Below are 566,877 nucleotides of genomic sequence, written 5' to 3' on the forward strand. Positions count from 1 at the left end.
GAAAAAAAAGTTCCTTCACTGTTGCTCAAGACAGATATTTAACATTTTGTATTTCAGGCACGCAGCTAATGTTCTCATCAGTGAAACTTATACTGACTGCAATAAAGTTAAGTTCTTAGATCACCAACATTACAAGCAGCCAGGGAGGATAGTAAAGGTCAGAGCCATGGCATCCTTAGAATATTTCTGTGACTGTAGAATGAAGTAAGAGAGAAGCTTTGTGAAAAGAAAGAAGAATTTAATGGGGGAAAGCATTTTTCAGGCAAGTTAAAGTAGGCAGAAATAAAAGTGATATGGGGATGATGCAAGAAATTAAAGTCTTTGCGCTCTTGTCTTGGTATGAGCTTCAGAGTCACCTTAAATGACATTATTTCATAAGCATGGTCTGTTCTTTCTTTCTTTTACTTTTTCATTTTTCATATAGCTTCTTTTAACTTTTTGTCTGTGTTGTTTAAAGTCTCTAAGCCAATGTATTGAGGACGAGTGGCTGGCAACTATACGCCTGGTAAAGTCCACATCTACTTGGCTGAGAGAAACTCAGTACAAGATACTTTACAGGCTGCATACTACTTCTGTTATTTTAAACAAAATTGACCACTCCATATCTCCTCTGTGTACCAAGTGCATCTTAGAAAGGGGGATGTATTTCCATTATACTTTTAGGAATGTAAACTAACTTCCAGATTTTGGACACTTATTTCAAAGGTAGTCAGTGGGATATTAAAAATTAAAAAATAAGAAAGACCCTGGTGTTTTCCTCCTAGACCTTCCCTCTAGGGACTCACATCTCACTGCGTCACATCATAAGCTCCTTGATAAACTCCTTCTAGTTGCTCAAAAGTATATAAAAAAAACTGGATCAAAATTCTTTCACCTCGTGTCACCCTTTGGTACAGGGAGATCTTTGATATCCTCCCTCATGAACGATTACAAGATGCTGTAAAGGGCAAGGACGAGTTGTTCCTAATAGTTTGGACACCCTTCCTTGATTATATACCTGCAGATCTGAAAAATCTGCTGTTGATGGGCAGACGGTTCTCTGACTGGAAGTCATGAGTATATAGTGCGGACTGGAGACAAACTATTTTTATAAATCATTATGTCATTATTATTGTCTTGGTCATTTTGATTATTTTCACCTCTTTTTTTTTTTTTTGCCTAACTTTGTATAGCATGTGGTGTCTGATTGGATGGGTTGGAGGTCTGTTTATGTGTTTTGTACGGTGGCCCTGAAGTGCAAATCACAACGACAAATCAAAAAACACAACGACAAGTCAGAAAACACAACGACAAATTAGAAAACACAACGACAAATCAAAAAACACAACGATTGTGCCGTTGTTTTTTTTTATTTGTCGTTGTGTTTTCTGATTTGTTGTTGTGTTTTTTATTTGCTGTTGTGTTTTCTGATTTGTTGTTGTGTTTTTTTATTTGCTGTTATGTTTTTTGATTTGTCATTGTGTTTTCTGACTTGTCGTTGTGTTTTCTGATTTGTCGCTGTGTTTTCTGATTTGTCGTTGTGTTTTCTGATTTTTTTTATTTATTTTTTTTTTATTGGTGTTTGCACTCAAAAAAACATACAATCGCTAGGAAATAACAGTACAAGAAACAGTAAAAGAAAATGCAGGAAAGATCAAAAAGCCCAAAGGGCTTATATGCGACCCTCCCTCTTAAACCTATAAGTAACTATACTTTACTTAAATTACATAGCTAGATGAAAATAAAAAATACAAACAAAATTTCAACAAATTAAATTGTCGTTGTGTTTTCTGATTTGCCGTTGTGATTTACACTTCAGGGCCACCATAGTTTTGTATTGTTAATCTATTTAAAAAGTGTTTTAAAAAGTCTCTATGCCACTGACTGAGCCAGGACTCCCTTGTATAAGATATTCTGAAACTCAATGAGAATAGTCCTGGTAAAACTAAAGGTTTTATCCTTTTCTGAACTTGGGAGACTGGAGCCAGGCCCAGCTGACACTGGGCCGAGAGGCGGGGTACACCCCGGACAGGTCGACAGACAGATCCCAGAAAGGCTCAATTAAATTAAAGAAAATAAAGAAATAATTGAAAGAATCATGCTTTCAGCTGGTGACACTGTTTTGACAGCTGCTGTTTTAACATTAATATTATTACCCACCTTCTGTCACTTATAGCTCTGCAAAGCATTCATTTAACATTATTCAGACATCAACTGGTAATAATGTGGTGCAGGACACATAAGGGCTCCAAAAATAATATGCAGGAAACATAGTAATTATATGTTTGGGTTTTCAGTTCAAGTGACAAGCCAAAATCCGAAGAAAGAAGGCAGTTCCAAGAAAGTCTGAACTGTATATAAAACGCACAATACATATTTTATGTCAGTTTCATGAACAGTTTTATGTGTTCTGGGAAGCCTTCGTTGAGTGCGATCTTTTGAGATGGAAATCCAGAATTTGTTTCTCCTTTGATATCTCATTCTACTTGAATGGTAGTGGTGGAGCAGAAAGCATGGAGAAGAGGAGAGGATGAAGCAGGCAGCTCGCTCCCCCTCTCTTCCAAACCCCACAGGGTCCCTCCACTCTGCCGCTGATGGCCTGTAATTGGTGTTTAGCGCTGTTGTGGAGAGGCTTCAGCTGCGGGGTGACTCCTCTGGCTGCCTTTCAACATGTCACTGGTTCGTGTGTCCCATTGTGGCTTGTTCACTCTTCTCTTGAGGAATAGCGAGCGTGTTAGCTGGTACTTTGGGCTTTTCACCCAGCAGGGTGCAGAGGAGGCGAAACCACCAACAGCTATACATCCATCCATGTGTGCTTTGATAGGATGGATGGCTGGATTATTGATCCTAGAACAATGCTCTATATATACTTTACTTAATGCTTACTACTCGGCAGTGGTGGAATAAAACTAAGTACATTCACTCAGGTAGTGTACTTAAGTACAGTTTTGAGATACTTGTGCTTTATTTGAGTATTTTTATTGTATGCTACTTTTTACTTAGCTATATTTTAGACAGTGGTGGAATGTAACTAAGTACATTAACTTAAATACTGTACTTTTTTTTGGTACTTTTTCCATTTATGTAACTTTACACTTCTACTCCACTACCATGTAGAGGCAAATATTGTACTTTTTACTTTTAAGAATTATCTGACAGCTTTAGTTACTTTTCAGGTTGAGATTTAACATGAAAAACATGACCCACTGAAAAAGATTATTCATTTTTCTAAATTAAACCTCATCAAAATGTATTAAGTAGTTAAAATAACCCTACCTGGACAACATTAAAAGCCTGCTTACATAAATGCATCAATAATAATTATCCAATAATATATTTGGTATATATAAAACAATCTGAGTTGAGCCATTCAGCAAAACGAGTACTTTTACTTTGATACTATAAGTACATTTTGATGCTGACACTTTTGTGCTTTTACTGAAATAAGTTTTGAATGCAGGACTTGTGGTGGAACAATTCTGCAGTGTGGTATTAGCACTTTTATTTTAGTAAAGAATCTGAATACTTGTTCCACCATTGATTTTGGAAGCCAATATTGTATTTTTGTTACTTTGTAGATTCAACCAAAAATATAACTCAACCATAAATCATTAAGGATTAAATCCACAACAGGCAATTTTCTGCTGTTAGGGGGCTACTAATCAAAACAATTTCCAACTAAAGACGGAGTTTGGTGACGTTGTAAAGTACCGTGGGATCATTGGAGTTGTTTTCTTCATAACGACTGCCGTCATTGCAATCAGCTCCTTCTAATTTGGATTCCTTTGGAGTTCATTATTCAGGAAGCATTTATTGGGAGCCAAATTATCTACAGAGGTCCTCGGTCCCTCAGACCAGGTGATTAAAACCAGAAAAAGAACACAGAAAAAATATATTTCATGTTAAAACAGTGTCTTTGTTGGTGTTTATTGGAAACAGAATGTCCAGAATGGCGAGACTGCGAGCGATAACTTAAGTTCCAGACACCTAATAATTATAATCCTTCATCCAGTTAAATTATATAGTATAAAACGACCAACATCTAAAAAGTGCAACATAAAAATGTGTCCTAAAAATGAATAAAAAGTAATTTTTGTGCTCCTGGCAGACAATGAGATACGAGGCCATTAACAGGAGACTAAATGAATTATAAAGGACTGTTAGAGGAGCTTGACACAGTAGAAATAAAAGTCTGGATATCAGCCTCTGCTGCATCACTTTCAACCACAATACACAACCAGTCTCCTTTGAGTCCTCCAACTTTATAGAAGTGCAATAATTAAAGCTGGAGTATCCCTATAATATTGTAATTATTCTCCTACCATATGTTGCTCATCTTCTTCTTCTCTTGTTCTGATTTTTGGTGGAAATGTTCCTATTTCTTGTGAAACTTCTGAACTATATCTATACACATGGCTAAGAGACAATGTGACCTACATTGTAATGACTTAATTAATTATTGTCTGCACCAGCATATATACATGTTTCTATTTCCTGGTGCCGTTTAAGAATTGACTGCTTCTGCTGCATATCACCACATTCAGCCCACAGTGTGCTGAAAACAGCTTGCATCCCTGCAGCACTTCCTCCTGTCTGACTCAGAAGTCAGAGAGCTCACTGAGGCCAGCAGCTTTGCAGTCAGAGGTGCCCCATAGGTGGCACTGTTGGTTCTCATGAAGGACCCGTGGCACAACAGGTTGCACTGCTCCTCTCCTTCTCTCCTCACTCACTGGACACTAATGATCCATCCACGTTATGGGAGTGGTAAAATACAAATGTAATGTGTGCTTTTTTGTGTCATTGATAACCACTTGAACCTGAGTTTGGAGCAGTTTAATCATGGGAATGGCTTTGACTTCATTGCATATCACATACATTAGATTTGTGTTATGTATATTGTGAATGATAATGGAAGTGGATATGACAGGGAGCTCCATATGCTGTTTATTGTTTGATTATTTCTAATTATTTATTAAATAATGCCTAATGCTGGAAATAATAAAGTGTTTTTCCTGCTGTTTAGATAGTGATTATGACTTACCTGCAGCCTCTTGCTCATTTTAAACCATAAATGTAATTAAACTATAAGATGGGGAGATCCTTTCTTATTTGCCATCAACTTTCTTTTCTCAACGATGAAAAAAAAAAAAAAAAGCGCAATCCCCATGTGATATGAGCCGGGAATTGGATGGCACAATACTTGCTGACGTGACGCCCGCAAACCCTCTAATTTGCCAATCCAGCCCGGAGTGCGCGTCCCGTTCTCCCCCCCACCCCCCTTCGGTTTCTGCACCAGCACTCTCCGTGTCCACAGCCACAGGGTGCAGAGCGGCAACAGCTCCTGGATCACCGCCGCCACTGATCATCTGTGTACGCTTCTTCTCTTTCCATCGCGTGGAAAGTTGTAGGACTATTCGCCAGACACTGAATGCGCATACATGTCACTTGCCAGGTGATTTGGATCGCTGTCAATCCATCACTCTATGAAAAAGAAGAGGAAGAAGAAAAACCACATAGCTGCGCGTGTCATGAGATCTCTTTGGGGGACTTTTCTTTTTTTGCTCGTATGAAAATATTCCAGCCTGAGAAGAAGAATTTTTCTGTCAGTGTTGGATGAGAGCGCGGCGCCGGATCCTGTGCAATAAGAGAAATATGGTAAGAAGCAAAGAAAAAAACACTGCACTTCTTATTTACATTGCTTTCTGTAGAATAGTGGTTATTTTACAAGCCAAGACATAGAGAAAGAGAGAGGGATGATAAAATCCTTGACACGTTATGCACACATTTGTCAAATATTAAACATCCTGGGTGCTGTAGGGTGAGATTTGGTGACAGGCGGTTTGCTTTTACGCACCCGGGGGCACCTGTTTTATCCTCAAAAATTGAGGTTGAGGCAACATGAGGAATCAGCTCAGCAAGAGAGAGAGAGAGAGAGAGAAAAAAAAAAAACCCATGTGAGAAGTTGATTCATTACATGTGCTATACATATTTTGGGAGAAGTGTGGACTTCTGGCACTGACTGTGCGTTCATGTTTGTGCTGGCAGGTGGTGTCGCGCGGAATACAGCTGTTTTCTTTCAAATGGAGAACTGCTCAGAGAGGATAAATTGCGTGCAAAGTTGTGCAGCTTTCTGCTGAGGGAGTTATCCATCCCCACCACCACCACCACCACCACCCTCCCCCGAATAAACATGAGTCCACGGCGAGACATGGGTGAGACACTCCGGTGCGTGGGACTCACCGCGCTTCTCCTGTGCACAGGTAAGACCTCCAGCTAATGCCAATGTGCACTTGTGTTCACACAGCACCGCGCAAGAATTATGGAAATGAAAGGTAATGGTCACAGCTGTAAATGCATCAACCTTTACAGAAGGGTTTTACTCAGTGTGCAACATTTAATGAAATGCTAATTATTTCCTTTCAAAGAGAAGACATATGTGATTTATGGGACATATAATTAGCTCTAAGCTGCTGTGGCAGAATACAAAATGACTTTAATATTAACATGAATGAACTGTGACAGTTGCCTAGGGAGTGTGTGGGTTTGGGTGTTGTAGCAGCACTTAAATGGGATGCAGAGTGTGTGTGTGTGTGTGTGTGTGTGTGTGTGTGTGTGTGTGTGTGTGCATGTGTATTGTACTGCAGAGCACCAGGAATAACAACAGGCTGCAGACACAACCCAGAAAAAAAAAGAGAAGTGCAGCTTCTTGCTAAGTTTGAGCTATGGTACACTTGGAAAAACTTGTGAGTGGGAGAAATGTATGTATTTGTCTGTGTGCACCTGCGTTTTGGGGTTTTCAGTGTATATGTTTGCTTGGGTGTACTGTGTCTTTTGCAAGGTGTGTGGGCTTGCGCTAACCCTGATTACAAAGAATGCATAGGTAGACAAATGTGTCATGTGCTTTTATACCTGCTGTTTAGCTGCCAATTAAAAATGTATGAACACCGACTACGACCATCAGAGAAATATATCTTTGTCACTGTTAGACAATGGAGAAACACTTAGTTTACTGTGTGTATTTGCAGGGATCTACTTATTTTATTAGTGCTGATTTATCCATCCTTCCATTTGGTTATGATCACAATTCATTTTAAAATGTCATTACTGAGATCTGGGCAGCCTTAGTAAACCTGATTCTATGAGAAATAAGTAGTAAGAGTATCTGAAAAAACAAAAGTGCCAAAAGCACTTGTTGGACGATAAGCCAAAAACTGTGGTTAAATAAAAGCACAGTTACTTTATAAATACCATGCAAACAGTGGAGCACAATGTTGTTCTTTGCTAGCAAGACAGCGTCACAGTGACAATTTAACACACCAGGAACTCACTGCACCCAACCACTGCACATAACCAATGGCACCTTTATGAACAGGTTTACTGAGGCTATAGTCGGAGACCTTCAACTAAGGGCCAGGGCCGTCACAAGCAAAAGAAAATCTACAAATTGTAAAATGATACGCTTGGACCACTGCGGCCATGAATAAAATTGAGCCATTAAAGTCAGGAAGTCACAGAGATTTCCTGTGAATAGTTGAGTTGAGTTTAATAATAATGATTGTCAGCACTCAGTCATAGCCAGAGGAAAGTAATTGGCCTAGCATTTGGCCAATTATGATTAAAGTTATTATTTTCTGACTTTAAAATGAAAAAAAAAAAAAAGATTCATGTTGAACAGTTTCTATACAGGTCTATATGGTAAAAGACTATTGTGAAATTATGTGCTTTACTATATATTTTAAAATTGGAGCTACAATTTGGTTGATTCAACATTAATAAACATTTACAAAGTGAAGTTACTCTGCAAATTAAATTACAATTCATACAAATGCAATCCCAGGCTTAAGTCAGTTGATTAATGAAAAATAATAGCTGCAAGACAGTGACATTGTGGCAGTTGCATGATCAGCACCATGGACAGCTCTACCAAGACAACTCTCTCACTGATCTTTACCTTAGTACTGGCAAAAAGAAACAAATATTTTTAAGCACCCAAAAGCTGGAAGACAATTCAAGTAAACAACTTGCAAGAATAATATGATTGTGGCCTACTTGCTACACTTGGATGGCTCAGGCTGGGCCTAATAAAGCTGCAGCTGGCGTTTCCCAGATGAATAGAATCTCCTCAGTAAACTGTCTTTGCACTCTGCCTTGCATCTTAGACAAGCCAGGTCTGTTTTGGTGCCAAACACTTGATTTATTTTGTATGTTTTGACCTGTTGCTGGCGTATTGTTACTCACATTGATGAGTTCCATGTTCTGGGCCCTCCATTTACTGTGAGGTAGCCCTACTATTACAGAACAAACTGTCATATTTGAAATTTGTTTTTTGTATTGATAAAACAAACAAAAGATACAACAACTTAATTGGTGAGCTTTAGACATGCTGGTGGGAGATTTAAATGAAGACAGGCTAGTTGTTCTCAAAACTACACTGCACTCTCTGTCTGTAGTTTCATATTTGGGTTATCAGTACAAGTGAATACAGTGGTGCAAATTGAAATTATTACCCGAACTATTATTTGTTGAAACATTGCTCAAATTAGCAGATATACTTCCCGGTGCAACAGTTTGAAAGTTGAACATTTTGGGTCAGTAACCTTAAGATTTGTTGAAACAAACATGTTATTTAACTTGGTCTAGTGGATTATTTCTACTGGACTACAGCAATCAACTTGATGAGTAAATACTGTCATAACTAGGGCTGGATATTGTTTAAAAATATATATACTAGTACCAATACCAGTACCCTTAAAGTGATACCGATACCAAGAGAGTACTTCATTTGATACCTTATTTTTTCTACTTCATTTGACATTTTTGGACATTTGGTTGGCATCTCATGCTCGACTTCACCACACCACAGACTGTATGGCTTGTAGCTGCTGCAGTCGTAGTAAGGAAGTGGGACAATCACATTAAATCACATTGAATCACATTAAATCGAAGAACCCTGTGGTAATTAGTTCCAAGACGACCATAAAAATAGCTTAATTTTGTATCATTTCATCGAAAAAGTGGTGGGAAAAAAGAGTTAATTAAAATATTATTGGGAATGTGTGTCGGGGGGAAAAAAACAGCGACTGGCTATTTTTGGATATACAGGTAGACTAGAGATTGATCCATATCTCACTGCCTCTTGTCAGCCAGTTAATCTTTGCAGGTGAAAGTGTAGAGGAGGGAAAAAAAACAGATTCCATCCTGTCAGTCAACCCCCTGGTGTGCGGAGTCTCAGAGGATATTATAACTCTCCAGCCATCTGATTGCTTTCACTGAGAGGTTCCAGGTTGTCTCTTTGAGACTCACACACTGACAGGCACATAATGTAGAGGATACCTACACACACACTCACATACTGTCAAACTGGCCATCAGGATATTTGGAAATAGTCCATATAGCCTGGCATGCTATAGGACAAGATGCAGTTTTTTAAAACATGACAGATTGGTGGAATCGTCATCTCGGAAAAGTTTCAGGGGTGAAAAATTGCCTAGTTACCACTTCACAGTGAGGCAAAGTAATTAAAGTTGCATAATTAGTATTTATTCTGCACCAAGTAAAGGGAATATTAGCTTAAATCTGGGTTTAGAATGCAGCAACTAAATTGTAACTGCTTCACTTTCTGGTAGATGAAATGCAAAAAAAAACCCATACTGTATACCTCTGTCGGTAATTGTCTGCACACTGTATAGTTTATATCACCTGTTCACAAAAGTATTTGAATGCCTGGGATAAAGGGCACCATGCTTAACAAGAGTGGGAGGATTCCCACTCGGAGCTCGCCTGCTCTTTTGTATGTGTGTGGGCCTGGACAGAGTGGATTGGGATGGAAAGTTGAAAAGTTATAAAACGAAAAACACATTTAGCCTTAATTTAATAATAGCTCTTTCTCTCTCTCTCTCTCACACACACACACACACACACACACACACACAACCATAACCAAAATCAAAGACGCCCGAGGCATTTAAGAACAACTAGTAATTTCAGATGTCTTATCCCTGCTACCTGTTCAGCCATGCTTGTAACAACCTAAATGCTGGAAGGTTAATTACTTACAATTACTAGATAGCACAGGAGGCTAATATCATCAATGTTTATTAAATCCCTATTGCCAGATAAGAACACAGTAATTGGACCATTCTGCAAACACTCAAATTATGTTTATTAAGTTGGTATTTAATGTCCAATGTTTCCTAATTAAATTATCTTTACGTGACAGGTATGATACGGTAAAGGTAAAGAAGAAGTTGGGTAATGGTGGATAAACTTAGTTATGAGTTATGATTATGATTAGGCAACTAAATCATTGGCCAAGGTCAGGGAAAGATAGTTAGATGGTTCGGATGAATAAAAATGATGTGATGGGAGTTCAGCTCTTGTCACTTGCACTAAAGTCAAGCACACTACATGCTTATCAAGCACCCCGACCTCCACAAAATCACTTTCTGCCTCTTTACATAAAGGAAACACTACTTCATGCATTGGAACCGAATGTGGGCAAATCATGAGGTCTATTATTTCCTTGGATATTGGGCTGGGTCATTTCATTTCATATTATTCAACAAAGAAAAAACAGGCAGAGAAACTGGAGCAACGTTATACTCTTGAACAGTCAGACTTTGGTTTATTATACATAAAATATGGAGAAAAACAGAGATCACAAAGAATGCAGTGTTTTGCTAATGTGCATAGGAAATGTAATGATCCGTATTTTTTTCTCTCTAGGTCATTTGGCAACAGGTTTGCATCACTGTAACACCACATGTGCATTAATGGCCCTCAGGCAAAGCATAAATGATAGGCACCTGTATTTTAATCAGTGGAAAGTTTATATCTGAAGAGTTAATGAGCCTGTTAGCAAGTTCCACATGACTCCAGAGAGTAAACATAATGCATGAATGCTGTAGCAGGGGCAGAGCCAGACGTAAGCATTAAGGGCTTAGCCCAAACCTAGGGGTGTCTGGGAGCAGCTTTAAGCACTATTTCTCAAGCCATTCCAAATAATACAATGCCTAACAATCAGATTTTGGGAAAAAAAATAGTTGTTTACCTTCTACAGCCTACATTTTTAATCTAGTTGTTCACTCATGCCACAAGACACTTGTATGTACTGTTGTTGGAGTAGTAGTGTTTTTTTTCTTATCTTAGGAAAGGGGTTTGGGTGCCTAACCCTAACAATTGTAACACAAACACACAAAAAAAATTAAATACAGCTTTTGTGATGTTTAAAAACAAACAAACCTCAAACTTCCACCGAGGAGAATGGGTTTCCCATGTGAAAACAATGTAACTAACAAGTAAATATTGTAACTTCCATGGCTCATGGTTTGTAAATTACGCTTTTTTTGCGTCACTTCCGTTGTCTACGTAACTCCCGTTGTCTACCTAACTCCCGTTGTCTACGTAACTCCCGTTGTTTACTCCCGTTGTCTACGTTACTCCCGTTGTCTACGTAACTACCGTTGTCTACGTAACTACCATCGTCTACGTAACTACCGTCGTCTACGTAACTACCATTGTTTACTCCCGTTGTCTACGTAACTCCCGTTGTTTACATAACTCCCATTGTTAACGTTACTCCCATTGTTCACATAACTCCCGTTGTTTACGTAACTCCCATTGTTTACATAACTACAGTTGTTTAGGTAACTCCAGTTGTTAACGTAAATCCTGTTGTTTACACAACTCCCGTTGTTTACTTAACTCCCGTTGTTTACTTAACTCCCATCATTTACTTCCGTGGTCTCTGTCACCCTCATAACTTCTTCACTTCCGGCATTTACGTACATTTATTAACTGTTAAACTGTCTTTTATGACGCCTTACTAGGAAGTTTTTTACCCTAAACCTAGGTCACTGGTTTTGTCGCCAAAATACACCGAAACTGCAGCCTTTTTTACAACCGCGAACCGTTTGTGTATGTACGATCTGCGGTACCGTGAGCCCTGAAATGCTCATTTTCACAAATGTTCATATGTGTCATTATTAGGTTGAAGTTTTAGTAGTAGTAATGTAGAAATACTAGTAGCATTGAACAATCCACCATGACAATGTTAGAACGGACCGATAGAGGGTGATATTGTCCAAGTTATAGAACTTAAGCTATTGTTTTGATGATTTTGCATTAGAAAACACTCAGCCCCAGAAGCCACCCACCTGCTCCGCCCCTGAACTGTAGCAAAGCAAACTTTGATGCTATGTCCACACTATCTTCCATCTTGACTTCAGCTTTATTTAGTCTCTGTGCTGTTTGAGGCTGTTATATTTGGTTGACTGGTCAGAGTTCAGGGATGTTTTTTAGTCCCGGTCGGTCCCTGGCTCTAGCAAACCAAATAAATGAATTGTCCCTTTTAACCTTTTCAGTTGCCCTGTTTGTTATTCTGATGAATTCTCTTTCACTTGACAGGTAATACTTCTAAAATGCTTGCACCAACTCGGAAAGGCATTTTTTCCCCCTCTGTGCTTCAGTTTGAATGTTTTCCTTACAACATTTCATCACTTTGAAAATCACCATCAATAACCTCGAACCAAAGCAAACTTAGGGCTTCAGACTAGAAACAGGTCAGACCTGTTTTTCAAAAGAACAGATTACCAATTGGAGTTCACAGGACTGAAGTTAATATCTGGGTTGTATTTAACAGTCTACTGACATAACAGGTGAAAATCTTAAGACTTAAATACAGATTATCATGCTACTGCAGGGAGAGATGAAACCTGGAGTGACCCAACACACACATTAAGGCTGTGAATCCAAACTGGCTTCTACCACCAACAAGAGAGAAAAGTCTCATGGGACATTATCTGTTGGTTTTGAGCATCTCCTGGTTTCTTTCTGGGAGGGGGCTGGCTGAGGGTAGCAATTCTGCTTACGGAAAAATAAGATGCCTATAGAATGAGCTGACTTTGTAGAGAACTCTCGTATGTAAAAAGTCTCTATTTTTCACTCGTTTTCTACTTTAATGGTTCAAAAGGCATTTCTGTGAGCTGTAATGTTCATTACCATAAAACAAGCACGAGGATACTTGTCACTGGAGGCCTCGACTGGGAAGCTAAAATTCATTCTGCCTCTTAAAACATCGTGGGTCTTTCCCACAGCAAAACAAAGTGTTTGACTTTCCAGAGGCAAAGTCAAAGTTTATCACACTGCAAAGAACACATTTTGTCTGTAAAGCAAAAGCCCTCCAGACAAACACACATTTAATAATAATTTACCAAAATCCAGTGCAAAAAAATGTACTACAACTGAATGAGAAGCTGTATTTTAAAGAGATAGATGAAGACCAGCTTGCTCCGTATGACACTTTATTTTACACAAGGCTCCAGAGAGCAGCAGAGGGAAACGCTGCACCGGGGAGCCATATGTCATATTATATGGGTCATAACACACAGACACAAGCCATAAAGTTAAAGGTCATGTAAAGAACAGTGTTGAGTAAAACCGTAGTACAAACCCAAATTTTTTGCCTGCTTCAAAAAGCTATCATGTCCTATGGTCTGGAATAAAGTAAAGTGGATTAGATTTCATTCAGAAACTGAGCCACTTATAGTTCTAAAAGATACACAGTATACGCCAGCTCTGTTAGTATGAAAGCAGCTTGTACTGTCTGAATTAATGAGAGAGTGGTGTTCTGTGTCTTTGATGAATTACATTTAAGTCAATCTATTTGAGAATCTCATGAACAGTATTGAAACTACTTCAAAATATCCAAAAGGGAACCCAATCAAGCTTGATCTCAACACTGTTTAACCAAAGTACTGTTAAACTCTTTTTAATTTAAGATTCTCCTAATGGATTAAGAATTCTTAATAACACATGAAACATTTATTGCACATATTTTAGCTAAAGTGTATAATTTTGTGAAACTGTTTAAAGCCTCAGTCACTTATTTTATGAGCCACATGAACAAGCTGGAAAAACGTATATACTTACATAATATAAATGTATAAAGTTGTCACAAGAGACATGATAGGCTGTGTTCTGGTGGTGCAGCAAAAACCCAAGAAATCCCAGTCATTTGAATGGGGGTAGTGTGTTTTGGCTCCGGTGGTCAGCCCTGCAGGGGAATTAAACGGCAGACAAGTTGAAACAGACTCAAATTTTGAGGAAAGCAATCCAACATCTCACTGTGGCGGCCAATCATGTAACTAGTGACTCTGTGAGAGATTACAGTAAAAATCTCTGCCTGTATCGCTGCTGTGAGAAGCGAGTCCAAAACAACTTTCAGTACCTACAGGGGCGGCTTTTGCTCAGTTGGTAGAGGGGTCACCCACTGAATGAACGCAGTGTAAAGCGTTTTGAGTGGTACTTAAACAGTTAAACAGTGTTGAGATCAAACTTGATTGGGTTACCTTTTGGATATTTTGAAGAAGTCTCAATACTGATCAAGAGATTCTCAAATAGACTTTCGTAATTCACTGAAGCGCAAGAAAAGCTAGAAATAAATGGACTGCACTTATATTGCGCTTTTATCCAAAGCATTTTACACTATAGACTGCGCTCATTCACCCGTTCACACACACATTCATATTGGTGGCCGAGGCTACCAGGGCACACTGCTGCCACCTGCCACCATTGGGAGTTAATTCACACACCGATGAACGTAGCATCAGGAGCCATTTGGGGTTCAGTATCTTGCTCAAGGATACTTCGACATTTAGGCTGCCATGGTCTGGAATCAAACCACCAACATTCCGATCAATTGGAGAACGCTCTACCAATTGAACCACAGCAGCTCAAAAGTATGAAAAGTGCAGTCCAAGACCAGGTCCATTTACTATTTATGATTTACCTCACTAAGTGTGTTTCCTGCAACAAGCTCTAGAACTAAGCACAGTCCCTCCATATTGCCGCCACAGGGAAAGTTGTTCTGGAGTATCTTAAGTCATATTAAAAAGCGAGAAGTCAGTTTTTTATGAGCATTCATAGTTTTCCAATTCAAAGCTATTTTCCACTTGATCTAATTTGATGCAAACAAAAGTGGGCATTGTTGATGTATGAAAATTAAATATTAATTTTCCCTTCAGCTCTATTTTGGTCTTCACCAACTTGTGAGAAATAAACCACTATCTATACACTTTTCCACTTGAGAGATTTTCAGCAGTGGTAGTTGAGACCATAAGCTCATTAGGGTCATTTTTTTTCATTGCCTTTCATGCAATCTGACTTCTTTTTGCAGTCGCCCTCTACTGGCCATATGGAAGAATACAGGTTTAAGGCACTTCCACATTGGCTTCACTTTTCAGACAGCTTGCAGCTGGTTCTGGGCTACTTGTACTCTGGCTTGTTGACCCTGCCACAGTGAGTTGATTCTCCACACCCACAACAACAGCAAGCTGATAACAGTGTTGCTGCTATGGGGGATGATTGCTGCGGGTTTGTTGAGTTTTGATGCATTCATCTACCAGCAATAGCTATTTGTCTACACCTCTGTTTTGTCAAATGTCTTACATTATATTTCTCTGTATTTCACCTCCGTAACAGTTTATCTTAGCTGGTACACTTTGTTTCCGAAAGATGATGGCTATATATATATATATCATGAATTGGTTTAGCTGAGTACACCTGACCTCACTGACAGTGTTTTTCCAAGTACAGGAAATGCTACATTTTGTTCCATCAATCAACATCTCAGTCCTTGGGTCAGTGGACACCCCTAGCGATCAGGATCCACATCCTGAGTCCCACTTGTGGTTAGATTCACACAACAAAAGCCCTTTGGTTAATGCGTGAGAAAAATAGTGGTTTGAGTTATGTTGTGTGATACTTCAAATTATTTAATTTATTTATTTTTCACATGATATGTGCCTAAACATAACCATTAACAAAAAAAAAAAAAAAACATCGGAAACATGTTGCATCTTGCATCAGCATTTGCATGTTTTGTTGATACAAAAACCAAAAAGCATTATATTGTTTATCTGTCAAATGCATTTGCTACAATTAGTAGTGTATGAATGTAAAGGTAAGGTGACAGGGTTGGATTGAAATGCTTCCTCCCCTGACAGCAGGAGACTCATGTAAAAAGCCTTACCATGGCAACTGTGGAGATACAGTACTGAAGCCACAGAGAGTGAGAAGAAAATCAGCATTTCATTTAATATGACATTTTTTCTTAAATTGTAAAAAAACACATTAATCAGAAAATAAGAAACATTCTAACACAGGCACAAAGTGTGTGAGTTATGCCTGGATGACCCAAATAAGCAGCTCTTCTTAGGGGTGCTGACACCAAATGCCTTTTTGGCAATGAACAATTTTTAATTGATTCAGCGGATTTCAGGCAAATCTTGCCCCCTGCTGATGCATCCTTTTCATCCACCTGGCAGACCCGCTCTGAGCATCCGAAGTTCAAACACAAGCAGGAGCACACCTCATACCTCCAAGGCTTTTTCTATGCCATCTAGTTTGATACAAACAGAAGTGGCCGTTGTTGCATTATACAGGTGCATCTCAATAAATTAGAATATGATGGAAAAGTCAAAAAGCCCCAACCAAGTATTGAGTGCATATAGATGAACATACTTTAGGCCAACATTTTGATATTAAACATTCTGTTTGAAATTGTTGTTTTTTTTTGTTATATTAAAAAAAAATTGAGACACTGAATTTTAGGTCTTCATTAAATGTAAGCCATAACCATTACAATTAGAAGAAATCGAATAAATGAAGATATGAAATGTTTAATTCTGTGTGTAATGGATCTAAATAATGTGTTATTTCCACCTTTTGAATTGAATTACTGACATAAAATAAACTTTTCTATGATATTCTAATTTATTGAGATGCACCTGTATCTATGGTAAAGACACAACACTTTGGTGAAATGGCTGTTTTATCAGCATTGGCTTGGAAAGAAACTGAAATGGACAGTCAGGGATTTTTTTCTCTCCTTAGTTAGCTAATGGCATTAGCTGATGTCATTAGCTGCGTAAGCTAAGTGATTGACAGGAAATGACTTTGATGTTGCACAGTGATTGTACTGTACAAGGACAGCCTAGCACTTCCCTCTGTGCTGGGAATTCAAATTATAGGTATAATGCTGTTTTTTTCCCCAAGAGTGTCCAGTGTGGTCATTCGGTTCACTTAGTTGTGCTTTCTAATAACTAACAGCAGTTATTGATGACAGCTGGAAAAGGCCAGGCAGGTCCGGGGCTGCTCGACTCAAATGAAAATACTGAGGCATGCATTGAGTTAAACCTGAGAATTCACAAAGATGTGGGCTTTAGACAGCATGACAAATGAGGGGGGTTTACTCCTTAACTATTCCTTCAGTTTCAGGATATGGTCATTTGCTTTCCCTGAAATCCATAGGATGTAATCCACTGGGGGGAAAAAACGTGAAAAACTGTCTTTTTCCCCCTCCACAGGTTTTGCTTTACAAATAGGATCAAAGGCGGAAAGGATAAAAAGAAGAATAATCGATATATGACAGCATTAAGATGAAACATTGCCCTGCTTTCCTTCTTCATTCAGAGTGTTTGGAGAATTGGGAATTCAGCGCGCCCAAGCATGGCTGGTGCATGAAGATCCGTGCTGATGCACCCCGACACACATAATCACACAGAAACGCACGTGCGCAGCATCACTAAAGCTTTTGTGACACATTGTAGCTGTGCACTGTAAACACACGCACACACAGAGGCACACACGGACTCATCTGCTTGGGCAAACAACTTCACAGCCATCCAACTGGGAAAGGATCGCACTCTGCGGGAGGTCTGGAGACAATTAGCATAACTAACAGAACACTCAGCGCACTCCCAGCAAATCAGATGGAAATGAAACAGAACCTACGCAATCAGAGCGGAGAAAGAATGTTAACAGCATTTTTTGTCACTTCCTGTGTGAAAGATTGACAGAGAGAGATCATATATTTATCTCGCTACACCAGCTTCGGTCCCACAAGACAGTGGAGGAAGAGTACGTGCTCTCCTCTCTTACAAGTCTGTCGCTTGGGCTCCAACCTCCCCGCTGAGATGGCCTTGCACTGCATCACTTTACGGAAGAGTGGTGCAGAAGTTTTTGCAATAAGTTGTCAGAGAAAGCCAATTACATTTTTCTTTTCTTGTATTCCTGAAGAGACTTCTGTCATTTTGTGTCACTTCTGTGTGTGAATGCCGCAGGTACTGAGGTGGAGATGATGACAGTGGTGATGGGAGAGTTTTTCTGCTGGTGCCGTTATCTGCCCAGGTCAGAGGAGGGAAGCTATTGCCTTGGTGTTTTTCCTTTTTTTTTTGTCCAGGCATGATGGATCACAGTGGAAATGGTCCCCGATGGGCGGCCCCGGTGTGAAATCTGTTTCTGTAGGCTACACAGCCACAGTATGCAACTTTTCACTGTCTCTCTGTCTTGTTATTGCCTGGTTCATCTTAGGGTCTGATTCTGGTTAAAAGTTGTTCCTTATTGACTGATTTACCACACTTTTCAAATGTTAAAGGTCTTATATTGTAAAAAGTGACATTTCCATGCCTTTTTTTATTGTAAAGCAGGTCTAGGTGATATATAAACACTGTGGAAGTATCTAGCCGCACACAGCAGTTATTGAGAAACTGTGCCTTTAAGCGAGCCATCAAGACTTAAGTAAGGTTGTCACAATGTACTGAATATAGGTAGAAAATCCTGCTACAGTGCCGTTACAGTCATTCCCCAGCTGCAATGATGGTGCAGAGACTTAAGAAATACTGACGAATCAGAGCAGACTGCCTCAGTTCTCAAGAGGGGGGCTTAAAGAGACAGTAGCTAATACGGAGCGTTTTAGACAGATGGGGTATAAATGTATATTCAAACAGACAGTATGAGAAAAGCAACGAGTTTTTTAAACATTAAAGCATGTAAACGAATCTACTACAATACGCAAAGTATGAGCCAAAAAAAAAGAAGTAATATGTCCCCTTTAAGAAATGAGAAAATAACCAGCCTAGTACAACAACAGTGGAAGAAGAAAAAAAACTCTCCACACAGACAGGTGATTTTAATTTCAAACTTGATAGACATTTCGGAATTGAAACCTGAGGGGAAACTATTCCACACCTTTAGGAATGCGGTTCCCAAACCAAGACTCAATTCCCATACCAATTTTCAGCAACACTGCCTCAAGAGAGGTAAACATTGCTGAGAGCTCCATCCAATAAAAAAAAATGTATTAGCAATAGGACTTCCATCTTCCGAAACCTATATCCATATAGGTGTTAATGCCTTGACGCAGTAAACCAAGTGAGGCTCTGAACACTTCAACCTTAGTGATAAATAGATTAGAATAGCCTCGGCACCTTTCAGACGTAATAATTGTGTAGTATTTGCTTCAGATGATCAGAAATGTGCAGTTGTGCATGTTACTTCTGATGCCAACTACATCTGTGACAGTTTGTATTCTATATGTTAATGTGCCAACTTTGCACAGTTGCTTCAAGAAATTTTTAACTTTATAAGTTTGTGTGGGTCGAGCACAGTTTCATATATGGATTGATTGCCTTTCAGTGGCTGAATGCATGTATGGTTTACTTGTTCGGGTGACACATTGGCCAGAGAAAGGAGATTCATATATTGATCGATCTGTGGGCCCAACCTGAGCTCAAAATTGTGAGCAGCCATAATAAACTGTTATTGGTCAATTTGTAGTTCACATTAAATGTGCTGATGGCCAGTTGGTAGGCCCTATTAGGTCAGAAAATTGTAATCTGTGCAGCAGTGGAACAGATGTCACCACGGAATGAGAAAAATGTGTTTTTGAGCATTACGAGCATTTGAGCATTTTGAGCAACAGTGTGTGTGTGTTAGTGTGGGGATTTGTGGATGTGTGTGTATTGATGTAAGAGAATAATTTTGTCATAGCTTGCCAAAAAAGGAATCTGTAATCACATTCACAATAATCAGAAATGTAGATCCTCACATATGGTCTTCTTTATTGGAATCCTCTCATATTCCCCCTCGCTCATCCTACTCATCTATCCCCTGCTTCTTCTTCCTGCTCTTCCTATCTACCTTTCTAACATCCTCCCCCTCAGCTTCACATCTTCATCATCTTTCTTCTCTGACTTTCATCTCCACCTCTCTCCTTCCCTTTTCATTTACTGTTTTTATCTCCTTTTCAGTTACAGTTTCTACCATGAAAGAGAAAAGCTAAATGTACAAATAGAAATATATCACTGGCAAATTTAACTAAAAATTCAAAGCAAGGTATTTTTTGCCAGCAGCCTTTCTTCAAAACGGTAATATCTAGGAATGCTTGAATAATTCTGACAAAAAATAATATAATAATATAATCATCTCCATCTGTAAGTTTATATCAGATGATATAAAGGATTAGAATTAATAAGCCAATTCACTTTCTTGCAGGAGTAAGATAAGAAGATCAATACAGCTTTCATGAGGCTACTGACAGCAGCCGATTAGCTTAGCTTAGCATCAAGACAGAATAACGGAGGGAAAACAGATAGCCTGGCCCTGCTTAGCAGCACTAAGTAGCATGACTAAAGATTGCATATTAATATGTCTTTTCATGTTAGTTTAAAGTGTAAATATGACATGTTGCAGCCGTTTCCCTCTGCTTTCATTCTTTACGCTAAGCTAAGTTAGCTGACTACTGGCTTTGCCTCCATATTTATAATGAGTAGAGTTGTAACGGTAGCTACAGGACATTCGTTATGCTCTGTGCACAAACCTGTCACAAACCAGTCAATTAGCGTATTTACTACTCGTACATGTGGGAGTTTTAGCAGTAAAGTTTTGAAAGTGCACTAGTAGCATGCTAGTCAGCTTAGCGTGGTTAGCTGGCTGGGTCAAGCTCAATGGACACATTTTTTTGTGTCTAAATGTATGGAGACATTGTTCAAATGAAGGCGAGTCCTTTTACCAACAGCGTTCAGACAGCCTCCAATTGCTAATTCAGCCCATGCCTGAATAATATCAATTACACAGAGTGTTATTATCACTGCGTATATGTGGGTTCACTTGACCCTAGAGAATACTGATATGAAGCATATGGTAAAGTCCTTGGACCCCACTACAACATGCCTTCAGTGTTAGAATCATGGCTAATGAGCCACCATTGCATGTGTGCATTTCTCAAATTAAATGTAAAAATATAAATATATTCTGTATTTTTTTGTTTTCCCTGCTGTTCCGAAAACTAACCCAAGACCTCAGAACTGAGGTACATACTGAACCATGAAGTCTGTGCACTGTAAGACATCTATAATAACAGTTATGTTTGTTAATGCACCAGTTTTTAAAGTACACATAATGATGCTCTGTCTGTCTGCCGGTGTATCCTGTGGTTGTTCTGTACTGGATTGATTTTATTGAAGTATAATTTTGATTAATCTAACAATAAACATAATATTAATGCATTCCTTTGTAACTGTGTTCCTTTAAATGACCTATATAACTGTAGACCTCTGCCTGCATGTGCCAGCAGTGACCTAGTGTTTCATACTCCTTTGCCCGTCAGTGTTATGATCTGTCTCAGCTCTGCTTAATGTCACATTTTATTAGCCTTCACTTCATTTGGTGTCTTGTATGTCATGCTTTATTTTTTTTTAATTCACTCCCAGATCTTTTATCCACATTTCCACTTTGTCCACTGCATCCACCGCTCTGTCTTCATACATTCATTACTTTTACTCACCCGTCACCTGTGGCCTTTACTTCTCCTTCGAATTTAATTACCATGGCTAAGCGGACCGACCAACATACATTCTCACCAGAATCAATCTAAATAGAAGAGGACTGGCCAATCCACTGCCTGCTCAGTCTGGTTGCTCTGACTCAACCAACAGACAAAGTGAAGAGGGCAGTGCTTGTCGCACTAAGCTCTGATTTTTCTATTTTCTTTCTCTATGTGCTTCCAGTGAAGGGCCACCGAGTTCTACATAAAGAGAGCAAAATCTCTGCCTCAATTTTTGAGGCTTTTCGCTCATCTGGACACTGTTGCAACACTTGTCAGCACACAGGAGATTTGAAAGCTTTGGCAAACTGGTTGATCAGATTACCCCGAATATCTGATCACTTATAGGCCATAATGTGTATTTTGAGCGATTTAATCTGCGCTTAGCACATGCCCCGCACCCTATCCAAGGCAAAACCAGTGATTTTACGATGTCTCTTATTTAGTCATCCTGTCCCCGTTTCCCTCATGAGCAATATAGTGCTGTGCTCTGAGCATGCCCAGGGCCAGATCTGGGCCCAGTGCCCCAGTAATAGAGGATAAATCAGTTCTTAAAAGGTCCATATAGGGGGGAGCCGAAATGTATCCAAAGCCAAAGGATTTAAACAGAGACATGAAATCCCCTTTGTTTCGCTGTGGGCATGAATCTGAGTGAGTGAGCCTTCTGTGGGCTCTTGGTGCCGGTCTGGGGCCTCTTGAGTGCCAGCATTTTCCAGCAGGTAATTGGGCCTCTCTGAGCCAGTGTGTGTGTGTGTGTGTGTGTGTGTGTGTAATCTCCGTGAATACAGTGAGGATACAGGCCCCCTTGCCTTCCAAAAGAAGGAGTTGAGGGACACGTGCCATTTTTATTTAAGGTAACTGATGAGGTAGACAGCTGGACTGACGTGGTCCACTCAGGTCCTAACACTCCCAGCCTGAGGTGTGATTTCTATCGGCACATTCATTTTCTTTAGTTTGTCATCCTCCTGGTTTGGGCCCCAGGTGGGACTGCTTGATAGATTCCCTGGACACTCAAAGACTCAAAGATTTTTTGCTTTAAATAATTAGATATAAAAAGAGGCTTGGGATATATCATCATCTCTAAATGATCTCTGTGGAGCCCCCCCCCCCCACCACACACACACGTTTTATAAACGAGAACACAAAAATATGCCAAGCTCCAATTCATCTGACAACTTGCCATTTCTCTAATTGCTCAGGTCACGAGCATTCTTCAGACCAAAACAAATCTAGTCTCAGGAGATGAAGGAGCTCCAGCAATATACTGACGTGTGGTAAACAAGAACCGACAGTACAGTATGCTACATGTTTGCCCTTGTATTGCATTACAATCTTTGTTCTACATCTCGCATGCAGGGTGCAGGATCAGATAGCTTTTCTCTATGCAGTCACTGTCTGTCCTACACAGTTATCTGCAGCAGCAGATGTGCTTTTGTTTAAACTATAACAGTCGGTTAGAACAGACAGATATCGCTGACTCAATGTCAGACACAAACAGCATAAGACACAATGTTGGAGTTGTTAACACTGGCTGGATTGTTAACAGCGTATCAAATAGGGCTGATTACTGTCTCGATTAATTACATTTCTCTTGATTAATTCTTAATTATTTTGCCTTTAAGATGTCAGAAAATACTCATTGGACCAATAGAGCAATAGCCTTTAAGGAAGACTTCCCCCAAAATAATATAAATTGTTTATTGTACTCTTCATCTCTCTGGTCTTTATGGTCCCACAATATCTTATCCATCAATTAGCATTAAGGAGAGCAGAGCACCCCAAAAAGCACATCAATTCAATCATATTCAACAAAGTCGAAAGAAAAGACAGTAAAAAAGGTAATTAAACATCCAAAAACATTGCTGAAGACTCCTGCAGAGAGTTATTCCAGTGTCTTGTTGTTGGTTCATTTCTGCATAACTATTCTTACAAAAAATAATTTCTTGTGAAGGAATTTGTTGTCCACATTCATGCACAACAAATTCCCTCACAAAATGAAATGAAATGATTTTTTAAGCATAGTTATACAAAAACAGATGTGTTTGGATGTCCATGAACCAACAACAGGAGGAGGAGGAGCAATGGTTGGGCAAAAACAGGAATTTTCAGACAGTATTTTGGAGATTTAATAACCGTTTTTACTGTCTTGTTCAGTCTACACCAAAGTTTGTTCGCTTTAATTCTTTGGGTGCTCCAAGTCGCCTTGTTGTAAAATAGGTAGAACACTCTTTCTGGTGCCACACACAGCCTAGGGAGGTGAGTATTGTATACAATTTATTTTATTTTTGGGTGAACTATTCTTATTCCTATAATATATTCCTATATATTTTTTCTTCATAAATGACAGCATGATTCTAAGGATGGCAATGTCTCTCGGTCAGTCGGTAATTTGTTAAGTACACTGTAAAAAAGAAACTGTTGTTTTTACGGTAAAAACCGGCAGCTGGGGTTGCCAGAACTTTACCGTAATAAATATGGTGCAACTTTTTGTTATATTACAGTAAAATTATATTGGCGCTGGTGATTTCACGCTAACGGTTGCCATTTTATTCCATATTTTACCATAAAAAATTTTTTCCAAGTTTTTCCATCAAAAGAAATCGTGCTTTGCCATATAATTGACAAGAAAATACTTGCATAAATTAAATATTTTATCATAAAATATTACAGTATATTTTTGTTATATGGTGTTTAGGACATTAAACAGTGAGAAAAAGTATTTTTACAAAAAATAAATGCAAAAATTACAGTGATGCTTGTATATATATTACAGTATATTTTTACGTTGGAGTATTTTACAGTGGAGTATGTGTATGTGTATTTTTCAAAAACATAAAAAACTAGAAAAAAAAAGAAATACTGTTTTGGCTGATATATACATTTACGGTGTTTCATTGTTACTGAAACTGAATTAACCCATTTATCATTTTACGGTCTTTTACTGTCATGGTTTAGCAGTTTTTCACCATAAAATCTACAGACATTTTTTACAGTGTAGCAGTGCCATGCCCATTCAGAGCATGCCTGTTCTGAATTATCTGCATCGTAAGACTTGAAGAGAATGCTTGGAGGTAGCGGGTGAGATGCGACGAGCTCACCTGCAGGCGTACGCCACAAGCACACGTCGACAGTGTTCGTGTAATTACTCCCACTGCCAGAGGGGGGAGACACTAGATCCGCACTGCAGGTTTAAATACCCTGGAGTAGAGCGAGGAAGCAAAGATTTGCAAATCCTTTAAAGCCAAAATCTATATTGAGAAAATGACTGGTGGAAATGTTCAGACTACCTTTCATCATCCCGAGGAAACTGCGGCTCGGTACCTTCAAGCTCTTGCATCAAACGCTTTTCTCCTCTGTAGTATATTAACTTGTCTCCTCATCTTCAAAACATGTTTGCTCCGTTCGATTTGTCCGTAATGCACATGACTATTATCTTACCAGTCTTCGGTTGGATTTCCTCACAAGCCGGGATATACCTTCAATCTGTAGAGCTAATTACTACCACTCCCATCCCTCTGTTGTACGGGGGCAGAGGTTCTTTCATATGTAGATTTTATTAAATTATGCCATAGTGAGCTCATTAGATTGGATTTACATTTAGAGATGTTTTTGTGCTCCATCCCCCCCCTGAACCCTCTCAACGCCAGCACTGCAATCACACGATTCTGATGACCTGACATTTCCCGGACAGCTTTTTCCACCGCGGCAGCACTGCACGCTCACAAAGTCGTGTCTGCTCATCAAAGCTAGGAAATGGCACCATGCTGCTTCTAAATCCACGGTTCACTTTGCTATATTAAACACTCTCATGGTTTTGTAATGGGTCGAGCTGGGTAATTAAGTGGGTCAGAAAGCAGATCAAAGGCCTCTGGTAGAAACAGTCAGAATTCTGGTCTGTATTGGCTGTGAGGGGTCAGGACACCAGGTTTCAGTCAGTCAGGGCTGGGCCATTTTCACTCATCCTCTCTGCTGTCAGGCTTTGGGTTTTTTGATCAATGAGTAGGAAATAAATCATTCCTATATTCTTAAATTCACACATTAAGCTGAAATCTTTTCCATAGAGAGCTACAATAATCATATTTGTTAAGTTATTTTGCTCAAGGGCTTGAGCTTTATGGTTAAATCTGCAGGATGACTGACTGTTTCAGGTTAGCTTGTTTAAAGAAAGCAGTGGATCTAATAGTGAGGAGAAAAAAAATTAGAGAGGTAGCCATCAATCATAAACCCCCGTTTTTCCTGCTGTCAAATTACCTCTGCACCATCACACCACCCCCGACTGCAATTTTATAGCAAAAGAACACTTTATCTTTCCAGCTGTCAGAGGAATGATCAGCCTGTTGATTATGACGTGAGCGTTGCGGTATGCCGATTAACTTTCACTGTTCAACATTTAGGGGATGAATAAGCCACTGCAGCCCTGCAGAGCATACAGCATGCAAAGCATGCAGGGATAAGGTATGTGTATGAATATTAACATCACAAATTGTCGCTGCATTTCCATTTGCTCGCACCTTTTTCTTTCATAATGATTTTTTTTTTTTTGGCTGATGTGATATTACACAGGAGAATAATAGCGGGAGAATAAAAGGGAGGATTGAGGGCTTATCTGGCTCTGCAGGTGTGGTATTACAGGCTTCTCAATGGGAATCAGACTTGTGGTGTGAAGTATAAGCTCCTGCACTGCGGAGAGCATTCTGTATATAATCCCAGTGCACCTTCCCATAACTGGGAGCTGGGACAAAGTGAAGGGCACACAGACTGTTGGCGGCATGACACTGACAAGCGGCCACTGAGCGGGGGGCCACAAGTGCTTGTCGCGCTTTGTGTTGCTGCGATGCTGCCAGGGAGAAATCTTCTCCAAGCCAATGTAAAGGATGCTTTTCTCCATTTCTTTCAGTGTTAAAAAACACACAAAAGAGAACTGGTTGCTTGATGATTTAGAGGAGAGAAGCCCTAGGAAGTCTCATTTTACTGTACTGAGAAAATAAGTGTGGCCGAAACTATTATCCCAGTAAATATAGCATTATCTTCAAACAAGCTCATTATGTATTATTAGTGATGTAATACATTTAGATTGGATCATCCTTCAAAGCAATGCAGGAAGGAAAAATGAATCTATTTTCATCTATTTTCATTAAATCTATTTTTGTGCCGCAGTGTTTGGCTCAGCTAATCAAAAATCAGACCCAAACTTGTGTTATGTACTCATCTATTTTCATTTCACATTGTGGCAAAATGAGACAGTGGATCTGGACCACTGAATATTCAGTGAGTCTTTGTAGACTAATTATAATGTGTGTCTTCATAAACTTGGGGACTACATGCGGTGACTGAATAAGGCAGAGCAGAAAATAAATTGATTTCTTGCTTTGATGCAGCTGTGTTGTGTGCGCACAAGTGTCTGATGAGGGGCCCGGGTGAAATAAAGAAATCTTAGTTTTTATTTCTTTTGTATGTTAATTTAGGCCAGCTACAGTGCATCGCATCGTGTCGAATCCCTGCCTCAGCACAAGGAATCGCGGGGAATCTATTCCGGGGCGGTGATGAAAAATAATGGAACGTTTTATTGGTGCAGGTCATGTTTGTGGTGTTGCGGCATTGTAATGAAGAAGAATGTTGAGGAATGTTGCGGAGGTGGAACATTAAAATGCCCCCGGCAGGTTCTGCTCGCTACTGAATGGGAAATGAGTCCATCATGGGGAAAGCTCGCTCAAAACAAGTAATGATTAATGTGAGTTTGAATGTGTTTGCTCACGTGTTGGCTGATTGAGTATGTGCAACATGTCTATAAAGAACACACAAACATCAGGACATATGCATACAAATACACTCATATGAACAAATGTCTTCAGTCTCATGTAGTTATTCAAGCATTCAGGCACCACGTCCACATTTATGCACACACACACACACACACACACACACACACACACACAGATAGATAAAGGCCTGTCACAATAATAAGCGCCAAGAGGGGGTCTTTGCATGGAAAACTGGGTTTGTGCACAAATTGCTCTCATGCCTCAAATTTATATGTTAAACACTTCACTTGTTTTAGAGTTTTCTTCTAAACATTTAAATCAAACCTGTGAGTTTATTTCACTCACCCCTGAGACAACAAGCTGGCCTAATGGATAAAGAGACCGCTCATGAATGTCAATCCAGCAAAAGTTGAAACTTTAAATAGAAGCTTAAAAAATGGTGCATTTAGAAATTTCACAGCAAAACATTGGCACACTCATTTTGAGACATTAGTGTAATTAATGCAAACAAATGAGACGATTAGATCTCGGCCGATATTCGCTTCTGTTTTGCATTTTAAGATGTGAGTGAAATACAATGAAGAGGCCGGTTAAGTTTTGTGTGGTAGCAGAGAGTCGATCAAATTAAACTTACCTTATAGAAAGGCCCTTCCACTGAAAAAGGTGTTTTTTGGTTTGTGTTAATGTCTCTAAGTGTTTTCACATTCCTCTGAAGGGGAGATGTCTTTGCACTTTCTACAATTCTACAATCTCATTTAGCAGATGATTTATCCAACATGTGAGTAAGTGCAATGGGTTAAATTTGAGTCCAATAGGATGTAAGTGCTCTCAGGCAGTGCATAATCCGTGTAGATTATGTGTGAAGGTGTTCAGTCAAGAGCTGAGTCTTTAGTCTCTTCTCAAAGATTGGGAGGGACTCAGCAAATCGGATGGAGTTCGTTCCACTACTGGGGAACTACTTTCTTACAATCTAAGACTCATACGCACACCTGAAACCTCCAGAACAGACTTTTCAGTACAGAAAGCAAAAACACACTAAACATCATGGCAGATATTATTGTATATTACTAACTACATACTTACTACACGTACACCACTGATACATCTGTTAGTTCCCCATAGTGATGCAAAACCAACAAGATCTCCAACCTAAACGACAGATCATTTGTCAATACCACCCATAGCAACACATATGAGTGTTTGTCAAAATGACCTATATGATCGATTTGCGGGTCCAGGTACAGAGTCGATCATTCTAAAAATAGCACACATCATTATACATACAGGTAAGGTTCGCTGTCGTAAAAAAGGCTGCAGTTTCTAGGCTACAAAACCGCTGACCTAGGTTTAGTGCAAAAAAAATCATGGTACGATGTTGTAAAAGACAGTTTAAAAAAGTAAAAAAATTATGTAAATGCCTGAAGTGAAGTAGTTCTGAGGGTGACGTGAGACATGGAAGTCACATAACAAACATAAGTTACATAAAAAAATGTGATTCACAAAACATGAGCCAAGGAAGTTATGTAAAAAGTAGTTTACTTTTGTTTTCACATGGGACACGAACCCCGTTCTCCTGGGGGAAGTCTGCCATTTCTTCGGAGTGTGACATATGCAATTTGAAAACAATCACTTCTACTACGTCTACAAGATGGCGGCAGAGGACGGTCTAAAATGTAAATATGAGTCGTATTTTGCAGCCTGTAATTAACACTGTAATCTGCAGATTGGGAGCTGGACGGCTGGCTCGCACTACACTTTTACTGTCAACCTAGCGCGAGCAGCAGTGGTGAACAGTGCACAAGCTCAGATCCAGAATTTCTCAATGACGGATGGGAAAACCATCATAGCAGAGATTGCTCTACATTGAAATGTGTCTGGAGGACAATTAATCTCATCACACAATTACCAAACTTCTATTGTAACTTGAATAGAATATTTTTTCCTGAACTACGTCTGTCAGCCTCTCATACTTTCAGACATTATTGCCAACAAGCTTGAAACAAGTAACGTAAAAAGAGAAAGCAGTGATATGATCAGCTATCATTGGGTCATACACATTACATAAGATGAATAAACACTTGATGAAAACAAGATCCTACAAGGCCAACAACAAAACAACTGCTGCATGAACCTCTCAGTGTCTCTGCAGCAAAACAGAGCCAGAAACAGCCGACTGCATCCAAGCAACTGTTCCTTCGCGAGCCCTGAAGTTGTTTTAGTCTCACAGTGCCTGCACAAAGTAACCACACTGTCTCCAGGAATACTCTGTGATGAGGCTTCTGGGTTACAGGACAGGACCACTCACACAGCTGCTGCGTACATATGTGACATGGCCCAGGACGTGTTGTTTTCACTTGTAAAGCAGGGAAGAGCCGGTCCACATTCTGCATTGCATCTAGTCTTTATTTAGCCCTCCCATCCTTCTACAGGGGATATGCACGCACACACACACACACACACACACACACAAACACTGCTTTCTCTGCCTTCCCTTGTCTCAAACTCAGATTGTATGGAAATGTTGAATATTTTTACTGCAGCTGAAATGTTTGTGAAGATGTCTGGAAAGAAAGTCTGACCAAAAAGAAGTACAAATACTGTGTGAGGTCTGATTTTACTGAAAAGCACGTAATGAAGACAGCAAGGCTGTCAAAGCTAGGGCAAATTCCTGATAATGCCACTAGGTGTATTGTGATGCATTAACGCAGTTTACCCAAAGTTGATTGGCAACTAGCAATTAATGGAAACAGATATTCTGAACAGTAAGTTCAGCTACAAAGCCCTGCCAGTTCTTTGCAGTCTGTGTGAACTGAGTTACCACTGGAGTACATCTAGTGTTAAATAAGAACAAAGCTAATGCAGACTGTCCCAGTAGCCGCAACATGTAGCTTGCAGCAGGTCAATTTACATTGTAGAAGACGAAGGTGCATGTAAAATAACCACCACTGTAGCAAAGACACACAATTTGTATGAAGACTAAACAAGTAGTGGACGAGTGCAGACTATTGGACTTCACTCTCCAATCACAGTTACCTCAGGCAACCCGAGCAGCAGTGGGAAACAGTTACCTGACATAACTCTAGTTCTATGAATAATGTATGATCTATGATCATTGGTTTCCAAGAATACATCTACGTACTTCTGCATAAAGCAAGCATATTTGTCCACTCCAATGTTGATTATGTTAAATACTTTAAAAAAAAATCTCCCATCATGGTACATTTTGAGTGTATAAAAAAAAGTTTATTCATTTGCAATTAACTTTGACAATCATGCGAAGATTCAGGATTAAATATTTTTACTGCACTGACAGCCTTAGAGCACACCATATCAGAAAAAAAAGGTTACTTCAAGTTGTCATGTTGAAATGCCAGTATTGTCAAACTCAAATCACACTTTGCTTCCCACAATATTGTTTTGTTTCTCCCTTGGAGGCATTTCCGGTGTCCTCGGGATAAAAACTGTTTGTGAACTCCTAAGACAAAGGCTATGGACTTGGCAAGAGTTAAAGTAAAGTCTTAATCGATCTCAAATCCGTCCACAAGAGTTTGCTGACATTCTCTGGATCTCTGCCCTGTTTTTATGGCCTAAAACTATAGTAAATCACCAAGAGCAAAAAGCCACAAAGGATACATCTGTAAGTGCTGCACACAATAAGTCCATAATATGAAGACAAACAATAACTTTATCACGGTTTTACGGATTTAGCTGGCTTTTTCTCTAGGTAAAAGGGTAGTCACTGTAACAGTAGAGCAGCTGAAGCTAGAGTGATGGGCCATCACTGTGCACTGTTGCTGAGTCAGGTCAGTGTGGATTGCCAGAGGGCATCCAGTCAGAATGTGGAAGATGTTCATGTGTTAATGAAGGTATTGTCCACATCCTCTTGTCAGAGCACTTCTTCTCGCTTTGTTGAGTTTGCACAGATGGCAACACAATCAAGCTTCGAGTCAGCACATTACAACTGCTGTAACCCTTACTGCTATACTAGTTGCTTTATACAGTATTATAGAATGAAGGTGGTTTTTTAAGAATTTGCCTTTTATTCATTTCTTCCTTTAATGTCCACGCAGTTGGAAAATTAACTTCCTGAGAGTTACCTGAGTCAAGATAGAGCAGCAAAAAAAAAAAATGAAAAAAAATCTGAAAAGTGAAGCAATGCTAAAATGCCTTAAACCTGTGTACTTTCTAATGGCCACCAGGGGGAAACTCCACTGGTTGCAGAAGAAGTCACACTGTATTGAAGTCACTCTCACTTTAGTTATAACCACAGTAAAGTTTTTCCTAATGAGTTTATGGTCGTAATTACTAGTTTTAAGTCTTTGATTAAGTTCAATACAGCATGATATTCCTTTTGTAAGTTATGGTCCCATTTATAGTAATATAGCCAATAAAGCAAGTTATGCTGTAGGTCAGGGTTACATTTTTATTGACAAGTCGCAATGACAGCAAGGATAGAGGCGTATCAATGCATATACATGGTTCTGTGTACAACTGTGTACAATAGATCTTGTTTTTTAGGTGTTGTGGATTTAAGTCTTATGAGTTATGACTTTGACCCTTTCACAGTCTGTTTTCAGTTCGTATTTTCACCTTTATGTGTAACTTACAAGGACGACTCATGTAAACAGCCTGACTTCTGGCACTAACATGCATTTGCTTTAGTTTTTTAACCATCTTTTACAACGCCTAACCAGGAACTTTTTTTACCCTAACCCTAGAGAGTAGCTTTTTTTGCTTTTTCTTTGCAACAACCTAATGAAAATGAACCTTTTAACAGAGTGTACCCATTTAATATTCAGCCACCGGCAGTTGAATGGGCTGATAACAACCTTCTCAACCGACCAGAAGGTGGAGCAGCCCTCTTCTTGCTCCTACTTATGGGAATGAAAACTACTGATAATGCCCATTCACTTGTGATATTGTTCAAAACAAGTGTTTTTGAGGTTGGTACTGGTTAGTACGCTTTTCGTCTCTCCTTCTCCGTTGATACTGTTCAGCACTGTCAGGGTTGACAGCATGTTACAGACAGTTTAATGGGCTTATGAGAAGAAATTGTAGCTCTATGACACTGGACAACTTTAAAGTGATGCTTTCAGTTTTCTGACAGGTGGTTGGAGTTACACACCAGTGTTGATGCATTGGATAAAACCTGAAGTTAAGCAGCCAGAGATCAGCCTTGTTTTTGGCTTGGCAGACACAAACAAACAGCAGCAAACAAGGCTGTGCTAACAGAAACATGTCAATCCACTATACAACATGAAAAAATACAATACTTTTGTTTACTCCAAATAAATGATTCAATTCACAAACTTCAATCCAGAGTGTGTGGGAGGACGCAGCCATATTTGTTTCACTTTCCTACTATTCATGTAGTAAATTATATGCAGCTAATTCTCCTGCCTGCTATTTACTTTTATCACAGGTCACTGCTGTCACCAGCTGGGGAGTAAATGAGAAGCATTTGGCTGCTCATTTTGCTCATTTCCTATAAAAATTAACACCTTAACCTCGGGTGTTAGACAACAAAAACAAGAGCTGACCCTGCATGTCCAATCAAATACATGTGTGAGCACATACACACACACTAAGGCACAAAATGGAGCATCCACTCGCTGACTGATTGTGGACGCGGTGGTCACAGCTGCTGATAACTGAGAGGATGCGTAAATACCATCTGTGTGTCAGGTGAGAAAACTTCACCTTTGCAGGAGTGTGTGTTGCAAGGAAATGACCGGCATGCTGCTAACAGACAACAGACTAATGCCCAGGAGCGGCTCGGTGACCCGTGACAACATATAACAGTGTCATAACAGCCATCTGGTCTGCCTCTATTGCTTCTATTAATAAATCTCCTGACTAAGCAGTAGAGGAGACAAGGGGGGCATGCAGAATAGTTACATGTCAAAAGCTTCTCTTTCTTACTTTTCTCCCTCAGTCTTCCTCATACTTTCTCTTCCACCAGCTGTCATGTGATTCCGCATTCTGAGGCGATGCAACTGTCCACAGAGGCACAGATGACTCAGGGCCCCAAGCTGAGGGTGGCTCCACAAATATATCTGGAATAAAGTGCCGTCTGTGTTCCTCAAACGTATTTTCCTGAATATTTCACATTTTTTGTCTCGCGCCACTTTGATTTTGAGGGCTTGTTTAACTGCAAAGAAGTAAAACTTTACTAAAACTCTACAAAACTTTGGCAAAGTTCTTCTTGTGCAAAAAATACAAGATACATTTTGATAAGGACACTGCTTGCGTAACAGGAGATATCAGCTCTACCTGTAAATAAACCCATCGATTTGTTGAAAGTTATGGTAGGACAGGAAAAAGGGGAAAATGCCTGGAGTCACCTCAGGAGAGTGAGTTAGTAATAGATCCTATATATGCCCTACACTTCAAAAAAATACAAAAAAAGCTCTCAATAGCTTCATTATTTTCCCCACAGTCAAACTTTTATCTTGATGCATTTGCTTGCGGGACCCGTCACCGGAGATTGATTCCAGCAAGAAAACAGGAGGGGCTGAATGGGATTGTAACAGGAACCAAAACAGAAGTGTGTTTTTTTTTTGGCACACCATAATTATATTTCAATCATGCAAATGAGCTTGGTTTTGGTAGTTAGAGGGCTGTTGGAGTGTGTAATTGAAAATGCAAAAGATTGTCTCGCATCAAAATGTCGAGGAATGCGCTGGCTGGCTGCTAATCAGAATGGCCCCCACGTGCCGCGCACACTGAATCGCTGCCTCGATCTCTCTAGAATTGAATCGTTTTATCTTAATTAACTGTGCAGAATCCATCCAGGTTTGTGAGAGTGCCAATTTCTTTCACCAGCCACACTCTCTTTTTCTTTTTCCAGCGTGCAGTGGTAAAAAAAAAAAAAAAAAGGGGAAAAAAAGCTCTTCCTCCACTTTAATAAATATTTCTGGGGCCGACTGTGATATTGACTCGAAGCAGTGATCGAAGGATGGGGTGCTGTCAGTTGACTGTAGCTGCACAGACTGTATCTTAAACAGATATTGTGCTCGCTGCTGTCAGTAAAGCTGCAGTAATTTTGCTTGGTAACGTGTTGAACCACACCTCCTCTCTTTTCATCTTTCCCACCTACACTTGTGTCTTTTATTATGTCCTCCAGTGGAAATACTCTTTATTTTATGTAGGGGAATGAAAATTGGTAGTCCAGTTTAGAAGCTGAAGAAACAAAAACGAAACGTTCCCCAAAAGACGTGAATGGGAAGATTCTTTACAACATATAAGCATCATTTGTTTTTCGGCTGTCCGTTTTACGACCACACTTGTCCTCTGTTTATTTTATTTTCCTTGCAACAGCTGTCCATTAATATCACCCCATCAGGCTGGTTTGAGAGCTGTAGGAGTGAGTGAGATTTGTGGTTTCATTAGTATGTTCACATCCCTTTGCATGCACAAATCTCCCGCTGTGGACTCAGTACATTTCACAGCCTGGCACGCAATTAAAATAAAAGAATATTAGAGGAGAAATAAGGGAAATTAACATGTATGTAAAAGTTAGTTCTCTAGAGTTGATGTGAAATATTATTCTCCCTCACCTATCTTCTTTTTTTCTATTGATTGATGACCTCAGGACACTGCAGATAATTTCCTCAATAACGAGCAATTAAATTAAATCATGTTCCCAGTCTGATCCCACTGCCCAACACTATCTGAACATGTAATTTCACAGCTTTAATGGCTTGCAGCAATTAAGTAGCCTGTGCTAATTGCTCCTTAATGGACACATTGAACATGAATAATGAGAAATTTCCTTTAAATTCTGTTTTTGCCTTGGCTATAAGAGAGGTCATTTTGCTATACGAAAATGGTCCGAAAGGAAATCTCAAGCATCTCTATATTGCTAGTGCCCTCAGCTCTCATCTCAATTAGAGAAATCTGAATTTAAAATGCAGAAAGAAAAGCATTTGGACTTTGGGGATATAATGTTGGATGATAGGAGATAACAGAGAGAAAAGAGATGGAAAAATGGAGAAAGAGACTGCAGCCCTTGCAATCTCTGCATGACTATTACGAGACAGAACCCTCCCATTTGTGCTCGGAGCCAAGGTCACAGCAGATGATTTTAACAGTAATTCCACACCTGACTTGACCATCCCAGCAACCTGGGCAGATCATCCTGTAGTGTGAACAGGCGTAGGGCCACAGACTGTGGCGCTGCGGGCTGACAAGATGTTTTCAAACATGTCTGATTTTATCTGGTTCACGTAGTGTGAAGTGGTACAAGGATCACCGAGGCTGAAATCTGAGTGCTGCATCGACAACGGATAATCAGACTTTAGACAAGAGATGAGAAAAAGAATGAACGGGGGGTTTAACAACAACAGCAACAGGAGCGCTCACTCAAGCAGACAATTTGCATCACCAAGACTCTGCTTGTTCTATGCATGATAAGTTGCAAATGTATAGAAAGGATCTTGGGAGTGGTGAAGGGGCTCTGTCAGCCTAGTTTTCATTTGCAAACAGGCGACTTTCATGTCACACTATATTCCTCATCAATGTATAATCTGCAACACGTAGTCACCATGACGTCACCCGTTGGTTTGTGTTTTGTTTGGCCCGTTTGAGGCATCAAGTTCAGCGTTACATTCGTTGACATCTTGTGTTGCCATTTTTTTTTCTTCTCGGTAATGGCGAGCAGACCATATTTGGACTGTGGAGGAGAGAGAGGGATCTGATGTTATGAGACCAAACCGGTCTATATATATATATATATATATATATATATATAAAAAGGTTTCTGTGCAATGGGGCAGGAATCAGTAGCAGTATTAGAAATCCAGATCATGACATCATTACATTAAATTCAACTGGCAGATGATTTTGTCCAAAGTGACAGAGCACACTTCAGCATGGACAGTGTGAGCCAAACCAACCATGCAATTAATGGATGACCCATGCTAAATGACACAATATTAATACATTTAATATTTAATACATATTTAATGTATTATGTGTCTGTAAAAACCAACATGAAAAAACAACAACATGGTTTAGTGGTCAACATGAGGAAATGAAAAGACAAAACTACTGGGTTAGGTTTATAAAAAGACATTGTGACATTGTTATGTTACTTTACGTCATATAACTTAACAATGCCACTTTACCATGTAAGAAAACCGACACTTAAGTACGGATAATTCAATGTTAACTTTTCTTTTAACACTCAACAAGAACTGTGGTCTCCAGACTCCTTCTTTGCTTGCAACAGTTACCACGGACACTAGAGATAAAAAGCTGCTTTCAAAGATGACCTTTATGGTATATAACATACCAGTGATTTTGCTGAAAAATGATTCATGCTATAGTGCATAGAAGACAGACCGTGTACACTCATCATCACTCGTCCTCCTACCTGCTCGTCCAAACTGGGGGCGTGCCAACCGCAAACCAGTGCAGGTAACCTCATACAACCCTACCTTCAAAAACTCCAAACAATTCCTTACATTTTAATGTCTGTAAAGTGGTATAATCTGACATCTAAGACTTAAAAGTAGACTCCAAAAGAACTTGCACATGCCATGCTGTCTGTTTGGCAGAACACAAACAATGAACAAACAGGGACAGTGTGAAAAGGATCATTTGAAAGCTTAATTGTTGAATTAAAACAGGCAAACAACAGACTGACAACTCATGTACCAACTTTTTCTTCACATCTTCAGATATGAAGAAATGGCAAAAATTACACAAAACAGTTTTATTCTTTTTTGGCACAGGCCCTGAGTAAAGCGGAAATTGAAGGATGCTGCTTGCTTGCCTTTGATTCCTTTCCCACACTTCAAACTTGGCTAAATGAAAGACAAATGTGTCTAATTAGCCCGCCAGCAGGTGCACTAAGATGGTTGGTTTTTGGTGGCGGGGAGCTTCTCCTCTGGCAGGCTGTAAATATTGACTCTTGTAGATTGGTTATAGTGAGCACACGCAGCGGGATTGGCAGCTGACCGTGACAGTAGCTGTGACAGGCATTTCCTCTCAGCTTGCCGTACAAAGTCAGTGGCGTCCGTGTTTGGGGACGAATCCTCTGTTCCTCAGTGTTTGTGTATGCATGAGTGTGTTTTGCCTCTGTCTGCCTCTTTGTGGTTGTATCTATACAAAATGGATTTGTCTGATTCGTCTTTGTGCCGGCATGTATCATGCACGACGAACATGTGTTCCACAACGCATGCAGTACATGTAAGTACACGCGTGAGTCGTGCATTTTTGTGTGTGTGTGTGTGAGTGACAGGGCGTCAGGCTGTACTGTAGAAGGGTGTCACTGCAAAGTCTCTGTGATGTGGTGCTGACGGGGACCTGAGGGAGTCGAGTTCCTGTTTCTCCAGGGTTTAGCTGCAGGCTGAGTTGGAGAGGGAACACAAAGAGAAGAAGAGGAGGAGGAGGAGGCGGAGTAGAGACAGATGGAGGAGGCAAGGTTGAAAAAAGATAGTTAAATCAAATTCATAGGGAGGGAAGCAAGGAAGACAGAAGAGACAGATAAAATAAGAAAAAAGTTGTTTTCATCAAAAAGTGCTCATATTTACTCTGCATGAACTCCCTGAATGAACTTTATTTCATGATGACTAAAAAAATAATGTGCTCTATGAAATGAATTGAAATGAATTTAATTATGTGTCAGCTGTAAAAACCGGCAGGGTGTAAAGATTTATACATTTGTTTAAAAGAGTAATGCTGTTCAAAGCCTTGCCCAGTTGTTAATGCCACAGTGAAGGCCTATCTGAATCTGCCTGCAAAAGGGAATATATTTTGAGAGAAAGCACCAACATTCAGGTTGTCCATGTATTATTTATGTGTCATAACTCTATTTGAATATTAGCACTTTCAATTCAATGGAGCACCTGAAAGGCAGATAAAATGTGAGCATGACTCACAAGCTGTCGTTCGTTTCTTACCTGCCAATGTGCTGCCATGATCAATCAAACTAAAGACTTGAATGGGCTTAATATGATCTCCTGGTATATCTTCATTAAGTCTCTGCTCTTCATGCTGAATAGTGAAGGCTCTCCTTCATGTCAGCAAACACTGGATTTAAATGTTTGTCTGACAAAGGAATGAATGCTCTGACATTTAGTTATCAGGACCTGTAATTATAGTGAAGACATCATCTCAAATATTACACATTTTTAAGAACAACAAGCTAACTTGAAACAGATGTAACAGTGCTGAAAGGATATCTTGATTAATTGGACAGTGAATTGACATGAAATGAATAAGCAATTTTGAGGGCCTGTTAATCGTTTTTCAATTCGTAGTGACATTTTATTCAGTGCTAAACTGGGAATTCTGGGAGAAAGCCACCAGTAAGTAGCCACAGAGTTCATATGAAAGAAGAGAAAGTATGTTATCACATTTACCAAGTACCTTCAAGGGGAACTGCATTGATTTTACACATCAAAGTCTGTTTACAGGTCTTAAGGGCTATGTGCAAAAACTTGTATAAATCCTTTTTTAGCTCCTTTTCCAATAAATTGCATCAAGTGATGTCACTTTAGTCGGAGTAAGTTGGATCTGAAGAGTACAAGTTTAAAATTTTAAGATCTTAATAGATCCCTGTAGCCTGCTTCTCATCTTTGCTTGAAGTTTCAGCTTGAGGCTACGCTAGCTGCTATTACAACCCCAATTCCAAAAGTTAGGATGTGATCTAAAACATATGACATATATTCACTTAAAAACTCTACAAAGATAATACATTTTAATGTCCAAACTAATAAACATTTGTCTTTTGTAAATATACTCATCCCAGTTTAAAAGTTTAATTTAAGAGCTGATATCTAGCCATTTTCCACGGTTTTCTTGATAATGATTTTGGTTTTTATCGTGAAAACCATGGAAAAATGTCTAGATATCAGCTCTTAAATTAAACTCTTATCGGCTGTTTTTGTTGTTATCATTATATTTGTCCAAACAAATGTACCTTTATTGAAGTGGAAGGCTGGCATTTAACTTAACCCTTTTTTATTTTCTCTTAGGTTATCAAGTTTACTGATATACTGTATGTTTTATGTGGTAATTATGTTTGATGTTTGTTTGTGTCTTGTTTAGTTTTGATGTGTTAAGGTTCTTGTTTATTATTGTGGTTTTATTTATTTATTTGGGTTGGTTTTGTGATTTTGTTGTTGTTGTGTTTTTTGTTTTGTTTTTGCTTTTCTCTCTGTGTTTGTCCATTGGTGATTTGTGTTGTTTTCTCTAAATAAATAAAAAAATAAAAAAAATAAAATAAAATAAAATAAAATGTACCTTTAGTTGTACCAGGCATTAAAATGAACAAGAAATTGAAGAAAACAATGCTCTAATCTAATTTTTCCATGACTGTACATGCAAATGCATAATATGCACTGTGACGTAAGACATAGGCGGTGGTATGACAAGCCATACGTCTCAACTTTTTTTTTTAAAGATCTGGGTTGTAGCGCAGCACAGCTAAACCTCTTACAGAACTACTGTTGGACACTTTGCATTGTGGGTAAAGAATGCATGGAAACTGTCAATAAGTTTGGAGGGCTTGTTGATTTAAAAAATCTCTTTCTTCTCTGGAATTGTCATGGATATTCTCATGCAATTTTCTGAAATAAGCACTAATTAGTTGCAGGCAGATTTCCCTGGGTTTGAAAATAGTTGGAAACATTTGGGATAATGTAAGTAGAACAAAAAATATAACACTGGCCTAGTCTTTTTTAGACAATTCAATGCCGAAATATTACATATATACTTTTGCAAGCACACTTCCTCTGCTCTTTTCCAAAATAGTAACTGACACATGTACTAGTTAAAAAGTTCCTGAACAGGGAACAGTAAATGTTGCATGAAAGGCATGGAGAGAGAACTTCAAGTTGAACAAGACGGAAAGAGAGAGAGAGAGAGTGAATAATAGAAGAGTGGAGACAGGTTTGGATAATGTTTGGGTGATGTTCTTGTATTGCTACTTTGGGACTGTGTGTGTGTGTGTGTGTGAGAGAGAGTGTGTGTGTGTGTGTGTGTGTGTGTCTGTGTGTGTGTGTGTGTGTGTGAGAGAGAGAGAGTGTGGAACCCCAGAGATGTCCACTGGTAATTTCATCCCTCCAGTAAGATCAAGAGAGACACTATAACCACTGGGACTCTCGCTCTGTGTGTGTGTGTCTGTGTGTGCAGAATTTCAAGACCCCGCTTTTTTCTGCCCAATATTCTTTTTCATATCCAAGCCACTGAACAGTGTGTGCTGTCAGCTCAGCAGCAATGTGTACTGGTAGGAACGGGCACTCCTCTGCATGCCCCACTGATCTCTACAGGGGGGCCGAGCACAGATGTGGAACACACACACACACAAAGTACAAATCCTTTAAAACCCGTCCATGTTACAATTGAGATTTCCTTCTCCACTGCCCAGATTTCCCCAAAGCTACACATCTGGTACATATGCTAACCTGTGTACATTTAACACACAAACATAAAAGCCCTCATACATGCACATGCACGTTCCTGAGCACAGCAGCACCCTTATACAGAACACAGTGTGACCTTTGAAGCCATCTCATCTCTGACTGAATGAGGAGCGTGAAACATCCTGTGTGGCTGAGAAATGAGTTCACAGTGATGCCGAGCTGAGAATTGGAGTCCTGGAGAGATTGCTCAGCAATGAACAGCGTTCTTTGTGGAATTCAGGCCAGAGTTCTGCAGCCAGCGACAGACTGTAATATGCTGTGATAGATGGGTGGTACGGGTGCTATAAGGTATGCACGGTTTGAAGCCGCTGCTAGTTTTCTAAAAATATCTTGTTTGTTTCTTCTTTTTATTGCTGCTTCTCATCTTCTTTATGACAAATTAATTTTCTTAAGTAATTGTTCATTAGTCGATTGGCAGACAATAAACAACCACATTTTCTATAATACATTATTAATTTGAGTAATTTATCAAGCAATAAATGGCCAAAAATGTGTACTTGTTGTGTCAATTAGCTGTTTTGCTGTTTTTATGCCAAAATAAAACAAATGTCTTGGTTTTGGACGAAACAAGCATGCTCATAGACCAATGATACATCAGTTAATTGAAGAAATTAAATAAATGACAAAATTAGATTTATTGATAATGAAAATAATTGTTAGTAGCAGCCCTATTGGACAAATTGATTCAAATGTACTCTAATCTTTCAGAGAATGTATACTGACAGCATGATGAGTTTGTGCTTGTTGTATTTTAAAATGAATTTATACTGTCATTTTTATGATTTTTGACAAATTTCTTCAAGATTGATAGTGATTCTCTTGCTGGTTATGATTCCTAAAACATAAAAAACATTTCTTTATTATCATATCTAAAAAAATAAAAATGTATCAAACAATCTTTAAACCCAGAAACATCAGTAATTTGAATCAATGGCGTCACATCCCCTGTGTACCATTGGGGGGGTTTCTACCAGAAGCTCTCTTTAAGCCACATTTTTCATGATACATGTTGGGTCATTTTAACTACATATTTTAATCGGATGAAGTCTTTTAACCGCTGAACATCTGAATCTTAAGGTGCCAGAGAAACAAGCTGAGCAAACATTAGTCGCAGCTCACGTAGCCTCCCCTTTGTCAATGTGCCAAACTGTGTTGGAGAAATGCAGATTTTAAAGGTGAAACTGCTTTATTCGGTATTTTTATCTGAGTTTTTATCATCTGCTCCATTTCTTTTTGAGAGGAGGAGAACTATGTGGAAAATCTGGCTCCTCTTAAACAACTTAACAATGAACCATGAAGGAATTCTAACAGTGAGAAACCGACTGCTATGACACCATTGCTCCCTATATGGACCCCTAACAGCTAATGATTGCATATTAAATGTTTAATATGTAGATACATCAAACATGTTTCATATGTGGTCATTCCAATTGGTTACACATTATATTTTATCATCTCTCGTTAAAGGATGCCATAACTAGCTTGACTTCTGCGTTTTATCTGCCTGAATCTGTGTCACTGAATTTGAGTCCTGCTCAGGGACTAGTTTTGTCTCCACTGCCAGATCTCTACTTCTAGCTGTTAAAATTTCATGACTGTTGTCTCTGTGTGACAAAGAGCAACTGTGCTTTTATCTTTGATGGCTCTTGCTGCCGAAGTGAGAATATAAAAACAACAAGAGCTTGCTGGTGGCCAGGGGAGCCATGCAAAGCTGCCAAGAGTTGCGAGGCGTGATGCCCAATATGACGCTCATGAACCGCTCAGCTGGGTTGTTAAAACACAACTAGCCATTGAATGTGAGCCTTAAGTAAAGACATTGCTGGTAAATCAGCTGCAATTACTGATGCAAAAAAATAATACTTGCTTTGTTTATTTCCTCAGTGGACCTCCTGTCTTGCTTGGCTGGCCATCCGCTCTGGTTTATATTTCGTTCTGGGAGCCGTGATCAAAGTCTGGGAGAGTCTTTGTTTTAACAGGGCCTGTGTGAATACAATGAATTTGTCCAGGGCCACACACTTGGTGTCAGATCGATGCAAACTAACATAAACAAGCGAGTTCTCTTGTGCTGGTATTTAGGAAAGGTCATTAACTTTGAATGGAGAATCATTTTGAGTTCCCAGCTTGGTCAGAGATGATAATAGGAGGCTTAGATATTGATCTGCTCTCATCAACGGAGTGCTTTTCTCTAAAAGGCTTCTCTGCTTTCTGGACACCCAGACATGTGATGTGAATACCAATGCATGTAAGCACAAATGCGCTCATGGAACCTGCTAATAGAGAAATTCAAGAGAGGATGTATGAGTGCACCCATTAGAGTTTCACAGGCTGTTATAGCAATGTGATTCTCTTCTTACTGCACCAATTTCTGCTGATTGTAATGGCAGCAGTGTTTTCCACAAAAGAGCTTACCTCTTTCACCCCTTTGGAAAACAGGTTAATATTAATGTTGAGAACCAAGGAGAGGGCAATTGGTCACCATATGGTGACGTGATGACATCTGGATGATCAACAGCGTGAGAACAAGCCAAAAGGGTGCACAAAGGTAGTCTGTATATGTTTTGGACGGATTTCCAAGGACACCAATCGATGTGAAAGTGCCAAACTTGGACATAAATGTCACTGTAGCTACATTTAACTATATGTCACAGAAGTGTACACACATTGTGAGGCAGACAGGCTGTGGAAATGGAAAGTTCAGTGAAAAATAAGTAAATGTATGGCAGCAGAGCTCAAAATGATGTGAAAGAAAAGCAGAAAGAAAAAACCTCCACAAGTTATATCACCTTTACCATCAGGATTAGTCAGCGCATTAGTCAGGGTCCTCACTCAAGGAAGTTCAGCATAAAACATTATGTCTTTTGAATGGCATCCCATTAAAACCCATTAAGACACAAAGTAAGAAGTTAAATGAGGTATTGCAACTATAATGGAATAAAAGAGACGTAGTGGTGATATGAGGCTATACCTATAGGTCTCTGGGTGCTTTGAGCTAAATGTGAAAGTGATATTATATTCATCATCAAAGTCTAATGTTTAGCTGGCATAGAGGTTACCGTGTCAGGCTGTTCTCATTAATTTACCATTTGTTTTCATACCTACACAAAGTAATGCATTATAATTCTTGCCAGGATGTACAGGGCTGCCTTAAAGGAGGGAGTCAGGTGGCATAGTATAAAGAGCGACAAGTCCTGTAGGGGTAAGGTCCGTATGGGTGGATGGATTAAACAAACAGGACAGAACATTTACAGAGGAGACCGCTATTCCTGTCCTATATTACTTATGTATTTAACTAATGTAAGTTATGTATTCAATTTAGTTTTTAGGGATGAACAAGTGCACCTTAATCTGTACTGGTTCAACCAACTAGATCATCTGTATCTGTAGTCGTACTTCGGATGAACAGGGTTTAGACAGGAAGTGGCTTAGACCTAAAATGTATATGGGTTTATCAGGTATTTAAAATGTTTTTTTTTAAAACTGAGTATGAATTAAACCTCAGTTTATGCTTTTGATGTACAAGTCAGACAACTATTGCTACCCAATGAGTAGTTTCCTTCATCAGAAGTATGGCTAGTGCTCCATTTTCTTCATATTATATGCATACTTGTAAAAAGGACGTTATCTGTTGTTGCCCCACCAGGTTCTGCATTGCAGGGGTTTGCACAAGTGCAGTTGTCACTGGTGTTGCTAGACATTTGTAGGGTAATGCACAAAAAATTGTGCATGACTTTTTGTTTGATATGCAAACCATTGTACAAGGCTAGATTTATCTTCTGGACCATTTAAAGGTTAGTTATCATGCACCAAATTAATAAACCACATTGGACAAAGTAAAACTTTGACCTGATGTTGTTGCTGAATGAAAAGTTACCACAATTTATTCTGAAAGGGGCAGACGAAAAGTCAGGTGATCACCAAAATTGAAAGGATTCATCCTCTGAAGGCCATGGGTGGCTGTACGTTTCATGACAGCCCATTCAGTAGTTGATTATGACAGTTTTTGAGATATCTCAGTCTGGCTCAAAGTGGTGAACCAACTGAACCATTTGTGCTCTCTTTAAGTACTTTAAATTGGATTCGGCTATCAGGCCTGATGGTCTTGCTGACCTTTACAGGGTGGCCTAGCTGTCATTGATGCCAAACTGCGTCAGTGCATTGCAGTTGAATTGTTGGATTTGTGCTTTGATCCTAGTCTTAATGAGACAGAAAAGTTATAAGCTTAAAGTAAAGTTTTCTCTTGCAAAAAATAAACATTGTTAATGCTTTGCACATCGAATGAACAGATTAGATTTTGGAGGTAGTCTTTCATCAGGGTACGGTGATACAAAATGGAAACAAATCATGCTAAAGGAAATTGTCTTTGAAAAAGTTGGCAAAAATGTCTGGATTGGGAAGATCATTATGCCTCTATTTTAGTCATTGTTGTGCTCTGCAGGGATACTTGCAGTGCCGCTTACCCACATCACTTTGTCTCGGTCACTGGTGGTTAATTTAGCCTGCAGCTCTGCTTTTTGTCAAAGTGAATTCACAGAAAGTTGCCTTGTTATTGAAAGAACCGAGTCCCCTTGTTTTTCAAAGAGTGATATGCTATAAAAAAAGCTTTCTAAAAGACAACTTCAAAAATGTGTTTATCATTTTGTCTATGAATGTTTTAGTCTCTATTTTAGTTTTAGTACATCTTATGCCTACCATACACAAGAAGACTTTGAAAAGACTTCTAAAAGTCTAATGTCTGACATCCTCTTACAAAAAGACAATTTGTCATTTGTCACAGAGGTTTAAGTCATAGACTATATGATTTATTATAATAGTGGGGCCTTTGCAGGGTCACTATTTGCAAGTCTTAGCTTCACTCTTTTTAGGATTAGTTGCTACTCAGCTCCTGGTGGAAATTTAGAAGAAAAACTGCTCAACAAATGGAGCAGAAAAAGAAGTTGCTTTTGGCTACAGCTGTGGACCACACAACAGTGTGTCCTGTGGTTTGCTCTGAAAAAAAAAACAAAAAACCAAAAAGTAAAAGAGAAGACAACAGAGAATGTGGAAACTGGTAAAGTTGTTGTTGTCATTTTTTAATGCTACTTTACTGGGACGGTTACATAACACGTTTAAAACACCTTGTGGCTACATTTACAAACACACCAAGCGGGATACTGGAAGAGTTATGGAGTGAAAAAGAAAAACCATGAAAAAAAAAAAATTGCTGCAGCCCTCAAAATCCTCTGAGAGTATGTTATAGGCACAAGCTAGCTAACTATCTACCGTCGCAAATTGGTTAGTTCCTGGAATGTTTGCTAACAGCCTACAAGCTAACCTTAGTTTTCAGCTGAAGAGTGCTAGCTTCAGTCATATACATCTGGCTATCCTACGCTACTAGCAAACATTCCAGTAGCTAATGTTAGCTTGCAAGTAGTAGCAAGCTATAGCACATAGCATGCTCAGTAGGGATTTCACCTTGGCAATTTCTGTTTTCTTTCCCCCCCCATTTAACTCTATCGTGGTACAAATGGGAGGAAACGTAAAAAAGAGGTACTCTTAATCCAACAGTTCTCTTTTTCCACTGATAAAAGGGACCGAGACGTTCTTTCTAAGGATGGGCGTTTGGAGGAAACCTGCCAACTCAAGCATCTATAACGTTAACATCGTTTTTATACATACTCCAGTATATATAAAAACATGCATACACTGGCAAAATTAAATATATTGTATATATATGTATATATATATATATATATATATATATATATATATATATATATATATGTATATATATATATATATATACAATATATTTAATTTTGCCAGTAGCCTATATATATATATATATATATATATATATATATATATATTAATACATTTTGCCCGAAGAGGCATAAGGTTAGTTTTCACAGTAATCTTGCATATTTAAGCGTGTTTTGTGTTTAAATAAGTTATGGATAGAATTAAACTCAGTAATTCATGCTAGCAAGGTTTTGATACAGTAAGATAGAAGAAGCCTTGAAGCAGAAAATAGCTCAAATTAATACTCTTCTATTTGTGTGTTTTATAATTGTTATTGCGACTTTCAATTTGCAAACTGTAGCTTTATCCAACTTAATTCTCAGCTCACTGCCTTATTCACGTATGGCCTCAGAACTGAACGCTCGGCCGTGTTTTAGTTCGGTGAGTGCTGATACCCAGTCATAGATAAAATTAAAATAAAAAAATACAAAGATTGTGATCGACTAAATTCTTTACGACCATTAATCGATCCGATCAGCAATTAATTATTCCAATCCCTAATTCTTTCACCCCCCTGGAATCTCAGGTTGAGAGGGCACATTGTTGCCCCTGTCCATGTCATTGAACCATTTGCACTTTCGCAGGTTCAAATCTGGCTCGTGGCTCTTCTGTGTGGAGTTTGCATGTTCTCCCCGTGTCAGCGTGGGTTCTCTTTGGGTCCTCTGGAATCCTCCCACAGTCCAAAGACATTCAGCTTAGGTTTGATTGGTGACTCTAAATTAAGGAGTGAATGAGAGTCTGTCTCTATGTGTCAGCCTGTGATAAACTGGAGTCCAAGGTGTTCCCCGCCCAATGTCAGCTGGGATCAGCTCCAGCCCCTCGTGACTCATATGACTGAATTAATGTTTGATTTAATCAGAACGACAAGACAAGAAAAAGACTCACTTAAGCCAGCAAGGACTGAGTTTTATGATCACCTTTCACAAAAAAAAATGATCAAGATCAAGAGTGCCACCACTAAAACTGTCATGATTTAGTACAAAAATTTGACTGCGACTGTGATATCACTTGGAGAAGTCATTTGGTCTAAGGCCAGCATTACCATTACAGCAAATTTCATTGCAATTCTGCACACACACACACACACGCACTCGACACGCGCACACACACGCTCCCAGACACCATTTTTACATTCAAACAGCTTCTATAAAACAATATCACGTCTATTAGAGGTAAAACAACTCTCCAGTCGATACTTGTAAACTCCAGATACTTGTCAGTGAAAAACAACCCTGTAAAGCTTGCTATGTTGTTTGCACCTCATAGATACAGGCGTATAGGCCTTAAAATGTACAAATGTGTTATGTCTGGGCCTGAAAGCTGCAGTGGTTGTAAATGATGTAGTTTAGTGCTTTAATATTGTGCAGCTGTGATGAACGATCATGTGACCTTGCTGCCGCCAATCAAAGCATAAACGTAAAACAATTTAAAAGCAATGAGACAATTGAATCATTTTGGGTTTGAAATCATTAAGCGGTGTATATTCCTCTTGCTTTTGCAGGGAACCTCTTTCTGTCCTTGGGCTAGACATACTGTAGTGTGCTGTTGCCCACTCACTTTTATTAGACACTCGTCGTAGGAAAAACCTGAGTGAATAGTGTCAAAGTTCACCCTGCTGATGTAATGCATCGTGATAAGACCTCTTTAAGATTTTCCTCTGGCAATGAGCTCTCAGGTGTCTTGGAAGAGTTTTTAAGGGATTCATTTTCACTCAGCATGACTCTGAGTCTTTAGTTGGAGTAAGTGTCTAAATGTTTCAAGTGTTACTTGTAGGCAGGGATTTAAACTACTTCTGTCATTGCTTCAGTTCAGGTGTGATTTAAGGAGAGTTTTGAGTTTTTCACACCTGCTATAAAGGGAACCTTTTTTAGAGGCTTAGATGGAGGACATAACTTACACTCGAAAACTCTTTGCAAGGCTCCTGAACTACAGGGTGCTCCACGTTTTTACACCCCGTTTCTTTTTCTACAAGTTCATTTACTTTTTTCAGCCTCACTGTGCCATCAGACTTCTCATCATTGTTCGAGGATTTAAACTGGAGCCAAGAGTGTGTCTCGACCTGAAGCTTCTCCTACCTCAACAGCCTTTTCTCTCCTTTGACTTCCACAGCCTGTTATTATGGAGGGCCCTTATAGTTGTCCTTTTGCTCGACTGAGACGGGGACACGGCATGAGAAAAAGATAAGTCTCTCTTAGTTGTACCATCTTGAAGAAGATGAAATAACAGACTGTCAATCTCTTACTTAGATTTATTTGAGATTTACTCAACATGCCTATATGATGGCTAACCTTGGGCCTCTGTATCCCACATTTCAACCATGAGTGATGGACCAAAGAGAGACAGCTTTCTACGCTGATGTAAAGACGTTTTATGATGCGCGGCATCCTGTTTTATGACCAGCCGTAAAAAATGAAGAAACTCAACGAAAAAAGCTTTTTCTCAGCAAAAACCCAAGGCGATCGCGGGGTAATTATCTGACTAAACCTTTCACAGCTTCTGTTAGTCACAAAATCTGGCAAGAGAAGGATGAGGCTGACAAATAAAACTAGGTCTGAGCATTGAGTGAAAATGATAGACAGCCTTTCTCCTGGCATCTTTATTTCCATTTTCCGCTTATTCCCATAACCACTAAGCTCGCTCAAAGACTGAAAATTCTCTGTGGCACTTATGGGGGAGGATATGGATAAAGAAATGCATGCCGTGAGCGTTGCTTGCTGCAGGGAGAGACCTCTGAGTTCATCTCATTTCAGAGTTTCTGAGCAGCAGCGAAATGACTGTCTGTTCTCTCCCTCTGCTCCTGCTGGAGCGTGCAGTGGACTTCCTCAGGGCCATGGAGACCAGGCTCCTCTCTTCCATGCTGTTTACCACCTCGCTGCTGTCAGAGGCGCGCAACTCTCCTCCAGTGCCACTGATCAACACAGTCCACTGTATCTGCGCCAGAGGCATCCCGCTACATACATTCCTCTGCATGCAAGACATGCATGTAGGCCATACTTACAGATAGAACAGTTGGAGGTTCAGAGGCTAAACTTTTGATCATTTTCTAGACTGACCAGTGCGGTGTACGCTGGCTCAAACATCTGAATTTCTTTTTTATGGGATCGGCCTGAGGCTGCATGACAGTCATCTCGAAGGTGTCTCTGATGTTTACACACACATATATACTTGCTGCAGGGCTGCACGGTTTGGAAATAAATATCTAATTGTGATTATTTTGACTGACATTGCAATTGTGATATGATTCGGGATATTGGAAGGAATGATCATTTCTGCATCTTTAGTCTCATTTTTATTGAAAAATATGTTGAAATGATGACTTTGCTAAGATCTGGCTCAAACGAAGAAGTCTGTAGAATACAATTTGAAGGCCAGGAGATTTCTTCAGCACCACATTACTTAATTCAGAGTGTAATTTTGAAAAAGGGTATTATAAGGAATGATCATTTCTGCATCTTTAGTCTCATTTTTATTGAAAAAAATGTTGAAATGTTGACTTTGCTAAGATCTGTACCAAACAAATACAACTAGAAGGCCGGGGAATTTCTTCAGAACTACAATACTTAATTCAGAATGTATTTTGCCTGAAACAACTATTTTACAATTTGAATATGGCACTAGTGGCACTAAAACTTTAAATGATTAACGTAATACACAAAAAAGTAGCAAATATATACACCACAAGCAAACCCATTATGGAATTCAGGTAACACTGTCAATGAAGCCTAGCAGAGTTGGGACCAAGTCATTGTTTTGCAAGTCACAAGTAAGTCTCAAGTCTTTGCCCTCAAATCCCGATTCAAGTCCAAAGTCAAGACCGACAAGTCTCAAGTCAAGTCCAAAGTCCTACAGTTTGAGTTTCAAGTCCTTTCAAGTTTTTTGCAAGAACATTCTTCAAACACATTTAAAAAAAAAAAACACAAGTGCATAACAAAAGCATATTGCACTATAACTAGTTCCACAGCAGTTTCTGTCCTGTCTCGTCTCATCTCATTTTGTTTGTGTGTGTTTTATCTCACAAATTTAGCAATTGCTAGAAAAGTTACTTAGCGGAGAAGCTGGCCAAGTCCAAGTTAAGTCACAAGTTATTAAGTCCAAGTCAAGTTGCAAGTCTCTTGGTATTTTGTCAAGTCGAGTCAGAAGTCATCGAATTCCTGGCTCGAGTCTGACTTAGGGCTGGGCGATATGGACCAAAAGTCATATCCTGATATATTTAGGCTGGATATCGATATACAATATATATCCCGATATTTTTAACGCAAAGTGAGAGCAAATGTTCAGTCAAAGTCAAAGCCAAATATGACATGTCACAAGTATTTTTATTGACATTTTTTAAGTGAACTTAAATACTGTATAACAACAGGAATACCTTTTTTCAAATCAAAGCTCCATAAAGTGCACATTTAAATAAATAAAAAAATAAAAATAGCCTATGAAATAAAATAGCCAATCTTTTTCCGAAATGAATATATTTATATGGTCTAATTCCATATCACATTTAAAAATATATCGATATATCGCCCAGCCCTAGTTCTGACTCGAGTCCTCACCTCTGGTATATAGTGCATTATAAAGATACAAAAAACATAATGCATTGTAATTTGCAATATATAACTATAGTGATAAACACTTGTAAATATTCATAATGATTTCTCACAATAACCATAGCACATTCACACATGCAAAGACAAATATCACACTGACATGTCCATATTTTCTCTCTCCGAGAGTCTTTTTAGTGTTGCATGTTTGCATTGCATGGTTTGATCACTGGATTTGGACTCCCGACCACGTAAATCTTTACACACATGCCGCCACACGTACAACTCTCATTATTCTGTAGCACACAACTCCTAAACTCCCCCAGACTCCTGTTAGAATCCCCCCTCCAACAGGCAGCAGATACAGATCCCTGAGCTGTAAAAATTCACTTCTGCAGCAGCTATGTGCAATTACCATCATCCACAGACCGCATCGCTAACATCTTCGATGACTTTTACCATAGCCGTGTTGTGAAATGTCATTGTTTTACATCACTGTTCTTCAGTATTGCCATACAGAGCTGGTGATTCTTTATTTTTTTTCAGCCTGACTGTACAAGCCATCATCCTTACTCACGGAAATTTAAACTCAAGAGCGTGTCTCGAGCCGAAGACGCAGTCACTTACCTTGACGGCCCTTTTTACTTACAATTTTTACAACCTGTTATTATGGAGGGCTCAACAGAGTTGTCCTTCTGTCAGTGTGATACGAGGATAAGAAAAAAAAAAACACTTTTATACAAGAAGATGAAATAACTGACTGTCACTCTCTACCATTCAACCTGTCTATAGAATAAATAAAGTCGGGCCTTAGTACTTTTTTGAAGAGACAGCTGTTGAGTGTCCTGCTATTATTCGTATTTCTCACATTTCAGCACCTGTTTTCCTTTTTTTTCACTCTCAAAATAGCATCTTCCTGGGAGGAATATTGATCTGGCACAGCTCACCTACAGTATAATCTTTTTTTTTTAATGCTTCTCTATCACTTATTTGATTGCTTAGGCAGTATATCATCAGTTATTGGATGGGAAACATTTATCCACAACAAACTAATGACTAATGCACTACTTTACAAGGATTAGGGCAGTTTTACATCCCTGGATGTTGGCAGGAAGGATTTTTCTATCAATAGATGAAGACATTAAACACCTGCACATGGCACTGCAGTATTATTGGTAAACATCTGTTCATACGCAATATCCTAGATGTTCTTCTCATTATCTTTAGCCTGATTACCCATGCATGAGTACGATAAACCACGGCCCCGAAAGCACTTTAAGTAATCTAGCTGATGTTAATTTACGGTAAACACTACAAGCAAAAATCATAATTTATTCATGCACTGGTCAGTTGTGAGATTTTGGGCTATTTTGCTTCCATAACATGTCTTCTTTTACACCATTGGAAAAACCCCACCATAAATTCACACTTAGGTGTTTATTGTACGTCATTTTGCCTCTTTGTTTTCTACAGATTTAGGCATTATTCACCAGAAGTTAGCATTAGATAATGCCTCATATTTACACAGAAGATTTTATAAACAAAAAATCTTAATAGTCTTAATGTAGGTAATCGGTTCGGAAAATTTCTTTATGGTATCTTTAAGTTCATTTTTTGTCCTTTTGAACTGTAATTTCTTGCAAAATCTATGGAATTTTACAAATGACAAAAAACGACAACTTTTTTTTAATATTTAGAAATCTCAACTTCAGTAGCACTTAACTACACATTAAGTACACATCAAACACATCTTCACAAAGATGGTTTTTGTCATGTAAAGCAGTTCTTATCAGGTTGTTTGTGTGTTAATTTTTCTGATAAGTTAGATTTTTTATTAATTATTTAATTCGATTTTTTTAAAATTGGGGTATGACACCATGATTGACAGGTGAACCTGATACAGCTGTGCAGCCTTTGGCTCCAATCACCAGAGCAAGATGGCGTCGTCCGTATCCGGGATATTTTGGCATCACTTTTGTACAAACAGTGAGAGGAAGTGGAGACGTGATGTCCTTTCTATATACATTTTTTTACAGAGAGGTTTGTTCAAAAATCTCTCATTTATTTAATGGTTGTTGTCAGCACAGTTAAAATAACCGGAAGCTTTTAATACAGCATGCAGATCTTTTTTATGAGTTCATTCCTTGGTCTGAGCTTTTTGGATCCAGCATCTTGTAAAAGTTTTTTGGATTCATACATGCACTGGTATTTAAAAAAGGTAAGCGACTACATTGAATCCCTGCCCATCCCTTATTCTGAACATTATTAATAATGTGGTTTGCATTACTTGAGTTCCTGGAGCAGCTGCAGTGCCTGATGTCCAAGGCCCATTGACTTTCTCACAATGTAACCTTGCTGGAAATGCCAGAACATTACTCACCCTGCTCCTTTTTGCCAACTCACTGCATTATTCTTACCCACTTAACTGCATCTGATTTCATACATTTGCACACACACAAAAACATCCCCTGTGTATAATATACAGTATACCTGAAATGGATTCACTTGGATATGATTACCATGTGGTGAGAGTAGCTGTTATTTATGCAGCAGGTCTCCCTCCGTCTAAGCACACCGCCGCATTATCTGTCACTGTCACTGCTTTTATTTGACTCGCTCTCAAAGTGCGGCTACTTCACTGGGAGAGAGCCGGTCACATTCATAAGCTCACAGAGGCAATCTGTGGTCTTAAATGACAACAGCAGAGCCCACATGTTTAAGCTGAAGCCTTCGATTACCCCTGTGGGTGCCCTCGTAGGAAGGCTAACTGCTGCTCTGCTCCGCTCAGCACATTTGGCCCCGTTCCTTCAAGAGCTCTCGTCTCCTAGTTCATCTCATCTAAACAACCAGCGGCTCCTTAGTGACTCCCTGCTCCGCCGTTCACCTCCTCCCGTTCCTGACACTGTACAACGCACAACAGTGGGCCCACAGGCAATGGACAGAATTCTAGTGTCATAAAAAGCACATTCATGTCCCAAATGTGTCTTCAAGGCAGAGAGCTTTGAGGTTGATATCCTCTCTGCACAAGTGGCAAAGTGCTGTTCATTGCTGTTGCTCAGTGCTCCCACCAGGGAGACGTGATGCCTCGCAGAATGAGTGTGAAAAATCTTCTTTATGCAGACAAAGAAATGTTTGGAAGCTGCTGGAAGTTTTCCCCAGCCAGACATAACTAATGCCCAGATGGGAGGTCTACTTCTTTCATTTCCATTAGTGTTTCTTTAAGATTCCGGAAACACTGAAATACATTATTTCCAAGCGAGCGGAGACGTCGGATGGATTTTAAATGTCATTCTTGCCAGCAGTTACCTTTTAGATCTAATTGAGGCAGCTTGTGGAGCAACACATTGGATGTTGAAAAGATGACAGCTTACAAACAACTCATTTTCAGCATTGTTTGGACTGTGTAATATGTAATTACTCTCTGCACCTCCATTTCAGCAGAGAAAAGGAGGATATCGTCGCTTTCTTTCTGCTGCGTCTTTGATGATAGTTTAGAATTTTATGATTTTGTTCTTTACTTTTGTATCAAAGAGCATACAAAATCTGCTTTTGCTGAATTTGGTGTTCATTACGGCAGACGACAAGCGCAAAAACACACCCAACCAGAAACATTCCATTCGCAGAAACGTTCTGCATCTTCAGAAATCATAAAAATTCATAAAAACACTGACAGAAATCCAAAACAAATACATGATGGAAACATTTCACAATTTACAAAAATATGTGTTGTAGGAAGCAAAAACAAACGGATTAACAGCAAACACCCTGCAAATACAGAAACTATGAAAAGTCACACAACACAAGTTCTCCAGGCCTCTGAGAGTGTTTGCTAGAAAACTGTAAAAGACAGACCAAGAAAAATAATATTTCCCTATTTTTAATCACCACTGGCACCACATTTCTGTGGTTTTTATTTGATTTTGATTTTGTGTTTTTTAAATTGGTATCACACAGCGCATTTCTCCTAATGGTAATATTTTCAGCCGTTGTAGCGTGTTTGCCCATGACTGAAAGAAAAAAAAAAAACATGGTGGTAGAACCACTAACTGTACAAAACCCAAGCCCCAACTCTGTGTCTGAAAAGTGAAGCCAATGTGGAAGTGCCTTAAACCTGCACTCTTTCAGATGGCCAGCAGGGGGAGACTCCATTGCTGGCAAAAATAAGTCAAATTGTATAATGGTATATGATACAGTGATCCTACTTCTTACTTGATTTATGACCTCAGCAAACATTTTCCTAGAGTTTATGTTCTTTAAACAAATGATAAAGCAGGATATGCGTTAGGGTGGGGCTATCTTGTGACTGACAGCTTACTATAGCGACACATTGTGTGCTTTTTTTCTCAGAATTTGGACCATTTCAAAGTGTGATTTCAGTTAATGAAAGTCAATTGTAACATTTTGACTAAAGATGTCTTGTTCAGTATTCTGTTGGACGAAAAGACACTAAGGAGTCGGCTGTTCATTTGAAAATATGGCTGCAACTTGCATTTGCTAAAAAACTAAGCATCCTCTTCCACAGCTCCAACCTCTTAACCAAATATGGTCACTTCCAGCCCCAGAAAAACAAGATCATGATGGCCCAAATGCCAGATTCAAGGCTTCAAGACCACAGTCCACAAACCAATGGGTGACATCATGGTCACTATCTTATCTTCTTTCGTACAGTCTATGAGAAAACGTCAAAGAAAAATCTAAAATAATTTTAATTCTCTTCAGACTTCTTCATTTATTTTACTGAATTAGTTATTGAAGAATGGGACAGGCCGCAAAAGTTCATTTTTTCAATTTTATTAACACAAAGAGGGATTTATCACGAAGGCATAATTTTTGCTTTTTGTCTTGGCAGTATTAAATATCATCCCTACTGAATCCACAATCTCAGAACATGTTAAAACATCTATTTTTAATATGCAAATGAATAATTAGGCCTTTGTGATTAAACCATCCTGACTGATGTACGTTTGCTGCTCATTGCTTCACTTATAATAGTGTGGCTGCCTCGTCTTTCACTCTCCTCATGCAGACTGATAGTCCCAAAGGGATGGGACATGTGACACTGCTTATATATCTGTATTGATGTGATTAGATGTGTGTGCTTGGAAGGTGAGATGAGAGGCAGGTGCTTGGGAGAAAGAGAGAGGACAAGCATGCTATAAATTACTTCTGTTCAGTCCCTGGGAATCTATCGACAGAAATGACCCAAAGGCCATTTGGGAAGTAAAGAGCCTATAAGATTTGTCAGAGATGAAAACAAGTCAAGTTTTGAAGAAACACAGGCCTGGGCTTATTGCTGATATCTGAAAGGTATAAAGCCATGACCCATTCATCTTTGTTGCGTCACAATACTTCATTTTCCCTCATTTCTCTGAAAGGGGAAAATATGATTCCACCTATCGATTGCTGCATAAATGTGTTGCCTAGTGATGAAAGATGAGGTGTGCTTTGCTTTTATGTGATCCGATTAACCTCCAGCTGGGAGTGGGCTCTCTGCTCTGGCCTGTTCTCCTGCAGTGTCAGGGAGCATGTGATGGGCACTTAGAAGGATTAGTGTAGCTGTGTGTTTTGTTTGTGTTGAGCTATCACCCCGGACATTTCACTAACCAGGGGATTATATTGGCGGCCACTGAAGACGGTTTTATATCTAGTATCCTATATTGAATTTAAGAGGCCCTGGAGTGTGTTTTTGAGGTTGTAAATGCAAGAGCCTAAAGTCCTTTGCACACCAAGTCAGTATTTCTTATTTTGTTTTTTTAAGTCAGAAAAAAATAGTTACAGCCAGAAATCTTTCTCCTTGAATCAGATGAATCTTTTTTTCTATTCATTGCGAAACCAGGTAGCACAAGATACGAGCATGAAGACTTTCACCTGCAGATAAAGAAGCTGTCAGTGATCCGCTTTGAGTTCAGTACACCTGCAACTGTAGTTATCTCTTTAAAACTACTTTTTTATTCACAAATTTTGGACCAATCTCCAACAAGGTAAGCCGGTGTACACAGAGTCACCGATCCAGCACGGCAGCTGGATACGGTCCGCTGCTCCGTGTGTCCACCATGTTCCTGTTCGGAGCATCTTACATGCAGCTGCCTGCTCTGCTATCATGCCATGTCTATTTTTATCGTAGGCACTCAAGTCTCTGAGGTGTGGAAACCACTTATATATGGAAAGTAATGTCTGTATTTTAGGGCCTGTTTACACGACAATGCTCTCAGGTGAAAACCACAAAATATTTGTTCAGATGTGCCTTTGGTTTGGACGGCGACGGCGTTTTTGGGGCTTAGAAAACCCAAAAAATGAAACCACCCTCCTGAGTGGAAATCTTTATAACGATCAACTGTCGAGTTTCCATCTAAAGGGTTGAAAAACGCAAAAGTGTGCTCTGATCAGCTCATGTTGGCCCTCGTCGCATACGCGTTTACATAACATCCATGTGCAAACAACAACATGTGGGACTATTTCCATCAGTCAGACATTCAAGTTGCCCTAGCACAGGGGTAGGCAACCTTTACTAACAAACGAGCCATTGTTGGCCAAAAAGAGAGAAAAAAAATCTCGGAATGGAGCCACACATTTTTTTTTGGAGGCTTACAATGAAGATAAAATAGCCTTAATTGAAGCCTACCAACATTACTAATAGGTCACAATGAGCAGGCATTAATATGGTTTTATTAGAATGCAGTGAGGACCCAAGTGCAAATAAGAGGCTAGACTCCTGAGAAATATCTCAAGAAAGCTAGCCTGGCAAGGGAAACTCAAAACTAGACTTGAAGTTGGAAAAAATTAGAGGTTAATGTGCAAGGCCATATGATGCACATTTTAGTTCATTAAAATGTTAAAAAAAAAAATGTTTTACTGCCGTTTATCAACCACACATTTTTACAATTAAAGAATACAAATTGTTTTGGGTCAACACCAATGATAAATTAAAATTAGGATGTAAAGAAATAACTTATTATTTTGTATAATTTTTCAGTCACAGCCACAGGGAGCCGCAGGTTGCCTACCCCTGCCCTAGCAGCGCTGATAACTATCCAGGAGTCATTTCAGCAGTTAAGCAGAATTATCACAGATAATATAACAGAATAGAGAAGGCGCATTATTACCTAGGGCAGTTTTTTCTATTTCTATTTCTATTTCTATTTCTATTCTATTTCGCGCTACTAGGAAGAGAAGTAGGAGAGAAGAGAAGTGTCTAGGCATGTCTGAGCTCTTGGTGGGTTGTGTGGCAGTGCTTCACAGCACCACCTAGCCACCTGGCGTGCATACTAGACCAAATTTCACAGACGTTTGAATCACTGTATGCACACAGATTTCCCCTAAAGACGCTCGTCTAAACGCGGAATAAAAAGTGAAAACGCGGAATAAAAAGTGAAAACGCAACGCCACTTTTTCCAGATCGTCTCCATCGAAACAGCTTATATTTACATTTTGGATTTACATATACAGCAACTCAGAGTTGTCAAAAAAGCTCTTGAAGGATTCAAGAAAACACAGTACATTTCACCTATTCCGAAAACTTTAACTCGGTTCAAAAATGTGATTGACACAGCATGTATGTAAGTTTTGGATGAAAGATATGGACTTGGTGTGCAAAGGCCTCAAGGGTAATGAATAATGCATATTGAACGTTCTTCTACTTATAAATTAGGTAAAGAAAGGATTTTTTTAGTTGTAGACTATCATGATACTATAATGCTTGATTAAATTTGTTAAAACCAGTCCTCAGTCAATGCTGCAATTAAAATAGTTTTGGGGTTTTTCAATAGCTAAGCTAATTGTCCTGCTGCTCGGAGGTTTTGGAGACATTCAGCTTCCTCTCCCCTTTGTGTGCACGCAACTCTTTATCAAAAACTGTCTCTGATAAGCTTTTTAAACTTCTTGACTTTGCCAGTGGCATTTTCTCCATCTGAGCAGCAGCTGACATTTATATCCAGCTCTCCAAGAGCCCCAAAATACCCTTTTCATTTCATTGTTCTGTGGCTGAAAATGAAAAAGTTACCTCTTATACTGACCGACAGTGGGTCTATTGATGGTGACTTCAAGGTCTCCTAAGCAGTCCCTCTACAGAGCGAGTTCCCACATAGAGCAAATGTTTAACAAAAGAAAATGCCACATAAAGATCACGTCTTAATGTTTTTACCTTGTGGACTTGTGAAAATTTGGGATTTCAAAAGCTTTTTAAATGTCAATATCGGAAGACACAAAGAAAAATGCGTCCCTCTCTTTAAAACACACAATCAGGGAAGTAAAAAGAGTTGGCACTTCCTGGCATAAAAGTGGGAGCAGAGAGGAACAAATGATGGACTTAAAGAGCATGAAATGGCATGTTATCATGAAATTTTACATATGTTTGATCATCTTTTTTACAATTACTGGAAATAGCTGTTTGTGTCTTTGTGTTGTTTTTGGAAGTCCTTGAGGCTACTGAATGGATGTTGAAAAGATGACTCACACCAGTTTTGTTCGAAGGCTGAAAAGACTCATTTGTATAACACACAAGGGATTAATTTGAGAAAGAAAAGACTTCTTACAAAGTCAACATTTGATTTGTGTAAACTTATTGTAGTTTGGAAATAGCTATTTTGAGTTAAAGATACTTTATATTTCCTTACTGTCAACGAATCCAATGAAAAAAACAATACATACATTCACTGCCAAGCCCACTGGTGACATAAAGCATTACAAAAAACATAAATCTTCCACAAATAGTCGCAAATATATTGTTTGAAATTGAAACAGGAGTATACAGCCAAGCTAACGGCTAATGAGTCTTAGGGGTTGCGGTACTTTGAGCTAAATGTTCATTGAGGCAACATTCACACTAATACGTTTCAAAATGATCTCCACTGTACATAATAATAATAAATAATCTCACTAACACGGTTGAAAATGCATATCACAGACCATACACGTACACTCGGTATGCACGTATCAGTATCAACATGGTGTGGGGCTGATTAAGGCTGTCGGACAGAGGAATTTTTGCAAGTCGCTCACAAAATAGCTCTTCTCCTGCACATGTTGGCAGGAGTAGCATTATAAAATGCAGAATTAACTCCACAACAGCTGTTAGTATAAACAACAAGGTCAGCAATGCCTGTAATTTGTTATCCATGTTGAATTAATGACTGGTAGTCAAGAGTGACGTAGCTTATTTCCTTTCGGAAAAAAGGGTCATGATGAATCAGGGAAGGACATGAAGCAACTGTTAAGGCCCATTCAAAAAAGGGCATGTGTAACCCATTCTAGGGGCTTGGAAATGTAGACTTAGACATTACAACAATGCTAATGTTTAGCAGGTATAATGTTTCCCAGGGTCACCATCATAGTATAGCATGTAAACATGTACTAATAAGCACTACAACTACTACAACTCCAATCCAATAGTTGTTGCAACATGATCTCCAACCAAAAGACAGAATAGGTCATTTGTCAAGAGCACCCATAACGACACATATGAGCGTTATGCGGTTTGTGGTACAGACCGCAGCGGACCGTTGTAAAATTAGTACACATGCCATTATATATGCACATATATCACGGTTGTAAAAAAAGGCAACAGTTTTGTTGAATTTAGGCTACAAAACCACTGATCTAGGGTTTTTTTTTTTTTTTAATTATATTTATTGGGTTTTTAGAATTAACATGACACATACATTAATGAGGGTTTACATGCCCACATTCTTAGATAAAAAAACAAACAGACAAGACAAATTACCACTAAAACAAAGAACAAAACAAAGTAAAACAAAAAAACAATAGATACAATAATAATAATAATAATAGTAATAATAATAATAATAAAAAATTACAACCCTGTATTTCCTATGTAGCTGCTGTGTTGAATATACTGATCTAGGTTTGATGTGATTAGATATGATTAAACTTCCTGGTAAGGTGTTATAAAAGACAGTTTAAAAGGTAAATAAATGTAAGTAAATGCCGGAAGTGAAGTAGTTACGAGGGCGACTTGACTATCAGAAGTGACGTATTGACGTAAAAAAACGTGATGCACAAAATGTGAGGCACAGAAGTTCACTGATGTTTAAATCTCATCCTTTTGTTTTCATATGGGACCCGTCCTCCTGGGTGAAAGTCCAGGGTGTGTTTGTTCGACTGTTTGTTAATGGGAAATGTTACTCAAACAGAAATAGTACATTTGTGGAGGACTACTTTCTGCTGTGGATTAATCTAATTTGGGCACTAATGTGGGATTAACTCGATAAAAAAACTACAGTTCTCATGCTCATGGTAATGAAGAAACATGTTCTCCATTCCAAAAATGTGGCATGATTTAGAGCTTTATGGCAAAGAGGAATAAGCTATTCCAGGCTTTGCTTGTTAGCAGGATCAATTCATTGCCAGTTTGGGTCTTTTCATGGGATTTCTTGACAATAAAAACACATTGCCAGACTCTCCCTTTGAGCCTGTCATGGACCGAAACAGAACTGTACAAAAAAAAAAAAAGGATGGAAAGACAGACAGGCCAGATTTAGATTTCACATGCAGAGCCTTTTCAGTGACCATTTGTGGTTGGGGTGTTTTTTTCAGCGAGAAATGGAGACAGTAAGAGTTGCATCAGCAGGCTGGAAGGCATGAACTCTTGTACAGGTGGGAGCAATGTTCTGCAGCGTTCATGATGGCTCTACAAGAAAAACAAGTCTAATTTTAAACCAAATCCTACAATGAAGGAGGCAAGTGGGCCATGAACATCATCTCTTGCTGTGCTGTAATCTTTTGACTCTTCCTGAACACTTACAGGAAGACAATCCACCACCAGCACCGCCTCCCACTTCCTAAACTCCATCCCACCTCCCATCACTTATCTCCCTATAGATTTCATATAAGAAAATCTGTTTGATTAATGTATTACTGAAGTCAGGCCAACTTAATATGTTTGATCAGGGACTGGTAGCGAGATCCACACATGGTGGAGGATAAAGATAGGATGAGAAGAGGAGGAGGGAGGCAAGATGAAGGGATTATATTTCTTGGGTGAAGTTTCTCTCGGGTCGCCAGGGATAAGAACAGGTGATTATAAGAAACGGCTTGATTGGAAGCCACACATGGCTGTCTTGAGGACATGTATGCTTTAATACCATTTTGAGAGTTTATTTTAGAAGTTTCTCGCCGCGTTTTGTAGGGAATTCCATGGAAAATACTTTAAATGCATTTTAATTTGAAAGTCCCATGCTCCTGTGGGCCCCCCTGGCTCACACTGCATGAATATAACATCAAGACATTAAATCCTGAACATCTGTCTAATGATGGGGCCAGTCCAGTTCAGCTGCATGTGTGATATGTGATCAGATTCCTCTGCTCGTGTCCTGAGGGGTTGGCACTGCCCAGAAAATCCTGCACAAGAGTTTACAGCCAGGATTTACCACAGGGGTTAAGTTATCTGCACAAATCATCTCCCTTTTCATTTGCAGAAACAGTCCTGCAGACATGATTTACAAGTACAGTAGCTGCAAACGAAATCCAAGGGCAACCCAGGGCTGCAAATCACTCCGGCTTAGGCTTTCCTGTTCACGGTGCCCTATTGGTGTCATGCAACGGGACATATTCTAAATCTGAAGTTACAAATTACAACATTTTTCAGCTGTAATGAGGTATTTAGTTTCATCTGTGTCATAGTAAGTGGAAACTAGGACAGTGTGTCACATCCCCCAGAGGAAAAGAGAGAGACAGGAAAATCCTCTCGCCGGGCTGTAAGCATGATCCAGCACCGACTAAGCACCTGCTCCCCTCTTGACATCGCTCTTTATTTTGTCATTTTTTAAGGGTAAACATCATTCTCTCAGTCAAATCTGTGTACCGGCAGACACTCACGGGTGAACCGCCTCAGCGGATGTCTCAACATCTTGTATTCCTCCCCGTCAGGGAGCCAGTGGGGTATAAAAATACAGTTTTTAAACTCTGAAGTCCAAGCAGTTTGAAGATGATGTGCAACATGAATACAAACAAAAAAGCAGCTGCGTACAAAAGAGTGCAACTCATTTATATTTATGATTCAATGTATTATTTGTATTGGCTTTGTTACCCATATCAGCACCAGACTTTTTACTATTAATGACTATGATTATTTTAAATAGAGGTCTAAATTAGGTTCAGCTTTGTGGCTGTTTTTCATTTTGGTTCGCAAAATAATTTTCCCAGCCACGGTTGAGACTTATTCTCAACATTTTGTCTTCATTTGGGATGTAATAGACTTGGAAATGGATGCTATATGGATCCTTTTTTTTTATTCCTGACATTGAAGTTTCAATCCACATCCTGACCTGTGTAATATACCGGAATAGATACTGGTGCTCATGACTACACATGAAAGTTATAAGAGATGAAGAAGGATCAGATATTAACTCTGCCATCGATTCATTAGGCCCCCCCATTAGGCTGGCTTACAGTCGGACACGGCGCTAATGATAAAAGACACACAAATGAAAGGTAGATAATGAAAACAGCACCAGCAGCTCTCCATAGTGTCCCCTATTACTGTAAAAAGCCCGGTGCATGGCACAGAACCAGGCATAGCATCCCTTTTCATGAATCCCTCCTACCAGAAGTATTGATTGTGAGATGGATACATAAGGTCATTGTCATCACTGTCTATAAGTTTTATGAATATATATTGTTGAAGGGGTAACACTTTATAACAACTATTGTCAACAAATGGTAAGCTGATAGTAAAATTAAACTTAGTTAAGTCCTTTTGTTGTTTACAAGCAGTGAAATACAAATTAAGTTATGTTGTAGTTTTTGTTCTTTTTTTTGTAACAGTTTATTGTTGCACATACTTAACATTTTATATACTATATTAAGTATTTGTTAACGATTAAGGTACATGTTCAAGAAATAATTTGTTAAATCTCTGTAAGCATCTGTATCTAGAAAGATGGCCCAATATTTGCAACACTTCGTTAACGGTTAATTGTTTTCTAAACTGCCTATAAACAATATTTGCATTGCTTTAAAAAAACTACTACAAATGCTTATGATAATAAGTTTATGATTCGAATAGCGAGTATCTTATGATCCACCAGGTTACATTAATGCAGGCCCATTAAGTCTTTTATTGGTGCTAATATGTTTTGTACTGAAAATGAATATATCTAATTAAATAATGTTTATAGGTGCTTTAATAAGTATTTATTAATAATTTTAAGCATCAGTTGTAACTTTTTAATAGCCATCAAAATAGTGATTATATACAGTTTACAAATCACTGGCATTAAAGCATTAATAAATACTTGATATAGTTTATAAAATATTATAACATGTGCAACAACAAACTGTTAAATAACATAAATTATAGGTGAGGTGTTGGTACACATTATTAAATATGATTATTAAATATTATTTCATATATTAATAAAAATTATTAGACCAACCTTTTTCTTCAATTTCTTATTCATTTTAATGTCTGGTACAACTAAAGGTACATTTGTTGGGACAAATATAGCTATAACAACAAAAATAGCTCATAAAAGTTTAATTTAAGAGCTGATATCGAGACATTTTCCATGTTTTTCTTGACAACAACCAAAATCATTATAAAGAAAACCATGGAAAATGGCTATATATGACCTCTTAAATTAAACTCCTATGAGCTACTTTGTTGTTATCATTATCATATTTGTCCAAACAAATGTACCTTAGTACTTAGTTGTACCAGGCATTAAAATGAACAAGAAATTGAAGAAAACAAAGGTGGTCCAATACTTTTTTCCATGACTGTATATATGTATGTAAATAGTGAAAAAAACAAATAAATGAAATTTAACGATTAGTTTACCATTTATTAATTATGTCTATTATGAAGTGCTATACAGGTTATTTGAGGGCCCATTCTTTAAATGTCTATCTCAAACATTAAGGTAAGCAGATGTTGAGGAGGTGGTGTAGCTTCACTAAATCCATATCCCTTCCTGAAGTCTGTTTCTGTGCCTGATGTTGCTTCTGTCCATCTGGCCGGCCGGTCACCGCTTCGCTGCCACGGATCGTCACAAATCACTGCCACGCCATATCTCCAACAGCACTGAGACTTCAGGACAGGAAATCAATGGGCTCTCATGGGCTACTCCATCAGTCCAAATATCTGGAGCTTGATGGCAAAGAGAAACAGGGGGTGGGGAGGAATTGCAGGATGAAGAGAGAGGGAGGGGTGGAGGGAAGCAGGGAAGCAGGTTTTAGGGCCATATTAGCTGAGGTTGGGTGAGCATGCCGGTCGCTTTGAGACAGAATGTGCTGTGGCTGTGAGCAAACCGGTAAGAAAGAATGAAAGAAAGAAAGAGAGAGGCAATAAACGCTGGGTATGATTTGAATTTTTTTGTGCCAATATGATAGCTGAGTTTTGCTACCAATACCAAACAGATCATTTTTCCAAACAGAGATTTTCAGACTGTGAGGCACGTCTCCCCAGGGGGGGGTGCAGGAGAAATGAAGGGGAGACGCACAGTCAAAAAGGTGAGGCGAAGATAGCGTGCAAGGTGAAAAGGAGAAGTACATGCTGGTGTTCTGAAACAACACAAAGTTATTGTAGTTTGGACTGCTGATTTGGCTTGCTGTTGGAGCAGCACACAACTCATGGAGGCAGTAAAGGTACTTTAAAAAACCCTCAAATTTAAATATAATAATATACATCATCATCAAATATCCCTCTCCTTTTTAGTGTCAGAACTCTAGCTGATACCAATATTTCTAGATTCAGCATTGCTTACAATTCAGGAGGTTATTGCATCTGTTAGAAATAACTATCCATTATTAATTCATTAATTCATTATCCTTAACCACTTATCCAACCTCGGGTCACGGGGGGGACTGGGCGGAGGCGGGTTACAGCCTGCACAGGTCGCCAGACTATCACAAGGGTGACACATATAGAGACAGTCAACCATTCATGCTCTCATTCACTCCTACGGGCAATTTAGAGTCACCAATTAAACCTAAGCTGCATGTTTTTGGACTGTGGGAGGAAGCTGGAGAACCCAGAGAGAACCCACGCTGACACGGGGAAAACATGCAAACTCCACACAGAAGAGATGCAGGCCAGAGTAAATATCTATTAATTAATGTTAAATCATTAAAAAAACACTATTTTTACTTCCACATCTTCAGTATCAAAGAAATCCAGTGATAGCCGTCCGTACATCTATGGGTACGTTGCAAAGAAGAAATGCTAATTGAATGTAAACAAATATAGAATAAAATTTCCCTCAATTTGTAGCCCGCAGCATACTCAGTGTTTACAAGGCAACACGATGGACATTGCTGTTAATATAGCATAAGGAATATAAACATGGTTTGCTGAAAACATCTGTTTGTTTGGAAAATGTAGTAGTATGTAAATTAGATGAGGAAATTCTTGATCAAAGGATAAGCAAAGGATAAGCAAAGACAACTACTATACTACTATTTGCCAATTCCATATGCTTTGTGCTAATTGCCTTAGCACAAATGTTACTGCTGCAAGAGGTATGCTAAGAGGAAATTACAGCAGACATCAATCAAACTGCAGCATTGAAATGCCACTGCCAATTAAACTTCACAAAAAGAAAGCATGATTGTTCTCCAAGATCTTCCTCAAGCTGTCTCCCAGTCATCAGCGATTTGTTTTAATGTTTTACAGATGTGAGGAGCTTCTACCTTTTTATTTGTGGATTGCATTGAAGGACAAACATCAGCAAATTGTCTATGATTCCATCATTCTTCCACTGGGATATACTCAAAAACTATTGGGAATTATTCTACAGGGTATGGAATTGAGCTTAAAAATCTGACTAGACATTTGATGCCAACTTTCCATACTTGACAGCATTGAAGCATGAGAGGTGATTTTAGGATTCAGGAAGGAGACAGGAGACAGGAGATGAAGTCATAAGAAGAAAGAAAAAAATGAAAAAGAAGGACAAATTGAGCAAGAGAGAGAAAAGCAGATCGTGGTAATGAAAAGGATCGAGAGCTGGAGGGAACGTGGACAAGACTGATAAGCCAGTGACTCAGAAAGACGCAAGTGTTTTGAATTGAGTCTAACAAATTCTTTTAAATAAGAGCAGCGGCTCATGAAGGTGATACCATATGGAAATGTCTCTGACAAACCATTTAACATTCACCGCTAGAAACCGACTGTAGATATGATTGCCTCAGGTTGCAGGCATGCATGCAAATGTTATGTTAAATGTGAAGTGGTTGGTATCCGGGTTGTGAGTTATTTCCTCCAATTTTTCCTCATTCTGCTGTTTGATTTCACGCCCGGCTCGGGTTTTCGTTGACAGGGTTTAGACAATGAATCTTCATCATACAGATATAAGTACCGTGATGCATGACCAAAAGTGGATTACTTCTGGTGTTTTTGCCGCAGTTGTTGAAAGAAAGGTTAACAGATAAATAATAATCGCTTTGTTTGTCACTTTTTTGTGTTTCAGTGGTGGAAAGCAAGGTGATCCTGGAGGGCCTGCAGCGGTACGGCCCCACGCCGATCTATCTGCCTGTCAGCTACCAGATCCTCAATGCCGAGTCAGCGTTTTTCCTACAAGAGGCGAACCAGGACTTGATGAGGAACTCCAGCCTGCAGGCTCGCACTGAGTCCTTCTTCATCCACCAGGCCCGGCAGATGCCCTCCATCAACGCCAGCTACGGGCCGCTGTCCGTCCAGCAGCCCGTCCCTCTGGAGCTGCTACAGACGCTGCCGGGGCCTTTTAACAGCCCCTCCTTCACCTCAACATCATCAGTGCCAACGTCAGCAGCGTCATCGCCTCTCTTTACGTTCAACTGGAAGGTCCACACCTACATCATCAGCGAGAGGATTCACCCCAGTTGGCCGAAAGTTCAAGTGTTGTTCTACATCGGCGGAAGGGACTGGGATGATTACAGCGCCATCCACAAGCTGCCCTGCGTCCGGATGTTCGCTTTCCATGAGACTCAAGAGGTGCGCGGGACATGCAGGCTAAAAGGTGAACTGGGGTTATGTGTTGCTGAGCTGGAGCCCCTCGCCAGCTGGTTCAGCCTGCCCACCGTCAGGCCGGGCAGACAGAGAGTCTCCGAACAGGCCCAGGGCACTCCTGTGGAGCTCTACTACATGGTTCAAACCACGGACAGCGGAGACTGCAGCTCAGAGGATTCACGAAAGGGCAGCTCAGTTCGCCCAGACCAGCAGCGGCCGATGGGCTATTTCGCGGGGCATACACCTATGCAGCGCATTGGGAGCGTCAGGCTGTTTCAGCCGCTGTCGGAGCTGAAGCTGGACAATAATTTCGTAGTCATGGCGCCGTCCAAACCCATCCGACAGAGAGAAACAGTTTCGACATTTCTGGCTCTGTCCACGCTGTCTTCAGTGCCAATCTTCACCCTCAGGTGAGTCAGCTCCCTCCTGGGAGAACAGCCTGTTTTCTGTGCTGCTCTACTAATGTTCTTTCATTCTCCAAACTCATTTAAACTGACTTCATTGGGAATACAAGCAGTGAAAAAGAAGGCAGAGTTTTTGAAGGAAGCAGCAGGGATAGATAACTCTCCACAACCACATTTCTGACAATGCACAACATTTACAGTACACCCATCTGTCACTTATGTGTAAAAATTGTGCTGAGGCACACAACAGGAGGAAATTCTTAGTCATTGTTTGTCTGAGTCATACACTGGAAATGAATCATGCAGTCTATAACTAATCTAGTACAGCCTTTCAGTTTCTAAAACACATAGATCACAGTTTGTAGGCAACACAGTTAGAGTCCTATTGTGTATTTACTACATCACGAGTGCAGTGCCTGCTCAAAACATGCATCTTTGGGACGCGCCGAACTCTGCTATTGCTGTACACACTTTCCTCCGTAATTGCTCACCCAAACCACTTCACACTTGACACTGTGAATCCTAAGCAATACACTGACATAGATGCATCCCCTAGCAAGAGTGTACAGGTAATTTGCTAATGGCTAGTTATGTGGGACCGGGCTATTTCCTGGAACAAAAGCTTGAAATGTTTGAGATTGCAATAACGTTGCCATCTCTGGGCTCTCTTTCGTTTTTTTTTTTCTAGACTGTAATGTAGCAATGATGATAAGTTGTATCCAGATTGCCATTCAGTGGTGTTATAGTGATTGGGGTTCCTTCTCTGTGTATAGAACAAAGTACTAATAAATATGTGCCGTAGATCTCATGAACTCGCAATGGACACTGAATTTCCTTCAGCTATATTACCTCTCAAGTTTGAGGTCATATATCTATAAACAGTCATAGAAAAAAAATATTAGACGATTGTTTTCTTCAATTTCTTGTTCATTTTAATGCCTGGTACAACTAAAGTTAAATTTTTTGGACAAATATAATGATTAAAACAAAAATAGCCCATAAGAGTTTAATCTGAGCCGATATCTTTCTTGATAATAACCAAAATCATTATCAAGAAAACCATGGAAAATGAACAAGAAATTGAAGAAAACAAGTGTGGTCTAATAATTTTTTTCCATGACTATATATAAATATAGACGGACAGAGACGTCTTTATTTTGAATACTACTGTTGAGGTTTGTAAACATGACTTTTAAAAGCTTGTTTAATCATAAATAATCTGAAGTTGGCAACATCAGGGATTAATCTCTGGCATTACAGATTAGAATATTGTGTGTATGATAAGCTTTTGATTTGCCACCCCAGACTCCAGTCCACAGACAACGTTGCCATGACACCGCTAGTCAACGGCCCAGCATCAGTTACAGTTTGTTTATTTGGGTCATTTCTCTACTCATCAGGAAAAAACAAGACCATGGTGACCAAGAGTTCCATGATGTAGTCAGTTACCTAGCACCGCACAAACACTCTCTGATCATTTTCCTGCTTTGCCTTTGACGAGAAAATGTTAATTTAATCTGGCAGACGTTTTTGTGAAATAACATTGTTTGAGTGAGAAAGAAAGAGCTTGACTAATGGCAAGTATTGGCTGTGGACCAACTTGGAAGCTCTCTGTATTCGTTTCAAGGTTTTTCAGGAAAGTGGAAGCACAAGCTACTTCAGTGATTTTGAATTTAACGTGTTTAGATCCCCCATTCATTCCAATGAAAATACATTTTCTGGGATGTCAAGATCTATAATTATCTGACTCTTTAAACCAATTACATTGTTAAACATCATCTAAAGTGGACTGTATTAGAGCCACACACCCCTTTTTTGTGAAGTGTTTCAGACTGTTAGGCAAGGACGAAGCTTTTTTTTTTCCGTTAATTTAATAATCGTATAGTTAAAATTCATTCTTGTTTAATTCTGTGTTTTAAGTAAATATTATATATTTTTTATTCCTTATACATGTACATTATTCACTTTAAAGACAGCTTTAACTCAGGATTTAAAAAAAAATATCTGTCTAGGCAATCTTAATAATGGAAATAGGGAAATGAACAAGAAAATACTGTTTTTATTTATTTCTATTGTTGGATTTTCTAATATACAATCAACTTATTATGCATCCTTTACATTATGTACAATGTACAATCAGGAGACTTTGAACGTATACTGTTTTCTGGAGATTTCGTTAAATAATAATTAAATGTATATATACGTTTGTATATAAGCAGTGTCTTTCAAATCATCACTATATTCATTGATATGAATGAAAAGCCAAACTGGACAAACTCTTTTTTTGTTGAAAAAGAAAGGTATCTTAAGACAATTGCCAATTATATTAATGCTGGTTTATCGCATTCAGATTCTCTGTCCATTGAAGTATAACCATAATATAATTATTTGAATCATTTGGTTATTCAGAAATCCACCATTAAATTATTATTTTGTGTTTGGAACATAATAGGGTTTGAACAGGTTCAGTAAAAAGCTGGAACCTAAACGTTATGGTAGCATTTCTTCTACTTACAGTCAAGGGATTATTTTTTAAGTATGATTGTCACATAATAAAGTTCTTGTTTGTATCACTATCTTACTTGCACAAAATGATCATCTTTTATCCCCTAACAAACACATGTAGCTATAGGCTTCACTTTAGAAGAGATTTACTGGCTGCTAAAGATAAAATGTCATTCTCTTTAATTGCAATTGATTATGAGTTTCACAGAGAAGCTTTGTTTGCGTTTATTGTAACTTTCCAAGTCATTTTTGAGTGAAATTAGAGATATATTGTGGTGCTTAACACCTTCCGAACTGCATCTTTGACAGTCTGGAGGGGATGTTTTGACTGGATAACACCTTAATTACGCCCTTGTGCTATTTATGAAGATTGTTTTCATGTACTCACCTTCAAAATTGCCTGTCTGAGGAAATTTGTATCCAGGGTGATTCCACACAACAACAACAAAGTAGTTATTGATTCATTGAGCTTTGTCTCATACAAATTACCATTCAAAGTGACTGTAATTGCTCCATGTTGTGTGATGCAAATTAAGGTGTAAGGAATATGCATTCCGCCGGGCTACTTTTATGCCTGAGATCTAAATCATGGCAGATGAAACAGTTAGCAGCCTCAAAGTGGAGCTGTGACAGAGAGCCCTGGCAATTTGTCAACCCTGGGTGAGCAGGAAATCTGCCAAAAAGCCTCATTGCTTTTCCTCTCACTCCAGTGATGATGAACTCCCATGAAGTATTAGTGCTCGCAGTGTGTGTTTATCACATTTGTCAGCATGTGTGTAAATGGGAACTTTAAAGGCGGTATTTTTTCTTTTAGTGCCGTTTTGCACCAGTGTTGCACCCCCGATCGTTCAGAAGTTCATCTTTTTTATGTTTTCCGTTGGGATAGCGCAGACTTAAAATTCAACCAAAATACCTCATTAGCAACCAAAAGATTAGACCTCAAAGTGTTTGAAAAATCACAGACTACTTTTCAGTACTTGACTGCCAGCTTACCAAACTCTGTAATTGAACATCCAAGTGCTGATGACTAATCTTGCGTCAGCTTTGTTGTGCGTTGCTTTTATGTTACGGGGTTAAACCTGTACCCCTATTCAACTTCTTATTCTCTCAGTTGTTGGATTTCCTGATAATAGAAAAAAAACTTTTCTTTAAAATACCCTTTAAGCACTTGATATCCTCATGTGTGAATTCTGATCGCTGCAGGGAGGGCTGCAGTGTGTTTCTGTGTGGATCTTTGTCCAACACTTGGCTTGATATGTTGGACGGCGCATGTGTTTGCATACTGTCGGCCAGTGTTTGCCTATTCACTGGCGTGGGTGTGTTTATGGACAGTTTACTTTACAAGTAGCTCTGGTGAGTTTCTCCCAGCGGCTGAGACGTCATTAACTATTTATGTACTCTCTTCTCCTCCCCATTATCTTTCCTCCCCCTCTCTCCTCCACCACAGTCTAACTTGTGACAAAAGAATAGTGAAATCTCTCTGGACAGCCTTTATCCCTACATGCGCTGCTGTCAGATGGAATAAGTAGATTTTCTCTTTTCAAAATTCTACTCTGCACTTTTTGATAGGACTGTAACATTTTTAAGGACTTTGGGAAAATAATGAGGTGTATAATCCTCTAAATGCATTTTTTTTTTTACAATTCGATTAATTGGCATACAGGATTACTTGCATTTGCCTGCGCCAACACCTTGAATTTTTTAAGCTCATTATCTCTTTCTACAAAACTCAGCGAAAGCTAAAGTGAGACGAGCCATGCCTCACTTTTATTTTCTTTGCTGTTCCACGATGTCAAGGCAAACTATCACGGCTAGTGTTCTGTGGCAACACGGGAAGAGAAAAGAAGAGATTTCTTTGGACTGATTATGTGAAGCATATTTCCAAGGGCTGATATTCATCCCACTTCAAAATCATGACATATCAATTTGCGTCACAAGTCATTAGCCTGCTTTGTTCGTTCAATTGAGAGCACTGTAAACAATCAGCAGGCTGGTATGTACACATATCTTTAGATTCAGTTGGATTACCCATTCATCTTTAGTGTGAGAGTGGTTAATAATGTAGACCTCAGTCTGATGTCTCAGTGTTTAAATGCTATGCAGAAAGGTTACAAGCTGTCTGACGCAAAGCAGTGATTTTATACAGAAACCAGTGCAAGGTTTCAGCTAAGGAGCAGGGGATCTATAGGGGGAGACAGCAAATGAAAGTTAGTGCATCATAGAAGTGGTGTACATCCACTGCAAGCTGGGAAACTGAAGATTCATTTGAGATGCAGCTCAGCAAAGTGTATCAACTTTTTCTAGTTCTAAATCTGTGATAAATATTGTTTTGCTATATAGAATAGTCGGAAATAATTAATTTGCATAATACTGCATACATTGCATTGCCCAAAATTGCATTAGATTAGCATAAAGTGTGCGTGTCTGTACAAGAGAGACTGATGGGTACCAACAGAACCCATTTTCATTCAGATATCTTAAGGTCAGAGGTCAAACGAAGACTCAGAAAATGACTATGCCACTTTCTCCAAGATAATCATAATTATCTTTCTACAAGATATCATGAAACGGTTGGTACCAAAGGATTCCTTAGATCTTCTTGTGTCATATGATAAGGCTATGGTGTTAAAACGGAGCCTGCTACAGCCTCTGCATTTGCTTTTAATATGGCAAATAGCGTGCTTGTCTGCATAACTGGTAATGTTGATTGTATGTTTTTTCATCTTTATTCCACATTAGGGCTGGGCGATATGGACCAAAAGTCATATCCCAACATATTTAGGCTGAATCTCGATATACGATACATATTTTATCACAAAGTGGGAGCAAATGTTCAGTCAAAGTCAAAGCCAAAGTAGTTTTATTGAAACCATTTAAGTGAACATAAATATTGTATAACAGGACTACCTTTAAAAAAAAAAAAAAATTAAAGCTCCATAAAGTGCACATTTAAATAAAAAAATATTTTAAAATTAAATAGCCTATGAAATAAAATAGGCCAATCTTTTTCTGAAATAAATATATTTATGAGAAAAGAATAACGAACATTACAAAAGAACTACATATGACAGACCCTAGTAAGGGCAGGATTTTTAAATAAAGAAAGAAAAAAATTGAACTATATCCATATATGTGATATGGACTAATTCCATATAATTTTAACAATATATCAATATATTTTTTAGACTGATATATTGCCCAGCCCTATTCCACATTGTACAGTGGTAGAACAAAGAAAAATCATGCAAACATATCCACTAAATGTCTCTTAAACTTTAAATATTGGCATCCTTCTTATGAGACAGTTGATATTTGTGAAGTTTGGCTTTTTCAGCTCCCAAAACTGATCAAATCTGTCTGGCTTCACTTAGAGCTGCTTTGCTTTTCATTAGCTTCCATCAACCGTCAAGAATGAAAATAGTCTTGACTAATCATGGACCTTCTTAGGAAATTAGCAGCATATGAGATTTATGTTCCTTCATGTAGCGTAACACATATGAGAGATGACATCTCAGTCCATCCTCCGGTTATCATACAAACCCACAGCTGACCAGCATCTACCTTAATTGCACAGCAAAATCAGCACACCTAACCAAAGAGCTATTTTATTGGCAATTCTCTCTCTCACTTTATTGTGTAATTGGCTGTATTTGCTCTAATCCAAACTAATCTAATTATTTTGAATGTAATTGCAGGTTGTTAACCCTCGCCGCTGGAAAAACACAACGACATTTGTGCACACACAGAGTCATGAATATGCACATACACAGTCATATGTGTGCACAGACATGCTGACACTCACACACACATACATTGCATGGACCAGCCCAGAGCCAACTGTAAAGTCATGGTGTGTTTGTCATGCTAAGGGCTCCCGCTGGAATCAGTAATTCCCTGCTCCCTGCCTCATTAGCCATGGAGAGAGTGGTGTAACAGGTTGGGAAAGGGTTCTCCAGCTACTCCTTATTCAACATGCAAATGAAAACACCATTTCCTCCTGAACAAATTAACAGGCTTTTCAAAAGATAAATTGCCCCAGCTGTATTGTAATTTTGACTAAACAATCCGACATATTCCCACAGATCCCCCTGGGGGCGGTGTTGCTGATGAATGCAAATTAATTTCAAATATCTGAGAGTACGAAGGTATAAGTATGGCATTCTTCATGCTGTGCCAGCCCAAAAGTTGCTTTATTATTCAGAGATTTAGCATGTGAAGGAGGCAGGTTCGGTGTAGGGGGCTATAAATAAAGCAGTGGATTTAGCTGAGGCCGGTCAGACATGATGCAGTGCTTTTTGTCAGCTGATTCTGATCTTTAACACAGTTCAGGCTTACAGGTCGTGTGCTTTGGCTGTTTGTTATTGCCCATTGTTTGCTGAAATATCAGCAGGAGAAAAGGTTGGAATAAAGATGTTTTCCCTCAGTGTATTAGCCTTATCTCGACTGCACTCCTCTGTGAATCAGCTCTCGGTAAAGGTCACCCGAGATAGGTATGTCTCTTTTCCATTTCCATTTCTGTACTTATCTGTACTTTTCCTTGTATTTTATCTGCCACTCTGTCTTGGTCTCTCTTCGCTCCTTGTGTTGTTTAACCTTTCTCTTTCTCTCTTTTTGTACACGCTCTCTCCTTTTTTTGTCATACTCTTGCTTTGCCTCAGTTTGACATGTTCCTCCTCTTTTGGCTGAAACATTAGCAAACAAAAACGTCTTTGTTTTTATGTTTAAATATCCGGCAGACCTTAAATTAAAAGTAAATTCTCTCTCGGAGTGCGTTGCCCTTCTTTACCCATCTCCCTCTTTCTGTTTCCTCAGTTGGCCTGCTCACCAGTGTTTACTTTGAAGGCACAGACTTTCCTCATTTACTCATTAATAAGTAATTAGTCATTTGCAGCCCGGGGAGACCGTTCACTATTTAGATACTACTCTCTATTGGGCCCTGCCACCACAAAGCAATCACCAGCTGCCCGCAGCAAGTAATTTGAATCCTTGTATTTTCTACTATAATGATTTTCCATCACTTTTCTCCTCTTGAGTTTGTGTCTAAACTGATGAATTTATTGGACATTGGAAGCCCAGAATGTATTGCTCTGCCACTTCCCTGCTGCCTGTCTTCATTTTTTCTTTGCTCTTGCTCTGTCCATCTGCCTTTGGAAAATGCTACAAGTCCCCAAGGGAATTTTGTGATCCCACAGCTTGGCAGCGGGTCGTACGAATGCGCCGTACTATTCAGAGTGACACATGCCTCCGAGACTTTGAGTATCGACGGGGTCAGAGGGTGCTTCGGTTTTTTCTCTCTAGCTGCTTTGAACTTGGGAAAGTCTTGCAGGCTTTTTATAAGGGCAGCAGAGGGGATGAAGGGAGCTGCAGCAGGGTCCTCCCAAGAGACTGGTGCTCCATATCTGGTCTAGTGATAGGAGTACTGAGTAAGTAAGTAAAATATGTGGTGGGGACCGTAGGGAAGTGTTTCACCCCTTCTCAGATATTTCAACTTGTACCAATATACATAGTCTGCCATTATATACATAAAGACAATACAAATCATTGTGGAGTGATTTGGTACACTGAATCAAAGATGAATTTTCCTGGGATTTGATTTGTTTTTTGCATCAATGCAGCAACATTTCTGGCTCTTGTATCAGCTTTTGGATATGTATCGTTTAATCTTTATACACATACACCTAGCAATCAGTAATACTAACATTTTTTACATTGTTTTATGGTACTTTAAGACTACATTAATCAAAGAAAGTGACTGCCATACTGAGGAGATTCATACCTCTAACATTATTAATATCTGATAAAACAAACAGAATGGCCAGAGACATGCATTACTGGAACTGAAACTGTAAAGTTAAGGTATTCACCCATTTTTGATGTTATCAGCTGATTAAATGGCGGTTATAATTTGTTATAACAAAAAGACACAGTTAAGAACATATGGTTAATGTTATGAATTGAAACAAAATTACTTGGTTAGGTTAAGGCAGTGAAACTATGTGGTTGTTTGGCTGTATTACACTGTAAAAAAAGATAAATAGCTACTAGCTACTAAAATTTAGGCAACAGATTGCACGCAATATTATTCATTAAATCACGTTACAAGTTCAGTTAATAACAACTTAACAGGAAATGCCTGTCAATTAAAAACGGACTAATTCTATTATGTTGGATTCATTCAAAATTCTCTTGATTTAGAATCACATACACACAAAGATTATATTTAATGTGATCAAAATAAGTAGATTCCATCTCAAACATTTTTATATTAAAGTTACTTAAACAATTGCCTCAAAATCAAGGACGCATTTATATTTAACACATTTTATCAAATATATTAAGTAAAATGAAATGACTACAAAATAATTTATTACAGTGTACGTCATGGAGGTTACGCAAGTAAAGTTAAGCAACCTTACCTAAGTCAGCATGTTGACTTTTAGTTTCACATAGGACACAAACACCAGTCATGTGTTTGTTTGACTCGTCCATCCAATTCAGTCTCCTCCTAATGTGGACTTTGTCCCTCTTTATACTCCATCGCCTGACTTCCTCCTTGCTTCTGTCATAATTACCTTGACATTTTGAACCTGTTTTTTGTGATCCAGCTTGCCAATAGATGATACTGGCCTACTAAGCAAATAAGCAGGTAGAGAAGAACCATAGCACCTCAAAACTATGCTCCTGATGACAACTAATAATGGCCATTTAATAGACTGATAACATTTAGAACAGATTAGTTATTCTTGCAAAAATCTAATTTCTGAAAATATTTCTGCCATTTCAAGTGTGTAAGTATTGATTTCTAATTAAGATGAGCAGTTTTGTTCATATAAAATTATCTCCTTTGTGTTGTACGCAGAGTTGTTCTCCATTGTCTCATTATTAATCTGCGTGCTGAATCACCAGCAGAAGGGAAAAACATGACTCAGACAAAGGGAGTCTTAGAAAAAGTATCCCAAATCACATCAAAAAGCAAGCCTGAGTAACTCTTTCACTTGATTCAGGCTATGTATAACCCAGAATAAAATATCAAAAAATTCCAAAGATCTTAAACCTCTTTCATATCAGTTGTGGAATTCTTAATGTTTTCAGGAAGTTTCTGCATTACTTTTAAAAGCCAAAATTCAGCCTCTGGACCAGTACATAAAAGCACTTTGAGTCATGATTAGTAAAAATTTGAGCTTCGCATCATCATAGAAAAAGAATTATTTTACTTTCTAAACTACAGTCTGGTAGCTACACATATTGCTATGAATCTTGTTCTTAAATTCAAAGTTATCATTGAACTAAACTACATTGAAAACAAAAGTCGGGAGAAAGGTGAGCCTGGAAGTTGACTGACACTTTGCTTGTCAATACATGAGCAAAACTTAGTACAGGAGGTGTTGAGAAGTGACTTTTAAGCCATGAAGACCTCCAGGGATGTGTGCTCAGCCCCCTCCTGTTCACGCTGTACACCCACGACTGCAACCCCAGGCATGTAGAGAACTCTGTTGTAAAGTTTGCGTTAGACACTCCCATCATCAGCCGCATTGCAAACAATGATGAAAACTCAAATCGGGAGGTAAATCAACAGTCTTGCAGAGTGGTGATGGCAGTTTTTTGTTTCAACCAATCAAGAGCACACCTGATATGACTGATCAGCAGTTTGAACACTGAGATCAGTTGATTAAATGAGTTGTGTCTGTTGTGCTTCTGCTTGTTTGGAAGGAAAACCTGCAGCAACATGGCCCTTTATGTAATAGTTGGGACATGCCTGGTTTAGGTCAATGGAAAACAGTATCAGATACCCCTGGTCCACCAAATTAGCCGGCTTTTTCACCAGATTTCAGCAGAACCGTTGTGTCATCAATAGAGATCGTTGCTCAAGGCACAAAATGAAACAGTAGTAGCAAGATGGTGAATTGCATTAATTACCTGCAAGACTTTGTTCTGTTATTACAGATATTTATTTCTATCCAAAAAATAAGCATGGACCAACTATCAATGAAAGGAAAATGTTGAATATTATCACATCCTCTCTTTCCTAACTGTAGATAATTACATACCCACATTCACACACACACACACACACACACACACACACACACACACACACACACACACACACACACACACTTCAGGTCAAGGAAAACCTGCTAGTTTTTGGGTTTTAACTTTTTGAGTTAAAAAACAATTTATTTATTTTGTTCGGATGCTCCAGGTCTTTGTTGGTAAAAAACATCTTCTTTGCTATCATGGTTAAGAAAGCTCAGAAATGGCTGTATTTCTTAAGGAAATTTAAGAAAGCAAAATTCCAAAGCCAAGTCAACTTTAACAGAGGAGCAACATGAAGCAACCTGACTGGAAACATTATACATAGGTATTGTTTGTGGATAACTTTGGACAGGAGGGCTCTGCAGCAGGTGATTAAAACCACCACAGAACATCATTGGTACCCATCTACTGAACAACAGTGATATCGGTTAGGTGCCTGCGTAGAGCCCAAAGGGTATGAAAAACAATACCCACCTCAGCAACAGCCTGTTCACCTTGCTGCCATCTGGCAAGTGATACAGAAGTATCTACTGCCGTACCACCAAACTACTGAACAGCTTCTTTCCTCCGGCTGTAAGACTCCTCAACTCATCCTCTGTACTCAACCATAAAAAATAGTTTTGTTCTGCTTTGTCTTCTGCAGCGAGAGCGTCACTTTGTGTTGAAAACTGGTTGGGACACAAGTGCTCAGATGAAAATGCTTTTTTAAAGTTGTCTTCAACTTATGCAATTTAAGGCAATGTAATTGGGGGAATGAGATCAGAGTGAGATCAGCGTTTTGTCAGTCCACTAATGGTATCCACCGATATAAGCACAGACATATTAGTACCCGTCAGTGTGACGTGTATGTTTTTTAATATGCCTTATGATTATGCACAATGTTTTTTCATTTTAGGTCATGCACATTTGTCCTTCTATATTTACTATGCATTACATGGTTTCTCATTCTGCAAATAAACTTGTCTCAAAGTATTCCTATTTCTTCCATTTCTTGGTACGACCAAAACTTTTTAAAGATATTGTGCTTTTAAAAAGTGATGGGAAAAAAATCAGCCATTTTAAAAAGCTGTTGGACATGTCCAATATTGTGAAGCATGAAGGAACTATAACATGCATTTTGTTGTGCCATTTCGTTGTGCAACCCTATGTTGTAGAATGAAAATAGATGAACCTCGAATGATGCTAGTTTGTGCTTCCAGCTATCACTGTGTATTTCTGCATGCTGTTACACATTAAAGGTAACCACTTTGAACATCGTGATAAGTGATGGATAAATCAAGACACAGCGAAATGTGTTAAAACTCAAATAACAAGCACAAAATGATAGCTCCTAATGTCTTCTCGACTACTACCATTAACAGTATATTGTGGTGTATGCTGTACAGATTTAAAAGCCCTCTGGCTCAACTGTATGATTTTGGCCTATAAAAATAAACTTCACTTGACTTGACTACCATTACAGCCATTATGTTCTGAATGCACTGTGCAGACTATGATTGCATATCAGCAATGACATCTAAAAACCTTGACCCAAACAGTCTGGACTGCAACTGAGAGTTTTTCTCGGAGATGCGTAAGAGCTGTCTATTTTAAGGACTGCACTCAACATTTAAACAGAAATCTACTGGGGCACCAAAAAAAGAGGAGATTGTCGTGAGGGATTTTTTTTTTTTTTTAACAACTGCAGCAAATCCTTTACTTATCACGCTGTTGTTAACATCTCCAGGCAACACTTCCACTCCAACTTCTGCAACACTGTTAACTCCAGCTCCTGCAATCTGAGTTGAAGATGATATATGTAGGGCTGGAGGGGTTGACAAACAGGGTGGATTAGGTAGTGAAGCAGTCCTGGCAGAATAAGCTCTGCTGGCTAACTGTGGGTGTCTCTCACTCTCCCTCTCTCCCCCAGACAATCACAAGCTTGGCCTTCTAATCACTTGTTTATCCTGGATGTTTCTCATAAGGATTTACTTTGATTAGTTTGATCCCACAGACTTGACAGCTACAACACAAACTCAAAGTCATGCATATTTTAATGTAGTCTTGAGGCAAAGGAATAAAGAGAGGGAGAAATGATGAAATGCTGTGGTTGTCATACATCGGGAGCCTGTTTTAGAAACTAACAGTCAGCCGCCAAGACAGACAAAATGCTCTACCTCTTAAGAAATTGTTTCACCCACAGATGGGTTAGAGAGATGCACAAAGATTGAAACAGTCAAAGAAATGAAAAAACAAGGAGTCAGAGAGTGAATGTAGGAGAAGAAAAAAACGAAAGGTATGCAACCAGCAGTTGTTAACTCAAAGTGAAAACATTTGTTGTCTGCAATATGGTTCCAAACTTTGCTTGAATAATGACTCAATCCACGTGAACTGTGCCTCGGCTTCAGGCTTCATTTACAAAATTTCAAATTTGATCTATAAAATGTAATCTCGATTTCAGTGGTGTGTCATTAAAAGACAGCGCCTTCCTAGATGGCATCAAAACACTAGCTGTTTAAACTACAATTGATGCCTCGCCTTGGCTGAAAAAAAAAAAAAAATCAAAAGGAGCCATGTCTCTAAATTAGCAAGTATCTGTTTGTGCAGTTGGCCGGGTGTTATCTGTGCAAGCCTGTTACCTCTGTGCCTGTTGACTGAGGAGATTTTTCTTCTTAGTGCATTTTTCTGCTTTCTCTTTCTTGCTCATAATAGTGAAGCACTATACTAGCCTACATGAATGTGTTTTAAAGGTGAAGATCATTAAACACCGCTATTACATTACTGCAAAGCAGAATAATAGAACAATAGAACAGGACTAAAAGCCTTGCTTTCTGTGATGTGTGGTTGTGATTAGGTAGAGCTATTTTTGAGCTAAGTGCTAACATCAGCATGCTAAGATGCTCATGATAACAATAGCTAATATATGTTGAAAAGGTATAATTTTACCCATGGATGTATGAAGAGAACTGGATACAATGTTGAAGGCGGGAACATGTGCACAAACACCTGCCGGCCAAACTGGCTATTCCTGGTTTAGCACTTTGCTAATTTCAATGTGAACAACATTATTTTATCCAACAGCTGTTCTAGGCCTGCTAAATTTTATCGGACAGAATTGATCAAATTATGATCGTGAAATGAGTGATTTTGCAAGTGACTTTATTTATTAAAAAGAAGGTAGCAACAAATTCAGCGACCTTTTCAGGCCATCGGGTAAAGGCAAGAATGTAATACTCTGTTGAGTTTGCTCTTTTAAAGAAAACCCAGAGATGCTTTTTTCCTGCCGTTTATTAGGTAGGAAATTAAATGCCAATAAAACTGACTCAAATAGTGTTGACAACAGGACATACGATTAACTCAGCCCCTATTTAAAGTCACGGTACAAACATTAAACACATAAAATTCCCGATCTATACAAACAAACCGTACATAGATATGACAACTACGGTGAATTTGTATCAGAACAACAGTATAATAACAAGAAACAAGCATAAACATGACACAGAATGGACAACCGCAAAGCAGAATGGGACAAAACGTCTCTTACAAGCAATTGGAGTCATAAATGTGCAAATAATGCATTATGTCATTTTCCGGACTGTTAGCGACTTTTGCAGCTAGTGTCAGCTACCTGAATTGGAAATGAGTTGGCAACACTGCTTGCATCAAATGACGGACCCTGAAATTGTCGTGCGACCACTTTGTACTGTGTCCAATTGCCATCAAAGACCAGCACTCTTCCTGGGGGCTTGTGTTTACCATTATCACCGTCTTACTTTTGAGTGTTAGCATGCTAACAACTGACCAGTCTGCCCCCCTTAGATACTGTTGCATATTGTTTATTGTAAAAAGGATTCCAATTAGCTGTCACCAAAATGGGATAAGATAGTCTTCCTGGGGTCCAAAAAAATCAATTTTAAACAATCACATAATGAAACATTGTAGACATCCTTAAAAAATCTGAAATGATTTAAATAAGTTATAGTTGTAGTAGTTACTGTTGTTAGGTTGGATTAGTGTACAAAAACAAACATGGCTCCATTTAGCTGGCTGCTACAGTATCTAGCCTATAAGATTAGCATCAGACAATTCCCTGGTCTGTCTCTATCCAAATCTCTTTACCATTTCCGCAAAAATAAGGAAGAAGCAAACCTGGCTGATGTTGGTGATCTAACAATAGGCTACTCTTGATGTAGCTAGCTAATTAGCTAGTGTTTGCTAACATTAGCTAACTAAAGACTGTACTTAATGTCATGTTCTCTTCTAGCACAAAGCATGTTGTACAAAGTGTTTGAATCCTTTTGTTAGAGCTGCCTAGCCAGTATGAAAAATGTAATCACTTTTTATATGCACCAGGACCAATATATTAATAAATTCAGCTAACAGATAATCACACAGATAGAAAAAAATATGACTCATCAATCACATTTGACTAATAATAATAGCCATTATCTCTTGTCTTGTTGTTTGTAAAATGAGATCAAACATGTTTTTGCATTTGTGATCACCTGTGTTTCATCATATCTCTGTTTTCTGAAGCCAGTCAGATTGTGAGACAGTTTTTGCAGCCTGTGCTTGGCTGACCAAAGTAACGCCTTTGGCCAAAGCGGTTTAAAGCATCACAACGCCTGAAGGAAACTCTCCATATTTTCTCACCACGGCAGTCTCATTCCTGGTTTCATATATTTCAAAGCACTTTCTCCGCTTTTGGAAAATGATAGTTACGTTACAGAATGTTAAAATTCACCTTCTGCTCCTCCAAAAATATTGCTCTTTTATGTGTTTTTCTTTCATTCCCAGAGCAGGTCGCCTTCCCATCATAGACTCCGGCAGAAATACAGACTTCGAGGCAGTGACAACAAAAAGAAAGGCAGTGACAAAGACCTAGAGAGACTAACAGAAAAAAAAAAAAACGTACTGACAAGCTGACAGAGGCTGGGCTTCTGGGGAGAATCATTAGACTGATATAATATTCAGCATGCAGCTTGGAGCTGTGCCTTTGGCTGGGCTTTAAGCTGTGTAGTGTTGGTCAGTCTGGTTGTGGCTGGTTGGGAGGTCAGCCATTGATCTGCAGATATAAGCTGGTACTTTGGATCCAAGCCTTCATCATCCTGTGGCGCTATCACCACTGTGGGTGGATAAGCCTTGATCTGCTCAGGGGTTTGCATGCGTGTGTGTGGCAGTTTGTGTACACTGGTTGGTAGAAAGACGCAAGTTTGTGTGTCCACATATGTCTACAGATATGGCTCTGTTTCTTTTCTGTCAGAGTTAGAGAAAGAGAAAAATAGACTGAAATGATTACGGGTCAAGAAAAGTGTGAATGTTGTGAAGATGAACATAAGTAGATATCACCCACTGGTTAGCTCTTTGTGTTCATAAATTATTTAAAAAAGATGCAAAAAAGCATTAGAGAGAATTACATTAAACACCATGTGAAAGACAACCGGAGCAAAATGAGAATAGCTGAGAGATGGTGATTAACAGACAGGGTGAACTTGAGTTTACCACAGTTGGTGTCTTCTGTTTCTGGTAGGAAATTGACACTAACTAGTCTGAAATCTGGGACATTTTTACTTCAATTTATGGACTGCAATTGGAAAAAAAAAAACCCTTGAATGTTCATGTCTCCTTTCCGAGTGATGTTAATGCCTGTTGGCTTTGAAATGTGACACTAAGTTTCTCCTCTTCAATGTCATTTAATTTAATGACTCAGCTAAACAGCTGCTTTTTAATCATGATTTAGTGACTCTAAAAATGAATGTCCTTGTTATCATTTTGTGCGCTCCACATTAGCCTTAAACACCTATGTAACACCATTCATTTTGCCGTTATATGACCGAGTAGCTTTTTAAGCCTCGGCTGCAAAAATCATTAGAAAGAATATGATACAAATTTTTTTCCTAGACGAAAATAACACTTTAATTTGCCAGTTGCATGCAGGTCTCCATACTAAGTTTTAACATTAGTGGCAATTGTGGACTTCTTCATGTAGGTGCACCTTTTGGCGCTGCAATAATACTTTTAAAACATTGCCTTCTTTATCTGTTTCCATATACATTGGTAGTTTCTGAACACATTATGTAAATGATAACAGGAGTAAAGGTGCAGATCATTGAGATGGATAAGGTCATCTCTATTGAAGATGTTGGGTCAGATGAGCGCTGGAAGTAGATGGTCAAAGGGCAAAGTGTATCTGAGCAGATGAAGAAAACAACATGTATAATATTATAATACCACTACTACTGCTACTTACTGCTGTGTAAATAAAGGGCTATGGTTGAGTTTAAGTGCAATCCACGTGTGTACACATTATGTTTGTATAATAATGTTGTAATGGCCACTTAGCAAGTGTGTGAGCAGTAGAGAGGCAGTGTATATGTTTTTCAAACACATCGTGGTTCTGAAATGAATCCAGTGCCGATTAGACATTTTACTGGGGATATAGGACAGGCAGTGCAGAATTCAACTTGATTAAAAACGTAACGTAACTATGTAATTTCCTGTAGTCACGTCACCTATGTAACTAATTCGCTTCTGGCATTTACGTACATTTATTTACTTTTTAAACTGTCTTTTATAATGCCTTACCAGGATGCCCTCATCCTAGATCAGTGGGTTTGTAGCCTAAAGCCAACGAAACGGTAGCCTTTTTTTAAATAACCGCAAACAGTACGTGTATGTACAATGACGTATTTGATCTGCTCCGTACCGCAATTTTGTGGATTGGACTCAGTTAATTGGTGAGCAGGCCAAACACGAAGCACTCAATGCTCTGTTCAGCAGGTTTTATTAGCACATTCGTATTCCATATGCCGCACAATCCCGAATGGCTCTTTCACAATAAAACAAAGCCCCATACACTGCTCGATTTATGACTTTTTATTTTCAGCATTGGCTCTCCTGCAAGACTCAATGCGGCCTTATCTTCCTACCTTCATACATGACCTAAGGTCAGAGGTAACTCATTTACCTGTTATCAAAGTTAAGTTCACAGTTTGAGTTCCCACAAGGCCTTGCGTCTCGACTATCAAGTAGGTTGCCGCCTACTTCTTGTCATTTTGACAGAGCCTTATATTTGTAGTTGGGTGGTATTAATTGGTTACAAACTATTCTAACATTTATGCTGTTTGCTTCCTTCTGCACATGGACTACATACATATACAGGGCTTGAAGCAGAAAAAAATCCTGTGCCTGAATTTTTTTATGCATAGGGGGGCGGGGGTGTTTACCAAAACAAATACTGACATTCTTGTTAACGAGATGAAAATACAGAATCCTGTCAGAAATTTTGCTCCTTTCAAAATAAAACAATACACTTTCATGCAGCCTAAAACAACTTCACATCAACATTATGTCTTGGCGCTGATCAGCAATCAATCAATCAATCAATCAATCAATCAATCAATCAAAGGGTCTCAGAGGGTCGGAGACATGGACGACAAGAGTCGGATTGTTGAAGTGGAACAGCATACAATCATTTATGACATAACATATTCTTTCTATAAGGATAGATGGTCAGATCAACAGATCTTCCACGTCGGAGAAGCAAAGTAAGCTGTTTGTTGTTGTTGTTGTTGTTTACCTTATACACAGTTTATCACGGGATCTCGCAGTCTCCCGTACGTTCAGGATTATCGCGTGTTCTCGTTATCTCGCGTGTATACGGCTGGCTCGCTACGCTGCCGTTAGGCGCCCGGTGGGAACTGACGCCGGGCAGAAGATGGAGCAAACCCGCGGCGGAGCCGTTCCGCGCCCGGTGGAAGTTCCCAGTAAGGTTGACGTGTGGGAGAGCGCACGCACGGACCGTATAGCCGTGTTTCGACAACCGCCGGGAATGTCTCAGGCCACACCCTCTCAAATGTCAACTCACTCTGCGTGTCTCCACAACAAGTTAGCCTCCAGAGCGATTTAGAGACTCAGGAGGTGACGTTTGGTTTTCGCCGTCGCGTACTGTGCACAGCAAATGATCATAAACAAAGCAGCATGGCTAATTATTATGCAAAGTGTCTCCGCTGATCATAAACATAGTGATCATGAATTAATGGTACGCGCTAACTGTGCACCGGAGTGTCCGGTGCTTGTTGTAAACAAACAGATCGCTAAGTGAACACCTCCTGCAGCAGCAGCACATACACATTGTACTGCTACAGAGCTAACTGCCGCTAACGGCGGCTCTTCTTAACGAGCTGGATTTGTCTCCAGTCACTTTCTTGAGAAATAGTAATGACTTGGGTCTAAAGCACGCTCGCCGATGAGCCGCCTTCTTCTCCGGCAGGCTATACGCTATCCACCGTAATGCTGCCCTCCCCGGTCATATCCAGATCTAAAGGGTTTTTGGTGTTTTTTTTTTTTTTTTTAAACATGATTAAAAAAACGCCCCAAAAAAACCCGAGCCGGATTTCCGGCACTGTGCCGGAGGTCTTCAAGCCCTGCATATAGAACATATAGAACCTGCTCATGAAAATATTGCTCCATAATAAAACTAGTGCTCAAGAACTCCACTGAGGATCTTTAAATAGGCAGTGTTATTGCAGCAATTGGTGAATTTAACAAATGTGCCCATGATGATTTCAAACACGTGAGACAAAGTAATTATCCTCTGTCTCAGATACGAGCAAATGTCAAATGTTTAAACTTTATAAAGCTGAAGGCTTTTTTCCTTCCAATTTCCTTTAGAGTTTAGTTACGGAGTATAATTTCCAGTAGAGACTGAAATACTCATTAATTAGGCACAGAAGGTGATGCAACTATCCCTTGTGCTAAAAGATTAAAAATCCTGGATAAGATTAAATTGGGAACTAATTTAACAACTTTCTCTGACTCATTCTGCTTTCCTGTGAATTTGGATTAATCGCTGCTCCGTATGCCAGTGGTTTGATAAATGAAGGATGCATCTTATTTACTATAGATGAACTGATCTCATTCTGTAGTGCTGCTGAATTTCTCCTCATTGTATAGAGAACTTAGTTTCAGTAGGTGGATCAAACCTCATTAAAGGCGGCCTTTTGTTAATGTAATATCAAGGGGCCGTCAGTACAATTCATCTTCATACAAATAGATAAGCCTGCAAACAAACAAATTCAATTATGAACGCTAAAGATTGCCTTATTTATTTTTAATTAAGTAGAAATTGAACTAAAAAATGTTTTTCTTTTAAAATACTTTGAGTTCACTGCATTTAGACTATTAATATGGTGATTCTGAACTAGATCTAATTGCTATTAGATGCTCTGTTCTTCTTAAAGTCTGCTTAAAATGAAAATAACATTTTCCCATTTTTATGTGTCCTTAATTATCACTTCATATATGCAAAAATGTATGTCAGAAAAATTTATATCATCAGTATTTTTACATCTAAATCCCTCTTTTCTCTTCTGGTAAAACCACGTAAACCCGTTTTAAATGTGACTCATCCTGTACTCAGGGTCGTTACAAAAAAATTAATCCATGCACGTCACCGTTTTTGGGTCATAGTTGCTAACAGAAGAAGAGAAGAGATGTGTGTGGGGCCTGCACCATGTTTTCTCCATGTTTTTCATTAGTGCACTGCATCTTGTTTCCTCCACTGGAAGGGTGCCTTAGATGGCACTTTATCATGGAGTTTGAAGTTTTTTTATTTTGTACAATTATAAGACAAAAATAAAATATAAAGAAATAACAACAAAAGAAGGTGCAACAAACCCCAAAGGGCTTATACAGGGCCTCTACCTACAGAAATATTAGACCCCTTGTTTTCTCCTTGCTTTCTTGTTTATTTAATGCCTGGTACAACTAAAGATACATTGTTTTGATAAAATATAATGGTAACAACAGAAATAGCTCAAAAGAGTTTAATTTAAGAGCTGACATCTAGACATTTTCCATGGTTTTCTTGATGATGATTGTGGTTATTATCAAGAAAACCATGGAAAATGTCTAGATATCAGCTCTTAAATGAAACTCTTATGAGCTATTTTTGTTGTTATTATATGTGTCCAAATAAATATATCTTTAGTTGTACCAGGCATTAAATATTACTTTTATATACAATTATATACTGTATATAAAAATTCACAAGTTAAATTAAAAACAAGTAACTATGAATGAAACTATCATGTTTTAACTATCACATCCAAGAGGGCACTTTTGCTGTGTGTGCATGTTTTGTTTTGTTTTTTTACAAACATGGGGCACCAAGAGTCCACCAGAGTTACATGATTAAGGTGTCTAAGACAACTTGGGCTTTTCTCAGTTCTCTAATTTGCATCCTTGTTTCCCTCACTTGCATTGTTACCTTGTGTCTTAGTTCCGCCCCTTCGGGGGATGCATGGAGAGACGCAGGGAAACGAATCGAGGAGAGAGGAAAAGTTTTGAGAGAAATGAGAAGTCCTTTCCTCCGAAGCGTTACGTGAAGCAACGTCCGCTTCGAATGACGGCGGCAGCAGGTCACAGCTGGATCAGCTTCCAGTCGTGTTTTATTAGTTTAGCGTAAATGATGTAACTCATATCAAACCCCACACTCAGGAATGATCAACCTCACATGGGACTGAATGAAAATGACAAATGATGTAAAAGTGTTTCTTCTTGATCCACAGACTCTCATACTTGTTTTTTTTACTTGAATAGTATCCGTTATAAATCTGAGAGGGGGAAATAACAGATCATGAAAGGAAATAAAACTTCTAAAACTTTTTTTCTTTTCATTTATTATAAATGTAGAAAGATGTTAGTGGTCTTTTTGGTGTTCAGACCCACAATAAAACAGATTTTTTACTAGATGGCGAATCAGAAGATAAATAAAATATAAAACTTGTGAATGACACACTTAAGTTTAATCTGTTATCTGTCTTCACTTCGGTATGAAACTACAGCGATGCTGCGATGTATAAAATCAGTCCAATCAACTGCGGCGTCCAATCAATAACCGATGTCCAGTAAGGGGGCGGGGCCACAGGTAAAAGACTTATGCATAGCAGCAAGGATAGAGGAGGGAGGAGACATAAAATAAGCAACCTGAGAAAGCCCCTTTGTTTCATTTGTAACCTCTACTTCTACTACTCCATTTCTGGTGGATTACAGCCATGCCTCATTTATTGGACCATCTTCTGTTGAAACTATTTTGGTTTAATCTCACCAAACCAGTTAATTGAATTTCTTTTTGCTACCTTTCAAAAGTTTGCTTAAGATTTGCTTCACAATTGAGAGAAAACCGCTATTGAAAGTGTGAAAGAATTCCTTTTTGACATCATGTCAGCACGAATTTAATAGACAATAATTCTTCAACATGTTTTGCTGCCTTCTTCAGAGATTAATAAGTACAGGATGATTGTATAAAGTAACAAAAAACTATTGTGCAATAGTGCGTTAAGGTTCTCCCAGAGGAAAGTGTACTGTGTCAACTTTGTCAACATTTCTATATCTGAGTATTTTCGAGTCTAATATAACAGAAAATGGTGCCTTCACTCTGCAGTGATGCTCCCATTGTGTTTTGCACAGCAGTCTTTCAGCCTCTGCTGTCATCTGTGTCGGGCACTTGTGCTTCAAATGCTGCAGCACAAACCTGCATTGTGCAGATGTGCTTCTTCTGGATTAATATTTCACCCTGTTCACTCTAAACTTGGCCATTCTCTGGCCCACAATTTTTGTGACTGGAGGAGCTCTGGCAGTGTCACTCCACTTTTCTCAGTTCTGACGAGCTGTGTTGTGCCCAGAGGACTCACTCTGATTCTCTTTGTCTTGTTTTCCTGACATACAAACTGACACAAAACCGTGCGCTCATACAAACACGTCAAATCACTTTGCCTGCTATTTCCAGTTGCTTCTGCTTTTGTGGCTACATTGACTACATCCAATATCAGGAGAAATCATAAAATAAAGCACTCTTCCTGGTTAAAGATGGCATGAAAACAGTAAAAAATAAAAAGTGTATTATTTTAAAATTCAGGGCATCAGGTTTTCAGCTCACCTGCAGTTCACCTCATGCTTACAAAGTTCACACAACTTCAGCTCTGCAGAACTAACATCCCATATTGCCCTCGCCTCCTCATCCAACATCTCATCCAAATTTAGCATTTCTCCTCACTACAAGCTGTGACTTAAATTAACAAGACTAACTCTTTTTTGATGGAACTGGTGTGAAAAAAGTTGTTATGTTTGAGGTGTCTTTTCACATTGCAGTAATTGTTAAAATACGTTCCCAGCTTTAATGAGTAAGTGAAAGAAATCCTGGTGTAACCTGCAGATGTGTGTGCTATGACACACACCTACAATATGTGTCATAAAAAAACATATAAATGTGGTACAGTTGTGAAAGTACATATTTGTGATGGGTCCTGATCCATTTGCATGAGTCACATACTAATTAATGTGCCAGCGGAGAAAATGATAGGGCTGTCTCGGCCACTTCCTGCTGGTTAATGTCAGGGCCAGAAACAAGTGACAGAGTGGCCAGCTGAGGCTTCAAATTGCTCCTTGTGTTTCTTTCTTTCGCTGGATGACTAATGAAAGACTTTTTGGCACATTTTTTTCCAGAAAAAAAAAAAAGTGAATGTTTTGAATATTGGCTGCTATGTATTGACTGCACAGTGCTTAGCTAAGTGCCACTGAGTGCTATTTAGACTCAAAAGCATGTGTCAGTGTGTATAAGAGTAAACACTACTCACAATGTGACCATATATTCAGCCTGGCTTTGTGGATGATGCTAAAAGATGACCTAAAACCCCTTTTGGCAAAATTTGCCTTTTTAGAAGTCTTTTAGATCCCCTGTCATTATATTTTTGATGAATAGATCATAGTAATTGCATCATGTACTTTTTTTTCTTCACATTCCTAAAATCATAGGGTATCACTGCTAACAGGGCTGGTGGAGCCAACACTGACCTGTGCATTTGCAGCTGTAGCTGCATATTTTTTTTTCTTCTTACAAAAGCAAAATCCATAAAGACAGTGTTTTTGGAGTAAATAAGAGTAAATATATGCTATTTCGTTGTGTCTCTAATGAATCAAACTTAAATTCAGTTGAATTCAGTGCTCAAAGTGGGCCAGTACTCTCCGGCACTTGTCACAAGATGCTGCTACTCTTTTCTGCCCTCTCTCCATCGGCTCTCTGGGTGGCTTATAATGGCCCTAAATCAACTGCAGTGTGTCACCGTCATACATTTTGCAGTAGTTTGCCACCACTGCGTCATAATAACATGATGGCGTTGACAGACTTCATGGCTTTAACTGGACAGAATTTAATACTGATGCCCTTATATATGACCTACATAAGCCAACAAGACCATCAGCAAGTCACATTCCTCCCAAAAATCACACAAAACTATTCACAGCATCCAGACCAGAGGGGCCTTTGTTTACATTTTCACTGGTAAAGTTTTGTGATGAATGGTATGTTAAAAGCCAGCGGGAATATACCTTTTGATTTTTTTGTTTTGACATTATGTGTGGTTATGGCTGATACTGGGACAGGATCAGCAAAGAGATAATGAAAAAAGAATGGACTGAATAGGGCAAAATGACATTATGTGTACAAATGTACACATAATAACAATATACAAATGTGAACACAGTTACTGAAAGGCAAAAAAGTAATCTTTCATGCATAAAAAAAAACAAAAACATTTTTGGTTCAGAAAAATCACAGCATGACATTCTTCAATGGTATTCTTCAAGGTCTTGGTGTCTTAATGCAGAAAAAAGATAATGTTTCTTACAGATTTAGGACTATAACAACTTGGCAAACGGTACTGAACTGGATCTCACATTAATCTTCAGGTCCCCAGCTTTCAGATGATGTACAGTTCTGTGTGGTATTTACTGTTGACCTCTTATCTCCCCCTAAAGATTCTCTATGATCATAATCATATTTCAAGGCACTATGCAAGTCTTCGTGTCGGAGGTGTTCATTAAAAAACCTGCAGACCTGTTTTAGAATATCTTAATTAATAAATGCAGCCATTATGTTTGATCTATTGCTTTATAGCGTTCAAGGTGTTTCAGGCCTGAATGAACACTTGTCCTTGTCCACTCTTTCATCGCTCGTCCCCTGGCACGCAGTGTGCGACTGTGGTCTGGAGGAACAGACTCGGCATTGTGTCTCCACGAGGCTCAATGCAGACAAGCTGTGTTGTGGCCCAGGGGAGTTGTGCGCACACACACAAAAACACACAAACAGAGACAGGAGCCCAAGGGAGTCCTCTATGAAGGGATCAGTGTAAACATCCAGTGGCAGTCGAGGTGTTGGTGGCCCTGTGAAGTGGAAGCGGTGCTCTGGGCATGGTGCTGGCTGATAAGCACTACCACCATACAGGAGAGAAGTGAGTTGGTCATCCCTGTTAAAACACCGGCAGCCACCCATTCCCCCCGGTGTCATATCACTGCTGCGGCACACTGAGAGCTTAGACTCCTGCAGGGCAACTGAAAAGTGCACTTACGGTACAAAGTTTGCATGAACGTGTTTTTACAAGAGTTCACAAGACAATCATGCAGTATTATAAGGTGCTCTGTAATTCAGGGATTGGTAGCTGCATTAAAATAAAATAAAAAGATGTAAATGGTAAATAGACTGCACTTATAAACAAGGTTCATACACTTTTTGAGTGGTCAAATTCAAGCACTTTTCAAGGACCTTCAAGGTCCATTTTCAAGCTTTTCCAGTACCTTAAAACGGTTGTAAGTTGCATGTTTTAGATGAATACTTACATGCTAAAAGGGGTAATTTCACTCAACCATACCAACAGCGATGGTATTACACTTTTAGGAGGAACGGTCTTCTTTTCAGATAGGCTACTCATTATTTTCTACATGTTACATGTGATTATCTATAGTCAGATTGCAAGAGAAAAGTAAGAATTTCAAGCATTTACAAGCACTTTATCCAAAATCCAAGCACTTTTTAAACCTTGAATGCAGCATCAGGGGCCATTTGGGGTTCAGTATCTTGCCCAAGGATATTTGGAGGTCTGGGATCGAACCACCAACCTTCCAGACAGTGCGTGACCACTCTACCAACTGGGCCACAGCCTCACCATAGACTGCATAAAACATGGTTAGAGATACATTTGCTTCAGAGACTAAAGTTGTATTTGTGCCAGGATGTAAGCCCGTTTATATCTGGTGTCACTTAACATGCCGATTGGGATTTAAAAAAAGAAAAAAAGAAATGCTCATCTTCTTCAGCATATAGCACTCCTGTAGCAGTTACAGTTGGCTCTTAAAAGTTATGTACTTACTTGATTCCTGTGGTCTAAGGCTAGTACCATCAGGTTGAATGCACTTATTGTCAGTTGCTTTGGACAAAAGCGTCAGCCAAATGACATGTAATGTAATGTAATTTACTCGCTTTTGGAGCAAGCCTCGAGTGGCCATTCGAGGGACTACAGTTTTTGGTACTCCTGCACTGGCTACACAGATTTTTTATGTTTTCTTGTCAAGGGACCTGTTGTAATGGGGTAAATAATCACTGCTGAGGCAAGATGCAAGATGAAAGTAGCAAGATGTCACAAAAAAGGTCTCGGATGGTAGAAACAATATCAGAAATTAAGCAGAAAGCATGCCACAAAGATCCCCAACAGAACTCAAACCAGCATGTTAACTCTTAACCAGACTCTCCCTAACATTAACTAACTAGTTTTGGTAGTCTAAATCAAACCAGTCCTTCGTGTCCTTCTGTGTCACCGGAAAAACAGGCTGCCCATGAATTGCAGGGTTGGTAAATCGGCCAACTCAGCCTAGCATTGTATGTGCTAATGAATGAATGAAAGGCAAATTGTAAATCTCTTTGTCTGCAAAAGTAGAAAAGCACCATATAAGTGCAGTCCATTTACTATTATCTACAGGCAGTTTTTGTTATCTCTCAATCAGGGTGAGGGCCTACTGGCAGTGCAAAATGCCCAATCCCATTTATTTTCAAAAGAAAGCAACGTGACTCTCTCTTTAAAGGCATTGTTGGATAACAGGCAACACAGGCCTGATCGGCAGCCAGAGAAAATGGACTGGTCCAAAGTGGAAAGATTTTAACTTTATGCAAATAAGGGCAAACTTTGCATGAAAGTGCCTGTGATTTACTACAAAAAACTGTCAGGAATCCACAAAATGTTGTCTTAACCAGCGGTGGAAGAACTCTCAGTGGAGGAAAAGATCATTATTGAGAGATTATTCTGTACGACTCAAAGCTGAAGTGCTGCTGGGCATAGAGTCTCAGATTGTTAGAGAAAGTGACGGGTTGCTTATTTACACAATGCTGGAATACTCACTATGCCTGACGACAGCAACAAGCAAGAAGTGTCAGTCACATTATTAGCAAATATTTGTTCTCTGGGTTTGAAATGAATTCCGAAAATGTTGAAAAAAACTGCACAAAGTCTGTATTTATACTTTAATCAAAGAAGACAGATGCTTCCTCACCGAATTAACTGATTGTGTGTGTTTTTCTGTGTATGAGACTGCCCTAAAGTCCACGGTCAGCTTGCATACAAGCCTTAAATTTCAACTAAATTTCACCCTGCCCGCTTCTTTGGTGATGTAAGGCATGCACTCTCCAGCAAGTGCAAAATAAGCCGCTCTCTGAAATGCACACCATGGACAGTGCATGATGAAACCATTTTGTAAGGATAAAGTTGTCTTGCAAGGTTGTTAACACAGTAAAAAGATGTTATTGAGTTTACTTTATCGCATTTTACCATCTGTTCTGCAGTGGGGTCAGACTGTTTGTCCAGACACTTTCCTCGCTCAGTTGATTTAAATTCTAAAGTAACCATTTCTACACGATGCGAGTCAACAGCTGCAAGAGGTGCCAAAGAAGACCAGAAAAGTTACTGCCTTCTTTCATGCTGGTAATTTTTATATCAGTGCTTGGACTCTGAGGCTTTTGACTCGCTCCAAGATGCATGCAAAAGCCGTGTTGACACAAATACGTGCAGTTTGACTAAGGTTTTGCTCCCGAGGGGAACAAAAAAACACATTATTTACTTTTACACAGACACATAGTGATGAGAAAGCTTTGTTCTTCTTTATAGATCTACTGAGTCTCAGATCTCTGATCAGGCCCTGAGAGAGAAACTGGGAGAAAAATAACAAGTTGAGGAAGGGATGACGACGGAAAGTCTGAGAGAGGCAATATATATATATATATATATATATATATATTTATCATAATGCTACTAATAACAAAGCTTCATTTTGCAAAATAAACACACAAAAAATCAAATTAAAATATCCGTATTTGCAAATCCCCACATGATTTTTGATTTTCTTTTTTTTGCCTGTGAGGAGAGCGGTAGCGTAGGAAAAAACACCCAAACAAAAACCCCCTTCTTTTTTTTTTTACTTTGTATCCTTTGTAAGAAAAGAACAGCAGCCAGCAGAGATTATCCGTTGTTCTTCCATTCAAGCCCACATCAAAGTCAATTATTCTACCCCTAATTCGTCCCTCTATCTTCTCTTTGATTACCTCTTTTTCTATCTGTCATTATCACATCCTTCACATTCCTCGTTTTCCTTCACAGACTTACACACAAACACACAAACCCTGTCAGAAGAATGTGAAGTGACTTGGGTCTTTTCCTTGTCTAATGTATGTAGTGGAGCCTGCTGATGGTGACTTCTCAGCAGTGCCCACTGGTGCACATAATGAAGTGCAAATGGGCTAATGTACTGGTTGACATGCCAGCTTTTACAGATCGGGCCTGAATTGATTTACCTGCAATTTCGGCTCTGCGCTTTTCAATAATCTGCACACGGCAGAGTGCAGAGGAGAGTGTACAGACATTTCAGACAGATGCTTTATTTTGTCCCTTGAGGAAGGCTGATATTGTATTTGAACATAACCTTGAAAATGTGAATGAAACCAAGATTGAATGTATTTAATGTCTGGAGTTTTCTCAGCAATAGTCAAATTCTTGCACACTTTGCAAACAGTTTTGTGGCACCATTGTGACAGCTTTTTTTAGAAGGACATTGTCTGAAATGTTGGGTTAGCGTGATGGCTGACATGTTTCTTGTCACATTGCCACTCCAGCACTTACTGTACTGCCTTCCCACATCTCTGCACAAATGTCACAACACTGACAAATACAACAACACATGACATCTAGACCGAGAATGTGTCGACTGTTGCCATGGCTCGCTCGGCTCACTCGCACTGGCAGTAAGCATTTAATCAATTGCATCGGGAATATTGATAGTCCCCGAGGTCAGGACAGCTGAATGACACACTCTGACATTCTGACCCCTGATCATGATCACCTGCATCACCTGACCACACATCTGCAGGCTCAGACCGCCTGTCAGTCAGTCAATAAATCACTCATAGAAGAAGTCAGGAGAGAGCAGTCATTTAGTTCCCCTCTCAGCAACCCTGGCTCCCAGTGCCATTAACGCAGCACACTTCATCAGTCCTAGCTGGCTTTTGTGTTTGTCCCCGGTGTGTCACATCCTTCAAAACCTCCCACAACAGTGTATTCATACAATTTATGATCTAATTAGAGGGCATAATGAATAGTCAACCATTTGTAACGATCATGATTAAAATGTTTTAGCAATTGCCAAAGATTAATTGTTTCAGTAATGGCTTCGGATTGATGTAATTTGCATACATATGGCAATTATGAATTTTGTTCTTCCTCTCCTTGATGTGCACGGTGCAAAAGCTGCTTTCTGACAATACTATGTATTTTCAGTCAGGAAGTAATCTTCAACTAAAACTTTTAGTTCGAAAAATCAGCAGAATTAAGTTCAAAATGTATCTTTCATTCAGAATGTCAATGATATTGACATACGACAGAAGCTCAATGGGTATCATGCTCATATGTCTTTATGGTAACAATTGTGCAACATGTGCATGCATGACAGAACTAGGAGTCTGCAGCCATGCTAGCAGCTCTGCCAAGCTTATGCTAATGCTGCAAAATGCTAACATTCTCACAAAGACGATGCTAGCATAGTAATGTTCGGAACATAACACTTCCAGCATCTCGGTTTAGCATGCTAACATGCTACATTTTCTGGGGTATTTTAAAGATTATTTTTTGGGCATTTTACATGCTTTATTGAAAGCGAGAGACAGATTGAAAGGGGGTGACAGAGGGGAGGACATGCGGTAAAGGGAGCTCAGGCCGGATTCGAACCCGGCTCCACCGCAGCGAGGACTGTAGCCTCTATACATGGGGCGCCTGTGTAACCCACTACGCTACGGACCACCCCTTCTAGGGTATTTTAAGGAATGAGTGAAAATTTTGACTTTGAGAAAACTCACCAAAGTCATTTAAAATTTTCTCTATTAGATATTAAAAGGTTTTTTATACCTCTAATATCTGCAATAAATTTAATGGCAACAGTTGTCAAAATAACTGACTCTAAACTCATGGTGACAAGTTAAGTCAGGGATTCTCTATTATAGTTATTAGCCGCCATTTTTTGTGTCCTTGTGCAAGAACAGGGAATGATTGTAATTCTTTGAACATAATTTTGAAGGACTGTTATTTTCGCTCTTATTTTAGAGAAGGTACGCAGTTGAATGGTTGATTGCCCAAACGTAAGTGTACTATCCAGCTAGCATGGCGGAATTAGCAATTAGCCAAGATCCAAACTTACAATAAGCTACACATCACTTCAGTGTTTCAATTGGTGTGATGTGAATGCAAAGGGATAAGGAGGTCTTTGAAGGTATATAGTTCTCAGGGGTCCTCCTCTCAGGAGTTCCAAGACCTATTTGGTCTGAAAACACCTATTAAAATTCAAACCCTGGAAACCAAGAAAATCCGTACAAAACTTCTTGCAATCGATCCAGTAGTTGTTGAGAAAGTTCAGTCTGAACCTAGCTAAAGAATCCACCAACTAACCAACAGACAGACCAACATTGCCATCCCAAACTCAACACCACCAACAAGTCTCTCCTTATCCAAACCAAGGATTTAAGAATAGAGGGTGTTGTACCTCCTGTACAGATTGTACTTTGTGATTTCTGTCTATAAATGAAACTGACTTGAGTACTCACTGTATGTGGAAGCAGAGTAGGGATTTCTGGCACAGCTTTGCCTACTCCCTAGGTGCATGGAGAAGGTAAAAAGATCTGCACTGATGAGGGTTTTTTTTTACACTTCAAGCAAGTTTAAAGAATACCAATAATGTCAGGCCAAAGCATTTCAGAATTTGGCCTCCATCGGGGTCATCAGGATGACTACTGTACGTGCCCAGTAGCATCGCTGTTAATCTGTGTAACCCTTCCTACATCAGTTTTACCAATTTGTCATAATCTGTCTCACTACATCCTGAGATTATACTGCTTGGCCCCCTTCTGTGTCGGTCCAAATATTGGATCAGTCCTGGATCATCCGTCGGGGCCGAACGAATCCAATGCAAAGTCTAATTTTTATCCCCTGCATGCAACCTTATATCAAATAGGTTTTACAGGAAGCAGTGTCTGCATGTGTTTGCCCTATCCCCTATTTAACAGACTCGGCTTCCATTCAAATGGCAGCCACAGGGATCAAGCCGCTGTCTGCTACAACATGACCTCATTTCTTCAGCTAATCTACTGCAGCAGCAGTAGCAGTAGAGTTCCTGAAATCCAGCATTAAAGCGAATAAAAAATTGGAAGTTTTTTTAGTAGACTGCTTGGCGTACATTTCTGCAATTATGAAAAATGAAAAAAGGAAAACCATCAGAAACATGTTTCAAATTTGTGTTAATCTGAAATCCCGTGCTTGCGCTACAGATCCAGTGACTTAAATGGGGGTCGAAACATCCAACATGTAGGGCGCCAGATTGGCGATGTTCTTGAATTTTACATTTTGAGTCTTGCGTCGTGACGAGAGCCGGGCTGTGATTTACTGGAGGTGACTTGCTCTTGGCCATAGTGGGTGTTGCGCTGTCACACCCCTCAGTGTCATCATCCCGTTGGCCTGCTTTCATGTACACAGTCGCTGCACACACAGAGAGCTCTTTGTCATTTCAGTCAATACCCACCCACATCCAGCCTGTTTCTTTATTCAGAAAGTAATGTATTCTTTGTTGCATTTTTCTTTGACACTTTTTATTTCTTATAGTTTTGGAAATAAGCCTAAATATAATGTGACATAAGGAGATAATGAGAGCTCGGGGCAGATTAAAGGAAACAAAGTCACTGACTGCTCTAAGCTATTGGCTTTGATAAATTTTACTTTTTATGAGCTACAATTCCATTTCCTTTCTCATTATCTTCCGCTTCCTCCTTCCCAGTTTTTAAGTAAATAATGCCTTAATTACATCTCACACCCCCTCTATGATAACTTATGCATGTGTTGCATTATGCCCCAAAACAGCAGCCATGCATTATGCAGAAATGGGCTCCACATTAGTGCCATCTCATCATATTATTATTATCATTGCACTCTTGAGGCTTACAAAATGATGCTTAAAGGATTCCATTAGCGACTTTTGTTTAATGTTCAATAATATGTGGTCAAAGTATGATTCATTTGTTCTGTTTAACGTGAAAGCCTTCATATAGCGTGCCACTTCTCTGAAAGTAGTAATTTCCGCCATTACAAGGACTTTTTTCATTTCCTCACAGCCAAGCTCTATCCATTTTTATCCAGATTGTTCAGCTGACACACAAATGTTCTCAATTGATGAATGAAAAGCACCCATTTTTTCGAGAATCATAATGGCTTTAGCTTATACTGATGCCTCTGTTGAGAACACCATGACTGGGATCCAAATTAAATGTTTTTCTTATTTACTGACTGGAACATAATGATTTCCTCCGCACTGAGATGTATTTCAGATGTACTGTATGTATGAAGCCTTGCCCAGGTTTTCAAATGAAATGTTCCTTTCCTCAGACAATCTCAGGGGCTTCTCTGAATTTTGACTTGAATTCATTTCTCAGTGCTCCTGCCCATATGATTGCTCTTGATCTGTCATGGACTTGTTCATGTCATGAGGCTATGGTCAGCTCGCATTTTTGAACCTCTTCTCATTTGAAGTCAGCTGCTCTCCTCTGACAGTTATCCCTTCTTCTTTTTTTAAAAGGCGGGAGTTTGTTCCCAGACCTTAGGTCCAAGCTCCATATGTCAGTCATCTGGCTGCTTTTCCTTTTAATTAAAAAAAGACGCAGAGAAATTTTTCAGATGAGGCATCGGCATGCTCGGCGTGTTTTTCAGGCATCCAGATATGGATGAAGGCAGAATTTGGCTGAAGGCAATCTGCTTCTCTCCTCTCCGAGTGAAAACCAAATAGTTATGCTTTTCTTAGAAAGTACTGACGGTTCCTTGCACAGCCACCTGACTGTAAACGTGTCTCCTGTTTGGTGACAGTCAGCATCTCCTCAATTAAGTGGCACTCAATACAATCCACTCCAGGTTGAAATGACTAAGAGGCACTTTAAGCAATACTCCCTTTGATCATCTTTGTCCCTTGATAGATGGGTAGCTTTTAACCCTTCACAGCTCCGATACCCTCAATGCACATCCATTCACCGTCTGGTTTGGATCACACAGATATTGATCTGTAAAGAATGGTGGGATGAGTAGGCGGTCAATGGCAGCGAGAAGTGAAATTGACATTTCACAAGGGCAAAGTGAAGGACCGGATTAGGATCACGTAAGGCAACAGCATTTTTCCAGCAACATCCTGAGGAAATTAGAGGGTGTGGGTGAAGGTTATGTGATGATAGCCTTCTTGAATATATCACAGGAAGCTCCTTCAATCCTTCTTTTTTCCGAAGCAAAAAAATAAGAGTTTTTTCAATATCTCTTAAAAAAGTTGAGCAAAGCACCTACGACTGTATCTATAGCCTAGAGAAAAGGAGTTTTGTTATTGCAAGGTTGTTATATTAAATTGCTCTGAATAGCTGTCAATTGTGTGTCCATCCTGTATTTTCAGCTTGGTCTAGAGGTTAAATGTTCATCGATTTGTTCATTTATTTTCAAGCACATAGAGTGAATTAGAAAGGGCACACAGAAAAAAGTGGAGCTTTTGAAAAAATAAGACAAAGAGCCTATGGCTAGGCCGGATGTAATGCTCATTTTACAAGACTTTTTGGCAAATTAAAAATGGGACCATTATGATCCAAGGTAAAAAGTCAAGGAAGTTCACAAAAACATCTGCATCAAACCGCATGGTAATCAAATAAACAAAAGTTGAGAGTTTTCAGTGTGAACTACCGATGTCAACCTGTGGGTGGTGCCAGAGGAAGAGTTACAGGATCACTGGCGTCAGTAATGAATGTCATGAATGTCCTTACACACCGTCATTGTAAACCATCGAATTGCCGCAAAGATAATTTAGTCTGAACCAACTAACCACCCCTTGACTATGGCGGCCAACTGAGCCAAATACACTACAACATCGGAAACATTGTTATGAGGAGAAACATGGTTCATGCCAGTTCAAAAAACATGTGGAAATCCAAAACAAGAACAACAATGGACACATCCTGCAAATGATAAAAATAAAAATATATATTTTTTTTTAAAACCTGCTGCAGAAACGCAAAGCAGATGCATCTACACACTTCACTCACTTAAACAATAGACAATGCATGGTGCATATCTGGTCAAAAATGAAGCTGTTCCACCTAGGAATCCCCCTAGAGGCCTGGAGAACTTCTGTTGTATTGGCTATATGCAGACGACACACAGCATTCTGTTACATTTGTTTTTGGAGTTTGCATGTTTTTTTTTTTATACTTTAATACGTGTCTGTATCTGCAGCATGTCCCCTATTAAAATATTTGTTTTGAATTTCTGCAGTCCTTTTTTGTGTTTCTGAATTGGAATAATGTATGAAGTTGCAGCCGTGTGTTTTGGGCCACTGCAGCATGTTTGTCCTTGTCGGCCACTGTACTTAAACCTAGCTGCTAGCATGGCTAAGAACTTGAAACAGAGTTCTTGTACGCCATAAAGTCTTAATTGCAGGTGTGTTGGGCCAAAAACTGTAAAATGAGAAAGATCCAGAATTTCTGCACACTGCCGCTCACTTGGAGTCACTTAACTTAATTAAGACGTTTTGGTCTGTAGACCTTCAAACTACCGGATAAAGCTTTACCGACTAAAATGAGATAATTAAATAAAACGAATGAAGGTGACCAAGCATGAGCAGGATCTCTGATTCTTTTTGACAAAAAAAAAAGGTATAAAAGATAGTATAGGGCAGGGTACCATAGCTAGACAGGGAGCTCTGGTGAAGGATATAGAGAACAATGGGGGGAAGGCTTGGCTGTGTAGATACACTGAGGGAAGCAGAGTGTTACGGAGAAAACAGATAGAGACAGGCAGAGGGAGATAGGATAAGAGACATGGTGAAAGTGAGACAAAAGGGTGAGACGGAGAGAGACGCAGCAGAATGCATGGGTGGAGATGAGCTTTGTCTGGCGAGCCCCCCTCTTTATCTGATAGTGTTAATCTTGTCCTGCGTTTGCAGCGTTGCCATGCACCAGCACTTTTAACTAGCCCTGATAATGGGAAGAACAGCATCAAACTCATTAATTGAATTAGCTCTCTCTTTATCTCCGCATCTGCCTGTGTCCGCTCGCCCCTAAAAACATTCCACCGACAACTATTCCTCAGCTAATTGACTCAGAGCATCTCCAGCGCTGCCTTGTTTCACCTTACTAATTTATTGAACCAGCTCCCAGCCTGGTTCACCTGTCATTGGCTACTACCTTATTTAATTTTACCCCGAGGCGATGGAGATTATTTTGTTTCTGAGCAAGAGAGATAGAGGGGGAGGGAGGGGCGCATAAAGAATGCCGGGGTTCATGCCCAACAGCTTGTGTGTTTATTTCATAACTGGATTTAGCTGCAGGTGTTTGAGAATGGAGGGACCGGGGCCAACTAAACTAGCTCAATGTGATTTGGCTAATTTTGCCTGCTGTCAGTAAATTGAATTCAGCTAAACTGCCTTTTTAAAATTAATTTGGGAAATATGCTCTACCTGGAGTCCACATGTGTTTTAGATTCCTCTCACCGACCAACAGGCCATTTTTTTTAATGTACGGGGCCTTTTCTTTCAAACATTTCAATGGGGTTAGTTAATGACGGCTCAGAACCTGGCTGCAGGTTGGATATTACTCATCTGAATCACAGCTTTTCTCCATCTGGCTCTGCCTTTGCAGGAGTCTCTCTGTGATGTAGGGAACCAAAGGTGGTTTTCTTTGTGCCAGAGCTGATATCACAGCAATTGTTCTCACTTTCATTTATCTCAACTAAAGGTTAGCTTTGTCCACAAACCCACTCCCTGCCAATGTGTCAACATTATATCAGATATACAGTAGACACACACCAAGATCTGTATATATATATATATATATATATATATATATATATATATATATATATGTATGTGTGAGGTTATTGGGTTCCTTATAGCCAACCCTTCTTGAGTAATGATCTGTTATCACACATATGGCAATACAGGGAACCATTTCCTCCTGTTTCTTCTCATTTATTATTATTTTAACTCTGGTGGGAGACTGAACCTTCCAAATGGCTTTTTAAAGATGCCATTGACATATATATTTATATATATATTTATATTATTGTTGGAGATATAAAATCAGAACAGACAGCAAATGTCAGTGATGACTACAAGTTCTTATTCTCGCCTCTTAACCAATAAAGCCCTCCCTTCAACTCCTCTCCTCTCCTGAATGTTTTGCTCTATCTTCCATCCTTTTTCATCCACACTGATACGAGGCCTGTCTTTTCTAATCCATCTGGCTGGTCTCTAAACCGATATCGCCTCTCTCTGTTCAAACATATTTAAGTCCGAGCTATCCTTCCATCCCTGTGCTCACCACAAAGACCTTTACACCAACTCTCAACCTCCCACTTCTTTCTCCCCTTTCTTCAATCTTAAAGCTAGAGTTGGTAAAGACTTTTTTGTCATACTTGTTGAAACTGTCACCATATCCTGACAGTAATACATCAGACAGATAATCTGTGGGAAAACAAAAAATCATGTTTCCCTGCCTTCTCCTGGTGCAGCTAATTGCATTTGCAAGATCCCACCATGCATGAACGAAAACAACCAATCAGAGCCAAGCGGCCTCTAACACAGCTGTCAATCATGTTGTCGACTGCATGCGATCTGCAGGTCAAACTGTCAAACTCGGCAGCACTAATCTAATATGAATCAAGATTCTGTTACAGCATTTTCTAACAAGGTCTCGCATCAAATTTCAGAAACATTTAGTGCACAGTTTAGCTTTAAAGTGAGAACTTCTGTGACCTGCCTATCATTTAAAAACAAGCAAATGGAGGGAAAGAGCTCCTGATCAGGTCCTGCTACAATGAATTACAATTTTAATTTTCACTTTCTTTACCCAATTTCGCGGCCCAATGTCTGTCAGTCTGAGTTTACCCTCTGGAGACAATGGCCAATATTTCTTGTGTTCCAATGTAGCCAGCAGCAGATATTTGTGCACCTGTCATTGTCTACAGTCCAATTAGCAACTAAATCAATATCTTTTGCTAGGTATTTTAGGTCCAGACAACATTTCCACTAAAAAGTTTGAAAAAGATAAAGCTATCATTACGAGATTGAATTTTAGCCAATGCCTTCAGCATCAACTTAAATGTGATTGGTCTAAGCTACTTGAACTACAAACCAGAAACCAGGATGCTTTCACTCCTAAAATCTTGTCCTGTCATCTAAAGAGTATGCATTCATATGAAGATATTTATTTAAATGTTTATAGAGAATATAATTTGCCTAAAAAGTGTTTCATTTGTTTTCACATACAGTGCAAGGCTTTCCTGCTCCAGTTAGGAATTTTTATGTCAACTATAGTACAGTTTCACAAACCTTATTTTCAGATACATTTTCAAAGTTCAGGTATTTTTTCATCACAATGAAAAGTTATATGTGCATTTGTCAGATATAATCATGGCACTTTTGTCCCCTTTTAACACTTTATATGGTCCTGGGAACTAACCGTAACACTAGAACTGTGTCTGATATTCACATTTTTATAACTCACTACAGTAGTGGAATAGCCTATAACTATAATTTCTTTCAAGTACTGTGCACATTTTAATCAGCAGTTGTTATCTTGATACATTGAAGGCTTGTAGTCTTGTTCAGAATTGTGTTGTATCTTTTTCCCTGCTGTGCAAAGTACATTAATATTAATGCACATTGGTATTTCATGCAGCATGCCAGCGACATGCCAAAGTGTGTTGACGTGTTATTTGGGCAGTGGCTATCCTGGGGTGTCATTTCTGAGCATCAATCAGGGGAGAGCTGAAAACTGTCTCTTCTGACAAGCTCATCTCATCTGTAAATACTCATCCCACTGATGCAGGTTTTCATGGAATTAATGAGGCAGCTTCATGTGCTGATGCATGTGAAAGGGGGGCTCCCTTCAAATTGCTTCCCTTTATTGCATCCCCCCCTCCTTCTCCCTCACCAGAAATCATATTAGCCAAACCAATCTCATTTACAACATGCCATTTGTTAATTTAGCCTGCGTGCTTGTTGGCTATAGGACATGTACGGGGCTTTCTGTCATGTGTGTGAAAGAAACAGAGAGGGGGTGATGCAGGAGGGGAGAAACAGCGAAGGAAGGAAGGAAGGAAGGAAGGAAGGAAGGAAGGAAGGAAGGAAGGAAGGAAGGAAGGAAGGAAGGAAGGAAGGAAGGAAGGAAGGAAGGAAGGAAGAAAGAAAGAAAGAAAGAAAGAAAGAAAGAAAGAAAGAAAGAAAGAAAGAAAGAAAGAAAGAAAGAAAGAAAGAAAGAAAGAAAGAAAGAAGTCTACATCTGTTCAACACAAGTGGCTTTAAACATGTGGTTAATGTTGTGAAACTGTCATATGGTCTCCGTTTTAAGCAAGTGGTTAATGTTGTGAGAGGGAAGTTCTTGGTTAGGGTTAGAAAAAAGATCAGAGTTTAACCGTTTAAACAAGGAGACCAGCGTTTGTGTACCACATAAAACCAAAACTCAGCGTTGTTATTTTAACTTTCATGACCTCACTTCCAGCCACAACAGGTCTCGTCACACTTTATGTATTCTACAGTATGCAGCCACCTCACTTATTTTCCTTTTATCCCCCTTTCTTTTGCTATGCCTAACCATGTGCTTTCCCCCCAAACATTAAGCAAGTATTTTCATTGCCTAAACCCAACCAAACTGCAAGCATTTTACAATGATAGTGGCGTGTTTAAAATAGCAACTTTTATGTTTAGGTATGAACACGTTACTCTCCTACCAGCTTGAGTAGCTGATTTTTGACCCCTGTGGGCCACATTCGAGGGTAGGAAACAACCTTGTGGTTGTTTGGTTTGGAGGAATTGTTGTCACCTTACTTCCTTCTTTGCTCCCAACAAAATTACTACAGCCACTAGAGGTCGCTGCCTCATAAAAAGTGTCAATATGGGTGGTAATAAGCTAACAATTACTTGGGTTATCATCCAGTTAAAATGCATTACTTTTCACAGGTATAATTACAAACAGTGACAGTACAGCCTGCACATCTGACACTGTAATTGTGCTTCATTCTTCATTCATCAGTATTGATCTACTCATCAGCCTGTTAGTTAATTCATTGGATTATTGATTAGTTATTTACTCAAAGTGACAGAACACCATAGAAGCCAGATATAGTTTTATATTGCCCATTAAATCTGACCCGCAGCCAAAATTACATGGAATCACAATGTTAACTGTTAACTATTAATACATTTTTACTTTTGGAAATCAAAATTGAACGTTAATGCAAATATGAGATATTACTGGCATCTGTAATACAAGTTAGTAAAAAAGTAGGAAAAAAAAGTTAAGTAGGAAGGTGCTGCTCAGCATCATCATGGGTCCAAAAACATTACCACCATCAAATTGGGATTTGATATTTGGTTAATACAGCACTGTAGATTCCTATTAGTTTATTTCTCCCTGTCAGTGCTTGTGAGTTTGTAGTAATTACTGTGCCATGGCTAAGGTGACAACTGGGAAACAGGAGGGCAGACGCCAATCAGCCGTCTCCTCCTAGTTATTGCCTGTGTCTTCCACACCGGCGGCCTTTATCTTTGCTCGTCAGGAGCAGCGACCAACACAAGGCCAGTTATTATCGCCTCAGCGGCCTGGATAAGATCAAAGAAGACTGGTGGCACACTGAAGATGTAATGACTGGGCTCTTCTAAGGACTGCTGCATGGTTTGTCGTGTCATTATCCCCCTGTTATCGCTCAGTATTTTTTCTTCATCTCTCACAAGTCTTTCCGCAGTTCCAGAACGAGGACAGTCTCCAATTATTTTGATGCGGGAGAAATTACCCTGCGTTCATGTTTCACTGAAATAAATGCTTCTTTCTCCTCACCTTTCTTTGTGCTCATGGTATTTTACTTCAGATCTGGCTTTTCTTGTCATCTCTTCCTTCATTTTTCCCGCATAAAATATTCTGTTCTTGCCAGTGGTTCGAACAAGAGCAATTTGTCATGTTGAAAAAGGAAAGAGCTGAAAGCCACTCACGTACTTCATGGTAATTTCATGTGACAGAGGAGGAGGAAGAGAGCAAAAGCGTGTCAGTATACTGCAAGAGGAGGAGGTCATGGTTCTTCGGCACCTGTATAGCTTCCCACGGACTGTGACCACACGTAATGGAAGTGATAGGGGGACAAAAGGGTGGGGCAGAGGTGGAGAGGAGGCTGTAGAGATTGGAGTCCTGGTAAAAAATCCCAGGTGTTGGAGGGGGATTGTCTGAAGTGGAGCTTGCCGCCTATTTATTGCTCCAGAGAGTCCTGATGCTGGGATATTACAAGCTGTAAAACTAGACTTATCATGTAAAACGAGTCTTTCATACTCTCATGGTGGTTGAGCACACAGGAGTTGATTTGAACTTGCCACTCTGGATTTTTCAAGTCAGCCAATGCGCCAGTCCCAGCCGATTTGATCATTGTCAGACCACTGAATGGGCGTTTTTCAGCACTTATCGTCCCATATGCGAAGGCGGAAGTGACATTACAGATGTGAAAGCAGATGAGGAAGTAAAGGGGATGTAGTATAAAGCATGAAAAGTTGCTCTAAGGGTGGGAGGGCAGGGGCGGGGCAGTGGATCTGTCACACAAACCCAAAACTTTGTGTAGAAAACTGGGGTGGGTAACGTGTGAAACCAAAAGTAAACAATGTTATATTGTATATTGTTGTATTAATGTTGAAATAACTAGGGCTGGGCATTAGGCATTAGACCATACCGCATATATCGATATATTTTTTTCCCCTTTCTTTATAAATAAATGCTGCTCTTAGTAGGAATTGTCATATTTAGTTCTTTTGTAGTGTTCGTTATTCTTTTCTCATATAAATATATTAATTTCAGAAAAAGATTGGCCTATTTCATTTCATAGGCTATTATTTTTATTTAAATTTGCACTTTATGGAGCTTTGATTAAAAAGGTGATTTAAAAAGGTACTCCTGTTGTTATCCAGTATTTATGTTCACTTAAATAAACGGTTTCAATAAAACTACTTGTGACATGTCATATTTAGCTTTGACTTTGACTGAACATTTGCTCTCACTTTGTGATAAAAATATCAGGATGTATATCATCTATCGATATTCAGCCTAAATATATCGGGATATGACTTTTGGTACATATCGCCCAGCCCTAGAAGTAACGCCACTAAACTTAAGTGCTTCATGTGTTTACGTAACTATGTCACCTGAGCTATTAACATCATCCTCGTAACCACTTAACTTTTGGCATTTACATTAGAGGTGTGAGTCACCAGAGGCCCCACGATACGTTTTAATCCTGATACTTGAGTCACGATACGATATTATTACGATTTTAAGCCTATTGCAATATGGTGAGTATTGCGATACAATATATTGTGATTTAACTGTTTAACTGCATTTTGTGTCCACAAAATTAAATTTGATCAAGTATAATTTCGTGAAATAAGAGAAAATTCTAAGTCTATTCATCTCACTTCAGTCTTTTTATTTCTCCACAATGAGAGTCAAACCCTCCAGAAAAAAACAGCGAAAATACTGACGCTAAATATCAATAGAGCACCTAACTGGGAACTTCTTAGCCCTAACCTTTGAAAAGTAGTTTTGTAGCCTAAACCGAATGAAACACCAACCTTTTTCAGTGCCCAAACCTCACAGACTGAAAGAGTTGAACTGAAACAGTGAGTGGGCTACTGAATGGGCAGATATACGCACTAGCAGGTAGAGTAGGCCTCTACTTGCCCAAACTCACGGGGTGATAAGCACTTATAACATCCATTCAATAGTCTGATAAAGTCCGGATTGTGTGGTTGTCCTGGGGTTTCATCACTGCTAATAAAATCATTTGTCTGCCAGATTTAGCCCCTGAAGTGTTATTCTTGCAAAAACATGAAAAGTTTGAAAGCATTGAGTAGTTGTTTTTTTCATTTATGATTATATATGGATGAGAGCCAAAACCTGAAGGAGTTCATTGTCAACAACATTTTGTGAGAAAAGTGTATTTATTGTTTACCCATCATCTAGCAACCACAAAGCCTTTGAAAAGTTTATTTTCTTCTTCTTTTGTAGCTCCAGTTTCATGCTTTTATACTAGTAATGGATGTTTTTGATCAGTCTCTATTTTTCTTTAGTAGCTAATGTCCTCCTTGAGTGTGTGAGAGACACCATGAGTGTTTGAAGTGTTTGTTTTGTGACCTCTGTTAGAAACAATTAAAGCTTGTTCCATTTTTCTTTTCTTATTTAGGAAAAAAAGAGAATACAAGAGGCCAGATGTGTTTCTGGAGCTCTCAAACTTCATTTGTGAGCAGTTCTGTTGACAGATCCACTATCATCTAATTTTCTCTAAACCTGTGTGCGTCTATGTGTTTTCAGGGTCAAGCTGAAGGACGGCGTGGCGTTCCTGGGAGCCCGAGCCAGTAACCCTGTTGTGTGGACGGTGAGTCAGGATGTCAGGAGTGAAGGTCACAGGGTCGTCACCCTGCACTGTAGGAGGAAGGAGAACAGTTTCAGCCAAAGGTACGTCCGACTCCTCTCTCCTTCTACAGAATTAATCAATGCGTGAATGAAATATGAAGTGAACAGCCTGCTGAACAACGGGAAAGCAGCAGCGCACTTGTTCATTCATTGGACAGCTGTCAGTAGAGAGTGATTGCAAAGAGTGAGGATGAAAGAGGACATGACTCAGCATCCGAAGCTCTCATTCCTGTGCACTGCCATGTCCTCAGCCACTCCTGAGTGGAGTCAATAAAAAGTATTGTTTGACAGTGTTGCCCCTCGCTTGCACTTAAAGGATAAGTCTGAGAAGTCTACTTTTTCATATTGTCAACAAGTCCCATGAAAGACGAGAACTAACAATGGATTATATGTCCTCTAGACAGCCATTGTTGTCAAAAACAATTAAAAAATATGTAATCCAGTCACACCATGTAACAGGGTGACAATTTCTTTCTTTACAATGAACATGGGGACTGTAGTTTGTTTTGGGATGAATCCACATTCACTGTCCTGTGCCTGGAAATATTCATTGGGGCGCCAAATGCACATCAGAAAAAAGTCCCCATCAAATTCACTATGTACTCCAAACAAGTTCCTCAACATAAAACAGCAGAAGAGGTCATGTGTCAGTACCACAAATTACGGCACGTAGGTACGTATGGCGGCTTGCGGTACAACAGTGCTTTCCAAAAATAGCACACATGTATGGTCCACGGTTGTAAAAAAAAAAAAAAAAAAGGCTGCAGTTTGTGTGGATTCATGTTGTGAAACCACTGACCTGGGTTTAGGTCAGGCTTCCTGGTCAGGCGTTATAAAAGACAGTTTAAACAGTAGTCTTGGGACAACGAAGCTTTGTGAAGCATTTGCTTTATTTACGGAACCCAAGAGATGGCGCTCTTTGTTCAACAAAGGGCTGAAAACACACTCAATTTCCATTGGAAGCCTCTTTTTTTTTTAAAGCCAAGACCGCCTAGTCTACCTATTGGGGTGAAAAAAATGAAGCAAATGCTTAACACAGTAAATAACAACATGGTCTCACAGGAATCCGTGAAATAGCCACGGATTTGCTTAACTCAAAATCTGTGGAATAGCCACGGAATCACTCAAATTTCTGTGAAATTGACACGGATTTCGTTACAATGCAAGTTAATGACATTCCAGTCATATCCCGTGGTTATTCCAACATACAAAGTGATTATGTACATTCACTGAGTGAATATTTAGAAAATAAAACATATATTTCTTGCTAGAAATGTGATCAAAATCCATTTTTATGCAGAAACTAAGTCAAAATATTGATTTTTTCACTAAAAATGAGAGAATTGTCCGTCATGTTTTTTGTGCTGACCGCCGGGACATTGAAAGTCACGTGACTTGGAACAAATCAATATCCACGGGATATGACTGTCATTAACTTGCATTGTAGCAAAATCCGTGTCAGTTTCACGGAAATTTGAGTGATTCCGTGGCTATTCCACGGATTTTGAGTCAAGCGAATCCGTGGCTATTTCACGGATTCCTGTGAGACCAGGTTTGTAAATAAATGTATGCCGGAAGTGAAGTAGTTACAAAGGTCACGTGACTGACGCAAGTTACTTAAAAACTGTAAGATACGTTCAAAAACGTGACTCACGTAACTTACGTAAACAACATAAGTTAAGTAAAAAATTGCTTACTTTTGTTAGCAATTTGTGTGTTTGTGTGACCGATCCTTTAATTCAATTAATGAGGGAATCCGCCCTTTTCAACTTCACTTGGCTGTCAGTCACTACTACGTCAGCAAGATGGCAATGGACGCATTACAGCGGACTTTGAAATATGGAGACACAGCTCGTTCTTTTACTGCCTGTCCACACGGCAGATATTGAAGTTTTTGACAGGAGAACAGGCTGGTACTCCTGTTTCAGTCAGACTTGCAAATAGCTTGTTAAGAAGTTCTTAAAATTACAGTATTTATTTGTGACATTTTTAAAGCGGTCATCATCGATAATTATATATTGTATCAAATGCCAAGTGCAAGTTTCTGCCTTGCTCTTGACATTGCTGTTTTAGTTTAGTCTCTCACCGCCTTCGTACAGTTGTTCTCGTCTACAGCAGGTTGCTGTTATCAATGGAAGTCTAAAAAGTCACTGTCCACACAACAAAGTGCAGACAGACACAAACTGGTGAAGTCAATGGGGCAAGAAGTTGTTGGAGACCAAATTCAGAGCTAAAAGAGAGTGGATATGTCAAAAATGTCATGACAGGTTTAAATATATATCCTTACTGTGGAAAAAGAAGTAATCCATGTAACAATTTACTCAAAAACTAATAATCCCCCTTTATTAATAAGAGCACTGGTTCTGAAATAATTTCCAGGGTTGGCCAGATAGTTGTGGAGAAAGAACAACAGCATATGATCAATGAAATTACATATTTTAGGCTGGGGAATAGTTTTACATTACTGTGCGAGTTTGCTTTCATGTGTTGTATTCAGTACTTGTAAATCCGAAGGTCCCAGAACACAAAGAGGTTGCAGTTCCCGCGGGTCAGGGGGAGAGGAAAGTTCACAGAGCCTGGTGTCTCTAACACCAGTCTTTCAAGTCACCTACCAACTAAATAACTCACCAGCAAGAAAACGATACATCAGACTATAAGACTGATTTCCCCCCTTCTACACAACCATTCATTTCACTTCATTTCGGTACTCTATGAAAATCAACCTGCAGCAGAGACTTTAGAGCAGCTTGAGACTGGTCATCCATCACAGTATATATCCCAGAGGTTTCTGTCAGAGTTCTTAATATGATGTTCAAAACGCCTGTGCTGCATTCAAAGTTCCTCGAACGCCCAAGCAGATAAAGATGTGACATGAATGACATATGTTGTCATAAATCAAATTCAAAAGACAAAAAATACAACAAGATCTCCAACCTAAACAACAGAATAGATCATTTGTCAATACCACCAATAACGACACATATGAGCGTTTGTCAAAACGACCCATAAGGGCCTTTTGCTTGCACAGAGTGGAGTGTTCTATAAATAGAGCACACGGCATTGTACGTACACATGCAGTTTGCAGTTGTAACAAAAGTGTGAAGTGCCATTAAATTTAGGCTACAAAACAACTGAGCTAGGTAAAAACATCCTTGTAAGGCATAACAAAAGTGTAAAAAGTCAATAAATGCACATTAATGTCCCAAGTATGTTACAAGGACAACGGGACTTCCGGAAGTGATATAGATACGTAAAAATATGTGGACTTTCACCAAGGAGAACAGGGTTCATGTCCAATGTGATTTAAACATCACTGAAGTTCCATGCGTGGGCTCCACGGTGGTGTAGTGGTTAGCACTCTTCCCTCACAGCAAGAGGGTCGCCAGTTGGACTCCAGCCTGTGACTCTTCTGTGTGGAATTGCATGTTCTCCCTTTGTCAGAGTGGGTTCTCACCGGACACTTCGGTTTCCTCCCACAGTCCAAAAACATGCAGCTTAGGTTTAATTGGTGATTCTAAATTGTCCGTAAGTGTGAATGAGAGCGTAGTTGTCTGTCTCTATGTGTCAGCCCTGTGATAGTCTGGAGACCTGTCCAGGGTGTACCCGCCTCTCGCCCAATGTCAGCTGGGATCGGCTCCAGCCCCCCGATAATGAAAGAATAAAGGAACTTCCGTGCCTCACCTTTTGCGCATAACGTTTCTAAATAATTATGTCACTTTCGGTCGCCCTTGTAACTCCTTAACTTCTGGCATTTATGAGCATTAATTTATTGTATAAATTGTCTTTTATAATGCCTAACCTTGAAGGTTTTTTGCACGAAAGTTGAGTGATGTTTGAATCACATTGTTTACTTTTGTTTTCACATGGGACAGGAACCCCGATCTCCTGGGTGAAAGTCCGACGTCTGTCGACCAATCCACCCAACCACCCACCTCCTATCCTCCCAGAGTGCGACTCCCGCTATTTAAACTCCACATCGCTGCCATTCATAAGTACAACGGCCACTAGAGGGTGGGGTAGGACAGTCCAAAACTGCCTGAACTAACAACCTCTTGGATCATATTTGAGAGAAGACCAGTCTCAAAAAATAAGCTGATCATATTAGTTGTTATTATATAAAGATTGTATGGTACAGTTGGACAGGAAAGGGGGATGGGAGACGGGGGACAACATGCAGCAGAGTGGCTCAGGGTGGAAATCAAACTGAGGCTACCGTTGTAAACACCAAGCTTAAGTACACACTCTATACAGCGAGCCACCAGGGCACCACAGATGGAGTTTGATGCATTAAAGAGGCTGTTGTTCAATAGCTGACTCGGTCGACGGCGAGTCCTTGAATGTACCAACATGACTTAAAAGAATCTTTTCTCGATAGTCCATTAATGCAACTTGGACAAAAACAATTGAGACAAAGAAATGTTCAGTATCTCAAGTAAGCTGTTATGCACAGGAATTAAAATGAATAAAGAAGGCTACTTGAATGGAATAAAATCCATCTAAAAGTGGTACAGTATCATTAAAAAATGATTGATAGTAATGTGAGTGTTTACTAGAAGTGTGAATCAACAGAGGCCCCAAGATATGTTTTTATCCCAATACTTGAGTCATGGTACTATATTATTGCGATTTTAAGCATTTTGCGATATGGCGAGTATTGCGATACAATATATTGCGATTTAACTGTTTAACTGCATTTTGTGTCCACAAAATTAAATTCAATCAAGAATTGTTTTGTCAAATAAGAGAAAATTCTCAGTCTATTCATCTCACTTCAGTCTTTTAATTCTTCACAATGAGTCAAACCCACAGACTGACCAACAAAGTATTCAGTCAAACTGAACTTAACTGATATCAAACATGTATGGACGACAACAATTGCAACATTTTCTCAAACTTCCCTCAACTTTAAGCTTCACAGCTCTGAATTTTTTTGAATGAAACATAAAAAAGCCCAACTTTGCAGCGTTATTTCGACAACTTCCCGACAGGATCCTGACGCACATTATGCCTATAGATCCTTTGATCTTCTAGTAATACCAGTAGCTCGAGTATATTCCCAAAAGGGAGCCCACTACGGCCTTCGAAAAAAAACGGCGAAAATATGGATACTTGGCGGTATCGACATTTCCCCCACCTCTAGTGTTTACAGTGTTTAGTTTATCTAATATCTGGATAAAATATACCAAACCATTGTGTAATCCTTTAAGTTTGACTCCAGTATGTAACAGAGGAAGCATAACGTTATACAAGTTTGACGAAACGTATATAAAGCGATTACGTGTAAAACTTGACACTTCAGAGCATGAGAAAACATTAGAATAAGTATGTGTGCTTATGTATTTGATTACATGAAAGTGTGAATAACTATGTTTTGTGTGTGTGCACACGAGACGAGGCTGTACTGTCACTGTACAGTATTTGACATTCAACTCAACAGCTCAACGGTTTTCGGCAAAGACAAAGTAGCTGCACACAGGAAGTGACTCACCCTGGCTGGGCTGTTATTTCCTTCTGGGTGCCAAGGTGACGACAGTGATGAATGACGAGTCATCTATCATTTACATGCATCTCTTTCACAGACCCGCTGAGGAGCGGAGACATTGAATTATACAGGACTGCTCAAATGAAGGTCACACATGTTAAAGCTGGTATTATGGCCTGCGACAAAAGACTACCTTGAAGTATTGAAATGAGAATGCAAGAACTTCTGTGACCCTGCACTTTCAGTTTCTTTAGCATAAAAATCAAATGGAATCTTTTGAAGAAAGCCGTATTTATAGTCTTTTGAAGAATATCAAAACAGTGAATTTTAATTTAGAAAATCTTTTTGATGAGATTAAACAGTTACAGAGAGAGCAACAGCCATGGTCTTTTCCTTTTTATTATACTGAAATATTAAAAGCATGCTCGTGCTTCATGGAATAATAAAAAGTGCTCCCTTTTCATCATCTGACCAGATGTGGTGGCCTTGTGAAGCCAGCTCCGAAATTTATTTTATTACTTTTTTTCTCCATACAGCGGATGAACACACTGCTTGATGGACTTCTATTAGTCTTTGCTTTTGATTTCCAAACTGGAACAAAATGAGCTGTCTGGATTCTTACATTGTGCACGGCAATCAGTTTTTGAATGACTTTGTGGAAAGAAATAGGCCTCGCAGCTGCAATATCCTGCTTCACTTATAAGCCTAAAACAAGGTTTAGGAGTCCAGGTGCCAAGTCACATCGTTTATTATAGTTCTCTGATTGGTCAAGCCTCACCTGGAGGGCTCTGTCGATTCTCTGTAGATATCTTCCAGACTACAATAGGAAAAAAATAAATCTTAAGCTGGCTTGGAGGCTACAACGGAGCAAGATTTGCTGAATTACGTCTGAAAGCCTTGAAAGTAATTTCCTAAATTAATTTAATCTGTTGGCTCCCTGGTATCTGCAAAGATTTCCAATTTGACATACTTTCTCCTACTCACCAGTTAATAGGACTATACTCATTTTATTCTCCTGCTGTCCTGTGGGTAGGAGATATCCCATCAGTCAGGTTAAGTGCAAAAAGATCTTCATTAGCAAGAATATGAATGGGGCTAATGGAAATATGTGAAGATGGAAGCCAAGGAGTTTAAAAGACAAGTGCCCTAAAACATTAAATTTCTCCTAACGTCAATTGAAGCTCACTTTGCCAACCATTAAAACAGCATCACTGCCAGAACGTGAAAGAAAAACACCAGGAGGGGCATGCCTCTCCCCTGGCGCGTGGGAGAAAGAGCAACATTACAGAAAATAGTGTGACTGCAAGGTGACAGACCCAACAGGATGATGACTACACAGCCAGCAGCCAATTAGGAGAGGTGAGAGCCCACTGACTTAGAGAGACAGTTATATCTCAGTGTAATGGTGTATAATGTAATGCTTTGACCACTTTGGGGAGGTTAAAAAACCAAACAAAATGTGCCCATGTCCCGGAGGTGTGCCTGCTTTAGAAGAGTACTGTAGTCCAGTTACTCTAGCAGCTCTGCACAAACGGAGTCAACTGAGAGTTGAGGTGTGAAAAGGGGAAAAAAATGACAGAAGTGTTAGTACAGAAGAGGAGAAGAGGTCAAACCAAGTCCAGGGAAACACAAATGTTGGTTTCTACTGCATGGTACAGCAACACTCCACTCCACTTGACTCACTGTTGGTACTTTATTGCCTTTTTCGCTGCGGCTTTCTCAGCTAATCACCGTAGCGACATTGTGTGAAACTTCTTTGAAATAATCTTCAACACTTCGCTGTACCCTCGCATTGGCAACCAAGATCTCCAACCTAAACTGTCCGTCAATACCACCCATAACAACCCATATGTGCGTTTCGCGGTACAGAGCGGAAAATAGTGCACACATCATTATACATACACATGCAGCTTGCGGGTGTAAAGAAAGGCTTTGAATTGAGGCTACAAAACCGCTGATGTTTGTTAAAAAAGTAAAAAAAAAAAAAAAAAATCCTGGTCATATGTGAAGTCATCACGTAAATGTCAGGTTTGCTGTTGTAAATTTAAAAAAAGGCTGCAGTTTTGTTGAATTTAGGCTGCAAAACCACTTTTCTATGTTTAAGGCAAAAAACTTCCTAGTTAGGCATTAAAAAAATGAAAATAGTGTTTTCTTGTAATTATATATATATATATATATATATATATATATATATATATTATTATAATTATTATGCTATCATTTACGTTATTTAACAGTTTATTATTGCACACATAAAAGTATTTGTTGATGATAGAAATTGATAGAATTGATTGATAGAAAAACATTTTATAGAAATCATGTTTAAACAGTTAAATCAGTAAATGTACATAAATGATGGAAGTTAAGTAGCTACAAGGAAGACTGAAAGTGACAGTTTCGTAAAAACATGATGCACAAAAGGTGAGAAACGGAAGTTCAGTGCTGTTTGAATCACATTGATTACACTTGTTTTCACATGGGGCATGCACCCTGTTCTCCTGGGTAAAAGTCAAGGGTTTGTTTGACCCATCCACCTGCATTGGGTGCAAATTCTGTGCTTTATAGTTCACCTCACCTTCATTCATAATTACTATGGCCAATAGAATTGGAGGAATTTACTATAAATTCACACTGAAAAGTTTTACAGTGTACTGCAAATATTCAGTAATTTACTGAAAAAAACTGTAAAAAGCAATGTGTTGTTAATTTACAAGACTACATTATTACACTGCAAATGTATTTATAGTAATACAATGCATTTCTAAAATACTGGTTTGCAGGTCATGCTACTGCCAGTTAATTACTGTCTGCAGTATTATAACTCATCCCTCTAGCATCAGCTCTGTTTGCTTGAAAGCTCAACCAAGACTGAACCAACAAAAAGTACCAGGTACTATCCACAATTTTTGCCAAAAGAAAAACCCAAAAAAGAAGCAAGTTGAGTAGATACTGTGATGTGGAAATGTGGCAGAGTAGGTGGAATTATCCCTCTTACATTAAGTGAACCATTAATTAATGCTGGACAGCAGCCTAAAAGCCATAACCAACTCCATACAACTGCTCCCTGTGATATCCTTTTTATTCACATTCATTTTTATCTCATCCATAAGAAGAAAATAACAGGAACTGCAGCAAACAGACTGCTGTTTCTGATGTAACTATAGTCTTCAAATCCTTAAATTAAACTAACATGAGCAAGCCAACATAAGAAAGAAAAAGATATATAAATGGCTGTGTTGATGGAGCATGTTAATGTTCATGTGTGAATAGTTTTCTCTCCCTGTCTCGCTGCAGCTCTATCTCCGGGCTGCAGTTTCTTTATGCAAACCACAGAACCCACACTCAATATTTTGACAAATTGATTCAGCTACAGCATGTATCGAAGCTTGCTTGGGAATGGATTACATATTTAGCTGTCTGGGTTTCAATAGCCTGCTGTAAATAGGTTGTCTATATAACAGTGAAACCTGCATGTAAATCTACACTCATCCTAAGGTCTTAAAATGTTTTGGATTTTGTAGGCATCACGCTTCAGTGTGCTTAAAGAAGCATTTAAGAAACCAATCCAGCAGTTTTTTAAATGCTGATCTGTGTCACACACTGCTGCGGTCAGCACTTTGTGTCTGAGGGCATCTGTGTGCAGAGTGGGTAGTGTGTGAGATAAGGAAATCCTACAGCGAGTCGGACCTGATCCAAACTGTGCTGACAATTGTCTCATCAACACATCTTACACTTACACATGCTTTTGTTGCTTACATAAAAACTGGGTTTTTTTTTAAGAACGGATCTACAAAATTACTCAAGTGTATCCAAATGAAGGCATGCATGGGCGGATTATGAGACAATGGGCCCCTGGGCACAGACATGTAAAAGGTTCCACCACCCCTCCTACACAGGAGCAAGACACACAGATACGGTGGTTTCTCCTCATCTCTCTGTAGTCATGATGCATCTTTTCATGGTTTTGTGTTTCTTTGTAGTCAGTTTGGTTTCTCCTTGTAGTCATTTTTGTCTTTTTGCGATCCCTTTGGTCTTGGTGTGGTCTTTTTTAGTCATTTTGTGTGTCCTTTTTTGTTGTTTTGTATCTGTTTTGGTCATTCTGTGTGTCTTTGTAGTCATTTTTTGTCTTTTTTATTCCTCCTTGCAGTCATTTTTTGTCTTTGTTGGGTCTCCGATAGTCATTTTGTCTTTTTCGTGTTGCTTGGTGGTTGTTTTTTGTGTTTTCTTTTGGGAGATCTTGGTTGTCATTTTGTGTCATTGATGTTTATTTTGGTCACTTTTTTTGTGTTTCCTTGTGTCTTTATTGGGTCTCTTAGTCTGTATTTCTTTGGTCTTTTTATGTCTTTTTTTGAGTCTCTATCGTATTTGTGTGTCTTTTTGGGCCATTTTGTGTCTCTTTGTTTTATTTTGCCACTGTTTTTGTCTGTATTTAGGTCCTCCAGTGGTCATCTTGTGTCTTTTTTGTGTCTCTGAGTGGTCATTTTGTGTCTTTTTTTGTCATTAAGTATGCATTTCTCGTCACTTGCATCTCTCTGTAGTACTTTTGCAATCATTTAGTGTCTCTTTGTGGTCACTTTACATTTCTTCATAGTCTGTTTGTGTCTCTCTTCAAGTGACATTTTGCAGGTGAAGACCAGGGGGACCACCGACACTTTGGGCCCCTGGGTCTGTGCCGAGTAGGCCCATTCAGTAATTCATCCATGATGGCCGCATATTTTGTGCACTAAACTCTCATGACTCATCGAAGTCTCTCTCAAGAATCTCTTGTGAACAATAAACTGAAGACAAGACCCCAATCTAGTTTCTGTGCAGCTCTTAACAAAGCAGATTTAGCAACAAATAGGCTGAAACGTACATGACTGTGCAAGTCTCCAGGCTGTAATAAAGCTGACTGATGCAAGATCAAGGTGGCCCAATGTTCATCAGACAATACTGCCCGCTCTCTTATGAAGACGTATTAGGACACTTAAATGCTAAGAGTTGTCCTTCACCAGCCAGTCTGCTGTTTCTGTGTCCTCGCCGTTACCTTAGAATGAGACAGCTTCTCCCTAATGTCAAGCTAATTCATATTCGTTTTGCTGCAAGTACTGCTGAACTCAAAAAGCCCATCAGCTGTTTGGATAATTAAGCACGGGAATGCATACACACTTGGGAGTCATGTACACAATACCTTTGTGTCTGCACATGTTGATGTGAGTGGGTGGGTCCTCTGCTTAAATGGGGTCGACAGTGATGTTCCTATAGGATCACATCACACTGCAAAATCAAAAAGAATCATCACCCATGCATGTCAGGTACTCGAGCTGCCTCTGGCTCCTTTATTTCTTTTTAATGAAAGCTAACACAATTTGGAGTTCCTGTTTGATTGAGGGGAAGAGTTGAGAAAAGAAACAAATGAAGGTTTTGTTACCGAAGTCGCAGTTCTGTGGCCCAATACTCAGCATGTCAATCAGGAGCTTGTCCAAACTGCGAGAGGGAGTTCGATTTGTAATTGCAGGAGGTGAGGCGTGGCATCTACCAGCTAATTAAAATAAACCCAATCTAATGGCGGACATTTCTCAATCTGCCGACTCTCAAATTAACACACGCACACAGAGACGTGCCCGACTTCAAGAGCAGTAAAGCGTTTGACAAACTTGAGCCCTGTTTCAGACACGGAAGCTAAAATCTTTGGGGCTTTGGCTCTGTTTGAACATGACAGCACCATTATGGATAGAGCAGCCATGCTCGTGCAATATTTGGCATCTGGTACACAAAAGGGAGCAGAGGCACCGCTGAAGAGCGACTACAAGTAGAAAAATAATGATATGAAGGGAGACAAGTGTTGTGCATTCTCTCACAGGCTGCATAAGAGATGGCTTTTATTTATTTAATCAAGTGTGTTTATCTGCATTACTGATTTATCTGCTGATTATTTCCTTAATTAATCATTAAAGCATTTTGCTTATGAAATGTCAGAAAATCAGTCCAATACCCAAAGGAATTACTTTCCTATATGATAAATACAAGCTGAAACTCAGGGGTGTTTGTTAATTTTTATCTTAAAAAAAGACATGGTTGATCAATTATCAAAATTGTAACCAATTACTTTTCTGTCAAGAATCGATTAAGTGACTAAATGCTGCAGCTCTAATATGACAACTTAATCAATTACCGTTGCGAGTGCCTCATGCTTCTTAATGTTGTAGTGAATTCCCTACATTTTTCATCAATTTAATCATTTATCACATAGGCAGCAGATATCTGTATTCTATGTTTTGAAAGCGTTGCAAAAAAAACTAGAAAATTTCTTCTGGGGAAATTCTGAAAGGGCCATGGAGGCTACTATGATGAGATTCTTCAGAGATTTCAAACAATTAATACGAGTAATGTTATGATGCTATATTATATACAAGGAGCACACCTACAACAAGTATTCCTTTTCAAGTATTTATTTATACAGCAACCTATGACCTTTAACCTCAAAACGTGTGTGTGTGTGTGTGTGTGTGTGTGTGTGTGTGTGTGTGCGTGTGTGAAACGTGTATCTGGAGGAGGGTGCGCGCTTACACACGTATTTGTGTGTGTGTGTTTGTGTGTGTGTGTGTGTGTGTGTGTGTGTGTGTGTGTGTGTGTAACTAAAATCACATAAAGTTACCTGTGTGTGTGTGTGTGTGTGTGTGTGTGTGAAGCATGTGTATCTGGAGAAGTGTGCGCGCTTACCCGCACATGTGTGTGTGCATGTATCTGTAACTGTCGAATGCTCCGGAACAGTGACAGCAGCCAGACGTGGACAGACTGGAATTTCTGGCCTCGAACAAAAAGCTTTTTTGGCAAAACCATCATTGATCCGACTTCACTTTGAGCGTCCCGAGTTATTCCTGAACATATGTTTTTTGGTGAAGACAAATGAAGAAATAGCTTTGTAAGAGCGATCTGAAAAACTGTTAATTATGATCTTCTACAGAAATCTTCCTGCATTTTCCTTCCTTCCTGCATTACAATCATTAATCGATCATCGATTAATTATTCCCATCCCTACTTGCTAGCATGAATTACTAGATTTTTTTTTTTTGTCCAAAACTTATTTAAACACAAAACACACTTAAATATGCACGATTACTGTGAAAACTATCCTCATGCCTCTTCGGGGGCTAAAACATAAAACATTGAACTCCGTTTTACGATCGTCAGGATCAAGTCTCTTTTCGTCCTTTCAAAATAAAAGCGTCCATTATCAAAATAGGCTTTTGCATAGTACTTTATACATATATCTTTTATTTTGCCCATGTATGCATGTTTCTAAACATACTGGAGTATGCATAAAACATAGCGATTAATCCATTAATTGATCATTAACGTTACAGATAATCGAGTTGGGAGGTTTCTTCCAAACACCCATCCCTAACTAGTATCTTTCTTGCTCACGTTCTGGATTTGAAAGTTTAAAATTAAGTGAGGTCGCCTCACAGCAACAGGGTCACAGATTTGAATATGGCTTGGGGCTCTTCTGTGTGGAGTTTGCATGTTTTCCCCGTGTCAGCGTGAGTTCTCTCCTCCCACAGTGGAAAAAAATGCAGCTTAGGTTAAATTGGTGACTCTAAATTCTCCGTAGGTGTGAGCGAGAGTGTGAATGGTTCTCTGTCTCTATCTGTCAGCCCTGAAGTAGTCCGGCGACCTGTCCAGGGTGTCTCACATCTCTTGTGTCAAGTTCAGATAAGGATAATGAATGCAAATTAAAGGAGGGAGACTGGTACAATAAAATAGGATAAAAACAGAGATGCACCAAATTATCAGCTGGTAGTAGGCTATCTGCAAATACGGTGACAAATGCTGATGCCAGTGGCTGATATTTATCTGCTGTTAATTTAGGGCTGGCTAAATCTGATGGTTATTTTTAGCTAGCATACCCAGTTACAGATTCTAAGATGGACGACTCGCTGGTTATGGCATGATGTAAGAGGGAAACGGAGGTCATGCACATGTGGATTGTATTGTGTTCGCTTTCAGCGTCTTATCTGAAGGAGAACTCAACGAGGCAGAGATAGTTACTGTATCCCTACAGAAAGAAACATGCATCTTACTGAGTAGTAGGTCATGACACAATGGTGAAGAAGAGCTGTTTTATAAAGATGTTCGACTGCCTGTTCCATCCTATTGTTAGTGTGCTTAATGGAAAGAACAAGAACATTTTATTTTTTACGAAAAAAGAGGTGAAAAATAGCCACACTTACGTCTTTATGTCTTTACTTCTTTCTTTCATTTTATTCTTTATTTTTTACAGGGGTTACAGTTGGGTTACACAAGTACTTAGAAAAATCTTTTCTTTGAATGGGTAATTTGGAGTTTTTTGAAGCAGTTTTTCATTTAAAATGAGTTTTTATTGAAGCTTGTTTCATAATGTTGATTGGATTTTTTTGTGCTTTTGGAATTTTTATAATGATTTATTATTTTTTCTGCCGAGAATTTATCTTTTTTTTTTTCAAGTGACACATTTATAACAGACTATTTATCACTTTTATTTTATCTTTGTGCCGGAAATATTAATGATGATGAAAAAGCAATTAGTTTTGAGAAAACACAGAAAAAATGTTCTAATCATTGAGGCCCATTCATGGAATCATTTTAAATGCCTACACTTATCAAAGATGATTAGATCTAGCTTTATTAACTGCAATTCATTATTTAGACCAATACGCAACAGGACTTTACTGATGTGTTGACAGCACATTGACTGTATGTAATGAAGTGCACGTCTGAAGCAGGCCATATACTCTGAAGTATCTCATACTCAAATGTGTTTTCTAACTGTAAACATTAGCTGAGTCCCGTCTGTGTGCGCACACACGGCGTCTGACACACAACTAAATAAACAAACAAGTGAACAAACAGAGCCCTCCAGCATATTTTCACCTTCAAAGTCAACGGGATCATGAAACATGCCACCACATTCAATTTGTCTGCTGTTGCTAGAGAGGACTCCCGCTGCGAGCGAGTGGGAGTAAGGCTTACTCTAAAAGACTGACAAGACAGCCTTACAACACCTACACAATGATGCAAGCCTGTAAACCAAAGTTCTCTGGGCTGCTATCTAAAAGCAACACCATAGTCTTATGTCTGAGTGACAACGCCAAGATAAATGGAATTATATTTGAGCCAACAATGTGTGCTTTACAGCACGTGTTTCATCATGTTTCCTCTTATTGCAGCTGCAGTGACATGTATTATAGGGTTAGGGGGGGAAAAAACAAATCTTGCAGGGAAGTTGCATGAAAAGTTGCGCCTTTGATGAGGAAAGTCTGCTCCAGTGCGAAAGCCCCGGTGTGAAAATAGGTTAAAGATTCAAATTGTTCCCCAACAGTTGGTGAAATCATGTTTTAAGCATCAGTGACACGGAGGCTTGTCATTCTGCGTTTGCCCCAGCCATCTGCTGAGGGAGGTGACATGAGCCTCTGAGGGTCTTTCTGTGAAACAGAGGAAGCAAGCATCAATGAGGGGAATGGAAAACCCCAAGCTTGTTTTAGACTGAAGTGATTAGCATACTCTGCAGTGAGCCAGGGAGAGAAGAAAGCCACAAATCCCATATAAATAGTCCATGAAGATTCTTCTTAGATAAGATTGCCTCTGCGAAGCATTGTTATATCTCCATGCAATATTCCCTCCCAGTGCACCGTATATCCAGTTTCATTTTCATGTGACATTACCTGCAGAGATGTAAAGATCATCGTGAGTCAACATGATCGCTTATGAATGCCATGAAATTTTATTGCTACAGACATTCATGTTCCCTTTATTTTATTATCTTGGTGAACCTTTGACTTTTCCACTAAAGTTAATAATACTGAAGGTTGGTTTAAAATCTCAAGATCAATTGAAGAAATTCCAATGGACTTTTAAACGGACAGCAGATTGATTTTATAAACTCTGGTTATCTCTGGTATATTGTCTAGTGTTTCATATTTCTTTATGAAATGCCTGCATTCCAATCGGCCTCTGTTCTGCTTTGTGTTTATTGTCATGTTAGGGCGCTTTCCAACCCAAGTCCATTTGGTTAGTCTGAATCAGAGAGATTGATACTTTTGGTTAGTTTTGTATTTTGTCTGGTTTGCTTTCACAGTGCAGAAAAGTAAGCGGACCAAATAACAGAAAAATTTGAAGGCTAAGTAATATACTTGGAGTATTAATTCATATTGGTTGGAAAGTTGCCGTTGGAAAATGTAAACTCGAACACACCATGAAATATTACTGTCGCAGCCTTTTTACCTTGACTCTGAACTGATCTATCATGCAAACAAATCCTTTCTCCTCCAGTTGATCTCGAATGATTATATGAATACCATTGTTTTTGTGGACTTTATTCAGCATCTCCTGTATTTGTTCTTTGGCCCAGATGTCAATCAAACATCAGACTTCAGTAGAAGTCCATGTCCGTCCTCTCCCAGTCAGGCTGCATCTGTTCCTCTGTGTACATCTCACTAAATGCCTGCACAGGTAGCCCACAGTCCACTGGGTTTTGGTTCAGTTCCTGTAATTGGGTTGGACCGGCCCACCAAAGTACGATTGGAGAGTTGAAAAGCGAACAAACGGACCGAAACAAGGATTTAACTGCACCAGAGTTTGATTGAAACGGACTAAACTTTGGGTTGTGAAAGCGCTCCAAAATCAAAGATCTCTGTTTTGTTTGTCTTCTGCGGTACATAAGGCAATAAGAGGCGCTTGCAGATGTGTTTCTGAATATCAATTTTACATTTCTTGGAGGCTCATTGGCTGTGGGCATCAATATTTTCTTTGTTTGTTCACCCATAGTAACCCTTAACCCGAACAGAGACCAGAAAAAAAGGGCAAGTCATCTCCGCCTGCACTCTCTGCCATCACAGCTTGTGAATTTTCCTCTGAATGTCTCTGCAGACATCCAGTTCGTAAAACTGTAAATGGAAGGGCTTCCATCAGTGGCCCAATCACCATACTTGCCAACCCTCCAATTTTCCCAAGAGACTTGTGGTTTTTTATTACCCTCTCCAGCTTTCCTCCAGGGTTCACAATTCTTCCGCATTGCTCCCGATTTCTGACAAATTATCACTCTTTTTTTTATCCTTTTTCGTTATCACAGCCTGTTTGTAGCAAAAGTCTACTGTTTCCACATGGACAATATAGCAAGCCACAGTGACTTGGAAGACAGCTGCTCACACCTAATCCTCCTCAGTGAGTGGGAGACGGAGAGAGAAATGGAGAGTACTGAAAGAAAGACATACTTTAAAGCTGGGCATACACTATGTGATTTGAGCCTGTTTCTCACCCGATAATTGCTGCACAACTCATTTTAGAATCGGGCTGATTTTCAGGTTCTTTAAGCATTTTTTGTCACAAAGTTTACTTGCACAATAGGAACAATGTTAGCAACATTAACTGCTCCCAACAGGCTGTTGAACATGTCAGAAACATATACTGTATAAATTATAGAGGTAGTCACCGTGACGTCACCCATTTGTTTGTGGACTGCCCATTTGAGGCATCGAGTTCAGCGTTTCACTTGTCGCCATCTTGTGTCGCCATCTTGTGTCGCCATCTTGTTTCTGATACGGGGAGCAGACCATATTTGGACTGTGGAGGAGCGAGAGGGATCTGATCACTGACTACACGCCTCTCTACACCTCAACCTGACTGAGAAGTCGAAAAAGTCGAAAAGTCGAAAAATGAACAGCGACTCCTTGGAGTGTCTGTTAGTCCAACCAAACGCTGAACAAGACATTTTTAATGAACAAAACGTTCAAATAAACTGTCATTAAGTGAAAATACAGTGAAAGGGTCAAAGTTGGTCCGGATGAAACCAATAAACGTCCTTTTAAAATATATATATAGCGATTGAGACTCATGGAAATGTTTTCTCATTTTGTATTTAAATGGATGGACCAAAATGCTTCTGCAGCTGCCGTCAGCTCCCCCCTGCTGGAATTTTCGGTAGAATGCAGCGTAAGGCACTTCCTGGTTTGCCTCACTGCTCAGACCCGGAGGTTGCCGCGTGGTCGGAAACACTAAACTAACATGGTGAAGATATAAAGATTTTTCATTTGTGACTGAGGTAGTCATTATATTCATAGTTGTAGTTTTAGTCCTTCATTTTCACACAAAGAATGCAAGCAGGTATGTGAACAATGCTGCTCACGTCTCAGCTGCAGGAATGAAATTCACCTCTTTGTTTTAACATTTGTTATATTGCAATGTATGTAAATATTAGAGAATATTCCAACCATACTGCCCAGCCAGAAGAGAAACAGCAGAAGAAAAAAAAACGTTTTATCAAATCAGAACATGATTATGAATTCACTAATACTATGAAGGGGTCCCTGTATAGCAAGCTGTGTTCAATTACAGATAGGTTACCTGGGGCCCCAGGAGGGTGAAGAGCCCACTCTGTGCTTCATATGGAAGCCGTGCCGTATCCATGATCCCATTATGCATGTCTAAGTGGCTCTGAAACAGCATGTACATTTTAACCCAATTTGATAGATTGTTCTCACGATATGGTAATAATAACCTGAGGCCTTGAATGAGGTGCAATCTTCTCGTGCTCTCATCACTTCTTCGCCCCGTCTCCCTGACAGGTCCTCTCACTTTCTCCACCCTTCATGTGAAATGCAAGACATTTATCATGTGGCTTCTCTTGTGGAAAAATTGTAGAAATTTGTCATTCACATATGCATATTTTTTTTATTATGAGCAATAGCGTCATCCTGCATTGGATATGGTGATTATAGTCCATACGTTAGCTGTGCATGTAATGTGAGAATATGTAAAATTAGCTCGCAAAGCAGTTTAGGCAAAAAATACATGCACACGGGCTGATTTGAATAAAGAATGGTTCGTTCATTCAGTGTTGACATTTGACTACACCCGGTGAACTGTGAGCACATGCAAATGTACATTGTTTGGGTTAGTGAGTATGTGTCTATAAGGCAGCTTTACTCCATGCCGGAGAGTCGTTAGAGGCCCGAATAATTGACAGAACAATGATGAGTGGAGATTGAATGAGAAAGGAGCTCGATATTCTGTACTCTTCAGTTCACGAGGAGAGGTCAGAGGGCCTCGTGCTGTTCTTTCTGATTGCACCGGGCTTAACTCACATGGCGAATGAACACATACAATCAATGGGCAGACCGGGCAGGACCAGTGGGACTGCATTTACAACCTGAGTTAAATCAAAGGTCCCTTCAGTGCAATCTGATTCCAATGGAGGAGCTCTCCATGCATCAGCGAGAAGCACGGATGTTAATGACCTGCCCGCTGAGGGAATCTGTGTGTGTGAGCACACATGCGCGCCCATTTATGTGTATTTGATTAAGTGGGAAATTAAAACATAGACTACCATTCGTTTGGGCCTTGAAGAGCATGGCAGTTTTGATTAGTTCTGTGGTGTAATCTGTTTAATTAACACTGGTTCAAAAAACTCTACCAAACACAAAAAGGAGAGAGTTAGACTGCATGTTTTTCTTTCTCCCGCACACACACACACACACACACACACACACACACACAGAGTATGCAGAGATAAGATGTGTGTTTGTGCATGTATTTTCCGGCTCGTCCTTGAATGTGAGAATGGTGTTTTTGAAAACACAAAGTCGTAGATGATGGATAGAGGAGACGGAGCGATTACCCTCCCAGGTGGTCTAATTTGTATGTTTGTGAACTGCTGTTTTCTTCAATTGTTTTATCACGGGTAAAAGGTACCATACAATTTGCTACGAAAAATATTTGAATGCGTTTCGTAATCCTTTTAAGCAATCATCCAGACATCTTATTTTCCTGTGTTTACCCGGAGGGGCCACTAATGCATCATTGGAACGTTCTCTTCTCACTGTCTCCCTTATATTAAAAAAGATTTCTACAGCGGTCCAAGGCAGGCAGCTATGTGATCGTTAGATGGATCCGCAATATTGATTGAGCGTAATTTAATTTGCATGAGTGGCATGTGAGTCCTATGTGTTGCTGGGCATTCTCATGCTTTATGCAATCATAAAGCCTCCATCAAAGGAAACAGCCCCTTTAGTCTAATAAGATCAAGATAAAAAAAACATGCGTGTTGTGTATTCCCTCGGACCTGTCGTCATTAATGGAAATCAGCACAGATGCAATGCCACTAATAAAATATAATTCATTTAATCTTGGGGTGGGTGATTTATACCACATCTTCCTATGAAGAGATACGCACTGCCTTCTACTCCATCCCCCCTCTTGCCATCCCAAGACATGAATTCAATATTTACTGTGGATTCTATCGTATCCTTGACCTGCATGATATCAGTGAACTGGTATCTGCCTGTGAAGTAAAACATGGCTGATTGAGCCCTCTGGGACTGGCCTTGGCTCTGTAGTTAATCCAGGTAATGCAGCCAAAGGTTTCAGCTGCAAACCAACAGGAGGTTAACTTCTTTGGTTATCTATTATGTCAGCCTGTTGTGTGTTTTCTTCTATTTTGTTCAGGGGCCACGATCAGAAAACAGGCTTTCCATGTTGCGAAGTAAATTGAAAAGCATGATTGTTGAGATTCATACACTTTAATATGATCTTTTTAATGTTTCATTGACATTTAGGAGTCATACTTATATTTTTTAAGCAAAATGAACTCAAGCTCTCCTCTCCTCCTAACAAAGCTTGAGTTCCTCTATCTGACTTTATCAGCAGCCGGAGCCAGCGCTGGTGGAGAGTTGCCCACAGTTGGAGATTGGCCATGGAGCCTGGCGGTGTTTGATAAGGCAGGCCTATTGGCCTTGGGACCCTCAGCTCACACCCTCTGATCCACTTCATCTTCTAATAAATCATCCGCTGAATCCTTGGCTCCTGTTAATGCTTTAGAGCTCTTTTTGAGGTGTATTTCATATTTGAGGTGGTGCAAGAAGATGTCAAAGGATTTCAAGCACTTAGACGTTCACGGGCAATTTCCACATCCTGCTGAAAGCGTGGAGCCGCACCGAAAATTAATCTGCACCTACGCGAGTAGACGATCGATAAACGTAAACAAATGTGAATTTTTTTGCATGATTTATCTCCTCAAGTTTAGCCTTTTTATATTTTTGCATTTTTAGATATTATATAACATGCATAAAACATACGTAATATATATATATATATATATATATATATATACACACACACACATAAACATAAAAAGATGAAGAGCAAAGAAACAGCAGGGGAAAGGAAAGGGAAAAAAAAGTTAAAAGAATAATAAATCTGTAACTACCTGAATAGTCTATTGATTAATAAATGTCAAAAAATGTGAATTATTTGCATGATTTATCTTCTCAAGTTTAGCTTTTTAAATATTTTTGCATTTTAAGGTATTATATAAAAAGCATACAACCTACGCAAAACAAATAATCATAATAATACATTAAAAAAAGATGATGAGCAAAGAAACGGAGGGGGGAAAGGAGAAAGGAAAAAGTAAATAAAATAAGTTAAAAGAATAATAAATCTGTAACTACTTGAATAGATTAATCAACAAAAGTTTAGCTTTTCTTTTAAAAATATTTTTGCATTTTAAGATTAAAAAAGAAAGAAAAAAGAAAAAAAATCTAACTACCTGAATATTCCATTAATAAATAAATGTCAAAAATGTAAAAATGTAAATCATTTGCATGATTAATCAACTAAAGTTTAGCTTATATATATATATATATAATTTTTTTTTTGCTTTTTAAGATACCATATAACATGCATACAACATATGTAAAAAAACATGTATATAAAAGATGATGAGCAAAGAAATGGGGGGGGGGACTAAATAAAAGAAGTTTAAAAGAATACATACTACATACATAAAAATTAATATATCAAAAATATGATGAGTAGAGAAACGGAGAGGGGAAAGGAGAAAGGAAAAATGTATTAAAACAATAATAAATAAATAAATAAATAAAATACCTATTTATATAAATATCAATATAGCTGAGGGCTAAGGCCGTATCGTTACACCCACACACATTCACATGCATCCAAACACACTTAAATATCCATAAACACACAGAAGGACAGTACATTGAATAATACATTCTTTTCTATGCCACGTCTTTAGAGGATCATTAAAAATATTGTGTGCCTCACCTGTTCTCCCCATCTGTCTTTAAAAATATGTTTTTATTATTATAAAAGGGTAAACACAATCTGGCTTGGACATATTTAGTTTGTTTGTGAATTATCATTCAAAATCCATTCCTTGTGTGTGCATATGTGCGTGTGCGTGTGTGTGTGTGTGTGTGTGTGTGTGTGTGTAGGTGAGAAGTGGAGACACATCCATTGACTAACACCTTAGAGAGTTGTTTGCTCAACTGTTGTGTTTAACACCAGATGGAGAGGAATGTAAGTGACGGCAAAATAAGGAACTGTATGCCTCTTCCTCTGCCTCTCGTTCAGTGGGTGAGGAGGAGAGGGTTCTGTTTACTTGACAGATTAATGAGGCTGGGGAGCACAAGTAAGGCTTCAGGTCAGCAAGGGGTCACAGTCGGGCCAGCATTCTTATTAACCCTGTCCAGATACACCAATCTAATAAACTGAACCAGGGAGCAGTTTGTTTGTTTGGTTTGTGGTGGTGCATGCACAGGCATGCGGGTTTCTCCACTGGTTTTATATTTATTCATACCTACCACCGAGTGTGTGAGAGAGGGGCAGAGAGGGAGATTTGCAGACACAAATCATGCCAATGTCACTAATAAAACTGGATCCGTTCAAGGTTGGATACCTTGGTAAAAGTCTGCATAAAAATCACCTTGCAGAGATGATGCATGTGAAAATACGGAAAATACAAACAAGATTTTAACAAGACAGCAATCCAAACAGGCTAAAAGGTCCAAGTTTGTTATACATATTTGTTAAAGTTTGTTGAATTGTTCAGTGATACACAAAGGGAGAAAACACACTTCTACTGAGGGGAAATCAGTGCTGCGGTCATATTGATTTACTGTGTAAGAAACAAGTGTGAGATTTAAAAAAGAAAGTCTAACATGACCCATCAGCATAACATAACCCACAATACAATGATACGAAGGCTGACAAAGCCTCACTTGAATAGAAGAAAAATAGAGACCTCATAAAAAGTTGAGTTGTAAAGAGAAATGTGGACAAAGAGGCAGCCAAAAAATCTCTAAAGGCAGAGTGGTGCAGCAAGGGCACAACAGAACCCGCACTCTGTAATGTGAACGGAGCGCAAACATTTCAATATAATTCACTCAAGTCTCAAATACAAAAGCTTTTTTCAGCCACAACTCTTTTGTTGTAGCTCATCATCAGTAAATTTTATCATTTTATGTATTTATTGCAGTTTTCAAAGACAAATACGCAGATTTTCAGTACTTTGGTTCAAATAATTACCTTCCTGTACATTAAATTTAACACGCAGTCACAGTTTTCTACATTTTACAGGTCCTCTTTTGGTGATGACGGCTGAGAAAATGCCTGTGGCAACAGAGATTTCAAAGAAACAAATTAAATAGGTCCATTATGCAGTTAATTTGCTGATAAATGCAACAATGCATGAATGTGTTATTGATCATTTTAGCCTCTATTTATCTGGGGGAGATTTGTTGAGCAGCAATAAAATAAAATTTCCATTTTACCTCTCCTCATATTGTTGCCGAGCAGGGTTTAACTGTAAAATCAGCTAAAAAGAGACAGATTTACATCTAAATAGTAAGTAAAAAATACCTACAAATATCTGTGTGCAACAAAAGCTCATAGAAAAAAACACCACCACTCAACATAAATAAAAATAAGAGTTCTGCAGAGAACTACTCCCCAATGCCACTTCATTTCCATGATTGCCAGAGGGCCTATTACATTACCATGTAACTAGAATGATTTATTAACACTCATCGTTGTGTTGTCATATTGCCCATCGTTCTTGTTCATAAATCCACTCCCACGCTGTGCACTCCAGTGTAGTGGATCTTTGATTGTGATTGTGTGTGTCGAACGCATGTGACTGTAGGAAGACATGGACACTGTGACACTGCCCACATCGTGTTCAGGAGTTGTACAACATGCACAAATTTGAGCAATCCTTTTCAGCAATAATATGTAGTACAACTTTAACACAGTCAAGGTCACACTTTGACGCCCGCAGCTGGAGGCCTCAAGAGAATCTGCATCTCATTGGCTGTGCCATTCATTCAGTCATGGTTGTTGCCACTTTCCAGCCTGTATTCACCATATCTGGCTCCTCTATTAGTCAGTGTTTCACCAGTACACCCCCAGAGGTATTTGTTTTAAAATCCTGCATTGCTAATGCAGAATGAATGCAGAGAGGCATGGCCAAAAAAGCAAACAATGTAGCCTCTAATTTAGAATAATGTCAGTGTCCAGTGTCAGAATATGTATTTACTTCCAGACTATCAAAATGCCCATTACATATTTGCACACTAAGAGATAGATTGACTTAAAGAAGGTCAACAAAGCGACAAGAGAAGTGAAGTAAGTCCAGATACAGAAAAAGATGAAAAGAGAAATAAAATAACTACAATTACTGCCTGGTGCTTAAATGCCTCTGCCAACCAGCGAGATTACGGTTTACATCCAAGTCCGTCCTGATTCATATGCAGCCATGACAGGAAATGATCATTCAAATATAGATGTTGCTGCAAAGAAGCTACAATTTCCAAAAAAGTGGATGATTCACACACACTGTCAACTTGAGAGCACAGAGAAGCAATCCGTGGCCTAGATGCTAGGAATCGGGCTCGCCGTTTCGGATCCCCGAACTGACAGGTCTGAAGTGGTCACAATAACTGATTTTGTTCCTGAATAATGGTCAGAAAAGTGTTTTTGCAGAATGTCATTATGTCACAGTGAAGTTGACCATTGACCTTTTGGGTATAAAATGTCCCCACTTTATCATTTTATCCTAATATTAGCTCTATTCATTAGTATGAATACTTGAGTAATCGCCAAAAACTGTTTTGTCAGGTCACAATGACTTTGACCTTTGATGACTTGAATCTAATCCATTCATCCTTGGGTCAAAAAAGACGTTTGTGCAAAATTAGCATAAATTCCCTTAAGGTATTCCTGAGATGTCACCTTTGAGAATGGGAGGGACGTGAGGTCATAGTGAGCTTGGCCATGGACCACCCAAAATCATTCAGGTCATCCTTGAGTCCAAGTGGATGTTTGTGCCATATTTGAAGAAATTTCCTCCAGCTGTTCCTGTTTCATGAGAATGGATCATTAATTCAGGACCCAACCAAACCCAACCAAATGTAAAAATGGTCACAATAACTGCTTTTGATCCTGAATAATGGCCAGAAAAGTGTTTTTGCAGAATGTCATTATGTCACAGTGGAGTTGACCGTTTCCTTTTGGGTATAAAATGTCACCACTTCATCATTTTATCATTATTATTAGTAGTACATAGTGTAGGAATTTAGGAATGTAGGAGTTATGGGTTAAAAACAGTGATTTCTCCAGTCACAGCGACCTTTGATGAACAAAATCCTTCAGGTCATCCTTGAGTCCAAGTAAACGTTTGTGCCAAATGTGAAGAAATTTCCTCCAGGTTTACCTGAGAGGTTCATGACAGACTGACTAACACACATACTATTGTTGGTGAGGAGGCGATAAAAATCTTTCAACATTTAAATGGTTTGTTTGGCCTTCTCTGCGTAGATGCTACACTACATAAATCTACTGAAGTCTCTATGGAGGCAGACGAGGAAAGACAGGTGAAATGGCGAGGGCTGTGGTCATTACATGGCAAATTTCCTCTACTCCCATAACGTCGTGCCACGTTGAGAGATAGATTGACTCAAAAGAAGGGAAAGGAGGGGGAATGATTAAAGCAAGGGAAGTGGTAAGCCAAAAGCAAAAAGAGAGATGAAAAGATAGAAATATAAAAGAGAAACTGAAGCAAGTGTGATCAAATAGATACCTCAGAGGCCACAATACATGAAGCCTAAAATCACGAAATTCAACGGTAGCAGGCAGCGTCTGAGAGGCAAATAATGAAAAGGACAACTTGATCTAATCCCTTGTCATCTTTGTGTGAGTAACAAGGAAAAGAGGAAGTGTCATTTCTGGTGGAGAGTTTAAACTCCAAGGGGGAGATTAGCCAGTCACACTGAGTTGATCTTATTGTCCAGGATAAGAGGATGAGCACCATAGCCCTCTGGAGAATTTTACTAACACTCCAACAGCTCACAGAAATCAATAAGGGGGATAGAAGATGGTGTTTATACGCTGATTGATTGTGCTGTATTGTATTCACTGTCTGAAGCGTGACTCTTAACCACCAGCTGGTCCTTGAGAGTAGTTAAAATGAGATGGTGAGACTGGGTGGGCCCTTGACGCCTTGATTATCAAGAAATTTGCTAAATTGAGACATTAAATACCCAGAGAGACTGGGAAAAAAAAAAAAATTTCACTCACCTCTGCAAATTCTTCTAATCTCGCACCACAGTGTAGCTGACTCAGAGGTAAAAGTAAACACTTATGTTCAAAGGGTTTTTTGAGGCTGCGTTTATTTCTGTTTTCAGAGGTTAAAAGCGTTTTTTTCTGATACAAACTAGCTGTGATATTCCCTGTTTGCAACTTATAATAAGTGTATATTAAAATGTATGCATACCTTAACAGCACATCAGTGAGAACATATGAAGGATTCATTTTTTAATGAGTGAAGCTGTGAATATCTTGTAAACATCCGTCACCTGCAAAATCTGTTTGTATAATGAGGAACCATAACTGCCACCTGCATTACCTTCACTGTTTTTTTTTTCTAAATTTTAATTGTGACCTAATTATACTGCAGATATAAAACCATGAGTACAGAATAGATATCTTCTGAAAACACTTACACTCACTCATCAGAACCCTAACCCAGCATCTGTAACATCTGTAACCACAACTTGAAAACATCTTCCAAAATAAAGCCGCCTAGCTGATTATTTTGAAAAGCAAAATGAGGAATGAGATGAGGAGGCTGATGAGGAGAAAGAGACAATAACAGGTTCTGATTCAAGAATCAACTAATGATGAACGTGAAGGCACGGAGCGACCGACTGAGCCAATGAAGAAAAAGTTTCACTTTCAACAGGTTTTGCATGGTGAATGCAGCACACGTGGTTGCAGTACGAGGAGAAAGCAACGCTGTGTCCATTGCAGGCAACTGCCATGTTGTACCAAAAAAATGTTTGGGACCAAATCATGTGCTGTTACGATGAGAGCGGTCTGCCCTCAAAAACAACCCCTAAGGTCGTTTGTACAGGCAGCAAAATACGACCCATATTTACATTTTAGACTGCCCTCCACCGAACCTGGTCACACAGGAATCCATGAAATAGCCACGGAATCACTCAAATTTCGGTGAAGCTGACACAGATTTCGCTACAATGCAAGTTAATAACAGTCATATCCCGTGGCTATTCCATGGATATTTTTTCCTATTGGTTTGTTCCAAGTCACGTGACTTTTAAGGTCCCGACAGTCAGAACAAAAAACATGGCGGACAGTTCTCTCATTATTAGTGAAAAAAATCAATATTTTGACTTAGTTTCTGCATAAAAATGGATTTTGATTACATTTCTAGCGAGAAATATATGTTTTATTTTCTAAATATTCACTCAGTGAATGTACATAATCACTTTGTATGTTGGAATAGCCACGGGATATGACTGTCATTAACTTGCATTGTAGCGAAATCCGTGTCAGTTTCACGGAAATTCCATTGATTTTGAGTTAAGCAAATTCACGGATTCCTGTGAGACCATGTTGCCTCCACCACCCTCTGGCGATCGTAGTTATTGTGAATGATGGCGATGCAGAGTATAAATGACGGATGTTATATTCTGGGCGGCTGGAAGGGTTTCACCCAGGAGAACGAGGTTCGAGTCCCATGTGAAAACAAAAGTAAACAATGTGATTTAAACATCACTGAACTTCCCTGCCTCACGTTTTACAACAGCGAAAGGTTTGTTTATGTAGTCATCACGTCTTCCTTATAACAACCTCACTTTCGACATTCACATAAAAACATTTTTACTGTTTGAATTGTCTTTTATAACGCCCTACCAGGATTTTTGCCTTAAACCCAGATCAGTGGTTTTGTAGAGTAAATTAAACAAAACTGCAGCCTTTATTTTTTACAACCACGAACCATACATGTGTACCGCAAAGTACATATAATGACATGTTTGCTATTTTTACACTCCGCTCCTATGGGTCGTTATAGGTGGTATCGACCAAGAACCTTTTGTTGTTTAGGTTGGAAATCTTGTGTGTTAACTTACAACCAACTGAGAAAGTTGGTAGCACCAGTGCTGACAGTCGAAAAGTTAGTCTGCAACTCCGAAGCTTTAAGGTTTACCATGTTCAAGAATTATAGTGTGCAAGCATGCAAATGCAACTAATGCAAGTTTTGCACATATTTGTTCATAAAACTAAAGTTGGAGATAATGACGTTTTGATCTGATGATGCCAGAAGAGGAAATAATATAAGATCACCAAAGTTATCATAGTTCATGCTACATTGTTTTTGTGCCAGTCTTTTTTGTAGATTTAAATATATTTAAGAGAATAAAGTAAAAGCTTTTGGCCTGATCATCAAAGTCAGTAGGATTAATCCTCTGAATATCTGTACAAAATCTCATACCAATCTGACTAATACTAATAACCAAATGAAATGTATTAACAGTTTGCTTCTTGGAGGGCTGTTCAGTATTTCCAATTTTACATTTTTAGTTAACTCCACTATGTTGATAAAAAAAAATATTATGTGGGCTGCATTTATGCTTAGTATAACATATGGATAGAATATATATGAGACAGGATTGTTGTGAACTGGATTAGTGTTTGATGGTAGAGGTCTATGCATTTCTGTTTGAGGTTTGCATTTAAAGACATCTGAAAGCAGCCCCTTAATGTGTTTGTTTCTCCAAATCAAATACATTTGCCGGCACCCTGTTGCTATGCGATAAGCAGGGTTTTTCAGAAGCAGTATGTTGAAAGGGAAAATAACCATACTTTTTCCTGATTTCTCTTGCTGTTGAGAAAGTGCAAATACTAAGTTGTGATTTTGGTCACATGGGGAGAACAAAAAAGCTCACTCAGTGCTTTGACTTCATCTTTGAGGTCATGATCCGACTTGGTTTCAACTCTTAAAAGACGAGCTCACAGCAGAGTTTTTGCACCATGTTAACATCTTAATTTTCCAGGAGATGTCTGTGTTTTCTCGGCCGCTTTTTTAAGGCTCTGATTGGCTTATGCCTGCGATATGGTGCAGAGTGGCGACACTGCCTTTTGATTGGTTGATGCACGGAGCCGCATCTGTTTCATGCAGGAAGCCTGAATCCTCTCATTTCACACACCGTTTGAGAGGAATATAGGAAAAATATGGCACAGAGTAAGAAAGAAAATAGACCGGTAGGCAGGTGAGAGAGGCAAGATGCAGCAGTAACAGAAAAAAAATCCAGAGGGGGGTTATTTCAGAAAATATTGAAGAAGAGACAGACCAAAAAGGCAATTTGGGAGAAGAACGGCACTATTTCTTTTCAGTTTTTCTACCCTCTGCACCCCCGCCCCCTTTTGCACTCTGCGGGGCCTACTGTGAAAGCAAACTAATCTGTACTGACAGGGACAGGGCTGACGTCGCTGGTTTGATAGATCCTGGGGGAAATCTCCAGCATACATAAATTGGTTATTTTACGTTTCATCTGCCTCTTGACATGGTTTCATTTTATGATCTCTTTCATTATCTGTCTGTCATATGTCGATGTTTATCGCTCCATAAAGTCATCCATTCCACACAGATGAAACAGGCATCACTGGATGGAGAGCCACCAGTGGCCCCAGACAGCACAAGGTTAAGATTATAGTGCAAGTGTTTTATGTCTGCCCTGCGTTTATTACTAACAACTGTGACATGGCTCGCCGAGCTGTCTTTGGGGAAGAATTTTGCTCGATTCAGTCGTTTCACGATGAATAAGTCATGATTATTCACGCACGATTTTGAGCTATTTTTGCACTTTTTCCTTGATTCTGTGGTTTGTTTCTCTGCTCTGTCACCCTTTCCCTGCTTCATCAACCATCCCGCAGACCCCACAGGGCCTCCGATGGCCCTGCTGGCTGAATAACTTGCCTGTAGCAACCTTCTCCGAACTATCAGATGCATCTCAAGGCTGCTGTTCACTGGTGCGGGGCAGGAGGTCTGTTGGGAGCGAGTTCTGCTAGTTTCAATAGCATCTCATTAGCATCATCGGGGAGAAGAGACAGATATTAGACCTGAGATAGTGAAACTCATTAGAGAGGAGCCTGGACTCCCATGGGATGCACACCCACACTCACACACACACACTCACACACACACAATATGGTTTCTGCTACACTAGATCCTAATTTATTAATCATAATATTCTAATGACCCCCAACTACATCAGGCTAAATGACCTCATTACACACACACTATGGATGAACTACAGTAGGTAGGGTTATTAATGTGCACTGACCTTTATAACTACACTGTAGTAAGCAGCAGATGGAGCTCCTCATGACACAAGGTTTCATTTATTGGTGATAGTATCCGATTTCCCGCGAGGTCCTGAACCAATTAGAGTCCAAATGTATTTGTTTGACAGACATCGGACCCCAAATTACAGAAAACACTTAGGCGCACAGCTGGAGAGTAAGTGAACTACAAATAATTAAAACAGCTGCAAAAGCAAATCATCCATGTCACCACATACAGGGCACTCAGAAAGCAGAGAAAGAACAGTAATTACATCTTTGCAAAACATCTTCTCTGCACAGTGAGAGTTCCATCAAAGAAATAGTTCAACAAGTTTTGCGACTATGACTCTTACTCGCTCTTTTGCAGAGAGTGAGATAAGGTCGATACCATGCTCATTTCATGCATGCTCACTTCCTCCCTCGGTGTCCAAATGGGTCCCGGATACAGACACTAAGATTTACCATATGAGTATAGGGCAGGGGTCAGCAACCTTTACCAAGAAAAGAGCCATTGTTGGCCAAAAAAGAAAAACATGTCAGAATGGAGCCTCAAAACTTATTCTGAGGTAACAATGATGATAAAACAGCCTACAAAGTCTTAATTAGCCTATCAACATTACTAAGAGGTCATAATGAGCATTTATTAATATGATTTTGTCAGAAAGCAGCGAGGACCCAAGTACAAAACTAAAAAAACACACAAAACTAGACTTGAAGTTGGCAAAATTGAAGGCACTGGACTGTAGACTACTAAGCATTTTTTATACGTATTTTAGCTACATATTTTTACAATTGAAGAATAAAGATTGCTTTTCGTTTCTTTTGGTATGATTTCTTTGTCACAGCCACAGGGAGCCACTGCAGATGGCCTGAAGAGCCACATGTGACTCTGGAGCCGCAGGTTGCCTAACCTGTCTGCACTGATCACACAACCACCTGACAAATCATGAGACAATCACAGCTGTCACCATGATGTTACACCCCTTTTAATAGCATCAAATAACTAATTAAAACCAAACTTATCAGAAAAAAATAACACTTGGACATGCATCAGTGTGATTATAAGTACCTAGAATGAAAGACTGGAAGCAGGAGAAACAGATTGCCTTGCTCTGCTCAGAGTTCAAAAAACACAAAGCTTAAACAAAAAAATTACATAAAATGAATTTTTTTTTGGTTTTATTGCATGATAATATACTTCATATTATTGGATAATAATAGTCATTGCATTCATTTTTATCACTTTAATGTTGCAGCTTACAAGTATGGAGCTAATTTTAATGAATTTATATATATATCTTATGTATGAATTTAAATACTGAAGGGAAGCATGTGAATTTTCCTCAGGGACCAATGAAGTCTGACTGATATAATAATATCTTCATTTAATTATTGATTATTTTGTATCATTACTCTTCATTTTGAAGGCTGCCAGAACAAAATTTAGTGCAATACAAAGCACAATATTTCCCTCTGTGATGTAGTGGAGTACAAATATAAAGTGACACCTAATGGCGATTGTTGAGTTGGTGTATTTGCAGGTTTACTAGATGCAAATATACCAACTGAAGCTTTGCTACAAAATAAAATGAGTGAGCTCCAATATTCAGGCCTTCTTCTTCTCCATATTTAGACGCTCAAATAATTGCTAATTAAGATTTTACACTTTTTTTGAGATTTGGCTAACAGCTGAGGGATCAAAGCAGGAGATGGATCTTTATGTGAAGGCAGATGGCCAGCAGGAGTTTCTCATCCCACCCACGGTCACACCTACTTTGAATTAGTGCTGGTCTCGCATGTCAGGATTCAATTATGGCCAAGGCAACTGTGCATACTGTTGTCCATACAATTTATCCATCTGTTTAAATTCTCCTGTTGCCAACCAGTCTGCACCAAGCAACAAGTCTACTCGCTTAAGAAAAAAGTAGAGCCGCTTTTTTTAACCTAATTCCCAAACATTTGCACATCCCATTCTTTAAAATGCGACGACTTGCTGTTTTTCTGTTTTGTATTATTTTAAATGAAATATTTCTGAATTTCTAACAAAGCAATTGTAATTATAATGGGCTTTGGTGTAATGCCATTTTACAGAAAAAACAACTGATCAAAAGAAAAGAAAAAAATCTTACTAATAATGAGAAAACTAAGCATTTTCACACTTTAAACCGCCTTGCTGTGAAGTCACAACAGCTTTAATTAAGAGACGAGAAATATATCTGGTGGAAAATAACAAGAATGCCAACAGCAGACCTTAACAGGCTCCAGCAAATTTACCATCTGTGAATAGATCAACAGCAACAAATAGCCAGTTATATAAAGTATGAAAAATGTCTTCATCTCCAAGAATCACGGGTATGCATCTTAACACGTCTTTCTTGGAACGCACTTTCACGCAGATGTCCTCCTCTCTAGTCCGTCTGACCCGCAGTCAACACCCTGGCTGAAAACTGTGTGTTCAAGGTCGCAAACACAAACATCCAACCCTCAACATCAAACAAACAAACTCCCGTTGGCAGGAAAATCCAACCACACAAATCTGACCACACATGGGAAACCCTTTTTTTAGGCGGGCGAGGTTTATCTACAGCATGTCCTCACACTGGGCTGAGAAAAACCACTTGTTGGCTGTGCAGTAAATCCTGGTGCCTCCTGGCTCCCATAATTGACAAAAACATGTCCACTTTTACCTGAATGGAGCCGTTGGAGGTATTAGTGCATACAAACATACTGTACAGACACAAACTGTCTCCCTGCCTCTCCCTCTTATTGTTGGACCCGCTGTCGATTCACTCTGCTGAAATAGATTTGGGTCTTTGATGTATCATTGTTGTCAGTGCTAACCAAATCACTGCTGCGCATGAAAGGAAACCCCCTCGGGTCTCCAAAAAAGAGACAGCAGACTTTTTCTTTCTCTACCTTTTCTCAGAGCCAGATACCCACGGAGGTGTTAAGAGTGAAAAGAGAAAAACATGGCTGCATGTTAACAGGGCTTTTGTGTTGCTTAGCTCCACTTTTATTTTCCTGTTTTCGAACAAAAGGAATTTCATTCCAGTCATTTATTTTTTTTCTGTTATGCTGCTTCTTCCCGCTCAGAGCCCCTTTTGTTACAACAAGGGCGTGTTTGAAATGTATCTTACAGAATTGAAAGTGTGCACGTATTCTCTTCTGAGTGGATTCCTTTACTTTTTTTTCTGCTTGTGCCTTCACACTCCTAACAATAGGGCTGACAAATGGAGATACCTCAAAAGCCTCCTCAAAATGACATGACCGATTTTCCACCTCATTTCACCACAACAAACCTGCTTATGATACCAGGGCATTGTCACCGTTCGCTTTTGTAGTGGCGCAGTCGGTTGTGTGATCCCGGTCGACGCTTTGCTTTTATTGCAGCTCTTTTAACCCAGCTTCCGCTCTGCGTTTTGTCTCTGTCTCTGCGTCCACCTCGGGGGCAGGGGAAGTGATAGTTGCCAGTGAGTGTATTGAATTGTATGGTAATCTGGCTGAGAAAAGGGCACACGGTGCAGTTATGTTTCTAATGAGACATGGAGGAAGTGGGCTGACCTCTCCAACTGGTGGGCTGCAGACATTCATCATCCCAAACACACGCTGGTTGAAAGGGTGAGGGCGGCAGAGAGCCAGCTGCCCTCTATTGGGTGCAACGTAACACTGCAGGTGAGCCAGAGGATTAAGTTAGAAAAGAGGGATGGGGATGAAAAAAAAGCAAAAGACAAGGAAAAGACACAATAATAAAAAACAACAGAGAAAGAGATTGCATAGGGAGTGCAGGGGAGTTGTATTGTAGTGTTCAGCACTAAAGCCCTGATTGTTTGCAGCTTCATTGTAAAGCACGACTGTCTGTTGCAGATAATTGATTTGGCTGTAATTGTACACCATAAGCGTAAACCACATAATCACTGCAGTCACTACCCCTGAGCCCAGCGTGTAGTCAGGCAGCGGAGGATATCCCACTGTGGCTCTGGAACTCTCAATTTCTGTCGGAGAAATACATTAAAAAAGGAAAAAAGAAAGCAACGGACTTGGACGGACTTGAGCTTCAGCAAGTGACTCATACAACTAAAAGTAACATTATATAGATGGAAGTTATGGAAATGCAGTACAGTATGGGTTGTGGGAGGTATTTGCTCCCAGCAGTTCCTCAGTTTTGCTTTTGAAGTTTAACTTTGAAATCCAGTTCCTTTTTCATCAAAGAGCAAAAAATTAGCCTTGAAAATTTGGAAGCAGCCCCCCACATGAAAACATGGTTTCAAGAAGTGCAAACATAATGTTTTTTCATGTAAATGCTACTTTGAGTTTTTCTTGGTTACGTCATCACGGCTTATTTTACTGGAATATTTGGCAACGCTTTTGATTTTGACTATTTAATAAATCCCTTCGTAGGTTTTTTACTTTTCTACAGTACAAAAGGTTGATTTTGTACATTTTGTCACTTGATTTAACCCTCTGAACCCCAACGAGCTCTTTCAGGGCGTTTTTTTTTTTTTTTTGTTCTTTTTAACATTTTAATGTGTCCTTGTATTTCACTGCAATGTATTAAACATTAAAAAAAAAAATGATATAAGTCTTGCAGCTCTATGGAATCAGCACAATCATGACTAGAAGTGGGAACAACTCAAACATGTCTGTTGTGCAGAATAACACAGTAATAGTGATAATTCATTACAAAGAGAGAAAAGTAACATTGTAAATATAGAACTATTTATATATATATATTTAAACTTATTTGGACATTATGTAAAGGGGGGATAGAGAGGGAGGCTCTATCTATTGCCATACACTTTTTGAATGGTTGTCTGGATTGTATGTAGAATAAAACTAGCCAATATATATTAATTATTTATATTTTTCTTACACATCACATTCCATTAATGACACCCCTGTGAATAAAGGGTTCAAAGGTTGACAATGGACTGCAACATTCAGTTTAAAATCCAACTGGGGACCCATTAAAAGACCAACACCAACAATGTCAGAGAGCTGTTAATACTTCCCAACCTCCAGATTCGGCCTGTGGTGCTCAGCCCCATGCCTATTTGTTCCTACTGATGATGTAAACACACACACACACACACACACACACACACACACACACACACACACACACACACACACACACACACACACACACACACACACACACACACACACACACACACACACACACACACACACACACACACACACACACAGCAAAAACATGTCTATTACCACTTTAACTACATTTCTTTGTAACTTTTCATTAAGCTATTCTGTCGTTCACCGGGTCATATCTCCTGATCTCCTCTCTTATGAAGGAAGTCTAATAAAATAATAATACGGAGGCTCTGCAGTCTGAACTTTGACAGCAAACTCTTCCTCTGTCCTCATCTTTTCACTCCTTCTGATCTTACCTTTCATAATAAAAGCCCTCTGCTGAGACAGCTTACTGGAGAGCATTTTCTAAGACGCAACTCAACAAATTAGCCTACAGTAGCTATCTCCTGCTAGTAGAAACGGTGTAACAGCAACTGTGGGAACTTTACCTTGTAAAAGGAAAAGAGCTGAAGAAGAAGGCAAAGAAAGACAAGAGGGAGATAACAACCACTCTCTTAAGCAAGCTTGATCAGTAAAACTGTGCCAACTTATTCATAGTACTTGGTCTACGTCAGGAGTGGGCAATTAATTTTCGCAAGGGGCCACATGAGATAGTGCAAAGGCTGCGAAGGGCTGAACCAAAACTCTGAACAAAATTTTGCTCAATATTAATTTAATTGCTTTATAAAATGCAGTGAATTATCTGGTTTAGAGCTGCTACTGGTAAGGATACCAGTTATGGTAAGATTATGTTAATGTGGAGTAACTCTGGCAAAAATAGTAAATCATTATCTCACTTTTCCATTTATTTTTAACACAACATACATTCAAACCACAAAAACAATATAGAGCATGTTATGCAGAAATATGACAAGGTAACAAGGTAACTATTGTTGTTAGTGGAACGCATTTCTGTGCAGGTACGTATACAGTGATGGAAAAAATTATTAGACCACCCTTTTTCTCAAATGTCTTGTTAATTTTAATGCCGGGTACAACTAAAGGTACATTCATTTGGACAAATATAATGATAACAAAAATAGCCATTTTCCATGGTTTTCTTGAAAATTATTTTGGTTATAATCAACAAAACCATGTAAAATGTCTAGATATCAGCTCTTAAAATTAACCCTTATGAGCTATTTTTGTTTTCATCATTATATTTGCCCAAACAAATGTACCTTTAGTTGTACCAGAAATTAAAATGAACAATAAACTGAAGAGAAAAAGGGTGGTCTAATAATTTTTTTCATGACTGTACATGCACGCACATATGTAAATCGGCTTCAAAATAAAAGCACTGCAGTTGTGTTGATTTATAACTTCCAGGTAACCACACTCGGGCCTACGCTTTACTCTTTATCACAGCCCTGATTCAGTTTCTAGTTCAATTGTGCAGTTTGTTTGGAAACAAATTGCATTTGCAGACTTTACTTGCTGCAAACATTATTTAAAAAGGAATATTGCATTAATTGGGGACTATTTTCAGCTTTGGATAAATACACATTTAATGCTCTACTGTGTATTTAAGGTAGCAGGAAATGTTATGTTGCATCTGAATATAAACTGCAGTGCCCATGTTTGTCAGAATAAAGAATCATGTTGCACCGTGCACTAGTGTTTCGGATTTATGTGTTTTTTTAATCGATTTTTGACAAGACTATCGCTCCATGGCACGGGAGATTGAGCTATGTGTTAGTGTAATACATTCATTGTTGATTTCATGGGATTTTTCTGATAACAAAAATATCAGCTCCCTCAAAGCTGATTTTTTGGTGTGATAGAAGTGTTATAGATGTGTTTTTGGTGAAAATTGGGAGAGAAAGTTGAAGAAATATTTCTGACAGTGTGAACAATATCACAAAGAAGTGCCACCAGCTGTGATGCGGAGCACCTCAGTATACCTGTACAATTCCTCTGTGTTCAAACAGAATTCTATCTCAACAGCACTCACCGTGTGGCCTGATGCACACCGATATTCACCTGTGATCGCCCCGGGCCAAAGCTTCCTAGTGGCATTTTGAATCATACTTAGTATAATTCAGAACATCACCCACTGAAACAGAAAAAAAAGCTTTTCCGCCTGACCCAGAATTTGCTTTTCAAGCTGTTTTCATCCACACTGATTTTCAGCTTCCAAAAATGTTCTCCCTTATACTTTTCTACCAGAGTGGGTCCTTAAATCTGCACTTTGAAGTGAGGCTGGCTTCTGAAGTGTGAACACATAAGGGGGAGTTGGGGGAGTTTTAAATACAAGCTTGGCCAAAATATGTTCAAGGAAAACCTTGGATCTTAACCCAACACCTCCCTTCCTGATGCTCAGTTTGGGCTCCCTCCAGGCTTGTTTTAATTGTGCGACAACCACATAACAAACATACTGCTCGGGACAGAAATAAAAGTGTATGGATTACATTAAAAATAACTTTATACTGAAGCCTAATATTTCCTCTTGTATTACACAACATGAATTTTTACCTACATGAGCCTCTTCCAGATCCCCAAGTGAGAATTGTATTTTTCAAGGCAGCGTGCGAGCCAGTGCTGCAAAAGGTGTTGCATCGAGTTTTGACTGTGACAAAGAACACCTGGGGGAGAGGCGGAGGCTTGATCAAACCCAGCGCTCAGCAAATCAAATAAGTTTGGAGGATTTTATTTTGCATTCATTGTTTTTTCTGCTTTGTTTGCATCTCCATCAGCTGAGAGAAAATGATTTGCTTGGCCCTTGCAATCTCTGCAAGAGAAGCTCCATATTGCAAGAGGAAAAAATAAATTGCTTTTTTTTTTCTTGCCAACATCACTGTTCTGTGTGGATGTGAGAATGAATTTCAATAGCGACACGATTAGTTTCATATCAGATTGTGAGATGAGGGATATGTTGCTTAAGAAATCGCATATCCCTATGAAACATCTGCATGTGGTTCAGAAGAATCCAACTCTATGTTTGAAATATGTGTTAATGTTTTCCTTAACCCCGATTAAAATGCACAATTAATTCCCAGCTGCTGTTTTCAATCCTTTCACTCCTGTTAATGGATGATAAAGACTAGTTTCCCTCCAGCTCTATCTGTCTTTTCACCTTCTTTAACCTGATTCTTCTTCTCTGTTTCTGCTCCATTTTTCCTCTTCCTCTTTCCATCTTCTTTTCCTCATGCCTCCTTCACTTCATTCATAGTGTGACTGTCTTTATCTCATTTTTTTGTCTTCCCTCACACATCCCATGGTTTCATTTTTGCTTTTCCCATCCTTTACCTCATCTATTTTCCTGCTACTTTCTCATTGATCTGACTCCCATCTTATTTCTGTCTCATTGCCCTTTTTGTTGTGCCGCCTATGTTTCTTTACCTCCCTGCTTCCTGCCCTCCTCTTTTATCTGAATCTTCTCCCTCTCTGCCCTTGCAGGGTGGAGGCACCGGGCTACCAGCGAGTGCTGCAGGTGGACCTGGAGGTGAACGGGCTGATGATGACTCAAGGGGGACGGGAGGTGACATGGCAGGTGGAGTATCCGCTCACCCGCACCCTGACCAGCGAGGTGCCGACCCTCATCCGCCTGGCACCGCAGGACCTGGGTGGCATCGTGCCACTAGCCATGGTGAGCAGCGGGGGGTAGAGCTGGGGGAGTTGGAAGCTTATGTGTGGAGATATTTGTGCGCCTATAGGTGTTAAATCACTTATCGTGCTACTGGAAAGTAGGGCTGGGAGATATCGTCCAAAAGTCATATCTTGATATATTTAGGCTGAATAGCGATACACGATATATATATTACGATATTTTTATCGCTAAGTGAGAGCAAATGTTCAGTCAAAGTCAAAGCCAAATATGACATGTCACAAGTAGTTTTATTGAAACTATTTATTTAAGTGAACATAAATACTGTTTAAAAGGAGTACCTTTTTAAAAAAATCAAAGCTCCATAAAGTGCACATTTAAATAGAAATAAATAATCTTGAATAAAAGCTGCAGCTTGCCTGGAGCAAGGATCACAGTGCACAGTTAGAACTATATCGATATATGCGATATGGTCTAATTCCATATCACATTTAAAAATATATTGACATATCGCCCAGACCTACTGGAAAGTCTGTATTAAAGCAGGCATAGAAGAATTACACCTTGACCAGGGAGAATACTTGATTCTGATTGGCTAGGACAGGGGTAAACAACCTGCAGTTCTGGAGCCACATGTGGCTCTTCAGGCCGTCTGCAGTGGCTCCTTGAGGCTGTGAGAAAAATGTATAGGAAATGAAATAGATATTTATTTCATTTTAATTTATCATTGGAGTAGGCTCGAAGCAATTTGTATTCTTCATATTTAAAAATGTGTAGCTTATATACAGCATTAAAAAAATGTTTAAACATTTTGTATTGGTGTAGTGGTTAGCACTCTTGCCAAACAGCAACAGGGTCGCTGGTTTGACTCCAGGCTGGGGCTCTTCTGTGTGAAGTTTGCATTTTCTCCCTGTGTGATCGTGGGTGCTCTCCAGGTCCTCCGGCTTCCTCCCACAGTCCAAAAAACATGCACTTAGGTTTAAGTGGTGACTCTAAATAGCCCTTGGTGTGAATGAGAGTGTGAATGTCTGGCCTGTGATAGTCTGTACCCCACCTCTCACCCAATGTCAGCTGGGATCGGCTCCAGCCCCCCGTGAGTGTGGATCAGCGGTTAAGGATAATGAACGAATGAGTCAACTAAATGTGCATCATAGCTTACGAAAGTCTACAGCCTGGCACCTTAACCTCAAAATTTGTCAACTTCTAGTTTTGTGTTGAAAGGCAGATTTTGTTATTTTTATCTTATTTGCATTTGGATCCTCGCTGCATTCTGACAAAACTTTAATAAATGCTCATCAAGACCTATGAGTAAAGCTGGAAGGCTAATTTAGACTTATGTGGGCTGCGTTCTTCTTCATCATAAGGCTCAAAATAAGGTTTGCAGCTTCTTTCCAACATTTTTTTTCTTTGCCGACCACCGGGCTAGGAGATGCTTGATATTTTCAAAATATTGGGTATTTTTTCAAGTATTTAAAAAATCTGACAACAAATTCTTGGCATTTAGTTGCCAACAAGTGAAAAACACCCTTTTTTCACATGTGTGCATTTTTTTTGCTACCATACATACAGATACATTGCACATTTTAAACAGAAAAGAAAAAAGAAACAGAAAACATAATGCTCCTGTTTTAACCTGGTAATCCACACATAATATAGTGTATAATCAATACAAAATACTGCTATCTTTTAAAGAAAAATAATGTTGATAAAAACAGAAAAAAAAGACCACTAACATGGAATCAACCTGGTCCACCCACATCAATCTAATGGCCACTTGTTACCAAACGAATATAGGGACAGCAACAGAAAAACGTGCATGTCACAGCAAATACATTTGTCACATTGTTGCATAAGTGATATTTAAATATCACTTCATAACAACCAGAAACAGACACAGCTGCATGTGTCATTTAGAGACAACTGTGAAGCAAATCAAGTTGGTTGACTGAGGGGTGAAACACCTGACATACAATTCATTATCAAGCTGACGTTTAACTGCAGAGAGTATTAATTACTCAGAATATAAGGTGACTGAAAATGACAACCCCCTTGGACCCGAGGACTGTGATAATCAGACTTTGTCACGTACTGTATATGTGGTTTTTATTTCCCGCCCTACACAGTTCACACTCTCCATCTCGCCTCCACATTCACATTGTCCTCTGCGATGACTGTGACGCATCGTACAGCCGAGCAGACAGAGTCCACTCAGACCCACTGAGATGATACACGCTAACACACAGATCTGAGACCTGTGAGTGGTGGAGGAAGTATTCAGATGCAATTAAAAAGTGCAAATAAGTATGCAAGCATTATCAGGTAAATGTACTTAAAGCACTCACAGTACTTAATTCAGAAAACAGCCCCCTGACTGTCATTAGATTATTGTTATGCATGCATTAATGTGTAAGCAGCATTAAAGTGTTGTAGTCAGTTGAGCTGGAGCAGCTTACCCAGCAGCCCAGGTCACTTTGGAGTCTGATATATTATTTAATGTTTAATATTTAGACTAAATGTAATTTGGGTGTTATTACTAGGAATGAAATGGTCCTCTGAAGGACACACAATGCAGCCAGAAAGTACAGGTGCATCTCAATAACTTAGAACATCATAGAAAAGTTTATTTATGTCAGTAATTCAATTCAAAAAGTGGAAATAACACATTCTATAGATCCATTACACACATAATGAAACATTTCAGGTCTAAATGTATGTATTTATTCTATTTATAATGATTATGGCTTACATTTAATGAAGACCTAAAATTCAGTGTCTCAAAAAACAATTTATATTACAAAAGACCAATTTTAAAAAGTATGTTTAATATGGAAATGTTGACCTCTGAAATGTATGTCCATCTATATCAGGGATGGGCAACTGGAGGCCCGGGGGCTGCATACGGCCCGCACCCTCACTTGAAGTGGCCGTCAGTACAACTACTACTGCATTTGGGCATGAAATCTTAAAAGTGCAGCGTAAAAATGCACAAAATTACTTCTTGCAATTAATGTTGGTCTGCTGTTCTTGCACTGAAAAAAAAAGAAATCACAGTAAGTTATTTTTTATTTGCCTTTTGTATTATATACATGTATTATAACCTTTTGTATTCCTATTTATACTGTTATACATGCATTTGAGCATGAAATATGTTAATTTACTGCACTGTAAACATATTTAAAATTTCAGTTTCATCATATCTGATTAAGTGCACGGTCCTATATGTGGCCCTGTGGTAGTGTCGATGAAAAATTGTGGCCCCCTCCAGCATTTAAGTTGCCCATCCCTGATCTATATGAATTCAATGGTTGGGGCTATTTGACTTGAACTACTGGAAATGGACTTTTCCATGATTATTGAGATGCACTGGTATTTTGTGTCCTTCATTCATTCATTTCCATTCTAGTTCTGAAATATAACAATTTCTATTAGATTATAGCTGCATTTAAGCTACAGAGTGGTTAAGGGCGTCTTTATTGTGCAGCAGCCCAGTGATGACAGTGATCCTAAACATACAGACAGGGCAGCCAAGGATCATTTTATGACCAAACACTGAAACGCTTTTGACTGGCGGAGTGAGTCAGCTGTCCTAAATTCAACTGAGCATGTTTTTTTTTTTCACATGCTGAAGACGAGACTGAAGGCAAAAAAGCGAAAAAAGCAGAGCATCACCAGACAAGATATCAATACCTTCTGACATCTAGCAGTCAGACACTTAAGAACTCAGTTAATGCTATTTTTATTTATTTTTTATGCAGCATCAAATTAGATTGCTTTATTAAAGCTGTTAATGTTACAAATTTACATCCAAACCCACGATATGAAAAGACATTTATCATCAGATGTGGATTTAAACGCCCTCAAATCAAAGCTGAAACTCTACACCGCGGTTTCCTATCAATCCTCTCCAACTTAAGCAAAAGACAGCAGAGGAAAACAGCAAAGTGAATTAAATACACCTCAGATTTTGACGGAAACAATAAGTCTAACACCAACAATATTTCTCAAACAGGATTGTCTTTTTGGCTGCTACTAGGCAACAGATTACTTTTCTGTCTTCCTTTTTTAACAGCAAATACTGTAACATTGTTTCCAAGGAGTAATAAAACAATATTTCTATTTAAAGACAGATCTCAATATGAAAAGATTATTAATTACTCTATATTTTATATTGAGCATGCAGGAACGATTATTTATCATGGGCTTCTTAGCTTCAAAATCATTTTTCAGAACCCCGCGGCTCGTTGTGGATTGTCTCTTGCTGCGAGCGTCTCACCTCCACATGGCACAGTAAGAAGTGTTTCTTCACAGTGATAGAAGAAAAAATGACAAAATGCCTATTATCACATGGGCCCTTAAAAAGCCTGAGCCCAAGTATTTTTAACACAAAGCTTGTTCTTTTTAATTGTCAGTAATCTGGTTAATACAGCTCTCACACTTTGCTGACTGAGAAGTTAATTGAGTTTGGATTTAGACAGTCCAAACATGGCTAAATTGGCAAGTGGCTTAAGATTGCTAATTGTATTATGATAATGACAATGTAAATTGTTTTTCCGAAATGAAAGGAAAACCATTCAGTATGCTAGAGAGAGATAAGAATAGTTTTAATTTTCCTCACTGATAATGGCCACGTAAAAATCAAATGCCCTCGAGCACTTCATAAACTTTTATTATGACAATTTGGTGAGGCAGCAGTTCACTGCTGATTTATGGCTTCTGGCCAGAAGAGTAGCCTCTAGACTTTGACTACATTTTTCAACTTTTAATGTCTTTTTAAAAGTGAACAGCCTTCGTTGTCAATGTTGGAGTGACAGTTTAATAAATAGACGGAGTATTTCTTTGCATGCCGTAAAATGCAGTCAAAACAGTTAAAAATGCCTATGTTAATTAGGATAGTAAAAATGTCAATACATATTATATTTTATCTACACAGCCCATGAAGTTGTACAAAATATGATTTACCTCTTTCCATGAAATTATTGTGACAGTGTGATTTATTCTTGACAGATAAAGTGTATATATTCTTAAAACTATGAATTAATCTCTTCCAAACATAGCACAAATAAAAACAAAACCACAATTAACAGAGGATTGTTTCTGAAAACAAAATTATTCCACCTTTATGGGCAGCCGTGTATATGCACAGTTTTATACCTTTTTTTTTTAAAGATAACACACAGTGCTTCAATTTCTAAAAAAAAAAAAAAACAGGCAACGACAACAACACCATCGACACAATATCTGATAATAATTTGATTTCTCGACAATTTCTTGAAGTCCTTCAAACATTTCAGCCACATACGCCACTTTTTTCTACCCTCAAATACAACATGAGAATTTCTGAAATTAGCACTCTGACCACTAGCAGGAAATCAACACATCCTCATTCCTAAATGTAACAATTACCATTTTAAAATAAGTCACTAACATTGTGAAATGGTTGCAGTTTCATTATGTCTAGGCTACACAACAACTTCCTTAAGGTTAGGCCAAAAAACTACATATTAGGTGAATAAAAGGTAGTTGGAAAATACAAGAAAGCACATGGACTCACCGGCCACTTTGTTAGGCGAAGGGTGTACCTAATAAAGTGGCAGTGTGGTGTTCTGCTGCTGTAGCCCATCTGTTTCAAGGTTGGACATGTGACTTCTGCATACTTACTTATACTACTTGCTTGTAACGAGTGGTTACTGAGTTACTGTTGCCTATTTATCATCTCCAACCAGTCAGGCCATTCTCCTCTGGCATCAAAAGGCCTTTTGGCCCAGAGAACTGGATCTTTTCTCTGTAAAGCAGAGAGATGGTTGTATGTGAAAATCCCAGTAGAGCAGCAGTTTGTCAAATACTGAGACCAGCCTGTCTGGCACCAACCACCATGCCCCGTTCAAAGTCACTTAAATCACCTTTCTTTCCCATTCTGATGCTCCGTTTAAACTTGGCCGTTTTGGCCATGAGCTGCTACTGTGATTGGCTGATTAGATATTTGTGTTAACAAGCAGTTGAACAGGTGTACATAATAAAGTAGCCGCTGAGTGTAAGTGCTAGAAGTTTAGTAGATACGTTATTTTTGGGGTTGGTGACAGAGTAAATGGAAGATGGGAGACCGAGGTGCAAGGCAAGGCAAGTTTATTTGTATAGCACCTTTCAAAAACAGGGCAATTCAAAGTGCTTTACACAAAACATTAAAAGCATTTGAAAGACACACATAGAAAATTACATTCAAATGTAAAAATTTAGGGCTGAAAACAAGCAGATAAAATATTTAGAAAAAAATATAAAAGTAAATTCAAATATAAAATTTTAAAATTGAAAGCGAGCTGATAAAATATATTTTTTTTTATATCAAATATCACAGGAATAAAAGTCATGTAGATATGCAGCAAAGGGACCTGGCAGGACTTGAACCCGGCTCCACTGTGGAAAGGACTCAACCTAAATGGTACGCCCTCTACCAGTGAGTCACCGAGACGTCCCCTGTAGTTACATTGGTAACTTAAAAATATGATGCAATGAAGATAAGTCATGTTTCTTATAACATAATTAGTAACACGTTTAATTTTGGCTTCACATGCTAGTCTTCTTGGTCAAAACCTGTTTTTGTTTGTACCATTCCGAACTTTGCCTTGAGGTTTAACTTCAACTTTACATTGACACGACTATGAAGTAAACTTAACTACTTTCTTACTCAACTTAAATCATGCACTGCACTTATTAACCTTGAAACAAGCAGCACTTTTTACGAGCTGAGACAGAAACAGCTTTGTAAGGAATAAGACATTTCTATAGATATGGCATGCATCTGTCTGGTGAAGCTGCAAGAACATTTTCTCTCCATGTTTTGTTGTTGAGAAATGTTGGCACATTCATGCTTTATTGACTTCAGTAAATTAAAAAGATGTTTATATGCAGATTGTACAGTCTGTCAATGTCATCTTCACTGCAGTGCACATCAATACAATTGTGCAATCTTCTTTGTAGTTGGAACGTATAAAAACAGATTGCTGCTTAAAGCATAAATAAACCAGAACTTCAATACTTTACCAAAAAGTTTTGAAGATATCTTTGTACAAACTGCTTGGTGTATGATATGATTAGTTGTCCACATCGTAGTACACATTTTATAGACAGATGAGTCCGAGCCAACAAATAGTTTGATTAAACTGGCTGTTAGTAGTTGATATCAATCTCTACCTTGCAGCAGAAGTTGTAGGTAGACACCAATCACTGCTGGCAGTCAACACAGCTCGTCTGTGTGCAGAACGCCAGACACCTCTGTTCAATAAAACTCTCATCTCTCTGTGATCGCTTCTGGCCAACACTCCCACAGAGCAGCATGCACATGCACACGCTCTTACAGTATCTGCCTTCCAAACATGCAATGCAGGACTTGTTCGGTGTCTTGACTTGACAGCTGCTGTAAAGTGTCCTTCAGGATAACTCGCTGAAAATGTGGCAAGTATGCTAATAGTGCCAACAGAAAAGAGTTCAAGGCAAAAAAAAAAAGAGATAGGAGGAAAGAGATGGAAGAGTCTAAGGAAGTACACAAGCTTTAGATGCCGTGTCTAGGGAATACCGTGCCAAATAATTTGTTACCAGAGGGTTTTTTTCCTAAACTCAAGACATGCAGTGACTGCATACAAGCAAGAAAGAGCAACACTGGATATTCATCCTGCAGCAATGGTCAGATCCCTATTTCAGAACAGGTTCTGTTGCAGGATAATTTGTATGGTAGTCCAATCGATAAGGCTAGACTGGATATTTTAGAATGCTGGCCTCATGCTGAAAGTGCCGCAGGAAACATTTATCCTAACAAGTAATTTAACATTCACTTTAAACTGTATTTTTTCCCCAAAATGAGAAGAATAATCCTGGCATTGAGATGAGATAATTACACTTGTTCTCAAAGCGTTTTTCCCTTGTCTCAGGAATATTTAATGTATCATTATCTTCAAACAGAGCAGAATAAAAGCGATTGCCTCAGTCATATCAGCCAATTACACTTTATATTGGAACATTTTTTAAGATGATTTGTATCAGAAATAATTGATTGAAGAGGTTTTGAGGGTACAATAACAGATTCAAAGGTTTGTTCAGATCTGCCAAAGACTTGGTTACCTCCAGTGGTTCACATTAGAACTTTGAAATTCTTTAAATCAATATATTTAATAGCCCCAGAAAACTGGCAAATGATCAAAAGTGTAAACTGAAGAAGAAGTTAAGAGAGTTCTTACAGAGATACAACCCCCGCTCTACTCCTCTCACTGTACCGGACGACTTGTATATAACTGTGATATAAAGAACTCGTTGAACTGTGAACGTCATCAGAAAGATGCCTGAATGTAGTTTTTTACTCGCCTATTATATTTGAATTCTACTGAATAAGCAATAGCAACAGAGAGCCAACAATGTAGACTGAAGAGACAGTAAAAGTGTTCCATTCACGAGCCTATAAAGACGCTACATGCAGAGAACATGCCAGCCGAGTGACTCTCGCTGCTTCCCCACCCATGAATATTTGATCTCCCTCTCTTGCCACACTGCGTCTCTCTTTTTCTCTCATTAGAAGAGACAGTGTGGCCCCCATAGCTCTTTACAGTACATCCCAAATGCTATCATTAGCATTTTATTCATAGCCTCTGAAACAACTCACTCCAGCTCATAACTCAATAACATTAGCTTTGTTCTCACAATCCCGTAGCGTTATAATCAGCGCCATTAGCAGGAAGCTCAGCACTTTTTCTTTTTTTTTCCTCTACGGTCACGGGTGAGCGCCTTTTGTCTGGAATAATTAGGGTTTGGCCAAATTGCAGCTTTCTCCATATTGACTCCACACCAGCCTTTTGACAGATAGTGATAGACTGAGGCAAAAACAGAATTAGTAAGACGCTGTGTCCTCTGCGGGCAAAGAGAAACAAATAAGTCAAAAAGAAAGCAGTCCTCATATCTGTAATTTACACGCATACAGTGCTATCACTGCATCAAGGCCGGCCAGCGGTATCCAAGCAGGCTGCCATCAGTCACACTGTCACGCTGTCACGAACTGTATTTGGAAATGGCCCGGCAGAGCACTAATAGGCTGTGCAGCGAGGCTATCCACCGGCATGCTAAGTGTCCTCAAGGCAGCATTAGCCATCTGCATGCGGCCATAATGCCCCTTATAGCTTAATTAAGTCCTCCTGTGTATATATGGGCATCTAACTCACTGCTCTAACTTTCTCCTGTGCATTTTGACAACATTCATTTTCTTTTTTTTTTTTATCCCTGGTGGTTTCAATCTTATGCACCAGACTTGTTTCTTATCCCTGCTCTTGATTATCCTTTGCTTCAAATCTAAGAGGGAGACAGAAAGCCAGGCAGAGAGAGTGAGATCAAACTCAGTTCAACCCACTTTTAGGGTTATTATTTTCCTCTAGATGTCTGTTTTTCTCTAACATTTATGTCTCCTAGTTATAAACACACCTGCATCAGAACCACACTGATAATGGAGTTCTGAGAGTGTTACCTCCGATATTTATTTAACTGATACAAATCCAATTGTTGATAAGAATCCCTTATCTTTGGCATTTTCACACTGCTTATCTTAGTTCTACTTTCTCATCATTTACATATTCCCCTATATTTAGATTAGGAATGTTAATAACAATTATATTAATTACTGACTGATTATTTTTGCTTAAGCGGTCCATTCATTTTATGGTCTTTGAAATCTAAAAAAAAAAAGAAAAGAAGAAAAAAACTAAGAAAAAAAGGAAGTCCTCACATTAAAAAAGCTCGCAACCACAACTATGAAAATAATTAATTGTCAAAATAGTTTCCAATTAATTTCCTGTTGATTTTCTAATTAATGAAGCAAGAAATTGTTTCAGATCTAATCAACGTATTAAACTAAAATCTAGTTAAAGATTTTCATGGTGAAGTGGATTTTATTGCAAACTGCATTTATTAATTTATTTGTGGCCACTTGGGGGCAATATAAACGAGCTGTGAGCTCATGCTGACATATTCTTCATATAAGTTGGTGAAGTTGAAGAAGAGTTCATAATTTTCACAACCAATATGAGCATATTTATTATAGGTAACATATCTGACCACCTGACAAATGTCAAATAAACATGCAGATAAATGTGAAAAACCACAATCTGAAGTATCGATTGGACTCCTACATATATTAGAAACAAGAAGCATGTGTTAAAAAACCTCAGGCTATTAAGATAACCCTTGTGTTCAGCTTCAGCTGCACTGTGGCCGGAGTAGGAGTCATGGCATCTTTTAAGTGTGAATGTTTGTAACTGTGAGCATATGGCAGCGCTGCAGAGGAAGATCAACACTCCCAACACACACACTAAACACACATACTATGTTCATGTCCTCTAAACTGCACACACACACAAACAAACTTTATTTCACTCCTGCCACCCAACATCTCCTTCCCTCTCTGCTGCAGGATGCAGCTTCTACGTATGCCAGTCAGGCTTTACTTTGAAGCTAAGCCTGTCCATTCTGTAATTTGTTGTTGTGTGTTTGTTTATTTTTTGCTGGCTTGCCTTCCATCACCCTTTTCCCCACTCTGTCAGTCTGGCTCGAGAGTCTTCTATTCTGGCCTGCTGGGGCCAGGGTTCAGCAGCACAGTGCGGCTCTGCTGGCTTATTCTAATCAAATGGCCCCCAGAAACAGGAGAGAAGCCCTCAGAATATGGACAGGTTTTATCAGGGGCAGCCGATTTACCACTGCTGACTTTGGCATTCCCTCGCCTGATGTTAAAGAGTGAGAAAGTATGAGGAGAGAAAAACAACACAGGCTTAATATTTAATCTCACTAAAAGTATTCAGAGCTCACAGTACACAATAACAGAATCCACCAGATTGTCAGGCCAATGGGTTACGTAATAAATCAATATCTAATTAATGAGGAGAGTATAAATCACTGCAGGTCCTGATTTAATAATCAATAATGGTATTTCTTACTTCTGGTCATGGCAAAATGCCCCTAAACTGCCCCCAACTCTTTATTTGCTAATACTGCAATTATAGCTGCTTTGCCAATTGTGTTAAATCAGTGGAGACACAGGAGTTGATTATTCAGCTTATTTTTAACCGAACTTCTGAATCAACTTACATGCTTTTTCCTGTTGAGTATGCAGTATATGTGCAAGAAAGTCAGCATGATTTTAGTGGGCCTAAACAGGGTCGGGGGATGGTTTTTGTTTCATATTGTCCACTTGTGGTTACTTCAGATTTCTGATAAGTAATCAGACAAATAGGCTTCATTGAACACATAACATACAGATAACATATGTAACGGCACATTTCCACTTTAATCAATGACACTGGCTACATCTGTTTAGCGACCCTGCCTCCTGCTTGTCTAACATGTGTATGCATTATAAAAACTGGATACCAGAGCCAAAAATGGCCACGGTTCAGTCCAATGAGGATAACTCGCCTGCCGCATACATAAAAACAAGTTTTCTAGCTTCTACAATTCTACAATGTCATTTAGCAGACGATTTTATCCAAAGCGACGTACAGATGAGAGTTAATACAACACAAGCAAGGATGAAGTCAAGAAACATAGCAAGAGTAAGTGCCGTGGGTTAAGTTTGAGTCCATTAAGACACAAGTGCTTTATAGGTCGCAAGAGCGATCAGTGTGATACTTGTCGTAGTGTGTTCCATACTGTTGCAGCTCCTCACTAACGTGTCTGTGTGGCATCGCCTGCTTTCCCGGCGGTGTCTGTGGTGTGTTGAGGTTCCTTGACAAAGACAAAACACTATTTTACTAACTTTTATTTCTCATAAATCTGCAATTTTTTCAGAACTTTTTTTTTCTCGCAAATTTGCCAATTTTAATTTCATAAATCTGCGACTTTTTGCTCACAGATTTGCCACTTTAATCTCATAAATTTTTTCTTGAAATATTACCCCCCTCCCCCGGGTCCGTATTGTTATTTATTTTTTTCATACTTGGCCCTAATACGCTGTCGTAACTTGCGCATTATGCAGCTCACAGTAATGTTTCTTCTGCTGGCTCTGTCTGTGATTTTCTGTTCTGTTTATAGACGTTTTTGTGAAGCCCTTACAGTGTTTTTAATTCATAACAGACAGTTCACTCATTTTATATGATAGCCACAGTGGGGTTTTAAGTTGTAATACTGTAAGTGGCCACTGGGAAAACTGGCCTATTAATGTCGACCTATCCAGTTCTATAATATATCTACTGCGGTGGTAAGCACATTGCCTTATTTCCAATTCCCAATGTTTCTGTGCTTGTTACTGCTAGCATATTCTTGCCGCTCTAGCGTTAGCTCAACCTAATAAATTTAGTCATACTCTTCATTACAGGTAATTATCAGCTTTACATTTAAACCTACATTAGTTTAGTGACTTTGTCGCTAATCTCACAGTTGTTTTAGCCTACATGCTATTCAGTTCTGTTAACTACTTAAGCTAAGCAGTTATTGCAGTGGTAAGGATTGGAGAATTGTTAACGCAGCTCTATGGAAACTCTTCACGCTTAACACTTAATGTTAGCTGCCTTACTTAGCAAGTAGCCTGTAGCTGTTTGGGCTGACTCCGGTAGCCGTCCACGGGAAACTGAGGCAGGGAGACACTGGGTGCTGATTAATGGAGATCAGCGGGCGGACATATGTAATTGCACAGTAGGGCACAGATTCATTACTTTACTTCATCTCAGTTCTGATAGAGAGTTAGTTAAAATAACCGAAATACCAGCGTGGGAAAAAAAAAATTGTCAATCATCCCTTCAGTCGGCGATATATATCTACACTGAACACTACAATTAAAAGTTCTCTCAGACCGTGCCATTCAAAAAGTTTGACAGTTGCATCTGAAATGACTGAATTGAACTGAATTTTCTCTCTTTTTTCCCTGTTTCTATCACATCCCTCGTCATTTTAGTTATCAGCACCTTGCTCCAGCTTCTCTCTGACTTCGACATCACAGTGCAGAATAACTTGGCTCCTGTGCCTTTTTCCCAAGCCATAACCATAAAAAGATTACATTCTATGAACACCACTCTCCCACTGCTGTCGTATCACCATTTCTAAATAAAAAAAAGTGGGAGAAATCCTTCAGAGGTGTTGATTCCCCTGTCCTTGCTTTCATTTTATCTCGTCCTACAGGCTGCGAGATGTTCGGATGTATGTGAGTGGCAGGGGGGGACCATGTATAGGGGCTGGAGGCAATAGACTTTTTATTGATAATGATATGAACTGAATAGCAGAGAGTGCTGCAGTGGCAATATAAATCCTACTCACAAGCGCTATAGGCCAACATAGTAGAGGACCTGGGAGCTTATTCTCAATCACCGCCGGTTAGTGAATGGTTGAGCTGTGGTTCTCCGTGGGTTTGAGGCGTCTGTTCAGTCAATGAATAATAAATTCCTGACCAGTGTTAAGCAGTGGTGAGGGCTCTAAACACAACTCAGCTGTCTCCTTTCCCTCCTCCTTTTCTCTCTTTGAATAACTGTACTGTTATTTATTAGTCTTCTCTGCTGACACTTCTGAAGCTTTTACATCTTCTTTGGCACTCACAGCTCTATAGTGATGCAGGGCAACAATGTGAAATGATGTTGTTGCCATTCTGGTTCAGTATGTGTTCATATTGGCTTCTTGCAAAAGAAACAAGCTGCAAGCTGTTAACAAGTCATATGGACTTGTTGCTTGAACAGTTTGGAACAGTGACCGTCATTAGCATCAATGTTGCAACATTGAGGCACAGGTGGAAATCCAATTCCAGTGACTGACAGCGATAGTGTTGGGAAGAGCATTTATTTTAAGTAACCCTGTTCGTGTTGTTAACTCATCACTGGGGAACCAATTTATGAATGACTCTTTTGTTTTTTTTTTAGTCAACTACAACCCCCACTGTCGTTTTTCGGCTCAGGGGTCCGGAGAAATGGCTCTCCAAAGTAAACCTCTTACACTCTAGTCTCTTATACACAACTGTACATTTACTGGCAGAAACTTAGATCCACTGTTGTATGTGAGTCGGGATTACTTGCTCTAGAAAATCACCAGACACGAAGGTACGCAGAACTCTACTGATCCTTGTTGTGTTTGTTTATTTTCTCTGGTGTCACAAAGAAATAACTAAGTAGTTAATCAACTAGTCACGCATAGCCAGACCTCCAGGATAAGGGGAAATGCTCTAGCTTATTTGTATTTTTCTTTTGAAAAAATCAGTTGTTTTAGGCAGTGCTAAGCCAACAACAGCTGCTGTCTAAAAAGGCAGCCCATGGCAAGCTTATCCCAACAGTCTAAATCCAGTGAGACTGAATATTAATTAACTGAATAGTGATGAGCATTAGAGACTCAAATTGGGCCTCATATATCATAAATGGTGATTGACAGACAGAAAGGAAACAAAAAGAACACAGTTTTGGATCGGGAGGCTACTTTTTTAGCTGTGCACGGCAAGCAGATGGATTCAGATTAATTTATAAATTTATGTCAAAACAACACATTTATTCTCATGCAGTCCAGTGGCTGGTCTGCTTTGCTTTCAGATGACAAGCTAAGAACACCAGAGACCAACAGTTAGGTGTTAGTCAGCACCAGAGTTTAATTGACAGCCTTACACTTGCCCAAAGACACTGCACGAGATAGACAAATGCACCAGGGATAATTTAAACCGAACCAAACAATTTAGATGTGAGAGCACCCACAGTTAACTCCCAAAGTCCAAAAATAAATACAGGTCAGATTAATTGGCAACTGCCTGATTAGTCATCTGTAATTATTTTTCTCTGTATGTGCTTGTGGTTTTCAAATTAATGTATCCAGGCCAGGAATGCCTTTAACTGTGCCCACTGTGCTCAATCCTAATTAAGAATAGTTGATCTTTAGGCCGTTGCAAGGATGTGAAACCCCTCATATAAACTGGGAGACAAGAGCAAAAGAGAAATCAAACATCCCTTATGGCCACCCGGTCCCCAGAACTCAGCAAAATACTGCTGAGAGTTCTGTACCTTTGATTCCCTCCAGCACCAGTGTCTGTCCTGTCCTTGAGCTTGCTGACGTTCACATACAGTGACTATTCTGTAAAAAGGTGCTACTGTAGGTTGTCCGCTACCTTACACATCATTCATCCACAACCATATCAGCTCCCACACACTCCACCCCCTTACCCCAGCTGCACAGAAGCGAAATGGCCTTTTATCGATTCTTCCCTCTCTCTCAGTCTTTCTTCTCTTTTCTTGCTCTCGTCTCTGGACTGCAATGAGAGGTTGTTAAGATAAGCTGCCACGTGAGGAGGGAGCCATGCCTCTTTCTTTATGAGCTGGGCAGCGTGTGTGTGTTTGTGCTCGTGTTTCCTGTGAACGTATGTATACATACGTATGTGTAGGTTGGTGTGTACGTAGCATATGTGTGTGGGTAAGCTAATAATACAGCCATTTGGAGACACGAGTGTTTATCTACATTGTGTTAGAATGGGCTCCATGAATAAGACATGCCTTTCAGCCCTTCACAACCCCCAGGAGGGTATTAGGCAGCCAGGAGATGCCCGGTGAGAGGTGGGTGGATTTCATGGATAAAAAACACTGCCTTTTGAGCCTTGTGCGTCACTCCAGCTGTCTCGCCTAATTTCACTTAATTCTGGTTAAGAGATTGTGTGTTTGCCATCATGTGTATTATATCTGAGCTCACTCAATATTCAGTTCTTCGTGGCACAAACAGTCTCCATAAAACAAGCTCATTAAGACCTCTCTTTTCATGGTGTTGTTACAATGTTAATGGCTCATTAAGTGTAAGAGACATTTCCCATCACACGCAGATGTACGCAACACACACAGAAGACTTTATATAGGCACGTATTTGTCTCCAGAGAGGGGGTACGTTCTGTGTTATCATTAAAGTATGAGCAGAGATGTGTATTGTTCACAGAAAAAAAGGGATGATGGTTGATGGAAGGTGTCAGATGGTGTTGGCTTTATAGCATGAAATGTCCATAAATGTCATTTGAATGTTGTTTGTGAAAAACTATGATTCACTCTCAAATGGGATGGAGAGATGCTGTACTTTCTGTGTTTTCCTTCATTTTTCTGTTCTCCCAACATCCATATTAACTTGACGATACGTTCTCATGCACGATACGTTCTAAACATAACAGTTTGTTTATCACCAACTCTCAATACAACATATATGACCATTCTGACAAACGTTGTGAAGCAATTACCAAATGTAACTAAGTAGATATTTTTTGACAAACAAAGCTGTTGAGTCCTGTTGAGGTGACAAAACTACTCTATTATGCTTAGGCAACAAATTACTTGGATAGGTTTAGGTAAAGACGTGTTAGTGATGTCCCGTAATGTGACAACCTCATGTAATTATGCAACAAAACCACTGATTTAGTTAAAATAAGTCAATGTTGACTTTTCATTGAACATGGGACATGAACAGCCGTCTTCTGGCTGAAAGTCCTGTGCATGTGTGACCCATCCAGCAACCCTGACTCCCTTCCTTACTAGGCCTGTCACGATAACACATTTTTTAGGATGCTATATTTTCCCAGAAACTATCACGTTAAATTATAGTATCGTTGAGTTCATCCTTTTCCACAGCAATGAAATTTTAAATGTCAAGAAAATTAAACATTGGAATTGAAATGCGGAAAAGACTCTCAGGCTCTGTTAACAGAAATTGAACTGAGATAAATATCATATTATTATATATTATAAATTATGTTTAAACAGCTGTTTGGGAGATTTTTTTGGCAATTCCTACTACCTGTCAAACATTTGCAGTATTACTTAAAAAAGCACAAAAAATCTGCGTTATAACGCGTCCAGTGGCGTGGCTCCTTTAAGAGGCAGGTCAGTCTATGTGTGTGTGTGTGTGTGTGTGTGTGTGTGTGTGTGTGTGTGTGTGTGTGTGTGTGTGTGTGTAGTGAGTAGACGACCATACCTGCTCACCATACCATACCATACCACACCATACTCATGACAGTAATTGGGGGGGGGGGACTCTCCATGTCCAACCGGGGCTTTTGTTCCCAGCTGAGTAAACTGGAAGGGACAGTCATGTTTTTAAAGCACTTCCAGGTTTGTTGTACTGACAGTTCGCTCTGCCACTGTTCTCATGTCGGCAGGTTGGCGTTACTGGGTTCTCTTCACCCATTCGGGTAATCCGAAATGTTCCCACGCCAAACTGGCTTTGGCACCAGTTGCATTTATTCCACCAAACCTTTGGGAATTGTGCAGCCATCAGGAAACGTAACTTCGAGTAACACACTCACTAGTTCAGCTGGCTATCGTCTGCACTGTGTGTGTGTGTGTGTGTCTGGCGAAAATGATGGCATATGTAAACAACCACGCATGTAAATAACAATTATCGAGTCCAAAAAAAATATTTTATGTCCATTTTATATATCGAACAATAAGTCAATAATTATTGTTACAGGCCTATACCTTAAACAGACTTTGTTGCTCTTTGTACTCGTCACCTGACTTCCTCCTTTGCTCCCATCATTATTACTATGGTCACTATAGGTACACTGAACAACAAATGAAAAATGGGCTATGATTGGCTGCCTGCACAGACAACCTATATGGCATTTTTTTGGGGTTAGTGCAGTCTGTAATTTGAACACATAGCATACAAAAATTTTTGTGTGATATCATCATGACACCTGAAATGCATTAGGAGCCTAATGATTGTGCATCAGCTCAACAAAACAACACTAAAATAGCTCACTTTCAACAGAATACCTTATTTCCTCTCTGCTTCTAACTTCCAGGAACAGATTTTGTTTCTCCCTCGTGGCAGACAAAACACATTCACAGAAGCTGTGAAAAATATTTGTGATAAACTGCGACAGTCATTTAAAATATGTGAATCGGTGAGAAAAGCTTTGGGTCGCCCGCACATATTTTACCCATGGTATTTTCAAAAGCAGAAGTTCAGGGTGATGTTGTATCTCCCTGGAAACCTCAGTGAAAAGTTGTGATAGGATAGTATTGTTCATCTTAAAAGAGCCTGAATAGATGCCTCAATAAAAGCCATGGTGGACAGTTAATAACACTGCCTGTGTCGGAGCACACCTCAGGTTTGTTTAAGTCCTCTCTCTGAGATTGTGCTTTGAGTAAGAATGAGGAAAGTCCTACTTGGTTTAACTAGATTTTTCTCACCTTTTCATGGTAACATTATGGAAGTGTATGGTCTACCGGCCTGTTCTTTTGTTCTTCATTTCAATTCATGGGGCAAAGAAAACAGAATATAGGCAGTTGTATTAACTTCAGCATACTGTGATGTTGGTATTATTTGGGGGGAAATTAGCAATCTGTAATAAAAATTGCCATCATCACTACAGGTGCATCTAAATAAATTAGAATATCGTAGAAAAGTTTATACATGTCAGTAATTCAATTCAAAAACATTTCATGTCTCAATTTATTTAATTTCTTCTAATTAAAATGATTATGGTTTACATTTAATGAAGACCTAAACTTCAATGTGTCTCAAAAAAAAAGTGAATATTACAAAAGACCAATTTTAAAAAGTATGTTTAATATGGAAATGTTGGCCTCTGAAAAGTATGTCGATCTACATGACTCAATGCTTGATTGGGGCTATTTGACTTGAACTACTGGAAATGTACTTTTACATGATATGCTAATGTTTTGAGATGCACCTGTAAAAGGTTCTTCAAAAGGATAAATATTAACATTCTGGATGACACAACTTCGAAACAGATGTCAGAGAAAGCTATCAAAGCAGACACATGTGACATGTGAAAGAAAGAAAGAAAGCAGAGTAGACCTCGTATTAATAGACTTGGAATTCCTTTATCTACAGTGGAGCTTTAAATGATAGAATTTCTCAAAAGGAGCAAGAGGGTGAAGAAACAAAGCAAACAGTGAGTCAATAGTTTTGATGAACAAAGAGGTATCTGGAGACCAGTTTTCCTTTGCCTTTCAAAGGTTTAGGCCTCTTAGTAGTCTTTCATTGAAACTAAGCTGTGATGAGCAGGATCCACTGTTGTAGCGTATCCTCTGTACAACCACAACACTGAGAGCTCAAGGATTACCAGACGTTGTCTTAATTGATCTCATTATCTTCTTCCTGCTCCTTTATAAGGCCTTCAATTCTCAAGTGCATCTTGTGATATCTCTTACGCCTGCAATTTGACATAGAGTACTATTGTCAAAGTTATTGCTTGTTTCCACTAGAGAGGAGTATCAGGGAATAACTTTAAAAGACTCAAATGACTGCAGATGAAACTACTTCAGTTGAAACAGCTCATTAAAAGGGAATTCCACCACTTTACAAGAACACTACAATATATGTGAAAAGACTTGTCCTCAAGTGATGTCGCTTGAATCAGTGTGGGTTTGTGCTGATTTGTCCGAGCTCACCAGACCTGTGAACACACAGCTTTGGGTCAAAAATCTGGCTGTTTCATAGTTATTATATGAATTAATAATGAAAATTCCTGTCTTTACCTAAGCTGTGTTGTCATTTGATTTACGGACAGTGTTGAAAAAATGTTCATAGTTGATGTTTAAAAAACATTCCTCACATGAAATATCTAATTAATTGATCTACACACACATAGGGCTGGGCGATATGGACCAAAAGTCATATCCTAATATATTTAGGCTGAATATCAATATACAATATATATCCCGATATTTTTTATTGCAAAGTGAGAGCAAATGTTCAGTCAAAGCCAAATATGACATGTCACTAGTAGTTTATTTAAGTGAAGATAAATACTGTATAACAGGACTACATTTTTTTTAATCAAAGCTCCATAAAGTGCACATTTAAATAAATAAAAATATTTTAAATAAAAATAGCCTATGAAATTAAATAGGCCAATTTTTTCTAAAATAAATATATTTATATGAGAAAAGAATAACGAACATTACAAAAGAACTAAATATGACAAACACTAGTAAAGGGCAGCATTTATAAATAAAGAAAAGAAAGAACTATATCGATATATGCAATATGGTCTAATTCCATATCACGTTTAATTATATATATATATATTTTTTTTTTATATCGATATATCGCCCAGCCCTACACACACACACACACACACACACACACACAACATCTTTAGATAACTGACTGTTTCCAGCTACTCAACTTGCTTATTTTTCTTGTCATTACATAGATATTATATATTTTTGACTGTTGGTCAGACAAACATTTAAAAAAAAAACAAGCTCTGCAAAACCAGTGATAGGTTATTAATAGTTATTTGCAGCCCTCGTTCACAGCACAGTATCAATTTGAGTCATTTTTAACTTAAGTCCCACAGTTCCACAGACACTTGTGTGCTTTATCTATAGTCCATGTGGCTGTAAATGTCATTGCTCATGGCTGCTCATCACCACGTTGGGCTTCTTGAACATGTGTCATGTGATGTGAAAGGCCTTGTTTATTTCCTCATGTTATTTAAATCCATTTAGTGAGTATATTTCTTAACATATTTTTCTATACATATACTGTTAACATACAGTATATTTCTCCTACACTTCCTATTATAAACTCCTAATACTCTTCAGATTTGCTGTAAAACTTGAAAACAAAATGATAATTTAGCTTTTACCGCTTTAAGTCAAACACCTCCTGCCTCCCCCTCACTCAGCTGAGTCAGAGCTACTCTGAAACACTTATAAAAGCTTATGTGTGTACACATTGGCTTTTTTTAATTTGTCTCTTCCACTCCTGTTCACGTTGTTTGTTTAACTTGCTATTAATGTAGATGTAGAATGAATCATGCAGGTCATTTGCTTTGTACGTGCTGCGTTTTACGCCAAGTGTATAAAATTTGTATTTATTTTACTCTAGTAATTTATTTTTTTATATAAAAGCACTATATACATAGTGTTTAGTGCAACAACACAGTGTAAGTAAATATACTCATTTACAAGTGTATTACCACCATTATACCTCAATCATTTTTCCACTTATATGTCTATTTCAGACTACTCTCTCTTAGTCCTAGCTAGAATGCATCCAATCATACTCTTATTAAATTGGAGTGCTACTATGAGACTTATTATCAGCTCTCTGCAGATATATCAGTATCAATATGTGTCAGCCAATAAGTAAATTGCAGTACAGACATGCGAATAAAATGTCTGAGTTTATTTAGAAACTATGTCTTAATTTGAGTCCATCACACCCAACTCAGTAATTTCAGCAAATGCCCCATAACCCTGTATGTTGTAGTTAGCCCTCCAGCAGCCATATTAATAATGACTCTTGTCCGTCGGGAGCAAAGAAGAAGTCAATATGAAGTTTCTATTTACCATTGTGAAACAGTCATATGGTGGCTTTCTTGAATATGTGACAGCCACTTTACATACATGGTTAACGTTGTGAGACAGGTTAGACTCCAAAACGTCTTGGTTAAGGTCAGACATACAATGTTTAGGTTAAAGTTAATGTATGTACTTACTATGGACCTAAATACTGTTATGTAGATGACATGTGGCATAGAACATGACAAGAAATTGACATACTTATGTACAGAAGTTAATTTACAAGTTCACCTAAAATAACTTTGAGCTTTGGTTTTACAGGAAACACAAACACTGTTCACCTGGGTCCAAGTCCTGTGTGTGTTTGACAATCCACTTGTCCTAAATGGACTTTAAGTACGTCAGCTGACTTACTCCTTAGCTTCCGTCATGATAACTACCACCACTCGACGCCTAACAACAAAAGTCAATCAGGGGAGTAATAAGCTGGGTTATATGTTTCTCCATGAATTGTAGTCCATTACAAACACTTGATCTGTTCAAAGAGCTGATGAACATCATATATTTTCAACTGTGAAATGTCCCTCTCAGTACATATCTTGGTCACAATTCTTAAATGACCATATTTCAGGCATCCTTACCATAAACCATTGTATAGGTTACATATTTAAATAAAAACTATGACGTAAAAAGAACAGGATGTCCATAAAGTCTCTTTACAACTTAAAAAATGTAGTGCAAAAGCAAATGAACAGACAAGATATTGAAGGGGGTTTTTTTTGCCTCATTTAATACACTTCTACATGGGCACCATTAGTTGGTTAGGGTCGTCCACTCCTCTCTTTATCCAACACACACCGTCCCTGTCTCCATAAATGTGTTGTGCCATGCACAAATTGACAAACGTGACAGTGCATCTCTGGTCTGCGTATCCGGTTTTGTCTCAATAATCCATTATACACATTGTGCCTTCTCTTGAGGAGTAGCCATCTTTATAGGGGTTCATTTACCACCTATTTCATCAACAGGGAACCTGAAATACACATATCCAATGTGATTAAAAACTTTGATAACGGCACAATACATACAACAAATCTGATTAAGAGATCTCATCAAAATTGCCTTCGAAATCATTTTGTTAAATTGTAAAGAGACTTTATGGACACCCTGTAAATTTAAATATTGATATCAACTTCAAAAATTCAGAATCTGTCACGCTCCGGTTGTTAGTCCCAACAGTCTCTGTGTTTCTAGAGCTTACACTGATTTCTGTCTTTCTGCCTTTTCTTTGCAGGACACTGAGATCCTCAACACAGCCGTCCTCAACGGGCGAACAGTGGCCGTGCCGGTAAAGGTAGTCACCGTTGGAACAGACGGAGCGGTGTCTGATGTAACAGAGTCAGTGGAGTGCAAATCAACAGATGAACAGGTTATCAAGGTTAGTGGGGAATGTGTTTTGAGCTGCTGCTTTCTGTTTTACCTTTTTCCAATTTGTCTTTATTGTCTTCTGCTTTATGGTCAGCTTTCAAGTGGTGTGTGGGAGGATGAGCAGAATGAACAAAAAGGTAGTTGTGGTGTAGAAGTGGTTTTGCACATTAGTCAAGGAAGCAGGTGCTGCAATTCCTCCAGCGAAATAGGCCCTGTTTTTTCTCTCTTGGTTTTTGGTTGTTGTGAAATGGTATGCGAGAAATTGAGAGCTTCTCCTCAGGTCACAGATCGATACCTGGGAAATTCTAAAAGAAAAAAGAAAGAAACCAGCAACAATTAGCTGTCGTGATTGAACAGGCTGCTAAATGAAAGCATTTTCCCTGCAGTTGTGTTTTAGGTGTTTCCACTCCTGGGCCCAGTTATGCAGACCTTTCCTCAATAGATCCAATACATCAAGAAGACATACTTTATCTCTGATACATGATCATAGAGGGGCCGTGATGTTACAATATCCTTTTTTTTATGTTTTTAAGGAGATCAGGTAAATAAAAGAAAATATTTGTTTTAAAAAATCTAGATATTAGAATGGCAACCTCTCTGTATATTTTTTAAAACAAATGCCTATTTTTTATTGATTTAAATCTGGAGCCTTAGGGTTTGTTTGTTTTTTTTACTATATTTTTGGTTTTTATTTTTTAAAAATTGTCTGTGCTGTTTCAAGTTTGCACTTTTGGCATCATGTTTGTATGGAAGGTATTATCTAAACAAAGTAAGAGTTTGTGTTCAGAGTTGAGCAGTGTTTATAGTTAAAGTGAGCAGAATATAGTCATGGAAAAAATCTAGCCATTTCCCATGGTTTTCTTGGTAATGATTTTGGTTATTATCAAGGAAACCATGGAAAATGGCTAGATATCAGCTCTTAAATTAAACTCTTATTAGCTATTTTTGTTGTTATCATTAAATATGTCCAAACAAATTAACCTTTAGTTGTACCAGGCATTAAAATGAACAAGAAATTAAAGAAAAAAGGGTGGTCTAATACCTTTTTCCATGACTGTATGTATACAAAAAGTTAGAAAAGTAGTTAAAAGTAATAGAAAATATATATACATATACTGCAAGTCTGTGCTTGTTTTTGATCATTTTGCGAGCTGACATCTGCACTTTCTCATCTGATACGGAGGAGCCAAAATTCAAGAAGACAGCAGCTCGAATCATAGTTGACGAAATTGCAACTCCAATCTCCTTCTGCTCATTTTGACTTTCCTCCAGATAATGTGAAAATAATGTTATTACATGACACGTCTGATGCTACAAAAATCATAGCATCAATAAGGTCATTTCCTGCATTAAAAAGGATGTGGTTTGAAAGCTCTAACAACAACAGCCCCTGTTTGCACCTTCATTACCACCTGCCAATAACTTGACTTTGACAAACCATAAAAGGTGACAAAATGTTCACCCTGATAGATTTCCTATCTTGAGCAAGTTTCAAATCTCTGTAAGTTGATTTCCATTGGCTTTCTGAAAGCTAAGATAATTCATCTAAAACATTATTGAATGCTTTGTGGAGTGTAGCACAGGATTTGTTGCTAATCTAAAAAAAAATGTAAAACCACCAGCGAGCAGTGGTAATATGTAAAGAAAGAGCTTTTTTACTGTGACTTTATGTTCAGCTTCTGCCCTTCAACGTGTCCCCATTTCAAAATGCAGAAGTAGAAATGAGAAAATACAAAGTAAGAGAAACAGTTCACTGTTTGTTCTTAATTGTGAGAAATGTGCGAAAAAGAAAGAATAGTGTTTCAAGTGTTATATTGAGAAGCTGATTTGGTGTGTTTCTGTGTATCGTACATGCATATCAGAGAGAAGAGAAGAAGCAGATCTCTCAAAGGGTTTAATTATCCACTGAAGTAGTACCACACATTGTGACGCTGACCTCAGTAGCGTACTCCCCAGCCCACCCGTCTGGTTTTGGAACAGTAAGCGGTACCCCTCCTCTCTCCACCCCATTTTCAAAGGAAACTCTAAATAAAACAGTTTTTTGATCAGGAAGCAACTGCATCCTGCCTCACTGTTTTACAGAAACTTTGAGGAATACGTCCTTCTCACTGAGCACTGACCATGGTGACCTCAGCCCAAAATTACCACAAAGCCCATACTGAGCATCAAGTCAAATCTGGTCTTTAATTAAAAAGCTGCATGCGTCAGTGCGGAAGTGCCTGAGATCATTCTTTTATGTGTTAAACAACATCAGGCTTTGTCAAACAAAATCTAAAAAAAATACATAGATACACATTTACTCAAATGTCATCCTATATATACAGTCAAGGAAAAAAACATTAGACCACCCTTGTTGTCTTCAATTTCTTGTTCATTTTAATGCCTGGTACAACTAAAGGTACATTTGTTTGGACAAATATAATGATAACAAAAAATAGCTCAAAAGTGTTTCATTTAAAGGAACACTCCACCGTTTTTTCATATTAAAACATGTTATTCGGGTAAGTAAGACGAGTTGATACAGACCTCTTGTGTCTCAATGCGTGCACTCAATCGCCCTGGCGCGCGGAGCTACTTGGCTAGCACTTAGCTAAGCCCAGTTCATTCATTAGGACCCAAACAGATGGACAGTTAGAAGCGACCAAACTCCTCCACGTTTTCCCTATTTAAATACAGCTACACGAGTAGTTAAACGACCAAGTATGGCGACACAAAATAAAACGTGGCGCTTTTCGAAGCGGATAAAAAGGATAACTATAATGTATGGCGGAATAGCACTTGGGAGCACTTCGACTCGGCGAAGTAATATCATCACTCCTGACGGAAGTGAGAGGGAGCGGAAGTGATGATATTACTGCACGCATTAAGACGCAAGAGGTCTGTATCAACTCGTCTTACTTACCCGAATAACATGTTTTAATATGAAAAAACGGTGGAGTGTTCCTTTAAGAGCCGATAGCCATTTTCCATGGTTTTCTTGATAATGATTTTGGTTGTTATCAAGAAAACCATGGAAAATGGCTAGATATCAGCTCTTAAATTAAACTTTTATGAGCTATTTTTGTTGATATTATTATGTTTGTCCAAACAAATGTACCTTTAGTTGTACCAGGCATTAACATGAACAAGAAATTGAAGAAAACATGAAAATCCATGACTGTTGGTATTGGTGCATCCTTATTTTAAAGATACAGGCTAAGATTCTGTGAAAACGTGATTTCTCCTCCTTTTTAATATTCTAGAGATAGATGATTTATTGACCAATCAAGAAAATAATCAGTAGATTAATCACTGCCAGGTCTCTGTGGAGATAATAAGAGAAAACATTATGATTAGCACTAACTGACTTCCTAACAAGTTGATTCTTACATAACAGGGACAAGAAAATAATGTTGTGACATAAAAAGTTGCTTGGCGTAGCTGATCTATCATACGGAGGAACTGCAGGGTCATGATGGCATTTTCGTTTCAGCACTACATTCATTAGGTTCTGCATTCCCGAACAGTATTTTATGCATTTCCTCGATCCATAGAACCGTCAGTGTGTTGGCCCAGTTTAGCTCTAAAACACTGCCAGTTTAGGGGAAAATGCTCTGCAGATACTATAGAAGGGAGATATGATGTCACACTCCACATTATGCATTTATTGCTCATTACTCCTCCTTTCAAAGGTCGAGCCGCGACAGTATACAGCCACTGGCTGTGAGCACAGCTGCAGCTGCTCTTTCTGGCTGTATATGATTACTGTTGACACTGTGGCTGTTGCATCTGTGGTGATATGGATATGGCTATGGCAGCTGTACTGTAGTTTCTCTTTTTCACTAATAACTGTTAGTTTAGATCAGAAAGCTGGTTAAGCCACGCAGGATTTGAAAAGGGATTGCAAGAAGTGTAGTTCTGAAGAAAAAACTAAAGATCATCTTGACGTGGCGCTAAATCCAGCCTGTTCTCCTGACAAAAACGTTAATATAGGTCACATGTACAGGTAGCAAAAAACAAGCCAAGTCTTATTTTACCGTCAGCTGTAATGCGTCCGACGCCATCTTGCTGACATAGTAGTGTTTGACAGCCAAGTAAAGTTTAAAAGGGTGAATTCCCACATTCAGTTTGACGCTGGGGTGGTGGTCGAACAAGCAGCGCACTTTCGCCCAAGAGAGCTGGGTTAGCGTCCCGTGTGAAATCAAAAGTAAACTATTTTTAACTGAAGTTCTGTTGTTTACGTAAGTTAAGTGAATGACGTTGTTGAACGTAACTTACGTTTTTTCACCTGACTCTTGGAAGTACCTAATTTCCAGCATTTACATACATTAATATACTGTAAAACTGTCTTTTAACACGCCTTAACATAAGTTTTTTGTCCTAAACCTAAGGTCAGTGGTTCTACAACATAAATCCGCAGAAACTGCAGCCATTTTTACAACCGCGTACCGTACACGTGTGCTATTTTTAGAACGTGCCATTGTAGCCACGAGATATACATATGTGCCCTGAAACGCGAGCAGTGATACGTGCCTATAGTGCTGTAATTTGTAGTAATGACACACAACCTCTTCTGCCGTTTCTGTTGGAGAACTTGTTGGCTAAATCGGTCCAGGAGAGTAATGCAAGGCTGCCAATAGCCAATTTAAGTTTTACATCTCTAAGTTTTACATCTCTTATATCATTTTGATCTCACCTGTAAAGTTTCGTACCTGCATCCTGCACGGTTCTGGTGCATCATGGTGGTAAAATCTGTCCACAGATAGACATGTACACCTGTCAAAGTACTAAAAACACTCTGCTATTTCCTGCTACATTAGGTGTCTCCAGGACCATATTTTGCCACACATGCACACTCAAAAGGGTGACAAAAATACCAGCCACCAAAGTGTTCCTTCAGGGGTCTCCGTACTGCCACAGCGAGCTCACTTCCTTTCGTTTTTTTTTCATTATTTTTTTCAAAGTTACACAGCCGCCTGGCAGGTTATTGCTGTGGCGAGCAGTAATAGAGCTTACTTGACTCCCTGTTGTGGCCTTCAAGTAAGCTCTGATAATTTGGTCATATACCTCTTTGAAAAACGCTGCCACCGGGCCACCATCCTACACACAAAGACAACAGCAGGTTTCAAAATAATTCCTGAAAAATCCCTAATATAAGTCACATACAAACTGCTGTGGATTTGTTACCTCTTCAGTGGGAAATGTCCTCTTTTAGACACGATGTCAATATTTTCCCTTTAATGCCAGCCGCCTTCCGGGTATCATAAGGCGCACAGGGCTCTACAGTAACAAGTAAGGCCAGGAATTAGTATGACTCAGTGGGCCCTTGCTGCTTTTGACTGGCTTCCAAGTCATATCCGTGCTTTTTTTGGCTGAGCAAAAGAAATACTGTTTGACTATTTTCTCCTAAAATAAAAAGTGGAAGAACCGAACAGCGGGGGGATGTAATTATGTTTATTGAATCTAAAAGACTACGTTGAAAGCTAGAGAGTACAATATATCCTCCCCCAGGTTTTTATTTCTAAAAGGTAGATTGATTTTAATATAAAGTGAGACAAATAGTAATACGAAGCCCAACAGTACAAGCAAGTGTTTTGATGTTCTGTTTTAGCATTAGTTGTACTAGATGTCTACTAGTATCACAGTGATGTAGAGCCCTGAGGTGGATACAATGAACCACTGAACCTGACACGAGGATATACTTTTTAGTTTTAGTTAGTCTTCAGAGTTTAAATTGCACATACGTGCTGCTCTAATCAAGAACCAAAGACAAAATCACTTACGCTCAGTGCACAGAAGTGCTAAGACAACTTATTTTTTAAGGGAATTAAAGAAATCTCAAGAGCAGATATGTCCCATGAGTACAATGTGATTTTTTTTGTCAGTTATCATTCCAGTCATAAAGTCATCCATGTGTGCCTCGCTCTGAATTGGATCCTGCGCTGTCCCTTATCTGTGTTTGTGCGTGTCACTCTGGATCAATTCTAAGTCTGCATGATTAGCTACAAAATGGATTGTTTCCACTGAGAAGTGACATTGATTTGTGCGTGGTTTCATGACACATTCATGGTGATAAATTTTTCATTCGGTGCCGAGGATGTCACCTTCAAGAGATCTCAATTAAATCTTTATGGTGATCATCTTTGATGCCTCTCATAAGGAAAAGATGGAGATGGATGTAGAATTTAGGAACAAAGTGCAACTAAACTAGAGATTGAAAGGTAGAGATGGGTTGACATAAATTGATTTCAGCATTAGGGTGAGAGGCACAGGCACACAGAGGGAGAGAGAGAGCGCGAGAGAGAGAGTGAGAGCGAGAGCGAGAGAGAGAGAGAGGAAATGTACACAGCAAAGAGGAACAAAAATAGAGGTGAAGCTTTAGAGACTCAATAAGGAGTGAAGTGGCTTTTTCAGTTCTCTCTTGCCATTAAAAACCCAACACATTAGTGCATGGCATGGCGTGTGTGTGTGTGTGTGTTCCTGTTACTTCAATGTGCAGACACCTTCCAAATTGACTCATTTCCATATATTGTAATTATTCTTATTATTCCATTGTCCTCAACTAGCATCAATTGATTAGCATCAGCGAGGGCAGACAGCTTTAATTCTTCTAAACAAGAAGCAATCTGTTTTCTTTTCATTAAAGGGATAGTTAGGATTTATTAAAGTGGGGTTTTATCAGTTACTTATCCATATCAAGTGTATTAGCAGACAGGAGTACCATCACCGAAGCTTAGCATATACTGTTGGACGGGGGCAGCAGGAAAATACATAACGGTTTAAGACATATTTAGAATATTTTCTCAACTTTATCTCGCAATCAGACCGCTCCGCAAGGGGAACTGAAGCTATTATCTGTGCTCTCTACAAAGCCACCAGACTCCATTGATAAAAACAGTAATTTTACATCACAGAACATTGGAGGTGCTGGTCCATACATTGTATGACTTTGGTGTTTTAGAGGGTTAATTTGGATTCACTAAATAAATCTTAGCTTTACCTGTACATATTTACCAGTTGCAAGTCGCATGTTAGGCTGTAACTAATGACTACTGTCATTGATTATTACTTTGTCTAACTGTTTTACAGTTAATCCATTATGTGCTTCAGCTAATAGTGAGAATTTTTCAGAGCTCAATGTGATTCTCAATATAAGTCTTATTTTGTCCAACGAACAGTTCAAATCCCAAATATCTTTAATTAACGACCATATGAAACAGAGAAAGGCAGCAAATCCTCACATTTTGAGAAGTCAATGTTTTCCTTTTTTTCCCCTCGTTGATAATCAAGTAATCATTTATGTGATTTATCAACATTGTTGAAAATGTATTTTAAACAATTTTTTAGTTGCTCCTATAATTAAATCATGGCAAAAGTTGCATGGGATATTTTCATTTTACTAATACATTTTAATCAAACAAACCTTAGTTTGATAATAAAATATAACTTCCATAAATTCATGCAAAGTCATAATATGATTTGCCCTGTTGATCCTATCACAACAAACACTACACTACACAAACTTTAAATTGATGTGACGCTTCAAGGCTACAATTCATGAACCTTTCTTTTCAATTACGATTTTGGCTTCCAATGATGATGAAAAACAAGATAATTGAAATAAAACAATTATTGTGCCGTTATGGCAGTGCACTACAACAAAGTTGATCTTATCATGTTTTTTTTTTATTAATTTCTTTTAGATTTACTTTTTAGATTACTTTTATCATTTATTTATTAATTTATTAAATGTTATATATATATTATGTTATTTATTCAGTTTATTTAATCAAGAAAAGCCCTGTTAAAAAGAATTTTTTTTCCCAAAAACTGCATGATGTTTCCAAATACAGTAATGGAAAAAAATATTAGACCACCCTTGTTTTCTCCTTCCACATTTGTTTGGACAAATATAATGATAACAACAAAAATAGCTAATAAGAGTTTAATTTAAGAGCTGATATCTAGACACTTTTCATGGTTTTCTTGATAATGATTTTGGTTATTAACAAGAAAACCATGGAAGGGGCATCTCGGTGGCTCACACTGGTAGAGCTCTCTGTCTCCCCCTTTCTACCTGTCACTATCTAATAAGGCATGAAAAATGCCCAAAAAAATCATCTTTAAAAAAAAGGCTAGAAAAGTGGCTAGATATCAGCTCTTAAATTAAACTCTTATGAGCTATTTTTGTTGTTATCATTATATGTGTCCAAACAAATGTATCTTTACTTGTACCAGGCATTAAAATGAACAAGAAATTGAAAAAAACAATGCTCTAATATCCATGACTGGGTTAATGATTTGTTGAGATTTAGATTTTTGCCATAATGAAGCAGTACTATTATGCAGTGGGGAGATGCATTTTGGTTGATATTGTTTGCTCATCATTAGCAACACGTTCCAGATGACTTGATTATGAACCATAATTTGATTTATGAAACTCAACACTTCAGGTGAAATCTTGAGCCTTCCCACACTTTGATCCCAGCCTGTCGCCCTTTCTGAAGCACAACCTGTTCTCATTACAAGAAGACTGAGCATGTAGGAGTTACAGTAATACTGTAGTAGGATGAGGGTGACAGTGAAAGAGTGGGAGAGAGAAAGAGAAAGAGGAAACGAAAGGGAGGAGGAGGAGAGAACTGACAGATACCAAGCTGTCAGTTTTGTTCCTCAGAGATAGAGGGCTGGTCTGACATCATCTGAGAGTAAAGCTGCCAAGTTATATGCAAAGACGTGGAGACAGATGACAGTCTTCTTGTGAGTGGTTTGTTACAAAGAGGCAATTGTCAGTACTGGGGACATGTGCTGAAATTACCAGTTGTGCCAATCAAGCTTATGATGGTATTTGAGATCGAAATGAATTGAAATGAAATGCAAGTGATTGCAAACAAAAAACTGATGACAGAGAGTTTAAGATTTTGTTCTCAAGGGGAGAAAATGTTTCATTTGGAGTTTCTGATGCTTTGAAGATGATGACAGACACACTGATGTTCCTATGTCATTTCTCCAGGTTGGAGATGCATCTGAGACACCTCGGTAACTGATTGGAGTTGCACTTTATGCAGCCAATTATAATTCGGTTTGAGCAACTGCTTTTTTGTCCGCTTGGTTGAAGCAGGTTTGCATCTTTTCTCAGCTCCATCTGTTAAGTTGGACCCAAGTCACATTATACTTGCACACATATTACCCTGCACGCACACGCATTAAAGATGCTTCTGCCTGCGCACATTCACAGAGGAAACTCAACAGACCTGACACTTGAGGGTTTCATTGAAGCAATGCCAAGTCTCTCCACCCTCCAGCATCTCAGAAGAGGCTGTTGACTGAAAAGCATCAACTGGACAAAAAGAACAGAAGGCAGCCCAAATGAGAACATTTCACAAATCTGTCCATGATACATTTTAGAAACATTTATGTGACTTATTGGTTCTATTAGAATTTATATATTTTGTCATCGTATTCAGTCTCAAATTGATTCATTTTCTTCTTTTTATGTCTTCAAGTGCGTCTCTCATCAAGCAGCTGCTCTCATTTCTCTCTTTCTCTTTTGTTCTGCAGGTTTCAGAGCGATGTGACTATGTCTACGTCAACGGGAAGGAGACAAAGGGAAAGAGCAAGGTGATGCTCAACTTTACCTACAGTTTTCTGAGCGCCCAGCTGGAGATGAGTGTATGGATGCCCCGCCTGCCCTTGCTCATCGATGTGGCCGACCCCGAGCTCAGCCAAATAAAAGGCTGGAGGGTCCCTGTTAGTATGGGCAACAGGAGGTAAGGCCAAATTGTCTGTTGCTTCTGTTGTATGTTGTACTCATTTTTTTTTTGCTCAAATTACACCTATCTTGAATTGAACTGCAGCACTTTATATATCGAAGGTTTACTGAATGGGACTTCCAGGCACAGGCATAGGAGCCCACCTGGCCTTCAGCTACAAAATGTCACTTGTGTGACACACCTTCCAGGCAGAGACTCAAAATTAACCACCAAAAACATAAAACAAATACAAAGGAATGCAGGAACAGCTGCAAAGAGCTCAAAACAACTACAAAGAGATGCAAAATAACTACAAACATTTCAAAACAACTACAAAGAGATGCAAAAACACTAGAAATATCTCAAAACATCTACAAAGAGATATGCAAACAACTACAAAGATCTCAAATCAACTACAAAGAGATGCAAAAAACTACAAAGATATCATAACAACTACAAAGAGATGCAAAAAACTATGAAGATCTCAAAACAACTACAAAGACATGCAAAAAAAATACAAAGATCTTAAAACAACTACAATGAGATGCAAAAACACTACAAAGAGATGCAAAACAACTACAAAGAGATGCAAAACAACTACAAAGAGATACAATTAGTCACGAAAAGAGATACAAGGCAACTCCAAAACTTGCTCAACAACTAAAGACAATAAATAACTACAAAAGGAGCAAAACAATTGCATAGTGACACAACCCCCAGAGAGATACATAATGACTAAAAAGAGACACAAAACAGCTATAAAAATATTTTTTTTATTATAAAAATTATAAAAATGTGTTTTGCTCTGGAAAACAGCTAAATTCTTGACTCTCTTGACTTTTCAACACTAACTCTTAAACAAGCTTCATCAAAATGTATTTTTGGGTTTATCCAGTGACTATTCATATATCACAGCACAAGTTGGCCATATTAAAAAAGTCCCAGAACCCGTCTAAATTTCTTTATTTAGGTCATTAACCCGAGAGGTTTTTTACAATCCCTGCATGAGAATCGGAATCTTATTCTTCACTTGGTATAATAAATGGAGGCTATAGTAAATTGGCTTGGTAATGTTGGTGCAGACATATGAGGCATAAAATGCAGGTGCAGCTGCAGAGGTGGTATAATGAGTGTCTAATAATTCATTGCGCTGGTCTCCCAAAAGGTACTTATGCTGAATAAGAAATGAGCAATAATTTTGAGCATTACAGAGCGTGGCCAAAATTCCTGAGGCTGAAAAGTGACACAGTGTGCAATGATCTGTGCGGCGCATCGTGAGTTGTACAAGGCGATTCTAATAAAAATATTTAAATTTGTGATATTTTTTTCCTTCAGACATGAATGCGACTGATTTAAATATAAATAATTCTATTCTAATTAAAATAGATGATCACTGAGGCACACTGACTAATTTACATCTAATAATAGCTTATAATTATTATTTACTGGGATCATACACACGGTAACTATGGTGATGACACGAAGGACCGTTTGTTTGTGATGTAAAAAGGAATGAAAATGGTCATTGTCCCCTTCATTAGAGCACAAATATTACATTTATGCACAATTTATGCTGTGAAATGAAAACAAAGATTATGTGATGTTGCTGTGACACATATTGTTGGAGATTTATTTAAAAGAATAATTTGTGAGAAAGTCACAATTTGGACATGATGAATCAGATTTTTTCATAAACCAGGCCACAATGAGCACGAACAGTCGGCTTTTTTTAAATATAACTTTTATATGCATTAAACATATGTAAAGAAAGCATCCTTTTAAAGCATATAACTGCCAAAAAGTCACTTCAATGTCACTTCCCAGTGGCCTACACCCCACTGGGTGGCACTCTAACACAAATACCCCCCTGCTTTCCATGTCTGACCCCATCTGTCATGTGTGTCATCTGCATCGCTGCATAAAGAATGCATTATGTGTGAAGATTATGTGCAAATTTGCAAGAGAGAGAGAAAAAAAAACGTAGACAAAAATGAAACAAATGAGGAAACCGTTTTCTTGGCATTGGTTTATTATTGTGTGCATGCTCCAACTTTGTGTGCGCTCATTCACATTCACATAAGCACGAAAGCCACCTCATTACACCGCCGACACCTTGGCTGACCTGTCACTCACTGCAACAAACATGACCTGACCTCATGTTTCTGTTTCCAGCCACAAATGTCACCTTGGTTTAGACTGCCGTCCCTTCACTGATGTGGAATAAGGCAAGGGGGGGAGGGCACGGTGAAGGGAGGTTAGGGAACTAAGCCAAGCCATTGGGCCACAGCATGTTAACCTGTCAGCCCGTTTTTCTGCCTGACCGGCCATGCCTCATTAAACCTAATGGAAACTGTCACTGTCACTCCCCCTGGCCACCTGACTGTTAGAGAGAGAGAGAGATGCAAGCAGAGCTGGAAAGTGTAAGAGATTAAAGGTGAGAGCGAGACAGAGAGAGAGAGAGAGAGAGAGAGAGGGAGAGAGCGGGAGAGAGAGGGAGAGGGAGTTGAAAAATACATTACATGAAGTCAAGTTAGAAATTGATGTATAAAATATAGTGAGAGAGTCAGGCATGCAGTGAGGGAGCGCTATGACAAAGGCAATGCACAGGACAACACAATGGACCTATATAGTGATAAATAGTGATGGGAGATGAGGCATTCGGATGGATAAGAGTGATGTATACGCCTAATAGCAATAGCAATGTTTCTCTTTGTCGTCAACACGGTTGCCTCTTTGGAGCGGATCTGTGTCCCAAGGCCACATTTCACCTGTCAGTGCAGCTCCCACAGCTCAGCATGGAGACTGAAAAAATACAATATGTTGTTGTTTAATATGATGTATGATAGTAGTTTGGGGAGCAGTTTGTGTCTACAAGCAGTTTTAATGTTTTTTTGGGAAAGAATTGGAACCTATAACCTTTGGGAGGTACAGTAAATCCATGATGTAAGACAGCCTGTTGAGAATATACAATATAGTAGAGCAGAATAGAATCGAATGACCCCTATTACAGCCAAGTAAGATATCAGATCAGGGCTTAACATAAACTTTTAAAAGAAGTTGCCAGGCTGGCAACCAGGCACCAGCTTTTGGATGCTGGGTCATTCTTAGTCACCTTGTATTTTGAGCAATTAAGATGCTACAAAGTAATGCAAAGTATGTTCGATTAATAATGAAATGTGACATAAGTCATTGTGCCCCTTCATTAGAGCAAAGATATTACATTTATGCACAATTTATACTGTGAAATGAAAATAGAGATTACATGATGTTGCTGTGACACATATTGTTGGTGATTTATTCAAAAGAATAATTTGTGAGAAAGTCACAATTTGGACTTGATAAATCAGATTTTTCATGAACTAGGCCACAATGAGCATGAACATTTGATTTTTTTTTTTAAATATAACTTTTTTATGCATTAAACATATGTACAGAAAGCATCTTTTTAAAGTATATTATTGCCAAAAAGTCACTTCAATGTCACTTCTAAATGGGGGGTCAAGTAAGATATCAGATAAGGGCTTAACATAAACTTTTAAAAGAAGTTTCCAGGCTGGCAACCAGGCACCAGCTTTTGGATGCTGGGTCATTATTAGTCACCTTGTATTTTGAGTAATTAAGATGCTCCAAATTAATGCAAAGTATGTTCACTTAATAATGACTTAATAATATGCACTTATTGTAAGTCGCTTTGGACAAAAGCGTCTGCTAAATGACATGTAATGTAATGTAATGTAATGAAAATGTAACATAAATGATTAAAAGCTTTTTTTTACAGAAAGCAAACAAAATCCTTGGTAGTTTGTATTCGATCTGACACTTCGGTTATCGGTTAACATGACCACCAAGTTCCTGGTATAAAAACAAAAAAACACTTCACAGATCTGTTGTCATTGTTGTAAACTGCAGATGTTCACATTCAGGATGCCCTGATCTAACTTTTGCATTTCCAATACCGATGCCAATACCTGGGGATTTTGGTATTAAGGTCTCAGGAAAACATTTCCATCATTGCAAACTGTATCATGGTCATGGTGTTCCTTTTTTATTAATTTTATAACTGCTTCTTCAAATTCTCCTTGATGCTTCTGCAAGTGATTGATTAAGTTGGTTTTGTTATATTTTGCAGTGCAGCTGCCACCCCTCAAAACTGCAGATTTTGCAAGTAGTGGTAGAACTTGTTTGCATAGCTTGTACTTCCAATACTTCCACACAGCTCCCTAAGCCATAAAATCTACAGGCACACACTGATGCATAACATACAGAAGTGCATGCATGTGTAATCAGACATAAGCATGTAATTGATATGACCGGCGCCTGTAAGTGATATCTAAACCAGTATCAGATTGGTGCATCCCTCGTTATAATTTTGTATTTAAGAAATGTATTGAAAAATGTTTGCCTATATTTTCATCTTCTGAAAAGCATGTACCATGCTGTCTATTTGTATCAATGTTTGGATGTCGTTTTAGTTCCACAGGGGCCTTTATTAGTCCTCTTTCATAATTCGTGGCACGATTTCTCCAATTTCCATCCCCCTCCGTCCTGTCCCACCTTCCCCACTCTAATGTGGGTCTGTTAATGTGATAAAGGGCCATGTAAAATTGACTTAAATAAGAGGAAAAGAGTATAACAAATGCGTCACAAAATTCCCCTTCTCGGTTTGCAAACATTCATTTGTTACAAACATATCTTCTGAGATGGCTATATCTGCAAAGTGTTTGCCGTGGGCCAAATAAATGGCAGACATACAGCAAAATATCAGTTGGCCTTTTAAAGAAAATGAGAAGGCAAGCAAGGCAGCAGTTTGTCTCTGCAAGCTGTTTTTAATGGATTTTTGAAAACACTTGGAGCCTATGACTTTCGGGAGGTCGGGAAAACCAGCAGCGCAGCAGACAGTGGAGGCTTTGACTGCAGTAAATACATCAGAGGGTTTAGACTTTATGGGCATTAATGGTGATAAGGGGAAAAAAATAAATTACATTGAATTGTGATAGGAAAAAAGTAGAATTACACTGGTGATAACCTTCAGAGTACATTTTTTTCCTGAGGACTTCTCTAAACACAAGGAGTACTTTACCTCAGAAACAGAAGTATACTTATGCTATCTGCCTTTTTATGTTGCACCCTTATACGTAATTGAGGCACACTTTATTCTCATTGCTGATCTCCCCCATTCTGGCAGGTACGAGAGGGTCACTGATGACAAGGGTGAAGGCGCTGCAGCTGAGGAGAGCGGCGGCTGTGTGGCCCAGTATCAGAGCACCACCCTGCGTGTCCTCACACACTTCGTGGCAGATATGGGAGAAGTTAGAGGAGCTGCGGAGGACGAGGGGATGGGCCAGCAGAACTTCCTGCTGGGGAGTGACTGGCAGGTGGAGGTGACGCAACTGGTCAAGGATTCCCTGAGGGTGGAGGTCCCGAAGGTGGCACAACTGCTGGAGGGCCAAGTTCTTATCGGACTGAGCGCTGGAATCACCAAACTACAGGTTGTGTGTGTGTGTGTGTGTGTGTGTGTGTGTGCGTGTGTGCGTGCGTGCATGCGTGCGTGTGTGTTTAGTAGGGATGGGAATAATTAATCAACGATTGATGATTGACCAATCACATGGAATTTTTAATCAATCTGTGTATTTTAAAAATATTTTATCTATGACTGCTTATCAGTACTCACTGAACTGAAATACGACCGAGTGCTCAGTTCTGTGGCTGTACGTGAATAAGCCAATGAGCTGAGAATTAAGTTGATCGAAAACTTATTTAAACATAAAACACACTTAAATATGCAAGATTACTGTGAAAACTAACCTCATGTCTCTTGGGGGTGATAAAACATAAAACTTTGAACTCCTTGACATTATCTTAACAGTATCATCTCACTGGAGTTAGTCTTTTCGTCCATTCAAAATAAAAGCATCTGTTATCAAAACAGGCTTTTGCATAGAACTATATATATATATATATATATATATATATATATCTTTTATTTTGCCCATGTATGCAAGTTTTTATACATACTGGAGTATGCATAAAAACATATCGATTAAGCGATTAATTGATCGTCAACGTTATAGATAATCAGGTTGGCAGGTTTCTTCCAAACGCCCATCCCTAGTGTTTAGGTAACCTAAAGGCAGCATTGCCATTTTGATGGAATTAAGTCTTGCATTATGGTCATGTTCATGTTTGCCGTTTCTTTGGGGTAGTGGAGTTACTTTGGTGGTGAGCAACACATCAATCACGTCAACAGAACTTTCAGTCAGCACAGAAGGTATTAGGAATGGGAATAGCGAACTAAGCACTGGAATCTATGGAAAATATACTCATTTAAAATGTTTGACTTCTTTAAGTCAATTTATATGTCGTCAGTATTCTCTGACAGAGGAAATAATGTCCCCGATCTTAATCCTTCATACGATCAAGTGACTACCTGACTGAAAAACTGCAGTTCCTGTTACAGTTTGAATGGCCACTTAAGACTGGCTCCAATGTGAGTTTATCCCCATTGACCCTCATGTTAAAATGCCCAACTTTAAAGCAGAAAAAACATGTTTACAGCCTGGTACAGAAAGCAGTTTTGGTCTCCATTGCTCATTCCAACTGTTCATGACAACTGTCAGCTGTTTCAATTATATGACGGCTTAAAGTTATGCATAATTAAGGGCATGGCTGCTTTGAGTGGCAGGCGGGTGCAGTCACAGGTGGCGTGTTTCAGCAACCAGGCGTGATTCAGCTCACATCCACTTTGCACATTTTTGGATTAGCCGGGAATCAGGCCGAGTCAGGCACGATGCACAGGCCAGAACCACCCACATTGACCTTCATTCTGGTTCTTCAGAAACCTATTGGTGACAACCATATCTAATATAGTCAATGCCAAAAATGCTCAGTCAGCCAAAAGCAAGACCTATTTGAATTGTTAAGGACATCTCATGCATGGATGGCAATGCAGAGGTCTAGAACTAAAATCATGATTTGGAAAAGGCAGAAAGAAAATTCTCACATCAAAAAAAATCCATCTCAATATAGTGATGTTGATGGAGGGTGTACTTTTTGCTGTTCACAACACAATATTAAAAGAATAAAGAGAACTGGGGAAGCCTCACAAATCAATATACTTTTCTAAGCCAACAATGGATCAAATGTGTAATATTAGTAACAACAGAATTCTACAAGGTTTTTAGACCATTTGAACACATTTTCTTTGTTGTAAAGCTCATAAATTCCACTCTCTTCAGCACAGTTTCCTGCAGCATCAAACATACACATTCAGCACTAAACAGCAAACAGATTAAGTTTATGACTAGCTGGTGAACAGAGTGGAGCATCTAGTAACTAAAACCCAGATATTTTTCATTGGTGGAGACATCTAAAAAGAAAGTTAATGTAGGCATTACAGTAATCAGGGAGCCAGAAAGATGAGTCTTAATGACTGCTTATGTGTCTCCTGGATGTAACAGATAGTAGTCTGCATGTTTCCAGTAGAACTAGAAAAGAAATACAAATAGTAAGATTGTAAGTAATCTACATGGAAAGAGAACGTGGAGTAAGGCACAGCAGGTTTGGCAGTAGAAAGGGATCAAGTTACAAGCAACTAAATTGATCGCAGCATGGCACAAATACTTCTCACGTCCACGTCTCATAAAAGCTTTTCACCTTTATAGCCTCCCTTTCTCCTTCTCTTCCTGCCTCCCTTCCTCTTTCTCTCTCTCTCAAACACACACACACACACACACACACACACACTCTAGGAAACCTATTTATGTATTACTACAACCAGGTGCCTGCTCAGGACGACACGTGTGCTCGCTCACACTGTAAATCATCATCAATCTGGCATTTACAAGATAGCACAACACAGAACAACACGTTGTTGAAGCAGTGGACCGGAATCATAATCTCCATCTCTTTATTTATCAATTGAAGAGCTGTGTGCACTGCAGGAGTGACTGCATGTGTGAGAGACTGAGTGCTGCTTCACTGTTGGCCAGGATCGTTTAAATCGTTTCGGAAAAGCAACAGGAAAGATGTGGGAGATGGTCTAATGTTCAGTCTGATGCTGTTGAAATGGAAAACTAAAAGTGTGCAATTTGTGATCGATCACTTCACTTCAAAGTTACCAGGTGGTAGAATTACATCTTTCTGATCAGTGCAGATGTTATACAGTGGTATAAAAGCTGAATGCCTCTATGAACCATTTAGAAAGCTCTACGACTTTGATATTTATTCCATTTGCAATTAAATCTATATATCCTCTCTTTGAAGGGTTAACTGCCTCTTTGAAAATAGTTACTACTGCTTTGTTTCTGCCTCCTTTCACATACAGGGATATGATTACTGGAGTGCATTTTGGATGAATCAGTAACTGTGCCGAGCACTTCATCAGAGGAGAGAGCTCAAGCACAAGACGCAGGCTGTCGAGTCACAGGTGTTTTGCCTTCTGTGCAGTTTTTTTGTGGACAATAAGCCACACAACGGCTGATCAGTAATGTTTTCAGTTAGTTTCACTTTTCCACCCCCGATGAAGAGCAACGCACAGCTGTTTCTTTTAACTTCTTCCAGCGACAGTCCCAAACAGTGTTTTTGAGTCTGTGAGATAGTGGTCAGGTAGAAATTCTTCTTGAAGTATTTTGACAGTATTCTTATTCAATTGCAACTTTTTTCTTGAAATATTACAACTTTTTCTCTCAAAATATTACGGCTTAATTTATAGCCCTTTATAGGGCACTTTCCACACTTGGAAATTTAAGTTTTCAACCGAACCAAGGGTTATTGGAGGATATTACAATACTTTTACTATATTGTTATTATTATATTATTATTATACTGATTGGTCAGGTGCCATGGTGTCACTATCTGTGACGTAGCCTGATCTTTGCTGAGTAACTGGGAGGAATCCATGTGGATCTACAACCTCACGGAGGCATGAGGACTCCATTTTGGATGTCTGCTGAAGTTACCAATTATGGCTCTCTGCCCAATAAAGGGTTAAAATCTCAGAGAACAGAGATTTGGGATATGTTTTGAATGGGCAGACATTTTTAAACATAAGCAGGAAATCTTGCTGAAATAACATAACTATTTTAATTAAAATAACTTATATATTATTGACATATTTTCTGTCACATAAATAAAGACTGTTTTCCACTTTAATTTGGTGCATAAAAATCACAACAGAGTACGGTAAATAAAGTGTAAATAAACACTCAAAATATTCTGGTGGAGGGGCGTCCCGGTGGCTCACACTGGTAGAGCGCTTACCATTAAGGCTGAGTCCTTGCTGCGGTGGAGCCGGGTTCAAATCCGGCCTGAGCTCCCTTTGCTGCATGTCTTCCCCTCTATCACCCCCTTTCTATCTATCACTATCAATAAAAAAAAAAAGCAAAAAAATAATCTTTAAAAAAAATATATATATATATATATATATATTCTGGTAGAAATGTGACATGTAATATGTGACGATACTGGTGGTACCTGGAACTCACTACTGGTGCCCAATGGTGCCTTTTATTCAGTACTTTAATCTCTCTGTAACAGCAAAACTGTAATTTTAGTTGTAAAAAGAAGTCCAAACTTCAGCCGTACAGACACCTGGTCATAGTGTGATTTTGTGAGTGTACTTAGTGCTCACCATATCATTGCATTACATTATGTTGCAGGGGGAGATGTCTGTGTGGTGTTTTGGAAAGTGTAACAAGACTTTAGGCTCGCCATTGCCCTGACTCACTGTGACTGGAACAAGCTGCAGAGGCGACAGAGTCTTGCTTTCTCTCTTTGTCTCTAGACCATTTACTGTCGCTCTGCTGTCGGCTCTGTGCCCACATGTGTGTGTGGAGGAGGACAGGACAGGGAAGGTAGTGCAACCACAAGTGACAACAATCTTGGTAGAGAACTTTTTGTCTCACTATATAACATTCTTATACTTGCTCACTCAATCACTTCCCTGATTTTAAACATGACCAATTACGTGAACTCCAGAGTATCGACAATTGTGTTAAGGAGACCAAGACCATTTTTTAATTCCGATCAATTTTAGATCTAACTTCAAACTCAAGTGCTTTCCAATTGTAGACGCTGATCATTCAATCAAGTATAATTACTGCAGCCATCAAGAAGGGTCTGTAAAAATACAAAGGATTTGAACTCAGAGATATATAACACATTGTTGATAATGAAAGAATAATTTCATTTCATTTGTTTTCAATCTAGATAGCTGATCTCACTCTCACACAGTGGAATATAATTGCTGGTACCTATGAGTGAGTATTTATACCCTGAAATGCAAATTATGTAATGAACATAAAGGTTAATTGCACCACTGAATGCAGACATGATTTCATATTTAATGTTTTTTTGTATTTAATCAACAGATTGTACTCAAAGCATCACTTGTGTTTTCAGTATTTGGTATGCTTCTCGGGTAGTCTGTGGAAAGGTTAAATCATTCTGAAAGAAAACATGCTCTTGATTTAGGACAAAGCTTTTGGGCTTAATCCAGAGAAATTGTGTTAATACTTACTGAAATAGACAAAGCGTGAATCCAGCTCAATGACTCACTGGGGTTACCTATTCAAGCCGTTTCTTAATTTACTAAAAACACAAACCCATTTCAATATCACCACCTTCTTTGTTTCTCTAAAATAGTATTCACAGTGATTGTGGAGGACAGCTTCACGTCTACCTTGATTAGCTCCTTGAAGGCATCTCAGGCAGGCTATTAAAAATACAGCAGTATCCCTGCAAGTACACACTAGCCAATCAGCAACATATGGGCTGGGGATGATCAGGATTCAACTATGACAATTAGCAAATAACAAAAGATATGTTGAAATGATAACTGAAAGAACAAGAATTTGTTTTTTTAATCTAAACTACCTGGTCACACACAATATATTTTTATTCAAACTAGGGTTGTCACGATACTAAAATTTTCAACTCGATACCGATATTCAGGAAAATATTCGATACTCGATACCATTTTCGATACCACAAGGATAAAAACATAATTAATTATTAAATTTAACAGAAATATTTTTATTAACAAGAAAAATGCAACATGTAAAAATTAACAGAACCACAGGTTAAATATTTATAATAAAAAACAGTTGTGCAAAAAGAAACTGCAACTATGATAACAAGCTGCAGGTCTGAGGTAGTGCAAAACATAAATAAATACAATAAACAATAACAATTAGAACAATATTTTGAGGTTGTATGCTGTGCACAATATTAGGCAAGATTGATAAAAAAAAAAAATAACAATAACTTCAGTGTTCATTCCTTGGCTAGGTATCGATACTTTTGAAAATGAGTATCGTATCCAGATACAACGTTTTAGTATCAATACTTTTTTGAGTATCGATACTTTTGACAACCTTTCTTTCAAACGTTGTGTTTGAATTGTTATTGAAAGAACAAGGACTGTATTTTATTTATTTTCACCCAAAATTGGAAAGCATTATTTGCATTTTGTAATCCCAGTAGAAAAGGGTCCTATAAAACAAAGCTGCTGTCTCACATTTTCCAAAGCAAACAATTCAGTACATTGTTGAATGTGCAATAACTTTCTACCTCACTAGCAGCTTGTGTGGTTTCCAGTGATTAGGTCCATTGTGAATTACAATTTTCACCATCAACATACCTTTTTATCTCTTTCAGTGTTACCTTACTGTTTAATATTGTAATACAGTTGTATGTAGGCTGGTTTCAACAATATACACTCGGGCTTGCCTACACTGAAGTCTTCCTTAAAAAAAAAAAATTGTGAACTTGAGAGAAAATGCTGGAGCCCAGTCTCAATCATCCAAGAAACAGAAACTCTTTTACTCGTGTGGCTTTGTATTTCACTTCAATCTATAAGTCCTGCGCCTCTATGGAATCAGCAAGATCGTGGCTGGAACAGCAACTCAAAAATATCTTGTGTGCAGTGTAACAAAGTTACAGTGTCAAACAAAAAAGAGCAAGTTGAATTTCTCTGATAAAATGATACATTGTCACCACATGCAATGCATACTGAACTATTTGCCTTTTTACAAATTCAACTTCTCCTGTTTAATTTTAAGCTTTGTTCACTTTTTCCAGTGGAAACAGTCGTAACCAATGATCCGTTCCAGGACTGTTGCAAAGTTCAAACTCTGACGATAATGCCAGTTTTACAGTTCAGTTTCTTTCTACCATAACACTCTATATGCCCTTATTTTGAAAATCTGTGAAAACACAATGATTTGGAGTTATATTTTTTGATCCAACTCTATACAATTACAATAAAGGACTTGGAGTTCACAATTAAATGAAAGCCATGGAAACAAAAGACCACTGAAGTATTTAAAGATTCCATAGTGATCACAAAATGGGTTGCAACTTCAGTGATGTATCAGGAGAATTAAATGAATCCATTCCAGCACTGTTTTCTGACATGTTATGGATAGACTACTTGCATGCAAAAGACATTTTCTTATTAACCTTTGCAAAAGTGTCAGTATGATGAGTGAGAGAGACATGATGTGGGCAACGCTGGGTTGCATGTAATATTGTTGGTTTCACCAGGTTGGATCCAGGTGCAAACTGGATTTTGAGGGGTCAGGTAGTGAGAGCCCTTTGAGGTTTGGAAAGAAGTCATACAAGACAAGATTGACAGCTTTGAATAGAAAGAGGCTGGAGAGGGGCTTTAATTGCTCTCTGGGGGAGGAATGAAGAAACGTGAAAACTCTGGAACTAGTGTGAGGAAGGGACTTGTCCAGGCATATGTGTTGGGGGAATTTCACAGATGTAGGCCAAAGGTGGGGCCTGCAATCTCTCTAATGGGGTTGAGGGGAGACACGACATCTTTGAGAATAGGACAAAGGACTATGATTAAGAGGAGGGGAAGGGATCAGACTACTTTCAAAGAATCAAGAAAAAGAGCTCTGACATCTCAAAAGAGGAGAGCACGGAAAGTCTGGACATGTGTTAGCATGGTGTCAGGGATAGGTTGAAAGGACTGTCAAAAAAAAGCTCATGACCTTTTGTGGAGAGATCTTTCGGGGGGTTGTAAATTGAACATCCTGCCATCTTTGACAGAGAAAGATTTTTGGAAGTTGGGCAGCTTCGCCTGATAGTTGATACACAACTTCTTAAACTTTACACTTCGACCCTTTATGCACCTATAGTTCCAGATCAATTGATGAATTCATACACTTGAGGTGTTTATGATTGATTGTTATTATTTCCAGCACTGAGCTGCAGGTTGATGGTGACGAGCCCCTGTTATAGTGCCGTTTCATGCCGACATTTACAGCTCTGTAACGTCTTGCCTGCACTGAACACGCCCGAAGCCGGATGCCGGGATCAAGTAATCCACCAATTTTCCACCTCCAGAGGAAGTCACAGAGGCGGAAAATTGGTGGGACTGTTGTAAGCAGGACCACTATGAACGGGCCATCCCGGCAAGGCAGAATATTTGACATCTAACACGTGCCTCCCACTTGGTCCAACAGTCATCGAATCACTGTTCAGCAGCTGCACAACAACAGCGGTCGTCGTCGTTAATTGTGCACTTATTGTAAACAAACTGGTATGCTGACTGTACAGGTGGTGTCCAGTGCTTGTTGTAAACAAACACTAAGTGAACACATCCTGCTGCAGCACATATATACTGTACTGCAACAGAGCTAACTGTGTAGCCTATTAGCACTATGCTACTGTGCAGCACTGCTGCTCTGTCGCACGTCACTCCTCCCACATGGTTCAGCAACGCCGGACTGCACTACGAAAGGGCACGAATATCACGCCTTTGCGGGATCACTGCCCTTAGGCGAAAAGCCGGTACAGATCTTTCTGGCAATATAGCAGGACATTTGTGGGACCACACTTTGAAAGGGGCTTGTGACACATGAGATGCAAGATGTACGCTGCCCCTCTGAACTTACTGGTAAAAATATGTTACATAAATGTTTGTCTCACATTCAACTGGCTTCGTCCGATTTGCTGGAGCAGTGAACAACATACCCATTGCATGAGAAACTTATGGGATAGCAATGGTTGTTTCAGGCATTAGTCAAAGTAAAAAAAAATAAATCAATAGTCTTTTTTCTTTGGCAAGTGATCATAAGCAGTTAATGCCCTCAGAGGGGACTGTATTCTGGAAGTCTGGCCTCCCCGTCATCCATTCAATCCTGATAATGGACACGTCATCAGACATTAACCCTTACTTATCAGTCAGATATGGGGTGGGTGCAAGAAAGTAGATACCGTTGGGCTTCCCAGTGGCACACCTAGTAGAGTGCATACTACAAGGACTTAATCCTTGCAAGCTAGCAGCCCAGGTCCTGCACATCTTCTCCTCTGTCTCCCCCTTCAACACTGTATATCTCCACTATCAATAAAACAAGCAAGCAGCAAGAAGGTTATGTGTTCTGCACTAGTGCATATTTCTTTGATAGAAAATCTTCCATGCAATTTTCTGTCTAGCTGCTACTACTATGCACGCTGCTACAGTTTGCTTTCTTTGCCCCATTGCAGATTGCAAAGCACACCTGGCTACAGGAGCCATTTGGCTCAAACTTACAAATAACAGCTGGTACTTTGCAACACCACCTCCTCAAAGGGTCTTGGTGTGGTTGCACCAAGGGAGAAAATGAACCATAAAGTAGGCAAAGAATAAATCTAGCCAAAGGTAGAGGCAAAGCAAGTATGATGATGACAATGAATTTACAATACCCTTCGGCGTGCAGCCAGACTCCTGCATTATTCAGCTTTACCCGTGATTTTGCATTTTCCATGAAACATTTCCAATAGGCCATTATTTTCAGATCATCATTTTGTGTCATTGCTTATTTTGCTTTCCTTTTATCTGCACACAATAAACTCGCAGTTAAAGACAATCAATGTGCACCCTTATTTGTTGGAGTATAAATCACCACCACTCTGCCTTTTTAACCTCTGTATTCATCTCAAAGATGAGGTTAAACCATATTTCCCTTTTTTTTTGAGACTACACTGATTTTAGCTGTGTTTAACATACAGGGATTTCAGTTTTATTGTGTGGGAGGCAAAAGGGAAAATGAAAAGAGGTAAACCAAAGAGAGGAAAACAGGGAAAAAGGTCTGTACAAATGAGGCAGTGATCGGTGCTGACAGTTCATTATGGCTGGTAAATGCGGCCATGCGGGGGCGGCTGGAGGAGCGACTGGAGCCCTAATTGGAGCGGATGGGAGGGATTCTCAACTCATAACAATATCACAACTATTTACATGCTTACGCCTCTGGCATCTCAGGGTGGAGATTATATGTTTGCATATGAGCTTAGGAGAGTTTCTATGTATGTTTTTTAATATCACAATGTTTCCTTATCTATGAATTCATATGTATGTGGTCTCCACTACGAGAGCATACAATAGAGTAGCTAGTTAAATATAGTTTAATTATTAACACAATAGTTTATTCACCCAATACACCAACAAGTATAGGGAGGGATAGGTAAAGTATTGGAAAAAAATGTTTGCACAAGTAAGTAATAAAGCCCTCTGGTGGCTGCCATGGTGGTTAAAGGCAATCGTGGAAGAAATATTCAGATCGTATACTGAAGTAAAAGAAGCAATACTACGGTGTAAAAAATACTCTATCACAAGTTAGAAAAAATACAAAAGATTTAGCACTAGCATAGGAACAGGTGATGCTAATTGTAATTACATACTCCTGGGTAGTTTAATCTATAATAATGCATAGCAAATTCTTAGTTGATGTATATATGCTGTACTAAATATCTAAATCAGCAGTAGAAGTTATCAAATACATGTATTGGAGTAAAAATTACATATACATTATATTTGTCTCTGAGATGTAGTAGAGTATACAGAAAGAAAATGGAAATGTGTAAGTTAAGTACAAATGCCTCTGAAATGTACCTAAGTACAGTACCAGAGCAAATGTACTTAGTTACTTTCCACCACTGCTCACGGATCTTGGCTAATAGGAGCAAATGAGGAATGTAGACGAAGAAGGTTACGGTAAATGAATGCATCAATATACTGTCTGACTATGTTCATTCCTGGTTTCATACCAACCAGATTCTCCTGCTTCTTTTAACTATTACCACTGTCTTTCCTAACCTTAACCAAGTGGTTATTGCTGTACCCACTGGAGGTCTCCTTACATTAATAAGGTTGTCAATCCAACCCAAACCAAGATATTTCCCTCACACTAACCAAGTATCTCTCTGGTCTAAAAGTAACCATAACTTACCGTAGCATTGTCATTTCATGAAGACCGATTTTTCCAATCATGATTTGTAATGGTTTTTGAAGGCTCTGACAAATTATGTCATCCTGACTATATCATCCTTTTCTGACCGGATGTCCCCACGTGTCCTTCTAGAGGGCAGTTACAAACAACATATTTTGTTATTCAATTTGTTGAGAATAGGCAGTATTTGACAACAGGGTTCTCTTTAAGACTTCATTTTACCAAGGTGACATTAAATCAAAGCTGTAGCAAAATATGTGTGTTGATATTGATGATACCAGTTTGTTTTTGTTTTGCATAGCTCATAAGTCAATTTAGAGTGCAGCCTCCGCCCGCTGTGCTCTGGGATTGGACATCTTATCATCTGTAGTGACATTGTTGTCAACAGCAGTGGCTGCTAGCAAACTGGCTCTTCCTCTTTATTCAAAGTTACAACGTCATCTCTTAATGGACCACTGTGAGTAGCAAGTGTTTCTGTGTGTTGCAGGTGTTGTCCCCTCTGACATCAGCGGTCCTGGCTGAGAGGAGCATCAGGGTGCTGGATGATAAAGTGAGTGTGACAGAGCTGGGGGTGCAGTTGGTGTCTGGACTCTCTCTGTCCCTGCAGCTCAGTCCGGGGAGCAACAGGGCCATCGTCGCCACTGCAACCACACAGGAAGTCATCGAATCGCTTAAACAGGTATGATTCCAAGACATCCAAAAGGAGGGGAAATCTAATTTTTACTGCATTAGCACTAAGCTGTGCATTGTATTTGGCTTTCAAGTTCAGGGCTCAATCAGGGTTATTATGGAGAGTATGAATTGCTTCCTTTTATAATTAATTCAATCTTGATATAGTGAAGCCATCTCTTTGATTTGCATATCCAACCACCGAACAGCTCTGTTATTCGCGTAATTAGAATTTCAAATGAAAAACGGGTACTGTCTCTTCCCTTGGAGAGCAAAGAATATTTGGCTTTCAGGAGAATAGTTTCATATCCAATTGTTTCTATGAGCCCTTCTACTGTAATTAAGCCTCACTTCTGCTTCCACCATGTTCGTCTGATATATTCTCCAGTCATTCTTATGCATTAGCTGGGAATGTGCAGATCACTCAGATTTTTCAGGGTTATTTTTGCAATTGTACTAATGCCACTTTGGTTTGTTTTTTTAGGAGTCCCTCATCAGTGCTTGGCTCCAGTTCAGTGATGGATCCATGACTGCTTTAGACAATTACAACCCTGCCCATTTCACCTTGACAGCCACCTCTTTGGATGAACGGGTGGTGGCGGTGCAGCGCAGCACAGCATGGAAGTGGCCAATCATCATTGCCAAGGGGGAGGGTCAGGGTTTGCTTGTGCGGGTTGAAATGAGCCCGTCGGAGGTGTGCCAGAAAGGAAAGCGGCGTACTATCCTAGCCACTGGAATGGCAAACATACAGACAAGGTTTGGTCAGGCAGAGGAGCAATACAGACAACCAGGAGACCGGCGAACACGTCCTGATCCTCCATATCACGGTGGATCTATCACTGACATGGAAACTGGTTTAATCAACCGTGGAGCCACGACCATCAGGGGTCATGTCCCAGTGAGACCTAATGGGGGCCGTCTATCAGCGGACAGCGGGGCCAGGGTCCCAAACGATTTCTCTGAATATCCAGACCAGGCAGAGCTGCCTCGTAGCCGCAGCACTGATGATGACTTGTTGCCGTCCCGACGAGGCCTGACAGACCTAGAAATTGGTATGTATGCCCTGCTGGGAGTCTTCTGCCTGGCCATCCTGGTTTTTCTCATTAACTGCATCTCTTATGCGTACAAATACCGTAGCAAGCAGCTGTCCCTAGAGGCCCCGGAGGCAATGCCACATGCCCACGACTGGGTTTGGCTGGGCCAGGACGAGGGGCTATGTCTGCAGCAACAGCAACAGGACGAGCTGGGCGGTACCCTTGAAGAGGGTAGTCAACTATTGAATGGAGGCATCCAGCGTGGTAATACTGGTGTGGGAGGCTGTAGTTCGAGTGGGAGGGATCACAGAAATGAGTCACTTAACTCACCCACCACCAAGAGAAAGAGGGTGAAGTTCACCACCTTTTCCAATGTCAAGTCCAGTAATGGATGTCCCGTGCTCAGCCCATTAGCACTCGTGCAGACCAGTGAGATAAAATGGGTATGTCCGGACATCGAGCTTGGGGACTCAAAGGATCTTAGGAACTACATGGAAAAGCTTAATGAGAATGCAATTAAGAACATTGTATAGGGGGTGCTGGGTGTTTTCAATGAACTAAAGAGAAACTCACCTGAATGCCTTCAGAATAAGGAGGGAATGAGGGTTTGGAGGGAAGAAAGGAAAAAAGTGGTGCAGAAAACAGACTGGGGCATTGAACTGCTTCTCACCATAACAACAGGATAGCGTGTTTAGCCTCTGTTGTTTCCGAGACAGTGCTCAGAAGGGTAAAGCAACGGACCACGACAAAACATGATTTGCCACGACACCACAGCATATTTATGGGGGCAAAAACGTGAACTTGATATTGTTGCTTAACTTAAATGTATGTTGTTTGTCTTTATTTGAGGTTCGGTTTCCTTTTCTATGCGCCATGTACTTTGTTTTACATTTTCTTTATTACTTCATCATGTTTTAATGTTGTATTTGTTGTACTTTTTGCAGTTTGTTGCTTTTTTAAGAGTTGCTGTATGCACCATATGTACCACATGTCAGCAATTATAGATTCTAGGAAAGAAGAGTTAAAAGCAATTTTGTATTGTATATAAATGCAGAGTTTGATTTGGAGATATTCTATGTATGGTAACATTTTGTAAAGTGCAGTTCGGTTTTTCGGTTTGGTTTTGTTTGTAGTTTAGTTTTTGTTTTGTCTCCAGAAACCAGATCCATGCATGATGTTATTAAAGAGGAGGCATGTGTGTCTGATCTGGTACCTGAAATCAAAGTGTGTAGATACCAATACCTCTGGAGACATGTCAGTTTAATATGATTGCATTCATTCATCCTTGAGCTGAGTTTTGGGTTGGTTTCAGTATGTTGGTATTGGTTTAAGACTTTTTGTTAGCACGTACATTTCTCCTTCTTATGTTAAAGTTATAATTTAAGCGACCCCCTTTGATTCAGTTGCATACTTTATATAAAGTGGAGTTTTTACACTGCTTTAAACCCTGATAATACAAATTGAAAAATGATTTGGTCACATTCCACAGAAAACCACTGATCACCATCAAGAGAATCATAGACAATCACATGAATAATGTCTGGATCAATCCCTTTTCATTTCTAATGTTCCATAAAAATCAGTCCAGTTTACTATGGCCTACAATAGGTGGAGATCAGTTCTTAAAACTACTGTGTGTGACTTTTTGGATCTCAGAAAAGGTGTCATGACGGTGAATAATCAAACTGTGAAGTGAAAGTCCGAAAAGTCTGACCTCTTCGCTCCTTTTGTCATATGTCAGTATTAGTCAAGTCCATCCTTTTCTATCTCTGTTTTAAAAATTGGCTGCTGGACTAATTAAAACTGAAGGTGACTCTTCTCCATCATGCTGCTGTGTGATTCATTCGCCGAACTCCTGTTCTCTTCTCTCGCTGTGTCTAGTTTTGCTCATCTGAATGGTTTATGTGAGTACACAGGCAGTGGCGTCAACAAATATCAAAATGAAGAGCCTGTTGTTGTTGACAGTCGGTGCAGCTGCCAGCTGAAGCAGGAGAGATAAGTTATCTTGCACCTATCATCCCACTATTCTAAACCACCAATAACTATTCAGTTATTTCATCTACCTAATGCATGAGGTATTCATCTGTAAAAGAAATTTGCTCATAAAAGGTATCTTTTCCATTTCTTTAGGCATAACAAATTAACAAAGACCTCTTAAAGGTTATAGGCTATAATTGATAACTTTTAAAAAGTAATCCTGCAGCAAGTAGACGCAGGAATAATGTTTGACATAAACATTCATATCATTAAGCACCCTGTAATAATACCTGAGTGTCATAATCAGCTGTTCAAAAGGTTCTAGGCCAAGTGCACCGGTGCCCTAAAAAGCTTCAAACCCTCTCAGACAATTAGTCTTTTTCACAGGATCACAGACATGCTCCCCTTTCCAAAAGGGCAACCTAATTAGAGATTACTTAGTTCAGTCTTATTACATGTTAATGTGGCATTTCCTATGCAATTTGCCCTGCCCATTTACTATACCTATGAATCTACTCCAGTACAATTTGCACCCTAATTAAAGCAAAGCCAAAGACCTGTGCATTGGAGATGTGCCCAGGTTACCAGGCGAGTCTAAGTACTGTAAACCCTTTTATGTAAAAGAAGGTGAAGGTGAAACTTTTTCACAATCCTGCCTCGGGAGAGCTCTGTGTGTTTGGATTAAGTCAATAAATCTCTGTAGATGTACAAAATAAAAAGCCTGGGCAACATTTAAATTGACACTGCGCATCTCTTCAAGGTCTTGGTGATGATGTCATGGTCAAACAATAAATCAAACATGTTTTAATGTGTTAGCTGTGATTAAAATATGAAAGGGTTCACACTACTTCCTGTTATGCTCTGGTGCAGACACTCTTTACTTTGTTTGTTACTTCTTTTTTTTTAAATGGAGAGCTTATAAGGTGGTCTCGGTCACAACTAAATCATTGGTGGGATTGAATCTTAATTTATGACTTGGTCACAATAAATAACTTTAACTGCCTTCAGTCTCCAAATAGGAGTTTACTGGACTACTGACAGCAGTCCTCAAACAACTCCATGCCTTTGTGCTCAACCACATCAATGAAAAACACAGACTGCCATAAATTGCTACAGAAGATTGCTGTACTTGTAACAAGAACATTTGCACTGGAGAAGACTTGTGAACTCCATTACACTCTCCCAAAGTGTCCTGCCAAAGTGTTAGCTCAGCAGAACTCAACCTGACACAATTTAAATGAACAGCCAACTCTAAATGACACCGTAACTTTTCTCCAGAGTCACCGACTCAAAGTCATGTGTGGTGACTGAGAGAGTTCTGCCTGCTGGGATATTATGGGTGCAAAACTTAAAGACAAGTGCCAAGCTGTAAGAGGTGAGTAACATTTATAGCCTCGGCTCAGCAAACTTGGACCCCTAACTTCTAGTGTACAACAGAAACGCTAGTTAGCTAAAGCTAGAAAACAAGTTTGAACTGTTCATGAATCTCCATGAGACAGAAATAGAGATGGGTGGTGATAAGAATGGACAAGGGAGAATTCAAGACAACAGAAAAGACTAGAAAATCAAGATTGGGAATGTAGCAAAAAAACTTCTGAAGAGACGGTTCGAATTGTATCTTTGGTTGTGGGAAATGCCACTTTCAGATATACAGTCATGGAAAAAAATATTAGACCACCCTTGTTTTCTCTAATTTCTTGTTCATTTTAATGCCTGGTACAACCAAAGGTACATTTGTTTGGACAAATATAATGATAACAACAAAAATAGCTCATGAAAGTTTAATTTAAGAGCTGATATCTAGCCATTTTCCATGGTTTTCTTGATAGTGGTTTTGGTTATTAACAAGAAAACCATGTAAAATGGCTAGATATCAGCTCTTAAATTAAACTTTCATTAGCTATTTTTGTTGTTATCATTATATTTGTCCAAACAAATGTACCTTTAGTTGTACCAGGCATTAAAATGAATGGTCTAATATTTTTTTCCATGACTGTTTGAGTAGTAAGACAATTTAAACCCACTTGGTGTAACATACAGATACCCCAGCACCCTCAAAGAAGTGTTGTGTAGAAGTGTGAACAACATGCACCAAACTCATACCAAAAATTCATTAAATTTGCTATCAATTTCTCACCAGGTACAATCTGTTCTCAGTCCTGTCTGAAATAACAATGAACATCTTTTTTTAATTAACAGTCTTATTACAATTTTTAAACTTGATTTTATCTTTTAAACAGAAATATGGTTCAATAAAAGTAGTTCTGCAACTGTTTTATTCATTAAGGCACTCCTAATTTAAAATGTATAAATGTGGCCAGAGGTGAAAGAATAGCAGGCTTTATCACTTTTTTATTTGGATTGAGATTCAGGACGTGGATGGGCCCCTCCACAATCAATGACACACACTTGATTTGATCATTCTAACAGTTGTTAATATTTCAAATGTTGCAGTTGACCTTGATAAACTGTGTTTTTTCTTATTTGTCCATAGTTATAAATACATCAACAACTTTTAAAAACAGCACATCAATGAGAATATTGGTGCTCTGTTGATAGGAGCTACCTCTGTTTTGCTTACGCTCACCTTGCTGCCTTTAAATAATCTTCTAGACAATTTCAATTTCAAAATGTAGAGTGCCATTGCATCATCTTATTTTAAATTGTCTGGTAACATAAAAACACTACAAAGAAATGCAGAATTTGTAGTGATCAGAAAAGGGAACACAGAAAAGCTGACTGCAGATGGCAAAAAAAACAAATTCACTATGGCAGATTTATAGAGAAAGTCAATACTGAACATTCAGAAATGAGAAGTACTGAGCACACATTTGAACTCCTTTCCACTGAAAAATGCAACAAATGTGTTGACTTCCTCGGTTATAAAATTCAAGGTTTTAGATTGGCCTTAAAACTTCAATGTCATGCCGAGAAGGTCATGTTTGTTTGTATGTTTTTTTATGGAAAATTATGGAAAAACTACTTGGTGAACTTGTATTTTCCTACAAAAATCGCATAAACTAGAATATATTTTACACCTCTAATATGGTGTCAGGGCATTTTGGTTGTTTTCATTACTCATTTCAGGTGGAGTTTCTGCAGCCAAGAGAGTGAGTGACTCGGATCAATTTGTCATCTTCTGTTAACTGCAATTATCGAACCACCGGCCCTGTAATTTTCCTAACTACGTCTTGTTGTTACCTCACAGACTGATGCACTGATTGTGCTCTCATCTCTTCTGATGAAGTCCCGCAGCTTGTCTTCTCCAGCAGCGTCAACACTTGCCTCACAGGCCTTCTTTCGATTTCTCTTTACGCCTCTACGTCATCACTCACTATCTCTCCCATTTTCTGTCATCTCCTTCCTGACATAAACAGATCATCTGTAACCATTCATCTGCCTATAACCAAAAGAAATTAAACAGTGGGGCTTTTATCAACTGGTTACTATTGGCCTATCACAATAATTATTATATCAACTTATCATTCGATATTTAAAAATGGACATGATAGTTTTTGTGGACTAGATAATTATTGTTTACTTGCATGTTTGTTTACATAAGCCATTAACGATGAATGAAGTTAAGTTTACCAATGGCTGCACAACTCCAGAAAGTTTGGTGGAATCGCTAACTGCACAGCATCCGCCGCATATCGTAAACAAACCGACACCGCTAACTGTACACAAAGTGTCCGCCGCTGATCGTAAATTAACCTGCATCGCTAACTGTGCAAAGAGAGTCCGGTGCTTGTTGTAAACAAACGGAGGTCGCCAAGTGAACTGCTGCAGCACAGACTGCCCTGCCTCTTAAAGGAGCCACGGTAATCTTATAGTGGACGTATGATGACGCAGAATTTTTTTTATTTTTTTGTAATAATGCAAATGTTTGACAGGAAGTGGGAAATGCCAAAAAATCTCAGAAACTGCTGTTTATCTATTATTTATAATATATTTATCTCAATGCAATTTCTCTTAACAGACCCTGAGAGTCTATTTTATTTGTTTTGATTGTAGATTATTTATTTATGTTTTATTTATCTAGGATGTTTTAGTATTTATTTTCAACATTTCAATTCCAATGTTTAATATCCTTGAAATTTAAAAAAGAATTGCTGTGGAAAAGGATGTACTCAACGTTACCTTAGTTTATAGTGATAGTTTCTGTGAAAATATATCATCCTAAAAAATAAGTTATCGTGACAGGCCTACTGGTTACTAGTTCTCTATTATACCCTTCTAGAGATCCTACATATTACAAACACCTTTGCGGACCTTCTTACCACAATCAGCCCACTCTGCTTCTCTGCGATTTTTCTCCCTGCAACTGCTACAGCTGCCTTTCACTTCTCAGGCTGAACCCTACGAGACTTGTGCCCGTGTCCTCACCACTGAACTGCCAGATACATTTCTTGCAGACACGATGATGTCTGGATCTGCAATCGCATTCACTAACTAACTGACAGCTGCTGTCAGGTATAATGGAACAGACCGCTGTAACCATTACAAACCATCTCTGCTGAGATTCACTATGCCAATATTTCACTAGTTAGTCTATTCCACCATTTTTTCCCAATCCGTTTCTATGCCAACAATCCCCAACACGACCTTCACTTCTTTCCTTCTTCTTTGAAATGCAGGTTGGGCGAGCATCACCAATTACAATGCTGATGTCACCCATCAACCCATCAGCCGACAGTTGCCCTTCATAGGTTTTACACTGCACTCATTACCCTATTCACACCTGTGAATGTACAGCAGTGAAAAGGTGACAAGATATAAAATAAAATTAGGTAGAGCGGGAATTTCTGTGATTCTATTACACAAAATAACCCTTTTGGACGGATTTATGAGTACATGTTCATTTACATACTGCTGTGTAGCTTGTCGATTCCCCTCTAGGGACCAATAAATCCTTGTCAATAATATAACAATATCATTATTTATTGCTTGATTATAATTTGTACTCAAGTAAATGCATTAAATTACTTTCCATCACTGGCAACTGAGTTATTTGAAGTTTGCTAATGTTAGCTAGCTAACATTGGATATCAGAAATAGGTCTTTAACAGTCACACCCATATTAATATGTTTCAAAGTAAAAATTCCTCAAATTAGAGAAGCTAAAGTTAAAAATTTTGAAACAAATTGCTTAAACGATTAATCAATCATCTAATTGCTACTGTGTGATCAACTGAAGGATTCATTGACTAACTGTTTCAGTGCTAGGTTTACTGATACCAATGCCATGCTTATTCTTCTGATTCCTCATCATTTACCTTTTTTGATTCCTTATCAATTTTCTGTGTGGGGAAAAAAAGTAGGCCTTTTCAACATCAACTGTTTAATTATCTGAGTCTGAACACAGTGCAGCAACAGTCTGTTATCACCTAAACTGGATGAAATGAGAATACTTGTTTTCATTTCAGTTTTCTAGGTCAAAGGAAAAAAAATGCTCAGCCTGCCTAGGTTATTATGACATAGGATATTTGTGGGAGTGTTAGAAACATGGCGTTCCAGCATGGACTCCCATGCAACTTAACTACATTGTCAATTACATTTGGAGGAAAATGCTCTGTATTTCCTCCCAGATTCCGGTCTCGACTTTAACCCAAACCATTATCTTTTACTAAATATAACCAAGTACTTTTGGTGCCCAAACCTCACTGCTACTGTTTCCAGGCAAAAAAGTCTGCATCGATAAAAAGAGTTGATGAGCTTGAAGGCATACAATTTGGATAGACTGGACAATTTGTAACAAATGTATATCTACACTGACTAAAGTAAACAATGAGTGATTAAGTAATGGTCCTCTGCGTCTCCAGCAGCTACATATGTGCTTTAATTCTTTATCTCACAGCTTTCTGCTAGAAAAGCAAAGACAGCAGTCAAACATGTCCACGCTGTATAAATTCACAGATGTCTTTTTTGCAATCTGTGTCCATGTGCATGATGCATCACAATGAACTATTGTTGCTCTGTTCATTAATTTAAGCCAAATGTATTTTTGGGCAAAAATCGGTGTCCAGTCTAAAAGGCAGAAAAGGTAAAAAGGGTTTGCAAGAGTAACCATTGTTCACATGTGTGTGCACGCTGGCCAGTGAGTATTCCTGCTGGCATACTGCATGCTTGTTTGTCATCGGGTGGGTGTAGATAAACTCAGAGGAATTATCCTCTGTGAGTGTGTGTGAGGGAGGGAGAGTGTGTGTATGTGTGTGTGTGTGTGTGTGTGTGTGTGTGTGTGTGTGTGTGTGTGTGTGTGTGTGTCAACGTGATTTATAGGTTAGACTGGTGCAATTAAAACAGGTTTGAATGTGGTATTGTTTTCTTTATTCTGCTGACATTGAAACACTGGGGATGAAGAAGACACTTTTTTTCTTTTCTTTTTTTTTTTTAAAGATGCCTTTGACCTGGCTCTGTCTACTAATCTAAACAACTCAGCGAGATGGATCACGCCTTAGAGAATGTCACGAATAGACACTTGATGCAGCCTTGAAAAACAACGAATAGTTCATTAAGGGAAAGGAATTGTGGTATTTTCAGCTACGTGCAGTTGATCATTGGAAATCCCTGTGGTGATGGCCTTATTGAGCTCCGAGTAGAGATGGGGCTGCAGCTGCTAATACACCCACATCCACTCAACATAAAGCAACACTTCTACCCTCCACTGGAATTTATTTTTCGCTTATTTTATCTCTGATGGTATTTTTGTTTTTAGGTCTGTGTTTTCCAGCGTCCTTGGGGGAATGTGTATTCTGGGTCCCTGAAGTGATAATGATGGCTTGCTTGCTGGTTTCTTTGTTCTGCAGCACAATGCCACACTGACAGACCAGGTTAAGAGAGTGGCTGTTGGAAATAGTCTTGTAGAGAGGCAAAGTTTGGGAATAAAGATAACTGATAAACTGCTATGTGTTGTTTAACTGCATACTGGAGTGGATACCATTGTTGCCAATAAGTCAACAAATATGAATATGCCTTAACACCTGCTGTAAGAACAGTTTATTGAATACAAAAAAAGCATTAAAACAGCACCAAAGCTTTCAAGTGGCCATATAAAAAAAACACAAAATAATTTAGCTGAAGATTTGTTTTTGCCTCCTTTGAATTGAAAAAATAAGAAGCGTAAAATTAATTCAAAAGGCTTGTGCAGCATTACCCAATCATTCCAAAGGCAATCCATCCATATTATATGTCAATGTTTGCATTTTCTTCACATACTCTATCCTTCTTCATGGATTGTGTCTTTGGCTGCTCACATGCTGTGAAGGGATACAGTCACAGTGGAAAACAGCATAATGTCTTAACTAGGACAGTTGATTGGAGGAAATCAACTTCAATTGAGGAGTCAGAACCTTCTTGGTGTGTTGAGAGCCTACTGTCCTCCATCTGGAAATATTGATGATTGAGTTAATCAATAATAGACTGATGTTTCAGGTGTTTAGCTCCAGTAGCGGACATGCTGCCTGGTTGGGAAGCAATGGCACTTACATGCAAACACATGGAATTAAATCCCTGAAATTTAAGCTCATGCTGCGCTGAAATTGTCTCAGCGTGTTGCTGGTGTTTCCACACATACTTGAAATTTGCATGATTATCACAGACGTAATGGGAACTGCTTTCATAAAATGAAGTCTTACTTTGGACTGTTTCTTCTTCTATTATATTGTCCTTATTACAAGTTGGCTATAGGTTGACCATGAAATTGTTTGCAATGGGAAACTGTCAGAATACTAAACCAGCATTGATAAAGAAGAGATAAGCTTAACCTAACCCTTCAGAAAATGACAAACATCCTTTGACAAGTATCAGTGGGAGTGATAAAATCTTGCAAAGTGAGTGAATTAAATAGACAGTTCACCCCATAATCAAACATAGATATTTTTTCCTCATAGTGCTAAATAGTTTTGGATTTTGAGTTGCAGAGTGTTGGAGATAACAGCTGTAGAGAAGTCTTCCTGTTCTCATATATGATGGAACTAAATGGCATTTTGCCTGTGCTGCTCAAAGAGCCAAAAAAGGTATTTGTAAAAAAAACTATAAAGTCTCTTTCCAGAAATGCTGACATGAAGAAACCACTTCAACATATGATTTGAATCTGATTTGCAAAAAAAGCATTTCATGTAATTTGTTGCTGTCCAAACTTTCTTGAATCAATTGGGATACAGTTTTGAGATGGCAAAAAACTAATTTGGGCTCGCAGTCTAAACAAGGCCCAAGTGACAACGCAGATGGCCTGCCTTTGCACAAGTGACACAATCACCTGCTAATGCAGCATTGTGAATACGGCATTCTGCCACTAGAAGCCATTGAGAATGAGTCAATAGACTGTTGAGAAGCTGGAGTACTACTTGATCTTGACGAGCAAGAAGAGACTTAAGCTCATCTCGAGTTTCATCACCGGCACTCTTGGCATGGTGCTGGAGCCCTGGTATTTGGCTCAGTGAATCCGTTTTCTGCAAACGACTAGAGAGCCAACTTGGCGAATACCCCTTGAACTTTATGCTGGAGTCCAGCAAAGCAAATTATAGCCTGCAGTAACATAGCAGCATTTAGAAATGCGATGTCGGGCGTCCCGGTGGCTCACACTGGTAGAGCGCATACCACATGGCCGTGTGCTTGCTGCAGCGGACCCGGGTTCGAATCCGGCCTGAGGTCCCTTTGCTGCATGTCTTCCCCTCTGTCTCCCCCTTTCTATCTGTCTCTATCAAATAAAACAGTAAAAATGCCAAAAAAATAATAATAATAATCTAAAAAAAAAAAAAAAAAGAAATGCGATGTCAAACATTACCTAAAATACATTATTGGTAACATGTACTTTCAGAGAGCACCTTAACCACCACAGATTCTTTTGTTTTTGTGTTTCAGGGGCCATCTGTCTGTTTGTCGGACAGACCTATGGTGAGACTTGTGGTAGGACCCGGCACCTACTAGCTTTGGTGAATCTACTGCAATGGAGGTTCCACACACAAAAAAAAACTTGTTTGTGAATATACTTGTTAAGATAATAACTTCAGGATTTATTAACAGAAAAGTATACTGACAAAGGAGATAAGAGAGCTGTTTTGCAAATTGGCCTCCCTTTAGTCCTATGAAAAATGAAGTCACCAAAGAGGCCGCACTGGCGTGCCAATCCTGCATCTTAACAGGCAGCAGACAAATTGTTTAGATTAGATTTTATAAGTGGGTTTGGAACTTTATAGTCTCAAGCCTGTCTGTTTCATATATTTTTGCTGTCTGTCATGGTTCTCTCTCTCTCTAGCACCATTGCCAGTTGTTTTTTCACAGAAAGTGAAGATTCTCAAGTACACCCAGTGGTTTATGGCAATCTATCACACACTGTGAAATCAGTTTTTAATTTACAACTTCCAAATGGTCTCACAGATAACAGTGTCTCAGCCCCTGTACTTGCAGTGTCATCGCACTTAGCACCCGGTGCCAAATGTTACTAGTACTGCTGTTCCCCTTGCCTCGCCTCACTATTTGTCATGCTGATTTTTTAAGAAGGGCTCACTTTTCACTACCTGTCATACATCTGTTAATTAGGGGGAAAAAAACAGTTTCATATATTTAGCTGAGCTGTCAGATGCTGAGAAACATATTTTTAGGTGGTTTTTTTAATGGGTTTGTTATTCATGCAAAACGGCACCTGGAGTTAATATAGAAAACCCAGTATTCGTAATACTGATACCAATTTAACTATAATAAACGCTATGCAGTATATTTTTAGTCAGGTTTCCCAGGATAAATTAAGGTTAAAACAATTCAATAAATATCCCAGCAGGTACCCAGAAAATAATGAGACAAAGCTGCTTACACCAAATAAGCACCATGTCTTTTTTCTGTCTGCTGTTTGTTCATGTGTTAAGTAGGCGGACATGTGTATGTGTGCATTTGTTTTTGTGTGGAGACAGAAAAATATTGGCCAGTGCATTTGCAGCAAAAGATCTACAGAATAAACAATGCCAGCAGGAGAAAGCACACACACTTCTGCAGTTTGGTATCAGCACTCTTGGGGAGAGCATATGTTTAAGCTTTGTTTCAAAAGGCTTCAGCTGCAAACAAATACCTTTTCTTAGAGTACAGAAAATGTAAATATGCTGTCTTCAGATGCAAACATTTTAATTCACTATTTCTGTTGGTAAAGTCAAAGTTTTCTGTTGTCTGACGTTACAGTTTACCATTTGTGCTACGTGCAACAGTGTTTTGTAGCAACAGGATTATCAAAACACTGTGAGAATATACAGACAGCATTCCCTGTATTGAAAAAAAAAAAGGAAAATTGTATTAAAGCACTTTCACAGACAATACACTTATAGTTCATTTCGTCTGGTTTGAATCCTTTGATGAGTTTGTAGGTAACCAAAATGCATTATAAAAAAACAAGTGATAACATTCACTCCACTTATTGGTCATATTTGTCTCCAAAGACAAGATTGCAAGATTTATCACTCCCACTGATACTTGTCCTTTTTTTTGGACTTGGACATTTTTCTGGGAGGGGAAAATTTATATGCAATTCTCCGGCAAGCTGCTATAATACCACAATGCAAGCTGCAAGTCTGCATACTCTGCACCATTGTTGTTTTGGTCTACACCTAAGTGCGATTACTGTGTTCACACCATAGACTGTATATGTGATAGATGATGTGGCTTCCTTTCCTGCCAATTAAGACAGAATATCCTGGATAAGAGAGCTGTTGTTACATTATAAAAACTACCTTAAATGACAGAAACCATATTTGATAAAAATCTATTTGATGCATACTTTGATTTTTTTCAAGTTTTGCTCATGTTCTAACTGATTACATCTAAGGGGGCGGGATTCATAACCTGTTCTGCAGCCAGCCAGTAGGGGGCAATAGAGATGATTTGGCTTCACTTTTTGCAAGATGTCATGCTGTCAATTTGTGGTTTACACCTGCCCAAAAGAAACACATGAAGGGGGAAAACAAACCAGCGTCAGGTTTAAAAACAGCTGGTGTAAAAACTTCCTTTTACTGAGATTGGATTGTGACCACTGCAGTGAAAATACATGTAGCTTCTTACTGTGTATAGAAAAGAACACACCATGGCCCCTACTATAGTGAACTGACAATGATAAAGATGCCGCAGGTGAACACAATTGTTATTGGAAAACCTGAACACAATGCAATCCGCTGCAATACCTTTGCAACAATGCTGTCTTTTTAAAGCTTTTGAAGTTTATTTTTTCCCCTTAAGACTGTCAGAGAGTTGTTGACTCACACTGGTCACTTTCAAGGCTGAGGCTGCTGTGTGATGTATCTTGTGCATTGTATTAGGGCAGCAACTAACAATCATTTTCATCTTATTGCAACAATCCAAAACCCACAGATATCGCATTTGCAATGATATAAACTGGAGGAAAAACAGCAAAACCTCGCATTGCCATTTTAGTCAATATATGACTTTAATGATTATCAAAACTGTTGTTGACTAACTTAATGCTAATTGACTTGATTCATCGACTAATTGTTAAGGCACATTGTAGGTTGAGCAATATGGTATTTGCTGTCACTGCGAGATATTATAACTTACAAACTCTATTGTCAGAGATTGTTATGCTAGCACCATGGCTCATTTTCAGTCTGTTGGTCTGTCAATCTGTAGGTCCACCACTTCCATCCAGATTCTAAAATATCTCAACAACTATTGAATGGACTGCCATGAAGTCGACTGAGGCCGTCATTCCCCCGAAAAAGGGCCCCACACACTGTTTTTACAGCAGCTTATTATGAGCTATATTCACATTAGTGTGCTCTTGAGGCTATAGTAATTGTGAAGCATGCAAAGGCAATTTATCTTTTAAAGATTTAACCCTGTACTTTTTTCCCCTAACCTTCAGGAAGTAGTTTGTTACCTAAACCTAACCAAACCACCATCGCTTCACAGCATTGATGTGGTTAAAACAGTATCCCAACTTTTGCGGAATGGTCAAAGCAACTCACTAATATAAACAACACAAAGGTCCATTTAGGACAGACAGGAGGGGTGGTGGATGGGTTAAACCAAAAGTTATTTTTCAGTTAACTTATAAATTAACTAGTCCTAGGGAAGTAGTTATTTTAACCTGAAAACCTTGTTGTTGTTTTTCCAAATGTAACCAAGTATTTTGGGTGCCTAAACATAAATGTATATTTCCTGTGAAAACAGAAGTTTATTTTGAAAAGCCTCTAAACATGCAACAGGCAGAAACTGAGAGGCTGCCCTTGAAATCTTCAAAACTGACATTAAGGGGTATCTAGAGTGTCATATTTTAAAACACAGGGCCACTGAGCAAGCGTCGCTATTTGACAAGTTGGGAGTGAGAATGTGTTGATGAAATCTGAATGATGACATGTGAAATAAAACAATTCAAACTTCTGATCAAAGGATCAGACCAATTTTAACCTCTGCGAACAGGCCTGCACTTTTGCCATCGCTCTGTAGAGACAACCGCGGCCTCTGGCTTTTTAATCCCACTCTTTTCCTGGCAACACAAATCGTTAGTGTGTCTCTTAATGTGAAGCGATGGAAGAAAGGAGCTCTATATTTAATGTGCTGTAAAAAGGGATCAGATGATCGGTGTCAGAGGATGGGAGGCCCCCGCACTGTCAAGCCTATTCTCACTTCATCTCAGCGATTTATCAAATTACAGCCTGTTTCTAAAAGCTGGCAGAGGAGATTACCAGTACACGCAGAAGGAGAGGTTTTCAGCTGAGCCCTTTGCCTTAGCTTCTAATCAATGAAGCATGCTCTCCTCACACCTATACAACCCCTGTCTTACTGTGAGGCATCCATTTCTTAAAGAGCTCAATACAAATCTTGTGAGTGTATGTATGTGGCACGCCTGCGTATGTGTGTGTAGGAGTGTGTCCACATGTCAAAGGGAAAGTGTTTTCTTGTGATTGTGTTTTGGTGAGGTGAGATGTAATATGGGAGAGGCTCTGGCAGCTCCATTATCTGGGTGGTGTCAGCCTGTCTGCCTGTGCACGCTTCCTTTCTTTTGGGCCCACTCTCCCATTCAAACATTTATTTGCTGCCCTGACATACCCTGTCAAGCCCCTTCTGCCTCTCTGTCAGTGAGCCGGGCTTACTGTACTGCTAACTCTGCAGCTTCAAGGCAGCCTGCACTGTGACCCCCTTTCTAATAGCACTTTGCAATATTTCAAAAAATAAAGTTTTGGGCCATTTTTTCCAACATAGAACACTTTCACATAACATGACATGGAAAGAATCAAATTTGCAACACAGTTGTTATTGGTTGTATTTGTTTCACTCCACCAGTTTAGAAAAATGAACATAGTACTTCCTGTGATGTAAGTAAGATTGTATCAAATGCAGGTAATTCTAATTTTTGATAGAAGTAGCTGTGGTTTGAATGCAGTAAGTGTTAGCTTTCTGCCTCAAGGCTACCTGACTGCCACAGTGACTCAGCATTTGATTAAGTCAGTAATTGAGGGTAAAGTGTAAATAGATTACTGATTCAATTAACCCCATTACAAAAGGCGGTTCAAACCACAGCCCAGACATTTAGCCTTTCCAGTGAAAGCCTCACAAACGTGCAGACAAGCCTTGGATTACAGATGAATGACCAAAACGGAGCTTCCGCAGCGGATGAGGAGAAACGCTTTCTGGAGCACATGGCAGCTCAATTAAAGGTGTTAAATGTGGAAATAATTCTGGGTGCCATTTTCCCAACCGCCTGGGAGGAAGCAGCAGCAGAGAAATGTCATTTTACTTATGCAGCAAATGAGAGCACGATTTAATGACTCTGGAGGCCAAAACAACCTGCTGCGCAGCTTTGCAGAATGAATCAGGAGCCCAACAGTGGCCAGTTGTGGCTTTTAGATAAAGCACTTTTTCAACTTGGCAACACTTAGCACCTTTCACTTGAAACCAGTATTATTTATGGCCAGTATAGGTCTGAATATTAATGCCAGGAAAGGTCTTACAGGCAATTTCTATACTTCAGCTTTAAAATTCATACAGAATCCACTGTGTTTGAGGAAAGTGCTTCAGAATAAGATCACATATATGCCACATATATTACTAAACTGCTTATCTGAATGTACTAACTAATGCTCCAACTATATGATCCTTTATCTAAATCTGTGGCCTCGACCATTGCTCTGAACTATCAGTGGCCAAGATGTGCTGTGTATTTATAAATCCATGGCACTGTCCATGGTGCTGAAGTAGCAGACATTTGTAATTAACTTTTCTTCTCTGAGTATGGCCCTTCTGTCTGGTTTGTCTTGGATTTTTTATATTTTTTGGGTGGGCAGGAACCAAAGAGTTATTCATTTCACTGCAAACTGGCTCCATCCCACTGTTAAAAATTAACAAATCACTTAATGACTAAGTTTTATTTTTACAGTCAAAGTTTTTATTCATTTAAACTGGGACAAAATATGGTACAGATAGTCTTTGTTCTGGCCTGTCTGTGAAGTTTGCATGTATTTCTGTAGGGCTGGGCGATATAGACCAAAAGTCATATCCAGATATTTAGGCTGAATATCAACATATGATTTATATCCCAATATTTTTATCGCAAAGTGAGAGCACATGTTCAGTCAAAGTCACATATGACATGTCACAAGTAGTTTTATTGAAACCGTGTATTTAAGTGAAAATAAATACTGTATAACAGGAGTACCTTTTTTTTTTTTTTTTTTAAATCAAAGCTCCATAAAGTGCACATTTAAATAAAATATCTTAAATAAAAATAGCCTATGAAATAAAATAGGCCAATCTTTTTCTGAAATACATATATTTATATGATAAAAGAATAACAAACATGACAACATAACTAAATATGACAAACCCAAGTTATTTATATAATTGAATTTATATATATAAAGAAGAGAACTATATCGATATATGTGATATGGTTTAATTCCATATCACATTTAAAAATATATTTTAAAAAAATTTAAATCGATATATCACCCAGCCCTAGGCTCTTGTTGAAAAGTTCATCTCCAACATTTTCAAACACATTTTCTATGCATGGCTAACCTTCATACCTTCATTTTCAGCCTAGCTAGATAAACTGCACACTACTTCCTGTGATTGCACAGATCAATCACGTACTACAGAATTGTCCCATGTGGGCAATATTCCTAAATATATTGAATAAGACATAAAAGAATAGATTTACTGGCCATGAATTTTAAAAAAAATCTACCATCTCCGACAATTCAAGTGAGATTTGCTGTAACGGCTGTGTGTTCTTAAATCAAAGGTTTTCCAACGGTGAGCTCGGGATTCAAAGAATAATCTCTTCACTTCTTTCTATTTCACTCCCACTGCCCTCCCACTTTTTTCATTCATTTCCCACTACCTCTCTCCATCTCCCTCCTGGCTCCAAAAAGAAATCTGCTTTAAACCATCTGTCTCCCAGCGCAACACATGCCTCCTCTTGTCACAAGAGAGAAGGGAAAAGAGCATGTGGGGACACAATAGACCCATAACAAGAGCAAATTGTTTTCCTTCTCCCTCTTCCTTCTCCTCCTCCCTTCATCCATCCAGATGCCGGAGCGCCACAAGTCGGGTACTGTCAGTGCAAGTGGGATAAAGAGAACCAGCTGGTGGCTACGGAGAAGACATAATTGAAGTGGTGCACAGGAAATTAAATAGTATGAGACCAATGAGAAACATAAGCACTGGTAACATAAACTAAAAACCATCACTGTGAAATGCCAAATAACTTTGGGTTTCCGTTGTTACACCTACATTCCTCACTTCTTCTGCAGTGTCTGTGTATACAGTACATGAATGTGTGTGGGTGTGTGTGTGTTCGGTGGACCCTTATTTCTTATTTCAGCAGCGTCTGCTCTCTCACCACGGCTCCTCCACTTGGCTGGCGGAATTCAGAGCCCTAGACGAGTTGGTTGGCGATCTCAGCAGGGCGTTTGGGGGCTGTGATGGAGGATGAAGCCTGCGTGATACAGACCATGGGGCCTGCATGCATGAATACTGACTCTACAGAGAGACGGGGTGTGCATGTGTGTTTATTTCAAGTTTGTGATTGTTCTTGGGCAGGAGGTCTCACTGTTTTCCATACAAAAATTATAATACTCTGATGGCTCCAATCGCCCTGCTGAGTGTCTGGGAACATCTCAGCAGAGGTCGCTTTTACAGCTCTTCTTTATACAACTGATAAAAGAAAAATATGTATGAATGAGAGGTATACTCTTCGAGAGCGCTTCAAGTGTCCTGCATATATACACCAGTGAGTCATACTGACCTGAAAACAACAGGCCTGTGTAATTTGTCCTGGATTAACAAAAAGTATCAGTCAGTCAGAGCTGAATCATTCCTTGAATGAGAATAAATGTAAAGCATGAAGCTTCACCATATTGAAGTAACAACAACAAATTTGACAATGATCAAAGCAAAGTTCAAGAAGCTTACGGTATAATACAAAAAAAATGGAGAAAGTTGAATGGAGTTAGTTGACACAAAAGGTCATATAATGACAATAAGATGTGAGGCATCAAATGCAAAATTAATGTAGACATGTAGACACAACGCTACTCGGAAACTGGTAATTATTAGAGCGCAACCGATATGGGATTTTGAAGACCAACGCCAATACTGATTTTAGGGGCAGAAAATTCATGGATAACTGATATGGTGGCTGATATAGTCATTTTTTGAGATGCGATGAACATAGACCTTTTATATGTTGATTGTGAGCCGATTTTTCACCACTCTGCAAATGTACTAAGAGAGCTGCCTTCTCAAACATAAAACTTTACTAAATATTTAACATTGGTATATATTATTATACAAACAATGCATTACACTTTCAGCCAATTCTGTAAAATGATGAATGATATCTAAATAAATAGCAAAATAAACATCATTACTGTTCAGTTTCGGTCAATTGCTGGCTATTAAAAAAAACAATAATAATAAATAACACCATTTGTAAATCACGCCAAGCTACGTTTTCTGCATTTTACATTGTGTAAAAAAAGTTTCCATAACGGCACATATCTGTCAACCGATACATCTGTCGGGCTCTAGTAATTATAATAATTCAAAACTAACATAAAGTAGCATTTAGACACCTAAATCTAAAAACACTAGCATTAAAAGGAGTGGGGGGGTTGGAGGAATATACTGGAGATACATATTGCGTCAGGGTACCGTGTCGGGAAGTTGTCGAAATAACGCTGCAAAGTTAGGCTTTTTTTATGTTTCATTCAAAAAAACTCAGTGAAGAACAGTGAAGATTAAAGTTGAGGAAAGTTTGAGAAAATGCTCCAATTGTTGTCGTCCATACATGTTTATCAGTTAAGTTCAATGTGACTGAATACTTTGTTGGTCGGTCTGTGGGTTTGACTGTCATTGTGGAGAAATAAAAAGACTGAAGTGAGATGAATAGACTTATTTGATAAAACAATTCTTGATTAATTTAATTTTGTTGACATAAAATGCAGTTAAACAGTTACATCGCAATATACTGTATCGCAATATACTGTATCGCAATACTCACCATAGCGCAAAATGCTTAAAATTATAACACAATTATATTGTATCGTGACTCAAGTATCGGGAAAAATTGTATTGTGGGGACTCTGGTGATTCACACCTCTAGTAGATGTTAAACTCCCATACCTGAAAAAAGGGCCTATTTCCATCACCACCAACCAAGGTCCTGATCTTGCTGTCCTCACCAGCAAAAGGAGCTGTCCAAGGTTGCATCAGTAATGGCTACTACACAGCCTGGAAACCAGTCGAGTTCACCCAGCTCATGTTTTATTTGACCCGACAGATGTGTTATTTCAGGAGTGTCAGGCTGATCCTTTAAAGGGCCGGTGAGGCAGCAGTTTCACACTGGACAAGTTGGAGAGTTTGATAAGATTGACGGGCATCCGGAGGCACACACAGAACTCAGATCAGACCAAAGGAATACATAATTGCAAATGAGTCTGGCGATGCCATGCAAGCTTCTAAGCAATGGCTACCAACTTGGTAACCCCTCTGTGTTTTCATCACAGTTAGTTTTGTAGCTCACTAATTTGAAGACTCTGTAAAGGTTTACAGCCTGCCATGCTGTCGTCCTGCATGACTCTGTGTACAATGATGCAGGTAACAAACAAAGAAAGGGCAGTGATTCAACTGACAAAATGCCAGTCGACTCAGGTGCTTGGCGACAGTCCTGTTGTTTATCCACATCTCCAATTTTCCTGTATTTATCTGCACTTGTGTTCTTATCTGACTACTGTTGACAGAAATAAAAGCATAATGGGTATCAAGCTATTTTCAAAAAGCAATAAAAAGATACTTTCAACAGAAGGCTCAGTGGAACAGTTTAATAAATACAGCTTGCCATGGATAGATCAAACTACGTGTGGATGTTATTTTACAAAAGCCTCTCTTAATCTATAGCTCATACTGAATGTTACCAAATAACTACATCACACTTTCTTTGTGCAGGAAAATGAATGGCTAAAATATTTTTTAAAGCTTAAAACAGCCTACAACTGAGGGCTGTAAAAAATGTGGCACAGTTTGAATAAGGCATCTCATCATGTATATACCTCAAGCATCATAATAATCATAATAATTAAAATAAACATTTATTAGATTGTGGTTTCATTAAGAATAATGCCAAGAGGCAAATGTACGGGGGATGTTAAGACCAAATAAATAGAAATAAAACAGTATAAAGTGGATCATGCTCTAATAAAAAAAGGATATTTAATTATATGTTTTATCTTCAATCCCGCACAATTGTATTCCTTAAAGTTCATTCCCATTTGTCCAATTTTGCCATGTGAAGGCAGAAGAAAAGCTGTTCAGTATAATTGTCGAAGCATCTGCTTTGCTGTGTTGATGAAACATCCTGTTGCTTTTCTACATGGTGGCTACCTAGCAACAAAAACCCCTGCCAAAATATTTCTTTTGACTTCTAAAAGGAATAAAAGTGGGTGCTGAAAACACACTGTTTCATATAGAGTGGACTGATAAATCCATTGCTGTGCAAACTGGTGAGCTTGTTTCTACGACAAAGAATTATATTTGAACTAAAGCTGACTTCAAATAATGCTCAACTTGAATATATTCCTCTGACAAAGGACAAATAACAAGTGAAAGAATTTCCAAAAGGTTGTTTGATTTTCAAGAGGACATGGGACTATAAAAACATAAAAGTAACAGACAGTGTTTTTAAAAAACCTTGGACTATGATAAAGCAAACAATAATGAACATAGTTTTGCTATTGCGGTGCTGCAGATTTTACACCAGTGAAAAAGTAATCTGAACACAATGATTTATTGACGAGAGGTGGCTGAGCTTGAAATGGGATAATTCAGGACAACGTTTTGTTTTCAGGAAAACACTGCCAACAAATCTTGTTCGCAGGTTTATAATGTAGGTTTTAAAGGCCCCGCACACCTACACAGGTGCGTTCAGTCATTCTGTTTGAAAATGGGCTGAACTCAACAACATAGCTATTGGAAAGATCTCACAGGTACACCAGGGGAGTGAGAGAGATGTCAATCAAGCAAAGCAGAGTGCGTATATGCCCACACACTCCTGAGATAAGGCAAAATAATTGAAAACACACATGTGGGTGTTCCACTGCTGTATAGAGATTTAATTTGGAGCAAAATATTGTATGATATAAGAACAAAGAGAAGGCTAGTAGACATGGCATATACAATATGTTGGACATGGGTTAAAATGACACCACAATCATATTTCTTTCATGTCCGATGTGATGCACTGTGTAAAGCATTTAAAGTTACAGAAAACATTATACAGTGTTCCGACTTTTCCTCTGGAAGCCCAGACAACAGGATTGTATGGATGATGATATGCAAATAAAATAAAAAAGGAAGAGAGTAAAATTACAAAGCCGCCTGGCATAGTTTGCTATGGCAGTATATCGCAGAGTAACAGAGAAATGAAACAGCAATTAACTATATGTTTGTAAAATGAACCCCCAACTGGAACTGAAAATAAAACAGAGCAGTTTCTCCATGTTCAAGAAAGAAAGTAAATAGAAAGTTTGGTTGAGATAAACACAGTTGGCTCTGTATTCCAGTCTCTCCATTAACTATATGTATACACTATATGTATACAATTTTAAAAAGGTAATATTTTTACATTGAATGAGATGAGTGGAAGTTTTATGAGACTATTTCAAATGAAACTTGAACAACCATCAGCATGATAAGAACAAGAGCCCGGCAGATATATTGGTTGACTGATATTATTGGCTGATATTGGTTTATCAAAGGTCTATCAATATCAATATGATGTCAAATATGTGCATGTGTGTTTTTTAAAAACTTTTATTACACAATATATGATGCAGCAAAACATAGCTTGGAGTGATTTAGAAGTGGTGTTATATATATATTTTTTTTTTTACACACAATGAACAGCAATAATGTTTATTTATTTAAAAATAAAATATTATTTATTTTATTTAGTTATCATATACATAATTGGCTGACAATGTAATACATTGTTTGTATGATATGTTAAATATTATTTCATGGAGTTTTATATTTGAGAAAGTAGCTCCCTGGGTACATTTCGATAGTGGTTAAAAATCGGTGCACAATCCACATAAAAAGGTCTGGTCCAGTTCGAAAAATTACTATATCAGCCACCATATCAAGTTATCATTGGTCACAAAAATCCCATATCGATCAGGCTCCATTAAGAACTACCTAAAGTGACATCTTTGGAAAAATGTAATTAACCTGTTCACTGAGTTTGTAGCTTGCCTCATTTCCCATTCGCTAAGGTAACATGATTTATGACCTATACTGCAGCCAGCCACCAGGGGGCAGAGATGTTTTCACTTATGGGGAGCTGTCAGGCCTTCCATCTTAATATACAGTATATGGGAGGGAAACACTATTCGACAGGGAACAGACACGACACTGGTTTCCGTAGTGCACTTAGATAGTTAATGTGTGGGCTCATTTTGGTCTCCAGAATAAACAAAGCACAAAGGTGATCGACAAGAGACACGCCGTTTGGACAATATGTGATGGCAAAATCAAATACTTGGAGAGCATGACTAATCTGGGAGCACACTTAGCAAGACACAGCTCTGATTTACAGCTAACGGAACAGTAAACGGCTCACCTTAAACTCACTCTAACTCACTGTGTAACAAATCTACACACCGAAGGTAACACCGATCCCAACTTATGCGACCAAAACAGTACTTCAATCTATTTGCCAAGCACCCTCTTAGTATTGTAGAGAATGAAGGCTGCTGTGAATCCAATGGGGCTGACACAGAAAAATATTAATTTCTTGCTGTCCTCGTACCATCGAAACTGCAGATGGAGGTACCATCTGCACAGAGTAGTGACATTGTATAAAACGCATTATTGTCTACATATGGTCATAAGAGACTCAATGGTGAAAATGTGTTACGGAAGGACACAGCCTTCAGAAAAGGCTAAATAAATTGGCAGAGTGTACAGGTGACGTCTCAAAGATTAGTTCAGATTACTTTGCATTAGTTAGAATCAGTCTTTGGGTTTATCCCTGAACCTGCTGCACTCCCAGTAAGATGATTATTCCCCTCAGGAAGTGATTCAGCACTTCTGAGTCATCCGACATTGCAACTATTAATATTGAAGACAAATGTGAGTATTTTCAGAAGGTTTGTACCATTAGAAAAACAGCTGTGCTCACTCAAAAAAAAGAAAAAAAAGAAACAGCGTTCCTGCCCAATTTGATGTCACAGATTAAAAGTATTAGACATGTAAAGACAATCCAGAGGCACATTTACCTTTCAGACATTTGGCTGACATAATGATCCACAGTGGAAAAACTTGGACAGACCTGGTGGTGTGAAATCGAAACCACTGCTGGTGTGACATGAAGCCCACCTCATTCTTTGAAATCTGCATCAAATGTGAATTCAGCTCAGCTCAATTATCACACAGCCATGGTGTATTACAAGGAACCTCTGCTGCAGAGAAATGCTGCAAAGACTACGAAGAAGAGCAATTAAAAACTGGTATTTTTCTGTGTTCTCAACTGTTTGATCTTGAAAATGTGAGCCTCCTATTTTCAGCGGGAGAAAAAGCCAGCGTTGCCCACTTATACAGGCAGAGCAGTTACATGACTAAAGTCAGCATGATTTTTGACATCCATCACAAAGACAAGCTGCTCCCACTTGTCATGTTTCATTATGAATCCCAGCGGATTAAAGAACATACTGGCACATCATGTAAGCCTGTTAACTTCCAGACTGTTTCATAGGAAAAGACTTGAACATCCTGGATTCAATTTCTTTGTCTAATTATGTGGCCAACGAGGTCTACAGCTACAGGAGTTACTTCTGTACGAGAGTGAAGGCCGAACACATTTTGAGCTTGAAAGAATTTGTCAATTACATAATCTAAGTTTCTAATGAGTAATTCCTGTTAAAGCCATTCAACGTCAGACTCTACTTTAAGTTTAAGGAAGTTTCAAAACATTTTCATGGTTGGTTTTTCCACCAAGTCAATTAGCAGAACAAAATGAGCTCTTGATGATTAGACATGAGCAGATGGGGAAAGTCAAGAATATTCAAGAATAACTTTACATGTTACACCTGCCAAGTACATTCATGCGCTTCTGATCAACAAATAGAACTTCATGTGCTTACAAAGTTAAAAGAAATTCAACATCTGATGTTGCAGAGGAGCAAACACCTAATTGCATTCTACTTGTTGTTATCCTAATCAGAATTAATATAGATAAGCGCAATTTTAAAAGTACAATCTGTACGAAAAAAAAATATACATTTAAATACAACATTTTTGAAGTACAGCTGAAATTACATTCAGTAATATATTTAGTCAATACATTTTATAAATTTATAGTTAGCTTTTTTACTATTGAAAGGGTATTTGAGGAAAAGAGATGCTCCTTTTCAACTCGCTTAAATGGCATGTCAATGCTTGAGTTTGACTGACAACAGCCTGCAGCGGAACAATGCCAGAAAGTAAACAAGCTTGTGCTTATGCCAACCATGCAATAAAATAGTCACTTAATAAATTACTTTTAAAGACTAAAGTCTGACACCCTCTCACATCTAAAGACAATGTTCTGTAAGTCACAGAGTTATACTCACAGTCTATAAGATTTTGACTGGGGATCTTGCAGGGCCACTATTCGCAAGACTACAACTGGACTCCATTGAGATTATTTTCCTATCCTGGCTCCCGGTGGAAAGTTCATTCATTCATTATCCTTAACCGCTTATCCACACTCAGGTCGCGGGGGCTGGAGCCGATCCCAGCTGACATTGGGCGAGAGGCGGGGTTCACCCTGGACAGGTCACCAGACTACCACAGGGCTGACACACAGAGAGAGAGAGACAATCACTCTCTCATTCACACCGGAGGCGAACCGGTGACCCTCCTGCTGTGAGGCGAGATCGCTAACCGCTACACCATCGTGCAGCCCCGATGGAAAGTTAAAAGATGAAAATCTGTTAGAAAACTGAAGGAGACTTTGGCCAGAGCTCCGAGGTTTGTGCTGGATAAATTTAAGTTGCTACAACTGGTAACTGAAGGTACGTCTTAGGAGCTGCCGCCCTGTGTTTTTTTATTTCCTAAATGTTTTGGTTGTGCTTTGCCTTTTGTTATATCGTTAAACTTATCCAGCGCTATTTCTTCAGACAGTGTGTTGTTTGATGAGAAGAGGACTTAAGCAGGAAACAGTTGCTGTTCAAAGTTTGTGGCTGCTTTCTGTCTGTTAGCCAGTGTGACTGCCTGTCCAGGATACAATGCTGGTGTTACAGATTTATGCGAATATGGTTTCAAATGGAGCCATTTCTTTGGCTGTATTGAAAAAAAGTTTTTCATATATTGTCACGGATAACTCATGGTGTTCTGTGGAAGTAATGTCTCCATGATTAAGAAAAAGAAAATACAAAATGTAAATTTCTCCCTTGTGGTTTCAGAAAGAGCTCACAGCACAAGTGCTTTGAAAGAGATGCTGTCACGGACAAAAAGTATGCCATTTAAATTACGTTGGACCTTTACAATTTCTGACTTTCATTTTGACACCTGAGCGACTCGTGATGCCCTTGGCTTACTGAGGTGTGCTCATTCAACATTATACTCCTCCAATCTCATCTTTACTTCACTCTGGACTATCAAAAGGAAAAAAAGACCAAGTTTTCTTGTATTGTAACATTATGATATACTGGGGGGCTACCACTTCTTGGTTGCCGTTTGATTGAGCGTGTACTGTAATTAGAATTCTGAATACCGCGGTCTCAATCTCCTCCCGTTCTATTTTTATTCCTAACTAGCTCTCAAATTACACTTCTGAGATATCAGACACATAACTGACTTACACTTCCTTACCACACCATCTTTGTGTGAGAGTGTGTGTTTGTGTGTGAGAAGAGAACAAGCAGCGAGTTGTTTAAACTTTGCCAAAAGAGCAAAAAGACACAAGGGGAAGGAAAAAAGAGAGAGCAAATTAATGTGACGACTCCTTCCCAAAAGACACCTGGAACAATGGCGAATGAAGGAAATTATTCAGGAGCAATAACCACTACTCAGGCCTGAGGCGAGCAATACAAACAACTTAGCCAACCAGTGAGCATTAGAGATGTAGACTCATGAATAAATGATCCTCAGATCTCCAATTTGACATCACAAAGATACACACAGGGCCCACCATCAAAGGCCGCCCATCTCTGCCAGTGAGTTGTCACTGCAAAGGTAATAACTTCTATTTCTCTCTCCACTTCCCTCCTTCTCTCTCTCTGTCTCTCTCGTTTCATTTTTCATGCAACACAATGTAATTACATCTCTCTGCCACTGAATCCGGGGTGGCAACGCTTGATACTGACACACCAGGCCCACAGACGTCCTGTGGGTGTCAAGACATCAGACGGCTGTTGGAAGTCAACCACATGCTGGGCGCACCCCCGCACGTCGCTGCTCGATTGGCGAAAACCAATCCTGAACGATTTCAGACATGTAGTAATAGTGACAATCAAAGTCCCATGTCTCGAAATGACACCGTCTTCCTCGTGATCTAAAAGCTGTCGAGGACAGCGCACCCATCAGTTCTGGTGACGGGTGCACTGATGCAGATGCTGCCAGATGGAAGCCTGAGGTGCATATGTGAGTTTCTAAATAAACTCTCTGTCTGATGTTTTTTTTTTTGTCTTTGTTTTAACAGTGCCACTGAATTTTCACAACTTTGTTATGACCAAAGTGATTGACATGAATGAATGTAGGAAAGGGCATGAAATGTGGCGTTACTTTTCTCATGACTGTTTGAATTCATTTCAAAATCTCTCGGCCTGTCATAACATTTTTCATATAAAGACACTATTAGTGGTGTAAATCACGTGTTTCATCATGAGACAACATTAGATCATTTCATTGGACAACAATACGATATTTGCTGATATCACAAGGTCTGCCGCAGTAAGACCTAGATCTGGTTATATATGCCCATTTAACACAACCTGTTACATCAACTCACAAAAACAACTAAAATATGTTTTTAAAAGTTTATTTCTGAGCTCTTCCAGATATTTAAATGCAATTTAACCTTCTGTTCTCTTAAAAGTGCCTCATTGCATTTGAGCTTCAAATTTTAATAGGTTACCTTTAAAGGCCTCCCAAGATTCTATCTGTGTGCTCAGTTCACTTCTCAAAACAGGGAGATTGTCAAAATAAAAGTGCATTAATTCTGGATAGCTGCCCTCATACGTGGGACCAAATCAAGGCAGCATGGGAAGGAGAAGTTGGAGAAATAATACCAGAAGATACTTGGAAAAATACCATACAGCGTATACACACATCTTCTCTTTGTATTAGACATGGCTTGATCCAATTTAAGGTTGTCCACAGGTTGCATTACTCTAATGACAGACTGTGAAAAATTTTACTCTAATGTTGCACCGAACTGTCCTAGATGTCAATACTCCCCTGTTTCTTTGGGACACATGTTTTGGACATGTCCTTCTCTGTATTGTTTCTGATCTTCAATCTTCCAATCACTCTCAGCCATACCTGGCAAAACACTGCAGCCTGACCCTTTCATAGCTATCTTCGGTGTAGTTAGGGATGAGCTAAAGCTGTCCCGCTTCCACAAAAACGCCATTGCCTTTGCATCGTTACATGCCTGTCATTTGATACTGCTGAACTGGAAGGGGAAGAACCCTCCTGCCCATGTTCATTGGACTAGACAGGCAATGTTGGGATTGGCCCTGGAAAAAACTAGGTATGCAGTACGTGGATTGGAGGATAAATATGACAGAACCTGGTCACAGTTCATAACTCATGTCAAGAGCCTGCCTTTTGCCTGACTTCCTGTTTTTATCTAATAATTAATTAATTTTTATTCTTTCACTCTCTTATGGCTGCCGTCCTGGTCTTCACAATGCCCATGTTCTGACTGTTGGGACTCTTTTTTTTTTCTTTTCTTTTTTATGCCAGAGGTCCAGAATGTTGGTGTCATGTTCTTAAGGATTTACACAGAGTAGTTTGAGTCTTTTTTTTTTCTTTTTTCTTTTTTAATTATTTGGTTATCATCAATGTATATTTGTTTTCCTTTTGATGTTTTCCTTTGATGTCACAACTTTTGTAAAAAAAAAAAAATGCTTAACCAATGATGTCAATGTTTTCAATATGGAAAATAATGATAAATAAAGTTGTAAAAAAATAAATAAATAAAAGTGTATTTTAAATACAGCAATATACATTGATATTTGTATCCAACTGCATTGACGCAGTTGGATTATTCATTGATGAATCGATATATCTATCTATAATGTATCGTTACATCCCTCGAGTCTATAACTTAAGCATAATTAACAACCATAATCCAACGCCAATTTATTTTAAAGACAGTGTCATTTTAGGTCATTCTTTTGGCATTTGCTGGTGTTTACAACATTTAACAAGTTAGTAGTTTTGGTATTAAGGGGACATATCTCACCAACCAAAAACATCCGGCCATAAAGTCCCAAACCATCCAGCTTCCTTCTTCTTATTTGACAGTTTGGACGACAAACATGGACCATCCTTTCACCTACATTTTGCTGCGTAAAATACCACAGCCTCTCCTCCATTCAAATGATTATCACATAAATCATACATCTCGCTGAACTGCCAAAATTACATTTGGCCAATGCATTTAATTAAAGAACCCCTTACGGTGATTGTCTGCCAACAAAACCATATTAACAGTCTTTTTGTTCTAGATCTGGGTACAAAAAGGATTGAATGCAGGTATCATTTGACTGGATATGTTTCAATACTACTTGGTACTGGGTTATTTTGGGCGATATTGAGTATCGCTTTCTATTGGCAGCATACAAAAACCTTGTGTGATGAACCGTTTTGCCAGTGTTCTGTGGACTACTGGCAGTGCTTCAGGGCCCAGGCAAGCTTCTTTCTCTTATTTTCCCATCATAGAGATGGCTTTCACTTGACCTATCAAACCTGCAGCTCAAAGTATTTTCTTCACAGTAAAAATCAAGACTTCCTTACTGGTACTGTCATGCGACCTGTTGACTCCTGGGCCTCTTTCTGTCAGTTTCCTCCAGTTTCCAAGTGCTGTTTGATGGTGTAGGAAGCTGTACATACTGACACCTCGGCCTTCTTACCGAGGACTGAAGGGCCGACATCTTTCTGGCTGCCTTTGATAATTGCCTTTCTCTCGCTATCATGATAACACTATACTTCCTCCAATGCATTATCATCCAAATTATTGTTCAGATTGCGTACTAACATGCACTGTTTAAACACTGATTTTATACAGACGGGTTGGTAATGAATGAACACATGTTGGGACACCTTTAACTTTAACTGTAGGTTGTTAACTTGTTACCTGATGAAATTTACATAATTTTTCATTTTTTGGTTACCTCGGCTTTCTTTCTTTCCTTTTCCTTTACTGGAAGAACAGTGGTGTCCTTGAACTTTTGATCAGTGTTGTGTTTATCTCCAACACTGTTCCCTTTATGAAACTGCATTTTACATTACATTTCAAGAAAAACATATTTTCAGCCAGATTACAGTTGCCGTTTTCAACATGTAGTTAACGCTGTGAAACAGTCAAAGTTTGGTTAGTTTTTATAGTCACCAAAAGAATTTGGTTCAGTTTGGGAAAAAAGATTGGGATTAAATGGGTATGCTTCAGTCATGGAAAAATTATTAGACTATTGTTTTATTCAATTTCTTGTTCATTTTAATACCTGGTACAACTGAAGGTACATTTGGACAAATATAATGTAAACAACAAAATAGTTCATAAGAGTTTAATTTAAGACCTACTTAAGAGATATTTAGCCATTTTCCATGGTTTTCTTGATGATAACCAAACTCATTATCAAGAAAAAACATGGAAAATGTCTAGATATCAGCTCTGTTTGTGAGAAACTCAATATTGATGGTACTTCACAGGGGACGCAAACAGCGGTCTACTGGGTAAGAGTTTGAACCATCCGTCCAACCCAACCTTCTCCATGTGCAGACATCCACAGATTTTGATTAGAAACATTTTTGCGGTATGTCAAGAACAAATGTAATCCAGGAGAAAATACATCTCCCTCAAAACCTAATATAGGCTTTAGGTCGTAAGAGTATTGAAAGATCAGAGATTTAGTGGTTATGTTTTTGTATAGGTTTATTGTGGTCAAAGCCTATATATTCAACTGCTTTCCACCATTATGGCTGTTTTTCCACCTCCAGCAGAGGAGTGTTATCTTCCCTTATACAGCGAGCTCATCATCCAACACAGGTCAAACATTACTGTGAAAGAGTTTCGACCTGTATAAACCACCCACTTTGAAAACACGACCCACGTGTGTAACTCTGGTCACTATATCAGAAAAGGGTCACCAAGCCATGAGTAATTAACTGGCTGCATGACCACAGACCTGACAACAACATGATGTATTGCCTGACTCGCGGCTCTGGTCTATATCTTGTGTAAATGGTTTGACACAGAGATACTCCAGGTCACTGACTTTACTGTAAAATAGACCCACATAGATCAGCGCTCTATTAGGAAATGGAACACACGGACAGATTGTAATCGGTGTATTAGTCTCACCTATCACTGAATGCCTGCATTACCCAGGCACCACACTGAAAACAGATTATTTTGAGAGTGAACAAGTTGTCATGTCTGAGTCTAAGAGACAGATCTCCTTTATCATTTCCTGTGCAGGTAAAGAATGTGTGAATAGCAGTAATGTATGTGTGTTATTCAGACTGTTCTTTTATGTCTATGTATTTGCATTTGTCATTTGATGAGAAATTCTTATGATGTGCGTTAGGCAAAACAGGATTATCAGCTATCAAAATGGTGCAAAATAAGTCGTCAATGTCACTTCAAAGTCTTCCACTCTCCCAACGGCGAATAATTAGCATGAACTCAACTGATGGAGCTGCACACCACAGGTGTGGTCTGACACTCGCTGCATTTGCCCCACGGAGCTGTACTGCCAACCTCAAAGCAGGAGAAAAATGAATCAAGACAACTGCCGCGGTAAACACACTAGTGCTGAATTAGTATTATCTAAATAGAATCGCCTTCTCTTCTTGGCCTGGATAAGACAAGTTTAGCACCGTGGCACAATTAACATAGTGGCCTGCAGCTGAATGTGGAAGAAAGTAAGAGACAGAGATACAGCATGAGAGAGAAAAGGGAGACAGAGCAGCAATAAACCTACAAATCAACTTTATGCATTTATGCCTCCTGGTTAGTAGCACACAACAAGTTCAGATGCATAATGCTCAAATATGAATAAAATATATTCCCAGCTTTCTTTGAGCAAAACAGTTCATTGCATTCAGCCAGCTTGCATGAAACAGATGTATTATGTGAAAACACAGTATGATAAACACAAATATAGGAATTATTTGGCATATAGGCTGTGACCTCATCACCACCCACAAACACACAACAAGCTCAGGACAGTAGTAAACATTCTCCCACAAACTGCATTGGTTGCACAAGATTTTCTACAGTATTTGAGACCAACTGTGTGCCAAGTCACCTGCTAGCCACCTCAGACCACAAGGGGAGTATACTATCTAGCGACCTGACATGGATAAATCTAAAGCCAGCAATGCACCTGCACTGCAGCAGGAGCAGCAGCAGGCTAAAAACCCATCAGCCATGCAGCAGATATTCATTAACTGCAGATCACAAAAATGGAGCATATAATCTCTGCATATGTATAATAAGAAGCAGGTATATAATTAAAGTTTGATATGAGTGCAACTCAATGCAAAAAAAAGCTTGAATAGAAAATAATCCATCAGCAGTTTATATCGAAATATGACACATAAAATGAACCCATTATTTTAATTAAACTATTCCTCTATATGTGGTTATCTACCCATTTGAGAAACATGTTGACATTCACATAAAGCTTGCAGCCTATTACTGAGAAACAATTATGTAATTTAAATGAGCTGCAATCATACGCCTGTAGCAACACATTAAAAAGCACAACAAATGCAACCACCAAGGGGGAAATATGCCATATAACCAATTCAGCACACATAGACAACAACACACATGGGCACTCAACAGATTGAAAGCATAATAACCTGCCAAACAAGGAACAAATGTGGAAATCAGCTCAACCACAACAATAATTGGATTCATTCTAAGCAACCAAATAAATAATAAATATCAATGCACATACTTGTATAAAAGAAGCAGAATAGCAGAATAAGCAGCCAGGAAGTACAAAGCATCACAAAACAAACATAAGGGGCTAATATAGCCAAAAACAGCGACTAAACACAGCCAAGACATCATGTCACATGTTAGCAAAAGCAGCCAGCACTTACCTTGCTGAAGTTAGCTGTCAGACCTGGCTTGTTAGAGTCTTGTAAACGTTTCACTTGAAGCTTGAATCCACGTCACAGGTGGTTATGACCTCATACAGTCTCTGGTTATGACGAACAGTCGACGGAAAGAGTTCCAGGTGCACCAAAAATTACTTTTTCTTGACGACGACGACAGAAAGTAACTTAATTTGGCAGGTAAAAAGTTAGCATAAACAATAAATGCTTCACAGGCGTCAGCAATGTTTTGCAACAATTGTGTCTAGCAGCGATAAAAAAAAAAAATGAGCATTAGCTTACAAGATGTAGGTTTAAACAACCCGCTACTTTAAAAGGGTGCGTTTGATGTATTTAGCAGCAACCTGAGAATGTCACGCGCCGGTTTTCTGCCTGAACAAGCACGTGCAGTAAACCTGTGTTTTATGGAGACCCAAAGGGTACAAACTTAAAGAATAAATAAATAAATATTTTTGAAAACTCATAATAGGTATGAATAAATGTTGTCAAAATGTTTAATAAAACCATGATATTATGAAAATATTAGCACATTATTGAGTGTAATGGGGGGAAATTTTACTTTATTATTATACTGCATATTTTTTTACATGTCATTTTCATTTAAGCAACTTTTACTTTTTGGACAAATATAATGAAAACAACAAAAATAGCTCATAAGAGTTTAATTTAAGAGCTGATATTTAGCCATTTACAATGGTTTTCTTGATAATGATTTTGGTTATTATCAAGAAAACCATTGTAAATGGCTAGATATCAGTTCTTAAATTAAACTCTTATGAGCTTTTTTTGTTGTTATCATTATATTTGTCCAAACAAATGTACCTTTAGTTGTGCCAGGCATTAAAATGAACAAGAAATTGAAGAAAACAATGGTCAAATATTTTTTCCTTGACTGTAGAATGCATGAACAAATACAGATACAAAATACAGAGGAAAAAAGACAGAAATAAGAGCTTATGACAGTTGTGGTTAGGTAGGTTTTGTAGAGGTGGGTTTTGAGTTGATTTTGCAGCATGAGTGGAATGAGTCTGAATATTTAATGTTTGGAGGGAAGGAGTTGAAGAGGGTTGGGGCAGCAGTGGTAAAGGCTCTGTCCCCCATGGTGCGGTGCCTGGTCCAGGTGATGGGTGTCAGAAGGTTGGCATCAGATGATCTGAGGTGGCGAGTGACTATGAAGGAAGTCTGATGTGGAGCAGGAGTGGGTTCATTTCAACAAGAAATACTGAAAAAGTGTCCATACATTCAAATGTGAAAAAATGATTTTCTTATTTGCAAGCCCAAAAGCTTGACATTTTTTTTTTTTAATTCAGGTATGAGTGTGCTGATGCTTTTTTATTGGGATTGATTGTCCACAGCTCTGGCCCCTCATCTCAGTTTGATACCAGGTGATCTTTGTCTACTTTTTAATAAAAGTAGAAACTGGAATTGAAGATCTCTTAAAGATTCAAACCAGAATGAGTCCTGTAGTTCCTGCAATTTCACCTTGTGTCTGACACTGAGATATTCCGGAGACAGAGGAAAACACAGTGTCAGCAAAAAACTTGAGGGGGAAACAAATATCAAGAGGATACAGTGAGAGTGGCAGGTGTGAGGGAAGGAAAGGGAGTGAGGAAAAATAGCAAGACAGGCAGTCTTTGTTTAAGGGCTGTAGGCAAGATGAATGCAGCATGTGTATAAAGTGTGAAGCAAGTGGGGAATGAAGTAGAGGAGAAGGATGTGGAGAGACAGAGAGGCAAGGAATGAACGGCAGGGAAAATAATAGTCTCGGATTAAATAGATATAGAGATGTGTCTGCTGTATACAAGACAAGACCACATTTCTAAAACAAATGTGCAGACTGTAGATTAAACAATTCATGTGTGCTGTTGCTTTAAAATGTCCGTCAGCTAAAAAAGATGAAATATTTTAAACATGTGTGTGCTTCAGGAAACCAACCTTACACTCTGTCATATGTTTTCCTTATTTCCGCAGCGTCTGAAAGACCAGCTCTGCCTCCTCAACATCATCCTTAACCCACACCTACACAGACATGCACAGTCAGACACAGGCACATTCTCTGTCTGCAAGCATGAGTGCGTGTATGTTTCTCTCTCACACTCACACACACACACACTCTGCTCTTCAGATCTGAAATGAGGTGGAAAAGTAACTGCGAAGCCAGACGGGCGCCTGCAGCTATCTCAGGGATGAATGCAACTATTCCATTACAAACACCTTTAATGTCGCCATGGTGCGTCTGACTTGCTATGCAGTCCCATCATTTCATTTTTCTTGAAGGTACTAACGCTATTATGTCTGGTTACAACTTTGCAGCATTGCAACACATTAAAAAGGCCAAACAGCAATCAACCAATATGTTTTTAATGAGAAGGCATAACAAGTCCTTGATGGCTTTCCCCAAACTGGGTTTTAGTTGTGTGCAAAACACATTGAAGAAAATAAATTCAGATTACAGAAGCAAGGTGCTGGAGGTGAAAGAAATCAACTGTGTTGTGATGTGTAAAAGACTTGTGACATCTGTGGAGGCAGGATTACTATAAATGCAACACTCCCAGTTCCCGTAAAATGTTTTAATCCACCCGTCACAGCTGTGTAACCTAATGTGAAGTTAGCCGTAGATATTTATCTTTTTTTTTTTTTTTACAAATGATATTCCCGGTAAAGCTCTGGTTTCCTAAAAATGTATTTATTGAAAATCAGCTGGACTCATTATTAATTCAATTTGCTGCAGGTGCTTTCAGCTCACTGGTGATGATTCTGATAATAATGAATAAGAAATGAATGTGAATAAAAACATGTCAATAACAAACTCAGAGCATATTTTGCATCAACAAAGAATTAATTATGACAGGTTTTTGTTCCTTTTATAGCCTGCTATGGCATCAAAACACACCAAACCAACATGAAGCATCAACGGTTACTAAACTGTGAGATATCAATCATTATTATGTGCAATATTATGTAGTATTTATTATTTTATTGCTGTTTACTTGCTTTTTTTACTTGCTTCATTTATTATTATATCTTGCATTTTTACTGATGACTCACGTTTTGTTACACCCCACTATGGGGCTAATAAGGGAGAATCCATAGAAATAAAATGGAACAAAGACAGTGCAGTGCTACCGCTCACCTACTTGCGAAGTAGCAAGGTTGCGGCTAAGTTGGTAGAGCGGTCACCCACTGATCGACAGGTCATGTTTCGAACTCTGACCATAGCCATGAATTCACTTCCTCCTCAATCTACAATTAAATTAAATTAAGCTTCTCAACAGTTTGTATCTGTTATAATTGAAAGGACAGGCCAGCCTATATGTCTATGTATCCTTGGGCAAGATACTAAATCCCAAATTGCTCCTGATTCTGCATTCATCAATGTGTGAATGAATTCCTGATGGCGGCAGGTGGCACCGTTTAACGTAGCCTCAGCAGTATGGATGTGTGTGTGAATGGGTCAAAGAGATCTGTAGTAGAAAGCGATTTGAGTGGTCGCAAAGACTAGAAAAGCGCTATATAAATGCAGTCCATTTACCATTAAGGTACCATTGGACGTAGCGCGGTTATTATCTTTAACTGGTGTAGTAAGAAAGCACTGTGGATTTAGCAAGCTAGCTAACTAGCTAGCAGCCAGCTTGCTAATTCTACCATACTTTCTTGATACACCGGTTACTGAAAATGTGTCTAACAAAGTCGTAACTAATATGGCGATAGCAATGTGCTTTCCTACGCTGAGAGAAGAGTGTATGGATTAAGCATTTAGTTGTTAAATAGAAAATAGTATGTTGTTGTTGTTGTTGAAAATTGTATGTATTTTTTCAGCGGCTGGCTCCCCATGCTTGGTACTACTCCGCTGCCTGTTTGGTCCTTCCTGAAAAACTTCATCTCAGTGAGTCAGTTTATACGAAAATCATCTGCTTCCATGGGAAGGGTACAAAAAAAATAGCTGCTATCTTGACCATCCTACTATGCTATTTCAATGGGACTGTCTGTTGTGCTCTTATTCTATAAGTATGTTTATAATGAAAAAACGTTACACCACATAATCGCATTTTTTTACCTTTGTTATTTTAGCTCACCTTATACAGCATAAAAAATGATGTTGTTACCCACACATAATAGTTTATTTTTAACCAATCTGCTTTAAATTATACCCATGCGCAGGATGTTCATACAAAGTAGGCAGAAGGTCACTGAGCAGCTGTATTTCTGGGTATTAGTCTAGCCTGAATCTGAACAACTGTCGGCCTTGCAGCAAGTTTGGTGTTAGTTTTCATTTCACTCTTTGGTTTTCTTTGACGAAAGTAACCATTCATACTCACTTTTTGTATGAACTACTTTATCTTTTTTATTGCACTTAGCTTGTTTGTGCCTCAGTGCCAGAATGGGAGTGCACACCTAACATTTTAACCAATGTCCATTTACCCTTTTGCACTTGTTCTTGGATATCTTCTGTCTTTTTTTCGTCATTGTATTTTGGAACAGTAATTATCAGTATTCTAGCAATTTGGCTCACATATAATTTCTATTTCCATTTCTTAGTTCAGTTAGTCATTACTTCATCACTATTGACATTGTTACCGCCAACAACTAGCTGTTACAGTTACAAGATTGCTTTCTTTTTTTGCCTTTATTTGATAGTACAGCTTGGTCTTTCTCTAAAAAATCAATGTTAACAATCTTTTTACCATTTTGTTGCAGAATTTGAATACATATTTGGTACTATATATAAGTGATCTCTTAAATCACATATGTTGGTGGTAAGCCCACATCTTTTCAGACTTTCCAGAAGTACATATAGACAACTATCAGATGCATTGCCATGAAATTTTCATAGCCTGCCCTAAGCTTCATATTGCTGTGGCAAAACCTCACAAGAATCTGGCTCATCTGAGTCTGAGGGGAATTACAAAGTGCGTGAGCTCAAAACGTACTTTAAAAAGTGTTTTTTTCATGTAAGATTCCTTCACTAAGCACCATAACTGGGATCATTTAAAAATTCTCTCTGAGGAGCATGCAGTTATGCAGTGATGAGTCACCCTGTCGTTCTGTGTCCCAGTCTCTTTTCCTCCCACCCTCATCCACCCCTCCCCTTTAGCCATTTCGGTATACTTGCACACTTGATATGTGTTCTATATGGTATCCCTACTGAAATAAACAAAGAATATAACAACCATTGTGACCACGCTCATTAACCTGTTGCCTACATACTGCTTCAGCAAGTTGAGATTCCTCATTTGTCAATTAGAGCTGTTACTTCGTCTGCTCCGACACAGTTGTTTCTTCAATCTGTCTCATTAACACAAATAACTTCTCCTCTGCTTTTTGTCCTCTTCTTTGCAAAAGTGGTGACATTATCTCATGATGCACACCGAGCACTGACACAGTGCTGACAAGCAATGACAGCGACGAGAGCAGCGGGGAAGCACAAGGTACTTTGTCTTAATGAGCTGCCATACAGTCTGAGTTCCCCTCCACCTGTGATATGAGAGTTACCTCTCTCATCTCCCGATTCATCTTAGGACTGACTCCTCTATGTGTCTGTCTTCTTTCGTCTATCTTTGTCTTCCCATCTGTTTTTCTTGTGTGTGTTCTCTTTTAAAAATCCTGTTACAGTACTTTAACATACCACACAACAGCTGTGTATAACATCTCAACTATGCAGTACATTTTCACGTTTATTCCATTTGCAGCTACACCTTTGCACAAACACCTGCCTCCATCTGTGATCTTTTGTGTCCGACCTGTGTGAAAGCAGCCTTGTGAAAGCAGCGACCTTGTCTCTTTTGGCCTACATTATCAGGAGTGTGCCATGGAGAGGGTCCACTAATGCACACTAATCCTCCAACACAATGACCCCAATCCCTTAAATCTGTCAATAGGGAAGCTGATGCTCCAGATTAGAGATCCTGCTGTAATGATACTGAGGGACTCTACTCCTGTCTTGTTGTTTGCAAGACAAACACACACAGTTTATGATTTGCATACTTTATTATATGCAAAGTAGCCCTGATTGTTATTTCTGTGGACCTGCCTCTCAATGGGTTGTGGCCAAAATAATGTAACTGGAACTATATTTCATTAAGCTCCCAACAAATTATTTTTTTGCAGCCAAAGCTTGCATGATGAGTGTGATTAACTGAAAAGCCCTTGCCCAAAACTTTGATGATGCCAAGTACTTCCAACAAGACCTACAAACCATACGGGCACATAGGTCATTAGTCCACTCTCTAATACGGCCCACAGGAGCACTTCCGTATTTACCACCTCTGCCAGTAGCAGGAGATCAGCACAACTCATACCCAGATGTTATATTCACTGTTTTAAGCACATTGTTAACATTATTTTGTTAGATTGAGGCAACAAAACTACTTGGTTAGGATTAGGAAAAGATAGTTTGGCATGAAATAACTACTGCCAGTACTTACAGTAGTTATGCAGGTGATGTAAAGCATGACGTAGAAAGTGATGTGGCTAGTTGTGGAAGTTAATGTACATACGTAACTTAAAATAACAGTGTTGACTTTTGGTTTCAATAAGAAAACAAACATGGGTCTGCTGGGTGATAGCCCTTTGTTGTTTGACCCATCCACTAACACTCTTAGCCATCATAAGTGGACCTTGTTGTTCTTTATACTCACCTTTGCTTCCGTCACAAATGCTTCAGCCACTAGAGGGCACCGCCTAAATGTCCCGGAGTCTGTGTAATAGTGAAACAGAGTGTTGCCTGCAGTATTAAGTACCTACCCAAACACCCGCCAAACTGATCGTGAGTCAATTACAGCTGTCAATCATGATGTTACAGCCTCATTTTTTAAACATCAAATGACTAGTCAAAAGAAAGATCAGAAAAACAAAAACCCAAAAAATCATCAGCTTGATAAGAACTACCTTAAATGATGGAAACCTAGATGGGAAAAAGTTATTTGACCTCTCCTTTGAGTTTTTAGTCACATTGTCCATCTTTATATACTGTCTATGGTAAATATCGGTCCTAATAAGCTGCTCTACAAACAACATATGGGGTTGTTTTTTTGAGGACAGTCTCAGTAGTCCACATACACAGCATGGAGCATTTGAATGGTGTTCCAGGTGGGAGACCAAGGCATGAAGTGTTTGAGAAATCATAAAAGCGACAGCATTTCAGTGGAATAGCACATAGAGACATATTTGGTTCCTCCACTGTTGTCATACAAAGTGTGTCGCTTTTATATCTTAATCATTACCGTCTCTGAACTTTTGAATTCTGAATTCTGCGTTTTCTATGATACGGCAGGTCTCCAATCAAAGATGCCGGGCCACGATGCACCACAGAGACAGCTTTGAGTCACTGCTTATCTCTGAGGCGAGTTTGTTTACTTTTCCTGCCGCTGCCGGACAGATAAATCGACTGGAAAGCAGAGAGAGTTTATACTCATACAAAAACGCTGGGCCTGTAGGTAGAGAATTTGGGAGAAAGTTATTAAAATTGCTTTTATCAACACTCTAAATCCACCCGATGCTGTTGTGCGGCAGGGAGAGATGACGCTTACTGTCATATCCACAGCTGCCAATTCCTGAGGTGCAGGGCATCAGATTATCCGGGACTTCTTTAAGCTGGGGACGCTGTTTATGCATCGCAGCTCCTAGAATGTAATTTTAAGGAGTGCAGCTGTGGTCACCTCAGAGACACAGGAAGGAGGGTGGAGGAAAAAAGAGACAAATGAGCCACGAGTTATCGTATGAAAGGCTCCCTCATTGATAAAATTCATGTAATTCTGTGGGGAAACTGTCACAAAACACAAAATGAGGATCACTTTTCCTTTTTCCATCTCTCTCTTGCTCTCTGTGGAACAGTTGTGCAGCGGCACAGAATCCAAATATTGGCAGCCACATTGAATACATTGCTGTCAGTATGACATTTCACTGAATGATGACATCGGCCTTAAATCACATTCAGTGGTGATTAAACATAATCAAATCCCTCTGATTCATAGCAGAGCTTTAGCCTATAATCCACACCATTCACTGTGCTCTCCTATGAATGATACTTTACTGTTTTAAAAGCTTTAAAAACAATTAAAATAAATTAAATTTCAACTATAACAAATGCATCCATTTGTTCTTTATTGATAGGATCTCGTAGGAAATACACATCACATTTTGGTTTCAAAATAAGAGGATATTACATAGAAAAGGCATCAGCGTTTTTCATTCACACATGAAAAAAGTCATACAGTTGAATATGTATTGTGTGTCAAGAGACCAAGATTAGACATTTTTACAAATTGTAGAAGCAGGCCCCCCAGGAGAAGCCGGAGGCCCAAGGTAAGCTGGTTAAAAAATTCTGAAACAATGTCCACTTCAAATGCGGCACAGACTATATTTGCATAGCATGCATCTGATTTGAATAACTATCCGGTGAAGACTGCAGTGACAGATTGCTCAAAATAACTTGATAAATGTAGCACATTCTCTGACAAATTGCACAGACTCTTCAGGTATTCTCTGGAGGAATCCGAAAAGAAAAAGAAAAAAAAAAGTACAAAAAGCTGGAAAGAATAGTATTACTTACAAAGAAATAATCCCTCCTGTACTGCATTCACCCTGACAACTAGCAATATGTGGAGCCGTTTCTACAGGGGCAACAGAAAAGTACAAAAGTAAAAGGAGATGAAAATGCATTTGCTTTGAGTTAGAAATGTAGAAATAAGTAATAGATATATTTATATATACATAGCAACAGATTTGGAGAGCAGATCTTTTTCAAATACAAGAATCTTGCATTTTGAGAATACAATAACACTTTGAATCTTAACAAGATTAACACGGTATCTCTTAAAGGAATATTTTACCCTTAAATTACCATTTTTATATCAATTATTCACCGCGTGTTACCTTTTAATTCTTGAAGAAACTTATTTCAAAACAGCCTTCGTTCACCGGAGAGGCATGTGAGAAAAGTTTTCTTCAATAAATAAAAGTATCACAGTGTGAGCAGTTCATATTCAAATGATACATTTAAGGCTGAAGTATTCCTTTAAGTTGCTCTTCATCATTACACCATCTCATCATAGTCATAATGTATTTACAGGCTTTCACTGAGCGCGTACTTTAATATAAAATGTCCTTTATCTAATCTCAATAAATACATTCTCTACGGTAATTTATCTTTTATCAAAAAAACAAAAGCCAGCTTCATTTCTTTTAAACAATCTACACCAGAACTTGCTGTGTATGTACACTTTTTATTCTCTCTCTTACTCACTCATACTCATACAAACACACAGAAACACCCCGACAGCCTTACTGGGGCTCTCCTATAGGTTTGACTACAGGCCACGGCATGTCAGGTAAAGGGGCCTGGGGCTCGACGGGGGCCCGTTGTTGCTGCATCTGCTGGTTGGCCCAGTTTAAGTCCACGCCATTCTTCTTCAGTGCAGCCAAGTGCTTGATGTCCAGCGTGGTGAAGGTGGTGAACTGGACCTGGTTGCGCTTACTGGTGGGGGAATGAAGCGGCTCGCTGCGATGCGGCCTGGCCAGCAAAGTGGCCGAGCGGTTCGCCATGGGGTCGATGGCCTTTGTCTGAAACTGCTGCTGGGAGCTGGTCCTGCTGCGGCCCAGGGTGGCAGTTCTTTCGGGGACGGCGGGGGCGCTCACGGTGGGTAGGGGGCCCTCCAGGTTGCGGTGGCCGATGGAGTCCATGGAGTGACGGGACTCAAGAGGGCGGTGAGGTTCGCGTTTCAGCGTGGACACTTGAACCGGGGCCCCGGGGGCTGGTGCGCTGTCACCGTTACTCCCCAGCCACACCCAGTCGTGCTTGTGATCCTTCTGGTCCCCGATGGGTGGCGGGCCCGCCTGTATGGGGGTCTTGTGATTCCGAAAACAGAGGTTATACGAAGCACAGTTGAGCAAAAATGCAAAGATGGCGACACAGGAGACCCCCACCAAAGCATACATGCCGATCTCCATGTCGGACATGGCCCTGAATGTCCGAATGAGGTCGCTCTCGATCACCTTTGGAGGTTTAGACTCCTTCTTGGGTGTCGACTCAGCTTTAGGGATGTCTTTATTCGGGGGTACATTGGGGTTGTCAAGCATGTTTCCATAGCTTCTCTTCTGCCCTTCCCCTTTACTCACTGCTGTTGTTTCTACAGGTCTGGCTGTGCTCGTAGTTGTAGCGGCAGTTGTGGTTGTGACACTATTTGTCGTCCCTCTTGTAGCTCTGGTTGTTGTTCCAATCCACACAACATACGGCTGCCCCGATTTTGTTGAAAATGTGGTCTGGGTCGTTGTTTCCCCCATGGTGACCTCTTGTTGGTCACGTACTGTACCTCTGAACAACCATTTGTCCACATCTGTGACAGCCCGCTGTGATGTCACTGTCGTCCGAAGCTCACCGACTAACTCTGATGCACCGCCATCATAATCTTTATCTAAGTCAGTGCCGAGCTCACTACCAACACCATCATCACCTCCTGCTGCCATGACTCCTCTGCTGCTCTGAAAGTTGATCTTGAGGAGCCCCGTGCCCACTGCCAACTTGCTCTTCCTCTTGGACTTCTGGCATTCCTCGCAGATCCTAAGCTCCACTCTCACCAGCGCCCCCTGGCCTCCACCTTCTCCCTGCGCTACTAAAAATGTGGACTGAGGCATCCGGCGTACCGTGGCCACCCCCTCATCTGGGGTAGAAACTGTCAGAGAGTAGATGCTGCGGTCAAACAGCTCCAGCGGAGCGACTGCACCATCGCTGAACTGCACCCAGCAGCTGACCACTGCTTCCTGAAAGGAGGAAGGAAAGAAAGAAGGAAGGAAGAAATAAATAAAAAGGCTGTGATAACTTTGCAATGCTGAGTTCATATGTGGAAAAGCAGGTCAGAGCACAAATCAATATTCTCCCCCTGCCTCCGCTGAGAGCTCTATTCATACGATAGTTAATAACACTAAATTGCCTTTGCTAATCTCTTTATGATTACACTCAGTAGGGTGCTATTGTTCCATAGATTATAGTCCTATGAAATCAGAGTATGAAGTATAATTTAACCAAAGTGGATAAAGACAGTATAATGAAAGTCTTTTAAACAAGAACAAAAGTACAGCAACAAGGGTCATGTTAAGAGCCAGTCCAATCACATTAATACACAATGACCCATTTCCTGTTGCTAATGTGAGCCACTGGGTCGCCACAGACCTAACCTATATTTTGGGTTTGAATACATTATGAAGAGCCTGGAGCAGAACATTAACAGCTTGCCATCACAGACACAATTGGCTGGTCATCTGCGCTGGCATGGTTCCAATAGTTTGTTATTGACGGGGCAGAGCAGCCACAGCGACAGTGTACTGTAGGTAAAGTGAGCTGTCGCTCCCAACAGCTATAGACCGCCTAATTGCTGCCCCATGCCTGTGTCGGGGAGCCGGTTTAAAATGGGCAAGCTGCCATAGCTAAATGTGTGAGTGAGCTTTTAAAATGATCATCTGTGCACCCTGTCTGCCTCTTCCGCTCGCTCACACAGCATGGTAACGGCAGATGATGGTCGGGGCTGTGAACACAATGAGTTCAGAGGCAAAAAGAGAACCAGGATATTATTACACCCTGAAGGTAATTGTTGCAGAAATCTGCTCTATTGTGGCAATTCTTATAATTCAAATACTCTCTGTAGAAACCCATTAAATCTTTGATGGAAAATAAACATTTAGGATAACTTAATAGCATACTATTTTATCAAAGCAACTTTAAAGTGTAATTCTCAGCCTCCCCTCACAGTGGGCTTACAATAAAGTTGTTTTGAATTATATTGTTTGTGGTGCAGATACTGCTCCGTGTAGGAATAACCTCACTGGAGAAAACTTCAAATGAGTGTGGAATACTATGTTTATCGCCTAACATGGGAGGTTTTTTTTTCTTTCTGCTTTTGGTCCTTGAAATGTGGGTTTTAAACACACAATATGTCATTTTCAGCCATCAGGACTTTCTCAATCAAAACAAAAGAGTTTCAATATGGTTCAGCTGCGTCTTGTAACACCAGCAGCCAGCTTCTCCCAGTGAGGATTCCTTCAGTGTTCATCATTCAGGAGGTTTTTTACCAGGAGCCAAATTATCCACAGTGGTCTCCTCCTCTCCAAAATAAACAAGATTTAAACCAGCACAAGCAGTTCCACATTAAAAATCTGTTTCTCCAATGCTGCTTGGCTTACAGCTTTAACTAACGTTTGCTCAGCTTATTTCACTGATAAATTAAGATTCAGATATCCAATAACTAAAACCCTTATTCTGTTTCAAATATATACCAAGATCTAAAAAAGTTTATGGTTAAAACCGGATAAACTGTGTGCATTTGTGCTTTTTTCCCCCATAACAATAGTGACATTATGTAAACAAATTTAAGCGGTTAGAAAATTATTAATTTTGGTAGTTATTATCACAACTGATGTTGATTAAAAATGTAACTCAGTGAGAGTGAAAAATAATATCAACATGTGTTTTTTATAGTAATTGTAATAAGGGTCATATTTGTCTTTTTTTTAAATCAGATACCACACAAAAAATAAAAATGCGTCAAACTCATATAGACATATCTCAGACCTAATTTTAATTTTTTTTAAATCCTACTACTATACACAACAATCAACTTTTGCATCATTTTTTATACCTGTAGAGGTGTTATATAAACAAACTGGCATATAAAGAGTTAAATGATTGTATATTTGGTAGTGATTACATTGACTGAAGTTGGTTTTACCTAAGTAAAAGTGGAAAATATTTCCAATATATAATTTTTATAATTTTATTGACATTTTTGGCCAACTGAGGTCAACAAGATGAAATATTTTTATAGGGAGAAAAGTCACACAATGACTAGGTTTGACAATTGTTGGAAACATTTGGGATTATGTAGTGTAAGTACACAATTCAAAACAATATATTACATAAGTCCAATTGTTTTTAGACATTTTAATGTGGAAAAGTTACATAATACACCTTTAAGCAACTGAAAAACACCTTGTTGAGACATTGGTCCTGCAGTGATTTCACATTAAAATGTTTCACAATATCAAAATTAATAATGCTGATTAATGCCAAATTTCCCCAATAGATCTTTAGATTTCCATAATATTATTTATGGAATACCATACTTATACATACATAACACTAGGAAATGTTAAGGTAAATATGGTTATCACCATGGCACAGTGCAAAGTTTCTTTTCCTCCAAACATGAGATGAAATATATCTTCCTTAAAATAATCTGACTTTCAAGCCAGGACTCCCCTGTGGACCCCACCGGGATAAGTGGCATATTTTATTCACTGTATTACTCCAGCAGAGATAAGTGCCTCCTTCTATCTCCAACTATGAGGTGCCAACATTTCCCTCCAGAAACAAGATAGATTTCCTATATTGTGAATTGCCACACTTCTCTCAAAATTACTTCCTAAAGTCAAGACGGCACTTCTCTCCCCAGTCCTTCGTCCGGATAGAACCCTGTCCCTGTCTTCCAAGAGTTTTAATTTTCTCCAGCCAACAGGTTTCTAGTCAGAATATTTAGATTCATTGCACGATCAGTTTCTATTACTTGTATACACTGTATCCGTATATACAGACATAGAAAAAATTATTAGACCTCCCTTTTTCTTCAATTTCTTGTTAATTTTAATGCCTGGTACAATTGCTTGGACAAATATAATTATAACAACAAAAATAACTCATAAGAGTTTAATTGAATTGAATTATCAAGGACAATTCACACCCTGGACCTTCCCTGTTTTAACTGCTGCCGTCAGGCATAGAGCCATAAAAACAAGGACAAACAGATTAAAAAACAGTTTTTATCCAACTGCATTCACCATACTCAGAAAAAGCATTTAATATGCAATAAGGGACGAGTGCAATGGAATGTACAATTATGTGTGCATGAGTGATGGGTATCTGTTTTTGTTTTTTTTAGCAGCTTTTATTTATACGTTTTATTGATTGATTTTCTATGTTGCACAGATGAGATAGCACTTTTAAATCTCGTTGTACTTGTTACAATGACAGTAAAGATATTCTATTCTATTCTATTCTATTGTAATCTATTTAAGAGCTGATATTTAGCCATTTTCCATGGTTTTCTTGATAATGATTAATTATTATCATGAAAACTGTGGAAAATGGCTAGATATCAGCTATTAAATTAAACTATTTTGAGTTATTGTTGTTGTTGTTATTGTTATTATATTTGTCCAATATATATATATGTATATATATATATATACACAATAAGTGTTTCATTTAACTTAGTGCTACTCCCATATATTCCTTACAATATATTTGGGTACATGCACTGTATATAATCAATAAAATCAGGGTTACACCTGCAATGCCTTCGGCCAGATGATGATTAAGTTGAAACCTCAATCTAACGACTAAGATCAATACTTAGGCCTTATATACAAGGTTTGGTTTGCATGCAGAAAAACCAAAGAGCAACAGCACAAATATTTTCCTCTAATGTAACAGTGCAAGAAGCATGTCGGTGTCTATGAGGATGTTGATGTTTTCAATGCTGTTGTTTATGCCTCTGTGAGTGTGGTGATAAAAGGAGGAAGACTGTCCATGGAAGACACTGATGAATACCATGGGCTCACTTGTTTATTGCCCACGCTTTTAAAGAACGAGAATAAAGAGATGTTTTAAGACTGCGCACACATGTGCAAAAGCATCGCCGCAATGCTAGCAGCTCACTATAAGAGGTGAAATAGCTTACTTGTTAAAAAGCCAACAAATAATGACACGGTTAGAATAAATGCAGACAAAAACGCATTGCAGGCTCTCACCTTTGATATTTAATCACAGCCTATAGCAATCTGAATTCAGCATTTGTGTTTCTGCTCTTACATAAGCCCTCTGATGAAACTTCGTCTATGGGGGAGACACTGACAGGTGAGTCACAAAGCGAGAGTGATTTAAAGAACGTGGGTGTTGTTCAGTGTATTCTCCATTGAAGGGAAATTACATTTTATGGCATGTTTTGATGTTCCCTTGCTTACTTTTCAAATCAAATTTTGTAAGGTTCGGCCTCACATGACAAATCTATAAACCTCACTGTTTCAAACTCTGACTTAAATAGAAAATCCATGATTAACGCTTAACCATTAGTAAGCCCACATTAAGCAAACACTTTTATAATCACACATGTATTTACATATAATTTATTATTGTACATGAGTCACTGCTTTTGTTTATGTCTTGTCCCATTTAATTTTCACACTCTGCTGAACGGTCCTTCACTATTTATGTGGCGAGGCTAAAAATGGGTAACTGCAAAACTAACAGGCATAAAAAGAGACAAGGACCATCACGAACAGCTGAGCTGTGCCCCACAGTTTTATGCTTTGTGTGTTGCAATTTTCCAGCTACTTACCTGTTTGAGCTGCGTGATCGTCTCCCGTGTGGTTGCCGTGGCGACAATGGCCCTGGTGCTCCCCGGACTGAGCTGCAGGGACAGAGAGAGTCCAGATACCAACTGCACGCCCAGCTCTGTCACACTCACTTTATCATCCAGCACCCTGATGCTCCTCTCAGCCAGGACTGCTGATGTCAGAGGGGATAACACCTGCAACATGGAAAATGTTATCCAAACTGCAGATGGGTATTCATGATTATAGCACTGCACCTGCTGAAACCACCCAAACACACACATGCATCATGACTCACCTGTACAGTTGTGGTGCCAACAGCCCGTCCCTGCAACACCGATCCATCCTGCACCCTGGCTACATCAGGATCTGCCACTTTCAGAGAATAGCGTACAAGATTGGTCACATCCACCTGTCAATCAAAAGAGAGAAAAAGGTTAATCATATCAAAACCTTAGCCAAAGCTACTGCGATAATGTATGATAATTGTCATACTCTGGGTCTAGCTAGCTGTTTTTCTGGAACTTTTGGAACATGAAACTTTTATCCAATATCTGACAAAACTAGTTTAGACTGGACAGCCTAAACCAGGGGTCTGCAACCTACTAAAAAAAGAGCCATTGTTGGCCAGAAAAGCAGAAAAAATGTCGGAATGGAGCCCCAAACCTTATTTTGGGCCTTAAAAAGGAGATAAAACCGACTACAAGGTCTAAATTAACCTACCAATATTACTAATAGGTCATAATGAGCATTTATTAATATGATTTTGTCAGAATGCCGTGAGGACCCAAGTGTAAATGAGAGGCTGGACACCAAAGAAATATCTCAGGAGATTTAGAATCGATAGGGAAACATAAAACAAGACATGAAGTTGGCAAAACTTAGAGGGTAAGGCACCAGGCTGTAGATTTTTGTAAGCTATGATGCACATTCTGGCTGTTGAAACATTTTGTTATGCTGTACAATTGTTGAATACAAATTGCTTTGAGCCTACAACAATAATGAATGTAAATTAAAATGTAAGGAATTAATTCATTCCATCTAATTTCTTCGTCACAGCCACAGGGAGCCCACTGCAGATGGCCTTAAGAGCGGCATGTGGCTCCGGAGCTGCGGGTTGCCTACCCCTGGCCTAAACGCTACCAGTAAGTTCTAGTATGTCAGATTTAGTCAGACTTTTTTCAGATGTTTTTACCTGCCAGTCGGGACCCATGAAGTACTCCACTGGCTCTGCACCAGTTAGCGGGTCAGGCGGCACCTCGGGGTCAGCCTGAGCTATGAATGGTGTTAGCACCCTGAGTGTGGAGTGCTGGTACTGCAGCATGCAACCTCTGCCCTTCCTCATCTCCTCCTCTTCCTCACTGTCCCATGTCGACCTGACACACAAAGACAATCAAACACAGTTAGTCACAGCTAGGCAAGAATCCTTGGCTTTTTACTTTTTACTCTTTTATTTCCTTTTTAATTCTAACTCTGGTTTTTAAATTTTGTTATTTATTATTATTTTATTGTTTTAGTATTATTTTATTGTTTTCATTTTTATTTTTTTTATTACTATATTTGTGTATGCTTTTATTATATTTCAATAACTGTACAGCACTTTGGTCAACTGAGGTTGTTTTTAAATGTGCTCTATAAATAAACTTTGATTTGACATGACTTGACTTGACTTTATTAACTGTTCAAAGGAATAGTTGTTTTTTTTAAGTGGGGTTGTATGAGGTGCTGATCCATACTCAGTGTATTACCTAGAGTAGAAGTTTGACGAAGCAGGCCAACACTGACACAGTAGCTCTGTACATAAATGTACGCAAAATGTATTTTAGCCCCCTAAAAAAAGGCCCATGTACAAACATCAATATCAGTTATAGTTTATGCTATATTTAGAATTTTTTCAACGCTTTACTTTGTCATCAGACAGAAACCTGAAGCTGTTATCTATGCTCTCTTCAAAGACACCAGACTGCATTGACAAAAACAGTAATTTTACCTTGCGGAACACAAGAGTTGTTGGTCTTGTTGCCTTGAGCAGTTAGTTAGTTTGGGCTATTATGTAACTTTGGTGTTTTAAAGTGTTAGCTTAGATTCACGAAAGTAACATTAAACAAAAAAAAGTAACCAATAAAGGCAGTGGTAGGGCAGCAACACCACCAAGTAAAATTACTGTTTTTGTCAATGGAATCTGTTGGCTTTGAAGAGAACATAAGAAGAATTCCCCCAGAGTACACTTGAAAAATATTGAAAATATTCTAAATATCATACACCTCCATACCATATTGGGGTTTTTTAGGTTGCTTAATAAAACAGTAACCAAATTGTATGAAAATGGTTTTATGGGGGATTTTTTTCCAGGATAGATATATTCCTCTGTATCCAGTTTTTATGCTAAGTTAAGCAAACTGAATGTGAATGTAGCTTAATATTTAGCAAAACTATTTGAATTAATGACAAAGCACATAATTAGGAATCTTTTTTTTTTACACACTCATTTTCAGATATGTAGATATTTTTTTAACCAAGCTTCTGAATCACTGAGTAAAATACCCTGAGACTGAGAGTGTTGATCTCTCCTTATTAAAGTAGTAAACAATTCCTCTTCAAAATCATCCGTGATGTGAACTCTTAAATGGTGGTTTCCAGTGGACAGCAGAGAGACCAAATGAGCCCAAGAACAATACCGGAGAGCAGCAGCGTTAGAGGCACAAAAACATTTGCTGATTGACCTTTCGTTCTAAATGAATTTAAGTTAAATTACGCAGGCTCCCACGGCTGGCTGGTTTGTTTGCGGGTGATAAGAGGTTAAGCTGTGAACCATCCTCAAACCCCTCAGCAATGATCATTCTGTATAATTATCGTAAGCACAGCTGGTCTGCCACGCATTGCACCACAGGTGTGCTGCAGGGCTAGTGGGTGTGCTTTCACTCTGCAGGCAGAAAGCTACTGTCAGGAGCTGCAGTCCAAATAAACATCATTATTATATAGCCTAGGGTCAGAGCTTAACATGTGAGGAGATGCTGCTTGAATTAAATAAGTGGGACTCAACACCAGACAGCAAACTAACTCTTTCCTCAATCCTTTGTCCAGGTTATCAATGCTGCACTCTGCTTCCACCCCAGAGAATAAACTGCATTTATTTCAAGTTAGAGCTAAATTTGTCTTTGATTTTAATCATAGTAGTCATTCATAGTAGCGTCAGTAATTTATTTAATTGCACTTTTATACTTACTGATTTACTGATTTTCAAAACCACTTGAACACGAATGATTGAAGCTTTTATGTTGCATCCCTTTTCCAAGGTTACTCAACTTTGCTGTTAGTTTCTTTGACGGCCTTTGAGCCTTTATGCTTTCTGTTGTTGCCAGGCAGCTAATGAACGCCAATAAATACATTTGCTATAATTGGCAGAAATTTAAATTGAAACTGATTATAAGTAACAGAGAACAGAGATGGAATAACAGTGAGATAATGACTGCAAATCATAACCTGATGGTAGAAATGAATAAAAAAAGAAAAGGAAAAGGGAACAAAGCAAGGCAGAGGTTAGGATGGGTCATGAATGCACAGCTTTAAAGTAAACAGTATTTACTCTGTGTATGAAGCCGAAAGTTTAACACCAGTCTGTCGCTACCAATCAGACAGAAATTCCAGTTTCTCCTCTGAAAAATGAATGCACATATCCAACATTGTTGCACACAGTTACACAACAAACACGGCACAGAGAATCCAGCACTAAAGGCTGGCCATTACAATTGCCATAGAAACCTTACAATTCTGACCTAGTATCTGTTTGTGGGTATTGAATGTTTTGGGAAATGAAAGCCCCAAAGAGTTTTTACCCCGGAGAAAACTTTCAGCACATCAGTTGGCCATCATCATTAGTATTGAGTGAAAAATAATGACTTTACTGTAAGCATCGAGTGAAATCCCACTAACCTTTGTCTCCAGGGCAACTGTGTTGCCTCTACAGTGTCCTACCCACTAATGCACCAAACACAAATGTGGTGTTTTTGTGATTGACTCCATTTACAGGATGCAGTCAAATATTAGAAACACATCTCTCAGACACTCCGTCAACAGAAACTGAAGATTATAAAAAGCAGTAGCATCCCTTGCATGGCTAACTTGGTGTACATCTCCGCAGCTGATGTTTCCTCCTTAATATCTCTACAGGGTCAACTGTATAACAAAAACATGAGTTGCTTATGCTGACAACAAATGGGAAGCCAAACACAGTTCATCATCATGGCCACCCACACTGCAATGACCCAAGGTCGGTTGAAAAGCGACAAAGTTTCCCTTGAACCCTTTGAACCAGAGGTGAGGACACATGACTTGCATTTCAACTTTTTGACTTGATATTACTTACTGTGCTTGTAGAGTCTAACGATAAAAAATGATACTATATATAAAATTTAAAAAAAACAGCTGATACCTTGGATTATCCCAACACTGTCATGTTCGGTAAAAGAACCGCAGATGCAATAACTTTCAGATTATTGCATTTTTGGTTCACAAAGGTCACAAATGGATTAGTGTAATATTAAATGTCTGTGTTTCAGGAGAAAGATTGTCGATATTTGATCTCAACGTCCAAATAAATAGACCCCTTTCATCGGTACTCCTTCAGAAAGTTTGCATGTTCCAGATTCACGATCCCTCTCTCACTCCAACTGCCTTTCTCCTCATACATCCATGGCCTTTCCCCTGTGCTTTACATGAGCACAAATGGAAAAGTTTTGTGTGGCTTAAAGAAAGCCATTCTGTTTCCCATTTTGGAGTCAGGGGCTTTGAAGAGTTCTTTTTGCAAAAACTGATAAAAGCAAGATTTAGAAAAAAATGAAATTTTGAGATATACAGGTGCATCTCAATAAATTAAAATATGATGGAAAAGTCCATTTCCAGTAGTTCAAGTCAAATAGCCCCAACCAAGTATTGAGTCATATAAATGACATACTTTTCAGAGGCCAACATTTCCATATTAAACATACTTTTTAAAATTGGTCTTTTGTAATATTCAATTTTTTTTGAGACACTGAATTTTAGTTCTTCATTAAATGTAAGCCATAATCATTATAATTAGAAGTAATTAAATTAATTAAGACATGAAATGTTTCATTCTGTGTGTAATGGATCTATATAATGTGTTATTTCCACCTCTTGAATTGAATTACTGACATAATTAAAGTTTTTATGATATTCTAATTTATTGAGATGCACCTGTATCTTAATCAAAACAGAGAAAGTTGTTTTTGCAAATTAACTCTTTGTACAAACACTAGATATCTTTTTCTTTTTTTTAATCATAGAATGCAAAGCGAGTGGAATGTGAGGAGATAATGGCTGACTAAAACTTTGTTGGATTATATCAACTGACTGCAGTGATAATGTCAGCTGTGACCTAAGAGGTAAGTAATCAGTGAGTGTGGCAACAAAAATATTGTATATATTTAGCAGCTTTACTATTTTCTTGGCCATGTCTAACAGTAGCTGTCTGTCATTGATAGGCGTCAAGAGGTTGAGTTGCCTAATGTTGCTAAACTGCCAAAATAAAATGTGTAGGGCAAGGAACACAAAGTTAAGGAGTTGTTGGTCTTGACTTCAGACTTTGTGCCATGTTTTCTTTTCAATATTGTGGTTACAAAAAGATTTGAATAGGTTTTCAAACCAAGTCCTTCACATCTTTTACCTACCACTATACGTACACATCACTCCAAAACTGACTTATTCTGTTCTGTTGTTCTTTTTTTCAATTACCAGTTTTTAAAGATTGTTTTCCATTTGGTTCCCTCAGAATCAAGCTTACCGGAGCTCTAGAAAGATCAGATGTATAGTGAGGTAGCTATTTGACACAGAAACCGGCCAGGCCTTACCTCCTGTTGCCTGTAGTAACGGGGACTCTCCAGCCTTTGATCTGGCTGAGCTCGGGATCGGCCACATCGATGAGCAAGGGCAGGCGAGGCATCCATACACTCATCTCCAGCTGGGCGCTCAGGAAACCGTAAGTAAAGTTGAGCATCACCTTGCTCTTTCCTCTTGTCTCCTTCCCATTTACAAACACATATTCACAGCGATCTGACACCTGGACCCGACAGAGGAGAGAAAAGAGAAAGAGAAGAGGTGAATGAGGCATTATCCTGGGTTTGAAACTGACCTGAAAACTGAGACAAAACTTTGCCAGTCTGTCACTCTATAAAGATCATGATATTGGGCAAAAAAACGATTTTTAAAAGTTCAGAGTCACTGGACTAGAGTTGGGACTGAACTCACATTTTTGATTAAACTTTCTCCAAGCAAACCCTAGAACCAGTTTTCCATGTAAAGCCCCATGGAAAATGAATAAGAAAGTTTAGTCAGTAAAAAACTGACAAAGAGAGGAGAGTTGGAACAGAGGCACCAATACAAATAAGCTAAAACCACACAGACACACACCATTTTATTCATTTCGTACAACTTTCAAAGTCTGGCCAGGGAATCGCACAACGTTTCTGTTTGTGTCATGTAAATTCACGACCATGGTCTCCATGAAACTGTTACTGAATACAAATGAGATCTGCCCTACGACTGTTCCTGTAGTGCTGTACGGTAGGTGGGAGCGTTGCAGTTCCCACCAGGGAGAGCAATGAGGTGAGACACAGCAGTTGGTGTGTTTTATTTAAGATTGGAGGCCTATCTCCACTGCCGCCTCACTTATCTTAACAAACCAGTGGCTCCACAGCAGTAATTGGAGGGCACTAGACTGGAGAGTAGAGTGTGGAACTGGAGAGAGGGAGGTGAAAAGGGGGAGGCGGAAAACGTCAGGAAAAAGCAGAGGGAGGAATGACGTCCAAGGTAAGTCAACTTGAACTCCCATGGAAGTGTAAACGGAAAGCAATTTTGTGAAGACTTTTTCCCATCATGCCGACTGGTCCACATCAAAATATCTGATGTCTTATGCAGCTCTCCAGTGCAACTACTTATGGACCCAAAATTAACTCTGTGATTAAATTGTGTACTTTTTAAGTTCAGTAAAATCAACCCAATTACAATGTATAAATGTAAAAAATTTGGTTTTGCATGTTTTCAGCCCAATAAGTATCCATTCAGCCCTCCATTCTGCAAAGTATGCTGCTGTTTTTATTTATTTTTTCATAAATTTCTGTGTTTTATCTACTGTACCAATGTTTCTCATTTATTCCTTTTCATTACACAAATCTATCAGCAGACTTGTGAAACTCTGATTGTAAATCAATTACAGTAAACACTATGTCTGTATTCATTTTTGTCAGTTTGTCAGTAAAAGATGAGAAAGCAGAGAGAAGATTTTTCAGATCAATCTGCATTTAAGCTATTCCTGACAATGCATTTATCTAGTAATCTCACGGATGGAGATGATATATTTTCAAGAAAGAACAGCACAAAAGGTAACAGAGTATGGACATACACGTCATAAAGAAAATGCAGAAAATCGTACATGCATACATATTCTATCCTACTATTTCACTGTTTCACAGTTGCAACAAATGACCTATGTGGCTGGATGGGTTGGAGGACTTGGTGTTACAAAGGTATACATGAATTGCAGTTAAAGTTGCATCAATCAATATATTAAAAATGTGCGTTGAATGTGTAATGTATAGCCATTTTTAATGTCTGTTTTGGTTTGTTTTGGCACGCGTCTTAGGCAAAAAAAAACAACCTAGCTGCTAGCTGAAAAAATTACCAAGTTGTTGTATTTAGCAGCTAAAGTGATAATTTCAGGAGTTGGTGGAGACCAAGTCGGCGCTAAAAAGAGAGTGGTTATTAAATTTACATTCAACAGGCATCTAGAACCACAAGTTGAATTGAATGCTGAAGGTGCAAATAAGAAACTGTTTGCTTGATCGACCTAACAATTTTATCATGTGCCAGCATTGATATCGTATGTCAACTTGTTCCTGCTGCCAGGTAAGTGGCAAAGAAAATCGATGTAACTATGATGCTTCAAATGAATAATTCAACCTTGAAATGGTTATTTACCTTGTTCTGTCCATGTTCACACAGCCAATCTTGTGTTTGCTTATATAGTTTGTGTCCTTCATGTGAATCAGTCCCTAATAGGCATAGAGATCCAACCTTGTGGCAGTTATAGCATAAAAGATGGGGTTTGTGGTTTCAAGCTTTACCATCTTGTCGGTGGCATTGCTCTAAGAGGGGTCAGTGACTGCAGAAAGCATAAGAGCCCATTCAGAGACGCAGTAATAACTGGATTAAGTTCCTAGACTGATACAGAAAATCATTACAAACACAGTCTCCCTCTTTTCAGCTCTTTCTCACTCTCTTAAGCTCACACACTTAAGCACACCGCAGCACACTCACAAAGCCAGTGCCTGCCGTGTCCTCTCATGGAAAATAATATAATTCTCTTTCTTCTTCTCTGGTATTCTATTCTTTGACTCCGTCTCCCTCTCCCTGCACCTAATGTCCCAGTAACATGGATACATTACACAAAGGTCAAATCACTGTGGATATGGACTGAGTGCTCGGATCATGAGCTCAGTCTGTAATGCCATATGGAAGAAGCTGCTTTTATCCATGATGTTTTGACACACACACACACACGCACACACGCACACACGCGCACATGCGCACACACACATACACACACACATCCTTATACTTTTATCTTTGTGAGGACCCTCATTGGAATAGTGAATTCCCTAGCCCCCTACCCCTAACCCCTAACCGAACATTCAAAAGTAAATGCCCAACCCTAACATAAACCTAATTGTAACCCTAACCCTAAAACTAAGTCTGAACTCTCAAACAAGCATTTAAAGAAGTGAGGATCGGCCGAAATGTCCTCACTTCACAAAAATGTCCTCACTCTGTTGGTTAAAAACATGTTCCGGTCCTCACTATGTAGGAAGTACAAGAACACACACACACACACACACACACACTAGAGCTGGACCTGTTGAGCACGGTAGCATCACGGATGGTGGATGTCTTGGAGTAACACCCAGAATGAATCTTGCTTTGTATGCAAACTAAGTCTGAATGATATATTCAACACTGGAATTTAATATGGGGGAAAACAAAGACTATGCAAATGTTTCTTTTTGTATATAAAAGTTATGTTTCCATTATACAGTATGTAGTCTTTGCATATTGTAGAGTGTGCATGCAGATTACTGAAGATAAACTTGTTGTTTGGCACAAATGCACTAAAGAGAAACTCTATTGAAGTCTTGTAAAGGATTCATTGGAAGGTTACAGGGCTTGTATAAAAGGGAAAGGACTGGTTGTTTTCACCTTCTATGATTAATTTACCACATACACAGAAACTGAAACAGGCTTATGCTTAAGGTTGAAATTTAGAAACAAAATCTTCTTAACTTCAGAGCATACTGCATTTCCATAATTCTGGCAGTAAAACATAAGCAAATACATGTAGTAAATATTTCAATCCCTTAAGCTTGTGGTTGTAATGGCTCACCTTCAGTACATCCTCTTCTGTGGACCTGCAGCTGGTGTAGTTGGTCACATCGGTGACTGAGCCATCGGCCTCCACAGCCAGAGTTTTCACAGGTACCGACACCATTTTACCCGTAAGCACAGCCGTATTCAAGATGTCGGTGTTCTGTGCAGAAAGAAAAGGAAAAATTAATTAGAATAGAATAAATAAGTGGCTGCATTTTTGTTTAAATTTAATCTGAAGGTCAAAGGATAAGATTAGAATTGTTTATTTTAGTTGTTAGATGTCAGATGAATGAAAAGGAAAACCATCAAACTCCTCCAAAGATGATTTTACTGCATCACATGCAAGGTTATAATATTTTTTTATTTTTCATTAGTTTTAATTTCGTAGTGATTTTTTTGTTTTTTTAAATCAGTTACTTTTTAATAAGTTTTAATTTTTTGAAAATGCTTAGTTTTAGTTTAGTTTTTATTAGTTTTAGTGTTAGTTTTTTTTAAATGGGGTATTTGTTGGGTGCGAGATTCAAAAAAGTCACAATAAATGTTGCCTTTATTTCCTTTCCATCTCAGCCCCAATAAGAGTATTAACTCCGGGTGTTTTGATTTTTGGTTCGAGTTAAGTGATGAACTGTTTGAAAGCAATCGACTCACATAGTCGTGTAACATCCCAGTCTCAATAAACATATTTACAAATGCTTCCTTTATTAAAAAAAAGTTGACAAAGACGGACATTTTCACTTCAATTTTAGTTACTTTTAGTTAGTTTTGTAACCACACAATACAGTTTCAGTTAGTTATCGTTTTCTAGAAATTCTAGTTTTTATTTTTATTTCAGGCGCAGTAATGTGCTGCCCACTGCTCCTTATGGTGTGTTTACTTTAGGGTTGTCAAAAGTATCGATATTCAAAAAAGTATCGATACTAAAACGTTGTATCCGGATACGATACTAATTTTCAAAAGTATCGATACCCCCCCCCCATGCACAGCATACAACCTCAAAATATTGTTATAATTGTTATTGTTTATTGTATTTATTTATTTTTTGCACTACCTCAGACCTGAAGCTTGTTATCATAGTTGCAGTTTTTTTTTGCACAACTGTTTTTTATTATAAATATTTAACCTGTGGTTCTGTTAATTCTTACATATTGCATTTTTCTTGTTAATAAAAATATTTCTGTTAAATTTTCGGGTCTTTGTTTTTATCCTGGTGATATGGAAAATGGTATCGAGTATCGAATATTTTCCTGAGTATCGGTATCAAGTTGAAAATTTTAGTATCGTGACAACCCTAGTTCACTTATATGTAAAAAAGGGATTGGCCGAAGATGAATTTCCCCATTGTGGGATTAATAAAGTAATTAATCTTAAAACTGAGTGTTTCAGACAGAGGGTGACTACAGGTATATCAGACACATAGTATGAGAAAAAATAAATATTAAACATGTGAAAATGTTCTTTTAAAAACCCAAAAGTGTGAAACTGCAAAAGAGATAAAATGTCCTCTTTTAGTGAGACTGACAATCAGCCCTATTTGTACGGGGGCAGGGATGAAAGGCAGAGGGTGTTAGCAAGACCAACAGAGATTAAAACACTCGCAGGCTCAAAAACTTGATTCGTTTATATCACACTGATGCAACGCTCACACACAAACCGGACAGATGTGCTTTAGAAAAATCTCTGATTATATTGTAGTAAAGTACACGTCTGTCGCTCACAAATTCACACACCTGGGTGGAAATAATCTGGCATTATCTATACAGTAGATCACCAATCAAACGCCTATTTTCCCAACTTGTACAGCACATCTTTGTCAACGCTTAGCAGCAGCTTAGCTCTTGAAGTCTGGTGCAGTTTTATTCTTGCACTGTAACTCCTCCTTCGACATGGATTTACAACTACTTACAAGATCTCTGATAAGGTCTTTTTAATCTATTATAGGTGGTGGCAGTGTGTGTGTAAGGAGCTCTGGGTGATCAGCAGTTATTTTTTTTCCCCCCTCTCGATGCTTGTGGATCAGGCAACGCTCGGCAGATGTTCCCCAGCAACTCTGTCGGCTTGACAGCTGCTGACCACAATTCAAAAAGGACATGCTCTAGTTCAGACTGCAACACTGACCCAAACATAAGCCACTGGATCAGGAGTGGCACAAAATCAGAAAGCAATATCGGCGCTCCGCGGCGCTGCCAGCGTCACGCCGAGAGATCTGTCCGATGTTTCCGCAAGCTCTGCAGTAATCCGGCTCGCAGTGATCAAGTTCAGCTCAAGTCGTTCAGCTCCATTTTAAATCTGCTTCCTTTTTTAAAACTGCGTTATATTTATACTCTTTGATAAGCCTTGGTTCGTTCCTTCATTTTACTTGTTCTTTCAGTGAGTCAAAGTGTAAAATAAATCCTTCATAGGGTTATGTGTAAGGGAGATGAACACTGCATTAACATGGGAAGGGAAAGGTCAGAAAAGCAAGCATATGGTCTTCTTTGCTGGAAAACATCACCCACCATGCCTTTCCTTCACTTTCCTTCAATATTGACGACATAAAATGAGCATTTTCTGGTCCTGAGTTTTTGCTTTTAAGTGGTCCATATGTCAGTAATCTGTTCCGCTACGAACATAAAGCTACAACAACTTTACTTTAAAAGGAAAAGAGCCACAGCTCTAAAATAAGTCTACTCACTCCAAAGTTAGAGGAGGAAAAAAAGTTTTTTTTTTTCCTTATGGGAATCCTGTGAGTGACTGAGATGAAGCATATTTGGTCCCCAATGTATGTTTGATTCATGCTGACTACTGCACCATGAAATAGCCAACTGAACTCCTGTCAAAAAAACAGATATATACCTACTGTACCCTGTAATTTCTGATGGTTATCTCCAAATGTAAATGTTTTTGAGTACAAATAGCAACAGGGAAACAGTCTAAGCTTTAACATTAATATGAATGCATCAGAGATACATGCAATGTGTTTTTCGTACAGGCAATATGAAACTTGTCGAACTCTGCAGTGCGTAATTGACAATGTGGAAACATTAAATCAAAACATTTCATTCTTTACAAAGTAATAATTAACTGTAACAGCACAACACACATTTGTGTGTGTGTGTGTGTGGGGGGGGGGGGGGGGGGGTTCTCCATCCATCATTTTCTACATACTTGAGACTTTTGCTCTTTTTCAATAAAACCGCCGTGTTCTATTATGATAGGCAGAAGTGGTTATATGAGATTTTTTTACGCAGATAGGAAAGAAGCAATCATTTATACATAAAGGGAATCATCAGGAAGTTTTGTGTTTGAGTGCACAAAGCTGTCTTTTACTGAGGCAATGAATACCAATTTCATTAAGATCGAATGTGGTAATAGGGAACCAATTCATGTCCTGCGGTAATGTTCCAAATGAGTTAAAGCCAGATGACCTGGTGTGAGGCCTGACTTCAGCAGATATCAGGATTAATAAGACCACAAAGGATGTGTGTAGAATAAGCAGAACAATGGATGAGAAAGTTCGCATTTGAAATAGTAGGCAAATAAATAAAGGTATTTTCCTCACCATGATCAGTGGTGCAAGCCCCACATAGTCTCTCTGAGTTGTGTAGATCCGCATCATGCCCACATCCTTGATGTTCGCTGGCAACTCCAGACGCCAGGAGATCGTCTGACTCTCAGCCTGCTCGGAAACATCATTTGGCACAAAGTCCAGTTGTAAAACTTCCAGAAGACCCCTGTTGAGAGATGACATTTGAAAATACAAAAAGAGTTTAAACAGACTGAACAAAATAATTATGAACATACCACTAATTTAACTTTAGATATTGTGTTAACGCTCCGAAAGAACACCACAGTTTGACTTATTTAGTGATGATGATGATAGAACTGTGTGTAGTCAGAGACTAAGTGCTACTTCATGTTTCATTACTCTCCAAAATTAAACCCTTGAAAACACTTGGAATTCTATGAAGTTATCATTATGCATGTTGTGTAATATTTAGTATGCCCTCTGGTAGGTGCAGTACAACTGCATCAGCTGCTCATAGGACATGAGGTGAACTTCCTGAAGGTACGCTTCTTCTTGATCTCGTTGTCCGCCATCTTGCCTGAGATGGTCAGCTTTGATTTTGCTATCTATAAGTCTGAATTAATAGTAAATAAATAATAATAAATACATGTGAAGCTACTGTAACAGCATAGGTGAGTGTATATTTACAGGCCCTACACTAGACAAGTATTAGGAATGCTGTTTGTATTGTTCCAGTGAATGTTCAGCTCAATATCATTTTGATTTTAAAATGCACGTGGCCCAAAGCTATCTGGATGCAACCTGTGAAGTAGGATGAAGTCACTACTAAGTTCAAGAAAGCTGCAACAACCTTTGCTAAACAATACCCTGAACAAAACTTTCGCTCAGTATTAATTTCAGCGCTTTATAAAATGCAGTAAATGATCTGGTTTTGAGCTGCTACTGGTAAGAATACATGTTATGATAAGACTAATAACTAATAACTCAAATATAGCAGTAAAAAATAGTAAAAACTCTCATCATTATCTCACTTTTCCATTTATTTTAAACACAACATACGTTCAAACCAAAAAAACAACATAGAGCATATGTTCTGCAGTAACTTTATTAACTTTATGCAAAAAGCAATAAGTGTTTTTGATGAGGTAACAAGGTAACTCAGTGTTTCTGTGCAGGTGCACATGCATGCATGCACATACATACTTACATTGCCTTCAAAATAAAAGCACCGTGGTTGTATTGATTTCGGTAACGTTACTCAGGCCGGACAGGACAGTGGCCCCCGGGCCGTCTAATGCCCAGGTCTGACTTAGACCATAAAAATATAATTTGTAAGTCTATTTAGTTGTGCACGGATGGCTTAAATGCTTAAGAATTCAGCTGTAGGATAAAATTATGTTATTTCTTATTTCAAAAAGTTAGTTTGTCCTACTTCAAAGGTTGTATTCAGATAGCTTTGGGACACATGCATTTTAAAATCAAAACTCTATTGAGCTGAACATACACTGGAACAATACAAACAGCATTCCTAATACTTGTCTAGTGTGGGGCTTGTAAATATACAGTCATCTATGCTGTTACCATAGCTTCACATTTACTATTAATTCAGACATATACATAGCAAAATCAAACCTGTAAAAAATATTACACAAAGTGCATAATGATAACCTCACTTAATAGAATTTCGAATGTTTTCAAGGGTTTAATTTCGTAGAGTAATGAAATATGAAACACTTAGCCTCTGCCCACATACAGTTCAAGTTCTATCATTATCACTACTAAATAAGTCAAACTGTGGTGTTCATTCGGAGAGTTAGCACAATATCTAAAGTTAAATTAGTGTCATATTCGGAATGATTTTGTTCAGTCTATTTAAATTAACAGCAGCTGTGCAGTTGAATAACCAAGACAAGCAGATGTAATTTGAAGTAGTTATAAACGCAACAGATATCTAATCTTTCTGAAAATGTATTATCAAACCACAAGAAGCTGTCATATTTGAGTTTTTTACTAAACACCGGTGTCAAGAGACATAGATACTATACTACATATATAGCAAAAAGAGCCGAGAAGAGCTGTGTACCCTCCTGTGTTCCGTGTGGGAGAAATGTAAATCTTTGCAAAGGGAAACTGGCTGTAAAAATGAAAAAAAGATAGGAATTACTCTGAAATTTGTGAAAAAGCAAAGTGAGTTTAAACCAAGAGTGAGCGCTATACACAAGAGGTCTCATTTGCATCAGCAGATGCAAGAATAAGGTGAGAGTGTGGAAGGAAGATTAAGTGAGCTGGCAGAGACTTGAGCCAAGTATTCTGGTCAAAGGATTGTCAAAGAAATGGCATGTGATGTTATTTGATGCTGGAGCGAGTGTGTAGGCATACCTGCCAGTAGGAACAGATCAAAGGGAAAATAGAGCAGAATGTGAATGGAGCTGTGGCACTTTGAAGTGGAGCAAAACTTTGCATAAGGCAAAACAATGAACCTGTGCAGTACATTGCTAAAACTCACATTCAGAAGCATCAGAAATATATTAAAAAGCAGCAGCAAGGACGAACACATACCTATACGAACATATAGAAATGTTACAGCTCTATGAAAAGGAAGTCAAGGTCTGAATTTTCTTCTTTTTTTGTTGTGTGCATCTATATGCTCTGGACTATGTGGTTAAAATATAAAGTACTGACAGCAGAAATTATAAAACCAAGTTAACTATTTATAATAAGTGTTACACCGCAGCAGATGTTCCAGGTAGCTAATTCGCAATTCAAGCTGAGTTAAATTTACAACTTTTCTGTTCAGCTCATGAAAACTATTCTAGTAAAAGTCTATTTCTTCCCTGAGAGCGAGATCCTCCTGCTGCTCACAGAGGGTCAGTGCTGCCACGTTGAAGCTCCACTAAGAGGAACTTGAAAGTGTTTTTTTGTCTGAAAAATTTGCATGGAAATTTATAAAAAAATGATTTTGTGGGTTCTTATAAATCTTGCATACAGCTGCTGAATATTTATGCAAGGGAAAATATATCTGGACAGACCTTTACTTTAGTTGATTTAAATATATGTTTGACCAGAATATGTCAATTTGATTTCTCAACACCCAATACAGTAGAACAAACACAGCGACGATTACTTCAACAACCAAATAAAGAACAAAGTAAATATATGATATCACCCAGCAACTGAGATACGATAAAGATGGTGACGTAGCTGACTTCAAATACACAGTACAGGAACTAATTGGACTCCAATTTTGATGCTAATGCTAGTTGTTGTGGTTAGCCTTATTAGCCTTGTTAGCGTTATTTCATGACCAACATATTGCTTTAGCAAGTTCACATCAGCTATATTAGCATCTTTATTGTATCCAAGCTGCTGCATGATCTAAATCCATATATATTGTAGCAGAAAATGGACGTGTTTGCTTTTTTGCAGTCTGGCTCAGTGTTGCCAACTCCTAAGTAAGGGAGGTAGCTATTGGCTGTGCTTAATGTTGCTAGAAGTCGCTAAATGATGTCATTGCCTAATATGCATAATTTACCATGTGCATGTAATTGTAATGGATGCTATAGGAGAGAGGAATAATGTCGTGGGAAAGACAAAAAGTGAGTAAAAAACATCCCAAATATATGCTGCTCATTAAGAGGAGTATGAACAGGTCTCCAAAAGTCTCTAATGACAACAGAAAAAGTCGCTAGATTTGCCGCTAGCCGCTTTTTAAAAAAAAAAAAGTCGCTAGAGGGGTCTGAAAAGTCGCTAAATATAGTGACAAAGTTGCTAAATTGGCAACGCTGGTCTGGCTAGCTGGTCACCATTCTAATCTTTATGCTAAGCTACGCTTACTGCTCGCTGGCTAGTTCTTAAATTTACTGTATGAGCTAAAATATGTTAGCAAGCTGTTTTCGGTAGTTTCATACTACGAGACTGGTATCAGTCTTTTCATCGAAGACTAAGTAAGCATATGAGCACATTTCCCAAAACTATTCCTTTAATAACATCCATAGAGGGTTATTGATCCAGTATTGAACTTCAGATGCCAACGGTACAATAAAACAAAACTATAAAAAGAGATACTGTGTAGAATTAAAGAGAATTCATGTCTAAGGGCGTCTCAGGGGCTCACTGGTAGAGCATACCATTAAGGCTAAGTCCTTCTGTCTCCCCTCTGTCTTTCCTTTCCATTCTCTTTGTCACTGTCAAATAAAGCATGAAAATGCCAAAAAATAAATCTGTACATAAAATGTTAATGTCTAATCTCTGTCTTTATAGGTACGCAAAATGAACCTGATCCACACTAAGTCCAATTAAAAGTCTTCTTTATGTCCTGTCCTCCACTTAATTAAATGGACACCCACTGATTTTAAACGGATTGAAATGACTCACAGAGAATACCACGAAAGGGCGCATGAGAGCAAGACAGAGAAAGACAGAAAGGGTTAATGCCCCTATTTCCTGGAAATCCAACTATGAGGGGGGACTTTAAACCACTGGACGTATCATCACTTCAAAGCACAGTGGTTGAAGCCTGTGTGTGTGTGTGTGTGTGTGTGTGTGTGTGTGTGTCCTGACGGGGGCTCAGCACAAGGGACACTACTTGGAATATCTCTCCCTTCCTAATCTCCCCTTCAGAACGTGCGAGCGCTTAATCCTGGATAACGTAGCCGTGATTATAAATGATTACGGATAAGTGGGTCGGACGGACGGCGGGTGGTGTGTGTCTGTGTGGGCGGGAGGTTGCTGGGCAGAGGTGGCCACCCCGAGAATCAGGCACAGCTGTTTAATCAACTGGTGGGTTTCAGGTAAATTAGGCCCTGGAAGTGCTATGAAATTAATATTCATCGAAACAGAAGCACTTGAATCTGATTTATTTCCTGCTGCTGTTTATGTTTCTCATTTACACTTCATTCTGGTCACATGAAAGCAATGTGAAGAGCAAAGCTGGTGATCCTACACAACGGAGACAATAAATAATGGGACTAGGAATTCTTGAGAAATTAAGCAAAACAAAATAAGATACAGAAAAAAACATTATCCAATGAAAATTTGAAATATGGATTGAGATAATACATTTCAGATTCAATAATTATTTGATTGTAGAAAGGAAAGGGGGGTAGAAATAGGATTATGAATTTGAAGATAATTTTAAGCCAAATTTCCTAGATTACTTCATGTTTTTTCTTGCCTTTATTTCACTCGTTCTATGTACACATTTTCAATTATTCATTTATTTTTGTATAAGTTATTATAAACAGGTGTATTTGAAAAAGAGGGGGGTAGAAATAGGATGTTAAATGTGAAGATAATTTTAAGCCAAATTCCCCAGATTGTTTTTCTGTTGTTTTTTTTCTTGCCTTTCTTTATCCCTTTCTATGTACAATTGTTCCTTTAATCAGGTTATTATAAACAGGTGTACTCGTGTGCATGAGTGTTTTTCTGTGCGGGCTGACAAGGGAAAGCACACATCACCATGGTCTAAAGTCAATGGTGCAGTATTTTCCTGCTATTTAAGAGTTCAAAACATGCACATTTATGCATGATGGGAAACAGCAGCGTAACTTCAGTGATTATTTCAGAAGCTTAAAGGTACATTCATTCTGTTTCCTCTGTCAAGTTAATAACTGTAGTTCTTGTTTTTGCTGCCTAAATGAAAATATATTTGCTGCAGTGGCATTACTGCGTGCATCAAAATATTTAAAATTACTGAAAGAAACACAGTACTTGCTCATTCAGATAATGTCGATACATGTATTTGTATTACACACATAGGGACGTGCAGCCAGCAGCGCTCTCTCTCCTCAGTTAGGTTATCGGTGCATTTGCTCATGCAAAGGAGGTTTTTTTTTTTGGACAGAGGACTGGGAGATGGTGGAGACAGAAGCCTGCCTGCTGCTACAGTTTGCCAATCCGCCATGTAAATTGCGGCAGGTGCAGGCACATCTGGCTTTTAAAAGGAAATGGGAGATGACACTCCGATTGGTTTAATTCATGTTACACTCAGAACCAACTTATGACTAATTAACAGGTCAAATGAAACCTCTTTGTCCCTTATGCCTTAACCTGTGCCCAGATTGTGTGCTATAGTGCAGGTCTGAAGTGCACTAGCACCATACACTTCAGACCTGCACTATAGATCATATGAATAGGGCCATAAATGTCGTTAGATTTGTCCAGTTAGTCCCTAAGGAAGAATTCCCACACAAAATGGGGTCTACTCAGCAAAAATCAGATTGGGTACACATATTTAAAATCATTTTAATGCAGATTTTAAGATATGCATGATTACTCTTATCTTGACTGACAAAAGCAAGTATTACTGCATGAAAACTGAAAAAAAAGTGTAGTTTACTGCTTAGAGTCAATGCAACGCTGAGTACAAGGCCACAAATCATTACTTTGTTATAATAACTTATCGATTTCTCTTGACGTATAGTGAAGGGTTTAGTGAAATCTAAGAAAGTGAAGAGAATAAGAGACAATAACAAGTGACAGAAGATAAAGGCAGTGTTTCATGTGTAGAGAAAGTACATGACTGACCTCTTTGCGGTGACAGCTACCTTCCTCTGGCAGACAACAGAGACGGTGTTGGGAGTCGCTCCTCTGCCGGGCTCCACCAAGATGTCCCACAGCGTCGAGTCACTGGGCCGCGCTGCACTGAATGATAGGCCTGTTTTCACTGTTGCCCTGCAGTAAACATACAAACATGATCCAGTTAGTGCAAAGCTTGAGTTTACCTCACATTCTTCATACTCTTTGGGATATGTCTCATTAACTAACTCGGGGTTGAGTTGTGTGTAGACAATTCATATGGTGTACTTTGTTTCCGCATACTGTTTCTGACTATTTTAGTAGCAACGAAGCTTTCATCCCCACAAGCACATGTACACTGTAATAAATTATTCTGTAGTCATTTCATTTTACTTAATATATTTGATAAAATGTATTAAATATAAATGCGTCCTTGATTTTGAGGCAGTTGTTTAAGTAACTTTAATATAAAAATGTTTGAGATGGAATCTTCTTATTTTGATCACAATAAATATAATCGTTATGTGTATGCAATTCTAAATCAAGAGAATTTTGAATGAATCTAACACAATAGAATTAGTCGGTTTTTAATTGACAGGCACTTCCTGTTAAGTTGTTATTCAACTTGTAACGTAGTTAGATTTAATTTATAATATTGCATGCAATCTGTTGCCTCAATTTTATTGAGTAGCTATTGTTCATCTTTTACAGTGTACAGAACATGGTACAATACAGTCATAGACAGATATTGAGATAATGAACCCCTTTTTGTTGTTGTATTGTGTCTCTTTGTGGTCATTATGAATCCCTCTGTGGTCATTTTTGTCTGTGTGGTGTGTTGTGTCACTTTGCAATTATTTTGGTCTTTTTGCTATTTTCTATGGTTTTCTATTGCCTATTGGTGGTTTTTCCCACGTTTTGTCATTATTTTGTCTTTTTGCAGTTGTTTTGTTTCCCTTAGTGACTTTGTGGTCAGTTTGTGTCTCTTTGCAGCTGTTTTGCATCACTTTGTAGCCGTTTTGGTCTCTCTGAAGTCATTTTGAGTCTTTTGTAGTTGCTTTGGGTGTCTTTGTGGTTGTTTTTTCCCTTTTGTTAGTCCATGTGACTCTCTTTGCGTCTCTTTGAAGCTGTTTTGCATCTCTTTGTAGTCTTTTTGTGTCTCTTTTTAGTACTTTTAGCTTTTTTTTGTGGTCGTTTTGAGTCTCTTCCGTATCTCTTCAATCTGCATTTTGTAGGTGAAGGCCAGGATACTTTGTACCACACGCGTAGTAAGTTTAATTATGCTTAAAACTGAACAGAAATACTTGAATTATGTCCATTTGTATCTACAGCAACACTGTAACAAACTTGTATTCTATATAGCATACATACGTATAAGTAATTTTGCATGTATAATGAAGGTGCTTATATGAGCATGGTTTTGCTTTATGCTGATTTGTGTGTTTAGTCGTTCATGTTGTGTCTAATGTTGTGAGTCACAGACAGACGGATGTGTTGCAGGCTGCCGGCAGACTGAGAATTAGCAAGGGTATTTATTCCCATTAGCCCTGGGGACAACTGGGAATCAGTTAATCAGATGCCTGTTTCAGACACACAGATCACTCTGCTAGCAGAGATAGAGAGCTTATCATAAATAATGTGAATGGACCAGACAGTCCTGGAGGTCCAACAATCACCAAGCCTTTGTTTATAAAAGCAGATGTCTCTCTGCTAAACCGCTGCATCAAATATAATTGGACAGGGTCATGGAGCAGTTATTTAAGTCATAGGCTGAAAAGTGATACGAGGGACACGAAAACGCTTCTGATCCACGTTTTAAAATGCAATGATTCACTAATCTGCACTCGTACAGACACCCAGCTACCGGGCGGGGGCCTCGTGTGTTTCTAAAACATGCCAATTTCCTCATGGCGGGGATTCAACGAGGTGCTGGAAAAGTTCCAGAGGGAATTTAGCTCATGCTTACTCAAAACCAACTGGAGCTGAGTGATGCTGTTGTCAGCAGGATATTCACGCTGAGAATAATTTAAAAAACCTTACCCTCAATAAGGTGTATTAGGTTTGCAAACTGCGAATGACGGCAGATCAAAGTCGCGGCAAGATGATGAGTGTCAACAGGTAGACTGTGGCCATGAGAGGATGCTTATTGACAGAATGAATTGAAAGCTAAAGTAAACAGACTCAGAATACCATTAAACGTCTATCACTTGTCCATCTGTTGATACCAGGAAGAACAGATCGACACTTTCATTATGTCTACCACAGGTTGTCTTCCTGCCATCAGCATGTTCAGACACAAACTTAAGATTTACAATAAATGTCTGCTTACTTTCGTTTTAGAACTGGGCCTCTAACCCATCCTCATCATACTGCTAATGATACATTTAATAAGTACACCACTTGTCTAAAAATGAAGGCTCGAAATGAAGATAATACACTTGGAAATAACGCTTCTTTTTTACATGTTTGCTGCGTGGTAATTGCTTCGAGAGGCAACCTGCAATTTTCCAGCAATCAATTTGTCTCTATTGCTGTTTTACACAACCTGTAGTTTGTCATTCAGCCAACAAAACAGTATTCGGATAGACGAGGAACATTAAAACTGACAGACAAACACAAAATCTATTCATGTTACAATAAGGGTCAGTATGCATGCCCTCACGTTCAGCGCACACAATTACAAATACTGATTAGTAATCAAACAGCAGCCAGACTGATCAATAACCATAGAGACAGGGTCAAGGTCAGAGTTGTTTAACTGACAAAACACAGCGTACACACGCACACGCACACACACACACACACACACACACACACACACACACACAAATGATCTTTGAAGGAAATTGACAAGCTAGCAGTTCAACCAATGTTGGATTGAGACATAATATTCATATGGGAAAATCACTGTCTGAACAAAAGCCCTGAAGCCAAAGGGAAAATCTCCACATTCAATTTTCATTTATGATATGATGTGTTTTCAAGGTGGTTTGATGATGGAGGAGAAGGAGCGGAGAAGTGGTGTTCAATGCACTTCTAATGCACGTGGGGTTGGATTCAGTTCTCACATGCAGCAGAATGAATGAAGATTTTTGCATTGAAGGTTCCTAAAGTTATCACAGGAATGTGTCCTTACATAGTTAAGTCTGTAAACACAGAAGCAATATCTTGTGTTCTGACAGTTGAGACATAGAGTCTGTTTCCAAAATACACACATTAAGTAGCGGTGGGGGGAAAAAATCGATACAGCATAGTAACGCAATATTTTGCGTGGCAGTATTATATCGATTCATGGCCGCCAAGTATTGATATTTAGTGTTCCGACATCTGGCGGGCCTTCACTATTTTTGCCGTTTGTTTTTTTTCAGAGGCTGTAGCGGGCTCACTTTTAGGAATGTAAGATTTAAGATCTAAAGAATCTATAGGATATTGTGTCGGGAAGTTGACGAAATAACGCTGCAAAGTTAGGCTTTTTTTATGCTTAAAGTTGAGGAAAGTTTGAGAAAATGCTCCAATTGTTATCGTCCATACATGCTTGATATCAGTTCAGTTCAGTTTGACTGTCTGTGGGTTTGACTCTCATTGTGGAGAAATAAAAAGACTAAAGTGAGATGAATAGACTGAGGATTTTCTCTTTTATGTAGTTTTAGTTAAACAGTTAAATCGCAATATATTGTATTGCAATACTCACCATATCACAAAATACTTAAAATTACAATAATATCGTATTGTGAATCAAGTATCAGGATAAAATCGTATTGTGGGGCCTCTGGGGATTCACATCTCTATTACTAAGTACAGATTTTTTGTTGAGTCCACAGTTGCATGCTATGCAGAATTACAAAAAAAGCTTCCGAACAATTTACAATTTGAATGAAGGCTTTAAAAAATTATATCTGTAGCCGATTTCAAATCCGGCTTGTGACTAGTCTGTGTGGAGTTTGCATGTTCTCCCCATGTCAGCGTGGGTTCTTTCCAGCTCCTCCAGCATCCTCCCGCAGTACTAAAACATGCAGCTTAGGTTTAATTGGTGACTGACTCTGACACTAAAAAAGGAGAGGGATATTTGATGAAAATTTACATTATTATAATTACCGGACCTGAGTTGTGTCAATACTTTTGAAAAATGTAAAGAAAAAAAACTAGGTGATCATTTCTTATCCTGATTGTATTTCAATTAAGGACAGTTTTAATGCACAATAAATTCATTTTTAAATATAATGTTACATAGCACAATCTAACCCATCCACTGTCTTGCTGCTTGTCCAGCTCCGCTTGACAGTGACAACAGCACCTGATGACCTCGCTTCCCAGGGGTACAAACCACTTCACCAGGCTCCTGTTGAGTTTGGAGGAGCAGTAACTCAATGCCAGAATCTTCCTGGATCACTGAGTTTCTGGCCCACAAGGAGACACAAGCATCCCCGTGGAGAAACCTCATTTCGGCCACTTCTGTCCTCGCTCTTTGTCTTTGTCAGTCACTACCCAGAGTTCATGACCACAGGTGGGGGGGTGCAGAATGGATATCGACCAGTATAAAGCGCACAACTCTTCACTGCTGTTTTTAACAAACTCAGTCAATCTCTTTGTTTAAGAATGTGAGAGCTGGAGCAACTCTGCTGTTTGCCTGTTAATTACCCCGCGCCAAGGTTATGTTTTCGGCACAGCTTGTCTGTCCGTCTGTCTGCAGGCCAGATTTTCATGAGACTTGGTGGAAGAAACGACCAGATTCTGAGCTGATCTGAATCACAATTAAGTTTCACCTTTGTTAGCATGGTAAGATAGTGAATTTCTGCTGCATTTATGTGGTGTTTTTTATGGAATGTGTTTTCTGATCAAATTTGATGTTGATCGGTTTGATTTGCTTTTCATTATCACCCAAATAGTTGAGAAAGTTAGTTTTTTGTTAATCTGTTGTCTGTGGATTTTGGTTCTCTCAGATATTCTGCAGATACTTCAGTACTAGAGGTCGGGGAAAAAATCGATACAGAATAGTATTGCGATATTTTGTGTTACAATATTGTATCGATTCATGGTCGCCAAGTATTGATATTTAGTGTCCTGTCGGCCGGCGGGCCACCATAATTTCCGCTGTTTTTCAGAGACAGTAGCTGACTTTTAAGAATAACTGGAGATACTGGTATCATATGGAACTAAAAGATCTAAGGAATCTATAGGCACCATGTGCGTCAGGGGACTTGGGAAGTTGTCGAAATAACGCTTCAAAGTTAGGCTTTTTTTTAATGTTTTATTCAAATAAATCTGAGAAGTGAAGCTTAAAGTTGAGGAAAGTTTGAGAAAATGCTGCAAGTGTTGTCGTCCATACATGTTTGATATAAGTTCAGTTCAGTTCAGTTATATTTCTCTTACTTGACAAAACAATTCTTAATTTAATTTATTTTGTGGACACAAAATTCAGTTTAACAGTTAAAATCGCAATATATTGTATCACAATACTCACCATACCGCAAAACGCTTAAAATGGCAATAATATAGTATCGTGACTCAAGTATTTGGATAGTATTCTCTAGTGATTCACACCTCTATTCAGTACTGCATATTTTCACTTGTTGATGTTTAATTGTTATTTTTATTGGTCTCTTTTTGAGCTCAGAAAATGTTTGATAGTTAATCTGATGAAAAGCTTTTTTGAAAAAGCACATGTGTTTACAGGCTGCCTGTGCCCGTAACAGGTGGGTATGATGGCGTTGCAAACCATACAAACACATGCATCTACATGAGTAATCCTGGCAGTCGACCAGATCATCTCTACCCGAAAGGGTTAACCTCTTGATTCATTTTCAATCAGAGCCACAGATTATCTGGCCTAACCCTGCTGGAGTGGACTCAATCTTGGGCCAACGAGTGAAGTAGAGCAGGGATTTCTCCCAGGAGGAATCAATCACTTTGCCAAGCTCCTCACAGCTAGCCTTCACTTGGACTTAACTGCTGAGCTCAGTCTCCTCTTCTTGTCCAATCTCATTCTGGTTATGGCAGTAGGTCAGAAATACACGGACTGAAATCACTGACCTGACTGAAGGAACTTCATTGGTTCAGTTAGCGAGTCAGAGTTTGAGGGGAATTTCAGGTGGAGAGGCTGTAAATCCTCCCAAATAGTCGAAACAACGGCAGATGTTAAAGGGTCAGCGTCTCTCCACCAAATCATTTTCACGTAACTTCAACAAAGCCAGCAGAGCTACATTCAGGTCAGTGGGTCTGTGTGTGCAGCCATGTTTGTGTCTATGGATGGTAAGTCTGATATTTGAGAAGGGATTGACTGACACACAGCCACTATGTGCCCTATGGATTAATAAACATATCTTAGCATTCCTCTCCATTTGCCTGCATCCTGCTGCAGATTACTGCAGCGTTGATATGTTGTTTGCAGCATGATATCACTAAATCATGGGATTAGAGAAAAATTTGTCTTGCGTTTCAAACAAAACCATTAAGCTGAGTAAAGACTGGAAATGCAAACCACACTGCGATGGCTTTACTGATCTGAAACATTCTGATAAAAACAATTTTACTCCACTCAGTGATGTGCATCAAAAGGCAGCAAGTAGAAAGTCTGAAACAGATTGAACTGTGGGTGTCGATGCTGCTTTTATATTAACTTCACTTTTTCCCACAGGAGTGAGGGAGATGTTAGTTATTTGTTTTCCTGCTCCATTAAATAGATGCATTATTTATGAAGTCAAATACCCAGAGAACCTTGTTGAAATGTTAGTGGGATGTTGAGATATGGAAACCGGTGAATCATTTGCCAATTATTTCCCTGTTTATGGAAGAGTGCTCTCCATAACTCCCCCACTAACTGAGAAGTTGAAGTAGACAGGATATAGCATGTCAGTAATTTATGAAGCCAGTCAGACTGGCAGACAACACAAGTCATGATGGCGCTCAAGCATTTTACTGAACGGCCTTGATGGCGAGCCCTATCAGTATTCAAGTGCCTTAAGTAACCATTTAAATGCATGGAGCTTATCCTTCATGAAGATGCTCATATATACTGTTCATCACGGTGATTCAACTTGGTTTCAGTCTCTTTTTCTGCTTCATATGTTTCAGTGACAATTAAATTTTATGTGAATGCTCCTAAACTCTTGGCCTCTGCAGACTCAGCAACACAGCTGAATAATTATAATGTTTTCTGGGGAGCTAAACATCCTCTCTCTTTATTTAGTTATAAAGGGCCAAAGTGTGATGTTGTCATACTACAGTATGTGGTTATCCAGTTTAATATGCGTTTATTCTATACCAAAATGGCAGGTAGATGCTATTACACTGGCATCTCTGGTTTAGCAGACAAGCTAACTAGCTATCTAAATCTGGCAACATCAACTCCACAACAAGCAGAATTAATTTAAGGTGGGTAGAACTTCTAAAGGATATTACACAGATGTCCAAATGAATCAGAAGTGTAGACTTTCGACTTAGGTCACAAAAAAGACATCGAGAGCCTAACCTGACTCCTGTGAGACTCACTTGACTTTGAGTATTAATCTAAAAGACTTTAATTTAAATAAATGTCCGCTAAGTCACTATTGCAAAATGCATGAACACAGTGGTGACTGAGAATATGGCCCACTGAGGAAAACGCTTACATTTACAGTATTAGTATTAAACGAAGAAAGAAAAGAGCGATGTCTACAGATAATGAAACTACAAAAACAAGTGAAAAGTGAGATCCATAAACACTCTTTTTTAAACAGAAAATATTTTCGACACTTATGTCTGCAAAATCTTTATCAGGAAGAAACCAAATGACTACATTTCCCAGAATGCCAAAAACAATTCCTTCAGTAGGTAACTTTTATAAAAAAAATATGTTTTTCATCATATTTTCTAAAACTGTCATGTCACTGTAATTTGCTAGAATCCAGCACGCCTAAATTAAAACAACCAATCAGAGCCAAGAGGAGTCTCTCTCATGCCGTAGAAGCACTTGGAAGAGCCAAATGACCATATTTTTTCCCAGATTATCTGTCTCATGTATGTACTGCTGCTTAATATGCTGACAGTTTCAGCAAATATGACAAAAAAACATATTTATAAATGTTACCTTCTGGGACCTTTAAGAGCAGCCTGACAGAGAAAAAGAGTTTTAAAAAGATTTCTCACCTGAGAGTGAAACTTTCCACAGTAGATGTACTTGCCAGGAAGACATAGAAAGTTGCGACGTCTGTAGCCTTCAGGGGCTTGGAAGAGGTCTGGATCACCACAGCGCCACCCAGCCTCAGACGAAAAAAGGTGGGGTTCCCTGGTGGAGTTCTGAGCAGATTGACACTTCCTATCCGCCTCATTGGGGTCCCCGATCCCCCAGAGTCTCTTCCTCTTCCCACTCCGACACGTTGCAGGCTGTCCTGCGGGGTACACTGGCCTGTCTGATCCCTGCGACTCTGGAAGTAGACCTCCACAAGGTTCCCCTGAAGCCCCTTGGTTCCTTCACTTCTTCCTGCTTCCCTGCTAGAGCTTCCTGATCGACTGCCTGAGCTGAACCAGGCTGGTTCTGGCTTCAGCTGTGCCACACAGAATCCGCCTGGAGACACCAAGCAAGCACCACGAACTTCCCTCGTCTCCCAGAAGGCGTAGGCCGTCACACAGTGAGCTCCATCCTTTGCCTTGGCTCCAGCACTTTTCCTGCCATCATCCTCTGCAGACCCCATCCGTTCTTGCCCAACAGTGATGTTACTTTCTGTCGGCATGTGGAAGAGAATCTTGACAACAGGGGATGAGGAACGAACCTGGCGGACCAAGATGACTGGCAGGATCCGGCGCCCACTGAGGAGCAGGTCTGAAGAAATGGGGGCATCCACAGTCAGGGGGCCGTATGAAGCGTTTACAGCTGGCTGGAGGATCCCAGCGCCTCTACCGGTGATGAAGAAAGTCTCAGTCTGAGCTTTCAAGCTGGAGTTCCCTGACGGCCCAGGACTGTCCTGCCTCAGAAACACATGGTCCACATTGAGGACCTGAAAGTTGACGGTGGGATAGACTGGAGTTGGGGTGGAGGATGTCCCAATGTCCACAGAAACCTTCTGACTCTCAGCAACTGGGAGGGGAGAATTTGCAATGATAGGTTAGTGCAATAAGTACTCTGCTGCTGCTTTAACTCAACATTTCAGTTTAAATAGATGCACTAACAGGAAATAACTTGTTAGGTTTAGGCAACAAAACAACTTAGTTAGGCTCTGGTAAAGATTATGGTTTGGGTTAAAATAAGTACATTTGTGACGTAGTTAAGTATATCATGTGACTGAAACTTGAATACGTAAGTTATAATCAACAAGTTATCCAACATAAACGGCAGAAGAGCACGTAGGTACATATCGTGGATTGCGTTTCATGGCACATATGTAGGTATTGCGGCTTGTGGCTCGCAGTACAATGGTGCTTTCCAAAAATAGCACATTCCTACGGTCCGCAGTTATAAAAAAAAGGCTGCAACCACTGACCTAGGTTTAGGGCAACAAACTTCCCAGTAAGGTGTTACAACAGAAAGTAAATAAATGTATGTAAATGCGGAAAGTGAAGTAGTTACAAGGGTCACGTGACTGTCGCAACTAACTTTTGTTTTCACACAGGATGCAAACCCCACTCTCCTTGGTGAAAGTTTGGTGCTTGTTTGACCCATCCACCACCCCTACCTCCAACTGTATGTGGCAATCCGCCCTTTTAAACTTCGCTTGGCTGTTAAACACTACTACGTCAGCAAGATGGTGGCGGGCGCATTACAGCGGACGGTGAAATATGGAGACATACAGTAGTGTTCAATATAATAGCAGTCCAATTTGACTAACCAGATTAATCCAGGTTTTTAGTATATATTTTTTTGCTACATGGCAAACAAGGTACCAGTAGGTGCAGTAGATTCTCAGAAAACCAACAAGACCCAGCATTCGTGATATGCACGCTCTTAAGGCTGTGCAATTGGGCAATTAGTTGAAAGGGGTGTGTTCAAAATATAGCAATGTCTGCCGTTGACTTTACAAACTCAAAATCAGCTGTTCCACAATTAATTTACATATCTTGGTTTTGCTTCAGAAACAGCATTTTTGACCCCACAAATTCTCAATTGGATTAAGGTCTGGGGATTGGGCTGGCCACTCCATGACATCAATGTTGTTGGTTTGGAACCAAGATTTTGCTGGTTTACTAGTGTGTTTGGGGTCATTGTCTTGTTGAAACACCCATTTCAAGGGCATGTCCTCTTTAGCATAAGGCAACATGACTTCTTCAAGTATTTTGACATATGCAAACTGATCCATGATCCCTGGTATGTGATAAATAGGCCCAACACCATAGTAGGAGAAACATGCCCATATCATGATGCTTGCACCACCATGCTTCACCGTCTTCACTGTGTACTGTGGCTTGAATTCAGAGTCTTACAGGTAACTCCAGACTGTCTTTGATCATCCTGGAGCTGATCATTGGCTGAGCCTTTGTCATCCTGGTTATTCTTCCATCCATTTTGATGGTTGTCTTACGTTTTCTGCCACGTGTCTCTGGTTTTGCTCTCCATTTTAAAGCATTGGAGATCATTTTAGCTGAACAGCCTATAATTGTTTGCACCTCTTTATAAGTTTTCCCCTCTCCAATCAACTTTTTAATCAAAGTACGCTGTTCTTCTGAACACTGTCTTGAACGACTCATTTTCCTCAGGCTTTCAAAGAGAAATGCATGTTCAAAAAGTGCTGGCTTCATCCTTAAATAGAGGCCACTTGAATCACACCTGTTTTTTCACAAAATTGATGACATCACTGATTGAATGCCACACTGCTATATTTTTGAACACACCCCTTTCAACTAATTGCCCAATTGCACAGCCTTAAGAGCGTGCATATCACGAATGCTGGGTCTTTGTTGGTTTTCTGAGAATCTACTGCACCTACTGGTACCTTGTTCGCCATGTAGCAATAAAAAATATACTAAAAACCTGGATTAATCTATTTAGTCACATTGGACTGCTATTATTTTGAACACTACTGTAGCTCATTTTTCGCTGCCTGTACACACGACCTGTATTGACATTTTTGACGGGAGAACAGGCTGTTCAAATAAGTCAATGTTGACTTGGTTTCAAATAGGACACAAACAGCGGCATCCTAGGATGTAAAAGTCCTGTGTTTTCCCCCCATACATCCACCCTGATCCCTTTCTCTCCCCCACCCAGACTTTATCATTTACTCCGGCCATGACTATGGCCATGTAAAGCGTCATAGTGCAACGCATAAGGCCACTGACCAGGCTGTTGTATTTAGGAGTGAGAATGGACTGGATACACAAAATTACAACCTAAAAAATGAGTCACTTACTTTAATTGAGAGCATTTCATGAGGATGACAGGAATACAAAGGGTTGACAAAGTGATCACGGCAGGAGAAACAAAGCAAAGGGTCCAGGACGGGATTTAGTTGAGTGCTACAGGGATTGAAAGAAAATTGGTGAGAGTAGGGAGGTCATCATGATGAGCCAAGGGTGGTGAGAATAAGATTAATGGCAAGGACTTGTTGATGCAGCAAATATGGCTCATTTCCTCATTGGAATTTCTGCACTGAAAAAAAGAGGAGAGCAAAGGAAAACACACAAGGTGGCCAAGAAAAGGAACTGACACAAACAGAAGAGAGGGCTCAGAGATGATTTGATGTGCATCTTCGAACGTGAAATGTATGTGAAAATGTAACTTTAACTGCAACATTATAAGATCATTAATTTTTAGGATCATCATAACTGCTGTGTAACGAAGAACATGAAGGGCGGTTTAAAGCTCAGCACTTTTTTTTTAGCTCACACTGCCTTTCGACTGCAAACCCTGGCTATTTTTGTCTCTCAAAGTTGAAGAGACTATTTACATGACCCCGAGCAAACCACTGTGAAAACCGACACTCCTCCAAAGTGATTCATTGCTATGAAGGGCAGATATAACAATCTAATAATGGTGCTCAGTGTAGTTAGACTGATGGGAAAAGACCTTACACTGTCATTTCTATTAGATGCAATGTAACCAGATGGTAACAATTATAGTAAATCCACAGGTTGCATATTAAATGTTCAGCCAAATGACACACTCCTGCTAAATGGCTCGATTTCAGGGAATTAAACACATTATATTCTCTATTGTAGTCATCATTTCTGCACTAAAACAGAGGAATACTACATGGATAACTCTTAAGTGGTATTATATGCACCAAAGTTAATACTTATACTTCAACAGAAACTAAAATTTCTGCTCTCCACGTACCACTTCTTTGCAACGCAATAAAGGGAATAGCAAATGCAGTGTCTGAGTGGTAAAAAGCCGAGCTTGTAACTTCCATGAGCTGACTGTTTGTCCCTGCAGGATGCTGTATGTGACAGCTCCCACCTCCTCCTGCCAAAGACACTTGGTAATTTGCCATCCTCCGTGTTGAAGTGCTCCAGACTTAATGTGCAAATTTGACTTTCTCTACCTCACGAAAATAACTTATCCAAAGCCAAACGCAGGGCAAAGCAGAACCTCCTTTTTCTTTCCTTAAGGTCTCAGAAATGATATATCATTCTTTTCTGATATTCTAGCCATACTTCATGAATACATCTATATGGAAATCAATTTTCTTTCTGAAGGCAAAGGAAAACCCATGAAAAAGGTACAGATATCAGAGTTGATATTAAAAATGTAGTATTCAGAAAAGCACACAGGAAACTGTTTTATAGATTCCAGGGATCAGACAGATGCCTTAGGAGTTTCACATTAAAAGGCCAAAGGAGATGGCAGGTATCCACATCACATTTGCATTATATCTGTAAAACTAAAGCAAACCAAAATGTAAAAGGAAACATAATGCTAAGTGATCCAATTGTAAATCAATCCTTTATTTCCATTTTGCTGCTGTGAATCTGTCTACCTGCAGCTATCAGAACAAAGATGTTATCTTCTGATTTGTTTAAAGGTGCCGTACATGACATTCAGAATAAAATTCAGTCTGTGCCTCCACACCTCTCAGTCTGATTGACATTTAGAGTCTGGGCCGGGATGGGCTTCACACGGCTCTCACCTAATGTCACAGGTAAACATGGCGTTGGCTGAGCCAAAATGGCAGCAACTAGCTAGTAGTGCTAACATTGCTAAAGGTTCTTTTTGCAACAAATTTGCATTAGTCCATCGTTTACACACCAGTTAACACACCATGCTAAGTGGGCAGCAGACTGGGGTGTTATGTGTCTGGGATTCAAATCGGCGACCCTCCGTTTAGAAGCCCAATTCTCTAACCTCCAGGTCACAGATTGCACAGTGGTACAGTGGTCCAATGGCAACAAAGCTAACGACAATAATGAAGGTTAACTGGCATTCAACAGGACAACCAGTATCGGTACTGTGGGTCAGTGGCTCTGGTACTGGGGCTTATCTCACATTCACCGGGGTAACTTGGCTGATAACACTGTACTGGTGGCAGGACACCATCATTGGGGGAGCAAAGTGGTTTTGCATGGTAGCTACTAGGTGGGGAGAAAAATCGATACAGCATAGTATCGTGATATTTTGCGTGGCAATATTATATTGATCCAAAGTACTGATATTCAGCGCTGCAACGGAAATATACTGGAGATACTGGTATCATATGAAACTAGAAGATCTAAGGAATCTATAGGCACAATGTGCGTTAGGATATCATGTCGGAAAACGATGCAAAGTTAGGCTTTTTTTTATGTTTCATTCAAAAAAAATTCAGAGCAGTGAAGCTTAAAGTTGAGGAAATTTTGAGAAAATGCTGCAATTGTTGTCGTCCATACATGTTTGATATCAGTTCAGTTCAGTTTGACTGAATATTTTGTTGGTTAGTTTGTGGGTTTGGCTCATTGTGGAGAATTAAAATACTGAAATAGGTTTGAATAGACTGAGAATTTGCTCTTATTTGACAAAACAATTATTAGTTGAATTTAATTTTGTGGACACAAAATGCAGATAAACAGTTAAATTGCAATATATTGTATCGCAATACTCAACATGTCGCAAAATGCTTAAAATCGCAATAATATATCGTTACTCAAGTATCGAGATAAAATCATATGGTGGGGCCTCTGTTGATTCACACCTCCAGTAGCTACACAGTGAGACATGCAGCAACAGTTTCAGGGGAGGAACTCACATGCACTAACATGCATCCGTGACCTGACCAGCCATTAAATCATCTTTAACTGGAACAGACAGAATTCCTCCACTGTATCTTTACATAACAAATATTTGTTTACTGCTATATGGTGTTCAGAGTGTTGTGTACCCCATCTTTTTAAACACTGGCCTTTTATGGGACGTTTTATTATCTCAGCTAAGGAGATTAATTATCCACTGTATGAACAGAAATGTAAAACTGGCCCGAGGGCAAGGATCAACTAATTAGATTTTGGTGATGATCCAGATCTGAGATATCCACTTTGAGGCGTTTATGGGCTTTTAGCCAAAAACAGGAATTAATAGTTAAACATCATAATCAAGGGACTTTATTTCCAAATCCTCGCAAGTTTTATGCAATAGAATAAAGAAATAAATTCAAGTTTTATACAGTAAGTGCTGACTTTGTATTTAAGTTGGAGAGTTATTCTTTGGCAGAGGTTTGTGCTCTCTAGTACATTTTATAGTCAGTATTCTGCTCCAACAAACATGATGTAGATGTTTTATCAATTTTACCATTTTAATTTGTTGACTGTTGACTTAAAATATACTCTCAAATGAACTGGCCCCTATTGAGAGAGAGAAAAAATCCTCATCCTAGTTCAAAAAGAGTCTGTAAAATGCCTAGAAAAGGGGCTAGGAAAGGACATATTTCTGAGATGATGATTAGGAGTAATGCTCACACCCTCACATTGCTAGTAAACACTGGCCTGTGAGCCACGCGTAAAAAATAAAAGTGTTAGAATGAGGTTTTTTCAAAAAGTCATGCGATAAGATCACAGCCTTTTTAGTTGCACCATCAGATCTAAGGCTCATAATTAGTCCACTGCTGATATACACTGCTGATCATCAGTAAATATACTTGTATAAAAATGTATTTGGGGAATTATGGCTGGCTCCCCTAAAGTCTCTTGACTTGTGACATTAGATTTGAAGTATTTTACTATTGTAATTGTTAGTTTAACCTCAGACGGGCCTCGCTGACACTACAGTCGGCACATCTGTGACTGGACTGAAAGATAAGGCTGCCATGCATATTCATAGAGCCCATGCAGGGAAGATATCAAAGGCTGAACTCTATCACTTAGACACGCATTAAGAGCACAGCTGCACAGCTGAGTCCCACACTACCAGAAATACAGCAGCAGTCCCATATATGTATGATGGAAAATGCACACAGAGATGGCATGCGCAGATAGAAACCCAGGCAATCTCAGAAAGTAGTCTTTCGCATGATATCGGTATCACAGAGAGGCAGACGGCTTACTGTGACTTCATAGCTCCCAATGCAGGTTATCTTTAAACAACCAGAGAAACAGCTGTGCAACCACAGCTTCAGGCCTCTTTAATCCCACAGATGAGGCTTCCCGATGCACACCGGAGAGCATGCTGTCACTTTCATTTAGACAGAGGGACAATGAAATGGACAGAGGGCACGGGTAGTAACCACAAAATCCTCAAAACTAGAAAAACACAGCCCTATGTCCTTATAAAGCCGGTCAGCTGGCATTGCGACAAATGGTTTTTAAAATCCCAATGTGAACATTTCCTCAACTGGTTCTATATTTTTAAAGCTTACTTTTGAAAGATCTTCTCCTCCAATGCACATAATAACTGCACAGTCTTTTAGTGGGCCTTCTGAAAGTAAAGGACACAGCTGTATACTGTGCTAGTCTGTGCATGAGTGAGATTATATTGAAAAAAATATCTGTGTGTGTGTGTGTGTGTTTAGATCATCAAAGCATATATCAGAGCATACATACATATTTCATCTTCAGTAATTTCCCATGTTAACACAGCTGGAGCCTTTAGGCGCTTTTATAAGGCTGTGTGAAGCGGTCCCTTGGGTCTGCTCCAGCACACACATAAATGCAATAGATGAATACAATCAAGAGTGGATCAAAAGCTGTCACACATCTCACCTTTAACAGCTGTAAGGACAGCCACTGCGACGACTGGGAGCAAAGAACGGAGGGGAAAGTTGAGCATCATTTCAGCAAAGTTGCAGGTTCTGCTGCGCCCTGAGGTGCGCACCTACAGCAGATAAACTCTGGTGACTGTCTGAAAGAAAGCGCTGGAAGCAAATCACTACATTGTCTGGTGTCCAGTAAAGTTACTTCCTCTCACTGTAGAGGATGGAGCGGAAACAAAAACGCTGGCTCTACTTCCTTATCCACATTAAGCTTCGTCTTGTTGCATCTGGTAGTTTTTGGAAATGTGCTCTGCTCCCTTTTGGTTCCTGTGAATGATGAGGGATGTTTTCCTCCGGGAGCACACGGCTCGAGCTGGCACGGCAGGACAGCAACAGGCACGGCTATTCCCATGATAGAAATCAGTAAACATGTGCCGTCTGTCAGATTAACGAGACCCACGTGGGTAATCGCCGGTAGGGGAAGAGCTGCGAGCAAATTAAATGCACATGAGGTCAAGAGGATCAGTGGTTTCTCCATTTTAATGTTGATTTAACTACAATTAAGGATATGATTCTGGGCGAATTTAAACGCAGGAAAACATCATCATCATCATCTTCATCATCATCAGTATTATTATTATAATTAGTAGTAGTGGTACAAGTATTATTATTTTTATTCATTATTTATTTTACTATATATATATTTATATCATTTTTTAAAATGTATTATTGTAAATTTAGTAATAGTAATTTTGTCTTTTCTATAATAATAATAATAATTATTATTATTATTATCAGTATTTTACATCTAGTATTATTGTGTTTACTATTATTATTATTATTATTATTATTATAATTAAAGTTGTTGGTGGTGGTTTTTACGATTATTATTATTATCATTATTATTATTATTATCAGTATTACTGGCATTATCAGTATTTTTATACCCAGTATTATTGTGTTAACTATTTTTATTGTCTTATTTTTATTATTATACCTTACAATAAAGTTACCACTAACAAAAACCTAATTCCCTTTCTTATACGCACTTTTTTTTCTTTTTTTTACTGTATTAAAATTTCTAAGAAATCCACAGATGTTCACATTACACTCAGAAGGCCTTTGTATTAATCACGACTTTATTTAAGCCCGTTTAAAGGGGAGGAAAAAAGTTTAGTGCAGGTTTTGCCAGCTGTCAGCTGCATATTCTCACTCCACAGCATCGCATGGGATCATACTGCGTAGGATGGAGCAGATGGATGCAGGCACTATAGCTAAAGCCTCGTGGTGTCACAACACACTATACATTTGGCAACATGGCACAAAGGATCAGCAGACACTCCATGCAAACTCCACAGTCCCGTTAAACTAGAAAGTTATTTACTGACAATTTGACACAACCTCACATATGTGTTACTCACCCAAATGAGTTTTTTTCTGTGCTACATCAGGCCTTCGGGCCACATCTAATTTCTTAACACTCTGGTTAATTATGTTTTTTTTCTGTCTCTCTTTTTATGTGTATCATTTCTTCATCTGCCTTGACCTAAAAATTCCATACACTCATTATAACGAGGTACACTGAGCATCAGAGTGAGTTCAAAGCCTGAACTGAAATAGCATGGTGTCTTGTTGCAGTGTGCCATACAACCAGGGAGACGATAATATGAGCAGTTTTGTGTCCAAGAGCGAGCCACTGGGGTATGCACTTTAAGCACGGTGGCATCCATCCACTCTGGTTCTGCACAGAGACATAGGACTAAGTGCTGACATCAGATTTATGGTAAAGCACACCTCGTGTTTAATGAGCATGGTCAGACTAGTCTTCACTTCTCCGCTCTCCAACATCCCCCCAAATACCTGTTCACTGAAACAAATGTGCTTTACTGGCAGAATATGTCTGCCAACTGAGCCCACTGTGCCCACTGCCTCAATGCCTGTTTTATTGCAAGGTGGCACCATTACCAAGGTGACAGCATTATGCATGCAGGCATCACTGGCAAATAAACATTTTCTCTCCTGACAGCAGAGGCTGATTAGAATAAATATGTGCCTTGGAGAAGCATTTAGGGATCTCTAAATGCCAATAAAACTTTGAAGAACTGAGTCTGTATTAGTCATGTGTCGTTTGGGGACGATTCGTTCAAAAGAATGAATCTTTTTCTGCTCAACTGAATAACTTTCTGAAACAATCTGTTCATCCCTCAGTTCAGTTGATCTCTCAGTCAGTTGACAAATTCCAGTCATTCGTTTCTACTAATAGCGAAAAGTCAGGCTGGCTGAACGAGTGGCTGAGGCAGTCTCGATGTGAACGAACGATGCATATTTAGTGATTTGTTCACCGAATATTAGGCGTGTTTCCATTAGGGTAAAAATTGGCCGCTGGGAAAGTCTCAGGCCACCCCCTCTCAAATGGCTGCTCACTCGGCGTGTCTCCATTACAAAAAAAGGCCCCAGAGGGATTTACGAGACTCTGGAGGTGACGTAGGGTTTTCGATCATCGCATAATCGCTTAGCAACAGTTTAGACCGTGACGTCACAAACGCGATGGATTTACTCGGGAGATGCGCTAAATGTAAACAAAAAGGAAGGAGATGCCAAGATGGAAGGAGCAGAGCTTGCTGTTTTTAATGTTGCTGTGTTCATGCACATGGCGGCGATTATTATTGTTGTGACTACTCGCTACTTAACTGGCTTTTAAAAATGGCGTGCGTCGTTGTGGGGGTTCTGCGTTGCATCCCGCTGAGCACGTCACATCCTGTTTAGCGCTCTATCCAATCAGCAACCAGACTTTTTTCATGCAAGAATTTTTGGCCCTGCTCTTCCACATGGCCAAAAAACAGCCAATCAAACAGCCACTAGGGCTGGCTCACATTCAAATGGGGAGAGCCGCCTCATTCCAGGTATTCGACTGTAGTGGAAAAGCACCTATTCTACACAGTGAACAGAAGGCCTGAGTGACTAACTGAGCCGCTCCAGCCTCCCCTTCTCCCTCCCCTCTCATATCTTGAAAGAGTACCAGAAATCAAATTAAATGAGTGGAAAATACACATACTGCACATAATATAGGAGTTTAGCTGCACACAGTACATGTATCCGACTAAATTCTCCATTCTCAGTTCATTACTTACACACATTTTCATTATTTACACGGTTTATAGCCCACTTGCATTGCATTTTGAAGCCACTGAGCTTTAATTTGAGCAGTTTGTCTCTGGTTTTGGCTGGATGTGATTATTAAAGCTGACAGTGGCAGAGGCCACCGACTATTGAGTCTGGGAACGTCTCCAGATCTCAGTTGTTGTTCCAGACATCCAACCTGCTGCTGGTGCTATTAGAGATGACAGAGAGGTGGTCCGATGCACCAAGTGTGACTCCAATACTCAATATAAAGCAGCTGCCAGGTGGCTCAAAGGTTTCTGGAGGTCATTTGATGTGGAGCAACACGGGTCAAGACCTAAATCCCTGTAGATGTGTGTATTTCTTTAAACAGGAAGCTGTGCTTCATTGAGCTGTTGAAATGGATAAATAGCAGGAGAAATTACCTCAGTGAAAACTGGTCAGGGCCACAGCTTAGTTGCAAATTCAGGAAATAGACCATGACTCTTTTTAGCCACCAGCAGTGTGACTCTAGGGATGGTAGGCAATGTCGGTCAGACCACCACATTGTTCCAGACTAAAACAACTATTGGATGGATTAGCAGGAAAATGGTGCAGATGTGCAAGCCCCCCTCAGGATAATTTCTAATCACATTTGTGATCCCTTTACTTTTCCTCTTGTGCCATCATCAGGTCAAAATTCCTGTTAGTTTTAATGTTTGGTTTATCACCGAAAATCTGCAAAGTTAATGGGTTTCCCATCACCCCAACCGGTGCTTGTGCTTCGTGCTTAATAGCTATTTTTAGCATGCTAACATGCTAAAAAAACAGGCTAACATGTTCATATTAGCATTAAGCTAAAGGCACTGCACTGTGAAGCCTCATAGAGCTGGCTGCAGATTCTTAGTCTTATTTGATGTGCTACTGAACTAAATCATTCTACAATGAGTTAAAAATATGACATTCACTTAAAATAAATATCCAGTTATTGGCTGGTGTTTTAAGACTGCATAAAATAAATTGTATATTTAAAAATTCCATGCCTACCCACTTAACTACTCTCAAAATAGAATGATGCTATCCATTCCCATGTGTTGGTTCTGTCATCACCTCGTGTCCTGACTCATGTGTCATTCATATCTCTGACGCTATGTATTGAATTCTGCTAAAACTGGAAATAAATAACTTCACTACTTGCATTCTCAGAAATGGACCTGATTACATATCAAAACACGATGGCACAAAAACAGAATGTGCACACTGTTTTTCTTGCTCTCCACCTGTTGAGGACTGTTTGGGAAGTGTTTATCTCTCTCCAATAAACAGCCAAACATGATGACACAGGCGGTTCAAGCTGGAGGTGGAAATTTAGAAAAACAGTGAAAAAACAAAATGTTCCAATAAGAAATACATGAAAAACAATTTGCAATCAGTTAATGCAGTTCAGAGGAAATGCACTGTCAAACAACAAATGTCCAATAAAATTAGAAAAAAGGAGAATACTACTGACACAAAAGGCCTGTGTTGCTTGAAATGTATGAACAAACCAGGACAGCTTATATCAAACCTTTCATCTGAACGTTATAACATCCAGGTGATCTGACCTGATTCCTCGGTGCACACTGGGGTCACCGTATGATTAGTAGATCTATTAACCTTTACTGACAGTAATCCAGCTCACGGATGGATATTGAACTGCAGCAATGTTCCATCTTAATAATCCTATTGTCTAAACTTTCAGCGATCAATCCAACAAGGATTAGATCCTCTCATCTCAGTGTCACCCTGCTGATGATTGGATGGATTACTGAGCGGGCCAGTGTCAAGGTCCCCCTTGGCCTTCACCGACAAAATTTCACTCGAAGAGACATGTACCAGATAGAAAAGATTCTAAAAGACCACAAAGAGACCAAAATATCAACAAAGAAATGCAAAGCAACTGCAAAAAGACAAGAAAGGGACTCATAACAGTGATGAAAATGGGCAAAAAAACAACAGCAAAGAGACACAAAATGTCTACAAAGAAACATAAAATAATTACAAAGAGACTCAAAATGACTACAAAGAAACATTATACAACTAAAAAGAGACTAAAACGTCAACAAATAGATGCAAAGTAGCTGCAAAAAGACCCAAAAATTACTCAGAAAAACTATGAAAAGGGGCAAAAACAATTACAAAGAGATTCAAAATGACTACAAAGAGTCACAAAACAGCTACAAAAAGAGATGCATAACAGCTACAAAAAGATTCGAAACTACAAACAGAAAGTACTAATGAACAAAAACATAAAAAGTATCTACAAAACAACTACGAAGTGACATCAAATTACAACAAAGAAACAAAAAATTGCAAAGAGACTCAAAATGACAAAGAAACACAAAGCAACTACAAAGAGACTCAAAATGACTAAAAAGAAACATAAAACAACTAAAAGGAGACCAAAGAGATCCAAAGCAGCTGTAAAAAGTCCAAAAACTGACTCATAAATACTATGAAAAGGGGCTAAAACAACACAAAGATACTCAAAATGAATACAAAGAAACACAAAACAATTACAAACAGACTCAAAATCATGACATAGAAACACAAAGCAACTACGAAGAGGTACAAAATGACTACAAAAATACACAAAGCAACTACAGAGACTCAAAATGACAACAAAGAAACATAAAAGAACTAACTAAAAAGAGACAAAAACGTCAACAAAGAGATACAAAGCAGCTGCAAAAAGGCCCAAAAAAAACCCACACAAAGATATTCAAAATGAATACAAAGAAACACAAAACAATTCCAAAGATAAACAAAATGACAACAAAGATTCACAAAACAACTACCAAAAGAGTCAAAACTACAAACAGAGAGCACAAAAGAACAAAAAAGTATCTACAAAACAACTATAAAGTGACACAAAATGACCACAAATAGACAAAAACAATGCCAAAAAAGAGGCTTAACACCTATAAAGCTGTGCCTTGCTCCATGTAAAAAAGGTGGTGGGGCCTTTTACAGGTGTGCACCCATGCAGGGACCCATTGTGCCAATGTCCGCCCATGGCAGGGAGCACATCATTAGAAGAAGAGATAAAGTGGCTAAAGAATACCCAAGCCAGTTGGATCCATGAGCATTTATGAAGCCCTCTGAGTGTGAATCATCGCAAACTGCTTCTGCATTCTCTCCTGTGATCTCCGGGGAGTGCTGGAGTCCAGTCTCTGAACATGAAGCTGCCGTTACACCTGTGTAATAACACTTAGAACCACAGCCTGCCAGGGGGCAGCCAGCCAGGCAGCCAGGCAGCCACTCTTTTCAACACTCATGATGCTCGAGCTCCAAAGGCTCTCCAGCCAGGCTGTGCCCTGTGAGCGTCTCCCGCTCTGAAGATGAATCACCAAGGTGAGGCCCAACGCCGCGGCTTCCTACCCTCGCTGACGTCAGCCGACATTTCTCCACTGATGACGAATGAACGCTCTACTTGGAGCACGGCCGCCACAAACATCAGTTTTCCACCCCGGCGGGATGCCTCAAATGAGTTACGAGCCGTGTGGTATATCTCCCCACCGACAGCCTGCCCTCAGTCCGCCATGATGGACAGGTAAGAGGCTTGCCTGAAACCACCCGCTGGGAAACACATTAATGTTGGAGCGGATGGATGGACACACAGGTGAAATTATTCAGTGTGATCTGTTTTTTTGTCGAGAATGCTAAAAAGAGCTGAAAAAAAGGTTTCATGTGAAAGTTTTTTTTTTTTTTTTTATTTTTTTTTTTTTTTTTTTTAAGAATATTTTTTTGGCATTTTGTTGCTTTATTTATAGTGATAGATAGAAAGGGGGTGATAGAGGGGAAGACATGCGGCAAAGGGAGCTCAGGCCGGATTCGAACCCGGCTCCGCCACAGCACACGGCATACATGGTAAGCGCTCTACCGGTGTGAGCCACCGGGACGCCCGGTTTCATGTGAAAGTTACTGTACACAGCTCCAGGTCATACCACAGCAGCAGGCCAGGTATTATTGCAAATGCTTCTATAAATGTTTGAGTTTCTATTTAATTCATTCCTGACCAGGCAGCTGCTCCAGGGGCCCCAGACCCTCAGGGGGGCCCAGAGGCTGAAGGTGCCTCCATTATTTCAACCCTTGTGCCTCATAGAGACATTTTTGGCTCTCAATGCATACAGCATACATTTTTGCAAGGGCATGAGGTTTTAAAAAAGTAAATAAATAAAATGAGGGTTTTTTTGTTGTTTTTGTTATTGTTTTTCGAATCTCAAAACCACACATTTTGCTTCCGTGGCCATTACAGCATAAAATTTGTGCTTTCTAAATAGTTTTTCCACCAGATTGAGCCATTTTCTCATGGCTCAGTCTTCATCTATGGGGTAAATACATGCTATTTCCCTGGGGTCCACTAGGGGCATGGTAGTCGTATTATGGAGCACTGCAGTGTTGTTGTCAATCATTGACATTTATCATGTATTTTTCATTAAAAAACAAAAACAAAGAGGCATTATGTGGACAAATTGTTATTAGAGGGGTTAAAATTTTCTGAAAAATAAATAAATAAATAATGACTATCTGTGCTGATGGTGGTTTAAAAAAATAAAGTGGAAAATATTTTTCTCTCTCTTTTTTCCCCACTCCTTATTCTTATTCTTCTTATTTCTCTTCTTATTTCTTCTTATTTCTCCAAGGACATATATGCCTGAAACATGTGAAATGGTGTTCCATTTTTTTTAGTACCTAAATTAACTTGCTTGTTCAGTGGTATGACTACAAACTAACTGGCACAAAATCTTGTGAGACTGGTTGGGAAGCCAGCAGGGAAGCTCTGGTTGAAATGCAGTGGTGGAAAGTAACTAAGTACATTTACTCAAGTACTGTACTAAAGTACAGTTTTGAGGTACTTGTTCTTTACTTGAGTATTTCCACATATTTAACTTTATACTTCTACTTCACTACATTTTAGGGGGAAATATTGGACTTTTTACTCCACTACATTTAGCTGCCAGATTAATTTACTCGTTACTTTACAGGGTTAAGATAAAAAAATGTATGATCAATTTAAAATTATTGTGCATGTTTATAAATTAAACCAGATAACAGTATATTAAGTCGTGAAATTAGCCTTACCCTGACTACAAGTAAAATGCTAGAAATGCAGAAATGCGTGAAAAAATAATAATCCAATAATATATTTGGAATATATAAAACAATCAGTTTGGGGCCATTGTGCGTAAGAAATACTTACTTTTGATACTTTAAGTATATTTTGATGCTGATACTTTAATACTTTTATTAAAGTAAGTTTTGAATGCTGGACTTTTACTTATAGTGGAGTAATTCTGCAGTGTGGTGTTAGTACTTTTACTTAAGTAATGGATCTTAAAACTTTTTCCACCACCAATTGAAATGTGATATATTAAAGCTTTCATGCTGCTGTAACCGTTATGTTTAAAACTTAAATATACATACATACATACATTCATACATACATACATACATACACAGTGTACACAGATTAGCAGAAAGGGGGGGTTAATAGGGGCCACAAGGTAATTTCTGCTTCAGGTCCCTCAAGCTGGTTGATTCGGCCCTGCGTGTAAGGATTTATAACACACATAGTGAAAGCTACAGTTATTACATGCAAATCAATTTACAGTACCATGCACATACCTGCTAAACTTCTGTACCCACATCTACTGTATGAGCTTAGTGAAGTTTTAAAAAACTGTTCCTAGAGACTTCAGAAGAAATGTCCAACTCGTGTCTCGGTGTATCAAAGTCAAATTAATATATTTTACCAGGGAGATCCCCGCTGTGATTCTGGGGCAGGAGGGTCACATGGACATTGAGTGTTAAACTGGCACTCTGAGGTTTAGTGAAATATTCAGAAAGGCCAGCAGAAGACGGATGTCTCCTTATGCCCCCTCTGGTGGCGTGGCAGGCAGGACGAAAGCGAGTGATAGAGAGGTTACAACTGGCAAGAATTTTAAACACCCGTTGGCCCTTGGGGGACTCTGCAGACTTACAGCTCTATATAGATCTGTTGGATAGTGAGGGAAAATAAGGGCAAGAGCAAGCAGAGGAGGAGGAGAGGAGGTGGTGGATAGGGAAGAAAGAAGGAGAGGGGGAGGAGAGGAAGATAGGGCAAATATATTAGAAGCAACAAAACAAATATTCATCGATTTACAAATTCAATCTCCTTTCTTTCTTGCCTCCCCGAGAACACGACGGGTGTTCCAGCACAACCCCACTGACACACTGCGGCGTTCTCCCAGTCTTTGAGGAGTTTAAATCCACATTAAAATTAAGCAAACGGTAAGAACAAATATGCATGCAGAGGAGGAAGGACTTCTTTTTCACAAGTTCAGACTTTTAATGATGTGAAATGTGTCTGCTTGTGTTGACATCAGCAAACGTTGAATCAGATAATTAAATACATTGATGAGACCTCGGTTTGTCATTTTCTGTATCACAGCCCTCACTGTGAGGCTGCAGAACTCACCATCACAGATTGGCAGCGAGCAAGTGAAAAGCACTGCTGCCCTCCTGAGGATTGTGCTGTAACAGCATGAAAACAAAGACTGCTCTAAATAAAAAATGAAAGAGAGAGGGAAAAAAAGAAATATATAGTGAGATATTTTGGCTTGCTCTGTTCAGTGGTTGTTTTGTTTTATGCTTACTTGATTTGGAGAAACAACTCACACACAACGCTGACTTCAAATCTTAAAATCTCATTTCATTGTTCCCTGCCCTCTTGTAAATGTGGTGGACACGGTGAGGCGTGCGTCTGCTAAAATGGAGATATTAAACAGCACTCAGGGGAATAAAAGCTACAATATTACACAAACTTCACCTCTATTGTATTGATTCACTGCAGTGAAAGAAAGTTATGAATTGGCCATATGTGCTATTTCCTATTTCAAACATTGAACCAAATTAACCAGTAACATTTCACACTAAGGATACATTAATTAACAGTTAATAAAGTAATAAACAGCTAGTCAGTCACTTATGTTGATTGTGTTAACTAAGGTGTTAATTGATACATTATTAATTGATATTGTTTATAATGATGCCATTAACAGCATGCATGCTTTAACTTTACATTAATAGTCACAAAGCATTAATAAATAGGTCATTATGATTACTTGTTTACAGTGGTGGAAAAAGTATTTAGATCCCTTACTTACAGTGAAAGTATTAATTCACTACAAGTAAAAGCTCTGCATTCAAAAATTACTGAAGTAAAGTATCAGCATCAAAATGTACTTGAAGTATCAAAAGTAAAATTACTTGTTATGCTGAATGTTCCCACTCAGATTATTTTATATATTCCAGATACATAATTACAATACTTGTATTGATGCATTTATGTGAGCAGCACTTTAATTTTGTAAAGACAGGGCATTTTAACTACCTAATATACGAGGTATGAGGTATCATTTAAAAACACATTTCTAATCACTTTCAATTTTTCATGTTTTTCATGTCAAATCTCGACCTGAAAAGTAACTAAAGCTGTTAGCTAAATGTAGTGGAGTAAAAAGTACAAGGGCAGTGGTGGATTGTAACTAGGTAAATTTACTCAAGTACTGTACTTAAGTACAATTCTGAGGTACTTGTACTGCACTTGGCAATTTACACTTTATGTAACTTTATACTTTTACTCCAATTAGCCGAAAGCTTTAGTTACTTTTCAGATCGAGATTTACCATAAAAACATGATCAATTTAAACTGATTAGACATTTTTCTTTTATTAATTAAACCTTATAACAGTATATTAAGTTGTTAAAATGAGCCCTGCCTTGAGAATTTTTTAAATGTTGCTTATTAGATGCATGTGGGGCCATTCTGCATAACAAGTAGTTTTACTTTTGATACATTAAGTATATTTTGTTGCTGATACTTTTGTACTTTAACTTTTATACATTTTGAAGGACTTTTTATTGTTGTGGAGTAATTCTGCAGCGTGGTATTATTACTTTTATTGAAGTAAGGGATCTGAATATGTTTCCCACCACTGCATAAAGGGTACATGTTTTCAACTTTACAATAATGGTTGCAGAGAGCAGTAATAATTGGTTAATTATGCCCTGATAACTGTCATTCACATTTTTAAATTCCTCTACATAAAGATTTTTCTGCCATGTACCACACTAAGGCCATATGGTCAAATGTTGTTTTGTTTTTTTGTCTACTTTTGGTGTCAGAGCTGAAATCAATCGATTTTTTACTCATGACACCCCCATTAGACATGTTGGTTAATTGTTAAATACCGTTAGTCAGGGTTGGGCAACTTTAATGCTGGAGGGGGCCACGACTTTTCATGGACACTACCACAGGGCCACATATAGGACCGTGCACTTAACCAGATATGACGAAACTGCAATTTTAAATATGTTTACAGTGCAGTAACTTAACATATTTCATGCTCAAATGCATGTAGAACAGAATAAATAGGAAAACAAAAGGTTTGAAGCAAATAAAAAATAACCAATTACTGTGATTTCTTTTTTTTCAGTGCAAGAACAGCAGACCAACAGTAATTGAAAGAAGTAATTTTGTGCATTTTTACACTGCACTTTTAAGATTTCATGCTCAAATGCATGTAGTTGTACTGAGGGCCACTTCAAGTGAGGGTGCGGGCCGTATGCGGGCCTGGGCCTCCAGTTGCCCATCCCTGCTTTAAGTGAACTGCCTGTTACAGCATCAACGACCGTTAATTAATGTACCCTTACTGTAAAGTAAACAATTACCCAGACCAAAGCATCTTTGTTGGATCTCAGACTCTGAGACTCTAATTGTTCAAATTTCTTTCAGATTCCTTCCAGCCTGTGAGACTTTCACGTCATGGATGATCGTCCACATCTGTTACACTTCAGATCTCATTTAACGGCACTTCACTTATTTTGTCTCGTTGTTGTTGCATTGAAACCGAGGCTGTCCAATGTCTCGTTAATTAGAAATCTAATTTTTGCTGACAGTCAGTCTGGTTTGTTTATGTTGTTTTTGAACAGCCTTGTGTGAACTCAGCATTGTCACCGTCCCTTCGGCTTTTTGTCGCTGATGTAACGACGAGCAGGAAGTGATTTGTTGTGATGTTCTGGGCTGAATGACAGCTGACCACTGCAGTGCTGGCAGAAAGATCACATTTGGATAAAAGTTTATTAAAGTCATGTGATTTGTCATGTCTTGAAGCTCACAGAGAATTTCCTGAAGCTGTTTTTTTTTTAAATCCAAAGCAGCACTTCTTGCAGCTGGTTACACGTCAATGTGTCATTAAGCAACCAGTGACATCACAACTACCCCCTGAATGAAGCTACTTAAAGTCTTTTTTCATTCTGTGTGGTCTAACAGTCTACCATGTGCCATTATTGACCGCAAATGTACAGAGAAACCTCTGGAATACATCTGACTGCTCCCATTAGGACACTATTGACAGGCTTTCTACCTGCAGTTACAGCCAATAATAGTGTGCCGGGTGACTCGGTTCATTCATCTGAGAAGAAGATGAGCATGTTGCTCTGCAGATGGCAGCTTAGTTTAATGCAGACATAAAAGTACATCATTAAAGCTTGGTGATGGTGTCTTATATTGCTATTGATGTATAAACCCAGGTCATGTCACTCAAATAGGATGTAGATAGAGTCACGGAAAAAATATTAGACCACCCTTGTTTTCTTCTATGTATTGTTCATTGTAATACCTGGTACAACTAAAGGTACATTTGTTTGGACAAATATAATAATAACAACAGAAATAGCTCATAAGAGTTTAATTTAAGAGCTGATATCTAGACAGTTTAGATGGTTTTCTTGATAATAACCAAAATCATTATCAAGAAAACCATGGAAAATGGCTAGTCTAATATTTTTTTCCATGACTGTATGTGGAACTTAAGCTTCATAAATAGTGCTTATGTCCTCAAAAAACAAGAACCAAATTCTTAGTTTCTGTCAGTCAGTTTCTGCCAATAGAACCACCTAAAATTGTCATATCCCCCATTTAAGTGCATGTTTTAAAAAACTATCATGTCTCATTAATTTGTGCACCATCTGTGATGATTAAAGATAACAATCATTCAGGTCCATCAGTCCAGGATATTAAAATATGTTTGGAAATTTAGTCAATTTTCTCCCTTCTAAACGAGACTGAATTAATTATAGAGCTTTTTACATTATCATAATAATCTAATTCTGTGTTGATTTATATAAGGAATCTGTTTAGGTTTGAATGTGGACCTTCAGCTCACAAACTAAGAACAGTGATTCATTCAGCTCAGTGATACACACAGGGAATGACAGCTGATGTCAGCTGAAGGTCTTCTGAAGCAGCAGTGGGTCCCCAGATGACCACAAGATTCAGGTCACTTACTAACATTTGTTATGTACATGTCAAAGGGTCAGAGTCACATAAGCGTGGGCAGATTATGAGACAATGGGCCCCTGGGCACATACATGTAAGAGCGGCCCCACCCTGACTGCATAGAAATAAGACACCCAGACTCAAATATTCTACTCTTAGTCATTTTGCATTTAATCCGTCTTTAGTGACTAGTTTTGCATCTATTTTTTTGGTCATTTTGTGTCACTGTGGACATTTCCTGATTGTTTTGATCTATTTTTAGTGATTTCATATTCCATTGTGGTTGTTTTGCATCTATTTTCATAGTATTATGTTTGTTGGTGTCTCTTTGTAGTCATTCTGGGTCATTTGTCATTTTTTAAAACATATTTAAGTCATTTCACATCTCTTTGTCATTGTTTTGCATCATTTTCTGGCCAGTTTGCATCTTTTTGTGGTGATTTTGTCATTGTTTTTGCATTATTTGTTGTTGATTTGCATCTATTTCTTGGTCATTTTGCGTCACTGTGGACATTTCCTGATTTTTTGTTATCTATTTTTATTCATTTTATATTCCGCTGTGGTTGTTTTATATCTATTTTCACAGTATTGTATTTGTTAGTGTCAATTTTGTCTCTTTGTAGTCATTTTGGGTCAATACCCGTCATTTTTTAAAATACAAAATAAAGTAATTTCACATCTCTGTCATTGTTTTGCATCAGTTTCTGGTCAGTTTGCATCTTTTTGTGGTGATTTTGTAATTGTTTTGCATTATTTGTTATTTGCATCTCTTATATCCATTTTTTGTCATTTTATAACCTATTGTGATTGTTTTGGAAATATCTTTTTATAGTGTTATGTTTCTGTGTGGTCATTTTTGGATCTTTCAGTCTTTTTTTTTTTTTTTAGAATATATTGTATTAAATGTGTGTGTGTGTGTGTGTGTGTGTGTGTGTGTGTGTGTGTGTGTATTGCATCGCTTTCTGAAAGTTTTATGTTTCTTTGCATTCTTTGTTTCATTTTTTATATATATTTAAGTAATTCCACATCTCTATGTCATTGTTTTGCACCCATATTTGATCATTTTGCATCTCTTTGGTTTTTCTGTGGTTGCTTTGTGTCTCTTATAGTCATTTTGCATCTATTGTCAATCAGTTAATGTCAATTTCTGGTCATGTTACATCTCTGTAGTCATGCTGTGTCCCTTCCTAGATATTTTGTGTCATATTTAGTCTTGTTGTGTATGTGTTTGTGGTCATTCAGTGTTTGTGATTTCTTTCAGTCACATTTTGTGAGTCATGACCTTTGACCTTTCCTGCTGTAACAGTTCCAAATCTGCCCCCTTTAGTAAAAACACATAACATACACAAATAAATATCAACAACGACTTTTCTAAAAAATATCAAATTTAATTTGGTTATAAAAGTTGTATTTTTTTCACATGCACACCCACACATAATTAATCACCATAAATACTGTCCAATGATTTCTCTTTTTCTTTTTTTCTTTTTTAAACTTTGATTCACAAAGCAAGCACATACGGTGGACTGATACATCTGATTTCAAAAGGACACTATGGAGAATGCTCGCAGTCTGATACAGGGAGAGGAAATCTCAGTGCACTAACAAAAAGGCTGTCGTAAAATCAAGTAGAAACATTTAGAAATTATCTACAAATGGATCAAAGTACAAAAGAGCTACAGCGTTTTCGAAACACTACACCCATTCACAGGTGAATGATTTGGTTTTGGGACACCATGTTACAGTAATTCAACTTTTGTGACTTTGTGAATGAGAAACTATACAGAAACAGCTTTGGAACAAAAAAAATCATGTAAACCTATTGCCAGCTGAACTTTTCTTACATTCCATTTTGGCAAACTCTCTTGTCATCACGTCTAATCAATAATATTAATAAACAATGAGGAGAGAGAACCCTCAAGTGCAACTTGACATAAAGGACAACTGGAGATTAATAGGATAGAATGGATATTTAAAACTAAACAGAGAGCAGAAGTTTTTAATTATTAAAGCTATGAGACACACTATCCCTACAGTTAGTAATTGAGTTCTTGAGCACTTTTAGTCACCTCCACAGCACACTAAACATTGCTACAGTAATCCTTTTAGTAATCCAATTTAATATGTTTGAAAAACTCATATGTATTATTTCTATAATCTTGCATAATTAACACACAATGACTGCCTCCTCAGAAGCCAAAAACGGAGGTAGGACGGTGGGTTGGGTCACCAGATAAATACATTTGAATTATGTGCTGTGAGTAAATGTGATCCTTCAATTCTAGCAGAACGATATTTGAAATATAAGCTAAATATCTGCTATTAAATCTGAACCAAATGGTGACAAAGAGATTTTCAAACAAGTAAAAACATTAATTTTGTTTTAAGTGAAATGCTGATCGCTCACATCACTCCATTCAGTGTCATCTATCTTGTAAGACAGACACATCTCGGAGCTTTTACACTGACAATGAATGAACAGCTGAATTAATAGACAGACAGTGTGACAGCCTGTAGGATATTAAGTAGTTTCCACTGATCTGATTATATTTTCTGGTGCAAATCTTTTAGTGGCATTATGCAAATAAGTTTGTTTGTTTCTGAGGATTTGATTAAATATATGAAACATTCAGCGAGTCAACAAAGTAAATGGAGCGACAACAGATTATTGACATTACTGATTAGTGTCTCCAGACTCAGGCTTTAAGTAAATGTGCTTATTTCATTAATTGTTCAATTATCCAAGATCATAGGAATAAAGTTAACTGTTAACTTGTCATGGTATAGTCCTTATTATTACAGAAGCCCTGAGAGGCAAATAAGAAAAAAAAATGTCTAAGTGTGATTTTTTTTCTGTCCTTTTTTATGAAATAAGAACAAGTGAAAACATTTTGTTTCATCTGTGAAACACAATTTTTTTAAATTACCTTTTTTTCTGTGAAAACAGGTTAAAAAAATTGTTTTAGCAGTTGGAAAAAAAATGGGTAGTGGTGCATTTCAGCCTCTTGTGGCCAAAGTGAGTATTACAGACCTGTTTTCACAGATTTAAAAAAAAAAAAAAACAACAACAACTTAAGAAAATGATTCTGGCAAAAAAAAAATGTTTTTGTTGGATTTTTTTTATGGCAAAACTTCTATTTCACCTGTTTTCAGGGAAGAAAAAAATAAGAAACTGACAGATTAACCTGGTTTTCTTTTTCACCTGTTCTTAAGTCATACACACAGGAGAGACAACAATTTAGATCAGACTTTTTTTTTCTCACTTGCCTCTCAGGGCTTCCGTACATTATGTACTGTAGGTAAAAGTCATGTAGAGCTGCGTGTCCCAAACCTCTCCTAGAGTTCTACGTGTCCTGCATGTTTTAACTCTCCCCCTGCTCCCAAAACAGCTCATTCAAATCATCAACTCATTATCAAGCAGCTCCAGGAATTCTCAACAAGTTGATCATTTGAATTAGCTGTGTTGAGCAGGGTGAGATCTAAAACATGCAGGACACTAAGTACTCCAAGAGAGGTGTAGGACACACTGATAAACAGGTGCATGTCAATAAATTAGAATATCATAGAAAAGTTTATTTATGTCAGTAATTCAATTCAAAAACTGCAAATAACAAATTATATAGGTTCATTACACACTGAATGAAACATGTCATGTCTTAATTTATTTCATTTCTTCTAATTATAATGATTATGGCTTACATTTAAGGAAGACCTAAAATTCAGTGTCTCAATTTTTTTAAAATTGAATATAGTGTCTCAAATGTTTAATATGGAAATGTTGGCCTCTGAAAAGTATGTCCATCTATATGCACTCTATACTTGGTTGGGGCTATTTGACTTGAACTACTGGAAATTGACCTTTCCATCATATTCTAATATATTGAGATGCACCTGTAGACTATAAATGTAACCAGATATAAAATGTTATATAAGTGAGTATTTCTCTCCACAGACCTCAGGTAGAATGAGTGAACAATGCACACCTTGACATTTTTTGAATTGTAATTTCTATAAGGCTGTAACGTGGCCCTCCGTAGCAACGTGAGACAACAGAACAGAACCGTGCACAGGCAGTGGAGGTAGCAGCACAGCACTAAACCACAGGACCAATGAGCACATGGCCTCTCCTTCAGAAAATAAACAGAAGTGAACAAGAAACATGAAAGGTGCAAAACATGAATGCATCACATACTGCCTCTCTCACACACACACACACACACACACACACACACACACACACACACACACACGCACACAGGCACACGAAACATGTCTTTTACCAATCAAAACACCCATCTTTGTGCAATAGGAAGACAGACACAAAATTTTGTCTGGAACTAGGCGTTTCATGACAGTTTGACAGCGAGGAGGACAAACATTTACGCTCTTATTTAATTTTGGAAAATGACAAAGCACAGGCGACCCGTCATAAAACAACAACAACAACAAAAAAGAAGTGGTGGAAATCAACTTTGAGGAATGTCACGCTCATATTGTTTTCATAAAGGCCACTGAGACAGCTAAGCTCGCCCGGTGTCTCTGACGTTAATGCCCTGTTGCCAATCTGCTATTCAAACTTCCTTTCATCACAGGAAAAACTCCACTCTGCTGAAATCACAGGTACAAGTGGAATTGTTTCATTTCTTCACCACATCTGCTACTGCCTCTCTATGATATTGCACTGAATAAAGCCTTTGTGTTAGCAGCCAGCATTACTTCACAGAATGCCTCGATAACAGTGTAGTCTATTTGAGATTTTCTAAGCGGAGTATGGTCTCTGTTTCCTTGCAGCGACATCAGTACTCCACAGAAATTGATGTTTTTTTTCCGCTGAGAAAAAAAGCCCCTTAGAAGATGTAATGGTACTTTGTTTTCACAGCTACCCTGCTTGAAACAAATGTATATTTTCTTCAACTAATGATAAAGAAAAGAGAAAATACATGTCATGAAAATCCTAGTTGTTTTTTTGTTTTTTTTAGTCATCGGTTGATTTAAAATACATCACAGTAATATGTTTTTGTGTCTGCTTGTGACCTTTCTTGATTTTGGCACTGCACTGTACATAATTTAGCTGATTTGAATCCATCACATGAATAATTGTATCACTGGTTATATTAAAATAGGCTCACGCAGTCCAGGAGTCAAAGCTCACATCCTCTCTGTCGTGTGTTGTTGGATCAGAGTTGATTGTATGGATGCAATATACAGAGCCCAGCATGTGCACGTATCGTACATGTCTGCTTTTTTTCTCTTTTACTTCACAGGGGAGAGTCTCTTCAGGAGCTTCTTCCCCTTGGAGAGGAGTCCCTTCTTCTTCTTGTTCGCCAGATCTTGGTCCCGAGGGTCCCGAGGCTCCAGCGGGATGTGGGGGCCTCTCGTAGGGCTGAGGGGTCTCATGGTGCCCGGGAGGAGGGGCCGAACTATCGGGGAAGGCGCTCGGACGGGTGTGGCGTCGTTGTCGACCGTGTCGGTGGATTCTGTGGTGACCTGAGGAGAGAAGCGGTGGGGAGGTGTGGAGGCAGGGGGCAGCGTATTACAAAAGAAGAACTTTCACACTGCACACTAGGCCTCTATCTGTCCGTCTGTCTGTGGTCTTCATCAAACAGCTTTTTATGCAGCAGGTTTTCAACCTGGAACCTGAAGACCGGCACGAGTCAACAAAGTAAATGGAGCCACAACAGATTATTAACATTACTGATTAGTGTCTCCAGACTCAGGCTTTAAGTACATGTGCTTATTTCATAAATTGTTTAATTATCCAAGCTCATAGGAATAAATTCAGCAATCTATTCTGTACCAGATTAACTTTCAAATGTACAAAATATTTCTAACATGTTAACTTGTTATGGTATAGTCCTTATTATTACAGAAGCCCTGAGAGGCAAGTAAGAAAAAAAAATCCCTTGTGTGTGATGTTATTTTTTTTCTGTCCTGTTTTATGAATTAAGAACAAGTGAAAATCAAGAGGTTTTGCCAGGATGCAGCAGGCAGAACGTTTTCAAACTGGAACCTGAAGACCAGTACCATCTCCACCATTTTCCCATTGATTAAAACTGGCTGAGTATCCGGTTTACACCTCCTAAAATCTACTATTAGTTCCTTCGACTTGGAGGTGTTGAGTGTGAGGTTGTTGTTTCCATATTGGAAAAAACTGTAATTTTTGTAATTCAAATTAATTATTTGTAACTACCTCGTGAGGAGGTCACGTTTTTGGCCCAGGTTCTTGGGAAGCAAGGGATCTCATTTTTTTATTTTTTTATATTTGAATGAAATTTGATGAAAGCTAAGGTCATGAGATGATAAATAATGTTAACTATTTTCCCTGTTAATGTTGCCATATTGCATATGTATCTCGTACAATTTGTATTTGTATAAGATGAACATAATTTTGTGTTTTGACGTGTTTTAAGTGGCATCACTTAAATAAAATAGACATTTTATGTAAGGTTTGTCATGCTCAGCAAATTAATTCTTGAGTTATAGCCAAAAATGTTTTTTGTGAGGTCATTGTGATCTTAACCTTTGACCTCCAGAGTCTAATCAGGTCAGAGTCTAAGTTGACATTTCTGCTAAATTTGAAGACATTTTCTCAAGGCATTACTCAGACGTTGAGTTCAAACGAATGGGACGGAGAACATATGTTGCTAATTTTTTTTTGTTTTCTTTTAACTGTAGCTGAAGGGTCATGGCTGCAGAGACAGAGATGGGAGAGCTGGAAGACAATGACTGTATTTTTAAACTCTGGCTTTTAAAAAAAGCTCATCCAGAAACCTGTCTATCCCAGCTTTAAAGAATTAAGTAGCTAAAATAACAGAGGGGATTTTCTCTAACTTTACTAACCATGTACAGAATATTAACAGGTACTATCATTATATACAGGTGCATCTCAATTAATTAGACTATCATGAAAAAAGTCAATTTCCAGTACTTCAAGTCAAACAGCCCCAACCATGTAGTGAGTGCATATAGACTTTTCAGAGGCCAACATTTCCATATTAAACATACAAATTGGTCTTTTGTAATAATACATATTTTGAGACGCTTAATGTTATGTCTTCATTAAATAATCTAAGACATGAAATGTTTCATTCTGTGTGTAATGGATCTATATAATGTGTTATTTCCACTTTTTGAATTGAATTACTGACATAAATAAACTTTTCTATGATATTATAATTGAATGAGATGCACTGTACAAATACTGCAGATTCAGTCCTATTGTTTTAGCTTTAGTTCAGTTTCCAGATGTGATTTCAGTTAGAGTTGTTTATCTCTTTGTTCAAGTTTCATCATAAAATATTAGTAAGACGACATTCACACGACGCACACACACATACACACACATTGTACATATGTAGAAGAAGCAGCGAGGAGGAAGCCATCAAATGTTGAGCACGACATTAGCACACCACAGAGCCAGAGAAGTCCACCATCAGAAGGCCAGGAGGGAACATACAGTACAGTCATATACAGTACAACACCCAGGGACACAACTGTAGATACCAGGCTTCTCATCTAATGCAGCAGCTGGATACACACTTGTGAATTCATAATAATCATCAGTAAGATGATAAGATCATAGGTTGTTTTTTGATCATGAAATTTCAGATTTCTTAGACTTTAGGCCAAATTGTCAGTGAAAATATACCAAAAATGATGCTATTCAGTATTGTGAGGCCATTATTATAAACATTTTAAAGTTTGCAATACATATGTGCATATCCGAAAATTTCAAATAAGGAGAAAATGACAAATATTACTGATGTGAAGCGTCACCATGAAAAAAAAGAGCATTAGAGAAGCACTCGACAAGTGCTTCCGTAATGTAAATTGGCACTTAAAAGCCTCTGCCGTGACCACGAGCTGTGTGCATTAGAGCGGCGAGTTTGGTATCTCAAGTTGCCGACTTACTGTACAAGGCAGACAGAGCCATTTATGGTGTGAAATGAACAATCTTCTTCTGTTTGTTTGTTTTGTTTTGCCAAGCGGGTGAGGAAAAACAAAAAAGAAATCAGATGTGGCAGCATAGTCACCGTCGCTAAAACCCACACCACTATGAAAACTGAAAACAACAACAACGTCAACAACAACACCAACAAACATGAACACAGAGCGCAAAAAAGAATGTTTTTAATATCCAATTTTTTCTTTTATTGTTCCATTGTAACAATACAGTATGGATGTATCAGTGCTGCGATTAGTTTTGTCTCTCGGGCTCAGAGCAAACATGGCATATCCACTGTCAACACGGCTGAAAAATAGATTTGATGTGTGTGCAATATACATAAAGAAACAAAGCCTCTTTAAGGAAATACAGCAGTCGAGCCAAGAAAGTTATTATAAAATGTATCAAGTTTGAAAAAGGCATGCTTTTCTCTCTTTTTCAGCTTTAAAGTTTTCTCTCAAATAATTTATTTCAGTGTCATTGGGTAGCCATTGTTATGTGTTAATAAAGCACTTATTATTATTATACACAATAACCACAATTTGATTTTGTGTTTCAGTGCAAAGAGGTACCAAATTATCTTGTGTAAGGAATGAGTCGAGCCTTTTTCAAGTCCTCCTTTAACCAGTGCTACATGCATAAATCACCCGCCGAGCTCCCACAGTCTATCCTCTCTCTGTCCATGTCAGGCTTTGCTTCTTCCTTTCTCTGAGACTCAGAAAGGTGTTAACACTGGATTTTTTTGTCCCCTTTTCCAAAGGGCGAGGGAGGGGAGCAGGGTAGGGGTTTGTTAGTTTGTATAGAGTCACCACTGTCACCACATGGACAAACACACACAATGAACAGCACACAGACGGCAAGTGGAGGAAGCAAGAGACGGAAATCAAGAGAGAGGACGGAGGATGGATGAACACAGGGCCTAGCGCTGAGAGCGGCGATGATGATGTACCCGTTTGCCCTCTGAGACGGTGGCAGCGGAGTTGGCGGGGGGCCGGTTGGCAGGCTCTTCCTGGGGGTAGTGGGACGGAGTATCGGTCAGATACACCTCCACGTCATCAGGCACTTCTTCCAGGAAGTTAGAGGGAACCAGACCACGGTGGCCGTTGATCTCACCCTGTCCGTGGAAGTGAGGAGAGGAGATGTTGCTGTCAGAGCTGCGTTGTTATGAATCCCGCTCCTTTTCTTGACGAGACCTGCCCTCCGAAGCATTCGAGCCCTAGGATTGGCCAGGAGCTCCCACTAGGTACCGGTACCTGTCTATGTTGTACCAATTGAGCTGCTACGGAGGGCGGGTCTTGCCAAAAAAAGGAGTATGATGGATAATGAGACATCAGACCCACAAGTAGCTGAACATGATACACAGTCATGGAAAAAAATTATTAGACCACCCTTTTTCTTCAATTTCTTGTTCATTTTAATGCCTGGTACAACTAAAGGTACAACAAATAACAAACAACAACGATAACAAACATAACGATAACAACAAAAATAGCTCATAAGAGTTTAATTTAAGAGCTGATATTTGGCCATTTTCCAAGGTTTTCTTGATTTCTTTTGTTAATAATCAAGAAAACCATGGGAAATGGCTAGATAGCAGCTCTTAAGTTAAACTCGTATGAGGTATTTTTGTTGTTTTCATAATAAAAAGTGGTCTTATAATTTTTCCATGACTGTATATGAACTGGTTAGACTCCAATTTATCATGCCACTTTTTAATTTTGTTCTCTAAAATCAGAGCATGTGTTAAGCAAACTTTAATTGAACAAATCAGTTCTATGCTCTCTTCATCAGCTCTAGTGTTCTACAAGGTAAAATTACTGTTTGTGTCAATGGAGTCTGGTGGCTTTGAAGAGAGCATAAATGGATGTAACGGCTTCAGTTCCCCATTGAAAAAGGCTGTCTGACGACAAGGTAAAGTGTTGAAATAATTTCAATATAGCTTACACTTAAATTGACATTCAATAGGCCTGAGTGTTCTCCAAATCAGAGCATGTGAAATTAATTTACACTGCCACTTCCAGGACGTTTTTATCAGTTTTTCATATCTCTGTTTCAAGATTATTAATTTTCAGATTCATCATCCTTCCCAGATTTGTTAAATTAAAGTTTGTTTGACACCAACCACTCTGCCTGTGATACATTACTGTGCAAAAGTCGGGAAATTACAGTCAACACTTTGCTATTAATACATTTGAAAGGCCTGTATATTAAAGCACAGACACTTAGCATTGCACTGCTGTGGACAAGAGGCAACAGCAAAGCATATTTCAGCTACAAAAAAAAAATCAATATCCGTTTAAGTGAATGCTATATTTAGGATATTTTCACCACTTTACCTTGACGTCAGATTGCCCTTATGGAAGGAGAAACTTGAGCTGTTAAATCAACCTATGGTTTTGAAAAATTACTGATTTTGTCAATGGAGTCTGGTGGCTTTGAAAAGAGCATCAATGGATGTAACAGCTTTAGTTCGCCATTGGAAAGCACTGTATAATTGCAAGGTAAAGTGGTGATTTTTTAAAATATAGCACTTAGATATATAGCACTTAATTATATCACTTAGAGAGATATGGAACTGTTAAGGTGTATGAATATGTCATACAACATCCAGACTATCCCTTTAAAGTTTGCACATTTTGGGAAATATACTTATTCACTTTCTTTCTGAGAGTTTCATGATAAGACTGATACAATTTTAAGTCTATGTGTAAATATGAAGCTACTATCAGCAGCCAGTTAGCTTAGCCTCTCATAAAGATTAGACATGGGGAAACAGCTGGTGTGACTCCACCAAAAGGTAAATTAAATAATAAAAGTCTGCATTCTAACACGTTACAGCTGGTTTGTTGATCTGTTTTTGTACTGATTAATAAACTATAGAGTAAAATATAGAGTGATGATGATCCGAAAAGCAATCATGTCCAAAAGCAGCACTCACGTAATAGAATCCGTCTTCATCAATATCTCCAAAAACAGCCATGATGTCACCAGCACAGAAGGTCAGCTCAGCCTATCAGGAGAGAGAAAGGGAGTATACAAGGAATGCCATCCACATAGAGTCCAATGTGTCCAAATTTAATGTGTGGTTCTCATGTGATACAACACTTTCTTTCCACAGATATCTGTAAATATGTGTGTGTGGTCAGCGAGGGGTCCTCAGCTGTTAGTGATACCTCGACATCAACGTTAGGGGAACTCTCTCGGGGGTCGTAGTCGTACAGAGCCACCATCCTCCTCGAGGCCTGGTCTCGACGGAGGCCTCTTCTGTTCTGCTCTGGAATCGATAATGGATGACGTTTTAACAGAAAGTATTTCATCTTGTGTTTTCATTCACAATTTAACTTCTTCACCACACTCCGTGGTGAAAGAAGTATTTAGATCCCTTACTTAAGTAAAAGTACCAATACTACACTGCTGAATTACTCCACTAAAAGTGCATTCAAAACTTACTTCAGTAAAAGTACAAAAGCATCAGCATCAAAATGTACTTAAAGTATTAAAAGTAAAAGTACTCTTTGTAGAATGACCAACTCTAATTGTTATATTTATTCAAAATATATATTTGGATTATTATTATAGATATTGATCATTTTACTATTGTCAAGGTAGTGCTTATTGTAACTATTTAATATACTTTTATTAGGTTTTATTTATAAACATGCATAGACATTTTAAATTGATATTATGTTACTCATGTTAAGTCTTGACCTAAAATGTATCTAAAGCGGTCAGCTAAATGTACAGGAGTAAAAAATACAATATTTGTCTCAAAATGTAGTGAAGTAGAAGTATAAAGTTACATATATTGAAATACTCAAGTAAAGTACAAGTACGTCAAAATTGTACTTAAGTACAGTACTTGAGTAAATTATTATATTCCACCACTGACCACACTCAATCTAAAGCAGTGTCATAAGTGATCATAATCATGATCTTTTGTTGCTTTCTGTTCCATATGTCCGCACTGAATTGGGTAAAAGGGATTTTCTCCACTCTGCACCTTTTGCATGGAATAACTAACAGAGAGGCTGATTCTATAACATGTACATGTTTTTCATAATCTATTTGTAAATGTAATAATTTTTGCATTTTGTTTGTCCTTGTTTGTCTTTAACTGTGTACTTTTTTAAAACTGTTTGGTATTTGCTGCTGCCTATCTTGACCAGGTCTCACTTGAAAAAGCAGTTCTTAATCTCAATGGGATTTTCCTGGTTAAATAAGGGTTATTATTATTATTATTATTATTATTAAGTGTAACAGATCTGTATTTGTTTATGAGAGTGACTTAGCCTGTGTAGTACCTATTCTGTCCACCGGGGTGCTGAGCGGCAGGAAGCCCTGCTTGATGAGCTGGTCCATGGTCTCCTCGTCCTCCGCTCTGATCTCTGACACCATGTTACAGGGGATCAGCCCCATCCTGCCCCTCACTTCTCCTCTGTAAAAGCCGTCTGTATCTTTATCACCGTACACCTGCCAGACAACAGAGTCAAAGAGTGACGTTTAGAGCTCCCAAAACATGTACAGGTATGTCTGAATAAATTAGAATATCATGGAAAATTCCATTTCCAGTAGTTCAAGTCAAATAGCCCCAACCAAGTATTGAGTCATATAGATGGACATACTTTTAGAGGTCAACATTTCCATAATAAACATACTTTTTAAAATTGGTCTTTTGTAATATTAAACATTTTTTGAGACACATTTTTTGTCTTCATTATATGTCATAATCATTATACTTAGAAGAAATTTAACAAATGAAGACATGAAATGTTTCATTCTGTGTGTAATGGATCTATATAATGTGTTATTTCCACTTTTTGAACTGAATTACTGACATAAATAAACTTTTCTATGATATTCTAATTTATTGAGATGCACCAGGTACTTCTGTTATGGTGACTGGAGGTGCCTCGAGAATAACTTCTACAGATTCCTTCAATAGTCATGTTATTGACTGACATGTCTCTATGAAATGCTCTTAAGTAAAGAGCTTATAGAAAAATATTACATTTTTCAATGAACATGGTTCATTCATGGTTCATGAAAGATCAATTACAGACCAGGCATTCAATTACAATTTTGTGACTATGGAACACCACTGAACCACATTTGTCAGCTGTTTTTTTTTTTTTTAAAAACATTTTTACTATTAAAAAAAAAGAGCTTAAAGGATGAAAACAAATATTCAAGACATTTTTATGCAGCAGGTCTGAGCCAATTTTGCTGACAGCTCGTCTATACCCTTGAATCTTGCACGAAAAACAAATAATAGTGGGTCCGTCTGTGAGAAATGCATTAGAATGGTTTGCATGATACTTTCTGCAGTTACTGCACACTAACAAGTCAGCAACTCACACCAAAACAATCTAGACCAATAAATAGCATTACGGGTAAGTAGAAAAACATGTTTGATTTAGGGGTGAACTGTCCCTTTAAAGAGGGAGACAGAATATGCAGCACATCAAAGTATCTGATTAATCAATTTTAAATTCCCACCCTAATGATCTGTCCCTCTTTGAAGGGCAGCTCCTCATCAGCTGCATCTGGGTTGGGGGACATGGACAGAGGATCGTAGTCAAAGAGGGCCACAAAGATCCGGAAGGACTCCTCAGGCTCTGACTCATCATAATAAGTGGGAGAGCGGCGATCCCGATCCCTGTAGCCATCTTAAACACATTAAAGACAACAAAAAAATTCCATCATCCCGCATCAAAGAAAGTGCGACCTATGAATGTGCTCCAAGACACCAAACAGGAACTTTGGAAGACACTTATAATATTTGCAAACAGTTTTTATGTTTGTCTACTGTAGAATTGATGCCTGTGTTTGTGGTGTTTGGTCACAAATGAAACAGATTTAAGGGGCTCAGCAACAAAACTTAAAAAATCATTTGGCTGCATACAGCAGATACAACTTCTGTGATGAGCAAGTCCATATGTTTACACATTGATGTGTCTTCACCATGCTTCAATCAAAGGAAATCAATGAGAGCATTTTCTTTGTCTCAATACGTCTTATTGATTTGCTGTATTGCATGACAGATTTGATTTTCCTGTCTAGCCATAACTGTGCCTGTCAGCATGCAGGAAGAAATCCGTGGTCAGTCAACTATTTAAACCATTACTGTAGCACACATGCATGCACACAAACACACACACACACACACACTACATGTATTTTATTTATTTTTTTACTTTTTTTGTCTGTTTTTTAGGTTTGGAGAGACAAATGAGGAGCAAGACAAACCATGGTGCAAAACACAGACAGAATATGATTCATGGACATGACACAACACCAGAAACACACAAGACTCTGACATGCATGCTACAAGAAACCTAAAAAAATTGCACCTGAAGATAAAACTCTGTGTCTATGTTCGCTTCATATAAAAACAAAACATTAAAATTTCCAAACTTCCCACACATTGCCAACCCTTGTAGCGGTAAGAGGACTAAATGAGAGATGGCAGAGTTGTTGTGGTGTTGTTAATTTATCTGAATTTGGTATTGCAATATTTAGGGGGAAAAAAGCACCAGCTAGCGAAATGTGATAGTGTTGGGCCAAAGCTTTATTTTGGTGCTTGAAAATACAAGCATGATGTGAAATGCATTGCTCCCAGGTGAGCATATGCCAGCCTACAGATGGTTTGGTAATAGTATTTATGGGGACAACTGCATTTCCAACAGCTGATATTTCAAACTCAAGAAATTCTAAAGAAAAAACAAGAAAAGCAGTGAATGTGTAGTCATTCTTTAATGTCTACTGCTATTATTCTTAAAAAATCTCATGCATGAATGCTCTCGTTAAAAGTGTAGTAGGTGTGGTTGTACCACAAAGGGAAGGGGTTTAGCAGGCATCTGGAGTTCAGTGCAGTGAGTGAGGCATTCTCTGAGCAGTCAATCAATCATTTATCATCTGCAACTGTGGAAACGTTCATCCTGGACCCCAGGTATGGCTTGCCAGTGGGTCCACCATTTCAGTGCAGTGCAGTCATGCTGTTCAACTGTAAGCATAATAATAACTATTATTATTTGAGACAGAGAAACAGGCACTTGCAAGTGTCCACAGCTACGTCTTGCTGTTTTGCCAGTTGCTGGTGGCAGTTTTGTTTGCCATGCTGTGGTGGTAGGAACAGGACTGCAGGCACATACCATGGGGAGACCTGGTGCCGCCCATGTGCCTGCGGGAAGACCACGTCCTGTGCCGAGCTACTCTGCCATAGTAAACATCCTCGTTGACGGGGTTTCCCTCACTGTTATTCTCAGAGGTTACCTCTACGGGAAACACCAATTAGAGGGTTGATGGGGTTACAATGCAAAGCTCAACAAAACCTCGCCCTCCCAAAAGGTTAACTACAGATTTGAGTTGCCACGTTCTTATTGCTTAGACACAAGGTAAAAAACAAGTACACACAAGAAAGATTCTTTATCAGAGCAGATTAGTGTCATAATAAAATTATGTCCAGGTAGTGAAGGGCATGAGCATGGTTCACAGACACAGAGGTGATCTGGAGACACAGAGAAGCTCATGATGGTTTTAACGGAGCAACAAACACTTCTGTTCTATGGCACAGAAAACAAAATAATAAAATAAAACACTCTCCCCCCTGTTTCTCTCGTGCCACCCGCCCATACTGACCAATGGAGGGGACCATTAGAGGTCGTCTCTGAGGCTGGGGACCGCCATGATGAACTCTTCTCCCCGTCTCCCGGTCATGACGGCCTCCAGAGGGAGTGTTGCTCTGAAATGCAAAATAAAACGCAGAAAACATTCGCAAACATTAAACATTCACAGACACGTGGACACACTCACCGACAGTATGAGTAAAAAAAAAAAAAAATCAAAACGCACGTCGACGTACTCGTACAAATTGTATGTAAACAAAATCATGCAGCACTCACAGGCAGGCACACTGAAACACAGACGCATAGACACACACTCGGACACACACAAGCCCACGGGAAGTTTTAACATTCCAAAATTAAGCAAATACTGGTAACATACTACGGAAATAAAAAATGAAAACAAAAACAAAAAATTGTGTCAAATATATCGGTAGGCACAGTCTACCACATGTAGTCTCCCTTCACGGCGCTTCCTGTGTCTCTCTCCAAGGTGCTGAACACACTCACACCTAGGATGCGTTCCAGTAGCCAAACTACCAAGCTATTTAGTATGCCAGAAAAATATTTAAAATGTCCCAATACATCAAATCCAGTATGCCAAAAAAAACAGGATGTCCTACTGTTTCAAGTCTTATTCTGCAGTATGCAAGCCAGCATGCTTCTCTGGCTATTCTGACCCACAATCCACTACGCAGCGGAGGATAAATCACATCAACAGCTCATTGGCAGAAGCTGCAATGACATATGACACCTCTTTCAACTGTAGTGCTGCATTCCAGATTGCATACTTTTTCTCTTTCTTTATCGAATCAGACTGCGAGTGATACATGAGCACAAAGTAATATGTCCCAAGTGTATGCATACTGCATGAACAGTACGCACTTTTTAAGGGCAGCTGCAGTATGCAAAGTAAAAAGAAAAAGTATGCAATTTGGACCTGCAGCTCCGGTCTGTCTTTGTTTCTCTCTACAGAACATTCAAACCATTTTTCTTCTCTCTGTTCCTCCCCATGGAGCCAAGACATTAAAGATGCTCCCAGACTGCAGTCTTGCAACATCACTGTTCTCTTTTTTTGAATCTGTAGCAGCGACTCTGCCACCACCACAGCTCCACGTTAGCTCAGATCCTACTAAATGCAGGTATCATGCACCAAAAGCTGCTGCTATCTACCTTGTATAATCTCGTCACATAGCTAAATAAAGAGGATTGCGGAGAAAATCTTTAGCAAGTTTTGCTGACTAATATAACAAGCCGAGACTTGATGATCAAACTCTGAAGATGTTGCTCCGGTCCTGTTTCTCTTCACTGATACTGCCTGAAGCATTAAAACCCAGTCTGTCTCTCTCCGTTTCTGTCCGTGGTGCTGAAACCCAGTCTTTTTTTTTTATCTCTTTCTCTATGAATTTAAACTAAACTCAGCACACACACTTACAACACATATTAAATGCAACTCAAGGCAGCAGTCTCAATTGAAGTATCTGTGCCTGTGCAGTTCGCTAAATAATATAAATTTGGGTGGTTATGACTCTTGGGTTTAGAATAAGTGCAAAGAACTGCACCTTGGGTGTGTTGTGCGAGTTGCGTCGACGTCCCTCTTCCAGCTGCATCTCAGAGTACAGCTCCTCCTCATCCTCTTCCATGATGTCAGACAGGTCAGAGCCCCGGCTGCTTTCGCTGTGATAATCTTCATTGTGACTATAGTGAGGCTTTTGGCAGTCACACAAACACACAGACGCAATTGTTTAAGTCAACATACATACATACATACGTACATACATGCACACACCAAACACACATGGATGGGCAAACGCACGCACATGAACGCGCACAGAGACCAAGGAGTGTATGCATGCAACCACCCAGACATGCATGCACACACACATCCGAACATACACACACCTAAGAGGTTGTCCGTAGAAACACACAGTGGGGCAAAAGGAAGGGAAAGGATTCATCGCTTATCATGTTGTTCTTACCGGCCTCCCGAGCTCAGAGCCTCTGAGGAACTCGTCGACTGAGGGTCCTCTCCGACGGCCGCGCGCGAACCCTTCTTCATCTTCCTCTTCCTCGTCGGAGTGATGCTGGTGAAATGTGCGACCCTGCTCTCCGTATCTGACCGGCCTCCTGTCCCCCTGAAAACATGCATGAAATGTGAGGTAAGTGTGGATCAGAGAAGAGGATACTGGTGTGGGTGGAAATTCCCTTTTTTTTCACTGTGTTATCTCATTTAGTGTTAAGCATTCCCGTTTTCCTCAGACCTTGCCACTTTCTGCCGCCACCCTCTGCGCTGCTTCCCGGGCGATGGCTTTGGCCACGGTGTCCGGGATGAGCGTTCCTCGAGGCTGCGGAAGAATCCTCTGTGGGGAGGGGGAGCGTGGATTGGGAGGGGGAGGGGCTTCGAGGGTGTGGCCTTGCATGGGCCCCGGAGGCTGGGTGGAGGGAGAGCGTGTGGGGTCCCAGCCCGGCTGGCCGGGTGGAAAAGCTCCCCCGTGGTGGGCCGCGTGCTCTTTGGCATCCAGGTCTCTGGCACATAATGGTCTCTGAGGTAAAGGGTGGTGATGGGGGTGGGGCAGCAGAGGCAGTTGGTGCTGGGGCCTGGGACCTTGGTGGGGAGGGCGAGGCTGAAGGTGCAGGGGCTGGGGCTGCGGGTGTGGGGGTCGAAGTTGGGGTTGTGGGGGACCGGGCGGGTGGGGACCGCCTGGGTGGGGACCGCCCGGGTGGGGAAGTCTGGGTTGGGGTTGTCCGTGTGCCTGCGGTGGAGCGGGAAGTTGGGGTGGGCCGTGAGGGAGGTGAGGGGATTGGAGGTGGGGTTGGGCGTGGGGATGTGGAGGGGGGCCTGCGTGGGGGTGCATTGGCGGTGGCAGGGGGATCGCAGGTAGAGGCACGAGGAGGTTGTTTGGAATGACGGCGACTTGGGAGTCCTGGGATTCTCCCTGGACTGACAGCGTCCTGACGATGACCTCCCTGGCCTCCAGGCACTGAATCCTTGTCAGCTCCACAGTAACATAGTCTGCCATTGGATACAACACCTCAGCTATCTGGATTTAAAATGAGAAAATAAACTGTTTACAACAGAAGCCACATAATTGTTTTTCAACAGCAAAAAAAACCTCTTTCCATCTTGCGCCTCTATACCGGGGCGTAACAAATACACAACACAGAACACAACACAAAAGTACTCTGCTGCAAATATTTCACCTCCCAACTCATATTGCAGCGATGCACATTTGCAGCAGTTGCATTTGTTCAATTTGTTCAAGAAAAGGTTTGAATAGATTTAAAATAGATTTTATAGTCTGTTCAGCACCACAGGGGTGGTTCAAGTTCAGAAAAATTGACCGTGTTCCAAAAAATGACTTCAGTTTTTCTGCTGTTAAATATTCAAATTCTGCGTGACAGTACTCATGGCAAAAACACAGCTGAAAAATATACATTGACATGCAAATTAATTACAAAATAAATGTCCCCCAATGTGCCTTAAGATTTCAAGATTTAGATAAGAAAATGGTAAGTCTTCCTATAAATAAAATGTATTATTATTATTATTTAGTATGTCAGGCACATAATAAGGCAGAAAAGATTGTGCTATTGAAGTTTCAACATGTTGATTTACTCTGGCCGTCACCAGAGGGAGTGAGAGACCTTTCCAAGACGTTCGCAGGTCCCAGATTGAGAGTCTTGCACTGAACATGAATCAGAAGTAGGTGGCACTGCTGTGTGCGCTGAGAGCACTGATGACATAATGCTTAACTGAACAAGAGAGGTTATTAACACCCCATCTGTGATGTATGTTCTCATGTTTAAACTTGATTAAATATCTGTGTACTGTATGGAGGCCTTTGAAATATGGACACATGTGCTTGTGAATTCTCGCACACTACTTTGGTGCATGATACTGTCCAAAGCACTTATTTTCCCTCTAATCTTGAGTGATGTCTTTCACCCAAGATGACTCCCTTATCATCACTCACCACACCGTTTAACAGAGGATTTAGCAGTCGGGATTGGTAAAAGGAACCCTAGCTAACTCACCCTCTGTCCTTTAGTGCAGACTGCGTAGCCAACAACATTTGCACCGTTAGATGTGCCTGTGGGAGAGAGGACGGGGGGCTTCCAGCGGACCTGCAGCACCCCTGGAGCCTGCCCACAGAGAACCTGTACATCCTGGGGAGGCTGGGGAGGGCCTGGGAGGTGAGGAAGCAGGTGTATGGGAAGAAAAAAAAAAGTTACTAGTTAATAATTCACTGTTTTAATATCACACATATATATTTATAAGAGGAAAGGGTGTGAAGCATTCATTAAATGCACACACATGCACAGAAATGCACACACACAAGAGATGGGGTGAGGTGGGGGTGGGGGGGTGAGGATAAAGGAAACAGCAAACTGGGTTCATTTATAATTTGTCCTGCATATTTATGAAAGAATTACATAACACCTTATTTATACTTTGCAGATATACACAGTTCATGCGGATTCTTGTGATGATGTGACATTGCTGTTGAGAGACAGTCAAAAGTCATTGTGCATTGTGTTTATAAAATGTCATTTAAGTATATGATAAGTTATTATGGCAGTACACTAACGTTGTCGAAGATACACAATCAAACTTGCAGTGGTCTTTCTGCAAATATGAACAATTCAGTGTGTATTCCTCTGGTCGAGTACTGTACCATAACCTCATATACTCTTTATGAGAGGAGAAACAATAAAGGTGAAATAAAACAATGTGGGGTTCTGGGCCTCCGGAGAGAAGCGTTGTTGTCTCTGCATGCAGGACACAATCCAGAGAGACGAACTACAGCCCATTCTTTGTCTTCCACTCTCCTGGATCACTGGGTAAAACATGCACAGCTGCATTCAAGCAGAGGCAAATGCACACTCATACAAAATGGTCATTTCAGTGTGCAGTGAAGGGGCACTGCTTTATATAGCACTGGTTACTACAGGCTAGGCTATAGGCGGACGAAGTGACTCATCAGAATAATAACTGATCATATCCTGCTGTGTGTGGCTGCTCTCTAATTAGTGATATGCTCAGTGTGGTGAGCAAACTTCGGCAACAGTGCATTCAAATTTGGTTTCAAAATAATGTATTTCTTATTTGAATTTCAATTGATACATAAATGACAACTATGGGCCTCATGTAGGAGGTGTTATATCAACAAAGGTTCTGTTATCTGTATTTATATCCACAATTTGTTCTTATTTTGGTAGCACCCATTGATTTATGAGATTCACTATTGCTGTTTTATATTAACTCTTCTCTTAGGTCAAATAAAATGTAGTAGTTAAGAGTGCTCTTGCAAGACATGAAAAATACATTTTTGGTCCAATGCAAGGAACACAAGTTTTAAATTTGAGGAATATTTTTAAAAAGCGCATGCATATTGTGTTATTACATTTAGGTCATTATATATTATAGATTGCTATATGATAAGTTAGATTATTATATGTTTTAGCTGTTTTTTTGACTGTCCTATAACGCTGTTACCAGTACTGATGCTCTGAAAAATCTGAAGTTCTTCTCCTTACAGCGTTTTTTTGGTGCCATCACAGAATATTTGCACATGACACATAACCTGCCCTTATATGGTGTTGAGGGGGTGTTACCTGCACTAAGAGGGATTCATCATTCACCACAGTTGGGTCAGAGCAAATTTGGATGGTTAAGAACATTTGAACATTTTGGTGCATCTGGAGTAATTTTCTACTCTTAACAGAAAATGAAAAATTGAATTGAATGTTACAGCATGAGGCCCATTGTCTTTAGATTAACACATTACAATAATGCCATTTGCCCATAACTTTTTATTGGGTGCTCATGATGAACAATATTTCATAATTATTTCTAGTTTTATGACCATGACCCCTTTCTGCCCGTTGGTTTGCAATAGAAGAAAGTCACTTAGACATTTGGACTGATGTTTCATTCTGACCTGTTCTGCAATATGGTGTTGGACCTAGACAAAATACAATACACAACAATGGCATGGTAAGGCAATGCTGTGCTCTTCTACAGCACAGTACAATAACTTTAAATTGATATGGCATTCTGTTACATATTTGAGCTCGCATTACAGTAAACTGAAATAAACAGAGTAGTAGCAGTCTGTCGTCTCCATCTGTCTCCGACAAAAGCGAGCATAAAATACTGACACTGCTATGGAGCCATGCATTTATTATTGATACTACGTCTTTATGTATAGAAATGAGCTTTGCTGACCTGCAGCTTGCGTGCAGAACTCCACACCAGCTTCTTTCCTCTCTCTCTGCTCCAGCGGCAGTTGCCACGGCACCTGGTGCGGCTGTGCCACCACCGTCACTTTGTACACTGTGAGGGGCTTCAGGTTGATGAAGCGTAGTCTATACCTCCCTGGCTTCACCACTGCATGCTCTGCCCCGTCCAGGAACACCGTGTGACCGTAGTTACTGTTGCTCGGCAACCAGGAGAGCTCGGCAGTGTCGCGCTGGATGTCGTCCACCCGGAGGCCGCACGGCGCCACCACCACGTTGGCTCCCACCAGCAAGGTGCAGCGCAGCTCGTCTGACAGACCCCGGTCCGTGAGGCTCTGCACCGACACGCGGTGGACGCAGCCGTCCAGGTCCAGCTTCTCCAGCAAACACTTGGTCCGGCCGCCGTACGATATGCTGGCGCGAAGCTCGCCGTCTACTAACACGTTGTAGCCAGAGATGTTCCCCCAGCCCAAAGGCACTAGTGGAGGCTCCCAGGCCACAATGACGCTCCGTGCCAGCTGCTTGATCAAGTTGATCTTTCGAGGATAAGGCACAACGTCTTCGGCCAGGTCCTCGGGGTCCAGGGGCCCCCCTGTCCCATTGCTACAGGGAACCAAGGCTGAGCACGGGAGGCCATCCTGGGAGCCACCACCATCCACTGGCAACAAGGCCAGGGCCATGTGGTCCAGTGGGCCCAGGTCGTCCCCTCCCTCCCCAGACTGAATCGCTAGCTTTTCTTTGTCCTGGACAAATTCCACAAAGTTGGAGGGAACGAGTCCTCGCTGGCCATCCAGCAGCTCCCCTGAGACACAGAAAGACAGAGAGAGGTGCAGGAGATAAATTACTCAGCAAGGTGTCCCATTCTTTATGTTCATGCTAATGAGCAAAAAAACCTAATGCCAACTATCTGGAAATGCAACTGTCTCTAAGGGCTGTTTGATTATGGCAAATATGAGGACCAGGATTATTTTGATCAATATTGAGATCATGATTATTTTAAAATCAAGATTACACTGACTCTGGAAATATCAGGGATTTATTGAACTTTAAAAAATCTTTAAATCTAATTCAACTTTTAAAAAAACATGAAAAAATAAATGATTTATGGTATATAAATGTATACATTTGCATAAATAGTGATATATCAACTATGTTGTAACTTGCACCTCCACAACCTACTGCAAACGACCAAACATAATATTCAATATGTAATGAATACAAAAAGAAATTAGACCAAAATACATTAGATCAGATATGTTGTAGTGCGTTGCCACAACATACTGAATATTCCCTAAACATATATTCAGTATTTTACTAAAATAGCTTCAACATATTCCAGTTAGTAGCTCAGCTATTACTCTATTAAGGAAAAGTCGGGTGCCTGGGATATATAACACAAAACAAGAGCATTAGTGTGAAACTTAATGTGGCCCAATAATCCTTTTATCTTGATTATCTTGTTTTTATAATAATTGGAAGCCAAAATCCAAATGAAAATAATAATATTCCATTAATTGCCCGACATACTGTCTGTGTAGAAAGCTCCACAGTCCCTCTGTAATGCCTCGTGCAAACATTAAAATGAGGCTTCACTAATGGCTCCTTACAAGACAAAGACAAAAGAAAAGCTGTAACTTGAATAAACTTAATCATCAGTGAGAGCTATTTTCCTTGCGGGGAAGGAATGAGTCATTGAGTGAGAGGTGGAAGATATGTAAACATACAGTATGTACTATTCCCTAAGATGTAAAATTTACCACGGCTTCTCTGATGCTATCTTTCATGCTCTCTCCAGTAAACACGGAACCCAGGGAACATTTCAACATTTCCAAGAACTTGAACTTTAGTTCCCTGCTTTTGAACATTTCCAGGAACACCCCTGAGCATGTAGATGCTGCGGTCACTGCAAGAAAAAAAACAGCTTAGATTTGCACTGTAGTTTTTTTCCCAAAGGGAAGAAGTTTCCCCCTATCATCTTGTCCTTCAATCCCTTTTTCCAAAGAGGCCTGGAAGACCTTAAGACCACATATGTGTGTCTGTGTATTTGTGTGCGAATGAGTGTGTGTGTTGTTTGTGTGCGCTGATGATTAAGCTGAGCCCCACTGGATTAGTCATCAAGCTAAAAGGGACCAAGGTCCCATCTTGACAACAGCTTGGTCTGAAGCCCGAGTCTCCCTCCTGCGTGGTAAATACAAGGCTCCTCCACGATGCCATGCAATCTCACCGCCCACAGCTAATGAATCACCGCAGCTGAGTACTACTGTGTCTGTAGCGGGCTGCGCTGTCTGCAGGATTGCTAGTCAGGGGGATTAGGATTGCCTCTGATGGAAAAGCCTTCATAATTCTAAAGAGATTAGACAGCGAATCACTCCAATCACCAGTTGGAGAAAGTGTACAGGATTTTTTTTTCCTTGGTGACACTGGTGCACTGACAGAGCATACTTACTGTACATACTGGTGGAGCCAAAAGAATATAATTATCTATGATGATTTTGTTAGTGACAAAAACAGACATATTTAATGTGAGCTTTTTTAAAGATTTTTTGGCTATTTTGCTTCTATAACATGTCTTCTTTCAGACATATGTAAAGAAAACATCCAGAATACACATTTAGGTTTACTGCACACCTCTAGTAGGTCATCAGTGATGAGAGGCATTATTATTGTGCCAGTCAATACATAGTTTTGAAGGAACATCCTAAATACTTTACCTTAAAAGGCAGAAAGGCGTTCTTTTCTTATACTCACTTACATACACCAAACTGCCCAATCTCAATCCTATAGGTTTTTTTACAGAGGGGTTTTTTTGCCTGATTTATTGAACTTTTTTTTATTTTTTTTAAACATGCCGAAAATAGATTTCTTTTTTAATTTTGAACCTTGCTTAATCAAATGTTTAGATTTCTGCTGGTAATGAATGTATTTGTACATACTTAATAAGATAGCGGCTCAGTTGCAGAATTAGACATAAAATTTCAGAAAACTTGCTTTTCGTGAAGAACTGGGGGAAGTTAAGGTGATATCTATGAATTGTTACCCTATTCACCTGTAGTGTAACTTTTTGATATCTCAGTGAAAATCATGGAATTATGAGCCAAATACAGATACACTGCACTGACAAAAGAGGAGGTCAGTTCACAAGGTGAAAACAACCAGCGGGGAGATGACGCATACAGTGTGAGGGTGAATAACGCTGCTACTGTCATGTAATCTAAGAAAAGCCGTATTTGTAGTTTACAATGATGAATGTGTCTGAATTATAGCCTTTTAACATTAAGGTTTACCTATGATGTAATGTCATGGCGTACACTGAGTACAAAGTCAACATGATATACTGTAGAGTGACAAGGACGGGTACAAAATATGTCACGGACAGCTTGTAATACATGTCACTGGACATACACTAGACATATATATATATACGTCTTTACCTACAATGCACAGTACAGTGTATGACATGGTCGTTTTAAAAGTATGTTCAGGGTTTTTACACGACAAATAGAAAACTGTAAATAGACCAAATTCACTGAGGGATAACTGTGAGCTGACACACACATCTTGGCATTTTGTCTCATTGCGAGATAATTAATATGCGATGATGCACACGCTTGTTGTGACTGTCGAGTCTTCTCTGCCACAGCAACAGACAGGGACTCAGGCAAAATCACAGACTTGAAACAAAGCAACAAAGGACACCTCCTGCTGTACTGTAATATTTGATCTTTAGACTGCAATATTTTCTTTAGACATTTGTTTTACTTCTCACCTTGATAGAAGCCGTCGTCATCCATGTTTCCGTACACGTACAGATACTTTCCAGCCACAAGGGGGAGCTCTGCTTCAGGGTGCTCGTTTGGTCCATCGTAAGGGTTGTAACTGAAAGAAGATGATCAGGCTTGTTAGTTTTAATGACTGAAGCATGTCTTTATTCAGTTAATTAAGAAGCAGGTAGTTGGTAAACTTGCTGATTTCATTCACCTGTATCGGGCAGTGCAAAGGCGGACCTGGCCTGTGTAGCGAGGCTTGGACCTGGGTGATGGGCTGACCTCATCCTCCATCTACAGGTTGGCAACAGAAACAAAGATTAATATAATTTCCATTTTCATACTTACCATGTCACTACCCCGCTGTACAGTGGACAATATGCAACTGTTCATTCAAATTTGAAAAGTTAAATGCACAATGTACAACTAAACTGTAGCCGTGTTTCAATTAAAGCCAAAGCAAATTTTGAAGCAAAATTTTGAAATGACGCATTAAAATTGAATTAAGGACGTTTCCATCAACTGGTTTAGATTGAATAAACAAAGCTGCATTACTTTTGTCAGAAGATGGCAGTGTAATGTTTTGCTGTAGGCTAATCTGTCAGTAAACAGTAGAAGTAGAAAGAAAAAAAAAACAACAAGAAACAGGAGGTTGCTAATCGGTGATTTTTGTCCACTTCACGTATTGGATTCAATTGGGCAAGTTATAATTTAGGCTCATCTTGACTGGCAGATCGGAAACAACTGATCAGTCATAAATGTTCGCTAGGTCAGAACTTATTCGGAAAAGATGTTTCCATCTCCAGTTTAGCGCATTAACTATTTTTCAAAAAAAGACAAAAACCACCTGAGGCAAGCATGTGCATTTTCGAAAGTTCTATCGAATTTTGTTCAAGTTTCCATCAAGCTTTTCTCATGTGAATCTTCAAAATATTGATGATGTTGTTGAAAACATGGCAAATGTAACCTAATTGTCCATTTATGAAAGGAATATTCAAGTCAAAATGAAAATGGAATCTTCTAACTATTTGAAAATAAACCCTAACCTGCTGTTCAGTGGATAATATTGAAATGCAATAATTGAAACAGCGCTCCCAGTCTATGTCACCACGCTCTTTGGTCTCAAAATGTAAATGAAAATGCAATCTGTCAGTCCCTCATCAAGGCGGGTCTTCTGTTTGTTTGCCCCTTTCAGTGCCTCACTTCTACCACTTCCACACTGAGTTGCTTTCTACTCCGATAATGTCCATACTGTCATTGCTATTTTGATTTTTATCTTTACATGATAACTTTAATAAAGTCCCCTCTGGACTTCCATAATAACAGGTAATACAGTACATGCATTAATGTGATGGTGGTGTCGTCCGGACCCACCTCTGAGGAGGTCCGCTGTCGAGGGCTGCTGGGGCGGTCCGTGGTCACGGTGCTGGATTTGACAGACAGCAGTTCTGGTCTTTCTCTGTCTCCAGTCTGTGGTGTGCAGGGCAAGAACTGGGAGATCAGAAGCGGCGTGTTTGCCGCGCTCTCATCGCCTGGGAGACATTGATTTCCATAGCAAATAAAGAGCAACTGTCATTCCTTCTGCACCCATTTGCTGCTCGTTGTACAGCTATTGATCTCCTGTTGAAGCAAGTGTACAGTAAACACTCTTCATGGCAAAGGCTAGTCCACCCCCAGCGAAAGCTCACATCTGCAACGTGTTTGTATTCTAAATACCAGCGAGATCCTCGGGCGGAAAAAAAACACACACACTTCGAAAACGAAGGAAATACAAAATAGAGAAATGCAGTCTTAGAGTGTGAACAGCTGAATTCCTTGAGGAAATTAAAGCAAGTCAACAACATGGGTCCACTGTATCAGTGAGTTCTTGTGGTTTGTGAGTGAGTAATATTATGCATTAGCACAAAAGCATCAGTGAGTCCCCTCTCTATTTCAAGTGAAGAGAAAGATAAAACAGGATATCCAGCACTTCAAAGACCTCTGGTCTGTGCCAGACTGTATAAATCTACATCAGTGATATGGCTCTATCTGCTAACGCTGCAGGTTGCACTATGTGTCGTTAGAATACTAATGTGTTAAACCCCATGCATGTCATACATCAGGCCTGTGATCAATTAAGGTAGATATTGATCATGAATAAGCAGTATCGCCATTAATGGTGTCCACCTCTGGTCAGGAGTGAGCTGATCCAGCTGTTATGTGAGCTATCTGGGGATTAGATCACTCTGACTCTCATTTCATTCTGATCATAAGCCTTTTGATCACACATAATTTGGTGGATGCTTTTATCTTGGGTGTCTAGAGTACAATCTTTTTTTTTTTCCTGAATGGGTGGACCTCACTGGTAGTAGACCATTTTCCTCCACAGATTCAGCTTTACACTTCTTCAACATTGTCAGACTTTTGACGGACGATTTAAATTTTTTAAAAAACAGTATCAAAAGCAACAGAAACAGAAATAGTCTTTTCTTTCGTTGCATTCTTCTTCTTGTCAAAACCTTGTACAGAGTGAGAACAAGCCAATGCTGCCGTTTTCAGCCAAGATACTGTGTAAGATCAAAATTCTACACTGGTAGTGACTTCCCAATCTCAAGGTAGCTATGTCCTAAATCATAGCTTCTTCCTCTAAATGGGAACATATTTTACTAAATGAAAATCAAGCTGTATTAAAGAAGATTTGAATGTAGTGATTAAGATGATACACTCATTAGGAATATTTTTACTGAGGTAATAAATCAAGTAAGAAGTAGAGTAATTTTCTCATAGAGTTGTACATATACAATACCTGTTGGCCATTAGAAAGAATGCAGGTTTAAGGCACTTCTGCGTTGGCTAAACATTTCTGGCCAAAATCAGCATTGAGAAAATATATGAAATCTTAATTGAACCAGTATAAACTAGGGATGGGAATAATTAATCGATGCTCGATTAATGGTTGTTAAGAATTTGGTCGATCACATGGAATTTTTAATCTATCTGTGTATTTTTTAATTTGATCTTTGACTGCACATCAGTACTCACTGAACTGAAAACTAACCCGAGCGTTCAGTTCTGCGGCTGTACGTGAATAAGCAAATGAGCTGAGAATTAGTTGGATAAAGCTACAGTTTGCAAACTTAAAGTTGCAATAACAATTATAAAACACACAGAAACACAAGAGTATTAATTTGAGCAAAATTAACTAACTAGATCTTGCTAGCATGAATTACTAGGTTTAATATGATCCAAAACACATTTAAATATGCAAGATTACTGTGAAAACTAACCTCATGCCTCTTCGGGGGCAAAAACATAAAACATTGAACTCCTTGATGTTATCTTTACAGTTTAACCTCACTTGAGCTAGATTTATGATCGACAGGAAGTCTCTTATCGTCCTTTCAATATAAATAAAAGCATCCGTTATCGAAACAAGCTTTTCATAGTACTGTATATTTATCTTTTATTTGGCCCCTGTATGCATGTTTTTATACATACTGGAATATGTATAAAAATATGGTGAGTTGGCAGGTTTCTTCCGAATGCCCATCTGTAGTATAAACCATGAGCAATAATAATAATTATAACAATAATGAATTGCAAAACATGTGAAAAGGCAAAGCACGACAAGGCAATTATCTTTTATACAGCACATACCAGGTGAAATATGTATGACCCACCTGTCTCTTTCTTGGTTCCAAATCCAACAATGACTTGTGAGAGTTTCTTCTCCGATGAGAAAGGGATCTGGGATGTGGAAGCGGGATTAATTTTAAGGATGTCCACAGTTTCTGATTGCAAACGGAAATTCAGCAGCTCATTGGACAGCTGGTGGAAGTGTTCACTCTGTGACCTGCATTTCTGCTCCAGGTCACGAACCTTGACCTTTGATAGACAACGAAGAGAGCGGAGGGGGGTGGTGATGGTGGTGATGGTCGAGAGATGGGAGAGAGAGAGAAAAAAGGAGAGGTAAAGAGTGAAACATGAGGGAAAGTACACATCACACAAAGCATGGGTGTAATTCATCACATGTAATGTTCAGATATGAATTCTCTGAAGAGTAGCCAACGTTTCTATTTCTATTTCCACTTCCATTAATGCTGATCAGACACAGAACCAATTAGGAAAGGATCCCTAAAGAGCCACTTTTCAGCATATAGCAGCATGTTATATTGAAACCACTGCAGTCTAATCAAAGCATATGGAAGCAAAGAGTCATCGGCACTGCTGCAGCTGCTGATACATAACACTGTTAAACCGTGATAACGAAGCCTGAATGGTGCAAAGAGTTAAGAGGATTATAACACTTACAGTATAGACATTAAAGATGTCATATCATGGATATCATATCAGGGGAAGTCAAGGAAGATGGATGGGGTGTGCTGCGAGTATAGTAGAACTCAATCTCATTCAGTGCACATATAGATTCTCAATTTGCACAAAATACCCACTAAAGGCTTTGGAAGCTTTAGTGATTTGCTAAAAACTCACACATAAAACTAATCAGGGAGGAAAATAAATACCTGAAACATTCTGTCCTTATTGTTCTGTTCAGACAAAAAGGGGGGAGACAGAAAAAGTAAAGAAAGAAGAAAAATTAAAAGAAAAAAACACAGACACATAGAACCAAACACCAATAAAAAGCCATTGGAGATGATGCAAAAAAAAAAAAAAATCAGATACTTATCAGTGCAGATAAATATACAAAAGCAACATCAAATTAAAGTCAAATCAACTCAAAAGAAAGACACATTTATGTTTGGCAAACTGAAAAAAGCCAAACAAGCACAAAATGAATGAAGACTTTGGTTTCAAAGAAAAGAGAAGAAAGAGATTGGTTTATTTGTTTGACCCTACAAACAGTGAGGCTGTGTTTTTCTTCCTGTTAGAGTGTTTGCTTTCCTATTAGTGCAGAGAAGCAGGCCTGTGACAGAGACTATAAATTGTTTCAATGGATTTGCAAGAAGAAAAGTTAACTCCTTGACGGTGGAGTTTCCATTTCTCCCACCAAACTCTTGATGTTTGTCTGAGCCGAACTACGGCTGCTTGCTCAGTGAAATCGTATTAAAGTGCTTCGGATGGATAATAACATGACCTCACTTGAACTGCACTCAAAGGAGTCTGCACCCTGTTGTCGTGACAAAAGGATTTAGAGTGAAATGAGAAAATAATTTTGGTTAGATGAGCCGGTGACAAGCATCTTATAGACTGTGATGAAACACAGCAGGTCAGTGATTTGATCATAGGGAAATTAAGTAAAAGGTCAGCCTGGTTGCAGGATTAATAGAAGTCTGCAACCGTGGTGGAAGTTTAGATTAATATTTCACATCATAACTGTACAGAAAACCTACAGGGAGACAAAGAAAGAGGTAGGAATAGAAGTGCAAACACAGAAGCTGAGCTACTGTTTGTTTTAAATTCTCTGCTGTATGAGTCACACACTGGTGTGGAGTATTGAATAACCTACACGGTATCACAGTGTTTGTTCTCATCTACTTCTGGGCAGGAAGAGGCCAGTGTACTGTCTGTGGAATTAAAATTTCAAGCCATAATTTATGCCACACCACCTGTTTCAGGGCAGAGGGCATCGGCCAGCACCCTGACGCTGCTCCTACATCATGCATCTCACTGAATCAGAACCAATTAGGTGTTAAAAATACCCAGATCTGCTACGGCTCTTCCACATCTATGGGTCCGTGGAGCAAACACATCGCTAGCAGTGGTGGAAGAAGTTTTCAGATCTCTTACTTAAGTAAAAGTACTAATACCACACTGTGAAATGACACCACTACAAGTAAAAGTCCTGCATTCAAAACTTATTGATATAAAAGTACAAAAGTATCAGCATCAAAATGAACTTAAAGTATCAAAAGTAAAAGTACTCGTTATGCAGAATGGACCCACTCAGATTGTTTTATATATGCTTTATGTAAGCAGCGTTTTCGTTTTCTCAAGATAGGGCTCATTTAAACTACTTAATATACTGCTACCTTGAATAGGAATAAAATAATTCCAGCCTGTTCTCCCGTCAAAAAACGTATATTAAGGTTGTGTGTACAGGCAGTGAAAAACGAGCTATGTGTCCGTATTTCACCGTCCGCTGCAATGCGGTCGCCGCCATCTTGCTATTGTAGTAGTGATTGACAGCCAAGCGAAGTTTTAAATAGGTGGATTCCCACATTTGGTTGGAGACATGTGAAAACAAAAGTAAACCATTTCCAGCATTTCCGTACATTTATTTACTGTTTAAACTGTCTTTTATAACGCCTTACCATAACTTTTTGCCCTAAACCTAGGTCAGTGGTTTTACAACATAAATCCACAGAAAATACAGCCTTTTTTACAACCGCAGACCGTGCTGTAATTTGTGGTACTGACACACGACCCCCTGTGCAGTTTATGTTACTTCTTGACTTTTCAAATGTTACTGGACCAAATAAATCAAATTCTGATTTCTTCGTCATTTTGCGACAGTTAGGACATAAAAATAAAAAGTCTAAGTCTAATAAAAAAGTCTATTTACAGATATCTCTTGCCCAATGAAGGTCTGTGGGAGAAAATATTTCTGGGCCTAATGGCATCACACCCCTTTGTGTGGACTTGGTTGGCACTCTTCCTGGGGACTTATCGTCATGCCCCCAGTTTGTAGAAGCCGACAGGAGTATCGACGTGGAAGCTAAGCAATGAACAGCTATGGACAGAGCAGCAAACCTATAGGCCCTGTTTAGATGGAAATTATCTGGACAGAAAACGCAAAAGTGGTGTTGCGTTCTCACTTTATATTAGCATTTAGACAAACGTCTTTAGGGGGAAATCTGCGTGGATACGGTGACGCAAAAAGTTAGAGAAATTTGACGTAGTATGCACGGCAGGTGGCTAGATGGTACCGTGAAGCACTGCCACACAACACCATCAAGAGCTCATGCATGCGTAGACACTTCTCTTCTCTCCTGCTTCTCTTCCTAGTAGCGCTCCACGGTCTTGTCCAAAGCTAGTGCATCAAAAAATTGCCCTAGGTAATTAATGCGCCTTCACTGTTCTGTTATATTATCTGTGATAATTCTGCTTAACTGCTGAAATGACTCCAGGATAGTTATCAGAGCCGCTAGGGTAACTTGCATGTCTGACTGATGCAAATAGTCCGACATGTTGTCGTTTGCCTGGACTGCACATGGATGTTACGTAAACGCGCATACGAGAGCCAGCGTGAGCTGATCAGAGCATACTTCAGACGGAAACGCAATGATGGAGCGTTTTTAAGATTTCCACTCTGAAGATTTTTTTGCGTTTCTAAGCCCCAAAAATGCCTTCGGCATCTAAACGAAAGGCACATCTGATAAAATATTTTGTCGTTTTCCCCTGAGAGTGTTGTCGTGTAAACAGTCCTTTATTTTAGCCACCAAGGGTTGCAGGGCTTAAGGTTCATTTGGTAACTTTTGTAAAAACTTTTTTTTTTCTTCTTTTCTTTTAAAGATATTTTCTGGAACTGTCTCTACTGTATATCCTAGGAGTAGCACAACCCTGTTTCCATAAAAGTAGGGGACAAAAAACTTTTTGGAAATATACGATTAATTCTGAATTTGATGCTTTTTGTTTTTATTTACATAGGGGGAGATCACTCCACTGTTGCTCTTCCTGAGGTTTCTTCTTTTTTCCTGTTAAAAGGGTTTTTTGAGGAGTTTTTCCCTGGCTGATGTGAGGGTCTAAAGGAAAATCTGTGATTTGTGATTTTATAATATATAAATAAATAATATATAAATAAATTTGACTTGACTTGACTTACATTTGAAACAGTGTCCCAACTTTTTGGGAATCTGGGCTGCACATGCTTTGTTAGCTAGCTTGCTAATTTCACCATAATTTCATGCTGCACTGGTCACAGAAAATGAGCCAAACAGCGGGCTGTTGACCCTCTGTGTCTAAGAGTCGCTCCATCTCACTCCTCGTGGCTTTTTCATCGAGAGAGAGTGAACAGAACTCTAGGTCAAGCGAGGGTCGTAGTTAATTAAGTATAAGTTGCAAAGGATTTGCAAATCATTGCATTCTGTTTTTACAACGTTTTTGTCCCAACTTTTTTGGAATCAGGGTTGTACTTGAGGATGTTTTGGTGACAGGTGACACTGAGTCTAAACTGGGATCCGTGTTTGTTTATGTTACTGAAGTGTACCTCTAACAGGTGTACTGCTCCCTCATGCTCTTGGTCAGCTTGAACTCGAGCTCGCAGAGAACACACAGAAACACACAGTGGCAGCTGACACTGTGATCACAGTCCATGAGGTAGAATAGACAGCACACAGCTGACATACTGTCAACGCAATACCCTGGCAGAGGCTCACTGGTTGATCACAGCACTGGTACTTGAAGAGATGCCTACTCGTGATGGCACGGCTTTGATGAGCAGATTTATTTTGGGGTATGTTCGTGTCTAAGTGGGAGCTGGTAGCGGAAGTAAAAGCACAGTTTTCAACATTTTAACACTTCCTTGTGTAATTGTAAAATTACTTGGATATATTTTATGTCCCTTCAAAACAGACATCAGTGCAAATGCAGGACAATAAGCAGGTAGAAAGATAAAAAACACACAGATTGCTGAGGAAGCAGACACTATTCAGCTCTTTTATGACCATATCAAAGCCTAGGTGGTCTAATCCGGAGAATATTTACATATCAGTCATTTGAATAGGAAGATTTTGAATGGGCTTTTTGTTTTATCCGTGTATAGAGTGTAAACAATTACCAGTATACGGTATGAGGCTGCAACATGAAATAAAAGGTTTAAAACTCAATATTTGTTAATTTAACAATTAAACATCAGGTGTGAATGAGTGTACTTAAGACTTTGTTCAAACTCTTACATTTAGATGTACTTGCAATCCACAAATCTGGGACATTGGTTAACAGTATGGTAATTTAACATCTTAGACATTTGAACATCCTCAGAAGTATCAAAATAACTTTTAGTTTAAATCCACATTTCCCTAATAATAGTTATAGTTTTATTTAATAATTTTTAGCAGAGTATGACTGTGTCCAATTCTTAAAAAGGTACTAGACAGAATACAACACCTCGAAAAAAAAACGTCTGCACATTGGAATATGTTCACAAGGTGTTTAAATTTATCAACAACTAGAAAGGCAACCTTCTCAGCAGAGAGCTGTTCATCACACTATCAGACAAAATGAAAGGTGTTGTAAGCTGAAACTGCATTTCGCATAAAATCTGTTGGTTTTTGGACAGCTTTCTGAGGTCTTTATATTTTCTGACACAGTAGCAGCGATTCAATGACGGTGATTCAGCACAAACTGGCTACTGACACATCAATTACTGAATGAGGAGATTCAGTTTGTCACTGCTCTTATCACAAAATCAATGACAAAGGAGGGTTATGTCAAAAGTATAAAGAAAAATAAGCTTCCAATGACCAATTTTCTATTTTTGCCTTTATCCATAAATCCATACCTTTTGCAGTTGATTGATCTCCTTCTGCTTGGTGTGAAGGGCCACCAAGGCTTGCTCATGCTCTATCTGCAGCTGCTGCTTCAGCTCTACAGCCTTGTGCATATGCTGCAGAGAAACAGGGAGAGGCAGAAGAAGTGGTCATGTTGAAGGATGTTATTTAAAGATGAAATATTGAACTATTCCTTTAAAGTCAGATATTGCAATCTGGCCCTCAAATGTTGAGTTCACTGTGGAATTGAAATACAGTATGAGCTTTTCATATAATTGTAATGTATAAGTGTAAAGTATGTGTATCATATACAACCCACTGTATACTCCGAACTGACTCAGACAAAGCTGTCACGCACGGTAACCCACGCTGATCCTAAATCTACCCTTTCCCAAATTAGCCGAGTCATGACTATACAGTATCTATCCGCAGAGTCACGACCAGCTGCCACATCTTGCAGAAAAAGAGTTGAGGCCATAAGATGTTTCAACGGGCTTAAGAAGAAAAGACAGCTTAAAAAGCTCTGACATTCATCATTTTCTCTCTGTGTTCTCTCTCCCTTGAAAAAAAGAAAAGCCTCTTTACCTCCCGGAGTGGCTTCGAGGTGTCCTGAGCAGGCAGCCACCGCTTTGCATAATCAGGGAGAAGTTCTAAGCTGCAGAGGACTGGGCTGGCTGAGAGGCTGTCACTGGAGCCTTAGTGAAAAATACTTTTTTTTTAAAAACTTGTGGATATTCAGGGAGGGCTTGATGAACTCACCTACATTTTCAGTAAACACCCTGTGATGTCATGTTAAAGCAGAAACAGACATTGATTTTAAACCAACAACTTGTTTTACACAAGCCTGCAGCTCCAGCCCTGAGACTACTGTTAAGCTTTCTTACTATTACTGAAGCCTCAATACAAGAGGAGATACTCCATAATGTGTTGAAAAATGGTATTTGTGTATTACACAACACTGTAAACACTGATGTTTATGGCCTAGCTGAGCTGCAGCCCCGAAACAAGGGGCAACCTCTGGTCCTGAAGACTGAAGTCATATGGAAGTGTCTTAAAGCTGCATTCTTTCTAATGGCCAGCAGGGGGCGACTCTACTGGTTTCAAAAAGTCTGTATAGAAGTCTATTTTAATTATCCTAATTTTATACGTTTTTACCTCCGTTGACATTTTCGAGTTTAGTTATTCAATCCAGCATAATGTTTATATTGTATATTATGGACCCATTAAGAGTTAAATAGATGATAAAGCAATGTGTACTTTAGGACAGAGCTCACTTGTGATTGACAAGTTGCAGCTATGCCAGCCTGAACTTTGACCCTTTCACAGCGTGTTTTCACTTCAAAATAGTTACATTTGGTCACTCAAAAATCTTGCTATAGGGTGTGGCTACTATGGCAACCTATCAATCAGGACAGAGGTGTAGCAATGAGTTAATTGCCTTAAAATGTCTTGTTCAGCAATCGGTTGTATTAAAAGTTACTGTAAGGGGTCCACTGTTAATTTTTTCCAGTAAGTATGTTCGGCTTTGAGCCCTTTATTTTGCTAGCCAATATTAGCTTCCGAATTAATATCACCACTAACATGAAATATGGATGCATCTTGCTAACCAATCTAGCGTTAGCTTGTAACTTAGGCTTGCTATGCTAACGGTACCTGCTCCCGCCATGCTGGTCACCTGTTTAACCTCTTAAGGGCCACCCGCCTGTACATATATGGTCACTTTTGGGTCCAGAAAAACAAGATGGAAACAGCCAAAATGCCAAACTAAAAGCTTCAAAACATACATTAGGTTCGTTGTGTATTTAGTCTGGTTTGTGGACCAAATAGAAAAAGATTTGAAGAGTGGCGCGTACGAAGGTGGCAGACTGGAAATCTATTAACATTATCATTTCTTATTGGTTGAGAAGTTGGTGGTGAAAATGTAAACAAACATGGAACCGAGCACAAACTGAGTACCTTTAATTATACCAGCTGTAATCTACTCTGGTGTTCACCAAACTAATTTGGAGAGAAACGTTCAGAATGAGCTCCTATTGAGGCTCTGGGTTGTCAATGATGTTGATCCATTATTTCCAACGTGCTGTGATTAGACACATGTATAATCAGAGAAGGCGAGCTTTGATGCTCCTACCACGATCTGCTTCTACCACGAAGGTTCATAGTAAGTTATTTTGAGTAATAGGTTGATAATTCTGCAGTGACAAATTAGCTTAAGCTCAGTGGTAGCACACAGAGTGAAACTGAAGATTTTGAATTGAATCAGACTTAAGGCAGGACTCATCATCCTCTTCAGTGACAGTTGTAACAGGCCACTTTATAAGAGCCACGATACCTTTGAATTGCGTATTGCTTTTTAAAAATATTTTTTACATCTCTTATATGACAGAAAGGCCCAGAATAACTTGGTTCATGCAGACATGTGTCTTGACTCCCCCATAGAATAAATGACAGTGAGTCTTTTGTTACCAGATTATATAACCTTAAAACCAAGATTGACGGCGTGGTATCTCATTAGTTTTGACTAAAGAACCTTATTTTGAAATTAATTAAGTCTGTATTTTTCCGGGTTTTTTTTCATGTTGTGTCTCCTCAATCTCTGCTTTCTCCACCCACATCGCCCTGTGTAATTTTCTCTAAATAGTCTCTTTGTCTTCATAATCAATACACAATGAGAAAGTGACAAACCTTTCTTTGCTGTATTAGGGAGCGGGTCAGTTTTTCTCAGATGGGTACATTTCTCTCTCAAATATCCTGACAAACAGACAATCGATAAGAGATGCAGGGAGGCGAGGATTTGTAATGAGAGTGCCTCTCACGGCGCAGTGAGACTGTGTCTGATTACTATTGGCAGACCATAACACGATGAAAAAAGAGCCTCTCCATGAATCCAATGACACTTCACCTCTTGAGCTGCATCACTTTTCTTCTAAAGTTTTCTTAGAAAACAAACACATGGGAGATGGGAGATTTTCCAAAAGAGACAGCGAAAATCAGGCTTGAAAAATCTCCAAATCTGATGAATGGTGTGAGCCAAACAGAGCCACTGAAGTGAACGAGGGATGAGAGAGTGCAGATGGGAATAGTAGAGAAATGTGGTGAGATACACGGTTTGTCAGTGAAAAATGGAGAGATGGAATAAGTGGTGATAAAGGAGGATAAAGAATTTCAACTTGGGTTTCCTAATTCTTTCGCTTTGCCTACTCAGCAGTAACACGTGTGTCGGGTTTGCCTTAGAGACACGTTGCTCAGTAGTTTTCTCCACCAAAGAACGGGAGAGATGAGGCAGAAATTATCCTAGATTTACAGTATCAATCCCTGAACTAAATTTAGATTGATTTACATAATTTAATCCATAACTGCAGATAATTAAATGTGGGGAGAGAAAGGAAATGTGTTCCTTAGGGGCAATATTAAAAATGGTGAATTGGAATCCTTTGATCAAGTAATCCGAGAGTTTAGTTTCAGCAGGTAAAACTCTAACTGACAGGATATCTGAATTCTCCCACAATATTCATTTTGTCTGATATTATTAAGTTATCTTTAAGATAGCCACATGGTCTTTTTTTACTCCACACCCTTTGCCAGATTACTAAAACTACCACAGCACTAGAGTTTGGTCGATGTCCTATTTTGCTGGGCCGGTCCAGTGTGCCAGTTTGGTTTTATGCCAACTGGCTGAAGGCGCATTTGTCAATGTGACATGTTCTGGTAAATTAAATAGCAGCCTACATCAGTTGCCTGTGTTGGCCGCATCACAACACAAAATCCAACTTGTATTACACTGTTTTCCACACATATATTCCTTGGTGAATACTGGTGGAAGGAGAAGACGCTGTAATGGAAGGATGGACATAAACTGTGTGTAACAAGTGAATGTAGCAAATATGACATCACTTGTTGAATACCATTTTGAAACCTCAAGTTTGGCTTTTTAACCCAAATCTTGTTTTTTTGAGGCACGAAGTGTCCATATTTGGATGAGAGGGTGCATCTGACTTAGAACCCAAGGACACTACACACGTTAACCAATACTCCTGACATGCTGCTAAGCTAACACTGTTAGCTTCCATAACTCATGGTAAACCAAAAACAAGTTCAGGGCTATTTATATGTACACAGTGCCAATGATAGGATAGGGTTGGCAGTGCTCCACTTTTGTCCTGATTGATAAAAAGATAAATGTTTCCCTTGTCAACTTGTCCAATTGTCAATCACAAGGTAGCCCCGCCCTAAAGCATACCCTGCTTTATCATCTACTTTGCTCTAAATGGGACCATAATTTACAAAATAAACATCATGTTTCATTGAAGAAGACTTGAAACTAACAATTGGGGCCTAAAAACCTCCTAAACACATTAGGAAAAGTTTAGTGAGTTAACAAATCAAGTGAAAAGTAAAAGTCTACACTGTAAAAAAAAAATAAAATAAATAAAAAGACCTGTTTAATTTACGGTAAAATACCGGCAGTTGTGGTTGCTAGAACTTCACCGTAAAAAAATACATTGAGTGGGTTTTCTACTGTAAATTGAAAGGTAAATATCAGCAAAAACTGTAATTTAGACTGAGTAGACCCTTCATTTTTAGGGTAATTTTGTCCTTTAATTTTACATGTGTGTTTTCTACAGTTTAAAAGTTTTGTACTATTTCTTGATTGACGCTAATTAAAAGCGTCTACTACGGTGATATTCAATTTTTAATTTTACGCCCTATTTCTGATGCACTTTGGCAGTGTTTCACTGTATTTTCTACAAACATTTTTTACAGTGTATACAATTAGATTTCTTTTTGCAACTACTGGAGTTGCCCCCTGCTGGTCATTAGAAAGAATGCGGGTTTAAGGCAATTTTGCACTGGCTTCACTTTTCAGACCTGGAAGTCTATGTGGATGAAAAGAAAGATGATTTGTATTTAGATATAGTGACATCTCACCTTGAGAACCTCTTCCAGGTTCTCCACTTTGCCTTGGAGGTGGCTCCTCTGCTGCTGGGCCACGTCTCTCTCCTGGCTCACTACAGCAAAGGTCTGTCTCAGCTGCTCATAGTCTGATTGCACCTACGTGAACAGAAAGAGTCCAGATGCAAGGGAGGGAGGGACAAGAAAAAGATAAAAAAAAGAGCAAGAGGAGGTTAAGAGGATTATAAACAACATGGATATAAAAGGCCATAAAAGTCAGTGGAGACACAGGCAAATAGAGAAACAATGTAAGGGAAAACACTTTCATTTCCTCCATGTTTTTTTACTTGAAGAGCTCCAGAATGTACCCATTATTCTATTTTTTGTTTAAGAGGGGGGAGAAGCATGCAAATTTTATGAGGTTTGTTCTTGCAGTAGACCTACTTTTTACATTTATGAATAGAGGCTGTTCTTTTTTTTTTCCCTTTTTTTGCTGGAGGGTTGATTTGGAGTTCACAGTCTGAAGAGAAATTAATCAGCACATTTCAATTTAGCCTTGATGAGACAGAGCTGCTGACTTGAGCGTTCTGCGTCTCATTGCTTCATCAGTCAGAGGCCTTGAGCTAAGCTGGTGCCTCTAAAGGTGGCCTCATAGGATCGAACAGAGCCATTCCTCAGCCATACACCAATCATCTCATTAACTAGCAAAATAGATGAGCATACAATAGATAAACTTGCAGAGAAATAGACTGTTGCAACGGAAATTAGTTCATTCATATTGTAGAATTTATGACTGGAGCTCCAGTACCATCTGAGCTAAGTCGGACAAGCAGCTTAAAAATAATTTTCAAGCTTTTATCAAGATACCCAAAGATGCTTTACATGATAAATTAAATTAGATGAGTATTTCTTAAACTAAAATATAACATAAACCCAGAATAGAGCAAGATATAACATCATTACAACATTAAAAAACAGTAGTATTTTAATCAAAACATGGGTTACTATTAAAATCCCCCCTACATAAATATACATTCTGTCCTTAGCTGTGTCACTCAATCAATAATATTTAAACTATCACTATATTCAACATATCCCAGTCAGTAATGCTGATTTTATAACAAGACAAAACAAGAGCATCATTATGAATGCACAATAATCTTTTTATCCATCTCGATTTTATCTCATTTACCTTGTTTTCAAAATGATTGGAAGTCATAATCATGAATATAATTTTTTTTTTAAACGTCAAAAGTCAACACACAGCAACCTGACTCGCCATAGAAAGTATATTTTACTTTCTCTAATGATATTACCACTTTCTTGTTTCTCTTCTCTTCTTTTCACACTCTCATGTTCTACTTCTTTTCATTCCTTCATTTTTTTTCTCTATGCATGTTCCACCACATGCCGCCTGTGTCTATGCCAGGGCTGCCCTTACAAGCCACTCACACTCATTCATACTGTATATCTGGCAGGGACTGGACACACTTTTGCCCCCACTTCCTTTTCATCTCTGTGCCCACCTTGTCGGCTGCACAGATGGCATCTTTTTGTGCGGCACGGTGGAGCAAAAAGCTCCGAGCTGAATCCCTGGACACGTGTCAGATTTGCCCCCTCTGTGAAAGTCACTATTAGCGCCAGAGTAGCTAATCGCCTACCATCACAGACTGTCTCCGTCTGGGTCTGTGTGCGTGTTTATGTATGCATGTGTGAAGTGGGAGACTCTGGCTGACTATGCCAGTGAAAGACATAATGAAGGGAAGGGGAACATTTTAATGATGTGTGTGTATAAGATGGAAGACATAATAGCACATATAAAGAGGCAATATAAAGAAGCAGCACATGATGGCATACAGGGTGGTGATAACAAGGCTGCAGGTGTATTGATCTGCAGAGATGGATCAGACTGCAACATATGACTGATGTTAGAGCCATTTATAAGACATGTATGTGATATGTAGCCTATATCACTACTAGTGCATTATACAACAGATTTGATCATTAATCATGGCATGGTAGACCATTGATCATTGTTGTGTGTGTATCCTTGCCTTTGTGAAAGCCGTACCTGGTCATACTTGGACGTCTTCAGGTGTTGGTTGATCAGCTCAAGGTTCAGACGATTTTTCTCCTGCAAGGCAGCATGGAGCTTTACTTTCTGAAGAATGAAGAAGAGCAGGAAAGGAAAGTTTAGTGCTTTGTTACATTACAATGCATTGTCTACGTCAGTGCAAAGACTTTCATGTCTGACAGTATCATGTATGCGAGCCACACAGCACAACTCCATCTTAAAACTATTATATAAGCGACAGATGAAAGACTCAGGTTAGTGCCGATCCCTCCCTCCGTCTGTACGCATGTGTGTGCGTGGGGCTAAGCTTTTCTCTAAGATGCTGTCTGAAGGACAAAAACCCACAGCTGCATACTGTCACCCTCCATTTGGTATGTGGCATTAGGAACAGAGGGGGGGACACAGGAAGAAGGGGATGAGGAGAGGGATGGAGGGTTAGAGGAAGGAAGATGGGATGGAGGAATGGTGGAGGAATAGGAAGTGGGAAAAGGTTTTAAGGGAGTAATATTCTGGAAAAAGAAAAAAAAACGAGGAGATGAAAGGAATATGGGAGTGCTGAATGTGTCAGCTGAATGCTAAATAAGCAAATGAGTGCATAATGTCAGTAAAAACCCAGCCCGCTCAAGATGAGATTAAGTTGCATACCACGTAAAAAGGATTTAAAAAGAGGTGTGCAGTTCCTGTCTGCACTCTCCGCTGCCCAGATTCACATTCAGAAGTTGTCATGCCGCTGGTGCTGCAGGTACTCAAGCATTACATAATTACGGCAGACTCAAACTAGGGCAACGCTCTCCTCCTATCACAGCTCTGAGCATTCAAGAGTGATTTCACTGCGACTGGTCATATCCCGGCATATAATACCACTTCATGCTCGTGCACTGAGCTCATACTGTTGATTGTCATTCTGGGCATCACGACTATAATATGTGGATAAGTCATTTATAATAGCAGGCTGGACTCTATTCAGCTTTGTCTTTAAACATAAAGCAACAGGAGTCGACCACAGATTTTATTTGGCGGTGCATCTAGCAGGATGAAATGGTGGCTTCAAGGCCCATAGGATTTTGTTTCAACTTGTCTTACTGATCTAAAAATATTGCCCCCCTCATAAAAATAAGTAGATTTGTTGTCTCCTGAAGAGGATTTAATCCAATTGCCTTGTAAATATGTGTCATAAATTGATGAAAAAAACAAACAAAAAATGCATTCCAGCTCCATAAAGCAGCTGTCTGTGATGTTTTTATCCTACACCGACAAGCTGCAGCATCTAAACACTGTGATACACCACACATAGATGCAATATTCTCTCCTGAGCCAGATTACTATGATATACTCAAGGAAAAGAGGAGTTCAAGGATTGTATGTCAGCGTCTGCACAAGAAAAGATTGTGCAGCTCAGGAGGTTTTATGATCAAATTTATCAGTACAAATCGAGGAACTCAATAAACCCTGGCCAAGATGAGAAGAGAGAAAAACAGACAAAAGTGAGGGGCCAGCCAGGTTTATCCATCTCTTTGTGTGCAGGCAGAGAGACAGCCAGGGCTGTCGGAGGAAGACACAATCAAACCGAGACACAGATAGAGAACAGACAAGGACAGGAAGACACAGAGACTGGTGAGTGAGTTCACTCGCTGCTCTTATTGTGTAACGCTGTCGCTGCATCACATCACTGCAGACTACAGAGCAGCCAGTGTACTGAACCACACCTAGCTACAGTAGCAGCCACAAATGATCCCGTTCTTCTGTCTTTGCTTTATAATTACGGAGACACGGCACATCATGAGGTGCCAGCTGCACTCGTCCTCTGCGCTGACACCCCAGGACATGGCCTTGTAGGTGACACCATAAGAAGAGCGGTGGGGGTTGGAAGAGATATAAAGATAACTGGATGTAAGGGATAGACGGGTCGAGAGGGAGACAGGTTGAGCGATAGAAAGTTTAGGGTTCAGTTAAGGCTTCTATGATAACAAAAGAAGGAAAGAAAAAAAAGAAAAAGGATTGACCTTTAAAAGGTTTCTTTTTATGGGCCTCAGGAATGATGTCTGCTTCTCCACTTCCTCCCACTTCCAGTGAATCACACATTCACAGCTCTGCTTAACGCTTCGTAACATCTTGTAAACACACTGCTATACTGCAAAGCCAAGGGACACGCACACACATTCCTGAGCCAATTTAAACCTTCAATATGCACAAATAAACAGAGAAATCTGGTTTGAATATATAAAGGATATGATAATTAGACTTTCTCTTAAAGAAAAACAACTAAACAAGGGATCAGCAGTACTCCGAGGACATCTGTGCAGATCCATGTTTGACTGAAGTGTGGTATGTGTGCGTGGACGTGTGAATCTGTGCGTGGTGGTGAAATTTGAGATCCATATGTGCTTGCAGAAAGAGTGGACAGGCTGGGGGGAGAGACCTCAACACCACTAATGACTAATTCACTCCGACAACTTCTTTCTTCCTTCCTCTTCTGTCTTTTCTCTCCATCTATCTCTGTCTCACACACACACTGATGCACGCACTTTCCCTTCCATTACCACCATGATTGTCATTCTCTCCCCAAACCCACTAATTTAGCTGCTGGCCCTAAATCTGCTCGACTCACTGTGGCCTCTCACTAAGCTTCTGAAGTCCCTGAGTCTAGTGTGCATCCAGCAACTTCTATGTCTAAATTTCAATAAGAGTCTGCATTAGGAGAAGCACTTTCCTCTGTGGTTTAGAAACAAAACTGGCTCTCAAACTGTTCTTGAGATGGCTTTAAGGGAATGGTGTAACATTTAAGGAAATGTGCTTATTATAATATGCTTCTTGCAGACATATAAGTGTTATATAATACCAGTCACACAAAATATACAGCTAGGTCCAAGAGCTGGTTAGCTTAGCTTAGCATAAAGACTAGAACCAGGTAGAGCCAGAGCCAGCTAAGTTAGCATAAGATAGCCAGGATCTATCCACCCAAGCTAACTGTTTTCCCCAAAAAACGTATTGAATTTACACTTTGGTTTTTGTATGGATTAAACAAAGAAGACATAATGTGTTCAATTGTGAATTTAGTGGTGCTGAGGGGCTGATTTTGTTTCATGTTAACAGGCTATCTGTTTCCCTCCTGTTTTCTAGCTTAGCTAAGCTAACGGTCTCCTGGTTATAACTTCATATTAAAAGGACAAGGATATTTACTTATGTGAGTGCAGTCAGATATGGCTGAAATCTCTGGAACACATGAGAGAAGTTCGCCTTTCTGACAGAAAACTGTTCTCATACGTGGTTAACTTGTTCCAGCCCAAACTATAATCTTTTCCAAAACCTCATCAATTAATTGTTTCCTAAACCTCACCAAACCAAACTGAAAAGATATATAGTTTTAAATCAATACATAAAAAAAGAAAAGTAACTTAAACTAAACATTACATATTATTTAGTAATATGCGTCACTGCAAAGTGTTTTTCCGACATATAAACTCTAATCCATATCAGACCAGGAAGTTATTTCAGTTTGGCCAACAACATGTAATCAAATACAATGTTTTGTTCCAGGTATTTCCCACTGGCTTCTGCTTACATACTGATAAGGAGTTGGGCTGAAAGTAGGCCTGGGCCGATTATCAATAAATCAATTAATCGCACGATAAATTAAATGAACTCAATAATTTTGCCGGCCTCGATATATCGCCATGCGCATGCGTGTTTGTTTTCCTCGTCTGTTGCCTCCAAGCAGGCTGGATGACAAGAGGGTTCACTCTGTGCTCGATCTCAGCACCTGGGCGCTTTTGTTCCATAGCAGAATGAGTGGAGTGAACCCTCCTGTCAGTCATCCAGTCTCTTTGTCTCTGTGGGGAAGGCTGGGCTGCTAGCATTGGCTACACACAGAGTGCAGCAGGTGAGCCTCGTGCGGAGCAACGCGAGGAAAAAAGATGATTGCAAAGCCAAATGCCACAGCCCCGGTGTGGGAATATGTCGGTTTCAAACCGAATGAAAAAGGTGAGCCCATCAACACACGGACGAGCCTGTATGCCGAATTTGTTCAAAAGTGGTGGCAACAAAAAAAGCCACCACAACAAACCTGCGTGCTATGTTGACAATAATATCGTTTATCGGCAATAATTTGTGGGACAATATATCGTCCAGCAAAATTTGTTATCGTCCCAGGCCTAGCTGAAAGTAAATGAAAATGATTGAATTTGATGTGCTTACATTTCATCTACAGTCATGTATTCATATTGATCCAAATTGGGTTAAATATGAATGGGAATAATCTTCCCCTTCTTCATTACAGAGCACACCCAGCTTTATTTAATCAAATTTAAGTCCTTGTGGCTGTTTTTAGCAGTAAAAGCATTAAATCTTGAACATGCTGTATTTTACAGTGATGCAGGCTTCATTTTTTATTTAATGCTTTGGAATTGTGGATGTGCCACTTAAGAATAAAAGAGACATTAATGGGGATTAATTGCAACATTCAAATCTTGCCTCTTGCGAGCCAAAAGAAAATTGCACAGACAGGATCTTGGATTTGCTTAATTTAGAAAAATAGGTTTTGGATCATACTGGTAATATTAAATATTCTAGCCTAGTGTTTAAATAAAAATAAACCAATAGCTGCTGCAGTTTTAATGGAAAACAGAAGGATGGAGTAATTGGTGCAGAGATTTCTACGATGGCTACTGCTGAGTCCAAATGGGATTTTTTTGTGGGTAGAGGATTGCTACTGCTCTCCCTCAACTCCCAGGGGGATTGTCATTAATCAGATGTCACGGTGGAAACACTTTGTTCCACTTAACCGTGGGAGGAAAGACACCGACATCTGCTGTCTTCAGTGGGAGCACCAGTCACAGACAAGCAGAGATGTACCATGTGTCCATCAAATTTAATAAGTGAAGATAAGACCATCCTGTAGAATAAATGTAGAATATGCAGCATGCTGAGTTCTGCTGCATTTGATCATACTATTGCAGGTTTTTCAACAGGATATCCATGTGAAAGTTAAACTGGAGTTCATGGCTAAAGACAACTTTTTCTATAAAGACTTCACCTCACTCTCAACCCAAAGATAAAGTATAATCTCGTCTCTGTTTTTCTTTGTATGTGATTGTATTAAGTACAGCAAGGTCTGGTTGTTTAAACTGATCCTCAAACAAAAGGCTCCATGCTACTGTATCTGATTTCAATTTTATTTAAAATACTGTGATATTATAAACAGATAACTTCCTTTGTGCTGAGTGGTTTAACAGGACAACTACAGTTAATGTGTGTGTGCATACTAACAACCCTGTGTGCATCTGTGCCAGAGATGTTCTGCATTTGTGGTTGGAAAATGGGCAAATGGAGACAGAGCCATGGCTGTTGCCCTATCACTAATAGCTGCTGCAACATCAGCTGTCTGTTCAGCAGTGTCTAATGTCTGCAGCAGTCAGGACCATGGACAGTTCCTCAACTGGGGCATTTGAAAACTATTGTTGATCATGAAATGCTGGAAAAATAGAACTAAGGATTATAGAACCAGGATAGTCAATTATTCAGCTGTGATTGTACATGTTGCTGCTCATTAAAGGCTGAAATATCAAAAGATAGGGTCTTAAAATATACTTTTACATTTGAAGTAGCCTGGGAATCAGATGAATCTACCAGGCTCATGTTTTATTTGCTCAGGCAGATGCGTCTGGTCCTCCCTCTGTTCAGACAGATTTCCAAACAACCTGGCCAAGTTTGGAAAAATCACAACTGGCAGAGGAGTGTCACTGGTCCAGATTCAAGAGGAGAAAAATACACATTTCACACCCTGATTGGTTGAAGGTTTCTCCAATTGTATCCAGTCTGCAGGTCTGTCCAGCGCAACAAAAAAACTCAGATCAAACTGTCAAACTAAGCAGTTTTAATCAAATATTAATCAAGATTATGTTACTGCGTTGCCTATTTCACGCCTCAAATGTGTTCAGAAACACACTTTAGTGTACTGTTAAGCTGGAATTTGAAACTAACTGAGAAGTTCCAGACTAATATGTATTTGTGCAATAAGTCTGGCGATTCCAGGTTAAATTTAAAGTATATTTTTACAGAATTTAGGGGTATGATTTTTTTCAAACCAAAAAGTCTTCATAGGATCTGATTGTAATTGCCATTAATTGGCCCTTTAAAAAATCCAATTTGGTTGCTCTAACAATTACAACCTGCATTATACTGGACAATAATGATAAACAACCATTAAATCTTCCATTGATTTCTCAGTTTTTTATAGGAAGCCACTGGTTTCACTTCATTTCAGTACACTATGAAAATTAAAGGTACTCTGTGGTGTAACCCTATAGAGCAAAGCTTTAATAAGTGGATCAACATCTTCCTGTAAGTCGCTTTGGATAAAAGCGTCTGCTAAATGACTAAATGTAAATGTAAATGTAAACATGCACATACATGAGGATGCACATTCAATTCATAAATGAACTCATGTAGCATCATTATTATATTTCTACAATGATGGATCACCCACCTCAAACAGATATCAAGACCCATACCATACTGAAATAAAATCAAACCAATAACTGACTGAAGAAGGGGGATAGAATATATCTAGTTTGAAAATGGTTTGCAGTATCATAAAAATAAAAATATTTGCTAATGGACTTAAACATACAAAACCACCACTATTAAAACATATGCAACAACAATATGATGCATCCAAAAGAAGACACACTTTCAAGGTTGATGTTATCTTTAATGCAGTTGAGCATTGGCACTGTACATCCCCACTTAAGGAATTGGTTATGAAAATGTAGAACATTTTGGAGATTTATTGTGTAGCATTAGCAAGGTCTTCACTGCAGCATAAAAGATGATATATAACAAGAGTTTGTCCTCTGAAGGGCTTAGTAGGTGTTTGCCTTTTCACAAGAGAATGTGCGACTTCTATCCCATTTAATCTTCAGCCAAACATCAGCTTCTTTGGCAGACTGTTGCGAGTCTCAAGAGCACTTTGAGATCAATCGTTATAATGCTGTTAATACTGTGCATTACCTCCGGTTTACAACATGAGCATGACACCAGGACAAGCTACTTTATAATGGCTGCACAGTGCATTCACAAACAGCCATTTCCTTTAACCTTTAAGTCATGTAGTGTTCATGTGCGCCATTTTATTTGGAAAATCCAACTTTTAGATTTGGACTGCAACCTTTTGCATTACTAATCTTTTCTTTGTGCTTATAATGAAGTGCAGTTCCGGGCTACCATAATGTCACTGATAAATTATTCATCAACATGCGATCAAAATATTCCCCTGTATGTGTCCGTTTCAACCTATGCCACTAATGTGTCTCTACAGGTGCCTCATTCATAAAACATAAATGTGTGGCTAATCTTGTTTGTGTATGTGTGTATGCACTCTTGTTTATAAGTAAGCACACACAGGAATGGCACAGTCACAAAACCCACAAGGCCATTTCGAATAAGTGTAAACTGTGGACGCAGATGGCAGTGGGTAACATCGATATAGTGAAGCCTGAGCTGGAGTATGTGTGTGTTTGTGTCTATGTGTGTGTGCATGCAAGCATGAATGGGTTGCATAACTAGCATCTCCAGGCATACATCAGCCTTAAGCTCTTGTGCATCAACAGTGTTCCAGACCTCTCATCTGAATCCTAAGGATTCAAAATCCCTAAAAATTATTCATGTGGCAAGAATTAACTCACATAATAAACACACACACACACACACAAGTGAAAACCGCAAGTTCTCACGATACATAATACCCTAATAATTTGAGGAAACCCCCTGTTGTTGGTGGATATGTAAATAAAGGTTTGAAAAAATGTCTGAAGATGAAATATGTGACTCACTCCTGCAGATTTAATAATGTGGATCAACTGAAGCTTGAATGGAAACCCAGCCTACGCAGTCACAGACGTTTAATATTAACAATGTCTCGAGCCCAAAAGACTCCACATCAGGTCAATGTGGCAGCAAAAATGTTATGCACATACCAAATCTTCTTACAGGGAAGGAATCCCTGTTCAGAGAGTCATCCGTGCTTAGTGAAACCAAACACTCCAGATTTTACCAACAATGATGAGTGTTCTAAGACTCAAATCTGTGCACAAATAAACCGCCTTCTGGGATATGTAGCTTAAACAAAACACTAGCTGTTTTATTTTTGCTCGAGAAAAGTGGTGAGCAAAATTTTTAAATTACATCCTGCCTGTGTATTTTAGTGTCTGTGTGTGCGCATGTGAACTCCACTGGATGCCTCTCACCGAGCAGGAGACAATCGTGAGTTTTATGGAGGAGAGAAGACAAGAGGAGAGGCAGAGAGAGGCCGGCGCTACCGTCAGGAGAGATTAACTTCTCCTCCACGTAACACACATCCTCATACACCTCACTCTTCGACCTCCTCTGTCGCTTCCCCTGTTACTCATCCGGGCTCTGCTTGGATCCTGTAATGTTTGTGCTTGTGCATGTGTTGTAAACATATAGACAGCTTATACAGTGTTTGCTTTCAAGTCTCCACTGATGCTCATGGATGCATTTGCCAGTATAGTAGCAAAGCAGAGCTCATTTTAACATGTCAAACAACTCAAAGTTTTAGGCCCACACCTCGGGCATATTACCAAATAGCTGTGGTCATCATTTTCTTAAGCAGGGGCCCATTTCACCACATTTGCAATTAATTTTGACACTTTTCCACAATCAAAACAAAGAACATAACTACGACCAATGCATGAGCATGTGAGAGCTGTATAATTTTTTAAAATTATCTAAAAGTTGCAGGCATTTTTTTAAATGTGATGCCACCACCATTTGTTATCAGCATTAAAAAATAATCAGCAGAATGTGAAATAATGGAATCCATTGTTAGTTGCAGGCTTAAGGCGTCTACAGAGTGTGCAATAACAAGAATCATAGAAACAAGGCAGTACCCAATTACATTTTTTAACGTTCAAAGGTTCTATTGAGGTTTTCAATTTAAGCTTCAAATGTCTGTCATCATATTTTATGATGCCATCATTCTAAAAAAAATAAACACTCCTTGAAAAAAATACTCAATTTGAATAAAGTGATTCCTTGCCTCCCTGCCATGCTCTCTCGCTCTCTCTATAGGACCACAAATGAGACAAGAATTGACTAGCTTGCGCAGGTGGTCCCTTCCAGAAAAACGGGCTGGTGGCCAGTGGCAGCCAGTTTGCTGATCCTGCAGAGAGTTGGGGCAATTTGTGCTGTTGCTACAGCTGCTTAATGAAAGTCCATCTCTGAAATTGTTGTGCGCTCTCCTCCCGGCAAAGTCACCTAGCGGCAGGATTGAGGCAGATGAAATCTGGGATCTAAATCGTGCAAATAGTATATGATTAGTGTAGCTTAATCTTTATCTGTAAAAGTGCAGAAATGCCAGGTTTAAACTAGGGATGGATGTTTGGAAGAAACCTGCCAACTCGAGCATCTATAACGTAATCGATCAATTAATCGATTAATAGCTATGTTTTTATACAAACTCCAGTATATATAAAGACATGCATACATGGGCAAAATAAAAGATATATATACAGTACTATGCAAAAGCCGGACGAAAAGACTCTCTGTCAACTCAAGTGAGATTAAACTGTAAAGATAACATCAAGGAGTTCAATGTTTTATGCTTTAGCACCCCTCGATGAGGTTAGTTTTTACAGTAATCTTGCATATTTAAGTGTGTTTTGGATTAAATTAAAGTCAGTAATTCATGCTAGCAAGGTTTGATACAGTAAGCTAGTTTTGCTCAAATTAATCCTCTTGTATTTCTGTGTTTTATAACTGTTATAGCAACTTTCAGTTTGCAAACTGTAGCTTTCAATTTATACTTAATCAACTTAATTCTCAGCTCATTGGCTTATTCACGTACGGCCTCAGAACTGAACGCTCAGCTGTGTTTCAGTTCAGTGAGTACTGATACGCAGTCAGAGATAAAATTAAAATTGAAAAATACGCAGATTGATTAAGAATTCTACGTGATCGACCAAATTCTTAACGACCATTAATGGATCATCGGTTAATCCCATCCCTAGTTTAAACATTATGAATAGACATACAAAAAAAAGTGTGCGAGACTGTGCCAGGTCGATCTAATAATCTTGATTGCAATCTGTGTCAAATTGTGCAATGAAAGCCTGGCCAATTGTTGTACTGATGTAAAAACAAACGCAAACAACATCTTCCCTCTGTACTGCTCTTCATGTTCTGAAACAGCAAAATGATAAGCATGTTGGGCGCTATTATGCATCAAAAAGTCTAATTTTGCAAAGTGAGTTTGGGTTATGTTTTTAGCAGTAGCATCATGTTACTGTTCGATTCATCTGTGTATTCTGTATTTTGCTAGATTTTGACATAAAGCTCATCTGGCCCCTGAAACCGGTGTAAATCATCATCCAGTAGACTGAATAAAACCCACTCTGGATTGAGTTTCAAAGCTTTTACTGTGTTTGTTTCACGATGGTCAAAATAAATCAGTTTCAGAAAAAAAAAATCAGACAGTGCTCTGAAGGGCCAGGTGCTCCAGCTGCACTGTATATGGACAGCCCTCAGGGGGAAACACTGGCCTCTCCTGAGAATACACATGCCCCAAAGGGAATATTAGGGCATGGGAATGTGCATATTGAAGTGTGTGTGCTGTATGTACATAGTGAGGGAGCAGGCAGTGAGAGTGAAATAGGGCTCCCATGACGTGGGCAGCAAAGCTTCCAGTCACATTGATGACATAACACATTTGATGTGAACAGGACCTATTGTTCCCTCAGGCCACACAGAGAATATCAGAGGGCTGGAAAATAAGTTCGGAGGAAGATCAGTGTAATGCTAATGAGGAGCCCAAGAGCTGGTTAGGGATTACATGTGCTTCGATGGACCTTCATGCTCACATAATGCTTGGATGGAACTCCATGCTTGGAATATACAAGTGCATACACACACACAAACATGCACAAGCCTGCATATAAATGCTCAAGCACAAGCAAATCCCTCAAACTCTCCCACACACAAACGACACTCGGCCAGGGATGCACACGCTTCCCCACACACATTTCTATACGTGCGTATGCAGACACACACACACACAATACCCACAAATACACACTCACGTGACTCCAATCTGCAGCAAAACATACTGCACAAGATGCTAAATAATTTACATCTGACCCCATTGCACAGTTGCTAAAATGTACAGTACGCTCGGAAGTCGGAGTCTTAGCAGAGGTTTCCTCACCACTGCTTTCTCTATGGGGGTTTACAATGTAGATTTGTATATATATTTATATATACATTTCACCTTCTGTGTGTATATCTTATTACAAAAAAGGTGAACTAAAGTAAGTCTCCTTGCCTGGTATATAGTGCAAAACTTCGTTTTATATTCATCAGCAGATGCTGCAGATCGTGTTCTAACAAAGACAAAGCGCTGCAAGAGGGTTACGCTAGTGTTGGCCTCTTTCCATTGGCTGCCAGTAGATTTTAGAATTCATTATAATATTTGTTGTTTTTATCTATCAGACACTAGATGTTCAAGTCCCTGAGTACATTTCTTAATTGTCTTAAAGTCTCTCAGGTCGGCTCACCAGCGACGACTGCATGTTCTTCTCTGCTGTGCAGAAAATGAAGATCAAGCATTTACTAAATTGTGGACTAGTTTCTCCTCTCAGTATTAAAGTACTGTAGATCATGAATATTAGTCAGTGGTATTCCTTAACGGATACATTGCTCTTGTGTTGATGTGATTTCAGTTTTAATAATTCTGTTTTGTTGCTCTTGCATTTGATATTATTCCTCTTTGACATTTTGCACTAAATAGCAATAAATAAATAAATACATAAATAAATCATTGCTTTCTTTACGTAAGCATTTACGTATAATTTCTCCTATATTAGTTATGCAAAGCCAAAAGGTTGTCCTTGTGAGCTGAGCAACTATACAGCTGTCAGGCAACATGGGAAAAAATGATATATCTGGTTGGCTAATTTTCAACTATGGTCCTTTGTCTAGATGTGCTGAGGTGACAGAAGACAACCATGCACCATAAAGACAGAACCACTGGTTTATGCCACAACTGGCCTAAATTAATTACCAAAATCATTTTTTATGTTTCTGTAATGGTTAATACAGCAGTATGTGGAAGCTCTTAAACTGAAATTATATTTTTGATGCTTGAATATCATTATTATTGTTATACATTAATTTTCAAATTTACTGTATTACAAAAAACTTCTCAGGGAAGCCCAGTGAGCCAGCTCAAATTTCGATATAAGAAGGTGAATTCAGGTGAGATATTTGCCAATTAAACTACAATAACATTTCAGTTTTAAACAAGCTTTTGAAAGATTTCTAAAATATCTATTTTTTTCTTGTTTTTATGACAGGTGGTCGAATAAATTTGTAAAGCACTGTGTACACACGGTCGGTTTTCAGACACAATCCTCTGTTAATTGTGGTTTCATTTTCATTATGTTTGGAAGAGATTGATTAATGCAGCTTTGAGAATATATACACATCAAGAATAAATCACATTGTCACAATGATTTTATAGAAAGAGCTAAAAAATATAATTTATTACAACTTAATGGGTGACCATGTGTAAAAGAATCATCGAGATCTTGATAAAAATGTGAAAGATGCAGTTACAAGTTAGTAAAATGGTCGTATGACACAACACATGCTGGCTGCCTGGCCTTTGTTATTGGGGACTGCTATCACAGCTTCATCACTAGCCTTTGAACGAAACACGCCAAGCACCAGTTTACTCAAGCTTGCAGACCTCTAGAGAATTTCCCATCAAAAAAAAAAATGGACAATGAGATTTTGGAATTAAAATAAAAATCGCTCATGGAAACAACAGATTTGTATCTGCTCTTTTTAACCTATATTTCTATAATGTCTCCGCTACACTGCGCGGCGGATGCATATGACTGAGTTCTGAGTCTCAAGTGAGCAGGACTCGGTGGCACTGAGCAATAGGTGACAGTTACAGGAGCACAGGTCCTGTCATGTCATCTGTATCCGAACAGGCTGGTCTGTCTGACATTGCGTGTACTCCTCTCTCCCTCCATTGAGTTGCCCTTGGTGTTCAGTCCACCAAAGGCTCCTGTCCTATGTTTAATCATTCAAGCCCTTCCAGACACAAAACACTGGGGGCTGAAAGAAACAGAACGAGTAGAATGGTAGGGGTTGAGAGAAGGGAAATGTAAAGAAAGACAGAGGCACAAGACAGGTGTAATTTAGGTAATCAAGTTAGTTAGGAGACCGAAAGGAAAGTGATTGAGAGAAAGGAGAAGGAGAAAAAGGGTAAAGAGAGGGATCTAAAAAAAGTACAGGAGACAGTGGGAGACAATTAGTGCTGCGGAATTAACAGGCCTTTTATCAGCATGCTCCTTCGCTAAAGGGCTCACCTTGCCTAGCAGTGCCATGGTGAAATGTAGCGACACAAAACCAAATAGGCCACAAAATTAAGTTTTTGAAAAGGCACTTTGGTCTGCTTCACAGGCCCACCGTCGGGGGAGATCAGAGAGTACAGATGACAACAGCCCAAGGCCCTATGCTTGAAGCTTGAATGGGATTTAATCTCAATTTCAATTTACTCGCTGATCTATATCACAAACAATACAGCCATATGTATTCACACCATAAATAAAATGTATTGTCTTTGAAACACATTTCAACTTGTCATCTGATACCACACCCTCCGTCACAATGTGCCGCTAATGTAGAGATGTAGAGCGAACTGCAGCCTGACTCAGTAAATATGCATCACCAGAAATCATGGGGGTCAAAAAAGAAAAGCAAGGGTACAGAGACAACAACAAAACGAAGAGCAGGGAGACAATGGCTACATTGTGGCCAAAAATAAAAGTGTGAAAAAGCGCCCAGTATGACGGGCAAAGCTGAACATGGCAAAGGTGAGGCACGAGGCAGGGTAGCTGATCAAACCTGCTGTAACAGGCTCAGTTTTATGGCAAGACTGAATATACTGGGATCAACGAGACCAGGGGTCGGCAACCCGCGGCTCCAGAGCCACATGTGGCTCTTTAGACCATCTGCAGTGGCTCCCTGTGGCTGTGACAAAAAAATCATACAACATGAATAGGCCTGTCATGATAATTACTATATCGACTTATCGTTCAATATATAAAAAAGGACACGATAGTTTTCTGGACTCGTTATATTGTCGTTTACATGCGTGACTTAATTTCCCAAGCAGCCATTCCAGCTTTTTATGTTATTTTAATAATAAAATAATATAATACATAATGATTATCTCATTGCAATGTTTTGTTAACAGAGCCTGAAAGTCTATTTTATTTATTTTGGTTGTAGTTTATTTATTTGTTTTATTTATCTAGGATACTTTAGTATTTCTTTTCCACATTTCAATTCCAATGTTTAATATTCTCGAGATTGAAAAATCCATTGTTGTGGAAAAGGATGTACTTATTATGCTCTAATTTCGTTATAAAACAACAAAAAACATCGATACAACAATACTATTGTTTATCGTGATAGTTTCTGGGAAAATATATCGTCCTAAAAAATGTGTTATCGTGACAGGCCTAGACATGAACAGTTTTTTTCCGTTTTCCCTATAAAAGGTATTAAAGCGTCTACAGCCCGGCACCCTAACATATACATTTTGCCAACTTCAAGTCTAGTTTTGAGTTTCTCTCACTTCAATTCCAAATATCCTGAGATATTTCTTTGGTGTCAAGACTCTCATTTGCACTTGGCTTCTTGCTGCATTCTGAAAAATCACATTAATAAATGCTCTTTATGACTTAGTATAATTAATTAGTGTTGTTGGTAGGCTAATTTAGACTTAGTAGGCTGTAACATCTTCAATGTGAGGCTCAAAATAAGGTTTGCGGCTCCGTTCCGACATTATTTCTCTTTTTTTTTCCAAAAATGTCTCTTTTGTTTTTAAAGGTTGCTGACCCCTGAACTAGACAATCAAATGTATCCACTGGTAACCAATCGTGCTATGCTATCTTGTCTTGAAGAGACAAAATGAAACTCAGAAGTTGTGCTAATTTTGGTGACTCCTGCAGATTTTTAAAATGCTGTATTCCACTGTTTCTGCATTCTAGGATCCTTAAACAGCTTTGCAACTGCATGAGTCGGGTGGAGCAGGTATTTGAGCTAAGGGTAGAAAGGTGGGTGTTGGTAAATAGTAACCGGAGTGCATTTGTATAGCACTTTTCCAGTCATAGCGACCACACAAAGCGCTTTTACACTATAAGTCAACAATCACCCATTCGCACCAACCACACACTGGTGGCCAAGGCTACCAAGGTGCCACCTGCTCTTCAGTAAACCATTCACACTCAGTCATACACAGATCATGGGATAAACCATTGGGAGCAAACAGGGGTTCAGTATCTTACCCAAATACACTTAAAATTTGGAAAGTTATGTCTCCCTGTCCATAATTCCTAATGGCTGGCCTGCTGCTACACTATCCTACATATGTGCCAAAACTATTAACATCATAAAACTTGGTTCAGGGTCATATAGAGGCTTTTAGTGATGTCATCCAGAGGACTCTGTACACTTGTCCTTAATTGATACTCGTGATGAGATGTAGACTGCAGATGGAGAAGAAATAAATGTGGTAAAGCCTAACAATCTGTAAAAAACATTTCTTTTATACATTGAATAAAAATCACATGAGAATATTATCAGATTAATTAACCAGGTCAGTCAGTGCATAAATACCCATCTGCGTCCATTTATTTCATGAAATGAGGATTCATTTGGCAGGTACAACACCTGCATGACAAGATAAATTAAGTGCTACTCATATTATCTTTTACTGACCTGTATTTGTATTTAGACTTCAATCAGACATCCATTTACTACCTCCACTCCCTCTCCTCCACCTCTCACTTTCCTTCACTGCCCCACCCTCCTCTTTTTGCTTTTTTCCCCCTCTGCAGTGCTCTGTGTCTTCCCTTTAATATAACTTCTGTGTATCTTGAAAAGCTGCCAGGAAATGTGCGGAGGAAATGTTCCTTTATTGTTTCCCTCTCTGCTTCCCCCGCTGGCTAAATGACATCAACAGTTATGGCGTGTATGCTCGCAATCAATACAGCACTCACTCATATTCAGGCATGTGTTTCGCATTCAGAGCTACAAACGCTGCGTGTACACATACACACACGCAGCAGGGGTGGGGGGTGAGGAGAGGGGATGATAGGGTTGCTATAGAAACTGTTCTCTTTCAGGTATGGAGTGTCAGGATGATAAAAAGTAGCAAAGGAGTATCACATCCAACATATCTGATGCCCTTTGCATTGTCTGAACGCGAGCCAGCATACTAACAAAAGCTTATTTATTTGCTATTTAAAGGTGCAGGATGAATAAACAGTCAAAGATGCACTCTGTAGTGTGCATCCACATCATAGAACTCACTCTTTATGATGTGTAGAGTACAGTAACCACGCATGCACACGCTGAATAATACAGCGAAAATGTGAGGGAGTGTGTATGAAGGCATGTAATCTGGAGTAAATGTGGAATTGTCTGTTGTACAACTCGTGCATGTGTACATACAGTATGTGTTTATTGATATGTGCTGCCACACCCCGACGAGGCTGTTTGTGTTCAGGGATTATTGCAGTGCCTGTATGTCCTGAGGAACATTTTGATTAGTCAAGGAGGGTGTCTTTTGGCTGGCAGACTCACTGATAATCTCAGGAGAGGAGCGAAGAAATCAGCCATGAGACTGAAAACACAAGTTTCATTTCCCCCCCTATCTTCTTTCCTGCCCTCTCTCCTTCTCGCCCTCTGGCATCCAACTGAACGTCAGCTGGCACAGCGAACCAGTCTGCCGCATGGAGATGAAGAAGTGGAAGAAGAAATGGGTGAATGGTGCAAGAGGAGCACGATAAGGGGAGGATATAAGATCGGTTCTGATACCTGGTTTTTATACCTTCATTTCCGAAAGAAAAAATAGGGGAAAGGGAGTGGCAAAAAGAGGGTAGACAGAGTGAGAAAGAGAAAGTTACAAAAGAGACTGTCTAAGCACGGACTCTTTTTCTGTCCTCTGCCATATTTCTCCTTTGGTCTCTCACCCACCCACACAGCCATACATTCAAACATATGCATGGTGCAGCAGGCATATGGACCACGTATATTCTAACCTACACGCACTTATTCTGAGCATGTATTGTAACACACCCACATCCAACAGAGAGAACAGTCACTGAGTGACTGGCAGTGTTGGGATGGTTGTGATTTCTCTCTGGTTTCAACAGCTGACCTGATAAAACCTACGGAGACTCTGCGAATGTCTCATATGTCTCAAAATGTCATGCGACTTGGGTTTTCTTACAATGGAACTGGCGCTAAAACTTTAGCATTACCTTGCGCAGTTGTTTTACTCTCCATCCTAATCCTTTCAAACTTTTTCATCAATATAGTATCATTACATATACTGTATAAAAGAAGTGGTCACCATGATTTGTACCAGAAAATTCAATGAGTAGGCGTGTGTGTGAACAGAAGTGTCTTTTAATGTAACCAGATGCTGTACAAGACATTTTTAGGCAACCAAAATGTTAAAATTAACTTTAACACTGTCTGCCATGGTAGCAACCTCTCAATCCCAAGATAGCCACACCCTAAAGCATACCCTGGGACCAAAATGTACATCATGCTGTATTAAAGAAAGCTTCAAACCAGCAACTGATACCATAAACAAATCAGGAAAATGTTCAATGATGTTATTAACTAAGTGAGAATTAGGGTCATTTTCTCATAGACATCTATTCAATTTGACTTCTTTTTTCAACCAGTGGAGTCACCCTCTTTTGGCCATTAGACAGAATGCTGGTTTAAGGCACTTCTGCAGTGGTTTCACTTTTAAGGCCTGGACGTTGCCGCTCGTTTCATTAAATGCTTTAAAGCTTTGCGACTCTGAACAACCAATTAACACACCTGGTTCCCACATAAAATCCTCTTGCACATAGGGAGAAATATATGTTTTACAAAAGCAGGAATATGTTCTTGGAAAAAATTTTAAAACACACTAGCCCAAATTAATATGAAGTGGGTTGACAAAATTTTTTTTAAATAAATTATAAACACCTTTTAACATAGCAAAATACAAACTCTAGCCTCCAAATTGTCCATTAACTTGAATCAATATCTTAAAAAAGGAAAAAAAAAAGAAAAAACAACTTTAGTATTAGTAGAGTATTATTAGTTTTAGCTACTGTATGTGTACCTAATAAACTGGGAAATGAGTGTGTGGAGTATACTATCCTTCCATGCACACACACACACACACACACACACACACACTTAAGCACAAGACTTTGCCTCATGAGGATAAAACTAAAAGTGTCAATCAGCCACGAATGGGTTAATATTCATCACCAACACCTGGCAACCCCTCAGCAGGCAGGAACCAGGAAAAGCTCAGGTTACAGGAGCCGATAGCGTCAAAGCACACACACACACACACACACACACAATCACATACACACACAATCACATACACACACAAACACACACTCACACACACACACACACACACACACACACACAAAATCAATTTGTTTGACAAAGCACCACACGTTTGTCTCTCTCCCAGTGTGTCTCAGTGCTCATGTGAACATGTGTCTACATATGCTGCTTTACAAATAATACCGCTCGCACATGAAAGATTAGCTTCATAAATTGACAGCAGTCAAAAGGCAGCTCTATCCTGACTCCACTAAAAAAATCCATGCACACACATACACACACGCTCACATGCACATACTAACCTTTCCGAACCACAAACACACCATTACACCCATGCACCGTAACCCCACCCCCCACCCTTTCAACACACACCGCACACACCCACACATCTACAAACAGGTGGCCCTGCTACAGTTAAGAAGCAGAGAACCCTAAGGTTGCCTTTACCTCCAAAAAGAGACAAAATGTAAAAATCCTCCTCTCCTTTCCACCTCTATGTGGATGTCTGTCTCCTCCTGCAGCAGCTGCACAGACAGGTTTTCCCCAGCTGCTTGGCTATGCTAACCCTGTGCACTATATATAGGACTCAACAGAGCTAAATCAAACACAAACACACTCGAGCCAAATGATGCAGAGGCAGAGATATACAGCGGCTGTAAAGAGGAAGCAGAGTGGTGATAAAGGATTAGTATTTACCGTGTGTGCGCGCTAGCACAGGAGCATCTTGACTGAGGTGTCGCTTACTCCTTCTTCCTCCTTGCTCTGATCTCCTCCCTTCTTCCCTGCTCTCTCTGGGTGGGGAATTGTCAAACGGCTGCAGCAGCAGCAGCAGCATCAGTAGCAGCTCCGGGGCCTGCGTGTCTCTCTCTCTTTCTGTCTCTCTCTCTCTCTACCTCTCTCTCTCTCTCTCTTCCTCCGCCCCCTCTCCACACACACTCTCTTTTTCCTATTCTCCCCTTTCCTCTCACTCTCTCCCCACCCCCGAAGACCCTCCTCCTTAACACCCTTCCTCCATCATTTTCTCCTTTTCTCTTACGCGCTCTCCCTCTCTCTCTCTCGCTCTCTCTCTCTCTCTCTCGCTCTCTCTCTTCCTCTGCTCAATTTCCCCCTTTCTGTCTCGCACGCTGTACGCTGTGTGCAGCGAGCTGCGGAAATCCACTCTGTTGAATTAATCAGCCAGATCCACTGCTACAACCATCAGCTACATCAGAAGCTACTGTTAGGAGAAGAGGTATCGTTGGCAAAAAGGAAACAGACATCTTGGAGTCTGGGATACAAATAAGGATGGTTTATTGGAAAGCTGCCCTGTACAACCACAGTCTGGACCTTCCTGCCTTCCTGCCAAATTGACTGAAATGACAGCAGTCTGCATGATGCTGGCTGCTGCCGGAGAGATCCTCCCTCCCCTCCTCTCCCTGTCTTAAGCCATGACACCAATTGAATAGTGTCTTGATTGATGCCACTTTTTCTGCTAACAATCACACATCCACGTAATAATAAGTCTGGGGGGGGGGGATCCAGATTACTACAAAAATATATGTCTGCTGTTTGACAATTTTAAGTCTATTATATTCCATGTTGGCAGTTGCAGTAGTCACAGCATAAAATTTGATAACTTAACATTCTTTTTATTCTGTTGTGTAACTCTTTTTCAGTAGAGGCACACTTTAAAAAAGACATTTTATTCAACCTGAATTTTATTAAATATTGTTGTTATATTCATATTAATGGGTGTGTTGGTTAATAACAAGCGTGAATTCACAATAGCTGCATGCATTCACACAGGAACTCTATTCTGAGGCCAATAGGCACGTTTCCATTAGGTACTTTTCCCTCTAGTGAGCCATTATGGGTGTGGCTTGGGAGAGAGATCAGCCCAACTTCACCTGTTAGCGGTTCAGGTAGCAGCTTAGAAAGTACCTGCCTCGGGTAGGTATTTTTCTGAGCAGCTACTAACGCTGATTAAATACGGTTGAGGTAGGATATGACGTGAGTAGAACTCATCGAGAGAGTGGAGAACAAGAAACCAAAGAAGAGAAGACGATGGACAAAGGAAAAAGAAAGACCGCCGACAAGTGGGTTGACTGTGAGGTCCAGGCGTTGAACGGTGGTCAGTTGTCAAAATTGATGCTAAATAATCACGTGTCACAGAACTTTTTACGTCACATTCGAACTCCGTTGGTTAGCCGCTACAAAAGTACCGCTATGGGAACAGAGGCCGAGGGGAACTAACGAGTGGGTGTAGCCAAAACACTCAGCCACTTCCCAAAAAGTACTCAAAAAGTACTGAGTGGAAACACGCTAAAAGATGCCTCCCACAAGTGTCTACGAGAAACTGTTAGTGAGTTATGAAAGAGGGTGTGGCTTAAGAATAGGCGGTGGAGCAGGGGAAACTCTCCACTGGGTGCAGTGATGCCTCCTACAGAAGTCTACAACAGAGAGTGAGTTTGGTCATGCTACATAAATCCATTTAGACGTTATGTGCCATATTGTTAAAGGTCACTTCCACTGCCACAGCCCGTTTTTGCCTGTTGGACAGTTAACTGGCTGTCCTTTGGCTCATTACCAACATTTCCACAAAATCCTGTGTAAGTCCATTTGGAAGTTATTCAAGTTTTTGCGATATTTCACTCTACAATTTTACAATTCTACAATGTCATTTAGCAGACGCTTTTATCCAACGTACATTTGCGAGTTAATACAACACAAGCAAGGATGAAGTCAAAAAGCATAGCAAGAGTAAGTGCCGTGGGTTAAGTTTGAGTCCATTAGGACGTAAGTGCGTTTAGGTCCCACGAGCGGTCAGTGCGATATTTATCGTAGTCATCTGTGTAGATCAAGAGTGAAGGTATTCAGTAAAGAGTTGGGTCTTCAGTCTCTTCTTAAAGATTGATAAGGAATCAGCAGATCGGATGGAGTTTGGAAGTTCGTTCCATCACCGGAGCACTACAGAAGAGAAAAGTCTAGTTTGAGACGTAGAGCCCTTCAGTGGTGGAGGAGCCAGACGTCTTTCACTGAAAGAGCGAAAGTGGGCGGGATGGTTTGTGGACCTGAACAAAGGAGTTCAGGTATGCAGGTGCTGTGCCCGTTGCCCATTGCCACGCCCAATTTCAGCCAATGCGCATGAAAACACAAACACCTCCACATAAACACACCATGCCAAACTTCAGCTTCCTACGGTAAAAAAAAATTGGCTACTAGAAAGTGGTGGAAATTTTTGTGGATCGACCAACCCACAGAGCGAACTACAGAGCTGCTGGTAAAATCGTGGTGCACCCTCATGGGGTACACTCCAAACATTTAAGAGCCACCTTTAAAAGCTACAGGGTGTAAAATTACCAGCATCATCATTTCTGTTTATATTCCACACTTGTAGGCTTATAGAACCCCTGCTGAAATGCTCAGAATTTATTGAGGAGCTTTATTATAAAGTTTTATGAAAACACTACCCAAACTTAAAGTCTGCATGCATAAATTGCAGGGCTCAATTTTATCCCCATGCGACCAATTATTCCATTTTCGGTCTCTTCCAACTCTAATCCTCACAGTTTCACAGCTTTTAGCCTTTAACTACAACACAGAACACACTTGCTATCACACTGCCTACACTTCCTTGTCACAATGAGTAATTATATCATATTGACATCAGCTTATGTGTGGGGGCTCATGCGTGTCCATGCATGTGTGTGTGTGTGTGTGTGAGAGAGAGAGAGAGAGTGTGAGAGTGGGTATACCACAGTTAGCCCCTAAAATGATTTAATCCGGTTAAGGGGATTTTCAATTAATCCAGGAGGGCCCTACATTTTGACAGCGCCATATTTTTAGCACACTTCCTTCTGATGCAACAGAATTTATTTTCCCCTTGCAGTTTTAAAGCTAATGTGATTCAGCGCTCTCACAAGATGGAAGGCAAATTTGTTTCGGACACTTGCGTCAGTGCATGCTTTGAAATCAAGCCAATGCTGGACATTTATGTAACTATCTGTCTCTCTTACCATCATTCACAGATTCTTCTTACTGCTCTTTCTATAGGCAGCTCCAACTAGAAGAGGGATGAAAGCTGCGGTTGCCTTGGGAGCAGCACTGTGAGGGACATTAATAATGGTGGTTATGCCGATTATGAGTCATGATAAATCTATGGCTATAGAGCCTGTTAATGACTTAATATGGTCATAATGAGTAGCACCATTTGTGCACTGAACTTTTAATTGTGAAAAAGTGAAAACACTCCACACAACACAGGATTTTTGAAAAAAACTGACTTTTTAGGATCAGTAAGGAAAGTAAAGAAGATCAGACTGCATGTTCTGATTCTGTTTTTTTTTTTTCCATTTAAGTATCATCCACTCACTACCATAAAAAAAGTATAACTCATTTCAAAATTTGTGTCTGGAATGAACTCTGAAATGTCTTAAATTTGATTATAGGCTTGCATGGCCCTCTTTGATATACATCAAATCTGGTTAAATTACTGCAGGCATGAAGCTGCACAGGCCAGATCTGTGGCTTCAGTCCACCCCTCCCGTCAGGGTGAGGGCATTAAGGAGGTTAAAACAGGAAGTAGGAGTGGGGGAGAGAAGAGTAATGGAGACATAAGAGTGAACAAAGGGATAGGCAGAGTGGAGAGAGGGGAAAGACGTGGGATTTATGGGGGACAAAGTGAGAGGTGAGTGAACAGAGGAGATGTGAGGAATGAAAAAGAGCCGAGAGAAATTTTTTAAAAAAGCAAGAAAGAGACTTACAGATGGTAGACTCAGGACTTGTTCAGACCTGGCATTAACATGCATCTGGGGATTTCTGATGAAACGAGAGGACAACTCTAAGTATGTCAGTTCCACATGAATCTTGAGTGACCAGTTGTGGTCGAATAACCCCTTGAAGATGGGGAATGTTAATAAAAATGTGCTTGGATGCCCCTGTGGTATAAAAAAAAACATGATGAAGTGCCCTCCAGGGTGCCCTCTTAGTGTACAAAACATGATAAAGTACCCTTTTTTGTGCGCTGGTGCCCCACCCCATACAGCAGGTGCCATTTCTATCATTTTTGCCCCCGCCCCTCAAACATCCTGAGTCCGCCAGTGCTTCCCTGTCTTACAAGCACAATCTTCTTCATTTTCACTCACCCTGGGCTAGAGAACAAACAGATATAGTACTGTAATTAAGCTACCAAAAACTATAAAACTAACAATGTCAGCTGGCTCCTGTCTAAGAGCCACATTCTTTTTTTCTTTTGGAAAATTAATAAGATACAGAATAATAGGATGATCTTAAACTTACACTATTTGTTTAAAAAAATCCAGAGATGTATAACATTATTTTATTATATTATTATTATATTACTTTTAGTTATTTTCTAATGTTCGTTATTCTTTTCTCATATTTCATGTTTCAATTAAATGTGCACTTTATGGAGGTTTCAACGGTTTCAATAAAACTACTTGTGACATGTCATATTTGGCTTTGACTTTGACTGAACATTTGCTCTCACGATAAAAATATTGGGATATATATCATATATCACATATCGATATTCAGCCTAAATATATCAGGATATAACTTTTGGTCCATATCGCCCAGCCCTAGGTTGGATGATGCTAAAGCTATAAAGCATGACCCAAACGTTTCATAGCTTTGCTCACGTTATGCACAGTAAGTGTTACAGTAAGACGAAACCTTGAATGTCTTCTTTTCTGACCATTTTTTCCAAAGGCAAAGCTTATTGACCATTGCTTGCCAAGAATGGCATGGGAAATGGACCAGGAAAGAGAGGATAATGTAGTTATATAGAGACAAGTCGAGCCATCTGAAAGAACACTGTCTGAGATAAACTCAATTAAGAAAAGAATAGAACCTTCAGCCTAAACACACCCTGTCTAATACCAGCTGTTAAAACAGCCTTCTGAGTCAAAACAATGTGAATTTTCTGAATATCCTGTGGGTGGTGGAAGTATTATTCCAGCTGATTTGTGTTACATTACACTAGACTATTATTAACCCTGGTTTGTCTGTGCATCTTTGATTAGAGGGAGTTGAAAATAGAGATTACTGGGTCAGCTGAGACAGCATGGCTATTAGGGATTATTGATTGGTCGTTGTTCCTCTTCACAGTGGGACAGCCCATATCATGATGAGGACTATCATCTGAGTGGGCCAGCTGCTAGCAGTACACAATCGTTGCCATAGGGATGGTGTCCAGGGAGACAGCTGTGGCCTTTTAGCAGCAGCCACACAGCACACAGAAGGTCATTCCTCACCTAAGGTACCTTTCTCCAACTGTCCATCACAGATTGTTCCCAAGCAACCCGTCTAAAGCTTTTTGTTTGTTTGCTATTCTAGAAAGCAGTCCACCCTCTCAGTACTTTTTCTTGACATTTCGGTAGCAAAATAGCAAAACAATGAATCGGAAGACCAGAGAGAGACATGACAAACTAGGTCAAGTGTCCCGTAAAATATATTCTTAACGATACAATTATTGTGCATTGGCATTGTGCTCATATGTATACAAACTGGGATGTAACGGTTTGGGTTAGTTATGAAACTAATGACTGCTTAGCCTGCAAGATCTGATTGTTTTGCCATTAGGGCTGCAGAAACAAGCTACACAACACTGACATATTATCAAGTTTTAAGGGGAGGTGCTACAGGTGAATAGGGTAATGGTTTTTTAACTTATAGATACCCCCATCAATACCCCCAATATAGATACCCCCAACTCATAGATATCCCCATGAAACTTCCCCAGTTTGTTATTTACATTAACACAATGTTATTTTTGCATTGCAAGCTTTCTGAAATTTTATGTTGAGATATTGAAATGAGGTGTGAACTCAATAATTATGGGCTAATTTGCATATATTTCCAGGACATAAACTTGAACATTAGAGTCAAGTTTTTTTTACAGAAGGAAATTGGGATATCTCCTTTTGTCATTTCATAAATCAGAGAATACTGTCAAAAGCAAATTTTTCGTCACATTTTTAGGAACACAATGGTCTATAAATCAGGGTATGAATGACATATGACGAATAAAACAGGTAAGTCTGGTGTATGGAAGTGTAGCTGAAGTTGATATTTATGGCTCAGAGCATGAGAAGAAAAACATTTTGAGAAAACAGCCTGAAAAAACGCTAACTTTTAGTGAACTCCTATACTCCTAAATGTTTGTTTTGGATGTTTTCTTTCCACTATTCTGAAAGAAGACATATTGTGGAAGAAAAATAGTCGAAAACCACAAAATTAACCAGTGCATGAAAAAAGTTTTAGCCCTTTAGCGCCTCACCTTAAGTTGAGATGGTGAACATGTTAGCAATCAGTCTATTTACACACCCAGCAGATACGGAGCAACATTATCATTTCCTTTTGGCTCTATAGCAAATATTAGCAGCCCCTTTCATATGTAAATAGTCATTCAATCCATTGTTGATATAAAAACAGTGATTATAGTTGCTTTACTATTATAGAAATATGCAATTTGTAAAGTTCTTACTTCTGTAACGTGAAGGTTCCGTCTGTGGTGGTTGGAACACTCTTAGTGAGAAGAAACAGCAGGATGAAGAAGGATAACTTTCTTCAGCAGCACTTTACTTTACTCCACACATCACCATCTCTATAGCAACCACAACACTTCCTCCTTCTCACTCCCATGTGACTATATAAACCAATCAGAAGCTGGCAGAACCAGACTGGAACAAACATGAAAATCAGAGAGGTGGATTCAACAAATGATATCTAAATATCTACATGTGTAAATATTTAAATAATAAATGTGAAAACATAAATACGTAAATAGTAAACTTTGTAATTTTTAGTATATTAACTCAAATATATAAATTTACTTTACTTGACTTCTAAACCTGTCACTTTTCTATTTGTCTTGTTTTGTATAGAGACAAAAACGTATGCTGTCAGAACATTAAAATGTGCTATAATCTCGCTAGTACAGTTAGAAATAGCTGCTGTACATTTTATGCACCCATAACCTTCCTGTTCAACAGAGCTAGAAGCAAGCTATGTCATGCTGCTAATATGTGACCAAATATGCAATTTAATTTAAAATGACAACTCGTACATTGTGCAGTAATAGCAGAGAATAGAGTTGACACTGAAGCCTTGAAGCCATCCATTTAAACCATAACTAACTAGCTGGCTAATCAGCCATCTGGTGTGCCCAAGTGTGGGTGTTTTGTACCAGCATATCTCTTAATCTTATATCTTCAATCTAATGTTTCTAAACGTTTTGTCTGAATCTCCTACAACACATCTTTTGATCACATCCCTCTGAATTTATCCTCACTGTGAATTTGATAATTATCAATAGCTATTTTTAAATATAATATTTCCAGCCCTATCTTCCTAATGAAAAATAAATAGAAAGAAAATTAATTTAGCATTAAAGTCAAAATGGATGTGACTCGGCACCCTCTTTTCTATTCTTTCAGCAAGTGTAAGCCCGGAGTCTATCTGCATGAGCAAACCCACTCTCCTGACTGAGCTTCTCAGTCTAACTGATCCATAGCTGAGTCTGTCTTTGCATGAATGACCATGATGCAGTCTGTGGTAGTGTAGCTGTCAGTAGTGACAGCAAAAAGACTGCCAGGCACCCAGCTGGACTACCTCCAACAGTATCTACCCGTATATGAAAAACACATGAACACACGCGCACACATACACATACATAATTACATAACATTATTGAGTTATGTTGCTGACTGCTGCATGTTAGCTTCGGTGACAGACATGGTGTGTGCCAAGGTTTTGGCTGTGAAGATGAACAAAATCTCTCACTGGGCAGGTTGCCATAAATTCTGCTATTCGGATAGAAAGGTGTTAATATGTTTGGATAAAAGAGGGGGGTGCTAAAAGGTAAACATTGTGCTGTATAAGTGATTTTCCAGCTTGTATAGTGAAAGAAGAGTGCCTGGGAAGGTTTTACATATAATGGTTCTTTGCTGTTGTTAATTATCTAGTATCTAGTTTTGTAGGCAACCAATATGTGAGAGACAAATAGGGACAAATAGGACAAATTATTTTGGTTTTGGTCTCCAAAAATGTTTTAAATATGAACTCAGGTATGCTTCCATACGCATCAATGAGAAGAAGGCGGCAATACTCTCAATCACAAACCAAATGAGTGGTGTGACAAACTATTTTAGCCTGAGAGAGCTACACTGAACTGAAACATTGTCAATAAACCGTTTGTAAATGCAGACTGTTGCATGCAGGTTTCGCTCTATTTTACTGAAACTAATTTCAAGCCATTGAGGCTTATAACAGAAGAAGCCATTATGTTATGTCAGTTCCCCTCTGCCAGTCAGCCAGTCCATACTGCTGCAAATGGGTGTGTTGCCAAGACAACGGCTCACACACCTTGCCATCCGAGACCACCTGGGGAAGGTCTCCAAAGGACTAAATACACAAATGCATGCATGAACATACAGTGCAATCAAAAATACACTCAGAGCCCTGCACACACATGCACAATACACACCAAACCACATGGCCCTCTTTATCTATTTTACACCACATTACACATGCCCACATGTCTGCATAACCAAGACCAATCAGAGGGAGTATATGTGCACAGGGCCATGCAAGTCACTCCGCTATACAGCTGCGTCCTTGAAGAATAAAAGCTGCAACAGGGACTTACTGACACTCTTTATACATGTAGTATGTGCCACAATAATCACATTTTAATAGTTTCAATTCCAGAAGAGATTTATCAGTAAATATGTTTGTTGTGCTCATTTGCAGGCAAAAAAACTGTTGTCTAAATGGGAGACTGGCAGAGAGACACAGAGATTATGTGTGTCAGTGTGAGAAAAGTGGGGTGGTGGTGGGAAGTTTACCAGTTTCCTATACTGCTGTTTCTCTTGGCGAAGTGTGGCTACCTCAACCTTCAGAGCTCGGTTTCTCTCCTCCAGCAATCGAAAGCGGTTCACATTGTAGACTGAGTATCCAGTAGGTTGCTGGGATGAAACTTCATATCTTGTCTGCAAAACAAAAAACATAAAGATGAGGGGAAATGACCAATGTTAGACTATTATAGAGATTTTTTTCACAGCAAGTCATTTTGTCATGTCACCGTAGGAACAGCACAGGTGTATTTAATGTAATTAATGATAGCTGCATTCCCTGGTACTGTGCATGCTAGCTTTGTGGAATAGCTTAATGGAACTGAGCCATTGTTAATGTAATTAAATATACGGTACCTGTGCTTTTCCTGCTGATAAATGCCAAAATGTCTGCTGTGGAAAAAGGACCTTTACTATCATTATCATACTGAGCTTTGAGCTAAACTTCAATATACCAACCTGCTTATCATGACTATGCTAACATGCTGATGCTTATAATAATGTTTACCTTGTTTTACCATTGTAGTTTATCGTGTTAGCATGCTAACACTTGCTAGTTAGCAACATAGCGGAAAAGTCAAAATTTCTGCTATGAAAAAGGACCTTTACTATCATTATCATACTGAGCTTAAAGCTAAACTTCAGCATACATAAATTAAAATTTTGCTGGTGGCACTGAGGAAAAAGCCAGAGGATTACCAAAATCATTAGGATCCCTCATCTGGGCACCATGGATAACTGTACCAAATCACAAGTCATTCTATTCTATAGTAGTCAAGCTCATTTAGTCTACTCTCAACCAAAGTGGTGGGTTGTCCATCTGACCAACAGACAGATCGGCTAGTCAGTATAAAAACTGTTCATAAGGAGGAAACCAGCACTTGATTTATAAAAGTTATGAAAGAGGACATAAGGCTACTGTCAATCTTGCTTACAGTGATGTACTCAGGCTTTAGTTCCATCCCATGGGGTCAGTCACAGGAAAAGGATTACCAGGCCTGAAAATGAAGCTGCTACTGCAACAGGTTTTGAGCCTCAGCAGGATTTGCCAGTCAATGTTTTCCTCCTTAGAAGTTTTCTTGATGGCTTAGAATGGACTTTGAAAGTGAATTTTCACTCCAACGCTTGAACCCTCCATGGAAATATACTGCATATCTGTAATAGGCAGGCCGGAAACTTCTCTTAAGGTCTGTCAATAGTTTCTTGTATTGCTCAGTTGGTTTTCCCTCATGCCATACACATATTTGTATAATTTGATGGCACTTTTTTGAGTTTACAGTTGTCTTGTTTTGGAGTGAAAACTGCTCTGCTGTCAATCTTCTATTTTTCAAATTTTCCAATCACTCGGAGGCCACCAGAGGGGCTGGAGATAGGAGAGGAACTGTGCAGCTGTTTGGCTGAGGTAAGGGGGAAGCTGATTTAGGATAAGTATATGTAAACTCTGCCTATGCCTCCTGAAATTAAACACCCTCCAGGGATGTGAGGATGCCCTTTGCTCGGTTTTGTGTCAGAGGAAAGAACTCTTCCCCATGAGTTAATCTAAAAATGGATTTGGTGCTCGGCTTCAGAATATCCATTTTTAGTAATATAGGTGTATGAAATTGGAACATTTTGGAGAGCTACAATCTGAAATCCCAAATGGGGTGTAGTCTTCCCATTTGCCTCCTGAAAAAAAGCACACTTAGCCAGCCCAGCCACTCCAATATTACTACAGCTATAAAAAGGAAAAAACATTACCACCCTCGACAAAAGACATCTGTGCTGCATTACTCTGAAGCCTGTTCACTTTTCTCTTTATCTCTGCTCTCCTTCCAAAATTTGAATTACCTTCTTCCACTTGGAAGAGAATTAAGGAATAGCTGAAAATATCAGCTCATTCTTCTCTTCAAGCACATTTTCCTTGTAGCAAACCATGAACAGACCGACCAACAGATGGTTCTAATATCAGTTTATATTTCTCTGATATCAATTAGCATGTTTCCAGAGCATTAGATATTTTGTCAGGCTCACAAAAGAACTCACACACACATAAATAACAAACAGATCCCCTGCCACAAAGCAGTCTATCATCTTCCAAATAAAAAAATTACAAAAAACAAAGTTGCAGGCAATATATCAGTTAACACAGACAGCCAAAGCTACCAAAGCCAGTATGATGGACCTGCCAAGTAGACAGAAAGACAGCCAGATACACCTGCTAATACAGTAGACCTGCCAAGCAGACAAGCTTACAGATAGACCCACCAGTGTAATATGGTGGAATTTCCAAGAACAGACAGCGAGATAGATAGACCTGCCAACCAGTGCTGTGGGTTTTCCAAACAGACAGACAGACTAACACTTTTAGTCAGCCTATTTTGAGTGAGATATTTTGCCATATGGGCATCAATGTGAGAACTGATTTGTGAGTCATTTAGGCCACAAAACCACTGGTGCAAAAATTGAATGTTATCACTGGTAGCCTGAAAACATGTGGTTATTATAAAATTATAAAAGGATTGCATCTGGTTGACTAGGCTCTGGAGCAGGGCAATAGAACCTTCTGGGACTTTATCAAAGGAGTGGACATAGAAAAGTGAAAGTAAAGGGAAGTCAATGCCGAAGTGCCTTAGACCTGCATTCCTTGTAATGGTCAGCAGGGGGGGACTCTACTGGTGGCAAGAAGGAGCCTTGATTGTATAGAAGTCTATGAAAAAATGGACATACTTCTGACTTGATTTATTACCTCAGTAAAAAAAATTCAAGTGATTTTATATTCTTAATCAACAGTTTCAAGTCTTCTTCAATACAGCATGATGTTCCTTTTTGTAACTAGCAATATTTAAGTAAAACAGGAAAGAGATGTTACAATGCAAATCCTTGACTGTGTACATTTAAATAGCTGTGAAGTTGTTTTTGGGTGATGTTAGTTATTGTCTTGGAAATTTCACAGTGTGTTTTGTTATCATGAAAGTTAAATATATCACCATTTGGTTAGACTTAAATACACTCCAGGTCCACCTTCTTGTCCATCTATGGTCACTTCTGGCTCACATACAGTCTATGGGCGCTCATGACTTTTCAATGCCAACTTGAAATATCTAATTAAGACATGATGAGTTTAGTCCCCAAATCAGTCAGTCATGCAGACACCAGAGGCTGACTGCAACCAGTCCCGTATCGGGTGGGCCCCAATTGTGCCATTCACTTGGGAAATATCTTCCTTGTACCGAGGGAGCGGCCAAAGCTGCTCTGACAGGAGCTGCGTCAGAGTTTGTTATCATGACGCACTCATGCACTCTGGGGCCACAGGAAATACTGACAACATCTCCTGCTAAATGTGAGACAGGAGAGGAGGAATTCAAAGGGACACAATGAAAGATACAGAGAAACATTCTGGGTCATACATCCACTCCCAGAGGTGGGTCGTTTCACACTCTTTCTGAATGCCAGCCTTTCAGTTCAGTGTGGAAGAGCAAATGGCACTCTGCATTACATGCATAGTTACAAATATATCCAAAATGGAGCATTTATTCATCCAGTCCTTACGTGATGAAACCAAGCGAAAACTGTCCATCTCTAAGAAGGGAAGCCAATGCGGAAGTGCCTTAAACCTCCTTTCTGTCTCACAGCCTGCAGGGGGTGACTCCGCCAGCAGCAAAAAGATGTCAGATTGCATAGAAGTCAATGAGACAATGACCCTACTTCGTACTAGATTTATTACCTCACTTAACAATTTCCTAATGAGTTTATGGTCTTCATCGCACATTTTTAAGTCTTCTTCAATGCAGCATGATGTTTCTTTTGTAAATTATGATCACATTTAGAGCAAAATAGATGATAAAGCAGGGTATGCTTTATAGTTTAGTGGCTACCTTGTGATTGACAATTGGACAAGTTGACAAGGGAAACATTTATCTTTTCAGTTCATGAAAGAGTACATTTTGTTTAAAAATTGGCATCCCGATTAATATCACAGTTAATGAGAATCAAGGCTGCATCTCGCTAACTAGCTAGCTAGCGTTAGCATTAGCTGGCAACTCAGCATCATGTGCTGGCCCCACTGGCCTGGTAGTTGCATGACCTCCCAAGCCCTACCATATAATTTCAATATGGTCAATTGTGGCTCCAATAAACCAAGATGGCAACAGCCAAACTGCCAAATTCAAGGCCTCAAAACAGCAGTTTCACATGTCACACTAACTACTTATTTTATACAGTCTTTAGATGGGACATTGGTTATCTATATTTTCTGTTTGTTTGGAAGATCCAGATCTTTGCATCACTGTGGAGGCCCAACCATAAAATATAAATAGAGTCTGAAAAAGTAGATAGAGATTATGTGGAAGGATGGAATGGTGTAAATTAGAAGAAAAAGAAACTAGGCCGAAAGAATGAAGACCCTGTGGCAGTCACCTTGAGAGTCTTAACATCAAACAGAATTTTCCTTTGTGGATGTATTTAATATTCACTCTCTTTTGTATTCACAGTGGAACCAACACACATAAACAAAAAATAATAATTTACAAGTGTTTGTCTACATCTGTTACAATATCTCACAAGTTGCTCTTATCCAAGCCAAGAACTGTATTAAAATAACTTGTTTCCTCTTCCTCTTATTGAAAGCTAGTCCATCCCAAGGGGTCAGTCTCAGGTAAAAGATTACTTGAGCTATAAATGAAGGTTTGACTGGAGGAAACGCTGTGCTGAGACAGCACTGAGGAAATATCAAACACACTTGCCAGCCTAAAACCATGCTCTTATGAAAAATTGACTTCCAAGCTGTACTAGTGCTCACAAATGACTATGATAATGTAAATTTAGCCACATGTTGCTCAATAAACCTACTGACAGGTATCGCTAGGCAATTACTGATGAAAGTTTTCCCACTATCCTGTATTCTGTCCCTTGTCTTTGACCTGAAGTGTCATTGCTGATTTGAGTAATACACATTGTAAGAAGTTTTTAACTACTTAAGATGTTATATTATATGGACAGCATTTTTTCCTTGCTCCATAAAGATACTTTTTTCTGTGTTTACCAATTATAATACAAAGGTCAAAGTGAGTGTATATGGCTCAAAGAAAAGGAAAAATTCCTGCAAAAAAAACAACAACTGCTAAAATACAACAAAAACCGTTAGACTCCAAATGATTTATTCCTATGAAAGCAACATCTGTAAAAACATATTTCTTAGTTGCAGGGAAAAGAACATTCAGGGAACTTCATTTCTGTGAATTGTCTGAGCTGCAGAGCACGCTTTCACAACACCAATGTTGGGTACACTGTGAATGGATTATCCGTTTAAAACTGATGAACAACTGGGGGCTGGGGTAACTGTTTATTAAGCAAAGCAGATAATGTGGGTAGCTATTAAGATGTTACAGCATATAATTATGTAATAGAGGCTTTTTAGTGCTTTATGCCGAGCACAGTTCAGCTTTCCTCTGCTTTCGCAGTAACTAATAGCTTCCGTTTTTAATTCATCATGGACACAAAGAAATGCTATGTATGTATTCATCCAATATTCACTTATTAAAATGATAATTTTCTAGGGTTTTTATGGCACTTCTGCTTTGTTGGATGACTTATGGTGGGGGGACCCAGCAAAATGGATTAGGAAAGCAGCATGTGGTGGCTGGCTTCGAACCAAGGGCATTGTGGTTAAGTGGTGTGTGCTCAGCCAAGCGACCCACCAGGATACCCCAAGGTAATCTTATTTTCACTAGGGTTGATTTAAATAGATTGCCATATCGCCATCTGGCGTGTGAGTGAAATACTTGCATCAGTGCTGCCTGATTTAGTCAGCCGTGGATGTACAGCTATTGACCTGCCGTTAAACAGATTTTCAAAAAGAGGAAATCAGTCTTTTCAAGCCTATTGAGCTACTCTTGTCCAGCGTAAGTGTTGTTATGAATGTGTTTAACTTGGAGTGGGCTTTAGACAGGCTGTGATAAATCAAGAGTCAACTACTCGGGAGAGAAATAATGTGCTATCATTCATGAACACTAAGTAGCTGCACCTCATAAAGGGAATACATGTTATCTGGTGTTTCCCAGAACGTATTAAATCTCAGCAGCTGTAGCAGCATCCTTTGTGTTTTGAGATGAAAAAAAAATCAATAGTCTAAAAAAGGGGACAGGGACAGCAGTGTGTAAAGACATGTAGGTTACAGTATGTTTTTGAGGATACAGAAAGTGACAATGTGCCTACCTTAAAGGCAGTACCCCATTTGTCCCAAAATTGCTCTCCTCCCTTCCCGTCACATCACAAGCTGGCAGTAAAGGCGGAGGTGATGCGTCTGTGCACGTGTATGCCGGTGCATGAGTGCCTGTGTGTGCAGTTGCAATGAGCCTTTCCGATCTACAGCTTTAATAGCTTGCCTGGTCTTGCCACTGTAACAGGCTGGGAGTCTCACCCTCACAGTGGAAGCAAAAAAGCTAGAGCTTGGCACTCTCAGACACACACACACTCCCTGAGTCCCACCCCTGAATGTGTTAACGCGTCCTCTCGCGCTCTTTGCTCTCCTTCCTCCAGTTGCGCTTTAAAATCCCCCCTCCTATTTTTTGCACTCGCTGTCTCGCTCATACGCAGACATGTGCACGCCTCTCCCAAAAATGTCACGCATGCAGTGAAAAAACAAACAGCAGCTTCCATTTGAATGGACTGTGTAAATCTGTTGAGCAGTGATGTAAAAATCATTACATCATAAATGAGCATTTTTTTCCATCAGAATACATTTCCCATGCAGAGCAGATCATGGTCCAGTATTCCCATATCCTACATATACATTTATATACAGAAGATAAGGTTTTCTGTTTTGCTGACAGAAGCAACAACACATACATCACTCCATCCTACTTTTTTACATCTTAGCATGTTTTAGGCATTATTATTTCCTTGGTATTACTACTTATAACTTTCCTCTAGCATTAAATTACAGCTACACTGTCATACTCCTGGACAGACCTCAGACACAACCCTCCCTTTGCTCTCTTCACCTCCTTTAAATCCCTGATCAGAGGAATAAAATTGAATCAATGCGGTGGTTTTAAGTGAGGTTGCATCAGCAGCAGGCACTCGATGTATTATAGTTGATAGGCGTTCTCTGTTTAACACTGGGACGGAGGCACAGGACAGAGGAGAGGACAGACAGAAAGAGACACTAAGTGTGCGTGAGTGAGAAGAGAAAGCAGAACGTACGCTCTGTTCCACTCTGTTGCCTAGCAACACCCGCTCGCTCTCTGTTCCCGTCCTTACTGTAGACACATTACTCTCGTAGTGCATTGGTTCTCAGGCATGACATGAAGCCCTGTGAGACTGGGGTTCAGGAACAGATGGAAACTGGATTAGGCAGAAATATGCAATGACCCCTTTAAATATGCAAGTAGCTGAAGGCAATGTGTCATTTAACTACTAAAACAAGCTGCCGCCTTTGTAGCACGTCATGACCGGGCTTCTGTCTCAACCTGGTGGATCTTTATCGCTGATATGTGCTGTCCTCTTCTGGCCATATGGAATAAAAAGAATGGCAGAAAAATCCAAACACCTGGGAGGGTGTTATTGGTGACACATAATGACACATGATGTCACATGTTTTCCAGGAAGCTAATTGTGTTATGATTTATATTTCATAAATAGTAAAACAAAATGGGTTGTACTGTTAATTATGTGTATGATATAAAATAGGAAATTTAGTTATTTGATATGTTAGTTCAAGCCTGCATGGCAGTGCTGCTGTATATGTTTTTATTCCATAGACTGTATAAAAGATGTGGACGTAGCCTCCGGGTCTTAACACCATTGCCTTAAATTTGCATTCTTTCTAATGACCACCAGGGGGCGACTCTACTGGTTGCAAAAAGTGCATATAGGCATATGAAGAAATTATCCGAAAGGTCTCAATCTCTAGTTTTAAGTTTTCTTCAATACAGCATGAAGTTCATTATGTATATTATGGTCCCATTTCTAGTAAAATAGGCAATTAAGTAGGGTATGCTGTGGGCAGTGGCTACCTTATGATTTACAAGTCGCGACCACAGTGACCTGTCAATCAGGACAGAGCCTAAACAATGTGTGTCAATGGCACTGTGTACATTTAAATAGACACAAACATGTTTTTTGGTTTACCTCTAGTCAGGGAAGCTAAGTGACTTCACACAAGATCCACCCTCTTGTCCAAATATGGTTTCTTCTGGCTCCAATAAAAACAAGACAGTGATAGCCTAAATGCGAAACTTGAAGAAACGGTAGTCCACAAACCAATGGAATGGCTTTAAAGTGGCTATGTCCACTTCTTTTATACAGTCGATATTTTATCCCCATAAAGAGTAACGGTCAAGGACAGAAAGCCTGTTGCGGTCTGTTGTGCTGTGCAGCGAATCTGAATCAGGAAATGGACTTTCAGTTACAATCAGAGCTCCCAAAAACAATTGCAGTATAGGAAGATTTAAAAAAAAAAAAAAGGCAGCAGACAGGTGTGCATTTGTTAGGGTCGGATAAGGTAAAAGATTATGGAAAACAACAGATTTGCAGTCAAAAACACAAAACTCTACTTTACAAATGTTAAGGCAGGAAGAGCTGGAATGAGATTAAATAACATTCAGCATTTACAACATTGTTCTTGCTGGAGAACAAAAATAGATGTTGAGATCATATAATAATTTAGTTGCAATAAATAAAGATTTTTTTTCAAATCATAGCATGATCGGAAAATACAGCAAACACGCCTTCCCAGTGATAAAATATTAAAGTGTAATTATTTACAGCATTTAAATTATTTCCAGTAATGCTTGCATTTTAGTGGCCATTTCCATAAACGGAATTTAGCCTCTTACTACATTTGCAGGGCTTAATATCTGGCCAAAGATTGAGTTGTTAGATTAAAAAAGGCATGTATCACAATTACTGCCATTGCAGAAAAGTAACAAAGTTGATAACTTTGAACATCATCATCATCATCGATTGTTACATCTTGATGATTATTATAAATGTGTAATAAAGAATTATCATATTGAGGTTAGGTTTACGTTGAGCAACTGTCCATAAAAAATAAAAAGAGCAAGTCTGTTTTACGTTAGTAACAGGATATTAATATCATAGCTGGAAGGAATATAAACTCTTACAGACAGGAATAGTTTCCTCTAATGAAATGTTATCATCAAGTGCTAACAGTAGTAGTAACACAGGCCTATAGTATGTGGTACCACAGTACCTTGCCCTTGGTGTGCAGGTGGTGATGGTGTAGGTTTCTGGCAGCGATCATGGCCAGCTGTCTCTGGATCCACTGTAACTCCATCTGAGACTGCCGCAGCAGCTCCTCCACATTAGCGCCGGACGTGTGATCCCGCATTATCACCTGCAAAAACCCACACAACAGAGATTACACACACTGAAGCAGCACTGCAAACCTCACATTCTCCTCACACCTCCAAAGCATACACTCACCGAACCACACACAAACAAACAAAAACATGCAACTGAATGTGTAAATAATTGTCCTGTCAGCATTTTTTAAGTTGTTCTAGTTCAGATTTATATTGTGGTAACACTAAATTTCAATGAAACAAACTACTGAACTTCTGCACACACAATTTACTTGAGTACAGTTTCTTGCTAATATCTACAGTAATTCACCTAAATGTCAGAGTTTATTAGTAATATTACATTAAAGTTTTACTGGCTTTATATTACACACAAATACTGCATTTTATCATGATTTCATTTGTTCAACATAATTTTTTCTGACGATCTTCTGCACTTGTATTTTGGTAGGCAGGCACTTGAAACAATAAATAATACATTCAACAAGCAAAAAAGCTTTCATTCAAATATAATTTGAAGTGAAAAAAATAAGTAAATGTGCATTACGATGCACAGTTTATCATGTAAAGAACAATTTCTGAGTAAAATGTGTATGTTTATCAATACAGACTTTTTTCTCATACTAAGTTGACCTGAAACAAATTAATTTCTTTGTCACAAACAAAACAAACACGTTAAAGAATACATGGCATATTGCACAAACAAATCTAGCAAATAGGGTTTTTTTGCACTTACTGTACAATTCCTTCATCTTCTGTCATTAAAATCACATAACCTGTTTTATGTTTACTGGCAATATATAATCAATCCCTGGCATTTCTAATTTTACATTGCTGCCCCTTGCATCAGTACATCTGCATGTATTTGTAGGTGCTGACTGGTGTGATTGATATATACATGTGCATTTTTATCAGTGTGTTCAGTGAGAGAGAGAGGGAGAGAGGGAGAGCGCCACTCAGTTACATAAGAGAGGATTACAGTATCACAGCAACACAATAACAGGGGGAGCGTGGAAAAAACATCAGATTTTATCAGTCAGCGCTAAATCCCCATCTATGTTGTCCTATTTTGTACCTTTGCACAAACATGAACTCACACACACGCACACACACACATACACACACCGTATTCGCAGTAACTACTATGCAGTGACACATGAAGGTTAAAAAGGTTAATGCTGCTTGTACCTTAGGAGATTTGACTTATCTGACTACTGCTGCATCATAATAAACACTCAAACAGCTGATTTCAGTCATCTGTGATCTGTCTTTTAGAGTAATGCATTTCTTTTGTAATAAATTAAAGCAACTACAGAATAAGACTGCATAAAAAATGATTAGGGATACTCAAAAAATAGTTTTTCTGGATACTATCAACAATAAAGTTTCAATAACTCATGGACAAAGAAGAAATACAACTGATTTGTTTTCATACTTGCTTTTTCTTACAGCCAGTAGGAAAAACTGTCAAATTAATCAGCTCTCTCTTCCCCCGTCTATCTTAGAGCCTCAGCCAACTGTTCAAACAGCTTCTCAGTGCTGACTCACCTTGGACAGCTTCTATTTCCTCGCAGGGGACTGGAGGAGGAGGACAGACATAACAACAACAACAACACATGAAGCTCAGGAGTCCTGTAGATTTATGCAGAAATGTCCCACCCTGCCAAGCCATCTATGGACCTGCAGTGGTAAGCATCTCTCGCACAGATTTATCAAGGTAAGAGGAGGGTGCTGTGTACGTCATTATCCAGGCCTGAATGGGGATTTTCATTCGCCATCTACCTATTAATTATTCTATCGGCCCATTACAACGATTGATTTCATGATATCACACAAAAGACAGTAGTCAGTAGTACCTTTACTAATTACATAACGCCATGTAGTAAACCTTTTTTTAAAATAATTATTATTGCATTGCACAGTTGAGATAAATTGGATTATTTTTAGATATCACAGGAACAAGTAGCATTCAGTTATGGGACTACAGACTAAGTTCCTCTGACAAATATTTTTCTGAGCTGTAGCCATAAAATATTTTGGTGCCATGCTCCAAGCTCTGTAGGTGTCTAAAGCTCTGAATGCATGCACTTTGTCTGCAGTGGACGAGTTTCAGCAACTAGTACAGCAGTTAGAATATGCACAAAAAAATAATTTGGGAAAAATACTGTTACTATCACAGTAAAAGATTGTTACCCATCTGAGTGAGGCCTGTCCGTTTCTTTCATCCTCTCCACAGTGATCTTCTGTTCTGCTGGTTTCTCCCCTTTCCGGTTTTGGCAGAGTCTTGTGCCATGTGTTTGCCTTGTAATCCTCAGTTAGAATAAGTCTAAAAAGAAAAGAAAAATACATAAACACAACAAAACTTCAAAAACAAAAACTACAGGAATGCTGTAGGCCTATATAAACTGCATAGTCATAGCGTCAAATGTATTTTGCTCCTTGGCGTGTCCGTCTTCAAGTTTGTGTTTTGGACAGCTTTTCCCTGACATGACTTGCTCTTTTCAAACAGAAGTCAGTTATGATTCAGAATTTTCTCTCACAGCGTTCTTGTACCCAAGGCTGCCTGCTGTGTGCCCATATGGCACACTTAACAAGAAGAAATATGAACAGGAGATGGAAAAGAGCATTTAAGGCTAACCTCTCACCTGTTCACACAATATGAAGAGAGGCTTGCTCTTGTGGTGGTGTCTTGGGTTGCAAATGTTGGGGAAATTCCCAATAAATTTCAGTGAGAAGTTAAGCTCAGAATTTGGGGTATTCAGGAATTTTGCACAATTTGAATTTTAAAAGATTGTGCTTTTTAGTAAACTTATTTGGGGGGGTCCATAAAAAATAAATACTAGGTCCTTTGACATGTTTTGGGGGAAGGTATGCTCATTTAATTTAATTATATCCCTGCACTTCATTCAGCAGCACACTCTTCCATAAAATGTAATGTTCGAGATAATTTCTTAACAAGAATAAATGGTACAGAGATTTGGTAAAAAAATAAAACCCCTCTGCATGCACAGAGTATTCTCCAATCACATGTGCAAATAACATTGACTACATGTTTTCATCAGTTCTGATTATAACACTGGAGTGAAAATATTTTCTTCTATTTTAACATGATATTACACTTATTTCACTAACTGGTTGTTACAATGTGAAATGTAGCTTAATTGAGCATGCTAACTGAGGAATTTGAATTAATCGGTTTTCATTTATCCATTATTGCAAAATATTTATTTTATGAATTAGTTATTCAGTTTAAACCGTAAGTTTGCATAATGCCCCCACTGTCGGCTATAAATTTCAAAATACCTTTCCCCATTAGTTAGTTAGCTTGCTAGCTAACGTTAGCTAACTCACCACTTGGTACATTTCACGTTGTGTGCACTAGACAAATAATTAATTTATAAAATAGATGGTATATAAATGTAAGTTTATAGCTACTTTACTATTAACAACAATTAAATTATAATTAATAGTTTATTAATAATTTTAGTTGCACTCATAACTTTTTTAACACCATATTAAGTATGTTAATGATTTTTTTAATTATTCATATACCTTTAAGAAATTGGTTGAAAACATTTAAAGATTCAATATGTATACCACTTTGTAAATGGTTAATAATTTGTCTATAAACCATCTATAAACATCACTTACCGGTGAGCTACCATCTAAAAGACACTGATTAATAGAAAAATAAGCACTTAAACACACATTCATGGACCATCCACACAGGTTTTTTTACTTTACCTGATTAGCTTATTTCAGGCCTGTGATGTCATATCCGGTCACTTCAGCAGACTGTAGGCTCATTTCAGGCTAATACATTCTCCACCAGAACAGAGAAATTTGTTCTTTCTCCCAGGGCTGCAAGAACACAATGATCTAATTTTGTTCTTACAGCCCTGGGAGAAAGAACAAATTTCTCTGTTCTTGACACATCATCTGTGCAGAACTTTGTTCTTGTGTGGTGTCCAAGAAGAACTATTGTTTGATTGGTCAGAAATTTTAATTTGAATGAGACGTGTGCTGCAGTAGGAGGGCCCTATGACGACTTCCGCGAAGTATGAAATGTCCTGGCCAGAAATACCTTTTTACTTATTCTTGCCTCCTCGAGAACAACAACCAATTAATCTCTTCTTATGGAGTATGTAAAGGGCTTTAGACTGGGTGCAATCAATCTGGATAAGTGAAAACGCTTGAGTGGCTCTGCAGAGCCTTAAACTCTGCATTAAGATTTATAATTTGTTGCCACTTCAGAGCAGAGAAACTCCCCAACACACAAACAGACATGAAGAGCCTGATAAGCTTTCTATGGAAGTCCTGATTCTGACCTCATTACACTTAGAAATACAGAACTGAATTTGAAAAAACAGCATTTTTATCATTTGGGGGGTTGCCCACAAAAAAAATCCCCATGGACCCCATGTGGCTCACAAATATAATAGTATGAGTAATGTTTTATATATTTATACGTATATATTACCAAATCAAACCTTTTTATGACAACAGATAGCGTTGAAAGGCCCAGTTTGAACCGGTCTGAACTAGCTTTGCTGCAGACATTTTGTTTGTTGGGATTGTTGGGATCAGTTCAGTTATTCAAGTTACCCAGGAATTATAATGTGACTTTGTCTCAGACATATAAGTCCTATTTTGCTGTTTTTAAACGTCTTCTTTTTTCCAAGTTGTAGAAATAACACCACCTTTGGGAGCCTAGGGCTAGTCCAGCTTAAAGCAGCTGGAGCTAACATTAGCTTACATAAGCTATGTGAAATAAATTGATTTTGAATTATCGAACATCATTTCGGTTAACAGGGGATAAAAACCACCTGGTTGAGGACTTATTGTAATATAAAATATAAAAATATAACGGTGCATTAGCATCTTAGCAACATTAGCATACAATAGCTCTGTAGTTGCAGTCCATGTTACTGTGAATTGGTAGGGTTTTGTGTTTTAAGTTGAAACCTAAAGCTAAAACTACATCTGTATGATAAAATACACTGAGATTTTGGATGATTAAAGTGACCGAGGAAACTATCTTATATGGTCACTTATATGGTCATAACTTGCAATTGAGGAGTTTATGTTTTCATAACAATTTATTTCTATACATATTTTTTCTTTAAATATTGAAGATTTTGATTGTTTCTTTAATGTAGAATATTGATACATTTTTTAAAAACTTTTTGCTGAATAGATTTTAAGCTGTTTTATAATGATGGAATTCTTAATAATTCTCATTGAATTTGAATTTAAAGGATTTTAAAACTAAAAACACTAAGTGAGAACTGTGAATAAAAAAATGTGAATACATGTAGCAGGAGATCATAGAGATTGAATATTTCATAAAGAATGGCCTATTATATGTCTGCTCGCAACAAATTAAAGACAATTGAAAACATTTTTTATGAGTATTAAAAACAAAACATTGTTTTGCACAGATTAAATCAATTACTCTTACTAGTAGTAGCCTGATGGGAGCTTCAATATACAGATATGAAATGATGATTATAAATGTATCACTATTATTTACTTAGCTCAATGGAAATAAAATAAGTGTTAACATATTGGAAACAGTTTCTCAATGTACGTGTGTATGTGTAATCCCCTTAATTTGTAAATTATTTAATTTAACAATCTCTGACAAGAAAAGGAAAAGTATTCACCAAGAGCTTTGGAAAAGTTTTTTACTGATGTGATGTCAGAAAGTTACAAATCAGAGACATAAATGATGATGGAGAAAACATAAAACAAAACTCCAGATTCAATGCATTTCTGTCCTTGTTGCTGCTGCTGCTGCAGGCTGCAACATGCACCTTGATGGATGAACTGGTCCCAGAAATGTATACCATGCTGTGAATGCAGGTCCTTGTTCTAATCCAAACAGAAGTGCTGTCCTAACACATCTCCCCCTCCTTTTAGTAACTGGGTGGCAGTTTCAAACTCCAGGGGGACTTTCTTGGTCTGAGCCTGCTTCAGGTCTCTCTCCATCAGCTGTGGATAACAACAGGGGACACAATATTCAGCCTGTTCTCCCGTCAAAAACGTCAATATAGGTTGTGTGTACAGGCTAGGGTTGTCACGATATGAAAATTTTCAACTCGATACCGATACTCAGGAAAATATTCGATACTCGATACCATTTTCGATGCCAGAAGGATAAAAACAAAGACCCCAAAATTTAACAAAATGTAACAATTTAATATTTTTATTAACAAGAAAAATGCAACACGTAAAAATTAACAGAACCACAGGTTAAATATTTATAATAAAAAACAGTTGTGCAAAAAGAAACTGCAACTATGATAACAAGCTTCAGATACTCAATACTTTTGAAAATGAATATTGTATCGGGATACAACGTTTTAGTATCGATACTTTTGACAACCCTAGTAGTAATAGTAGTGATTGACACCCAATCGAAGTTGAAAAAGGCAGATTTTCACCCAGGAGAGTGGGGTTTGCGTCCCCGGGTGAAAACAAAAGTGAACCATTTTTAACTTAAGTTACATGAATCACGTTTTTGAACGTAACTTAATGTAACTTGCGGTAGTCACGTGACCCTTGTAACTACTTCACTACCGAAATATACGTACATTTATTTACTGTTTAAACTGTCTTTTATAACGCCTTACCAGGAAGCTTTTTGCCCTTAACCAAGGTCAGTGGTTTACAATATAAATCCACAGAAACTGCAGCCTTTTTTACAACCGCGGACAGTACGTGTGTCTTATAATGAGAAAAATGGTGTTGCACCACGAGCCGCGATACGTACATATGTGCAGTGAAACGTGAGCCGCGATGCGTACCTACGTGCTGTAATTTGCGATACTGACACACAACCTCTTCTGCCGTTTATGTTGTAGAACTTGTTTCAATATTCATGTTACTCAGATTACTATTAGCATTAATGAAGATAACTAAAATCATTTAGTTTCAACATAATATAAAACATTGTGTGCTTGTCATTTAAGCTATGAAACTTCAGAGAAATAGATGAAGAAGTGTGACATCACCTCATATGTTGTTATCTCCAGCAGCTCGCTGATGTCCTCCTCTAGCTCTGACAGAGGTGTGTTGATCGACACGGCAGCTTTGGCCACATCTGGATGGTAATGCTTCTGCAGTGTCTGCAGCAAAGGGAAAAGAAACACACATGTAAACATTTATCCAAAAAAAAGCTATGGTTCTAGTCACTAAGTGAGACTCCTAAATGTATGATATTCCTTCATCTTTTTTTCCAGTCAACATGATAAAATCCTTGGCTGGCAGTTGTAGTCGGTGTCATGGATGATTCATTTGAGAGTCTAAAACCACCACATGCTATACACACCTTAATCTCCCACAAGCTGCTCTCTAAGGCACGGCACTGAGCAGGATCCTCTTCATCCATTAGATACGGATCCTCCAAAGGCTCTGTCATTATGAATACAAACAAAATATTTACGTATATACTAAAATGTGTAGAAGACTTTTGTACATCACAGTGAAATAGTTAAAACCATTTGATATATAATCAGACTAGAAATAGAAACAAAACTCACTTAAAAAGGTTAAATACTCATTAAATTCAAGATGTTGAGAATCTCCAAACATAAACAGGAGATCGACGGGCACTCACCATCTTCTGTGCTGGGCTTGTGAACGAGGATTCTGCAGGATGGGTGGCGACGGATCAGGTTGTAGATGAAGGGCAGCACTGTGAGGAGGGCTGTGGGCGGCGCGGTGAGAGCCAGACGAGCCAGGCGTTTGGCAAACGCAGCCACGAGGTACACCGGCAAGTGACTGGAGAAATGCACAAACAGCATAAACTATGTTGCTAATGCATATATGCTTTTTGAGTTTTTATGATAATTATCTTGAATGCTATGAAGCAAATTACTAGGTTGACAGTTTAAATATCCGATATCAGTCAGTTTGAATCAGATAAGCACATTCTACCCAGAAACTACAGTTGCAGTATCGCTTTTAGACCAGTGGGGCTCATCAGTTTTTTTTCGTAGAGAAGCACGAATGATCTTACCTGGAGCTAAGGAAGAGGTTAGCTAGGTGGAAAAAGCGTGCTCTGTACTTCACATGGAAAACAGAAGGCTCAAGCAGATTATACAGCTTCTTGTAGAAATCTGGGTAATCTCTGCAAAAACAAACACACACAACATATAGTACAGTATTGCAATATGCCATTCAAAAACATATTTTACTCTGCTTTTGGCCCTTGTATAAGCAGCTTGCATGGATCCGGAACTTTGAAACTGAGTTTACTGATTCATTTGGCATCACAATATAAAAAAATCAGTTTCACATCTAAAAACAAGCAGCCAGGCTCTATTTTTAAAGGTAAACTATATGTACACCGATTTTTGTTGCTATCCACAGCTGTTTCATTTGGCACTACTTTTTCTCAATCATAGAACTTCCATGTTCCTCCGCATGACAATAAATTTAATAAACTATGAATGAGCTGTTTTAAGTGATTCAGAAGAACTTGTTTGGAGACATTTCTCTCTTAGTTGGAAAAAAGTTTACATTTAGTAGAGAAGAAAACTTTGTTCATGACTTGTGACTAAATAGCCAAAATGTTTGTACCAACATAAAAAAAAAGTATAAAATCAAAGTACTACAGAGGAGAGACTACAGAAAACCTTTTTCTGTTGACGTATGTTGAGAAATGTTATCTCATAAAGAATCAAAAAATTTTTGATAACCTTAACATCAACGATAAAATCTTCATCAGAGATCATATCTAAGTTTTTACAAATGTGACAATTAAATGTGGCCACATTTTACATTTTCATGCAATACTCACAGGTTGTGTTGATGTATGAGGACAAAAAGTCCATTGAGGGCCAGCAGGCTGATTGCCCCACCTGTTCAACACAATGACATAACACCAGCATCATGATTACCAGCATCATCCAATAGAAATAAAACTTCCCAAGGTTCTGATGTAAACATGCCACTATAGTTACTCTGAAGTAGTTACTGTCTGCTCACATTAAATTATTTGTCACAACTAAGTGGCAACTTACCGACATCATAGGCAGCAGTCAAGAAGTCGATCATCAGTGTGGGTTTACTCATGTGAGGCAAAATGGATTCATGGAGGATCACCAAGATCTTTTTATACATGTTACCTGGCAACTACAATGGAGAGATGAGATGACAGTGTCATAGATGTATACTGCCCGACTAAGCCTAACTGCAGTAACTACGCAAAGGGTAAAACTAAGAAAAACTGCTTTAAAAGTTTTTTTTAATTGGCCAGCCAAATGGGTTATAGGTAGGTTAGTGATATGACAGTCTTTCTACACGTATTGACGATGTCATTTTTATGCTCAAAATCATGACAATGTATTTGACCTTTGACCCCAAAAATGTAGTTACTGCACTCTGTTTTTTTTTATTTCCCTATCAAATAAACTTATAATTTCTATTATTCTTGTCTTCACTATTCAAGACAATGAAGAAATAAAAGGCTACACTGTATCACAGTGGATTTTGTAGTTATTGCAATTTTTACATTATTTTTTCTCTGAAATAAAACAAATTTGAAATCTAAAAATTTGTCACAAGATAAAACAGACATAAAATGTGGTTACTGCAGTCAGGCTTTGTAGGGCAGTATACAGGGATTTAGATAATTAAAACGAAGAATGTAGTGGAATCAAGATTATTAGAATACCTTATACTTTAGAAAGCCCAGCCACATCCTCTCAAAGACACGCTTATGTTCCTGTGATCAAGAAGAACATTTAAAACTGTATTTAGGAAACTTTTGAGTTAAGAAATATGTATATATATATAAATATATATGAAATATTTTACTTACATTCAGTTTAGCCGCTTTCCAGTCCTCATGCTTAGCTGGAAAAGAATACATCAGTTTAATAACTTGTAAAAAATTACATTCAAAACTAACAAAAACAGCCTTCCTCCCCACATAATAGCAGTTCACCAAAGAAGAAAGTCACACCACTGTGTTGTCAAAACGCAGGTCTCACCTTCTTGTTTGACCATAAAGTTGGTGAGCTCAGACTCCTGGCTTGGTACGCTGATGTTGGACATGAGGGTGAACACGTTGTTCTGATATACAGGCAGCAGAGCCTAAGAAGAACAAGAGAAGCCCATAGAAATCAGCAAACCAAGTAACATATACAGTATAAAAATTACAGCATTGGCAGCTTAGCAGAGCCACAGCAGATTAGCGAAGCACTACACAGGTCTCCTACCCCCTTTTTTTTGTCCATGACATGACCCACGTTGTCCCGAATGGAGCTCATAACATAAAAGCGTACATCCTCCATCTCAAGGAACTCCTGGAATCTGGAGATCAGCAGGGAGTTGTCTGTAGTTTTGGACAGTAGTCTTTCCACCACCGCCTGATTATGAAATAACAGAAAGATCAGAAATGACTGGAAGTCACACAGGATACAGGGAATTATCAATCTGTTATATTTGAATAATTATAAGAAGGCCAACAGCTCAGATAGCTCAGAATGTGTTTTGCCACAGTTTGTGTTCCCACAGAAGTAAGATGTGACTACAAGCTGCATTTTATCATATTTAGGCTTTGTAACTCATAGATACGTGTCTGTAGGACAGCTGTTGGCCTGACGACGTCATTGGTAACTGGCCAATAGAATTCGGTTGCATTTAAGTCCAACTTCTGTACAGGGCGGGCCCAGCTCAAGAAGATGAAATGTGAATTATAACAGAAATCGGGGCTCATTCTGACTGGGATCCTGCAAGAGCTATGTCAGTTTGAGCCCAGTGCTGTATAACTTGTGACCTAAATAAAGCCGTCATTGAGACCAGACTTTTTTCTCCAGTTGTGTTTTGTTTTTGGGCTTCCAATCAACAATCCTGAAACCTTTACAGATCCCACCACTGAGCACCAGGTTGTGTGGCACAAAATCTTACCAGGATGAGTTCTCTTGGGAAGCTGTAGTGTTCACTCCAGTCCAAGTCCTCAAGAGGATGCTGTCCTTCTCCTGCAGCAAACTTCATCAGGCAACACAGGGCGCTCTCCTGTATTAAGACAGTTTAATTTATGCTTTTATGCGTTATTTGTGTTCCCACAGGTTGCTTTTTTCTCATCTGGATCCTCGGTGCCTTGCCATGTCTCTACACTGTCAACCAATATGTGCTGTGTGTGATTCTGAGTGTGTGTGCGTGCGTGCGTGTCTATGTGCGTGTGTGTGCATGTATGTGTATGTGTACATACAGATGTGTATGTGGGGAAGGGAGGGGTGGGTTTTGTAATTTTTATTGTCTGTTTTTATTCTTATTTTCTTGTAAAGCACTTTGTGTTGCATTTATATGTATGAAAAGCGCTATATAAATATAGTTTGATTTGATTTGATTTATGTTCAAAAACTGAAATAAAATACAGACAATATGAGTTCCTTTTTCAAGTCCCCAAGTGCAGGACGATGACAAATTACTTTTTTTTAATGAAAAAGAAGCAAATGATGGTTGTCATTGGCAGCCATGACACGCAAAAAGTAAATAATTTACCCTTTAATACTTGATTCCCTTTGTTATCTTTGATTATTTTCATGGCTTTCAGTAATACTTTAATAGCTTACAGACAATAGTTAATTTATCAGGGCAAAAGAGAACAAGCTGACTTGATCAAAGAGGATGATGACTCCAGAATATTGGTAGTAGCGTTGGGCGATATATCGATAGAAAAAATATATATCGATATATCTTTAAATATGATATGGAATTAGACCATACTGCATATATCAATATAGTTTTTTTTTTCTTTCTTTATATATAAATGCTGCCCTTACTAGGGTTTGTCATATTTAGTTATTTTTTAATGTTCGTTATTCTTTTCTCATATAAATATATTCATTTTAAAAAAAGATTAGCCTGTTTTATTTCATATGCTATTTTTATTTAAGATATTTTTTATTTAAAAGTGCACTTTATGGAGATTTGATTTTTTTTAAAAGGTACTCCTGCAGTATTCATTTTCACTTTAATAAATGGTTTCAATAAAACTACTTCTGACATGTCATATTTGGCTTTGACTTTGACTGAACATTTGCTCTCACTTTGCGAGCCTTAATATACCAGGATATGAATTTTGGTATATATCGCGCAGCCCTAAATGGTAGTAATATCAGTTTACCTATCTTTAAAATACATGCATGAAAAGAATAGTATAAAAGAACCATATGGACTGAGAGAACAATGTTTCCTGCATGTCTCACTGGTGCAATCTCACTTTGGTGTGGCCCTTTTATTGATGTTTGTCCATCGTAAATGTTTGAGTAATTAAATAGAAATCATGACTCCAGACTTCAGTGCTTGTTCAAACAAATGTTACATTAAAAGCAGCATGGTGCTTTCTTCATCAAGCGTGTTGAGAACTATTTCCATGAAGCTTTCCCTCATCTCACCTTGACACTGTGAAGATCATGGCTGAGGTGCTCGAGCAGCGTCTCCACACAGCTGTTGTAACGATGTCTCATGAATATGCGATACTTCTCTTCAGCACTATGCTCACCTGAACCAGAACAGATACAGACACACAAACCGAAAGAGGATATGATCTGTACTCATCTGATGCAAGTTTGCAGGACAGTTAAACCCCAAGTAGTGGATACAGTCTGTTTTATACATGTTATATAATAAGGGCTGAACTGTATTAAATACAGGTGCATCTCAATAAATTAGAATATCAAAGAAAAGTTTATTTATGTCAGTAATTCAATTCAAAAAGTGGAAATAACACGTTATATAGATCCCTTACAAACAGAATGATACATTTCATGTGCTTATTTATTTAATAATTAATTATTTCAGTTTTTATTCAATGAAGACCTAAAATCCAGTGTCTCAAACAAATTTTCAACCATTTCAAACATTACAAAAGACCAATTTTAAAAAGTATGTTTGACATGGAAATGCTGGCCTCTGAAAAGTATGTCCATCTATATGAACTCAGTACTTGGTTGGGGCTATTTGACTTGAACTACTGCAAATGGACTTTTCCATCAAATTCTAATTTATTGAGATGCATCTGTATGTCTAATGCATAGGTTCATTATATGTTATAATTATATTTGAACTTTAACACTTTTTAGTTTTATCAGTCTCACAAGCAGTATGTGTGAAACCTGTTAACATCCACCTCATATATTAACTGTAATTAGTTATATTGCATTATCAGAATATTAGTTGTAACAGCCATTAAAATTGACAAGAAATTGAAGAAAACAAGGGCAGCCTAATAATTGTTTTCATGACTGTATATATTCAGGGCTGAAATACATATTAAATATCGTCACCCTGTTAAAATAATCACCCAACTCATTTTTTTCAAGTTTTGCAGGAAACACAAAAAACTTCACCAAAAGTGTAACATATGACATTTATTGATCATTTTACTCAAAAAGGATGTAACAAAGGATGGCTATTGGCATAGTAATAACACTGTGTGTGACTTAGGCAATTTTTTGAACATGCCTTTGTGAGTAAAGCAAGATATGGTAACACTTTATTTTGAAGGTGTCTACATAAGAGTCACACAAGCCTGTCAGAAACATGACATGACAAATATCATGAGCATTAATGTTACTTCAAAGTGTCATTAATGTTCACGACACATCCCATGTCATGTTTATGACACGCTCATGTCACTCTTATGTAGACACCTTCAAAATAAAGTGTTACCATATCTTGCTTAAGTCACAATGGCATGTTCAAAAAATTGCTAAAGTCACATTTTATTTTGACTTAGGCATAATAAATCCACTTAAGTCACACACTTGACATAGGCCATTATCTTAAAGGGGTAAAATCACATGATCTGATCAACTGAGGATGTAGGCGATTTTACCATAGGTGGCCGGCGTCATGAAGAGATGATTTAAAAAAAAAAAAAAAAAAAAAATTGGACAAAAAATGACTTAGGTGATTATTTTAACAGTGTGACGAAATGTCAAATGCTTAATTATATGTTCATGATATATGACTTTTAACACTTTTAACATATTTATTTGATCAGTCTCACAAGCAGTATGTGCAGCAGTGCTTGTGAGAAACTTGTCAACATCCATCTCATAAGTTAACTGTAGTCAGTTATCTTTCATTATTAGCGTATTAGTTGAACTCACCACTCAACGCATCATCCTCTGCGGGCAGTTTTCCCAAAAACAGCTCTTTCTTCTCCAACAAGGTGCAGAACAACGTGCTGCACGCATTGGCAGCGTTGACAATATCCTTCTCTTTTTCTGACTGCAAACGAATATGAAGAACACATAGAGTAGTGTTTTAGTAACCTAAAAGTAACATCCTGCGTGGTATCAATAAAGCTAGCTGACCAGCATGTATTTGGGATGTTCAAATAGTGGGAATTTGTTGCGTATATTTACCTGAAGGAACTCGAGGATGTCGAAAACATCGTTGGCATTTTTTCTACTCTCAAGTATACTCTCGACTTTGCTGTTAAGGTCAATTTTAGCTGTTTTTACACTTTGTTCGGTTGTTTTTGCCGAACTCACGTTGCGTTTTTTGGCCGGCGCCATGTTTACTGAGTGATGTTATGTTCAAGTGACATTTGGAAAGTACGGTAATTACGATTATCAGGAACATAATGAAACATACAGGATCGTTTATGAATAATTTAAAGAGAAAAGATTTTATCAATATTACTGCTGAAAGCTTTGCATGATGTATGTACGTTTTTCTATTTTTATTTTCTTTCCTGACCCTGAAAGTGCGGAAATCACAATTGAGGTGTTTTACTTTACTGTAAATCCACAGGTCATTGAATGCAACACTAGTTCCAAACATTTAACTGATGTGTCGCCGCCTGTTGGCTGGAGGGTGAAGTTCTTGTTTAGGTTTTACTATTTATGTGCACCAAATCACTGCTCAAGTACTTTTAAAATATTAACAAAAATTTACTTTGAGTACCTCAGCTGAGTTCTGCCAACAAATAACTTTTTGACCAAAACATGAAGTCAAAGTAATTAATAATGAATGTTTATAATATAAATGTGTTGCCATCTTCACTACTGTAGCTGATATAAAAGTGGCCTGTTTTTAATAGTGGTTACCTAGTTAAAAATGTCAGGAAAAAATGGCCTGACGATAAGATGTTCACATAGTCTGTCATTCAATATCCAGTTTCTTCTATTTTACGAAATCAACATGATCTAAGGTTTGTGGGATCTTACAAACACTAATATACTTTTCAATAAAAAGGGGGATTAACAGACTTAATGAGGGCATGCAAATGTCGCTCATTTATGAAGAAATTCAACAGAAAAGGCATAAAAAGCTTACATGTCTAATAAATATCTGATCACAAAGACACTTGATTTAAGTATAGGAACCTCATATGTGATTGAGCTCAATTTCTAAAATCTGGACTGTGGATTCTGAAGTTATGACAATATAAGGTGCGATCTGAGCTGAGACACATGTTGACAAAGAGCATAAGCAGTTGTTAATGTGCAAAATTAACACAAGGAAACAATCGGGGTACAACAAAGAACAAAGAGGCTTTTATTATTTTGTGGTTTGTTTAATAACATTTGTATAAGAGAATTAATTGGAAGAGAACTGAATCCCACAAAAAGTCTTGGAGGATATATAAAAAGGAAAGCTGATTCCCAACAAAAAGAGAGAATGTAATGGTGAGAAGATGCCTCTTCTTTCTCAGCAGGCAGGGTGACCTAATCTGAGTCATTTCCTACTTCTGCATTGTCCTGGGGGAAAATCAGAGCAACAATTAATAAAAAAGAATATGCAACAGAATTATTTGTTACTTCAATCATCAGAGTTTTAAGTGAATGTTCTCTCAATCTATTCCAAATACCTGTTTCTGGTCTTTTTTGTCTCCTATGTAAGTAGCTGTGGCATTAAAGTCATGGATAGGAAGTGTGGCCATCCAGCTGACCATGGAGCCCTCCTGACACTCCGTTTCAACAATGGTGGGGTAGATGTGAGCCTCCTTGAAGGCCTGGAGCGCCTCGTTCTCACGGTCCCATTCCAGCCGCTCATGCAGCCCGTCTCCTCCGAATCGTTTGTTGTACCGGTCAAAGTGAACTTTGTCCAGGACCAGCCCCAGTCCCGGAGCTTTGGGCACATCCACCTTCTCCAGTCCCCAGCTCCGCTCAATCACTTCCTCATCCGCATAGCCCTTTGTCACGGCAATCACCAGGCCGATCATCTTCCGGATTTGGTGCATCATGAAGCTCTGGCCTCGTACGGTGATCACTGCAAACTGAATGTTGCTCCTGATAAAAGGTTCACCGCAAGACATCTCCATGATGTAGCGGCGGTTGCTGGGGTCGGTCGGAGCCCTCTGAGAGGTGAAGTTGTGGAAGTTGTGGGTGCCTTTGTAGAGAGCAAACAGACGGTTCACTCTCTTTAGAGTCTCTGGCTCCACGCTCCAGGCTGCTATATTGGCAGGATCATAGTCTTTTGGGGAAAAGGCCACTGTTGGAAGCATGTAGGTGTATGTACGACCATCACATTTGTTCTTGGAATTGAAACCCTGGGTAACCCGCTTCAGACCTGTTGGAATAGAAGTAAAAAATGTTAAAACTCTACTTTCAGCTTCAATCAATACAACTGGAAACTGGGAACCAATGTCTCACCGAGCACTCGGATCTGTGGTGGCAGATGCTCATTGATTTTTTCAATAACGTCGTCGATCAACCGTAGCTTTAGAGACACCACTTGGCCAGCTGCAGACACACCCTAAACACATTCAAACAGACAAACAGCAGCACAGTTGTTGTAACAATGTTTATTACAAAGATTTGTTAAATACTCGATTCTGATTGGTTTTTACGGCATTCATTCATTCAGTCTGTCTGTCCAGAAGGCCACTGCTATAAATAATAAACCACTGCAATGGGCAGTTCTGAACCTGTCAAACTTTTTAGCAGAAAGAATAAAAATAAATCTTTAAAATCGATAAAATCATTCAATACTTTTCATTCAATTATTGATTTATTGACGTAGTTGCATAATAAGCATGATTATGTTCAGTAAGCGGGTCATTATAGCAAAATAAACCCCTTCAGGGTGATTTAACAGGGTCTCTGCAGGTTTCAACAAGTCAAATTTAAGACCATAATGAATACAATTTAAGACCCATTTCACATCCATACTGGCAAAAAAGTACAAAAGACATGATGGAAAATTGGAGGCCCGGAATTGTTTGCAAAGTATATGAATCTATTCACAGCTCTTTCACATTGGAATAAAAAAATGCTTCACCCAACTAAAGACACCAGAAGCCTCTCTATTGTGAACTAATATTTGTTTGTCTTTCAATTTCTGATTGTTTCATTCTGATTGTTTAAATTGTGACTGGGCTGCACAGGTACTTCATTCCGTTTTGTAGTTTGTTATAGCGTCCTCAAAAATCAAAACATTTAAAAGCGAGACTGAAGTTTATGCATTTGTGTTAAATAAAAGTAATATTAAGTTTTAAGACCTTTCAAAAACATATTTAAGACATTTTGTGAGATTTTAAGAGAATTTTAGACATTTTAAGGCCTTCAATTCAAGTTTTTGGATTTTATACATTTTAACACTTTTTAAGACCCCACGTGTACCCTGTTTAAAGACCTTTCCTTTCTCAGGGTTTATTTCATAATAATGACCCTCTCACTAATATTATCCCTTAAAATATATACACTTGCTGTGTGCACAATACAGGGTATACTTGATTTTCCTTCAAAATTGCCTCGATGGCCTTATAGTGCTATGAAATTAACTCTTGCTGCGATACCTGTACGGAGCCATACCTTATCTGTTCTGGCACATCTTTGGAAAGACATCTTCTTCATCTCGTCGCCATGGTTTTCAGGAATACAACCTGATTTAACAAGTGCTGTGACCAGCTCATCTTCAATTGTCCTAAACTGAGAGGTCCCAGGATTTCTCTAAAACACAGAAAACATTTACATTCAGCAAAACTTCAAGTAAAAGCGCTGAGAGGGGAAACACAGTAACATTATGTACCTGCATGCCATAGTATCCCTTTCCAGAGTAAGCCATGAGGAGGGCCACTTTCTTTTTAGGATATTTCTTGTCATCTTCAGCCTGTTCGCCCTCTGTTTTTAATTTTTTTTCAGCCTGCAGCTTCTCAGCAGAATCTTCATTTTCCTCTTTGGCTCTTTTCAGCACGTTGGCTGTCTGCTCATCTCTGGGTGTTTCACTCATCTTCCAAAATAACTCAAAAAGGCCACCTGTGAAGATAATAACATGTCATATTCACTGATAATGATACAGTCAGTCTTGTTCATTTTAATGCCTGGTACAACTAAAGGTACATTTGTTTGGACAAATATAATGATAACAAAAATAGCTCATAATAGTTTAATTGAAGAGCTGATATTTAGCCATTTTCCAAGAAAACCATGGAAAATGGCTATATATCAGCTCTTCAATTAAACTCTTATGAGCTATTTTTGTTGTTATCATTATATTTGTCCAAACAAATGTACCTTTCGTTGAACCAGGCATTAAAATTAACAAGAAAGTGAAGAAAGCAAGGGTGGTCTAATATTTTTTTCTGTGACCGTATAATGCTACTTCTGAGAAACATGTCCATTCAGCAGTATATCATACCCTATGAGCTTTAACGGGACTCATGTACGCATTTAAACAAAAATAAACAGATTATACGCTTAGCGAATTTAACAGCAGAGGAACACACTCCTACATACCCTGCAGCCTTATTACACACACAGTCACATTGTCTTTGTTAGGTTTGCTTACCGTTTCTCTCTGACGTCAGTCTGTGTTTAGCTAAGGCACTGAACAGTTGTTTGATTTTCAGCATGTCTCGCTAAGCCTGCATGCAACTAAAGGATGCAGACTGGCATTTCAGCTGAGCGGCGGAAGCTAACGCGGAGCAGAACAGGATATTCGGATAAATCTTCTGCTGACGAAATAAACAGTCTCCTAAAAACGTTAATGAGACTTTAAGCCCCAAATTTGAATGCCTATATTCATAAGCATATACAAATAAGATCCAAAGTGTCGCTGTACCTAACTGTCCTTAGTGGATGCGGCAAGCAACATTACACACATGGCCACTGTCAACTTTGACCCCTAATGCAAATATCGCGAGACCCGTCTTGTTCTCCCTTTTGCATACGTCACAGCAGAAATCTACTAAAAAAACATTTAATAGGGAAAACGTGGGAAAATATCATTAAATGCTGTGGTATAACAAATACTTAGATCCCTGTAGCACCCTCTCCACCTCTCCAGGTCAGAGCTGCACAGTCTGTTGAGCTTTAAAATATTATTAAAAACCTATTTATTCTATTTATAACTATATTTGTGTATGCTTTTTACTGTATTTTAATAACTGTACAGCACTTTGGTCAACTGAGGTTGTTTTTAAATGTGCTCTATAAATAAACTTTGACTTGATTTGACCCTATAATGTAATAATATCCTGATAATGTAATAACGTCTGAAAATGTAATAAAATGTGCACTTAACTCGATCCATAATGTAATAAAACGCAATGATGTAATAAATTCACCAATAATGTAATAAAATATCCTGACTGATAGAATTCCAGCTCAGATAAGCTTCTGAGTAGCACTGGAGACCCCAAGGTAACTCTACCCAAAACATACCTCTTCACAGATTTCCAACAGATCACTAACTCATGAAAACAACCACCAACCAACAAAACAACTTCCTGAAAATGTAATAAATTCCCAATAATGTAATAAGGTATTACATAAAAATGTTATTACAATATCAGTCAGGATATTTTATTACAGTACTGGTGAAAGTATAACATTATTGGGTTTTATTACATTTTTGAGCGAGTTAAGTGCAAATTTTACATTTTCAGGCGTTAGGAAAGTTATCAAGAAAGTATTATATTATAATTACCTATAAGAATGATTTTATTAATCATGTCAGTCTTAATAATCCTTATAAAATATATGACAAATGTTAAAAGTTGGAAGATAATTTACCTGCATCTTTTTTAAGAAAATTTTTTTTGTCAGACAGAAACAGTTTTCATGAAATTTCGAGAAAAATCCACATGTAGTTATATTTTTATCCACTAGAGGGTAGTAAAATCTCACAAATAAAGGGTCATGCAGTTTTGTTCTGGAGAAAGGGATTTAAAATAGAAATGGCATCAAGTTGTACTTTAGATTCTGTTTGCAATGCTATCTGATTTTCATAGTTAATCTTGTTAAAATATACAGACAGAAGTGGATCTTTCCTAAAGTGGCCTTCAAAGAATATCACTGAATAGTCAGGGCCAATTATCATCAAAGCTTTATAATTAATAAACATGATCATTTTCATATAGGGTACGCTATAATTCATCAGAGTTTTAGTGGCACTATCGGTGTATAGTGGCAAAGAGGTACCACACTTCCGGAGCAGAGAGGTGCTTTTGTCTTTCTCAAGGACATCACAGCAACAAGGGACACTGGCTGCCATAGGCTAGACCTTTAACCCCCTCATCATGGGATAGCCTCAGAATGCACACTTGTATTTTTTTCATAGCACCTTATAAGGGGATCAAGTAGTTTTCTGCTGAAAAGCCAAAGCCAAACATAGGCATAGGATGGGGAAACGGGGCCCCAGATGCAGCAATCACATATCACTTAGTGCTCACTGGTGCTTCTAAATGTGAAACAGTGATTCTTCAAGACTGGGAATGCAGCTGATAAGGTTTTTGCTGGATGCAACAGCTCAGGGGTATTTTTAGTGAAATTATCATTGCTTTACATAACCTTCTCCATGACAGTAGCAAACAGGGGCACGAGTGAGTGTGAAGTCCTAAAATTGGAAAAACTGTGAAATCACTAGTGAAGAGAATCTTTTTCAGTTGGCAAGTGGTAATTGGAAAAGTATGGCGTTCCTCTCAGATGTCCTACAATAACCCCAAGTAGGTTCAAATGATACAATGGCACTGAGTTGATGGTACAGTGAATGAATGACATGACATGAATATACAAAGTGCTGAGATGATGAGAATGTATCTTTTCTATTTACTATTTATTGAGATACGATGATGAGAATGTATCTTGTTATTTACTATTTATTGTGCTTTTTTATGAGTCCAGTAGCGACCCGGCCCCGGATAAGGATGGATGGATGGATGGATGGATGGATGGATGAGTCCAGTACGTGAGTGCATTGAATTTCGTTGTATTTCTGTGCAATGACAAATAAATCTAATCTAATCTAATCTAATCTAATCTAATCTAATCTACAAGAGTCACCTAAGTAGAAACAATATATATCTATACATTCTTAGTAAATAACCATGTGTTTTATTGATGATATGTCAGTTGTGTCTTTTGAAAAACTTGCATAAATGTTCATCTATCCCCTGGAGTTGGAGATAAACAAAACCAGCATTGTTTTAACCACAGTGTCCTGAGATTTCTCCTCTGATGTCTGATAGAAATAAATCTGACTGCAAAGAAAGATTCCCCTGGTCTCCAAAGGGAGAGCTGGCCTTGCAGTGTGCCACTAAACAAGCTGTCCAATCAGACCCGAACCTTTCTGCAAAGCTCACACTCACCTGTACTCCTACATATCGTGAGCTGGCCGGTCTTTACTTGCAAGAAAACAGCCACAGCTGAACAATGCTCAGGCTGGACTGTACATCACTGCCTCTGTGCTGCCCCCGCATAGCCTGTAACAAAAAATAATGAATTAAAAACCATCCTCATTGTGAGCAAAGAAATCCACTGCTGTTGAAGCCTGCTGGCTGAGTTATATAAGCTGTTAAACAAAACAAACATCACTTATTTGTCAAATGTGCAAAGTGAATGGGGTGACTTTATTTGCAAATAAACAAATAATAAAATATGCTGCATGTTAATTGAATGAAAAGGGAGAAATATAACTGTAAGCAATTACATAATGCTCTTAGAAATCATTGTTTTTAATTTACCCAAGCAACAATGCTAGAATTATCCAGAATAATAACTGACCCAGGCTTGGAAGCCTCACGTGATTTAATTGAAGTTAAAAATATTTTAGTGCAACATCCAGCTAGGGATTAGACATGCGTTGTTAATCTGCCTTGTGATGACTGTCATCCTGCTCTATGAGACACTGTGTTCAGTTTTCTGCACTGTGTGAAATGAGAACGAACCGTTAAGTGTCTATTCAGCTTGAAACTGTGAAATACCACTTTGCTCTCAAAATTGATCCATTTTGTAACACAATAGTCCCATTTTGAAGGTTTGATTTTTGCTGCAGAACTGACCCTGACCTTGCCTCTAATTGTGACAGTAGGCGATTTACAGTATGATATTGGTCTGCCTTTACAAACTAAATCTTTATTCTGTGTTTCTAAAACTATTTACACACTTTAAGAGGTGAAATATGCTTTTTGGGACCAGCAATTTTAACTATATTTGCGTATTTTAGGCTCTGTAAACAAATCATAATAATGTTCTTCATTCTTAAATGTTGACAGTATATTTTCTTTTTACATTTAACATGTTTCTTGTCAGTTAAGTGTAATAAGTGACGTTACAGTCACATAAAATCAACTAGGAGTATTTGTTTCATTTCCATTGAAAATTAATCTCAATGGACTATAGATATAGTTAAACTATATTAACGCTATGTTAGATGAACAATCTATGACAGCCTGGCTCTTATTCACTGCTCTTTTCATTTTTATCTCAAGCTGTTGTGTCTGAATAGTTACAGATGAATATACTTTTTTATAAGGCTATCCCAACTGTCACTAAAGCTGCACAGATTTAGTCTTTCCTTGTCATTAAACAGGAGTCAGATTCCGGCAGGACACATGAATCACAGTGTCTTAAAAATAACTTGCCTTTCTGATAGACAGCAGATACTGTAGGCTGCAGAAGACATAAACCATCTCATGTAGGAGTTGAGTTATCTAATTGTCTGTCTGGATTTTGATTTTATTTACACCTATTTATTTTGTTCTATATAATATTTCTGACTGCTTTCAATGTGTAGTCTTTTTTTTCTTGAAATCATATAATGTCCAGTTGCAAAAAGGTTAGACATGTCACTGCCACATTTCAGAGACAATTTTAGGATGACTCTAACTGATAAATTCTTTCTGAAACTATGATAAAAGTCCACGTAGCAGCTGATAAGGTTGACTGTGTTATATCACTTACACTGCTGCTCTGTCAGTCTGACGGAGAATGGGATTCCTCTCAGACAACTCCAATAAACCTGACAAATATGAGATAATAAAACTGATATCTTCAGTATTATTGGATTTTTTGCTCAAGGCTTTTCTTGGGGGAAAGTAGAAATTTATCAACATAGTAATCCAAGCTTGTATTGGCATTTTAGAATAGAAAAGAGTAAGTTACTTTATTACTGCCTGAGCACATAAGCTACTTATATGTAGAGAAATCATAATTTATTATTTTTAGATATATTTATTTTTTCTGTATCTCATTAATTAATGCAGAAATACTATGATGATGGACACAAAAAAATAATTTTATGAGAGTCTGGTATTGGCCAGGACATTTTAGTAAGAGTTGTGACTTTATTACTTATTACTTTTAAAAATATATATTATATTATTTATATATAACATAAATGAAATAATATAAATGTAAGTATATTAGATAATATTAAATTATATATAAAGAATATACTAAATTAAATTACATTTTATATATATAATTTATTTTATTGTCTGTATCTCATTGATAAGAGCGGAAATATTTGTATATAATTTGAGTCTGTTATTAGCCTACATTGTACATGCTATTCATATTTACTATTAATAATGTTTTAAAATTAATCATTTTTAGACACAGCGTCAAACAAAATTCCATACTTTGTCTTTGCCGGTATTTAGATAATGGGCAGAAAACATAATAACATAAATGTATTGCGGCCTGTCTTGATCATAATTGAACCACATTGAAGGATCATGAGAGGAACAGTCGCGAAACACTGGAGAGTAGGACTTCCGGTGTCTCCAACCAATGAGGAGATTCCACATGCGGACACTGAACGCCGCATCTGACGAACGCGAGAGCTGCAGCGGACAAACCCGATTGGTGCCGAAGAGACGCGACACAGTCATACAGACCGAGCGGGCGAAGGAAGCGGAGCTGCAACACAGCCACATGTTTAAGCTATCTATCTGGACAGAATTATTGTGGAATCCGCTGTTTTAAAAGAAGAGGAAGCCTTTACAAACAGCCAGCTGAGACTGCCATGTTGATATGAATTATTCATTTAAAGTCTCACAGGAAACCTAGCGCGGTACAGCCGGCGGATTCAAGCGGAGCCAGCGGAACCCAACAGTTAACGTTAGCTAGCTTTAGCCTGTTAGCTCTCCGTTAGCTCAGGAGCCGCTATTCCTTCCACTCTCACCCGGCACCTGCGAGCCGCACTGCCCCGTGTTACAGCTAATCTATCGGTAACCGTCAACACCGCGGGGTCCCGCTCTAGTATTTCCAAGTATTTTTTTTTTAGTTTTAAGTCCCTCGGTGACACGGTGACAGGTTGAGGCTGGGACCAGATACAAGCGGTGTCCTCAAGTGGCCGTTCACCAGTTCACCATGGACAACGGACACACAAAGACGGTAGAAGAAGTTTATAGCTTCTTTAACGTGAATGAAAGCACAGGCTTGAGTTCAGAGCAAGTGAAGAAACAACGGGAGCGACATGGACCAAACGGTAAGGAGCTGGTTACCACCAGTTTGTTTAAAACGAGTAACTAACGCTAGTCCCCCGGTGTTGTGTTTCATCGCCCATGACTCGCTATTTAACCGGCATCATGTGAACAAAAAACGTTGTTGACGTCACGACCTGTATGTTGAAATACTGTCACGCATCACTTCTGTTACTCACATTATCCTTCATTATTTAAATAGCTGTTTAATTTTGCATCACTATGACTACTACTAAGCAATAACAACCCTTAACTCTCATATGCACTGCTTTTCATATGGACTTTATTTTGGTTCATACGGATGCTTGAAATCCTTGAAAATGCTTAAATTTTAATGTTGTATTTTCAAGGTTTAAAAAGTGCTTGGATTTTGGATAAAGTTCTTGAAAATGCTTGAAATTTTTACTGTATTTCTCTCGCAATCTGACTATAGATAATCACATGTTCAATGAAAAAATAATAAATTGAATATTAAGATTAGCAAACTGTAGTTTTGGTTGTTAAAAGTGTAAAACCATCGCTGTCGGTATAGTTGAGTGAAATTATCCCTTTTAGCATGTAAGTACTCATCTAAAACGTGCAACTTATAGCCGTTGTAAGGTACTGGAAAAGCTTGAAAATGGACCTTGAAAGTCCATGAAAAGTGCTTGAATTTGACCACTGAAAGTGTATGAACCTTGTTTGATACTGTGCAATATTTAATCATTTGTGCAATAAATTGTCCTTCAACATGCAATATATTTATGAACACTGCATAGCATCATATCTGCTTCTGGCAAATTGAATTGAAGACTGTGCACCATACCTCCCTTTCTTGCCTATGTTTACATTATATCATATCTCATTATATAATGTATGTAATGTATATCTATCTATCTATCTATCTATCTATCTATCTATCTATCTATATATATATATATATATATATATATATATATATCTTTACATTTACTTGCCCAGGTATTTTATGTTTATATTGTATATTTTTATATTTTATATATATTTTATTTATTGTCACACTGCTTTTTGGAGTCAGCCCTCAAATCTCATTGTACATGTGTATAGTGACAATAAAGGCATTCTATGCTGATGTATATCAAGTACTGACATTTAAATAACTGTTTCTCTCTCTTTTGCGGTACTCGGTCTGAATGGGATGATCTGCAGAATTGCCAGCTGAGGAGGGTGAGTGGACCATTGTGTATAAATGCAGAGAGTCACCAGTGTTTAGCCTTTCTCATTTTTAATTTTTTTTAATGAAAGGGAAATATTGACAATCTTGTTTTTTTTTCCAAACAAAAATCTTGTTTTCCAGGTAAATCCCTTTGGGAACTAGTGATTGAGCAGTTTGAAGATTTGCTTGTGAGGATCCTTTTACTTGCTGCCATCATATCCTTTGTAAGTATAACACGCACATTTTGCTAGATGTACAGGTGGTTTGTGCACTGTTCATTCGACCAATATGGACCAATTTAAGCTATCTTAATAAAACAAATTCAATGGCTCCAATTTGCCATTTACACAGCCAGGCACTATGCCTTCTTTAATATGTTATCAAGATTGTCAGTCATAAAAGTCTGCGGGCAGATTGTGTCACTTGTTGTAAAGGGGTGCGTTCAACACTCAACTCAAGATAAAGTTGACCAAAGATTGGGTATTTCGTTGCTCGAGTAGTGAGGGTGGAAATTCACATTGAGATGTTAAATACAAGAGCCTGCTTTATTTCCTCGAAGACAGAATATTCCATGTTTGAAATACTGAAACATGGCATTCTGCCAGTTGAATATTGTCTGTGTTCATCTCCGCCACCATCTTTCTCTTCACCCTTTTAGTGATGAGTTCAGTGTTTCTTTTTTTTCTTCTCAGCACAGCTCTGTCATCCTATGAAGTGTATTTAGACATTTTCTGATTGATTCAGTGCAGATGACAATTTAGCAAGAATGCTGTTCAAAGTGAAGAAGAAAGGCGCCCAGAATCTGTCTGGTGACACAACCCAGATAACCATTTTTTTTTCTTGATTCTGTCTTTTGATTTACAAAAGTATAGGTGACATAATGCCATAAGTCATTGCAGTCTCTTTGAGGCTGTTGTGTCATAGAGATTATGTTAACACGTCAATAGTTAAGAAGTCCATAGTTAAACAGAAATGCTGACATGTTGTTAATCTGGGAAAGTAAAGCCATGTCACTTGATTACGTGGCAAGTTGGAATGAGTAGCCTTCCTTGTGTCGGGGTGTTAAAAAGTGAAAGTGACGGACACCTGAGAAGTCCATATGTCCGACTGATGATTGACATTCCTGGCATTAACATGTCACCACACTCTAGCGATGACCCAATTACAAGTCCAGACATGACTTTGATGTCCAATTTCCATGTTGTTATTTTGAATACAACATGACAGTTCCATAAATGAACCGACATAACTTGTGATGGTTATGCTGTTGTAAAAGCTATCCTCAGTGTAGTTTATGTGGGGCACAGTGCTAGGTTAGCTATACTATGACCCTGCCTGACAAGGATTGGCTGTTGGCCTACTGGCTGAGCATATCATCAGCCACAGAGGCATGGTGATGACAGCCTGCTACGGTTCCAAAGCTTGTAAATCACCAGCTGTAGTATGCAGCTCACTCTCAATCACACAGGCACATGCAGACACATTTACATTTATTTCAGCATGACAATATTTAGAAGACAAAGTTGTGTACAAACATTTGTAGGTCCATATTGCAAAAAGTAAGATTTCCATTTCTTTTTTGACTATAAAGCAAGTCTAGGTGCTATGTAAATACTCTGAAATGATCAAAACATTCGAAGAAATGCACATGGCCTTTATTTAGAAGTGGTGCCTTTAAATGAGCAGTTTGGACTTCTGTTAGGTTGTGATGCCATAACTTTACTGTATATAGTGTTGCCATCGTGCTGTTGCAGTCATTCCTAGGCTGCATGATGGTGCAGATGCGGAAGACCTTGACACTGAACAATCAGAAAAACTTTGCTTCTTCTGAGATATATATATATATATATATATATATATATATATATATATATATATATCCAGACACGCAGTATGAGAGAAAATAATGTGTTTTTTTAGACATGAAAGCATGTAAACATGTTTTTATTATAAAACCCAAAAAACAAACATGGACCTGAAAACGAGTATACTATGTTCCCTTTAATGTTCAGTCTTTGAAGGACTGTAATGTGCACCAGTTTTTAAGAGACTCAGAAGAGAATTTGACGTTTGATTGGCCATGCTTAAATAGGTTGGAGTAGAAAATAGGGGGGGGGCATTGGCATTTCGTTTGACACACTTCACTTCACTCCTGGCACTGTTTCTAAAAGAGGAGAAAGCGGTTACTACACTCTTTCTTTCCCATGGCTTTCTTACACACTTGGCCCAGTTTCTGCAATACTGGCAGAAGCGGGCTTGATATTTATTATGAATTATTTAATGATTGTTTGGTACTTAAAAAATCATTGTGCCAAATATATAAAAGTCAAAGTGGGATTCTGGCACAACTGCACCCACTTGAAAGGTGTGTGGAAAAGACCCTTGGGAAAAATCTGCAAATGCACCTCCTTATTACCACTGTCCAGCAAGTTAGGAGCAAGGCCTCATGTCAAAAATATATTTGAAAAATACTTTACACTAGAATCCGACTCAGGCTATTGTGGTTATCCATCAAGCTCTAATATTATATCTGGTTGTTCTTGGTGGGTGGAGCTAATGTTATCCAGTCAGGAATTATATTGTCTCATTATCTCACCCTACACTATTGTTATTTGTATTGCATTTAATAATGTTCATTTCTTTTTCTCTATTTTGTTTTTAGGTGTTGGCCTGGTTTGAAGAGGGAGAAGAAACTGTTACAGCCTTTGTGGAGCCTTTTGTTATCCTGCTTATTCTCATAGCAAATGCCATTGTAGGAGTCTGGCAGGTAAACACATTACATTAACAAATCTATTAATGTCTCGGTTTTTGGAAAATTTGTTTTCTTGAGCCAAATGTTTGCTTATTGCTATGAGTATTGAATATTGCTTAATAGTAGCCAAAGACAGCTTCTTTTTGCCAGTTTAAAATAATAACCAACAGTGGATAGTTAGTTGGGCTTTCTTTAGAACATTACTTTTTAGGGTATCACCGTAATGCTGAAAACATGAGATGGGGTGGAACTTTGTGACCTCGCTCTGTCCTGCAAGTTGTTCTTCTTAGCAAAGTTATTTATAAGAAGAGCTCAGTAGATGAAGCAAAAAAGTTATAGGCACAGCTCAAAAACATAAAGATTTTAGTAAAAAGCACTATCTCAGAATAAAGATTTTTTTTTTGATAGTTATCTTCAAATGTGTGTTGGGAATGTACAAGCTGTAGAGGAGTCTTACTAATGAGTATCTAATACCAGAGGAATAAATATGGAATGGAAAGGCTTTTAATTACATTTTTATCAGGGCAGAGATTTTAAATATAACATTTCTCATTCAGGCCAAGGAAACGGCACACATTCTCAGTGTGAAACACACCAATCTCATACACTACTTCTTGACTCAGTCAGACTGGGAACCTGACCTTCTCCACTTCCTCTTCCTTGGTGTATTTTGGTTCTTATTCAATAACCTATTCTTTTAGGCAAACCAGGACAACATTTGGTCTTCAAGAGTAAAACAAGAAAACAAATGCAATTGTTTTAATGTGGCTTCTGAAAAGGTATTTTTATGCCTCTGTAGTTATATGGTGCCTGTAGTCTTGGCTTCCCTCCAGGATTTATGGTGTCAGGTCCTTTGAGAAGCAGTATTGATTTGTCAACATACACCTTAATTATAGGCAGGAAGCAAAGGCAGCAACAGCAGTGGATGGAGGCCCTCATCTGGACACAGAGACAAACTAATTATCTTTTCTTTCTCACTGACACGCTTTTCCATCAAATTCAGAATTGCCCAGAAAACTGCATAGTACCCTGGAGTCAATCTTGATAGATGAACACACTGGCTCCCTTTACCTGCTTTTGGATAATAGTGTTAGATTAATAGAGCCCAAAAACAGCTCAGGGTGGATTTAATGGGATTCTCCACATGGAAAAATAAGGCATTAAGTAGAGTAACTGTCAAACTAAGTAACAAAATTAATGAATGACATCTCTTAACAAGTCATATCAATTACTTCATAACCTTCTTTTATTACCCAACATGAACGGTACCTACTTTTTAGATGTTTTCTAATATATCTCTTTTGCCTCATTTGTTAGGTTTAAAGTTGATGAACACGATCATTGAAATCTAAATCCATTAAATGCTTCACTGGACTCTTGCTTGTTTCAAACACACAGTTGTCTGCTAAACTTGGCTTGGAACAGTCCCCATGATTGTAAATCTCACAGAAGACACCTGACAGGTTGGGTGGGTCTCACCTGGATTGCCTTGTTAATGAAATGCTTGTTGAAGGTCCTGCAGAGGCTTGTATAAAATTGTAAATGGGGAGTTGTTACAGTAAGTGGCTGGCTGTTTGACTTTGTGTATGTAAACAAAGCCTCTGTGAATTCTGCTGCCTTTTCTCTTGTTGATATGGTCTTACCTGTTTAAAACTTAAGGTACTTTTTGTCTGCATTCAAAGCAGTTGATGTTTGCTTTTTGTAGCTTTCTTTAACCTTGTAAACCCTTACCTTTACTGGCACCAGCAGCCATTTTAATGACTGTGTCCTTGCTGCTATTCCTTACAAAAGACCTTGATGTCCTGGGGTTGTGTGCCCTGTCTTGCCATGTCTTGTTGAGTGCTACCTGCCTGCCAGACAGGCTGGGAGCTGCCACTAAAACTGTCCAGTCTGTCAGACCCGGTATAGTCAGCACTAACAGAAAAGTGCAAGTGAAGAATGATCAGGAACAAACTCAGCAGGAAACAAGGGAACATTTTAGGGAATCTGAAGTAAGAATGTCATTGTAGTCTCCAAGTTATGGCACTTTGACATATTTTTGTTATAGAAAAGCCCCATTGTTAGGGTAAGATGTATTGTCACACCTGAAAAGAAAAACCATGTGACTGAGTCAAAAGCGCTCTATCCATTTTCTTCCCCAGCCTCTTACAACATGTCCCAGTGTTTACATAACTCTGCTCCGCTGTCTATCCAAGACCACTCATCATCTGCACTTATTTTTAATTTGTCGTTTTGCTTATGTAAAGTTTGTGCACTAATCACTCCACTTCTAATAACGGTGCTTGAACTGAAGTGACATATCTAGGACATTGCTTTGTTCCTATTTTATGTTTCATTCAGTTCCTATGAAATGCTCGGTGTTCATGTGAAAGTTACTTGCTTATAACTTTGTGTTTTCTCTTTATTTCACTTTTTAAGGAGCGAAATGCAGAAAATGCCATTGAAGCGCTTAAAGAGTATGAGCCAGAGATGGGGAAGGTGTACCGCCAGGACAGGAAGAGTGTCCAGAGAATCAAGGCCAGGGACATTGTGCCTGGGGACATTGTGGAAGTCGCAGGTAAATTAAAAAATTATTTAACTTTGTTTAAATGGACACTTCTTGTTCAGAGCGCGAAGGCTTCGCATAACCGTTTTCTTCCAAATTTTGTGACTAAACTTCCTGCACATGTAGTGCTTTTCATTTCAAGGTGGACATGTTCAAAGGTAGACTGGCTCAACAGGTATGCCTGTACAAACATCTGTGATGTTTGTTGAGAGACCACAGGGACATCTTAAATGTTTTTCTTAAGGGATAGGAAGAGGCACTTTTTCAAACGGTGTTGAAGAGCATGAGCGAGTGCTTCGACAAAGCTGAAAAAAAGGAAACTTTGTTTGTACGCCCCCTGGGGTTTTAGAGAATACTGCAACTCAGAATGGGTTTGCGCATAAAAGCCTTTGTGTGCACTCGTAGCATAAACAAAGCTTTAGGCATGCACTCAGACAAGATGCGTTCTAATACTCTGAATGTTCTTGCTTGCTTTTAAGTTGTCATTACAGAAAAAATAATTCAGTCAATAAATTTGGCTTAGAATCTGTGTTTTTGCAATTTTCTGCTTATTGACAGTGTTACGCATAGTGTAATCTTGTTCATCGCTAAAATAATTTTGTGTGATTAATTTGTGTTGTCTCTTTCTGAGGCGAAGTCTCAGATTGCTATCTAATCAAGCTTGGCTCTAAAGAAATGAGCAGAAATTTTCCATTTCTTGTCAGGTCACTGATGTGTACCATGTCTTTGTGGGACTGGTTTTCTTTATCTAAACAGTTAGGAGGTGATGAGTCAGTGGCTGTAATTCACCAGACATGCTATTGGTGACTGTAAGAGATGTACAGATAATGTTGGTCATCAGTTCTGTTAATATCAAAAGGTCATGACGCAGGCTTTACACCGGGTTAAACACACACACACACACAGCTGATCCCTCTTCATGTTCTTCTCCCTTGGCAATTTTAGAATAATTGTAGGACAAAGTAAGTAAAGAAGTTATGCAATACCAGAGCAGAGGCCCAATCTGTTCATCAACATCTTCTTTTCTTGGCTAACCTCAACCCGAACAGGGTCACATATGTTTATGCCTTTTGCGTCACTGCTCCTCAATTCTCTTGTTTGCTTTGTTTTCATACTGGTCAGTCTTTCTCAGAGGGTCTTTGTCAGTCTTTTATGTTTCTATCTGTTTATCTTTGTTGTTTGTTTGATTTTGTCCCAGTTTCTGTTAATTAGGTAGCTTCCCATCAAAGAATTATTTTCTTTGTCCCAAACCAAAGGTTAGTGGAATAGACTTCCAGAGAAGTTTTCTTTACCGTCTGTTTATAATCTCCCCAGAAGCTAGAGAACGTTTTGTTGATTTACTCACCGTTGTTCCAATGCCTTTCACTGTCAACACTATGTTACACTCTGTGGCACAAATATACTTGAATATCCAAGTAATTCACTTTAACTGGAGCCAGCTAAATGATCTTGTTATTTCTTGTACTGACTTGGTTTGTAGAATTAAGCTGCAGGATTGATTTTTTTAATCTTGGGTAAAATTCTCATTTACAATACATAATTTAATTTTTTTTTAAACTTGTGGCATCAGTTGGGTCAAAACCATAATCCACATTTATATAATTGCCTGGCATGGCATCATGGCTCACAGTGACTAACTTTCTACTGCAGCTGCTGCATAATGAGGGAAATGTCCTTTTTTTTCCCAAAGACAAGCCTTGCCTGCCTCCAATGACGATGAATGACAGAATAAAGCCACTCCAAACATGAGATAGAATACTAATTTTTGCTTATTGATTACTGAACGTACTGTTCTCTGGTCTACTTCACCAGTAACAAAACATTATTGTCTGTATATAGATGGTGTTAACAATATTGTAAAGCATCTCAAAAACATACTGCATAGTAATTACATAGCAAAATGTCAATTGATTGTAGCATGGTATAACATTGCAGCATCATTAATGTACTAAGTCAGACTTCATAATGCCATAATCATCATTATTATTATCTTATGTGAGCACTCACGGCCTGCTCAAATACCTTATCATGTAAAACATTAACACATTCTGTGGCAGCGTTAATCTGCTTGAAATAAGGCATTTGTCTGTATCTAACCTCGATCTAACATGTATTGGGTTTTTTTTTTTGCTTTTTCCATAAATATAACCTCAATTACACCCAGTGGAATGAGAATCAATTGCATTTAATTATCAAGAAAGTACTCAACCCTACTGTCTCTTTTTTAATTCTGCAGCTTTACTTTCTCTGCGATCTTGTGCCTACTATAGCCTCCTCGTCTTGTTCCTATCTGATCTCAGCATGGACTGCTTTATTTGGCACTGTCTTACATTTTAATCCAAGTACAACCACTGTTGTGTGTTTCTGCAACTGTTATCCCATATTTAGAGTCATTTAGATCATTCAACCTGCAAGCTGTAATGTTTTAGTAGGACAGTAACTAAATCAATCAAACAAACAAACCAGTCTGCATGCTTAATTTACACAGTTACGGCCATGTGATTTGTGATTTACTGTCTGCAACAGCAGGTCAATCACATAAATATGGTCCTAAATCCAATACATGGGCTTCTGAGGCATGGTTGGAAATGAAATGCTTGATTCCATAATCTACCAAGCACTCAATAGATTACCATTGTTGTTTTTTTGGCACGTGATTTGAAGTAAATCTAGCAGCCACTTGCACATTTCACCTGCATTTGCTTGGTGGCTGGTGCTAATTTCCACCCTCCTTGTTTGTTTCCAAGCCTCCTCAGTAATGGATGGAGTTGCTTAACATATTTGAGTTGCACAGTATCCGCAGATGCTACCATAGTTTACTTAGCCAGAGAGTTTTTTGTCTGTTTGTGTTAGCAGCAGCATGAAAACCCAACTAGTCAACCAATGATTTGCAGTGTTACAGTCAAAGATTTATGAGTGTAATGCCAGGCAGCAAAGTGTCTTGTCACACTTGGCATATGGTTTATATCCTTTAAGCACTTTAAGATCTAGAGCTGCAATGATTTTGCCATCACAAGCTCAGAAGCGCCATCAGAGTAATACTTGTTAAGTGGTTAGTGGAACTCTCTGTGCTGAGTGTGTGAATTACTATGCTTATGTGTTGATATTGTGCTTTTTCAGTCCTTTTTTTGGGATACACAGTAAGAATTATGCCCACTCCTACTCTCCCAGTTACACACACTCTTTTCTCCCCCCTGAAGAGTGATTCAGATCTTAAGAACTGCTGTCTCGACTATCCAGATGACAGCCACATCCTTGTCTTACAGACTAGCAAAGATTTTAGACAAGAGGTCCTAGTCTGTTGCCAAAGTGATGGCCTTGACCCTTAGGGCAACAATATTGTGTGCATGAAAAATAAGAGTGCAATTTTCTTTCCACTTTCTTTCTGTTACTGCGATTGATTCTTTTGTGCTGTACATAATTCAGATTTATATGATTACCGGTATATGTTTGACTGACCATCTCTGTTCTCTTTGCTTGTGGTTTTATCTTAACCATGGAGGGCAGTGTTAACCATTAATGTTGTCCCCCCCCAGGTGGGAGGAGATTACAGGACAGGATGTAATGTTTAGAAAGGGTACAGATTCACTTTGATAAATAATTTGTGCTCCAGATGGCCACATGGCCAGATTTCCTCTTGTGTTTAAGAGCGTAGGATAGTCTGTCTATTATCATCACCCAAACTATTTGTCTCTCCCCGGTCTCTACTGACTGTCTACTCCACGTGTGAATGGTCTTTGCTTTATCCTTTGCCAATTTCATTGCTTCAGTATTGGAATACACAAATTATATAAAATGTACTGTGTCCTGTGTTTGTGTATGTTAAAGTTTGATCTCAGTTCCTCTATTTAAAGAGGAGTGCAAGGGTCCCTTGAGGGCCTGAGGACTCCCAGAAGGCTGCAGCATACGTGCTAGCAAATCAGGGAGCCCCAGTCACAGCGAGAGAAAATATACAACTCCCTTGAGGCCTTTAAAGTTTCACTGGACCCCCCATGATGAATGGTTGGGTATTGTGCTATTTGCACTGTAACTCAAATTGAAAAGACTGTATTATTTCTGCCAAGGAGTTTGTCGTCGGTGTGGTTTGTTTGTCAGCAGGAATATGAAAAAACTACTGGCACAATTTTTTATTGAACTTGAATGGATGAAAAGGACATAGAAGGGTGTTGCATTAGTCAAGGAATAACTCCTTGAAACTCTGGGTGCCATTCTAGTATTGGTGTTGTTGTCTTGTGCAACATGTGCTTAGATTCTTCACCAGTCAGTACCATCAGTCACATGGAGTAGGGCTTTTGACCATGTTTAGTATAGGTGAGGGAAGGTGTGGATACACTCTGGATAGGATATGAGAACTACTTAGGCCTCTACAAGCTGATTGGATGTTATCACTTGAAGTGTATACAGACTGACATTTGTCCCTCACTCTAGGAACCAGATAAAACAGACACAATCCTTTGTTGTTCCCAGGGGAGGAAAAAAAAGGTCCCTGTCCGGGAGGCTGTCCACTCTCCACCAGAGAAATAAAAGCACAAAAGGGCATGTGATGAAAGATGAGGGGAAACTTGAGACAGCTGCACATTTTGGAGCACGGCAGCAAATTTCTGTAGATAATTGCAAAATAACTGTGTTCATTGTGTGCAAAATGACTTGTAGCAACATTAACAAACAGAAACACTAATTTTGGAGGCATTGATAATTGTAGCTTTTGCTTATCTATGTGAATGATTTTCTCTTTGAGATGTAATGGGGTCATTGTTCCCAGGAGGAATGGGTTCGTCATGATGATGATGATGATGATGATGATGAACTGATTATATATTATTTGTGGAAAATGAGATTACCAACCTATGTTTGTTAATGATAGGGGTTTAATTTAAGGCCCATATTAATTAATAGGTGTTGTGATTACTGTGAAAGTGGATTGTTCTACTTGCTGTGACCTTATTCCCAGTATTTAGAATGAGCAGTAAATGGGGGGGGAGGTTCCACTATAACTTCGACGTAGTACGTTTTCTAATTAAGTGACTTTATGTAGGAACTTTCCCACAGGACTTTGAGTCTTAAATATTTCCAGCAACTGCAGTTCCTTGTCTCCTTTATGTCCTCCTTCATGCTATGCTGCTTCTTCATCTCCTTCACTATCTCCTGTCTGTTACGGGGAGTCTAGTTTGAAGGCAAGCAGATGATGGTTATAAAGTGGCTTTGACAACCTCTAGTCAAGTGGAGGACCAAATTTGGTAGTGCAGCTAGTACAGTCCAGGAGCATTATCACTCACCACAAACTCCGCATTACCATGTTACAGTGTATTTACAGTAATAACACCAATTTTGGATTATTGGTATAGTTTGAACAAGACTGGAAACCATGCAGTAATGTGTTTGTTTTATTTATTCTTTATTTAGCCAGGAAGGTCCCTTCGAGATTAAAAAAAAAAAAATCCCTTTTTTCAGGGAGTCCTGGTTAAAACTGCAGCACAATCAGTTTCACATAACAAGTTTTATCTGTTCTTGAGCACAATTTCCTCACATCAGACTCTGTATTACTTGATTTAATCTGTCACAAACTCATGAGAATGGTGGGAATGAATGAACAGTTTGTACAAAGACACGTCACACTGTTTCTATTTTTGCTTGTATGACGTTTAGTGGGTTCTCCCTGCTTAAAACAGAGGTTTTTTTAGAAATTCTGCCTCCCCCAAATCCAGCAGCACATGTTTTCAACTGATCAAAATAGTTTTCCCATTTTTGGACGTGTGTTTTGCAGGACTCCTCTAATCCCCCTTCCCATTCTCTCCTCTCCTCCAACCCCCCTCTCTTCCTCTTCACTCAGAAGGGCACTGCAGAGGCCTAAGGGTTGGTTTACATGTCTGTCACCACTCTCTACTGTCCACAGTGGGATCTCTTAAGAGCCTCTGGGTCATTGCTTTATATTGCTTTTAGATTTACCTTTCCAAGCTGTGTGATGTCTTACTGTTAGCTGAGAAATACTTCATTTTGGTGCAACAGTGGCATTTTCCATCATGCTTTAGAATTTCATGAAAAACAGCAGCCATCAATTTTAATGTAATAGTACAGTAATATATAAGAAGATAAGAGTTAATGCAATTTACAGGCTGCTTTAAAAACATTTTTTCAGGTTATATGTTCTGACTCTTCATAGATTTGACCTTTTCAGAGATAAAATATTGCTTGTTTGTATTTCCAGTCCAGTCCCATAAAAGTGCTTTGTAATGGAAAACTCGTAAGAAATATATCACTTGAAAAATCAGATGTGCATCTTAATGCTGGAGATGGTCTAACTTTTAAAAACCGTGTTTTTTTTAAATTAAAGAGCAAAGTTTAAAAGTTATTAACATGCGGTATCTTCCCAGATCAGACCTAATCTGCATGTGAAATTAAAAGAGAAGTAAAACTATTTGATACCCTTTTAAGAAAAGCTAATAAACGTCACTGGCTTTAATGGTATTTATCCTCTTTCTGCAGAGGAAACACTGGTTTGGAACTTGGTGTATATTTACATTTTACATTTGTTTTACTGGGGATTGCTGAAGCCATGTGTTAGTGGAAAGAATGAGCAGCAATCTATTTGCATCCTGTGCAGGAGATGAGGGGAACATTAATAATTTTGAATGCATGACTTTCCCTCAGCCTCCAACAAATAACTTGAGTTTGATTATTTTATCACTCCCAAGGAGCATGAGTTGGGATAACACGGCAGTTAATTTTCTTTCCAATGCGTCGGTGTCTGTGTGTGGTGATCTTTGTTTGTTTGTTTATTGTGCTTATCTTAAAATCTGTTCTTGGTAACATGCTCTGCTTTTCTAAGTGTCAGTTTACATGTACGACATTACACTGCTGGACTATTTGATTAAATCTGAACACAACTCATCTGCTTTTATCGCTTGTATTCCACAAAGTACCGATCCACCTGCTGTCGTGCCATTTACAGATGCTTTTAAATTGTGAAGAGGTACTTAAGTGTCTCCTGTGCTTTGTTGATTCTGTCCACAGTTGGTGATAAAGTGCCTGCAGACATCAGGCTGTCTTCCATCAAGTCAACAACACTAAGGGTAGACCAGTCTATTCTTACAGGTAAAATGCTTTCTTAATCATTACGCCCCTTTCTGTCACACACAATTAAACATTTTGGAGGTTTACTGTATAGGCTGCATAGACGTGCATTACTTGTACGTCATTTGTCAGGCCGCCTCTTCCTTTTGACGCACATGCCCTGTTGTCATGGCTGCTCAGTCAATACTAAAACAAAAAGGAGTGAGTGTGATGCAGATAAGAGGAAAAGTAAATGGGTGAAACTGTAGATAGATGTGGAGGATATTGAAGGATGGGTAATGCATGAGAGAAGAGGTTTATGTGAATCAAGTCCTTAAGTCGCTTGTCTTCCTCTGCTGCCTTAATTGGTAGCAAATTCCATGGGATATTTTAGTGTTTCAGCTATTTTTCTCCTCTCTTTCCTTCCCCATTCATGGCCATACAGCTTGTTAAACGCTCCCTGCCTTACTCTATCACAACAGTGCAGACCTTGCACAGTTGATTACACACACAGACACACACAGTGCAAGCAACACATCAGATATGGGGTTTGAAAGGCAGTGGCAAATGCAGTATTTGATAATTGTCAGGCCTGCTCAGCCAGCTGCAAAGCCTTTTTCCACACACATCTAGCCCAAAGTGTCAACCAAGCATCACAGCTACAACTTTTCTCGCCTTTGTTGAAACTTTCTCACTCTTTCTTTCTTTTTCTTTCCTCTGCTTCCTGCAGGAGAGTCTGTGTCTGTGATCAAACACACTGACCCTGTGCCAGACCCCCGTGCTGTCAACCAGGACAAGAAGAACATGCTCTTTTCTGTGAGTGACTCACAAGACCATTTTAGTCTGTCCAGTATTATTTTACACATTTTTTGTGTCTACACCTATAAAAGAAACAATGCTCCGCTGTCATCCTCCTACTCATCGTCTGTATTGTTTTTATCCCACCATCCTTCTTCACATCCATTTTTCTATTTGAGAGTGACGGCACTCTTGGAGAATATTGAATTATCCATTTATATCTTTGCTTTTATGTCTGAACAGCTAACGCATTTGCTTCCATGGCAGATAAAATATGTTAAGGAGCATGATGTATTGACTAGCAGCATGTTTACACTTGCTGCATGCGAGTCGGTGACACATGTCTCAGATTAGTTGTTAAACGAGTTTCACCCCTATGCCGGGAAGCTTGATTTGTAATCCGTTCTGTTTTCTGCGGTCTGCTATTCACCTCTCCCCCACAGGGAACCAACATTGCAGCTGGTAAGGCTGTTGGCGTGGTGGTGGCCACTGGTGGCAACACCGAGATCGGCAAAATCCGAGACGAGATGGCAGCAACGGAGCAGGAGCGCACACCTCTGCAGCAGAAGCTAGATGAGTTCGGACAGCAGCTGTCCAAGGTAATTTACTAAGTTGCATTATTCTCTCACTCTGTTGTGTTTTTTATGCCTTTTTGCACTCCGGTTAATTATTTCCTATTGATCTTTAAATGTAAACTAATGTCTCATATTTCAAGGTGATTACACTGATCTGCATCGCTGTGTGGATGATCAATATCGGACACTTCAGTGATCCCGTCCACGGAGGCTCCTGGATCCGAGGAGCTGTCTACTACTTCAAGATTGCCGTGGCTCTGGCTGTTGCTGCTATCCCTGAGGGTAAGCTGGACAGCTCCACACATGCAGCTTTGTCCTTGACATGCTTGTTGCTCTGAAAGGTTCCAGTGCTGTGCCCATTATTCAGACAGCATGAACATTTGGTTGGAAAATCCTGTTTTATGGGCTGTTTTTCAATACTTCATCGCAGGTACAAAGGACAGAAATTTTGTCACTTGAGTAAATTAATTCATATAAATGAATGTCTCCATCCCTTTCTGTAACCACTTATCTCACGTCTCATGTGTTTTAATCCTCTTATCCTGTGTGGTTCTGTTGCTATTTCTCTCCAGGTCTGCCTGCTGTCATCACTACTTGCCTGGCTCTAGGAACCCGGCGCATGGCCAAGAAGAATGCCATTGTCCGCAGTTTGCCGTCTGTGGAGACCCTTGGCTGTACATCTGTCATCTGCTCCGACAAAACCGGCACGCTGACCACTAATCAGATGTCTGTGTGCAGGGTAAGCTAAGAGTGAACAGTGGCAGAGATGGGGAGGAGAAACACAAGACGTATCAGCAAAAACTGTTTTTTGTGAATTTCTCGTATTTATTACCACCAACATTATATAAGCATAACAAAAGCCTTGTTTCATTGAAGAAATGATCAATTATTAGACAAAAAAATTCATGCTGATGAATATTAGCTAATATCCCTACCAGCTAAGTTTGATAAATGAGCACACAGTATGAGGACACGCTTAATGTGTCTCACTAGATGAGTTGATTGAAAGTAAATTGCGGTTGGGGCAACTGAGTGAAATGAATGTTCTTTTTGTACCTTAGATTGCATCAGGGAAATTATTTAAGTGGCACACCATAATATTTAAACAGAAGACACAGTGGGCCTTTAGGAGCTGAATCTACCAGTGATTAAATTACATTTTCCGTCCTAAAAGCTTTGTCTCCTTATATTTTCTGGACCCTGATCTAATTTTAGGTATCTTAATTCTGAAGAAACAATTAGTATTCAGGTTGTTCAGTGAATCTGACTTTGGTGTCACTGATGGCAGTGTACGGCTGTCTAAATCCTACCAAGGGCAACAGTACAGGGAACAAGGTCTGTGGTGCATAGAAACTTTAAGAAAAAGGGGAGGAAAATCTGAATATAAGTAGGATTTAAAACAATTGTTATACATGGAAAGAGTAAGGGAAGGTAAACTTTTTACTTGAGAAATAAAGAAACCCTGGTGGGCTTTTGCAGTCAGAAGGGGTTTATTGAGCACTACGCAGTGCTGATGTTGAATTGCTAATAATAGATAATGAAGGATTTATTTGCAGTCTATTTTTAGTGATGGAAATGTGCCCTTAGTGTTGCTTCCCAGCTCCTTTTTGACCTTTTATCTCACCTCCTGCACCGTCCCTCCATCTTTCTCACTATTCCTCAGCCCTTTATGCCGTCGGTCTTCTGTTTTCCTCTTCCTTTCTTCCCTCCTCATTTCACTCTCCTCCCCCTTCTTGTTCAGGCAGCATGCTGATCAGTATGCAGTAGTTAGTCACTTGCAGCAGAACCAGCAGTAGAGTTGCATAACTGACCTTGTGTTGAAAGATTCTCTCTTTCTTCCTCTGTCTATCTCCTCTTCCCTTGCTCGTCCTGCATAGCTTTCTTTAAGTCAATATTATGTTTAGCAATTTTCAAAGACCTCATTTGGAAACCAAGGGATGCTATTCCTGGTTATTTGATAGTCACTGACAGAGAAGCTTGTGGTTGATGCATCCAAACCTCCACCCCTGTCCGAATAGGGCAGTACTAAAATTTGCTCTCTCGAGTTACTGAATGTTCCTCCTCAATTTAATTCCTTAGTTGCACTTGGGTTTTGTAAAGGACCACCACTTACATCACTGCTTTTTGTAGTCTAGCTAGTGCCTGGGGACAGTGCTGCAATAATGCCAGCTCATCATTTTATTCAGATATTTCTATTTCCATCCTTCATGTTTCCTCCCCCTTTAATTTTTGGGAAAATGTGGTGCATACCCTTGACTTCTGTGCAAGAAGAGTTTTGTCTGGCTCCAACCCTCTGTTGTGTTTTTGCTTTTTCTCTCTGATTTGGCCTTGGTTACTGATATCAACATGTCCCTGTCTTGGAAACACTCATATTTTAATGAGGAACAAGATATTAATATAATATGGGTTCATAAAATCCCTGCTTTGCACATTCGATTGAAAAACCTTTTCAATGAAGACTATGAAGATCTTCAATAAACCAGACACTGCAACCATTCTCCATGCCGAGAGGTTTGGATACTCAAGGTCAAAATATTTCCGCCTTGGAGTGATTCACTTTTATACACTGCATCATGTACTGTGACTGCACACTGGGGAATTCTGTATCTGCCTTGCTGTAAGATGACATTTATGGACCCTTCCCACCAGAGTGCTCAGTGTCTGCTTTGGCTCAGCATTTCGTTATTATACTCTGCTCTATGTTCAAGCAGAGCCATGATATGAAGGTTTATTTCCTGTGAATAGAAATCTGCTGCCACCTGCTGGATGCACTGTCCATCAGAATCTCAGCTTTTCTTTTTGCCATTAAATGAATAACCAGTAGTGGAATGTTACTAAGTACATTTACTATTAGTACTACTGTACTAAAAATGTGCTTTACTTGATTATTTCCATTTTATTTAACTTTATACTTCTACTTCACTACATTTTAAGGTAAATATTGTAGTTTTTACTACATTAAGCTGCCAGCTTTAGTTTCCTTTGATATAAAAATTATGATACATTTAAAGTGATGAGATGGTTTTTTTTCTTTAAATGAAACCTCATAACAGCATATTAAGTAGTTAAAATGAGCCCTATCTTGAGGAAAATTAAAATAATGCTTACATAAATGCATCAATACAAATAATCTAATAATATAAATAAGATATAACTTAATTTATTCCGCAGTGGGGAAATTTAGTCATCACAGCAGCTCAAGGAACAGACATAGATATATAAAACAGAATAAGAATATAAAATATAAGACATATACCGGTACATACATTATATAGACATTGTATACATTATAAACATAATACATATATACAGCATATAAATATATTTAGAATATATATTACAATCTGAGTGGGTCCTACCGCATAAAAAGTACTTTTACTTTTGATACTTTAAGTACATTTTGATGCTGATAGTTTTGAATGCAGGACTTTTACTTGTAGTGGAGTAATTTCACAGTGTGGTATTAGTACTTTTACTAAAGTAAGATAATACTTTTTCCACCACTGTTAATAACAAATTCTTGTGATTGTTAAGCACTAATATTCTGTCTCTCCAATGTTTTTTTTTCCAGATGTTTATTGTTGATCAGGCAGAAGCTGATACCTGTTCATTAAAGGAATTCACTGTTACTGGCTCCACATATGCCCCAGATGGAGAAGTGTGAGTATTCAGTCCCATACGTCTATGTACTATAAAATCAAAATCATTTATAATAATAAGATAAATCCAGCCACATGGAAGGGATCTTTATAAGCTAAGGTTAAAATGTGTTTTGTCATGCTTTGATTTCTACCATTTGGGTCCCAGCATAGTACAAATAAAAACCCTTCCCTACCTTGTTTTGTCTAACTTGTTGCCTCCTATCTGTGTGTTGTTTAGCTTCCACGATGGCAAACCAGTCAGATGTTCCCAGTATGATGCTCTGGTGGAGCTGGCCTCTATCTGTGCTCTCTGTAATGATTCATCCTTGGACTATAATGAGGTTGGTAGTGAGTTTTTTTGCATTATAACTGGCACTTAATCCTTCAAAAATGCCTTGCATGTTTTGTGTGACATTTCTGCTGAAAATTGACCATGTTATTTTCCCTGTGTGTCCAGGCCAAAGGTGTGTATGAGAAAGTGGGCGAGGCCACCGAGACAGCCCTCACATGCCTGGTGGAGAAGATGAACGTGTTTGATACAGATGTTAAAGGCCTGACCAAGATCGAGAGAGCCAACGCCTGTAATTCTGTACGTAACCCTCCGTTTTTTATTTAATTCCTTCCAATAGAAATGTTCTGTCCTTTATTCAAAGGAGATGAAACAAACCAAATTCTGAAAGATTAACAAACTGCTGTTTGGTTTTATCAAATCTTTAGGTGATCAAGCAGCTGATGAAGAAAGAGTTTACACTGGAATTTTCCAGAGACAGGAAGTCCATGTCTGTGTACTGCACTGCTAACAAGGCCCGTTCCTCTGTTGGAAAGATGTTTGTAAAGGTAAGAAATTGACAAATTGAAGTCTATCCATGCAATTAAAATAAATGGATAATGGACATTTTGAATACAGTACAGGCCAAAAGTTTGGACACACCTTCTCATTCAATGCGTTTCCTTTATTTTCATGACTATTGACATTGTAAATTCATCAAAACTATTAATGAACACATGTGGAATTATTTACTTAACAAAAAAGTGTGAAATAACTGAAAACATGTCTTATATTCTAGTAAGCAAAGGGTGGTTACTTTGAGAAATCTAAAATACAAGACATGTTTTCAGTTATTTCACACTGTTAAGTACATAATTCCATATGTGTTCATTCATAGTTTTGATGCCTTCAATGAGAATCTACAATGTAAATAGTCATGAAAATAAAGAAAAACGCATTGAATGAGAAGGTGTGTGCAAACTTTTGGCCTGTACTGTATATTTCCTTTATTGCCTTATTGAAAACAATAAGCTTTCCTTCGTATCCTCATTTTACTGTCCTGCTCTGCCTGCTCATAGGGTGCCCCTGAGGGAGTGATTGACAGATGTACACACATCCGTGTTGGCAGTAACAAGGTGCCCTTGACCCCTGGCATCAAGGAAAGACTAATGTCTGTGATCAGGGAATATGGAACTGGCAGGGACACTCTACGCTGTCTGGCTCTCGCCACCCGGGACCACCGCATGAGCAAAGACGAGCTGGCCTTGGAGGACTCCACCCGCTTTGTTGAATATGAGGTGAGAGCTGAGGCAGATTGATGTTTTTTTGTCTCACTAGCTTTCTTTTCAGGTGTGACGTTGTTGACTGTCGTCAATCAGAATAAACAAAATAATCTGAACGTTGCATCTATTTTTTTTTTAATCATCCAGACTGATCTGACATTTGTTGGCTGTGTGGGCATGCTGGATCCTCCCAGGGCAGAGGTGGCAGCCTCTATTAGACTCTGCCGCCTTGCAGGCATCAGAGTAATTATGATCACTGGAGACAACAAGGGTACGTAGAGTCATATCTGCTTAGACAGAGAATTAGGTCAAGTCATTAGAACTTGTTCTTTTGCAATGTTAATTTTCCAAGAGAACATTCAATCACTACAAACATAAGGAAAATGGTCACCTACAGTAGTTCTGCTTACTTGCCTCGCATTCCTGGAGGCCTCGAGAAGTAAATGTGCTCTTGTTTGCATCTTAGGGACGGCAGTGGCTATCTGCAGACGTATTGGTATTTTTGGAGAGGACGATGACGTGTCCAGCATGGCGTACACTGGCCGAGAGTTCGATGATCTGTCTCCTGCTGTACAAAGAGATGCTGTGGTCAAGGCGCGCTGCTTTGCCCGTGTCGAGCCTTCACATAAATCAAAGATTGTTGAGTATCTGCAGTCCCATGATGAGATCACAGCTATGGTAAGAAAAAGTCCCTGTGTGCCTATTCAGTGCGTTTCAATCCTCTGGCCCTGCTGATAAAATGTTACTACCTGCCATCTGCTAGACTATAACATTTAAACATTCACAGTTTCTTCCAAAACAAATGACCTTAAAGAAAAACCTTCCTTTTTCCTAACCTGGTTTTCAATTTTCCTTCAGACTGGTGATGGAGTGAACGATGCTCCTGCTCTAAAGAAGGCTGAAATAGGTATTGCCATGGGCTCCGGCACAGCTGTGGCCAAGACCGCCTCTGAGATGGTGCTGGCCGATGACAACTTTTCCACCATTGTAGCTGCAGTCGAGGAAGGCAGAGCCATTTATAACAACATGAAACAGTTCATCAGATACCTCATCTCTTCAAATGTGGGCGAAGTTGTCTGGTAAGGATGACTGGTTCATACACAAACACACTCTCTTCCCTGTGCAACTCAATCCCTCTGGAAATGCACATCATACCTTTACATCAAACAGTTTCTTTAACTCTTTCATTATCATAATCAGTATGCTTTGTGTGTAGCATCTTCCTGACTGCAGCTCTGGGCTTCCCTGAAGCCCTGATCCCCGTTCAGCTGCTCTGGGTCAACCTGGTGACCGATGGCTTGCCTGCCACTGCTTTGGGCTTCAACCCACCAGACTTGGACATCATGAGCAAACCACCTCGCAACGCCCGCGAGCCTCTCATCTCTGGATGGCTCTTCTTCAGATATCTAGCCATTGGATGTAAGTGATTGTTGTATGTGAAGTGTGGAATCAACCGCAAATCAATAGAGCCAGAAATTAGCTTGCTCAAATTTGCCATTTTAGCACAATGTGAGAGTAGAGCTAATGTAGGAGGTCACTAGAAAGCTTTCACATTTAATTGCAGTTTGCCTTTGTCTTCAATTCAAGTAGCCAGGCCTCTGTGTCACTGTGTGGGTGAATGACGTCTTTTCGGTTTGTGTCACCAGGTTATGTGGGTGCTGCCACTGTTGGTGCTGCTGCCTGGTGGTTTGTTGCTGCTGAGGACGGTCCAAGGATCACCTTTTACCAGCTGGTATGAATTGCAGCCAAACAACTACTATCAGCCTAATTATGCATACTTCAGCACACAAACTTTATTTTATCAGCTGTCTTTAACCAGTTTTCTTCTTTTTAAAGAGCCACTTCCTACAGTGCGGTCCAGGGAATCCAGACTTTGAGGGTCTGGACTGTAAGGTGTTTGAGTCCCCTTACCCCATGACCATGGCCCTGTCTGTGCTGGTCACCATTGAGATGTGCAATGCCCTAAACAGGTAAGTTTGAGCAAGGCATACTCCCTGCTGTTGTATATTTGTCCATTGTTATTCACTGCTGGCTTAACTGTTTTGCTGGTATTTCTCACTGTCGTTGCTCAACATCCTGGTCTTTATCTCCATTTCCGCTTTCACACACAGCCCCTGTTTTATGTGAAATATTAAGCATGCATTCCAGAATGTATAGTCCAGAATGTACTGTGCAGTTTGGCTCTGAAGTGAGTGAGTTTTCTAACAAACATGTCCGTTTGTCTTTGTTGTTGCTCAGTGTGTCAGAGAACCAGTCCCTGCTGAGGATGCCCCCCTGGGAGAACGTATGGCTGCTGGGAGCCATCTGCCTCTCCATGTCCCTTCACTTCCTCATCCTCTATGTGGAGCCTCTTCCAGTGAGAAATCTTTTTTTTTTTTAGTTTGAAACATAGCATGAGATACTGCTGAGTGTTGTCACGATACAAGATTTATTCTTCAGTCAAATATATGATGCTCTGCATCACTGGATCTTGTATTTCATTTTGTTTTATTTTATTTTATTTTAAATTTTTTGTACTCTTGGTCCCATGGGAGGGTATAAGGGGAGGGAGAAAGGGAGGGTACTAATATGAGATTATATTTTGAGTTTGTATGTTTGTATATGTATGTATGTATGCTCATTTCTGTATAACTAAAAATGCCTAAAATAAAGTTATAAAAAAAAAATATATATATATATATGATGCTAAAATGCTGATCCAGTTTGCTGTGTGTGTGTAATGTGAGCCACAGTTTGACATTTCTCATTCGCTACTTTTCAGGTCATCTTCCAGATCACCCCTCTGAATCTGACACAGTGGCTGATGGTGCTCAAGATCTCACTGCCTGTCATTCTACTTGACGAGATGCTCAAGTTTGCGGCCAGGAACTACCTGGAGCCCGGTAAAGAACTGGAGAAGCCTGCAGGCTCCAAAGGCTGCTGCTTATCTGCATGTATGGAGGGCATCTCCTGGCCCTTCGTGGCCGTTTCCCTCCCCCTGGTCCTCTGGATCTACAGCTCCGACACTAACATGGCCGACATGTTCTGGTCCTGACTGACTTGAGCACAACCTCGACTTTTCCATTTTCTTCCCCCTCCCCTCCCCGCCCCCACCACCATCACTTCCCTCTGTCCTGTCCCTCTTCCCTCTCTTCCTTCCTACATGTGCATAGCTTGCGTGTGCGCGTGTTTGTAGAGTTAGTGTGTGTACTTGTGCGTGCCTACCGTGTGTGTACGAGAAGGACCACCTTTAACCCATGAAACGTAACATGTAATTTAAATTGTTAACATTGAGAAGTCACCTGGTTTGAGTTGGGATAGAATTTTTGAATGGGTGAGGCTTTAAATGCGAGTGTTCGAAGACCATCACTCCCGTAGCTGTGGACTTTGTTGCTGGTTTAAGAGAAAATATACTGATGCCAGTTTTTTTTTTATTATTATTATTGTCAATATTACCTTTAAGGTTTATATTTTTAATAATTTTGGGAATATCAGTTGTCTTATGTCACTACAGTAACAACAGAATTGTTTTGTTTAGCTTCCCTCTTCACAAGAAGACAATTAAGATATCAGAAATCCATTGATCTGTACAGAGAATGAATTTTTATGCAACTTTTTTTTTTATGGCTTTGTCAATTGTAGGACCAGCGTGGCTTAGACATACCGCCTTCATTTATTTTCTCATGTTTACCATTGTGTCTTCAGTATAAACTCAGAACTCTTTCAGAGAGGACAAGCTCCGTGTGGCAGCCGAGGACGGGGAAGGTTTGGAGTGAACGTTTGAATGCTCCGCTTAAACAAAAAAAATCTTGAAAAACAAAAACCGCATGTCCTGTGACCAAGCATGAACTGTATGTGGTTCCTCATTTCTAATTTAATTGTGTATGTCCCCCTCCCCATGTTAGATTATAAATCAACCTCATGGATGTTTTTTTTTTTTTTACGGTAATGATTTCAAAATAAGCCAGTTTTTCTGCACTGGGCAGAGCACAGCTACCTCAACATGATAAAACAATATTTTTTTGCTCATCTCTAGATGCTTTTCCTAAAGCTAAACCGCAACATCCGAGGTGTGCCCCTATTTGCTTGTGCAGAAAAAAAAAAGAACAAAAAATTTCCTTCCCTCTTAACATTTTTAAGGATATATTTTGTTTGTATTGATTATTTGACTTTCATTAACTTTATTTGTATTTTGCTTTGGATATAGAACTGAGTGGGGATGATGTATGTTAATTAACATCTCCATGGTGTTTGATTCAAAGGACAGTAATAATAAAATCCTAAGAAATACTAATTCAGAAAGTACTCCAAATGAACTTGGATTGCAAATATGAACCCAAAATGTTGTTTTTTACTTCAAGGAAAAATACACTCATGAACCTTTGAATCAAAGTGTTTTCTGTCTTTATTTAATACGATTGAGGCCAATGGTTATCGACATTTTTCATATCCAGTGTTTTTGTGTGTGTGTGTGCATATAATACTTGAATTTAAATCATGTCAGACATATGAATGCTTCAGTGTCCTTGGCACAAAGTGACGGGCAGGAGAGACAACACAGAAGCAGATCTTGTGTATATTTGATTCTTACAGGCTTTAATATTTAGAGGTCTTAGTTTGTGCTGGGCTTACTACATTTTGTGGTGATGTATAAATGGTGGATCCGAGCCCATACAATCAACTGCACTAATCTTAGACGATTTAGTCATTATTTTGTGTGGAAACTTACACGTGAGAAATTTTAAGCATGTTTTTTGAGTAGAAGCCTGGGTTTGTTCGCACTGTGTGTTTGTGTTCCACTTAACAACTGTGTGCTTTTCTTCCTCAATGCCTTCCATTGGCTCCCCTGTCACTAGAGTGAGTATCCATTTGCTTTTCTTCACACCACTTAATATCAGTTCTGGGGGAGCCCCGAGAGGCAAGACGGAAAAAAATATGGTGATCTGTTTTCTAAGTCTGATTTAAATTATTTTCTCTTTGGTTTATGACCTTAGAGCAGGTGGAAAAAATGACTTGCCAGAATAAGCTTTCTACATTCCTTTTTTATTTTCTTGTTACCTGTGAAACAGGCAGGGAGAAACTTTTACCAGGATCATTTTTCAAGTAGTGGAGTGTTCTGCAGCCTCTTGTGGCCAAAATGAGTTTTACAACAAACACTTGTTGATGATCCTGGCAAAAGAAAAATCACGTTCCAAAATTACTTTACCAAAAAGAAAAATCATCCTCCAGAGTTTTTTAAGAGATTTTTTCACAGATAAAAATAGGGAAGTTTGATTATCCTGGCAAATTATTTTTTCACCTGCTATAAGTCATATACATTAACTCATAAAACATTTTAGATTCTTTTTTTCTCATTTGCCTCTCAGGGCTTTTCAAACAAGTTCATTAGAATATCATAAAACAATAGAAGAGCAGAAGCATACCACCATTAACTTCAGTAGAATTTCTATGGGTAACTTCTAGATGTTAAGGTCACTTAAAAGAGTTTTAAAATGCAATTATACCCATTTAAGGTATGCAAGGGAATGATTCTGGGTTAGCCATACAGGTAAAAATGTATTATGTGTTGATGTTGCCCACCTGCCACTATTGTGAATGTCACTGTGTGCTGTTCCTTTCACCGCTCTGACACTTTCCTATATTCACAAAAAGCAATACCTACTCCCGATAGTATAATAGAAAAAAAAGAACAATTAAAAAAATGTGCAAACTGGCCATTACATTTTTCAGTAGTATTTTGTACTAACTAGTCTTTCTCTCTCCTTTTCAGGTTGGCTCTCATAAAAGCTTCGCACATTTTAAGAGTGGGCTCAGAGGCTGGAGGAGTCCTACTATCCAGCTTGTGTGCTCACTCTAACTCCACACACCTCAGACACCATGATGACCAGCAGTGTGTGTGTACTCTTGCACAGACAAAAAGGACATGTTTTCACAGTAATAAGACCAAATGCATATGTAAAAGTGGTTGGGCTGGAAACACATTTCCCTTTGCCCCCATGCAACACAACACACAACCACGCACACACACACACACACTTCTTAACACACTTATACCTCTGTGTGCAGACGCTATATCTATTCCAGTTTCGTGTGCAGGAAAGTTTTCAACACCCTCAACGTTCCTTCTTGCATGAAGAACTTGTTTCCAACTTCCATGGTAGCTTGTCACGTAGAGAATCTTTAAAACACTGGGTTGAATGGTCTTAGCTGTACAGCAGTGTACAAAACATTCATGCATGCATTCCAGCTGTATGTAGGCTTTGCAATTTGTATTTATAGATTCTAATGTATAATACTCAAATGACATATTAAGATGGTTTTAAGATGGATTTATCATAGATATGTAAATCACTGTTTTTATTGTAACGGTTTGGGTAATTTGCACAATATTAGACATGGAGAAATGACTCATGCTGAACTTGACTTTGCTCTACTTGAGTTTTTTTAACTTAAATTTTGTTTCCCTTTGACAACTACTGTAGGCCGATCACTGCTACATTTACTGTCCGATTTAGCAGTCCTTTACAATGAGGACTAACACTTTGATTCATAGGTAATCCTGCAATACAACAGTGTTCTTCTGTTTTTCTTATTGCCTCTGCATTACTATTCTTCTTCTTATCATCATGTATCTTTATCAACTGCTGTAAAACTGTGATCTAATGTGAGGGGGCCCACGCGGTCCCCTCAGCGACACCTGGTCGAAGAACAATATTAACATGTAAAAAGACGATCATTATTGATGACTAATAATGGTTGTACATGCATTACTGAGGTTGTGGTTTCAGGTAAATAAAACAATATAGTATTTGAATTGTGTCATTTTGCATTTATTTTTAGGATTAATTACATACATATCACTGGGTTATATGTTTTAAAGATTATTTTTTAAGTGGGGAGGATGGGAACTGTCAAAATATAATTAAATAAATGGCTCGATAAGTGAATATGAAACATGTAATTTACAAAAAACAATACAAATTAATGTAGGCATTAATTGATAAAATGTGACATTTATCTTGCTGTTTTAAATTACCTTTTGAATTATTCCACTGTTTATTAAGTATATTTTTTATGTATTTATTTTGCTTTTAATTTATTTTCCCTTTGTACTCTCCTCCCTTTTAGTTTCCCTAAATGTATTTATGTATTTTATTTTATACATTTCTCTATGCATTTCATCTTCATCATGTCAATGAAGGGGCTGTCATTCAAAGTTTATTGTGGACTAAAAAAAAGAAAAAGGAAAAAATAGTGAAGTAAATTAATTAATAGGGAATTATATATAAAGCATTAAATAAATAGTCAAATAAAATAGAAATATGCTTTTTTTCTATTTCATTTATTTATTCCCTGTTAAGTGTCTTAGTGTTTAGAAAAGCACTATATAAATCCAACGTATTATTATTATTATTATTATTATTATTAAATTATCAATTTATTAATGTCAACATGTATTTTTTAATATTATATTGACAGATTAAATGGGATGTTTTCTTCATTTATGATTTTGTCAGATTTTGTCATTAGGTCAAAAATATATGATATTAGTCCACTGGGTGGCAGTGTTGGGTTAAAGATACCAGCAGCAGTCCTTCAGATTCTGTAACACCTGCTTGACAGGTACAGCCACTAGTTCTTAAAGGAACCCAGGAGGAGGAATATGCTGAAATAACTTATTTATAACAGTAGTAGTTGAATATTTTGAAAGTTGTGGTTTACTGGTTCCTCAAACATTTAGAAGGATATATTAAAACATGTATCATTGGTAAAACAAGATTAAAAAGCTTTATGTAGCTGCCCAATAGCACAAACCAGAGATCATGCAGTAAAATAAAGAAAATGACCAAATGTGCTTGTAGTTTTTAAATGAATAATAAGGTTGATTATGCAAAAGACTCGTTTAAAACTTAAGATATCGTCACACTGTTTAAATAATCGCCTAAGTCATCTTTTGTCAATTTTTTTTTTTTTTTTTTTTCCTAAATCATCTCCTCATGACGCCGGCCACCTATGGTACATCCTCAGTTGATCAGATCATGTGATTTTACCCCTTTAAGATAATGGCCTATGTCAGGTGTGTGACTTAAGTGGATTTATTATGCCTAAGTCAAAATAAAATGTGACTTAGGCAATTTTTTGAACATGCCTTTGTGACTTAAGCAAGATATGGTTACACTTTATTTTGAAGGTGTCTACATAAGAGTGACATGAGCTGTCATAAACATGACATGGGATGTGTCATGAACATTAATGACACTTTGAAGTAACATTAATGCTCATGATACTTGTAATGTCATGTTTCTGACAGGCTTGTGTGACTCTTATGTAGACACCTTCAAAATAAAGTGTTACCATATCTTGCTTAAGTCACAAAGGCATGTTTAAAAAATTGCCTAAATCACATTTTATTTCTCTTAAATTACATAATTTACACACAATGTTATTACTATGCCAATAGCCATCCTTTGTTACATCCTTTTTGAGTGAAATGGTCAATAAATGTCATATGTTACACTTTTGGTGAAGTTTTTTGTGTTTCCTGCAAAACCTGAAAAAATGAGTTAGGCGATTATTTTAACAGGGTGACGATATGAAAGTAAGTTTGAACAGTTACATTTCGCACCCAGAAAACAGCCGTGTATTAATAATGAGGCATCCTGCTCTGTCTCTTTAACCAGCAGGCTCACTGACACTCTGGTCCCTCCCATTCTTGCAGCCCTCCAGTGTTGCTGGCCTGAGATGGGAGCGCACACAGCGGCACCATCACGGCCGAAGAAACGGGATAAACCTGGAAAAGAACCGAAAAATACCAACAACACTACCACACAGGAACCGTGGATTTAAAATGGGATAACGAAGCAGTTAATTTACTTAAACCGGATCGCACCGCTTCATCGCGTCCTCTGAGAAACTCAGATGTTGTCGTCGCTTGTGTTTTGCGCTTTTTATCCTTTCTCCTTGAGCGCTGCTGGTACAAAGGCGCTTGGTGTGGAGCAGCAGCACCTGGGATTACTGCCATATGAATGGGTGAGAGTGAACGGACATGGTATACACAAACAGTGAGTAAACCTAGCAGGATTAAACCACTTTCTTCTGTTTTCTCTCTCTCTCTGGGAGCCAGATCCCAGTGTCACCCCACGAGGACAGATGCTGTCATTGTGTCGAGGCTGAGATTTAAAAAACAAAAAGAAAAAAAAAACGTCTTCTCAAAGTGTTAATTTCTGGAATAATGCATGAGAAAGACGAGCGATATTGCAGCTTTTTATTCCCTTTTTTGCCTCACACATTCCCAGCTATTCCTGTGGCTGAGCAGCCGGTTTCTCTTGTTCAGAATGGGATGTATTGTTGCATCTGCGCAGCCCACGACAAGTGTCAGCAATTAGACTGTGTGTTTCTGAACGGGTTACCTAAAGGCCTGTTTTAAACACTGACACTGCTTTCGGACTGTAAGTGCCCATTGTTGTCAATAAGGACTACAAAAAAAGGGGCAAACGGAGCTCCCTCGGCTTCATTCACCCAGCGTGAGCCTGGGTCGGTCACAGAAATAAATTAGGCACAATATGGTAGAACCGGTGGGATTCACCGAGGCGTGGAAAGCGCAATTCCCTGAGTCCGAACCACCCAAAATGGAGCTGCGGTCTGTCGGGGGCATCGAGCAGGAGCTGGAGAAGTGCAAAGCGTCCATCAAGCGCTTGGAGCAGGAGGTGAACAAGGAGCGCTTCCGCATGATCTACCTGCAGACCCTCCTGGCCAAGGAGAGGAAGAGCTACGACAAGCAGCGGTGGGGCTTCAGGAAGACGCCGCTCAACGAGGGGGTGGACCCTGCGGCCACACAAGGCGCAGAATGCCAGTCCCAGCAGCCGCACATGCAGGAGACTGGTGGAGTTGGAGTAGGAGTGGTGGGTGGAGGGTATGGTGGTGGTAGTATGGAAAGGAGCCGTTACCAGCCTCTTGGAGATGGAACTGGAAGATCCAAACCAAGGCCTCCACCAGCCAGGAAGTCAGCCTCCCACGGAGACGGCCTGGAGTCGGCCTTTGACGTACCCCCGCAGGCTGAGTCAATGTCTTGCGACAACCTAGATGGCCTCTCGCCGTCCAAGCAGAGAGGGGGCATCTCAGTTTCCCCTCGAAGGGTCAACCTCCCGCCACCAGACAAGGACCTGCCCTCTGACCCCAAGGACAAGCTGGGGATGGGGCTTGGCGTGGCAGCTCTTAGGTCCAACTTTGAGAGGATCAAAAGAGCCAACTCCCACTCTGCGGGGGATGTAGCTAAGGGCCAGGAGAAGCAGCTGCCGCCGCCACCGCCGCCATTCTACTCTAACATGGAATTCCACCATGAGAGGGGTCTGATCAGGGTCAATGACCGTGACGTCTCCGACAAGATCAGCTCCCTGGGCAGCCAGGCCATGCAGATGGAGCGAAAGAGATCTCTTCACTCCCTCCCAGGTAATCTGGCAACGGTGGCAGGGGAGCTCCGTGCCAGGCCAGTGTACAGAGGCCGGTCCACTGAGAGCACCTGTGGCTATGATGCAGAATATGAAGACGGGGAACCCAACCAGCGGCATTCAGGGAGGGCCAACGGTGGCAAACCTCCCCCTCCGCCATGGCAGCCCTCCGAGTTCCAGGCCTACTCCAGCGTCTATGTTGGTGGGGTGATGATGGGCGAGGGCGGTGGTGGAGATGGGCGAGGCGGAGGTGGAAGTGGTAGTGGAGTCACGATGAGGGACCTTGGGGGAGGTGATGACCACCTCCTGACCTGGCCCCGCCGATCTTACTCCCCAGGCAGCTTCGAGGACGTCGGTGGAGGCGGCGGCTACACGCCAGACTGCAGCTCCAACGAGAACCTGACGTCCAGCGAGGAGGACTTCTCTTCAGGTCAGTCCAGCCACGTCTCACCCAGTCCCACCACGGCCTTCCGCCGACCCTTTAGAGAGAAAAGCCGCTCGCCGTCCCAAAACTCCCAGAACTCCCAGCACTCGTTTGACAGCAGCAGCCCTCCTACGCCGCAGTCCCAGAAGCGTCACCACCGGCAGCAGGGAGGCCACGTGGTCATGTCTGAGGCCACTATTGTGAGCGTTCGCAAGACTGGTCAAATCTGGCCACCTGCTGCTCACCATGACCTCGTGCCCCATGGTAGAACATCCCATGATAACAGTTTCCATGGAGACCACCTAGGTGAGTGGTTGCTGCTGTCTTTAATCTTTGTTGTGGCGGGGAGCAGGTGGGCTGGATTGCAAAGGGCATTTCAAATCCCACAGAGAAACTAAGCAAGCCTGGCTGTGTGTGTGTGGAGGGAAGAAAAATGAATGAAAGCTGGAGTGAATGAGTGTAATTTAGTCATGCATTGGCATCTATTCTTTTACATTTTTAGCCCCTTCTTCCTGTAATACGCCTTTCCTCGTAAAACCACAAAGTGATTGATAGTATGTGTGTGATTGTGTGTGTGTGTGTGTCTGTGTGTGTACTGTGTGTTCTTTGGATGGCCTCGCGTGGGAGACAGATGAAAGATCCACCTCTGCTTATTCCTGGAATGTCAGCTGGGTGGGTGAACAATAAATGCGGTCAGTCTGGGGTCGGAACTGCAGGTCTAGCCTTTCTCAGACGACTCCTGCGGCTCAGAGTATGGAATTCCAATCACAGGTGTCTGCCTTCCTGTCTCTCTCTCTCCTTCTGTCTCTCTTTCTCTTTGCCTGAAACATGACAGAGTAGAAGACAATTCCCCAAACCTCAAGCTGAAACTCTTCCCCAGCTTTGAGCACAGAGCAGGACAAAAGAAATCCACTCACCAAACAATTACGTGCAGTATCCCTAACCGCTTAATTGCAGCCTTGGAGCCATGGCACCTGTAATAGAACAGCAGCAAGCAGATAGATGTGCAGCCTGGAGCGAACTGGGCAGTGGCTGTCAGGCTCAAGCCTAACAACAGTGCAGCGTGTTGCTCAAGAAGCACATTAGTAGGGCTTAGCTTACTGTAATTCCCCAGTAAAGTTTCCATTGCACAGGCTGTGCCAGCTCACAGGAACAGAAACCAAACAGTGCTCGGGTAGTTCAAATATTTGGCATAATTTTAAGTTTTTTGAGAGTTTTGTTTACTGAGGTGCGGTTAGCTGCAACTGTGCACGTTTTTCTTGTTGCCTTTCTCTTCTTTTTTCTAGTGTTAGTGCTTTAGCTAGAACCTCATCAATATGGGATTTTTGAGACTAATACTGATTTTAGAGGGGAGAAAAATTCATTGATTCCCAATATGGCATCCAATATAGTGAATTTTTGAACTGACCTTTTAGACCTTTTCTATGTGGAGTTTGCACCAATATAACTAGGCAAACATACTCACAAGGCTGCTTTCTTAAACCAATCAATTAATATTGATCATTATTATACATAGAGCTTATTACAATGTGAAAATAATGAACAATTATATATAATTATAATAATAATAATAATAATAATAATAATAATAATAATAATAATGAAAAATCTAAATAAACATCAGTACTGTATGTTTAGTATCAATCAATTGCTGACTTTTTAAATAAAGACAAAATAAATTAAAATAGTCAACACTAGAGGTGGGGAAAAACGATACAGTGTAGTATCGCAGTATTTTGCGTTTTTCTTATTTCGGAGGCTGTAACGGGCTCACTTTTAGGAATATACTGGAGATACTGGTATTCTATGAAACTAGAAGATCTGAGGAATCTTGCAGAGCAGTGAAGCTTTGGAAAGTTGAGGAAAGTTTGATAAAATGCTGCAGTTGTTGTCATCCATACATGTTTGATATCAGTTCAGTTTGACTTAATACTTTGTTGGTCAGTCTGCTGGTTTGACTCTCATTGTGGAGAAATAAAAAAAACTGAAGTGAGAAATAGACTAGAGAATTTTCTCTTATTTGACAAAACAGTTAATGATTTATTTTAATTATGTGGTCACAAAATGCAGTGAAACAGTTAAATTGCGATATATTGTATCGCAATACTCATCATTTCACAAAATGCTTAAAATCGCATTTTAATGTCGTATTGTGACTCAAGTATCGGGATAAAATCGTATTGTGGGGCCTCTGCTGATTCACACCTCTAGCCAACACCATTTGTTAATCACCCCAAGCATTATTTTCATAATTATATGTTCTGAAATAAGTTTTTATATCAGCACGTTTGACAACTCGTATGTGGATACAGATATATCTATGGTGGGGCAATATCGGCAGACAAATCGGTAGGGCCCTAGTTTAAGCGCCTGCTATGTTGTAACAGATTTGGGACTGGCGCCGTGCTGGACCAGACGGGCAGCAGGGTGCAGGCATCAGTGCCAGGATGAACCAGATAGATAGATACTGAGAGCATTAGATGGCGGGATGAAAGAGAGCAGAAAAGATGTGACACAGAGGGTAGGGCTGGGCGATATGGACCAAAAGTCATATCCCGATATATTTAGGCTGAATACCGATATACGATATATATCCCGATATTTTTATCGCATAGTGAGAGCAAATGTTCAGTCAAAGTCAAAGCCAAATATGACATTGCAAGTAGTTTTATTGAAACCATTTATTTAAGAAAACATAAATACTGTATAACAGGAGTACCTTTAAAAAAAATCAAAGCTCCATAAAGTGCACATTTAAATGAAAAAATATCTTAAATAAACATAGCCTATGCAATAAAATAGGCCAGTCTTTTTCTGAAGTAAATATACTAATATGAGAAAAGAATAACGAACATTACAAAAGAACTACATATGACAAACCCTAGTAAGGGCAGCATTTATATATGAAGCACTAACAGAGAGGCAGTTGATGTGTCATAACCCCACAAGAAATGCAGACTGTACCTGTAAAATAGCTAATTAAAATGATGTAAAGGCTGAATATCATAAACATTTAGATGTGATATGTAATTCAGAACTAACGACATTACTGTCGTCATTCTGGGTATTATTACTGTCTGAAACCTGATGCTGCCTAAATATCCTGAGCAGAGAACGGGTCTCTGTGCATCTATTATTCATTTATCTGACTAGAACCACTGACACAGTGGCCCTGGTGGAATCTGCTAAAATGTTTTTTCCAGACAGGATGGGATCATCAAACTACAGGATCCTGTCAGGAAAAAAAAACATCTCTGACATATTTGCAGTGAAAGTGAAAGCCATCCTGCCTCCTTAAGTAATATGCAAACACCATCAACTATTACGAACAATCCTAACATTTGTAGCCATAACAGCAATTAAGATTGTGCAAAGTTAGCAGATAGCAGAGTCCCTAGCAAATGGCTAGCTAATTCCCCAGCTGCTATGTTTAGGATTATCGCTGCGCTGTCTGCTCTCTTTGTTTTAACATCTTTTCCACAACAGTGAGCCCTGTGGGGAGTTAGGCGAGCTGGAAGAGCAGGGACGGAGAGGGAGGATGGTGGATGGAGGGGGCAGACAGCAGTGCATTTAGTGGGATAATCTGGAATTTGAGCATAAGAAGTAAAAATATTGGTTAGACACCCTGCAGAGTGGTTTTGTTTTCGGATTGGGGTTTAAGCTGAGGGCAGACGGGCGTGATGCTGATGGAGAAGGTGATGATAACAATGAATATTGCATCATTTTTTGGGCCCCGGCGGTGTATCATTTCAGCCAGAACAGAGAGAAGATAGTAAGGGAAGTGTGTTTTTTTTTTTTTTTTTTTTTTTTGGTGGGCGGCTGATGATAATGAAGAGTGGGACGGTGTTGTGAGGAAGACTGAGGGAGGCAGAGTGCAAGGCAGAGCTGTCGTTTCTCGCTTCATTGGTCAGGGATGCGGGGGCTGCAGAGAGGCGCAGATGGGAAGAACTCTCCCGTTGCGTAACAGAAACACACACACACACACACACACACAAAGACACACATGCTTGATGTTTACTCTTATACCTTAAAGCTGCTTTGCCTTCAACAATAGGTGTGCACATACCAACGACTGGGTCATAGAGGAAGGAGGTTTCCTGCAAGTGGTTGAAGTGTGGAGATTTCTTCTCTTCTCTTCTCTTCTCTTCTCTTCTCTTCTCTTCTCTTCTCTTCTCTTCTCTTCTCTTCTCTTCTCTTCTCTTTTTTTCTCTGCATGCCAACAACAGTAGTAATTGCCTCATGGTGTGTTTTGTTTATTTAATGTTGGGGGCTTTTTCAGGATGACAAGTTTCCATGCTGAGCAGAGAAGAGCACGTCTTTGTGGCTACCACAGACAAAATGAGTAAAAGATTTAAATAGAGATATCTCCCTCGAGTGTCATTCAGAGGGAAAGCAGAGATGCTTGGCAAGTTAAAGCTAGGCTGGCGATTTAAAAAAATAAGAATAAAAAATAGCAAAACGTGTTTTGAGGCACAACTGCCAAGTTTTCATATTTGAACCGAGCTGAACAAACATGAGCGCGGCAACATTACGTCAACCATTAGACGACTGACAAGTCTGTTTCCCATCGCCATGACTCAAGTTTTTATCTCTTCTTGCAAGTAAACCTCTGTGAAAGTGAAGAAAATTCTCATTAAATGAAGAACACGGACATTTAAATGAACATAGCAGTGCAAACACGGGTGGGAAAAAATATCACGGTGAATTAATATCAAAACCAAACCCCACACTTTTGCACATTACTGCTGAAAGTTTTCGTGAGGTCAGTTTGTTTAAGAAAGAGAGCTTTCACTACCTTCTGTAATGACATGGGTGGGAACCAGAAATGCCATTTTCCTCCATATGTTGTTTCCATTGATTCATTTGAAGGGAAATGTGCCTGTGGACCAGGGAATACCTGTGGGTTTGTGTCTGTTAGGGCGGGGGAGGCCAGCGCAGGACGGACCTGAGAAAGCTTCAATGGCTGTATTGTCCACAACCTCCACCTCTCTGAGCCGGGTCCTGTCAGCGGTGGCTATATTTTTAGGCAGGAACAGCCTCTTACTCTCTATCTTCAACCTCTCCGGTCCAGTTATTTATCACGTAATTCTTATAGGTTATTGATTTTAGTCGTTTTAGTAGTCATTTGGGGGAACAGACCCTATGAATAGCTGGGGAGAAGAGAGGCCGCTGTGTATTGAAGGGGGAAAAGTTCACCAGCTTTTTTATAGTCACTCTATTTTGAAGGAGACCTTTAGGGCTGCAACTAATGAGTTTTATCATTATCAATTAACATGATGATTATTTTCTTGATTAATGATTTGCTTGAAAATGTCAAAAAAATAATGAAAAATATCCATGACAGTTTTTCAAAGTCCCAGGTGATGTCTTTAAATTTCTTCTTTTCAGCCCGTAACCTGAAGATATTCAGTTGAATATGATACACAAATATAGAAATGCAGGACATCTCCATATTTGAGAGGGTAGAAAGAGCATTTTCTGAACATTTTCGCATGTAAAATGACTTTAATGATTGATCAAAATAGTTGGCAAGGAACTAGGAGCTGTTGATACAATGGTTGCACGTGACTTAAAGGCATAGTATGAAGTCACGTACTGTTTGTGAAAACAACATTCCTCCTCCCCAGCTCTGGGAAAGTGAAAGCAAACTCCACATTCACTCTTGTTTTGGAATGAAGAAGAAGTTACAAATAGCGTATTGTGCAAAAGCAAGCACGGTGACGAAAAAATGCAAATATATATATATATATATATATATATATAAAGGTGACGCCCAGAAACGTCCGGAACATGGCAAAATAAAAAGAAAGGAGGAAATACAGGCAGAGGACAGGCTCTCTGCAGAGACCGCCACAGACTTTTAGTGTGTCATTGGTGATTATGGATGGACATTACTTTTGTGTGAGTCTAGGGCTGGGCGATATGGACCAAAAGTCATATCCCGATATCTTTAGGCTGAATATCGATATACGATATATATCCCGATATTTTTATGGCAAAGTAAGAGCAAATGTTCAGTCAAAGTCAAAGCCAAATATGACGTGTTATAAGTATTTTTAATGAAACTGTTTATTTAAGGGATATAACAACAGGTACTGTATAACAACAGGAGTACCTTTATTTAAAATCAAAGCTCCAAAAATTGACATTTAAATAAATAAAATCTCTTAAATAAAAATAGCCTATTAAATAAAATAGGCCAATCTTTTCTGAAATGGATTCATTTATATGAGAAAAGAATAAGGAACGTTACAAAATAACTAAATATGACAAACCCTAATACGGGCAGCATTTATATATAAAGAAAGGAAAAAAATTGAACTATATTGATATATGCGATATGGTCTAATTCCATATCACATTTAAAAATATACCTTTAGAAGTCTAAGAAGACTTTCACTTTTCAACCATATTAATTAATCATACCTTACTGTGGAGTGAGTGCCTGTCATTGTATGCATCATAGCATGTGCTGGAAAGGACAAAACAGTTACTGAGTAAAGAAAAGGGCTTGGTGTCCCAGAGGGACATTTCCAGCTCAAACCTGATGATGTCATCAGTGCTGCTGCGTGTGTGTTTCTGGGTATTATAAAGCCCACATCTTTACAGTAGTCCAGCGTGGCACAGTGACCCCTTTTTCACACTGAGGGAGCGGTGGGGGAGTGACTGTAGCTCTTAAAAAGGCTTGTTCAGTCTGTGTTGTTGAGTGAGCTTGGCAGCGAAAGCCTCCGTTACCTCAGCCGGCCCGGCACACAAGAGCTGCAGGCTCACAGTCGGGCCCTGAGTGCTGGAAAGGAGAGGAGAGAGAAGCATGGGAGGATAAGAAGAAGAAGAGGTGGATGTGGAGGGAGTGGGGAAAGCGGATCTGGCTTTCTTGCCAGCTGGGTGCTCAGCTCAGCCTTTCATTAGGATGGTGCAACCTGCTCAGACCAAGTATGCCGGCACAAAGCGGCCCCTTTGTTCCCTTTACTGGGATCAGTTATGGAGGAAGAAAACTTCCTCTCTGAGAAAAAGCATGTGAATTATTCAAGATTTGAGTTAGTTGTAGGGTTGGGCGATATCGACCAAAAGTCATATCCCGATATATTTAGGCTGAATATCGATATACGATATATATCCCGATATTTTTATCGCAAAGTAAGAGCAGATCTTCAGTCAAAGCCAAATATTACATGTCACAAGTAACATTTTTTAAACCGTTTATTTAAGTGAACATAAATACTGTATAACAACAACAAAAAACAACAAAAGTACCTTTTAAAAAAAAATCTCAAAGTGCACATCTAAATAAAAAAATGATCTTAAATAAAAGCCGCAGCTTGCCTGGAGCAAGGATCACAGTTCAAATTTTAACTATATCGATATATGCAATATGGTCTAATCTCATATCACATTAAAAAATATATCGATATATCTTTTATATTGATATATCGCCCAGCCCTAGTTAGTTGGCTTGTCTGTAGTGTAATATTGCTTTATTTTTTTTGCAGCATGCTTGATATCAAATGATCAATTAAAACATATGATCCAACCAGCATTCTATGTACAAAGCAGTAATGTCTGGTTGTGTTGCATCCCATGTTTCTGCTGTAGAGGAGCAGCCTGGCACTGAGGCTGGCGTGGCGGAGCTCGGTTGGCAGTGGGCAGGAGGGTGGAGCTGCTCCAGCTGCCCAGTGAGAGTCAAACTGCCTGGCTCTGAGTTTGTGAGGCTAGAGCCGCCAGTTTCAGCCCTACAGTCAAATGCAGTGTGTGTTTGATGTGTGTGGAAAAATGATTTCAAGGATTGGGGCGTTTGTGTGTCCACTGTCCATTAGCTTGAGGGTTTTTCGGACATCGAGCTAACCTTTGGGTGAAGGGAAGCAGATTTGATGATCATGTCTGGAGACAGACATGAAAACACACATAAATACAAACTCACAGCCCTCCAAAGGGTAATCACTCTTCCCTGCTTCTGTTTATTTCTTCTCCTTTTGTGTGTGCGCTTCCAATTCCAAGCATCCAGCCACAATCTTTCCTCTGGTGACCGACAGCTCTTGTAAAAAAACTTGGAAAATCCCTTACATAAATTCTGGTGACTCTTTTCTCCCCATGTGTAGCTGCTTCCTATTTGAACATCAGCCATCTTGGCTCTCTGTTACACTGTCGCAGTCACTGGGCTTGTGATCTGGTTCGGCCTCATAGTGCAGGGAGACTGTGCTAGTTATCGTCCACCGCTAACCACAGGCCTCGTAATGTGAGTGCTTGCTGGTGTGTGCTTTCTGGTTTTCTACGTACTGTATATCCTAGCTTAGCTGCACGGACCGTTAATCACAGCCAGCTCTCTAAGGGACCGGGTTAAAGTTGGAGGGGGGTGGGATGGAAAGAAAGACCTGGTTTATGGTCTCTGGTTAAGACCGCAAGCAACGTGGCGTCCATGAAGATTAATATCAGAATGACCCAAAAGGACCTTAGAGAGAATTACTGGGGCTCAAAGACATTAAAGGATCATTCCACCAATTTTAGATGTTAAAGCCAATTTTCTAGTCACAGGGAGTATACCACAGCCTGTGAAAACAGTTCTATATTGTTCTTAGAGACTCTGGAGGAGCTCCGTCAAGTCAGAGAATAGTATTCAAGTCACGTCACTTGAGTATTTATATCCTGTGTACACACTGTGGGTGTGGGGTTAAAGGTGTGGACATTAACCAGTTGCATCATAGGAAGTGTGAGATCCAGTGTCTTTGGCTCTTGACACACACACACACACACACACTAACACACACACACACATATATATATAAGTGACGAAAGTCCTTGACACAACAATGTTGGGCTGACGGTGAATCTCTGTAGCCATAGTCTTTTTTTCGATGTCCCTCACCATTGACCCTTGTTGGCACTTGTTGGCCTTTGTTGGTGGCTTTTTAGTAGAATGACCATGATCGGTGGTGGAGTTCCTCAGTGGGAGAAGTAACTCTGATTGGCTGTTGACCTTCTTCAAATCGGTGCACAAAGAGAGAAACAGAACTAAGAAAAGCAAGGCAAAAACTAGCTCCTTTGAGTTTTCATCTTCATCTCATCAGATCATTCCAATACATTTTTATATTCGACATTATTCAACCTGGCCTCAGAGCAAGAGGGTCGCCGGTTCGACTCCAGCCTGCGACTCTTCTGTGTGGAGTTTGCATGTTCTCCCTTTGTCAGTGTGGTTTCTCACCGGGTACTCCGGCTTCTTCCCACTGTCCCAAAACATGCACTTAGGTTTAATTGGTGACTCTAAATTGCCCATAGGTGTGAATGAGACCATGATTGTCTGCCTCTATGTGTCAGCCCTGTGATGGTCTGGAAACCTGTACAGGGTGTCCCCGCCTCTCGCCCAATGTCAGCTGGGATCGGCTCCAGCCTCCAGCGACCGAATGCGGATAAACGGTTAAGGATAATGAATGAATAAATGAATGAATATTCGACATTTGAAAATGGTAGACAAACACTGCTTTGTTTCATGGATGTATCGTAAAGATTTGTTTAGCTGCATTCCTATCTTCTGGTTTTTGAATGATGAATAGAGACTACCACCACCTGCTGCTATGGAGAGTTATTTCCTCTCACGCAGGCGTATAATGTACGTGATAGCTGGCTGTTAGGTGTGTGTTTAAGAGCAACTTTTTGGCCACAGGCGACATGAGGTGACGCCTTGGCCGTTAGTTATTTGATGATGGTGTGGTGTGTCTGGGCCTTTAAGGTCAGGATATATCTTATTTTCTTTTCTTAATCTGTCTCTTGTGATTCCCCTAACTTTGTGGAAGTGCAATTCATAGACTCTGGAGGGCTTTTTTAACACCAAAATTACAATATAAAATATAGTACATATTTTTCCCGAAACCAGGTATTGTAAACCTTTTGATGGATGTATTTTCAGACATGGTGAAAATAATGCAAAGACATACTGCAGAAATGCATCGAAAGGTACTTACAGTGGCAAGTGTATACAAAATATACAAGAAGTAGACATTGGAAATTTGTCACACACATGTACAATTGAAAGCCAAGTGATACTCTTCTCTGGATTAGAGGGCAACAGAAACCTGTCTAGTCATGCAAACATGTAAGCCTTAATCTCCACTCTTTAGTCTGAGAATTAGAAACCAGCTAACAATCAGATTAACCATTTCTCCTCAGATAACACAGCTCACACCACGCTGCACTCATTACAGCACTAATGCATGATGTCCTATATATTCCAGATGGGATTATCATCACTCACAAACCATCGCTGACATGTATGCATATCACGTTATACAGAAATTATGTTTGCCTAAAAAAAAACTGTTTTGGTGTTCCGCACAGTACAGTGTGTAGATATTCCTGGTTTTTAGAAAATGACTTTATCATCCCCTTCTCTCCATCTCATCCTTCCCGTTTTCCCCATTTCCTCTTCTTTCCTTACATCTATGCGCCATTCAAACAGCTGCTTCTAGTTTCCTTTTGCTTGGAGCCAATTAGAGGTGCATCACCTTTCCGTCTTTGTTTCCGCGGGTTTTCCACCGAGCGAGGGGGAGAAAGCCGGGCGAGATCAAAGTCACGACCCCCCCTGCGGGGGCAAGCAGGCTCTCTCTGTAATTGTCCAATAGGGGTTTAACTGACGAATGCCTATAAAACAACACAATCAATGCCAAATGTCAGCAGCCGGCCTCCTTGTTACAGAACAGTATAGACTGCTGAGTTATTCCCCTGTGCCTGCACCACTGGTTCTCTTAGTCTTTTTGTTTTCTCTTTTTCCCTGCAGCTATTTCTTTATGTCTGCATTTCTTTCTTCTTTCTTTCCATCTGTCCACCATGCTCTCCTTGCACACATATGCTTAATCTGTGTAGCTTAAGTCTGTGTGTGTTTGTGTGGATGGACAGTTTAAAGCCTATTTTCTTCCAAAAATGGGTTTAGTTGACCTTAATGGAGTTAACCTCTGCTTACTGTCAGCAGTAAGGATTGTGGATCACTGAGGGTTAAGCTATATGTAGGATGCAGCAATGCCCGTCCTTTGCTTCTTGAACGTCCTTGAAATCCACGATTTCGATGGATACAAACAATGAAAAACATCATGCATCTGTTTGTAGAGATGCATGGTTATATGATACGGTGAAAAGAAACATTATTAGATTATGTAGATGCTAATTATTAGTGAATTTCACATTTGTATCGCTCTTGAATGCATCCTAGAAGCAGAGAATGTTGGTAGTGTTCACATTCAACTCCAGCTGGGCACAAATGCAGGACAGACTCCTGACGAAGCCCTTGATTGTCAAAACATCGGCTCATTAAATACCTCAGTGTACGGTCTGCCTTTCTTTTTCTTTGCTAGAGGAGAAGCACAGTAGTCATCAGTGCACTCCTGCAGGGACAGAAAAACCCCTGAAGTCGTTTCCATAGCTGAAAGCTGAAAGGCCGGAGAAGAGGGAGGAAGCACTTCAGACCTTATTAGCTTTTTGTAGCTGCAGATGATGAAGAGCTACAGGATGAGACACCTTGTCCCCTTCTTCCCCTCTGCCAGACAGGACACATGCACGCACATACTCTCTCTCAGACTCTCTGTCTGTGTCTCTTACTCAATAACACAGGCACAGATGCAGACAAACTGTATTTATCTGTATGTTGCTTGGACCACCGTTTGGGTGAGGAATCCAATTTTAAAACAGGAATTTTTCAGCGCATCCGCATTAAATTCAGGTGTTTTTACCACCTGTAAACTGATCCAAAATGGAACCAGCTCCAAACCCAGCTCCCAACCCTAGCTTGGACACACATACAACAAAAGAAAGAACTCGTTACAGCCAGCCAATCGTTCTTGTACCTTTACTGTTACACTCTGGGCCTTCTGCCTCCTTTGGGCCCATCAACTCTCTCTCTCTTTCTCTTTCTGTAAGTGTCTCTCTCTCTCTTCCTTCAGGCGCTTTGTTATTGGACTGTGTTTGCACTGGGCAGCTGGATGGGTTTGCTCAATAAATGGCACTTGTTTCAGGCTGCTGAGCTATTAGAGGCAGTGGTGTGTGTTAAAGGTTCGGGAGGGGGGTGAACCTGCTGTGTGAGTGAGTGAGTTTGAGAGAAGCACAAAGGGAGAGAAGTTGCAAAAGTGAGAATGCAGAATAAGTTAGCTTTGGCTTATACAATAACACACTAACACAAATAAATGAATAGAATGACTCAGTGTTGACCAGTGTTGCAGCTGGCTACTTGTTCTGATGAGTCCTGTGTGGACCTGAATCAGTGGCAACAGCTGGAGTTGAGAGGAACCACACAGTGATAGAATTAACTAACTATTTGTTTAGGAGGAGAAATTGCATCGTTTGTCACTCCTCAGTACATATTTGCACTTTTTGTTGGTTTGAAAGTGTGCAGGATGTAAACACAAGATAAGTTCTTAGCTTCTGTACGAAAAAAATAAGTTTTTGTAGGATTAAAAAATGAAGGCAAGGGCCAGTTTTTTTTTAAAGGGTCTGTAATTTACAAAAAATATGACTGAAGTGCTAAATAATGTCAACCACAGAAATTGAAGGAATAGAACAAACATTCCCATCCAAATTAACATAGCAGGATGGTCAGGGTGGCGGCCATTTTTTTGTGTACCATTGCAAAAAAACTGTGATTGTTGTTGGTTTGTAGTGGGCAAACTTTCGTAAACCAACTTGTGGCAAATCTGCGACTCTCTGAGATGATATTTTGCAGTAACGACCAAACAGTCATTGGAGTTGTATGAAGCCTGCTGCCAGCTGCTAAAGTAAAATTAGCAAAAACAAACAAATTCATCTACACACTGTTTTCACAGCGTAGGGAAGTACATTGCTATGGCCAAATAAGTAACAACTTTGTTGGGCTAGTTTTCTTTAATCAGTGAAGCATGAAAGCATGGTAGAATTGGCAAGCTAGCTAACCAGCTAGCTGTAGTGCTGTGCTAGCCACAGGGTTGTCACACTATAAAACATACTATTTTTTATGAAGCACATTGGCAGTCACTGGACTCGTGTGTATTTTTGGACTATTCGGTTGTCAAATCCATCGATGTGGACCAAGGCAATGTCAAGTTAGCTAGCTAGCTTGCTATGCCCGCCATGCTCTGAGGCTATACTGGTTAAAAAAATAAGCTGCACTTTGGTGGACAAGAGATGGAAGCTTGTCTAGCTAGCTAACTAGCCAGCACTCTGTCTCCAAACTGTATGGCACACTTACAGCACCACATAATAACTAACACAAATCCCCATTTTGTTTTGAAATTGTCAAATGAAAAAAACAGTTCAATATCTGTTTTACTAAAGCTGTTTCAATGGCCATAACACATCTTACTGTCTCATAGATTTCCTTTCACAAAGTCCTCAAAATTTCATTATTGGGTAATTCAAGTGGACTCCTGCCATAGACAAATTTATAAATATGACTCCATATGAAGGCACCAATGGATGCATATGGATTTATTGATAGATAATATAAATGCTGTTTGGAGGATGGATGCACAGATGGAGGGAGGAGGCAGGAGTGTGCTGTGGTCCCATCGATTTTTGAGGAAAAACAGAATCTGTCCTGAACTAGGGATGGCGTTTGGAAGAAACCTGCCAACTCGAGCATCTATAACCGTAATGGTCAATTAATTTATTAATCTTTACATATTCCTGTATGTATAAAAACATACATACATGGGCAAAATAAAATATATTTATTTATATATATATAAAGACTAGTTGCCTATATTACAAAACGGGTAACTAATGAGTATTGTGGCAATGCACAAAAAATACTACGTGTTTTGTCTCTTTATTCAATGCAAACATCAGATTGTCCAAATTCTCAACGACCATTAATCGATCATCGACTAATTATTCCTATCCCTATTCTGAACAGACATTTGTTAAATGTAGAAAAAAAATCACAAAGAAAAACATTTGACCAGATGTTAAGAGAAGTTTGATTCCCATTATGCTTTATTCCGGCTGCTTTTATTGTGTGTTGTTTGTTGAGCCGCTGGGTGCAGAGGGACTGGATAACTGGAGGCTCCTGGGGAAGATCAGATTTCATGTCGCGATCTGCCTCCCCTCCCCTTCCTCCATCTCTTCCCTGAATGCCCTTCGGTAACATCCTTCCTTCTGTGATATCTTTTATGTCACTTAATATCCCTTTCTCTATTCCCCTGACCATTTCTCTCCCTTTCTGTCTCTCTCTGTGCCTTTTTCACTCAGTGTCTTTCACCCTGGAGCACACTACACAGTATAAAGGCTGATTTTAAGCCCAATTTGGTCTTGACAACTGACTTTCAAGTTGGTGAAGAGGCTGTACTTGTCTGCAAAAATATGAGACACATCACCAGTCTGCAGATATTATCTGTGTTAGTTTTAATTTTTGTGCCTCTCAGTTCAGAAGCAATCACGGTTATACTGAATGTGTTCCATTATAACAACTGAGATCAATCCGAATGTGATCCCGAGCAGGTCGACAGAAATGTGAATGGAAGTCACTCGTCTGCAAAAAATCCGTCGTTAAATGTGTGATGCCGAGTCTTTATAGAGTCAGACAGAATTTAAAAGCCTTTTCTCCGCCGCTGTATTGTCCCTTTCTGTCTTTCTGTTTCAGTCCCATTGTTAGCCCTCTTTTTCCTCTTGACAGGCGGCAGAATCCAAGCCAGCAGCTCCCGGCCTGATTCTCCTCCCACGTACCTACCCGTGAGCAAAATCTGAGATGAGAAATCCATCTCTCTGGCTTCTCCAGCTCACCCTGTGCCCCAAGCAGAGCACTTAAAGCACACATTTTCAACTTATAGATAATTTACATAGCTTTATAATGATGCAGAGGCTCAACACGGCTTAACAACAAATAGTTTCTTTTAGAGTTATGCAATCTGTTTAAGTCTCCAGCAGAAACCTTGTGCAAATAACTGCAAGATAACAAGCCATACTGAAGGCGTGTGATGTTTGCTCTGGGCTAATACTATGTCTGAGATGGCTACAAGCCAAATAGGCAATTTGACTCAAACATAAGCACATGCTTATGTTATTAGCACTTTAAAACTGAGACCAGTAGCACTGGGAAAACTCTTGACACTGAGTGAGTAAATGTCAAATATCTCACCAGCTGCCAGGAAGTTGACATCGACTTAAATATATTTTCAGAGTAAAATGACAAACAGAATTGAGTGACAGAGCCGCTTGTGAATGTAGCAGGAAGCGAATATGAAGTGATTCCTCATGTGCTGCTTTGTTGTGGGATTCGGAGCTTGCTCTGTAGTGTCCACATGGTGTCCACATGGCCGGAGCAGCCTCATTTAACCACATTTTTTTCTTCAGTTTGCGCTCTTTCTTTCTCTCTGTTTTTCCCTTTTTCTCTGAGTTTTTTGTTTTTTTTCCAATATATCTTCCTGTGTCATTGTCACTGCAGCTCCCTCTCATTTGGCCCACTTTGTAGACCTATAAATGGCAGAGCGTGCTCAGGGCAAAGCGGTTGTGATTTGCTCAGAGTGACAATTCAAGAAGTATTTTCTCCATCACATCTGGAAGGAGAACGTACAGTAGCTCGCCTTGTTTCTGTGCGTGTCTTCTATCTAACAGTATAAAGCCAGAAGAAGGTTTTAGACATTTAAATTAAATCTGCAGCAGTCGGCTTGCTTGCGCGTAAATGCAAATATGACTATTAAGAAACTAATATCTCATACGCATGTAGAACTGAATGCATAGCCACCAATTGACTGCTGTATTTGGATGTTAGCTTGCATGCATGCACCACTCTGCGTTCCTGCCCAATCCCTTTCTCTGTCATCCATTATTCATGGTGTAGCCCACTTGTTGCAAAACTAGAAACTGACTGTCGTGACAGACAGGGTGTCACATTCCCCACTCCGCACCAAGCAGCCAGCCTACTATGACTGCACACTCTCATTCACACAATGGAACATGCACATGCTCATGTCTGCACACTCACACTTACACTGGGTAAACTAATATCTACGGTAGGATGGAAATGTTTGTAAGCAGAGAAATGCTGAGCCACACAGCAGGACAGCATGAAAAAAAGTGAAAAAATGGCATTTTCACATTTTCAGTTTCTCAGAGCCCATATTGATGGTTTAAATTCACTTGTTTTTTTTCTGACCAGCAGTCCAAAAGCGGTTTAAAAAAAAAAAAAAAGATGGTCAAACAAAAGCTACACATCCTCACATTTGAGAAGCAGACATTTAGCTTTTTACGCTTGAAATAAGCTTGAAACCAAAAGTCTATTGATAAAATGTATTTTGCAGTAATGACCACCTCACTGTACATGATTGTGCTTATTATACAGCTACTTATTAATGAAATCAATAATTTGACATAAAATATTGACGTACATTTTTTTCATTTATGTAAAATAACTTAAATGCTTTGGCTGAAAATAAAGTCTGTAAAATTTTTGAACTGCGTCCATAAAAAAAAAAAATGCATAAAAAAACCCAAGATATCGTTGAATGCCGTAGCTGGCCAATCAAAATTGAGTATTCAATAAAACTGTATAGCAATATAATTTTCTATTGATTCAAATTCTGTTGACTCTCCACTTGCACATACATTTATCACATATATGCACAGAATTGTCCCAAAGCAGTCCTAAAATGGCACTGAATTGCCCTTAACTTTTACACCTCATGTATCCAATCTCTACCCACTATTATAGATAAATAGATAGATATAAATTTATGATGTATATCTTATTCCAAGGTTTATAAAGTATTCAAGTCTATATGTTTTGTCAAATCCTCTTCCTGAATATTAGAGAGCATTGTTTCCCAAACTGTGGCTGTCCACCTCTGACTTTAGGTAAGAAGCTCCGTCATCTGACACTTGAGCTCTGGACTTAAATTCCCAAGTAAACTTTGGATAAAGGGAGTGGGTTTTTCCAGCTGCTCAATGGGACACCATTTTCGCAAACCTTTTCATTCAGTGTGCATTTTTAGCTACAGATTCTGAAAACAAGAAATGCAAAAATACATTAATAAATTAAGACATCTATTTTGGGTGAGTGCCAAAATTAATTATAAGCACAGGGAACACTTAATAAATAAAATGTTTAAATACATTTACCCATTAGCCAAAGCTCAGGGGGAGAATTAGACAACAATGTGCATTGCCTAAGGCCTGAGTACTGAGATCAACAAGAAATCAAACGACACAAATATAATCAATAATGTACCTTACCTCCAAAATGCATTATGTGTCAGTTTGCAAAATGGGATGTTTATCATGCAAACAAAGGATCCTGCTCTTCCAGTGTTGTCTTAAAAACTTGGCATTTACAATTGAACATCAAGGCAAACTGTAGCAGGTGAGCTTCGGCTCCAAGCACTGCAGAAAACAAGCTGAGAATAAAAGTCCTGCGGCAGCTATGAGTCACATAATCACTAATAATACCTGCAACCAAGCAAATATTGTGCAACATGATGACTTCCCTCGCATCGAGTGCTCTGTTTTACCTCAGTGTTGACCATTATCATTGAGGAGCCCACTGGGGTGAGATGTTGGATTCAGCAAGGTAAAGCCTGTTTACTCTGAGTTAAATCTGTATGTACTCTCGTAGCTTACAACTCAGCCACTTACAACAGTACACAGCAGCATAAACAACACTATAGTAGGCTTGGCTATATGCTCAGTCATGTAGCTCTGAATAGTACAAAACATCAAATTGACTATAAGACAGAAAATGGAGAATGCATATAAATAAATTCAAATCCGTATCAGTGTTGTGCGATAAAGTTTTTCCTGGATTGGATGATAGTTTCTCATTCAGTTTATTCTTAGACACCCACAGTGAGAGCTTAATTTCTGATTGGACAGCCTCTAATTCTAATTAAACATCTCGGAAGAAGTACAGCTCTGGAAAAAATTAAGAGACCAGTCACAAATGTTTCTTAAGTCAGCATCTCTACATCTATGGCAGCCAGTCCATTCCAGTGTTTGTTCAATTCGGATTCAGGTGATCACCTGAACCAAATCTAATTTTATGAGGAAAATTATAAAAACCACTGCTGTGATTAGAGAGTGAGATTAAGTTAAAATGTTAGTGTTGTGTTGTTTAAAAATGAATATGAACATGTTTTCTTTGCATTATTCCAGGTCTGAAAACACTGCATCTTTTTTTAAGCAGTGGTCAATAAATGCTCTAAATGGCAATATTTTAATTTCAAATGTGAGAGAAATGTTGTCAGCACTTTATAGAATGAAACAAAAATGTTCATTTTACTCAAATTGTAAAACCAGCACAACTGATCATTTTGCTGTGGTCTCTTAATTTTTTTCAGAGCTGTATAATCGTATCAGATTGGCTTTCCACAGAAGCACCAAAGTCTCTGTTTAAACATCTTCGAAGGGATAAAGAGCAGCCGCACTGCTAGTGATTGACATGGTTTTGTCCCCGCCCCCTCTCTCTGCAGTGGATTGGATGGTGGCCAGAGGACAAGGTGTCTCAAGGAATCCCTGTGTCACAAGAGAAGCTTTGGCACGCATACAAGCGCAGATAAAACACACGAGAGATAACCTCACGCCCAGCACTATTTACTCTAGACACACACTTCCTCCAGCTCCAGGCCTTGTCATGGGATCTGGAGTGACACACAAGAGAAGACTCTTTAGGTGTGTTCCCTGGCAGCGCAAACACACAAGTCCCTCTGTGGAAATGCTGTTTCTTTGAAAGCTTTTTTTCTTGTGTGCTCTGTGTTAGTGGCCACGGAGGGATGCCACTCCCTGCTGTGGGTGTGTGTTCTTGTATTAATTGTGAGTGTGTGTGCACTTGTCAGTCTGCCTTGAGTGTGACCTTGTATTGAACAGAAAGCGATCCATACAAGGACCCATGGTGCCCACAGTCTGCTCTCCAGGGCAGAGCAAAGTGGAATAATTTTATTACTGTTGTACCATGCCAAGAGATATTCATAACTCTATTGATCGCTTAAGTGAATCCGTGGTGAGGGCGCCCATCAGAAGACCTCTATAAATCTTTCAGCTGAAAATGGCTGTTTGTGTGAGACAACCGTCCTTTGAATCTGTGGCAGTTAGTCAGTCATGTGGATGGATGAATTACTGAACAGGCATATTAAGCAAAGACCCAGGGGCCTCTCTGGCCTTCACCTACAAAATGTTATTCAAAGAGACGTGTACTAGCGAGGAAAAGACTCAAAATAACTGCAAAGAAACATAAAACAACAACAAAGAGACAGAAAAAGACTACAAAGAGACAAAAACAATTTCAAAGCGATGTAAAAACAGTTGCAATGAGACACAAAAAGAATATAAATAATCTCAAACAACCACAAAGAGACATAAAACAACTACAAAGTGATGTAAAAACAGTTGCAATGAGACACAAAAAGAATATAAATAATCTCAAACAACCACAAAGAGACATAAAACAACTACAAAGTGATGTAAAAACAGTTGCAAAGAGACACAAAAATAATATGAAGAGGCTTCAAACAACCATAAAGAGACATAAAACAACTACAAAGCGACACTGAAAGGATATAAAGAGACTCAAAACAACCACAGAGAGAAGCAAAAAGAAAATAAAGAGACTCAAAACAACCACAAAGAGACACAAAAAGAATAGGAGAGACAGAAACAACTTCAGAGACACAAAAAGACTGTTGAGACCACAACAACTTCAAAGGGGGGCAAAACAGCTGCAAAGAGACACAAGTAGATTCATAACAACCATTAAACTTGTAAAAACAATCACAAATAGACTCAAAATTACTTAAAAGAAACACAAACATCTACAAAGAGAAACAAAACAACTACAAAGAGATGTTAAACAGCTGCAAAGAGACACAATTAGACTTATAACAACCATGAAAAGGGGCAAAACAACTGCAAAGAGACACAGAAGAACTACACATAGGGGCAGGAAAACAACAACAAAAGACCAATAATATTACCAAGAAACACAAAAAGCCTACAGAGACATACAGTGACCACAGAGACGTGTACAACAGCAAAGAGACACAAAAGAACAACATAAAGAAGCTAACCAACAATAAAGTCTGTGTCCTGCCACTGTGTAGGAGACGTGGTGGGGCCCTTTGACTCATAATCACCTCATGACTTGTGGCCGGGCAGCGACCAAAACTACCCTTCACTCAGACATATTTTCACCTTGCTATAGTCTTATCCCCAAGCTGCAATTTTCTGCAGCTGAACAAAGCACACCAGCATGCAGTGCGTAATCCGACCAGTCTGTTTCTTTTGTTTCAGTAGTTGGAAATGGAAGAAAAAGATCCACACATTCCCTCCTGGGCTTGGAGCAATAGTGCAATAAAAGTATTTATGCTGCTGCTTTCTGGTTGTTTAAGATAAACACGTAGAAAAAAAGTATCCAGCTACCTGCCATCTTTTGTCTGTCTCCTGGAGGAAGAAGGCTTCCAGAAAAGCAAACAGATGGCTCGACTGTGTGAGGAGACGTAGTGCTCCACTCAGTGGAAACTTCCAGTGTTTTACACTGACACAATTAGCTGTAATGAATTGAATTAGCCTGCCAAGGTAGAGATGTCTTCAGTGAAAAACACAACACAGAAAGAATCACATTCTCCTCTGGCAGACACATAATGCCATCTCGCTTCAAGCCCCTCTGTTCTTTCACGGGGAGAAACAGATGTGTTAGTTTTATGGAAGTGTGTTTGGATGAGAGCTCAAGTGAGATTTTGTGTGTCCGTGTGTGTGTGACCATCCAAAAGCTGCATGCAGCTGTGGTGGGTCTACTGCTGAATCCACAGAGGTGTCTCCCTGTCTCACTCTCACTCACGCCTTGTGACTGATAATTATATAGGTTGCCACTTCATTGTTACCATGGCTACATACTGTACATAAAGTACAGAACACACTGCGCTCTCAAACTGTCCTCTCTTTTGTCTCAAAGAGACTCAAAATAACTTCAAGTCACAGTTAGAGCACTTGGAGCTTCTTTAGCTTCTGTAATGTGACAGGTATAATTACACAAGTTATTTATTTTATTTTATATCCAAACCCAATTCCCCAAAAATTTGGTCTTAAATGTACATAAAACCGATTGTGATAATTTTCTAATTCTTTGTTTCATATATTCAGTTGTAAACTGTACAAAGATTATATATGTTAAATGTTTACACTGATAAACATTTCTTTTTGTAAGCATAACATCTGAATTTTGAATTTGATACATTCTGTTGTGATTTACATTTTACACAGCATCCCAGCTTTTTGGAGATTGTATCTTAAAGTGATTGTTTAACACATATTTAGCATATAACAAGTGATAACTGAATAATTATTGCACAGGATTAGAACATGGAAATTGTAATTTCTTTGTAATTCTGTAATTTTTTTCAAACACTCAAAATGACTATTGAACAAACACTATTTGCACCAAAAATACACACTGTAACCCTTGAACCCTTAACAACGTCACTAATTATTATGCAGAAAGACATAATTGAACCTTGACGTCGAAGTCAGTTTCCCCCTTATCCTAATCAGAATTAAACCGTATCCCTAACTCAAACATGTCATCTTTTACAATGCTTAATCTGACCCCACCTTAACTTTAATCCCACCATAATCTAAGGCCTAACACCCAACCAATGAGGGAGAATGGGAAACACCATTCTCGTTGGAAAGAACTCAACAGGGAAATAGACTTTGACAATGGTGTGAAACATTAGGAGGCAGGTCATGAATCTTTCTGACTGCCGGGAGAGTGTGTAGGCTATTTTTTAAAGCAATGGTCGTTTGTTTGGGATAATGGGCTGTCAAATGGGCTTTTGCTGTAACTGGACAGTTTTCAGTCTTTTTAGGTGCTTTCACAACCCAAAGTTTAGTCTGTTTCAATCAACCTCTGGTGGGATTAAATCCTAGTTTCTCGGTTCATTTGCTTGCTTGTGAGCGTTCGGATCATTCTCTGTTTCCAAATGAACACTAGTGTGGTTTAATTGCACTGCGAACGTAGTCCAACCCAATTACAGGAAATTAACCACAAAACAGCTGATTGTGGGCTACCTGTGCAGGCATTTAGTGAGATGTACACAGAGCGACGGATGTAACCTGACATGGAGAGGACTGACTTGGACTTCTGTTGAAGTCTGATGTCTGCTTGACATCTGGGCCCTCGTTCAGTAGGAATCCCAGAGCAGGATTACAGCCAGTAGAACCAAAGGTACTTGGGGTGCGTTTGGCTCCATGTTGTTTTGTTTATTTCCATGTTTACATTTTCCATCGCCATGCAGCTTTCCAACCAATAAGAAATAAAACTAAGTATATTTCCAGACACGGCCCTCTGCAAATCTTCTTTTTTTGGTCTGCTTACATTTATGCACTGTGAAAGCAAACTAAATGCTAAATGCAATAATAGACTAAATGCAAAATGGACCAAATGTATCAATTTCACTTCTTCAGACTAACCAAACAGACTTGGGTTGTGAAAGCGCCCTTACAGTTTTGGAATAATGGACGATTGGAACGACTCTGTCTTCACCAACAGTAAAATCATTAGTTGTAGCTAGCGAGAGATTAGTGCGTTCCAATTTCACATAGTAACGCCTTGATTGCAAACATAATGAGTTTGTATGATAGCAGCATGGCTAAAGTAGAGAAATTTAGATGTGTTGCCCAATCAATAAATATAGCTCCTCCAGGATTAGGTTGTTCTCAAACAAACAACCCCAGCAAGTGCAGTGTAAACATGTTGTAGGGGCGGCTGGTCAGCCACTGGAACAACTGCTCCGTGGTGTGTATAGTCAGGGGAAAGGAAAGGTTCTTGTTAGCTTTGATTAGCATGTAGCGCCTTCCAGTCAATGGTGTTCGGCCCGCTGATGGTTGGCCTGTCAATCAGTCCGATAATAGGCCCGTCACAGATAACCTACGCTAGTGCATTAACTGTCAGTCACATGTGAAGGCTGGAACCTGAGAGAGACTGAGATTAAAGATAAAATGCATGTGTGCGTCTGCAGCTCTCCAATGACATTCAATCAGTCCAATCCAATCCACTTTATTTAGCACAATTTTAGCAAACACAAGGTTTCCAAAGTGCTGCACAACAATAGCACAATACAAAGAGATGTAGAAAACAATGGAACAGTAAAATACAATAAGATAAAATAAATTAAAAATAGAATAAAATAAATAAAATGTAAAATGTACTGCCCACACAAATAAAATATGGATGTATACTAAATAAAAAAAAATAAACAAACATAAAATCAACATTCAGGTTGCACATATAGCCACACACACACACACACACACACACACACACACACACTGGCTTCCACAAATATATACACACAAAGCTGGAAACAATTGTGATGCATGTGAAGAGGAAGTTCAAAACAACCTGGCTCCGTCTCGACCAAAACTAAAGTGGCATTTTTCCATAAATACTGCCGGAGAATTACATCCCTTCTCTGTCAGCTGGAGTGTTGATCATAGTTAGTAAATCATCACCGCCTGTGACTGTGTCTATGTACGTTAAAGACTGCAAGATGATTTGTAGCAGGAAAAATCTTCACAGCACGTCTGAGAAAGCCACTGTGGCATAAAAAATGGCCCGAGGCTTCGAGTATATATTAGAATAATTGCAGTGTAGTTTATGTTTTATGTCATGTTGATGTTTTGTACTATTCCAGTTGAAATACAAAGGACATTTTTAAATGCACAGGCTTATAATAGACAGAAAATATGGTGATTTTTGTCTAGCCTTCTCTGCCTCCTGCCTAGAAGCTTCTCTGTTTTTATCCTCTGTATTTCTTCTCTCTTCTTTCTGTCACTGTACTTTAAAATGTACGTCTCAGTTGAGGCTCTTATGTAAGTGAATTAGCTGGCAATGTAGCGATTCATTTTTCATGTGCTGTGTTGGCGATCACTCTGAGACGAGCTGGCTTATGTCATCCCTCTCCAGCTGAGGAGAAGGATTTAAAACTGAAGTAAAATGCAGCTGATTCTGCCAGGAATCTGCAAACCTTTCTTACTTTTTTCCACTTTATTTCTTACCAACTATGAAATGTTCAGCAATCACGTGTGGGTGTAATATCCACAAACCTTTGAGCACTCCTCCTTCCTCCTTTCATTAGGCTGTAACATCTCTATATGGTGAAAGGCTGTACAGTTTTGTGCAAGGAGTAGCATTGTCATCCTACCTTTTCACTGCGCATGGATACTCAGTCAGATGTGTGCTCATGCATCAAGTTAGAAGTTAAATTGAATGTAATAGTGGCTATATCCAGGTTTAAGGCTGTTATCCTATTCAGGTGGATAGATTGTGACTGGCGCTAGGCCATTTTCTGTTACTGTTTTAGTCTCAAGGCCAGACCTCCTGAGAAAAAGAAGCTATCTGCCAGTAAAAAGCCATTATCTCCCTTTTTCCTCCGAAAAAAAAAGTGCCATCTCACTGCTTCCATTTATTTTTAACTCACTTTAAAGTGGAAGCGGGGCAGGATGATGAGCAGAAATGTTTTAATGTATCTCTGGTGAGTAAAGATTTTTAGTAAAATATGAAGAAAAACAAACACTCTCCAACTTTGAAAGGAAAGTGCACTGTATTTGCTGGCGGGGTGAGCTAAAGTGAATGGATATGTTAGTTAGCATCTCTTTTATTCGCCAGTTTTGGTCTCCACAAAATTCTGAACTAATAAAGCTTCACATTCAGGTATTTTATAAAGTGATAGTATTCTAATGTTCTTCAGAACACTCCCACACTTCACACATTACAGGAAAAATCCAGTATTTTATAAAGAGATACTTTTAAATTGGCTAACCGACCAGCTAGCTAGCTTGGTTGGCCTTGTGGTTTTCTTGCAAGAAGTTCCCCTATGCAGATGGCTACAATAGCTGATTTAAAGGTCTTCTTTTTGTGTGTTTTTTGAGTGACAAGTGTTTGAAATTATTTGAAATTAATTTAGAAACCTTTAAGAGCTTGATTTTCCTAACTATTGTTTTGCTAGAGAAGCGCGTCCTGAATCTTTGTCGGAGATTAGCGAAAACTTAGCTCTAAAAAAAAAAAGAGATTTCCCTTTAATAACTTGGCTACTTTGCATTTGGAGAAAAAAAAATCCCCTAAATCTTGTCAAGACTCTTCATTGTTAACTTAATAAGCCACAGAAGAAAATGTCAACATTTTGAAGCGAAAAAACAGGATCGGTGCAGTGAAGTCAAAATACAACTGTGACATCATTCTGAGGATTTAATGACTTTCAGGGGTGAGGGCTTCTGTCTGGACAGTGTTCAGTTTGTGCATTAATGTGGATATTTTCTACATGGGTGTTTATTTGTGGGCGAGGCTGGACGACAGCAGAAAGTCTTCAACTAATTCTTTTTAAGTCAGATGTCAGCAGCACTGCTATATTTTGACACTGATGTCACAGTCACTCATGTTGTCTGTTCGAGGCTGATTCATGGATCTCAGGCGGAACATCTGACTGAGAGGACAGCAGGGGTGGGACATCATATATAAGTGCCTTTATATATGTGTGTGTACATGCACGTCTTCATGCATGGCTGCTTAAATGAGAATCGGTCTATTTTCAATCCGGTAGGGTAATTTTTAAGGCGTGGAACATGGACTGACAGAGGAAAAGAGGGCAAAACAGATTTTTAAATAAACTCATCGGATGAGTAACGAAAGAAAGGGGCCATAAAAGGCTCGCAGTCATAAGAGCGACCGCCGCAAGAACAAGTGCTGTGAAGTATTTTCAGACTGGGACACAACATAAGCAGAGTTAATTTTGCTCTGGGGGCAGAGCCTGTTAAAACATATTTAAGACATGTGCCATTTGGTGACTCAAACGCAAAATGCCTGGGTCCCATATGGTTGTTAAAAAAACAGTCTGGATAATGCAGGTACTAATTTGGAGCTGAGTCACATATGGTGGACCTTTTAATATTCCTCTTTATAGTTAAATCCTAACTCATCCCTTTTGAAAATGCTGTTGTGCTTAAAATATTAGAGATTTAGGATCAAATAAATGTATTAAAGTAATAATCTTGAAGATTTTTATGTAAATAAATGTCTCTTTAATCACTTTTTTTCACCAAATGAGGTAACACAATAGTGATTGAGCCTATGGCCCACTGATAAAGGCCCTTAAGATTTGCAGCGTTAGGAGCTGGATGTCTGTGGCGGCATTCCAGACAAAAGTCACAATAGTGGAGAGAGTAGGCGGAGCTAATGAAACAGACTCGCTTTAACTCACTTGTGTGCGAAGCAGCATGAAAGTGAGGTCCAAAAGTGAGGCCTGTACAAACGCTTCATATTGACGTATCTGAGGAGAGACCAGTCTGGATTGTAAACATGAAATTGTCAAAATTACCAAGAAAATCGGTATATAAATAAAAGAAGAACATAAAAGATATAAATAGAATGTTTTTTTAAAGTCCTATTTTCAGAGTGTCCTGTGTCCTAATAATAAGGCTCATACCTAAGTGAGTATTCAGCCTAAGTAGTTAAACAGAGATAATACTTTTCCATGCTTAATGGACCCATAAAGGGCAGCTGATAATAGCAAGTCTGAGACCACAACAAGGTTATCAAAGAGTTGACAAAGTTGTACATTTTACAGGCCTCAGAGAGTGTTTGTGTGTGTGTGTGTGTGTGTGTGTGTGTGTGTGTGTGTGTGTGTGTGTGTGTGTGTGTGTGCGTGTGTGTGTGTGCGCGTGCATGTGTGTGTGTATGTGCGCGCTCGTGTGATAGAAGAGAATGTGTGGAGCGCAGATAGCTTGTCAAGCCCCTGATATCGCTGTGAGACCTGTGTGCTGTGTTATTTATTGCTTCAATTAGGGACAGAAACAGCCCTCACACCCTGCCTATCTGTTTGTTATTTCTCCACATCATCTTTTTCTCATGGGTGAGGGTGCTCGGATACATGTAGCATGTGTTGCTGAGGAGGCAAAAAAAAAAAAAAACAACCAGACTGGAATTAGCTGAAAGGACTTTTAAAAAAAAAAACATTTTTCTGTGATTTTATAGATGAAACAATGAACTGATTAATCAAAACAATGTATTTACCCGATAATGAAAAGAATCATTAGTTGCAGCTGTAGGTTATTTATGCTGTAGCGATCAGAGATATAAAAGGGGAGAAAACACAGCTGACAGAGATCAAGAGAGAGAGAGAGAGAGAGAGAGAGAGGTGAAGTTGAACTGAAGCACATGCTGCTTTCCCACGCCCCTCCCTATCTCCGCCGACACACATCTCTCTCCTCTTTCACACACACCTACAGCCTCACAAAGTGATGGGTGACTTGCTGATCATTTTGGGTTTGCAGTTGGAGTATCATTGGTCCACTAACTGAAAAAGTGGGTCACTCAAGGGTCTTGTCCCATTTTTTTGGGAGCTATTATTTGTTCTCACTCGAGTGTGACGAGGCCCCGACGTCCTTTGTCTCACTGCTCAATGGATAATGGTTTCCCTCCCTCTCCTCTCCACCTCGCTGCCTGCCTCTCTGTGTCCGTCCTTGACCACTAGTTGACTCAGTATTGCCTCAGGCTCATTGCCAAGGGCTCACGACTCCGTGCTAAAAGGTTACTTACTTTGGCCAGCGCAGCTGAAGCGGGTGTGAGATCACTCAAATGTTTCGCTCAGTGCACTGACAACGGCGTGTCAATTTGTGTGTGTGCCTGTCGGCTTACATGTGTTTATTTTCCAATTTTAGTGCCAAATAGTGGCTGTGAGAAAGGTGGAGGATGCATTTATTGTACTTAAGTACAGTTTTAAGGTATTTGTTCTTCATTATTTTCCTTTTATGCAATATTGTTCTTCGGCTCCACTAAATTTATCCGACAGTTGACTGACTACTATGCATTTAATTACCCGTATGTAATAGTATATGAAGTAGTTTAACTTGAAAAATGCACCCAGTAGAGTGCAGATCTCCACCTGGTGTGTCTGGGTGCATGTGGGAACAGGGAGAGCACTATAGTTTTCTTTGAAATGCATAGAATAGTGTAATGGTACAACTGAGCTTCCTGGGTTCCCCATAATAGTAAGGAAACAATAAACAAGGCGATTATTTCAAACTTCTAAATTTTAACATTTTATGTTGTTACACATCAAATAAAGTTACACCCCTCCCTACCAAACAAAGATTCAAGAGTTAGCTCAATCACTTCTCCTTCCCGGCTTCCTTACAGTCAAAAATGGCAGCAAAGAAAACAAAAACAGGGATTTATTAATCTCGTGTCATGCCTAACATATCCAGTATAGAATTAATCTGCAGATGCTCTGACTTTAAAAGAGACCAAACTTTGTCAAGCCACAATGAAGGCCAAAATGTGGCCTGCACCGGACTAGGTGAGGGCTTGTTTTTAGCCGTGCCAGTTGCTGGTTAAACAAGTGGCTGTGTTAACTTGTGACTCTCAGCCAATTGCGCCATGATTGCTTTTAGTGATGGAAGCAGAGTTGTCCCGTAAAAGCCTTCAATTTTGCTTCAATACATACTACTCATCTGTGTTTATTGTCTTTGCCAACCATTGCCGGGTGCATTTAGCTGCAAGTCGCCCGTTAACACGTTAACTTGTTAACGTGAAACACCGAAAAAACTCCTTGAGCATGCAGTCATGAATATGCACAAAAAATATCAGGCTGATGGATCCAGTAATATGCAAGACAGATCCATCCCCTCCAGGTTGACACTGGCATAGATAATTAGCTCCACTTGCTACAACATTACAATGCTGTTTACCATTTCATCAATAATAATAATCCAATAATATAATATGTACAATACTGTAACACTCTGACAGGATGCATTCAACACTTTCATCAATAATGAGTGTGTTAAATGTATTTGTATAATACTGTTGTACTGAAGTTTCTCACATTAGCATTGGCAAATAACATTAACATTATTTCTTAGATAAACTGCTCAGTTAATACAAACATAACAAAATGAATGCATGTCTGGGGAACTGGTTTAATGAAAACGTTTTTTCCTGCTGTGTCCTAGTGTTGTAGTGGAAACTGCTCAGCTCTAGCGCTCTGAGACAGAAGTGTTACTCACAAAACCACAAGTATAAATACTGCATGTCCTTACACTTCTCTCACTAATTTGGGTTAATTGTTCCCATGCACACAATTGAACCAGTGCTTCCCTGCATGTTTCCTTACACTGCCTGTCTGACAGTGACACACACACACACACACACACACACACACACACACACACAAACACAAGCTTCATCTCCTAGCCTCCCTGTCGGACATCCAGGATTTAGGTCAGACGCCTCTTCTCTCACACTGACTTGTGTGTGTGTGGGTGTGGGTTAAGGGGGCCTGGCCTCTGTATCCCACTGATATCCCAACAGTAGCTCTCTGCTATCTGTTTCTGCTTATTGTCAGTTAGACAGGCCTCCTGTAGTGTTGTATGAAGGCTGCTTTTGTTGGCAGATGGGGGGTAATGGGAGCACACAGCCAAGTGACATGCTGAGGAATCAGTCATTAAGGAGGGTGTGTGGTTTTTGGTTTATAAGTCCGCTTTCTGGATTTATACTTACCTGCAAAATGACCACAAAATCCTTGAAGTATTCACATCCAACAGAGACAGAATGGCACATAGTCAGACAAAGACAGAAGGTTGACAAAAGCTTCAAAAACCTGAAAAATAATCATCTCTACTTAAACATTTCAACACACACAAAGCAGACGGTGTCAAATACAATCTGTTTTTGTGGCTTCAGGAGTGGTTCTCATTTGTCTGTATTTGTGTGTGTGAGTGTGTGTGTGTGGGAGTAACATTAACTCAGACACGGTACATCTTATGACTCATTGTATCTGTCTGGTGAGGGTTTATCTTATTGGCTTCTGCAGAGGATAACAACATGGTGCATCTATCTTCTGCAGATACAAGCAGTTGTCCATGATATCTATAAAGTTGTTTTTCATCAAATAGACAGTTGTTTGGAATTTTATTTAGTGGTAGCCATGGTATGATCATCTTAGATCCTGTCACTGTTTCCGAATAAGGCAGAACTACAATTTTGCCCACATTTCCTGCAGAGTTTAAAGGATTTATTTTTGGCATTACAAGACTTGTCATGTGTAACCTGTCCAGGTGCACCCTGTGTTTACATACAAACAGCCCTGCACACATGATAAGCAATTTCCACGTTAGCTTCTGATTTTGGAAAAAAGGAAAACACTTTCCGTTTCAATGGCTTTTTCACTTTTGTTGTTGTGTGTTTGCATGTTCCTTGACACAGTACGTAATGTGATTTATGACGTTCAGCGCTGCGTTGTCTAGAGACACTCGCTGCCCTGCTAACCACCCAGTGAGCCTCATCTGTGTGTGTGCTGACGGTGTTTATTCCAGCAGCACGCTGATGTGAACGCTCATTTGAACAGAACAACAAGGCTGACGATACAGCTGTGTAAGATCTCATATCATCACATGCATACACATAAATAATCTTAAGAAACATAGAGAGGTACGGCTCCACATGTATGCACTGACGAGACATTTGTGTTGTTATCTCTCTCCTCCCGTCTCCTTCCTCTCTCCATCATTCAGACGCTCTGCAGGCAGATTAGTGGAGCGCACAACGCCCACAGGGGAATAGTTGCATTTGTGGCTCTCCCTTCTGGGAAACTCACACTTTTATTTGAGTTTTTGTTCTTGAGGTCACAGCACTATTTATTTTTGATTGACTAAACTCTCTACGGTCTGCTCTATGGTTTTTCTAGATCTTTTTAACATACTTGCCTGTTTTACCGTTAAACTTTTATTGACATGATATAACAACATGTCTGCAAGCTTTTTCTCTGTTTTCAGTTTAAAATGCAGCTACTGGGTTTTAGACTGGCTGTGCCTGTTTGACAGCCTCCATCCATCTCTGAGAGAGCTGAGACAGCAGGTTTTTTCAGAAAGGCCAAAATGTCAAAGTTGAGCAAAAGTATAAGCAATGCAACTAATGGTAAATGAACTCTTGCTTTGTGCAGTAAAAAAAAAAAAATTATATATATATATATCATTTTCACTTTATTTATTGGTTTTCACAATTTAAAATGAAACATCATATATACAGAAATAAGAACAAACAAACTTTTTTTTCTTGTTCAAGCAGGTATTTAATAAAATGTTGCTATATCCTGCTGAAATTATCATTAGGACGTTGTAGAGCCATTCTAATCTTTTCTAGCTTAAAGAGTTGCAGCATATCTCCAACCCAATGTTTATATGAGGTAAGGTGAGGTAACGTAAGGTTAAACTTTAACGTCCCCGAGGGCAAATTTGATTTACAAACAGTAGTAAAGACAAAAGACATAAAATACAAGTACAACATACACACAAGTGCAATAGTACAAACACCACCATTCAAAATTGTTGCTCACTGTTATCAAATGCATCAAATGTCAGCTTGTCATCCAGGACAGTGCCAAAATATTTACACTGCTGCACTGGTGCCACTAGCTCCCCTTTAATCTCACAGGGTGTGGGAGAGCAGGGCTTCCTCCGAAAATCGATGACCATCTCTTTAGTCTTGGCCACCCTTATATGGAGGAAGGACTGGTCACACCAATTGAGGGTGGGGCAGCCTGTTTCCAATTGAGTAAAATTATTATTCTCGCTAAGAGGGTGACAAAAACAATGTGATTGTGCCCTTGGAAGATGATCGTCCTCACATTGAATACCAAATATGAGTACCCGTGAGAGGGTTCGGGTCTATTGGTCTTTTAAATATCTTGAATAGGGCATCAAATTTAGAGGACCAGTAACCCGAGAGTCTCAGACAAGACCAATGTGAAATGAGAAAATGAGAAAATGTTGTAGGTTAATAAAATGTCTATTCTATTACACAAATCATCAATTGCTGGATTCATTTTTGGGATTCTTGCTTTAGACAGGTGCAGTCTGTGTGCTAATTTGAATTAGAGGAGGCCATGTCTGGCACAAATTGATGAAGAGTGTATCCTTTAAAATATATCTGACCATCCCGTATTTTTAATTTTCTGTAAATTCAGATCAGCCTGCCCTGCTTCTCTCAATTCATCAAGAGATGCCATCTGTAAAGATGAACGTTTCATATACATAACGGATATTATGCCTTTGTTAGATGGAGCTGTTGGGAATAGAGTAGTAAAATAATATTTGACTGTTAGATCTAAGAAATCAATTTTGCATCAGGCAGAATAAAACTGTGAAAAATCAGATAAATATATTTTTCATTTCCAGCCTCATGCCGAGGAGAAGCTAAAAATACACTCATGGTGTTGTGTACTCTTCTCTCCTCTGCTTTGCACTGCTCCCCCGTGTGTTTGTGTATCTTGTTTGTTTATGTTTGTGCATCAGCCCGTGTTGATGTGTGACTGTTATATTGCCTCTGTCTCATGCATGTATTTTTAAATGTGTGCCTGTGTGTTTGGATCTCATCCCAGATTAATGCAGTATTATCATCAGCTGTCAACCACTTTTAATTGCAGCACCCAGGGTTTATTAACTTTTCATAATCCAAAAAGGGCTATAAAAATCCTGAAAGTTTTTAGAGTCATGTGCAGAGCTTCAGAGGGAAGCAAGAGGTATTATAGATTATAAAAAGAGACAGCAAAATCATGCCAGTGGGGAGTAAATGAGACACTACAGAGAAAACAGAAAGAAACATAGAGAGCTACTGCTGACAGCGTGAGATATTTCCAGTGGTGTGCAAGTTTACACTTCCCAAGAGCTCAAATTTCAGTTCATAAAGATAAAAAGGAACTAGTCAATGGGTACTGTAAACAAGTTAGAATTTTGAACTTTGTTCACAGTCCCAAAAAATGAAGTAGATCACACTTATTTAAAACAAATGTTTGTTTTTTGTCAGTTGAGCTACTTTGAGACTGGTCTGATGCTTTAACTTATTGTTCTGTATCAGTTTCATTGCAGATGTGACTGACTTTCGGACATGTTTTTTCAGACCCCGGGAGGCACAATTTGCATAAAAATGCAAGATTTTTTCAGTCGGAAACCTTGTTTATTTCATAAATATGGTAATTGTGGGGATAATATACTGGATTTAGTATTAAGTAACAGATAAAATACAATTACATATTTAGAAATTGGAGAAACATTAGGAAATAGTGATCACAAACTCATCAGATTTGACCTTAACGTAACAAATGAGAAGAAATAAAATAATAGAATTGTCACAGACTTCAGAAAAGCAAATGTAATAGAGTATAATATAGTATAAGAGACAGGTTTAGGAATGAGGTGGTCCTCTTATCACTAAGACCCATAACCTCGTATTTTTCACACATTCTGTTGTGACTTGAACTAAAGTTTTGATTAAAAAAGAATTGTCACACCTGGTCACCCCCCACCAATTAACCTTGTTTTTCTTCCTTATACCATCTATCCACTCAGCCATTAGTGCATTTGTCCATCCATCCGTCCCTCCTATGGAAACCAGTAATTTCCCCCTCAGTGTCCTCTTGCTCCACTGCTGTTGAAAACAACATGAGATTGAGCTGAGTCCAGCTTCTCTTTAATTAACAGCTGGCTAACCTAATCAAAGTGATGTGATGCTGTTGCTCGGTTGCATAATGACTTTCCTCATCATCAGCATCAGCATCAGCATCAGCATCAGCATCAGCATCATCATCATCATCATCATTCACTCTTATCTGTGTATTCATGTGCACATTCACACACACACACAGCAGTCAGAAAACCATGTTGGACGAATACTTTTACAAGTAGTTCGGCTCTCTCGCTCTCCCTCTATATCTATGCAACTCTTTGTTTTTCTCTCTCTGTCTTTTACCCTAATTCTGTCATTTTCTAAGGCTGTGCTTTCTGATGTACACGGGAACAGATGGTTCTGTAGTGATCAAGAGTTTCAGTGGAAAATTAAGTGTTTACTTGCGCTCAGGAAATGACAGAAAAGTAACCGTTTTTGTTCAGGTGGGATCAAAACACTCTGAAGTTTATTAATATGATGATAGAAAATGTGAATAAAGACAGAAGCTGGTAATAAAATGTGATATGTATGTGGGAAAGGAGCACGGTGTAATTTCACACCTGGAATGTGATCAGATGTGCCAGAACACCTCCGCTGTTAGTCTCGGTCATATTATGAATGGGACTTCATATGAATGCAAGCTGTGTGTTTGTATGAGTTGGAAATTGTCTGCACAGATGTTTGTTTCTTCTTCACGCCATGTATGCTGCAAAATACTCTTAATATCCAGTTTATTAGGTACACCAAATTCAAGCTAAGGCAATCTAATACAACAGCATTAAATCCTGCTCTCAGTAATATTATAATAATTATATTTTAGTTTAAATCTGACTTGTGCTGTATTTTCTAGCTATTCTGTAGTTTTGGGGTGTTCTACCTAAATCAGGAGTTCTTGGACAGAAAGTGTTTGGATTCAAGGGCAGTGGGACGTTGGGGATTTTGTTAAAGAAGCAGCGCTTTCACTTTGCTCCACTGCATTGCTGAACTGTACAACATGAGAACACACACAGAGTGGTGAGACTGGCCTGATTCATTGTCACACACACTCACGCCTCTCAGGGATGACGACAAAAATGACTCCTTTGTTCTTCCACTGTAGTTCCACATGCTCTCTACGTCTCTGTCTGCCTTCTTTCTTCGGGTCATATAGAGTTTAATGTCTCCGTATGTGCGCCTGTGTGTTGATGAGGGAGTCGCCATTTGAAATTGTTGTTGGGCAGCTGGTGTAAAACAGGCACATCTGGCCTGAGTGTGTGTGGAGTAGAGTCGCCCAGTGCTGATAGATGGCATTCAAGTGTCCTTGTGGTGTATTTGGCTCTCTATGAGGTCATGTTTGCGCATGTCTGTGTGTGTGTGTGTGTGTGTGTGTGTGTGTGTGTGTGTGTGTGTGTGTGTGTGTGGCTCCCCTGCCTTGCCCTTGGTAGGTAATAAGCATGTGGGACTGCGGCTCTTTGCACATCTGTCCGGTGGTCGAGAAACTGCGCAGTGCTGCTGCTGCTGTGCACCATTTCCACCAGCAGCTGCCCCACCCCCCACCTGCTCTGCCCTCCCAGTCGCTTTGTACACACACACACACACACACACACACACACACACACACCAAAGGAGGTCGTTTCCACAGAGTTTGAGGACGCCCACGTTCCACGGGGAAATCTGCCTTTGCCTGAACGAGTGCAAGGACCTGCTGTGCTTTCATCACGTTTCCCCTTACTGTGTCTTACACTCCTGATGTATGTATTATTAGTTCAGCTCAGCAGTAAAACTGCTACTTTACCTCACTTGGTCGCCATCAGACTGTATCCAGCGCTGCACATTGTAAGTGGTTATCTCTTAGCCATGATATCCAACCACTTTCTATTTAATTCTCTAATCTCTGCTGTAGCGCTGCCCCCTCTTAGTGGATCATTCAACTAATCGGTCATTTCTTAAGTCGATTGGCCATTTTTAAAAAACTTTATTTCATGCTGATTGATTTATTTCCAATAAAACTTATTATAAGATTTTGGATATTCCTGCAAGAGTTGCACTTTTTCACATTGGATGGCACGTAAAAAAGCCCCCTTATTGTCAATATACTTAGGAAAGCCATTCATCTCTGAATGCAATAGGTCTTCAGTTTATGGTTGTAAAGTTTCATGAGGCTGTGATTATAAAAAAGGTCTCCCACTACTACAATAAAATGCTACAGTCGGGACTAATATCATCACTTATGAATAGAATTGGGCTCATTGAATCCACAAGAGTTTCAGCTTTGCAGTACGCAGAACTATTCAAATACAGTAGGTGAAAATAACTTGTACTGCATGAGAACGACTACAGTTTTTGCCCTAAACAGCTTGGGAAGATAAAGTGGCCATGTCTATAATAGGGAGACTTGTGGGTACCCATAAAACCCATGTTCATTCAGATCTCTTATGTCAGAGATACCTTTGGAGTATTTTTTTTGCCTCATTCCCAACAATATATCATGACATGGTTAATAAAAATGGATTTTTTTTTAGAGCTTCTAGTATCATATACTACTTAAGATACTTCTGAGCCATCAGAACACAAAGGAGTTGAAGTGGTGCTCTTGAATGATTTTTTGTGAGGAAACTCACTTCCAGTACACATCTGTCCAACCTGTCAACAAAAATGTCAGTCGACTAAGAGTTTCTTTTGTTAAGGACAACTCTACGGGGCGTCCCGGTGGCTCACACCGGTAGAGCGCTAACCATGTATGCCATGTGCTGCGGCGGAGCCGGGTTCGAATCCGGCCTGAGCTCCCTTTGCCGCATGTCTTCCCCTCTATCACCCCCTTTCTATCTCTCACTATCAATAAATCAACAAAAATGCCAAAAAAATAATCTTAAAAAAAAAAAAAAGGACAACTCTACTGCTTTCTAGTAATCATTTACCTGTCCATTCTTATATTGACCTTTTCACAGACTTGCTTTTGAATGAGGTTTTCATACTTCTGAAAGTTTCACTTCAGCTCTGTATTATTAACACAGAATCAAATATTGTATCACAAACTATATGTGCATGTTTTTGAATTATTGGAGTCAAATCATTTGTTACAGTCGAGCTAAACCAATATAAGCTTTTTGATTGCCTGTAGGAATGGAAGCTTTAAAAGTGCTTATATGCTCTGCTGCTCTCTCATAAAGCACTAAAGTTAAGTGACACCCGTGGGCGTACACCCATGCATACATATGAGCGGCCCTACAACCTGCAGTGCCATGCCTTCCCCTGCTCGTAGTGTCTCGTTACATAAGCAGGCTAATGTTACCCTCACAAGCCATGTAACTGGCACCTCGGAGTCAGTCATCACCCTGGAGAGAAGGAGCAGAGGGATGAAAGGGGAGGAGAGCAATGAAATGATTAGTAGAAAGTTTGAGATGGGAGAGAAGGAGAAACAGAGGGATGTGATTGAAAAGGTAAAGGAGAGAAAGAAGCGAGATGGTAAAAGAAAGAATCCAAGGTGGAGATGAAGAAATAAAAAACGAGATGAGAACATGGTCTCCTTCTTCCTGAGTAGGTTGGGTTTTTTTTTTTTTAGCAGTTTTGATTGACAGTGAGCTGCCCTCGTGGCCATGTTTGTAGTTTTCATTGACAGCTTGTAGCCTTGATCTGGCTCAGTAAAAGCTCCACTCCTGAATCTCTCAATTACCATCCAGCAGAGAAACACAGAAAAGGCATTAATCCTCCAATGCGTGTCTGGCATGCACTCCGGGCCCGTCGTAGTGTTTCCTTTCTAAACACATTCTTTTAACCCAAATTGAATATATCATTCCTCCCTGGAGGCGCCAGAGAAGAAAGACTCTAATTCACACTGCCTCCCTCACTGTCTCTCTCTAAGTAGTTAATGCTTCAGAGAGGCTCCTATCTCGTCTCATCTCTGTTTTTTCCTCTCACTAACTTTCTGTCAACCCTCGTTCCTTGTTTTGCCTGTCACTTTTTCTGTCTCAATTTGGGACAAGACAGATTTTATGAGCAAATCTTTCATAGATTTCTATGGGCACAGTTCATTTGGAGGGGTCCAGGCTTGTTCTTTTCCCTCTTGTATGAGCAACACAGAACACTCATTGGTGAAGTTAATTCAACTTAACTTAATAATTCAACTTTCAACCCCATTAACATACTGACAGTGTCTCTACCCCTGTGTTTGTCAGGTATTCAAAGTGTAGAAAAAGCTCAAAACGCACGTTTTCAGAAAGGCATGTATATTAAAAAATGCCACAATGAGTCACAAGAACAGGACGTACTCTTTGCATGACTAAAGGTCACGGCCTGTCCTACTCACTGACTGCTATTTTAGACAGTGCAGGTAGTAAATAGATTCCCTACTTTTAAAACAGCACTGTATGGTTAAAATAGAATAATATAGAATATAATAGCCTTTATTGTCATTGTATAGAATACAACAAAATTAGAGTGCAACTCCTATTGGTGCATAAAACAGTTAAAGGTATAAAAGGTAAAGGTTACGTATGCATACGGAATATATAGACGTATAAATCTAACAATTAACACATTATTATGAAATTGGTTATAATAACAAAATATATGAAATGCCATATAAACGTATTCCTTCAGTGCAAGGTGAGAACTGAAGGACACCAATGAGTGTATCAACAGTTTACACCTCTTTTCTCTCATCTGGACTAAGTTGGCTGAGGATCATTTTCAGTGCATGAGATGGGATTATGAAAAGTTAGGGCAACATGTCCACATCATCCCTAATAGAGATTTTGCTTTTGTGTACTTCACCTTCCATGCTTCACTGTCACTGCGTCCAAAATTGCACACTATGCACTGTATACCCAATATGTGTGCTATCGTTTAACATACTTTCCTGTGAATAAACAGTAGTAGCGTTAGCGGTTTGTTGCCTTTCGATGCACTGAGCTGTAATTACCACCTTGCTTCCTGGGAACCTCCTTACCACTTGTAGACACATAACAAAAAAACTCTTGAGTGTTTATATTATGCCTAGAAAAGTGAAATCTTGAATGTTATTAATGTTATGAGCCTCCATCCATGTTATGCTCCACCTACTGTAATGTTTCACCCTAGATAGTATGCAATTTACAATTTAATGATTGGTTTCATAGGTTCATTTTGGATGCAGCTAATGTCTAGATTGCCCAACATTCTTTGAACCTTTTAAAGGATTAACAGTAATAATATGTGATTCAGCAGTTATTCCCATAGTGCCTATGGTTCACATAGGTGGTGGAGCAGGTAGTTTATATTTTGTGTTGTACTTAATTAATGTTCGTTGATTGATTGGATGGCTGGATAGTTGATGGTCCGATGGATCGATGGGCACTGATGCTTGTCTCTTAGGCTATGTTTAGACTTTAGGCAAAAGTGGGCCTCTTTCATATGTTGTCCTATATCGGATTCAGGTCTGATGTTTTCCAATGCAACTTCAGTCTGTACAGTCATGTCGCATTTCATGCAACTTTTACTTCACTCTAGAGCCACAATTAGGACAGTTTTGCACTGGCGGGGGTGGAAGTCACTCAGATGCAGTGATTGCGCGATCAATTATGAAGACCCCACTCCTGGTCCGACTCCTCCACCACACACACCTCGGTACAGACGTAGCATCCATTGCTCCACAGAAAGCCATTGTTAAAAAATGTTCCTTTCTTTCTCCTCACCCTTCTTCTTGTCATCTGCTCATAACTTCACCCGTTTCCACTGCACAAACACTTTAGAATCAAACTGTAAACGCTGACTTCAGCAGTCTCCATTTTTACGTCTGTACACAGTGTGCTGCAGGTGACATCTTTGTTATTGTTGTTCTGTGCATGCAGGTGAGTTCAGGGTCATGAGCAGTTCACACTAGAGTCTGATATGGGCCAAGATAGTAATGTTAACAGCCAAACAAAAAAAATCTGATCTGAGCAAAAATCTGAATTGAGCATCAAGACCTACTGTGTGAACTGTGAGGAATCTCCTTCTGTAATGATGACTGTTATGGCTTATTTACAAAGTATGTGTGCTTGTTGTATTCCTGCATTTATTACATAACACAATGTTCTATTCCAATACAGTGTTACTGAGGTTTTATTTAACAGTACACCATGCATATATGTATGTACCTGCCACAGAGCCACATGCTCTAATGCATCTAATCACATGCAAGTGCTCAGCCATATTTTGAACATATTTCTTCTCTTAGCTTGTGTTCATGTGTAGGTGTTTACTGTCAATGTGACATTGGGTTATTATGAGTCGTGTCCTTGCAGCCGAGCCACGGAGGACTGTGTGCCTGCATGTGTTTCCAGAGGGAAGCAGATAAAGAGCACACACATACATGCACAGGTCTACCCGGAGCTTCCTGTGTCTCCCTGCTAGGTCCTGTTGCCAAGGAGACCGGGACGGGGCTGAATACATCCAATAAATACCTGGGAGGATTTAAGAGTGGGAGTGAGGGGTGGAGAGGGGGTTTGTTTCATTCAAACATCCCTGTTTATCATATCACAATGCAGCCGTAAAGAGATGAGAAATGCAATGCAGTTGGCTTGGCTGCCGGCCATTGTTGGTCACAAGTACACTGTGGAATCTGTCAGAAATCCTTCATCCTTCATAAAATCAGAGGATACCTGTTTATACAGTATGAGTTATTTTGCCTGGTCCAGACAGCTGTCATATATAGCGGGATGGAGGCACAGCGTGATGAGATCTAGCGGGTGATCCTGCATGGTGGGGAATCAAATAGCAAACTGGTTCCCCATGACTAAGTCCCAGAGGAGACTGTGGTGAGCTGAGCCCATAACCTTCAAGAGACAGCAGCCAGACAGCCAGAGGAATAGAGATAATTGAAATGACTGTCTGTGTAGGCTCTGACTCTTTTTTTTTTTTCTTCATCTCCCTAATTATTCAGTGTCCTCATTTCCTAAAAACGTGCGTGTGCGTACACATGAACAGAGAAAGGCTCAGAGTCTAGGTTTTTGGATATGTTCTCATGATTTGATCAGACGTTGTGCGGGGGCGAGGCATGTATGTTGTAAGAGTGTGTGTGTGTGTGTGTGTGTGTGTGTAGGTTTTAGAGCCATTATGGGAATATGTGAGTGCTGGGTTCAGGTAATTGATGCTGGGACGCTTGAAACTGGCAGACAGTCAGACTGGCCCAGTGCCACTATAAAGAGGGGGGGAGGAGGAGGAGAAGATTAGAGAAGAAGAGATATAGGCCAGGAATTCCATGGCAACCATCGGAACGGGTGAGAAATGAATTAATAAGATGCTAAAATGACAGTTTGCCTTATGCAATGTTACGTTTTTATTCCTACCGTTTTCTATTTCGAAGATAAAATGTTTCGAGATAATTCTTAGTCAGTTAATCAGAATTTGGTTCTTCAGAAAGATGTAGAGTCAGATCCAAAAAGAACCAAGTCTGCTTTTATAGTTTCCATGAGCCAAACATCAGTCTGTCAGCGGGGTTCAATGTTTGCAGTTTCCTAATTTAAACAAAAAATAACCATTCATTAGTAATTCACTTGGGATACTTAAATCCTTCTGGTTGTATTTCCTAAGTAGCATGAATAAAAGCCTCCTCTGCATCTTGACAGGTTACCTAATCAGAAATGAAACGCTCTTCCTGTTGGCTGTGGTAACCAAGGCAACAGTTCCCCTGGAGATGTGCTTTGGCAAATCTCTATGGTCCGTTTAGCAAAGTCCTAACGCGTGTCCCCTGAACAGCTCCGGCATAAAGCAGCAGTTTATTGCCCTGAGCAGCGATGATGCTGCGGCTCGTGTTTGACCAGAGATTAGGCAGATTGGGGCCTTTTGTGCTCGTTCTGCTGTGTGCCGATGATAAGCGCCGCTGCAGGCCGCGATGTCTGAGCCGGGAGCTGTGGGAGAGGGGACAGGGTTAAGGTAAACTGAGTGTAGCCTTTTCTATTTGGATCGGGCATATATTATGTTGATGACTTTCTAAATGTATAACAGTGTTGCATTTCTAAAGCAGAAAGCGGTTATTGCATATTCAGTGGTTTGTGCAGGGAAATCAGAAGTGACCTTTTTTGCTTGTTAGCTGATTTTACATGTCATACAGCTAGTGAAAATTGAATGGCAAAAAAACCACACAATAAAATGATTACCAAGTTTTGAACAACCCCATCCCTGATATCCCATTGGTTAACAGCTTTCAATCATCCCAAGCCACAAATGTCACATCTGGGTTTGACAGGAAAGACATCCAACATGTCCAACCCAAATGACCACAGACATCATTTGTTCCCATCCACAGAAGCCATTTCTCAAACTAAAATGTAAGCGTTGCAGTTTTAAACATGTGATTAACGTTGTGAAATAGTCATAGTTTGGTTTCACAGGGGGCATTAACTTAGTTTACTCACTAACATAAGGTTTAATAACTCAATGTCTTTTGGTTTCACACAGGAAACAAACCACTCCTACATTATTCCTCACATGGACTTTGTCGCTCTTTATACAACTATGTCACCTAACTTCCTCCCTTGATCCTAAATGTAAATGTGGCTCATAATAAGCTTCTTGTATTAATGATCTATGGGGGCATTTTTGGAGCGAGTACAGATATTATTTTATACAGATTCTTAAATACATCCTGCAGTGTTTCAAACAAGCAAAATAAATCCTCAGCTAACATTCAGAAACAGAGTTTTTAATTAGCTGACCACATGGCCTGCTTTTTGTAATGGTGATTGAATGTTATTTTTAGTATAGCATGGCTTCCTTTCAGACAGCTGTATTGGCCATATGAAGCTGGCAGTAGTGTATTAAAGAGAGGTAAAAGTTCAGTCGTTTGGCAGAAAGGTTCAGCTGGAGTTCTGAGGGTTTGACTTGGTTTCTTAGAGACAATCTCAGCAGCAACCGCAGCAGGAGTGCAACATTACCTGCGTTACAGGACTCTGGGGGTTCTAATGGGGATGATGTGATGTTCCCTAGAGATGAAGTAATGCCAGGAACACACACTTATTGAATGCCAACCTGCTGTACAAAGCACATCAAATGATTGGATGCGGTTTCAAGCAGCATGGTTGGAAGAACATATGAGCCACATTTGCACATTACTTCATTAGTTTAATGCCAATGGTTTTATAGCTTAGCCCTATGTTGGAGAGAAGCAGTGGCACCTCATTGGTGGAACAAAACTTAACCATTAAGCAAATAATACATTGATATGTTCATACATTTAGACAATCCCCAAACCACTCAGTATGTGGCAGTAACCCCACCCTCCAGCTGGCTGATGCTAGTTTGGCGTCTGCTGTGCTGCCAGACTGTATTCCCATTATGGAGGACCCACCTAAACAGTACACCCATATACCATAATCCCATAATCATAAAACTCACAGCCACAGCACATAAGTGCAGTAAGTAATAGAAAGTGTTGCACATGAGCACACAAAACCAACACGGCTCTTGTAGGATCACTTCTCCTGGGGAAATAAAGGATTTTAATCACTTGATCTTGGTCTGTTGTTTCATGGCGAAACCAACCGCCAGTGGTGGAAGATGTACTCAGTTCTTCAATTTACGTAAAAGTAGCAATGCCACATTGTAGAAATACTTTGACAAGTCAAAGTCATTCAAAATTGGAGCCAACCCTAGCTGGCACCAAGAGGTAGGGTACAAAATGTAAAAAGCTGCATATGATGGAATTACTCAAGTTAAGTACTAGTACCTGGAAATTGTAGTGCAGTACATGAGGAAATGCACATATGTATTTTCTCTTTTCTTTACGTTTTTGCTGTGTTCAGGATGTTTCTGGGTGTGTCCCGTTGGACGCAAAGCTAGGAAAATAGTGGACACAGCACCAAAAAACAAAACCAAAAGGGAAAACAAAGCTCGTTCCTAAATGCAAGTAAAATTGAGGGTTTGCTTTTAACTTTCATCTAGCCGGGGGGAGGGGCAAAGTTTGAATAGTGTTTACAAACAGTGAGCAACAGTTCCTGCATAGTATGTCTTTAAGTTATATGTATCACATGAGGCCTCAAGTTGGTAGTAGGCTCAGTAGGAGTTGTGGCAATAGGAGTAATAGTGGTATCACATGTGTGTGTGTGTGTGTGGATCTGAAAATGATGTGGTACAAATAACCCAAACAGACGTGTCGATAGTAATTAGACCCCTGTTGAACATCAGTCTGTCAGACGGATAATTTACCTTTTATTTGTGAAATATTGAGCTCTGTCATATATTATTGCTCAATCATTCATCTGTGAAAACTGTCAGCATAGTGTCTCCAATCAGATCCGAATGGAGGAGGAGATGTGGCGGTCCATTCATCACTCATCATTGATAACTTTTAAGTGTCAAATCTTCTATCACATGCCAGACATTGATGTAGAACAATCACTCGGTACTTCAGTTTTCACATCTTTGAAAGCAGGCTCTGTCAGACTGGATGAAATGAAACAGGAGCAAAACTCAAATGTCATTTCCCTCTGTTCGAGGCTAAAACAAAGCCAAATGAAATGTGGAGAACAGTTATCCTGATGTTAGCTTCAGGTTGAGATCAATAGATGGATGGGATGTTTGAAACATTTGTTTAAATTACTTTTAGTTCGGCTGTCTGGAAGCACTCATGGAAAACAAATAATCCCCACAGAGCCTCTCTTTTCACATCAAGCTGTGTATCATAATACATCCAATTTTATCACTCTAGCCAGATTTCAGATCAGATACAGGCAATTCTAGGTTTAGTTGTATATATTTATGTGGTAAATCAATTGTTTAAATCCACTTTGTTCAAGTTGAGTAGAGACGCTTTCAAGATTACGAGACATGACAGTATTTTTAAGGGTTGGTTTGTGTGTCAGTAAGGGCCAGGTTCCATTCCTTATCTAGTGATTTTATTGATTGGGGCAGTAGTACTGTTTGTTAATTGGATTTCAGCTCCCCTGCTCCTCAGGCATACATGGATACACAAACGCACACATGGAAACACACAACCCATGTGACCTCTGTCCCCACTCCTCCAATGCGTTAACCTCTAACCTCCAACCTTTGCTCTGCTTGGAGCCTTGAGTGCCTCCACCCTCCAGCAGCAGACACATGATAACACTTGTGATTGTGTTGTAATATTTTTGTTATATCGGATACGCGTATGTTGTCTTTTTATTAGCCACATTAGCGGTATGGCTCTGTTGATGGCATTGTTGGTCAGATGATCTGTCTGCCACTTTAAACCAGACTGAAATATCTCAAAAACTTCTGAATGTATTTTAATTAAATCATGTCTATAGTTATATGGATCCCAGAGGAGAATCCTCATGACTCTGATGGTCCTCTAGTGTCACAAAGAGGTGGACATCTGTGACTACCCAAGAGCCTGAGCTGTACTTTTTCTATTTACCGCTAAATAGCAAATGTAGCATGGTAGCTAATGCGCTACATTAAATCCTGCCCATGATTAACATTATACTTGTCAGCAGTGTAATGTTAACAGTGATAATAGCATGTTATTTACAGGGTGTTAGCATGCTGAAACTAGCATTTAGCTCATAGTATGGCTATACTTACAGTACAGCATGATGTGGATTCTAGCTTTGTCTCAGTTCGGATACTTGCTTGTACACTTCCATGTATTACATTGTGTTTGCTACGCTAACTTAAATTGTGCATGAATTTCGACAGGGTAGTATTGAACGTTGCGACATGTGACTACTTTTTTATCTCCATATTATGACTTCAGTGGCACTTTGTCAAAAATACACTTGTATGACTTACATTTTTGTTGGCTTTCACTATAGCAACCGCAACCATTGCAACTTCTCTGCCACAGTTTTCACAAGTTCAGTGATTCCTTTCTGCTACGTAGCAAAGATAGAGGCCATTGAGGATGATTATTGTCCAGTGTTCCACTTACTTCTTTCTGACCTATTTGAGGTTCACCATCTGAGGAGTCATAGTGCCATTAATTTTGCCATAATTTGAGTGTGAACGCACTTATGCATCTAACAAGTTGCGGAGAAAATTGAGAGACACAATGTCTAATTATGTTATAAATTATTAGATATAACTCTAAATAAATGACCAGCCAATGAGTATCGAACAATAAAAGCTTATTGCTTATAACCTCCATCTCCTCTAGTTTATATTTTCTGTTTGGTTTGTTAGTCTATTTGTCAGCAAGATTACGAGAAAACTATTCCCCCGACTTTCATGAAAATTGGTGCAAAGGTGTAGCTTGGGCCAAGGAAGAACCTGCAAAAATTGTATCTAAGTCACAGGCAGATGCACAAATCATTCTTTAGCTACACTCTCCAAAATGATCATAGTTATATACAATGCTATCAGTACAACTTGTAATAAAAGGTTTTTTTTTAAAACTGCAGCCCAACAACTGTCTTCTGGTCAGTTTCAGTCACCATTTACACATTTTTAGCTTTTTCTATCCAGAATTAGGAGTTGTCATTGGGATATTTAGATGTGGTTTACACAACAGGACTTTCCTTCTCCAAACCACATGTTTATGACATTGAATTAGGTCGTGATGATCTGTTTGAGTCCCACGTTGGATATTTGTTAGCATCTTTACACCAAGTGCAACAACTGTTGCAACGATAAAGAAGTATTTCTGTCCGTCCCAGTCGTTCTGTTTTAATCGAGCACATTAGAGCATTTAAAACCCACACATTACTTATGATGGGCCGCAGAGTGTTTTGCAGATAGCCACAGAGGTTTAAGTGCCAGCTTCAGTGTAGATAAATTAATGAGGCTGCTCTCCACCCACACTGAAACACACGCAATCGCTGCGGTGCTCATGATGCATGAAAGAACGTGTCAGAGGGTTGAGGTCTGCCCTCAAGATTTACCGCCGCTGTGAGATCGCAGAGTGGCTCCTGCAAAGGCCAGCGTGGAAGGGAAATGAGAGGAGAGCTGAGACGCAACAACGGGGCGAGACACGCTGAGGAAAGGTAGTATTTAGAAGAAGAAAGTTGAAGAAAGAAAGCTCCTGTTGTGTAATGTGAATGGAAGGAGAGGAATGTGTTATTAGTGCTTTTACCTCCAAGACAATACACATACCATAAATACCACTAAAGACCCTGCATGCTAAATTCCCATAGTCTATCATTTGCTGACTTAACAACCTAAAAGCCAAGCATCTTCTATTTTTCATCACACATTACCATCTTTGCCCGTAGAAACCGCAGTCTAATGAGCGCCGACCACGTTCCAGAGCGGAGCTGGTAATTTAGCATGCTGTATTATTAATCAGAGTCTCTGTGTGATTTTGCAGCAATTTGAACGCTTATTTCCCCCATAATGCTTCGGGGGTCGGGGTAATGAGTCTCCTTCCTAATGACTTTAGCAGTTGACAGAGAAGACACGACAGGCGCTTGTGGAATCAAAGGTTTGTCTGGCAGGATGAGGGTAGAGTGATGTGTGTGTGTGTGTGTGTGTGTGTGTGTGTGTGAGTGTGTGTGGTTGAGCGTGTGTCCACTGAGACAGGAGAGCGCTCTCCTTGAAAGTCTTGTGTGATCAAAGGAAGCGTCGGCAGGAAGGAGCGAGAGAATAGAGAAGATTTAGACTGAAACAGAGCGAGCAGAGAAGCGGCGGGTACAGAGGAGGATGTAAAACACACAGCGCCGAGGGAAGCTGACACAACGTACAAGATACGACATGTGGCTGTGTGTGTGATGGGTTGTGTAATTATCTTTGTGTCCATGTCTTTAGTTCTACTGTAATTATGTTTATTTTTGTGTTTGGGTCATTTTCTTCTCTATGTATCTGCCACCTGCCTGCCTGTCTGCCAACTTTTGTCTTCTTCTCACTGTCTCTTTTCATCCGTCTTCCTTTTTATCAATATCTATTCCTTGTCTCTGTGTTTGTCTGCTCCCATAATCTATACCTCACTTATGACAGTGATGCAGTTTACCTCGGCAGCAAACTCTTGTAAAGGATGATACTCATGAAAAACTAAATTGACACCTGAAACTCTAGTATGTGAGAATTTCTCTGCATTGTTTCATTTTCATTTCAAAGCTTTAGTTTTGAACTGTTGGTCGGACAAAACCAGACATTTGAAGGTTTTTATTCTTCCGTCAGAATTTAAATTGCCATTTCTCACCTTTTACAGTAGTTGACAATTCATTGATTAATCAAAATAGTAATCAGATTAGTTGGTAAGCAAAAGTATTCATTGCTTGCTAAACTTTTCAAAAGTTATTTTTAGTCGGAAGAGGTCATCAGGTTGACCCCAATCACCATACATGCTTCCATTAAAGGTATAATATGCAACATTTCTGCATAAAAATGTCTAAAAAAGACGAGACCTGTGTTATATATTCTGATGAGTTGTGCACACACATTATCCCGAATGTCTCCAACAATGATCAAACCCAGATAAATCTCTAATTTCATTTAAGCTAAGGGTGCATTTCACTTAATCACTTAATCAGAGAGTGATAATAAATCATACAATGTCACAATATTATACTCGGTAACAGTGAAACAGCATTTTTCTGCCACACAGCATCACTTTTCATTAACTGTAGCCTTTTTTCAACACAGTAATCAGATCTCATTTTTTATATGATCATACAATATTGATCCAATTTACTACAGAATATGTTACTATGACAAGTGGCTCATTCCAGCCATTAAGCTAATATCTACGGCAGTGGTTCCCAAATGGTGTTAAGTCCAGGTGTGACATGGAATTTTGTGGCAACCATACGCTATGTTATGTAGTGTTGCGAAAATGAGTGTCTGCTACTGGTAGCAGGAGATCATCATGTCCTCATACATATATATAATAATTGCTATTTAAACAAATGGTTAATGTTGTCAAGCGGTCGCAGGTTGTTTAGCTTTAGGCACAAAAAGAGTTAGATGGAGGTGCTGTGGCTTGGCCGACCGACATCACTTGCACCTGCTGAAACCACCAATAATGACCCATATTGCAGAGCATTTGAAAAAAAAAAAACAACAATACTTAATTAAAAATAAAAAAAATGTTTTGCAGTTGTAAAAAAAAAAGACTGCAATTTCTATTGAATGTAGGCTACAAAACCACTGATCTAGGTTTTGGTCAAAACATTTCCTAGTAAGGCTTTATAGAGACACTTTAAACAGTAAATAAATGCTGGAAGTGAAGTAGTTACAAGGTTGATGTGACTACTAGATGTACTGAAAGAATATGAATACAGTGTGCCTTGAGATTTTGTCTTGCATTTTGGTGTGTCTTGGGCACAAAAAGTTTGAAAACCGCTGGTCTATGGTAACGTTAAAATGTTGCAACAATGTTCAACACAATCATGAAGTTACTTTTAGTATGATAGATACCAGTGCTGTGCTATCTCATGATTGGATTTGCAAACCCAACGTTATTTACAGTAGCTGTATGAGTAATCACTCCTCTAGTGATAAATTAGCAAGTTAATGTTACACTAGCCATTAGACTGAAATTAGATAATATAAGTAGACTTAGGGCTTGGCAATGTATCGATATAAAATATATATCGATATAATTTTTAATGTGATATGGAATTAGACCATATCGCATATCTCAATATGGTTCAGATTTTTTTCTTTCTTTATATATAAATGCTGCCCTTACTAGGGTTTGTCATACTTGGTTCTTTTGTATTGTTCATTATTCTTTTCTCCGACACATATATTTATTTCAGAAAAAGATTGGCCTTATTTCTTATTATCTTATTTCATAAGCTATTTTTATTTAAGATATTTTTTTATTTAAATGTGCACTTTATGGAGCTTTGATTTTTCAAAAAGGTACTCCTGTTGTTATACAGTATTAATGTTAACTTAAATAAACAGTTTCAATAAAACCACTGGTGACATGTCAAATTGGGCTTTGACTTTGACTGAACATTTGCTCTCACTTTGCGATAAAAATATCGGAATACATATCGCTTATCAATATTCAGCCTAAATATATTTGGATATGACTTTTGGTCCATATCGCCCAGCCCTAAGTAGACTTGAATAAATGTAACATGAATGAAATGTTAGTCAGCAACTATGGTTGTTTACAAATGAAGACAACAACTCCCGGAGTCCCACACTACTCCACAACATCATCAAAGTTTTGATTGAGACAACCCTAGTGACAGAAACTACATACTGTGCATTCACGGTTTAGTGAAGAATGACACGACTTCTACTCAGAAAGTTTCGGATCACAGTGAGCAGCATACTGAGCAGCCACAGGCGATGCTGCAGGTGGATCAAACTCATCCATAGTAGCAGCCTGGCTGTGGCATCTGATATTGTTTCTTTCCCTGTGGCAGATGTTTATGACATGAAGAAACACGGACAAACATCTGTCCCCGTGGGTGATTTAGGAAAACACACATTTGAACATATTTTTGAAAACCTCCTAACACAAACTAGCATTGTGATGCCACAGAGCAAAACCACAAACACGCAAATGGTGTGTTGGTGGGATTCCAGGCCATGCCCTTTCCTCCTGCATGTCGCCTTTTTCTTTTATCTTTCATCCGTCCATCCTGAAACAATGGGGTGATCACATCACTGCAGGGGGCGCTGTTAGTTTTTAAAGGAGCAGCCCCTGTGACTTGGCGATCGCCCCAGCTTTATAAGTGAAACCGGCTGCTGCTGAGTTGTTTCCACAGAGATTATCAACGCTGAGGCAAAGAGATTACCTCCAGGAAACAAATTGGTTTATTATGATTTCTCAATTCCAGTAAGGTTGATAATGCCAGGAAGCGGTAACAAGGATTTCATCAACGTGAGACGGCTGTGGTTGCTCGTTGAAATAGTATTCATAATAAATTGACTACAATTGGGAAAACAAGATGAGGGTATTTTCCTTTTTCATAATAGTGAATATGTGATCCTTTGGCCCTCTCAAAGGACCGATAAAATCACAAAAATAAATTCATGAAATAAACAAGCTTCCAGGGACACATTGCCTCTGCAGGGATGGTGATTTGTGTAGCCAAATACACACTTTGCTTATTACACGGATTCCGAGGCAGTCGTATCTTTTACAGCAATTCTGTGAAGAACGCCTTTAGGATTCATCCTTATCTTGTGAGAGTCCCAATCTAGTTACACTGAATGGCTTCTATGAGGGCTGCAAAGTGCCCACTGTAAAAGCAAAGAACTCCTCTATAAACCGTCCCCATGCTCACATCTTCTGAGGAAAAAGAGCCACACCTCAAGATTTTTACGCTTAAACTTGGAGATATCGAGGACTTCAAGAATAGAGTTCAATTCATGAGACTCCTGCGTCTGCCCTCTAATGACAAGATAGTGACATTTATCAAATTAACTTCCGTCAAGTGCCCGTGCAGTCGCAGGAGGATTATGAGTGAGACGCTGTGCTCAAGTTCATTTGACAGCATGTCTGTCCCCCCCAGCGATGCTGTAGCTGAGCCTTCACTTTAATTTCCACAGCTTTCCACTTTCACTCATCTACCAGCCCCCCCTCTCTTCTGTGGTAAATTGTCTCTAAATTGGATATTTAAGGGGGTGTAGGAACTCAGGGGAAGTGGGGGGTTTCTGTCTTTTTTCTTTTCTTCTATATGCAGCCGTGACTTCCTTTTCCTTCAGTTTACAATTACAGTATATATTTTTCACCTTTTTTTAAGAGGGCAGTCATGAAAATATACAGGAGAAAGAGATGCATTTTATTTATCTCCACTATCCAGACTCCCCCTCTTTAATAAGCTTAGCCCTCCTGAATCCAGCATGCTGTATATGAATCAGATTTAAGGTCGGGGGGGGCTGAAGGAAGCCATTAAAACACACAATTCGATCTCTGATTACATTCTCCTCTCTCGTCAAGTATTAGGATTAAGAGAGAGGGGTCTGAGTGTTGTAGCGTAACATTAGGACCCTATGGGGCTGGGTGGGGCTTCGAGGTAAGTGTGTGAATGTATTTATGATTGTGTGAGAGAAAGGGACAGAGGTGGGGTTATATTGGCAGTGTTGGGATGACAGGCCTCCTACTATAAAGGCGTCAGCAGCCCGGGCAGATTTATGACGGCCACGCTGAGTGGAAAGCATGATGGGGGATGGAGAGGCGGCTCTTACTATCGAGGATATCTTATGCCTCCTTAGAGAGTCTCTGCTTCTCTCTCTCTCTCCAATTTCATGGCTCTCAGTCTGTCTCATTGTCTTTGTCTTCTCTCTTTCTTACGATTGTACTTTTCATAATTATTTCTGTCTTAGCAGTGGCTTGTTTCCTCATTTTTTTTACTTTCACCCCTCCTACCCTGCAGCACCACACAAAGCGCTGCAGGGCTTTAGGCAACAATTGTTTCCTTTGTCTGCCGGCCACAGCTCTCTTTATCGCAATTAAACTCAGACAAGCTTTCTAATTCCCAGTCTGTGTGAGAATGAGAGGCAAATAGAGGGTCAGCTCATTCATCTTTTAAGCTGTTGCACTTTAGCACTGTTACAGTATGAATAGATGTTGTATCCATTATGGCTCAGAGCAAGAACAGGCAAAGGGCAAACAGAAGAGGTTTGAGAATTAAGAGAGAATAAATGGGGGATAGCATGAGACAAAGAATCAGGAGTGGCCTCTTAAAATTACATCACACTAAAATAAGACATAATTAAGCAAGCAGGTCTCATAGTACTGGGTATCATTTTTACATTTTCAGTACTTGTGGCCTTACTGACTAAAAATATTTTATTTTGTTTGACATTTTAGGAAATGTGCTCCTTTGCTTTCTTACTGAAAGTAAAACAAGGTGCTTTTCTCGTGTCTGTATGCTAAATATGGAGCTACAGCCAGCGGATGGTTAGCTTAGCTTAGCTTAGCTTAGCTTAGCTTAGCTTAGCATCAAAACGGGAAAGAGACACCTTTTTAGCACACTTAAACACTTTTAAAGGAATTAAATGAGCAGATATAATTAAATTACTCACTATGTGTTAACTTGAAGTCAAGGTAAACTTCATTATCCCAAATATTGAAATTCGGGGGGTTCACAAAACAGCCATAAAAAGAGATGTAAATTCAATAATAAAATTGAGTCTATGCCAGTCTGGATAAGTAGCTTTTACTGTTGTGATAAGTGGCCTCCATTCGCTTAAATCCAGTAAGGATTTGGCCATTTTATGGATTCTTTGTTCACTGTGGGGGCATGTGAGAGGTAATAATAAGTCAGCAATTCAAGGCAACGTGCGGAGAGTAACAAATATTCAGTTTTAAGATGAAGTATCCTTTTAAATCTTGTTTGTTTCATCTGCTTCCAGTCTTTATGCTAAGCTAAGCTAAGCTAACCATCTCCTTAGTCGAGCTCCATACAGTCATGGAAAAAGGTATTAGACCACCCATTTCTTTCTTCAATTTCTTGTTCATTTTAATGCCTGGTACAACTAAAGGTACATTTGTTTTGACAAATGTAATGATAACAACAAAAATAGCTCATAAGAGTTTAATTTAAGAGCTGATAGCCATTTTTCAGGGTTTTCTTAATAATGATTTTGGTTATTATCAAGAAAACCATGGAAAATGTCTAGATATCAGCTCTTATATCTGGTCTAATATATTTTCCATGACTGTGTTTTGCATACAGACATGAAAGCGGTATCAATCTTTTCAAGAAACCAATATACACATTTTCCAAAATGCTACAGTAAAACAGTACTTTTGGTAATGTTTTGATCCAGGCACATTTCGATCTGTAACAAACAGAGGTTTGAAGCCCTGAAGCCCTGAAGCCCCAGTCTCCTCAGGTTCTCTGAGAGTTACACACAAACCACACAACCAGATGCACAATCCATTATTTTCAAAGTGTATATTTAGCTCCAAAACCCCAAATGATGCACTACACACACACACACACAGTACACATAAGTTGTAATGTTGCAAACAGCTCCCATGTGCAGTATTTGAAGTCCAAAGTCTTCTATAATATAGGACGTCCATCAACAGTTCAGTGTCACATGACACCCTGATACCCTGATACCCTTCCCACCTCGTCTGTGATATTGTTTTGGAAAGACCCATGTGTTGCCATGGCAGCGGAGCAGCAGCTATTCCCCATGTGATTGCAGTTTTCCACCTGCAGCAGGAAAAAGACCTGTTCCCCTCCCAAACACTGTTTCCATGTAAACATTTTACAGGAATGTGTGCATGTGTGTGTGGAACAAAACTGCTTTTATTTTTGCCAATAGCTCCAGGAAGAAATCAATGGGTTGACTGTTTTTTGGAGAATGATATAAGGCACTTCTGTGTGCGTATGTGTAATCCTTTCTGTCATATTTGCAGTTTTTCATTTTCCTGCGGGGGGAATCTTTAGGGGGAAACAAGACAAGAGGAGGGGGGAAAGTGAGGGGAGCTCAGTTGCAGGAAGAGGAAGATGCTGATCTGTGAGCAGCATGAGGATGAAGAGGGCAGCTGTATAGGCCACAAATCAGCAGAAACACAAGCGATCTGTTCACAAGAAGGATAGAGAGAAGAGACAGCAACAGCTAAAGAAAGGCGGGTAGATATATGTGGAGATGCAGGGGCATGTAAACAAAGAGCGTGAGAGACAAACGGAGAGAAAGTGACTCAAGGCGGCGTTGGAGGCATCGTCTGGGCCAGAGTGAGGTCATGAGGACGTGGACAGACTGAAGCCGAGTGTTTGACCACCACAGGCTATAGTGACCCATTAACAGACTTGTAAAGCTCAGTACCTCCCCCACTGGAAACTGCTGGTTTCAACATATACAAGCCAATACGGTGACTAGTAATGGTCTCAACCATTTTTATCCATGGGAACGTGTCTGGGTTGTCTTGTTCAGTGGTGTAAGAAGTATTCAGATCCCTTACGTAAGTAAAAGTACTGATACAACACTGTGAAATGACTCCACTACAAGTAAAAGTCCTGCATTCAAAACTTACTGAAGTAAAAGAACGAAAGTATCAGCATCAAAATGTACTGAGAGTATCAAAATGAAACGTACTTGTTATCAGTGGTGGAATGTAACTAAGTAGATGTACTCAAGTACTGTTCTTTAGTATAATTTTGACATACTTATACTTTACTTGAGTATTTCAATATATGTGACTTTATACTTCTACTTCACTACATCTTAGAGGTAAATATTGTACTTTTACTCCATTACATTTAGCTGCCAACTTTAGTTACTTTTCATGTCAAGATTTAACATGAACAGTATATAAATGTATAATGTGTATGCATGTTTATAAATAGAACCACATAAAATGCTGCTAACATAATCAATATCAATAATAATGATCCAATCATATATTTAGAATATATATAACAATCCTAGTGGATCCATTCTGCATAACATGTACTTTTACTTTTGATACTTTAAGTTCATTTTGATGCTGATACTTTTGTACTTTTACTTCAGTAAGTTTTTAATTCAGTACTTTTACTTTTAGTGGAGTAATTCTCCAGTGTGTTATTAGTACTTTTACCTACGTTAGAGATCTGAGTACTTCTTCCACCACTGCTTGTTATGCAGAATGGACCCACTTAAATTGTTTTATATATTCAAAATATATTATGTTCTTGATGCATTTATGTAAGAAGTACGTAAGTAAATGTTACTTTCCACCACTGGTCTTGTTTAATGTTTAAAAGCAGATCAACTGCAGCTCTTGTATGGTTTTGTACCTTAGAAACAAACATTCTCCAGAAGGCACACAGTTTAGTCAGAGTCAGGGCTGCAGTGATTCATTCGGTATTTCATATATTATTATTATTATTATTCATGACTGTGGTTTTAGGTCTGTGACTGTGCCCCCTTTTAACCGAGAGGTGGTTACAGCCTAAAAATTGTTGTTTGGATCGTCAATATTTCTGCCCTCAGGGTTGTGTGGGCACTACAGGCACACACACTTATGCACACACACATCCTCAGTGTGTTTCTAGTGACAGAATTTTTCCAAAGCAAGGAGGTAGAAAGATTAAAATAAGTCAGCTAGAGATGTAATGCCCTCTACATGAATATACAGAGGTTGGGTTGGGAAACAAAAAATAAAAACACATGCCAGTATGCCACTCACTCATTTCCCACTTGGTGTTTTTCACATTCACACCCTTTATTTTTAGAGGAACAGTGAGTCAGACCTAAAAATGTACATGGCAGTTTTGTGAGAATGAATGCTGTTTGTTTTTAATGTTGTTTCTAAAGGTTAACAAGCTCTAAAACGGTCGGATTACGTAACTCAGTGATGCTAACTGGCATTAATACAGATAGCTGCACGCCGCTACAGGCTGAATGTGTATGTAGGTGCTTTGTGATAACATTAAGTTTGAAAAGGATACAAAAAAACAAAGTTTAGGATGTGTGTTAATTAAAAGAAGCAGGCAGGAATACTGGCACAGAAGCTAAATGGGCAGCAGCAAAACATATTTTAGCCGCCTAAAAAAGGCATTCTTAAAAAGATCAATATCAGCTTAAGTGTATGCTATATCTGGAATATTTTCCCTGCTTGACTTTGCCATCAGACAGCCCTGTTTGAAGTTTACTCAGGGGGAACTGAAGACTTTGTGTGCTCTCATCAAAGCCACCAGACTTCTTTTTAAAAGAAAACAGTAATTTTACATCACAAAACAGGGGAGCTGCTGGTCAACCACTGCTTCAATCTGTTTGTTAGTGTTATTGTGTGGCTATGGTGAATCTGAACTAACCTTTATAAAAAATCACACAATAACAAACAAACTAAAGGTTTGCAACATTGATAGATGAACTCCACTGTCGTCCTATCTGTGTCTGATGAAAAGCACTCAGTTCATTCTTCAAATCAGGACGTATCGCCATAATCTCGGCGTGAATGCTAGCTAGCAAGCTAGCTTCAGCCTCTCCCTGGCTAGGCGAGTTAGCATCAGCTTTGTCGTAATTTTCCACGGCTATTTTCTCATTTTTATCTGTTCTTGTAGTTGATTTACCTCTACCTTTTTTAAATTTATCCCCTTCCATATTTGCTCAGTGACTTATCCCGTTCAAACCTTTGAATCTGGGGAAATATTCCTAGTGGGTGGGAGAGCTCTCTAGCAACCTGCCTTCTGCTGCATCGTGCCAACCGGAAGTCCAGATCAACTCCTCTGTGAGGTAGAATTACTGTTTTTGTCAATGGAGTCTGGGGGCTTTGACCAGAGCATAAAGACTAAAGTTCCCCCTGTGTAAACTTAAACAGGGCTGTCTGACAGCAATGTAAAGCAGTGAAAATATTGCGTACACTACTGCAGGTAATACACCAACTATGGATAAGTACCTCACACAGCCTTAATTCAATAGATCCAAGTTATGTTTTTGAGCAGGAGTTTATGGAAATTCTAAAATATACAAATATGTGCAGGGGTTTCAAAATAACAGCATCAACACATACGACTAAAAATGAATGAAGAATGTGTAGTGCATTACTCAGTTTGGTTTGCAAGGTTTGGCTTTGAGGGAAGAGACTGTTTGCACACAAACACACACACACACACACACACACACACACACACAAACACACACAAAGCCTCTATGTTGGTCTTTGCCTGGCAGGATGCCGTTGGTCGAAGCAGGCGCAGTGGGCAGCACCCGCCCACAGGCAGCAGCGAGTACACGGAGCGAGCTGTGGGTGGGCTGAAGGTCAGACAGGCCCTGAACACACTGGCATTGTTCTTTCTATCTCTTTCTCTCTCTTTTTTCCTCACGCGATGACCTGCAACTTTAAGAGCATATGTCTGTGTATGTGCTGGTGTGAGCCAAAAATTCATAGAGTGGAGGCACAGAAAACAGGATTGGTATTGAAGTAGCTGTTTGTGATCTAAAACTACAGAATGCTTAACTACAACGGACTGTAGTGTATTGTGTGTGTTTGTCTGTTTGTCTCTGACTTGAAAGTGCCGTGGCATGTTATTAGACTGAGTCAGCACAGAGGAGGCCCGGCCAGCTCTCTGAGAAGTGCGGCTCTGTTGAATCCAGGAGTGGGAGGAGATGAGCAAAAGGTCTTCTGTGACACTCAGAGATGCATGTCTTCCCCTCAGCTGTTACACATCAGATTCCCCGAACCGCTGACTCTTCCTCTTGGAAGCTGAACAATCTTGAACTCACCAAAGCCTCAACTTGAACTTGAACGAGTGTGACGTTGTAAATCAAGTGATTTGTAGTCAAATTGTAGTTTGTTTGCATCCAACTCATCGACCCTTTTCTAGTCCTTCCTGCCTCTCCTCGTAAAGGGCAGCACACATAATCACACAAAAAAAACCCACTTTGTGCTCGCTGAGCTGTTATTTCCCACAGAGAAAGTGATAGCGCCCACCGCAGAAGCAGGTCAGAGGGAGGTTGCTGAAAATTTCCCTGGAGATGCTGCGCTCGGTGTTCAAATTATTTGAACCTTGACCCAGTTTGTAGTTGGCCTCTTCAAGTGCTTTCTCTCAGAGCTTTATGTTTTTGTGTGAGTGTGTTAACAAAGATGCAGGGGGGAACTCATTTTGTGTGCCCCAGTTTCTAAAACCGCATTAATTAGTGTCGGAAAATTAACTCTGAGCATGAGGCCAGGCAGGAAATGTAAATGTACCCAGTGTGAATTATAATGGCAAAGGTAACATGACTGCATTTTGGGTTAGATTGAAGCTCACTAAAGTTCGAAATCTATGGTGCAAGGGACTGTTTTAAACCATTAAATGTCAGTGTTATATCCCCCTACCTTTTGTCCCTTTTTAAAACAGCACACAAAGCTTCACAGTCAGCATGTATTTGCAAATTTGATTTGTGAAAAAAGATCTACATGTCTGCATTAAAAGTGGTTAAAAGAATGTAAAAGGCTCTAACTTTGCTAACTTTTGTTTTTTCTTGCCACAGATGGTCATTTCACCGGGACCCCTCCCTCGTACGGTTACGATGCAGACCGCGCAGAGGAGCAGCGAAGGCACCACGACATCCTGCCGTACATCGATGACTCGCCGTCATCTTCACCGCACCTCAGCTCCAAGAGCCGCAGCAGTCGGGACACCCTCTCCTCCGGATCGATAGAGTCCTCCAAGTCGGTCAGTATCCATCTCACCATCTCCTACTGCTGGACACTGAATAAGCCTCAACTGTTATCTTCCTTTAAATAATCCAGCTGCAACACAACAGGTGAAAAGGTTAAAAAAATATAAATAAATAAATAACAAACAGATATCTCTATGAAACTTCCCCAGTTGATAACGTACATTTTTATTTTTTTATTTGTAATATTTTTTCATTTAAATAATTTATTTCATAGCGAGTAAAACCAACAATAAGATTATTTTGTTTAAACATTTTAAGATAATTTTAATTTGTGCTACATGTTTTCTGAAATTTTATTTTTGAATACACAAGTGAGGAATAATCTCAACTTTTGGTGAATTTAGGAGAAATCAACAGACACAAATAGACAAAGTTTAGTAAAATTAAAAATTAATTCATACAGATATCTCTATGTAACTCCCCCAGTTAACTAACATTAAGATTTTTATTATTTTTTAACTTAAATGATTTATTTTCATACCGTGTAAAACCAACAATAACAATTCTATTTAAACAATTTAAGATAATTTTAAGATAATTTGATTTAGTTTTTTGAAATTTTATTTTTATATATACAAACAACGACTTATCTTTTGGTGAATTTAGGATAAATCTATAGACACAAATAGACAAAGTGTTTTAAAAATACAAATTAATTCATAAATAATAATAAAAACAAGTGTGCATTTTTGGATGTTTTCTTCACAAGTAATCGAAGAAAAATAGCTGAAAATCTTAAAATTCTAAAATAAAAAAACAATGCTTCTACGTTATGTTTCTCGTCTGAGAATTTTAAATACCATTTAAATATACAATTCTACAAACATGGCTGGAATCACTCTTGCAATAGTTCTATACTTTGACCTCTATATATCGCAGGAAGTGGGCTAATCTATTCTTAGAGCAATTCCACTCCGTCAAAAAGCTGTCAATCGACGATAAATCAAATCTGCCGTTTGAGAGGATTGATAAAGGACAATATCGCCTGCCTCATAACCCCAGGGGCAGTCAACCAGTGAAGAAACTCATCCCCCCTTAGGAGTGTGGCTTTCTCTCATCCAGGGTATTAGGCAGAATTACCTATCACCTCCATCACTGCCTTCATCCTCTTACCCTCCCTCCTTTACTCCTTCTTGTCTGCGGAAGAGAAAACCAGTGATCTATGACGTCTGGTGCTCTTAAAAGGTTACCATGGCGAGGATACACACATGCACACACACACGCAAAAAAACCTCAGTGTCAGCAAAGATGAACACGAAGCCAAATGCGGCACATTATTTCTTGCACCGAAGAATTTTGTAAGCAGCAGATGAACACGCTCAAGCCATATGTTTGATTAGGATGGAGAGGTATTGTGGGAGAATGTAATAGGCTAACGCGGCGTCTCTCCACTGTGCCCTTGGAGGAAGTAATCGCATCAGTGGTCATGAAGCGGTGTCGGTTACTCCGCCCCCTCGGTCTTCGCTCACTGTCTGCAGAATGAGCGCCTGTCAATCTGATTGATGGCTTGAATCTGCCAATAAATGATGAGTCCCTTGACTGCATCCAACCTCTGACCCAAGAGCTGGGAACTCTCGCTGATTTTAATTTATACACACACATATCATGTCGTCTGTACTACAAGCCAGTGATTTTTTTTTCTCTTGTCTCACAGCAGAATGACACATTCATTGTATAAGATGTTGAAGATGATTTGAAGAGTAAACTGTTTGGATGCAGAATCCTGAAAGAAACTCGACACTGTGCACTGCGAAAACTTGTCCAACTGACAAAAAATAAGTAATAAATAACTAGGATTAAGTAAATACATGCTTGAATCAAGTAAAATTATCTGCCAGTGTAGATATTTTCTTTGTAAGAATTTACATAAGTAAAAATATCTAGGCAATGAAAAAAACAATGATAGCTTGAAATAAAACCAAATATACTTATTTTGAGCAATTGTGGATTGAATAGCCCAACTGTAGCAGCATTAAAATAAGCCAGCAATACTTGAAACTAGCACGTTTTGGTGGTAGAAAATGCTTTTGAAATAGCATTCAACCTACATGCAACTAAAACTCTTAACTGGAGCCGATATTTTAGGTAAAAACTCACCATATTCATGTTTAAAGAAGTATTTAAACAATAAGATAATTACATAAGCACATAATAATAATACTAATAATTAAATAAGCACATAAAGCTATGGCGAGTAGGTAAATTATACTCAAACAATATAATTAAGATACTATTGCTAGATATAAGAAGAAAATACTTCGTAAGTTCCATGTTTTTTGCAGTTTGTGTGTTTGCAGAAGCATTAACTGATGGTTAGTTAAATATATCATACAGCCAAACAACAACTATCCATCCTCTCCATGCAGCCAGACTGCTTTCAATAAGTGCCATGAAAATGGAGTTACCATCGTCCTTGGTTTGCCCTTGGACAGCCACTCTTCCAACATCATCCCAGTCTGCTTCTGTAATTGATGAGTCAGAGCCCGGGCGAGCTGTGATTGGCTGATAGTTTTATGATATCACTGTGATGAGTCATCACCATCAGCGATACTGCTGATTTAATTTTCCACAGCGGCTCTTTTTCTCTCATAATCTGACTCTTCTCTGCACTGGAGAGGGAAAAGAGGGGGGTCACTGATCGGAAGAAGTCAGCTAATGTACGAGGACTGTGCCGTGATTTTTCTTATTTTCTTGAAATTCTGACCTCACATTAATTTTACATCTTATTATTCTAGGGCAGAGTGTGACACATACTTGGGGGTCAGTCAAGGACAGCCACAGCCCACTCTTTCCTTCTCCAAGCTAAACAGAATTGACCAGCTATTACTTTTTTACTAGATATCCGACAGTAAAAAGATGAAATACAGAGATTCCAATCTGGGACGTTGCAGTTTATGCTAACACACCCCCAGACCTCCTTTTAAAGCTGTGTGAGCCATCTTCTCTGTTACTGTGAATCTGGGATTTATTTAAATCCTCCTTGTTGTCTTCGCTCTCTGATCCTTTCTGACATTACACCTCCAGGCCACGACCTGAAGGGGGGAGGTCATTTCTATCCTTCTCAACAGTAAACCTTTAGATGACCACCTTTAGTGGATTAGGAAGCTTGGAAAGATTAGAATCTCCTTTGTTATGATCCATCGAGAGCTCAACAGATAAGAGAGTTTTGAAGAATTCCCAGATTACTGACGTGACGGCCGATATAGTACGTTTTGAGCAGGAATGAAAATAGATTTTCTTTATATGGATTCTGCACTGTTATAGCTATACAAACATACATACATAGAGGCCTTTTTTCTTAAACAAATCACTTTATTCTATAACATTTAACAAATACTTTGAAAGGATTTTAAGGTCACGATTCAATTCATGTTTTTTTATTCCATTTTAAAGAGATTCATGGTAGGGCTGAACGATTTTAGGAAATCCTCTAATTGCGATTTTTCTGGCAGATGTTGCAATTTCAGTTTGATTCACGATTTTCTTCAAATCCAGCTTCAGTGCAAAATTCACAATGTGTACAATGTGCAGTGTTTCCTCAAGAATGTTTTTAGCAGTGGGGGTAAAGACTTCTTGGTTCTCTGGATGGTTTGCATGTAAATATCAATCAGCAATTTAAAGAACAACACTCGGCTGCAAAACAAGCTTTAGAACCACAGGATTTTATGAGACAAACTAGGGGGGTCGGGGGGCATGCTCCCCCTCAGAATTTTTTTCTATAAAAGCCTCAATTTGGTGACCTCTCACACATTCTAATGCCACTGTTCCATCATATACACTAATCTTAATCATTGCATAGTTTATTCATACAGTGGTGGATTCTGTTAACACAGCCATGTGCTCTTATTTTGAAAGCCAAAGCTGCGATCACATGAACGCGTTGTCTACTACATGGTATGAAGTGCAATATGACTGCATGACTATTTTTTGTAATGTACCACACGGAGCCAATGTGGTCAAATCATAGTGAATTCTTCTTTAGATTTCAACAGTTGAAATTGAAAAAATGTTCAAATTGAAATTGTGACAACCCTAATTATTATACATTATTTACACACGGTCGCCCATAAAGTTGGAATTATTTTGTTTCCAGATAAAATCCTCTGTTATTGTGGTTGTGATATGTTTGGAAGAGATTGATTAATAAAGTTTTGAGAAGATATACACTTTATCTGTCAAAAAATAAATAAATCACATTGTCACAATCATTTCATGGAAAGAGATTAAAAAAAATGTTTTTCCAACTTTATGACTATGTACAATATATCTCATTGTCAACAAATTCTAGAAATGGACACTGAGAAAATAAAATAAACAATACAAATAAAATAAATGGCTAAATTAACATTAGAATCAGTCAATTGCTGACCATTTAAATAAAGAATAAATACAAATAAAATAAAGAGCTGTATGACCCCATTTCTAAATCACCCTAAGCATAATTCATCATTCATCATTCTGCATTATATGTTCTGTAAAAACAATTTTCATAATAGTCCATATCAGACAATATATACACAGATACGATAGATACTGATATGTCTATTTTAGGAAAATGTTGGCCAATAAAAATGGGCTCTAAATCCATCCCATATCTAATGAAAACTTACCCACTGCACAGCTTTTTTCCCTTGCAATTAAAATCATGGCGTGATGTAGCATTGCAAACATCCGACCCAAAAAACCCTGGAGACACCGACTGTGTCAACATTTATCACATCTGGCTGAAGCAGTTTAAATAACCAGAAGTAATGCTGCATTTTAAAAAAAAGAGTGTCTCTCCTGCAGCATGGGATCATTGTAAGACAGCTCCATTACGCAGCAGACATGTGGAGATAGGAAGCAATCACATTAGGCCTTTCAGAGAGCGAGGGATGGCAGAACAAGATGCTAAAGAGATTAGAATATGAAAAATGAAAATGGTTAATAAAGTGTGGAACGGGGCATGTATTGCAGCTCACTTCTCTCCTCTGTAACTTGGCTCTGAATGTTTATGTGAGCTGACAGTCTCCTGCACTCCATGGGAAAGAGAGAGCGAGACGGGGGAATAATGTTATTACAGTCGCTGCTGCTCCCTTTCTATGTGCGCCTCCTGAGCTGCACCGGCTTGTCAAATAAACACTGTTTGTATTGATTCTCATGTATCTCCCGCAAACATCATCTGTGCATAAACAAATCAGAAACAAATCAGAATTCCTAAATCACGTTAGGTCGAGCCACCGCTGCGGGGTGTTGTGCGAGCTGAAAGGTTTCTCAGCGTGGGTTCAAATGTGAAATATTTAACTCTTGTTGGACGTGAAAACACAGACACACCAACCCAAACAAACCCCGAGTGTGTCTTATTTTATCACCAAAAGAAATCCAGGCAGACACTCCTTAAAGCCTGAACCTAGAGATGGGCTCATTAGTTGGCATAGCGATGAATAAAAGATGATTATGTCTGGAGATGTGGGTACTTCCTAGGGGAGTCGTCTGGGGTCTGAAACGATGAATAAACACTTTCGTTTCCCCTCTGCTCGTTCGCTAACATGTGGTTGAATGTTAAAGTTTCATCCTTGTGATTCGCTTTGAATATTCTTGATGCTGCAAATGGACCCTCATGTTTCTCATGCTCTTTTTACCAGCGGGCATATCCTGCGAGGGCAAAGTCGGATAACTCATGCCGATACTTGTAGCTCAGCAATGATTCATTCATTTTTCATTAATTCACCAACAGTCAGGGGGCTCCATCGCTGCCCCGGGCTTTCCCTTTTAACTCAGAGACATTCAAAGCAATGCTATACATTCAAGGGTCGTCATAAATCATACAACTTTGATTACATTACTTATTTTACTTTCAGTACGCTTTTATTTGCCATCTTAATACAAAAAAAAGAGGACAATTTTCCATGTTCGGTTGCCTTAGCCTCTATACATAATGAGCAATTAGAGCTTTTTCTTATATTGTTCTATACAGCACAGATCCCCAGACAGCTCTGTGTGATGCATAATACATGTCTGCCAGAATCACTTCCTTTATGCTTCACCTGAGAAAGACACACAAAGAAAGAGAGAGAATATACAGTGGAGGTATTAATGATTGAAGACGAGATAAACAGTTAGATGAAGAGGAGGAGAATGTGCTTATACTTTAAATACTAGCCCATTCTACTTGTGGCCTGCACCTGGTTGCTACAAATGATATTATTCAATAGGGGATTCAATGATTAGTTGAAATGGTGCAATTTTATTGTTGGAGTAATTTTGATCTTAAATGTATGTTGTTGTAAATTCAATCTATTTGGCTCTTGGTCTGTTAATTGGTCAAAACAGGCCATCTTGAGGTCTGGGAGATTGTGGTGGGCATTTCTAACTATTTTCTGACATTTTATAAACTGAAAAAATGATTGATTCATCTGAAAAATAATCATAAGGTCAAATCATAAAGGATGGGTTCTCTTTTTTTTTTACAGTCTATCTTAAAATAACTTAAAACATCATATCAGCTGTGGTAATTCTCATGATTGTAAATTAATTTCTACACAGAACAAGGAAGATAGATTTTGTCTCCTACATTGGAATTGCATTAAAAAAGGGTCTTGTTATGGCTGTTGTGCACAGGAGGGACTTTTACTGCAACCTATTTTTAATTGACATAGACAAACCAGAAAATAGGGGAACCTATCCTTTAAAAGACAAATAGACAAATTCTAACTACCGGACAAATTTTCTGCATTCTCTCCACACAGAGACACATTATTTAATAAGCCAGGTAGCCTCTTCAAGCAGCTTAAGTCCAGCAGGCTGAATCCAGTTTGGTATCAATAAATGGTGTATGAGTACACACCAATTTATTTAACATATTATCGCTACAATTTTTCTTTTCACGTCAATTCACACTGCAGCAATATAAGACACTCCAAGAGTCAAGTGAGGTTGTATAAAGAGCAAGAAAGTCCACGTAGGCAGGTTGCGGGTGGATGGGTCAAACAAACACATGACTTTCATCCAGCTGTTTGTGTCCCGTGTGACACCAAAAGTCAATGTTGACCTCATTATGTTGACTACTTCTGTACATAACTTAATTTAAGTAACAAATGTAATTTTCTTAACCCAAACCGTGATCTTTTCCTGAACATAACCAAGTGGTTTTGCACTATTGCACGTCATTAACCACTTTATTTAAAGCTGCGACCATGCATCCGTGACGAGTTAGGAATGAGAACGGGGCATTAAATGACAAGCGGAACGAGCTTAAATGTCATTTAAAGCGGCGTGTTATTTATACGCCTTCCTATTAGATCACGTTGCTGAGTCAGCTGAAGTCACAGCCCGGTGGTGCTTTTCTCACCATTACTTCCCCTGTTCTCAGCCTCTTTCACATGTAGAACTCATGTGATTCTTGTGTAAAATACATTAGCGTACACTGTCTATGAGGTTTCCAGGCAGAATGTGTGACAGCTCCTGATAGGCAAGGCGAGGCAGGACTCCATTCATTATGGATAGCTGTCAATCCAGGAATATTGTGTTTTTTGTTCACACTTGACATAAATAAAAGGAATTTCAATCAGAAGGGACAATTCTGGATCAACTTTTCTGGCATATTAACTCATGACATAAATTTCTGTCTTCCTGATGCGATACACTCCAGTTCAAAAGTTTGAGTAATGTCCTTATTTTTTCAAATTAAAATAAAATAACAGACATACAGTCTAGACAGTGTTAATGTGGTAAATGACTATTAAAGCTGGAATGTTTTTAAATGAAATATCTATTTTATATTGTCAGCAACCATCACTCCTGTGTTCCAGTGGCACATTGTGTTAATCCACATGTATAGTGTTGAAAAGCTTATTGATCATTAAAACACCTGAAAACTTTTTTGTGGTGATTTGAGAAGCAATGAAATGATCCTTTTTTAGCTTTTTTAGCTGAGTATCTAGAGGTAAAGTTGGAGTTTCTACCCTTGTCAATGTCTTTACTATAGTTGTGAAAAAACAGTTTATTTTCAGGAAAACACCAGACATTTTCGGGGTGACCCCAAACTTTTGAGCACTCGTGCATCACTCTTTCACTTTGCGTTTTATCACTCTTTCTCTTCTTCCAATCTTTGTCTCCTCTCACCATGTTCATACTTCTGTCATGCTCTTTATTCTTCCCTGCTCTCGTGTAGCTGCAAGTGTTGATTTGTCTTTCCCCTTTTCCCCTTTTCTTACTGACTTTCCCCTTTCTAGACTTCAAATATATTAAATAAATATAGTCCTACCCTCTGTCTTTGTCTCTCCTTCATCCTGTCAGATATTTGGCCCTCTTTCTTCTCTCTCTTCCCTCCTAATTCTAATTACACTGAATCAACATTGTCTTTCCCTCCCTCTCCATCTCTTCTTTGTCATTCTTTCTCACCCTTCCTCCCTTTTTTCCTCTCTTTCCTCCTCCTCATAGCCTGAGGAACCGGATGTTTCCACGTCCCAACCTGGGCTCACTCTGTGTGTGTGTGTGTGTGTGTGTGTGTGTGTGTGCGTGTGCCTGTGTGTGTGTGCTCTCGGCGCTTGCACATTCTCTCACAGACACATATTTATACGCCAACCTTGCTCCCATGGGAGACCCTGCCTGTTTGAGTTATTTCAGAGTTCATGGTTAAACAAGACAGCCTGAGGAATCTCTCTGTCTCTCTGTTTTCTTTCATGTCCGTACTCCTCGGTGAGCTTTGACTGGGCTGAGGAGAACGGGGAGGATTTCTCGAAGGTGCAATTGTTGCCGTTTGAATTTCTCGACTGTGGCGTTCACAAACAGCAAACCTGCAGAGGTTTCGAGCTCTGCTAAGAACTAGAAAACCCTTCAATTTGAGATTTACAAACAAGTGATATTCGAGGCCCTTGTACCAGCTGATGTAAGCAGTAATATGACGCTTTGAGTGTTCCTCATGCCGCAAGTAAAAATATGAGGCTTAATTGGTGTATTATACTGTATATTGTGTTGCTGGATGTTGTTTTAACTTTATTATTATATGTTGCTGTGTTTGTTACAGACTGAATGCGACCTGGAAAAAGGTTTGGAGATGAGGAAGTGGGTCCTGTCTGGGATCTTGGCCTCCGAGGAAGCATACCTCAGTCACCTGGAGGCACTGCTGCTGGTGAGAACATAGTTTAGTTTTTTTTTTTTTAATGCTTTAGTTTTAGTTTTTATTAGTTTTAGTTTTTTGTAACGGGGTATTTGTTGGGTGGGAGATTAAAAGAGGTCTCAGTGAATTTTGCCTTTATTTCCTTTGTCTTATCCATCTTCATTATGTATGAAAAAAGCTGACAAAGATGAAAACGAAGGACATTTTCACTATAATTTTAGTTAGTTTTGTAACCGCACAATACAGTTTCAGTTTATTATCATTATCATGTAACCTTTAACCCTTAAAACAAAGTCTGAAATCTCAAAAAAGCCTGCAAAAATGCCCTCACTCTATTGGTTAAAAATGTGTTCTGGTCGTCACTATGTAGGAAGTACAAGAAAACACACACACACACACACACACACACACTCACTCACACATTATACAGTGGAATCATTAGCTGTCGGCTGATTGATTAGGTAATTTGAGTATTAGGAATGAAATAATATAATCATAGTCTAGAACACGTTATTTCATTTTGTACCATTAGATGCATTTGCTGTGCATGCATTTGTTTATTATTGAATTAACATTTTAGTTATCATTTATTTGTAATGAGGATATTTTGGAATTATGAAGGCACTTTTATTAGTTTCTCCAAGTAAATTTTTTTTTATTATGCATAGGCTGAAATAAATGCAACATGGATGAATTACAAATAGCAACAATCAGTTAAAGTTAAAAATAGTCAAACCTAATAAAAAAGCAAATAAATAGACCAAATTCAACTCAGAAAGTGGCATGAAACACTCTAAGGTTGGCTGTTAAAGTTTACAGAACATATTAATGGAGAATTTAGCTTGATATTTTTTCAGTACTTTGTGAAGACAAAATAGAGGTTAGAATAAGAGTGGATATTGAAGTTATATTTATTAGGGGGCCAGAAACATGACTCCAAATGGATGATAATGTTACTTTATCTTGTAGATGTGTAAACAAGCAACTGTTGAACTCAACTTCGTGTCACTTAATGACAAAATCTTTAAAATGGGACATAATATTCATATCTGTATTTTGGGCTCCTACTAAATCTAATGCTTTAATGTTCAAAAAACACAACCTTTTCACATACTTTGACCTCAATCTGAAACACTACATTTTAGTGCCTGTCTCTTTAAGCCCCGCCTCCCAAAAAAGTTCGGTCTGCTCTGATTGGTCAGTGTTTCAAAGCCTCTCTGCACCTTCATTGCATTTGGGAATTTATTGTTACACCGCATTCATGGCACTTTCTACCTAAGTACAGCACAGTTGTGACATCACAACCTCATGAAAGTCTTGACAGCTTGTTTAAAAGCATTTATTCATGAATTGAGCATTACGATTATTTTTGCTATTCTGTATTCAGTAACCAAGAGCTGATTTATAAATTTAAAAAGAACATGGAAATCTGACATTTTACATTACGGGACCTTTAAATGTTAATCTGACAAGCCAGAGCCGTCTCACAAGTATAAAAGGCTCATAAAGACAAACTATCTCAGTAATGTCTATCTGTGCTGACAGTTCACACAACTTTTACGCCATCATCTCCACCGTTTGTTCCTCTCAGCCTATGAAGCCTCTGAAGGCCGCAGCCACCACGTCCCAGCCTGTGCTCACTGTGGCTCAGATAGAAACCATCTTCTTCAAAGTGCCTGAGCTCTACGAGGTCCACAGGGAGTTCTACGACGGACTTCTGCCCCGCGTCCAGCAGTGGAGCCACCACCAGAGGGTCGGGGACCTCTTCCAGAAACTGGTGAGGAAAAATAAAGAAATTAGTGGAGGGGATATGGCGATTGGGTTGTATGTCTGTAACTATGACAGATGAAGCAGCCTTTAATCTAAGTGACAACACTGGGCACCTAAAAAACAAATGACAGGATTAGAGAAGACATTCAGTGTACTACAGCAGCCTTTTCTGACCTCAGACCTAAAGCTAAACCACTGTGCTGGAGTGACATTATTCACAGTAATGTTGTTTCTTGAATCGGGATCGGGAGCTTTCAGAAGCAAAATATATCAGAGTGATTCAATAAACCAATAAAACAAATGTAGATTTGATTTTTCTACTGATGCTTTTCTTTTATCATTTTAAGTGTGAACAAATTGAATCAGAATCGTCCTTTTCTTCCGATTTCCTCCTCAACGGCCGCTCTCATGCTGTCTCTCTTCCCTCCAGTAGTTTCTGCCAAGGATGTCAGGGCCAAATGTACACTGGCTCTATTTAATCATTTTCACAATGGGTCAATTAACCCACAATGAATCATTTGTTAATTCTCTCCGAAATACTGCTCCTCTCCCACTAGCGTCTCCCTCACTCTCCCCGTCTCTCTCTCTCTCTCTCTCTCCTTCTCTCCCTCGCACACTCACTTATGCTTGAACACACACACACGTACACACACACACACAGAAGGAGGTGCAGGCGTGTTTCACAATGCCGCCTTTCTGCCTCAGGCAGCTGAGGCCATCACTGCACTGTGTGCTTTGTGTCTCGAAGAAGCTGCTATAAATAGGAGCCTCTCTCTTTTTCTCTCTCTCTCTCTCTCGCATACACACACACACACACACACACACACAAACACACACTCTTATGAACTTATCTCAGGAGGCTTCTCTTAGGGCTTAGCTAAAAAATTAGGATTTAATTTGTATCCTTTATCGTCAAGAAGACATACGTCAAAATCCCATTTTTATATTAACAGTTTCTTTAAAAGCTCGCCCATATATTTTTCCTCCCTAAAAACTGCTTCTTGGTCACATCAGTCTCCAACTGCCACACAAAGACGTGATGTCATGGTTCTGATGTGGGTAAAACATAAATATTGAGCAAGAGAGCGATTGTAGACTGTTTCCACACTTTTTGTGCCCCAGTCCCTCCCTCTCTCCAGACAGTAGTTAATAAAAGTCCGGAGGAGAAGACGCTGAGCCTACAGAAAGGAGAAAAAAGGAAAAATGCTACATGACAGCCGTTGCGTTGGGAGGTGGAGAGGGAGGGAGGGAGAGATTAGATGGGAGTCGAGGTGGTGATACAGGCGAGGAACGGGGGGAGGGAGGGTTGAGAGAGGATGAGAGTCGGGTAGGCAAGTAGATTTAGGCTGCGGCAACTGTGATAGAGCTGTCTCACCATGACTCTAAAAATCTGCGAGGGGAGCAGACGGGCTTAGGAATCATAAAACATCAGAACAAGGAAGGCGCGAGACGGAGAGAAAAGAGGAAGAGGCAAAGCGTCACTGACAGGTTATGAGCATGAGTGTCAGGGAGAAGTGTTTGAAGGCTGAAAATAGGGCTAAATCACACTTCTGCTCTTCCTAGACGCACACTTCATACACAGAGGCAAAGTGAAGGTTTTACACCATGCAGCTAGACAGGCAAACTGATAAACTGGCTTTGATTCAGAGATGGAGGACCAAAAAAGCCTGATTCTGTGAATTTATAGAAGAATAAGCCTTTATTGGCGTTCACACGGCTCCTCGCTCTGTTGAAGATTTTTTTTTTTATGAGTGAAGAAGCTTCTCTAAGGTGGCAGCTGTGGTTTAGTGAGGTTATTTAATATGTCAGAGAATAGGTGACGTCTGCACGTCTACCTGCCTTTGCTTGAGAGATTAATACTTATATGCAGTGGTGTAAAAAGTATTCAGATCCCTTACTTAAGTAAAAGTACTAATACCACACAGTGAAATTATTCCACTACAGTAAAAGTCCTGCGTTCAAAACTTAAGTAAACTTAAACTTAAGTAAAAGTAAAAGGATCAGCATCAAAATGTACTTAAAGTATCAAAAGTAGAAGTACTAATTTTGCAGAATGGATCCAATCATTGTTTTATTTATTCCCAATATATTATAAGATTTTTTATATTCATGCATTGATGTAAGCAGTGCTTTAATTTAACACAGTTAGCACAGGCCTAATTTTAAGTACTCAATATACTGTTATGAACTTAAATAAAGAAATATATATATATAATTTTTTTTTACACTGTTTCTCTATACAAGGCCAATAAAGCAAAAATATTTTCTTGTACCTGACAAGTTTCGGCTACCTTGCCAGACGGCAGAGGGACGTTTTTTTTAGTTTTGGACGCTTTTGGTTAATTGAACATGTGCCGGGATACTGCTGTTCCTGAAAAAACAAACAGGAGGATTAATCATAAAAACTACTGGTGATATTGCTCTTTTATGTCATAAAGCATGGCTTGCAGCAAGCTATCAAGATAAAAGCCCAAAGTCTAATTTGAATTTATCAATCAAAAGTACCAAGTCAAGGTCCAAGTCTTTTATCAAGTGTAAAGTCATCAAATTTGCGACTATGAGGTTGTTTGCGCCATGCTAGCTGCGTTGCTTTAGGTCGGGTCCACCACTTTGATTAGACTGAAATATCTCAACTATTACAAAGATTAACATGAAGACATTCATGGTCTCCAGAGAATGAAGCTACAGACTTTGATCCAAGTTCAAAGTTTCCACTTATCCTGTGAAATGTCTCAACATCTCCTAGTCTACGGCTCAAAGCACCGCTGTATGGCTACAGACTCCTGCAAATTAAGCGTCTTATCCTCTGTCTGCTCACATCGTTATATCCTCATAGACTAAACAGCGCCTTTTCCCTGTGTAACCAAACGTCTCGTCTGTTGGAACTCCCTTAAAAATCCGAGAACTAAATCCAGCCTCCTCGTATAATGTCCGTAGTCTGTCATGAGGCTGTTTTCTTAATGTTGTTTTCCGCTGTGGATTACACACATACTCTCACAGAGGACAAATCCCGAACTGAGAAATCCAAACACCCAAGCAGTTTCTTTCATCACCGAAAGCCATTTTCTGCTATGATACTATAGCTGCAGCCGCACACTTGGTAAGCCTTCACGGCGTTGTGTGCCGTCTGTGGATGTGGCTGGCAGACATTCGGGCTCTCTGTTCTCTCCACAGTCAAACTGTCACGCTCTGAATGGCCTCCGCTGTGGTGCAGATTGTGTGGCCCAGGGCAGGACACAGGATTTCAGGATTGTGAAAATTGCTTTTCTCCTCGCCTTCCTCCACTTTACTTCTTCCAAGGGTGCACAGGATGTATGTGCAAAACACTTCGGATCCATTTTGCTGCCTAAAATTCATCAGCGAGTTTCTGAAAAGGCTGAAATAAATGAAACATAGATAAATTACAAATAGCAACAATCAAAGTTACAAATAGTCAAACCTAATAAAAAGCAAATAAATAGACCAAATTCAGCTCAGATAGTGCGATGAAACACTCTAAGGTTGGGTGTTAATGTTTATAGAACATATTAGTGGAGCATTAGTGGCTAAAGAGCTTGCAAAAACATTTTTCCGTACTTTGTGAAGACCAAATAGAGGTTAGAATAAGAGTGGATATTGAACTTATATTTATTAGGGGGGCAGAAACATGACTCCAAATGGATGAAAATGTCATTTTATCTTGTTATTGTGTAAACAAGCAACTGTTGAACTCAACTTCATGTCACTGTAATGACAAAATCTTTAAAATAAGACATAATGTGCTGATTTTGAGGTTCATATCTGTATTTCGAGTCCCTATTAGAAAATGTCTAATGCTTTAATGTTAAAAAACACAACATTTTAACATACTTTGCCCTCAGTCTGACACACTCAATTTTAACTCACAAACAGACCTGCAAATGAAGCGTCTTATCCTCTGTCTACTCACCTCTGTCTGCCTGAAATTCATCAGCGAGTTTCTGAGAAACACAGACGAAGGACTCATTGTTTGATGTTTCATGTTGGCCTTTAGCTATTTTCTGGACTTCCTTAAGATCTACCACTCATAGACACATACAGCGGTCATTGTTTAGATGACTTGACTCGTGACATTCCTGCCAGAATTGAATCTCACACCTCCCCATGACAGCAAAGATCAGAAAGGTCAGGGTCATGCCTAAAAATAGGACATATTGGGAGTCCGTTTGAGACAAGAAAAGTTATCAACACTAGTCTTTTATTTGTAGACAACTTCTCATCTAATTTTAAAGTGCTTCACACAAGGCAACAAATTAAAAATCAACAATAGAAGCACTGACTCAGCCAGATTTGTTTCCTGCCGCAAGTTTCTCCAGTGCTTCAGGCCACTAAAGTATGAGCTCCCAAAGTTTAAAAGACAATTCTGGTTCGTTACAACTTCGGTCTTGTGGTGGAAGAAGTATTCACATCCTTAACTGAAGTAAAAGTGCTTAGACCACACTGAAAATGCACAACAAGTAAAAGGCCTGCATTCCAAACCTCAATGAAGTAAAAAGTATGTAACTATTATCACTTAACGTATGTTCAAAGTACTCATTGTGTAGTAAAATGTCTCTGTCAGTGTTTTACTATTATACAGTCATGAAAAAATATTCGACCACCCTTGTTTTCTGCAATTTCTTGTTCATTTTTAATGCCTGCTACACCTAAAGGTGCATTTGTTTGGACAAATATAATGATAACAACAAAAATAGCTCACAGGAGTTTAATTTGAGAGCTGATATCTAGCCATTTTGCATGGTTTTCTTGATAATGATTTTGGTTATTATCAAGAAAACAGTGGAAAAGGCATTAAAATGAACAAGAAATTGAAGAAAACAATGGTCTAATTTTTTTTTCCATGACTGTATTTGTTGTTCTTGGATTAATATTACTGCTGCATTAATGTTTATGTTGCATTTTACTGCTGTAGATGTGCCATGGCTAATTTTAGCTCCTTTATATACTGTTTGCTACTTAAATATTCAGCAATGCATCATTATTCTATGACACCATCATGTCTATTAGGCGTCGCTGTCCTGTGACAAATGAGTATCTTTAAAAAAAAGTCAGCTTGACAGAAAAACAGCCCTGTTTTCAGCTTTGTGACGATGCATTCTCCAGCTGTTCCAAGAGGGTTTTTAAATAGCTTATTTAGCTTAAGAAGAAGGATAATTTCCTCACCGCTTAGAGGAACACTTCTTCCAACACATCTGGAGATGCCTGGTTTTTATTTGACAGGACGGGATGAAAAACTGCTATCTATCAGACAAAATGTAGAATATAAAGCACCATATTAACCCCTCAGATGCCGTGGAGTTGAGGTTTATAGTTGCATAGGATGAGTATACTCAAGTAAAGTACAGGTACTTATAATAATCTGGCTGAACTGTTGTCTTGTTTACAACTTGTCTGATCATCTGACCACTGGTTTCCACCCTGTCGACTTTCATTAACTCTCCTGTTATGTTCGTTTCTCAGGAACAGCATAATGTTTAACTATCCAAAAGTGTCAGAAACCAAAAAATCCCAATAAACATTGTTTATATTTCATGTTTAACTCCATTACTAACCATTTTAATCAATATTTAGTGCAATGGTGTTTTTTTACCTCTCACAGATCATGGGTTTCATTTTTTTAAATGCACGTTAAAACATTTTTTTATATATATACAATTGAAAGACATTGTATAAAATACAATGGTTTTACATGACATTGAGTTTTTGAAAAAAAAAATCTTTTTTTTTCTTTTATTGAGTGATGTTCATAAAGTAACACAAATCACCTCAGTGTCTATGTAATTTCGACATGCAAATATGTGAAATAATCAACATATAAAATGAAAATGATTCCATTTTATATGTTGATTACCCTTATTAAGCCAAGCAGAAGAAGTTTCATCCTGAAAAAATACTTTTAAGTATTTTTTATTTTTTTACTTTGAAATGGGTCAATTTGACCCACAACATAACAGGAGAGTTAAAAACATTTTGCCGTGGTCGTACACCTCAGCCATGAGTTCAGTGCTATCATAACATAGAGAGAAATGATCACCAGAACTATGAAAATATGATACACGCTGTAATAAACCTGAATTACCCTTTAAGCTCGGTCTCTGGAAATGACAAAAGACATCTACTCAAATTTCTGAAGCTGCACACAGGCTCATATTAGTTCTAAAAGGTCTGGAATAAAGTAATATGATAGGTCATGAAGAGCTTTAAAATTAATAATTCATATCCAATACAGTTATGTGTTTAAATCACTCAGGTAAGATTTCCTGGGGTGTTTGGTATTCATTTTACAAGTGCGTGAGTGTGTGTGTAGCTCTCGACATTACACACAAAGCCCATCTCCACTGTACTCTCTCCTCCGCTGGCTTTTGTTCCGGAGAATTGATTGTCCTTTTGTTCGCCGGCGAGATGGATCGCATCGCTGGCAGGCAGCGTTTGCTGGAGTTTTATTCAGCCATCCAGCTTCCTAAATGTGCTTTCATAGCCTCTGTTACACCAATCATTAATTACTCACCCCATCACGGTGCAGGCCTCGCCGGTTGCTACGGCAACGGGCCCGGCTGCGAGGTGCACCGTGGTTACGTGCTGTTGTCGTGGCTGTGATCTGTGTCTCTCCTTTGCTGGTTGTGTTTGTTCAGTTGTCTGCAAGTCATATACAGTCTCAGAGATCGCTGACTGGACTAAAATACCTGATATGAAATTTCACTGTTGCAATGTTTCAAACAGACATTATTTTGTTGAGTTGGTTGCCTACATTATCCCAAACCTTTCCAACAGTTTTCAACAAACGTTTAATACAATTTAAATCAAGTTAACAGTCTGTTTCATTTGTTTACCTGTCAATGGTTACCAGAACCTGTCCTAGATTTATTTTTGTCCAGTTTTAAGCCACATTTTTGCAAAACACTTTCATTTTTAACCACATAATTTTACCTGATGAAGGATTTCAGTCAACAGACTTCTGACTCTCAAGTTATTAGAGAAACAAGTTGAGCAAATGTTAGCAGCTTGGCTTACAGCTCCTCCAGGAGGTCCTGTGTTCTAGGGCTAGGCGATATAGACCAAAACTCATATCCCGGTATTTTTAGGCAGAATGGCGATGTATGAGATATATTGGTATTTTAAACAAAACGTGTTTAGTTTTAACTCAACGCTACAAGAAATCATCATCAACCTGTTTTATTTAGAGACTTTATCAAATTCAAAACCTTCCCCCTTTTGAAGCACTTTCATCAGATTCAGATGCTCTTTTTTTTCTTAGGAACTAGCTCTTGCTAGTGTGCATAGAGGAGCAAACAAATAGTGGTCATATGTTAAGGTAACATCAAAAGATATCATATAACGGTATGGTGGTATTGTCTCATCTACATATCTCTTTCTAATATATATAGGTATAAACTTGTAATACTGATGCACCGCCCAGCCCTACTGTGTCCCCCAAATAATACCAGAGAAACACTGATTTTTAACACGAAACTGCTTTATCCAGTGTTTTTACCGGTTTTAATCACCTGGTCTGTTTGTTTTGGAGATAAAGAGAACTCTGTGGATGATTTGGCTCCCGGTAAAAAAGAGTAAACACTGAAGAACTCCTTACAAAGAAAAGCAATGATGCATAATCCCACGCTTCTTCACAATGCCACAAAACTCTGTCTCTTGTGATTGTTTATATTGAGAGGCCCCTAGTTGCAGAAAAATAACATTGTGCCCTTAAAGTATTTAGAAGTGGTACAAATAAAAGAAAGGAAGTAGTGAAGAGGACTATTGAATGTTTGGATGTCTTCTGACTGAAAGGCTGTTTTGTTTTACTGTCTTTACAATGAACCCTTCTGTCTGAGAGCACAGGGAATGCTGTCTGCCAGCTATTTATATCATATATTCTCATATATAAAAGCTGACTTCGAGGTTTACTGTCACTGTATTAAAAATGTTTTATTTCGATTTAAAGGATGGACTGCTGGCAGAGCTCTTGCCTCACAAATCATATTTACTGACAAACATTTCATTATATGTTAATTTAATCACCTCTTCTTTGCATCTTTGTCTTCCTCTCCATCAGGCCAGCCAGCTAGGAGTTTACCGGGCATTTGTGGACAACTATGAGCTGGCTGTGGAGACGGCGGAGAAGTGCTGCCAGGCTAACACGCAGTTTGCTGAAATCTCCGAGGTGAGAAGCAGAACGGGAAAAATGTATAACAACATCAAGCAGAGATAGAAATACCTGATTTTTTTATTGGAAGCTGTACTGTAGATGTGGACAAAACGCAGACAGTTACTCATGTATATTTATCCCAAGGCTGTTACAGGTGTTGAAGCTGTGATCTTTCAGTTATGGGATCATTTTAGTCACTACTTAACCCCCAACATACAGTCATGGGAAAAAAATTATTAGACCACCCTTTTTCTTCAATTTCTTGTTCATTTTAATGCCTCAAAGCTCATAGGAGTTTAATTTATGAGCTGATATCTAGACATTTTCCATGGTTTTCCTGATTATAACCACAATCATTATCAAGAAAACCATGGAAAATGACTGTACACTATACAATATCCTCTTCCTGCACACTTTTTTTAATTTGCAACTTTTGTTTCTCAGCATTTCAGTTGTTGCTACTACTTAGTACTGCAGCACATTGTGATACTGAAAGTCACCAAGCATGTAGCATAGTAGAGCTCTACTATGGTTGCTATTGTTACTATTACTATGTCTTTTATAGTTCTATATTTATTAATTTAAAATAACATGTCCATGCTGCTGCTGCTGCTGCTGCTGCTGCTGCTGCTGCTGGACAGTTTGTGAGAGAAAGTCGGTGTCACTTAATCTCCCAAAAATGACAATGAAGATGACTGACTTTCAGTATGCAGACTGTTAAATTATGCATTATTAGAGAGAGGAAGCATTTCTGAGGGGTGTTGTATGGAAAGAGTCTATTTTGCAGCTGACAGTTTTGTCCCTGATGCACTGTACTTGTAAAACGCTCTCCCATTATTCACCCACGCAGCTTTTAGCATTTTCCTGCATATAAATTTGCATGTTCTGCTGAATGTGTCTATAGGCTACAAATGCAGCGAGAGGCAATTTTGTGTGTCATCAGTTAAATGAGGGACAAAGCAGAGGTTGGTTGCCTCGTCTCATTCTTATTGCTAAGCAGGAAAATCTGAGCTCAATGTCACTTACACAGGCTATATTTGAACCTTACTGTAATAAAGTTGTATATTATTTGTCTTTCACCCAAACACTATATTCCACCAGCTTTGAGGGCTTATAACAATTTATTTTATTATGGGAAAGCTGAATAAACTGGATAAAATAATTGGATTTAGCCACTGACACATTGGTTTATGGACTACCATTTCAAAGCCTTGAGTTTGGCATTTTGGCTGTCACCATCTTGGTTATTTGGAGCCAGAAGTGACCAAATTTGGACAAGAGGGTGGAGCTGGGGAGGTTACCGGCCCAACTGGGCCAGGGACAGTTAGCATAGCAACGCTAAGTTACCAGCTAATGCTAGTGCTAGCTAGTTGCATCCATAATTTATGTTGACTGGGAATGATGAAAATAGAGTCAAAATGACAAGAATAAAGTTGAGATATCTAGAATAAAGTTGAAATACGATTTTGAGAAAAAAGTGGAAATGACGAGTACAAAGTAAACTTTTTGATTTTTCTGTAAAGTTGGAAAGATATTCACAGATTCGTGTCAATAAGTCATCAGAGTAACATTGTTTTCAGAGAAACAGCGTATATCCGAACAGTTAGTCAGGCTGCAATCTACAACCTAATTTTCATAAATGTCATAAAATGAGCAATAACCACAATATTTAACGGTGGAGAAGTATTAAAATCCCCCTACACATATACAAGCTATTATTGGTAGTAGGCTACCATAACTTTTGTTTTGGGGAAAATCTGCTTTTATGTCATTTATGTGATTTTTTTTTACATATATTGTATTATATTATATGGCATATATGTATTTTCTCTACATTGTATTTCAACTTTATTCTCGTTATTTTGACTTTTTTTTTTCAAACTTATTAATTTTTCCTCCTACCTGGCCCTAATCCTCTTCCGTATTGGGTAATGAAAAACAGGCTTTAAACAAAATATACTTACCTGAAAAAGTAACAGCCAGTGTCTTAGAGTATCTTTTAGCAAACTGCATATTAAACAAGGCAACCAAAATGTCACAATTAACTGTCATGAACAGAAAACACACTGTGGCGAGGTTAAAGGTTATAAGTCCTGAGTTGAAAACACAGAAATCTACAGAATGTGTTACTGACTTATGAATCACGAGTTAGCCACGCCCTAAAGCATACCCTGCTTTATCAGATATTAGACGCCAGAATCTACTAAATAAACATCATGCTGCACTGAAATAATGAAACTAGTGACTGAGACCATAAACTCATTAGGAAAATGTTTACTGAGGTAATAAATCAAGTGAAAAGGAGGTAATTTTCTCATAGACTTCAATGCAATATCACTTAATTTTTGTCATTTGGAAAGAATTCAGGTTTAAGACACTAATGCATTGGCTTCACCTCAGACATGAAAGCTACATCCACTTCTTTTATTGAGTCTGTGGTTAAGAATCAGAATACTTCATCACTATAAATATTACTCACTGTGAGAGGCTCATTTTAACTACAGCATGTTTATTAAGGTAGAGTAAATGAACACCTCTCAACTGACAAGCTTTAAGTTAGCAGGATTAAAAATAATGTCCGGAGTTTGAGTTCTTTTTTTTTAAACATCATCTTTCTACATTTTTCTCTAGCAGTGTCTGGTACACCATCAGTCTTCGTCTATGTTTTATGAGGTCTACCAGTTAGCGTTGAGCCTGGTGTCTGCATGCAGGATGGGGAATTCATCATCGAGGGTTGTTAATGGCCTAAGTAATGATGCATGACTCTTAGCCATCTGAGCAAGATGGTGGGGGGAAAAGCTGCTGAGGATGGCATAATTAATTTGGTAGTGGATGACCTCAGTGCTTGAGGAAGGATAATAACCTCACAATGTTTTCATATGTCTGAACCATATTGAACTGTTTTTTAAAGTACTTTAAAAAAAAGGGGTTTCCTCTTTAAATCTAACTTTTGTCTCCAAACAGAACCTAAAGGTGAGGAGCCCCAAGGACTCTAAAGACCAGACGGCCAAGAACTCTCTAGAAGGTCAGTCGCATCATGCTAGTTTATTACTTAATTCTATGTAATAAATCAAAATATGTACATATAGTATATTATAGTAATGTAGTCATATAAACAATTGTTTCTCTTCTTTTTCATGTACAGCGTTGTTGTATAAACCAGTGGACAGAGTGACTCGCAGCACTTTGGTACTTCATGTAAGTAAGAGTGACATCTTAGTAATGTCACAACACAAATTGAGGATGTTCAGTTTTGCTTCTATTGCTCACAAATTAACCTGAGAATGCATATCACAGGTGGTAGATACCCAACCTTGCCAACATTGTCACAATATAAAAAGTCATTGTTTTTTAATTTCAGCTATTGCTCACAAATCTCTCTGCTTTCTCCGTATCACCATCTATTTCCTCCATCAAAACCCAACTCACGTCTCAATAAGGAAATAAATATATTTGTAATTCTGAATAGTTAAAAATAGCCAATTTCTGCCAAGGCAATGCAAAAAAGATCTGGTAAATCATTATAATAACAAATTGAAAAAAAAAAATTGCAATCTCAAAATAATTAATCATGAAAACAATATTTAAAGATAAGTTATTCATTATTTTATTTTAAAAAAATGTAAGCTATTTTGATACTAAGTCATTATTTTGATAAAGTTTCTCATTATTATGACTGACATGAAGTTATTATTTTATTTACTGGTGGATATGTGACAGGTTACAGATTAGGTACAACAACATGGAAAGAGAGAAGTGCAAAAAGAGATTTGGGTTTATTACAATTCACAATTTTTTTTTGCTACCTATGGGAACTTTTACTTTCAGCTTTGCGTTTCAGTAAAAATGGTCATGGGTCGAAGGCAGATCCTCTGCTTGTTAAGACCGTATTTATACTTAATTTTTCAATTTCCTGTATGGATTCAGGGCTTAGTTTATTGCATCTATGAAAAGGTATTATTCAAAACATTCAAGTTATTCTGTTTTCAGCAGTGTATGTTAGGCAGGAGTTTACCCAAGAGGGTGACTGCACTGTTTATGCATCAATTAGCTGAAAAGAAAAAAAAGAGAGTAGTGTACCTGAATGACCAATAGTAATATGTATTAGTGTTGTTTTACCGAAACAAAGTAAATATTTCTCCGTCTGCCACCCAGGACTTACTCAAACACACGCCCACCAGCCATCCAGACCACCCACTTCTGCAGGACGCCTTGCGGATCTCCCAGAACTTCCTGTCCAGCATCAACGAGGAGACGACGCCCCGACGGCAGTCGATGACTGTCAAGAAGGGAGAGGTGAGTGTTCAGATGTAGCCCGGTTTTATACCTGATTGGCATGCTCTCGTCCAAACAGCTGATAGGCAATATGATCTGTGACTTGGCTCTTGTGTGTACGAATTTACCGGATTAAAACAAAGTAGTTTGGGTTCACTCAAACACCTTACGGAAAAGTTCAGCAGCAGAAAGAATTTTCATTTCTGTGTTGTTGTGGGTTACAGTGGCTTTATGGAGTTGTGGCTTAAAATGGTTTTATATTGTTTTTTTTAGACTTAAAGCATACAGTGGAAACCGCTTATAGTGATCATGGTTACAGTGATCAGCTACTTATATCAATCGAAAATTGGGAAAGAATTGTTCCCATACAGCAGCTGTTTCACCGTCCTGTTATGTTCGTTTTTTCAGGAACAGCAATATCCCGGGGCATGTTAAATTATCCAAAAGAGTCAGAAACTAAAATCCCAATAAAAATGGTTTATATTTCATTAATAACTCCATTACTAACTATTTCAATCCATATTTAGTGCAATGGTGTTCTTTACCTGTCACAGATTATGGTTCAATCGGATAATAGGATAATTCACAAGTTTTTTTTTATAAAAAATGCATGTCAAAACTTTTTTATGTACATTGGAAAGACCTACATATAAAATACAATGGTTTTACATGACATTGATTTTTTTTCTTTTTTTTTCTTTTTATGAAAAAATACTTTTTTTTTTTTTACTTTGAATTGGGTCAATCTGACCCACAACATAAGAGCAGGGTTAAAGGAATTGTTTCTAGAAATCAAGTAGTCCACTTAAAATGTTTATTGTATGTATGTATCATTTAAAAATAAAACTATGGTAATTCTAGATTTTTAGATATATATTTTACTTGGATGGTACTCTAAAAATTAAAATTGGTTAAAATAATAATTTGCCTATAGTGCTCGATTTAACGTGATCACTATATAAGAGGTTTCCATTGTACAAAGCACTCTTATTTCCTCCCCTGCTCCACAGACAGGTGTTAGTAAAAAGATGCAGTCATTTTTTTTCATCAGTTTAACTCTTTCCAGCTCTGGTGCTGAGCCTGATGATGTCATAGCCCCGCCCCCTAAATGACCATGAAGTTGCTGCCAAATGAGTGTACAGGAGCCGCCAATCTGCAGCCTAAAGCAGAGCTCATGCCCTTATATGGTCATACCAGGGTTGCCTATGTGAGAGTGATTCTCTGTTTGCTCTGCGTCTCTCTGGTGGCTTCCCATCCCTCCGTCTCCCCTAACACACACACACACACACACACACACACACACACACACACAACCTACCCCCCACTGTCTCTGTCATCCCCGGAGATGACTTGACGCACATGAATGGGCACCTCTTGATTGATAGCTTGCGTGACACTGCCGTACATAATGCCTTGTAATGAGCCACCGGTCTGCTCTGACTGGCAGATTCCGAGTTAATTATTCATAAATGGAGGGTGGGAGCGAACGAGCGAAAAGGCTGAGCCGGCTCCTCCCTCTGCTCACAGGGGGGTCATTACCGCACCCTTTCCACACACACACACACACAAACACACTTTCCTACTCCCTGTTCCGTTCACCAGCTTTCTTTCTCTTGTTTGCCTTTGAACATGCACACACACCCGGACACACACACTTCCCCTCCTATCTGTCCCCGCAGGCCCCAGTTCCATCCCAGTCCGACCAGGCCTCCACACCAGTCATCAAATATTTATAATGGATACATGAAAGCAGCACATGGAAATCAATGGGGCTCATTATTTTGTACCTTAGTGTGTATAATATGCCCGAGGTTTTTGTCTGCATTCATCAACTGCGCTGCAACATATAACTCGCTCTAAAAGGCCGTCGTTACCTTGAAAGTTAAGAAGCTGAGTTCCTGCATTCAATTAGGAGGATGATGCTTAAACCAAGAGATGGCTTCAGCAAAAAATAAAACTTGAATCACTTCTAGTAGACAAGATGTGTTTGTAATGCTGCTTTAATATCTGAAATTACATAAAACGATTAAGTAATTTTGAATTACCGGGTGACCAAGTCAGCACATCATTTAATTTTTACATTGGGCCTTAGTAATGGTGATATATTTTACAGAATTAATGAGTTATTTTATGTTATTTACACTTTTTATTTTACACTTTCTTTTTTAGTAAAGGTCCCATATTGTAAAAAGTGAGATTTCCATGTCTTTTTTGAGTATAAATTAAGGTCTAGGTGCATTATAAATATCAAAACACTCAATCCATGTAGAAATGGATTTATTCAGATACTGTGCCTTTAAATGAGCCTTCAGGACTTCAGTAAGGATGTGATGTCACAATTATACTATGCAGAGGTAGAAAGCTGTTACCGTGCCGTTACAGTCATTCCCTGGCTGACATGATGGGCTAGATGTTAGAATCAATGCACAAACAAGATTACAGAAAGTAATGGGCATACCGCATAGGCGTCAACACACAGACCTTACAAGTAACAAGAAGTATTTCTAGCGCAAAACGTTTTTTAATCTCACCCTAAATTGAGGTTGAAGTTTTGACCCTTGTGTAGCGCACCAGTTGCGTTCGGTGGGTACATTCTAGCTTCTTCCCAATGACGCTGAAGACATCCTGAGGGTGTAGATGTGGAAGATCCAGAAAAACTGACCAGTCAGAGCAGACTGAGCTTTTTTGGGATTGGGGCTTAAAGAGACAGGCGCTAAAACAGAGCTTTTCAGTTTATGCAGTATGGGAAGAAATAATGCTTTAAAACATTAAAGCATGTAAATATGAGACCCCCACAAGAAACCCCAAATACAAGTATGAACCTGAAGATGAGCATAATATATCCCCTTTAATTCACGTGTTTGCAACATGAACACCATTTAGTTTTAACAGTACCGATTAAAGCAAGCAGAAACGTTCAGATAGCACAAGTGATGCCGGGCCAAATTGCTCATTTATGATCTGAAATGTAGGTTCTTCAGGGGGCCGCTGAAGTGTCACTCTTACCCTCCATGTGTACACACTAGCGAGTAACCTGTGGTTTGTTCAGTGAAGGCATGCAGGAGCAGAGCAGCACAAGTGGCCCCCAGAGGCCCCGGCCCAGCCAGATGAGGGGAGGGGACAAACAGAAGCTGCTTAATTAAAATGCAAATGATGGCACTGCCTAAATCTCAATTCACTTCCCTGCTCTGCTTTGTTTGCCTGTGGGAAAGATGCGCTCCTGATGTGACTGTGTGTGTGTGTGTGTGTGTGTTTGTGTGTTTGTGTGTTTGTGTGTGTGTGTGTGTGTGTGTGTGTGTGTGTGTAGAAATGCAAACCACTTTCATCCGTCTGTACGTCTGTCTTCCACTACACAAACTGGTCCCCATATGCACACACACAACGAAAAAACACATGAGCACAGAAATGCCCCTTGAAGCGTGGGCTCTAAAAATAAACATGGATCTTTTTGTAAATTCATGCCATTACTCGTGCACACGCTCTCAGCAAGGCTCCTCCAGGAGATGGTCAATATTTAATCTGCGTTCTGTGCTGTCAGCGCGCTCTGCCTCCCGTCGCTCTCCTCCTGCGATGGTGCTGCTGATGTTCCGGTCAGCTATTATGAGAAATAGAGAAAGTCACATTTTCTCCTACTGGCTGTTCAATATTATGAAAATGTCATCTGATGCGCTGAGACAGCTGGTTTGTTAAGGATGTCTTTTTGCCCAGTAGCAGAGCAAAGCAGCAGTGTAAGCACATTTTAAATTCATCAGATTACTGATGGAGGGATGAGCCTCTACTGGAAGATGTGCCTGCATCCAAAGATACAATGATGAACCTTAATTAAAAAAGAAAAAAAAATATCTGCAGGCGTTCAGCAAGTTCATTGAATGTAAAAAAAAAAAAAAAATCAAACTCATGACAAAAGCGTTATTTAGGCTATTATTTATATTCTGATTCTAAAGTGAATATTCATAAAGTCTGATTAGATGGACTCAAAACTTTTGTTAATCGTTTTTTAATTACAGATTTGAATGTACACGTTAAACAGATGCTTTTGTGTCGCAGTATTGAATGATTTTCATTCACACAGTTAGAAGCCTGTAAATATCTTAGCTAATTGTTACCCCTGTCCTTATTTTATCTCTTTATCATGAGATCAATGGACAGGAAGATTATCACTGAGACTTGATGGGCAGCATAGTGTCTCAGTGGGACATTTAATGTCTAGTTCACTAACCTAAATGTAAAGACAAATCTAATAACAATGTTGCAGACCCTTCATTATAATCTCCATGAGTCAGCATTATCAGTTAGAGTACTTTGTGGATAGAAATCTGAGATAATCTGCTGTTGTACTTTTCTGTTCGATAACCAGGAAAACAGAATTTGTAGAGAAGTTCCACACTAGATTTTGAAAAGAAGATACCATGCTGCACTGGCCTCTGTGGGTTTAAGGTAAACTGTGAGTCTCTTGAATCTCTGACCACACCCAACATCATAGCTGGGTGTGGTCTGTTGTAACCACAGACAACTGGTGATGTAGCGTGGTACCACAGTGCCACGCTGCATCACTGCTGCCCAGGGTGTGGAAAGAGCATGTTCCCACCAGCTGGCTGGACAACCTTTAATATTGGACTGCTAGGCACAGTTACTCTTTGAAAATAAAGTTAGAAGAGGAGCACAGAGGAAACAAGCAATAATACAAAATAAAAATAATTTACAGCAAGAGTGTAAGGTGCAGCATTAGTGTAAATCTGTGACTCGGGTACAGGATTAATCTATTTTCTTATTCTTTACAGCCACCATGAGGTTTACATTTGGGGTTTGAATTGAATGTCTCAGACATTAAACTTTAGAACAGATATCCATGGTGTCCAAATGAGGAATCCTAATGACTGATAATGATAACTGAACATTTTCTGACTTTTCATCTAGCTGCACCAGCAGATCAAAGTTTTCATTTGTCCAGAAAAATGTCTCAACATCTTCTAGTTCCAAATTTCAGTTTTTCTCCAAACTGTACTTTCGTTTATGACCAGATATCTGCCAAATCAATGACATTTCCTCAGCCACGTTTTGTGTAGTGCTATAACTAGCTAATTTTAGCATGCTAACATGCAAAATCAAGATGGTGACAATCACAAACATTACACATGTTATTGAAACTTACACGGTAACATTGTTACCATGCGTATGTTAGCATGCTGACGACAGCATTGAGCTTACTGCTCTGCTTTACATAACAGAGCTGCTATAGCATGGCTGTGAAGTCTTTTAATGTGTGGATACTTCCATTAGTAAACTTCCATGTAGTTAATTGGGTACACTATGTGCTTGCGTAGTGCACATATAGTCTCTAATCTAACACTGTTGGGCACTAACCAGAAATAATGATCACAACAATTTTCATTCACAAGTTATTTTTTTGGCCATTTTTTGGCTTCCTTTGACAATGAGAGATACAAAAGTGAAAGGGGGAGACAAAGGGGAAGGCATGCAGGAAAGGTCTCCAAGGGGGATTCGATGATATTGATAATAGCATTTGAGTGCTTCTATTGTACTTTAAAAAATGTAGTAAAATCCATGTTGAAGTATCCTTGAGCAAGATACTGAACCCCAAATTGCTCCCGATGCTGCGTTCATCGGTGTGTGAATGAATTCCCAATGGTGGCAGCTGGCACCGTTTAGGGTAGCCTCTGCCACCAGTATGAATGTGTGTGTGAAGGTGAATGTGAATGTGAATGTGAGGGTGAATGAGCGCAGTCTGTAGTGTAAAGCGCTTTGAGTGGTCGCAAAATGACTAGAAAAGCGCTATATAAGTGCAGGTCCATTTACCATTTCCTTGGCTGCTATTGTCAAAAATTTGTAATACCTCCCCTTCTGCTACATAGCCGAAATAGCACCACTGACGGCAATTGTCCAGCATTACACACTGTTTGACTGTTATGAGTACACCATTCAGGTACTGATAGCGCACTGTATTTTGCCATACTTTTTAGTGTGAACACACTTATGCACACTTAAAACAGCAATTATACTAATGGAAGAACACAAATTGTCTGCAGTGTTTACATTTTACATAGGAAAGTTGAATCCTTATATATTGGCGTATATTGACTGATGGTGTGCTGGAAACCAATGATTTGATATACATGTACAGCTTCACAGCTTCAACTCCAGTATTCCATATTCATTCAGTTTAATGTCGTGTTTGATTAATATCCAAACTAAACGGAGCAGAGTGGATCAGTGTGTCATTCTCCTGTACAGTACACGTTCTAAATATAGACCGACATGACAGCATGTAGATTGACGGACGTAAGGCGAGATGGAGCCTTGTTTTATATTCTAGTTAGAAAATATCCTCAGGGGAATTCATGGCATGTGGAGATGTACCGTTCTTGTGGCATCAAAGTCTCCAAAACTGAACTATGGAGAGTGAATGATGGACACTACAGCGAACACTCATCACAAAGAGCAATTTCATCATATCTCAGACTGCGTTACAACACAAACTGGATCAGGAAATTAGATGAGTTGTTGTGTGTGGTCTGAACAGAACAGATGTAGCATCCCAATTTGCCATATAGACAGAAGGCAACTCATCTGGAAGTTATCTATCACAGGTCGTCATCATTGCAGGCTTCATTATGTAGCTGGTAATGAATAATTACATCCACCACTGGGAATAAGACTTGTATTAGATGCTTCGTACGAACATGATTGTAAGTCTGCTGCAGGATTTTCACGTGTGCTTGTAAGTGCATGTGCATGAAGAAATGCCTTAACAACAGATCACTGCAGTGGAGCTGTGTCACATGGTTCAGTATCAGCACAATAAGAAACTGCGGCATGACATGTATTCCATCGGGAATGACTCTGTCTCTCTTCTTGCTGCTTTCTCTTTCTCTCCATTCTCTTTCAGCCATTGACTTTCCCTTTTGATGTACTCTCAGGCTCTCTCTGTCTTTGTCACCCTCCCTGCACCCTCTCCATCATGTACGAGCGTTAACACCGAGTGACACAGCATGATCCTCCTCTTTGCCAGCAGATGTCCAGTCAGGTTTTGTAAGCGCAAAAAAAAAAACCTCTCCTACACAAGCATCAGCTCCACTTCAGTGTGCTCTGGCGGTGACAGTAGCTGTGTGGTCATGATGGAGGGGGGAGGGCGTAGGGATGACGGTAGGGATGTGATTGGTTCGGAACAAGTGTGATGTCATGCTTCATGGCCTTGCTGCCAAGGTGTTGTAAGATTGGTTATGTTTGCCTCAGTCCTATGAGAAAAACTGATTTTGTTGATAATGTAAAATGTGCATTAAGAGGCTTTTTTGGTGAACAAGTGTACTTTCTGATTTAATGGTTTGCAGAGCAGCAATAGATGGACTATAAAACCCCTTATTCTCTGCATTTTGTAAGTGTTATAGCCCATTAGAAGCCATTCCCATTTATCTGTTTCTTACCAAATAAGAAAGCTGCACCTCAAGTGTTGTGAACTAAAAGTGCCTACTTGATAACACCACTTAACATTAAATGAATTGCTATCTATTTGATCTATTTATAGATATCTATATATTTATTTGCAAATGTTTTAGCCCACAAAATGTATTTGCGCTTTTATATTTGAGGTAATTACCTGATATTTTTTGTTTTAATTACAATCAAGCTAAATAACTCAGCTTGAAACTTGCAGAATAATCAAAATTTAGCAAAAACACACAAACAAAAATAGACTTTTTTAAAATGACTTTTTCCACACAAATTGGGTTTTGAAAAAACGGTTGTCTTACTGTGATTTTATTTTCATTTTTCAGATTCACATTTTTTAAGAATGGTTGGAACCTTCTTATAATTTCTGCAAGCAAAAGAATGAAAGCACAACTTGTGTATTTACACGTCTCTGCTCCCTGCTGTTTGCCTGCTGAGTTATAACACAAAATGTCATAAAATGATCTGAGTTTTTTCACAGTAAACCTCTCCTGCCTAAACGTTTATACCCCGCACCACAAGTAAAACCAGAGTTATGAGCATGTGAAGGTGGATCGTTTACTACTGAGCTGTGGTTTGGCATCACTTTGCTCCCTGTTATTGTTCTAAGTCCATTCTTGCAAATGTGCTTTTTGTTTGGAAAATGACATCACTGCCCCCTTTTGGCAAATGACAGTATTACACATCTCATTATGTAGTCTGACATCAGTGATTCCCAGTGTGCAGTTACCTCATTCATTCTTCTATAACCTGAAAACTGATGCTTATGCCAGAATATGACAAAGACATTAAGGAGGCGATTAGTTTAATTCATGCAATTAAATACAAGAGCCTCGACACTTTGTGGGAAATAACTTGGTTAATATTCAACGGAAATTAGCAGGTTGCACATGAGCTTTGTCACTTATGACTAAGAAGAGCAGACATTTTTAACAATGGAGCAGACAGTAAAACTAAAATCAAGCCTCCATGCCTTCCTCCTCACCTCTTCTCCGTTCTGTGTTTTGTCTCATCCACGTTTCTTGCTGGTAATGTGGGAAGAGGAGAGAAGGGATAAAGCTTATCTCTGACACAAAGGCTCTACAAACTAACTCTTTCCCGTCCACAAGTTGTAGCCGTGTCACTGACCCATCCCTGTTGTGTGTTGTTGCCACAGAACCGTCAGCTTCTGAGGGACAGCTTCATGGTGGAGCTGGTGGAGGGAGCGAGGAAGCTGCGACATGTCTTCCTCTTCACTGATCTGCTGCTCTGCGCCAAACTGAAGAAACAGATCGGAGGGTAAGAAAGAACTACATAGAGTATCAACAGTTTTCATGTAAAAAAACCCAACAACAATAGAGTTGACAGCATTGGTATTATACAGTAGAGTAATATGTCCCCAGATTTATCATAAGTGTACAACGCTTTATTAATAGTGTAAGTGTACAAGTCTAAAGAGAAAAAAAAAACGGACCCTGGGGAGGGGGGTAATATTTTGAGAAAAAAGTCACAGATTTACAAGATTTAAAGTGGCAAATCTTCAAGAAGAAAGGTGCAGATTTATGAGACTAAAAGTGGCAAATTTGCGAGAAAAACCTTTCCCATCTTTCTCACTCACCTTTCACCATCTATTCCCCTCTCCTTTTTCCTCTCACTGCAGTAAAAACCAACAGTACGACAGTAAGTGGTACATCCCTCTGACCGAGCTGACCTTCCAGGGCCCCGAGGAGACCGAGCCACTTACCATCCCACAGGTCCCCGATGAGGAGCTTGACGCAATGAAGGTCAAGATCTCACACCTGCGCAGTGAGATCCAGAGAGAGAAGGTAGCGTTGACACACTCTCTCACAAGATTTTATACGACTTCAGTGTAAGTTGATCGAGGTGAGGTGTCCCACAGTCAAACGTTTTCACCTCTGTGATTTCAGAGAGCCAACAAGGGTTCAAAAGTCATCGACCGTCTCAGGAAGAAGCTGTCCGAACAGGAGTCTCTGCTGTTGTTAACGTCTCCCAGCATGCCTATCAGAGTCTACAACAAGAACGGCAAGGTGGGGATACTCATCATCCTCCTCCTACTGCTCCCCCAACACTCTTCTTCTTCCCCGTATTTCATCTGTTCTTCTCATTTTACTACATTTTTGTCATCTTCTGCTTCATTCCCAGCACAATATTCCCTCGCTGATCTTCCTCAAAATTCCCCTTCATCTGTCTCAGGCTTTCTTGTATCAGCACGGAGCTGTTTGATATCTTCCATCTGTTAAAGCCAGTCGGATGAGAATTCACGAGTTTAAATTTTAATATTGCACAGTGTATTTGCACAGATGAAGCATTTTTCAGTCTGCATCTCCGCCAGATAAATCTGTGATGAAATAACAGGCATTTTGTGTGTGTTTGTGTTCAGGGTTACAGTTTCCTGATTTCATCCGACTATGAACGTGCAGAGTGGAGGGAGATAATGAAGGAACAGCAGAAGAAATGTAAGTGTCCCAGATGTGTCTAGTACAGAACATCACAGGCACTGGAGAGATTGTAATCAAAGTATTTGCATCTAATCCAACAACTTTGTGTTGGAGAAAGAGAAACCGATATATGACGTCATTTACGGTCTATATTTACTGTCTTCCCTCAAGGTTTGAAAACTTCCTCTTTGACTTCCATGGAGCTGCAGATGTTGACCAACTCCTGTGTCAAACTGCAGACTGTCCACCACATTCCCCTTAGCATCAATAAAGAAGGTAAGCTACTAATGTTTCAACAATTTTCAAACCCAGAGAAACCTCCCATTTTAATTTTACAATATTAGACCAATTCAGTGGACAGCAATATGATATTGCCAATAACCACAAACTGCCGCAGTTTAAATCAGGAGCCAGTGATCGAAATGAGACAATATTTTATGCCCATTTAACACAACCTGTTCCATTTATGTCAACTTACAAAGAAACTATTGAAATATAATTTTACTATTTTGTTTCTGAGCTCTTCCAGATATTTAAATGAAAAACAATCCATTCTTTTTTTACTACAAATAATATAAAAAGACCTTCTTTTTTCTATAAAATGCCACATTGCATTTAAGTTCAAAATGTTTTTATGTGTTAACTGAAAGAGCCTGTGATGATCTTTTAATTATAAACATTCCCAAGATACGTTCTATCTGTGCCACTTCCCAAAACTAAACAGGGAGATAGTCAAATATTAAAGATGGCGATATGCATCAATGTTTGGGCATTGCATCGATGCAGTTGGATCGTTCACCTATTAATTAATAAACGCTCTATATCAATGTGTCATTACACCACTAGGTGTCATATCCCCTTTGTGCATGCGTCAGCATTGTGTTTGTCTACAAGAAGCTGTCATAAATTTACTTTTTATCTAATTTAAAGCCACATTTTTACAAGGCATATTTTAAATCTTAGTCATTTTTAACTATATATTGTAGGAGTTTAGTTATCAGACTTCTAAGGGCGCTTTCACAAGGGCTGGAAATCTACTCGCACTATTATTTCTTAATGGTTGAAAAGTTGGTGTGCAGAAATGTAAACACGGAAATAAACAAAGCAACATGGAACCGTGCGCAAACCGAGTATGTTTGATTATACCGGCCATAATCTGCTCTGTTGTTCACCAATCTAACCTGGAGAGAAACGCTCAGAATATAAAGGCTCTGGAGAGACCCTCTCTGCAAGTGGTCTCGGACTGGTTGTTTTGGTGCACACCAGGGTACGATTGGAGGTTCACAAGCAACCAAACGAACCGTAACAAGGATTTAACCGCACCAGAGTTCGATTAAAACGGATTAAATTTAAGAGGAACAAGCTGAGAAAACGTTAGCAGCAGCCCGGCCTACAGCCTCTCTGGAACGTTTTGTGTCTGCCAGACATCATAGGAGAAACACTGATTTTTAAAATGAAACTACTTTATTCGGTGTTCTTGCCGGTTTTAATCATCGGGTCCGTTTATTTGGGAGAGGACACCTCTGCGGATAATTCGGCTTCCCGGTAAAAAAACCTCCTGAATGATGAACACTAAAGGAATCCTATCTGAGAGAAGCTGACCATAATGGTGTTGAAGACATAGAAGAGGATTACTTTATTAATTCAACATCTCCTATGATCCTGTTCTGTTTCACAACAACACCAAACTCTTGTCTTTTATTTGTGTTTTGATTGAGAGATCTTAGCAGCAGAAAATCACCTATTGTGCACTTATGCTGTTCCTTACAATGAAGTCGTCCTTTTCATACTCATCCATGAGCAAAATAATTTTAAACAGTTACATTATGGATTCAGTAACATTAAAAGCTGTTTGGTTCTCTATGTAAAGATGTGTGGTTACGCTTTCACACTTGCTTGATTTCACCTTTTTCCTGCATGCATGTCTTGTATGGCAGCTCTGTAAAGAACCAGGAAATGCCAGAAAAATTGCCACTGGAAAGAAATAATTATCATTAATAGTTGTGCTTCAGATGGGAATAGAAGAGTACACAGAGGTTTAGGCCACATGTTCTATACTGTACAGGGCTGTTTTATCCCTTCCTTTCATGTTTGATTCTGCTCCAAAACAAACAGAGATCTGCATGCTTTTCTAATTCCATCTCACTGTCTTTTTTTTTTTCCTGCTCCCTGACTGTTTTTCCAGAGGATGAATCCCCCGGTCTCCACGGGTTCCTGAATGTAATCGTCCACTCTGCCTCCGGCCTCAAACAGAGCTTGAGTGAGTCACTCACCTTCAGCCTTCATGCACAAAACAGAAAATACAGATAATCAGACGAAATGAGTTACTGAGAAACCACGGAGCAGTGGAAAACTCTGTTTTACAGTTTTTTTTCTGGTTTTAGGAACTATGTGTTCCCCTCAGACTTAACTTTCATTTTAGATTCATCTTTGAAGTTTCACTGCTAACATTTCTGTTAAATTTGTAGGAATTCACATTTTAACAATTGTTTGTTTGGTTTATTTAGGAGTCTCATAACACCTGCATTAACATTTTGTGAAACATGACTCTTTCTTAATTTGCTTTTTGGGTATAAAATGTTACATTCAGCCATTTCAGTTGCTACTGTACTTCACAAAGACCCCTTCAGTTGGCAAACATATATCATGTTTTTTCAACCCTCTCCTCTTCATCAGATCTCTACTGCACATTGGAGGTGGATTCCTTTGGCTTCTTTTCAAATAAAGCCAAGACGAGAGTGTATCGATACACAACTGAACCCAAATGGAACGAGGTACGAGACTGACACAGTACAAGCATTTAACTGTAGTGTACATATTTCCAGTTATTTAAAAAGGCCCTGCAGAGTCTGTATTAATAGAAGAGTCAATGATGAGTCAATGCTGAAATTTGACATTTTTACACTACAGTTGAGTACAGAAATCTGAACTTTGGAGAAAGCTAGGTGCTAACTTCTTTGTTCATTTGTTGACATGTTAGATTTGATGGTTTTTACATGGGGAATTATGGATATCTATTTTTATCACTCCATAAATCAGAAAATACTGGCAACTGCCAACAAAAAAATCAAGTTTTGACATGTTTTGGGAATAAAATGTGACATGAATCAGACTATGAATAATATATGACCAAACTTAAAAGCTTTTCAGTTTTGTGTATATAAGTGCTGCTAAAGTGAGGATCAATGGCTCGGAGCATGAGATTACGAAAACACTACAGGTGAATAAAACAAATAATTAATAGATATCACCAAGAAACTGTTGATTACTTACATAGACAATTATTTTTCTACTAGAATTTTTTGGAAATGTTAGATTTAAATATACAAAATGTAGCCATTACCTAATGCTAACTTCTGCTGAGTTTAGGAGAATAGACAAAATGAAATAACAAAATAACCATATAAATGTGTATTTTAGATGTTTTCTCTCCACTAGTCTGAAAGAAGACTTGTTATGGAAGCAAAAGTTCTATACACTGTAAAAAAAAACAAAAAAAAAACGGTTAAATTAACGGTAAAATGCCGGCAGCTGTGGTTGCCAGAACTTCATCGTAAAAAAATTAGTGAGTGGGTTTTCTACTGTAATTTGAAATTTAAATATTATCAAAAACTGAAAAAATTGACTGAATAATCCCTTTATTTTAAGGGTAGGTGTGTCCTTGTGACATTATGGTATTTCTCATTTAATTTTACATGAAAAAATGTGTGTTTTCTAAAGTTTAAAAGTCTTGTATTATTCCTTGATTTAAGGTAATGAAAAGCATCTACTACGGTGATATTCCATTTTTAATTTCACGTCCTATTTCTGATGCAATTTGACAGTGTTTTACCGTATTTCTTCAAACATTTTTTACAGTGTAAATTCTGTATGGCAGTCAGTAAGAATGAAATGGAACAGCCCAAAATATTAAAATTGACCAGTGCATTTAAAAAAGTGTTTATCCTGTAGTGCCTCATCTTAATCAATTAGGACTTTGTGATATCCTTCTTTCATTGGAAAACCATGTCATGATTGTTTCATGAGCACATTTTCTTCTTGGTACAGTTTGTTCTGCCTATCATGAATCTGACATCTGCTCCTGTAATCAGCTAGCCGTCCAGCTTTACCCCTATAGCAAACACACACATATACATAATGTATATGCATGCAAGCAGGCACACACACAAACATGAATGCAGTAACTACACAGCTGGATGTTGGAGGTTAGCACTACAGAGGAAGAAGAGCTTTGAGACACAATCAGCGGATCGGATCATCTGCGGCACAGTTCTTTCCATCGTGGACCCGGAGACTCTTTGAGGATTTTGCTCAGCAAAGTGGAAATAATATCAGCTAATGAGAAGCTGCTGGTGATGACTCACATCTGTCCAAATGCTAAGTGAACCAACACAGTGTGGGCCCTCAGAACGATGTGCAAAACATATGCAGAGAGCTCCCGTACATAATTACAGGGAATGTTGGTCAGCTGTGTGGTGGGATGTATGAATTAAAATGGAAAGTGGATGCTGAGAGGTACATCGTCGTTCCTGTTCTTATTCCTGTCGGTGGTGGTGTTTGCACATTCTCCTGACTATTTTCGTTTATTTTCTTCCCCTAAGGAGTTTGAGATTGAGCTGGAGGGCTCTCAGACCCTGAGGCTGCTCTGCTACGAGAAGTGCTACAACAAGACCAAGCAGAACAAAGAGGATGGAGAGAGCACAGACCGCATCATGGGGAAAGGACAGATCCCGGTATGACATGACGTCACCCCCCCCTCTTTCAGCAGACCCAACATGACTCATTACTGATAGGCAGTTATGTCACCACCACTGCCACAAAGCATGAAATCCATATTATTGCTCAGCGAACAACTTAAACTGAGCATGATGTAAAAACTGGCTGATTGGCTTAATTGCCCTAATATGTAATGGGTGAGTGGTGGTTGGTTTAATGGAGAGAAATGACGGGATATTCTCGATGCAAGGCTTCAATTTTCATGCCAGGGAGCTATCAGTGTGCCGTCAGGTTTAGCTGTTTAAAACATGACTCACAGTCCAGAGTCTCTAATGGTTATTAAGTAACAGAAATGCCATCCTGCACATGTGGATATGACATCATCACTTTGAGTTTCTCCGGTCGTAAAAAAGTGCCTAAATCCTAATAATTCCTCCCGGGGAAAAAACAACAACACAGACACTGTCCTCAGCCGTCTGGCCATGAGACCGGCTGATTGCAGGTTGATAGCAAGTCTAGATAGCAGGTGATTAGGTTGCCAAGACGACGCCAGCCTGCGGGATAATGCCAAGTGTCACTCAGAGGGAAAGCAGAGATACAATAGAGAGATGGAGAGATTTAGCACGAAACATGAGTCTCGTTTTTGATTCATGGCGTCCAAAAACCTCCTTTTCTCACTCCTCCACCCACAGCAGGGCGTGTGTGCGTGTACGTGTGTGTGTGTGTGTATGAGATGAAACCAACACAAAAACACATATGGTGTCCAACATATATTTACTGTCTTTCTTTGATTTTGATTTACACAAAAGCAAGAAAAAACAATAATTACCCTTTTATATGAATTATATTTAGATGAATCAATCTTTAAAACATGGTGCAACATTACATCATGTTGTGTCACTGAAATTATATAAACAGCAGCCTGTAAACTGAACACTTTGTTCAAACTGCAGTAGCCTTCTACACTAGGAAAAGTCTCCTTGTCTGCCAAACTGAATTACAGTCACATGCTCCACCTAGCGGCTCCTTTGGTAATCCTGCCACATGATCGCTTCTTGACAGATGATGTCATTCATAACAAACCTCCCAGAGTGGTGAGAAAGTTGCCCAGCAGGATTTTTCATAAATCCAGGGTAAGAAACTGCCGCTCCTGTCTCCAGTAGAAACTACAGTGGCTGATAAATCCCACAGATTACTGTTCAGTTTTACTGGTTTAGCAACCAAATGGATGTTTAGAACAAAATGAAGCAGCCATTAACTTGTCAGAGTGGCTGATAGCTTCACATAGCATCCATGTAAATATGTCTATATCACATGAAAATACACAGTAATAACCTTCTAAATTGATCTGTCCAGGTCATGTCAAATTGAGCACTATAAGCAGAAAATTATTAGAGTTTTTTCTTTATTTCTCATGCAGATTACCAACTAATTGACATTTAAAATCATATTACATGAATATTAAGTGATACAACTGAAAGCTCTGCTATTTACTGATTTCTTTTGACTGTTTTATTATGCATAAAGCTGTTTGAAAGTATTGCAATTATTAGATTACTGTACTGGGTTTAATAGAAATACACTATATGACAGTACAGTCGGCCTACTCAATATTAAATAATATTAAGTTCTAATGATAACCAAGCAACAAACTTATACTTATACACAGTACAGTAATTTAATTAGTACAATAATTTCAAACAGCTTTATGCATTTTAAAAAAGTCAAATAATTCAGTACTACCCAAAAAAGCACAAGATGTAGGCTTTTAAACTTTTTTTTTTTTTCACAATACTTTACACTTTAAGTGTCAAAAGTCACTCAGTGAAAGTAACAATATCCATATCATGCAGTAAAAAAAGCAAAAAAATATATGTTTTATTTGTTTATTAACTTACTACAAATACGTTTTTTTCACTACATGTGCTCCATACTTTTACGGACAAACACTACAATTATTTTTACACTCGTCCTCATCTTTTCTTTCTTATAGGGAAGTTTTACCGATTTCTACTGGCTTTATGTCACTGCCATGTGGGTAGTAAATTGCTCCCCACAAGGGATGTCAAATACTGTTAATCTGCATATGTTCCTCACAAAGCCAGTGAAAATAGGTAAAGTTCTCCTTTGAATCATGCACATTAATCTCAAATCACACTATTTATTTTGTGTTTTTACGCAGTGTGTATCCCAGCTCACGCTGTTGGCTTCATGTCAGTATTTAACACAGTGTAGTTTCACAGCTCTGTGATTTATTGAAAATGCTGTTAAACAGCACATGTCTCACTAAACCTCTGACCGATAGATAGAATCATATTTGTTGGCCCAAAACTTGAGCTTTTAAAACATTTTTTATCAGGAAGCAAAAGGAGCTTTGCTGTTTATCGTGAAAGTTAATTTTGTGTAGATAAACAGCTCAAACCGAAGAGCACTCTCAGCAGTGAGTGATTCAGTTATGAGAAACATGATCCAGCTTCGCACGCAACCAGATGGGGCTCAGCCTCAATAAACATACAACATACAGTATACTGTGTGTGTGTGTGTGTGTGTGTGTGTGTGTTTTATTGTGTCAGATGTTTCTGTGTACTCAGATTTTATTGACCCAGATGGCACGTCTCTCCAGATCTGAGTGTGCTTGTGCATGTTTGGGTGTGAATTTAGTGTCTTTAAACAAATCAGATTTGTTTATCATATTTATGAAAATACAGTTAAGGGATCTAACATAACAACAAACCCACCATTGAAAACATTCCAATATGATAGAGAGAGGATTTTTACTGTTGATGCAATTATAACTTCATGCACTGCTTTGTTGACATAACTGAGCGGTACATAAATTGAATACCAGCACATAAAGGTAACATAATCTCACTTATAAGGGCACTCGGATAGCGCAGACCTCCACTAAGGCCTAATGCCCTTTCTCACAATGTGTACAAAAGTGAAAAATAATTAGTGTTTCTGCCCTGCGATTCAGATCCGTTCCAAATTTTAATTGGCTCGACATTTCGAGTCAAAGTTTCATGAACACTGAGCCAGTAGTTTTTCTTTAATCCTTCTGACAAACAAACCAATAAACAGAAGTGAAAGCACAACCTCCTTGGCACAGGTAACTCAGTAAATAATCATTAAAAATCCATGTAAGCTGCCGTAGTTCATGAGAAATATGTGAGAATGTTCCTTTTTCCTATACACTTCCTACATTTCAGCTTTTTTATAGCTCCCTCCTGATAACTTGCTAAAAATCAAACAAAGTAAAATAGAAAGTTCCAATACAGCAATGTAGAAAAACTGCATTCAAAATTGTATTTAAGTTGAAGTGCAAAAGTATTATCTGCTTTATGTATATAAAGTAGAAGATTGAGTACTAGTAACTATATTTAGGCACTAGATTTACCCTAGTCCTCATCTTTTCACATGCACATTCATCTTAAATCACCTAATCTATATACGTATCATTACTTGAGGAATTGTACTGACTGTATGTGTCAAGATAGTTACTTTCTACCCCTGCAAATGTAAAATTACAGGTAAAATGCTGATATTGATCTATATAGTTTAAATGCTGACATGTATTGTGTTTTTGTGTTGCCTCCACCAGCTTGACCCTCCGACTCTCCAAGGCAAAGACTGGCAGAGAACAGTTATTCCAATGAACGGGGTGAGTAGAATAATCCTATTTTTAAATTTTTGTATTGCTTTCCTGACAAATGTTATGATTATCAGTGTCTCTAATACTTATATTAGGTGTCACTGTTACTCTGATACAGCCTTACATTCATATTATAGTAGCACACAGCAGTGAGAAATACACAACAGTTTCTGCAGGACATCCTCCAGCACTTGATTTCTCTGTGAAGTCTACATCTGGTTTTAACATGTCAGGATTTCCTCCAGATCATATAAAGCCATTGCAGATGGATGTTAGGCTTGTAACCCTCTGTAAACCTGTTTTAACTTGAAGCCCTTTCTTCCTGTGTCAGATCGAGGTTAAACTTTCCATGAAGTTCACCAGCCGAGAGTTCAGCCTGAAGAGGATGCCCTCACGGAAACCCATGGGGGTGTTTGGAGTCAAGATCTCCACAGTGACCAAGTGAGTTGACATTTAAACACACATAGGCGACCTAATTAAAAGTAATCATCTGGTCACCTGTACTGATAAACTCCAAACAGTTATTCTTCCCTCAAACGGTCTATCAGTGGTACATTTGTATTTCCCAGTGGAGTTCCTCAGGGCTCGATTCTAGACCTCCTCTTTTTCTATCCATTCTATGTGCAAACCTTTTTCTTTCACTCCTCCCATCCCATAATGTGCATATGCTTAAATTTAACATGTATCTCACTGTAATTTGACCTGTAGTGTTGAATCCTCACATATGTTTGCCTAGCTGTTACCTCCAATTGGATGTTTATCCTCACATGACGACTGTGGCACTTTGTTAAAGACAAATTTTTACTTTAGCATTAACAAATCCTCATTCTCTCCTGTGCAGACTAAAAACAAAAGTACAAACCATGCATATTTTTGCATTATTGTTCACCGTTTCCATAGCAAAACATAATATTTACTATTTCCATTCCTGGTAAATTGCATTTTATTTCCTACTGGGTGAATGCACATGTTTTGCCTTCATTTCTTTGGGCAAAGAAGGTAGAAGAAGAAATGAGGGAGAGAGTTGGGAGAGAGCATGTATAGAAGCATCAGTGTGTTGTGTGTTTGTGGCCATTTTTGTTGCTGATGAATGACATAAATGAGGACTTTAACTAGATTTACCAGCAAAAATCAATTAGCGCTGTAGAAAAAAACATTTAAACAGAAACACAAGCAAAGAGCCAGAGGCCTTACAAGCCCTTCCAGTAGTCATAACAATGCAAAACACAGCTCTTAGCCTTATTATTTCCCTTTTGTCTCAATGAACAAAACATTTCATGCCTCATTATTAAGTGTTTTACATTATTTAAACTGCTTTTTGGTGATCTTTAATGTTTGTTTTTAACCAGGCGAGAGCGCTCTAAGGTGCCCTACATCGTCCGGCAGTGCCTGGAGGAAATTGAAAGGAGGGGAATGGAGGAGGTGGGCATCTACAGAGTATCAGGAGTGGCCACTGACATTCAGGCCTTGAAGACAGCCTTTGACACAAGTAAGTATACCTTTGGTCTCATATAATAAAGTCAACATCTGTTTCATTTAATTTGCACTGTTGTCACTTCGGTATGACCATTTTTCTGTTATATTTCATAGGCTTGTTCTAAGATCCCCAAACCTTTATAGAAGCCAGATAAAGGGAAAAAAAGTGATAGTCCTAATAGATTCTATTGTATGTGAATATGCACAATATTTATGTGTACTCCATTTTTCCATTTTATGTAACTTTATACTTTTACTCCACTACATTTTAGGCAAATATTGTACTTATTACTTCACTACATTTACAGCTTTAGTTACTTTCTAGTTAAGATTTAACATGAAACACACACTGATCAATTTTAAGGGATTAGACTTTTTTTTTTTTTTATTAAACCTCATAAAAGTATATTAAGCTGTTAAAATGAGCCCTATCTTTACAAAATTAAAACACTCATACATAAATGCATCAATACAAATAATGTAATAATATATTTGGAATATATAAAACAATCTGAGTGGGTCCATTCTTCATAACGAGTAGTTTTACTTTTCATACTTTAAGTACATTTTGATGCTGATACTTTTGTACTTTTACTAAAGTTTAGAATGCAGGACTTTTTGTAGTGGAGTAATTCCGCAGTGTGGTATTAGTACTTTTACTTAAGTAAGGGATCTGAATACCTTTTCCACCGCTGGTAGATTATCTTCAAATGACTATTACATTTTCTATTCTGAATTTAATTTTATTGTGGATGAATTTCTAGGAAAGAAGGCTGAGAGGATTTATTGACGATCCCTTGAAGGAAACCCTTTTCCCATTATTTCTCATTCTGTTGATCAGGTGATCATTGTTGTAGCTCTGTGTGACTGATAGTTAACATGAGGTGTTTTCTCTGATGTGAACTAATTCCTTACGAACTGACATTTTCATTTAGTGTGTGCTCATTGTGAATGTATCTTGCGTTGAGTTTGTGTCCTTTATTCTTATATATTGATGGAAAATAAGACGCATGGTGACTGCTGCTTGCGCCGAGGTGTTTCCCCATCATATCGTCTTTCTTTTTCCGCTGCACAGCCTCCTGTCTTCATGTTGTTTAATTGTCTGCAGATCATAAAGACGTGTCAGTGATGATGAGTGAGATGGACGTCAATGCCATCGCTGGGACCTTGAAGTTGTACTTCAGAGAGCTGCCAGAGCCGCTCTTCACTGATGAGCTCTACCCCAATTTTGCAGGCGGCATCAGTGAGTCACAGAGCAATTGACACTTTCAAACAGCTCATTATAAATATGTGCAACTTCCTAAATGTCTACTCTTCTGCCTCTGTGCAGCCCTGTCTGATAGTGTGGCCAAAGAGAGCTGTATGTTGAACTTACTGCTGTCGCTGCCAGAACCCAACCTGGTCACATTCCTTTTCCTTTTGGATCACCTGAAGAGGTAAGTAAACACACACATATTGCATAATATGTAGACAAGGAATGCCCATGTACACAGAAAGAACAAGTAATACAGATACTTGAACAAAGACAAGCCATAAATACACAGGAGGTGCATTTAAAACGTGCATTAATGGTTGTACGTAGTGGATTGTAAGATTATAGTTTTCCTTGTTTTTTGAAGCTTCATTCATAAGGTTGGCATCCAAAAGTCTAAATCTTTTTTTTATTCTTTTTTTTTCTGCATGTCTCTTCTGACTCGTGTATCTAAAATTCAAGTTGCAAGACAGTTCAAAAGAGAAATGTATTAAAAAATATATAGATGTAATACTTTCCAAAATTCATGTTTTCGTTTAACAAATAATTTGCCTCAATCCATATTTGTTGGTGTTTAGTCTTTCAAACATTTAAAAAGCTGTTTGCATGCACCTGTATTAATGGGTCTAGCAGCAATTTACACCATAAATTACATACATATATATATATATATATATATATATATATATATATATATACCCACATATATACCCATATTTCAGTGACGAAACTTATACATCATATTGATTAAAAAAAGTTGATTTTGTTTATTATTATTATTATTATTATTAATAATAATAATAATAATAATAATAATAATAATAATAATAATAATAATAACTTATTTTACCCAAGTACTCAAATTCAGGATTAAATTTTTTTTCAGATTTGAATGTAAAAAATATATATAATAAAACAAGCAGTAGATTGGAAGATGTAGAGTTAGATTTGATATTTCTTTAAAGGCAAAACTACAGAAAATTCAATATTTGTTGGTCAGGACAATAGCTAATTAAATAAAATGATGTAATTTATTTTAGGTTTTTGGAAGGTAACTGTTGTAGGAATTAAGAACTGAAGCAGCTCTGATATTCACATTCTGTCATCTCTCTGCACCACTTCTTCTCTTCAGGGTGGCAGAGAAGGAAAGCATCAACAAGATGTCTCTCCACAACCTGGCGACGGTGTTCGGGCCGACCTTGCTGAGGCCTTCTGAGAAGGACAGCAAGATCCCTGCTAACCCTACCCAACCCATCAGTATGGGGGACAGCTGGTCCCTGGAAGTCATGGCACAGGTGAGCTGCACTTTGAGACTTGTGAAGAAAAACATGCTCTGCAAACCCCATCTCCTGCAACCTGCAAGCTTGACAACTCATTTATCTATTTCATATTTCCTTTCAGGTCCAGGTGTTGCTGTATTTCCTCCAGCTGGAGACGATCCCCACCCCAGACAGTAAACGACAGAGCATCCTGTTCTCCACTGAAGTATAGAGCTGACACTGACTCTGCTGATCTGACACTTTGAACATGAAGGAGTGAAAAAGAGACGGACTGTGGCTCAAAGTGAGCCAGTAGTAGTATGTTTTTGAATTGACTGACCAGATTGCATCTTGCAGCTACAAAGGATTGTCCTTTCCTGCCCGCCTCAAACACAAGAGGGCGCCGTTGGACCTCTGAAGCTCAGAGGAGCCGAGGTCCTTGCAGTCCATATCCCTCATTAACTGATATTTAATAGGATTCCTTCTACCTTCAGTGATGACGTGGGTACATCGGCCATCTACATTTCTCCACCGTGCTCTTTGTTGGTCTAAACATTGAACCTTCACAGCTTGTTTATGTGGTTCATGAATTTAAAAAAAACGAAGAAATGTCTTTCTTAAATTAATCAACAAATCAGAATTTCCATGTACCTTTGTGTTTGGGCATTGCTCTAAATCTGTGTTTATTCTGGACAATCATCGACTCAAGACTCCTGCAAAATATGTTTATCCATCTCCAACACGTCTTCATGTCCTGCTGAGGAAAATTCTGTGTCTTACATAATCTCAGCGCTCTGTTTCTGAGAAGACAAGACATTTGTGTCTGTTTGTGGGACTTAAAAATGAGCATCCAGAGCTGCCACGGCACTGGCTTTGTCTTCTTTGTGTCTGGAAGCCAACACCTGTATGTTAAAGTGTTTACAACGTAAACAAACGGCAGTTGGAGTCAGAGACAAACAGCTTGAAGAGGGACTGTAAGAGAACAAACGGAACCCAATGATTAGTAATACACTGCAATCTGACTGCCTGCGGTTTTTCACCACAAAAGCAAAATTTCTTCTGTTTGTGTTGTTTGTGTCTCAAGGTAGTCTTCAGCTCAAATACCCAGGAAGCAATATATTTTCTAACATAGGAATTGTCTGTGTTCATATCTTTGCGGACGAAATGTCCTTCTTCTTGTAACATAGGACATCTTGCCAAAATAATATGTTGTTTGTTTGTTTCTAGGAGTAAAGCAAGCAGTTGTATTTACAGATACATTATGTACATAATCTTAAAGTTGTATTTTTCTTTCTTTTTGTTTAACAGTATAATCATCGTTGCTATTATTGTAATTTATTTTGGGGGCCTTGGGGGGAGAAATCAGTTTGTTTTTCTATGTGTATTTTTTTCGGTTTGATTAAGAAGGTGGTAGGTCTTAGCCTTGACTTCAAGTCTTGCAGTAACTAAGCAAGATTTAGCCTTGTTCTTCTAGATGCTACTCCGCCGTTCTGTCCAGCCTATCGATAATTCATTTAGATATTATTATGAAGGTAACATACACATTGTAGTTACATACTGTATGCTGCTGTGGAAAAGGCACAAGCTCTTTAACTGCTGGGTGTTCCTCAGCAAAATGTCTCATATCAAGAGACTATCGCCTGTCTAGTGTAGACATTATGCAATGTCATGATAGAGCACACACATACACACACACACACACACACACACACTCACACACTCACTCTTTATCTCTCTATCTCTCGTACACATGACATTGTCTCTTTTTGTACCATTTATTGATCTGTGGCTGCAGAAGTGCACTCATGCAATGTTAGAACTACTGTATTACAATTCAAGTGACCTGAGCAACTCAAGCGTCCATTGAAGAGAGCATCTGTTGGTTTTAATGAAGGAATTTAATTTTGTTTCATCTTCTCCTGACATCTGTTTTTATTTATCTCCAAACGTCCTAATAACTAGTTGTCCCTTTAACTGTTCTTCATCCCATTAAAGGGATAGTTTGGATTTTTTAAAAGTCTATTGTAGGTTATACTCTGACCATATAAGTACCTCATACAACCCCACTTCAATAAATCCGAACTGTCCCTTTAAGCCTGAAGGTATCCAACTCCCTGGCCATTTTAAGGAAAGCTCTTAAGATATTTTGTTAATTCTTAAATTACATATTTCTCTTTAAATTTATTTGTCCTTGATTTAACATGCAGGCATGTTTTATTGGTTTCTTTTCTCATTTTGGTCTTGTTATTGCTGTCTTGTTCACAAATGTGTCATCATAGACTGTGGGATGTTGGGAACTCGTGAGTATCTGGTTTACATTTTTACAGCATATCATTTTCCGGCCAATTTAAAGGGCAGGTTCACAAAAAATGTGACCCTTTAATGGTAAATATCTCTGTTGGTTTCCCATATGTATCTTAGGTTTAAAACAAAAACCAATTGACCAGTTTAGTGGATCTGATAAGGGCTTGTGTGTGGTTGTGTCCATGTTTAAGATAACATAGAGGGGTATATGAGTAAATGTTATCAATAACACATTTTAAGTTTTTAACATAAATGTCTTTAGACTTTTGGATACATATCAACGTTGTAAATGTTAAGTCATAAATACTCATATGCACATGATAATATAGACTGAAACACCATTATTGCATCAAACCCATAAATAACAATGTCGCGATTTTATTCTGAAAGTCTTCATGCCTTCAGTATGGAAGCCCTGAGAGGCAAATTGGGGGAAAAAATTCTTGTAATTAATTTTCTAAGTGGGGACTAAATGGTTTTCTCTCCTTTGTTTATGACTTAAGAAAAGAAAAAAGAAGGTTTTGCCAGGATAATAATAATAATAATAATAATAATAATAATAATGATAATAATAATAATAATAATAATAATAAATAGATAAAAAAATGTATCTGTAAAAACGGTGAAAAAATAAAAGTTGGTAAATTTTTTTTTATTTTTTGGCAGGATCTTTCTTCTAATTGTTGTTGTTGTTGTTGTTATAATGCTTATTTAAGCCAGAAGAGCTTGTTTTTAGAGCACATGGTAAAATTAAAAAAGTACCTCTCACTTGGAAGAAAACAAGAATGGGTTAGTCCTGTTATGTTTTTTTCTGTCTGTTCCATAGACAAAAAATCATTTAAGGATCTTTGGAAGAATTTCCTGCCAAAACCTTTTTCACTTGTTCTTAAGTCAGAAAATGGATCACTACAATTGTTTTCCTCACTTGCCTCTCAGGGCTTCCGTACTTCAGTCCCAGATTTGATGTACTTCCACTAATTTTGGCCTACTGTAGCATGCACACAATGTTTCAGCATCTCTGTGTTAGGATGTGAGACAGAATGAATCCACCGTTCGTTTGTTAATCATCCGTCACCTTTATAAGAAGTCCCGATTGCCTACACTACTCTACCCTATCGTGCCTCGACACTTTTTCGTTTGACGCCTGAAACGTTGTTCAGTCTCCTGTTGCCTTTGCTGAGGACAGCCACACACCTTTCATCTCTTAAAGACTAAGACAGGACCTTAACCTTAAGCACGGTCTTAGCTCTGATACTGTACATGCCCATTCAACTCGCCATCTTCATCTGACTGTGATGCTGTAATTGAAACCGTGTTGAAGTCAGTCTTAATAAGAGCAAAGGACACCATTTCTTGACGTTGATGTCCTTGTTTTGGCTCTTAAAGTTTCAGCTCCTTTAATGCCTTTTATTCTTATTTATTTATGCGTTGTCCCTGTTTGGTATAAGAAGGTCTACTGGATCTATTTATTTATGATATAATATCATCTAAAGGTAAATTAATGTTAGAAAAATGGTCTTTATATGGTGTGCTTTCTTTGGGGAAATATAAGTCTTACGTTACAGTCTGTTTATGGAACATCCTGTTGAACTGTTTGTCACTATTTTATCCCAAATTCACAACCACTGTGTACAACTGCAAACACGTTTGAACCCCCAACTCCTGCATCGTCGGCTCATCTCCGTAGTTAGATGTGTTGTACAACAGACTGGCCACTGTGATTGTCTATCTGATTTAGATAACTGAATAGCAGCTGCAGGTTCTTGTCAATTTAAAAGGTAGATTCTGTGAGTTCACGCAACTCAAACTTCTCACTTTTCCATGGAGTTGTATAATATGTATTATACTAGAGAGTACATTATTTGGTTTCCGTTTTATTTATTGTGGCGTCCACTGACGTATGATCGTTAAGGGTTCGGTACGCCTCTAGTCTCTTTGAAGAGCCGAGCTGTCAGTATGTGATAGAGGAGAAAAGAGTCTTATATTGCTCTAAAATCGGCATTGTTTTTGGTCTGTTGATTGTCAGTGTAACTGCATGTACCCTCCATAACCTCAGTCCCTCTGTACATGTACAAGTAAATACAACAAAAAAGGTTTAATTTTTCTGTGGAATAGCCTGAAGATATGGAACATATTGCTCTATATGAAAGTTACAAATCTCCGTTTATTGTACATGACCCTAGTAATGACACATTTCCATACTGTAGTTAATACTTTCGAATGCCACTTCTACGACATCAAACTGACTTCAAATTAGACTACTTTACCCTTCGGAAATATGCTAGTTTTGTTTTATTTGACATAAAGCTGAGGATGAGACTTGTAGACCAACTGCAAACACTTTGTCTTTTTACCTTCCTCAATTTTTTGAACTCTTGTTCCTGTTCAATATTCAATGTTCTGCTTGTAGAACTGTAAAAAGGAATACTGTATTCTGAGGGCAAACATGTTTGGAAGGCATTTGCAGCCTATGTTTGTACACAAAAATGTTAAATAAAACCTCCTTGTATCTACATTGAATGACATGGTTATTTTTATTTTTACTTTTTATGAATAGGAGAGCAGGCTGCAGCCTGGAAGCTTTTCAGGTGAAAACTCTAGACCCTATACCAGTGGGTTTTTTTATCAAAGTGGGGCTGCCAAGTATGAAGCGCGAAAGATGACATAAGTAGAAATAAATAAATAAATGTATTTTTTTTAAATGGATAAATGTAGAAATAAATACAAAAATATATAAATTAATTCAAAAATGTAAATTATTTTATTTTAATTGTATTTTATTATTTATTAAGGTATTTCTGTATTTATTCATTTATTTCTACTTATGTCATTTTTCATTTCTTCAATATAGAAATAAATACAAAAGTATATAAATAAATGCAAAAAAATAAATTATATATTTATTTTATTTTTTGAATTTTATTATTTATCAAGGTATTCTGTATTTATTCATTTTTTTCTACTTATGTAATTTCTTTTATCCCTCATAGCCTATGGGGGGCCTTAGCAAATTACAGGGAATATTATTTAAAAAAAAATTTAAGTATAAATTTATATATATATAGTTTTCCAGAATGCTCAGGACGTCAGACTGGGCACCTTCTAACACAACAATGACCCTAAGCACACAGCTAAAATAACAAAGGAGTGGCTTCGGAACAACTCTGTGACCATTCTTGAATTGCCCAGCCAGAGCCCTGACCTAAACCCAATTGAGTATCTCTCGAGAGACCTGAAAATGTCTGTCCACCAATGTTCACCATCCAACCTGACAGAACTGGAGAGGATCTGCAAGGAAGAATGGCAGAGAATCCAAATCCAGGTGTGAAAAACTTGTTGCATCATTCCCAAGAAGACTCATGGCTGTACCAGCTCAAAAGGGTGCTTCTACTCAATACTGAGCAAAGGGTCTGAATACTTATGACCCTGTGAAAATGTTCAGTTTTTCTTTTTTAATAAATCTGCAACAAAAAAAATCTACATTTCTGTTTTTTTCTGTCAAGATGGGGTGCTGAGTGTACATCACATCTTTCTGAACCCACTGTGTGTGTGTGTGTGTGTGTGTGTGTGTGTGTGTGTGTGTGTGTGTGTGTGATTGTGTGTGTGTGTGTAAAAATATACATATCTTTGTGTGCATGTCTCACTGAAACTGGAGATACAGTCAATGCTAATTGAGTTTTATGAAAGGCATCATTTTACTGCATACTGTAAAATCATTCAGGTGAAGCACAACCATAGAGCATAACAGGGACAAAGGGAACAGAGTGACCCCTATTGGTTGATCTGAAAATTGACACCTGATGTCTCAAAAGGTCCACAGGAAGCTGGTTTTTGAAGGTTGGTTGGGATGATGATGAGATTCTTCAACTTGTTAACACAGGATCAGCTTTTCCAACATACAAAACACCACAGAACACGTAGCTATTGTATTTGAAGGATGCTTGAGTAACATCAATTCGTCCGGTGAAGTACTTTGGTGTAATGGTCCAGCTGTGCCTCTCCCTCATTCCTGTTGTTTCCTGTTGTTTACCCTTCCTTTGTTTATGCTTGCCCCCCCCTCTCTCTGTGTGTGTGTGTGTGTGTGTGTGTGTGTGTGTGTGTGTGTAAGGGTGGAGCATTGCCTCTCTCCACCTCTGCTGCTAATCATCCAACACACCTGAGACCCATCTACTGATCATGCTCCTACAGAATTTACGCCTCACGCCCATATTCACCAGAACATAACTGACATTGTATGCTCACTTCTGGCTCCAAAAACAACCCAAGACGGCAACTACTGCCAAACTCAAGATAGCTCATGGTGGCTAATGTGAGCTGCTGACTGTATGACTTGTTTTTACTTACTGCAAAATTTAAGCTTTATCATTTATCATCTAATAACTTTCACTTATGGTCACAGTATCTCCTGTCCACCCAATGTTACTTGGGCTCACTTTAACCTGCCATTTTCTGGCAGAAAGTCTCCATGAGTAACATTTGTTTTCCTGCAGAGAGCAAATCAGGAGATTTGGTCGACCACAGGAAGCCTAACGGCACCGACAGCTGAGCAGTTGATGATATCTGTGACCAGTAAAGTCTTTATCCTGGAGACCATCTGGTAGGACATGGGGAAGCTTGGGTGTGATGAAAGATCATCACCCTTGGCAAAAGGATGACTTCCACATGTGTTTCACAGGCTGGATAAATCATAAGCCATGTTTGTGAACAGGAAATCTTTATAGGGAGTGAGATTGTTATCCACACAGCAGATAGTGTCCAGTCCTATCAGTGATTAAATTCCACACAGCATTTGCTCTGAATTGAGAACGACTTGTATGTTGCTGTTTGGTAGATGCCTAAAATAGTAATATAATAGAAACATATTTTTTTTGGACAGGTCTTAGCTACCTCCTTAATTTCACATTGTCAAATCAGTAAAAAGAAAAGAAACAATAGCAGCTCTTTATTTAGAGCAAAAGCCTCAACAAAGAACAGGGTGCAGTCAGACTTCAACATGTTTCCTGAATTTGGCTCGACATTTGTTTTTCTACAGCCGCTGTACGTGCTAATACAATCTTATTTCCTTTGTCTAATTATAATCAAGATTACAGCAGGAGACCGACTCTGGGTTTTTAATTCACCCAGAAGGTATTTGTTATCTTCTTTAGAAGTGATGAATCATGGATCTGACTAATAATCAGTGAGACTCGTGCTGACATCCACTGCAGCTTCACTGTTGTCACTGTGTAAACCAGACAGTTCCTCTAAAGAATACAGGTTAACAATTCTTCCCTTGTTTTGTTCATTTATTAGCAATGCTCAAAATCCTAAAAACTGGAAGTAGCCAGAGTTTTAAAGAGCTTTGACCCTTGACCTCTGAATGCTGCAACGACCTCGGTAAGACTGTGCCATTTGAACAGTAAATTGAATTAGACTAAAAGTTTTAATGGCAATGTTATGATTGTGGGAAAGACAAAGAAAAGAGGAAAAAAAGGTGTTAAAGTGTATGAGCTGAACTTTAATAATGCAATATTCAATGACTTGATCCAAAACTACATGTACAATGTACCAGCCACTCAACAAAAGTAGCAAAATTGTGGTATTTTATATAAAAAATAAAATATACACTATGGTGCAGCTTACTCAATAATATACAACCAGCACCCAGGAGGTGGAAAACATCATTTTTCATGCACTGGTCAATTTTTTAAGATTTTAGGCTATTTTTCTCCCATGACATGCCCTCTTTCAGAATAGTGGGAAGAGAACATGCAAAACAAAGATTTAAGTTGATATTTTACTGTATTTTTGTAGTTTTCTCCGAAGTTTACTAAAAGTGAACGTTGTATTGCAGCTTGTAGTACTGCGATCATAGTCAAACATTTTGTTTAGTTTATACTTTTGTTAGAAAGCTCCCACTCTCCTGCACAATATTGATTGTGTGTTTTGGATGTTTTAAATTGTTGTTGCTATTAATTAGATTCAATATTTTGTCTTCAAATAGTCATTTCCATTAAGAATGTATGGAATCTTTAAAGGCCATTTTCTTGAAATTAGTTTTTTCCTCATTCTAATCTAATGTATCAAAAAAATAAAATGATCACTTTGAAATTTGCCTCATCCAGTGTTGATCCGAAATATATCCGAAATATATGCAAATTAGTGAATATTTAATGAGCCCCCACCTCATTTGCATATCTAAACATAGCATTTCAGAAAACTTGCCATGTAAATATATTGTGTTAATGTAAATAACAAACTGGGGACATTTTATGGTGATATATATAAGTTTTAAAAAATCCAACCCTATTCATCTGCAGTGTCTTAAGCCCACAAACAGTTTAAGCCTGCAAACAGTTTCATATATGCAATTTGGTGCATGTTTAATGAGTCCCCACCTCATTTGCATATCTAAACATTACATTTCAGAAAACTTGTAATGTAAAAATATTGTGTTAATGTTAATAACAAACTGGTTTTATAGTGATATCTATCTACTATAATAAAAAGTAATTAAAAAACAAAACCAAAACCAACCCTGTTCATTTGCAGTGTCTAACCTTAAGCCCACAAAACGTTTACAGTCCATTTGACCGCGTGCACACTCCTCATTTGCAACAAACCACGCAAGGTGCGTGGTGAAGGGTTAGCGCGCGGCTTTCTCGTGCTCTTATGGCCAACATTCCTGTAAGTGAATCTCAAAGATGTATGCAATTTAATTCTCGGACACTTTCATTTTATTTTCTGCCCATCAACGAGCTTTTGTCATCGGTTATTTCCAACCACTGCTGAACAGAAAAGACCCCTCCACACATGAGCGCGCTCACACACGAGTGACAGGGGGGTGGCGCGGCTGCGGCTGCGCTTTTTCCTGTTGCAGCGTGACAGTGCGCACCTTCAAACTTCTGCAGAGAAACCGAACGTGAGCAGCGGCAACACATCCAAGGACTTACAACGTTTTGCGTTTTTCCCCCCACTAGATTTAAGTTTCTGGGATAAACGCATTGTGTTTTTTTGACTTTGTGATGCCTGCCAACATCTGAACACGATGGCTGAGTGGAAAGACTTATCATCTTCACACTCACAATAAGGTAAGAAATGTGTTTTTAATGATGATGTTTGGACAGTTTTCTAACAGCAGTGGTAATATGTTAACAGGTGTTTTTCCCTCCCATAACCTATTGCGCACTTACTTTAGGCCTATATAAATTAAACAAAACTAAAATTTTAATTAATTTACATTTTAATTATAGTCAGGATTGTGGAGTTGTTATGGCAATTAATTGCTGAATTAGATGGTTGAAGTATTTCAAAAAGCTGAAAAGTACATACACTTACTGCAGTTATCACAGTGTGTGTTTATCAGAGTTTGTAAGCCTAATAAATGGATTTGAACACACATCATTTATGGCATCAAATACATACTGACCCTGGGATTGTTCACTATGAGGCCAGCTGATGTTTATGTATCTGTTCTTGGTATCAAGAGTTCACATTATGATGTCAGAGCCTCCCTCATTAGTTATACACACAGTGCTTTCGCCAATAGTAATACAGCAGCTTTTCTTGTTGTTTACCTTTGACTTTAGTGGAGCTGAGCTGGTGCATTGATTGACAGGGCAGAGACAGATCCCCCTCCAGCAGGATGTGCATTTGCTTATCACTTCCTCCAAGGCCTCTGGGCACTTATAGCCACCATCATAATAAAGGGGAGTAGTTTTTGCGAACGCAGCCAGCTGGAAGAAGGTCAAACAAGAGGGCTCACCACGTTATAGCATATATGTTGCTTGTAAACTTCAACATTGGGGGAAAGTGATGTAAGTTTTTGTTTTTTCTCACTTTACCTTTAGAATTCATTTTCTAGTGTTGGTTCAGAAACCCTTGCAGCCTCTGGAGATCTTAAAAAATGAATGGCTTGATGCTGTAGCTTTCTAAACACTTTGGATAAACCTTGGTTTTAAATTCCTTTGGCCTGTTTGGTTCCCAGAGTGAGAACAATAGAAGAGAAGTAGAACTTTGGTCGGATGTACTGCCAATCAGGATCACTGCTGCTAGAGCTACATGTGTCCAACAGGGAGATTAATCAAATAACAACGTGTGAAAGGGAAGCAAATGTTGTTGTTTTTCTGTTCTCTTTTTCTATTTGTAACACTAGAACCAACAGGTTCTCTTTACATTTCTATTTAAGGGCACTAACATGTAGTCAGGCTCTTGTATAAATACAGTCATAGAAGAAATTATTAGACCATTGTTTTCTTGTTCATTTTAATGCCTGGTACAACTAAAGGTACATTTGTTTGGACAAATATAATGATAACATGATAACGAGTTTAATTTAAGAGCTGATATCTAGCCATTTTCCATGATTTTCTTGATAATAACCAAAACCATTATCAAGAAAACCATAGAAAATGTCTAGATATCAGCCCTTAAATTTTTGTTGTTATCATTATAATTGCCCAACCAAATGTACCTTTAGTTAGCTAATATTTTTTTCTATGACTGTATATATAAGCACAAAAAAAAATCCCTTTCTAATCGAGGGAATCCACAGCAATATTTTTTATAGCATATCAGTCAAGATAAATGTGTGTTTCCGTCCCCAGAATGTTTGTGGTTTGATATTACTCAAAGGGGAACCCCCAATAATGAAATTTAACAGCATTTAAACTTAACTACGCTAATTTAATCAGATCAGATCTTTTTTTAGACGAAGCTACACCAACATCTGACACGATTTGAATGAAAATATTTCCCATCAACTAAATGTTAGAGCATGTGTATTGGCTTGAGTAGTAGAGCAAAGGTCAGTGAGCATCCTTACTGGCTCCAAGGAAAACACGTAGAGTATAAGGACACATAAAGACTGAAACTGGTCAATGTACTCTGTTTTTGTGTGAGGATTGGACTCGTTGGTGCCACATTAATCTATGGATGCATCACTGACAGTGTGAGATAAAACTGTGATTGAAAATGCTGATCTAAATGAAACCAAAATAGGTCAGAATAGTCCCAGCATTGCACCTTTAGTGACCAAATTCCCCCTTAGTTGCCACAGAATCATTTGTTTGCCTTGCATTCAATCTTGTTGAAGCTTATCTTGTCAATTGTTACTTACTGTATGGACCTTGGCAGGAACTAGGTCATATTTACAAATTGTTCTTTTCATTGTAATCAATAACTTTCGACATATGTCTGCTTTGTGCGCCATGCCTCAATTGAGAGGAGATAAAGGAAGGTTTTACACGTATGTTTTTGTCTTTTAACCAACTGGATGAAAAGTGTGTCATATGGCCTGATTGAACTGACATACAGCAGCTTATTTAAAGGGATAGTTTGGAAATTTAAGTGGTGTTGTATGTGGTATTAATCCATATAACCTACAATAGATGGTTGTCGACATGACTACAAGCATGGAAACCAGGCTAAATACATCAGAATATGATGGAAAAGTCAATTTCCAGTAGTTCAAGTCAAATAGCCCCAACCAAGTATTGAGTGCATATAGATGGACATACTTTTCAGAGGTCAACATTTCCATATTAAACATACTTTTTAAAATTGGTCTTTTGTAATATTACATTTATTTGAGACACTGAATTTTAGTTCTTCATTAAATGTAAGCCATAAGCATTATAATTAGAAGAAATTAAATTGATTAAGGCAAGAAATGTTTCATTCTGTGTGTAATGGGTCTATATAATGTTATTTCCACTTTTTGAATTGAATTACTGACATAAATAAACTTTCTATGATATTGTTACTTACTGAGATGCACCTGTAGATGAGATGTAGCAGCTAAATGTATTTTAGCTACCCCCAAAAAATGAATGTCAGTTTAAGTATACATTATATTTGGAATATTTTTACTGCTTTACGTTGCAGTCAGATAGCCATTTTTGAAAGGGAAACTGAAGCATTTATATCCATATCTATGCCCTCTTCAAAGCCACCAGAGTAAAATAGTAATTTTACCCTGTAAAACACTTTGTTTAGCAATAATTTGTTCTGTTATTCTGTGACCGTTTGCAAGGTTAGTTTGCATTCACCAAAGCTACACAATAACACAAACAAACTGCATGTTTGAGGCAGTTGTAGACCAACAACTCCCATGTCCAATGAGGTAAAATTACTGTTTTTGTCAATGGAGTCTGGTGAATTTGAAGAGAGCATTGATAATGCTTAATATAGAGTACACTTAAACTGATATTGATTTTTTTTCATTCATTGTTGGCCCCTGTCCACAGCAGTCCTGACTCTTCTGACTATAGAGAAGAACCTGATATAACCCCACTTTAAAACAATCCAATAATGTTGGTATTATAGGCTGACAAATACTGTATTTTTAAGTTTTTTAATATATTAAAACTCTTGTTAAAGATGCATTAAAAAAGCATTTCCCTCCAAGATCTCCAAAAAGGAATTTTTCAAATTTTACACTTATTCACCATTGTTTAGCTGGATTTATGGGCACTTTTCTCATTCAGATTATTTGCATCACATAAATAGATTCCATTCAAACGTCCACAACAACTTTACTTCCTTGTTGTAGGTCAAACATAAATTCAATTATTTCAAACTGCTGGAGAGAAAATAAATAACCTACAAGTTGTTATTATCTGACCTGATCTGGAAACCTGTTTGTCTTTCATTCTGTCTCCCCTGAGCTGTTGTACCCCAGTAAACTGAATAACATGGCCTACATTTCACTGCTTCTTTGTGGAGGTCATCTGAGGTTGTAATAATATGCCCTAATCTGCTTACTGTATAGAGGAATTTAGCTAAATACCCGGAAAAAAAACAGGTACGACAGCTTAACAAAGTGTTCCAGTGTGGGTACAATGGCGTTGAAATTTATAGGTGGTTCAATTTGTGTAATTATCAGTGATTTTGGAGGAAAGCCTGTCAGTGACGGGAATGATTAGTGTGTGGAAGGGGTTTCGGGAAACTTTTCCTGAAATAAAAGGTGCATTGTTGGACTGCCTGCTTTGGCCCTGTATGGAAACAAACCGTCCCCCTGTCTTCCAGAGATAGATGGCTTTTCTGACCTGTGTGTGGTAACCTGCAATCTGTTTGTACAGGCTAGACTACTGAGATTGTGTTCTCTCTCTTTCTCTCTCCAGACCACTGCTCTTAATGTGGCAGGCGTCGGGCAGAACTCCCAGACCCTTCCTCCTCAATATTCTGCCGCCGTCTGAGGCAAAGTTTACCGAGCTGAACACAAAAGGGGCGACGACGGTTGCAGAGACAAAGAGGAAGACTGACAGACGGGTGTAGGGTTAGTGTAAAGTGAGTTACAGTAAAACGTTTGACTTAAGTCAGTCAGGCACTACAGTGTGATGTTCGTGGGTGGAACTTCCTGCCTTGCCTGTTCTCCTTTGACACAATCGCTCTTCCCTTACGTCGCATGATGCGGTTTGGCAAGCAGGTATTGTGTCTAAAAACAAGTCAAACAGTCAAGTCTGTGGGATGAAAGCGCAAAGAAAGCAAAAAAGAGGAAAAAACAACCATGCTGGAGAGAGACCAGCTGGTCTATATTGTCCTGGAGCTGGTGATGGCTTGCCTGGCCGTGGCTGGGAACGTCCTGGTCTGCTGGGCCGTCTGTCTCAACTCCAACCTGCAGAGCATCACCAACTTCTTTGTGGTGTCACTGGCATTGGCTGATATCGCTGTGGGACTGCTGGCAATTCCCTTCGCTATCACTATTAGGTATTGTTCAGTCTTTTATTTAATATCAATATTATGAATCATCTTTTATAGGACTTAAATTCAGTGTTATTTTGAGTGAAAGTGTAATGAACCCATGGATGGATTACTGACAATTTGGGCCCCACCTGGCCTTAACATGCAAGGTGTCACTCTAAGAGACACGTACCAACCAGGAGGAGATGCAAAATGACCACAAATAATCATAAAACGACTACAAAGAGACCAGAAAAACTATAAGGGGATGTTTAAGCTGCTAAGAGACAATAAACTTAGACTTACAATAAAAAAGGGGCAAAACTACCACAGAGACACTCAAAATGACAACAAAGAGACACGAAGCAGCTACAAAGAGACACGAAAAACTACATGAAGGGGCAAAACAATTACAAATTGACAAAAAACTATGAATAGACTTAAAATTACCACAAAGAAACTTAAAACACCTAAAGACACCTAGAGACATTCAAATAACTACAGAGATGCCAAACAGTTTCAAAGAGGAACAGCAACTACAAAGAGACACAAAATGACTCCAGAGAGTCACAAAGCAACTTAAGAAAAAAAAATACCAGAACAACTACAAGGGGATGTAAAACAGCAGCAAAGAGACAAAAAAAAGACTCTAAAAAGGGGCAAAACAACCACAGAAACACTCAAAATGACCACAAAGAGACACGAAGCAGCTACATAAAGGGGAAAAAACAATTACAAATTGACAGAAAAATATAAAGACTAAAAATGACCACAAATAAACAAACTAAAGAGACATTCAAATAACTACAGAGATGCTAAACTGTTTCAAAGAGATCAGCAACTATAAGGGGTAAAATACAACTACAAAGAGACACAAAATGACTCCAGAGAGTCACAAAGCCACTAAAGATAGATACGAAGACTACAAGGAGGCGACTACAGACAAAATGACTGCAAAATTCCAGTTACAAAGTGACACAAAATAATAATAATAATAATAATAATAATAATAATACATTTTATTTGGAGGCGCCTTTCTTGGCACTCAAGGACACCGTACAAAAAAGATAGAAAAGATTCAGCAATAAAATGACCACAAAGAGACAACTCCAAAGAGAAACAAAACAGCAACATAAGTAGGCTAAACGGCTATAAAGTCTGTGTGTTTTGCTCCTATGTAGGAGAGGTAACAGGGCCTGTTGCATGTCTGTGCCTTTTGGGGGCCTTTTGTCTCATAATCCATCCATGAATAAACCACACTAAAACTCTGGGATTTGGACTGATTTAGCAACATTGGGGTTTTTCAAGTTTTATCAGTCACCTGTTATTTTGTCTTGTAATCCAACATCAGCACCGGCTTCTGTGCTGACTTCTTCGGCTGCCTGTTCATCGCCTGCTTCGTCCTCATACTCACCCAGAGCTCCATCTTCAGCCTGCTGGCCATCGCTGTAGACCGCTACATCGCTATCAAGAATCCACTCAGGTGAGAGGAAACGAAAAGGTCACATCAGCCGACACAGCTTCTGAAACTGTCACTTCAAACAAACTCACTTCACAACTGTCCAGATCTTTGGAACTTGATGATAGAGCTGCATTGTTTTTTTAGAAATAATGCTCAGCAGAATTATTTGTCTTTTCCTTGTTGGATGTGAACTGTTGCACTTACATTTGGAACATGATCCCCTTTGCTCACACAAGTCCGAGAAGTGCGGGTAAACTATTAAACCTGTGCATACACAGTGTAGCACAACACATTGAATTATAGTGAGATCTTATTACATTAAGGCTAATCTGGCTGGCTGTGAGCAGACATGGATATATATCTCCACAAGCTTTATTGGGTTACTGTTTGTGTGATGTTGCAGAGATTAAATCTGCTGAAGGCTTTGATCATTTTCATCCATACAAATCGACACCATACAAATTCTACGTCTTTACAATGTCTTGTTTATTTTGCAGCTTACAGCAAAGCACCTTGTTCATTATTTCTGCACCAGGCATTTTGACACACCATTGACTCCAATTGTGTATCTGTGTGTGTGACCAAAGCTACGGTTGTTTAGTCACAGCCGCATTCTTTACTCCTGCCATGAGAGGATATTTCACCCAGTAAGCCACAGCAGGTGATGCATTTGCATAAGAAGTTGCATAACGGCTTCTGCATGTGTTTGTGTGCTCACGCTGGTGCCACAACCCCTGGCACCGCAGACTACAGAGCTAATAATTCATCAGAGTTTTAGGAGGCTTAATATAGACGACTGGCTGCCACCCCGGCCACGAACGATCTCAGTCACATGGGACAATGGCCGTGGTCTAACATGCTGATTTTCTATTTTTATTCCCCAAGCCAGATTTGTGCATTCCTTATGTATGCATGGAGCAACGTGCACATTGATGCTGCCAATATAGTCGTCAAAATCCTCAATAATCTGAGGATGTAATGAAATGTTTTATGGGATTTTTTTTAAAGCAGGTCCAGTTGTCTGGATATTAATAACTCAGACTGGCTGCTTACATGTGAGAGTGTCTGTAAGTGTTCATAATAGTTGTGAGTTATGTATCAGAATCAAAAATACTGTTGATTTTTAACGTATTTGTGTCAGTTTTTGTTGAAATAGAACAAAGAAAAAAAGTTATGATAACGCTATTGTGTATTTAAGATAAAACAATGTTATCAGTTATTGCATTGTAAAATGTAAAGAGAAGTCCTGATCATTTCACCCATGATAGTGATATATTAATATTTGTTATTTTAGTAGTACACTGCATTCCTCAGACGCAGCAATGACCTGACAAAACAACACATTTATTCTAAGCTTTGCGTTAATGCTTGAACTTGAGAAAGACGATTTCCAGTAAACTACAGTAATGGGAAGGAAATGTTCTTTTTTTTTGCAGTTTTATGCACTCAACCGTCTGCACAGTAATGCAACAAAACACAGCAACAGTTCACGCTATAGCATGGACGGAAAGCAGAAGATACAAAATGAAACTTGCATCAAGCCTTAGTGTTGATAGGAGAACTTTGCTGAATCAGAATTCATCTATTGTAAACACTTGGTGTGTCTTTAATCAGCAGTACTGGAGAGGTACAGGTCAGATTACTGTCAGTATTTACAGTGTACCAAAGTTATTAATGCAACAATAATAAAAGTCAACTCTTCGGCTCATCAAATAAATAATGCATGTAGGCTTCAATGAACAACCACTATTATATAATACCTTATTTGAATCAAGGTTATTATAGTTAACGAAAACTAACAAAATAACGAAAACTAAAATTGAAAAAACATTTTTGTTAACTGAAATAAAAATAAAAACAAGAGTTTTTTTAAAAACGATAACTAACTGAAACTGTATTGTGTGGTTACAAAACTAACTAAAACTAACTAAAATTATAGTGAAAATGTCCTTAGTTTTCGTCTTTGTCAATTTTTCATACATAATTCAGTGTTTCTATTTCAACATGCAGGAACACATGGTAAATATGTTTACTGAGACTGGGATGTCTACACTTCAACCAAAATACAAAACACCCTGAACTGTAAGAGTTAATAACCTTATTGAGGCTAAGATGGATAAACTAAAGGAAATTAAGGCACATACCCATTACAAAAAAACTAAAACTAACACTAAAACTAATAAAAACTAAACTAAGCATTTTCTAAAAATAAAAACTAAACTAAAACTAGCAAACTCACTCTAAAAACTAACTAAAACTAACTGAATTTGAAAACAAAAATTCACAACGAAATTAAAACTAAAACTAATGAAAAATCCAAAACTATTATAACCTTGATTTGAATCACCAAATATTGACTCTGCTTCACAGGGATATTATCACTGAGATTATAAAACAGCTTTCCCTGATGTATCCTTTCAGGTACAACAGCCTGGTGACAGGGCAGAGGGCAAAGGCCATCATCACACTCTGCTGGGTTCTCTCAGTGGGCATCGGCCTGACTCCCATGATGGGCTGGAACAGAGGTGGGATATATATTTTGGTTAATTTAAAACTGATTTAAGAAAAGCATACATAATCATCACATCTGTTCTATCGTCCATATGCTTCTGAGGAGATGGTGTAATGAGTTGTGTTTTGTTTCACTCTCAGTTGCGTAAAGCAAGAACATTTTTGGAGAAGAGTTAACAAAATAAACACATTTCCAAACACATCCTCCTTTGAACTTCCACATTTGTGTCATAATGGATTACATGTCATTTGGATTACGTAATTAGATAACAAAAATAATATAACAATTTTAGATTACTTTTAAATAAATGCACAATAAAACTATTGTTACATTGTCAAGGATCATTTGATATTAAAATAAATTTAACTTTTTCATAACCAGTGCTAATAATTCATGAAAAGCACATCTGACTTACAGGATTTCTTAGAAAATTGCCCCACTTTATGACAGGGGAGAAAAGAAGTGTGTTCAGTGAGCTTCAAGCTTCAAGCGACTCCCCTTCTTGCAATACCGGCATCACTTCCACTTCAAAAGTGCGCAACACAAGAACATCTATGTCATGTTGCAATTTCTGCAAGTCCTGCATGTGGCCTTTGACTAACAAAACAGCAACAACAAAAACAGAAACAGTATCCCACGACACACAGAGTACACCTGTAGTTTGCGCCAGGAATGCTAAATATGCAAAATGCTTTTTGCATTTTCATAATAGGAAACAAATTAGAAAATGCATTTGTATGCATGAAAGGTACTCACATAAGTTCAGTACTGTTTTCAATCAATCCAGATGAGTTTTGAGAGGTCTAAAACCCAAACCATGCACATTAACTTGACACAATTATACATTATACAATATTCTTGTCCTTTTGCACATTCTACTTATTTACATATTCTTATAATCTTAGTGTATTATCTATTGTATAATCAATATATCATATTATATCATATCTTTTGTGTGTGTGTGTGTGTGTGTGTATATATATATATATATATATATATATATATATGACACATTGCTATGTTATTATTATAATTTTTCTACTACTATTATTATTATTATTATTATTATTATTATTATTATTATATATTATATGATATATCATGTACTATATATACTGTACTGTTATTATATGCTGTCTAGTCACAATAACATTATTACCATCATATCATCATTACAATTACCATCATCTTGCCACTGTACCTTACCTACCAACTTATCGTCTTTTTAACTTCTTAAGTATTCTTAAGTTCTATTCTGTCTTTTTTTGTATTGTTTTTCTTATTTTATTCTACCTCAGTATTTTATTCTATTGTATTTTATTGTACTTATATATTGGACTGCTGTGTCAACCGAATTTCACTTCGGGTATGAATAAACTAATCTATCTATCTATCTATCTATCTATCTATCTATCTATCTATCTATCTATCTATCTATCTATCTATCTATCTATCTATCTATCTATCTATCTGTCTGTCTGTCTGTCTGTCTGTCTGTCTGTCTGTCTGTCTGTCTGTCTGTCAATCAATTATGTAAAATATGTTGAAACAATATGCTGTGTAAAAAGTGGTTGACATTCTTACAAGATATAACTGGTAATTAATCATTGTTTGCTCTGTTATACAGGTTGGAACACCACAAACACCAGCAAAATCTGCCCTGAAGGCATGACAAAGTGCCTGTTTGAAGAAGTGGTCACCCTCGACTACATGGTCTATTTCAATTTCTTCGGCTGTGTGCTGGTGCCCCTGGTGGTCATGCTGGTCATCTATGCCCATATCTTCATGGCTGCTCGCCGCCAACTCCGGCTGATGGGGCTCAAAGTTGCACACCTGCCCGCTCCCGGAGAAATAACGTCACCGCCGAGCTCGTCTCGTACGACCCTGCAGAAGGAAGTGCATGCTGCCAAATCTCTGGCCATCATTGTAGGTTTGTTCGCTTTTTGTTGGCTTCCGCTTCACATCATCAACTGTTTCAACCACCTGTGTCCGGACTGTGGGCGCCCACATATCTGGGTGATGAACATCGCCATCATCCTCTCCCATGCTAACTCTGTTGTGAACCCCTTCATCTATGCTTATCGCATCCGGGAGTTCAGACAGACCTTTCGGAGGATCCTGTACCAGCACGTGCTCGGGCAGAGGGACGTACCGGGGTTTGGGGTTGGCAGCGGTGATGGTAGAGGTGTTCGGAGCAGCAGTGTTGCTCGGACTCCCTCCCGTACCAGTAAAGAGGGTTCATCATGTGGCACAATAGTGAACACCTACGTCCTGGACCCCAGTCCTGACCGGACTCCACCTAAAGCTGCTCCTGAAACCTCTTGCCATTGGACTTCAAAGATAGACACTGCAACAAACAGCTACATACCCAACGGACACCAAATAAAGGGTAGCACCCTTCCAGCAATGCAGCAGCAGCCGTGCATCATGGGAGTTGCTGCTCAGGATGGAGTCGAGTCGGACACATATCTGCAGGGAGCGGCAGATGTTTTAGAGCTGAAAGACAGTGGAAGCTGCGTTGCTTTTGTGAATGCTCAGGCTCTCTCCCTAAAACAAACTGACTGTGTCCACTCGACAGAGCTTACAGAAGTCTCTTGACAAATATATTTAAAATATATTTCTCTTGCCATTAAACATGCAAACATGACAACATGAAATCAACAACTACAGCAAATCTCTTTCTCTTTCTGGAGTCACATGTTCTGGTTTCCATGGAATATTTGTCCAGTTTTTTTACTTTTTCTCATCAACCATCCCTGAGTTGATTTACAAGCACACAGAATTTGTCAAAAGCAAACCTGTTCTCACTTCCTACTCGTCAAATACTGATGCTTGGTCAGTGCTCCTCGGTGCCCAAGGCAGCCTTTAGAGTCCATATGAGAAACATTTGGCCTTTAGACGGGTGTTCATGTCCTACAACTCAATATTGTGATTTTAAATTAAACTTTAAATTTACTTCCGTACATGCATACGTCGTGTCCTATGTCATGTTCAACATCACGCCTCGCTAATGTGTATTATTTAGATTTTTAAGGGGCGTTGCCTCTGAATAAACCTTCAAGTAACCAGAGCAATGAAAACTGACCCCTAACCAACCGGAGCAATGAAGAGGTCACAAACTTTCTCAAATTACAGCTAAACACAACATCAAAAGTGTCTCTGAAAACATTTTAGGGAAAATCTTGATTCATATTTGATCTGAGTTTCGGGGGTTGCTTTGGATGTCAGTCATCCTATCAAACCCACCCAATATGAGATAAAAGGCTGTGATTGGCCCCATGGGGGTGACCAGACACACCTGCCAGAGACCTGAGCTCGGCAGATTTGACTCATTTTTAGGCTAATTTAAATCCAAACCCTGTTTATTTCCCTAAACTTTGGTATCTTATCCTAACTGGGTATATTTCCTGTTAACATGAAAGTTTATTTTGAAAAGTCACTATGCATGTAATGAGCAGAAACTGACGAGCTGTCCCTGACACATGCATAACTGACAGTAGAGGGCAACCTAGAGCGTCGTATTTTGAAGCACAGGGCCACTGACCAAGTTGGGAATAACTATGTCTTGCAAAAGTATGTGGATGTATAAAACTGCATATCTTGACATGCAGTACAGTATCATCTGTCTATTCTTTCTCAAAGATAAATAGGTTGTGTGCCTTTCAAACAATATGCATTTTAGAAAACAATGCTTTATCAACTGTACTGTATCTATGCATTAAGAAACTTTAAACTTAGAAGTTCTTGAACTGTTTTTTTTTTTAATATATAATGTTGCATCAGGTCACCTTTTGTAATTGTTATCCATATTGTTTTTACACGTTGGAGAAATAAAAGTCTTGAATACTTATATGTTCACTGTTTTTCATCAGCTAAAGCCACTTTCTGCTACAAAACTACCATGAACCTAGCTACACGCTGACTCTGCGCTGTTATAGATGAAGTATGTCCTTCTAAGAGCTGTAATTAATGGTCTGAATGAAGCATAAAAAAAGGACTCCTCACTGACACTTTGAGGCAAACATAAGGTGTACACTATCTCTTATATAATCTGTTTAAAAAGTAATTTCCCAAAGCACTGGTTAGCTACAGTATATTTGATGTTGCTAGTTTGATCACTGATTTGATAACTGCCAGGCAACATGTGTCCGTTGCTGGTTCAACAATTACAGGCCAGTTACCAACCATCCAAAACAAAGAGCTTGTTTGGTCTATTCAAATATCGCTCCATATGCCTGCAGTGTGGCTACTTTTTAGGGTCAGGCTTGCACAAATAGACCGCGAGGAAAACACACTGACACACACACACACACACACACACATGTAAAGTACATACACATGACCACAGACTACTCAGCGAGAGGTGTTTACAGAGTAGCCTGCCTGCTGACGCCAGTCAATGAGCCTAATGCAATGGAAATCAAATGAAGGGTCATTTGATGATGTCTTTTATTATGCCATTACGCGCTCTCTTTCCTCATTAAAAAGCCCTTTCATTGTGGCAAAGGCCTGCATTAAGCAACATTTACGTGCCTTGAAGCTATTCCTGAGACACTTCTCCAGGAGTAAACCTACATGGGTATGTCTCTAGCTTGTGTACTGTGTGTTTATTCAAAAACTATGCACATCAGTTATATTTTGTATAGCCAGGGGTAAATAAAAAGGATAAAGCCATTTCATTTTAATGCTTTGTTTTTTTATGCTATTTTAATAAGCATGAGATAGGGCTTATTAAAATGATGTGGTTCTGGGTGATTCAAGTCTGAATCATTTCCAAACAATAAATAAAACAAATAAACGAGTGACTGTTGACATGCCATAGCAGCCACCGAATCTCACAGACACCATCATTTGTCTGATAACCACACACACAAGGCTCCAGCAGGGTGCATGATGGCATGATGTCCAGACAGGAAGCAAGGCAACGGATGGCTTTATGGTGTGTCATTCAGTAATAAACTATGGGAGTAATGGCATTGACATGCAAAATGTCCCTAAAACAACCCTAAAATCAAATGAGCAGAAAACCAAATGAAGAGCTGTTTAGAGGTAACAACAATGTTTGTTTTAGTATTATCTTTGTGTTCTCTCTCAGGCTGATGCATTGGAGACATGGACCCACAACATAGAGAAAACAACTGGTGTCTATGATGTTTTACATGAGAGACCAGCTGTTTTAAATCTAAATGTATAGCATACGTGGTGTTAGTGTATGTGTGGACGGTTGTTGATTTGCATAGACAACACTCCAGTGTTGTTGAGGTATATAGATCCTTGTAAAGTGAAAGTTGTAAAAGCACCCATTGTACTGTAAAATGTTCTCTGCCAGTGTTTTATTATAATATTATGTTGTTTTTGAAATAATATTGATGTTGTGCTAATCTAACATAATGAATTTATTAGCATTTTCAAACACATATGCCATATGCCACATATTTTATGATATTTCACAAATTTTGGAGGAATGTTTGTAAGCCACTTGTTTATACAAATGGAGTTTATTTAAAGTTAATTAAAATTAAAATTACTTTTCAGATTTCTGACATCAACATCCTGATGACCAAAGTACATTTACGTATACTGTAGCCCACTTGAAGTTCAGGTCCTTTATTAGAATATTTACATTACAGTTCAGAGGAAATATTGTTATAGTTTTACTTCTCTGAATTTATTTAACAAGCTAGTTATTAGTTGCTTCACAGATTTAAGAAAACATGATATATTAGTATAGATTAAGCCATTGTTTTTGAAAGTGGGGGTCCCGATCCCCAGAGAGGTCGCTACGGGGCGCCAGAAGGGGTCATGGAAACTTTGAAAGGCTATGTTTTTTTAAATATATGTCTTAGAAGACTTAGACACTGAATGTAATGAATAAATAGGCTTAACAAAAGAAAAAAATCTAAAAGGAAACAAGATTCCTTTATTATTACTCTTTACTATTGCTGAATATCAAGACAGAAATGACAGGGAATGTTTATAACAGAAGAACATTTGATTATTAATAAAAAATAAGGAAATTATATTAAGATGCTGTCTGTTTGATTTACCATCATAATGCAAGAGGCTAATGCTATAAGGGGGTCCTTGGCCAGGCAAAGTTTGGGAACCCCTGGACTACCCAGTAGGAGGCTATATAAAGTAAAATTAGCCCCAGTCTTACCAGCAGCAATAGTTAAGTGATATGTACATTTGATGAAGGATTTTAATCTAATAGCTATGAAGTCCATGTTGTTCCATTCTGTATGATCTTATCCTTTTATTTACAGATCTGCATAAAGCACTGATCTTAGCCTAAAGTACCTGAGTAAATGTACTTAGTTTACATTCCACCACTGATAAACTCTTTTAACTTGTTCCTCTTAAGAATAAATCTAAACCAAAACGGTATAATGATGAAAGTAGGAACCCAAAAGAGGAGATGGTCATCTCACGCCTTAGGACGGGACAGACAGGGTTAAACCAAACACTCCATTCAGCACCCTACAGGGCTTTGCAGCCACTGCAGTGAACCAGAAACAGTCAAACATGTGCTGGTAGAATGTAAAGAAAGAGACTTCTAGAGGATGGGAAACACAGTAACACCCTGGAAAGTCTTCTTGGGAAAAAATCATGCATAGAAAACAAACCCCTATTTAATTACCTGAGGGAAACAGGACTTATAGAGAGAATTTAGTTATGTATTTAATTATTCATGTTTGTATTGTAAAATCCTATTAGTTACACTATTGTTTCCTCCTTTTCCCGTTAAATCCTTTATTTTATTTTATTTTATTTTATTTTATTTTATTTTATTTTATTTTATTTTATTTTATTTTATTTTATTTTATTTTATTTTATTTTATTTTATTTTATTTTATTTTATTTTATTTTATTTTATTTTATTTTATTTTATTTTATTTTATTTTAATCTACTGCTCTACACTCCAGTCCAGTAGGTGGCGGTAATGCACCTGTACGCTGGTCTGCCAACCGCCAATAAAACTCAAACTGCAAATCCCACAATGAACCGCGGGATGCTACACAGGAAGCAGTTCTTTGAACCACCTACTGTTGCATTTTGGGTAGACGGAAAACGCTCCAAAAGAGACGAGAAAGCGACGAGGGCACGTTGCAGAGTCGTTCAAGAAGAAAGAAATAACGACAAAGAAATCAGTTTTCAAGACAGAATCAAGGTAACCGTCTCAACATATTGGACTAAGTAATCTGCATTATCGCCTAGTTTACCATTTAACAGTGGTGTTTGTCTGTATTGTTCATTAGAGCTCATTCATTCAGTTGGCTAACAAGGTTCCGCCTGTTTGTCCACGTTTCTTCTTTTAATGGTTTAATTTAATGTTAAGTTTTAAATTGTACGCGTCTCTGTAGTAATTGTAGTAATTATTTTAAATTATGTATGGAGGTCTTAACTCTTGAGTAAAGTTGGGCCTGTATTGTTATAGTTCACAGAGGACTTATGTTAGCTAATGTAGCTAATGTAGCCTCTCTGCTTTTACAAAGATCCTACCAAATGCCCATGTTAACTGTGTAAACGTTTAAAAATATTAGAAGCAGTAGTCGCTGTATTTTAGTATTGCACTTTTTTATTGTTATTATTTATTTATATCAAACAGCAATACAATGGTAAAGATAAACAATGTAAAAAAATAAAATAGAAGTAAATACAATTAAAAAAATAAAAGAATAATGGAAAAGAATGAAACAAAAATAAATAAGTAATAAAATAAACAGATGAAAGTTTACATGTTAAAGACATGAAACACATTAAGTGCATATGTTGGCAGTCTTCACAATTTTTTTTTGTAGAGAGGAGAGAGTTGACATATACTGTTCAAACTCTGACTTCAACAAAAAGATTTGTTTTGTTTTTTTACTTGAAAACTTACATTTGTATATTTGGTTTTTGGCAAAAATAAAAAATAAATTTATAAGAAAATATGCATCAACATCCTTCTTTTTGTGATCAAAACAGCCAAATATGACATCTTTATAATGCAAAGTAAAAGTATTGCACTTTTGTATCAGAACTGAGGAGCACGGAGTTTTTGTTTTGTTTTTTATAATTTAAAAAAAATCTTTTTAAGGCTTTATTGAAAATAACAAAAATAAACATTTCTGGCATGTGTTTCACAGTACATACCTTACATAAGTGCAGAAAGAATGCTAGGTGAACATCAGTCAAACAACATAATAGCAACATCAATATTGTAAATTCAGAGCAGTTGAAATAAAATAAAAATAAATACCAAGATAAATAGACAAAAAAAAATGCATATAAAACAGTCTAAATGTTGTTTTCAATAAGGGGGATTTGAATTAGTTTTAACTTTTAATTTCAGTGGGAACATTTTTCAAAAATCAGCACAGAGTTGGCTAATGCAAATAATTGACTTGCACAACAGTGATTTTTTTTGTTAGCAGTTTTAATGGCACCAAACAGAAGAGTAAAATGTGTCAGGGTCCGTCTTTTATTATGGGACAATACATTATAACATTTCCTACATATATTTTGTTTTTCAGGAAGGCGATTAAAAATGTCTATCGGTGTGCCAATCAAAGTCCTGCATGAGGCAGAGGGACACATTGTGACCTGTGAGACAAACACTGGAGAGGTGTACAGAGGCAAGCTTATTGAGGCTGAGGACAACATGAACTGCCAGGTGAGTCCAAATAATATTAATAAATAAACCTATTTCTTACAGCCTGATTTCCACACCGTGTTATGATCATGTTTTTTTCCATTTATTGTCAGTATAGACTGTCTTAAATGGCTTTTGTGCTCAATTACTTGAACATGCTTAACTTGTTTTGTGTTGTGAACTGTTGGGCTTGAAATAATCTATCATTGGTTGTGTTCAAGAAAATTCTCACAGATGTGAAACTAGTAAGGGTGGGAATCTCTGGGCACCTCATGATTCATTTCCAAGTCTGAGGTTGGCTTTGCGATTACAAAATGATTAACGGCACATCTTGATGCATCAATTCTTTTGAAATTGGTGCATCTCAAAACATTAGAATATCATGGAAATGTCAATTTCCAGTAGTTCAAGTCAAATATCCCCAACCAAGTATTAAGTCGTATAGATGGACATACTTTTCAGAGGCCAACATTTTCATATTAAACATACTTTTTAAAATTGCTCTTTTGTAATAACATTTTGAGACACTGAATTGTAGGTCTTCATAAAATGTAAGAAATAATCATTATAATTAGAAGAAATTAAATAAATTAGACATGAAATGTTTCATTCTGTGTGTAATGATCTATATAATGTGTTATTTCCACTTTTTGAACTGAATAACTAAACTTTGCTATGATATTGTAATTTATTGAGATGTATATGCATACTGTGTGACTGTTTTTTAAAGCATAACATATTTGTAATGATCCAACATTAAACCAAGATTTTATCCTTTATATTATCTTTAATTAATACAATAGTATTAAAACATGGGAGAGACAGGTCAACTGGGAGGTCACGTTTGTCAACATATTTCCCCGCATTGCAAACCAACAGGAAAAGAAACGGAAATGTGCCTGTGGCAGCATTCTTGTAGCAAATTAACAGACTTGATAGCCTAAAGAGCTGCTCTTATTTAGAGGTAACTAATTATAAAAGCTTCTCTTTGAACAAAATCTTCCAGTAGAACCCCAGGCACGATGCAAATGTTTACCTCTGTTACATTTCACCATCTAGTTGGTTCAGCTGCAGGGAACAAATGGTCACACTGTTAAAAACAAAGTGAGAAAACTAACTTTTTTAAGGCTGTCAAATCGGCATTTCATTTTCAGGTGTTTTACCTTGCTATGATCAGCCAATTGGAAATGAAATAAATCCTCCGCTATTATACTTTACTTGCTTGCGTGCATTTTATTAAGCAATGTTTGTTTTTGTTTGCCTACTTTTCCCACTTAAAAAAATGCAAATAGGTTCTTAATTTGGTGAAATTAGGTGTAGTTGTTACTCAATCTTATTTAAAAAACCTAGAGGCCAGGTTGTAAGTCAGTCCCTAATAAGATGGTAAAAAAATTAAAACGGTGATATAGAAAGTGTATTGTGAACCACTGATTGAACAGACCAGTTGTTGTGTAAAGAGGTCATGCCAACACTGCCATAATTAGCTGTAGTTTAGATTCAAATTTTAATCTAGTTAGGACTGTATTTCTTCTTGTAATATTCCATGGAACATAGCACCAAAAGGTTTGTCTTTCAGCCATGTGATTTAACTTGTGTTGCTAAAATAATACTTTCCTTGTTCCCACAGATGTCCAACATAACAGTGACTTATCGTGATGGCCGGGTGGCACAGTTGGAGCAGGTGTACATCCGTGGCAGCAAGATTCGATTCCTGATCTTGCCTGACATGTTAAAGAATGCCCCCATGTTAAAGAGTATGAAAAACAAGAACCAGGGATCTGGCGCAGGAAGAGGCAAGGCAGCTATTCTCAAAGCACAAGGTGAGTGGAAAGATTTTGGACCGACACTTTTTTGTGATTCAGAACTAAAACTTATCAGTAGAGACATGCATTCCTCAAAAGCTGCCAAATATCTAATGTAAGGAGTTAATGCATCTCTCTACCCTGCATTTTGATAAATATGCATTTTAAGATATTCCCTTTATTTTGTCCTGTAGGGTCAAATCTCTCTGACAAAAAAAAGTGTTAGTTTCACAAAGGCGTCATTTAATTCAGGGATATTGTACTGCACTGTATTGTACATGTTTCTTCTCTACATCCTGCCAATTTGTATTTACTTTGTAGGTCATCTGTGTAGCAAAATTGGTGAACAAATAGGGATTTCTGTGACCTGTCGTTCTGGGTTAACCTGTCTTTTTCCTCATGTTTATCTGCAGTGGCTGCGAGGGGACGGGGCCGTGGTGGAATGGGAAGAGGCAACATCTTCCAGAAGAGACGATAACTGCCTCAGCTGTGTTAACATATTTTCACTGTATAGTTTTTAATTTTGTCTTCTTTTGATTGGATATCTTTGGTATTTTTTGCAATCCTGTACTCTGCAGTTTATTGCTTTACTTTCATTTTTTTTTAATGAAAATAAACCTATTTCCATTTGATGTCTCATGTCTTCTCGTTACCTTGATTTAAATATTGCTGGTGACTACTTCTAGTCTCCCCTTTTCTGCACCTCTTCTCAATCAATCAATCAAACTTTATTTATATAGCGCTTTTCATACATATAAATGCAACTCAAAGTGCTTTACAAAAGGTGTAAGACTTGCCCCAGAAGGGTTTTGCATCACATATGGATTCATTTTTTTGCATAGATAAACAATGAATAGAAGATAAGAAATTAAATGTTAATAAACCAGTTGCACCTTTTATTTCCTGAATGTAAATTTGACTGTCTAAAAATTGTTTCAAATAACATTTCAATGGGTGTGTAAAATCCTTTTAACGCTTTAATTTGAATGTGTTTAAGTGCTTGGAACTACAAGTCTACTACAAACCGATCAACATTTTTCAAGCATGAAAACTTTGTTTGTCACCCTTCAGCAGAATGCTATCTAATATTTGTTTTTTAATATCCCAATAATACCTAATGGGATTAAGTGCAATAAGCAGTGGTAAGGAGCAGAAATGCATCATTTTAATAGCTGGAATTTGACCAGGAACCCTTAAATGATATTTGCCAGTGAAATTTTATACAAATTATCAGTGACTCTGAACATAAATATTTCACCACATGCTGAACAACAAAGCTTCATTGCATCTTGATTTAAAAAAAAAACATAGTCCAAAGAATAAATATAGTATAAGAAAATTGCTATTGGATACTGAAGCCTAGTCAATTATTTGGTATCTATGAACTTGTTATTTATCAAATATATGCGCACACATGCATTGTAAAAAAATGTATATGGGAAACCAAGTGCTAACATTTTTCCAAAAATCTTGACTTGATTAAAGTGATTTTTCATGTGACATGAAAATGTGCACGTTATATTTTTTTCTCTGTGCTCCTCATTCCAGAAAAAAACAGTTGCTATGCCTTATGTTCCTGAACTACTCTTTTATCTGTTCCTCATGTAAGGACTGAATACGGAAAAAGGAGCTTTTAGCTTTGCTGGCCCCTCAACCTGGAATACCTTACAGACTGAACTGAAACTGTATGAATTTCTCCCACTTGGAGCTTTCCGTTCTACCCTCAGGAAGAGACAGCGTGAGCTTGTGTTTTTAAATTTTAAATTGTTTGTTACAGTTCCTGTCTTTTTTTTATATTGTAAAACACTTGTGCACTTTGAAAACTATGTTTTAATGTCTACTGTCACCTCCCTGTAATTGTTTTTATGATGTGTGCTGCTGACCTCTTGGCCAGGTCACCCTTTTGAAAGGGATCCTGATCTCAATGGGTTTTCATCTGGTTAACCCTCTGGAGTCCATGAAACCAGCTGCACATGACTTCTTCATGACGTGAAGCCTTGCCATCAGCTTCCTCCTAAAGTTCTCGCTTGAAAATTCATACCAGATTTTTTTTTTGATGATATTCGGCAAAGTAAAACCAGAGAAATGTCAAATATATCAAGTATAAAAATATACTAGACTAGATATTATCCTCATTGTACCAGTTATATGTTATATTTGCAACCTGTACATTTTTGTGTGTGAAGCATTATTTTCAAGATCAGATTTTATGAAGATTTTTTTAACCCTATAAAGCCTGAACCATTAAATAATTGCCAGAATTTTTTTTTTTAAACTTGAGTGTTTATTGAACCTGCTGACAGATAATTTAAAAAAAAATCCAAAAACAATAGGGATATATGATTCTAATTTGTATCATATTTGATACATCAGTTCTTTTTGTGCAAT

The 566,877-nt window shown here is 38.9% G+C and overlaps 9 protein-coding genes and 1 long non-coding RNA gene across 11 annotated transcripts; 5 read left to right on the plus strand and 5 right to left on the minus strand.

Annotated features, from left to right (window-relative positions):
• Positions 1-5,302: 5,302 nt before the first annotated feature.
• si:dkey-112m2.1 (transmembrane protein 132C) lies at positions 5,303-201,623 on the plus strand. Its single transcript, XM_059358067.1, has 10 exons — positions 5,303-5,634; positions 6,025-6,239; positions 67,579-68,506; positions 110,802-110,945; positions 149,341-149,530; positions 172,019-172,162; positions 181,690-181,898; positions 187,066-187,369; positions 198,585-198,776; positions 199,251-201,623. Exons 2-10 carry the CDS (start codon positions 6,170-6,172, stop codon positions 200,331-200,333), a joined length of 3,264 nt encoding a protein of 1,087 aa, XP_059214050.1. The 5' UTR covers positions 5,303-5,634; positions 6,025-6,169; the 3' UTR covers positions 200,334-201,623.
• On the minus strand, positions 171,984-232,942 carry LOC131992471 (uncharacterized). Its single transcript, XR_009396220.1, has 3 exons — positions 232,603-232,942; positions 172,205-172,457; positions 171,984-172,109 (listed from the first exon to the last, which is right to left on the minus strand). It is a non-coding gene; the product is annotated as an uncharacterized LOC131992471 (long non-coding RNA).
• Positions 232,943-241,868: 8,926 nt separating this feature from the next.
• Positions 241,869-283,598, minus strand: si:dkey-1d7.3 (transmembrane protein 132D). Its single transcript, XM_059358283.1, has 10 exons — positions 283,529-283,598; positions 275,579-276,506; positions 267,464-267,610; positions 260,972-261,143; positions 257,450-257,593; positions 253,866-254,074; positions 249,191-249,371; positions 248,294-248,407; positions 248,001-248,192; positions 241,869-243,375 (listed from the first exon to the last, which is right to left on the minus strand). The coding sequence occupies exons 1-10, from the start codon at positions 283,596-283,598 to the stop codon at positions 241,900-241,902; spliced, it is 3,633 nt and encodes a 1,210-aa protein (XP_059214266.1). The 3' UTR covers positions 241,869-241,899.
• An 18,162-nt stretch (positions 283,599-301,760) lies between these two features.
• rimbp2a (RIMS binding protein 2a) lies at positions 301,761-380,411 on the minus strand. The gene is made up of 25 exons (XM_059357808.1): positions 380,309-380,411; positions 378,758-378,890; positions 378,113-378,142; positions 376,456-376,599; positions 367,257-367,400; positions 338,944-339,033; positions 336,909-337,031; positions 331,991-332,095; positions 326,211-326,415; positions 323,926-324,083; positions 322,766-322,845; positions 322,554-322,663; positions 318,777-319,589; positions 318,490-318,513; positions 316,583-316,734; positions 314,809-315,588; positions 314,527-314,682; positions 314,110-314,256; positions 312,564-312,666; positions 310,422-310,591; positions 309,227-309,395; positions 308,099-308,199; positions 307,864-307,935; positions 305,875-306,039; positions 301,761-302,467 (listed from the first exon to the last, which is right to left on the minus strand). Exons 4-25 carry the CDS (start codon positions 376,591-376,593, stop codon positions 302,234-302,236), a joined length of 4,239 nt encoding a protein of 1,412 aa, XP_059213791.1. The 5' UTR covers positions 376,594-376,599; positions 378,113-378,142; positions 378,758-378,890; positions 380,309-380,411; the 3' UTR covers positions 301,761-302,233.
• A 1,829-nt stretch (positions 380,412-382,240) lies between these two features.
• Positions 382,241-391,168, minus strand: noc4l (nucleolar complex associated 4 homolog). The gene is made up of 15 exons (XM_059358099.1): positions 390,955-391,168; positions 390,697-390,817; positions 388,978-389,084; positions 387,485-387,592; positions 386,794-386,943; positions 386,566-386,668; positions 386,394-386,428; positions 386,247-386,297; positions 385,594-385,705; positions 385,371-385,431; positions 384,588-384,698; positions 384,186-384,349; positions 383,898-383,980; positions 383,581-383,694; positions 382,241-382,558 (listed from the first exon to the last, which is right to left on the minus strand). Exons 1-15 carry the CDS (start codon positions 391,105-391,107, stop codon positions 382,439-382,441), a joined length of 1,593 nt encoding a protein of 530 aa, XP_059214082.1. The 5' UTR covers positions 391,108-391,168; the 3' UTR covers positions 382,241-382,438.
• A 901-nt stretch (positions 391,169-392,069) lies between these two features.
• On the minus strand, positions 392,070-395,690 carry pus1 (pseudouridine synthase 1). Its single transcript, XM_059358056.1, has 6 exons — positions 395,327-395,690; positions 394,568-394,794; positions 394,351-394,488; positions 393,190-393,292; positions 392,406-393,106; positions 392,070-392,295 (listed from the first exon to the last, which is right to left on the minus strand). Exons 1-6 carry the CDS (start codon positions 395,388-395,390, stop codon positions 392,263-392,265), a joined length of 1,266 nt encoding a protein of 421 aa, XP_059214039.1. The 5' UTR covers positions 395,391-395,690; the 3' UTR covers positions 392,070-392,262.
• Positions 395,691-400,529: 4,839 nt separating this feature from the next.
• Positions 400,530-428,125, plus strand: atp2a2b (ATPase sarcoplasmic/endoplasmic reticulum Ca2+ transporting 2b). The gene is made up of 24 exons (XM_059357711.1): positions 400,530-401,251; positions 402,414-402,431; positions 402,562-402,644; positions 405,083-405,187; positions 407,591-407,729; positions 414,729-414,809; positions 415,498-415,583; positions 416,009-416,164; positions 416,281-416,422; positions 416,713-416,879; positions 419,712-419,800; positions 420,020-420,122; positions 420,239-420,370; positions 420,499-420,618; positions 421,129-421,347; positions 421,480-421,603; positions 421,799-422,010; positions 422,191-422,411; positions 422,549-422,751; positions 422,979-423,064; positions 423,169-423,302; positions 423,571-423,688; positions 424,094-426,168; positions 427,082-428,125. The coding sequence occupies exons 1-23, from the start codon at positions 401,134-401,136 to the stop codon at positions 424,364-424,366; spliced, it is 3,129 nt and encodes a 1,042-aa protein (XP_059213694.1). The 5' UTR covers positions 400,530-401,133; the 3' UTR covers positions 424,367-426,168; positions 427,082-428,125.
• A 1,846-nt stretch (positions 428,126-429,971) lies between these two features.
• Positions 429,972-538,450, plus strand: bcr (BCR activator of RhoGEF and GTPase). 2 transcript variants are annotated; one of them, XM_059357797.1, is made up of 23 exons: positions 429,972-432,489; positions 490,352-490,536; positions 499,551-499,655; positions 501,235-501,420; positions 509,485-509,592; positions 512,542-512,602; positions 512,723-512,775; positions 513,733-513,873; positions 522,476-522,597; positions 522,959-523,124; positions 523,227-523,346; positions 523,700-523,775; positions 523,929-524,033; positions 525,943-526,017; positions 526,434-526,531; positions 528,359-528,490; positions 532,075-532,134; positions 532,457-532,566; positions 533,475-533,614; positions 534,710-534,844; positions 534,932-535,037; positions 535,986-536,148; positions 536,255-538,450. In XM_059357797.1, the coding sequence occupies exons 1-23, from the start codon at positions 430,875-430,877 to the stop codon at positions 536,342-536,344; spliced, it is 4,152 nt and encodes a 1,383-aa protein (XP_059213780.1). In that variant the 5' UTR covers positions 429,972-430,874; the 3' UTR covers positions 536,345-538,450. The 2 variants fall into 2 exon arrangements, with proteins under 2 accessions (XP_059213780.1, XP_059213781.1); XM_059357798.1 differs by having other exon boundaries at positions 429,974-432,189.
• Positions 538,451-545,088: 6,638 nt separating this feature from the next.
• On the plus strand, positions 545,089-557,874 carry adora2ab (adenosine A2a receptor b). The gene is made up of 5 exons (XM_059358216.1): positions 545,089-545,486; positions 549,519-550,104; positions 551,429-551,560; positions 553,961-554,064; positions 555,679-557,874. The coding sequence occupies exons 2-5, from the start codon at positions 549,905-549,907 to the stop codon at positions 556,647-556,649; spliced, it is 1,407 nt and encodes a 468-aa protein (XP_059214199.1). The 5' UTR covers positions 545,089-545,486; positions 549,519-549,904; the 3' UTR covers positions 556,650-557,874.
• Positions 557,875-561,066: 3,192 nt separating this feature from the next.
• snrpd3l (small nuclear ribonucleoprotein D3 polypeptide, like) lies at positions 561,067-565,121 on the plus strand. Its single transcript, XM_059358188.1, has 4 exons — positions 561,067-561,223; positions 562,569-562,708; positions 564,315-564,507; positions 564,903-565,121. Exons 2-4 carry the CDS (start codon positions 562,583-562,585, stop codon positions 564,965-564,967), a joined length of 384 nt encoding a protein of 127 aa, XP_059214171.1. The 5' UTR covers positions 561,067-561,223; positions 562,569-562,582; the 3' UTR covers positions 564,968-565,121.
• The last annotated feature ends 1,756 nt before the right edge of the window (positions 565,122-566,877 follow it).

This window comes from Centropristis striata, chromosome 19 (assembly GCF_030273125.1).
Source record: "Centropristis striata isolate RG_2023a ecotype Rhode Island chromosome 19, C.striata_1.0, whole genome shotgun sequence".
NCBI classification, from domain to species: domain Eukaryota; kingdom Metazoa; phylum Chordata; class Actinopteri; order Perciformes; family Serranidae; genus Centropristis; species Centropristis striata.

Bases quoted from the DNA above. Each gene is read 5' to 3' on its own strand.
- si:dkey-112m2.1 (XM_059358067.1), top strand. From the start codon at position 6,170: ATGAGTCCACGGCGAGACATGGGTGAGACACTCCGGTGCGTGGGACTC. The intron at 68,507-110,801 runs GTGAGTCAGCTC...ATGTGTTTTCAG, and splicing joins GTGCCAATCTTCACCCTCAG to GGTCAAGCTGAAGGACGGCG. The intron at 172,163-181,689 runs GTTAGTGGGGAA...TTTGTTCTGCAG, and splicing joins CAGATGAACAGGTTATCAAG to GTTTCAGAGCGATGTGACTA.
- si:dkey-1d7.3 (XM_059358283.1), bottom strand. From the start codon at position 283,598: ATGATGCTCAACTTTCCCCTCCGTTCTTTGCTCCCAGTCGTCGCAGTG. The intron at 267,611-275,578 runs GTGAGAAATCTT...TGTTTACTGCAG, and splicing joins GTGGAAAGTTTCACTCTCAG to GGCAACAGTGAAAACAGGCC. The intron at 243,376-248,000 runs GTAAGTAGCTGG...TCCTCCTTTCAG, and splicing joins CGATCACGCAGCTCAAACAG to GAAGCAGTGGTCAGCTGCTG.
- rimbp2a (XM_059357808.1), bottom strand. From the start codon at position 376,593: ATGCGGGATCACACGTCCGGCGCTAATGTGGAGGAGCTGCTGCGGCAG. The intron at 324,084-326,210 runs GTGGGTCATACA...AATGTCTCCCAG, and splicing joins TGGAACCAAGAAAGAGACAG to GCGATGAGAGCGCGGCAAAC. The intron at 314,257-314,526 runs GTAAGAACAACA...GACTGCCAAAAG, and splicing joins GCTCTGAGCTCGGGAGGCCG to CCTCACTATAGTCACAATGA.
- noc4l (XM_059358099.1), bottom strand. From the start codon at position 391,107: ATGGCGCCGGCCAAAAAACGCAACGTGAGTTCGGCAAAAACAACCGAA. The intron at 386,944-387,484 runs GTAAGATTTTGT...TTTCATAATCAG, and splicing joins TCCCAAGAGAACTCATCCTG to GCGGTGGTGGAAAGACTACT. The intron at 383,981-384,185 runs GTGAGTGCCCGT...TCATAATGACAG, and splicing joins CAAGCCCAGCACAGAAGATG to AGCCTTTGGAGGATCCGTAT.
- pus1 (XM_059358056.1), bottom strand. From the start codon at position 395,390: ATGCTGAAAATCAAACAACTGTTCAGTGCCTTAGCTAAACACAGACTG. The intron at 394,489-394,567 runs GTACATAATGTT...TCTGTGTTTTAG, and splicing joins AGGGATACTATGGCATGCAG to AGAAATCCTGGGACCTCTCA. The intron at 393,107-393,189 runs GTGAGACATTGG...CTATTCCAACAG, and splicing joins ACCACAGATCCGAGTGCTCG to GTCTGAAGCGGGTTACCCAG.
- atp2a2b (XM_059357711.1), top strand. From the start codon at position 401,134: ATGGACAACGGACACACAAAGACGGTAGAAGAAGTTTATAGCTTCTTT. The intron at 402,645-405,082 runs GTAAGTATAACA...TTTTGTTTTTAG, and splicing joins TTGCTGCCATCATATCCTTT to GTGTTGGCCTGGTTTGAAGA. The intron at 415,584-416,008 runs GTGAGTGACTCA...TCTCCCCCACAG, and splicing joins AGAAGAACATGCTCTTTTCT to GGAACCAACATTGCAGCTGG.
- bcr (XM_059357797.1), top strand. From the start codon at position 430,875: ATGGTAGAACCGGTGGGATTCACCGAGGCGTGGAAAGCGCAATTCCCT. The intron at 522,598-522,958 runs GTAAGAAAGAAC...CTCTCACTGCAG, and splicing joins CTGAAGAAACAGATCGGAGG to TAAAAACCAACAGTACGACA. The intron at 523,125-523,226 runs GTAGCGTTGACA...CTGTGATTTCAG, and splicing joins GTGAGATCCAGAGAGAGAAG to AGAGCCAACAAGGGTTCAAA.
- adora2ab (XM_059358216.1), top strand. From the start codon at position 549,905: ATGCTGGAGAGAGACCAGCTGGTCTATATTGTCCTGGAGCTGGTGATG. The intron at 550,105-551,428 runs GTATTGTTCAGT...ATCCAACATCAG, and splicing joins CCCTTCGCTATCACTATTAG to CACCGGCTTCTGTGCTGACT. The intron at 551,561-553,960 runs GTGAGAGGAAAC...GTATCCTTTCAG, and splicing joins GCTATCAAGAATCCACTCAG to GTACAACAGCCTGGTGACAG.
- snrpd3l (XM_059358188.1), top strand. From the start codon at position 562,583: ATGTCTATCGGTGTGCCAATCAAAGTCCTGCATGAGGCAGAGGGACAC. The intron at 562,709-564,314 runs GTGAGTCCAAAT...TTGTTCCCACAG, and splicing joins AGGACAACATGAACTGCCAG to ATGTCCAACATAACAGTGAC. The intron at 564,508-564,902 runs GTGAGTGGAAAG...GTTTATCTGCAG, and splicing joins AGCTATTCTCAAAGCACAAG to TGGCTGCGAGGGGACGGGGC.